General features: G+C 48.9%; 1 protein-coding gene across 2 annotated transcripts; it reads right to left on the bottom strand.

Annotated features, from left to right (window-relative positions):
* Positions 1 to 224,487: 224,487 nt before the first annotated feature.
* On the bottom strand, positions 224,488 to 574,364 carry adgrd1 (adhesion G protein-coupled receptor D1). 2 transcript variants are annotated; one of them, XM_086011896.1, is made up of 26 exons: positions 572,913 to 574,364; positions 572,786 to 572,822; positions 558,671 to 558,787; positions 557,589 to 557,684; positions 554,938 to 555,060; positions 554,207 to 554,383; positions 545,066 to 545,323; positions 544,453 to 544,535; positions 544,174 to 544,326; positions 541,536 to 541,595; positions 536,829 to 536,949; positions 532,179 to 532,286; positions 508,827 to 508,902; positions 474,784 to 474,925; positions 418,485 to 418,558; positions 416,831 to 416,954; positions 401,907 to 402,010; positions 394,082 to 394,193; positions 352,570 to 352,723; positions 350,961 to 351,027; positions 340,197 to 340,263; positions 302,364 to 302,455; positions 256,840 to 256,966; positions 249,103 to 249,144; positions 238,061 to 238,153; positions 224,488 to 225,647 (listed from the first exon to the last, which is right to left on the bottom strand). In XM_086011896.1, exons 1-26 carry the CDS (start codon positions 572,964 to 572,966, stop codon positions 225,552 to 225,554), a joined length of 2,757 nt encoding a protein of 918 aa, XP_085868022.1. In that variant the 5' UTR covers positions 572,967 to 574,364; the 3' UTR covers positions 224,488 to 225,551. The 2 variants fall into 2 exon arrangements, with proteins under 2 accessions (XP_085868022.1, XP_085868023.1); XM_086011897.1 differs by lacking the exon at positions 557,589 to 557,684.
* Positions 574,365 to 576,716: the final 2,352 nt, after the last annotated feature.

Genomic DNA, 576,716 nt, shown 5'->3' with positions numbered 1-576,716 from the left:
CCAGAAAGGGACTGTCTGGGCTGCATCCTTCCTTCTGCTTCCTCCTCTTCTGTTTCTTCCTCTTTTGCATCTTCCTGTGAGCGGATGCTGTAAATCTGAAATAACAGCATCAAATGCTGGAAATACTCAGCAGGTCAGGCAGCATCTTGACCTGAGACGTTAACTCTGTTTCTCTCTCCACAGATGTTGCCTGACCTGCTGAGTATTTGCAGCATTTTCTGTCTTCTCAGAGGCTTTCCTTTACCATCCGAGGCCTTGCAAGCACCCATCAGCACTCCCTACAAACTTAACATCTATTGCAGCAAGCCAGTACTTCAGTAACATCAAAAAAAAAATCCAAAAGCTTAAGTGCAAACTTATCTGAAAGATGCGTGTGTCCCTTTAAGAGGTGCTGACAATGCCTCGGTGAGTCTGCTTGCATGCTGGGTTTACCTGGCATGCTCAGGACCCAGAGCCGAACCCCGTGCTGGGATCGAAGTTCGCCACGGTGACATTAAGTCGGCATTGTACACTGACCAATGTCACCGCTCCGCCATTTTTCTTTGCAGAGCACTATCTCTCATCGGCAGCGCTACTGGGCCTAGGAAAATGGAGGGCGCCGCGGGATCCGCCACCAGCTGGTGGAAGAGCGCCGACCGCCGCTTTCTCGACATTACACCGCGCTAACGGGAGGCGCAATCCACCCGAATTAAGCAAAAGACCCCTAGTTCTAGACTCTCCAGCCAGGGGAAACATCTTCTCAGCATCTACCCTGTCAATCCCCCTCAGAATTTTACACGTTTCAATGAGATCACCTCTCATACTTCTAAACTCCAGAGAGTATAGGCCCAATCTACTCAATCTCTCTTCATAGGATGACCCTCTCATCCCAGGAATCAGTCTAGTAAATCTCCTAAGAAGAGGGCCTATTTTTCTTAATTCTACAAGAAATTCTTCGGTGGACCCTGTTGAGTCTGAGTGTTCCAGAAATGCTTAATATAAATCACTGGACACAGACAACAAGAATAACTAAAACAGGTCTTTACTAATCGAAGGTCAGGGCTGAACTGCTTAGCAAATTACTACACAGAGTTTATATACCGGTGTGGTCACCACCGGTACTACAATATACAGTAGCCAAGAGAAAGTAGTCCATCTCTTAAGGTAGTCTCTTAAGGTGGTACAGGTTACATACACAACAATTCCTCCCTTTTTAGCTTAACAGTATACATCCCAATTTAAACATAACATGGATAACATATATACAACTTCATGCAAATCTGTTCAAAGATTCAGTCTCTGAGGAGGCGGATAACATATATACAACTTCATGCAAATCTGTTCAAAGATTCAGTCTCTGAGGAGGCCTCCTGATCCGAGTTGGATAACGCTTTTCAGGGGTCTCTGGTTCTCGTTGCTGGGGTGATTCATCTAGTTGATCTCTTATGGATTGAACATCATCAGATACATTGGCGTCTGAGGTAGATGCTTCAGGTTCACTAACTTCTTCCACTGGTGTCCCTGTCGTAGTCATGGGTTCGACCCTTGTTCTCGATTCTACAAGTTGGTCAGCATGACGTCGTATTACGTTTTCACCAATATCTACCGTGTACATCAGGGGTCCTTGTCTGGCACGAATTGTTCCAGATTGCCATTTCTCATTCTTATAGTCCCGGGCTAACACTGCTTGTCCTATTTCGAAACTCCGAGTGGTCTTGTTATTTATATGCTGGAACTGTTTGTTTTCTACTTCCCTCCGCACATTTGGTTTTAACAAGTCCAACCTGGACCGCAACCTCCTGTTATAGAACATCATGGCAGGGCTTTGATTTGTCACTGCAAGAGTGGCGTTTCGATATGCCATTAGGAAATTGTCCACCTTGTGTTGTAGTGGAATCTGGTCTTCGCTCATGGCCTTTATCGCCTTTTTGAACGTTTGTACAAATCTCTCGGCCAACCCATTTGTAGCCGGATGATATGGGGCAGAGGTATAATGTTTCACCCCATTCTTCTTCATGAATTTCTGGAATTCATCTGACATGAACTGCGGTCCGTTGTCTGAACATATTTGTTCTGGCAATCCATTTCTTGCGAATATCGTTCTTAGCACTGCGATCGTCTTTTCCGAGGTAGTGGTCGCCATCTTAATCACTTCTGGCCATTTAGAATGTGCGTCTACCGCAATTAAAAACATGGAGTCCATGAATGGACCTGCGAAGTCAATGTGTACACGTTGCCATGGGGTTGAAGGCCATTCCCATGGATGCAGCGGTGCAATTGGAGGTGCATTTTGAACTTTTTGGCACCCTGAGCAGCTTTTAGTCAGATCCTCTATTTGTTGGTCGATGCCTGGCCACCACACATAAGCCCTAGCAAGGCTTTTCATCTTGACTCCCTCCAGATGACCTTCATGCAGTTCCTTTAGAACTCTCTCCCTTAATTTAGGAGGAATAATCACCCGTGTTCCATACATCAATGTTCCTTGACAGACGGACAGCTGTTCTCGTCTGGCTGAGAATGCCGGTAACAGTGGTTCACCATGAGCTGGCCATCCTTTCACTGTCAATTCGTAGACCCGAGACAGTGTCGGGTCGTTCCTGGTTTCTCTCTCAATACTTGCATTGGTGACTGGTAAACATTCGATGATGGTCGAGTGAAATAGCTCAACAGGGTCAACTGTCGGTGCCTCTTCCGCTGTAGGTAGTGGCAGGAGCGACAGCCCATCAGCATTACCATGTTGCTTTGTACCTTTGAATTCGATCTGATATTGATGTGCCCCTAGGAAAAGGGACCATCTCTGGAGCCTCTGCGCTGTCATCACCGAAACACCCTTCTTAGGGTTAAAAATGGAAGCCAACGGCTGGTGGTCTGTCAGCAGCGTAAACTTTTGCCCTTGCAGGTAATGATTAAATTTTTTTACTCCCCACACAAGGCTGAGAGCCTCCCTATCTATCTGAGCATAGTTGCGCTCAGCGGAGGTCAATGATCTGGATGCGAATGCGACTGGTCTTTCCAAGCCATTTGGCAACTTATGTGAGAGCACTGCCCCAATACCATATGGAGAAGCATCACAAGCTAACCGAATAGGCAGCGTTGGGTTAAAGTGAGCCAACACTTCCTTAGAGGTGATCAATGCCTTGCCTTTGTGAAAGGCCCGCTTACAGTCCTCGCTCCACTTCCATGGCACTCCCTTCTGCAAAAGAGCATTCAGCGGGTGTAGCACCGTGGATAAATTTGGCAGAAACTTATGGTAATAGTTAATCAACCCTAGGAACGACCTCAACTGGGATACATTCTCCGGAGCGGGAGCCTTCACAACTGCTTCGATCTTGTCAGGTGACTTGTGAAGCCCCTCCTGGTCAATGACGTGACCACAGTACGAGATTTGCTTCTGAAAGAACTCACATTTCTGGTGATTAACTCGAAGTCCATATTCTTTCAATCTGTTGAGCACCTGTTCCAAATTTGCAAGGTGTTCCTCATCATCATTTCCTGTAATCAGAATGTTGTCCAGATAGCATTGTGTGCCTGGAATTCCCTGTAATACCTGCTCCATGGCCCTTTGCCAAATCGCTGGAGCCGATGCCACTCCAAAAACCAGTCTATTATACCGATATAAGCCCTTATGCGTGTTGATCGTGAGATACTGGCGTGATGCTTCATCAACTTCCATCTGTAAATACGCCTGCGCCAGGTCTATCTTGGTGAAGTGTTTCCCGCCAGCCAACGAAGCGAAGATATCCTCAATCCGTGGAAGCGGATATTGCACCGTGTGAAGCACCGGATTAACAGTGATCTTGAAATCGCCACAGATGCGAACCTTCCCCGGTTCCCCCGGTTTGTTACTCGATGAACGCTTCATGACGGGAACAATGGGCATGGCCCATTCACTCCAGTCCACCTTTGACAGTACTCCGGACCGTTCTAGTCCTTCCAGCTCAGCTTCCACAGCAGGTCGTATCGCATAAGGTACCGGTCTGGCTTTGAAAAATTTCGGATTTGCATGTTCTTCAACTTTGATGTTTGCCGTAATTCCTTTCAGTGTTCCCAGTCCCTGCTGGAACACCTCTTTAGCATCGTCCAATATTCTGGACAGTCGTTTAGGTTTGACATCTTCCTTTTTGCCGGAATCTACAGTTAGTGCTTTTAAGGAATGCCAGTCCATATTTATTCTCCTGATCCATTCCCGTCCCAGTAATGGTGGACCTCCCTCAGGTAACACATATAAGTCCATTCCTCGGCTTTCTTTATCCTTGTGGACCACCTTTACCTTTATCTTTCCAATGGGGTATACTCTTTGCCCCGTGTATGTTTTCAAAACAATCTCCGTATCCCTTAAGGGAATGTGTGGAAATAACCTTTTGTAATCTTGCTTATTCATGACCGTCAATGCCGATCCAGTGTCCAATTCCATCTTCACTTGGACTCCTGCTATCTGAAGTGTGACCCAGATAGTTTGGTGGTCTGCTGTGTTACCCACATTATGTATTTTTAGACAACCCAGTTCCTTACTGCTGGAGTCTGAATCCGTCTTCTGTTCATCCGAACTGTTCTCTGTCACCCTGTGTACCTTTTTGCACTTTTCCTGCGGTGACTTTTTGCTGCTGGTCTTCTTACCTGACCGGCATACTTTAGCTATGTGACCGAGCTTGCCACATTTTCTGCATTCCTGATTTTTGAACCAGCACTGATTCTGATCGTGCGTTGTCCTTCCGCAACAATAACACTTTACTGCACCCAATGCCATTTGATTGGTGCTGAGTTCCGATGACCTTAGTTGCATTTCCGCGGTGCCTCTTGCTGCGGCCTCGTGCGATGCTGCAATGGTGACAGCTTTCTCAAGCGTAAGGTCCTTTTCTTCTAGCAGACGCTTTTGTGTTCCTTCTTTTAATAATCCACACACGAATTTATCTCTCAGAGCATCTGCTAGTCCTGTACCAAACTGACAGTACTTTGATAGCTTACGCAGTTCAATTAAGAATTCAGCGTTGCTTTCCTCTTTCAGCTGCGTTCTGCTGTAAAATTTAAATCGTTCCGCTATCATCAGCGGCGTGGGGTTTAAATGTTCTTGCAGGATCGTAACAATTTTCACGAAAGTCTGATCCGCCAGTTTATCTGGTGTTATCAGATGCTTCAATAACCCGTACGTCTTCGCCCCCATTGAGTTTAATAATGTTATTGCTTTCTTATCATCTGGTACTTCATTTGCTGTACAATAAACTCCAATGCGTTCTACATACGTGGCCCAATCTTCAACATCACTATCAAAAGCAGTGATGTTACCGTGTTTAGGCATCCTTGAATTTTTATTTTAATTTTATTTTTTTAAATTTTCCCAAGATGGCGGCTTCCCGCGCTTGGCGGCTTTTCCCGCGCTTGTCTTCTTCCCCCGCCGACTACAATGGCGGCTTCCCGCGCTTGGCGGCTTGTCCCGCGCTTGTCTTCTTCCCCCGCTGGCTACAATGGCGCTGACCGCGCTGTTGCCGTTCTCGCCTCCCAGCGGTTCTTACTTTCCCCCGACGCTGCTTTTGCTCCCCCGCGGTTCTCGTGGGCATCAACGCTTCCCTCGCTGCTGCGCCTCTCAGCCCCGATTGCAGCCCGGCCCTTTACACCGGCTGCGGTCAAGTTCTCCGCGGTTCTCGTGGCCTTAACGCTGCCCTTGTCGTTGCGCCTCTCGGCCCCGATTGCAGCCCGGTCCTTTTCACCGGCTGCGGTCGAGTTCTCCGCCCTTTTTCCTCCGGTTTCCCTCCCCTTCTCCACTGACAACGCGGCCGACTTTCTGCCCGTGTCGCTAGATCGGCTTACCCACCACCGTGGTAGAAGGATGATCACTGGCTGTCGCTGATGGAGGACTTCGTGGTCAGTAATTTCCCCGGGTTCTCGATGCCTCCCGTGCGAATGCGGTGCTCAGCAGGATGATGAGGGCGGATGCCTCTTCTCGACGCCCGTTCTGGGGACGAAGCTGCCTTGGATGCAAACTGCCGCAGGGTAAGATCGGACTCGTCGCCACTGTTGAGTCTGAGTGTTCCAGATATGCTTAATATAAATCACTGGACACAGACAACAAGAATAACTAAAACAGGTCTTTACTAATCGAAGGTCAGGGCTGAACTGCTTAGCAAATTACTACACAGAGTTTATATACCGGTGTGGTCACCACCGGTACTACAATATACAGTAGCCAAGCGAAAGTAGTCCATCTCTTAAGGTAGTCTCTTAAGGTGGTACAGGTTACATACACAACAGACCCCCTTACAAAGGAGCCATGGGGGCAACATGATAGCTCTGGGGGTAGGGGTCAGAGGGGTACAGCACCACTACCATGGTTACCCCCCCCCCAGATGTGCCCCCTTTGTGAAGCGGTCACTCCCCGCAAATGGCAGAACCTTTCCCCCGACCCCGGAGAGTTAGCTGGGGTCAAAGGTGAAGGTTCACGACGGATGCAATTTCGGATTAAGTTTCGCAGACTTCAGCGATCCCCCCACCCCCACCATTTACTTCTGCTTTCCGATTTCATTGGGATGATACCTTAAGTGGGATGGAGAGAGGAGTTTGGCAACCCTTGTCTGTGCGTGTGAGCAGGGGGAGTTCTCCCCGGTGTCCTGGGGCCAATATTTATCCCTCAACCAACATCACTAAAACAGATGATCTGGTCATTATCACATTGCTGTTTGTGGGAGCTTGCTGTGCGCAAATTGGCTGCTGCGTTTCCCACATTACACCAGTGACTACACTCCAATAGTCCTTCATTGGTTGTAAAGCGCTTTAGGATGTCTTGAGCTGGTGAAAGGCGCTATAGAAATGCGAGTTCTTTCTTTTAGTAGAGCTTGACCTCTCCTGCATGATTTTCTGCTTCAACACATCTTAAATGTTCCCAAAATATGAATAATTATAATTAATTATTTCTAGTGCTGTAACCGGTACAGCGAGAATTATTTCCCTGCCAAAGCATTAATTTATGAATCTGGTTTTTGTAAAGTGTTAAATCACCTCATTAGTCAACTCTGTGCACCCTCGCTTATTGGAAAGAAAGCATTGTGCTGGGCTTTGAATACAGGGAAGTTAGATAATAAGACAGCTCTGAATATTAATAGTCCATCCGTCTATTATCTGCTGGGTTCTTTTAATATTCTCCCTCTCTGTAGACATTTCACGGCAGTTCAGACCCGTGAATCTTGACTTCTGGTTTCATGAACAACAAAAAAACATCGTAATTGAGTCCTTTGGGGACGAGAGTTCAAATGCAGCAAAAAAAGAATCAAATAACTTGCAAGAGAGAAATTCATTTTTGCGCAGCTTTAGTGCCACATATGAAACAAAGGGAATCCAGCCGGGCTTCTTTCGAATGACATGCAGATACACATCTCCCTCTCACAGTCAGTAAGCCTTCAGCCAGTGCCAGAGGCAGCTTATTGTAATGGGGGCATAGTGCTCAATAATTTGCTCTTCCGTATATCCTTACGGTTTTTATTTTGCTCATTTGTTTTTTTTTTGAAGTGTTTACTTTTCCCTAGGTGAATTTCTTTTTCCGCCTGTGGCAAATATTGGGAATTCGCGCAGTCATTTGTAAATAACTCCAGACACCGTTTGCATAAGGCACAGTGGAGGCATTAAGCAGCCATACAGTCTTTCTCTGGTAATCTGTTGGAGATCTGTGCTGACTAAAGACCCGATTTTAACCCCTTTGCGTCCGATGAGAACGTGGTGTAGGGGCTAAAATCGTGGCAGCACGATGCTCAGATCACGCTTCCCGCCATTTTTACCGGCACGATTCGGGCAGCCTCTCAGGCTCTCTTGCCCCGGGCAGGCGAGGACCTAATCGCAATGCAAAGGCCGGGGGTTCTGATGACCAGAACGACATCCTAACCTTTGTCTCTACTTTCTCTGGCTCAATCAGAAGACTCGGTCACTCGTGTCAGACAGGCTGATGGTGGCGCACCATCACAAGCTAAGTTGTCACAGGTTGCAGGCCTGAGATCCTAGAGATCACCAACCATGAACATCTCATGAGGCCTTGAGTGAGCCACAGCAGCCTTCCTCTTTCTATGTTACAGCCAATGGGGGAGCAGTTGATTGAAGCACTAGAGTAGATTAACAAGCCCGTCACAGATGGACAATAAAGGGTTCACCCTAGGATGAGAACTAGTGTGTAGACCTTCTCGTAAGCCTTAAAAACCACAATACTGTCAGATCTTTGTGCGCAGAGTATTCCTGTAGGAGCGTGTGAGACTGTGATATTGGGTGACATGAATACCAATTGTGGTATTTGAACAATTGCTGTTGATTGTGCAATGAAAGACTTGGGGAACGATGTTGGACATGACTGTTAATGTAGGGGAGCGGCGATTCTTTAGCTAAATCTCTTTTCAATGAGTTGCTGCCCAACAGCTCTAGTTGGACCCCTTCCAATTTCTCTATGTTATCAGTGTTCTCTCGCTCTTCATGCTGAAGGTCCTCCACCAACGGTGGCTTCACGTGTTGCCCTTGTTGTAGACTAAAGTTATGCAGCACACAGCAAACCATGGTCATAAGGGATACTGTGTCTAGGCTGTGTTATGTTCATAAATAAATAGACGTTTTCATTATGAACAGCTAGCTTGAGCTAGTCATTTATTCAGCCATGTGGACTAGTGTACAGGCATCCATCTTGACTACCGCCTTGTGGGTAGCCCCACTACTAAACATACAGCTCCACCTAGTGTACCATTCTAGAATGACATGTTACTGATCATTACATCCCCCTTCCTTAGAGGTTAAACAAAATCAATATCAATCAATATCAATCAATCATAACGACATAAACATCTTCACAACAGTCAACACATTTTCAAAGCTTTACTTTATGAACTCTAAGCTTTTCATTCTTTTATTATACTTTTCTTTGTAATCAAAGATTAAGTCTATCAGGCTTTTTTACTTCATGTGTGGATCTTCTCAGCACAGGTAAGTCTGATGTGTTTTCATGAGAGCCTGTATGTGTGTTTGTGTTAGATTGTTCTGGTGGTGAGTGACAAGATTCAGTTGCGGCATTGTCATCGATTTGCTCTTGGATAGTTTCTTGTGTTTTCAGGAGTGAACGGCGGTTCCTCCTGAGAATCTGTCCTTCCTCAGTTCTAATGGTGTATGACCTTGGTCCTACTTCCTCAAGAACTGTAGCTTTCCTGTTCCATGCATTTGGATCCTCAATCCTGACAACATCATCCCTTGTCAATGGTTTCAGAGTTTTGGATGATTTGTCATAGTGTGATTTCTGTTTCAGCTTTAACAGTTGAAGTCTCTGTCTTAGTTCCTTACTCTGCTTTTCTTTTGCACAGCAGGGTAGCGTGGTGCACAACTTGAGACCCATAAGGAGGTCAGCAGGTGAAGAACCACAGTCTAAAGGGGAGGCTCGGTAGCTCAGCAGGGCGAGATAAGGATCAGACTTGCTTTCTGTTGCTTTCTTCAGTAGCTGTTTGAGAACTTGAACACCTTTCTCTGCCTTACCATTCGACTGAGCATACAGAGGACTGGATGTGATGTGTTGAAAGTCATAATGTGCTGCAAACTGTTGCCACTCCTTACAGTTGAAGCACGGACCATTGTCGCTAACGGCAATCCTGGGAATTCCATGTCTGGCGAAGATGGATTTAACATGCATTATGACACTGCTTGCTGATGTGCTTGAGAGCAGTGCCATCTCAGGATAGTTAGAATAGTAGTCAATCACTAATAGATAGTCTTTACCATCCAAATGAAAAAGGTCCATACCAACCTTTTGCCATGGTGCTGTTGGTAAGTCAGCTACTATCATTGGTTCCTTTGCTTGTTTGTTTTGGTGTTTCTGACATGTCTCACACATGCCTATCATGTTCTCAATGTCCTTTTTTATGCCAGGCCAATAAACAGTGTCTCTTGCTCTCCTTTTGCATTTTTCAATTCCGAGGTGTCCCTCATGAATCCTTTTGAGCATGTCTTGACGTAGAGCCTGTGGAATGACTATTCTGTTCTGTTTTAGTAATAGTCCACTTGCGACACTTAACTCTGACCTGATGTGATAGTACTTTGGACAGGAACCTTTTGGCCAACCATGATGAATGTTCTCTATTACTGTTTGTAACACTGTGGCCTAGAAATTAGGTATGGCCCCGCCAGCTCAGTTGCGCCCAAAAGTTTGCGCAGCGCCCGGAGCCCGTTGCGCCCGCCAGAAATTCACTTTTAACGCCCCAAGTCGGAACCGGGCGCTGTTCCAGGGTGTGCCCGCCTCCGCTTGGGGCGCTGAAAGTGAATTTCAGCGCTCCAGCTGCCGCTGCGCCACCCGATGCGGTGTGGCAGGCTGGGGTACTGCAGGCCTCCTCCTTCTCTTAAGGAGGAGCTGCCTGCAGCCGTGAGATCGCCGCTGGATTCTGCCGGCAAATGAGCCCGGCACCACGGAGAAGTGCCGGGCTCGCGGGAATCAGCCACCAATGCCGCGGGGGGGGTGGTGTAGGAGGCCGGGGAGGGAGGTGCGGGCAGGCGGCCGCCGAAAAAGCGGCCGGCCGCACCTCCACCTTTATGCGCCCCACTAACGCTGCATGAAGGCCGTGTTTCACGAACGTTGTTTGCGGCCGCTGCGGAAGAGGCGGCTGCAACTGAATATGGGCGTCGGGCCGGCATCGGGGCGGAACCGGGGCGCTGCGCACACCGATGACGTCATCGGTGCCGGCGCAGCGCTACCGGCTACCGCCGCCATTAACGCTGCACTCAATTTCTGCGCTACCAACCCCGCCGGCGCAGAAGACCTCTTTAGGCGCTAAGTGGGCGCAAGGCCCACTGAATTTCTAGGCCTGTATCTTTTACTGTTTCTTCTGCTATTTGCTTTGATTTTGTGTCTGACATGGGCAGCGCAGCAGTGACCATACTCACATGAACATCCACGTCTTCCTCAGTAGAGCTCACATGACTCATTGTGGGTGCTCGGGATAGTGCATCTGCTAACACTATGGCCCCGATTTTCTGGCCGCCGTCAGGCGGCTTTTCATGCGGCCGGGGGCCGAAAATCGGCGAAAAAGCGGGTCGGGACCCCCCCGCCTGATTCCCCGCCCCGTCCGACTTTCGGACCGCCATTTCCCCGCACCCCGCTTCAGTCCCAGCCGCCGCTGGCGGGACTGCTCGTCGGAGCACTAATCACCAATGATCTCCTTGTTAAGGAAGATTTTCCGGGGCCGTTGCGACTTTGGGGCTTTCCCCACATGAAACCCGCCTGCGGGGAACCCCGCCGATGAGAGCTGGCGTGAAAACAGCTGGCTTGCTTGCTTGCAGCAGCAGGTCGCTGAGGGCTGAAGAGATTTAAAGAGGCAGCATTTGCAGGCTGCAGGACCTTGTTGATCAAGGCTTGGGGGAACTTTTTGAAGCCTTAGGAGCAGCTGTAGAAAGTTGGAGCCTCACACACTTCTCCAGTGTGAGCTCCTGGGAAGCCCCTCTCACCACCCTAACTCAGCACCTCCTCAACGGAGGCACCTGCCAGAAGCATGGGAGGCCTTTGGTACCTTCCCTTCCTGGCATTAGAGGATCTCCAACAGCAGAGGTGGCAGCAGCAGAAACAGGAACATCATGATGAGCACCAGGAGCACCAGGCTGCTGCTCACTCACCTGAAGCTGCACAGGCCAGAAGGGGCCAGCACTTGGAAGTGGCTTGAGAGCACCTTGCTGCGCTTTAGGGGGCCGGTGGGACCCGTTTCTGCACTGGCAGTCCTACTCAGAAGGACTTCCATGAAGATCTGGTTTCTCTGTTCAACAGATGGCCAACGCTCCTCAAGAGATGTCATTCTCTTATGAGCAATCACCATGTTTTCCATACCCTGGCGAGTCATCTCCTGCATGGAGGTTGCCAACCTTTCCATGGTGATGCGTTCATGCGCCAATGACTCCACAAAGGCTCTGCTCATGGTCGCTATGGACTCCTCCATTCGCTCCACACTCGCAGCGACCCTGAAGACAAAACCTGCCAGAGACTCCTGCATCAGTGCATGGAGATCCATCAACTCTTCTCTTGCGGATGGACCCAGAGGCAGAGGGTCGACATGCAGCGCAGCAGAGCTGAGCTGGCAGAGTCCTGCGCCCTCCGACGAGGACTCTCGACTGCTGTCCCTGTCTCCAGAATCTGCTGAGGCTCACTTGTGAGCTGTGAAACACCAGGTGACAACACTACTCTATGTTCCGAAGGTCTCCCCGAGGTGTGAGTGTCTGTGCTGGTGCTGGGTGCGCTTACTTCTGCTGACACTGTGCCCTCAGAGGTTGGAGCTTCCTCTGAGGAGTCTGGCTGCACAGCCTCTTACTCCTCCACAGTGAGGACGAGGGCTCTGGATGGTACTGTGGGGGAGTAAAGGAAGGAGATAGAGATGTAATGCCCAGGCTCTTCTGGTGACTCCTAGCGAGTTGGCATCTGCTGACACCTGCATCCATGCAGCATTGGTCTCAGTGGGAGGCCTCTTCCTCCCTGACCTAGGGAAGAGGACCTCCCTGTGGGCCCTAACCCCATCCAATAATGCCTGCAGTGAAGCCTCGTCGAATTTGAAGGCAGCTCGGCCTCTGCCGCTGGCAGCAGCTGGTGCAGGCTCCTCTGCCATTGTGCAAGAGTGGCTGAGAAGCCTGCAGAGGTGGAGAAGCTTGCTGGACACTTTGAAAGCACCACGAATGATGACATCATACTGTGGGGATTTCTGACTCGAATTGGACAATTAGCAAGGCTTCCCACATGCTGGGAATTAATTGGCCAATTGAGGGAAATTGCGTGGAGCTGGCTGACACTTTTTTATGTGTGTCAGAAACCCCACATTCGGGGAAACCCGACCATTTCCCACACAAGCCGAAAATCGGGGCCTATGTGTTTGCCTGGTGTGTAGATCAGTTCAAAGTCATATTTTTGCAGCTTCATCATGAGTCATTGAATCCTTGGAGACATCTCATTCAGATTTTTGTTTATGATGGCAACCAGTGGGCAGTGGTCTGTCTCAACTGTGAAGGTGGGAAGTCCATATATGTAGCCATGGAACTTTTCTAGTCCAACTACCAAGCCTAGACATTCCTTTTCAATCTGGGCGTATCGACACTCAGAATCAGTCATAGACCTGGAGGCATAGGCAACAGGCTTCCAATCTTCACCCTCTGCTTGTAGCAAGACTGCGCCTAGGCCATCTTTTGATGCATCCGTTGACACTTTGATTCTCTTTGTTGGGTCAAAGAAGGTGAGTACAGGTGTGGTTGTCAGCACTGTTTTGAGGTTCATCCACTCTTGTTCATGTCTTTCTGTCCATGCGAACTCATTTGTTTTATGTAGCAGGTCTCACAGACAGGCTGTCTTGGCTGACAAGTTAGGAATGAACTTTCCAATGAAGTTTATCATCCCCATGATGCGTAGCACTCCTTTTTTGTCAGTGGGTCAGGGCATGTTGAGTATGGTGTTTACTTTTTCCATATCTGTCTCTATTCCTTTACCAGATAGATTATCTCCTAGCAAAGTGACTTCCTGGATGCCAAACTGACACTTGGCTTTGTTGAGCTTCAGTCCATTCCGGCGTATGCTCTGTAGCACTTTAGTCAGTCTCTCATTGTGTTCTTTCAGTGTGGAGTCCCAGATGATGGTGTCATCAACATAGACCCGAACTCCTTCCAGACCTTCAATTATGTGTTCCATCGCTCTATGAAAGATTTCAGATGCAGATATTATCACGAAAGGCATTCTGAGGAAACAATACCTGCCAAATGGTGTGTTGAAGGTACAGTATTTGGTGCTCTCTTCATCCAGTTTTAGTTGCCAAAATCCTTGTGAGGCATCGAGCTTTGTGAGGTATCTGGCACCTGACATTTCACTGGTGATTTCTTCTCGCTTGGGAATCTGGTAGTGTTGACGTTTTATGTTTGCATTTAAGTCCTTTGGATCCATGCATACTCTTAGATCATTGTTCTTTTTCTTTACACATACCATGGAGTTAACCCAGTCTGTTGGCTCTTCGACTTTCCTGATGACTCCTAGTGTGGTCATTCTGTCCAGTTCATTCTTGAGCCGGTCACGCAGGGGTGCTGGAACTCTCCATGGAGCACTGGCTGAGCATCCTCCTTTAGCTGGATCTTGTAAGTGAATGGTAGAACTCCGAATCCTTTGAACACATCCTGGAAATTACTCACTACAGAATCTACCGAGTCATCTGGTCTGCTTATGGCACAGTTTATATGGTAGACTCTCTTGACCAGTTCTAAGTCCTCACAAGCTTTGTCACCTAGTAGTGAATCAAGTCCTTCAGCCACAACAGAAAACATGAGATGATGCACTTTGTCTTTGACTGTCACTTTAAGTCTGCATACACCTAAGCTATCTATTTTCTGTCCATTATAGTCCTTCAGTAGAACTTACTTTTTCTGTATTTTGGGCTTTTCTTTCATATTTTTAATGTCACTCATACTGATTAAGTTTGCTTTTGCCCCAGTGTATAGTTTCAATGTAACTAATGCTCCATTTACCTGCAGTGGCATCATCCATTTGTCCTCTTTTACTGCATTAACTTTATGTTCAGCATTGTCCATTCCTGAGGGCTGCACATTTTCTGTATCCTTTTCTATATTGTCACATGACACCATTCCTACAAAAAATGTCTCACTTAAATCAGTGTCCTCAATCACATTGACTTGTTGCCCTTTCTTTGTTTTTACTTTTGAAAAGCATTGTTTGGCAAAGTGATTCTTTCCATTACATTTTGTGCACATTTTCCCAAACGCAGGGCATTGTCTTGACTGGTGCTGGTAACCACAGCATTTACAATTAAAAATTCCATCCTCCGATTGCTTTGCATTTCTGTTCTGCCCATGTTTCTTCCCCTCGTAGGACACAGCACCAACAGCAGCACTATCACTTACTACAGTCGCATTATTATTAATTTCACTGAAAGTCTTTGCGTGTTTTTGAGCTAGCTCACTGGCATGGCATATTTTCACAGCATCCTCCAATGTTAGTTCGGTTTCTCTCAACAAACGTTCCCTAACTTTTTTATCATGAATACCAAACACAATCTGGTCACGAATCATGGATGATTTCAGTTCAGAGAAATTACATGTCTGTGCTTTCAGTTTCAGATCGGTCACAAAGTTATCAAAAGTCTCATTTTGCTGCTGTGTCCGTGAACGGAACACGTACCTCTCATAGGTCTCGTTCTTTTTGGAAGAACAACGTGTATCAAACTTCTTTAGTACATTGTTCATTTTTTCTCTGTCCTCCTCTTGATCAAATACAAACGTATTAAATACCTCTATCGCCTGCGGGCCTGCAACTGTGAGCAGCAATGCTATTTTCCTTGCGTCTGGCTTCGTACCGAACCCGATGGCAGCAATGTAGAGTTCGAATTGTTGTTTGAAAGTCCGCCAATTGCAGTCGACATTCCCCGTGAGTTTCAAACCCTCCGGTGGCTTCAAATTCTCCATGTCGCGTTTCACAATATTCAGCAGATATTAGCAATCCTGGTACCATGTTATGTTCATAAATAAATAGACGTTTTCATTATGAACAGCTAGCTTGAGCTAGTCATTTATTCAGCCATGTGGACTAGTGTACAGGCATCCATCTTGACTACTGCCTTGTGGGTAGCCCCACTACTCAGCATACAGCTCCACCTGGTGTACCATTCTAGAATGACATGTTACTGATCATTACAGGCTGTATTGTGGGAATCCTTGATTGAGGACTCCAATGGTCTGCTCGCTGAGGGTTACAGAGAATTAGATAGATTATACAGCACAGAAACAGGCCATTCGGACCAACTAGTCTGTGCTGGTGTTTATGCTCCATACGAGTCTCCTTCCATTTCATCTGCCCCATCTGAGCCACATTCTAACCACTCTCTGAGTAAGAAAATATCCCGATTGGAATTATTCGTAACTATCTTGTATTTATGGCCCCTAGTTTTGGATTCTCTCACAAGTGGGAACATTCTTTCCACATCTACCCTGTCCAACCCCTTCATAATTTTAAAAACCTCGATCAGATCTCCTCTCAGACTTCTCTTTTCTAAAGCGAAACCTGTTCAATCTTTCCTGTAATAACTGTAATCTCAGTTCTCGTACCAGCCTTATAAATCTATATTGCACCTTCTCCAGTGCCTCTATGTCCTATTTATAGTAAGGAGACCACGCTGTCCGCAGTGCTCTCTGTGTGGCCTGACCAGGGTCCTATCCAATTTTAATATAACTTCACTAATTTTGAAAAATCCCAGTGCTTTGTGAACTTTAATTGCTTTGCTGGCCTGCGATGCTGCTTTTAATGATCTGTTCACCTGTAGCCCTTTGCTCTTCTACCCCTTTCAGTTTCTTATTTTCTAAGGTGTAGGTGATGTTTCTATTTTTTCTACCAAAGTGCATCACCTCACATTTATCCATGTTAAAGTTCATTTCCCACTTAATTGCTAAGTCTGGAAGTTTTCTAATGTCTTCTTGTAATTGGGCCAGAACTTCGGGTCCCCATGGGTGAGTACGCGCGGGGTACTCGCCCGTAGGCCCAACGAAAGTGCCGGTTTTGTGCATGCACTGTGCATGCGCGGGAAACCGGAACTTCCGCTCCCTTAAAGGAAGGGGTTCACAGGTCGAACGCGTGCGCCGGAGAGGCAGCGCGTACGCCTGGAACTTACGTTTTTTTTGCAGCTTTCTCCGGGAGGGTAAGTCTCCAGGAGCTACGCTTGTAAAAAGCAGTCGCAAGGCCTGATTTTAACAAGGTAAGTGGTGAATTAAGTTAAATTAAAACATTTTTTCCACAGGTTTATTATTTTTAAATACTTTAAAGAAAGCTAAGTTTATTTTTAGCCCCGTTAGAAACTGTAATTAACTTTTTCAAAAATTTAAATTATTGTTTAAAATAGTTATTTTATGTAATTTATAGTTATTTTAAAAATGTGATTTAAAAAAAAATGTATTTGAAGTTTTAGTGATGTTTTGGGGCTGAATTGTATTCATAGATTTGACAGCTCTTCCTGTCATATCTATGAATACAGATTCCCTGCTACCATTGGCTCTCCATGGCCCACGTGATCCCAGGGGACGCTTCGAACTAACTGCGCCCCTGGGATACGCAAGCACTGCGCGCCGGCAGTTGGAGCAGGCCCAGGATCGGAATCCCACGGGGGCCCACAGCTCAATGGCTGGCGCACTAGGTAAGTGCAGGTCGGAGGTTTGCACCCGTGGGAAGCCTCTGACCCGAATTTCTGGGCCATGTTGCATTTCTTCTCTGTGTTAGCTACACCCCTCAGTTTGGTATCATCTGCAAATTTTGATATTGCATTACTGGTTCCTAAGTCCAAATCATTAATGTAAATTATGAATAACAGTGGTCCCAGCACTGATCTTTGTGGAACACCACTGTCTACCTTCCTCCAATCTGAATAACTACCCTTTACCCCTACACTCTGCTCTCGACTTTTTAGCCAATGAGCCTGATTGTTGCGGAGTTCCGCAGACAAGTGCAGGGTCCAAAAACAAGTCATGAACCGTGTGCGTAGAGGACAGCCGTTTGTCTCCAGGCAGTCCACCTTTCACTTGCTGTGCAAAGGGGCAAAGAGAGGGAGCGAGAGTGGGGAGGAGGGGGACGGGGCGCTGATGTGTGATGTTCGATTGAGACAATATAAAAGGATCATGACAGCTGCAAGTTAAGCAGGCAGTCACCTCCACGATGCACCATTGGTGATCAATTATCAGCTGGGCGCTAATGGAGCGGGAGTCCCCGTGATTCGTGAAAGCAGTCACATTGTGCGAAGGAGCCCGCAGGAAGACACGGTCAATGTCACCCTGGACTTTGGCCAATCCTCTCACCTGGGCTGGTGCCAGTGCCCTATCCTGCTGCCTCCGGATATCGATGGAGAAAGTGATGAATGTGTTTGCTCTAGCGAACAAGGCATCAATCACCCGCTTAATGCAAGCATGGACTGCAGATCGACTGATGTTGCTGATCTTCCCCGTGACCTTGACTGTAACAGCAATGCTGTGCTCGCCGCAACAGTTGGCGGCAGGTCTTCTTGCAGGAAGTGGCGCAACTAGTCTCTGCCTCCCTAGAGGACTGAAACCTCTTTATGCGTTACCCTCAGAGACCGGCAGGTATTTTATTCTACACCAACAAATTCTTTTGGGAGGGTACGGATTCCTCCCAGCACTTAATTCCATCTTCTCTCCCTTCAGCTACAGCTGTTTCTTTCTTCCTCTTCCTATTCCTCCTTCTCATCCTCTTCCTTCTCCTCCTCTTCCTCCTCTTCTTCCTCCTTCTTCTCTTCCTGCTCCTCCTCTTTCTCCTCCTCCTTCTCTTCCTCCTCCTCTTCCTATTCCTCCTTCTCATCCTCTTCCTTCTCCTCCTATTCCTCCTCTTCTTCCTCCTCCTTCTCTTCCTGCTCCTCATCTTCCTCTTCTTCCTCCTCCTCCTCCTCTTCCTCCTCCCACATTACAACAGTGGCTAAACTTCAAAAGTACTTCATTGGCTGTAAAGCGCTTGGGACATCCTGAGGTCATGAAAGGCGCTATAGAAAAGCAAGTCTTTTTTTCCCTCCTCCTCTTTCTCCTCCGCCTCTTTGTCCTCCTCCCTTCTCCTTCTCCTCTTCCGCTTCCTCCTTTTCCTCCTCCTCCTCCTCCCAGAGTCGGTTTCTGAGAAGGAACCCCCAATCAATGCCAATAGCCCCTTTACAGTTCAGAATTGACAGTAGCAGGTACCAGCATTTTCAAATCATTTAAGTTAAAAAAAAAGAGCCCACAAGCTATTGCAAGAAAAAAAGTCTCTAAATGCTTTATCTGAGGACCCTTTGTAATGTCCGCCTCAGGATTTATGTGGCCCGGGGTGGTGAGTGGGAACAGGAAGGGGCGTCAGTCAGGCACAGAGATCAGAAAATGCTGTTGGCCTCGTAATGGTCTCACTTGTCCCTTGGAAAGTTAGGCCAGTCGTAACAGCAGCGGTAAGCGGGCGCAGAGGAACAGATGTTTCTGAAGGCAAAAGGGTGGAAAGCAGTCAAAAATCATCCCCATCTCTCTGTAGAACCTTTTGGATACAAGTTGGTGTTGGTGTTAGTTAAATTAGTTGACGACAAATGACATCCTTTGTGACTGTGACAAAGGTAAACTATCCCTCCTCGTCCTTCTTCACTTGTCTGCAGCCTTTGAAACGGTTGACCACTCCATCCTTCTCCAACGCCTCTCCACCGTCGTCCAGCTGGGTGGGACTGCACTCGCCTGGTTCCATTCTTATCTATCTAATCATAGCCTGAGAATCACCTGCAACAGCTTCTCTTCCCGCTCCCGCATCGTTACCTCTGGTGTCCCCCAAGGATCTATCCTTGGCCCCCTCCTATTTCTCATCTACATGTTGCTCCTCGGCAACATCATCCCAAAACACAGCATCAGTTTCCACATGTACGCTGACGACACCCAGCTCTACCTCACTACCACTTCTCTCGACCCCTCCATGGTCTCTAAATTGTCAGACTGCTTGTCCGCCATACAGTTCTGGATGAGCAAAAATTTTCTCCAGTTGAATATTGGGAAGACCAAAGCCATTGTTTTCGGTTCCCACCACAATCTCCGTTCCCTAGCCACTGACTCCATCCCTGTCCCTAACATCTGTCTGAGGCTGAACCAGGCTGTTCCCAACCTTGGTGTCATATTTGACCCTGAAATGAGCTTCTGACCACATATCCGCAGCATAACAAAGACCGCCTACTTCAACCTCCGTAACATCGCCCGTTGCCGCCCTTGCCTCAGCTCATCCACTGCTGAAACCCTCATCCAGGCCTCTGTTTCCTCTAGACTTGACTATTCCAACACACTCCTGGCTGGCCTCCCACATTCCACCCTACGTAAACTTGAGGTCATCCAAAACTCTGCTGCCCGTGTCCTAACTCACACCAAGTCCCGTTCACCCATCACTCCCTGTGCTCGTTGACCGACATTGGCTCCTGGTTAAGCAGCGCCTCGATTTCAAAATTCTCATCCTTGTTTTCAAATCCCTCCATGGCCCTCACCCCTTCCAATCTCTGTAATCTCCTTCAGCCCCACAACCCCCAGAGATATCTGCACTCCTCTAATTCCGCCCTTTTGAGTATCCCTGATTATAATCGCTCCACCATTGGTGGCCGTGCCTTCTGTTGCCTAGGCCCTAAGCTCTGGAATTCCCTTCCTGAACCTCTCCGCCTCGCTACCTCTCTTTCCCCCTTTAAGACGCTCCTTAAAACCTACCTCTTTGGCCAAGCTTTTGGTCACCTGCCCTAATTTAGCCTTATGTGGCTCAGTGTCAAATTTTTTGTCTTAAAATACTCCTGTGCAGCGCCTTGGGATGTTTTACTATGTTAAAGGTGCTATATAAATACAAATTGTTGTTGTTGTTGACTGCTAAAAGAAAAAAAGGAACTTGAATTTATATAGCGCCTTTCCCGACCCCAGGACGTCCCAAAGCACTTTACAGCCCAATGAAGTACTTTTTGAAGTGTAGTCACTGTTGCAATGTAGGAAATGAGCCAATAACTTTGTGCGAGTGTTTGAGTCAGCTTTCCCATAGCTCCACAGAAGGTAACCGTGGCTCCCCTCACTTCCTGCTCCTCTCACCCCGATAGCTAAAGGCGTAAGTCCAAGGAAATTGATGCTAGCTTAAAATTCAGCTCAGAGCTTCCTCAACTTCTAATCATATTCATTGGTTCCCCACAAACTACCTGACCGAGAAAGAGTGGACAGGAAGGACCTATTTCCCTTAGCAGAGAGGTCAATAACCAGGGAGCATACATTTAAAGTAATTGGTAGAAGGATTAGAGGGGATTTGAGGAGAACTGTTTTCACCCAGAGGGTGGTGGGGGTCTGGAACTCACTGCCTGAAAGGGTGGTAGAGGCAGAAACCCTCATCACATTTAAAAAGTACTTGGATATGCGCTTGAAGTGCCGTAACCTACAGGGCTACGGACCAAGAGCTGGAAAGTGGGACTAGGCTGGAGAGCTCTTTGTCGGCCGGCACAGACACGATGGGCCGAATGGTCTCCTTCTGTGCCGTAAATTTCTATGATTTTCTGATAATCCAGTGTCCCTCTGTGATATGAAAACAGAAAATGCTGGAAGCACTCAGCAGGTCAGGCAGCATCTGTGGAGAGAGAAACAGAGTTAACGTTTCAGGTTGATGACCCTTCGTCAGAACTGGAAAAGATTAGAGATGGAACAGGTTTTTAAGCAAGTGTGGGGCAGGGAAAGGGGGAGGAGGGGAGTAAAGAACAAAAGGGAAGGTCTGTGATAGGATGGAAGGCAGGAGAGATTAAAAGACAAAAGGGAAAATTTCATTCACTTTGCTTCCAATTTCCACCCTTCCCTCACCTTCTCATGGTCTATCTCTGACTCTTCCCTTCCCTTCCTCGACTTCTCCGTCTCCATCTCTGGGGATAGGCTATCGACAAACATTCACTATAAGTCCACCGACTCCCACAGCTACCTGGACTACATGTCCTCCCACCCCGCTCCCTGTAAGGACTCTATTCCATTCTCTCAGTTTCTCTGTCTCCGCCGCGTCTGCTCTGACGATGCCACCTTCCATACTAGCGCTTCCGACATGTCTTCCTTTTTCTTCAACTGAGGATTCGTCTCTACCATGGTTGACATGGCCCATGACCGTGTCCGTTCCATTTCCCGCACTTCTGCCCTCACCCCTGCCCCTCCCTCCCAGAACCACGATAAGGTTCCCCTTGTCCTCACCTTTCACCCCACCAGCCTTCACATTCAATGGATCATCCTCCACCATTTCCGCCACCTCCAACGTGATCCCATCGCCAAACACATCTTCCCCTCACCTCCCCTTTCAGCATTCCAAAGGGGCCGTGCCCTCCGCGACACCTTGGTCCACTCCTCAATCACCCCCAACACCCCTTCCCCTTCGCCCGGCACCTTCCTGTGCAAGCGCAGGAGATGCAACATCTGTCCTTTTACCTCCCCCCTTCCCACTGTCCAGGGCCCCAAACACTCCTTCCAGGTGAAACAGCGATTTACTTGTACTTCTTGCAATTTAGTATACTGTATTCGCTGCTCACGATGCGGTCTCCTCTACATTGGGGAGACCAAACGCAGATTGGGTGACCGCTTCGCGGAACACCTCCGTTCAGTCCATAAGCTTGACCCCAGCTTCCGGTCGCCTGTCACTTTAATTCTCCGCTCCACTCCCACTCTGACCTCTCCGTCCTCGGCCTCTTACACTGTTCAAATGAAGGTCAACGTAAGCTCGAGGAACAGCACCTCATCTTTCGATTAGGCACTTTACAGTCTTCTGGACTCAACATCGAGTTCAACAATTTCAGACCATAACCTCGGGCCCTATTTTTTTTCACATGGCAGCTGTTGATGATTCAGCCATTGCCACTTACACCTCTCCTAGAGTCATCTTTTGTTTCTTAACTTGTCCCATTACCATCTCCTTTTGCCTCGCACCATCATACCTTTTGTCAGTTAATCTCTCCTGCCTTCCACCCTATCACACACCTTCCCTTTTGTTCTTTCCTCCCCTCCTCCTTTTCCCTGCCTCTGTATTTGCTTGAAACCTGTTATATCTCGAACTTTTTCCAGTTCTGATGAAAGGTCATCGACCTGAAACATTGGGCTGGATCTTCCAAACCCCGAGGAGGCGAGCATGGAGGCGGGACAGCCGGTGAACTCGGAGAAAGTGGGGGCGGATGGCAAAGCCGCCCCCATCCCACCTCCGTGCCCTTCTGCCAGGAGGTGGGAAGACGTGCAGCTTCGGGTCCCGTCTCCTGGAGGTGAGAAAGGCATTTAATCCTTTTAAAAAAGGATTAGTGCCATTTTACCTTCACAGGTGAAGGTATCCCGACCTCGGAGAACCCCGCCGGGTTGGAGGAGACGTGTAGGAGGTCTGCAGCGGTCGGAGGCACCTGGAAGTAAGGTGTAGAGGTGAGTGATGGATGCAAGTCTGGAGTGGTAAGTATGCAAGGTGAGTGAGAAGTTTAAAAAAGTGTTCACTTACCTTGTTTTCTTCCTACAGCCTTTAGCCACGGTGGAGCAGGAGAGCCGACATCCTGTTTGTCAATTTCACAGAATGGCTGTTGGAACCTCCGTTCCAACAGCCTTGTGAAATTTACAAATTTGAAAGGTTTGATGAGTCCTGAACACAAGGACTCATCAAACTAAAGAGAATGTCAGTGTTTGACAGCTTCACCGAGCTTCACCGAGCTGTCAAACGCTGACATTTCTTCTTTCAAGAAGTCTTGACAGACAGCACGTCTGACGTTGACGTGATCTGTCAGTGACTTCTTCCCTAATTGACCTGCTGAGCCCGCCGGGCTTACCAAGCTCAATCAGGGGGAAATCCCTCTGAATGGTCAGGCGAGGATGGAGGTGGGACATTGACACGACAAGCAGCTGTCCCGCCTCCAACTCACCTCCATTCACAAAATCTAGCCCATTAACTCTGTTTCTCTCTCCACAGATGCTGCCTGACCTGCTGAGTTTTTCCAGCATTTTCTGTTTTTATTTCAGATTTCCAGCATCCACAGTATTTTGCTTTTTCCCCCTCTGTGATATAATGCATTGATGAGATTGTGGGCAAGGCTTCTAGAAATAGTTGCAAAAAAGACCTTGAATATGCTAACGAAATCATTGAGCAGATTTTTATGGTCTCATTATTATTCATTATCTGGGACCTAATCATGCAATTACTGTTATAAAACTGTCCTATTAGGACTTTAAAGTGAAAGAAATTCTTTCAGAATGAACTCCCATCATGAAGCAGATAATCTTATTAAGTAGAATCAGCAATTATTTTTCATATTAATAGAAGTGTACCTGGATTGCTCAGACCAGACCAGACCAGTACAGACCAGACCATACCAGTCCAGTCCAGTCCAGACCAGACCAGTCCAGTCCAGACCAATCCAGACCAGACTAGACCAGTCCAGTCCAGTCCAGACCAGTCCAGTCCAGACCAGTCCTGTCCAGACCAGTCCAGACCAGACCAGACCAGTCCAGACCAGGCTAGACCAGTTGAGGCTCTCTGCACTGAGCCAGTGGACTGGAGTGAGTGACTGGGCAGTGCAGGACCCAACCTCCTTTGTATTAATGGTTTACCGTTCTGGAACTCTTCATTTACAAAGTAATACACGGAATCCTCTTCATCCAACCAGTTCCAACTGCTCTGAATTAGATAGACAGAAAGAGCTAGCATTTATATAATGCCCGGATTTTGTACCAAATTTTGTACAGAAATCTGATTAAGCCTTCAATTCAAAATGTTCCTTGGAGTCTCTGCAGTTATCACTGCAGCGAAAACATTTCCATTGAATTTTGCTGTTTCTACTGAGAAAGACGTTGGGCTAGATTTTACGGGGGGTCAGTGGGTGCGATCTGTGGCGGGTCGGGTGGGAACGTGCTTTGTTTTTCCCAGCGGGTCGGGACCCCGCTGTGAACACATTGCCACACGCCTTTCCCCGATGTCGGGTCTGTCAGCGCTGAGCAGACCCGACACGCAGCGGCGTGTTGACAGCAGGGGGACCCAATTCAGGTGATTAATGGCTTGTTTAGAGCAACTTAAGAATGAATTTAAGCTCATCTTCTGCATTGGACAGCTCGCCCATCGGCTCCACGCTGGTCATGGACCACGTCTGTGAAGCTGAGGCGGGAGTTCAGTGGCCATTGAATCAGCTGTTGAGTTGACAGCTTCAAATGTACAGTAAAAGCTCCCACCTTACAGAGGTATCTTCCCTCAGCCACAAGCTCTTCCTCACGGCATTTCCACAACAGATCCAACATGCTACAAGTCTTTACACAAGTCTCCATCCAGTCTGACCTCATTACCTCATCTCACCATTGACAGATCGCTTCTGTCATCTCTACTTCACCTGCCATCTATTCCATCAGCATGGGTGCCCTTCTCACCTTGGTCCTCAGAATCCCACCACGATCAGCCCCAACACCAGCAGCACCAGCAGCACCAACAACAACACTACCACCAAACTTCTCCACAATCACATGATGCTGCACAGGACACAGGGTATCTGCACCCGACCACATTGCTGCCGATTAGGCCAGGGACCCACCACCGACCACAGACCTGCTGAGGTCAGCAAAATCGCAGCCGTTAACTTTGTAAATTGCTGGTGTATGTTTATAAAGTGCGTGACACTTGCTGACGGGATTTGTTGGCTCTGAATGGGATTCTCCTGGTCACCCGCTGTAATTCCAGTGCTACGCCCGGTCTGCATCGACAGCTCCGTGCGTCTCCCGGCGTCGGAGGCACCGTCTTTCAGATGAGACGTTGAACCGAGGCCCCGTCTGCTCTCTCAGGCGGACTTAAAAGATCCCACGGCCACTATTTCGATGAAGAGCAGGGGAGTTCTCCCCGGTGTCCTGGGGCCAATATTTATCCCTCAATCAACATCACTAAAAAACAGATTATCTGGTCATTATCACGTTGCTGTTTGTGGGATCTTGCTGTGCGCAAATTGGCTGCCGCGTTTCCCACATTTCAACAGTGACCACACTTCAAAAAGTACTTCGCTGTCTGTAAAGTGCTTTGGGACGTCCTGAAGTGGTGAAAAGTGCTATAAAAATGCAAGTTCTTCCTTCTTAATTGTATAACCTGATTTAACATTCAGATAGCTGACCGGTTCGATGCTATTCCGCCTGTTTGCTACTGACTATGGTTCTCATTATCACTTTACCCGACTACATTCAGACAAATTCCTTTCTCTCTTTCTCTTTTCGATTGCCCCAGCTGCACCTTTCATTCAATTTCTGCCTCTACTCCGACATTTAAGCATGCTTCGGGTTCTGATGAAGGGTCACACACCTGAAATGTCCATTCTATCTTCCTTGTCAGGTGCTGTTTAACCTTTGGAGTGCTTCCAGCCTTTTCTGTTTTGGTTTTATGCATGCTTTCTTTGTGGGAAGATTGCGTAACCTTGGTGCAAACTCTCTGAGCAGGATTATCATTGGGCCGTGGAGGCGGGATTGGAGGCGTGTGGGGGTTTAAAATCCCGAAATTGGGGGGCACGAACCCATCCCGCCCCCAACCCACCTCTATGCCAGTTTCAAAGGAGGCGGGTACCCGTCCCGCACTGGGACCCGCCTCCCCGAGGCGGGAAGGGGATTAGTGCCAATTAGCTGCCTGTTAACAGGTAGTTAACAGACAGTTTTTAGCCTAATTCCTATTTTCATTGTTGAAATGTGGAATTCCCGACGGCTCCAAACCATGCCAAGTTAGCGAGGCGGGCCATCGGGATGAAGGGCTTGGAGGGGTCGAGATGATGTTCAGGTGAGTGATGAGTGCATGAGTGTAGTGGTAAGTGTGTTTGGTCTGTGTAAAGTGTTTAAAGAAGTTCTACTAACCTTTACTTACCTTTACAGCCTTCCTTCCTTCAGGTCTCGGGAGTCCCTCATCTCACTGGCACAGAAAGCAGAATGGCCGCCAGCTGTCAAAATCTGCAGCCTTTGCTTTCTGTTCCGGGGAGATCTCTAAATCATCCTGAGAGGAAGGAATTAACCTGGAGTACAGATTGTCTGACAGCTTCAAACAGCTGTCAAACGCTGATATTTCATCAGCTGGGCAGGCTCAACAAGGTCAATCAAGTCTAAATCGCGTGGGTTGGCTAGAACTCGATGGAGGCGGGACTACAGCCCCGAAAGTTGTAGTCCCGCCTCCTACCCGACTCCTCAATGAAAATCCAGCCCTCTCTGTCTCACGCACAGCACTTTGCTGCGAATGCATTTTAACCAAATTGCTTAAAATAATGTAGAGGCGTTCCAGAATTACCAGCAGCAATTGAAGTGTCCAGAGTGCTGAGGCAGGCTGGGTTAATTATACAAACAGCACCGAAACAGGCCATTTGGCACAACTGGTCTGTGCTGGTGTTCAATGTTCCCTCTAAATTTTTCTTGTTGTGTGCAGCCTGTTTGTTTCAATGTGCGGTATTTTCAAATTAGCTGCACAGCTTAGAGGGAACATCGCTGGTGTTTATACTCTACACAAGACCCTTCCCCGCATCGGCCTCATCCCAGCCTTTCAGCTTCACTTTCTATTCCCTTTTCTCTCACGTACTCGTCTAGTTTCCTTTTGAAAGCATCTTTGCTATTTGCCTCACCCACTCGCCCTGGTAGCGAGTTCCACATTCTCACCACTCTCAGAGTAAAGGCATTTCTCCTCATTTCCCTATTGGATTTATTAGTGACTATCTTGTATTTATGGCTCCTAGTTTTGGATTCTCCCACAAGTGGAAACATTGGCCGAGATTTTCCTTATCTCGGCGGGTCCGGGGCGGTTGGGGTCGGTGGCGGGTCGCGACCCCGCTGCTGGCTCCATCCCGCTCTGGAAAATGAATTTACTTTGATTGGGCTTGTTAAACTCGCCCAGCGTGTTTCCCAGTCCAATTAGAGGAAGCGGGTCAGGTGAAGTCATTCATGACGCGTCTTCAGCCGGTTTCCTTAAAGGGGCCATGGCCAACTTTCTTTTGACATTTGTGCTGTCAGTATTTTACAGCATTGAGGTGCTGCAAACACTGACCAGCACTGCACAGAGGTGAAGGGCTGCACCCAGGCTCTCCCATGACTCCCTCCATATGCTTATGGAGGGAGTCAGAGCATGCAAGGAGGTCCTCTTCCCTTCCCATGAGCGGAAGAGACCTCCCCAGGAGACCAACACAGCCTGGTTACACATTGCACAGGAGGGCACAAGCAGGGATGTCCTCAGGAGGACCAGGCTGCAGTGGCTCAAACCTTTCAATGATCTCAGTAGATCACGAAACGTTACTGCAAAGCCACACTCACCTTCATCTTGCTGTGCCTCTCATCACATCCCCATCACTCTGCCTTCCCTACCCTACTCCTGCACATCCTTACTCACACCAACTTACCTTGCACCTCCACCCATCCCTCTCTATCTACATTATCACTTCCCCATCTCACTAGCCACTCTTACATCCTTTTAAGACGCTCCTTAAAACCTACCTCTTTGACCAAGCTTTTGGTCACCTGTCCTGATATCTGGTTATGTGGCTCGGTGTCAAATTTTGTTTGATAATCGCTCCTGTGAAGCGTCTTGGGATGTTTTACTATGTTAAAGGCGCTGTATAAATACAATTGTTGTTGTATTTAAGAGGCTAGCCTAAAATTAGTGTCTTAATACACCATACATACCCTAATTCGCTCCAAGTCCCGTTTACCCATTTTGTGAAAAAAAGTTCAATTTTGGCCAGTTAACGCTTTCACCAAGGCTATTTTGGAAGTTCATGTAAAAGAAGGAAAGCCTTACATTTCTATAGCTCCTTTCATGGGCTCAGGATGTCCCAAAGCGTTTTACAGCCAATGAAGTACTTTTGAAGTGTAGTCAATGTTGTAATGTGGGAAATGCAGCAGCCAATTTGCGCACAGCAAGCTCCCACAAACAGCAATGTGACAATGACCAGATAATCTGTTTTTTTGTGATGTTGGTTGAGAGATAAATGTTGGCCAGAGAACGCCCCTGCTCTTCTTCGAAATAGTGCCGTTGGATCTTGTACGTCCACCCGAGGGGACAGGCGAGGCCTCAGTTTAACGTCTCATCCAAAAGGCGGCACCTCCGACAGTGCAGCACTCCCTCAGCACCGCACCGGAGAGTCGGCCTGGATTTTGTGCTCAAGTCTCTGGAGTGGGACTTGAACCCACGACCTTCTGACTCAGAGGCAAGAGGGTTACCCAGTGAGCCACGGTTGACGCTAAAATGGCATGCAGCGTGGATCTGGTGAGCGCCTCGCTGCCGATACTTTAACTCCCTAGCTCCAGGTACTAATCGCTCTCTCTGTGTACAGAAACGATTCAGCATTGCTCTTTTAGCAGTTTCTGCCTATGCCCCCTTATCCTGCAGTCCTGCTTTATATTGAAACAGTGCCCGGATTTTACAGTTTTCCGATTCCCCTTAGTGTCTTATCTACTTCAGTAAGGTCCCCTCCCATTCATCTCCTGTCAAATCGCAAGAGTCCGAGTGTTTGCAAATGTTTCAGAAGGCCACTCAATTGAAAGGTGGGAAATGTTAAACACAGAAAAGTACAGAGCGCAGGGAGAGGACAGAACTAAAATAAAGAGGATAAAATAAGCAATACCTTAAAAAGAAAGGAGCAAGTCTGAGTAAACGAACCCAGCCTAAAACGGTAAAAATACAGAATGCAAGGAGGTTTGTGATTGAACCTGAACGAGGGGATGGATTTAAACCCCGAGCGAGTGAGTCGTGGGATGAGAGCGAAACGCCTAAGTTTAAGACCCAGGATTTTGGGATCCAGTATAGGTGTGATTTGAGCCATGATGTGTGGTGATAGCAGTACGGCGTTCCGGTCTGTCACTGTTGGGGTTGTCCATGAGGGTCCTGATGTTCCAGGTCCCGACCTTCATTTTAAAGGGTGGAAGATGCCTGTGCGTGAATTCTTTTAACGTGGTGTGGCTGTTGCACACCAGCGACCACGCGGGCTTGACAGAGCAAGGTCTTGGTCCAATGGCAAGGGGATCCAAGACAGTTGGAGACCAGGCTCTGCTACATCGGCCTAGCACACACACACACACATACTCCTACTGTCCTCCTCCCTCCTTCCCGCAGGCCCTCTCTGCCTGGGTTTCATGGGATGCATTGTGGTCCTCCCAACCTCACTGTTGGCCCGTGCCGCACCTTCCCTGGGCCTCGACCCCACTGCTGGTCCACGCTGCGCCACTCCTGGGCCTTGATCTCGCTGCTGGGCTCGTCCTCGCTCCTGGGTCCTGGCCTCAGACATGAATGATGTTGTCTCTCACAGGATCAAATTAGCACTGATATTATCGCGATCCCTGGCCCCAAGCTCCACTTGCGATCCACTAGTCACTAGATCACTAATTTACAGAACAAATGGGAATCTGTTCAATCTCCATCGCCTCCAGTCCAGATCTAAGGTTGTCCCATCCTCTGTCGTCGAATTACAGTATGCAGACGACGCTTGCGTCTGTGCTCACTCGGAGGTCGAACTCCAAACCATCATCAACACCTTCACCGAAGTGTACGAGAGCATGGGCCTTACACTAAACATCCGTAAGACAAAGGTCCTCTACCAACCTGGCCCCGCCACACAGTACTGCCCCCCGATTATCAAAATCCATGACAAGGCCTTGGACAACGTGGACCACTTTCCATACCTCGGGAGCCTACTGTCAACAAGGGCAGACGTCGAAGACAAAGTCCAACACCGCCTTCAGTGTGCCAGTGCAGCCTTTGGTCACCTGAGGAAGAGAGTGTTTGAAGACCAAGACCTCAAACCCGGCACTAAGCTCATGGTCTACAGAGCAGCAGTGATACCCGCCCTGCTGTATGCCTCAGAGACATGGACCATGTACAGCAGGCACCTCAAAGCACTGGAGAGGTACCACCAATACTGCTTCTGCAAGATCCTGCAAATCCATTGGCAGGATAGGCGCACCAACGTCAGTGTTCTTGCTCAGGCCAACATCCCCAGCATCGAAGCTCTGACCACGCTCAATCAGCTCTGATGGACGGGTCACATTGTCCGCATGCCCGATACGAGTCTCCTAAAGCAAGCGCTCTACTCGAGAGAGAGAGCCCCAGGTGGACAGAGGAAACGCTTCAAGGACACCCTCAAAACCTCCTTGAAAAAGTGTAACATCCCCACCGACACCTGGGAATCCCTGGCCCAAGATCGCACAAAGTGGAGGAGAAGCATCCGGGAAGGCGCCAAACACCTCGAGTCTCTTCGCCAGGAGCAAGCGGAAGCCAAGCGCAGGCAACGCAAGGAGCGCACGTCAACCCAAGCACCCCACCCACCCGCCCCTTCAACCACCATCTGTCCCACCTGTGACAGAGACTGCAGGTCCCGCATTGGACTCATCAGTCACCTGCGAACTCATTTTTAACGTGGAAGCAAGTCATCCTCGGTTCCGAGGGACTGCCTAAGAAGAGAAGAAGATGTGTGATAAGTGCAGCGAGCTCGGGAGGAACAGGTGACTTTGGACCTCTAGTTCCCAAAGCTCGTCACCACTGGGGGTTTTCCTTGCCTCGTGTCTGGGTCTGTTGTGGACTCATTGTTAGAGATTGATCGCTGTGATTAGTCAACAACCCCATTATCATTGGATCATGGGACTAGCGGGATTGGAGAAGGCGAACTCGATGGACCTGGGTCTTTCTTCGTCTGGCAGTTCCTCTGGATATTTTAACTTCAGGCAGGAAGAGAGAGCAGCAAACGACCGCAGGGCAGGATATGATCAAACTGTTACAGATCAGACAGCAAGATAACAGAACCAGAGATTATCGTCATCCATAGGAACATAGGAACAGGAGACCACCATTCGGCCCTTTGAGCCTGTTCCGCCATTCAACGGGACCGTGGCTGAGCTGTATCCGAACTCCATCCACCTGCCTCGGTTCTGTAACACTTCCTGCCCTTGCTGCACAAAACAGTAAAGAGAGTCGCTTTGGAACTGAAGATCAATTGAATGTACCACAGCGAATCTATCTTCTCAAATCAAGAGGACAGGAAGAAACAAGAACTTCAAGTACCATTGTGTGATTTATTCATTCATTTTATTTATAACTGTTCATTGAGAGTTAATTGGTCCTTGAAGCTCTGAAATAAATTGAATGTTTTGATAAAATTTCAATACAATGCCTCATTACAATTCATTTACTGCCTCGCATCAGTTCACTTTACCTCAGACTTTATCATTAGAATTAGCAGAATGCAAAGCACACTCGGCAGAGCTCAAAGGTGAACAACAGCAAAAACCTGCAGTTATACGGCGCCTTTAGCACAGGAAAACACCCCAAGGCGCTGCACAGGAGCAGAATCAGTCCAGTGACACGGCCACTACACTACCGTGTGTTACTGAATTAGTAATAATGGCCAAAATTTTGCTCACCTTGGTGGGTCCGGGGCAGCCAGGGTCGGTGGTGGGTCACGACTCCGCTGCTGGCTCCATCCTGCTGTCTAAAATGAATTTATGTTGATGGGGCTTATGCAGGGAGTCAGAGCACTCTTCGCTTCCGACAGGCGGGGGAGCCCTCCCCAGGAGATCAACAGAGCCTGGTTGCACATTGCAGAGGAGGACACAAGCAGGGATGTGGTCAGGAGGACCAGGCTGCAGTGACGCAAACCTTTCAATGATCTCAGTAGATTACGAAACGTTACTGCAGTGCCACACTCACCTTCATCCTGCTGTGCCACTCATCACATCCCCATCACTCTGCCTTCCCTACCCAACTCCTGCACATCCTTACTCAAACCCACTTACCTTGCACCTCCACCCATCCCTCTCTATCTACATTATCACATCCCCATCTCACTAGCCACCCCTCACACTCATCCACATCCTAGTGCAATCATACCAAATAACAACACACAAGGGTAGCCACTTGGGTATTTTATCCAACATCCATGTAAAGTTTCTGGTAATCACAGAATCACACAGAATCACAGAAACCCCACAGTGCAGATAGAGGCCATTTCAGCCCATCGAGCCTGCACCGACACATATCCCACCCGATCCCCGTAACCCCTTCACCCACACATATCCCACCCTATCCCCGTAACCCCACGTATTTAATCCCCCTAACACTAAGGGTCAATTTATCATAGCCAATCAACCTAACCTGCACATCTTTGGACTGTGGGAGGAAACCGGAGCACCCGGAGGAAACCCACGCAAACACGGGGAGAATGTGCAAACTCCACACAGACAGTCGCCCGAGGCCGGATTCGAACCCGGGTCCCTGGCGCTGTGAGGCAACAGTGCTAACCACTATGCCACTTGAAACCTTTATTTTCAACACTTTGTGTTCTTGGATAGTGTTGTGTCTGCGTATAATAAGACACAGACTGCAGGAGAAACGGTACAACAGGTGTTTACTCAACGTGGCTCACACAGGAACTGATCTGTACAGATTACTACTCAGTGCTATATACAGGTGTGGTCACTGCCGGTACTGCAGTATACATGAGCTGTAAAAGATAGTTTCCCCCTTAAAGGTATATACATTACAGATAGATTTGTGTGCACCTTTGGAAGTGGCTTAGTGAGTTGCAGTGAATGATGAGAAATACAGCGTCAAGTGAAGTACACCTGGCCATGGTGAGGCCATCCCTGGCCTCCCGGGCAACAATGTGGTTGGGTGCTGATGCCCTGTGCCCTGTGCAGCGTCAGGTGATTGCAGAGAAGGTTGGTGTTGTTGTTGTTGGTGCTACAGGTGTTGGGGCTGATTGTGGTGGGATTCTGAGGACCGAGGTGAGATAGTATAAAGGACACCCATGCTGATGGAATAGATGGCAGGTGAAATAGAGATGACAGAATCATTCTGTCAATGGTGAAAGAGTTCTTCCAATGAGGTGGATGGAGAGTGGAAAGTGGAAAGCCTGCAGAATCTGTGCTGGAAATGGACTTAGAAACAACTTGTGACTGAGGAAAGTGATAGTCTGTCAGGTGGGAGCTCTTACTGTACAGTTGAAGCTGTCAAGTAATCAGCTGGAGCAATGGCCACTTAACTCCCGCCTCAGGTTGACAGACGTGGTCCCCAAACAGTGTGCTTCCCGTGGCCATGAAGTTAAAGTCAACAGGTAACTTAAAAAAGCCTGTTAATCATCTGTCAACTCGATGCTAATGAGTTTAATTGGGTCGCCCACCGCTGCCTATTGAGTCTGCTCAGCGCTGACGGACCCGACATTGGGAAAGGCGCGTTGCGGCAGGTTGACAGCGGGTTCCCGACCCCCTGACGAAAAAAACATTTTCCCACCTGACCTGCCACCGATCCCGCCTGCTGACACCATGGAAAATCTTGGCCCCAGAGCCTTGGATTAATAATCCAGAGAACGTGAGTTCAAATCACACCATGGGCAGTTCGAAAATCTGGCGTCGGTAAAAGTGACCATGAAGCTGTTGGACTGTCGTAAAAACCCAACTGGTTCACTAATGTCCTTCAGGGAAGCAAACCTGCAGTCCTTACCCGGTCTGGGCCTATAGGTGACGCCAGTCCCACAGCAATGTGGTTGATACAAAGTGGTGAGTGATACAAAGGAATGTGTGAGAGGGAGAGTGAGTCTCAGAGTCTGTGTGAGAGAGTGAGTCTCAGAGTCTGTGTGAGAGAGTGAGTCTCAGAGTCTGTGTGAGAGAGTGAATCTCAGAGTCTGTGTGAGAGAGTGAGTCTCAGAGTCTGTGTGAGAGAGAGTGAGTCTCAGAGTCTGTGTGTGAGAGTGAGTCTCCGAGTCTGTGTGTGAGAGAGTGAGTCTCCGAGTCTGTGTGTGAGAGAGTGAGTCTCAGAGTCTGTGTGTGAGAGTGAGTCTCCGAGTCTGTGTGTGAGAGAGTGAGTCTCAGAGTCTGTGTGTGAGAGTGAGTCTCCGAGTCTGTGTGTGAGAGAGTGAGTCTCAGAATCTGTGTGAGAGAGAGTGAGTCTCAGAGTCTGTGTGTGAGAGAGAGTGAGTCTCAGAGTCTGTGTGAGAGAGTGAGTCTCAGAGTCTGTGTGTGAGAGAGTGAGTCTCAGAGTCTGTGTGAGAGAGAGTGAGTCTCAGAGTCTGTGTGTGAGAGAGTGAGTCTCAGAGTCTGTGTGAGAGAGTGCGTCTCAGAGTCTGTGTGTGAGAGAGTGAGTCTCAGAGTCCGTGTGAGAGAGTAAGTCTCAGAGTCTGTGTGTGAGAGAGTGATTCTCCGAGTCTGTGTGTGAGAGAGTGAGTCTCAGAGTCTGTGTGTGAGAGAGTGAGTCTCAGAATCTGTGTGAGAGAGTGATTCTCCGAGTCTGTGTGTGAGAGAGTGAGTCTCAGAGTCTGTGTGAGAGAGTGAGTCTCAGAGTCTGTGTGTGAGAGTGAGTCTCCGAGTCTGTGTGTGAGAGAGTGAGTCTCCGAGTCTGTGTGTGAGAGAGTGAGTCTCAGAGTCTGTGTGTGAGAGTGAGTCTCCGAGTCTGTGTGTGAGAGAGTGAGTCTCAGAGTCTGTGTGTGAGAGTGAGTCTCCGAGTCTGTGTGTGAGAGAGTGAGTCTCAGAATCTGTGTGAGAGAGAGTGAGTCTCAGAGTCTGTGTGTGAGAGAGAGTGAGTCTCAGAGTCTGTGTGAGAGAGTGAGTCTCAGAGTCTGTGTGTGAGAGAGTGAGTCTCAGAGTCTGTGTGAGAGAGAGTGAGTCTCAGAGTCTGTGTGTGAGAGAGTGAGTCTCAGAGTCTGTGTGAGAGAGTGCGTCTCAGAGTCTGTGTGTGAGAGAGTGAGTCTCAGAGTCCGTGTGAGAGAGTAAGTCTCAGAGTCTGTGTGTGAGAGAGTGATTCTCCGAGTCTGTGTGTGAGAGAGTGAGTCTCAGAGTCTGTGTGTGAGAGAGTGAGTCTCAGAATCTGTGTGAGAGAGTGATTCTCCGAGTCTGTGTGTGAGAGAGTGAGTCTCAGAGTCTGTGTGAGAGAGTGAGTCTCAGAGTCTGTGTGAGAGAGTGAGTCTCAGAGTCTGTGTGTGAGAGAGTGAGTCTCAGAGTCTGTGTGTGAGAGAGTGAGTCTCAGAGTCTGTGTGTGTGAGAGTGAGTCTCAGAGTCTGTCTGTGAGAGTGAGTCTCAGAGTCTGTGTGTGAGAGTGAGTCTCCGAGTCTGTGCGTGAGAGAGTGAGTCTCCGAGTCTGTGTGAGAGAGTGAGTCTCAGAGTCTGTGTGTGAGAGAGTGAGTCTCAGAGTCTGTGTGAGAGAGTGAGTCTCAGAGTCTGTGTGTGTGAGAGTGAGTCTCAGAGTCTGTGTGTGAGAGAGTGAGTCTCAGAGTCTGTGTGTGAGAGAGTGAGTCTCAGAATCTGTGTGAGAGAGAGTGAGTCTCAGAGCCCGTGTGAGAGAGTGAGTCTCAGAGTCTGTGTGTGAGAGAGTGAGTCTCCGAGTCTGTGTGAGAGAGAGTGAGTCTCAGAGTCTGTGTGAGAGAGTGAGTCCCTGAGTCTGTGTGTGAGAGAGTGAGTCTCAGAGTCTGTGTGAGAGAGTGAGTCTCAGAGTCTGTGTGTGAGAGAGTGAGTCTCAGAGTCTGGGTGAGAGAGAGTGAGTCTCCGAGTCTGTGTGTGAGAGAGTGAGTCTCAGAGTCTGTGTGAGAGAGAGTGAGTCTCAGAGTCTGTGTGCGAGAGAGTCTCAGAGTCAGTGTGAGAGAGAGTGAGTCTCAGAGCCTGTGTGAGAGAGAGTGAGTCTCAGAGCCTGTGTGTGAGAGAGTGAGTCTCAGAGTCTGGGTGAGAGAGAGTGAGTCTCAGAGTCTGTGTGCGAGAGAGTCTCAGAGTCAGTGTGAGAGAGAGTGAGTCTGAGAGTCTGTGTGAGAGAGAGTGAGTCTCCGAGTCTGTGTGTGTGAGAGTGAGTCTCAGAGTCTGTGTCTGTGAGAGTGAGTCTCAGAGTCTGTGTGTGAGAGAGTGAGTCTCAGAATCTGTATGAGAGAGAGTGAGTCTCAGAGTCTGTGTGTGAGAGAGAGTGAGTCTCAGAGTCTGTGTGAGAGAGTGAGTCTCAGAGTCTGTGTGTGAGAGAGTGCGTCTCAGAGTCTGTGTGAGAGAGAGTGAGTCTCCGAGTCTGTGTGAGAGAGAGTGAGTCTCAGAGTCTGTGTGTGAGAGAGTGAGTCTCAGAGTCCGTGTGAGAGAGTGAGTCTCAGAGTCTGTGTGTGTGAGAGTGAGTCTCAGAGTCTGTGTGTGAGAGAGTGATTCTCCGAGTCTGTGTGAGAGAGAGTGAGTCTCAGAGTCTGTGTGAGAGAGTGAATCTCAGAGTCTGTGTGAGAGAGAGAGTGAGTCTCAGAGTCTGTGTGTGTGAGAGTGAGTCTCAGAGCCTGTGTGTGAGAGTGAGTCTCAGAGTCTGTGTGTGAGAGAGTGAGTCTCCGAGTCTGTGTGAGAGAGAGTGAGTCTCGGTGTCTGTGTGAGAGAGTCTGAGTGTGTGTCTGTGAGAGTGAGTCTCAGAGTCTGTGTGTGAGAGAGTGAGTCTCAGAGTCTGTGTGTGAGAGAGTGAGTCTCAGAATCTGTGTGAGAGAGAGTGAGTCTCAGAGTCTGTGTGTGAGAGAGTGAGTCTCAGAATCTGTGTGTGAGAGAGTGAGTCTCAGAGTCTGTGTGTGAGAGAGTGAGTCTCAGAGTGTGTGTGAGAGAGAGTGAGTCTCAGAGTCTGTGTGTGAGAGAGTGAGTCTCAGAGTCTGTGTGAGAGAGAGTGAGTCTCAGAGTCTGTGTGAGAGAGTGAGTCTCAGAGTCTGTGTGTGAGAGAGTGAGTCTCAGAGTCTGTGTGTGAGAGAGAGTGAGTCTCAGAGTCTGTGTGTGAGAGAGAGTGAGTCTCAGAGCCTGTGTGAGAGAGTGAGTCTCAGAGTCTGTGTGTGAGAGAGAGTCTCAGAGTCTGTGTGAGAGAGTGAGTCTCAGAGTCTGTGTGAGAGAGAGTGAGTCTCAGAGTCTGTGTGAGAGAGTGAGTCTCAGAGTCTGTGTGTGTGAGTGAGTCTCAGAGTCTGTGTGTGAGAGAGTGAGTCTCCGAGTCTGTGTGTGAGAGAGTGAGTCTCCGAGTCTGTGTGAGAGAGAGTGAGTCTCCGAGTCTGTGTGTGAGAGAGTGAGTCTCCGAGTCTGTGTCTGAGAGAGTGAGTCTCCGAGTCTGTGTGAGAGAGAGTGAGTCTCAGTGTCTGTGTGAGAGAGAGTGAGTCTCAGAATCTGTGTGTGAGAGAGAGTGAGTCTCAGAGTCTGTGAGAGAGAGAGTGAGTCTCAGAGTCTGTGTGTGAGAGAGAGTGAGTCTCAGAGTCTGTGTGAGAGAGTGAGTCTCAGAGTCTGTGTGAGAGAGAGTGAGTCTCAGAATCTGTGTGTGTGAGAGAGTGAGTCTCAGAGTCTGTGTGAGAGAGTGAGTCTCAGAGTCTGTGTGAGAGAGAGTGAGTCTCAGAGTCTGTGTGTGAGAGAGAGTGAGTCTCAGAGTCTGTGTGTGAGAGAGAGTGAGTCTCAGAGCCTGTGTGAGAGAGTGAGTCTCAGAGTCTGTGTGTGAGAGAGTGAGTCTCAGAGTCTGTGTGAGAGAGTGAGTCTCAGAGTCTGTGTGTGAGAGAGTGAGTCTCAGAGTCTGTGTGTGAGAGAGAGTGAGTCTCAGAGTCTGTGTGTGAGAGAGAGTGAGTCTCAGAGCCTGTGTGAGAGAGTGAGTCTCAGAGTCTGTGTGTGAGAGAGTCTCAGAGTCTGTGTGTGAGAGAGTGAGTCTCAGAGTCTGTGTGAGAGTGTGTGAGTCTCCGAGCCTGTGTGAGAGAGTGAGTCTCAGAGTCTGTGTGAGAGAGTGAGTCTCAGAGTCAGTGTGAGAGAGTGAGTCTCAGAGTCTGTGTGTGAGAGAGTGAGTCTCAGAGTCTGTGTGTGTGAGAGTGAGTCTCAGAGTCTGTGTGTGAGAGTGAGTCTCCGAGTCTGTGCGTGAGAGAGTGAGTCTCCGAGTCTGTGTGAGAGAGTGAGTCTCAGAGTCTGTGTGTGTGAGAGTGAGTCTCAGAGTCTGTCTGTGAGAGTGAGTCTCAGAGTCTGTGTGTGAGAGTGAGTCTCAGAGTCTGTGTGTGAGAGTGAGTCTCAGAGTCTGTGTGTGTGAGAGTGAGTCTCAGAGTCTGTGTGTGAGAGAGTGAGTCTCAGAGTCTGTGTGAGAGAGTGAGTCTCAGAGTCTGTGTGTGTGAGAGTGAGTCTCAGAGTCTGTGTGTGAGAGAGTGAGTCTCAGAGTCTGTGTGTGAGAGAGTGAGTCTCAGAATCTGTGTGAGAGAGAGTGAGTCTCAGAGCCTGTGTGAGAGAGTGAGTCTCAGAGTCTGTGTGTGAGAGAGTGAGTCTCCGAGTCTGTGTGAGAGAGAGTGAGTCTCAGAGTCTGTGTGAGAGAGTGAGTCCCTGAGTCTGTGTGTGAGAGAGTGAGTCTCAGAGTCTGTGTGAGAGAGAGAGTGAGTCTCAGAGTCTGTGTGTGAGAGAGTGAGTCTCAGAGTCTGGGTGAGAGAGAGTGAGTCTCAGAGCCTGTGTGTGAGAGAGTGAGTCTCAGAGTCTGTGTCTGTGAGAGTGAGTCTCAGAGCCTGTGTGTGAGAGAGTGAGTCTCAGAGTCTGTGTGAGAGAGTGAGTCTCAGAATCTGTGTGAGAGAGAGTGAGTCTCAGAGTCTGTGTGTGAGAGAGTGAGTCTCAGAGTCTGTGTGAGAGAGTGAGTCTCAGAGTCTGTGTGTGAGAGAGTGCGTCTCAGAGTCTGTGTGAGAGAGAGTGAGTCTCCGAGTCTGTGTGAGAGAGAGTGAGTCTCAGAGTCTGTGTGTGAGAGAGTGAGTCTCAGAGTCCGTGTGAGAGAGTGAGTCTCAGAGTCTGTGTGTGTGAGAGTGAGTCTCAGAGTCTGTGTGTGAGAGAGTGATTCTCCGAGTCTGTGTGAGAGAGAGTGAGTCTCAGAGTCTGTGTGAGAGAGTGAATCTCAGAGTCTGTGTGAGAGAGAGTGAGTCTCAGAGTCTGTGTGTGTGAGAGTGAGTCTCAGAGCCTGTGTGTGAGAGAGTGAGTCTCAGAGTCTGTGTGTGAGAGAGTGAGTCTCCGAGTCTGTGTGAGAGAGAGAGTGATTCTCAGAGTCTGTGTGAGAGAGAGAGTGATTCTCAGAGTCTGTGTGAGAGAGAGTGAGTCTCAGAGTCTGTGTGTGAGAGAGTGAGTCTCAGAATCTGTGTGTGAGAGAGTGAGTCTCAGAGTCTGTGTGAGAGAGAGTGAGTCTCAGAGTCTGTGTGTGAGAGTGAGTCTCAGAGTCTGTGTGTGAGAGAGTGAGTCTCAGAGTCTGTGTCTGTGAGAGTGAGTCTCAGAGTCTGTGTGTGAGAGAGTGAGTCTCAGAGTCTGTGTGTGAGAGAGTGAGTCTCAGAATCTGTGTGAGAGAGAGTGAGTCTCAGAGCCTGTGTGTGAGAGAGTGAGTCTCAGAATCTGTGTGAGAGAGAGTGAGTCTCAGAGCCTGTGTGAGAGAGAGTGAGTCTCAGAGTCTGTGTGTGAGAGAGTGAGTCTCAGAATCTGTGTGTGAGAGAGTGAGTCTCAGAGTCTGTGTGAGAGAGTGAGTCTCAGAGTCTGTGTGTGAGAGAGTGAGTCTCAGAGTCTGTGTGTGAGAGAGAGTGAGTCTCAGAGTCTGTGTGTGAGAGAGAGTGAGTCTCAGAGCCTGTGTGAGAGAGTGAGTCTCAGAGTCTGTGTGAGAGAGTGAGTCTCAGAGTCTGTGTGAGAGAGAGTGAGTCTCAGAGTCTGTGTGAGAGAGTGAGTCTCCGAATCTGTGTGAGAGAGAGTGAGTCTCAGAGTCTGTGTGTGTGAGTGAGTCTCAGAGTCTGTGTGTGAGAGAGTGAGTCTCCGAGTCTGTGTGTGAGAGAGTGAGTCTCCGAGTCTGTGTGAGAGAGAGTGAGTCTCAGTGTCTGTGTGAGAGAGTCTCAGAGTCTGTGTGAGAGAGTGAGTCTCAGAGTCTGTGTGAGAGAGAGTGAGTCTCAGAGTCTGTGTGTGAGAGAGAGTGAGTCTCAGATTCTGTGTGTGAGAGAGAGTGAGTCTCAGAGCCTGTGTGTGAGAGAGTGAGTCTCAGAGTCTGTGTGAGAGAGAGTGAGTCTCAGAGTCTGTGTGTGAGAGAGTGAGTCTCAGAGTCTGTGTGAGAGAGTGAGTCTCAGAGTCTGTGTGTGAGAGAGTGAGTCTCAGAGTCTGTGTGTGAGAGAGAGTGAGTCTCAGAGTCTGTGTGTGAGAGAGAGTGAGTCTCAGAGCCTGTGTGAGAGAGTGAGTCTCAGAGTCTGTGTGTGAGAGAGTGAGTCTCAGAGTCTGTGTGAGAGAGTGAGTCTCAGAGTCTGTGTGAGAGAGAGTGAGTCTCAGAGTCTGTGTGAGAGAGAGTGAGTCTCCGAATCTGTGTGAGAGAGAGTGAGTCTCAGAGTCTGTGTGTGTGAGTGAGTCTCAGAGTCTGTGTGTGAGAGAGTGAGTCTCAGAGTCTGTGTGTGAGAGAGTGAGTCTCCGAGTCTGTGTGTGAGAGAGTGAGTCTCCGAGTCTGTGTGAGAGAGTGAGCCTCAGAGTCTGTGTGAGAGAGAGTGAGTCTCAGTGTCTGTGTGAGAGAGTCTCAGAGTCTGTGTGAGAGAGTGAGTCTCAGAGTCAGTGTGAGAGAGTGAGTCTCAGAGTCTGTGTGAGAGAGAGTGAGTCTCCGAGTCTGTGTGTGAGAGAGAGTGAGTCTCAGAGTCTGTGTGAGAGAGTGAGACTCAGAGTCTGTGTGAGAGAGTGAGTCTCAGAGTCTGTGTGAGAGAGTGAGTCTCAGAGCCTGTGTGAGAGAGAGTGAGTCTCAGAATCTGTGTGTGAGAGAGTGAGTCTCAGAATCTGTGTGTGAGAGAGTGAGTCTCAGAGCCTGTGTGAGAGAGAGTGAGTCTCCGAGTCTGTGTGTGAGAGAGAGTGAGTCTCAGAGTCTGTGTGAGAGAGTGAGACTCAGAGTCTGTGTGAGAGAGTGAGTCTCAGAGTCTGTGTGTGAGAGAGTGAGTCTCAGAGTCTGTGTGAGAGAGAGTGAGTCTCAGAGTCTGTGTATGAGAGTGAGTCTCAGAGTCTGTGTGTGAGAGAGTGAGTCTCAGAGTCTGTGTGTGAGAGAGTGAGTCTCCGAGTCTGTGTGAGAGAGAGTGAGTCTCAGAGTCTGTGTGAGAGAGTGAGTCTCAGAGTCTGTGTGTGAGAGAGTGAGTCTCAGAGTCTGTGTGTGTGAGAGTGAGTCTCAGAGTCTGTGTGTGAGAGAGTGATTCTCCGAGTCTGTGTGAGAGAGAGTGAGTCTCGGAGTCTGTGTGAGAGAGTGAGTCTCAGAGTCTGTGTGAGAGAGAGTGCGTCTCAGAGTCTGTGAGAGAGAGAGTGAGTCTCAGAGTCTGTGTGAGAGAGTGAGTCTCCGAATCTGTGTGAGAGAGAGTGAGTCTCAGAGTCTGTGTGAGAGAGTGAATCTCAGAGTCTGTGTGAGAGAGAGAGTGAGTCTCAGAGTCTGTGTGTGTGAGAGTGAGTCTCAGAGTCTGTGTGTGAGAGAGTGAGTCTCAGAGTCTGTGTGTGAGAGAGTGAGTCTCCGAGTCTGTGTGAGAGAGAGTGAGTCTCAGTGTCTGTGTGAGAGAGTCTCAGAGTCTGTGTGTGAGAGAGTGAGTCTCAGAGTCTGTGTGAGAGAGAGTGAGTCTCAGAGTCTGTGTGAGAGAGTGAGTCTCAGAGTCAGTGTGAGAGAGAGTGAGTCTCAGAGCCTGTGTGAGAGAGAGTGAGTCTCAGAGCCTGTGTGTGAGAGAGTGAGTCTCAGAGTCTGTGTCTGTGAGAGTGAGTCTCAGAGTCTGTGTGTGAGAGAGAGTGAGTCTCAGAGTCTGTGTGTGAGAGAGTGCGTCTCAGAGTCTGTGTGAGAGAGAGTGAGTCTCCGAGTCTGTGTGAGAGAGAGTGAGTCTCAGAGTCTGTGTGTGAGAGAGTGAGTCTCAGAGTCCGTGTGAGAGAGTGAGTCTCAGAGTCTGTGTGTGTGAGAGTGAGTCTCAGAGTCTGTGTGTGAGAGAGTGAGTCTCAGAGTCTGTGTGAGAGAGTGAGTCTCAGAGTCTGTGTGTGTGAGAGTGAGTCTCAGAGTCTGTGTGTGAGAGAGTGAGTCTCAGAGTCTGTGTGTGAGAGAGTGAGTCTCAGAATCTGTGTGAGAGAGAGTGAGTCTCAGAGCCTGTGTGAGAGAGTGAGTCTCAGAGTCTGTGTGTGAGAGAGTGAGTCTCCGAGTCTGTGTGAGAGAGAGTGAGTCTCAGAGTCTGTGTGAGAGAGTGAGTCCCTGAGTCTGTGTGTGAGAGAGTGAGTCTCAGAGTCTGTGTGAGAGAGAGAGTGAGTCTCAGAGTCTGTGTGTGAGAGAGTGAGTCTCAGAGTCTGGGTGAGAGAGAGTGAGTCTCAGAGCCTGTGTGTGAGAGAGTGAGTCTCAGAGTCTGTGTCCGTGAGAGTGAGTCTCAGAGTCTGTGTGTGAGAGAGTGAGTCTCAGAATCTGTGTGAGAGAGAGTCTCAGAGTCTGTGTGTGAGAGAGTGAGTCTCAGAGTCTGTGTGAGAGAGTGAGTCTCAGAGTCTGTGTGTGAGAGAGTGAGTCTCAGAGTCTGTGTGTGAGAGAGTGAGTCTCCGAGTCTGTGTGAGAGAGAGAGTGATTCTCAGAGTCTGTGTGAGAGAGAGAGTGATTCTCAGAGTCTGTGTGAGAGAGAGTGAGTCTCAGAGTCTGTGTGTGAGAGAGTGAGTCTCAGAATCTGTGTGTGAGAGAGTGAGTCTCAGAGTCTGTGTGAGAGAGAGTGAGTCTCAGAGTCTGTGTGTGAGAGTGAGTCTCAGAGTCTGTGTGTGAGAGAGTGAGTCTCAGAGTCTGTGTGTGAGAGAGTGAGTCTCAGAATCTGTGTGTGAGAGAGTGAGTCTCAGAGTCTGTGTGTGAGAGAGTGAGTCTCAGAGTCTGTGTGAGAGAGTGAGTCTCAGAGTCTGTGTGTGAGAGAGTGAGTCTCAGAGTCTGTGTGTGAGAGAGAGTGAGTCTCAGAGTCTGTGTGTGAGAGAGAGTGAGTCTCAGAGCCTGTGTGAGAGAGTGAGTCTCAGAGTCTGTGTGAGAGAGTGAGTCTCAGAGTCTGTGTGAGAGAGAGTGAGTCTCAGAGTCTGTGTGAGAGAGTGAGTCTCCGAATCTGTGTGAGAGAGAGTGAGTCTCAGAGTCTGTGTGTGTGAGTGAGTCTCAGAGTCTGTGTGTGAGAGAGTGAGTCTCAGAGTCTGTGTGTGAGAGAGTGAGTCTCCGAGTCTGTGTGTGAGAGAGTGAGTCTCCGAGTCTGTGTGAGAGAGAGTGAGTCTCAGTGTCTGTGTGAGAGAGTCTCAGAGTCTGTGTGAGAGAGTGAGTCTCAGAGTCTGTGTGAGAGAGAGTGAGTCTCAGAGTCTGTGTGTGAGAGAGAGTGAGTCTCAGATTCTGTGTGTGAGAGAGAGTGAGTCTCAGAGCCTGTGTGAGAGAGTGAGTCTCAGAGTCTGTGTGTGAGAGAGTGAGTCTCAGAGTCTGTGTGAGAGAGTGAGTCTCAGAGTCTGTGTGTGAGAGAGTGAGTCTCAGAGTCTGTGTGTGAGAGAGAGTGAGTCTCAGAGTCTGTGTGTGAGAGAGAGTGAGTCTCAGAGCCTGTGTGAGAGAGTGAGTCTCAGAGTCTGTGTGTGAGAGAGTGAGTCTCAGAGTCTGTGTGAGAGAGTGAGTCTCAGAGTCTGTGTGAGAGAGAGTGAGTCTCAGAGTCTGTGTGAGAGAGAGTGAGTCTCCGAATCTGTGTGAGAGAGAGTGAGTCTCAGAGTCTGTGTGTGTGAGTGAGTCTCAGAGTCTGTGTGTGAGAGAGTGAGTCTCAGAGTCTGTGTGTGAGAGAGTGAGTCTCCGAGTCTGTGTGTGAGAGAGTGAGTCTCCGAGTCTGTGTGAGAGAGTGAGCCTCAGAGTCTGTGTGAGAGAGAGTGAGTCTCAGTGTCTGTGTGAGAGAGTCTCAGAGTCTGTGTGAGAGAGTGAGTCTCAGAGTCAGTGTGAGAGAGTGAGTCTCAGAGTCTGTGTGAGAGAGAGTGAGTCTCCGAGTCTGTGTGTGAGAGAGAGTGAGTCTCAGAGTCTGTGTGAGAGAGTGAGACTCAGAGTCTGTGTGAGAGAGTGAGTCTCAGAGTCTGTGTGAGAGAGTGAGTCTCAGAGCCTGTGTGAGAGAGAGTGAGTCTCAGAATCTGTGTGTGAGAGAGTGAGTCTCAGAATCTGTGTGTGAGAGAGTGAGTCTCAGAGCCTGTGTGAGAGAGAGTGAGTCTCCGAGTCTGTGTGTGAGAGAGAGTGAGTCTCAGAGTCTGTGTGAGAGAGTGAGTCTCAGAGTCTGTGTGAGAGAGTGAGTCTCAGAGTCTGTGTGTGAGAGAGTGAGTCTCAGAGTCTGTGTGTGAGAGAGTGAGTCTCCGAGTCTGTGTGAGAGAGAGTGAGTCTCAGAGTCTGTGTGAGAGAGTGAGTCTCAGAGTCTGTGTGTGAGAGAGTGAGTCTCAGAGTCTGTGTGTGTGAGAGTGAGTCTCAGAGTCTGTGTGTGAGAGAGTGATTCTCCGAGTCTGTGTGAGAGAGAGTGAGTCTCGGAGTCTGTGTGAGAGAGTGAGTCTCAGAGTCTGTGTGAGAGAGAGTGCGTCTCAGAGTCTGTGAGAGAGAGAGTGAGTCTCAGAGTCTGTGTGAGAGAGTGAGTCTCCGAATCTGTGTGAGAGAGAGTGAGTCTCAGAGTCTGTGTGAGAGAGTGAATCTCAGAGTCTGTGTGAGAGAGAGAGTGAGTCTCAGAGTCTGTGTGTGTGAGAGTGAGTCTCAGAGTCTGTGTGTGAGAGAGTGAGTCTCAGAGTCTGTGTGTGAGAGAGTGAGTCTCCGAGTCTGTGTGAGAGAGAGTGAGTCTCAGTGTCTGTGTGAGAGAGTCTCAGAGTCTGTGTGTGAGAGAGTGAGTCTCAGAGTCTGTGTGAGAGAGAGTGAGTCTCAGAGTCTGTGTGAGAGAGTGAGTCTCAGAGTCAGTGTGAGAGAGAGTGAGTCTCAGAGCCTGTGTGAGAGAGAGTGAGTCTCAGAGCCTGTGTGTGAGAGAGTGAGTCTCAGAGTCTGTGTCTGTGAGAGTGAGTCTCAGAGTCTGTGTGTGAGAGAGAGTGAGTCTCAGAGTCTGTGTGTGAGAGTGAGTCTCAGAGTCTGTGTGTGAGAGAGTGAGTCTCAGAGTCTGTGTGTGAGAGAGAGTGAGTCTCAGAGTCTGTGTGTGAGAGAGTGAGTCTCAGAGTCTGTGTGTGAGAGAGTGAGTCTCAGAGTCTGTGTGTGAGAGAGTGAGTCTCAGAGTCTGTGTGAGAGAGTGAGTCTCAGAGTCTGTGTGTGAGAGAGTGAGTCTCAGAGTCTGTGTGTGAGAGAGAGTGAGTCTCAGAGTCTGTGTGTGAGAGAGTGAGTCTCAGAGTCTGTGTGTGTGAGAGTGAGTCTCAGAATCTGTGTGTGAGAGAGTGAGTCTCAGAGTCTGTGTGAGAGAGTGAGTCTCAGAGTCTGTGTGTGAGAGAGTGAGTCTCAGAGTCTGTGTGTGAGAGTGAGTCTCAGAGTCTGTGTGTGAGAGAGTGAGTCTCAGAGTCTGTGTGTGAGAGTGAGTCTCAGAATCTGTGTGTGAGAGAGTGAGTCTCAGAGTCTGTGTGAGAGAGTGAGTCTCAGAGTCTGTGTGTGAGAGAGAGTGAGTCTCAGAGTCTGTGTGTGAGAGAGTGAGTCTCAGAGTCTGTGTGTGAGAGAGAGTGAGTCTCAGAGTCTGTGTGTGAGAGAGTGAGTCTCAGAGTCTGTGTGAGAGAGAGTGAGTCTCAGAGCCTGTGTGAGAGAGTGAGTCTCAGAGTCTGTGTGTGAGCGAGTGAGTCTCAGAGTCTGTGTGAGAGAGTGAGTCTCAGAGTCTGTGTGAGAGAGAGTGAGTCTCAGAGTCTGTGTGAGAGAGTGAGTCTCCGAATCTGTGTGAGAGAGAGTGAGTCTCAGAGTCTGTGTGTGTGAGTGAGTCTCAGAGTCTGTGTGTGAGAGAGTGAGTCTCAGAGTCTGTGTGTGAGAGAGTGAGTCTCCGAGTCTGTGTGTGAGAGAGTGAGTCTCCGAGTCTGTGTGAGAGAGAGTGAGTCTCAGTGTCTGTGTGAGAGAGAGTGAGTCTCCGAGTCTGTGTGAGAGAGAGTGAGTCTCAGAGTCTGTGTGTGAGAGAGTGAGTCTCCGAGTCTGTGTGTGAGAGAGTGAGTCTCAGAGTCTGTGTGTGAGAGAGTGAGTCTCAGGGTCTGTGTGTGAGAGAGTGAGTCTCAGAGCCTGTGTGAGAGAGTGAGTCTCAGAGTCTGTGTGAGAGAGAGTGAGTCTCAGAGTCTGTGTGAGAGAGTGAGTCTCCGAATCTGTGTGAGAGAGAGTGAGTCTCAGAGTCTGTGTGTGTGAGTGAGTCTCAGAGTCTGTGTGTGAGAGAGTGAGTCTCAGAGTCTGTGTGTGAGAGAGTGAGTCTCCGAGTCTGTGTGTGAGAGAGTGAGTCTCCGAGTCTGTGTGAGAGAGAGTGAGTCTCAGTGTCTGTGTGAGAGAGTCTCAGAGTCTGTGTGAGAGAGTGAGTCTCAGAGTCTGTGTGAGAGAGAGTGAGTCTCAGAATCTGTGTGTGAGAGAGAGTGAGTCTCAGAGTCTGTGTGTGAGAGAGAGTGAGTCTCAGAGCCTGTGTGAGAGAGTGAGTCTCAGAGTCTGTGTGTGAGAGAGTGAGTCTCAGAGTCTGTGTGAGAGAGTGAGTCTCAGAGTCTGTGTGTGAGAGAGTGAGTCTCAGAGTCTGTGTGTGAGAGAGAGTGAGTCTCAGAGTCTGTGTGTGAGAGAGAGTGAGTCTCAGAGCCTGTGTGAGAGAGTGAGTCTCAGAGTCTGTGTGTGAGAGAGTGAGTCTCAGAGTCTGTGTGAGAGAGAGTGAGTCTCAGTGTCTGTGTGTGAGAGAGAGTGAGTCTCAGAGTCTGTGTGTGAGAGAGTGAGTCTCAGAGTCTGTGAGTGAGAGAGAGTCTCAGAGTCTGTGTGAGAGAGAGTGAGTCTCAGAGTCTGTGTGTGAGAGAGAGTCTCAGAGTCTGTGTGAGAGAGAGTGAGTCTCAGAGTCTGTGTGAGAGAGTGAGTCTCCGAATCTGTGTGAGAGAGAGTGAGTCTCAGAGTCTGTGTGTGTGAGTGAGTCTCAGAGTCTGTGTGTGAGAGAGTGAGTCTCAGAGTCTGTGTGTGAGAGAGTGAGTCTCCGAGTCTGTGTGTGAGAGAGTGAGTCTCCGAGTCTGTGTGAGAGAGAGTGAGTCTCAGTGTCTGTGTGAGAGAGTCTCAGAGTCTGTGTGAGAGAGTGAGTCTCAGAGTCAGTGTGAGAGAGTGAGTCTCAGAGTCTGTGTGAGAGAGAGTGAGTCTCAGAGTCTGTGTGAGAGAGAGTGAGTCTCCGAGTCTGTGTGTGAGAGAGAGTGAGTCTCAGAGTCTGTGTGAGAGAGTGAGACTCAGAGTCTGTGTGAGAGAGTGAGTCTCAGAGTCTGTGTGTGAGAGAGTGAGTCTCAGAGTCTGTGTATGAGAGTGAGTCTCAGAGTCTGTGTGTGAGAGAGTGAGTCTCAGAGTCTGTGTGAGAGAGAGTGAGTCTCAGAGTCTGTGTGAGAGAGTGAGTCTCAGAGTCTGTGTGAGAGAGAGTGAGTCTCCGAGTCTGTGTGAGAGAGAGTGAGTCTCAGAGTCTGTGTGAGAGAGTGAGTCTCAGAGTCTGTGTGTGAGAGAGTGAGTCTCAGAGTCTGTGTGTGTGAGAGTGAGTCTCAGAGTCTGTGTGTGAGAGAGTGATTCTCCGAGTCTGTGTGAGAGAGAGTGAGTCTCGGAGTCTGTGTGAGAGAGTGAGTCTCAGAGTCTGTGTGAGAGAGAGTGCGTCTCAGAGTCTGTGAGAGAGAGAGTGAGTCTCAGAGTCTGTGTGAGAGAGTGAGTCTCCGAATCTGTGTGAGAGAGAGTGAGTCTCAGAGTCTGTGTGAGAGAGTGAATCTCAGAGTCTGTGTGAGAGAGAGAGTGAGTCTCAGAGTCTGTGTGTGTGAGAGTGAGTCTCAGAGTCTGTGTGTGAGAGAGTGAGTCTCAGAGTCTGTGTGTGAGAGAGTGAGTCTCCGAGTCTGTGTGAGAGAGAGTGAGTCTCAGTGTCTGTGAGAGAGAGTGAGTCTCAGTGTCTGTGTGAGAGAGTCTCAGAGTCTGTGTGAGAGAGAGTGAGTCTCCGAGTCTGTGTGAGAGAGAGTGAGTCTCAGTGTCTGTGTGAGAGAGAGTGAGTCTCAGAGTCTGTGTGAGAGAGTCTCAGAGTCTGTGTGAGAGAGAGTGAGTCTCAGAGTCTGTGTGTGAGAGAGTGAGTCTCAGTGTCTGTGAGAGAGAGAGTGAGTCTCAGAGTCTGTGTGTGAGAGAGTGAGTCTCAGTGTCTGTGAGAGAGAGAGTGAGTCTCAGAGTCTGTGTGTGAGAGAGTGAGTCTCAGTGTCTGTGAGAGAGAGAGTGAGTCTCCGAGTCTGTGTGTGAGAGAGTGAGTCTCAGAGTCTGTGTGAGAGAGAGTGAGTCTCAGAGTCTGTGTGAGAGAGTGAGTCTCCGAGTCTGTGTGTGAGAGAGTGAGTCTCAGAGTCTGTGTGTGAGAGAGTGAGTCTCAGTGTCTGTGTGTGTGAGAGTGAGTCTCAGAGTCTGTGTGTGAGAGAGTGCGTCTCCGAGTCTGTGTGAGAGAGAGTGAGTCTCAGTGTCTGTGTGAGAGAGAGTGAGTCTCAGAGTCTGTGTGTGAGAGAGTGAGTCTCAGAGTCTGTGTGAGAGAGTCTCAGAGTCTGTGTGAGAGAGAGTGAGTCTCAGAGTCTGTGTGTGAGAGAGTGAGTCTCAGAGTCTGTGTGAGAGAGTCTCAGAGTCTGTGTGAGAGAGAGTGAGTCTCAGAGTCTGTGTGTGAGAGAGTGAGTCTCAGAGTCTGTGTGTATGAGAGTGAGTCTCAGAGTCTGTGTGTGAGAGAGTGAGTCTCAGAGTCTGTGTGTGAGAGAGTGAGTCTCAGAGTCTGTGTGAGAGAGTCTCAGAGTCTGTGTGAGAGAGTGAGTCTCAGAGTCTGTGTGAGAGAGTGAGTCTCAGAGTCTGTGAGAGAGAGTGAGTCTCAGAGTCTGTGTGTTAGAGAGAGAGTCTCAGAGTCTGTGAGAGAGTGAATCTCAGAGTCTGTGTGTGAGAGAGAGTGAGTCTCAGAGTCTGTGTGTGAGAGAGTGAGTCTCAGAGTCTGTGTGTGAGAGAGTGAGTCTCAGAGTCTGTGTGTGAGAGAGTGTCTCAGAGTCTGTGTGTGAGAGAGTGAGTCTCAGAGTCTGTGGCCAACTTTACATGTAGAAGTGGTGGATATTGGGAACAACAACAGAAAATGCTGGAAACACTCCACAGGTCAGGCAGCATCGCGGAGAGAGAAACAGAGTTAACGTTTCAGGTCGATGTCCCTTTGTCAGAACTGGATATTGGGGACCGGTTCTGAGCTTTGTTTTACTGTAATGCCAGAGTGCAGTGAATTTAGGGTAATTGGGCAGGGAATGCTGATTTGCTATCGCCCGACTTGCGCTGTGGCCCCAGACTAGTTTATATTCCATTGTGAATAGATTGAGTCAGCTCAGGCCATCGCTGTCAGTGTTGCACGCAAGCAGTTTATGTTCTTGAGCTGGCTGCTCCCAGCACTTAAAATGGTCACCAGTGGCTCAGGTTTTGGGTAAGATGCCTACCATGATTTTCTTATATGAACGGGCAGCATGTGAGTGACCTCGTCATGAGTGAACAAACTTCAACAGAAAAGAAAACGGGCGGAGTGTAAAACTGGCGGCCGATTCACCATCGCCCATTTTGTGTTAGCGGTCGAGACAAATCTATACGTCCAATATCACAAATTTAAGCCGTGACCGCCAAGGACAGGTCATTTTTATCTGGGCCTAATTGGAATCAAAAACTAATACAAATGTGTCAGTTTTTAGACTTTAGCACCTCAAAAAATGACCTTTGAACCCTGTTTCTGCCCAATCGGGGACGATTTTCCTGTTTTGGTGCTTGGGGTATTCTACAATGAGTGGCTCATCTCCTGACCTCTCAAAGTCCCTCCATCATCTCCAAGACTCACATGTGATGGAGCCCTCACCACTCGCCTGGATGGACGCAGCCTCGAGACCATCCAGGCCACCTGATTGATGTCCCTGTCACTGGATGTGCAATCCACCCCCTCCACCACTGGCGCAGTGTGGCTGCAGTGTCCACAATCTACAAGACAGGCTGCAGCAACGCACCCAAGTTACTTCCACAGCACCTCCCTCCCCCTACGGCCACCACCAGCTAAAAAGACAAGAGCAGCAATGTTGTGGGAACACCATCACCTCCAATTTCCCCATCGCCTGATTTGGGACATAAATCGCCGTTCCTTTCATCGCCGCTGGGTTAAAAAACCCTCAGAGAATCCCGCATTCCTCCAAATCCAGCCTCTTGTGCCTTTCCCACTCCCTTTGCCTCGCCATTGGCAGCCGAGCCATCAGCCGTCTAGGCTGCAAGCGCTGGAATTCAAACACTCTCCAATTCATTCTTCAATTTCTCAGCTGCCTCTTGCAATTCCAGTGCTGCTCCCAGTTTGATGTCATCCGCAAACCTGGCCACTGGTTTCAGAATCTAGGTCATGTATGTAAGTTAAAAACTGCAGTGGTTTTGAAAGCAGTATGATCGCAGGTTAGCAGGCATGCTCAATAAGAACGCAAGAAATAGGAGCAGGAGTCGGCCATGCGGCCCTTCGAGCCTGCTCCACCATTCAATAAGATTGTTATAAATCTCATCATCATAAAGAAACTACTCATGAAATAACGCTGGACGGCCAGCTGGTGGCGCCGTCCAAGGAGTATAAATACTCGGGCGTGGGCCCAGCTTACTCAGGGACATTTTGTAAGACAGGAACTAGTGAAGTACAACTAGACCTCCATGTTCTGAAACAAGTTGATTAAAGCCTTGCTTTATACTCGAACCAAGTGCGTAGTGAGTTTTATTACGTCAGGGTCATGGCTGATCTAAATGACACTGAATAAGCTTAGGCATGCTCAGTTAACCCTGTAACCGCACAAAACCTGCCATTTCTGGGTTAGTGTGTGACATGTAGTCAGGAGAGATTGCTTCACATCAAATGCTTTTCAATGAGGATATTATTCCCTCTTGAAAAATTCACATCATGAATTAGTCAGGTGCAAATTGTATTTCATTAAAACTCAATATTTTACAAATGTTATAATCCAGATGGAAACCAGAGGAGACCACAGTTTAATGTTTTCCTTCCCAGAGCATCTGTAGCTGTCACGCATAATATGTATAGTTATTGAAAATTTCCATATTCTATATCATGAGGGATAGGAAGAGGGTTAGCAAATAGGAATAAACTATTTCCAGTGGCAGGAGGTTCGGTAACCAGAGGACAAGGATTTAAGATAGTTGGCAAAAGAACCAGAGGCAGCATGAGGAGAATTTTTATTACACAGCGAGTTTCTGGAATGGGCGGTGGAAACAGATTCAATAGAAACTTTCAAAGAAAGAAAGAACATAAGAACATAAGAAATAGGAGCAGGAGTCAGCCATTCAGCCCCTCTAGCCTGCTCCGCCATTCAATAAGATCATGGCTGATCTTCAACCTCAACTCCACTTTCCCGCCCGATCTCCATATCCCTTGATTCCCCTAGAGTCCAAAGATCAATCGATCTCAGCCTTGAATCTACTCAACGACTGAGCATCCACAGCCCTCTGGGGCAGGGAATTCCAAAGATTCACAACCCTCTGAGTGATTTGCATTTATATGGCACCTTTCACGACCACCGGACGTCCCAAAGCGCTTTACAGCCAATTAAGTACTTTTTTTTTCAAGTGTAGTCACTGTTGTAATGTAGGAATTAGAAAGGGAATTGGATAAATTCTTGAAGAGGAAACATTTGCAGAACTACGGGGAAAGAGTAGGGGGAGTGGGACTAATTGGAGAGCTCGTTCAAAGAGCTGGCACAGGCACGATGGGCCGAATGGCCTCTTTCTCTGCTGTATGATTCTATGGTCAAGAATTTGTTCAGATACACATCCTTTGATCTAGGTGTCAATTGACTGGCAACCTTTAGGAGTCCTGGCAGATGTTTGGCGCTGGAATCATGCAGGTTCTTGGAGCCAACCTGTGACATCCTTCACACTACTGCATTTTGACGTTGTAAGCATTTGAACGATCGACCCTTTGAACACAGTTGATTGACAGCACTGTCTACATACGAATAAAATGGCTGAAGACATTACGGCCTGGCTATCCCATTGCGTGCTTGCATTGGCACGGCAGGGGGGAGTGTAGCAGACGAGCATGGCTTCCCTCCTCTTAACCCTTTGGTGACCCCAGCTTTTCCAGGTCAACTAATTTGTATGAAAACCAGGGTTTGTCCCCCTATGGGGAAACAGTGCTGCAAGTGGTTGAAGGGACGGGACAAAAACATGAGCAACTCAGATTTATACAGCGCCTTTAACATAATGGCCCAGAAATTCGGGTCGGAGGCTTCCCGCGGGTACAAGCCCCCGACCTGCACTTACCTAGCGCGCCGGCCGTTGTGCTGTGGGCCCGCGTGGGATTCCGATCCTGGGCCTGCTCCAACTGCCGGCGTGCAGTGCTTGCGTATCCCAGGGGCGCAGTTAGTTCGATGCGTCCCCTGGGATCACGTGGGCCATGGAGAGCCAATGGTAGCAGGGAATGCTTCATTCATAAAATTGACAAGAAGAGCTGTCAAACCTATAAATACATCTCTAAAACTTCAAATAATTTTTTAAAAAACATCACATTTTTAAAATAACTATAAATACATAAAATAACTATTTTAACAATAATTTAAATTTTTGAAAAAATTAATTACAGTTTCTAATGGGCTAAAAATAAACTTACCTTTCTTTAAAGTATTTAAAAATAATAAACCTGTGGAAAAAATGTTTTAATTTAACTTAATTCACCACTTACCTTGTTAAAAGCAGGCCTTGCAACTGCTTTTTACAAGCGTAGCTCCTGGAGACTTACCCTCCCGGAGAAAGCTGCAAAAAAACGGAAGTTCCAGGCGTACGCGCTGCCTCTCCGGCGCACGCGTTCGACCTGTGAACCCTTTCCTTTAAGGGAACGGAAGTTCCGGTTTCCCGCGTATGCGCAGTGCATGCACGAAACCGACACTTTCGTTGGGCCTACGCGTGAGTACCCAGCACGTACTCACCCATGGGGACCCGAAGTTCTGGAATAAAAACATCCCAAGGCGCTTCACAGGAGCGATTATCAAGCAAAATTTGACACCGAGCCACATAAGGAGATATTAGGGCAGGTGACCAAAAGCTTGGTCAGAGAGGTCGGTTTTAAGGAACATCTTAAAGGAGGAGAGAGAGGCGGAGAGGTTTCGGGAGGGAATTCCAGAGCTTAGGGCCCAGGCTACTGAAACTGGGAAGTTACTACAGATTGAAAGGTCTGTTGTAGTTTAATGGAGAAATGTCTGCAATTACAGCATTGGCGAGGGTACAACAGAGTTGCGGTTATGTTGCTGGACTAATAATTCAGAGAATGCGAGTTCGAATCCCACCATGGCAGTTTGTAGAACTTGAATTCAGTTAACAAAATCTGGGAGTAAAAAGTTGGCATCAGTAAAAGTGACCATGAAGCTGTTGGACTGTAAAAACCCAACAGGTTCACTGATGTCCCTTTAGGGAAGGAAGCCTGCCATCCTTCCCCAGTCTGGGCCTGTAGGTGACTCCAGATCAACCGTCCTCAAACGTCACTCAGAAAGTCACTGCGTTATATCCAATCACCACAAAGAATAGCGGTTCAGAAAGATGGCCCTCCACCGCCTTCACAGGGCATCTAGGGATGGGTAACGAATGTTCTCCTTGCCAGCAACACCCACATCCCAAGAATTAAAAAAAAATCCCTGTATCCTCAGATATGAATGCCCCAGCTTGAATGAACAATACATCAGTCACCTACCTGATGTGTTGGTGTACAACGGACTAAGACATAGATAATCTGCACAGGATGGACTACCTCAGCTCAAGTTCAAGCATCCTACAAGGTTCATGAGGAAACGGAGTCTCCTTCCTTCCCTAAACCTCTTCAACCCCTCTCCACTTTTAAGAACATAAGAAATAGGAGCAGGAGTTGGCCATTTGGCCCCTTGAGCCTGCTCCGCCATTCAATGAGATCATGGCTGATCATCGACCTCAACTCCACTTTCCTGCACTATCCCCATATCCCTTGATTCCCTTAATATCCAAAAATCTATCGATCTCTGTCTTGAATATACTCAACGACTGAGCCTCCACAGCCCTCTGGGGTAGAGAATTCCAAAGATTCACCACCCTCTGAGTGAAGAAATTTCTCCTCATCTCAGTCCTAAATGGCCGACCCCTTATTCTGAGACTGTGACCCCTGGTTCTAGACTCCCCAGCCAGAGGAAACATCCTCCCTGCATCTACCTGTAAGAATTTTGTATGTTTCAATGACATCACCTCTCATTCTTCTAAACGCTAGAGAATATAGGCCTAGTCTACTCAATCTTTCCTCATAGGACAATCCCCCCATCCCAGGAATCAGTCTGGTGAACCTTCGTTGCACTCCCTCTATGGCAAGTATATCCTTCCTTAGGTAAGGAGACCAAAACTGTGCACAATACTCCAGGTGTGGTCTCACCAGGGCCCTATATAATTGCAATAAGACGTCTTTACTCTTATACTCAAATCCTCTTATAATAAAGGCCAACATACCATTTGCTTTCCTAATTGCTTGCTGTACCTACATGTTAACTTTCAGTGATTCGTGTACAAGGACACCCAGGCCCCTCTGAACACCAACATTTCCCAATCTCTCACCATTTAAAAAATACCCTGCTTTTCTATTTTTCCTACCAAAGTGGATAACTTCACATTTCTCCACATTATATTCCATTTGCCATGTTCTTGCCCACTCACTTAGCCTGTCTATATCCCCTTGAAGCCTCTTTGTATCCTCCTCACAACTTACATTCCCACCTAGCTTTGAATCAGCAGCAAACTTGGATATATTACATTTGGTCCCCTCATCCAAATCATTGATATTTAAGACCCTTTTTAAAACCTACCTCTTTGACCAAGCTTTTGGTCACCCCTCCTAATATCTCCTTCTTTTGTCTGATTACGTTCCTGTGAAGAGTTTTGGGAGATTTTCGCACGTTAAAGGTGTTGTTCCAAATTCCTGTCCTCAAACCAGCATCCACACAAGCAGCAGGAACCACTGGATACCAAGCCGGGGTGAAAACTCTTGCTCTCATATGTTTAGCCCCAGGGACACTGAGGTGGCTACTGTTACCCCAACTGTTGCTCCATCGGAGATCAGTATTGAGCTTGAGATACTCAACCAGCTGGGGACCTTGTTCCAACCTTCCGATTCCACCAACAGGTAGGACACAAATATGCTTTGGAAAACACTTTTAATGTGCTTTGGAAATAAGAACATAAGAAATAGGAGCAGGAATAGGCCACTTGACCCCTCGAGCCTGCTCCGCCATTCAATAAGATCATGGCTGATCTTGGGCTCAACTCCACTTCCCTGCCCGCTCCCCATAACCCTTCACTCCCTTATCTTGCAAAAATCTGTCTATCACTACCTTAAATGTATTTAATGACCCAGCCTCCACGGCTCTCTGGGGCAGAGAATTCCACAGATTTACGACCCTCAGAGAAAAAATTCCTCCTCATCTCAGTTCTAAAAGGGCGCCCCTTTATACTAAAACTGTGCCCCCGCGTTCTAGATTTCCCCACGAGGGGAAACATCGTCTCTGCATCTACCTTGTCGAGCCCCCTCAGTATCTTATATGTTTCAATAAGATCGCCTCTCATTCTTCTAAACTCCAGTGAGTATAGGCCCAACCTGTTCAACCTTTCCTCATAAGTCAACCCCCTCATCTCTAGAATTAACCTAGTGAATTGTCTCTGAACTGCCTCCAATGCAAGTATATTCTTCCTTAAATAAGACCAAAACTGTACGCAGTATTCGAGGTGTGGTCTCACCAATACCCTGTACAGTTGTAGCAGGATTTCCCTGCTTTTATACTCCAACCCCTTTGAAATAAAGGCCAACATTCCATTTGCCTTTTTGATTACTTGCTGTACCTGCATGCTAACTTTGTGTTTCATGCACAAGGACCCCCAGGTCCCTCTGAACTGTAGCATTTTGTAATCTCTCTCTATTTAAATAATAATTTGCTTTTTTATTTTTCCTGCCAAAGTGTATAACCTCGCACTTTCCCACATTATACTCCATCTGCCAAATGTTTGCCCTCTCACTTAGCCTGTCTATGCCCATTTGCAGGTTCTTTGAGTCCTCTGCACAACTTGCTTTCCCACCCATCTTTGTATCATCAAATGTTTCTGAGGATTCAACTATGAGGTGAAGGGATAATTACTAGCCCTAGCCCCTTTAGGGCTACCCCAGATCAGGCGTATTTCGCAGATGTTCACTTTCAACTAAAGTTAGAGGTAGCCGAATCCTAAAGACACTTAATTGGGTCTAAAGGTCCAGACTATCTCTCCCTAAAGGAAAGGAACAACCTGAAAATGTTACCGTCCTCCAGATAGCACTTTTAATAAGTTTAGCTAGACTGTAACGTTCCGGATATTATGAGGGTCCGGAAAACTCCCCCAGAATTCTGCAACTCCTCACCAAAGGGTGTACAGAGATTGAGTTTGCGAGCTTTTGATACAGAAGTCTTATGTGAGACAATTCTAAAAATATATAGATTTGTTAAAGAACCGACATGTAATTTACAGTTGGTGAGTCAACTGCAACATTAACAGTTCCAAAAAGAGAACGCTTACAATCTTATTATCAGAGAACCTTACTCTCAAATCTTAACTTCGCTACAGTTTTACAGTTCTTAAAGTTCTATTCAGGATATCCACCAAAATCAAATACCTTTGATCTCCGAGGTACAAAGAGTTGGAGACTTACAGAGCCACCTCTGAAGCCGAGAATCGCTTTGCCCCTTTAAAGCGAGTCTACTATCCCATTTGAGAGTTCAATATTTATACCCTTTTCCAGTGGTATTTCCTTTAAGGTTTTCTGCTGATGCAAGCTAATTATCTCTAGTCATTTTTCTGCTGACCTCTGCAATTCTTACTGCCAGATCAGCTGGCAGCATTACAGAATCATGTCTCCTCTTTAGGTGTTCTAAGTTTACCATAAAAAACAGTGTGACGGCAGGTGTGTTTTACTTGATGTCATTTTTGCGAAGGCAGATGTTTCTTACTTTTATGTGCTTCTTTACGAAGTGTAAATTAGAACACCTTATCCAGGGTGAACCATTGTTTCATTCCGAAAGGTTCAGCCTGCCAACCTTCTGTTTCAATAAGGTTATTGATTCAGTGTCAACAACTATCTTATCTCAATAGCCAGAATGCTTTCACAGCTTTTTCATAGTTCGGTTTCTAGATTTCCAGACCCAGTTTGTCATGTTTTAATCAGGCCAGAATTCTTTCAAAAGATAGTGTATTTTTCTGAATAGGTTATATGGCTCATTCCTTCACAGAGGCACAGATCTGCATCCAACGTATCCAAAATGCCATTCAATTTGGCTCAACATCGGAAGTCTACTAAACAGATGATTAAAATATTCAAGGAGTCTTAGTTGAATTGCTCCCAAGATAGTTCCAATGACGTGTGACCACCCAAACAAGGTTCTTGATCATCTCTAAATTAATGCAGATGAAGGCATTTTATATCTTTTAGATCTGGATAGCATAGAATCATAGAATGATACAGCACAGGAGGCCATTCAGCCCATCATGCCTGTGCCGGCTCTTTTGAAACAGTTATCCAATTAATCCTACTCCCCCTGCTTATAAGAACATAGGAACAGGATGAGGCCATTCAGCCACTCGAGCCTGTTCCGTCATTCAATGAGATCATGGTTGATCTGCGATTAAACTCCTTGCCTTTGGCCCATATCCCTTAATACCTTTGGGTACAACCAGTGGAAATAGTTTTTCTCTATCTTCCCTATTTATTCCCCTTAATATCCTAAAAACTTCTATCAGATCATCCCTTAAACCTTCTAAATTCTAGGGAATACAACCCTAATTTGTGTAATCTCTCCTCGTAACTTAACCCTTGAAGTCCGGGTATCATGTCTTTCCCCATAGCCCTACAATTTTTATCCTTCAAGTATTTATCCAATTCTCTTTTGAAAGTTACTGTTGAATCTGCTTCCACCGCCCTTTCAGGCAGCGCATTCCAGATCACAACAACTTGCTGCGTAAAAAAATAATTTCCTCATGTCGCCTCTGGTTCTTTTGCCAATCGCCTTAAATCTGTGTCCTCTGCCATTGGAAACAGGTTTTCCTTATTTACTCCATCATGACCCTTCATGATTTTGAACACCTCGATTAAATCTCCTCTTAACCTTCTCTGCTCGAAGGAGAACAATCCCAGTCTCTCCAGTCTGGATATGAAACAGTCTTGAGGAATAGATCAGAACTAGAACAATAGATATATTTATCTCAAAAGATTCAGATTAGCAAATGAAGGCACAAGAAAAATGCCAGGAAGGATTTGGAATGCGCTGCCTGATAGGGCGAGGGATACAGATTCAATAGTAGCCTTCAAAAGGGAATTGGATAAATACCTTGGGAGAAAAATTGAGTTGCTTTGCACCTCCCGTTAGCGCCCGGGCACAATGCCTCTCGCGAAATTCAGCAGGAGGTTAGTGGCGGTAGCGCCCTGTGGCGCTGCACCTCGGGTGATGACGCCATCGCGATGCGCAGTGCTCCGCTCTCGCCCCGGCCGCAAACTTCGCCCCCTGACCTACCGCCGGACGCTGTGTCTGACAGAGCCAGGGTGCCGTGCTTGCGGCCGGGGCGGTGATAATTAAAGGGCAGGTGTCGAGCGGCCATTTTTTTTGGGTTGCCTGCCAGCACCTGCCCCCTCTCACCTCCTCCTGCGGGGTGCCGGCCGCGATCGCTCAGCCCTGCACCCCTCGAGTGCTGGGCTCCTGGCACCCCGCTAGCCCAGCTGGGCCCCGGTGCTCACTGTGCTAGGCCCCCGACGTGCGTGGTGCTGTTGCACGTAGCACTGTGATATTGAATGGTAGCACCCCAGGAGGGAGGGGGAGTGCTTCCAGTAGTGCCTCGCCTCCTGCTTGGGGCGCTACCACTCAATTTCTGGCGTGGGGGCACTAACTTTTTCAGGGCGCTAAAAGTAGCGCTCTGGCGAAGTTAGCGCCCCAAAGGGGGCGCGACCCAACTTTTCCCCCCTTGAAGGAGAAAAAATTGCAGGGATATGGGAAAGAGTGGGGGAGTGAGACTAACTGGATTGCTCTTCGAAAGAGCCGGCGCAGACTCGATGGGCCGAATGGCCTCTTTCTGTGCTATTTCCAGCCCGGTCTCTGAGAGTAGGGAGAATGATCAAACTGGTCCAAGTGGGAAAGAGGCCAAAGCCACATCTCAAAGGCTTTTATGGTTTGAATGCACCAGATGGGCAAAAGGTAACATTCATCGAAAGGGAAGTCAGGTGAGGGGTTCATGTATGAAAAGAGGATTAATACCGAGCCATGGGAGTTACCCATGGAGTTCTGGGATGCGAATGAGCCAAAAATATATTCATTAAGACCCTGGCAGGTTGGAAGGAAGTCAGAACTGGGAGATGGGCTGCTCCCACCTGATAACTTTATAAGGAGCAGATTGTGGAGTTTTCCCAAGTGGCTCACAAGCCAGAGATGGTATTGCAATCTGAAGGTTTGAAACGCACATACTTTCTCCTTGGCTTTGCGTCCTGCAATCGCATGATATGTTTATACAGCTGACTTGGTTTAAAGAAGGCTAAATTCAGCCCATCATGTATGATGAATTACTTCTTGAAGTGAAATCAATGTTGCTATTTAGGCAAATCTGACATCTACTTTGCACACAGCAAGGCCTCATGAACAGCAGTGAGATGAATAACATGTTGAACTATTTTTGATGGTGTTGGCTGCAGCAATAATGCTAGTCAGAATACCACCACATTCTTCTTCAAATATTTGCTATGGGATGTTTAAAGTCGCCTCGTTCTAGGGAGAGCACCTCCAGCAATACAGCAACAACAGCAACTTGTATTTATATAGCGCCTTTAGCGTACTAAAACATCCCAAGGCGCTGCACAGGAGCGTAATCAGACAAACATTGACACCGAGCCACATGAGGAGACATTAGGACAGGGGTCAAAGAGGTCGGTTTTAAGGAGCATCTTAAAGGAGGAGAGGGAGGCGGAGAGGTTTAGGGAGGGAATTCCAGAGCTCAGGGCCCAGGCAGCTGAAGGCACGGCCGCCAATGGTGGAGCGATTAAAATCGGGGATGCACAAGAGGCCAGAATTGGAGGAGGGCAGAGATCGCGGGGGGTTGTGGGGCCGGAGGAGGTTACAGAGATAGGGAGGGGCGAGGAGGCCAGGGAGGGATCTGAACACAAGGATGAGAATTTTAAAATCGAGGCGTCCGGGTACCGGGAGCCAATGTAGGTCAGCGAGCACAGGGGTGATAGTCGAGTCTGGAGGTAGCAAAGGCATGGATGAGGGTTTCAGCAGCAGATGAGCTGAGGCGGGGGCGGAGACGGGCGATGTTACGGAGGTGGAAGTAAGGTGGTCTTGGTGATGGAGAGGATATGAGGTCGGAAGCTCAGCTCAGGGTCAAATAGGATATAACTTGGCAAGTTCTAGCCAATCCAGGGAATGCCTCCTATTTTTACTACCAATATGCAACGCCTTGTATTTGTCTGTGCTGAACTGTATTTGCCAATCAGACCGGATCCAGACCCTGCAGATAACGTCTGTTAGTAATTTGTCAGCCGTGGCTCAGTACGTCCCACTTTCACCTCTGAGTTAGAAGGTCGTGGGTTCAAGTCCCACACTAGAGACTTGAGCTGATAATCCAGGCTGACCCTCCAGTGCAGTGCTGAGGGAGTGCTGCACTGTCGGAGGTGCCGTCTTTCGGATGAGACATTAAACCGAGGCCCTGTCTGCTCTCTCAGGTGGATGTAAAAGATCCCATGGCGCTATTTCGAAGAAGAGCAGTGTACTGCATGTGCCTTTAAGACAGAACTACTTTTACAGCTCCTGTATACTGTAGTACCGGCAGTGACCACACCTGTATATAAGCCTTGCGCATGCCTCTGTACCCCTAGTCTTGAGACTACCCTCCTCCAGTAAATACCTGTTTATCGTTAAGTTACAGCATCCATGTGGTTATTGAAAAACAGCATACTCTCAGAATCATGGATCTAACAGTGGCAACGAGTGTCGATTCGAATCTACCTGCAACTCTGCATTTCCCTTCGAGGATTCGTTCCGGGAGGGCGGTGTAACAAAAAAAAAAGTCAAGGCCAGGAACATGGGCGTCGACCACGAGCAACCGCCCAGTCATCCGGCAGAGAGTGAACATCGCAGGGGAGGCTGTGAAGAGCCGGGCTTGGTTCCCCAGCCACGACGATCAGCAAGAGACTGACGACAGGTCCAGTGCAGACCCTTCCCGGACAGCGGCGGCTGGAGCCAACCGACGGCGGAGAGAAAGCCGAGCAGCGTCGACGGGGTAAGACAGAGGGTGAAGCGCACAGGGCGCAGCTGGGGGTTGAAAACCGAGCGGCGTCGAGAAAAAAAAAAAAAAAAACGGAGAGAGAGAGGGTAAAGCAACAGCCGGGTTCAGGACCGAGCGGCATCGGAAAAAAAAAAGAACGCGCAGAGCACAGCCAGGGCTCAAGGGCTGAACAGTGTCCGCGGGGAGAAGAAGGGAGAGCGCGGGAGACGCCATTGAGCCGCAGAGAAGAAGGAAGAGCGCGGGAGACACCATTTTTAGAAGCCGCAGCGGAGAAGAAGGGCGAGCGTGGGAAGGAAGGAAAGCGCGGGAGACGCCATTTTGTGCCAGCGGAGAAGAAGGGGAAGTGCGGGAGACGCCATTTTTGACAGTTAAATCACACCCAGGGATACCGAAGAGTGGCAGTAACTCTACGTTCGACAATGAAGTCGAAGATTGGGCGACATATGTGGAACGTATTGAGGTGTACTGCAGGGCGAATGAAGTGCCAGATGCTAGTAAAGCACTGGTTTTGTTAAATTCCATGGGTGCAAAAACTTATGGATTACTGCGAAATCTAATAACCCCAGGGAAGCCGGTGAACAAGAATTTCGAAAGCATAGTAGAAATCCTACAGGACCACTTAAACCCCACACCGCTGCTGATAGCAGAACGATTTAAGTTCCATAAAAGGAAGCAACACAAAGACGGAAGCAATGCTGAGTACCTAACGGAATTGCGCAAGCTATCGAAACACTGCCAGTTTGGAGCGGGAATAGCAGATACGTTAAGGGACAAGTTTGTGTGTGGGCTACAAAGTGAAGGAACCCAGAAACGGCTTCTATCAGAAAAGGATCTTACGCTGGACAAGGCTTTCAGTATGGCAGTATCACACGAAGCAGCCGCAAGGGGAGCTGCAGAGATACAACGGAGACCGCAAGAATATGGCACCAATGAAATGTCCTATGGAACAGGGAAGTGCTATCGCTGCGGCAGAACAACACATGACCAGAAGGATTGTTGGTTCAAGGACCAAGTGTGCAGACAGTGTGGAAAAGCAGGACACATAGCAAGAGTCTGCAGGTCTGGGAAGAAAACCAACAGTAAGAAATCTCCACAGGAGAAGTACAAAAAGGCACACCAGGTGATGGACAGTAGTTCAGGCGAACAGAAAAGTGACACAGACTCCGGAAGCAAGGAGCTGGGTTGTCTGGAACTACATAAGGTAACCAAAATGGAGGATCACCAGACTATCTGGGTTACACTCAAGATAGACGGAATCCAAGTGAAAATGGAATTGGACACAGGATCAGCCCTAACAGTCATAAACCAAAGGGACTACAAGCGGCTATTTTCACATATACCCTTGAAAGCTACAGAGATTGTCTTGAAGACGTATACGGGGCAAAAAGTCTACCCCAAAGGAAAAATAAGGGTGAAAGTGATATATAAAGGCCAGGAAATACCTAAAATGGATATATATGTATTGCCAGATGGAGGGCCACCACTGCTAGGATGTGAATGGATCCGGAAGATACAACTAGATTGGCATTCCATACAGGCACTGAAGGTTGAGGCCAAAAAGGATGACGACGTCACACCTGGACGACTGTCAAAAATGCTAACTGGTGCAAAAGAAGTGTTCCAGGAGGGACTAGGAACACTAAAAGGCATAACAGCAATGATTAAAATAGAGGAAAATGCAAGCCCAAAGTTTCTTAAGGCCAGACCAGTGCCTTATGCGATCAGACCAGCTGTCGAAGCACAGCTGGAAGGGTTGGAACGTTCAGGAGTACTGTCCAAAGTGGACTGGAGTGAGTGGGCTACACCCATCGTTCCTGTAATGAAGAGGTCGTTGAGTAATACGCTTGGGGAACCAAAGAAGGTCCGCATCTGTGGGGATTTTAAGGTGACAGTGAACCCAGTCCTTCACACGGTACAATATCCGCTTCCACGAATTGAGGATACTTTCGCCTTGCTATCTGGAGGTAAACGCTTCACCAAAATTGATCTAACCCAGGCGTACTTGCAAATGGAGGTAGAAGAAGCTTCGAAACAATACCTACGATTAACACTCATAAAGGTCTCTATCAATACAACCGGCTGGTGTTCGGGGTAGCCTCGGCTCCGGCTATCTGGCAAAGGGCAATGGATCAAGTCCTGCAAGGGATTCCAGGGACCCAGTGTTATTTGGACGACATCTTGGTCATGGGCGAAAATGACAGTGATCACCTCACAAACTTGGAGAAGGTGCTCACCAGATTAAAGGAGTATGGGCTACGAGCTAATCGCCACAAGTGCGAGTTTTTCCAGAAACAGATCTCGTATTGTGGCCACGTCATCGATGAAGAGGGGTTACATAAGTCCCCTGAAAAGATTGAGGCAGTAGTCAAGGCTCCAGCACCGGAAAATGTGTCACAACTGAGGTCGTTCCTCGGGCTGGTAAACTACTACCACAAGCTCTTACCAAATTTGTCCACGGTATTACACCCACTGAGCACCCTACTGCAAACAGGGGTACCATGGAAGTGGGATGACGAACGTAGACGAGCTTTCCAGAAGTGTAAAGAATTGATCACATCAAAAGAGGTGTTGGCCCATTTCAACCCAGCGTTACCAATTCGTTTGGCATGTGATGCATCACCCTATGGTATTGGAGCGGTGCTGTCGCACAAATTCCCAGACGGGTTGGAGAGGCCAGTAGCCTTTGCGCCTCGGTCACTAACCTCAGCCGAGCGCAACTACGCCCAGATTGACAGGGAGGCCCTCAGCCTAGTATGGGGAGTAAAAAAATTCAACCACTATCTGCATGGGCAGAAGTTCACCTTGCTGACTGACCACCAACCACTTGTCTCCATCTTTAATCCTAAGAAGGGCGTTCCAGTGATGACTGCACAACGGTTACAAAGATGGTCCCTGTTTCTAGGGGTGAATCAATATGAAATAGAATATAAAGGCACGAAACAGCATGGGAACGCTGATGGGCTATCGTGCCTGCCACTGCCTACTGTGGAGGAAGCACCAGCAGTGGACCCTATCGAGATATTTTATTCGTCAATAATTGAACGATTGCCAGTAACGAACGCGGATATAGAGAAGGAGACCCGCAATGATCCGACGCTGTCTCGGGTATATGATTTGACGGTGAGGGGATGGCCAACACATGGCGACTCACTGTTGCGAGCATTCTCATCCAGAAGAGAACAGCTGTCAGTATGCCAGGGGACAGTGATGTGTGGGTCCAGAGTGGTGATTCCACCCAAGTTAAGGGAGAGAGTGCTAAATGAGCTACATGAAGGTCATCTGGGGGGAGTGAAAATGAAAAGCCTTGCTAGGGCTTATGTGTGGTGGCCGGGAATCGATCAACAAATCGAAGACCTAACTAAGAGCTGCTTAGGATGCCGGAAGGTCCAAAATGCACCACCACATGCCCCTCTACACCCATGGGAGTGGCCCTCCTCTCCATGGCAACGGGTGCATATTGATTTTGCTGGTCCATTCATGGACTCAATGTTCTTAATAGCAGTGGATGCTCATTCGAAGTGGCCTGAGGTGATAAAAATGTCCTCAACCACTACAGAGAAAACGATTGCAGTCCTACGGACCATATTTGCCAGAAACGGTTTGCCAGAGCAGATTTGCTCTGATAATGGACCACAGTTTGTGTCCGAAGAGTTTCAAAAATTTATGAGAAGGAATGGGGTAAGGCATTACACATCCGCCCCATATCATCCAGCCACAAATGGATTGGCTGAGAGGTTCGTACAAACCTTTAAGAAGGCGATAAATGCCATGTGCGACGATGAAAGTCCACTACAGCATAAGATGGACAATTTCTTATTAGCCTACCGAAACGCGACACATGCAGTTACCAACCAGACCCCGGCCATGATGTTCTTTAACCGAAGGTTGAGATCTTGTCTGGACTTGCTCAGACCAAATGTGCGAAGAAATGTTGAGGACAAACAATTCCAGCACATCAATGAGAAGCCGACAAGGAGCTTCAATGTAGGACAACCAGTCTTGGCCCGTGACTATCGAACAGAGAAATGGCAACCCGGAACGATATGCACAAGGCAGGGGCCATTAATGTACACAGTGGATGGCGGGGAGAACATTGTGAGACGCCACGTCGATCAGATCTTAGCGTCACAGGAACACGTCAACCCCATGTCTCGAGTACCTGGGGATGAACCCGACATACCGGTAGCATCTATCTCAGAACCAGTAGCAGTGGAACCTGATGAACTACCCGATGAAAAGGGGTCAGAATCGCCTCTGCACCAAGAACAAGAACCTCAGGAAAGGCGCTATCCCGAAAGGGTCAGGAAGCCGCCCCAAAGACTGAATCTATAAATGGACTATTGTTGTTTAATGTACATGTTGAAGTGTTAATTGTTATTTGAATATTAGGGGTACTACTAATCTAAAAGGGGAGGAATTGTAGTGTATGTGCCTTTAAGACAGAACTACTTTTACAGCTCCTGTATACTGTAAAGTACCGGCAGTGACCACACCTGTATATAAGCCTTGCGCATGCCTCTGTACCCCCAGTCTGGAGACTACCCTCCTCCAGTAAATACCTGTTTATCGTTAAGTTACAGCATCCATGTGGTTATTGAAAAACAGCATACTCTCAGAATCACGGATCTAACAAGCAGGGGAGTTCTCCCCAGTGTCCTGACCAATATTTATCCCTCTACCAACACCTAAAACAGATTACCTGGTCATTAACACAGTGCTGTTTGTGGGAGCTTGCTGTGTGCAAATTGGCTGCTGCGTTTCCTATATTACAACAGTGACTGCACTTCACAAGTACTTCATTGGCTGTAAAGTGCTTTGGGACGTCCCGAGATTGTGAAAGGTGTTGTATCGGAGTGTACAGTCCTCCAGTTTGGTGCCATCAATGCATTGAACAACTGTGCATTGAGACTGTGATTTTGGGTCATTTATATTATTATACAAGGAACAAGATGGGTCCCAGCACAGAACTGTCACTACTTGGTTTAGCTGCCTCCCCCTGCACTCCTAAAGCTGCTCTCTCGAGTTACTTTCTGCGGCCACCGGAGAGAGATGTTGGTGCTGGGACGGGAACACTCAGAACCAGCAGTAATTGTCTCTTTCGATAGCAGGGATGATTGCTTAACACACAACCATTTGATGCGGTGATGGTGTTGCGGCTGACATTTAAGGCTTGTAAATACATTTTACAATTTTGGCGATAATGGAACAGGGGCAATAAAACCCTTTCAGATTCACAAAAGACAATTTTGAGTAGTGATTGTAGAGCTCCAATCTCTACTGGACGTGACATACATCAGCTGTAGTGCAACCTGCCGAATGCCTTGTGTTCATGTGATGAATGGGCACCTGTACCATTGAAAGTTTGTTTAAAGGTCCATCCAGCAACCAATCAGTAACACTGATCACATTCCCAAGGAGGAAGATGTTTAGTTGCCTCAATAACACCTGTTAAAGCATCGAGCCACATAAAGTGTGTTTTCTTTTAACAATGCATTTGCCACTTGATGTAATAAAACTCACTACGCACCTGGTTCGAGCATAAAGCAAGGCTTTAATCAACTTGTTTCAGAACATGGAGGTCTAGTTGTACTTCACTAGTTCCTTGTCTTACAAAGTGTCCCTGGCAAGCTGGGGACGACGCCCAAGTATTTATACTCCTTGGACGGCGCCACCAGCTGGCCATCCAGTGTTATTTCACGAGTAGTTACTTGATGAATGATGAGATTTATAATGTTACTTAAAGGGACATTCCTTTCAAAATCAGTTGGACTTCTTTCAAAAATCCAAAATGTAAAATATAATTGTCTTCACATCACTTTTGCCTATTTTTATGAGGTTTTGGATATTTTAGTTTAAGTGGTGAATGGTGCTGGTTGGACAGGTTAGATGTGGAGAGAATGGCCGAGATTTTCCGGGGTGTCAGCAGGCGGGATCGGTGGCTGTGTGTGACGTCGATGGTGTGACATCACCAGAAAGCAGGTAAGTGATTGGTTGGTGAGTATTTCTTTCTTTTTAAACTTTAACTCTGTGGTTTATAGTTTCTAAGCTCTCTGTGGTGTAGTGGGGACTGTTTGTAAACCAGGACCCTTAAATATAACATTTAACTGTAGTGAAATTGGTGGGATTGATTTGATTTAATTTAATTACAATTAACTAAAGGGTAAGTCATGGCAGGACAGCCTGGTGCCGTGGTATGCTCCTCCTGCGATATGTGGGAACTCAGGGACACTTCCTGTGTCCCTGACAACCATGTGTGCAGGAAGTGTGTCCAGCTGCAGCTACTGGCAGACCGCATTGCGGCGCTGGAGCTGCGACTGGATTCATACTGGACCATTCGCAATGCAGAGGACATTGTGAATAGCACGTTTGATCAGTTGGTCACACCGCAGGCAAAGGTTGGACAGGTAGAAAGGGAATGGGTGACCAACAGACAGAGTACTAGGCACAGGCAGGTAGTGCAGGGGTCCCCTGTGGACATCCCCCTCTCAAACAGATACACCACTTTGAGTACTGTTGGGGGGGATGGCTTATCAGAGGAAGGCAGCAGCAGCCAACTTCCTGGCACCAGGGGTGGTTCTGCTGCACAGGACGGGAGGAAAAAGAGGGGTAGAACTATAGTAATAGGGGATTCTATTGTAAGGGGAATAGATAGGCGTTTCTGCAGCCGCAAACGAGACTCCAGGATGGTGTGTTGCCTCCCTGGTGCAAGGGTCAAGGATGGCTCAGAGCGGCTGCAGAACATTTTGGAAGGGGAGGGTGAACAGCCAGTTGTCGTGGTGCATATAGGTACCAACGATATAGGTAAAAAACGGGATGAGGTCCTAAAAGCTGAATATAGGGAGTTAGGAGGTAAATTAAAAAATAGGACCTCAAAGATAGTAATCTCAGGATTGCTACCAGTGCCACGTGCTAATCAGAGTAGAAATAGAAGGATATTTCAGATGGATACGTGGCTAGAGGAATGGTGTGAGGGGGAGGGATTCAAATTCCTGGGACATTGGAACTGGTTCTGGGGGAGGTGGGACCAGTTCAAACCGGACGGTTTGCACCTGGGCAGGGCCGGGGCCGATGTCCTAGGGGGAGTGTTTGCTAGTGCTCTGGTGGAGGGTTTAAACTAAAATGGCAGGGGGTTGGGAACCTGAGCAGAGGGACAGAGGAAAGGGAAACAAGGATAAAAGAAAAAGATAGGAAGGAGAAAAACAAAAGTGGCAGTCAGAGAAATCAACAGTTTAAATCAAACATGGCCACAGTAAATAATAATTCTAATAGGTCTAAGAGCGTTAAAAAAACAAGCCTGAAGGCTTTGTATCTTAATGCGAGGAGCATTCGTAATAAGGTGGATGAATTAGCTGCGCAAATAGAGGTAAACGATTATGATTTGATTGGGATTACGGAATCATGGCTCCAGGGTGGCCAAGGCTGGGATCTCAACATCCAGGGGCATTCAATATTCAGGAAAGATAGGCAAAAAGGAAAGGGAGGTGGGGTAGCATTGCTGGTTAAAGAAGGGATTAACACAATTGTAAGGAAGGATATTAGCTCTGATGAAGTGGAATCTGTATGGGTAGAACTGAGAAATACCAAGGGGCAGAAAACGTTAGTGGGAGTGGTATATAGACCTCCAAACAGTAATGCGAAGGTTGGGGATGGCATTAAAAGGGAAATTAGAGAAGTGAGCAATAAGAGCACAGCAGTCATCATGGGTGACTTTAATCTACATATAAATTGGGCTAACCAAATTAGTAACAATATTGTGGAGGAGGAATTCCTGGAGTGTTTACGGGATGGTTTCCTGGACCAATATGTCGAGGAACCAACCAGAGATCAGGCCATCTTAGACAGGGTATTATGTAACGAGAAAGGATTAATTAACAATCTTGTACGAGGCCCCTTGGGTTGGAGCGATCATAATATGATAGAATTCTTCATTAAGATGGAGAATGAAGTTGTTGACTCAGAGACTAGGGTCCTGAATTTAAATAAAGGAAACTACGATGGTCTGAGGCGCGCGTTGGGTAGGATTGATTGGGGAATGTCACTCAAAGGGTTGACGGTGGATAGGCAATGGCAAACATTCAAAGATCGCATGGATGAACTACAGAATTTGTTCATCCCAGTTTGGCATAAAAATAAAACAAAAAAGGTGACTCAACCGTGGCTAACAAGGGAAATTAGGGATAGCATAAGATCCAAGGAGAGGACATATAACTTGGCCAGAAAAAGCAGTAAACCTGAGGATTGGGAGCAGTTTAGAATTCAACAAAGGAGGAAAAAGGGATTAAATAAGAAGGGGAAAATAGAATATGAGAGTAAGCTTGCAGGGAACATAAAAACTGACTGTAAAAGCTTTTATAGATATGTGAAGAGAAAAAGATTGGTGAAGTCAAGCGTAGGTCCCTTGCAGTCAGAATCAGGGGAATTTATAATGGGGAACAAAGAAATGGTAGACCAATTAAATATATATTTTGGTTCTGTCTTCACAAAGGAGGACACAAATAACCTCCCAGAGATGTCGGGGAATATAGGGTCTGATGAAAGGGAGGAACTGAAAGAAATCAGTATTTGTAGGGAAATGGTGTTAAGGAAATTGATGGGATTGAAGGCCGATAAATCCCCAGGGCCTAATAATCTACATCCTAGGGTACTTAAGGAAGTGGCCCTAGAAATAGTAGATGCATTGCTGATCATCTTCCAACATTCGATGGAATCTGGAACAGTACCCATGGGTTGGAGGGTAGCTAATGTTACCCCACTATTCAAAAAAGGTGGTAGAGAGAAAATGGGGAATTACAGACCGGTAAGCCTGACATCGGTAGTGGGGAAAATGCTAGAGTCCATTATAAATGATGTAATAGCAGAGCACTTGAAAAACAGTGACAGGATCGGACAAAGTCAACATGGATTCACAAAAGGTAAATTGTGCTTGATTAATCTACTGGAATTTTTTGAGGTTGTAACTGGTAAAATAGATAAGGGAGAACCAGTGGATGTGGTGTATTTGGATTTTCAGAAGGCTTTCGATAAGGTCCCGCATAAGAGATTAGCGTGTAAAGTTAAGGCACATGGGATTGGGGGCAAGGTAATGACTTGGATAGAGAACTGGTTGGCAGACAGAAAGCAAAGAGTTGGAATAAATGGGTCTTTTTCCGAGTAGCAGGCAGTGACTAGTGGGGTACCACAGGGATCGGTCCTTGGACCCCAGCTATTCACAATATATATTAATGATCTAGACAAGGGAACTAGATGTAATATCTCCAAATTTGCAGATGACACAAAACTGGGTGGGCATGTGTGCTGTGAGGAGGATGCCGAGAAACTCCAGGATGATTTGGACAGGTTGGGTGATTGGGCAGAAGCATGGCAGATGCAATATAACGTGGATAAATGTGAGGTTATCCACTTTGGTAGCAAAAACAGGAAGGCAGATTATTTTCTGAATGGCAATAGATTGGGAGAAGGGGAAGTGCAATGAGACCTGGGTGTCCTTGTGCACCAGTCGCTGAAGGTAAACATGCAGGTGCAGCAGGTGGTTAAGAAGGCAATTGGTATGTTGGTCTTCATAGCAAGAGGGTTTGAGTACAGGAAAAAGGATGTCTTGCTGCAGTTGTACAGGGCCTTGGTGAGACCACATCTTGAGTATTGTGTGCAGTTTTGGTCGCCTTATCTGAGGAAGGATGTTCTTGCCATGGAAGGAGTTCAGTGAAGATTCACCAGGCTGATACCTGGGATGGCAGGAATGACGTATGAGGAGAGATTGGATTGATTACATAAGAACATAAGAACATAAGAAGTAGGAGCAGGAGTAGGTCATACGGCCCCTCGGGCCTGCTCCGCCATTCAATAGGATCATGGCTGATCCGAATCTAGACTCACGTCCACTTCCCTGCCCTCTCCCCGTAACCCCTAATTCCCTTGTCTGCTAGGAAACTGTCTATCTCTGTTTTAAATTTATTTAATGTTGCAGCTTCCACAGCTCTCTGGGGTAGCAAATTCCATAGATTTACTACCCTCTGAGTGAAGAAGTTTCTCCTCATCTCAGTTTTGAAAGGGCAGCCCCTTATTCTAAGATTATGCCCCCTAGTTCTAGTCTCACCCATCAGTGGAAACATCCTCACCGCATCCACCTGATCAAGACCCCTCACAATCTTATATGTTTCGATAAGATCGCCTCTCATTCTTCTGAACTCCAATGAGTAGAGGCCCAACCTACTCAACCTTTCCTCATACGTCAACCCCCTCATCTCAGGAAGCAACCGAGTGAACCTTCTCTGAACCGCCTCGAGAGCAAGTATATCTTTTCTTAAATATGGAAACCAAAACTGCACGCAGTATTCCAGGTGTGGCCTCACCAATACCCTGTATAACTGCAGCAAGACCTCCCTGTGTTTATACTCCATCCCCCTTGCAATAAAAGCCAAGATTCCATTGGGCTTCCTGATCACCTGCTGCACCTGCATACTAACTTTTTGTGTTTCATGCACCAGGACCCCCAGATCCCTTTGTAATGTAGCACTTTGCAGTTTCTTTCCATTTAGATAATAACTTGCTCTTTGATTTTTTCTGCCAAAGTGCATAACTTCACACTTTCCAATATTATATTCCATCTGCCAAATCTCTGCCCACTCACTTAGCCTGTCTATGTCCTTTTGCAGGTTTTTTATGTCCTCCTCACTCACTGCTTTCCCTCCCATCTTTGTATCGTCGGCAAACTTGGATACATTGCACTCGGTCCCTTCCTCCAAATCGTTAATATAGATTGTAAAGAGTTGGGGTCCCAGCACTGACCCCTGCGGAACACCACTAGTTACTGATTGCCATCCTGAGAATGAACCATTTATCCCAACTCTTTGTTTTCTGTTAGATAGCCAATCTTCCACCCATGCCAGTATATGGCCCCCAAACCCATGATTTTTTTATCTTGATCAGTAATCTTTTGTGTGGAACCTTGTCAAATGCCTTTTGGAAGTCTAGATACACTACATCCACTGGTTCCCCTTTATCCACCCTGTATGTTACGTCCTCAAAGAATTCGAGCAAATTTGTCAAACATGACTTCCCCTTCATAAAACCATGCTGACTCTGTCCTATTAAATTATGTTTATCCAAATGCTCTGTTACTGTTTCCTTAATAATGGACTCCAACATTTTGCCAACCACAGATGTTAGGCTAACTGGTCTATAGTTTCCAGCTTTTTGTCTACTTCCCTTCTTAAATAAGAGTGTTACATTAGCAGTTTTCCAATCTGCCGGAACCTTTCCTGAGTCCAGGGAGTTTCGGAAAATAATCACCAATGCATCCACAATCCCTACTGCCACTTCTCTCAAGACCCTAGGATGTAGGCCATCAGGTCTGGGGGATTTATCCGCCTTAAGTCCCATTATTTTACCGAGTACCATCTCCTTAGTGATTTTAATTGTGTTTAGCTCCTTCCCCACCCCCCCCCCACATTGCCCCTGTTTGTCCAGTGTTGGGATATTTTTAGTGTCCTCTACTGTAAAGACTGATACAAAATATTTGTTCAGCGTCTTTGCCATCTCCATGTTCCCCACCACTAGTTTCCCGGTCTCATCCTCTAAGGGACCAACGTTCACTTTAGCCACCCTTTTTCTTTTTATATAGCTGTAGAAACTCTTGCTATCTGTTTTTATATTTGTACTCGCTGGAGTTTAGAAGAATGAGAGGGGATCTCATCGAAATTTATAAAATTCTAACAGGACCAGACAGACTAGATGCTGCAAGGATGTTCCCGATGGTCGGGGAGTCCAGAACCAGGGGTCACAGTCTAAGGATAAGGGGTAGGCCATTTAGGACAGAAATGAGGAGGAATTTCTTCACCCAGAGAGTGGTGCACCTGTGGAATTCTCTACCACAGAAGGCAATAGAGGCCAATTCATTAATTATATTCAAGAAGGAGTTGGATATATTTCTCAAAGCTAAAGGCATCAAGGGGTATGGGGAGAAGGCAGGGACCAGGTACTGAATTTGGATGATCAGCCATGATCGCATTGAGTGGCGGAGCAGGCTCGAGGGGCCGAATGGCCTACTCCTGCTCCTATCTTCTATGTGGCGGGCCAGGTGGGAAAATGTTTTTTTTTGACAGCGGGTCGGGAACCCGCTGTCAACACGCCTTTCCCAATGTTGGGTCCGTCAGCGCTGAGCAGACCCGTCAGGCAGCGGCGGGCAACCCAATTAAACTCATCAGCATCTAGTTCACAAATGATTAACAGGCTTTTTTAACTTACCTTTTGACTTTAGCATCATGGCCACGGGAGCCACACTGTTCGGGGACAACGTCTGTTAACCTGAGGTGGGAGTTCAGTGGCCATTGCTCCAGCTGATTACTTGACAGCTTCAAATGTACAGTAAAAGCTCCCACCTGACAGAGATCACTTTCCTCAACCACAAACTGTTTCTCAGTCCATTTCCAGCACAGATTCTGCAGGCTTTCCACTTTCTACCTTCCACCCACTCTCACCTCAATGGAAGAACTCTCTCACCATTGACAGAATGCTTCTGTCATCTCTACTTCACCTGCCATCTATTCCATCAGCGTGGGTGTCCTTTATACTGTCTCCCCTTGGTCCTCAGAGTCCCACCACGATCAGCCCCAACACCAGAAGCACCAGGCACACCAACAACACCACCAACCTTCTCCATAATCAATTGATGCTGCACAGGACACAGGGCATCAGCACCCGACCACATTGCTGCCCAGGAGGCCAGGGATGGCCTCACCATGGCCAGATTTACTTCACTTGACACTGTGCACTCTGGCTGCCACATGATGCACCAGGTTGTCACCACCCCACACCAACAACATAAAGCATCCCTACAATTCCTTTCACACTCACCACCATTGCAGAGGGTATTGTTATGCCTCCCCATTCACTGCAACTCACTAAACCACTTCCAAAGGTGCAGACAAACCTGTCCAAGAACGGAAAGTGTTGAAAATAAAGGTTTCAATGTTTGACAGCACATTAACAGAAACTTTACATGGACGTTGGATTAAACACCCAAGTGGCTACCCTTGTGTGTTGTTAGTTGGTATGATTGCACTAGAATGAGGGTGAATGTGAGGTAGAGAGGTGGAGAGGTTTAGGGAGGGAATTCCAGAGCTCGGGGCCCAGGCAGCTGAAGGCACGGCCGCCAATGGTGGAGCGATGAAAATCGGGGATGCTCAAGAGGCCTGAATTGGAGGAGAGCAGAGATCTCAGAGGGTTGCAGGACTGGAGGAGGTTACAGAGATAGGGAGGGGCAAGGCCATGGAGGGATTGGAAAACAAGGAGAGAATTTTAAAATCGAGGCGTTGCTGAACCGGGAGCCAATGTAGGTCAGCGAGCACGGGGGGTGATGGGTGAACGGGACTTGGTGCGAGTTAGAATACGGGCAGCAGAGTTTTCAATGACCTCAGGTTTACGTAGGGTGGAATGTGGGAGGCCAGCCAGGAGTGTGTTGGAATAGTCAAGTGCAGAGGTAACAAAGGCCTGGATGAGGGTTTCAGCAGCAGATGAGCTGAGGCAGGGGTGGAGACGGGCGATGTTACTGAGTACCCATAATGACCAGACCACACCTCACAGCCTGGTTGTTAACGCGTACTGCCCAGGAACACCCTAGAAGCCAATCAGCGGCAGAGAGCACGTGGGTCTCGGAGTTTGACACTGCCTCCCCCGCCCTGCCACCGCCCCCCCCTCCCCCCCCTGCCAAATCCTTGCCGCTGGCACAACACGCTACACAATGAAAGCAAGCTGCTATCAGATCGGGTGAGCGGAGATTGCAGTTGCTGCACTATCAGAGAGCCTGAATCAAGTAGGAACAGCGGGAGAGATAATGACAGAAATAAAAAGAAAGGAAATGGAAACATCAGCAATAAAAAAAAGAAAGCGATCCGTCTAACGAGGCTTCAAACAAATCTCGAGCAGAAATATCATCTGACAATCAAAATTTTGCAGAAATAAGGGATTGTGTTGGATTGTCTTCATATCTTCACACACTTCACTTCAAAGTGTGAAGCTGTGGGAGGACTCACAGGCTGAGTAACAGTCTCGGCTACGACGTCTTCACCACAGCCGACAGGGGGGTTAGTCCTGTACAGCGGGAGGGCTTTCTGGGTTCCTGCAACCCATTATGATGGGAGGGGGGGCACCCACACCCAACGGACCCGAGGATCCCACGGGATGTCAACCCGGAATTCCAAGCCGGATCTCTGGTCTCCACTGGCCGGGACTGTCCGGGGTGGGGAAATCGATCCCGCGACCTCCTGACTCAGAAGCGGGAGTCAAAGACTCATGCCATACTGATTAGGATAGAACCCTGAGGGAATTCAGGAGAAACTTCTTTACCCCACTATCCACATCCTGGAGGTCACCATTAACCAGAAATTTAACTGGACCAGCCACATAAATACTGTGGCAACAAGAGCAGGTCAGAGGTTAGGTATTCTGCAGCGAGTGTCTCACCTCCTGACTCCCCAAAGCCTTTCCACCATCTACAAGGCACAAGTAAGGAGTGTGGTGGAATACTCTCCAGTTGCCTGGATGAGTGCAGCTCCAACAACACTCAAGAAGCTCGACAGCATCCAGGACAAAGCAGCCCGCTTGATTGGCACCCCATCCACCACCTTAAACATTCACTCCCTCCACCACCGGCGCACCGTGGCTGCAGTGTGTACCATCTACAAGATGCACTGCAGCAACTCGCCAAGGCTTCTTCGGCAGCACCTCCCAAACCAGCGACCTCTTCCACCTAGAAGGACAAGGGCAGCAGGCACATGGGAACACCACCACCTCCAAGTTCCCCTCCAAGTCACACACCATCCTGACTTAGAAATATATCGCCGTTCCTTCATCGTCGCTGGGTCAAAATCCTGGAACTCCCTCCCTAACAGCACTGTGGGAGTACCTTCACCACACGGACTGCAGCGGTTCAAGAAGGCGGCTCACCACCACCTTCTCAAGGGCAACTAGGGATGGCCAATAAATGCTGGCATTGACAGCGACGCCTTGATCCCAAAAAACTAATTTAAAAAAAACCCAGAGAGTGGTGAGAATGTGGAAATCGCTACCACAGGGAGTGGTTGAAGTGAATAGCAGAGATACATTTAAGATGAAGCTCGATAAACACATGAGGGAGAAAGGAATGGAGGGTTGTGCTGATAGTGTGAAGTGAAGAGGGGTGGGAGGAGACTCATGTGAAGCATAAACACCGGCACGGACCAGTTGGGCCGAATGGCCTGTTTCTGTACTGTAGACACAATGTAGCTCGATGTAATTTCTCTCTCAGAAGTAGCTGACACAATCAATTGCATCAATGCTCAATGACTTTGTTATACGGACAAATATGGCAGCCATTTTGCACACAACAACATCCCTCAAACACCGATGAGATGAATGACCAAGTCATCTCTTTTTTTGGTGTTGGCAGTTGAGGGCGGGAGGTTGACCAGGACACCTGCTGAACTCCCTGATCTTTGTGCAATAATGTCGTGGGATCTTTAACATCTACCTGAAGTGTCAAGAGAACCAGATGGTGTAACGTCTTGTCTGAATGTCTGATCGTGCAGCCCTCCCTTAGTACTGCACTGGCACATCAGTCTAGGTTTAGCACTCAGATCTTAGACAAGTGCTTGAGATCAGCAGCTTCAGCATAGTTTCTGGTCGTTATCTGTGACTCCCACGGTTACATAGAATTACACAGCACAGAAACAGCCCAACTGGTCTGAGCTGGTGTTTATGCTCCACACCAGCCTCCTCCCACTCTGATTACCTCTTCTCATCCTGCCCCCGTGTCCCTCGATTCCCTTCTCCCTCACGCGCACATCAAGCCTCCCCTTAAATGCTTCAATTCTCTCCGCTTCAACCATTCCATGTGGCAGCGAGTTCCACATTCTCACCAATGTGGAAGCAGTTTCTCCACCTCCACCCCATCGAACCCCTTCATAGCCCTTCTACCAGATCTCCTCTCAGCCTTCTCTTTTCCAGAGAAAAGAGCCCCGGCCTGCTCAATCTTTCCCGAGAGTTGTATCCTCTCAATTCTGGTAACATCCATGTAAATCTTTTTCTGCACTTTCTCCAGTGCTTCAGTATCCTTTTTGTAGACCAGAACTGCCCACAGTACTCCAAATGTGGTCTAACCAAGGTTCTACATAAACTTAACGTCACCTACCTGCTTCTGTAAATTATTGCTCCAGAAATGAACCCCAGTATTTTTATGCACTATTTATGGTCTTATCAGCTTGTGATACTTTTAACAATTTATGTATCTGTATTCCCAGATCTCTTTGCTCCTGTCCCCTATATAGTTTCCGACCTTCCAAGGAATAGGTGGCCTCCTTATTCCTCCTAACAAAATCAGAGACTCATAGAATGGTTACAGCACAGAAAGAGGCCATTCAGCCTGTCGAGCCCGTGCCGGCTCTCTGCAAGAGCACCTCAGCTAGTCCCACTCCCCCGCCCTTTCCCCGTAGCCCTGCAAATGTTTTTCCTTTAGGTACTTATCCCATTCCCTTTTGAAAGCCACGATTGAATCTGCCTCCATCACCCTTTCAGGCAGTGCATTCCAGATCATAACCACTCGCTGCGTAAAAAAGTTTTTCCTCGTGTCGTCTTTGGTTCTTTTGCCAATCACCTTAAATTTGTGTCCTCTGGTTCCCGACTCTTCTGCCAATGGGAACAGTTTCTCTCTATCTACTCTGTCCAGACCCCTCATGATTTTGAACACCTCCATCAAATCTCCTCTCAACCTTCTCTGCTCCAAGGAGAACAACCCCAACTTCTCCAGTCTATCCACGTAACTGAAGTCCCTCATCCCTGGAATCATTCTCGTAAATCTTTTCTGCACCCTCTCTAAGGCCTTCACATCCTTCCTAAAGTGCGGTGCCCAGAATTGTCCACAATACTCCAGTTGAGACCGAACCAGTGTTTTATACAGGTTTATCATAATTTCCTTGCCTTTGTACTCCACCCCTCTATTTATGAAGCCCAGGATCACGTGAGCTTTTTTAACTGCTTTCTCAACCTGCCCTGCCACCTTCAACGATTTGTGCACACATACCCCCAGGTCTCTCTGTTCATGCGTCCCCTTTAGGGCTGTAGCCTTCAGTTTATATTGCCTCTCCTGGCTCTTCCTACCAAAATGTTATCACTTCGCATTAAATTTCATCTGCCACGTGTCTGCCCCTTCCACCAGCCTGTGAACCACCTCACACTTTGCTATATTGGATTTACATAGAAACATAGTAGGAGCAGGAGTAGGCCATTCGGCCCCTCGAGCCTGCTCCGCCATTCAATGAGATCATGGCTGATCATCCAAATTCAGTACCCTGTCCCTGCCTTCTCCCCATATCCCTTGATCCCTTTAGCCTTAAGAAATATATCCAACTCCTTCTTGAATATATTTAATGAATTGGTCTCAACTGCCTTCTGTGGTAGAGAATTCCATAGGTTCACCACTCTCTGGGTGAAGAAATTCCTCCTCATTTCTGTCCTAAATGTCTTACCTCTTATCCTTAGACTGTGACCCCTGGTTCTGGACTCCCCGAACATCGGGAACATCCTTCCTGCATTTAGTCTGTCTAGTCCTGTTAGAATTTTATAAGTTTCAATGAGATCCCCTCTCATTCTTCTAAACTCCAGCGAGTATAAGCCCAATCGACCCAATCTCTCCTCAAACGTCATTCCTGCCATTGATCCACCAACTATGCAAGCCTGTTTGTATCTTGCTGTATTTTGGTGCAGTCTGCCACATTATTAGCTACGCCCTCACCAACCACCCCACCAGCATTGCCTCCAAGGTGTGCGCACACCAGCGAGCTCCAGCGGGGGGAGGGGCTGAGCATCAAATCCCACCGGCGAAGGCGCGAGCGGCTGGAAAGAGCGCGGGATAAAAGTACAGCTGTGATTGGAGGAGCGGCGAGGGGTGTCCGCAGGTGAGGAGGAGGGCGGGAGCCGGACCCAGGCCTCAGAGCCTCCCGGGAGAGGCTGAGCTTGAGAAGGTGAGAGCGCCGCTGTGGTCGAGGTCTGTGGGAGGAGACTCGGGGGGAAATTCCCCAGGTGGCCGGCCGGCCTGTGAGGGGAAGGGGCTGAGCCGGGTGAAAGTGCTCGGGCCCGCGGAGCGCCTGGTTGACAGCCCTGGACTAGAGCGAGACTCGGGACTCAGCTCACAATGCCCCAGGACTCAACCTGGAGCCGAATGGGCCAGAAAGGCCCACAGCAACTAAAGGTCCCAAAACCAGTGGGCACGGCCCATCTTGGCCAGATAAACACACGCAGTCTGGGGTCAAGTTAATCAATCGATTTAGCAGATTGCGTTATTGATCATATATATGGAGCATGGTCAATGAACATCTGCCTTTAGCATTGACTGAGCCACAGGTACCAGCCTGGAAACCACAGGTTAATTGAAGCTGTCTGGGTTCATGGATGAGAGACCAGGTTATGTGAGTTCCATTTCACTGTTTGGTGAGATGAATGGATTTTAAAGGTTGTTTATGATCTAAGCCCAGACTTTCAAGCTGTGTGCATTCTCCCCGCGCCTTTTACATTTCATCTACTCTCCTGAAAGTGCAGGCTCTTGTGTTGGGAAAGGGCAGCTAACAGTCCAGGTGTGGGGAGAGGGAGAATGGGAGCTGTGAGGAGAGGGAGAATGGGACGTGAGAGGAGAGACGTGTTGTCAACATTGAAAGAATTTTCCATCACTGGAAAACAGAGAAAGACAGACGAGAGAAATTTCCAGCATGATGTAACTGTAAGTAATCTATATATATAAAACAGTATGTCTCTCTGTCTGTCTGTCTCTCTGTCTGTCTGTCTGTCCGGCTATACAATCAAAAGTTATAGAGCGTACCTACACATATGTTATATCAAAAGAAAGCTCATCATTAGGGGACTCTTGTAGGCATATTTACTTTTTGGTCGGACAAAAGTTGTGCCGACGGTATCCAAAAAATGTTCAAAATTCCGCTCATTATTCGCTCATTTGCATCGAGTGGGGGCGGGTCATTGTGTGTGCGGGCGGGCCATCCTACAGTTGAGTGACATGATGATTGACCAATCCTACAGTTTAGCGACCTGACGGTTGACCAATCGGTGCGTGTGTGGGCGGGTCTTATCGTTCTGAAATGAGGTGAGTGGCCGCCATCTTGATTCCAAACTCTTCGTTTCTTTTTCCCACTTTCTGCGTGTTTCTTTTCAAATCTACATTTCCAGCAAAAAAAAAGTTGCTTTTAAAACACAAATTGTTTTTTAAAAAAGTTAATTAATTTGTAAATCTTTTCTCTAACCTCTATAATTTTCCTACCTTTCACCGTTTTTCCAGGCCTCGAAGCCTGGGCCTCTGTTGCCGAGCCATGCCCGAGCTAGGCACCTCCCGTCGGGATCAACAAAAGGCCCGCGATCGCCGCCATCTTTGTGAAGGCTGGAGGGGGCGGGCCTGAGCCGAGCGTCGCCATCTTAGTAAAGGCAGGCGGGGCGGGAGTCAGCGCGCACGTCAACTTCCGCCTGGAGCGCGACTTGAGTCCGGCCGGGCCTCACGCGGTAGGTTGCGTGGCGTCGTCTCTCTCTCTGGTCTTGAAGCCGGCTCAGGCGGGGGGCGGGGCTCGGGAGGGCAGAGCTCGGGAGAGCGGGAGCGTGGGGCTCAGGAGAGAGGGAGCGTGGGGCTCGGGGGAGGCGGGGTTCGGGGGAGGCGGGGCTCGGGGGAGGCGGGGCTCGGGGGCGGGGCTCGGGGGAGGCGGGGCTCGGGGGAGGCGGGGCTCGGGGGGCTCAGGGGGGCAGGGCTCGGGAGAGCGGGAGTGCGGGGCTCGGGAGAGCGGGAGCGCGCGCTTGGGGAGGCGAGGCTCGGGAGAGCACGGGGCTCGGGGGGGGCGGGGCTCGGATGGGCGCGAGGCTCGGGGGGGCGGGGCTCGGGAGAGCGCAGGGCTCGGGGGCGGGGCTCGGGAACGCGGGAGCGGCCACTTGCCCTCTATCTCTCCTTCCCTCTGTCTCTCTCCCCTCCCCCCTCCCCCTCTCTCCCTCCCTCAGCCCCTCCCCCCTCCCCCTCTTCCCTTCCCCCCTCCCCTCCCCCTCCCCTTCCCCCCACCCCCCCCTTCCCATCACCCCCCACCCCCCTTCCCCTCCCCCTTCCCCGCTACCCCCTTCCCCCCTTCCCCCCTATCCCTCCTACCCCCCTTCCCTCCAGTTGCTCTCTCTCTTCCCCAGTCGCTCTCTCTCTTCCCCCAGTTGCTCTCTCTCTTCCCCCCAGTTGCTCTCTCTCTTCCCCCGTCGCTCTCTCTCTTCCCCCCAGTCGCTCTCTCTCTTCCCCCCTTTAATTTCCGAGTCCAAATCATTGATGTACTGTACGTGGTGAACGTGTAAGTTGTAAGTTTTCCTTCAGAGGCTATCACCTCCCCTGAGTGTGCTGGAGTTATCTGCAATACCCAGTCATTGTACTGAAGAAGCACACCCACTATCTTGTGTCCTTTCGCTTTGTATAAAATCCCATTACTTCAGCACACTGCTGAACTTCCTCACAATGAATTGGAAAACTATTTGAAAAATATACATTAAACAGTCCCTTTATTGAAAATGAACAATGTACAATACAAAAACAATTACTGTTCTGTGTATTGCGCAGTATTCAATTTTTTTAACATTACAAAATCGATATAGTGCAAACTTTTCCTCATTTAGCTGAGTTTAATGTAGCGATATAGAAAGCAATTGACTCTAGGAATGTGAAATGATAAAGTGGAATATTTGTTTTCAATTATGACAAATTAAAGCAATAAGTGCAAATCAATCGGGAGGGCAACTGACTGAAACAAAACCTTAAGATGCTGCAGACTCGGGGGGGAGGGGGGTCAATTGGAATTTTCAAGACTGAGATCGATAGATTTTTGTTGGGCCTGGGTATTAAGGGTTATGGATCAAGGCTGGAGATAGAGTTGAGCCATGATCAGGTTATGTGAGTTCCATTTCACTGTTTGGTGAGATGAATGGATTTTAAAGGTTGTTTATGATCTAAGCCCAGACTTTCAAGACTCCCCGCGCCTTTTGCATTTCATCTACTCTCCTGAAAGTGCAGGCTCTTGTGTTGGGAAAGGGGAGCTAACAGTCCAGGTGTGGGGAGAGGGAGAATGGGACGTGTGAGGAGAGGTAGAATGGGACGGATGTGAGGAGAGGTAGAATGGGACGGATGTGAGGAGAGGGAGAATGGGAGCTGTTAGAGGAGAGAATTGAATGCCTCGAGGGGCTGAATGGCCTCCTCCTGTCCCACACCAACTACACCAAGCTTTACCTCTCCATCTTCTCAATCAGTCCAAACGGTAACAAGCTCCAACCGCCTAGTCTGACACCAAGACCTGGTTGAGGCCAAAACTGCCACTCATTCCAGCTTAATATCGGCAAATCCGAAGCCACTCTCCTCTATTCCCACCAGTACCAATATGTCTCTGAGCTTGCTGCCTCAGGGTTGGGCAGGAGGTGTAAGTGTCAGCTGTGGCTCAGTGGGTAGCACTCTCTCTCGCCTCTGGGTCAGACGGTCATGGGTTCAAGTCCCACTCCAGAGATTTGATCACAAAAATCCAGGCTGACACTCCCAGTGCAGTACTGAGGGAGTGCTGCACTGTCGGAGGTACCGTCTTTCAGATGAGACGTTAAACGTCTGCTCTCTCAGGTGGACGTAAAAGATCCTGCGGCACTATTAGAGCAGGGGAGTTCTCCCCGGTGTCCTGGCCAATATTTATCCCTCAACCAACATCACTAAAATAGATTATCCAGTCATTATCACATTGCTGTTTGTCGGAGCTTGCTGTGCGCAAATTGGCTGTCGCATCTCCCACATTACAACAGTGACTACACTTCAAAAAGTACTTTGTTGGCCGTAAAGCGCTTTGAGACGTCCTGAGGTCATGAAAGGCGCTATAGAAATGCAAGTTCTTTCTTTCTATCATAACATTGACGGGAAAACCCAGAGAAACGGCGTAAACAGCCTCTTGTGCCATTTTTCTGTGGTTTCTGCCAAAGTTAGGGCAGGAGAAATTCTATCCTGTTTTCCAGTATGTGAGCTGCACTAGCAAACGCTAACTGGTTGCTGGCACCTGGTGAGTTCTGACACAGGCTGCCCAGGATGGGGAAAAATCTTCAAATCCCAGCACTGACGGTCCCCACAATGATGCGCATAAAGGAAAAAAACTCCGCCTGATTTTTAGTTGGGATAATTCCAACCCATTCACACATGGTTGGGGTAAAATTCACCATTTAGTGCAGGGCAGGAGCGTCTACAAGGACATTGGGCGCATGCAATTATCTGTCCATTAAAACGTGGGTAATTCAGCCTTGTGAGTCAAGCACAGAGGTGATTAGGAGCACATTGTCAGAGAGAGGCCCCATTATTATAAATTAGACAGCACTCCGGTATATAGTCTGTAAATTTATGATATTACAATCTAAATCAAAACAAATCCAGGAAGCGCTTGTTTGAACGATAAGTCATTGATTGAAACTTTGCTCTCCCAGGCTGTTCTTCATCCAGATCCAACAGTGCCAATTCATTCTTCTTAAAGTTTGACATAAATCTGGCGATTCATTCCCCCCTCCACCAGGACGAACAGCAGGTCTTGCTTCCAGGCAGCTTTATGGAGTGTTCGGGGATAATGACTGCTTCTTTTTCCCGCCTGTAGATATCAGATCCTGAGATGCTTTCTCTCTCTGGGGAAGGCAGGGATTATGAAGGTCTCGGCTTCGCGCCCTGGTCAATGCTGAGTTAGTTAATCTCAGTCGAGGTGGGGATGAGAACATTAACCATTTAACCACTGGGCATGAGGTTAGACGGGGTCAAATTGGCCAGGCATCTCGCTTCTAATCATTATCCAATCTTCCCTGCTGGAAAAGTGAGCATCTCCGGATATCCCAATGCTCAGCCTCTGCCATGGTATCCTCATTCTTCCCAACATGGTTGAATAGCTTGTCAGCATTCACTGATTTTAACTTTTGACGCTGCCAGAAAATGGGCAATGGTGGATCGTGCACCCATCGCCCCGCCGCCCCCCCCATCCCGTCGCCCTCCCCGCCTGTCAGGAGGCACAAGTCAGGAGTGTGATGGAATACTCTCCACTTGCCTGGATGAGTGCAGCTCCAACAACACTCAAGGAGTTCGACACCATCCAGGACAAAGCAGCCCGCTTGATCAGCACCCCATCCACCACCTTAAACATTCACTCCCTCCACCACCGGCGTACAGTGGCTGCAGTGTGTACCATCTACAAGATGCACTGCAGCAACTCGCTAAGGCTTTCTCCCAAACCCGCGACCTCTACCACCTAGAAGGACAAGGGCAGCAGGCGCATGGGAACACCACCACCTCCAAATTCCCCTCCAAGTCACACACCATCCTGACTTGGAAATATATCGGCCGATCCTTCATCGTCGCTGAGTCAAAATCCTGGAACTCCCTCCCTAACAGCACTGTGGGCGTACCTTCGTCACACGGACTGCAGCGGTTCAAGAAGGCAGTGTAGTGTCCGTGTGTAGATAAAGACACTGAAGACAGGAGTTGGTTCATAGGTATTTACTAAGCAAGTCTGGGGGGGGGTTCTAAAGGATATACACAATACACAGGCTTATATAGCCCAAGTGGCAATTACCGGCATTACGCACACCTGGGGCTCTTAAAGGCACATACACCACAATTCCTCCCCTTCTAGCTAACTAGTACATCATATTTTAAGTAATTATTAATTACATGTTATATGCAAAATAATATACATTGCTGTATTAATTAATTATAAGTTAGTCTCTCAGGAGGCTTCCTGACTCGGTCCGGATAACGCCTCGGGGGTGTAGTAGTTTCTGGTGGTGTAGTAGGTTCTTCTGGTAAGGCTGATTCGGCTTGAAGGCCAGTGTCGGGTTCATCGGGTTCCAGTATCACCGGATCGGAGGTAGATATGGGTATCTCTACTTCATCGTTAGATGTATAGCGTGGTGGTGTAGGTTGTCCCTTTTCAGATGACTTGATGATTTGGTCAGCATGGCGCCTTATTATGCTTTCTCCGATGTCCACGGTATACATCAGTGGTCCTAGTCGTGTGCAGATAGTTCCAGGCTGCCATTTCTCGGTACGGTAGTCCCGGGCCAAAACCGGTTGGCCTATCTGGAAGGCCCTAGTTGGCCTTTCATTCATGCCCTGAAACTGCCGGTTCTCCATGTCCCTTCGGATGTTGGGCTTGACCAAATCCAGCCGGCATCTTAGGTTTCTATTGTAGAACATCATGGCGGGAGTTTGGTTTGTAACCATATGTGTTGCATTCCTATATGCAAATAAGAAGTTATCCACCTTGTGCTGAAGTTTTATGTCTTCATTACCCATGGCCTTTATGGCCTTCTTGAAGGTCTGGACAAACCTTTCAGCCAATCCACTGGTGGCGGGATGGTATGGGGCAGACGTGTAGTGCTTTACCCCATTGTTCTTTAAGAACTTTCTGAATTCTTCGGACACAAATTGCGGTCTATTATCAGAACATATCTCCGGCAGCCCATTCCTGGCAAATATGGTCCTTAATACTGTGATGGTTTTTTCCGTGGTGGTGGAGGACATCTTTATTACCTCCGGCCACTTGGAGTGTGCATCAACTGCGATTAAGAACATTGAGTCCATAAATGGACCAGCAAAGTCGATGTGCACCCTTTGCCAGGGAGAGGAGGGCCACTCCCATGGATGTAGAGGGGCCTGTGGCGGAGCATTTTGGACCTTCTGGCATCCTAGGCAACTCTTGGTCATGTCTTCGATGTCTCCATCGATACCTGGCCACCATACAAACGCCCTAGCTAGGTTCTTCATTTTCACTCCACCCAGATGCCCCTCGTGAAGCTCCTTTAGCACTTTATCCTGGAGTTTGGGTGGAATCACCACTCTGGATCCACACATCAAGGTTCCTCGGCACACTGACAGCTGTTCTCTTCTTTGCGAGAATGCTGGCAACAGTGGTTCGCCATGTGCTGGCCATCCCTTCATTGTTAAATCGTAGACCCGTGAGAGAGTAGGGTCATTTCTGGTCTCCCTTTCAATGGCAGAATTTGTCACCGGTAGACATTCCACTATGGTAGAGTGGAATATCTCTACTGGGTCTACTGTAGGTGCCTCTTCTATCGTTGGCAACGGCAGGTGCGATAAACCGTCAGCATTCCCATGCTGTTTTGACCCTTTGTATTCAATGTTGTATTGGTGTGCCCCTAGAAAAAGGGACCACCTCTGTAGTCTTTGTGCCGTCATAATGGGGACACCTTTCTTAGGGTTGAATATGGAGATGAGGGGTTGATGGTCAGTCAGCAAGGTAAATTTTTGTCCGTGTAGGTAATGGTTGAATTTCTTCACTCCCCATACCAGGCTGAGTGCTTCCCTGTCTATCTGGGAATAGTTACGCTCAGCTGAGTTCAATGAGCGTGACGCAAAAGCTATCGGCCGTTCCAAGCCATCAGGGAATCTATGGGACAATACCGCTCCTATGCCGTAAGGGGATGCATCGCACGCCAGTCTGATTGGTAGTGATGGGTTGTAATGAGCCAAAACTTTCTCGGATGTGATTAAGTCTTTACATTTATGGAAGGCACGTTTACAGTCTTCGTTCCATTTCCAAATCACTCCTGTGTGTAGAAGATCATTAAGAGGGTGTAGAATAGTTGATAAGTTCGGTAAAAATTTATGATAGTAATTTATTAATCCCAGGAATGACCTCAATTGTGAAACATTTTCAGGTGCTGGGGCTTTTATAACTGCTTCAATTTTTTCAGGTGACTTATGCAACCCTTCCTTATTAATTATGTGGCCACAATATGATATCTGATTTTGGAAAAATTTGCACTTGGGGCGATTTGCTCGTAGGCCCCGTTCTTTCAGCCTAGTGAGCACCTGCTCCAAATTGGCAAGGTGCTCGTTGTCATTTTCTCCTGTTATAAGGATGTCGTCTAGGTAACACTGAGTCCCCGGAATCCCTTGCAGGACTTGCTCCATAGCTCTTTGCCAGATAGCTGGAGCTGATGCTACTCCAAAAACCAGTCGATTGTACTGGTACAGGCCTTTGTGTGTGTTTATTGTGAGATACTTTTTAGAGGTCTCCTCAACCTCCATCTGTAGATATGCCTGTGCCAAGTCAATTTTTGTGAAACGTTTTCCTCCGGATAGTGAGGCGAAAATATCTTCTATCCTCGGAAGAGGATACTGTACCGTGTGAAGGACCGGGTTTACAGTCACCTTAAAGTCCCCACAGATGCGAATTTTTCTCTGTTCCTCAGAGTTATTTTTCAATGCTTTTTTCATGACTGGAACGATGGGTGTTGCCCATTCGCTCCAATCTATTTTGGATAATACACCTGCCTTTTCCAAATTCTCCAGCTCTGCCTCGACTGCCGGACGTATTGCGTATGGCACCGGTCTTGCCTTAAAAAATTTTGGAATTGCTGCATCTTCCACTTTTATTGAGGCGGTGATGCCTTTCAAGGTTCCTAGTTTCTCTTGAAACACTTCTTTGGCGTTGGCCAGGATGTCTTTTAATCGTTCAAGTATGATGTCATCATTGTTTTTTTCCTTACTGGTCACCGTCAGTGCCTGAATGGAGTGCCAGTCTAAACGTATCTTCCTTATCCATTCACGTCCCAACAACGGTGGACCACCATCTTGTAGAATGTATAAATACAACTTTTGTATTTCTTTGCCGTTGTATACCACAGGCACCTTTATTTTTCCTTTGGGGTATACTTTCTGCCCCGTATATGTTTTTAAGATAATGGATGTGTCTTTTAGAGGTATATGCGAAAATAGCCTCTCGTAATCTCGTCGATTTATTACGGTTAGAGCTGATCCTGTATCTAGCTCCATTTTAACTGGGGACCCTGCTATTATGAGGGTAACCCAAATGGTCTGGTAATCTTCATTGGCAATTACATTATGTAATTTGAGAGAGCTTAGTCTCTTGTTCCCGGAGTCGCTATCGCTCTTCTGGTCTTTGGAGCTACTGTCCGTCATCATTTGTACCTTTCTGTGCTTTTCCTTATTGATTCTTTTCCTGTTAGTGGATTTTTTATTTTCAGATCGGCATACACGTGGAATGTGTCCCATCTTTCCGCATCGCCTGCATGCTTTTTCTTTGAACCAGCAATCCCTCTGGTCATGGTTGGATCTGCCGCAGCGATAACATCTCTCGAAACCCCGTGTCATTTCATGGGTGCCGAAGTCCTGTGGCCTTTGCTGTATCTTTGCCGCTCCTATTGCACTGAAAGCCTTGTCCAGTGTTAAATCTTTTCCAAAAGATACCTTTTTTTGTGTTTCTACACTTAGGGTATCGCAGATGAATTTGTCTTGCAGAGAATCTGCCAGTCCTGCCTCGAATTGGCAGTGTAGGGTATCAACAACCTCCTCAAAATTCTTGTCCATCGGTTCGGCTGGAGTGATTAAGTTGCGTAATAGCTTGTATGTTTCTGCGCCCATTAGATCCAGAAGCACTGAAGCTTTTTTTTCATCTTCTATTCCATTTGCGGTGCAAAACACCTCCACTCTTTCTACATATGTGGTCCAATCCTCTATCTTGTTATCAAAAACATCAATATTGCCAAAGTTAGGCTCTGTTTCGTTATCAAAAGCATCAATATTGCCAGACTTAGGCATTTCAACAAAAAAAATGGCGCTTCCCGCGCTTTTTTTTTCTCCCTGTAGCAACGATATGGCGCTTCCTGCGCTTTCCCGCCGCTGCTACCGATAACAACGCTGCTTTACTGTGGTTTCCGTTTATTCACTGTTGGAGACTCATTCCCGACGGAGGTCTAAACGCTGACCTGCTTGCCGCGCCGGCCGTCTCACGAGTGCACCCTCCCAGTCCGTTATTGCTTGCCTCCGATTTCGCTGCTTGTCTCAGCTGTAGAGCCCGCCGCTGGAGCCCCAGCCTGACGCCCAGGAAGGATTAGCGCAGTACCTGCCACCAGCTTGGCCAGCTGGTGAAACCACAGTTTCTATTACTTCCTTGAGTCTTCTGGACGCTGGAGGAATTGATGTCCTTGAGGTGCTGCCGAATTGCAGGTAAGTCCGTTTCCACTTCGTCGCCACTGTAGTGTCCGTGTGTAGATAAAGACACTGAAGACAGGAGTTGGTTCATAGGTATTTACTAAGCAAGTCTGGGGGGGGGTTCTAAAGGATATACACAATACACAGGCTTATATAGCCCAACTGGCAATTACCGGCATTACGCACACCTGGGGCTCTTAAAGGCACATACACCACAGGCAGCTCACCACCACCTTCTCGAGGGCAACTAGGGATGGGCAATAAATGCTGGTCTTGCCAGCGACGCCCACATCCAGAGAATGAATACATTTTTAAAAACATTGTAGGAAGGGTAGGCACTGTATCGAATGATCAGGGTCAGAGTGTCTCCTGGACTAGTTTTGGTCACCTAAGGGGGCCGGAGAGGAATTTCACCAGATTTTTTCCCACCAAATTGGCCTAGGTTTTTATCTTTTTTTTCTCTCCCAGGAGGTCACATGGATTTGGGTGGGAAGTGTATACATTATGTGGGACAGGTTGGATGGACCAGGGGATTCTTTTCCTGTCCGTCATTGTTCATATGTTTGTACGTAAGGCCGGCCTCCCATCTTCCACCCTACATACACTTCAGCTCACCCAAAACTCGCTGCCTCGTGTCCTAACTCGCACCGAGTCCCGTTCACCCATCACCCCCCGTGTCCTAACTCGCACCGAGTCCCGTTCACCCATCACCCCCCCGTGTCCTAACTCGCACCGAGTCCCGTTCACCCATCACCCCCGTGTCCTAACTCGCACCGAGTCCCGTTCACCCATCACCCCCCGTGTCCTAACTCGCACCGAGTCCCGTTCACCCATCACCCCCCGTGTCCTAACTCACACCGAGTCCCGTTCACCCATCACCCCCCGTGTCCTAACTCGCACCGAGTCCCGTTCACCCATCACCCCCCGTGTCCTAACTCGCTCCGAGTCCCGCTCACCCATCACCCCCCGTGTCCTAACTCGCACCGAGTCCCGTTCACCCATCACCCCCTGTGTCCTAACTCGCACCGAGTCCCGTTCACCCATCACCCCCCGTGTCCCAACTCGCACCTAGTCCCGTTCACCCATCACCCCCCGTGTCCTAACTCACACCGAGTCCCGTTCACCCATCACCCCCCGTGTCCTAACTCGCACCGAGTCCCGCTCACCCATCACCCCCCGTGTCCTAACTCGCACCGAGTCCCGTTCACCCATCACCCCCTGTGTCCTAACTCGCACCAAGTCCCGTTCACCCATCACCCCCTGTGCTCGCTGACCCGTGTCCTAACTCGCACCGAGTCCCGTTCACCCATCACCCCCCGTGTCCTAACTCGCACCGAGTCCCGTTCACCCATCACCCCCTGTGTCCTAACTCGCACCGAGTCCCGTTCACCCATCACCCCCTGTGCTCGCTGACATACATTGGCTCCCGGTCCAGCAACGACTCAATTTTAAAATTCTCATCCTCGTTTTCAAATCCCTCCATGGCCTCGTCCCTCCCTATCTCTGTAACCTCCGCCAGCCCTACTACCCTCCGAGATCTCTGCGCTCCTCCAATTCTGGCCTCTTGCACATCCCCGATTTCCATCGCTCCACCATTGGTGGCCGTGCCTTGAGCCGTCTAGGCCCTAAGCTCTGGAATTCCCTCCCTAAACCTCTCCGCCTCTCTTTCCTCCTTTAAGATGCTCCTTAAAACCGACCTCTTTGCTTATGTGGCTCGGTGTCAAATTTTGTTTGATAACACTCTTGTGAAGTACCTTGGGATGTTTGACTATGTTAAAGGCTCTATATAAATGTAAGTTGTTCGTATTGTTGCTGTAGGTGCTGTGCAGGAGTCCATTCATATAAGACAACTGGTTTGAACCATGGAGAACAGTTTCTCCCGGACGTGTCTATAGACATTCCATAGTTCCTTTAAATTATGAGGACAGGCCATTCCCATTTGCAACATTTTATCTTTCCTGCCTCTTACAAAAGTACAGGATGTTCTTTCTATTCCTTCCTCCCCTCCTAACGCCCCCACCCCCCCCCACTCCGTCTCTGCACCTGCTTAATACCTGTTACATCTCCAGCTTTTTCCAGTTCTGATGAAGGGTCCCAGACCTGAAACGTTAACTCTGTTTCTCTCTCCACGGATGCTGCCTGGCCTGCTGAGTGTTTCCAGCATTTTCTGTTGTTATTTCAGATTTCCAGCATCCGCAGTATTTTGCTATTATACACAGACTAGGCTTGTGTTCCCTTGAGTATAGAAGATTGAGGGATAATTTAATCAAGGTGTTTAAGATGATTAAAAGAGTTAATAGGGCGAAACTATTTCCTCTGGTGGGGGGAGTCCAGAACAAGGGGACATAACCTTAAAATTAGAGCCAGGCCGTTCAGGGGTGATGTCAGGAATCACTTCTTCACACAACGGGTAGTGGAAATCTGGAACTCTCTCCCCCAAAAAGCTGTTGAGGCTGGGGGTCAATTAAAAATTTCAAGACTGAGATTGATAGATTTTTGTTAGGTAAGGGTATTAAAGGTTACGGAACCAAGGCGGGTAAATGGAGTTGAGATACAGACCAGCCATGATCTCATTGAATGGTGGAACAGGCTCGAGGGGCTGAATGGCCTGCTCCTGTTCCTGTGTAACGGGCTCGAGGGGCTGAATGGGCCTCCTCCTGTTCCTGTGTAACAGGCTCGAGAGGCTGAATGGACCGCCTCCTGTTCCTGTGTAACCGGCTCGAGGGGCTGAATGAGCCCCCTCCTGTTCCTGTGTAACAGGCTCGAGGGGCTGAATGGTCTCTTCCTGTTCCTGTGCAACAGGCCCGAGAAGCTGAATGGGCTCTGTTAAATCCGTGTATCTTGATGTTGTGTGTCCTTCAATAACTAGACAGAGACTGCAGGGGAACAATCAACAGGTGTTTACTGGATGAGGGTTACTCTAAAACTAACTATACAGATCCCTACTCAGGGTTTATATACAGGTGTGGTCACTGCCGGTACTACAGTATACAGGAGCTGTAAAAAGTAGTTCTCCCCTTAAAGGTACATACACTACAATTCCTCCCCTTTTAGATTAACAGTACCATAACATTCATTTAACAATTAACACTTTTAACATGCAACATTAACTGAAAATAATCCATTTATAAATTCAGTCTTTGGGGCGGCTTCCTGATCCTTTCTGGATAGCGCCTTTCCTGAGTGTTTTGCTCTTGGTGCGGAGGCGATTCTGGCCCCCTGTCGTCGGTTGGTTCATCAGCTTCCGATGCTACTGTTTCTGGGTAGATGCTACCTGTATGTCGGGTTCATCACCAGGTACGCGAGACATGGGGTTGACTCGTTCCTGTGACTCTAGGATCTGGTCGACATGGCGTCTCACAATGTTCTCCCCAACATCCACTGTGTACATTAGTGGCCCCTGCCGTGTGCATATCGTTCCTGGTTGCCATTTCTCTGTTCAGTAGTCGCGGGCCAAGACTGGTTGCCCTACATTGAAGCTCCTTGTCGGCTTCTCATTGATGTGCTGGAATTGCTTATTCTCAACATCTCTTCGTACATTTGGTCTGAGCAAATCCAGACGAGATCTCAACCTTCGGTTAAAGAACATCATGGCTGGGGTCTGGTTGGTGACTGCATGTGTCGCATTTCTGTAGGCTAACAGGAAATTGTCCACCTTATGCTGCAGTGGAATGTTGTCATCGCACATGGCCCTTACTGCTTTTTTAAAGGTTTGTACGAACCTCTCAGCCAATCCATTTGTGGCTGGATGATACGGGGCGGATGTGTAATGCCTTACCCCATTCCTTTTCATAAATCTTCGAAACTCTTCGGACACAAACTGTGGTCCGTTATAAGAGCAAATCTGCTCTGGCAAGCCGTTCCTGGCAAATATGGTCTGTAGGACTGCAATAGTTTTCTCCGTGGTGGTGGAGGACATTTAGATCACCTCAGGCCATTTCGAGTGCGCATCCACGGCTACTAAAAACATTGAGTCCATGAATGGATTAGGAAAATCAATATGCACTCGTTGCCATGGAGATGAGGGCCACTCCCATGGGTGTAGAGGGGCATGTGGTGGTGCATTCTGGACCTTCTGCCATCCTGAGCAGCTCTTTGTCAGGTCCTCGATTTGCTGATCAATCCCCGGCCACCACACATAAGCCCTAGCAAGGCTTTTCATTTTCACCCCTCCCAGATGGCCTTCGTGAAGCTCATTGAGCACTCTCTCCCTTAACTTGGGTGGAATTACCACTCGGGATCCACACATCAAGGTCCCCTGGCATACTGACAGCTGTTCTCTTCTGGATGAGAATGCTCGCAACAGTGAGTCGCCATGTGTTGGCCATCCCTTCACCGTCAAGTCATATACCCGAGACAGTGTCGGGTCATTTCGGGTCTCCTTCTCTATATCAGCGTTAGTTACTGGCAAGCGTTCAATTATAGTCGAATAAAATATTTCGACAGGGTCCACTGCTGGTGCTTCCTCCGCAGTAGGCAGTGGCAGGCGTGATAGCCCATCAGCGTTTCCATGCTGTTTCGTGCCCTTATATTCGATTTCATATTGGTTCGCCCCTAGAAAAAGGGACCATCTTTGTAGCCGTTGCGCAGTCATCACCGGAACGCCCTTCTTTGGATTAAAGATGGAGACAAGTGGTTGGTGGTCAGTCAGCAAGGTGAACTTCTGCCCGTGCAGATAGTGGTTGAACTTTTTCACTCCCCACACTAGGCTGAGGGCCTCCCTGTCAATCTGGGCGTAGTTACGCTCGGCTGAGGTTAGTGACCGAGACGCAAAGGCTACCAGCCTCTCCGAGCTGTCCGGGAATTTGTGCGACAGCACCGCTACAATGCCATAGGGTGATGCATCACATGCCAACCGAATTGTTAGTGCTGGGTTGAAATGAGCCAACGCCTCTTTTGATGTGATCAATTCTTTGCACTTCTGGAAAGCTCGTTTACATTCGTCATTCCACTTCCATGGTACCCCCGTTTGCAGTAGGGTGTTCAGTGGGTGTAGTACTGTAGACAAATTCGGCAAGAACTTATGGTAGTAGTTCACCAGCCCGAGGAACGACCTCAGTTGTGACACATTTTCCGGTGCTGGAGCCTTGACTACTGCCTCAATCTTTTCAGGGGACTTATGTAACCCCTCTTCATCAATAATGTGGCCACAATACGAGATCTGCTTCTGGAAAAACTCGCATTTGTGGCGATTAGCTCGGAGCCCATATTCCTTCAATCTAGTGAGCACCTGCTCCAGGTTGGCGAGGTGATCACTGTCATTTTCGCCCGTGACCAGGATGTCGTCCAAATAACACTGGGTCCCTGGAATCCCTTGCAGGACTTGATCCATTGCCCTTTGCCAAATAGCCGGAGCTGATGCTACCCCGAACACCAGCCGGTTGTATTGGTAGAGACCTTTATGAGTGTTGATCGTGAGGTACTGTTTCGAGGCTTCTTCTACCTCCATTTGCAGGTACGCCTGGGCCAGATCAATCTTAGTGAAGCGTTTCCCTCCAGATAGCGAGGCGAAAATATCTTCAATCCGCGGAAGCGAATATTGTACAGTGTGAAGGACTGGGTTCACTGTCACCTTAAAGTCCCCACAGATGCGAACCTTCTTTGGTTCCCCAGGAGTATTACTCAACGACCTCTTCATTACAGGAACGATGGGTGTAGCCCACTCGCTCCAGTCCACTTTGGACAGTACTCCTGAACGTTCCAAAGCTTCCAGCTCTGCTTCGACGGCTGGGCGGATGGCATAAGGTACCGGTCTGGCATTAATAAACTTTGGGCTTGCATTTTCCTCTATTTTGATCATCGCTGTTATGCCTTTTAGTGTTCCGAGTCCCTCCTGGAACATTTCTTGTGCGTCAGTTAGCATTTTTGACAGTCGTCCAGGTGTGACGTCGTCATCCTTTTTGGCATCTACAGTCAGTGTTTGTATGGAATGCCAATCTAGCTGTATCTTCCGGATCCATTCACATCCTAGTAGTGGTGGTCCTCCATCTGGCAATACATATAGGTCCATTTTTGGTGTTTCCTTGCCGTTATATATAACGTTCACCCTTATTTTTCCTTTGGGGTAGACGTTTTGCCCCGTGTACGTCTTCAAGACAATCTCTGTATCTCTCAAGGGTATATGTGAGAATAGCTGCTTGTAGTCCCTTCGGTTTATGACTGTTAGGGCTGATCCTGTGTCCAATTCCATTTTCACTTGGACTCCGGCTATCTTGAGCGTGACCCAGATAGTTTGGTGATCCTCCGTTTTGATCACATTATGTAGTTTCAGACAACCCAGCTCCTTGCTTCCAGAGTCTGTATCACTTTTCTGTTCGTCTGAACTACTCTCCGTCACCTTATGTACCTTCTTGTACTTCTCCTGTGGAGATTTCTTGCTGCTGGTTTTCTTTCCTGACCTGCAGACTCTTGCTATGTGTCCTACTTTTCCACACTGTCTGCACACTTGGTCCTTGAACCAACAATCCTTATGGTCGTGTGTTGTTCTGCCGCAGCGATAGCATTTCGCTGCTCCGTATGACATTTCATTTGTGCCATATTCTTGCGGTCTCTGTTGTATCTCTGCAGCGGCCCGTGCGGCTGCTTTGTGTGATACTGCCATGCTGAAAGCCTTGTCCAGCGTAAGATCCTTTTCTGATAGAAGCCGTGTCTGGGTTCCTTGACTTTGAAGCCCACACACAAACTTGTCCCTTAAAGTATCTGCGAGTCCCGTTCCAAACTGGCAGTGTTTCGATAGCTTGCGCAGTTCCGTTAAAAACTCAGCATTACTTTCATCTTTATGCTGGTTCCTTTTGTGAAACTTAAATCTTTCCGCTATCAGCAGTGGTGTGGGGTCTAAGTGGTCCTGTAGGATTGACACTATGTTTTCAAAATCCTTTTCCACTGGCTTCTCTGGGGTTACTAGGTTTCACAGTAAGCCATACGTTTTTGCACCCATTGAATTCAACAATACCAGCGCTTTCCTGTCATCTGGCACTTCATTCGCCTTGCAGTACACTTCTATGCGTTCGACATATGTCGTCCAATCTTCGACTTCATTGTCGAACGCTGTGACACTGCCACTCTTCGGCATCCCTGGGTGTGGTTAGACTGGCTCAAAATGGCGTCTCCCGCGCTCTCCCTTCTTTGCCGCTGCAGCTCAAAATGGCGTCTCCCGCGCTCTATTTTCTTCTCCGCTGCAGCTCAAAATGGCGTCTCCCGTGCTTTCCTTTCTTCCCCGCTGACGCTGCTCGCCCCCTGAACACCGCCTCTCTCTCTCGTTGACGCCGCTCGGTCCTGAACAGCGGCTGCGCCCTGTGCGCTCTACCCTCTCTCTTCTCGCGTCGACGCCGCTCGGTCCTGAACAGCGGCTGCGCCCTGTGCGCTCTACCCTCTCTCTTTTCCCGTCGACGCCGCTCGGTCCTGAACACCAGCTGCGCCCTGTGCGCTCTACCCTCTCTCTGCTCCCGTCAACGCTGCTCGGCCTTTTCCTGTGCCGTCAGTCGGCTCTAGCCGCCGCTGTGCGGGAAGGGTCTGCGCCGTACCTGTTGCCAGCCCGTTTCGCTGGAGTCTCCGTTGGATGGTCGACGCCTGTGCTTCTGGAATCTGTAAAGTCTGTGGGTTGTGCAGTTAATTACGACACAGACTTCAGGAGTAACATACAACAGGACTTTACTATTCGAAGGTCAGGGCGAATCTGCCCTATAAATCATGCCACAGCACTTATATACCGGTGTGGTCACCGTCGGTATTACCGTATACAGAAGCCAAACAAGTAGTGCCACACCTAAAATAGTTCTCTTAAAGGTGAACGGTTACATACAATAGTCTCTTAAAGGTAGACGGTTACATACACTACAATCCTCCCTTTTTAGCTTACAACATACGTATTCCCCATTAAACATAACATATATTCAACTTCATGTAAAACAATTTACAGATATAGTCTCTGCGGAAAACAGTTCACAGGTTCAGTCTCTGTGGGAACAGTTCACAGATTCAGTCTCTGGTCTTGACTCGGTCCGAACAACATCTCTGTGGTGTAGCCGGTTCACATTGCTAGCGTGACTCATCCAATAGTCTTTCCCTTGACGTAACAGCTTGAACTTCCGTCCTGCTGAACCAGCAGTGCTGACTTTTACAAACAGCTGGACTGCCTTAGTAATTTTTCCCTACTTTCCCATTAGAAGTGATAATGATTTAGATGGTTATCATCTTCGGCTTCGTCTTTTCCTTTTTTGCTTCTTGGAGACTCTCGGGGCTCCCTTCTCAGCTGCCAGCTGTAGCGCCACCATCTCCCTATGTTCCTTAGACTTTAAGTGCTTCATCCTGATTTCTGCACTTTGGGAGTTTTCATCACAAGCTGGGCAGACCAAGTCCTCGTAATATTCCGTGTCACTCAACAGGTCATGGTAATATTCGGTGTCATCCTGAGCTAGTCTAGCGAGAGGGCCTGCTACTTCTTCCTTACCCAACTGGACGTTAGCCGACTGTTGTTCCCTCCCTAGACATCTTTCCTGAAGGGACTTCTTCATGCGTTCATAGTCATCCCGCTCTTCCTGGGTTTCCTGCAAATCCTTCACTAAGGACCTCATTTGTGATTTCAATAGTTCCCCTTCCATCGGGGATTGATTGATCGGGCTATTCAATCCTTCTACTGGAGCAGCTGTTTCAACATTCTGTTGTTCACATAGACGTGATTCAGCGTCCTTTTGGCATCCCAGTAAAATCTGTGTTGCAACCTCAGCTATTTCCATAACTTTTGAGAGCTCCGAACTCCTTCCCTTTGAAGATTGAAGCTCGTGTTCAGATTGTTCCCATTGCAGAGTCTTGTCCCTCAGCATATGAAGGAGTTGGCTGACCGTTAACTCTTCCACGGGAACACTGTGGATCAGAGTCTTCTCCATTTCATCCACCTTTTCCTCCAATGCTTTCACCTTCTTTTCCTCTTGTACTTTGGCTTTCAGCGCTCGGAGAAGTTGCGCCTTGATGCTCTCTAGCTCATGTTCAGGGGCCATTCTTACAGTCTCTGTGTTTCTTACAGTTTCCTTTTCTTCCGCTGAAAGGATTCCCAGTTGAATCTGTTCTTCAAGTTGTTGAACCTCGGTCATTGCCGCCTCATATTTGTCTTGGGTTTCCTTCAATATTTTTATGAGTTCTTGGACATCTTGTCTTTCATGTTCTGCCATGTCTTTCACCTCTAATTTCTCATCTATGGATGGAACTTCTACCGATGAGTCTGTCTTGGTCTTGAGCTCATCAAGAATTTCCTGCAGCCTTTGGACTTCTTGCTCATGTTCAACCTTTAGTTGCTCATATGCTTCTACTGAAACTAGCTTTTCGGAGGTTGCCGAGTTAACCCCCTCCAGAATTATAGCCTGGGCCTGTTCATACTGTTCTTTCAACTTCTCACACTCTGCTTGTAAGGAGTTGTAGAGAAGAACTGGAATAAAATCCTGGCTTCCTGAAGATTCCTCTTCATTTGCTTCTTTCGTAATTTTCTGTTGGAGTTCAGCCAAGGCTGCTATGCTATCTGCCTCTTGAAGTCTCACTGCCATCAAATCTTCTTTATTCTTGCAGTCTATCTCAGCCATTTTCCCTTTACTTTCATTTAACTGAGTGAGTAGTCCCTTATTCTGGGCTGAGAGATATTGCACCTTCTCCTGTAGACCATTGCACTCCTTCTCTGTTCGACCTAGCTGGTTACTGCTGATTTGGTTCTGTGTTTCAAGTTCCAACATCCTTTGCTTAGCTTCTTTCAGTTTCGCCCCTATAAGCTCCTCTTGCAACATGGCCACATTATTCTCATCAGGTAAAGAAGCGTTTCTCTTTTCTATGTCCAAGATTTTTTTCTGCATCTCTTTAAGTGCACATTGCGATTCAGCTTCTCTTAACCTTGCCTGCACTAGCTCCGTCTCCAATTGCAGGACAAAATCCTCAGTGTAGCGTGGTTTGCCTTTATGCTGTATCTCTAGATCATGCAAATATTCTAACTCCTGAACATCATAAGGGAGATGTGATCAGTAATTGGTCACGATGGCTCTATGGTCGCTCTCTGCTTGAGCCAGCAGGTTCTGTTGTCTTTCCAGACTCTCCCATTCGGTGTCATAGAACTTTTTCATTGTTTTCATCTCTTGTACGAGACGGTAACTCAATTGTTCTAATTGTTGTCGTACTTTGAGATAACGTTGAGTTCGAGCCCGGTGTTCCTCCGTAATGCATATGTCTGTAACTTGAACAGACTCAGAATTCTCTGTCTTTATACACGCCATCGTTTTTCCAACCTTAGTCAGTGAGTTCATGTTAACCTTGTTTTTCATACTTGGGCTGGACTTATCGTCTTCCGGCTCAGAGTCTGAGCTGCTTGTCTGCACCGAGTCCTCACTCGTCATTGCTTGTAGGTAGTGCCATTCCATGTCTATTTTCTTGATCCACTCCCGTCCTAGAAGTGGTGGTCCTCCCTCAGGTAGTACGTATAAGTTCATTCTTGGGTGTTCTTTACCCCTATCTCTCACCTTGACTCTTATCTTTCCCATGGGGTATACTTTATGCCCTGTGTATGTCTGCAATACGAACTTGGTATCTCTTAAGGGTATATGTGAGAATAGCCTGTGGTAAACCCTTCGATTTATGACTGATACAGCTGATCCAGTGTCCAACTCCATTTTCACTTGGACTCCAGCTATTTTTAGCATGACCCAGATAGTTTGTAGGTCAGCTTCCTTACTCACATTATGAATTCTCAGACTACCCAGCTCCTGGCCGTTTGGGTCTGAGTCTGAATTCTGTTCGTCTGAACTCTTCTCAGCCACCTTGTGTACCTTGTTGTACTTTTCCTGTGATGGCTTCCTTTGGTTGTTGGTCTTCTTCCCTGACCGGCATACCTTAGCGATGTGACCCAGTTTGCCACATTTCCTACATTCCTGGTTCTTAAACCAGCATTGGTTCTGATCGTGTGTTGTCTTCCCACAGCGATAGCATTTTGTTATACTCGAGGTAATTTGGTCCACACCGAGTGCCGCTGCCTTTAGCTGCATTTCCGCAGTTCCTTTCGCTGCGGCTTCGTGCGATGCTGCTATAAGGACAGCCCTGTCAAGTGTAAGGTCGTTCTCTTCGAGTAGTCGCTTTTGCGTCCCTTCCTTGGACAGTCCGCATACGAACTTGTCTCGCAATGCCTCTGTCAGATTCCCTTCAAACTGGCAGTATTTCGCTAGTCTACGCAGTTCGACCAAGTATTCTGCGTTGCTTTCGTCTTTCCGTTGCGTTCTCGCATAGAATTTGAATCGTTCAGCCAACATCAACGGTGTGGGGTTCAAGTGATCCTTCAGAACAGCCACTATCTCATCGAAAGTCTGATCCGCTGGTTTAGCTGGTGATAGTAGATGCTTCAAGAGCCCGTATGTCTTTGCGCCCATCGAGTTTAGCAAGGTTATAGCTTTGTCGTCTTCTTCTATTTTGTTGGCCTCACAATAGATCTCAATGCGTTCCACGTACGTGGCCCAGTCTTCTATCTCCGAATTAAAATCGTTGATGTTACCACGCTTAGGCATCTTCCTCTCTTTGGGAACAACACAAGTATTTCTTTAAATTATTATTTCTTTTTTTTTCTAAGATGGCGGTTTTCCCGCGAAAATGGCGGTTTCCCGCTTCTGTCTTCTTCCCCGCCTAATGGCGGCTTCCCGCGTTTCTTCCCTGGCGGGAGGGGTACACTTTCCCCCACGGGCGACGGCCGCTGGCTTTCAGGTTCACAGCCTGCGCGTCGGCTTCAAGGCTTTCCCTTTTTTTTTATTTTATGGCAGGGCGACCGGCTCTGGGTACCCCATTGACGGCGAACAGGTTCAGCCGCTGGGCTGGCTCTCGCACAGTTCCCCTTGCTCGGCTCTGTCTCTCTCCCACTCGCTCGGCTCTACCGGCGCTGGGTACACCCCGTTGACGGAGGACAGTTCAGCCGCTGGACTGGCTCTCACGCAGTCTCTCTTGGTCGGCTCTGCCTCTCCCGCTCGCTCGGACCCCAATCGCGCCTCCCAGCCCTCTCGCAGTCCGGTGCTTCCCTCCCCGGCTGCGGCTGAGTTTCTCTCTTCCCGCGCCTACGCTCCCGGTCGCAGCGCTTCGTGGCTTCGGTCACCGCCCGGCTTTTCCCGCCGGTCGCGGTCTCTCACGACGCCGTTGGACCCGACCTTTTGTCCGGCTCCTTTTCCCCCTCGACCGTGGTCGAGTGCCCAGCCCTTATCCTCCGGCTATTCTTTTCACTTTCCCTTACTCACAGTCACCGTGGCAGAAGGGACAGTCAGTGCCTGTTGCTGATGGAAGTTTTTGTCACTAAAGTCTTCCTCCTTTCTATTGCTGCAGCCTTGAGTTTTCTCCCAGCCGAATGACGAGGGCGGTTGCCTCTTTTCGACGCTCTTTCGTTGCTTTGAAAATATTGTTGCCGCAGGGTACGATCGGACTTGTCACCACTGTAAAGTCTGTGGGTTGTGCAGTTAATTACGACACAGACTTCAGGAGTAACATACAACAGGACTTTACTATTCGAAGGTCAGGGCGAATCTGCCCTATAAATCATGCCACAGCACTTATATACCGGTGTGGTCACCATCGGTATTACCGTATACAGAAGCCAAACAAGTAGTGCCACACCTAAAATAGTTCTCTTAAAGGTGAACGGTTACATACAATAGTCTCTTAAAGGTAGACGGTTACATACACTACAGAATCGGCCTTCTTCTGCAGAGTTGCAGGTAGGTTCGAATCTGCTCGTCGCCAATGTTAAATCCGTGTATCTTGATGCTGTGTGTCCTTCAATAACTAGACAGAGACTGCAGGGGAACAATCAACAGGTGTTTACTGGATGAGGGTTACTCTAAAACTAATTGTACAGATCCCTTCTCAGGGTTTATATACAGGTGTGGTCACTGCCGGTACTACAGTATACAGGAGCTGTAAAAAGTAGTTCTCCCCTTAAAGGTACATACACTACAGGCTCCTCCTGTTCCTGTGTAACAGGCCCTAAGGGGCTGAATGGGCCTCGTCCTGTTCTTGTGTAACAGGCTGGAGAGGCTGAATGGGCCTCCTCCTGTTCCTATGTAACAGGCTTGAGGGGCTGAATGGGCCGCCTCCTGTTCCTGTGTAACAGGCCCTAAGGGGCTGAATGGGCCTCCTCCTGTTCCTGTGTAACAGGCTGGAGAGGCTGAATGGGCCTCCTCCTGTTCCTGTGTAACAGGCTCGAGGGGCTGAATGGGCCTCCTCCTGTTCTTGTGTAACAGGCCCTAAGGTGCTGAATGGGCCTCCTCCTGTTCCTGTGTAACAGGCTGGAGAGGCTGAATGGGCCTCCTCCTGTTCCTGTGTAACAGGCTCGAGGGGCTGGATGGGCCTCCTCCTGTTCCTGTGTAACAGGCTGGAGAGGCTGAATGGGCCTCCTCCTGTTCCTGTGTAACAGGCCCTAAGGGGCTGAATGGGCCTCGTCCTGTTCCTGTGTAACAGGCTGGAGAGGCTGAATGGGCCTCCTCCTGTTCCTGTGTAACAGGCTCGAGGGGCTGAATGGGCCTCCTCCTGTTCCTGTGTAACAGGCCCTAAGGGGCTGAATGGGCCTCCTCCTGTTCCTGTGTAACAGGCCCTAAGGGGCTGAATGGGCCTCCTCCTGTTCCTGTGTAACAGGCTCGAGGGGCTGAATGGGCCTCCTCCTGTTCCTGTGTAACAGGCTCGTGGAGCTGAACGGCCTCCTCCTGCTATTGAGTTTTTTTCTTGAATAGTAATTTTTTAAGGAATTCAATTTTGTCAGAAAGGATTTTAAAGTGAAAATATATTAACTTAATATGAATCAATCTGTTCTGTAAAATACCAACCCCATCCTTCAGATTTGAAATTGCTGCCAAGGGAAATTAAATGAAGGTAGAAATAGATTGGTGAAAAATAAACTTTCTTTCAACTTAATGTCACGCAGGCAGATTGAAAAAGTGTGTTATAAATCCTAATTTTGCAAAGCTATTCCCACGTATCGCCAAAACCTTTCCTTTAAATGATGGAACAACACAATAAGCAAAGTCATTACGTTTATTGTGATTAGCTGTAATTGTATTAACCCAATGACAAGATTCTCATGTCAGATGTTTATGGTTCCACTTCTTTTCCAAATTGTATAAACTTCTACATATTACTGGTTGCTGAGGGATCACAGCACTCGTCTCATCATTTCATCCACCCGTAGTTCAGTATTGATTTGAATATGAAACAGAATTCATTTCTAAAAAGTACATTAAAGAACGACAATTTGCATTTATATAGCGCCTTGAATGTAGTAAAACGTCCCAAGGCACTTCACAGGAGCGATATCAAACAAAAATCCACACCGAGCCAATGAAGGAGCCGTTAGGAGAGGTGAGTGAAAGCTTGGTCAAAGAGGGAGGTTTTAAGGAGCGTTTTAAAGGAGGAGAACGAGATTTAGGGAGGGAATTCCAGGGCTTGGGGCCCGGGCAGCTGAAGACACGGCCACTGATGGTGGGAACGAAGGAAGTGGGGGATGCGCGAGAGGTCCTGAATTAGAGGAGCGCAGATATCTCGGGAGGGTTAGAGGGCTGGAGGAGGTTACAGAGATAGGGAGGGTCGAAGGCCATGGAGGGATTTGAAAACAAGGATGAGAATTTTAATTTTGGCGTGTTAGTGGATGGGAAGTCACCGTAGGTCACTGAGCACAGAGATGATGGGTGGGCGAGACACGATTTGGCGTAGGACTTGGGCAGCAATTTTTGGATGAGCTGAAGTTTGCGGATGATGAGAGGTCGGCCAGGAGGGCATTGGAAGAGTGGAGTCTAAAGGTGACAAAGGCACAGGTACGGGTTTCAGCAGCAGGAGATGACCTAACACAGGAGGTTATCTAGTACTGGAAGTTATTGAATAGAGGTGCTTATCTGATAGACAAGGTTACCAAGTACATGTTACCTGATACAGTGGTTTGCATAAACTGCTAAAAGGTTCGTAAGAAGTTGAGGGATTGGGAGGCCAGGCGTGTTTACCACTAACATGGAACTACATCAAGACTACAGAAACTGGACATTCGGTCCAACAGATCCGTGCCAGCAGTGATGCTCCACATGAGCCTACTCCCACCCCTCTTCAACTCACACTATCAGAGTGACCATTCAAACCCAGCCCAAAGTGATGGGATTAATTGAATCGGGCCAATAGCACAAGAATCGGGCCAATAGCACAAGACTATCCTTAATCTGACCACTGGTGTGGGAAATAGAACAATTTCATACTGATGCACGAGCCTGCCCATATACCAGGTGGTGAACGGTCCAACCAGTCCTCCTTAAAGGGACTGCTCTGGGAATGGGCTGGAACCTTTTGGGGTGGGCGGCGGGGGGGGGCGGTTCTGTTGTGCCAGAAGCAGAACCCGCTTTTGGGCAGAGTTAAAAACATGACTGCAAGGAGTCAGTGTTTTTTTTTATTCGTACATGGGAGTCACTGGCAAGGCCAGCATTTATTGCCCATCCCTAGTTGCCCTTGAGAAGGTGGTGGTGAGCTGCCTTCTTGAACCGCTGCAGTCCGTGTGGTGAAGGTGCTCCCACAGTGCTGTTAGGGAGGGAGTTCCAGGATTTTGACCCAGCGACGATGAAGGAACGGCGATATATTTCCAAGTCAGGATGGTGTGTAACTTGGAGGGGAACTTGGAGCTGGTGGTGTTGCCATGCATGTGCTGCCCTTGTCCTTCTAGGTGGAAGAGGTCGCGGGTTTGGGAGGTGCTGCCGAAGAAGCCTTGGCGAGTTGCTGCAGTGCATCTTGTAGATGGCACACACTGCAGCCACGGTACGCCGGTGGTGGAGGGAGTGAATGTTTAAGGTGGTGGATAGGGTGCCAATCAATCGGGCTACTTTGTCCTGGATGGTGTTGAGCTTCTTGAGTGTTGTTGGAGCTGCACTCATCCAGGCAAGTGGAGAGTATTCCATCACACTCCTGACTTGTGCCTTGTAGATGGTGGAAAGGCTTTGGGGAGTCAGGAGGTGAGACACTCGCCACAGAATACCCAGCCTCTGACCTGCTCTTGTTGCCACAGTATTTATGTGGCTGGTCCAGTTAAGTTTCTGGTCAGTGGTATGCCCCAGGATGTTGATGGTGGGGGATTCGGTGATGGTAATGCCATTGAATTTTTTAAAAATTTGTTCCTGGGATGTGGGCATCGTTGGCAAGACTGGCATTTATTGCCCATCCCTAATTGCCCTTGAGAAGGTGGTGGTGAGCCGCCATTTTAGAGGCAACCACATTGCTGTGGGTCTGGAGTCACATATAGGCCAGACCGGGTAAGGACGGCAGATTTCCTTCCCTAAAGGACATTAGTGAACCAGAATCTGGTAGTGTTCATGGTCACTGACACTAGTTTTTAATTCCAGATTTATTTAATTTAATTTAAATTCCCCAGCTGCCGTGGTGGGATTTGAACACACGTCTCACGGATCACTAATCCAGGCCTACTGCGATTACCAGTCCAGTAACATAACCACTATGCTACCGTACCGAATGTCAAGGGGCTGTGGTTAGACGCTCACTTGTTGGAGATAGTCATTGCCTGGCACTTGTGTGGAGCGAATGTTACCTGCCACTTATCAGCCCAAGGCTGAACGTCGTCCAGGTCTTGTTGCATGTGGGCATGGACTGCTTCATTATCTGGTGACTGGGGTGATTGTCATTGGGTATATTCAAAACAGAAGGCGATAGATTTCTGACTAGTAAGGGCATCAAGGGATATGGCGATAGGGCCGGTGAATGGAGTTGAGGCCGAATGGCCGACTCCTCCTATTTCTTACGTTCTTATGTGATAGGTGAGCAGGACTTAATAAGGGATAGGTGGTCTGGCTATTTGGTTTTCAGTGATTTCAGTGTCAGTGAACTATACTTTTTAGCAGTTACACTAAAGACCATGACGAAATGTATCTGCCTCCATCTTCATTTGATATTTCCAGCACCAGGCAGATCTGGTGGATTCAGATTGATTTGCAAAACACAGATTTCCAATAAAAGCAGAGAACCTCTGTATTGAAATAAGTTGACCTGAATCCCTCTGCACGAAGCACACATCTCTATATTTCTCAGTCAGCTCAATGGAAAAGGGGCTGCTCATTATTTCCTGAGACTGTGAGGGAGATCTAGAGCTGATCCTAGCTGAAGTTTGATGGACTTTAGATATTGAAGTGCTTTGGCCTAATCTGTTAGCCAGCAAAGTCTCGAGATTCAATTGAAACAGAGAAAGTAGCTTCCCAGTGAACAATATAACTATTGAATTGTCTTATCAGTGGCGGGGGGAGGGGGGGGCGGCGGCGGGGGGGTGGGGGGGTGATGGGGTGGCGGGGGGGTGATGGGGGGGCGGCAGGGGGGTGGGGGGTGATGTGCCTCAATAATTCCGAGACTCGAAGGTAGCAGAACAAAACAAGGCTTTTATTAACTTAGAACGAAACACGTAAGCGAGAGAGATGTCGTCCTTCTGGAGATTGGGGCTAGACTGAAGCTAGCTTACAAACGGGGCCAGGTATGGGCGGAGCCCTACACACAGCACATTCCAGTATACAATACAGCACATTCCAGTACACAATACAATGAGGTCTGGGGGAAGGGAAATGACACTGAAACCGATCTCAGTCACAGGCAGTGATGAATGGAAATATTTCATCACATTCACCCCTTCTATAGATTTAGTCTGTTCGGGGGTTTGATAGTCCTCTGCGACCGACGTGGCTGTTGCGGTGCTGCGGGTGTCGGCTGGGTGTCCCCGGTAGCCTCCTGGGTCTCTGCCGGGGGTGCCGCCAGGGTTGTTGAAGGGGTAGTTGGTGGGGGTGCCGTTGGTCGGTGTTCTTCCGGGGGTGATGAAAGAGTAGTGGGTGGGTAAGAGTTGCTGTGATCGTCGTTGCCGCTATTGCTGTGGTTGTTGTCGATGCCGGCTGGGGCGACGTCTTTTATGGACACGGTGTCCTCCCTTCCGTTGGCGTGCCGGACATATGCGTATTGGGGGTTGGCGTGGAGTAGGTGTACTGGCTCCACGAGAGGGTCCGTCTTGTGGCCCCTCACATGCCTTCGCACGAGTACCGGACCTGGGGTGGAGAGCCATGACGGCATGGATACGCCTGAGGTGGATTTCCGGGGAAAGACAAACATTCGTTCATGAGGCGTGGTATTAGTGGCCGTACACAATAGCGACCGTATCGAATGGAGCACATCCGAGAGGACTTCCTGCCAGCGGGAGATAGGGAGGCCCTTGGTCCTTAGAGCTAGAGTGACTGCTTTCCATACTGTCCCGTTCTCTCGCTCCACTTGGCCGTTACCCCGGGGGTTGTAGCTGGTGGTACGGCTCGTGGCGATCCCCCTGGACAGCATGTACTGGCGTAGCTCTTCACTCATGAAGGACGCCCCCCTATCCGTATGGATGTAGCTCGGCATACCGAACAGGCAGAACAGGCTGTTGAGGCATTTAATGACCGTGGCGCTGGTCATGTCTGGGCAGGGGAAGGCGAATGGGAACCGGGAGTATTCGTCCACAATGTTCAGGAAGTAAACATTGCGGTCGACGGACGGGAGGGGGCCCTTGAAATCTAAGCTGAGCCGCTCAAAGGGCCGTGTAGCTTTGATTAAGTGGGCTCTATCTGGGCGGTAGAACCGAGGCTTGCACTCAGCGCAAGTGCGGCAGTTCCTGGTCAGGGAACGAACTTCCTCAATCGAGTAGGGTAAGTTACGGGACTTTATGAAGTGGAACAGCCGCGTGACCCCTGGGTGGCAGAGGTCGTTGTGGAGGGTCTGTAGCCGATCCCCGGTGGCGCTGGCACACATCCCTCGTGAGAGGGCGTCAGGGGATTCGTTAAGGGCCCCTGGCCGGTAAATGATGTCGTACTCGAAGGTGGAGAGCTCGATCCGCCACCTAAGAATCTTATCATTTTTAATCTTCCCCCTCTGTTTATTATTGAACATAAACGCTACCGACCGCTGGTCGGTAAGTAGGGTGAAGCGTTTGCCGGCTAGGTAGTGGCGCCAGTGGCGCACTGCCTCCATGATGGCTTGGGCCTCCTTTTCCACGGAGGAGTGTCTGATCTCGGGCCCTTGGAGGGTCCTCGAGAAGAAAGCTACGGGCTGCCCCGCCTGGTTGAGGGTGGCCGCCAAGGCGAAGTCAGACGCATCACTTTCCACTTGAAATGGAGTGTTCTCGTCCACTGCCTGTAGCGTGGCCCGCTCAATATCCTGCTTAATGCTTTTGAAGGGGGCGTGGGCCTCAGCAGAGAGTGGGAAAGAGGATGCTTTCAAGAGGGGGCGGGCTTTGTCGGAGTAGTTGGGGACCCATTGGGAATAATAAGAAAATAACCCCAGGCATCTTTTCAGGGCTTTGGGAGTGTTGGGCAGGGGCAGCTCCCGTAGGGGGCGCAATCGGTCGGGGTCTGGTCCGATTTCCCCATTCTCCACCACGCTGCCTAGTATGCAGAGGCGCGTGGTGTTGTAAACGCACTTGTCCTCGTTGTAGGTGAGGTTGAGTTTTTGTGCGGTTTTCAGGAACCTCTCGAGGTTCGAGTCGTGATCCTGCTGGTTGTGACCGCAGATGGTGACGTTGTCGAGGTAGGGGAAGGTTGCCTGCAAGTGGTGGTCATCGACCATGCGGTCCATCTCCCTCTGGAAGACCGAGACCCCATTCGTCACCCCAAAGGGGACTCTGAGGAATTGGTAGAGGCGTCCGTTCGCCTCGAAGGCGGTGTACGGGCGGTCCTCTGGTCTGATAGGGAGCTGGTGGTACGCTGACTTGAGGTCGATGGTGGAGAACACCCGGTATTGGGCGATTTGGTTCACCATTTCTGATATGCGGGGTAGCGGGTAGGCGTCTAGTAGGGTGTACCTGTTGATCGTTTGACTATAGTCGATCGCCATCCGTTTCTTCTCGCTACCCCTTACCACTACCACTTGGGCGCGCCACGGGCTGTTGCTGCGTTCAATAATGCGCTCTTTCAGGAGCCTGTCTACCTCGGTTGCGATAAACCGCCTGTCCTCCCAGCTGTACCTCCTGCTTTTGATCGCTATTGGCCGGCAGTTAGGGGTAAGGTTCGCGAATAGCGAAGGCGGCTTTACCTTCAGGGTAGCCAGACCGCACACTGTGAGGGGCGGCTGGGACCCACCGTACTTGAGCGTGATGCTTTGGTGGTTGCACTGGAAATCCAGGCCCAAGATCACGCTCGCACATAGGTTCTTCATGATTAATACTTTAAAATTATCATATACAGTTCCGTTAACGCACAATTGTACCGTGCAGTAACCCAGAATGGTCGATGTCTGGGTTTTGTCAGCCATAGAGATGGTACCCTGAGTAGGGACCACCTTTAGGGAGAGTTGTTGTGCCAGTTCTGGGTGGATAAAGCTCTCCGTGCTTCCACTGTCAATTAAGCATTTAACCCGGCACCCATTTACCTCGATGTCCACCATTGATCTGGATAGCGGGTGCGGCCTGGTCTGGTCCACTGTGACCGATGCCACTGTAGGGCCCTGATCGATACAAGATGGCGTCCACGCTGTCTGCTCACAAGATGGCGGACCCCACGAGGTCGGGCAAGATGGCGTCCAAGATGGCCGCTCCCATGGCGCACACGCGGCGGTGGCGGGTTTTCCGGCGGGGTTCCCTCTGCACACCTTCCCGAAGTGCCCCTTCTTACCGCACTTAAAGCAGGTGGTGCCTTTCGCCGGGCACAGGTTTCTGGTGTGCTTTGGCTGCCCGCAGAAGTAGCAGTTGGGTCCCTGACGCGTCGCGGCTGTCGTAGGGCTTCTGGGGGGAGAGCGGGACCCAGCCGGTGTCGAGCTGTCGGGCGGGGAAGATGCCTTCCAAGATGGCGGCGCCCTCAGTGCACACGTGGCGGCGTGGACGGCGCGGGCTGAAGAGTAGGCGTCCGAGTTTCTCTGGGCCACATCCAGGGATCGCGCGGTGTCCGCAGCCTGTTTCAGGTCCAACCCCGTTTTTTCCAGCAGTCTTTGCCGGATGTAAGTGGAGCTGAGGCCTGTGATGAAGGCATCGCGAACAAGCTCGTCAGTGTACACCGCGGCTTTTACATCTCGGCACTTGCAGTCTTTGCCAAGCATTTTCAGGGTGCTTAGGAACTCCTCCACCGATTCCCCAGGTCGCTGTGCGCGGGTGGCGAGCAGGTGCCTAGCATACACCTCATTCGTAGGTTGCTGGTAATGCGCCTTTAAGATGTCGCAGGCGGCCAGGTACGTCTCGGCGTCTTGGATGAGGGGGTAAACCCGGTGGCTTACCCAATCCCGCAGAATTCCAAGTCTCATCCTTGCAGCGTCCGTAGCGTCTTTGACGGCTGCGGAATTGTCCAGGAAGAATTCCATACACTCAAACCAGTGTCCGAAGCGTGCTGATGCGTCCGGAGCATGTTGATCCAAATCCAAACCTTCGGGTTTCAGGAGTTGATCCATAGTGTTGAAAAAATAAGTTAATAAAATTGATGTGCCTCAATAATTCCGAGACTCGAAGGTAGCAGAACAAAACAAGACTTTTATTAACTTAGAACGAAACACGTAAGCGAGAGGGATGTCGTCCTTCTGGAGATTGGGGCTAGACTGAAGCTAGCTTACAAACGGGGCCAGGTATGGGCGGAGCCCTACACACAGCACATTCCAGCACATTCCAGCATACAATACAGCACATTCCAGTACACAATACAATGAGGTCTGGGGGAAGGGAAATGACACTGAAACCGATCTCAGTCACAGGCAGTGATGAATGGAAATATTTCATCACAGGGGGGTGATGGGGGGGCGGCGGGGAGGTGGGGGGTGATGGGGGGGCGGCGGGGGTGATGGGGGGGTGGCGGGGGGGTGGGGGGGTGATGGGGGGCGGCGGGGGGGTGGGGGTGTGATGGGGGGACGGCGGGGGGGTGGGGGGGTGATGGGGGGGCGGCGGGGAGGTGGGGGGGTGATGGGGGGGCGGCGGGGGTGATGGGGGGGTGATGGGGGGGTGGGGGGGTGATGGGGGGCGGCGGGGGGGTGGGGGTGTGATGGGGGGACGGCGGGGGTGTGGGGGGGTGATGGGGGGGCGGCGGGGGGTGGGGGGGTGATGGGGGGGCGACGGGGGGGTGATGGGGGGCGGCGGGGGGGTGGGGGGGGTGATGGGGGGGCGGCGGGGGAGTGGGGGGGTGATGGGGGGCGGCGGGGGGGTGATGGGGGGGTGGGGGGGTGATGGGGGGCGGCGGGGGGGTGATGGGGGGCGGCGGGGGGGTGATGGGGGGGTGGGGGGGTGATGGGGGGCGGCGGGGGGGTGGGGGGGTGATGGGGGGGCGGCGGGGGAGTGGGGGGGCGGGGGGGTGATGGGGGGGTGGGGGGGTGATGGGGGGCGGGGGGGTGATGGGGGGCGGCGGGGGGGTGGGGGCGTGATGGGGGGCGGCGGGGGGGTGGGGGGGTGATGGGGGGGCGGCGGGGGGGTGGGGGGTTGGTGGGGTGATGGGGGGGCGGCGGGGGGGTGGGGGGGTGATGGGGTGGCGGTGGGGGGGTGATGGGGGGGCGGCGGCGGGGGTGGGGGGGGTGATGGGGGCGGCGGGGGGGTGGGGGGGTGATGGGGAGGCGGCGGGGGAAAGCATCTTTCTTTATCAGTAAGAGTGCTTCTCCAAATGGAAAGAGAAGTTTGAAATCCCTTTTGTGAAAAGATCACAAATGAATCTCATTCCATCATCTTCCATCCTTACCATAAAGCTATGCTCCCACTTTTTTAGATGATAACATTATTCCTGACGGGAGCCCGAGGGAGTTTAATAAAATGATAGTGTGTCTGCAGTTGCATTTTATATAATACAAGACAAGTGGATTTGTGCACTGAACTATGGGCCAAATTCATTGAACGGTCAATAACCAGATACTCTTCTCAAGCTTTGAACAGAAGGGATTTGTGTTTTAAATTCCTCTGCTCTTCAATCAGTTACTCCTCAGTCTTTAAGCAGCTCTCCCACTTCAGAGTCCAATCGTTGGTTAATAAGGACAGGTGAGTGTTTTACTTCTGATCCTTTACCATTGAAAGTCAAACTTGTTGCTACTGGTAGATGTACCAAAGCAGCCTGGGACGATTAGTCCTGCAAATTCCTGTCCTTCCCATCGGGAGGTCCCTGTCCGGATGGAAAGCAATGGCAAAAAAAAAAAGACCAATTTCGCAGGCTTATTCCCCCGCACACCAAGGACGCCTGAAAAACACCCAACGCTATTCGGGCTTCCAACTTTGGTTAGATGTATTCCCGGAGATTTCGTCATGTGACCTCCTGCCCCCCACGCACCCGCCATTTGTCACCTGACACGTCCGCCCTTGTGATGCTCTGCCTTCCCATGGCCAATTGGAAACCGAAAAGAATTGGATGATTCTTAACTGTCAATCAAACATCCTTTCTCCCCACACAATTTTTTTAATGCCCCTGTGATTTTTCTCCCGGGTATTTGCTCTCTTGGAGATTAATCTTCAATTCCTGGAGACTCCAGGCCAATCCTTGAGGGTTGGCAACCCCTAGCCGCCATATTGGCTTTGGAAGATTTTCAGGTGTCCGGGAAATCCGCCTAAAACAGGCGCTAGGCCCTTTCCACATGCTACTGAGGTGTCTATTTTAGGCCTGTTTTAGGTCCTCTGAGAAACTGGGATGTCCTGAGAGGAGCGGACAAGCAGCATGACCGATTACTTAGCTAAACTTTTTTTTTAAGGTTACCATGGAGTCAGAAGGAGCGGGAGTAGCCCTACAACACTCCCGAGGGTCACTGCCCTGCCTCCTGTTGTCCTCCACCTTTTCCTCTCTGAGACTGACCCGAGGGGCCACTACCAGCGAGGCAAGCGGCCCGAAGTTCATCCTGCTGGAACCGGCCAGCTGCCTTTTGCGGTGCCGGGAACTCGGCTAAAATATTGATATGAGGCCCGAGGCCCAATTTTGGGCCTGTTTCAGTCTTCCTGGTTGGGGCGTGCGTTTCCACCAGTTAAGGACCCGAAAATGGGCCGTAACCAACTTCCGTCCCAAAAGGTTTTTGTTTCATTTGGAAGATAGAAGGCGCCACAATGTTTAAATACCTGCTGGGTGTAATGATATCAGCAAATAGTGATGTTATTTGCCTGTTCGATTATGATGCCTACCAGCATGATTGCATGTATTGATTGCTTGTGCCTGACCAGCAGAGGTCATGTGACCGAGACAAGCAAGGCAGTCTAGTTTTAGTTTTGGTTTCGTTCTAGATGCATCACAGCATCGTGTCTCCTGTAAAAGCTGTATAAAAGAGTTGAACAGACTTTAGATTAAAACTCATTCTCTTTCATAAATGTCTCATCATTGAACCCACAAAGAAATCAATACATGGTGTCAGAAGTGGCTGAAAGAGATGAAGAGAAAAAAATTGAAGTTAAATCAGCTCTCCACAAATTAGCAAGCCAAAAGAGAACATCGTTGCTTACCATTGGAGAATAGCTAACGAAGTGAAAAATGGAAGGTTTACTCCCACCGGCGATGCTTCAGATGACAGGTAATGTGGCTGAAAATTGGAGGCGGTTCAAACAACGTTTGGAGTTGTATTTATCAGCAATCGGAGCTGACGAGAAAAGTAATAAAAATAAATTGTCACTGTTCTTGCATGTCGTGGGTGATGAAGCGCTGGAAGTGTATAATAATTTCACATTCGCTGCTAATGGAGACAAAATGAAGCTAGATAAAATAATGGAACAGTTTGAGGCCTACTGTATACCTAAACGTAACGTGACGTTTGAGAGGCACAGATTTTTCACATGTGTACAGAAAACGGGTGAGACTATTGATCAGTATGTGACTGAACTGAGAAACAGAAGCAAATCATGTGAATTTGGGGGACTGACAGACTCGCTGATAAAAGACAGACTGGTGTGTGGTATTCCGGATAATGGTCTAAGGGAAAGACTGCTAAGAGAGCAAGATCTAGACCTGGGAAAAGCCATAGCACTGTGTAGGGCTACAGAGACTGTGAAGTTGCAGGCAAAGGAGCTGTTCAGTGACAATAGCTGCAACGTGGATGCAGTGAGAATGAACGGACACAAACCGTTTAACAAAAAGAGCGCCAATGTGAAAAAAGAGGCGTGGCCAGCGAACAAAAATGAAAGGGACAATCGAAAGACATGTAGTCGATGCGGTACACAGCATCCACCAAAAAAGTGTCCAGCATATGGTAAAAAATGCAATAGTTGCAATTAAAACAACCATTATGCCCGTTGCTGTAAGAACCAAGCGCAACAAAGCAAGGTTCATGCAGTAGATGAAAGCGACATAGAGGAGTTCTATGTAGATGTTGTGTCTGAAAACAAAAAAGAAGAAAGAGACTGGATGTTGACACTAAAAGTGAATGACATACACATTCCATTTAAATTGGATACTGGAGCACAAGTTAATGTGATATCAGAGACTGATTTTAAGAAAATTAGACCCAAGCCAAAGATACATGGAATAAAAGTGAAAGTGACAGGATACTCAGGCACTGATATACCAGTGAATGGAAGATGCATTGTCAAAGTAACACACAAGGACAGAGAGCACACGCTAGCATTAATCGTGGTGCCAAAGGATGTGCAAGCCATACTAGGTTTAAAAGCCTGTGAGAGACTGAACCTGGTAAAGAGAGTCCTCGTTGTGGAAAGCGAAGGAGAGACAGTCTATGATGAACTCATGAAAGAGTACAATGACCTATTTAAGGGTCTAGGCTGCATTCCAGGAGAACACACGATCAGAGTAGATAAAAGTATGACACCAGTCATACATCCATGCAGAAAAGTTCCGTTTGCTCTTCAAAAGCAACTGAAGGCAGAGTTGGACAGGATGGAAAGCCTGAACGTGATTCAGAAGATAGATGAGCCAACTGAGTGGGTGAGTTCCCTCGTCGATGTGGACAAAAAGAATGGAAAGCTCAGAATTTGCCTGGATCCAAGAGATCTAAACAGAGCAATAAAGAGAGAGCACTTCAAGCTTCCTACACGTGAGGAAATCATGGCACAGTTTGCAAATGCAAAATATTTCAGTAAGTTAGATGCATCATCAGGATTTTGGCAGATGAAGCTGGACGAAGCAAGTTCAAGACTGTGCACGTTCAACAGTCCATTTGGCAGATACAGATTCCTAAGGTTACCATTTGGCATTGCCTCAGCTCCTGAAGTGTATCACAAGACTATCCATATGATCTATGAGCACCTGGAGGGAGTTGATACATCAATGGATGACATCATAGTATGGGGAACCACGAGAACTGAGCATGACGAGAGACTGAAAAAAGTGCTGGAAGCAACAAGGAAAACAAACCTGAAGCTGAATAGAGAGAAATGCCAGCTCGGGGTGACAGAACTGACATTCGTGGGAGATATCCTTAGCAGTGAGGGCATCAGACCACATCCCAGAAAGGTGTCCGCCATTGAGAATATGCCAAAGCCACAATGCAAAAAGGACGTGCAGAGGTTTAATGGAATGATCAACTACATGGGGAAATTCATATCCAACCTCTCAGAAAAGATGGCGCCACTGAGAAGACTAACTGAAAAGAACATAGAATGGGAATGGAATCATGAGCATGAGAAGTCATGGAGCGATCTAAAGAAACTGCTCACAGAGGAACCAGTTCTGAGGTTTTATGACCCAGCGAGACCCATCAAGATATCATCAGATGCATCACAGAGTGGGCTCGGTGCCGTTCTTCTGCAACAATATGACTACTGGCAACCTATTGCATATGCATCGCGCTCAATGACAGACGCGGAGACGCGATATGCTCAAATAGAAAAGGAGCTGCTCAGCATCACATACGCCTGTGAAAGATTTCACCAGTTTGTGTCAGGACAAGCAATCAGTGTAGAGACTGACCATAAGCCCTTGATTGCATTGTTCCAAAAGCCACTAAATAGCTGTCCGCTTAGAATACAAAGAATGATGATCAGGCTGCAACGCTATACACTGAATGTTGCGTACACACCGGGTAAGCTGATGTATACTGCAGACACGTTGTCCAGAGCTGTAGACCCAAGTGAGCCCGCAAACACCACAATGGATGACAAAGTGAACGCCTACGTGGACATGATCACAAGTGCGCTGCCCATAGCAGATGCAAAAATGGAGCTCATAAAGACTGAGACAAACAGAGATGAAACAATGAGACGACTGAGAAAAAGCATCTTGGATGGATAGCCCAACATGAAGCAAGACTGCTCACCTGATATAGCAGAGTACTGGAACTGCAGGGCGGAACTATCAGTGGTCGAAGACATCATCTACAAAGGAAGTAAAATAGTTATCCCAAAGAGTCTGAGAAGAGAGATGCTAAAAAAGATCCATGGAGGACATCTGGGAATCGAAAAGTGTAAGAAAAGAGCACGAGAGGTGATGTACTGACCACGAATCAACCAAGATGTGACAAATGAGGTGTCAAACTGCACAATATGCCTGAAATATCGAGCAAGCAATCCGGTAGAACCACTAAAGCCACACCCAGCGCCAGACAGAACTTACCAGAAGGTAGGCGCTGACCTATTCGTATGTCAAGGGAAGGACTATCTTGTAGTCACAGACTATTACTCCCTGTATCCAGAGGTGTGTAGACTGTACACCACCACTGCAGATGCTGTGATAACATGTATGAAAGCCATATTCTCCAGACATGGCATGGCAAGCGAGGTCTTCACAGACAACGGACCCCAGTTTTACAATGCAAGTTTCCGACACTTTGCCAAAGAGTGGGACTTTGTCCACACAACGTCAAGTCCTCACTTTCCACAGTCCAATGGTCTAGTGGAAAAATCGGTCCAGACAGTGAAAAGACTGATGTACAAGGCAAAAGACAGTGGAACTGACTTCTACCAGAGCATGCTTGTATACCGCACAACGCCGCTCGAGTGTGGTATGTCACCAGCCCAACTCCTGATGGGACGTCGGCTAAGGTCAAACCTACCCATCCCGGAGAACCTCCTGAAAACAAAAGAGGGGGAGAAAGTGAGGAAGTTCAAAGAGCAACAGAAAGAAAAGCAAAAGTACTACTATGACAGAGGAACACAAAACCTACCTGAACTCCACACTGGTGACCAAGTAAGGTTGAAAGACAAAACAAACACATGGACTCAGAAGGGAACTGTCCTGAGTGAAGTTCAACCAAGATCATACACCATTCAGACAGATGAGGGTGCTGTTCTGAGAAGAAATCATCGAGATCTTCTCATGGGACCAGCCACAGCAGGTCAAGAGACTGATACTGTTGAACAACCTGATCACACAGCTGAGAACACATCACCTGAGGCAACAACTCAGATTCAAGGACAATCAATCAGAAAATCCTCAAGACACGTGAAGCCTCCTGAGAGACTCATTGAGCAAATTTAAGGACTATTGTTATAAAAAGAAGTAATGTTATCTTATTCTTTCTTCAAGTTCTAGTGTATTGACATATTTCATGTGAACACACAAAGCAAGGTTAAAAAACCTTGATCATGATAATGATAATGTAAGTTCATTAAGTGTTACAGTTAAAATGCAGATTAATACAAAGAAAACATGTTGTTAGTTAAAAGTAAAATACTTTTGTTTTAAGAAAAGGAGATGTAATGATATCAGCAAATAGTGATGTTATTTGCCTGTTCGATTATGATGCCTACCAGCATGATTGCATGTATTGATTGCTTGTGCCTGACCAGCAGAGGTCATGTGACCGAGACAAGCAAGGCAGTCTAGTTTTAGTTTTGGTTTCGTTCTAGATGCATCACAGCATCGTGTCTCCTGTAAAAGCTGTATAAAAGAGTTGAACAGACTTTAGATTAAAACTCATTCTCTTTCATAAATGTCTCATCATTGAACCCACAAAGAAATCAATACACTGGGCTCAGTTGGTAGAAGTTTCGGAGGTTGTGGGTTCAACCACTTGGGACTTGAGCACATCAATTTCCACAGGGAGTCTCCCAATCTCCTGGACACTCCACAGCTCTTTCGCTGAAGTTACAGCAGATGGGCAGGAGAATTCTTCTCCCTCCCCCCAACCCCAGGGGAAATTGATTCACATAATCTAAGCTGACCCTCCCAGTGCAGTACTGAAGGAGTGCTGCACTGTCATAGAAACATAGAAGATAGGAGCAGGAGTAGGCCATTCAGCCCCTCGAGCCTGCTCCGCCATTCAATGAGATCATGGCTGATCATCCAAATTCAGTACCCTGTGATGTAAGAAAAAGGAGACTTACCATCAAGTAACTTTAAAGTAAGCTTTAAGTAACTTATAAACACACTATATACACAAGAGAGGTCTTTACCATGCCTCTGGTAGAAGCCTCTTACAATACTGAACAGACCAGTATTTATACCAGTCCAACAGGAAGTGACATATGACAGGAAGTGAGGTATGTACACAGTTCATAGTTCATAGTTCATAGTTCACAGGAAGTGATGACATAACTTCCCGGAAGTTATCATTTTTATCACACCCTGTCCATGCCTTCTCCCCATACCCCTTGATCCCTTTAGCCTTAAGAAATATATCCAACTCCTTCTTGAATATATTTAATGAATTGGCCTCTACTGCCTTCTGTGGTAGAGAATTCCACAGGTTCGCCACTCTCTGGGTGAAGAAATTCCTCCTCATCTCTGTCCTAAATGGCTTACCCCTTATCCTTAGACTGTGACCCCTGGTTCAGGACTCCCCGACCATCGGGAACATTCTTCCAGCATCTAGTCTGTCCAGTCCTGTCAGAATTTTATAAGTTTCAATGAGATCCCCTCGCATTCTTCTAAACTCCAGCGAGTATAAGCCCAATCGATCCAATCTCTCCTCATACGTCATTCCTGCCATCCCAGGTATCAGCCTGGTGAATCTTCGCTGCACTCCCTCCATGGCAAGAACATCCTTCCTCAGATAAGACGACCAAAACTGTACACAATACTCAAGATGTGGTCTCACCAAGGCCCTGTACAACTGCAGCAAGACATCCTTGTTCCTGTACTTGAACCCTCTCGCTATGAAGGCCAACATACCATTTGCCTTCTTAACTGCGTGCTGCACCTGCATGTTTACCTTCAGCGACTGGTGCACAAGGGCACCCAAGTCTCGTTTCACTTCCCCTTCTCCCAATCTATTGCAATTCAGATAATAATCTGCCTTCCTGTTTTTGACACCAAAGTGGATAACCTCGCATTTATCCACATTATATTGCATCTGCCATGTTTCTGCCCAATCACCCAACCTGTCCAAATCATACTGGAGTTTCTCGGCATCCTCCTCACAGCACACACGCCCATCAGCTTTGTCTCATCTGCAAACTTGGAGCTATGTCGGAGGTGCTGTCTTTCGGAAGAGATGTTAAAACGAGGCCCCATCTGCCCTCTCAAGTGGACGTAAAAGATCCCATGGCACTATTTGAAGAAGAGTAAGGCGTTCTCCCAGTGGTCCTAGCTAACGCTCGTCACTCAACCCACACCACCAAAACCAATTCACTGACAGGATCATCGGAAAAGGAAGAGACCATCCAGCTCCTTGAGCCTATTCCGCCATTCAATTAGATCACGGCTGATCTGTACCTCAACTCCATCTACCTGCCTTGGTTCTGTAACTCTTAATACCTTTGCCTAATAAAAATATATCAATCTCAGTTTTGAAATTTTCAATTGACCCCCCTCCCTCAGCCTCAACAGCTTTTTGGGGGAGAGAGTTCCAGATTTCCACCACCCTTTGTGTGAAGAAGTGCTTCCTGACATCACCCCTGAACAGCCTGGCTCTAATTTTAAGGTTCTGCCCCCTTGTTCTGGACTCCCCCCACCAGAGGAAATAGTTTCTCTCTATCGACCCGATCGACTCCTTTAATCATCTTAAACGTCGCTGTTTGTGGGATCCTGGTGTGCACAAAATTGCTGCTGTGTTTGATTCCATTACAACGTGATAGGTTATTTGGTTAAAGAATGATTGCCGAGGAATAAAGTGCCTTGATTATTATCTTTTCTGTAAAATCTAATCATTGAAGTACTTGACCATGATCAGTCCATGTTGCGTGCAACACGAGCTGGTGGGCACACTAGTCTGATGAATGCTGCCTGCACAATCTACCTAAGGGAGAAAATTAAGTGGGTTTAATTCAAGTCACAATTATCTAAAACTCGACTCAATCTTCCAAGCAAACACAATTTGTGTGAACTGAATATTTAGTGAGAAAGGAAGAAGTTGCACTTATTGAAGACCTCTCATCTATTCAAGGCATCCCAAAGTCCCTCACAGCCCTTGAAGTACTTTCGACGTGTAGTCACTCTTGTTCTGTAGGCAAACACGGCAGCCAATGTGTGCACAGCAAGCTCCCACAAACAGCAAATGAGATGAATGACCAATTCTGGTGGTGTTGGTTGAGAGATTAATCTGTTACTTCTCGAACGTTTTCCAGTTCTGACGAAGGGTCATCGACCTGAAACGTTGACTCTGTTTCTCTCTCCACGATGCTGCCTGACCCGCTGAGTGTTTCCAGCATTTTCTCTTGTTATTTGAGTGATTAATGTCGACCAGGACACCAGGAGAACGCCCCTGCTCTTTTTTGAATCGGTCCTTGGGATCTTTTACATTCACCTGAACAAGCAGAGAGGGCTTTGGTTTAACATCTCCTCTGAAAGAGCGCACCTCCAACAGTGCAGGTTACATTACAGGGTCAGGTCCTGGAGAGGGGATTGAACCCACGACCTTCGATCCGAGGGGAAAGAGTGCGACCACTGAGCCACGCTGACACTTCATTATTTTGTCATTTCTCATTGAATAAAAGATTAAAATGTTATATGTTACAACATTTTGCTCAGCAACTCATCCTTTGATTTGATTTTCCAGCTCGCGAATGTACATCTAATGTGTTGCATGACCCCCAGGTGCTGTTTCATTAACTTCATACAAGAAATTACAATGAACTCAAGCGATTGGTGATGGGACTCTAAAACCATTACTGGTAAGTTGTAAACACTAACTGTGTGTGAGTGGGGAAGCGCTGGAGATTTGTTCAGTGTTCCTGTGTTACTCTTGCTAACATCACATCCCGTGATTAACTAAAGAATGTATTTTCCGATATTTGAGAGTAGTGTGTTAATTGTCCTTAGTCCATGATGGGGCTGTGTGTGCTGGTGATTTCAAGCAACGCGAATCCATTACAGGAACGGAAAATAGGCCAGCCAATCAGAACACACCTGTAATAGATCTCCTTCCTCCCTTCTCAAATAGCTAAATGAGCAACAAGAGCAAGCGACCAATAGTTTGCTGGTCCAGCTGGCAGAATAACAGTGAGAATTGAGGAAACTGGCTCACTGACCTGAGCATGAAAGACAAGATTCCAGGAAATGCAGTGAACTCTTGGGAACGATGGGCCGAGTGGCAGCATGTGAACTTGTGCAGACACAAAGAGTAGGGCACAATGACAACTTGTGGATGACAACAACTATAACTTGTATTTATATAGCGCCTTTAACGTAGTAAAACGTCCCAAGGCGCTTCACAGGAGCGATTATCAAACAAAATTTGACACCGAGCCACATAAGGAGGTATTAGGACAGGCTTGGTCAAAGAGGTTGGTTTTAAGGAGCTTCTTAAAGGAGGAGAGAGCGAGGCGGAGAGGTTTAGGGAGGGAATTCCAGAGCTTAGGGCCCAGGCAGCTGAAGGCACGGCCGCCAATGGTGGAGCGATTAAAATCGGGGATGTGCGAGAGGCCAGGATTGAAGAACTCAGAGGGTTGTCGGGCTGGAGGAGGTCATAATGATGACAAAAGAAGTTGGGAGGCGTGAAAGAAGTATCTTTTTTTAGCGAAAGAAGTATCTTAAATTGAAAAAGAGCAGCAAGGTAAGGTGAGAATATCATCCTCTCTTCTCTCTTCTCTCTCTCTCTCTCTTAGGCAGTCCCTCGGAACCGAGGATGACTTGCTTCCACATTAAAAATGAGTTCTCAGGTGACTGATGAGTCCAATGTGGGACCTACAGTCTCTGTCACAGGTGGGGCAGACAGTGGTTGAAGGGGCAGGTGGGTGGGGTGCTTGGGTTGACGTGCGCTCCTTGCGCTGCCTGCGCTTGGCTTCCGCTTGCTCCCGGCGAAGAGACTCGAGGTGTTCGGCGCCTTCCCGGATGCTTCTCCTCCACTTTGTGTGGTCTTGGGCCAGGGATTCCCAGGTGTCGGTGGGGATGTTGCACTTTTTCAAGGAGGCTTTGAGGGTGCCCTTGAAGCGTTTCTTCTGCCCACCTGGGGCTCTCTTGCCGTGCCGGAGCTCTGAGTAGAGCGCTTGTTTTGGGAGTCTCGTATCGGGCATGCGGACGATGTGGCCTGTCCATCGGAGCTGATTGAGCGTGGTCAAAGCTTCGATGCTGGGGATGTTGGCCTGAGCGAGAACACTGACGTTGGTGCGCCTATCCTGCCAATGGATTTGCAGGATCTTGCGGAGGCAGCGTTGGTGGTACCTCTCCAGTGCTTTGAGGTGCCTGCTGTACATTGCCCATGTCTCTGAAGCATACAGGAGGGCGAGTATCACTACTGCTCTGTAAACCATGAGCTTAGTGCCGGTTTTGAGGTCCTGGTCTTCAAACACTCTTTTCCTCAGGCGACCGAAGGCTGCACTGGCACACTGAAGGCGGTGTTGGAATTCGTCATTGACATCTGCCCTTGTTGACAGTAGACTCCCGAGGTATGGAAAGTGGTCCACGTTGTCCAAGGCCTCATCGTGGATTTTGATAATCGGGGGTGCAGTACTGTGTGGTGGGGGCAGGTTGGTAGAGGACCTTTGTCTTACGGCTGTTTAATGTAAGGCCCATGCTCTCGTACGCTTCAGCGAAGGTGTTGACGATGGTTTGGAGTTCGGCCTGTCTTAATATGGAGGCGAAGGGCTGAAATATTTAAAACTGGAGCTATTGTAGATGTAAACAAGAAATGCACTCACACAGAAAAGTATTACGAAAGGAGTGGTATGGAAGGTAATACAATTGGTAGAGCTCTCCAATTAGTCCCACTCCCCCCTGCCCTTTCCCCACAGCCCTGCAATATTTTCCTTTTCAAGTATTTATCCAATTCCCTTTTGAAAGTTACTATTGAATCTGCTTCCACCGCCCTTTCAGGCAGCGCGTTCCAGATCACAACAACTCGCTGCATGAAAAAATTCTCCTCATCTCCCCTCTGGTTCTTTTGCCAATTATCAAATCTGTGTCCTCTGGTTACCGACCCTCCTGCCAGTGGAAACAATTTCTTCTTATTTACTCGATCAAAACCCTTCATAATTTTTGAACACCCCTATCAAATCTCCCCTTAACCTTCTCTGCGCTAAGGAGAACAACCCCAGCTTCTCCAGTCTCTCCACGTAACTGAAGTATGGTTCAGGCCTCTCATTGGGCGGCCATCACAGTCACTTCACCCAATGCCCACTGGTGTACCCCACACCGAAAAATCTACCCCTAAATGTCTCGACTCCCCACGTGCAATGATGCGAGAGTTCAACCATTAAAAGCTTTCAATTTGTGTAAATGTGGTGCTGTATGTTCTGAAGTACCTTTGACCCATCATTGGCAGTGAGAGAGGCAGAGAGTGAGAGAGGCAGAGAGATCATGAGCGTGAGCATGTGAGACACACACACAGAGGCAAAAGTGAGATTGAGAGACAGAGAGAGAGGGTCAGGAGAGAGAGAGAAACTGAGAGAGAGGGTCAGGAGAGAGAGAGAAACTGAGAGAGAGAGAGAGAGACAGAGTCAGGAGAGAGAGACAGAACCTATTGAGTACAAGCTAGAGAATTCATCGGTTTAAAAAGTAGAAATCAGCCTGAGGGACGAGATAATAACAATGTTTTACTTTATCCAAGAAACAATATGAAAAGCCTTTGCTGGAGTCATTGAGCAGCTTGCTGTCAGATGTTCACATTGCAGTTCCAGTAGATACAGGGTTTGAAGAGTCTAAATAAAGAGTCTGAATTCGAGAACTGGAAGTGAGTTGCATTTTAACCTTTAAAGAGTCTGTTGAAGGAGGGTTGAGACCAAAATCCAGGCACATGGTAAATGCAATCTCTCCGACGGTCACACTTGATTAAATGAGTAATTTAAATAGACTTTTTTTCACATTACTCAAATTAGGTTAATATAGCTGATCTTCCCAAGTGGTTCATAATAAAAGGCTTCTCAGTGACATGGTTAATTGGTAGTTTTCACAAGCTTTTATTTCCAGAATCATGTGTCACTCACGGTAATGACGCTGTCAACGAAAGGAAGGTTCCAGAAACTAAAAAAAAGTCTGGCAGCAGAATTCTTTCAAATCTGTTCAGTGGGATTAGCGTTTAAATGTCTGTAACAGTATCTTTCGGGATGAGACGTTATTTCGGTATAAACCCCGTCTGCTCCCTCAGGTGGATGTAAAAGATCCCACGGTCACCATTGGAAGAAGAGCGGGGGGGGGAGTTCTCCCCGGTGTCCTGGGACAATATTTATCCCTCAACCAACATCACTAAAAACAGATGATCTGGTCATTTATCACGTTGCTGTTTGTGGGAGCTTGCTGTGCGCAAATTGGCTGCCGTGTTTCCCACATTACAACAGGGACCACACTTCAAAAAGTACTTCATTGGCTGTAAAGTGCTTTGGGACGTCGCGAGATGATGAAAGGCGCTATAGAAATGCAAGTCTTTCTCTCTAACCCAAAAATCCTGGCAGTTTAGTTACACTGAAATCCCAGCAGACCATCGTGTTGTTGGACATTCTATTGTGGTGACGCATTTATCTCTGAATATACATTCTTTCCCCCTTCTGTCTGGGTAATATTTGGCTTTAGAATTAGCTAAAAATAGGAAGTAAAGTTAGTGAATCAAGACTGTTACAGATTCTGATATTCAATGTAGGCTCCCAACTAAAGATTGTAAAGCACTGTGAGTATTGTAGTGATATTGTTTGGATGTGATAAATTATTTATGAAGTGGCATTAAGTATTGTTCCCAATGCTTTTGCACTATAAATTATTCGAAGCAGAACTCGTGTCCCTTGACTGTCATTAATAAAACTGTCGGTTATATTTTCCGACCACTTCTGTTGAACGCAGTGTTCCTACAGGCTCGGAATCATTCCATCTTCAGCAACTAGACACTCGGATCATCGGAGCAGGAGGAGGCCACTCAGTCCCTCGGGCCTGCTCCGCCATTCAACAAGGTCATGGCTGATCATCCAAATTCAGTACCCTGTCCCTGCTTTCTCTCCATATCCCTTGATCCCTTTAGCCTTAAGAAATATATCCAACTCCTTCTTGAATATATTTAATGAATTGGCCTCAACTGCCTTCTGTGATAGAGAATTCCACAGGTTCACCACTCTCTGGGTGAAGAAATTCCCCCTCATCTCTGTCCTAAATGGCTTACCCCTTATCCTTGGACTGTGACCCCTGGTTCTGGACTCCCCGGCCATCGGGAATATCCTTCCCACATTTAGTCTGTCTAGTCCTGTTAGAATTTTATAAGTTTCAATGGGATCCCCTCTCATTCTTCTAAACTCCAGCGAGTCCCTCGGGCCTGCTCCGCCATTCAACGAGGTCATGGCTGATCTGCACCTCAGCGCCATCTACTCGCCTTGGTTCCATAACCCTTGATACCTTTACCCAATAAAAATCTATCGATCTCAGTTTTGAAATTTTCACTTGTCTCCCAGCATCCACAGCCTTTTAGGGGAGAGAGTTCCAAATTTTCACTACCCTTTGTGTGAAGAAGTGCCTCCTCATTTCACTCCTGAACGGCCTGGCTCTAATTTTAAGGTTATGCCCCCTTGTTCTGGACTCCCCCCACCAGAGGAACTAGTTTCTCTCTATCCACCCTATCAGCTCCTTTAATCATCTTAAACACCTCGATTAGATCACCTCTTAATCTTTTATACTCGAGGGAATACAAGCCCAGTCTGTGCAACCTGTCCTCATAATTTAACCCTTTTAGCCCCGGTATCATTCTGGTGAATCTGCGCTGCTCCCCCTCCGAGGCCAGTCTATCCTTCCTGAGGTGCGGGGCCCGGAACTGAACGCAGTCCCTCCAGGTGGGGTCTGACCAGAGCTCGGTACAGCTGCTGCTGTGCTAATTAAATTACATTTTTCCCTTTTAGTCTTTAATAAGGTTACGATTATGCAAGCAGTTAAAATCAGCCGGGAGGCTGCCTGATGATGTCCTGCTCCCTTCCCACAGTCTGGAATTTTAACCTGCTTTTCTGATCAGGTGGGCAAGGGGGGGATAGGAGGGGGGGCTCTGAAACGGGGGGGGGGGTTGCAGGGTGGGGGTTGCCACCTGTAGTGTATGTGCCTTTAAGAGCCCCAGGTGTGCTGTGGTGCCGGTGATTGCCACTCGGGCTATATAAGCCTGTGTATTGTGTATATCCGTTAGAACCCCCTCCCCAGACTTTGCTTAGTAAATACCTATGAACCAACTCCTGTCTTCAGTGTCTTTATCAACACACGGACACTAGAGTGGCGATGAAGTGGAAACGGACTTACCTGCAATTCGGCAGCACCTCAAGGACATCGATTCCTCGGGCGTCCTGAAGACTCAAGGAAGTGAGAAAAGCTGTGGTTTCACCAGCTGGCCAAGCTGGTGGCAGGTACTGCGCTAATCCTTCCTGGGCGTCAGGCTGGGGCTCCAGCGGCTGGCTCTACAGCTGAGACAGGCAGCGAAATCGGAGGCAAGCAATAACGGACTGGGAGGGAGCACTCGGGAGACGGCCGGCGCGGCAAGCAGATCAGCGTTCAGACCTGGAGAGAAACTCCGGCGGGAACGAGTCTCCAACAGTAAATTTTAAAAAAAATAAATAAAACAAACGGAAACCGCAGTAAACAGCGTTGTCATCGGCAGCAGCGGCAGGAAAGCGCGGGAAGCGCCATATCTTTTCTACAGAAAAGAAAGAAAAGCGCGGGAAGCGCCATATCTTTTCTAAGATGTCTAATTTTGGCAATATTGATGTTTTTGATAACGAGATAGAGGATTGGACCACATATGTGGAAAGAGTGGAGGTATATTGCACCGCAAATGGAATAGAAGATGAAAAAAAAGCTTCAGTGCTTCTGGATCTAATGGGCGCAAAGACATACAAGCTGTTACGAAACTTAATCACTCCAGCCGAACCGATGGACAAGAATTTTGAAGAAATTGTTGATACCCTACACTGCCAATTCGAGGCAGGACTGGCAGATTCTCTGCGAGACAAATTCATCTGCGATCCCCTAAGAGTAGAAACACAAAAAAAGGTATCTTCTGAGAAAAATTTAACACTGGACAAGGCTTTCAGTGCAATAGGAGCTGCAGAGATACAGCAAAGGCCACAGGACTTCGGCACCCATGAAATGACACGGGGTTTTGAGAGATGTTATCGCTGCGGCAGATCCACCCATGACCAGAGGGACTGCTGGTTCAAGGAAAAAGCATGCAGGCGATGCGGAAAGATGGGACACATTCCACGTGTGTGCCGATCTGAAAACAAAAAATCCACTAACGGGAAAAGAATCAATAAGGAAAAGCACAGAAAGGTACAAATGATGACGGACAGTAGCTCCGAAGACCAGAAGAGCGATAGCGACTCCGGGAACAAGAGACTAAGCTCTCTCAAATTACATAATGTAATTGCCAAAGAAGATTACCAGACCATTTGGGTTACCCTCACAATAGCAGGGTCCCCAGTTAAAATGGAGCTAGATACAGGATCAGCTCTGACCGTCATAAATCGACGGGATTACGAGCGGCTATTTCCGCATATACCTTTAAAAGACACATCCATTATCTTGAAAACATATACGGGGCAGAAAGTATACCCCAAAAGGAAAAATAAGGGTGCCTGTTGTATACAACAGCAAGGAAATACAGAAGCTGTATTTATACGTTCTACAAGATGGTGGTCCACCGCTGTTGGGACGTGAATGGATCAGAAAAATACGTTTAGACTGGCACTCCATTCAGGCACTGACGGTGACCAGTAAGGAAAAAAATGATGATGACGTCATACCTGAACGATTAAAAGACATCTTGGCCAACGCCAAGGAAGTATTTCAAGAGAAACTAGGAACCTTGAAAGGCATCACCGCCTCAATAAAAGTGGAAGATGCAGCAATTCCCAAGTTTTTTAAGGCAAGACCGGTGCCATACGCAATTCGTCCAGCAGTCGAGGCAGAGCTGGAGAATTTGGAAAAGGAATGGCGTATTATCTAAAATAGATTGGAGCGAGTGGGCAACACCCATCGTCCCAGTCATGAAGAAAGCATTGAAGAATGATAAATCTGAAGAACAGAGAAAAATTCGCATCTGTGGAGACTTCAAGGTGACTGTAAACCCGGTCCTTCACACGGTACAGTATCCTCTTCCGAGGATAGAAGATATTTTTGCCTCACTATCCGGAGGGAAATGTTTCACCAAAATTGACTTAGCACAGGCATATCTACAGATGGAAGTTGAAGAGGCCTCTAAAAAATATCTCACGATAAATACACACAAGGGTCTGTACCAGTACAATCGACTGGTTTTCGGAGTAGCATCCGCTCCAGCTATCTGGCAAAGAGCTATGGAGCAAGTCCTCCAAGGGATTCCGGGGACTCAATGCTACCTAGACGACATCCTTGTAACAGGAGAAAACGACAACGAGCACCTTGCCAATTTAGAGCAGGTGCTCACTAGGCTGAGAGAACGAGGCCTATGAGCAAATCGCCCCAAGTGCGAATTTTTCCAAAATCAAATATCATATTGTGGCCACATAATAAATAAGGAAGGGTTGCATAAGTCACCTGAAAAAATTGAGGCGGTCATAAAAGCCCCAGCACCTGAAAATGTTTCACAATTAAGGTCGTTCCTGGGATTAATAAATTACTATCATAAATTTTTACCGAACTTATCAACTCTTCTACACCCTCTTAATGAACTGCTACAAACAGGAGTAATTTGGAAATGGAACGAAGACTGCAAAAGTGCCTTCCATAAATGCAAAGACTTAATCACATCCAAAGAAGTTTTGGCTCATTACAACCCATCACTGCCAATCCGACTGGCGTGCGATGCATCCCCTTACGGCATAGGAGCAGTATTATCGCATAAATTCCCTGATGGCTCGGAACGGCCGATAGCTTTTGCATCACGCTCATTGAACTCAGCTGAACGTAACTATGCCCAAATCGACAGGGAAGCACTCAGGCTGGTATGGGGAGTAAAGAAATTCAACCATTACCTACACGGACAAAAATTTACCTTGTTGACTGACCATCAACCCCTCATCTCCATATTCAACCCTAAAAAGGGTGTTCCCATTATGACAGCACAAAGGCTACAGAGGTGGTCCCTTTTTCTAGGGGCACACCAATACAACATAGAATACAAAGGGTCAAAACAGCATGGGAATGCTGACGGTTTATCGCACCTACCGTTGCCAACGGTAGAAGAGGCACCTACAGTAGACCCAATGGAGATGTTCCACTCTACCATAGTGGAATGTCTACCAGTAACAAATTCTGCCATTGAAAGGGAAACGAGAAATGACCCGACTCTTTCACGGGTCTACGATTTAACAGTGAAGGGATGGCCAGCACATGGCGAACCACTGTTGCCAGCATTCTCGCAAAGAAGAGAACAGCTGTCAGTGTGCCGAGGAACCTTGATGTGTGGATCCAGAGTGGTGATTCCACCCAAACTCCAGGATAAAGTGCTAAAGGAGCTTCACGAGGGGCATCTGGGTGGAGTGAAAATGAAGAACCTAGCCAGGGTGTTTGTATGGTGGCCAGGTATCGATGGAGACATCGAAGAAATGACCAAGAGCTGCCTAGGATGCCAGAAGGTCCAAAACGCTCCACCACAGGCCCCTCTACATCCATGGGAGTGGCCCTCATCTCCCTGGCAAAGGGTACACATCGACTTTGCTGGTCCATTTATGGACTCAATGTTCTTAATCGCGGTTGATGCACACTCCAAGTGGCCGGAGGTAATAAAGATGTCCTCCACCACCACGGAAAAAACCATCACAGTATTAAGGACCATATTTGCCAGGAATGGGCTGCCTGAACAGATCTGTTCTGATAATGGACCACAATTTGTGTCCGAAGAATTCAGAAAGTTCTTAAAAAACAATGGGGTTAAGCACTACACGTCCGCCCCATACCATCCCGCCACCAATGGATTGGCTGAAAGGTTTGTCCAGACCTTCAAGAAGGCCATAAAGGCCATGGGTAATGAAGAAATAAAACTTCAGCACAAGGTGGATAACTTTTTATTCGCATACAGGAATGCAACACATCTGGTCACCAACCAAACTCCCGCCATGATGTTCTTCAATAGAAACCTAAGATGCCGGCTGGATTTGGTCAAGCCCAACATCAGAAGGGACGTGGAGAACCGGCAGTTTCAAGGCATGAATGAAAGGCCAACTAGAACCTTCCAGATAGGTCAACAAGTTTTGGCCCGGGACTACCGTACCGAGAAATGGCAGCCTGGAACTATCTGCACACGACTAGGACCACTGATGTATACCGTGGACATCGGAGAAAGCATAATAAGGCGCCATGCTGACCAAATCATAAAGTCATCCGAAAAGGGACAACCTACACCACAACTCTATACATCTAACGATGAAGTAGAGATACCCATATCCACCTCCGATCCGGTGATACTGGAACCCGATGAACCCGACACTGGCATTCAAGCCGAATCAGCCTTGCCAGAAGAACCTACTACACCACCAGAAACTACTACACCCCCGAGGCGTTATCCGGACCGAGTCAGGAAGCCTCCTGAGAGACTGACTTATAATTAATTAACTACAGCAATGTATATTATTTTGCTTATAACATGTAATTAATAATTACTTAAAATATGATGTACTGGTTAGCTAAAAGGGGAGGAATTGTAGTGTATGTGCCTTTAAGAGCCCCAGGTGTGCTGTGGTGCCGGTGATTGCCACTCGGGCTATATAAGCCTGTGTATTGTGTATATCCGTTAGAACCCCCCCCCCCCAGACTTTGCTTAGTAATACCTATGAACCAACTCCTGTCTTCAGTGTCTTTATCAACACACAGACACTACACCACCCCTCCAGGATTGGCCTGGAGTCTCCCGGAATTCAAAATTAATCTCCAGGAAACTGCCGCCAGCAAAAACCCCGGAGAAACATCACCGGGGCAATAGAAAAATGGTGTGTTTTTTTCATCTTCTTTGAACAATTTTGTTTTTCAGTTATAAAAATATTGGAGATGAGGGAAAAAAGCCTCGTTTGATTGACAGTCAAGAGTCATCCAACTGGGGAATTAATGAAGAGTCTGTTCGCTTTCCGATTGGCCGTGGGAAGGCGGGGCACCACAAGATAGAACGTGTTGGGCGGCCAATGACGGTGGTTTGGAGCTGGGAGGTCATGTGATGAAACCTCCAGGTATACGTCCAACCAGAGTGGGTGATCCTGCGACAGGCGGGAGTGATTATTGGGTCAGGGTCACTAAATAACAGTCCCCCTGAACTCAAAGAAGTGGCGGGGTCACTCGCTGAGAGGCTGTTTCCCCCCTGGCTGGGGAGTCTGGAACCAAGGGTCACAGTCTCAGAATAAGGAGTCGGCCATTTAGGACTGAGATGAGGAGGAATTTCTTCACTCAGAGGGTGGTGAATCTTTGGAATTCTCTAACGCAGAGGGCTGTGGAGGCTCAGTCATTGAGTATATTCAAGACAGAGATCGACAGATTTTTGAATATTAAAGGAATCAAGGGATATGGAGATCGGGTGGGAAAGTGGAGTTGAGGTTCGATGATCAGCCATGATCTTATTGAATGGCGGAGCAGGCTCGAGGGGCCGAATGGCCGACTCCTGCTCCTATTTCTTACGTTCTTATGTCACAGTTCATAGTTTCTGGGAAGGACACCTGCAGCATCCAGCCCAAACCTGTTGTCCAATGGCTCTTTTCTTCCCCTGCTATTCACTTGTGGTGTTTTTCTCATTTCCCGATTTGACCCGTTTAAGATGGTTTCTCGGGCCTAGAGATGGTGCTGCAGAGGCAGGCCGCGCATCCGAAATAATAAGCCCAAGGTATCGATGGAAATCGAGCTGGCAGGGCCGGTCACGCCTCAACAGTCAGCGCACTCTGCAGGGACAGGCAATAGCAGCCTCAGGTAAGTCCCGGGAGGGGAGGGGAGGGGGTTGTTGGAGCGGGCTATGAATGGGGGTGAGGAGGGGGTTTAATCGCCACTCCTGTGGAGACAGGACGATGTTGCGGGGTGGGGGGAATCCTGCCCCTACTGGCTCCACAGGAAGCAGTTTTCTTTTTAAAAACTTATTCTCAAATTTACCTTTGGCTTGACAGCCGCAGAGGACTGCTGAAATATCCTGAGTGGGACAGGAACTCCTCGGGAATTAATCGTGAATCCTGGTCCTTCAACAGGCGTTGGGCCACCCAAATAATGTCTACAAGGGTCCCAATGTCTGGTTCAGACATCTGCTTGGGATGCCTAAAATACGGGCCCCATGAGTTTAGCAGCAGGACCAACGCCTGCGCAGATTGAGCGCAGTCCATCCCATTGCTAAACTGGAATTCAGGGTCCCTTCGCAAAGCCCCTCCCCATTATAGCACAAACCTGTAGTAATGCCCCTCTCTATCTCTCTAACCTCCTAGAACCCTCCGAGATCTCTGCGCTCCTCCAATTCTGGCCTCTCGCGCATCACCGATTTCCATCACTCCACCATTGGCGGCTGTGCCTTCAGCTGCCTGGGCCCCGAGCTCTGGAATTCCCTCCCTAAACCTCTCCGCCTTTCTCCCCTCCTTTAAGATGCTCCTGAAAACCGATCTCTTTGACCAAGCTTTTGGTCACCTGTCCTAATATCTCCTTATGTGGCTCGGTGTCAAATATTATTTGATAATCGCTCCTGTGAAGCACCTTGGGACGTTTTACTACATTAAAGGCGCTGTATAAATACAAGTTGTTGTTGTTGAAGGAATAGGCCTGTAGAATATTTGCACACTGCATCAAGAATACAGCGAATCACAGCAAAATATACTAGACTTAAATGAAACTGCTAAATTTTGTCGCAGACAAAAAAATAACAGCTGACTGTAAATTCTGCAAATGTAAATCCCAGGCTGTATTATATTGCAGCAATTATCTGCTATTAACATCTAATTAGAATTCAGCATACAAAAAAACAAAGCAGTGAATATTACAGTCGCAGTATTTTCTCAGTAAGAGCGATATATCTGTTGCATGCACCATCTTCTCAAAATAATAACACTTGCCGGCATTCCAACTGCTTCATTTAGCAGGGAAACAGTATTTTTGGTAGAATGAATGATCGACAGTAAGTATGGAACCTTTGATTCAATGTTAGACTGGAATCCACCGAGAGACAGGAGCTCCTGTAATTTAAGATCAATATATACGCTAAAATACTACTAAAATAAGCTCATGGGTTCAAGTCCAATTCCATGAGACTTGAGCACAAAATCCATGCTGACACTCCAGTGCAGTACTGAGGGAGCGCTACACTGTCAGAGGGGCAGTACTGAGGGGGCGCCGCACTGTCGGAGGGGCAGTACTGAGGGAGCGCCGCCCTGTCAGAGGGGCAGTACTGAGGGAGCGCGGCACTGTCAGAGGGGCAGTACTGAGGGGGCGCCGCACTGTCGGAGGTGCAGTACTGAGGGAGCGCCGCACTGTCGGAGGGACAGTACTGAGGGAGCGCGGCACTGTCGGAGGGGCAGTACTGAGGGAGTGCTGCACTGTCAGAGGGACAGTACAGAGGGAGCGCCGCCCTGTCGGAGGGGCAGTACTGAGGGAGCGCGGCACTGTCGGAGGGGCAGTACTGAGGGAGCGCGGCACTGTCGGAGGGGCAGTACTGAGAGAGTGCCGCACTGTCAGAGGGGCAGTACTGAGGGAGCGCTGCACTGTCAGAGGGGCAGTACTGAGGGAGCGCCGCACTGTCGGAGGGGCAGTGCTGAGGGAACGCCGCACTGTCGGAGGGGCAGTACTGAGGGAACGCCGCACTGTCGGAGGGGCAGTACTGAGGGAGTGCTACACTGTCGGAGGATGAAATGTTAAACCAAGGCCCTGTCTGCCCTCTCAGGTGGACGTAAAAGATCCCACGGCCACTATTTAGAAGAAGAGCAGGGGCGTTCTCCCCGGTGTCCTGGCAAATATTTGTCCCTCAACCAACTTCACTAAAACAACAACAACAATAACAAACAGATGATCTGGTCATTTATCTCATTGCTGTTTGTGGGAGCTTGCTGTGTGCAAATTGGCTGCTGCGTTTCCTACATTAGAGCAGTGACTACACTTGGCTAATTGGTTGTAAAGCGCTTTGGGATGTCCCGAGGTGGTGAAAGGTGCTGTATAAGTGCGAGTTCTGTACTGCTTCTTACACATCAAGCAGAATACTCAGGGAGCGTGTCGACAATATTTAAAAACAGATAGTTCCAGCAGGGGCAGGGGTCCCCTCCAAGTTGCAGCCACAGTCCCCTCAGATCAGCGAGTCGGCCCTTATATTGCAGTCCGATGTAAACGAGTGCTAAGATTTTCCGTTCGCCTCTGCACTGAAAACAACATTGTTCACCTTACAAATGGAACGCTGAGTGCTTTGTGCAGCCCTTGACATCTTCAAAGCGAAAGGACCCTCTCGACTTCAGTAAGCAGTTTGATTACAGGGTATGTTAGTGGATCTGATTGAACCCGAGCGATGAGTGCTTCTTATATTAATTAATCAAAACATGGCTCCATCTCCACTTCGCTCCAGCCCTTGGAACCACCAACTGTCTTGCAATTAAACTGTTTGTGTTTCCTTCTTTTCCCTTGACCTATTGCTCCCAGATGAAACGAGCTGAGGACAGTGCAGAGCGCCACAGCTTGACTCGCCAGGTTTATATAAAACACAATCAGTTGGCTCTTGGAGAACGAAATTGCTGGGAAATGGGCTGTAAGGAGTGGCAATCAGCTGACATTTTAGCAGCTTTTGAAATTTTTATTTGAAACATAAGATCCTGAGGGTGCTTGACAGGGTAGATGCTGAGAGGCTGTTTCCCCCTGGCTGGAGAGTCTCGAACCAGTATCCGGATAAGGGGTCGGCCATTTTGGACTGAGATTAGGAGGAATTTCTTCACTCAGAGGGTGGTTGTAGTGTATGTACCTTTAAGAGAGAACTACTTTTGCAGCTCCTGTATACTGTAGTACCGGCAGTGACCACACCTGTATATAAGCCTTGAGCAGGCATCTGTACTGTTAGTTTTTAGACTACCCTCCTCCAGTAAACACCTGTTGATTGTTAATTCACAGCCTCCGTCTAGTTATTGGAAAACACCATACTTTAAGAATCACGGATTCAACAGTGGCGACGAGGTCGATTCGAATCTACCTGCAACTCTGCATTTCCCTTCAAGGATTCGCTCCGGGAGGACGGTGGAAGAAAGTCGAGGCCAGAAGCACTGGCGTCGACCACGAGCAACCGCCCAGTCATCCGGCAGAGAGTGAACATCGCAGGGGAGGCTGTTGAGAGCTGGGCTTGGTTCTCCAGCCACGACGATCCAGCAACAGACTGGCAACAGGTACAGCGCAGACCCTTCCCGGACAGCGGCGGCTGGAGCCGACCAACGGCACAGAAAAGGCTGTGCAGCGTCGACGGGGTAAGAGAGAGGGTAAAGCGTACAGGGCGCAGCCGGGGGTTGAAGACCGAGCGGCGTCGACGGAAAACAAAAAGACAGAGAGGGTAAAGCACAGCCGGGGTTCAGGACCGAGCGGCGGCAACGAGAGAGACGCACAGGAGAACGCGCAGAGCGCAGCCAGGGCTCAAGGGCTGAGCAGCGTCCGCGGGGAAAGAAAGGAAGCACGGGAGACACCATTTGAGCCGCGGAGAAGAAGGGAGAGCGCGGGAGGTGCCATTTTAGAAGCCGCAGCGGAGAAGAAGGGCGAGCGCGGGAAGAAAGGAAAGCGCGGGAGACACCATTTTGAGCCAGCAGAGAAGAAGGGAGAGCACGGGAGATGCCATTTTAGACAGTTTAACCACACCCAGGGATGCCGAAGAGTGGCAGTGTCACTGCGTTCGACAATGAAGTCGAAGATTGGGCGACACATGTGGAACGCATTGAGGTGTACTGCAAGGCGAATGAAGTGCCAGATGCTAGGAAAGCACTGGTTTTGTTGAATTCCATGGGTGCAAAAACTTATGGTTTACTGCGAAACCTAATAACCCCAGAGAAGCCAGTGGATAAGGATTTCGAAAGCATAGTGGAAATCCTACAGGACCACTTAAACCCCACACCACTGCTGAAAGCAGAAAGATTTAAGTTCCACAAAAGGAACCAGCATAAAGACGAAAGTAATGCTGAGTATTTAACGGAACTGCGCAAGCTATCGAAACACTGCCAGTTTGGACTGGGACTAGCAGATACGTTAAGGGACAAGTTTGTGTGTGGGCTTCAAAGTGAAGGAACCCAGAAACGGCTTCTATCAGAAAAGGATCTTACGCTGGACAAGGCTTTCAGCATGGCAGTATCACACGAAGCAGCCGCACGGGGCGCTGCAGAGATACAACGGAGACCGCAAGAATATGGCACCAATGAAATGTCATATGGAGCAAGGAAGTGTTATCGCTGCGGCAGAACAACACACGACCAGAAGAATTGTTGGTTCAAGGACCAAGTGTGCAGACAGTGTGGAAAAACTGGACACATAGCAAGAGTCTACAGGTCAGGGAAGAAAACCAGCAGCAAGAAATCTCCACAGGAGAAGTACAAAAAGGTACATAAGGTGATGGACAGTAGTTCAGACGAACAGAAAAGTGATACAGACTCCAGAAGCAAGGAGCTGGGTTGTCTGAAACTACATAAGGTAATCAAAATGGAGGATCACCAGACTATCTGGGTCACGCTCAAGATAGACGGAGTCCAAGTGAAAATGGAATTGGACACAGGATCAGCCCTAACAGTCATAAACCGAAGGGACTACAAGCGGCTATTCTCACATATACCCTTGAAAGCTACAGAGATTGTCTTGAAGACGTACACAGGGCAAAAAGTCTACGCCAAAGGAAAAATAAGGGTGAATGTGATATACAAAGACCAGGAAATACCAAAAATGGACCTATATGTATTGCCAGATGGAGGACCACCACTACTAGGACGTGAATGGGTCCGGAAGATACAATTAGATTGGCATTCCATACAGGCACTGAAGGTTGAGGCCAAAAAGGATGACGACGTCACACCTGGACGACTGTCAAAAATGCTAACTGACGCACAAGAAGTGTTCCAGGAGGGACTCGGAACACTAAAAAGCATAACAGCGACGATTAAAATAGAGGAAAATGCAAGCCCAAAGTTTTTTAAGGCCAGACCGGTGCCTTATGCGATCCGACCAGCCGTTGAAGCAGAGCTGGAAGGTTTGGAACGTTCAGGAGTACTGTCCAAAGTGGACTGGAGCGAGTGGGCTACACCCATCGTTCCTGTAATGAAGAGGTCATTGAGTAATACGCCTGGGGAACCAAAGAATGTCCGCATCTGTGGGGATTTTAAGGTGACAGTGAACCCAGTCCTTCACACGGTACAATATCCGCTTCCACGGATTGAAGATATTTTCGCCTCGCTATCTGGAGGTAAACGCTTCACTAAGATAGATCTGGCCCAGGCGTACCTGCAAATGGAGGTAGAAGAAGCCTCGAAACAATACCTCACGATCAACACTCATAAAGGTCTCTACCAATACAACCGGCTGGTGTTCGGGGTAGCATCGGCTCCGGCTATTTAGCAAAGGGCAATGGATCAAGTCCTGCATGGGATTCCAGGGACCCAGTGTTATTTGGACGACATCCTGGTCACGGGCGAAAATGACAGTGATCACCTCGCCAACCTGGAGAAGGTGCTCACTAGATTGAAGGAATATGGGCTACGAGCTAATCGCCACAAGTGCGAGTTTTTTCAGAAGCAGATCTCGTATTGTGTCCACGTTATTGATGAAGAGGGGTTACATGAGTCCCCTGAAAAGATTGAGGCAGTAGTCAAGGCTCCAGCACCGGAAAATGTGTCACAACTGAGGTCGTTCCTCGGGCTGGTGAACTACTACCATAAGTTCTTACCAAATTTGTCTACAGTACTACACCCACTGAACACCCTACTGCAAACAGGAGTATCATGGAAGTGGAATGACGAATGTAAACGAGCTTTCCAGAAGTGCAATGAATTGATCAGATCAAAAGAGGTGTTGGCCCATTTCAACCCAGCACTACCAATTTGGTTGGCGTGTGATGCATCACCCTATGGTATTGGAGCGGTGCTGTCGCACAAATTCCCAGACGGGTTGGAGAGGCCAGTAGCCTTTGCGTCTCGGTCACTAACCTCAGCCGAGCGCAACTACGCCCAGATTGACAGGGAGGCCCTCAGCCTAGTATGGGGAGTGAAAAAATTCAACCATTATCTGCATGGGCAGAAGTTCACCTTGTTGACTGACCACCAACCACTTGTCTCCATCTTTAATCCAAAGAAGGGCATTCCGGTGATGACTGCACAACGGCTGCAAAGATGGTCCCTTTTTCTAGGGGCGAACCAATATGAAATAGAGTATAAGGGCACGAAACAGCATGGAAACGCTGATGGGCTATCACGCCTGCCACTGCCTACTGTGGAGGAAGCACCAGCAGTGGACCCTATCGAAATATTTTATTCGTCGATAATTGAACGCTTGCCAGTAACTAACGCGGATATAGAGAAGGAGACCCGAAATGATCCGACACTGTCTCGGGTATATGATTTGACGGTGAAGGGATGGCCAACACATGGTGACTCACTGTTGCCAGCATTCTCATCCAGAAGAGAACAGCTGTCAGTATGCCAGGGGACAGTGATGTGTGGATCCCGAGTGGTAATTCCACCCAAGTTAAGGGAGAGAGTGCTCAATGAGCTTCACGAAGGCCATCTGGGAGGGGTGAAAATGAAAAGCCTTGCTAGGGCTTATGTGTGGTGGCCAGGGATCGATCAACAAATCGAGGACCTAACAAAGAGCTGCTCAGGATGCCAGAAGATCCAAAATGCACCACCACATGCCCCTCTACACCCATGGGAGTGGCCCTCCTCTCCATGGCAATGGGTGCATATTGATTTTGCTGGTCCATTCATGGTCTCAATGTTCCTAATAGCAGTGGATGCGCACTCGAAATGGCCTGAGGTGATCAAAATGTCCTCCACCACTACAGAGAAAATGATTGCAGTCCTACGGACCATATTTGCCAGGAACGGCTTGTCAGAGCAGATTTGCTCTGATAACGGACCACAGTTTGTGTCCGAAGAGTTTTGGAAATTTATGAGAAGGAATGGGGTAAGGCATTACACATCCGCCCCGTATCATCCAGCCACAAATGGATTGGCTGAGAGGTTCGTACAAACCTTTAAAAAGGCGATAAGGGCCATGTGCGATGAAGGCATTCCACTACAGCATAAGGTGGACAACTTCCTGTTAGCCTACAGAAATGCGACACATGCAGTTACCAACCAGACCCCGGCCATGATGTTCTTTAACCGAAGGTTGAGATCTCGTCTGGATTTGCTCAGACCAAATGTGCGAAGAAATGTTGAGGATAAGCAATTCCAGCACATCAATGAGAAGCCGACAAGGAGCTTCAATGTAGGACAACCAGTCTTGGCCCGCGACTACCGAACAGAGAAATGGCAACCCGGAATGATATGCACACGGCAGGGGCCACTAATGTACACAGTGGATGTCGGGGAGAACATTGTGAGACGCCATGTCGACCAGATCCTAGCGTCACAGGAACGAGTCAACCCCATGTCTCGAGTACCTGGGGATGAACCCGACATACCGGTAGCATCTACCCCAGAAACAGTAGCAGCGGAAACTGATGAACTAACCGACGAAAGGGGGCCAGAATCGCCTCCGCACCAAGAACAAGACACTCAGGAAAGGCGCTATCCAGAAAGGATCAGGAAGCCGCCCCAAAGACTGAATCTGTAAATGGACTATTTCAGTTTAATGTGCATGTTAAAGTGTTAATTGTTATTTGAATGTTATGGGTACTGTTAATCTAAAAGGGGAGGAACTGTAGTGTATGTACCTTTAAGAGATAACTACTTTTACAGCTCCTGTATACTGTAGTACCGGCAGTGACCACACCTGTATATAAGCCTTGAGCAGGCATCTGTACTGTTAGTCTTTAGACTACCCTCCTCCAGTAAACACCTGTTGATTGTTAATTCACAGCCTCCGTCTAGTTATTGGAAAACACCATACTTTAAGAATCACGGATTCAACAGTGGTGAATCTTTGGAATTCTCTACCCCGGAGGCCTGTGGAGGCTCAGTCATTGTATATTCAAGACAGAGATCGATAGATTTTTGGACTCTAGAGGAATGAAGGGATATGGAGATCGGGTGGGAAAATGGAGTTGAGGTCAAAGATCAGCCATGATCTTACTGAATGGTGGAGCAGGCTCGAGGGGCCAAAATGGCAGACTCCTGCTCCTGTTTCTTATGTTCTTATGTTTGGATGTCTTGTGCACTGGGTGCAACCCGTTTCTCATTAATTTCTCACTGTGGGCAGCATTACTTCACTTTAGAGGAGCAGTCAAGCTAATAAGAATTTAATGAGGTCTCGGCCTTGGCCCAGTGGGTAGCACTGTCTCCTCTGGGTCAGAAGGTCATGTGGTTCAAGTCCCACCCCAGAGACTTGAGTGCAAAAATCTAGGCTGACACTCCAGTGCAGTGCTTGAGGGAGTGTTGCACTGTCGGCGGTGCCGTCTTTCGGATGAGACATTGAACTGATGCCCCGCGGAGGAGATCAATGTCAGGTATATAGTTCCAAGAACATGGATGCAGTGCAGGAAGAAGTTTAATGATCTCACATGAGTGGTCAGTGAATGCATCTTGAAATGACATATCCCACTAGCCTCAGCTACTGCTCAATTCACCACACCCCCATCACTCACCTACCAACAATCTCTATCAATCAGGACTCATGGCTAACATTTATATGCTTTACCTCACCCTCACGCACTTAGCACTGTTGCAGACTTCAAACCCACCTCTCACAACTTGCACACACTGACATCTATTTAACCATGGGTTGGAAGGTAGCTAATGTTTCCCCACTATTCAAAAAAGGTGGTAGAGAGAAAACGGGGAATTACGGTAAGCCTGACATCGGTAGTGGGGAAAATGCTAGAGTCCATTATAAAAGATGTAATAGCAGAGCACTTGGAAAACAGTGACAGGATCGGACAAAGTCAACATGGATTTACAAAAGGTAAATCATGCTTGACTAATCTACTGGAATTTTTGAGGATGTAACTGGTAAAATAGATAAGGGAGAACCAGTGGATGTGGTGTATTTGGACTTTCAGAAGGCTTTCGATAAGGTCCCGCATAAGAGATTAGCGTGTAAAGTTAAGGCACATGGGATTGGGGGCAAGGTATTGACTTGGATAGAGAACTGGTTGGCAGACAGAAAGCAAAGAGTTGGGATAAACGGGTCTTTTTCCGAGTGGCAGGCAGTGACTAGTGGGGTACCGCAGGGATCGGTCCTAGGACTCCAGCTATTCACAATATATATTAATGATCTAGACGAGGGAACTAGATGTAATATCTCCAAGTTTGCAGACGACACAAAGCTGGGTGGGCGTGTGTGCTGTGAGGAGGATGCTGAGAAACTCCAATATGATTTGGACAGGTTGGGTGATTGGGCAGAAGCATGGCAGATGCAATATAACGTGGATAAATGCGAGGTTATCCACTTTGGTGTCAAAAACAGGAAGGCAGATTATTATCTGAATGGCAATAGATTGGGAGAAGGGGAAGTGCAACGAGACCTGGGTGTCCTTGTGCACCAGTCACTGAAGGTAAGCATGCAGGTGCAGCAGGCGGTTAAGAAGGCAAATGGTATATTGGCCTTCGTAGCGAGAGGATTTGAGTACAGGAACAAGGATGTCTTGCTGCAGTTGTACAGGGCCTTGGTGAGACCACACCTTGAGTATTGTGTGCAGTTTTGGTCACCTTATCTGAGGAAGGATGTTCTTGCCATGGAAGGAGTTCAGCGAAGATTCACCAGGCTGGTACCTGGGATGGAAGGAATGACGTATGAGAAGAGATTGGTCGATTGGGCTTATACTCGCTGGAGTTTAGAAGAATGAGAGGGGATCTCATTGAAACTTATAAAATTCTGACAGGACTAGACAGACTAGATGCAGGAAGGATGTTCCCGATGGTCGGGGAGTCCAGAACCAGGGGTCACAGTCTAAGGATAAGGGGTAAGCCATTTAGGACAGAGATGAGGAGGAATTTCTTCACCCAGAGAGTGGTGAACCTATGGAATTCTCTACCACAGAAGGCAGTAGAGGCCAATTCATTAAATATATTCAAAACGGAGTTAGATATATTTCTTAAGGCTAAGGGGATCAAGGGATATGGGGAGAAAGCAGGGACAGGGTACTGAATTTGGATGATTAGCCATGATCTCATTGAATGGCGGAGCAGGCTCAAGGGACCGAATGGCCTACTCCTGCTCCTATCTTCTATGTACGTATCTATGTATCTATGACAGCCACTTCACCCAAACAAATTGCACCACACTCACTGAAAACTTCCCTCTCTCTTGCAGGAGAAGGTGGCTCACAACCAGAGGCAGCAGGAACTAACTGGAGGGGGAGAGGCACGTGTACATGCTCTAACCCCCATGGAGGAGACGGTACTGGCCATTCTGGGAAGGGCTGTTGCTGAGGCCATGGCCACCGGCAGGACTGAAGCCATTGAAGATGAGGTTGTCCACATACCGAATTCTCCTCTCATCCCACTTCTCTCTCATCCCACAGTCTCTTCTGATTTACAAGCTGCAGATGATATAAGCATGCATTTCTTACTTTCTGCTCTCCCCTCACCACAACCCTATCCTTGTCCCTTTTTCATTTCAGATACTCAAGAACTGGAACCTGGCCAGGCAGTGGAGGATGAGCAAGAAGAACGTGAAGCTGAAAGGACACAGTCACTCGATTTCACAGTTGCAGCCACCAGCTCAGATACTGACACTTTGCGTAATTCAGAGGATAGGATAGAGATGGGATCTGCACTTGGTGAGACACCGGGCACAAGTGCACTGGAGCCATGGCTGGGGGAAAGGATAGCCCAGGTGTCAGCTCACTGGAGGGCAGGGTCGCACGTGGGTTCTGCTGCAGAGGACTCGGGTGAGGACTTTGATGTAGACAATCAAACGCTTGTTGCACTGGGAAGCCTGGGTTCAATGTCAAGGAGCATGGAGGCGTTCAGCACCCACTTGGCACAAGGCTTTGCGCAAGACTTGGAGCCCACCCTTTGCAGCATGGAACCGGGTGGTCACCTCCATCAGCACACCTGTGGAGCCAACCATGATGCCGATGTCTCAGCTTCCATTGCAGCACGGGCAGCATCAACCCAATGCCTGAGTGTTGTGTTGGAAGTTCGGACTGCTGCCATCATGGCTCTGGATACCAGTGTGCAAAGCGGCTTGAGGGCGCCGCAGCACTCCAGCAATCTGTTCCCCAACAGATCTGCTCCCTAAAGACACTCTGCGGATAGGGCCTCCTGCTGAGAGCCCTTCCCTCCCCCCCTCCTGCTCTTCCTCCCTCTTCTAGCAGCTCTGCATGGCCTCTGCTCAACCTCCCGGTCATGCTCAATGCCAAGAGGAAGCCCTACTAAGCCGCCTATGTCTGGAAGCAACTAACCTGCAAGTAGTTGATGATGCCTTTAAATAGTGCCGGTGGGGCCGGTCCTTCCTGCCTTTGAATGCGTGTGCGAGCTTAAGAGAGGGCGTAGGCTGGAGCATGGAGCTCCAAAATGGCAGGGCTGGCGTCAAATCAGCATTACACGCTGATTGACATCACGATCTGCCTGCTCTGCATGCTGCTGGTGGTCGTTAGGTGCAACGCACTAACCCCTTTACAAATATGGCATCCGGCGCGCTTCCCATCGGAAGTGTGCGCACATCACGGACGCCATTTTGGTACTTTAAGAGGCTTCATAGCGCCCAAAAAACATGCGTTACAGAGCCCAATTTCACCCCCCCCCCCGAGTGCGCTGTACGCCCTTGGCGTTTCACCTCACCATTTACTGGCTTCCATGTATGTACACTTGCACTCACAGTGACCATTACCCAAGCTTGTATCTTATATGTACACTTGCACTCACAGTGACCATTACCCAAGCTTGTATCTTATATGTACACTTGCACTCACAGTGACCATTACCCAAGCTTGTATCTTATATGTACACTTGCACTCACAGTGACCATTACCCAAGCTTGTATCTATATAAAACCCACCCGTGAGTATATTCTTTACTGTGCTGAGAAACGGTTGATACCCTGAGCAGAATCTCTTTGAGTTTCTGCTTTTAAGGCCAAGTACAGTGAAAGGGGTCAGTGGGGAGCCGAGGTTTGGCTCGAAATGCCAACAGTTTTTCAGCGTTTTGAAAGTGTGCTAACAGAGTTGACCCCTGATGTAATAAAACTCACTACGCACTTGGTTTGAGCATAAAGCAAGGCTTTAATCAACTTGTTTCAGAACATGGAGGTCTAGTTGTACTTCACTAGTCCCTTGTCTTACAAAATGTCCCTGGACAAGCTGGGCCCACGCCCGAGTATTTATACTCCTTGGACGGCGCCACCAGCTGGCCATCCAGTGTTATTTCATGAGTAGTTTCTTGATGAATGATGAGATTTATAACAACCGCGGTATAAGAATGCTGCATCAACCACTTCTGGGAAAACAGATCATGAAGAAAACATCAGCAGCTCATTAGGAGCACTTTATAAAATGTTAGTAATTGCACAAAATCTTCAAAAATGTTTTGGTTGCAACACACGTAAAAATATTGTCACAGAATTAAATTCTCGCTTCCCATTATCGCACAGATTTTGACAGTTTGCAGAGTTAGTCGTGGTGCAGTGGGTAGCACTCTCTCTCACCTCTGAGTCAGAAGGTTGTGGGTTCAAGTCCCACTCCAGGGACTTGAGCACAAAAATCCAGGCCGGCGCTCCCAGTGCAGTGCTGAGGGAGTGCTGCACTGTCGGAGGTGCCGTCTTTCAGATGAGACGTTAAACCAAGGACCCGTCTGCCCTCTCAGGTGGACCAAAAGATCCCATGGCCACGGGGATCAATCCTGCATCCCCACCCCCACCCCCTGCACAGCCAAATATGGGCGCGCCCGAATTTCTAGGCCTTGATATGTGATGGTACAACTCGCATTTATCCAATTCCTTCTCACAGCAGAACATCTCAAAACATTTCACGCAAGTTATTTAGAAAGTGCAATGTGGGTATTGAAACCACATACATCAGATCGTGCTGCGCAACATTAGCGCGTCCTTGTGAAAATCCCATCTTCATTCTTTCTTGGGATGTGGGCATTGCTGGCAAGGCCAGCATTTATTGCCCATCCCTAGTTGCCTTTGAGAAGGTGGTGGTGAGCCGCCTTCTTGAACCGCTGCAGTCCGTGTGGTGACGATACTCCCACGGTGCTGGTAGGGAGGGAGTTCCAGGATTTTGGCCCAGCGATGATGAAGGATTGGCGATATACTTCCAAGTCAGGATGGTGTGTGACTTGGGAGGGGGAACTTGGAGGTGGTGGTGTTGCCATGCACCTGCTGCCCTTGTCCTTCTAGGTGGAAGAGGTTACAGGTTTTGGCGATAAACACTAATAGAATTGGGATCCTAAACTTGCACCTTTCTCAAACATAATACCTTCCTTCATTTCATGCTGAATGTATATTTGAAGGGAATAAACTTTATGCGCTTCTTATGCAAGTTGCAACTCCCAACATGTTGCATTATAGCGGGTTTTTTTAAGCAGTTAAAGCCTTAATTGCAACATTTTTATCTCAAGCACAGATGGTCGTTCTTGATTTCACTGAGGTTCCCTGAGCTGTTTACAGGTTATAGCCACAAAAACTGCCTATAAAATGGTTTGTTTAAGTTGTTTCTCTTTTTTCAAACTACACAATCTACTGTTATTAAGCTTTAATGCTCAGTAATTAATCTGGTGCCAGGCGCTGCGTTCCAACTTGCGATTTCACAATCTACTGCCACAGACTTTGAGTGGGAGTGTCTTGCCCTGGGTCATCGTTGGGGAGATGGAATGAATAAAAGAGAGAGGGACCGAGAGAGACACTGTTACATTGTTATAGTATCACATCGTTAAATGGAACTACTTTGGTATGGAACTACTTTGGTATGGTGTAGTCATATTGCTATGTGGCACACTGTGCACGGGCAGTGCACAGTGCAGCGTCGGACATCTTGTATCACTCCGCACCATGCGGCAGCACTGTAACAAAGCAAGAATACAGCTAAGTAAAAGCACTAACAAAAATGAACTAAAAGCGTCTGTAATATATATAGTATAAAGAACACAAGGAGACACACATGGTGGCAGCGGTATAAGTGAGTACAAAATTGTGCTATACGAACTACGAATAAGACGAAAAGTGATTTTATGAGCTGATTGTGAGTGCCGGTGTCTGCGGTGATTGAGAGTGAATCGTACGGGAAACTAAAATGACGGCTGCCGCTGCACTGACTGTGCAAATGCAACCCCTCATGAACTGGGAAGCCGACGATATAGTAGAAGCATTCCGCAAGTTCAAACAGAAATGTGAGCTTACATTCAAAAGCTTCCTGAAGGGTACTACCAATGGGGAAAAGGTTAGTTACATTCTGTTGTGGACAGGAGAAAAAGGTCTAGATTTGTATAAAAGCTGGAGTTTGACTGAAGAGGAAAAGGAAAACTCTGCGACAATTTTTGATAAATTCAGCAACCATCTAGAGCCTAAATCCAATCACCGTATACACAGATACAAATTCCAGCGTCTAAGACAGGAACCCAGTGAAACAGCTGACAATTTCCTGACAAGGCTGAGAAATGAAGCCAGCAAGTGTAAATTTAAGGAAATGGAGGAAAGGCTTGTGGACCAGCTAATATGGGGGTCAGCGCATGTAGAGGTACAAAAAGCCCTGATAGGAAAAGAAAAGCTCAGAATAACAGAGGCTATAGATACTGCGAGAGCTCATGAAGCAGCAAATGAAAACGCTGATTTCTCAAACGGCTGACATGCGGACGGCTTCTGAGACGGACAACAGAGTGGATGCAGTGAGAGAAAAGTACAACACACAAAGACATGCACATGACAATGGGGGAAACATGTGCAGAAATTCTGGAAGACCGCACGATTACACAGACAAGAGGAAATGTCCAGCATATGGAACAAGCTGCAATGCATGTGGCAAACTAAACTATTGGGAAAAGAGGTGTAGAACGAAGAAAGAAGGAACATACATCAAAAACAAAGGCGGACAGCAAAACCAGAGAAAGAAACATAATATCCATGCCATGGATGAGCAGGATGATGATGATGATCACGACAATGCACTAAACATCGAAACCATAAAGATACAGCTTCACGAGATGTCCAGAGCGGAAAATATTCCGAGGAGAGAATTGCACACCATCATCCAAATCAAAAAAAAGGTCAAAGGTCGGCCCACAACCATCAACTTAAAGTTAAAGCTGGACACAGGGGCTCAGAGCAACATTCTCCCATTGAGACTGTATCAGCAGATCTTTCCCGAAAACCTGAGAGAAGATGGCTACCCGAAAAATGGTTGTTTAAAGGCAAGTAATGTCATGCTGACAGCATACGGGGGGAGTGAGATTAAACAACTCGGAATAACCTTTATCAAAGGGACACATAAAAGAAAGAACATCAACTGCATGTTCTATGTCACCGACACTGAGGGGCCAGCGATCCTGGGATTAAACAGCTGCGAGAAGTTGAGATTGATCTCAGTGCATCATGAGCTGACGGAAACGCCACTGAAGATAGACAGCAACACCCCACTGGAGAACCGCCCACAAATCAAGAGTAAAAAAGACTTGATAGACATGTATCCAGAATGTTTCGATGATACAGTGGGATGTTTCGGAGATTTCCAATACCACATCACCATCGACCCAGAGGTAAAGCCTGTTATCCATGCTCCACGAAAAGTACCCATCGAGCTGAAGACAAAGCTTGAAAGAGAGCTAAAGGAGATGGAGGAAAAGGGAGTGATCGTAAAGGTCACTGAACCCACAGACTGGGTAAACTCAATTGTGGTACGAGAAAAGCCAAATGGGCGTCTCAGAATATGTTTGGACCCCAAAGATCTAAACCAGGTGATAAAGAGGGACCACTATCCCACCCCAACGCTAGAGGAGATTACACCATCACTGGCAGGAGCAAAGGTTTTCTCAAAACTAGATGCCAGAAATGGATATTGGAACGTGAAGTTGGATGAGGAATCAACAACACTGACAACATTCAACACACCATTTGGGTGTTACAAATTCCTGCGGCTACCATTCGGGTTAAAGTCAGTCAAGATATCTTTCAACAGAAAATAGACAAGACATACAGAGGCTGTGAAGGAGCTATAGGAATAGCTGATGATATTCAGATCTATGGAGCAGATGGAAGAGACCATGACATGCACCTACATGAGGCCATGGAGAGTACAGTCGAGCGACCCGATGGTCGACCAATCGCTGCGTCACGGGGGCAGGTTCATAGCGCGTGCGGGCGGGCCATCCTAGAGTCGAGTGACGTGACGATTGACCAATCCTACACTTCAGTGACCTGACGGTTGACCAATCGGTGCGTGTGAGGGCGGGCCTAATCCTTCTGAGCTGAGGTGAGTGGCCGCCATCTTGATTCCAAACTCTTCATTCCTTTTTCCCACTTTCTGCGTGTTTCTTTTCAAATCTAGATTTCCAGTAAAAAAAAAAGTTGCTTTTAAAACACAAATTGTTTTTTAAAAAAGTTAATTAATTTGTAATTCTTTTCTCTAACCTCTATAATTTTCCTACCTTTCACCGTTTTTGCAGGCCTCGAAGCCTGGGCCTCTGTTGCCCAGCCACGCCCGAGCTAGGCACCTCCCATCCTGCTCAACAAGCAGCCCGCGATCGCCGCCATCTTTCTAAAGGCTGGCGGCGCGGGACTGAGGCGAGCGTAGCCATCACCACCATCTTAGTAAAGGCGGGCGGGGCGGGAGTCAGCGCGCACGTCAACGTCGACCCAGAGCGCGCGTCAACGTCGACCCAGAGCGCGAACTGAGTCCGGCCGGGCCTCACGCGCTATGTCACGCACCGGCCGGCTCTGAGGCGCTGATGAGCGGCGGTGTCTCTCTCTCACTCTTCCCCGCGCGGCGTGCAGCCCTAGCCGCAATCGGCGGTCTTGAAGCCGGCTCGGGCGGGGGGCCGGTGCTCGGGAGGGCGGGGCTCGGGAGGGCGGGAAGGGGGGGAAGGGTTACCCCGGCAACCGGGCCCGGCCCTCTCTCACAGCCTCAAGCTGGCTCACGCCCGTTCCTGGGGTTTGGCTCCAGCGCAGACCCAACCGCAATCGGCGGTCTTGAAGCCGGCTCGGGCGGGGGGCCAGGGCTCAGGAGGGCGGGGCTCAGGAGGGTGGAGGGTGGGGCTCGGGAGGACGGGAAGGGGGGGAAGGGTTACCCCGGCAACCGGGCCCGGCCGGCTCTCACAGCCTCAAGCCGGCTCACGCCCATTCCCGGGGCTTGGCTCCATTTGCGGCCGCGGGCTACTCGCCCTCTCTCTCTCCTTCCCTCTGTCTCTCTCTCCTCCCCCCCTCCCCTCTCCCCCTCTCCCTCCTCCCTCTCTCTCCCCCCCTCTCCTCCCCCCCTCCCCTCTCCCCCTCTCCCTCCTCCCTCTCTCTCCCCCCCTCTCCTCTCCCCCTCCCCTCTCCCCCCTCCCCCTCCCCTCCCCTCTCTCCCCTCCCCTCTCCCCCTCCCCTCCCCTCTCTCTCCCCCCTGCCTCACCCTCTCTCTCTCCCCCTCTCTCTCTGCCCTCTCCCTCCCCCTCTCTCTCTCCCCCTCTCTCTCTCCCCCTCTCTCTCTGCCCCCTCCCTCCCCCTCTCTCTCTGCCCCTCCCTCCCCCTCTCTCTCTGCCCCCTCCCTCCCCCTCTCTCTCTGCCCCCTCCCTCCCCCTCTCTCTGCCCCCTCCCTCCCCCTCTCTCTCTGCCCCCTCCCTCCCTCCCCCTCTCTGCCCCCTCCCTCCCCCTCTCTGCCCCCTCCCTCCCTCTCTCTGCCCCCTCCCTCCCCCTCTCTGCCCCCTCCCTCCCCCTCTCTGCCCCCTCCCTCCCTCTCTCTGCCCCCTCCCTCCCCCTCTCTGCCCCCTCCCTCCCCCTCTCTGCACCCACCCTCCCCCCTCTCTCTCTCTCTCCCCCCCAGTCTCTCTCTCTCTCTCTCTCTCCCCCAGTCTCTCTCTCTCTCTCCCCCAGTCTCTCTCTCTCTCTCTCCCCCAGTCTCTCTGTCTCTCTCTTCTCCCCCCAGTCTCTCTGTCTCTCTCTTCTCCCCCCAGTCCCTCTCTCTCTCTTCTCCCCCAGTCTCTCTCTCTCTCTTCTCCCCCAGTCTCTCTCTCTCTCTTCTCCCCCCAGTCTCTCGCTCTCTCTCTTCTCCCCAGTCACTCTCTCTCTTCCCCCCAGTCGCTCTCTCTCTTCCCCCCAGTCTCTCGCTCTCTTCCCCCCAGTCTCTCGCTCTCTCTCTTCCCCCCAGTCTCCCGCTCTCTCTTCCCCCCCAGTCTCTTGCTCTCTCTCTTCCCCCCAGTCGCTCTCTCTCTTCCCCCCAGTCTCTCGCTCTCTCTCTTCCCCCCAGTCTCTCGCTCTCTCTCTTCCCCCCAGTTGCTCTCTCTCTTCCCCCCAGTCGGTCTCTCTCTTCCCCCCAGTCACTCTCTCTCTTCCCCCCAGTTGCTCTCTCTCTTCCCCCCAGTCGCTCTCTCTCTCTCTTCCAACAACAACATGCCCTCAAAAAACCCTCATCACCGCCGGGCACTTCAGCTAGTATAGTATATAAGAACACAAGGAGACACAACAGACACAGAAACAGAATGAGGGCAAATGAAAGACTGAAAGATGATGAGAGAGGGAGAAACATGGGAATCAGAGACAGGGAGGGGAAATCAGAGAGACCAGGAGAGTAGGCATGACAGACAGGAAGAAAGGGAATGAATCAAAGATTGGAATTGTAAGAAAAATAGAAAGTGCAATAAAGAGAGGGAATCAGCAAGGCAGAGAGAGGTCAAACAGGAGTACCATTCAAATTTAAGCAAACAATTGCAAACGAAGTATCGCAGAAAGGTTTGTTATGTTCGAATAAACACTCGCATTGGTGTAATAAAACTTTTTTTTATTCGGAGTGAGTAGTGACGCCACTGTTTCAGCCAAGGAGTTGAGTTGGGGCAGGACTTACGGCCGGACTCACAGCAAACAGAGTCTATTTTACAGCAAACAGAGTCTGTTTAAACAGGGGTAGAAATTAGTCTCGGGCGGTGTGGGATCGGCCATTGACTGCAATGTCAGGCGTTGCGTAGAACAGCCGGTCGATCCAATACCGCCCATTTTCCGCCATCGCCCAAGACTCATTTCTAACCCAGAGTCTCATGAACTGCAGCAAACTGAACTCCTGGCCGAAACTGCAGCAGAGTCTCCCGATAAAAGCAGGATTATCTCTCCAGCAAAATGCAGTGAGTGGAGGATAGTTACACAATACAAATGTGCGTGAAATCAATCCCAGCCACTCACTGAGCACTGGCGATGGGGGAATTACCCAAATATCTCCATTCTGGCCGGGATTTGTGGAGTCACTAAAGGCAGCCTTTTTTTTTAATAAATAACATTCCGTCAAAGAATAACAAAGGAATCCAAGAGAGGTGTAATCGCTGTGATGTGCTTACTCCATCAAGAGGGACATCACGTGCCCAGTTAGGAAGTTGCAAGTACCGTACCTATCCACGTTAGGGGACACGGTTGTGAATATCTGTTGGCGTACACGTACAGACCGTAACCGCAGTGCACAATGCCGGTAGAATCTGTTCCAGGAATAGTCAGCTGCTTGGCCCCAGATGATCGACAGTGCGCTGAGGTGACTGCCAAACCATTATAAAACACCAGTTCGGCCCCAGCTGGAGTATTGTGTCCAATTCTGGGCACCGCACTTTAGGAAGGATGTCGAGGCCTTGGAGAGGGTGCGGAGGAGATTTACCAGAATGGCTCCAGGGATGGGAGATTTCAGTTATGTGGAGAGAGTAGAGAAGCTGGGGTTGTTCTCCTTAGAGCAGAGAAGGCTAAGAGGCGATTTGATAAGAGATGTTCAAAATCACGAAGGGTTTAGACAGAGTAAATAAAGAGAAACTGTTTCCAGTGGGTGAAGGGTCGATAACCAGAGGGCACAGATTTAAGGTGATTGGCAAAAGAACCAGAGGCGACAGGAGGAAAAACGTTTATACGCAACGAGTGGTTAGGATTTGGAATGCGCTGCCTGATAGGGCGGTGGAGGCAGATTCAATAACAGCCTTCAAAAGGGAATTGGATAAATACTTGAAGGAGAAAAAAATTTGCAGGGATATTGGGAAAGAGCCGGGGAGTGGGACTGACTGGATTGCTCTTCGAAAGAGCCGGTGCAGACTCGATGGGCCGAATGGCCTCCTGTGCTGTACTATTCTATGATTATATGCTCTCTGTTCTAAATCTCTTACATTTAATCTTGTATTGATGGCCCCTAGGAACAGGAGGAGGCCATTCAGTCCCTCGAGCCTGTTCCGCCATTCTATTAGATCATGGCTGATCTGTACCTTAACTCCATTTACCCGCCTTTGCTCCATATCCCTTGATACCCTTACCCAAGAAAAATCAATCAATCTCAGTCAGTCTCAGATAGAGCTGGTCTGTGCCGGTGTTTCTGCTCCACACCAGCCTCCTCCCACCCCTCTTCATCTAACCCAAACAGCTCATCCTTCTATTCCTTTCTCCCTCATGTGTTTATCCAGATTCCCCTTAAATGCATCTATACTATTCGCTTCAACCACTCCCTGTGGCAGCGAGTTCCACATTCTCACCACTCTCTGGGTAAAGAAGTTTCTCCTAAATTTCCTATTGGATTTATTAATGACTATCTTATGACCGCACAGCTCTCTGCAGGTCCCGTGCAGCCCGGGACCAGCTTTTCCAATGTTAAGTGTCACGCATGCATGAATGATCTGCGTAGCCCCTAAAAGGGACCACGCACCCAAAGAAAAATTAGGGGAAACATTGTTTATGACCCCTAGTTTTTGATTTCCCCACAAGTAGAAAGATCTTCTTTGCATTTACCCAATCAAACCCTTTCATAAAAGAAGTTGGGGAAGAGATAGCAGAGACACTATTATATTTATGTAAAAATACATTAGAAAAGGGAATAGTGCCAGAGGACTGGCGGACAGCTAATGTGATTCCTATATTTAAAAAGGGAGATAGAGCAAGTCCAGGAACTATAGACCAGTTAGCTTAATACTGGTGGTAGGAAAGATAATGGAATCCTTACTCAAAGATGTAATAGAAAAACATCTCAAAACTGAAAATATAATAGAGTAGCCAGCACAGATTCCAAACGGGAAGGTCATGTTTGACCAACCTTATTGAAATCTTTGAAGAAGTAACAGAAAGAGTGAACAAGGACAATGCAAGTAGCAGATTGGAGAAACGAGCTGGCTACAAACCAAAAAACAGAGTAGGGGTTAAAGGTATTTACTCAGACTTCCACAAGGATCGGTGCTGGGATCACTGTTCTTCACCATTTACATAAACGACTTGGACTCAAGAATCGGAAGTACAATTTCAAAATTTGCGGATGACACCAAATTGGACGGTGTAGTTAATGCAAGAGGACTGCGGCAAAATACAGGAAGGTATTCGTAAACTTGCAGAATTGGCATGTAATTGACAAATGAACTTCAATATAGCTCAGTGTGAGGTGGTACATTTTGGTAGAATAAGGAGGCCACATACTCCTGGGAAAATAAGAGTCTAAATGGGTTAGCAGAACAGAGGGATCTGGGGGTACAGATTCATAAATCACCAGAAGTAGTGACGCAGGTCAATAAGGCCATAAAAAAATCAAACCAAGCACTGGGGGTCATTTCTCGAGGGATAGAATTGAAAAGCAGAGAAGTGATGTTAAACTTGCATAGAGCCTTGGTTAGACCACACTGGGAGCACTGTGAACAGTTCTGGTCTCCATATTATAAACAGGATATAGAGGCACTGGAGAAGGTGCAAGAAAGATTTACAAGGATGATGGCAGAACTGGGAGGTTAAACCTATCAGGAAAGACTGAACAGGCCGGGGCTCTTTTCTCTAGAAAAGAGAAGGCTGAGGGGTGACCTGATCGAGGTCTTTAAGATTATGAAAGGGTTCGATAGGGTAGACACAGGGAAGATGTTTCCACTTGTGGGGGAGACCAGAACTAGGGGCCATCAATATAAGATAGTCACCAATAAATCCAATAGGGAATTCAGGAGAAACTTCTTTACCCAGAGAGTGGTGAGAATGTGGAACTCGCTACCACAGGGAGTGGTTGAGGTGAATAGCAGAGATACATTTAAGGGGAAGCTGGATAAACACATGAGGAGATAGGAATGGAAGGATATGTTGATAGGGTGAGATGGAGGAGGCTCGTGTGGAGCATAAACACTGGCACGGACCAGTTGGGCCGAATGGCCTGTTTCTGTGCTGTAGATACTATGTAATAATTTTAAAGACCTCGATCAGGTCACCCCTCAGCCTTCTCTTTTCTAGAGAAAAGAGCCCCGGCCTGTTCAATCTTTCCTGATAGTTATAACCTCTCAGTTCTGGTATCGTGTGGAATCTTTTCACACAGAGGGTTGTTGAGTTCTGGAACACACTACCTGACAGAGTTGTGGAAAACTGCCCAGGTATGTCCCGTCCACAAAAAACAGGACAAATCCAATCCGGCCAATTACCACCCCATCAGTCTACTCTCAATCATCAGCAAAGTGATGGAAGGTGTCATCGACACTGCTAGCAAGCAGCACTTACTCACCAATAACCCGCTCACTGATGCCCAGTTTGGGTTCTGCCAAGACCACTCTGCTCTCGACCTCATTACAGCCTTGGTCTAAACATGGACAAAGGAGCTGAATTCCAGAGGTGAGGTGAGAGTGACTGCCCTTGACATCAAGGCAGCATTTGACCGAGTGTGGCATGAAGGAGCCCTAGTAAAACTGAAGTCAATGGGAATCGGAGGGAAAACTCTCCACTGGCTGGAGTCATACCTAGCACAAAGGAAGATGGTTGTAGTGATTGAAGGTCAATCATCACAGCCCCAGGACATCGCTGCAGGAGTTCCTCAGGGTAGTGCCCTAGGCCCAACCATCTTCAGCTGCTTCATCAATGACCTTCCCTCCAACATAAGGTCAGAAATGGGGATGTTCGCTGATGACTGCACAGTGTTCAGTGCCATTCGCAACTCCTCAGATAATAAAGCAGTCCATGCCCCCATGCAACAAGACCTGGACTGTGGCAAAGCCACTAAGAGACTCTCACAGTGGTTTGTATAATTGTCTTTAATCATGATTATAACCTTTCAGTGTTAGCTCTGGTTAAACAGAGCTAGAACGACAAAATCGCGATCTGACGCGATGATGTCATCACGTGGGTCACGTGACGTCTCCAACGGCGGGAAACGTGATGACGTCATGACGTCAGAGGTAGAGGGCATGGCCAGCCAGTCCTCGTGTGGAGATATAGAGTAAAGACCTGTTTAGAGCTTCTCCTGCATTTTCTTGTTTTGTAAAGTTTTAATACATTAAACTCAGTTTGTTAACTTCCAGTGAGTTTACAGATTCTTTGCTAGGAGTGCAGAGACTCCTACATTGGTGACCCCGAATCCTCGCGATCGTTTTTCGCGGTGAACACAGAGAACGGGCCAGTAATGGAGGCCAATGCAGTGGCCTTGAAGCTCCCCCAATTCTGGGAACAACAGGCGGCCTCTTGGTTTGTGCAAGATGAGGCGCAATTTGAGCTCCGCAACATCGTACAGGACCAGACCAGATATCTCCACGTGGTCTCCACCCTCGAGAGCTCGACGGCGTCGAGAATCATCAGCCTTCTGGAGAGTCCCCCGAATGCTGACAAGTATGTTGCCATCAAGACACGATTGCTGCAGGTATTTGGTCTTACCAAAGCGGAGCGCGCTCGCCGGTTACTGACGCTACCAGGGTTAGGTGACTCCAAACCCTCGGAGCTTATGAGCCGCATGCTGACTCTCCTGGGGTCCGAGCCCCAGTGCTTTCTGTTTCGCGAGCTGTTCCTTACTCAACTCCCCGAGCAAGTCCAGGCGGCCCTCGCCCGAGCAGAAACCGCAGACTGCGTCGCGCTCGCCGAAGAGGCGGATAAGATTTATGCGGTCCGGCAACAGTACTGCGCCCTCGCGCAACGCCCCGCCACGAGGAGCCCGGCCCCGGCTCCGACCACGGCGCCTCCGACGACCGGTTATTGCTACTACCACGCTCGTTTTGGACCGAAGGCCCGCTGCTGCCGCCCACCGTGCAGTTTCGTTACCAGACCGTCGAATAGACCGCCACGAGTCAAGCACGCCGGTCCCGGTACTTCCCCCGCGGCCACAATGGCGATCGGCGCTTCCGGGAATCTCACCTACTTAACCGACTCCATCTCGGGCCGTCGTTTTCTATGCGACATGGGGGCACAATGCAGCATTCTTCCCGCCTCGGTCATCGACCTTCGCTCCGGCGGACGGGGTCCCCCCATGCAAGCGGCCAACAGGGGTTCGATCCGCACTTGCGGAACGCGGCTCGTCCAAGTATGTTTCGGTGGACAGTTTTTCACCTGGAATTTCGTCACCGCTCAAATCTCGCAGGCCCTGTTGGGTGCTGACTTGGTGGACGTCAAAAATCGACGCCTCATTCGCGCCGCCACACTCGACGATATTTCAGGGGCGCGCAGCACGTCTGCGTCACACACGATTTCATGTGCACAGCCACAGCCCAGCGATTTCGCCCGCCTCCTCGGGGAGTTCCCCAAGCTGACGAAGCCCACCTTTTCGGCTTCGACCGTCAAGCATAGGGTGGAGCATCATATTTCGACTACCGGCTCTCCCGTTTACGCCAGGGCGCGACGTTTAGAGCCCAGCAAGCTAGCGGCAGTGAAGGCGGAGTTCGCCATGATGGAGCAAATGGGGATCATCCGTCGATCCAGTAGCCCCTGGTCCTCCCCACTCCACATCGTCCCCAAGCCCAGCGGGGGATGGCGGCCCTGTGGTGATTATCGCCGCCTTAATGAGATAACGACGCCCGACCGCTACCCCATTCCCCATATACAGGACTTCTCAGCCCATTTGGCGGGGACGTCAATCTTCTCGAAAGTCAACCTCGTCCGTGGTTACCACCAGGTGCCAGTGCACCCTCAAGATGTCGAAAAGACAGCGGTAATTACCCACTTTGGACTTTTTGAATTCCTGCGAATGCCCTTTGGGCTTAAGAACACGGCGCAGGCGTTTCAGTGCCTCATGGATTCAGTCCTGCGGGACCTTGACTTTTTATTTGTTTATTTAGATGATATTCTGGTTGCCAGCACCTCCAAGGAGGAACACCTCGAGCACCTTCGGGTCCTTTTCCGACGACTGCAGCAGCACGGCCTCATCGTTAACCCGGACAAATGCCGTTTCGGCCTAGCGCAACTTGATTTCCTGGGCCACCGCATAACCCCCGCTGGGGCTATGCCTCTTCGAGTCAAGGTGGAGGCAATCGCGGCGTTCCCGAAACCGAAATCCGTGAAAGCCTTCCAGGAGTTCCTGGGGATGGTGAACTTCTATCATCGTTTCATCCCCAGGGCAGCACAGCTCATGCGTCCGCTCTACGAGGCCCTCAGAGGCACGACGGGAAAGGAGCCAGTGGTATGGTCGCAAGACATGGATCGCGCCTTCGAGGAGATGAAAGCTGCGCTCGCCAATGCGACCATGTTAGCACACCCCCTGCCGGGAGCCACCATCGCCCTCACGATGGACGTGTCAGACTACGCGGTGGGGGCCGTCCAGGAGCAGTGGGTCGATGGCGCGTGGCAACCTCTGGCCTTTTTTAGCCGCCAGCTACAACGGCACGAGCGCCAGTACAGTACTTTCGATCGAGAGCTGTTGGCTTTGTTTTTGGCCATCCGCCATTTTCGTTTCCTCCTCGAAGGACGACGTTTCATCGCGTTCGTGGACCACAAGCCATTGATGTTCGCAATGGCCAAGTCTGCGGAACCATGGTCGGCTCGGCAGCAACGGCAGTTGACGTACATATCGGAGTTCACCACCGACATCCGGCATGTGGCCGGTAAGGACAATGTCGTCGCCGACTGCCTCTCCCGTGCCGCCGTCCAGGCCGTCCAATTGGGCATTGACTACACACAGATGGCGGTTGACCAAGCGGCCGACCCGGAGACCCAGGGTTTTCGTTCGGTTCCAACCGGCCTCCAGCTGAGGGATGTGCCGTTCCATTCCACAGGTACTACTCTGCTCTGCGATGTTTCGCTGGGTGCACCCCGTCCGATCGTTCCGTCTAAATGTCGCCGAGCGGTTTTCGACGCCATACACGGCCTATCGCATCCTGGAGTGTGGGCATCGCAAAAGCTGCTGGTCTCCAAATTCGTATGGAGGGGAATACGCAAAGACGTCAGAGACTGAGCAAACACTTGTGTTGTTTGCCAACGGGCCAAGGTGCAGCGGCATGTCAGGGCCCCGCTCGCCACTTTCGAGGTTCCGGAGCGGCGATTTGATCACATTCACATCGACTTAGTGGGCCCGCTTCCACCTTCCCGGGGCTTTACGTACCTTTTTGACGATGGTGGATCACACCACGAGGTGGCCGGAGGCAGTCCCCATGACGTCCACCACATCTGCGGATGTTGCTCAAGCTTTCGTTTCATCATGGGTGGCCCGTTTTGGTGTCCCTGCGGATATTTTGTCGGATCGGGGGCCGCAATTTTCGTCCGAACTGTGGAATGAAGTGATTTCCGTGTTGGGCGTTAAGCTCCACCGCACTACGGCCTATCACCCGCAAGCGAACGGCTTGAGCGAGAGGTTCCACCGTTCCTTGAAGGCGTCGCTCAGGGCCAGCCTGCTGGATGCATCCTGGGTCGACAAACTGCCGTGGGTGATGTTAGGACTCTGCACGGCACCGAAGGAAGATCTCCAGTCGGCGGCGGCGGAGATGGTTTACGGGCAACCGCTTCGAGTCCCAGGTGAATTCCTGCCATCCACTACGCGTCCATGGTCCGCGGCCAGGCAACGAGAGACCCACCGGGATGCGGCCCGCTGTTTCTGCCCAGTTCCGACCTCACAGCACGGGGGAGTTGTCGAAAGCCAAGTTCGTGTTTGTGCGCCAAGACGGCCATCGTACCCTGCTCGCACCTCCTTATGCCGGGCCTTTCAAGGTTTTGCAGGCAGGGAACAAGAGTTTCGTGATTGACGTCGGGGGCAAGCCAGATCACATCTCTGTCGATCGCCTCAAGCCTGCGCACCTGGACCTCGAACAACCGATCGAGCTGGCGCAGCCTCTGCGCCACGGCCGGCCGCCAGCCGCCGCCACACCTGACAGCGCCGTGCTACCTACCAGCTCGCCGCCCGCTCAACGTTTTCCCCTCCGGGAATTTAGGAGTCGGTCCAATGGACTTGTCCGACCTCCTCAGCGATTGACTCTTTCCGTTAAAGACAATTCTGGGGGGGCGTATGTGGCAAAGCCACTAAGAGACTCTCACAGTGATTTGTATAATTCCCTTTAATCATGATTATTACCTTTCAGTGTTAGCTCTGGTTAAACAGAGCTAGATCGACAAAATCGCGATCTGACGCGATGACGTCATCACGTGGGCCAGAGGTAGAGGGCGTGGCCAGCCAGTCCTCGTGTGGAGATATAGAGTAAAGACCTGTTTAGAGCTTCTCCTGCATTTTCTTGTTTTGTAAAGTTTTAATACATTAAACTCAGTTTGTTAACTTCCAGTGAGTTTACAGATTCTTTGCTAGGAGTGCAGAGACTCCTACAGGACGACGTTCAGGCTTGGGCTGATAAGTGGCAGGTAACATTCGCATCACAGAAGTGCCAGGCAATGACTATCTCCAACAAGTGAGAGTCTAACCACCGTCCCTTGACATTCAATGGCATTACCATCGTTGAATCCCCCACCATCAACATCCTGGGGGTTAGCATTGACCAGAAACTTAACTGGGCCAGCCACATAAATACTGTGGCAACAAGAGCAGGTCAGAGGCTGGGTATTCTGCGGCGAGTGTGTCACCTCCTGATTCCCCAAAGCCTTTCCACCATCTACAAGGCACAAGTAAGGAGTGTGATGGAATACCCTCCACTTGCCTGGATGAGTGCAGCTCCAACAACACTCAAGAAGCTCGACACCATCAAGGACAAAGCAGCCTGCTTGATTGGCACCCCATCCACCACCTTAAACATTCGCTCCCTCCACCACCGGCGTATTGTGGCTGCAGTGTGTACCATCTACAAGATGCGCTGCAGCAACTCGCCAAGGCTTCTTCGGCAGCACCTCCCAAACCCACGACCTCTTCCACCTAGAAGGACAAGGGCAGCAGGCGCATGGGAACACCACCACCTCTATGTTCCCCTCCAAGTCACACACCACCCTGACTTGGAAGTATATCGCCGCTCCTTCATCGTCGCTGGGTCAAAATCCTGGAACTCCCTCCCTAACAGCACTGTGGGAGCACCTTCACCACACGGACTGCAGCGATTCAAGAAGGCGGCTCACCACCACCTTCTCAAGGGCAACTAGGGATGGGCAATAAATGCTGGCCTTGCCAGCGACGCCCACATCCCATAAACGAATTAAAAAAAAAATCAGATTCCATAGGAACTTTGAAAAGGCAATTGGACGTGTACTTGAAGAGAACTGATTTGCAGGGTTACAGGGAAAAAGCGGGGAGTGGGACTAAAGTGGATCGCTCTTTCAAATAACCGGCACAGGCACAACGGGATGAATGGCCTCCTTCTGTGCTGTATGATTCTATGACTGTAGGATCTGGTTGCCTTTAAAATTGAGCAGGGTGGTTTGAGAGGAACAATTCAACCTTAAATCTGATTGCTCGGTTGACCGATAGACTATGGGCTCCACCAAGACCACTTGGTCAGACAGCAGGATTCGGGCCCTCAATCTGTACCGATTCACTCCACCTTGGTGCAGCCGACCCGATTGTGAGAATTGATGCGACCCAGCACGTGTGGTGGTAACTGAGTTAGCCGGGGATATGTTCGCCTGCACCCAGAAGAAGGCAGTCCCAGCTCTTCAGCCAGCGTGTGTCACACTTGCCCCCGCTAGTTGTGCAAAGTTAATCAAGAAAGAGAGGTCACATTAATGTGGCAAACAGCTCATTATTCAAGAAAGAAACCTTTAAATTCCTAGTCATTTAATTGGCCTCTTGGAATTCCACCAACGCATTTCCAATTTGGGTATTCATTGTCTTGCTTCAAATTTAATTATAAATAAAACTGATATATCTGAAGGCATGTTGACAGCAAGGCGAAGAAGAATGGGAACGTTTACGTGTACCCTGATAGTTGTCACTTAGTGTTGAATTAGCTGGATGCACTTCTATAGGAAAGGCAAACTATTTATTGATGTTTTTGTTACAGAAAAAATTGCAAAATCTTTACTACCACGTGATTATTAAGACTCAGAACAGTTACAGCCATAATTCACCTTGTAAGGTGAAATCTCCTGGATGGCATTACAGACCAGATGATTTTATCTAAGTTTATCCAATTGCACATTTTCCTGGTTTATATTGGCCCAGAAATTCGGGTCCCCACAGGTGAGAACGCGTTGGGTACTCACGCATAGGCCCAACGAAAGTGCCGGTTTCGTGCATGCACTGTGCATGCGTGGGAAACCGGAACTTCCGTTCCCCTGAAAGAAGGGGTTGAGAGGTGGAACGCGTGCGCCGGAGAGGCAGCGCGTGCGCATCGAACTTACGTTTTTTTCCCAGGGTTCTCCGGGAGGGTAAGTCTCCAGCAGTTACACTTTTAAAAAGCAGGCGCAAGGCCTGCTTTTAACAAGGTAAGTGGTGAATTAATTAAAATTAAAACATTTTTTCCACAGGTTTATTATTTTTAAATACTTTAAAGAAAGGTAAGTTTATTTTTAGCCCCGTCAGGAAATGTAATTAATTTTTTCAAAAATTTAAATTATTGTTTAAATTAGTTATTTTTTGTAATTTATAGTTATTTTAAAAATGTGATGTTTTTTTAAAAATGTATTTGAAGATTTAGTGATGTTCTGGGGCTTTATAGGTTGTATTTATAGGTTTGACAGCTCTTCCTGTCAAATTTATGAATGAAGCATTCCCTGCTACCATTGGCTCTCCATGGCCCATGTGATCCCAGGGGACGCTTCGAACTAACTGCGCCACTGGGATACGCAAGCACTGCACGCCGGCAGTTGGAGGAGGCCCAGGATCGGAATACCATGCGGGCCCACAGCTCAACGGCCGGCGCGCAAGGTAAGTGCAGGTCAGAGGCTTGCACCCGCGGGAAGCCCACGACCCGAATTTCTGGGCCATTATACTGATGTTTCCACTTAAGTGCATAAGAATTAGGAGCAGGAGTAGGCCATTCGGCCCCTCGAGCCTGCTCCGCCATTCAATAAGATCATGGCTGATCATCAACCTCAACTTCACTTTCTCGCCCGATCCCCATATATGCCTTGAGTCCAAAAATCTATCGATTGCAGAAAAGTCCAAAACTAGGGGCCATCAATATAAGGTAGTCACTAATCAACAGGGAATTCAGGAGAAAGTTCTTTACCCAGAGAGCGGTGAGAATGTGGAACTCGCTACCACAGGGAGAGGTTGAGGTGAGATGGATTTAAGGGGAAGCTCGATAAACACGTCAGGGAGAAAGGAATCGAAGGATATGCTGATCGGGTGAGATGAAGAGGGGTGGGAGGAGGCTCGTGTGGAGCAGAAACACCGGCACAACCGGCCGAATGGCCTGTTTCTGTGCTGTACATTCTATGTAGTTTTATCTACAATACATGATGGGGTACTGAGGTTAGTTAGTGTATCTGTGCAGACAATGATAGGGTACTGAGGTTAGTGTGTCTGTGCAGACAATGATGGGGTACTGAGGTTAGTGTGTCTGTGCAGACAATGATGGGGTACTGAGGTTAGTGTGTCTGCAGACAATGATGGGGTACTGAGGTTAGTGTGTCTGCAGACAATGATGGGGTACTGAGGTTAGTTAGTGTACAGACAATGATGGGGTACTGAGGTTAGTGTGTCTGTGCAGACAATGATGGGGTACTGAGGTTCGTGTGTCTGCAGACAATGATGAGGTACTGAGGTTAGTGTGTCTGCAGACAATGATGGGGTACTGAGGTTAGTGTGTCTGCAGACAATGATGGGGTACTGAGGTTAGTGTGTCTGCAGACAATGATGGGGTACTGAGGTTAGTGTGTCTGCAGACAATGATGAGGTACTGAGGTTAGTGTGTCTGCAGACAATGATGGGGTACTGAGGTTAGTTAGTGTACAGACAATGATGGGGTACTGAGGTTAGTGTGTCTGCAGACAATGATGGGGTACTGAGGTTAGTGTGTCTGCAGACAATGATGGGGTACTGAGGTTAGTGTGTCTGTGCAGACAATGATGGGGTACTGAGGTTAGTGTGTCTGCAGACAATGATGGGGTACTGAGGTTCGTGTGTCTGTGCAGACAATGATGGGGTACTGAGGTTCGTGTGTCTGCAGACAATGATGGGGTACTGAGGTTAGTGTGTGTGCAGACAATGATGGGGTACTGAGGTTAGTGTGTCTGCAGACAATGATGGGGTACTGAGGTTAGTGTGTGTGCAGACAATGATGGGGTACTGAGGTCAGTGTGTCTGCAGACAATGATGTGGTACTGAGGTTAGTGTGTCTGTGCAGACAATGATGGGGTACTGAGGTTAGTGTGTGTGCAGACAATGATGGGGTACTGAGGTCAGTGTGTCTGCAGACAATGATGGGGTACTGAGGTTAGTGTGTCTGCAGACAATGATGGGGTACTGAGGTTAGTGTGTCTGTGCAGACAATGATGGGGTACTGAGGTTAGTGTGTGTGCAGACAATGATGGGGTACTGAGGTCAGTGTGTCTGCAGACAATGATGGGGTACTGAGGTTAGTGTGTCTGTGCAGACAATGATGGGGTACTGAGGTTAGTGTGTGTGCAGACAATGATGGGGTACTGAGGTTAGTGTGTCTGCAGACAATGATGGGGTACTGAGGTCAGTGTGTCTGCAGACAATGATGTGGTACTGAGGTTAGTGTGTGTGCAGACAATGATGGGGTCCTGAGGTTAGTGTGTCTGTGCAGACAATGATGGGGTACTGAGGTTAGTGTGTCTGCAGACAATGATGGGGTACTGAGGTCAGTGTGTCTGCAGACAATGATGTGGTACTGAGGTTAGTGTGTGTGCAGACAATGATGGGGTACTGAGGTTAGTGTGTCTGCAGACAATGATGGGGTACTGAGGTTAGTGTGTCTGCAGACAATGATGGGGTACTGAGGTTAGTGTGTCTGTGCAGACAATGATGGGGTACTGAGGTTAGTGTGTCTGCAGACAATGATGGGGTACTGAGGTTAGTGTGTCTGTGCAGACAATGATGGGGTACTGAGGTTAGTGTGTCTGCAGACAATGATGGGGTACTGAGGTTAGTGTGTGTGCAGACAATGATGGGGTACTGAGGTTAGTGTGTCTGCAGACAATGATGGGGTACTGAGGTTAGTGTGTGTGCAGACAATGATGGGGTACTGAGGTTAGTGTGTCTGCAGACAATGATGGGGTACTGAGGTTAGTGTGTCTGCAGACAATGATGGGGTACTGAGGTTAGTATGTCTGCAGACAATGATGGGGTACTGAGGTTAGTGTGTCTGCAGACAATGATGGGGGACTGAGGTTAGTGTGTCTGTGCAGACAATGATGGGGTACTGAGGTTAGTGTGTCTGCAGACAATGATGGGGGACTGAGGTTAGTGTGTCTGTGCAGACAATGATGGGGTACTGAGGTTAGTGTGTCTGCAGACAATGATGGGGTACTGAGGTTCGTGTGTCTGCAGACAATGATGGGGTGCTGAGGTTAGTGTGTCTGCAGACAATGATGGGGTACTGAGGTTAGTGTGTCTGCAGACAATGATGGGGTACTGAGGTTAGTGTGTCTGTGCAGACAATGATGGGGTACTGAGGTTAGTGTGTCTGCAGACAATGATGGGGTACTGAGGTTAGTGTATCTGTGCAGACAATGATGGGGTACTGAGGTTAGTGTGTGTGCAGACAATGATGGGGTACTGAGGTTAGTGTGTCTGCAGACAATGATGGGGTACTGAGGTTAGTGTGTCTGCAGACAATGATGGGGTACTGAGGTTAGTGTGTCTGCAGACAATGATGGGGTACTGAGGTTAGTGTGTCTGCAGACAATGATGGGGTACTGAGGTTAGTGTGTCTGCAGACAATGATGGGGTACTGAGGTTAGTGTGTCTGCAGACAATGATGGGGTACTGAGGTTAGTGTGTCTGCAGACAATGATGGGGTACTGAGGTTAGTGTGTCTGCAGACAATGATGGGGTACTGAGGTTAGTGTGTCTGCAGACAATGATGGGGTACTGAGGTTAGTGTGTCTGCAGACAATGATGGGGGACTGAGGTTAGTGTGTCTGCAGACAATGATGGGGGACTGAGGTTAGTGTGTCTGCAGACAATGATGGGGTACTGAGGTTAGTGTGTCTGCAGACAATGATGGGGGACTGAGGTTGGTGTGTCTGTGCAGACAATGATGGGGTACTGAGGTTAGTGTGTCTGTGCAGACAATGATGGGGTACTGAGGTCAGTGTGTGTGCAGACAATGATGGGGTACTGAGGTTAGTGTGTCTGTGCAGACAATGATGGGGTACTGAGGTTAGTGTGTCTGCAGACAATGATGGGGTACTGAGGTTAGTGTGTCTGCAGACAATGATGGGGTACTGAGGTTAGTGTGTCTGCAGACAATGATGGGGTACTGAGGTTAGTGTGTCTGCAGACAATGATGGGGTACTGAGGTTAGTGTGTCTGCAGACAATGATGGGGTACTGAGGTTAGTGTGTCTGCAGACAATGATGGGGTACTGAGTTTAGTGTGTCTGCAGACAATGATGGGGTACTGAGGTCAGTGTGTCTGTGCAGACATTGATGGGGTACTGGGGTTAGTGTATCTGTGCAGACAATGATGAGGTGCTGAGGTTAGTGTGTCTGCAGACAATGATGGGGTACTGAGGTTAGTGTGTCTGCAGACAATGATGGGGTACTGAGGTTAGTGTGTCTGTGCAGACAATGATGGGGTACTGAGGTTAGTGTGTCTGTGCAGACAATGATGGGGTACTGGGGTTAGTGTGTCTGTGCAGACAATGATGGGGTACTGAGGTTAGTGTGTCTGTGCAGACAATGATGGGGTACTGAGGTTAGTGTGTCTGTGCAGACAATGATGGGGTACTGGGGTTAGTGTGTCTGTGCAGACAATGATGGGGTACTGAGGTTAGTGTGTCTGCAGACAATGATGGGGTACTGAGGTTAGTGTGTCTGTGCAGACAATGATGGGGTACTGAGGTTAGTGTGTCTGTGCAGACAATGATGGGGTACTGAGGTTAGTGTGTCTGCAGACAATGATGGGGTACTGAGGTTAGTGTGTCTGCAGACAATGATGGGGTACTGAGGTTAGTGTGTCTGCAGACAATGATGGGGTACTGAGGTCAGTGTGTCTGCAGACAATGATGGGGTACTGAGGTCAGTGTGTCTGCAGACAATGATGGGGTACTGAGGTTAGTGTGTGTTCAGACAATGATGGGGTACTGAGGTTAGTGTGTGTTCAGACAATGATGGGGTACTGAGGTTAGTGTGTCTGCAGACAATGATGGGGTACTGAGGTTAGTGTGTCTGCAGACAATGATGGGGTACTGAGGTTAGTGTGTCTGTGCAGACAATGATGGGGTACTGAGGTTAGTGTGTCTGCAGACAATGATGGGGTACTGAGGTTAGTGTGTCTGCAGACAATGATGGGGTACTGAGGTTAGTGTGTCTGCAGACAATGATGGGGTACTGAGGTTAGTGTGTCTGCAGACAATGATGGGGTACTGAGGTTCATGTGTCTGCAGACAATGATGGGGTACTGAGGTTAGTGTGTCTGCAGACAATGATGGGGTACTGAGGTTAGTGTGTCTGTGCAGACAATGATGGGGTACTGAGGTTAGTGTGTCTGCAGACAATGATGGGGGACTGAGGTTCGTGTGTCTGCAGACAATGATGGGGTACTGAGGTTAGTGTGTCTGTGCAGACAATGATGGGGGACTGAGGTTAGTGTGTCTGCAGACAATGATGGGGTACTGAGGTTAGTGTGTCTGCAGACAATGATGGGGTACTGAGGTTAGTGTGTCTGTGCAGACAATGATGGGGTACTGAGGTTAGTGTGTCTGCAGACAATGATGGGGTACTGAGGTTAGTGTGTCTGCAGACAATGATGGGGTACTGAGGTTAGTGTGTCTGCAGACAATGATGGGGTACTGAGGTTAGTGTGTCTGCAGACATTGATGGGGTACTGAGGTTAGTGTATCTGTGCAGACAATGATGGGGTACTGAGGTTAGTGTGTCTGCAGACAATGATGGGGTACTGAGGTTAGTGTGTCTGTGCAGACAATGATGGGGTACTGAGGTTAGTGTGTCTGCAGACAATGATGGGGTACTGAGGTTAGTGTGTCTGCAGACAACGATGGGGTGCTGAGGTTAGTGTGTCTGCAGACAATGATGGGGTACTGAGGTTAGTGTGTCTGCAGACAACGATGGGGTGCTGAGGTTAGTGTGTCTGCAGACAATGATGGGGTACTGAGGTTAGTGTGTCTGTGCAGACAACGATGGGGTACTGAGGTTAGTGTGTCTGTGCAGACAATGATGGGATACTGAGGTTAGTGTGTCTGCAGACAATGATGGGGTACTGAGGTTAGTGTGTCTGTGCAGACAATGATGGGGTGCTGAGGTTAGTGTGTCTGTGCAGACAATGATGGGATACTGAGGTTAGTGTGCCTGCAGACAGTGATGGGGTACTGAGGTTAGTGTGTCTGCAGACAATGATGGGGTACTGAGGTTAGTGTGTCTGCAGACAATGATGGGGTACTGAGGTTAGTGTGTCTGCAGACAATGATGGGGTACTGAGGTTAGTGTGTCTGTGCAGACAATGATGGGGTGCTGAGGTTAGTGTGTCTGTGCAGACAATGATGGGATACTGAGGTTAGTGTGTCTGCAGACAATGATGGGGTACTGAGGTTAGTGTGTCTGTGCAGACAGTGATGGGGTACTGAGGTTAGTGTGTCTGTGCAGACAATGATGGGGTACTGAGGTTAGTGTGTCTGCAGACAATGATGGGGTACTGAGGTTAGTGTATCTGTGCAGACAATGATGGGGTACTGAGGTTAGTGTGTCTGCAGACAATGATGTGGTACTGAGGTTAGTGTGTCTGCAGACAATGATGGGGTACTGAGGTTAGTGTGTCTGTGCAGACAATGATGGGGTACTGAGGTTAGTGTGTCTGCAGACAATGATGGGGTACTGAGGTTAGTGTGTCTGCAGACAATGATGTGGTACTGAGGTTAGTGTGTCTGCAGACAATGATGGGGTACTGAGGTTAGTGTGTCTGCAGACAATGATGGGGTACTGAGGTTAGTGTATCTGTGCAGACAATGATGGGGTACTGAGGTTCATGTGTCTGTTCAGACAATGATGGGGTACTGAGGTTAGTGTGTCTGCAGACAATGATGGGGTACTGAGGTTAGTGTGTCTGCAGACAATGATGGGGTACTGAGGTTAGTGTGTCTGCAGACAATGATGGGGTACTGAGGTTAGTGTGTCTGCAGACAATGATGGGGTACTGAGGTTAGTGTGTCTGCAGACAATGATGGGGTGCTGAGGTTAGTGTGTCTGCAGACAATGATGGGGTACTGAGGTTAGTGTGTCTGCAGACAATGATGGGGTACTGAGGTTAGTGTGTCTGAAAACAATGATGAGGTACTGAGGTTAGTGTGTCTGCAGACAATGATGGGGTACTGAGGTTAGTGTGTCTGCAGACAATGATGGGGTACTGAGGTTAGTGTGTCTGTGCAGACAATGATGGGGTACTGAGGTTAGTGTGTCTGCAGACAATGATGGGGTACTGAGGTTAGTGTGTCTGCAGACAATGATGGGGTACTGAGGTTAGTGTATCTGTGCAGACAATGATGGGGTGCTGAGGTTAGTGTGTCTGCAGACAATGATGGGGTACTGAGGTTAGTGTGTCTGCAGACAATGATGGGGTACTGAGGTTAGTGTGTCTGTGCAGACAATGATGGGGTACTGAGGTTAGTGTATCTGTGCAGACAATGATGGGGTACTGAGGTTAGTGTGTCTGCAGACAATGATGGGGTACTGAGGTTCGTGTGTCTGTTCAGACAATGATGGGGTACTGAGGTTAGTGTGTCTGTGCAGACAATGATGGGGTACTGAGGTTAGTGTGTCTGTGCAGACAATGATGGGGTACTGAGGTTAGTGTGTCTGCAGACAATGATGGGGTACTGAGGTTAGTGTGTCTGCAGACAATGATGGGGTACTGAGGTTAGTGTGTCTGCAGACAATGATGGGGTACTGAGGTTAGTGTGTCTGCAGACAATGATGGGGTACTGAGGTTAGTGTATCTGTGCAGACAATGATGGGGTACTGAGGTTCATGTGTCTGTTCAGACAATGATGGGGTACTGAGGTTAGTGTGTCTGCAGACAATGATGTGGTACTGAGGTTAGTGTGTCTGTGCAGACAATGATGGGGTACTCAGGTTAGTGTGTCTGCAGACAATGATGGGGTACTGAGGTTAGTGTGTGTGCAGACAATGATGGGGTACTCAGGTTAGTGTGTCTGCAGACAATGATGGGGTACTCAGGTTAGTGTGTCTGCAGACAATGATGGGGTACTGAGGTTAGTGTGTCTGTGCAGACAATGATGGGGTACTGAGGTTAGTGTGTGTGCAGACAATGATGGGGTACTGAGGTTAGTGTGTCTGCAGACAATGATGGGGTACTGGGGTTAGTGTGTCTGCAGACAATGATGGGGTACTGAGGTTAGTGTGTCTGTGCAGACAATGATGGGGTACTGAGGTTAGTGTGTCTGCAGACAATGATGGGGTACTGAGGTTAGTGTGTGTGCAGACAATGATGGGGTACTGAGGTTAGTGTGTCTGTGCAGACAATGATGGGGTACTGAGGTTAGTGTGTCTGTGCAGACAATGATGGGGTACTGAGGTTAGTGTGTCTGCAGACAATGATGGGGTACTGAGGTTCGTGTGTCTGCAGACAATGATGGGGTACTGAGGTTCGTGTGTCTGCAGACAATGATGGGGTACTGAGGTTAGTGTGTGTGCAGACAATGATGGGGTACTGAGGTTAGTGTGTCTGCAGACAATGATGGGGTACTGAGGTTAGTGTGTCTGCAGACAATGATGGGGTACTGAGGTCAGTGTGTCTGCAGACAATGATGGGGTACTGAGGTTAGTGTGTCTGCAGACAATGATGGGGTACTGAGGTCAGTGTGTCTGCAGACAATGATGGGGTACTGAGGTTCGTGTGTCTGCAGACAATGATGGGGTACTGAGGTTAGTGTGTCTGCAGACAATGATGGGGTACTGAGGTCAGTGTGTCTGCAGACAATGATGGGGTACTGAGGTTAGTGTGTCTGCAGACAATGATGGGGTACTGAGGTTAGTGTGTCTGCAGACAATGATGGGGTACTGAGGTTAGTGTGTCTGTGCAGACAATGATGGGGTACTGAGGTTAGTGTGTCTGCAGACAATGATGGGGTACTGAGGTTAGTGTGTCTGTGCAGACAATGATGGGGTACTGAGGTTAGTGTGTCTGCAGACAATGATGGGGTACTGAGGTTAGTGTGTCTGTGCAGACAATGATGGGGTACTGAGGTTAGTGTGTCTGTGCAGACAATGATGGGGTACTGAGGTTAGTGTGTCTGTGCAGACAATGATGGGGTACTGAGGTTAGTGTGTCTGTGCAGACAATGATGGGGTACTGAGGTTAGTGTGTCTGCAGACAATGATGGGGTACTGAGGTTAGTGTGTCTGCAGACAATGATGGGGTACTGAGGTTCGTGTGTCTGCAGACAATGATGGGGTACTGAGGTTAGTGTGTCTGCAGACAATGATGGGGTACTGAGGTTAGTGTGTCTGCAGACAATGATGGGGTACTGAGGTTAGTGTGTCTGCAGACAATGATGGGGTACTCAGGTTAGTGTGTCTGCAGACAATGATGGGGTACTGAGGTTCGTGTGTCTGCAGACAATGATGGGGTACTGAGGTTAGTGTGTCTGCAGACAATGATGGGGTACTCAGGTTAGTGTGTCTGCAGACAATGATGGGGTACTGAGGTTAGTGTGTCTGCAGACAATGATGGGGTACTGAGGTTAGTGTGTCTGTGCAGACAATGATGGGGTACTGAGGTTAGTGTGTCTGCAGACAATGATGGGGTACTGAGGTTTGTGTATCTGTGCAGACAATGATGGGGTACTGAGGTTAGTGTGTCTGTGCAGACAATGATGGGGTACTGAGGTTAGTGTGTCTGCAGACAATGATGGGGTACTGAGGTTTGTGTATCTGTGCAGACAATGATGGGGTACTGAGGTTCGTGTGTCTGTTCAGACAATGATGGGGTACTGAGGTTAGTGTGTCTGCAGACAATGATGGGGTACTGAGGTTAGTGTATCTGTGCAGACAATGATGGGGTACTGAGGTTCGTGTGTCTGTTCAGACAATGATGGGGTACTGAGGTTAGTGTGCCTGCCGACAATGATGGGGTACTGAGGTCAGTGTGTCTGCAGACAATGATGGGGTACTGAGGTTAGTGTGTCTGCCGACAATGATGGGGTACTGAGGTTCGTGTGTCTGTTCAGACAATGATGGGGTACTGAGGTTAGTGTGTCTGCAGACAATGATGGGGTACTGAGGTTAGTGTGTCTGCAGACAATGATGGGGTACTGAGGTTAGTGTGTCTGTGCAGACAATGATGGGGTACTGAGGTTAGTGTGTCTGCAGACAATGATGGGGTACTGAGGTTAGTGTATCTGCAGACAATGATGGGGTACTGAGGTTAGTGTGTCTGTGCAGACAATGATGGGGTACTGAGGTTTGTGTATCTGTGCAGACAATGATGGGGTACTGAGGTTCATGTGTCTGTTCAGACAATGATGGGGTACTGAGGTTAGTGTGTCTGCAGACAATGATGGGGTACTGAGGTTAGTGTATCTGTGCAGACAATGATGGGGTACTGAGGTTAGTGTGTCTGTGCAGACAATGATGGGGTACTGAGGTTAGTGTGTCTGTGCAGACAATGATGGGGTACTGAGGTTAGTGTGTGTGCAGACAATGATGGGGTACTGAGGTTAGTGTGTGTGCAGACAATGATGGGGTACTGAGGTTAGTGTGTCTGCAGACAATGATGGGGTACTGAGGTCAGTGTGTCTGCAGACAATGATGGGGTACTGAGGTTAGTGTGTCTGCAGACAATGATGGGGTACTGAGGTTAGTGTGTCTGTGCAGACAATGATGGGGTACTGAGGTTAGTGTGTCTGCAGACAATGATGGGGGACTGAGGTTAGTGTGTCTGCAGACAATGATGGGGTACTGAGGTTAGTGTGTCTGTGCAGACAATGATGGGGTACTGAGGTTAGTGTGTCTGCAGACTGATGGGGTACTGAGGTTAGTGTGTCTGCAGACAATGATGGGGTACTGAGGTTAGTGTGTCTGCAGACAATGATGGGGTACTGAGGTTAGTGTGTCTGCAGACAATGATGGGGTACTGAGGTTAGTGTGTCTGCAGACAATGATGGGGGACTGAGGTTAGTGTGTCTGCAGACAATGATGGGGTACTGAGGTTAGTGTGTCTGCAGACAATGATGGGGTACTGAGGTTAGTGTGTCTGTGCAGACAATGATGGGGTACTGAGGTTCGTGTGTCTGCAGACAATGATGGGGTACTGGGGTTAGTGTGTCTGCAGACAATGATGGGGTACTGAGGTTAGTTAGTGTGTCTGTGCAGACAATGACGGGGTACTGAGGTTAGTTGGTGTGTAGACAATGATGGGGTACTGAGGTTAGTGTGTCTGTGCAGACAATAACATTGATTTAATCAAGGTGCTAAGACACCATCTGATGTAACAAAAGCCTTTTCAACTCAGAGAGTGACCCCTCTGACGCAGATTATTTCACACACATCTGTGCAGCCTCGATGAGCCATCCTGCTCACAGAACTAGTTACTAATTTGGATCCTTGCGTCCTTCTGCCGACGCAGCACTCATTGTTTGAGTGCCGGAGTGGCTGGAGAACAAATCGAGGGCAGAATGTTAATTGGCCAATGATGGTGAGTTAAACTACCTGAGTTAGAAGTGGCCCTGATCATTGTTACAGACTGATTAGCATGTCAGAAACAAGCCAAGCCATTGGCCGTGTGATAATGTTTGCACAGAAGCATTTCACTGCTACAGGAGCGCGTGCTTTCTCTTCTGCTGGGTGCGCTGGCATTTCCACAGCCTGCTTCTGATCCAAGTCACACCATTGGCTCCCCAAGTCATGCAATATCTAAAGTTCAATGTATGGTATTTCCTTGAGAAGTATCATACTGGCAAATGTTTCTAATATTTGCTACACGTCAAATAAAAGGTTAAAAAATGCACACATTGATCAGGAGCAAATATGCCATTTTATGATAGCAAAATACTGCAGATGCTGGAAATCCGAAATAACAACAGAAAATGCTGGAAAAACTCAGCAGGCCAGGCAACATCCGTGGAGAGAGAAACAGAGTTAACGTTTCAGGTCAAACCCTTTGTCAAGACTGGAGAAGCACAGGAAATGAAATAGATTAAGAGGCCAGGCTGGGAGAGAACAAAAGAGAAGTGAAGAGACATTAAGAGGTATTTAAAACGAGACGAGATGGTGATAGGACTAGTGGAGACAAAAGACGGCTCTAGATTAGGTGTGAAATGCGCTGGCAGAATGGGAGACAGCTGCCATGTGGGAGAGAGAAAAAGGGGGAAGGGTCAAAACAAAGGTGTGGATAAAAAATAAATGAAAATGTAATGGGGGCCGAGGTTATGATCTGAAATTGTTGAACTCGATATTGAGTCCGGAAGGCTGTAAAGTGCTTAATCGGAAGATGAGGAACAGCTGTCTTTTGTCTCCACTAGTCCTATCACCATCTCGTCTGGTTTTGAATACCTCTTACTGTCTCTTCACTTCTCTTTTGTTCTCTCCCAGCCCCCAAACTGGCCTTTTAATCTGATTCATTTCCAGTGCTTCTCCAGTCTTGACAAAGGGTTTGACCCGAAACATTGACTCTATTTCTCTCTCCACGGATGTTGCCTGGCCTGCTGAGTTTTTCCAGCATTTTCTGTTGTTATTTCAGATTTCCAGCACCCGCAGTATTTTGCTTTTGTAAGAGGAATGCCATGTTTGAGATGACTGCCCCAATCACGTCCATTGTAGAACAAGTTGCAGAGCATGATAGGCGGGCAAACACGATGCCACATGATAAAGGAACCTGGCAAGATGACAGGAACTGCTTTAATGCCACGAGGAGGGGAGCCAAGGAAAACATCAGCTTGAGACACGAAACACCATGAGGGTCAGGAGGAGCATTCAACCGTAGAGAGTTGGCTTTTAATGAGGAGAGAGTGTGCTCAATGCCATGGAGTGTTTGAAGGACATCGTGGTTTAATTACCATAAATTGTACCAAATCTCTAAGTACCCAGTGGGTGGTGGGGGTCTGGAACTCACTGCCTGAAAGGGTGGTAGAGGCAGAAACCCTCATCACATTTAAAAAGTACTTGGATATGCACTTGAAGTGCCGTAACCTACAGGGCTACGGACCAAGAGCTGGAAAGTGGGATTAGGCTGGAGAGCTCTTTGTCAGCCGGCACAGCCATAATCTTCTATGATTCTATCTAACAATGTCCGGCACTCAGCATAAAAGGGTAGAAATTACAGTTGGCCATATTTTCAGGCAAACGTATATTGCGTTCATGTGACACTCGCTGTCCAAGCCATTGCTCAGTGGGTAGCACACTTGCCTCTGAGTCAGAAGGTTGTTGGTTCCAGTCTCACTCCAGGGACTTGAGCACATAAAGCTAGGCTGACACTCCAGTGCGGTACTGAGGGAGCGCCGCACTGTCGGAGGTGCTGTCTTTTGGATGAGACATTAAACCGAGGCCCCGTCTGCTCTCCCAGATGGACGTATAAGATCCCGTGGCACTATTTCGAAGAGCAGGGGAGTTCTCCCTGGAGTCCTGGCCAATATTTATCCCTCAATCAAAATCACTAAAACAGATTATCTGGTCATTATCACATTGCTGTTTGTGGGAGCTTGCTGTGCGCAAATTGGCTGCCGCGTTTCCTACATTACAACAGTGACTACACTCCAAAAAAAAAGTACTTCATTGGCTGTAAAGCGCTTTGGGACATCCAGTGGTTGTGAAAGGCGCTATAGAAATGCAAGTCTTTCTTTTTTCTTTCAGTGGAGGCCTTAACCCATTTATTATGTCCCAGTCATTATGTCAGAGGTATTTGATTTAAATGTGTTAGCGTTCCTCTGCTAATTTCAGTGACTATACATTCATGTACAATAGAACAATATAAAATGATACATTTGCTTCTGACCAATCTGCACACATTTAATCATCTTTTAATTCACATGTAGCAAATAAGAACATAAGATATAGGAGCAGGAGTCGGCCATACGTCCCCTCGAGCCTGCTCCGCCATTCAATAAGATCCTGGCTGATCATCGACCTCAACTCCACTTTCCCGCCCGACCCCCATATCCCTCGATTCCCCTAGAGTCCAAAAATCTATCGATCTCAGCCTTGAATATACTCAACGACTGAGCCCCCACAGCCCTCTGGGGCAGAGAATTCCAAAGATTCACATCCCTCTGAGTGAAGAAATTCCTCCTCATCTCAGTCCTAAATGGCCGACCCCTTATCCTGAGACTGTGACCCCTGGTTCTAGACTCTCCAGCCAGGGGAGACAACCTCTCCGCATCTACCCTGTCAATCCCCCTCAGAATCGTGTATGTTTCAATGAGATCACCTCTCATTCTTTCAAAATTCTAGGGAATATCGGCCCAATCTATTCCAATATTGGAAATATATGTAAATATGATACTTCGCAAGGATATCCTGAGGAAATAACAGCACAGCCAACACAAACACCAGCACAACCACCAACAAAACCAGCACAAACACCAGCACAACCACCAGCAAAACCAGCACAAACACCAGCACAACCACCAACAAAACCAGCACAACCACCAGCAAAACCAGCAAAAACACAAGCACAACTAAAAGCACAAATACCAAAAAGAAAGAAAGACTTGCATTTCTATAGCGCCTTTCACAAACTCAGGACGTCCCAAAGCGCTTTACAGCCAATGAAGTATTTTTGAAGTGTAGTCACTGTTGAAATGTTGGAAACACAGCAGCCAATTTGCGCACAGCAAGCTCCCACAAACAGCAATGTGATAATGACCAAATAATCTGTTTTAGTGATGTTGATTGAGGGAAAAATATTGGCCCCAGGACACCGGGGATAACTCCCCTGCTCTTCTTCAAAATAGCACCATGGGATCTTTTACCAGCATAACCAACAAGTACAAAACATAGAAACATAGAAGATAGGAGCAGGAGTAGGCCATTCGGCCCCTCGAGCCTGCTCCACCCTTCAATGAGATCATGGCTGATCATCCAAATTCAGTACCCGGTCCCTGCCTTCTCCCCATATCCCTTGATCCCTTTAGCCTTAAGAAATATATCCAACTCCTTCTTGAATATATTTAATGAATTGGCCTCCACTGCCTTCTGTGGTAGAGAATTCCACAGGTTCACCACTCTCTGGGTGAAGAAATTTCCCCTCATCTCAGTCCTAAATTGCTTACCCCTTATCCTTAGACTGTGACCCCTGGTTCTGGACTCCCCAACCATCGGGAACATCCTTCCTGCATCCAGTCTGTCCAGTCCTGTTAGAATTTTATAAGTTTCAATGAGATCCCCTCTCATTCTTCTAAACTCCAGCCAGTATAAGCCCAATCGACCCAATCTCTCCTCATACGTCATTCCTGCCATCCCAGGTATCAGCCTGGTGAATCTTCGCTGCACTCCCTCCATGGCAAGAACATCCTTCCTCAGATAAGGCGACCAAAACTGCACACAATACTCAAGGTGTGGTCTCACCAAGGCCCTGTACAACTGCAGCAAGACATCCTTGTTCTTGTACTCGAATCCTCTCGCTATGAATTAGCACTAGCAAAATGCACCATCGCAAACACAAATGACAGTGTCTCCACCACGGCAGAAGCATTAACCAGGGCCAGAGGGATGTAACTGCCACTTGAGGCAACACACACGGGTCTATCTTTCAGAATGAATCGACAGAGAGAGACTGAGAGGGGTAGAGCGAGAGAGAGAGACAAGAAGAGAGCGGGAGACAGATAAAAAACAGAAGCAGAGCGAGGAGAAAAAGAAGGCACAAGGAGAAACAGAAGGAGACAGAGAGAGCGGCAGATGGAGAGAAATCAGAGAGCAACACAGCGAAAGAACAAAGGAAACAGGAAGAGAGAGACAGACTGACAGATAGAGAGAAACTGTAGGGAGACAGTGTGGGGCGTGTGCTGCTTCCCCGAGGTCTCTGCGGATCTCCCACTAATGTTACAGCCGGAGAACTCCTGCGGAAACTCAACACCTGCTTTCTTTGCCCTACAATGTGCAACACGAGGGGAAGGACATAAAACAAAGGGCACTCACTCAGTTACTGCTCTCATTGAGTAATGGACAAAGTCAAGGCATCCAATCCCCAAAGCACCAATAAAAATCCCAGAATACCAGGCAATTAAAAACAGATTTTGACCTATTCAGTCATTGTAAGTCAGGCTTAAACAATCGAGAGATATAGAACAGCAAATCCTTCAACTCTCCAACTCACCAGGCCAGACTTGTGATACCAACAGAAAGTGCTGGCAATAAACAGGAGGCCAGTCAGCACCTGTGTAGAGGAAAGACCGTTTTGAGAATTTTGGCCGGGGAATTCCTCCAAGGAGGCCCTGCTCCTTCAGCGTTAGCTCATGTTGCTGGGTTTCTGCCACACTGGTGGAGTTTAGGGAGGGCAATCTCCCAGGAAATTCCCGGCCTTTGGGTTTTTACACTTCAGACTGACTGACAGGCAGATGAGTGAGATCGGGAAAATAGAGAGAGCATCACCAGGGGAGGAAAGACAGCAGATGCAGCAATTTCAGCAAAATCCAGAGTCGCAGGAAAGGAGGGGAAGAATAGAAACAGAAAGAATTGGCATTTCGATAGAGCTTTAGGACGTCTCAAAGCGCTTTACATAAGAACATAAGAAATAGGAGCAGGAGTCGGTCATTCGGCACCTCGAGCCTGCTCCGCCATTCAATGAGATCATGGCTGATCTGATCATGGCCTCAACACCACTTCCCTGCCCGCTCCCCACACCCCTTGACCCCACTGTAGTTCAAATGTCTGTCTATCTCAGCCTTGAATATATTCAGTGACTCCGCCTCCACAGCTCACTGAGGTAGAGAATTCCAAAGATTCACGACCCTCTGAGAGAAGAAATTCCTCCTCATCTCCGTTTTAAATGGGCGACCCCTTATTCTGAAACTATGCCCCTAGTTCTAGATTCCCCCACCAGGGGAAACATCCTCTCAGCATCCACCCTGTCCAATCCCCTTCAGAATCTTATGTTTCAATAAGATCACCTCTCATTCTTCTAAACTCCAATGAGTGTAGGCCCAATCTGCTCAACCTTTCCTCATAAGACAACCCCTTCAACTCAGGAATTAACCTAGTGAACCTTCTCTGAACTGCCTCCAATGCAAGTATATCCCTCTTTAAATAAGGAGACCAAAACTGTACGCAGTACTCCAGGTGTGGTCTCACCAACGCCCTGTACAGTCGTAGCAAGACTTCCTACTTTTATACTCCATCCCCTTTGCAATAAAGGCCAACATTCCATTTGCCTTCCTAATTACTTGCTGTACCTGCATGCTAACTTTTTGTGTTTCATGTACCGCAGCATTCTGTAGTCTCTCTCCATTTAAATAATAATTTGCTTTTTTATTCTTCCTACCAAAGTGGATAACTTCACATTTTCCCACATTATACTCCATCTGCCAGATTCTTGTCCACTCACTGAGCCTCTCGATATCCCTTCGCAGGCTCTCTGGGCTGGATTTTGTGAATGGAGGTGAGTTGGAGGCAGGACTGCTGCTTGTCGTGTCAATGTCCCGCCTCCATCCTCGCCTGACCAACCAGAGGGATTTCCCCCTGATTGAGCTTGTTAAGTCCGCCCTGCGGGCTCAGCAGGCCAGTTAGGGAGGAAGTCACTGACAGAGCACATCAACATCAGATGTGCTATCAACAGCCAATGAAGTACTTTTTGAAGTGCAATCACTGTGTAATGTAGGAAACGCGGCAGCCAATTTTCACACAGCAAGATCCCACAAACAGCAATGTGATAATGACTAGATAATCTGTTTTTGTTATGTTGATTGAAAGAAAGAAAGACTTGCATTTCTATACCGCCTTTTGTAGTGTATGTACCTTTAAGAGAGAACTACTTTTACAGCTCCTGTATACTGTAAAGTACCGGCAGTGACCACACCTGTATATAAGCCTTGAGCATGCCTCTGTACCCCCAGTCTTGAGACTACCCTACTCCAGTAAACACCTGTTGATTGTTAAGTTACAGCATCCGTGTAGTTATTGGAAAACATCATACTCTCAGAATCACGGATCTAACACCTTTCACGACCACTGGACGTCTCAAAGCGCTTTACAGCCAGTGAATTACTTTTTGAAGTGTAGTCGCTGTTGTAATGTAGGAAACGCGGCAGCCAATTTGCACACAGCAAGCTCCCACAAACAGCAATGTGATAATGACCAGATAATCTGTTTTTAGTGATGTTGTTGAGGGATAAATATTGACCCCAGGACACCAGGAAGAACTCCCCTGCTCTTCCTCGGAATAGTGCCATGGGGTCTTTACGCCCACCTGAAGGGGCAGATGGGGCCTCGGTTTAACATCTCATCCAAAAGATGGCACCTCCGACAGTGAGGTGCTCCCTCAGTACTGCACTGGAGTGTCAGCCTGGATCTTTGTGTTCAAGTCTCTGGGGTGGGACTTGAACCCACAACCTTCTGACTCAGAGACGAGAGTGCTACCAGTGACACTGACACTGAATTCACCCCTGAACGGCCTCACTCTTAATTTTAAGGTTGTGCCTCCTTGTTCTGGACTCCCCCACAGGGATAACAATGTAGGTGAACAGCTTGAATGAGACAAACAGAAATCACAAGAGAACAGAATTTCTTCAAGGCTAATATGTCTGGGAGAGAAATAGCAAAACCACAAAAACAATATTAAAAGGGAGGGCTGCAAAGGCCGGCATTTTTCTATTGTATATAAACGTCTTGCTTCTGGCACACATCTGTCACAGAGCAGGTGTCACACCCCAGACGTTACACTTTATTACAGTTGCAAAATAATCTTTAAAAAGAAAGACGAAAGCCAGTCAAAGGCAAAGCGCAACGGATGCTGGAAAACTGACATAAAAACAGAAAATGCTGGAGACACTCAGCAGGTCAGGCAGCATCTGTGAAGAGAGAAACAGAGTCAACGTCTCAGGTCGATGACCCTTCGTCAGAACTTGTGGGAATGTTAGATCACCTGATCACCAGCGAATGAAGTACTTTTGGAGTGTAGTCACTGTTGTAATGTGGGAAACGCGGCAGCCAATTTGCGCACAGCAAGCTCCCACAAACAGCAATGTGAAAATGACCAGATCATTTGTTTTAGCGATGTTGGTTGAGGGATAAATATTGGCCCCAGGACACCGGGGAGAACTCCCCAACTCTTCTTCGAAATAGTGCCAGGGGATTTTTACATCCACCTGAGAGGGCAGACTGTCGTTATGGTAACATGTGGCCTGTCTTATGATTAACTGTAATAAAGAAGTAAAATTAAATATAAAACTCTCTTAAAAGGTATCTCCAGCCCAACAATGGCATCTAATGCCTTGGACTCCACTGTACTTCATAATTACCAAGTTAGAATTGGGTGTATATTTTGTGCATAAGAGGAAGCTGGATAAACACATGAGGGAGAAAGGAATAGAAGCATATGTTGATAGGGTGAGATGAAGAGGGGTGGGAGGAGGCTGGTGTGGAGCACCAACACCAGCATGGGTTGGGCCGAATGGCCTGTTTCGGTGCTGTAGGCTCGATGTAACATTGCTGTTTACTGGTGGAATTTGTTTACACTGAGTGAAATCCAGCTGGATGCAGCAATCAGAATAGCGAAACCCAGTGTACAAGCCACGAACACTGCTCTGTAAACAAGGGACTATACTCCTCCACTAAACCCACCTCTTTACGAGTGTTGCTGACCGACAGCTCGGGAATTCTCTGGCCAACATGTTGCTATCTTCCTGTCCCTCAGTTCGCAGGCTGAGCGAGGCCTGCTCGCTTCTGCTCAGCCTATCTCCAATCTGATTTAGCAGAATTCCCATTAGGCAAGTGAACTTGGGCAGCAACACTGCAAATAGGCAATGATACAAAGCTAATGGCATCAAATATATCGGAGGCTACATGAGGGGGGTTAGACTTCTAGGAAGGCTGAACAATGGTGCAGAATGAACGAGACAGCAACAACAACTTGCATTTATACAGCGCCAAGGCGCTTCACAGGAGCGTAAATCAGACAAAATTTGATACCGAGCCACAAAAGGAGATATTAGGGCAGATGACCAAAAGCTTGGTCAAAGAGGCATATTTTAAGGAGCGTCTTATAGACTGCAGTAACATAGACTAAAGGACACTGCAAGGTAGAATGACCATCTAGTTCAACGGCTATCCCTTGCTCAGCTACTAACCTGTCTGCAGCACATGTAGCAAGGCACTGGGGCACGAGGGGCCTGATGGTGTATATGATGGGGCCTGGGTTACCATGGGACTTAGGAGTTGAATACCATCAACATCCTGGGGGTCACCATTGACCAGTCACTTAACTGGTCCAGCCATATAAATACTGTGGCAACAAGAGCAGGTCAGAGGCTGGGTATTCTGCGGCGAGTGTCTCACATCCTGACTCCCCAAAGCTTTTCCACCACCTACAAGGCACAAGTCAGGAGCGTGATGGAATACTCTCCACTTGCCTGGATGAGTGCAGCTCCCAACAACACTCAAGAAGCTCAACACTGTAAAGTCCGCACCTCAGTAATACATGGACTTCGGGAGAACAGTTTAACAGGTATTTTACTGAACAGAGGGTAACATCAGACTGAAGTACAGAAGCCTGCTAGGGCCTTTTATACAGGGGTGGTCACTGCCGGTACTGCAGTATAAAATCAGTTCTTCCCTTAAAGGTACATACACAACAATTCCTCCCCTTTTAGATAAACAGTACATAACATTCATTTAACAACTAAATAATAACTAATTACAATTACAATTTTCTCGGTACTATATACATCAACTGAAATAATCATTTATAAGTTCAGTCTTAGAGGAGGCTTCCTAATCCTGACTGGATAGCGCCTTTCTCGAGTATCCTGTTCTTGCGGTGGAGTCGATTCTGGCTCATTGTCATTGGTTGGTTCGTCAGCTTCCAATACCACTGCTTCTGAGGTAGACGCAATCTGTACTTCGGGCTCATTACCAGGTGCACATGCTCGTGGTATAGGTTTGGCTTGTTCCTGTGACTCTAGAATCTGGTCAGCATGGCGTCTCACGATGCTCTCTCCAACGTCCACTGTGTACATTAGTGGTCCCTGCTGTGTGCATATCGTTCCTGGCTGCCATTTCTCTGTTCGGTAGTCACGGGCCAAGACTGGTTGCCCTATCTTGAAGCTCCTGGTTGGCCTCTCATTGATGTGCTGGAATTGCTTATCCTCAACATCTCGTCTTATGTTTGGTTTGAGCAAATCCAGGCGACATCTTAGCCTTCGGTTGAAGAACATTATGGCTGGAGCTTGGTTGGTGACTGCATGTGTCGCATTCCGGTAAGCAAACAAGAAATTATCTACCTTGTGTTGTAGTGGTATGTCGTCATTATACATCGCCTTTATTGCCTTTTTAAAGGTCTGAACAAACCTTTCAGCCAATCCATCTGTGGCTGGATGATATGGGGCAGATGTGTAATGTTTCACCCCATTATTCCTCAGAAACCTCTGGAAATCCTCGGACACAAACTGTGGCCCATTGTCGGAGCAAATCTGTTCTGGCAAACCATTCCTGGCGAAGATGGTCCGTAGGACTGCAATAGTTTTCTCCGTGGTGGTGGAGGGCATTTTGATGACCTCTGGCCATTTCGAATGGGCGTCCACGGCGATTAGAAACATTGAGTCCATAAATGGACCAGCAAAATCAATGTGTACCCGTTGCCATGGAGATGAGGGCCACTCCCATGGGTGTAGAGGGGCCTGTGGTGGTGCATTTTGGACTTTCTGGCATCCTGAGCAGCTCTTGGTCAGGTCCTCGATTTTTTTATCGATTCCCGGCCACCACACATAAACCCTGGCTAGGCTTTTCATTTTTACCCCTCCCAGATGACCTTCATGAAGCTCATTGAGCACTCTGTCTCTCAACTTGGGTGGAATTACCACTCGGGATCCACACATCAAGGTCCCCCGGCACACTGACAGCTGTTCTCTCCTTGGCGAGAATGCTGGCAACAGTGAGTCACCATATGCTGGCCATCCCTTCACCGTCAAATCATAGACCTGAGAGAGTGTCGGGTCATTTCGGGTTTCCTTCTCTATACTTGAGTTTGTAACAGGCAGACATTTGACTATGGTCGCATGGAATATCTCAACAGGGTCCACTGCAGGTGCTTCCTCTACTGTAGGCAACGGTAGGCGCGACAGCCCATCAGCGTTTCCATGCTGCTTCGTACCCTTGTATTTTATGTCGTACTGATGTGCCCCTTGGAAAGGTGAGCATCTTTGCAGCCGTTGCGCCGTCATCACCGGAACGCCCTTCTTTGGGTTAAAAATGGAGACCAGGGGCTGATGATCAGTCAGTAGGGTGAATTTCTGCCCGTGCAGATAGTGATTGAACTTCTTCACCCCCCACACCAGGCTGAGGGCCTCCCTGTCAATCTGGGCGTAATTCCGCTCGGCTGAGATTAACGAGCGCGACGCAAAGGCTATTGGCCTCTCTGAACCGTCAAGGAATTTGTGTGACAGCACCGCTCCAATGCCGTAGGGTGACGCATCACATGCCAACCGAATCGGTAGTGTTGGGTTGTAGTGGGCCAATACTTCTTTTGAAGTGATTAGGCATTTACATTCCTGAAAGGCACGCTTACACTCATCACTCCATTTCCATGTTACTCCAGTTTGCAGCAGGGCGTTCAGTGGGTGCTGAATTGTAGATAAATTCGGCAAGAACTTATGGTAGTAGTTCACCAGCCCGAGAAACGACCTCAGTTGTGACACATTTTCCGGTGCTGGAGCCTTGACTACAGCCTCAATCTTGTCTGGCGACTTATGCAACCCTTCCTCATCAATCATGTGGCCACAATACGAGATTTGTCTCCTGAAGAACTCGCATTTGGGGCAGTTGGCTCGTAGCCCATATTCCTGCAATCTAGTGAGCACCTGCTCCAGGTTGGCAAGGTGTTCACTGTCATTTTCGCCCGTCACCAGGATGTCATCCAAATAACACTGGGTCCCTGGGATCCCTTGCAGGACTTGTTCCATTGCCCTCTGCCAAATAGCTGGGGCTGATGCTACCCTGAATACCAGTCGATTGTACTGGTAAAGGCCTTTGTGAGTGTTTATCGTGAGGTATTTCCTAGATGCTTCTTCCACCTCCATTTGTAGATACGCTTGGGCCAGATCAATCTTCGTAAAACGTTTCCCTCCAGATATTGAGGCGAAAATGTCTTCTATCCGTGGAAGTGGATATTGTACTGTGTGCAGGACTGGGTTCACAGTCACCTTGAAGTCCCCACAGATGCGAACCTTCTTCGGCTCCCCAGGCGTGCTGCTCAATCATTCCTTCATTACAGGAACGATGGGTGTGGCCCACTCGCTCCAGTCCACCTTGGACAGCACACCCGAACGCTCCAGACTCTCCAGTTCTGCTTCAATGGCTGGGTGGATCGCGTACGGCACCGGTCTGGCCTTAAAAAATTTTGGGTTTGCGTTATCTTTGATTTTTATCATTGCCTTTACTCCTTTTAGAGTCCCAAGTCCTTGTTGGAACACCTCTTTCGCGTCAGTTAGAATTTGTGACAGACGTCCAGGTGCGACGTCATCATCCTTTTTGTCAGTCACAGTTAGCGCCTGAATGGAATGCCAATCCAATTGTATTTTTCGGATCCATTCACGTCCCAATAATGGTGGTCCTCCATCTTGTAGTATATATAGATACAGTTTCTGTGTTTCCTTGCCATTATATTTAACTGGCACCCTTATTTTTCCTCTGGGGTAGACTTTTTGCCCCGTGTATGTCTTCAATACAATGGACGTGTCCTTTAAGGGTATGTGTGAGAATAGCCGCTCATAGTCTCGTCGATTCATGACAGTTAGAGCTGATCCTGTATCTAATTCCATCTTTACTTGGGACCCTGCTATCATGAGAGTGACCCAAATGGTTCGGTGATCCTTCTTTGCAATCACGTTGTGTAACTTTAGACAACTTAGTCTCCTGCTCCCGGAGTCATTATCACTCTCCTGATCTTCCGAACTACTGTCTGTCATTTTGTTTACTTTCTTGTACTTTTCCTTAGTAGTTCTTGTAGTGTTGGTTTTCTTTCCCGACCTGCAGACTCTTGCTATATGTCCCATTTTTCCACATTGCCTGCATACTTTGTCCTTAAACCAGCAGTCCTTCTGATCATGGGTTGTTCTGCTGCAGCGATAGCACTTTTCTGCTCTATACGCCATTTCGTTAGCGCTGTATTCTTGTGGTTTCTGTTGTATTTCCGCAGCTCCCCGTGCTGCTGCTTCGTAGGATACTGCCACGCTGAAAGCCTGTTCTAGCGTCAGGTCCTTTTTTGAAAGTAGTCATTTCTGGGTTCCTTCACTCTGGAGCCCGCAGACAAACTTATCCCGTAAGGTGTCTGCCAGTCCTGCTCTGAACTGGCACTGCTTCGATAACTTGCGTAGTTCTGTAAGATAGTCAGCATTGCTCTCATCTTTGTGCTGGTTTCTTTTATGGAACTTGAATCTTTCTGCTATCAGCAGCGGTGTAGGGTTTAGGTGTTCCTGTAAGATATTAACAATATCCTTAAAACTTTTCTCCATTGGTTTAGCTGGGGTAATTAAATTCCGCAATAGGCCGTACGTTCCCGCGCCCATCAAATTTAATAATACCGACGCCTTCTTTCCATCGGCCACCTCATTTGCCTTGCAGTACACTTCAATTCTTTCCACATACGTGGTCCAGTCTTCTACCTCGTTGTCGAAAGCAGTGATACTGCCACTTTTCGGCATCTTGGGTGATTTAAAATGGCGCCTCCCGCGCTTTTTCTTCTTCTCCAATGGAATTAAATGGCGCCTCCCGCGCTTTTCCTTCTTCCCCAATGGAATAAAATGGCGCCTCCCACGCTTTTCCTTCTTCCCCTTGCTGCCACGCTGCTCCTAGCGTTCTACAGGGTAATGGCGGCGACCCGCGGCTTCGGCGCGTCTCACTTTCCTTCCCCTCGTTTATTTTCTCTCCGCTGCCCGGTTCTTGAGCACCGACCGCGCCCTGTGTGCTCCACCCTCTCTCTCTCTTTCTCCTCCCGGCGACGCTGCGCGGCCCCTTTTGCAGAACTGCTCGATCGAGCTCAAGCCCGCCACAGTCCGGAAGGGTCAGCGCACTACCTGCTACCAGCATGATTTGCTGGAACATCTTAACTGGGGAGCCAAGCTCAGCTCTCCACAGCCTCTCCCGCAATTCTCCGAACACCGATGGATCCTTGGGCGGTTGCCCGCGGTCGACGCCCGTTGCTCAGACTTTGACCTCCAAGAAGCTTCTTCTCAGGGTGAGATCCCCGTGAGGTGATGTAACTGCCGGTGAGTTCGAACTTGCTCGTCGCCACTGTAAAGTCCGCGCCTCAATAATACACGGACTTCGGGAGAACAGTTTAACAGGTATTTTATTGAACAGAGGGTACTCTTTTGTTTGGACCCAGAAAAAAAAAACAAATTGGACTGTAAATTAAAAAAAGTTCAACTAAAACTTAACAAATCAAATTAAAATTTGGTCTTCCGGGTTGATGATGCACTCCAGTCCCCGCGGTGCCCACCGGTCGCGGAAATACTCAAGCATGCCGGCGGACACCGCGTGCTCCATCTCCGGGGCCACCCGGGCGCGAACATGGCCGCGGAAGAGAGGCAGGCAATCCGGCCGGACGACCCCCTCGACTGCCCGGTGAACAGAGGGTGACGTCAGACTGAAATACCGAAGCCTGCTAGGGCCTTTTATACAGGGGTGGTCACTGCCGGTACTGCAGTATAAAATCAGTTCTTCCCTTAAAGGTACATACACAACAAACACCATCCAGGATAAAGCAGCCCACTTGATTGGCACCCCATCCACCACCTTAAACATTCACTCCCTCCACCACCAGCGTACCGTGGCTGCAGTGTGTACCATCTACAAGATGCACTGCAGCAACTCGCCAAGGCTTCTTCGGCAGCACCTCCCAAACCCACGACCTCTTCCACCTAGAAGGACAAGGGCAGCAGACGCGTGGGAACATCATCGCCTCCAAGTTCCCCTCAAAGTCACACACCATCCTGATTTAGAAATATATCGCTGTTCCTTCATCGTCTCTGGTTCAAAATCCTGGAACTCCCTCCCTAACAGCACTGTGGGAGTACCTTCACCACACGGACTGCAGCGGTTCAAGAAGGCGGCTCACCACCACCTTCTCAAGGGCAACTAGGGATGGGCAATAAAGGCTGGCCTTGCCAGCGACACCCACATCCCATGAATGAATAAAAAAAAAAGAATAGTGCTGTTGTGTGGTAGGGAATTCAGAGCTGGTTGATTTGAGTGTGTGCTGATAAATGAGCTGCCTGGATTCGTGGCCAGTACTCCTGAAACTATCTCAGGTTTGAACCTCAACCTAACCTTGGATCAGTTTAAACGTTCCAAGAATTGCATTTACTAGCGTTGCTCACAGGAAGCCAGAGCAGGCAATCTCGCTTACCTTCCTCTTCATCTTTGCATTGCTGCTTCTGTCTCTGCCTCTCCTCTTATGCTTCTACCCCTCTCTCTTCTTCGCTCCTCTTTCTCTTCTTTTCTGTTTCTCCTTCGGACATCCTGTTTCTCTCCTTATCTCTCTCTCCCTTTATCCTTCTCTCTCAGTCCTCTCTCTCTCCTTCTCTCACTCTCTCTCTTTCTCCTTCTCCCTCTGCCTCTCTCTCCTTCAATCTCTTTCCTCTTCTGCTTCATTCTGGCCTAGAAATTGGTGAAGTTGCTGACGAATTTTGAAAGGGGGGTGCCTGGAACAGGAGTTAGACCCCCTATTTGCATATACTGGAGTCAGTCGTGGCTCAGTCAGTAGCACGTTGAGTCAGAAGGTTGTGGGTTCAAATCCCACTCCAGAGACTTGAGCACAAAATCTAAACTAGATTGTCCATTGATTAAAATTAGTTCTAAAATGACAGTTGTATGTCTATCTGTGCTCTGTAGTTGGTTCCGCTCCCTGGCACTAACGCCTCACATCTGTAAGAACGCAGTGTTAAAAAAAAAGTAAAGAATGAAACTGTCATAGCCAAGATACAGAAATGGTCATTTTACAATATATTTTACCGTGCCTTAAAACTCACTTCTTTGACCAAGCTATTGGTCACCTGTCCTAATATCTCGTTACGTGGCTTGGTGTCAAATTGTTTGTCTTATAATACTCCTGTGAAGTGCCTTGGGACGTTTTACTATGTTAAAGGCGCTATACAAGTTGTTGTTGTTGCTTAAACTCAGAAACTAACCTTTGTTATCTGATTAAAACTATCAGCATCAGTGCAACAGAAAAAGCTGGAAAAACTCAGCAGGCCAGGCAACATCCGTGGAGAGAGAAACAGAGTTAACGTTTCAGGTTGAAGACCCTTCGTCAGAACTGAGAAAAAAGCAGGAAATGAGACAGATGAAAAAGCAAGTTGGGGGGCTGGGAAATGGGGGAGGGGATGAAAGAACAAAAGGGAAGGTCTGAGAGGTGAAGAGACATTAAGAGATATTCAAGGCGAGACGAGATGGTAATAGGACAGGTAAAGAGACAAAGGACGGCTCTAGATGAAGTGTGAAATGCGCCGGCAAAATGGAAGACAGCTGCCATGTGGGAGAGAAAATAAAGAAAAGGCACAAACCAAAGGTGTGGATAAAAAATATATATATAAATGTAATAGGGACCGAGGTTATGATCTGAAATTGTTGAACTCGATATTGAGTCCGGAAGGCTGTAAAGTGCCTAAACGGAAGATGAGGTGCTGTTCCTCGAGTTTACGCTGAGCTTCCGTGGAATGATGCAAGAGGCCGAGGATGGAGAGGTCCGAGTGGGAATGGGGCGGTGAATTAAAGTGACAGGCGGCCGGAAGCTCGGGGTCACCCTTATGGACTGAACGGAGGTGTTCCACAAAGCGGTCACCCAATCTGCGTTTGGTCTCCCCAATGTAGAGGAGACTGCATTGTGAGCAGTGAATACAGTATACTAGATTGCAAGAAGTACAAGTAAATCGCTGTTTCACCTGGAAGGGCTGTTTGGGACCGTGGACAGTGGGAAGGTGGGAGGTATAAGGGCATGTATTGCATCTACTGCGCTTGCACGGGAAGGTGCCGGGTGAAGGGGAAGGGGTGCTGGGGGTGATAGAGGAGTGGACTAGGGTGTCTCGGAGGGAGCGGTCCCTATGGAATGCTGAAAGGGGAGGGGAGGGGAAGATGCGTTTGGTGGTGGCATCACGTTGGAGGTGGCGGAAATGGCAGAGGATGATGCGTTGAATGTGGAGGCTGGTGGGGTGAAAGGTGAGGACAAGGGGAACTCTATCGTGGTTCCGGGAGGGAGGGGAAGGGGTGAGGGCAGAAGTGCGGGAGATAGAACGGACACAGTCGAGGGCCGTGTCAACCACAGTAGAAGGGAATCCTCTGTTGAGGAAAAAGGAAGATATGTCGGAAGCACTGGTATGGAAGGTGGCATCGTCGGGGCAGATGCGGCGGAGATGGAGAAACTGGGAGAAGGGAATAGAGTCCTTACAGGAGGCGGGGTGGGAGGAAGTGTAGTCCAGGTAGCTGTGGGAGTCAGTGGGCTTGTAGTGAATGTTGGTCAATAACCTATCCCCAGAGATGGAGACAGAGAAGTCGAGGAAGGGAAGGGAAGTTATTTCAGATTTCCAGCAGCCGCAGTATTTTGCTATCGTAGCATATCAGTGCAGCTGTGCATTAAGCACTTTGAAACTCCTTATTGTATTCCAGTCATCACCAGATAGCATTTGTTGTGACGTAATGTTGATACTTAATGTATAAGTCAGCCCGCTGTTAGCCGTGACTCAGTGGGCAGCACCCTCCCCTCTGAGTCAGAAGGTTGTGAGTTCAAATCCCACTCCAGAGATTTGAGTGCAAAAATCCAGGCTGACACTCCCAGTGCAGTGCTGAGGGAGTGCTGCACTGTCAGAGGTGCCGTCTTGCGGATGAGACGTTAAACTGAGGTCACGTCTGCCCTCTCAGGTGGGCGTAAAAGTGCCCATGGCCACTATTTCAAAGAAGAGCAGGGGAGTTCTCCCCGGTGCCTTGGCCAATATTTATCCCTCAACAAACATCACTAAATTATCCGGTCATTATCACATTGCTGTGTGTGGGAGCTTGCTGTGCGCAAATTGGCTGCCGTGTTTCCCACATTACAGCAGTGACTGTTGTGAAACGCTTTGGGATGTCATGAAATGCAAGTTGGCTCATTCTTAGAAAATATCAGCGACTGAAAATCCGAGGATAAGCTTTGTGACGACAGTGAACTCACCGCGCACCCCATAGCTATTAATATTTATGTATAAAAGAAATGGTGTGGGACCTCTTTAGAGCCTTATTGAGACATGAGAATTTATGCTAAAACATGAGGAATTAGCTGCAGCACATCATTCAGTCTCACCATCTGTTGTGTTAATAACGTGCCAATCCATCCTCAGCTACACAATCATTCATGTTGCCTGTACTCAGAAATCTGTTGCTGCAGATTAATTGTCTTCTTGTTCTTTTGACACATGATTAATATTCATATAAATTAATACAATATATAGAGGAGCAGGACTGTATTGAAATAATATTGTCTATTTAGATAAAGGTGCTTTTGTTGATGTTCTCTTTAAATGAGAATGATTGACAATATTAATCCGGTAGGATTTCCCTCGACAATACTTCAGCTCTCATTTATAGGAAACAGCTGGCAGCACTACAATAAAGTTGTATTCATCAGGTTGAACTCAGGTTTAATTTAATCCCAGATAACGGAATTCTTCAGAAGCCAATGCGGTTAGTTTGGGAGCCAGACTATGGCTCAGGTGGCAGCATTCCCGCCTGTGGGTGCGAAGGTGCAGCGTTCGAATCCCACGCCAGACAGTCCTGGCGAGCGGAGACTGGCATAGGCTCTCTATAAGACTGAAGTTTGATATCCGGCGGGGGACTCGCAGCCGGGCAGGGTGGCTCATGGAGTAGTGTTCTCACCTCTCGATCAGAAGGGGTTGAGTTTGTTCCCTGGCGAGCAAAGACTGGAGCACTGGCTCTGAATACTGGGGTGATGTCCAACGCAGTACTTGGGCTGGATTTTGATACTGGAGGCGTGATGGAGGGGGGACTACAACTTTCGGGGTTGTAGTCCCGCCTCCATCAAGTTGTGGCCAATCCACGCGATGTTCACTTGATTGACCTTGTTGAGCCCGCCCAGTGGGCTCAGCAGGCCAATTAAGGGCCACCCGGCAACAGGTGATGTCACAGATTGACATTTCATCTGTCAAGAGCTTTTGACAGATGAAATATCAGCATTTCACAGCTCTTTGAAGCTGTCAAACACTGACAATCTGTACTCTAAGTTAAATCCCCCCTCTCAGGATGATTTAGAGATCTCTCCAGAACAGAAAGCTGAATGCTGCAGATTTTGACAGCTCGCGGCCATTCTGCTTTCTGTGCCGGTGAGATGAGGGACTCCCGAGACCTGAAGGAATGAAGGCTCAGTGAGTGGGCAGAGATTTGGCAGATTTGGCAGATGCAATATAATGTTGGAAAGTGTGAGGTTCTGCACTTTGGCAGAAAAAATCAAAGAGCAAGTTATTATCTAAGTGGAGAGAAACTGCAAAGTGCTACATTACAAAGGGATCTGGGGGTCCTGGTGCATGAAACACAGAAAGTTAGTATGCAGGTGCAGCAGGTGATCAGGAAGGCCAATGGAATCTTGGCTTTTATTGCAAGGGGGATGGAGTATAAAAACAGGGAAGTCTTGCTGCAGTTATACAGGGTATTGGTGAGGCCACACCTGGAATACTGCGTGCAGTTTTGGTTTCCATATTTAAGAAAAGATATACTTGCTCTCGAGGCGGTTCAGAGAAGGTTCACTCGGTTGATTCCGGAGATGAGGGGGTTGACGTATGAGGAAAGGCTGAGTAGGTTGGGACTCTACTCATTGGAGTTCAGAAGAATGAGAGGCGATCTTATCGAAACATATAAGATTGTGAGGGGGCTTGATCGGGTGGATGCGGTGAGGATGTTTCCACTGATGGGTGAGACTAGAACTAGGGGGCATAATCTAAGAATAAGGGGCTGCCCTTTCAAAACTGAGATGAGGAGAAACTTCTTCACTCAGAGGGTAGTAAATCTATGGAATTTGCTACCCCAGAGAGCTGTGGAAGCTGCAACATTAAATAAATTTAAAATGGAGATAGACAGCTTCCTAGCAGATAAGGGAATTAGGGGTTACGGGGAGAGGGCAGGGAAGTGGACGTGAGTCTAGATTCGGATCAGCCATGATCCTATTGAATGGCGGAGCAGGCCCGAGGGGCCGTATGACCTACTCCTGCTCCTATTTCTTATGTTCTTATGTTCTTATGAAGGCTGTAAAGGTAAGTTAAACTTCTTTAAACACTTTACACAGACCAAACACACTTACCTTTGCACTCATGCACCCATCACTCACCTGAACACCGGACATCTCGAACCCTCCAAGCCCTTCAGCCCGACGGTTTGCTTCGCTAACTTGGCGCGGTTTGAAGCCGTCAAGAATCCCACACTTCAGGAATAGAAATAAGCTAAAAACTGCCTGTTAACAGGCAGTTAATTGGCACTAATCCCCTTCCCGCCTCGGGGAGGTGGCTCCCAGCACAGGTCGGGTATCCACCTCCTTTGAAACTGGCATGGAGGCGGGTTGGGGGTGGGATGGGTTCGTGCCCCCCAATTTCGAGATTTTTACCCCCCACATGCCTCCAATCCCGACTCCACGGCCCAATGAAAATCCTGCCCCTTGTGTCCAATGGGAGTGGTGCTATGGTGAAAGAGCGGGGGGGTGGGGGGAGTGGGACTAACTGGAGAGCACTTTCAAAGAACCGGCACAGGCACGAGGGGCTGAATGGCCTCTTTCTGTGCTGTATCATTCTGTGATAGGTGTCCCCTCCATCATAAAGGGTAGGTGGGGCTCAATAGCCTTGGTGCAGCCCAACTAGGAGAAGGTAAGAAGGTAGACTGAAGGCAAAAACTGTGAGGAAGGCAACAGGAAGCTGCCGCAGCGACTGTTCCCCAGTACAAAGCACAAAAGCCTCATGAGTGAGATTTGAGTTGAGACCTTCCCTAGGGGCAGAACACAACAGATGGGTGGATATTTATGTTGTTTGCTCAATGTAATATCCTATTTAAAGTATGTCTGGTATGTTAGTTATTCAACAAAGTGATGCAGTGTCAGCCATGGCTCAGTGGGTCAGAAGTCAGAGACTTGAGCACAAAAATCCAGGCTGCCACTCCCAGTGCAGTGCTGAGGGAGTGCTGCACTGTCAGAGGTGCCGTCTTTCAGGTGAGACGGTAAACCGAGGCCCCGTCTGCTCTCTCAGGTGGATGTAAAAGATCCCATGGCCCTATTGGAAGAAGAGCAGGGGGAGCTCTCCCCGGTGTCCTGGGGCCAATATTTATCCCTCAATCAACATCATTAAAACAGATTATCTGGTGATTATCTCATTGCTGGTTGTGCGAGCTTGCTGTGCACAAATTGGCTGCCATGTTTCCTATATTACAACAGTGACCACACTTCAAAAGTACTTCATTGGCTGTAAAGCGCTTTGGGATGTCCTGAGGCCATGAAATGTGTTGTATTAGTGCAAGTCTTTCTTTACAGCCACGGTCATATTTGCTCCATGATCTAGTCAGATACATCCTTTTTATGGCTGAACTATCTAAGTATTATTACTCTGACTGAATCACTTGCACCTGCAACTTGTGCAGCAGTTGAAGAATTCTGTTTTACTGTATCCACAATTAATAGTTCATTACTAGTTAAAATCCCAACTAGAACCAGTGCCCCAATGAATTTGATCGGTGTTAAATTGTTTACTGTTTGAGATATACCACTCGGTACAAACCTGTTCTCTGTCTTGTCCCATGAAATCGGGCCTTCGCTACGGAAATAGTGAAAGACGTGTAGTTGCTGATCAAACTAGCTGGAGGGAGTATTCATGGTGATGGACTGTCAGCTGTTCAAACCCTCCATTACCTATCTTCAATTACCTAGCTATGTCCCTCATGTAAGGATGTGTGTTAAATTCAGGCCAGAGAATCAGGTTCAATCAGAATGTGTGACATCTCAGCAAGTTCTATTCTGGTCTCTGGTGCATTCAGCCCCGCACTTCGCCTCACCATCTTCAGCTGCCTGGGCCCTAAGCTCTGGAGTTCCCTCCGTGAACCTCTCTGCTTCTGCAGCTCCTTCTCCTCCATTAAGACCCTCCTTAGAAGCCACCTCTTCATCCAAGCTTTTAGTCACGACTCCACAGCTGACAGCAAGAACTCGAACACAAGAAGGGACCATCAGCATAAAGCCGAAGAAACTGGAAATCCAAAGCAGAATGCCAGAAACATTCAGCATTTCAGTCAGGGTCTGTGGTGAGAATGGGCAGATTCACGGTTCGGTTGCACCCATTGATTTTGTTGCCATGCACAGCCCGTGTATCAACCACCAGACGGAAAGAGGTGTGACCCTGGTACTCGTACTCGCAACGTGCCCGCAGGTGCCCTCCGACACTGAGCCCCGCTGGTATACACAGGGTCAGGGGGAGGGCCACCCGATTAGCATGAGGCCCACAGGCACCTGCGCCAATAGGAGTGTGTCATTGGATACCCGCCTGTCCCAGAAGGTCACAAAATGAGGGTTTGCTCGCCGGGCAGGGTGGGGTCTCAGGAACTCCCTACATGGGAACATGGAATTGCTAGACTCAAGAAAGACCAAGGTCCATCGAGTTCGCCTTCTCCCATCCTGGTCGTCAATGATCCAACAATAATGGAGTTATTGACCAATCACAGCGATCAATCTCTATCAATGCGTCTACAACAGACCCAGAAGGGTCTTACCAAGGAGACTGCTGTGAAAACAATATATAGCTGAATCCCTCTTGGGGTCGAGGCTCTGATCTTGGAATCATAGAATGATACAGCACAGAAGGAGGCCATTCAGCCCATCGTGCCTGTGCCGGCTCTTTGAAAGATTCTCGCCAATTAGTCCCACTCCCACCCTGCTCTTTCCCTGTAGCCCTGCAAATTTTTCCTGTTTTTACTATGGAATCTGCTTCCACCACCCTTTCAGGCAGCGCATTCCAGATCACAACAACTCGCTGCATAATATTTTTTCCTCATGTTAGCCTCTGGTTCTTTTGCCAATTATCTTAAATCTGTCCTCTGGTTACCGACCCTCCTGCCACTGGAAACAGTTTCTCCTTCTTTACTCTATCAAAACCCCTCATAATTTCGAACACCTCTATTAAATCTCCCCTTAACCTTCTCTGCTCTAAGGAGAACAACCCCAGCTTCTCCAGTCTCACCTCATAACTGAAGTCCCTCATCCCTGGTACCATTCTAGTAAATCTACTTTGCACCCTGTCCATCTACCCGCCTTTGTTCCAGTGCACTCGATACCCTTACCCAACACAAATCTATCAATCTCAGTCTTGAATTTTCAATTAACCCCCAGCATCCACAGCTTTTGAGGGAGAGTTCCAGATTTCCACCACCCTTTGTGTGAAGAAGTGCTTCCCGACATCACCCCGGAACGGCCTGGCTCTAATTTTAAGGTTATGCCCCCTTGTTCTGGTCTCCTAACAGATGCTCCGTTAGGAAATGCTTAATCCTGAGAGGATTGGACAAGGCTGAACATTTTCTGCTGTGATCAAACAGATGCTTTTAACTTTCGATGGTGTCTTGCGGGGAATAATCTGCATGAGCACTGGGACACTTGACATCCTTCCTAAAGTGTGGAGCCCAGAATTGGACACAATAATCCCACTGAGGCCTGACCAGTGTTTAATATGATCTAGGGGTGGTCCATCAATAGGGGCTTGGCTTCTGCCAGCTGTGAGACAGCTGCATCCCCCCCTTCAGGCTGGGGGCACTGCGGCAACTCCCAACCTTGGGAATTCCTCTCCCAGCTCTCAGTCAGTGGCTTTATTTGGGGTGGAAGAGGTTCAGGCCCCCGAACAAGTCCACAGGAACCTCTAGGGCAAGGTGTATCTCAGCCTTGGCCCACTTTAGTTGCAGCAAGAGAACATTGGAACAGCAAAGGAATTTCGGTTCCAGAATCCTTCAAAGTCTAAACAAATCGCAACCTAAACCTCTCCGCCTCTCTCTCCTCCTTTAAGACGCTCCTTAAAACCGACCTCTTTGGCCAAGCTTTTGGTCACCTGTCCCAAGATCTCCTTATGTGGCTCGGTGTCAAAATTTTCTTTGATAATCGCTCCCGTGAAGCGCCTTGGGACGTTTTACTACGTTAAAGGCGCTGTATAAATGCAAGTTGTTGTTGCTGTAGTTGTTATTAAACCAGCTGGGTCTCTAACTGGAGCCACACATCACAGGTCTATGTAACTTTAAACACTATTTTATTTTGATATAGAATGGTCCTTTAGTGCTGTAATCAGGGGAGGGATATATATTCATATAGTCCTGTGACGCTGCGTACAATCCTGATCCTGAAATTCGATATATTGGCCTCGAAGAGGGAGCAGCGCAGATTCACCAGAATGGTACCAGGACTTAGAGGGTTAAATTATGGGGACAGGTTGCAGAAACCTGGTTTGTATTCCCTTGAGTTTAGAAGGGTGAGGGGCGAGGGGTGATCTGATCGAGGTCTTTAAAGTGATAACTGAATTCAATAGGGTCGATAGAGAGAAACTATTTCCTTTGGTGGGGGGAGTCCAGAACAAGGGGGCAGAATCTTAAAATTAGAGCCAGGACGTTCAGGGCTGATGTCAAGAAGCACTTCTTCACACAAAGGGTGGTGGAAATCTGGAACTCTCCCCCCCAAAAGGCCGTGGATGCTGGAGGTCAATTGGAGCTTTCAAGACTGAGATTGATAGATTTTTGTTAGGTCAGGGTATCGAGGGATGTGGAGCAAAGGTGAGTAAATGGTGTTATGGTGCACATCAGCTGTGGTCTAACAGAATGTGTGAATAGGCTGGAGGGGCTGAATGGCCTCCTACATACGCTGCAGCTGGTTGGCCACACCTGACCCAGGAAGTACTTGATGCTGATACAGGAGGCCTGAAATGGGGAGAGTTCTGGTCCCGAGCACTGAGACTTAATTCACCTTGATAAGCAGAAAAAAGAAAGTGATGGCACATGCACATGACGTGAACTAAAAACCATTTAGTCTGAAAGCGGGGTTAATTTTCAGAGTAGCATGGTCATGTGGGTTGATTTGAGTAAAATAAGACATTAATGTAAATATTAATGAGCATTAAAAATTGAAAAGTCATTAGCTTGTAGATTGAATATTCTCAGATAATTTCTTGAATTCTCCACCCCTGGTCTTATATCCATTTGTAAATTGTAAATGAGTAATTTTCGACATCTGGCTGGATTTCATTGTGAGGTGAACAATTTAATGGATGACAGAATCTTACAGCACAGGAGGAGGCCATTCGGCCCATCGTGCCTGTGCCGGCTCTTTGAAAGATTCTCTCCAATTAGTCCCACTCCCCCCGGCTCGTTCCCCACAGCCCTGCAAAGAGAGTGTTTCCACTTGTGGGGAAGAGCAAAACTAGAGGCCATCAATATAAGATAGTCACTAATAAATCCAATAGGGAATTCAGGAGAAACTTCTTTACCCAGAGAGTGGTGAGAATGTGGAACTCGCTACCACAGGGAGTGGTTGAGGCGAATAGTATAGATGCATTTAAGGGGAGGCTGGATAAGCATCTGAGGGAGAAGGGAATAGAGGGTTGTGCTGATAGTTAGATGAGGAAAGCTCGAGTGGAGCATAAACACCGGAATGGACTGGTTGGGCGGAATGGCCTGTTTCTGTGCCGTATATCCTGTGTAATCCATAAACCTGCAAATCTTTCCTTTTTCACTACACCTCTACTGAGGTGTATTAATTTCCCTAGGAAGAAAAGGTGATTTTACATGATAATGAGAATGCAGAAATGCTAAGATTGCCTCACTCGATGTTGAACAGAACCGTATCTTGAATGATTACAGCCTTACATCTCATTTTAACATCAAAAAAGCCAGGCAAGGATCTAAACTGGTATGATAGCAAAATACTGCAGATGCTGGAAATCTAAAATGGTATAACGGGCTATCAGCTTACTATTCAATGTGACAGGAGTGCTGCAATGACTGTGAATGACAAAAGGTGTCACACCAGGAAATGGAAATGGATGAGGTCCCAGTCGATCTCCTTACAGGCAAGGGAATGAAGACAAATGTAGTCTTCAGGTGAAGTGGAGCGAGAGGACAATCGGGAATTGGACCACAGAATGCAGACGTAATTAAATCCATATTTTAAAATCATACCTTCTGTCCTTATTATGCTATTTCTGTTTCTCGTCTCTCCCAGGGGATGATGGGGCTCCGGGTGGGGGGTGGGTGTCTGTACCGTGGTGCACAAGGCATCACAACTGTGCGGAACAGGTGGGATGGACGAGCAGGTCTTCTCCTGTCCGTCATTTTTCGTATGGGACATTCTGAGGTCGTGAAGGGCGCTGCATTGGCTCCCGGTTCAGCAACGCCTCAGTTTTAAAATTCTCATCCTTGTTTTCGAATCCCTCCATGGCCTCCTCGCCCCCTCCCTATCTATGTAATCTCCTCCAGCCCTACAACCCTCCGAGATCTCTGCGTTCCTCCAATTCTGGCCTCTTACACAACCCCCACTCCCTTCGCTCCACCATTGGTGGCCGTGCCTTCAGCTGCCTGGGCCCCCGAGCTCTGGAATTCCCTCCCTAAACCTCTCCGCCTCTCTCTCCTCCTTTAAGACGCTCCTTAAAACCTACCTCTTTGACCAAGCCTGTCCTATTATCTCCTTATGTGGCTCGTGTCAAATTTTGTCTCAAAATCGCTCCTGTGAAGCAACTTGGGTCGTTTTACTATGTTGAAGTTGCTATATAAATGCAAGTTGTTGTTGTATAAAATTCAAGTTCGTTCTTTAGCAAGTGAGTGGGAAAGTAAAATTTCTTTGGTGCGAAAGAGGAAAGCGAGCTGTATAAAGCCAACCACTAGGAGGGGCCACAATACAGTACAGGCAAGAAGGGGCGTTGTCCTCCTCCTGTGCTAAGCTTTCAATGCTTTGGGCCTGATTTGGTTCCGCATCATTCCTGGTATATTTCAGGTAACCTCTGTTACAGAGGACACAGCTCAGATCTATTGCACAAATTAGTTTGAAGTTAAACGTGCGACTTTAGTGAGCTGCAGCCAGAAGCACAATGAAAAGCAAAACAAAACCAAGACTGGGAAGAAGAACCGAGTAAAATAAATAAACGGTCATCTTGTGGACTTCTTGTGATCTGAAATGCACTGCCTGAAAGGGTGCTGGAAGCAGCTTCAACCTTCCAAACTATTGGTCTCAGTGTCAGCTCTGGTCATGGGTTCAAGCCCCATTCCAGAGACATGATTACATAATCCAGATTGACACTCCCAGTGCAGTACTGAGGGAGCACCGCACTGTCGGAGGGGCAGTACTGAGGGAGCACTGCACTGTCGGAGGGGCAGTACTGAGGGAGCACTGCACTGTCGGAGGGGCAGTACTGAGGGAGCACTGCACTGTCGGAGGGGCAGTACTGAGGGAGCGCCGCACTGTCGGAGGGGCAGTACCGAGGGAGCGCCGCACTGTCGGAGGGGCAGTACTGAGGGAGCGCCGCACTGTCGGAGGGGCAGTACTGAGGGAGCGCTGCACTGTCGGAGGGGCAGTACTGAGGGAGCGCCGCACTGTCAGAGGGGCAGTACTGAGGGAGCGCCGCACTGTCAGATGGGCAGTACTGAGGGAGCGCCGCACTATCAGAGGGGCAGTACTGAGGGAGCGCTGCACTGTCGGAGGGGCAGTACTGAGGGAGCGCTGCACTGTCAGAGGGGCAGTACTGAGGGAGCGCCGCACTGTCAGAGGGGCGGTACTGAGGGAGTGCCGCACTGTCGGAGGGGCAGTACCGAGGGAGCGCCGCACTGTCAGAGGGGCGGTACTGAGGGAGTGCCGCACTGTCGGAGGGGCAGTACTGAGGGAGCACCGCACTGTCGGAGGGGCAGTACTGAGGGAGTGCTGCACTGTCACAGGGGCAGTACTGAGGGAGCGCCGCACTGTCGGAGGGGCAGTACTGAGGGAGCGCAGCACTGTCGGAGGGGCAGTACTGAGGGAGCGCTGCACTGTCGGAGGGGCAGTACTGAGGGAGCGCCGCACTGTCGGAGGGGCAGTACTGAGGGAGCGCCGCACTGTCAGAGGGGCAGTACTGAGGGAGCGCCGCACTGTCGGAGGGGCAGTACTGAGGGAGCGCCGCACTGTCGGAGGGGCGGTACTGAGGGAGCGCCGCACTGTCAGAGGGGCAGTACTGAGGGAGCGCCGCACTGTCGGAGGGGCAGTACTGAGGGAGTGCCGCACTGTCGGAGGGGCAGTACTGAGGGAGCGCCGCACTGTCAGAGGGGCAGTACTGAGGGAGCACCGCATTGTCAGAGGGGCAGTACTGGGGGAGCGCCGCACTGTCGGAGGGGCAGTACTGAGGGAGTGCTGCACTGTCGGGGGGGCAATACTGAGGGAGTGCTGCACTGTCGGAGGGCTTGTACTGAGGGAGTGCCTCCCTGTCAGAGGTGCCGTCTTTCAGATTAGATGTTAAATCGAGGCTGGTTCTGCACTCTCAGGTGGATGTAAATGATCCCACAGCAGTAATTCGAAGAAGAGCAGGGGAGTTCTCCCCAGTATATTGGGCCCAATATTTATCCCTCAACCAACATCGCTAAAAATAGATTATCCGGTCGTTATCTCATTGCTGTTTGTGGGTGCTTGCTGTACGCAAATTGGCTGCTGCGTTTCCCACATGACAACAGTGACTACACTTCGAAAGTATTTCATTGGTTGTAAAGCGCTTTGGGACGTTGTGAAAGGTGCTATATAAATGCAAATTCTTTTTAAAAAAGGGAATTGGATAAATACTTGAAAAGGAAACATTTGCAGGGCTGTGGGGAAAGAGCAGGGGGGAGTGGGACTAATTGGAGAGAATCTTTCAAAGAGCCGGCACAGGCACGATGGGCCGAATGGCCTCTTCTGTGATGTAAGTTTCTGTGATAATGCACTTCTGTTCACTCTAGTCAAACCGCTGAAAGACTCATCCACAAATACCTGTGTGTACGTGGGGCAAATCCAATAACCGACACACCACTGTCCCCCGTAAGCTGCACCACCTCCTGCACCGCCTCCTGCACCGCCTCCTGCACCGCCTCCTGCACCTCCTGCACCGTCTCCTGCACCGCCTCCTGCACCGCCTCCTGCACCTCCTGCACTGCCTCCTGCACCGCCTCCTGCACCACCTCCTGCACCGTCTCCTGCACTGCCTCCTGCACCTCCTGCACCGTCTCCTGCACCGCCTCCTGCACCTCCTGCACCGCCTCCTGCACCTCCTGCACTGCCTCCTGCACCGCCTCCTGCACCACCTCCTGCACCGCCTCCTGCACCGTCTCCTGCACTGCCTCCTGCACCGCCTCCTGCACTGCCTCCTGCACCTCCTGCACCGTCTCCTGCACCGCCTCCTGCACCTCCTGCACCGCCTCCTGCATCTCCTGCACTGCCTCCTGCACCGCCTCCTGCACCACCTCCTGCACCACCTCCTGCACCGTCTCCTGCACTGCCTCCTGCACCGCCTCCTGCACCACCTCCTGCACCGTCTCCTGCACCGTCTCCTGCACCGCCTCCTGCACCGCCTCCTGCACCGCCTCCTGCACCGTCTCCTGCACCGCCTCCTGCACCGTCTCCTGCTGCACCTCCTGCACCGTCTCCTGCACCGCCTCCTGCTGCACCTCCTGCACCGCCTCCTGCACCACCTCCTGCACCGTCTCCTGCACCGCCTCCTGCACCGTCTCCTGCACCGCCTCCTGCACCGTCTCCTGCTGCACCTCCTGCACCGTCTCCTGCACCGCCTCCTGCTGCACCTCCTGCACCGTCTCCTGCACCGCCTCCTGCACCGTCTCCTGCACCGCCTCCTGCACTGCCTCCTGCACCGTCTCCTGCACCGCCTCCTGCACCATCTCCTGCACCGCCTCCTGCACCACCTCCTGCACCGTCTCCTGCACCGTCTCCTGCACCGTCTCCTGCACCACCTCCTGCACCGCCTCCTGCACCATCTCCTGCTGCACCTCCTGCACCACCTCCTGCACCGTCTCCTGCACCGTCTCCTGCACCACCTCCTGCACCGCCTCCTGCACCGCCTCCTGCACCGTCTCCTGCACCGCCTCCTGCACCATCTCCTGCTGCACCTCCTGCACCGTCTCCTGCACCGCCTCCTGCACCGCCTCCTGCTGCACCTCCTGCACCGTCTCCTGCACCGCCTCCTGCACCGTCTCCTGCTGCACCTCCTGCACCGCCTCCTGCACCGCCTCCTGCTGCACCTCCTGCACCGTCTCCTGCACCGCCTCCTGCACCGTCTCCTGCACCGCCTCCTGCTGCACCTCCTGCACCGTCTCCTGCACCGCCTCCTGCACCTGCTGCACCGCCTCCTGCACCGCCTCCTGCACCACCTCCTGCACCGCCTCCTGCACCGTCTCCTGCACCATCTCTTGCACCGCCTCCTGCACCGCCTCCTGCACCGCCTCCTGCACCGTCTCCTGCACCTCCTGCACCGTCTCCTGCACCGTCTCCTGCACCGCCTCCTGCACCGCCTCCTGCACCGCCTCCTGCTGCACCTCCTGCACCGTCTCCTGCACCGCCTCCTGCACCTCCTGCACCGTCTCCTGCACCGCCTCCTGCACCGTCTCCTGCACCGCCTCCTGCACCTCCTGCACCGCCTCCTGCTGCACCTCCTGCACCGTCTCCTGCACCGCCTCCTGCACCTCCTGCACCGCCTCCTGCACCGTCTCCTGCACCGTCTCCTGCACTGTCTCCTGCACCGCCTCCTGCACCTCCTGCACCGCCTCCTGCACCGCCTCCTGCACCGCCTCCTGCACCTCCTGCACCGTCTCCTGCACCGTCTCCTGCACCGCCTCCTGCACCTCCTGCACCGCCTCCTGCACCGCCTCCTGCACCGTCTCCTGCACCGTCTCCTGCACCGCCTCCTGCACCTCCTGCACCGCCTCCTGCACCGCCTCCTGCACCGTCTCCTGCACCGCCTCCTGCACCGCCTCCTGCTGCACTTCCTGCACCGCCTCCTGCACCGTCTCCTGCACCGCCTCCTGCTGCACTTCCTGCACCGCCTCCTGCACTGTCTCCTGCTGCACCTCCTGCACCGTCTCCTGCACCGCCTCCTGCACCGCCTCCTGCTGCACTTCCTGCACCGCCTCCTGCACCGCCTCCTGCTGCACCTCCTGCACCGCCTCCTGCACCGCCTCCTGCACTGTCTCCTGCACCGCCTCCTGCACCGCCTCCTGCACTGTCTCCTGCACCGCCTCCTGCTGCACCTCCTGCACCGTCTCCTGCACCGTCTCCTGCACCGCCTCCTGCACCGCCTCCTGCACCGCCTCCTGCTGCACCTCCTGCACCGTCTCCTGCACCGTCTCCTGCACCGCCTCCTGCACCTCCTGCACCGTCTCCTGCACCGCCTCCTGCACCTCCTGCACCGCCTCCTGCACTGTCTCCTGCTGCACCTCCTGCACCGCCTCCTGCACCGCCTCCTGCACCTCCTGCACTGCCTCCTGCACTGTCTCCTGCTGCACCTCCTGCACCGCCTCCTGCACCGCCTCCTGCACCGTCTCCTGCACTGTCTCCTGCTGCACTTCCTGCACCGCCTCCTGCACCGCCTCCTGCACTGTCTCCTGCTGCACTTCCTGCACCGCCTCCTGCACCGTCTCCTGCTGCACTTCCTGCACCGCCTCCTGCACTGTCTCCTGCACCGCCTCCTGCACCGCCTCCTGCTGCACTTCCTGCACCGCCTCCTGCTGCACTTCCTGCACCGTCTCCTGCACCGCCTCCTGCATCGTCTCCTGCTGCACCTCCTGCACCGCCTCCTGCACCGCCTCCTGCACCGCCTCCTGCACCGCCTCCTGCTGCACCTCCTGCACCGCCTCCTGCATCGTCTCCTGCTGCACCTCCTGCACCGCCTCCTGCTGCACCTCCTGCACCGCCTCCTGCACTGCCTCCTGCACCGCCTGCCTCCCCCAGTGCACGGCCCAGTTGAGCACCTATTGATTTGCTGAACCTCCACCTTCAGTGCCCTCATCCCCAGCAAAATCTTCACTGTCGCCAATCCCGGTTGTTCCCCTGATCTGGTCCCTTTCATTCCTCGTCTAAGGGACACAAACTTGGGTGCACTTGTTATAGGGATCTGTCACCAAATTGGGCTTGTCCGTATCACTACTGGGTCTTGTTCTCCTCAGCCAAACTCACCCACTGCTCCAGGAACATGCTGAGGGGCGAAGATAACCCCTGTCTCTTTTCCTGTACTGCCGACTCCTTAAACCCCTCTCCCATGCCACTTCCACCCTCCCCTATAACAAAGAGTACGAGGAGCTCATGGATTTCTTCATGGCCTAAATGGAGGCCATCCGTTCAGTTGCCTCCACTGCTTCCTCCCCTTACCCTGGCTAACAAGCCAAACCTCCCCCAGTCTTCCTTCTCCCTGAGTCCTGAACCCCCATGTCTCTCTCTAGTTTGTCTCCCATCTACTCGTATGTACTCTCTGAGCTCACTTTGTCCACGATATTGACCTCGAGCTCCCTCAATCCCCCTAAACTGCAGACCACTCAACTTCCCTTCTGGGTCCCATGCCAGCTGACATTGCAAATGAATCCTTCACCTCCAATCAGGGTTTCTCCCCCTCCACAGCATCGAAACCGCCCTAAGACATTCTCTGTGCCTGTGGCTATGCTGTAATGTCCTTCCTTGTCCACCTCAAACTCTCGGCAGCTCTTTGACAGGATGTGAATTCAAATCCCAGCATGGCAGCTTTGAGAATTTGCAAACATTTTTAAAAAGCTGGTGTCAGTAAAAAATGACCTTGACGCTATTGGATTGTCATAAAACTCCAACTGGTTCACTCACATCCTTTAGGGGAGGAAACCTGCCGTCCTTACCCAGTCCGGGCCTATAGGTGACTCCAGTCCCCACACCAACGTGGTTAACTCTTAGCTGCCCTCTGAAGTGTGGCCCAGAAAACCCCTCAGTTTGTGACGTAAGAAAACTACTAGGCACTTGGTCTAAGCGTTAAACAAAGCTTTAATCAACTGTTTTACAACATGGCGGTCTAGTTGTGTCCTTCACTAGTTCCTGTTAAGAATGTCCTGCGCAAGCTGGGCCCGGGCCCGTGCCCGAGTATTTATACTCTCCCTGGACAGCGCCACCCGCAGGCCGCTCAGTTGATTCATGTCAGTTTGTATCAAACCATTACCAGTGGTTCAAGAAAAAGGCTCACCACCACTTTCTCAGGGCAACTGGGGATGGGCAATAAATGCGACCTTGCCAGCTATGCTTACATTCTGAGAATGCATGTTTTTTTAAAATTCTACAGAAGCTTCAGTCTTTTCGGAGTGAGGGAACAATGTCTGGCTTGCAGTTTGCACATGAATCTAATCGGAATAAAATTCCAGGTGGAAGATTGTTCGGATACCATTCCTTTGGAGAAAACTAAACCCAGCACTTTATTCCAACTTGAATGCAGTATTGCCAATAATGAAAACAGAAAATGCTGGAAACACTCGGCAAGTCAGGCGGCGTCTGTGGAGAGAAGGTGAAGGTCGGGTTAACGTTTCAGATCGTTGACCTTTCGTCAGAACCTGTTGTCACAAAGAGATTGACATCGGTCAGCAAGCTTGATTGATGCAATGACAGGAGAGTGAATTTCATGGAATTAAATTCAAACATCTAGAGATGTTGAATAGAATACTCTGGAAATATTGGCTGCATTGAAGCAGCACGAAGAAAAAGAAAGTTCTGGAATTTAGAAAGCGCCTTTCACACCCTCGGGAAACCCATGAAGTACTTTTGAAAGTGTAGTCACTGTAGCGACACATGGCAGCCGATTTATTTTTTATTTGTGCACGGGATGTGGGCGTCGCTGGCAAGGCCAGCATTTATTGCCCATCCCTAGTTGCCCTTGAGAAGGTGGTGGTGAGCCTCCTTCTTGAACCGCTGCAGTCCGTGTGGTGAAGGTGCTCCCACAGTGCTGTTAGGGAGGGAGTTCCAGGGTTTGACCCAGCGACGATGAAGGATCGGCCGATATATTTCCAAGTCAGGATGGTGTGTGACTTGGAGGGGAACTTGGAGGTGGTGGTGTTCCCATGCGCCTGCTGCCCTTGTCCTTCTAGGTGGAAGAGGTCACGGGTTTGGGAGGTGCTGCCGAAGAAGCCTTGGCGAGTTGCTGCAGTGCACCTTGTAGATGGTACACACTGCAGCCACGGTGCGCCGGTGGTGGAGGGAGTGAATGTTTAAGGTGGCGGATGGGGTGATGACACCGCGGTGGAGTGCAGGCTGGAGCGCATCCAAGGCACCGTGGGGCAAATGACTGCACGGGGTGGGGGGGGGGGGGGCGCCACAGCAAAGTGTAGAAATGCCGTGATCAGAGAGGATTCGATAGTCAGGGGGATAGGCTGGCGTTTCTGCAATCACCGGCATAAGTCCCTCAGGGTGGGTTGTCTCCATAGTGCCAGGACATCACTGAGAGAGCATCATCATAATGACACATTCCAATTCGGATTCATTCTCCCTTCTCTTTCTAACTGTAACGGGTGGTAATAAAGCCTCGTTCACAGCATTCCAATTCCACCTTTGTAAAATTCCCCATTCAGAGGAGCTGCTGCGGGAGCTAAACCGGTGCCGAGATTCCTAGTGTAAGAGGCTAAAGATTTTGAGATACAAAGAGTCCACAGGCAGACGGGGTCAGGTTCAAACATTACCAAACCTTACAATCCTGTGTGCTGGACCAACACTTGTTTGGTGCAGAGAGGAGGGATTTTCCAGTTTGGCTTTGTTAGTTTTTGCTATCTTCACTCTCTTCCCTGTGAAGTAGTGGGAGGATTCACGGGCTGACGGGCCGGGACGTGAAACCTCCTCCCATGGGCCGTGACCAACTTTATCCCAGCCGATAGGGGGTCAGTCCCGCACAGCAGGAGGGTTTGATCAGCTCCCAAAACCCATAGGATGAGGGACGGGGTCACCCACACCCACCAGACGCGAAGATCCTGCTGGATGTCAATCCGGAATTCCAAGCCGGCGCTCCGATCTCCACTTGCCTGGACGGTCTGGAGCGTGGATCAAAGCCGGGACCTGCTGACTCAGAGGCGAGAATGCTACCCACTGATCCACAGCTGACCAATTGCTAGGTGCGCGACTCTGTTGTTGGGACAACCATGACTTTGTGTATTCAAGTAAAGGAAGTCGGGATCTGGATGAGGGTTCGGCTCCGAGAACGGGTGACTTTCAAAGTCTTGCTCGCGCTGACTAACAGGGAATAGTTCCGCCCAGGTGGTAGCACAAAGCACGAGGTATCAATTTGGCCCCCAGTTACATCAAATCAATGGAACCGAATATCGGGCAGCTATAAAACGGGCGGGTGTATAACGGGCGGGTGTATAACGGGCGGGTGTGTAACAGCGGGGTGTATAACGGGCGGGCTGTGTAACGGGCGGGCTGTGTAACGGGCGGGTGTGTAACGGGCGGTGTTAAGTCTGTGTGTTCCAGTTGTATTAAGATTAATTACTGACACAGACTACAAGAATAAAGTTCAACAGGTCTTTACTAGTTGGAGGTCAGGACTATACTAAATACAATATCACTACACCGTACTTATATACCGGTGGTCACCACCGGTATTACGTATACAGCAGCCAGAGAAAGTAGTACATCTCTTAAGGTGGAACAGGCTTAAGTTCTCTTAAGGTGGAACAGGTTACATACACCACAGGCGGGTGTATAACGGGGGTGTGTGTAACGGGTGGGTGTGTAATGGGCGGGTGTGTAACGGGCGAGTGTATGACGGGCAGGGTGTGTAACGGGCGGGTGTGTAACGGGCGAGTGTATAACGGGCAGGGTGTGTAACGGGCGGGTGTGTAACGGGCGGGTGTGTAACGGGCGGGTGTATAACGGGCGGGTGTATAACGGGCGGGTGTGTAACGGGCGGGTGTGTAACGGGCAGGGTGTATAACGGGCGGGTGTGTAACGGGCAGGGTGTGTAATGGGCGGGTGTGTAACGGGCGAGTGTATGAAGGGCAGGGTGTGTAACGGGCGGGTGTGTAACGGGCGAGTGTATAACGGGCAGGGTGTGTAACGGGCGGGTGTGTAACGGGCGGGTGTGTAACGGGCGGGTGTATAACGGGCGGGTGTATAACGGGCGGGTGTGTAACGGGCGGGTGTGTAACGGGCAGGGTGTATAACGGGCGGGGTGTATAACGGGCGGGGTGTGTAACGGGCGGGTGTATAACGGGCGGGTGTGTAACGGGCGAGTGTATAACGGGCAGGGTGTGTAACGGGCGGGTGTGTAACGGGCGGGTGTGTAACGGGCGGGTGTATAACGGGCGGGTGTATAACGGGCGAGTGTATAACGGGCAGGGTGTGTAACGGGCGGGTGTGTAACGGGCGGGTGTGTAACGGGCGGGTGTGTAACGGGCGGGTGTGTAACGGGCGGGTGTATAACGGGCGGGTGTGTAACGGGCGGGTGTGTAACGGGCGGGTGTATAACGGGCGGGGTGTGTAACGGGCGGGTGTGTAGCGGGCGGGTGTATAACGGGCGGGTGTATAACGGGCGGGGTGTATAACGGGCGGGGTGTGTAACGGGCGGGTGTGTAACGGGCGGGTGTATAACGGGCGGGTGTATAACGGGCGGGTGTATAACGGGCGGGGTGTGTAACGGGCGGGTGTATAACGGGCGGGGTGTGTAACGGGCGGGTGTATAACGGGCGGGGTGTGTAACGGGCGGGTGTATAACGGGTGGGTGTGGAACGGGCGGGTGTGTAACGGGCGGGTGTATAACGGGCGGGTGTATAACGGGCGGGTGTATAACGGGCGGGTGTATAACGGGCGGGTGTATAACGGGCGGCGTGTGTAACGGGCGGGTGTATAACGGGCGGGTGTATAACGGGCGGCGTGTGTAATGGGTGGGTGTATAACGGGCGGGTGTGTAACGGGCAGGGTGTATAACGGGCAGGTGTATAACGGGCGGCATGTGTAACGGGCAGGGTGTATAACGGGCAGGTGTATAACGGGCGGCATGTGTAACGGGCAGGGTGTATAACGGGCAGGTGTATAACGGGCGGGTGTGTAACGGGCAGGGTGTATAACGGGCGGGTGTGTAATGGGTGGGTGTATAACGGGCGGGTGTGTAACGGGCAGGGTGTATAACGGGCAGGTGTATAACGGGCGGCATGTGTAACGGGCAGGGTGTATAACGGGCAGGTGTATAACGGGCGGGTGTATAACGGGCAGGTGTATAACGGGCGGCATGTGTAACGGGCGGCTGTATAACGGGCGGGTGTATAATGGGTGGGTGTGTAACGGGCGGGTGTATAACAGGCGGGTGTGTAACGGGCGGGTGTGTAATGGGTGGGTGTGTAACGGGCGGGTGTATAACAGGCGGGTGTGTAACGGGCGGGTGTGTAATGGGTGGGTGTGTAACGGGCGGGTGTATAACGGGCGGGGCGTGTAACGGGCGGGTGTGTAACGGGCGGGTGTATAACAGGCGGGGTGTGTAACGGGCGGGTGTATAACAGGCGGGTGTGTAACGGGCGGGTGTATAACGGGCGGGGCGTGTAACGGGCGGGTGTATAACGGGCGGGGCGTGTAACGGGCGGGTGTGTAACGGGCGGGGCGTGTAACGGGCAGGTGTGTAACGGGCAGGTGTATAATGGGCGGGGTGTGTAACGGGCGGGTGTGTAACGGGTGGGGTGTGTAACGGGCGGGTGTGTAACGGGCGGGGTGTGTAACGGGCGGGTGTGTAACGGGCGGGTGTGTAACGGGCGGGTGTGTAGCGGGCGGGGTGTGGAACGGGCGGGTGTGTAACGGGCGGGTGTATAACGGGCGGGTGTGTAACGGGCGGGTGTGTAACGGGCGGGTGTGTAACGGGCGGGGTGTGTAATGGGCGGGTGTGTAACGGGTGGGTGTGTAACGGGCGGGTTGATAACGGGCGGGGTGTGTAACGGGCGGGGTGTGTAACGGGCGGGGTGTGTAACGGGCGGGTGTGTAACGGGCGGGGTGTGTAACGGGCGGGTGTGCAACGGGCGGGTGTGTAACGGGCGGGGTGTGGAACGGGCGGGTGTGTAACGGGCGGGTGTGTAACGGGCGGGGTGTGTAACGGGCGGGTGTATAACGGGCGGGGTGTGTAACGGGCGGGTGTATAACGGGCGGGGTGTGTAACGGGCAGCAAATTCGATAACGCCCGCTTTGCACTATTGCCTGCGATGAGTTTCTACCCCGCTGTCTTTAGCTTTTTTCCTCTTGCCATTTTGGGCTGGGAGCTGAGGAGCTGATGGATATGAAGCATAGAGCACTGCTCTGGTCTCCATATTATCGAAAGCATACAGAGGCAGTGCAGAAGTTGCAAAAAAGCTTTACCAGGACAATACCAGAACTGAGAGGTTATTCCTGTCGGGAAAGATTGAACAGAATGGGGCTCTTTTCTCTAGAAAAGAGAAGGCTGAGGGGCGACCTGATCGAGGTCTTTAAAATGATGAAGGGGTTCGATAGGGTAAACGTAGAGAAGATGTTTCCACTTGTGGGGAGCCCAAAACCAGGGGTCATAAATATAAGATAGTCACTAATAAATCCAATAGGGAATTCCAGAGAAACTTTTTCCCCCAGAGAGTGGTGAGAATGTGGAACCCACTACCACAGGGAGTGGTTGAGGCGAATAGTATCGATACATTTAAGGGGAGGCTAGATAAACACATGAGGGAGAAAGGAATAGAAGGATATGCTGATGGGGTGAGATGAAGAGGGGTGGGAGGAGGCTCGTGTGGCGCAGAAACACCGGCACGGACCTGATGGGCCGAATGGCCTGTTTCTGTGCTGTAATTCTATATAAACGAGGCACTGTTACACCGTTGTATAGTCAGGTGGAAGGCAAGTCTGAGGGAGCGGTAGCGGAGAGCACTGTACTCCTGACGTCAACCTGTGTCACACTCCCTAGTTTCAGACGTAAACTAAGTCACGGAATCTGTCAGGCGCTGTAGACAAATGGAAAAAATAGCTGAACGGATCTTTTCTTTCCCACACAACTTGGCTGCACGTTTAACCAGCTCCATCAACAGATCAAAGGGAGTGAAAGTTTAGCTACTTTTGGAGGGTCTGATGTCATCGCTGCTAATCTCACTGCGTGCCATTTGGGATCATAGTCCGACTACTTTTGAAGGGACCTTTTCCTTGGTATTTTATAATGAACATAAGAACATAAGAAATAGGAACAGGAGTCGGCCATTCGGCCCTTCGAGCCTGCTCCGTCATTCAATAAGATCATGGCTGATCTTCGACCTCAACTCCACTTTCCTGCACTATCCCCATATCCCTTGGTTCGCTTAATATCCAAAAATCTATCGCTCTCTGTCTGAATATACTCAACGACTGAGCCTCCACAGCCCTCTGGGTAGAGAATTCCAAAGATTCACCACCCTCTGAGTGAAGAAATTTCTCCTCATCTCAGTCCTAAATGGCCGACCCCTTATTCTGAGACTGTGACCCCTGGTTCTAGAATCCCCAGGCAGGGGAAACATCCTCCCTGTATCTACCCTGTCAAGCCCCTTAAGAATTTTGTATGTTTCAATGAGATCACCTTTCATTCTTCTAAACTCGAGAGAATATCGGCCTAGTCTACTCAATCTCTCCCCATAGGACAATCCCTCCATCCCAGGAACCAGTCTGGTGAACCTTCGTTGCACTCCCTCTATGGCAAGTATATCCTTCCTTAGGTAAGGAGACCCAAACTGTACACAATACTCCAGGTGTGGTCTCACCAGTGCCCTATATAATTGCAGTAAGACGTGATTTATTTACACTTTACACTCTGCCGCTCTTTGAAGTAATTGAACGCATATTGATGGGCATGTGTGGGTAAGATCACAGCAGATCATTTGATACAGGTTCTACGTCTGCAGAAGGAGAGCAAGGATTGGGAGCTTTTGAAGTTGGGCACTTCATTCCTCCATGTGTTATATATATGATAATTTTTTTTGATTAATGGTTTAATGTCTTTCATCTCAGAATGAAATGAACCCTTGTACATGGTGGCTTTCATGTTCATTTATTTGCATAGGAAAAATGGAACATTGTCCACAGCTTCAATCAGAAATATTCAGTTAATAAATGGAAGAACAAAGCAACTGGGGTTATTAGCATTCCAAGCCATCACTACAAATTGTTTATTTTCAATGAGGTACACTCATATCAGCTCCACTGTCAAACACAACAGAACTGGAAAAGGAATGAGATAAATATTTTTTTCAATATTCTTTCTCGCGATGTGGACGTTGCTGGCAAGGCCCAGCATTTATTGCCCATCTCTAACTGCCCCTTGAGAAGGTGGTGGTGAGCCGCCTTCTTGAACCGCTGCAGTCCGTGTGGTGAAGGTGCTCCCACAGTGCCGTTAGGGAGGGAGTTCCAGGATTGTGACCCAGTGATGTTAGGGAGGAAGCTCCAGGGGTTTGACCCAGCGACGATGATTGGTGCTTTAATTTCTTACTCGGGGTTTCATCCTCTTTTTAATTTGTGGGCCTCGAGGTTTGGAAAAGGGCCGTTGCCTCGTCTCATTGGTGTGTGAATCTCCAACCAGAACACCAAGGCTCCTGTGGTCAGTGCTGAGACCCGGTGTACCTTCAGAAGAGAGCGGGACCACGTGCTGGCTGGGGCGGAGATTACATCTTATAAAAGGTGGTAAATACCAGGTAATGTAAGTGTGGTCAATGCAGTCTCCTGGACCAGTTTCTGTGGATCGGAGAGGAATTTTCCAGATTTGTTCCTCCAGATTTTAAAATTCTCATCCTTGTTTCCAAATCCCTCCATGGCCTCGCCCCTCCCTATCTCTGTAATCTCCTCCAACCCCACAACCCTCCAAGATATCTGGCCTCTTGCGCATCCCCGATTTTAATCGCTCCAACATTGGCAGCCGTGCCTTCAGCTGCCTGGGACTGAGCTCTGGAATTCCCTCCCTAAACCTCTCCGCCTCTCCCTCCTTTAAGACGCTCCTTAAAACCTACATCTTTGACCAAGCTTTTGGTCACCTGTCCTAATATCTTCTTATGTGGCTCGGTGTCAAATTTTCTTTGATAATCGCTCCTGTGAAACGCCTTGGGACGTTTTACTACGTTAAAGGCACTGGATAAATGCAAATTGTTGTTTTAGTTGGCTTGGGTTTTCACAGAAACCCCACAGTGCAGATAGAGGCCATTTCGGCCCATCGAGCCTGCACCGACACATATCCCACCCAATCCCCGTAACCCCACGTATTTAATCCCCCTTTTTTATCTGGCTTTTGCCACTCCCAGGAGGGTATTGGGGGGGGTTTAATCACAATGCTTCAGGCATCACCAGTGTGTGGAGCAGGTCTGATGGGCCAGATGGTCTGTCCCTGCTCGTCATTTTTATACGTTCGCAGTATCAGCAATTTGGGAATCCAGGCTGACACTCCAACGCAATACCGCGGGGAGAGCCTCGGTGGGGAATTCTAGGATTCTGACACAGCATCGATAAACAGACAGTGAAAGAAAGAAAGAGAGGGCATGAAAGAAAAGAAATAAGAAGATAGAGAGAGAGAGAAACGAGGAAAAATAGAGAGCACAATTAAGAAATAGAAGGAAACAGAAAGAAAGAGGAAGAGAGAAACAAAAAGAGGGCAAGAAAGAGAAAATGAAAGAGAATGAGAGGAAGAAAGGGAGAGAGAAAATGAGGGAGGGTCAGAAACATAGAAACATAGAAGATAGGAGCAGGAGTCGGCCATTCGGCCCCTCGAGCCTGCTCCACCATTCAATGAGATCATACATAGAAGATAGGAGCAGGAGTAGGCCATTCGGCCCTTCGTGCCTGCTCCGCCATTCGATGAGATCATGGCTGATCCTTTAATTCAGTATCCCGTCCCCGCCTTCTCTCCGTAACCCTTAACCCCTTTTGCCCGTAGAAATATATCTAATTCCCTCTTAAATATATTTAATGAGCTGGCGTACACTGCCCTCTGTGGCAATGAGTTCCACAGGTTCACCACTCTCTGAGTGAAGAAATTCCCCCTCATCTCTGTCCTAAATGGTTTAGCCCTTATCCTTAAATTATGTCCTCTAGTTCTGTTCTCACCCGCCAAGGGAAACATTCCTTCTGCATCCAGTCTGTCTAGACCTGTCAGAATTTTATACACTTCTATGAGGTCCCCTCTCAATCTTCTAAACTCCAGTGTGTACATCCCTAAACTACATAGTCTCTCCTCATAGGTCATTCCCGCCATTCCTGGTATCAGCCTGGTGAATCGCCGCTGCACCCCCTCCATGGCAAGAACATCCTTCCTCAGATGAGGCGACCAAAACTGTACACAGTACTCGAGGTGTGGTCTCACCAGTGCCCTGTACAGCTGCAGCAAGGTATCCCTGTTCCTGTATTCTAACCCTTTTGCTATGAAGGCCAGCATACCGTTTGCCTTCTTGACCGCCTGTTGCACCTGCATGCTCGCCTTCAGTGACTGGTGTACAAGAACACCCAGGTCTCTCTGTACTTCCCCCTCTCCCAATCTATTGCCATTTAAATAATAATTTGCCCTCCCGTTCCTGCACCCAAGGTGGATAACTTCGCACTTGTCCACATTATAGTGCATCTGCCATTTATCCGCCCAATCGCCCAGTCTGTCCAAATCGCTCTGGAGCTTCCTGGTCTCTTCCTCTGAGCCCACCCCCCCTCCTAGTTTAGTGTCGTCTGCAAATTTGGAAATGCTGCATCCGACTCCCTGATCCAGGTCATTAATGTAAATTGTGAACAGCTGGGGGCCAGTTTTGGTCGCCTCATCTGAGGAAGGATGTTCTTGCCATGGAGGGGGTGCAGCGGCGATTCACCAGGCTGATACCAGGAATGGCGGGAATGACCTATGAGGAGAGACTATGTAGTTTAGGGATGTACATGGCTGATCATCCAAATTCAGTACCCTGTCCCTGCTTTCTCCCCATATCCCTTGATCCCTTTAGCCTTAAGAAATATATCTAACTCCTTCTTGAATATATTTAATGAATTGGCCTCAACTGCCTTCTGTGGTAGAGAATTCCACAGGTTCACCACTCTCTGGGTGAAGAAATTCCTCCTCATCTCTGTCCTAAATGGCTTACCCCTTATCCTTAGACTGTGACCCCTGGTTCTGGACTCCCCCGCCATCGGGAACATCCTTCCTGCATCTAGTCTGTCCAGTCCTGTTAGAATTTTATAAGTTTCGATGAGATCCCCTCTCATTCTTCTAAACTACAGTGAGTATAAGCCCAATCGACCCAATCTCTCCTCATACGTCATTCCTGCCATCCCAGGTATCAGTCTGGTGAATCTTCGCTGCACTCCCTCCATGGCAAGAACATCCTTCCTCAGATAAGGCAACCAAAACTGTACACAATACTCAAGGTGTGGTCTCACCAAGGCCTTGTACAACTGCAGCAAGACATCTTTGCTCCTGTACTCAAACCCTCTCGCTACGAAGGCCAACATACCATTTGCCTTCTTAAGAAAAAAGAAAGAAAAAGGGAGAAATGAAAGAGAGTGAGGGAGTGAAAGAATTCTCCAGCGTAAGTGAACCTTGGATTGGGCAATGGCATTTCAGAGGTCAAGGGAGGCTGTGTGGAGCACCTGGCTGGGTTTGTGATTCTACGTCCACTTGCAGACCCCAGCTTGAAGTCTGCAGTTGACCCTATTCTATACCTGACATTAACAGTGGGGAGCATTGGCTCAATGACATTAATCAGAACGATCTGTTCAATTCCCCATCACAAAGGGCAAGACAGTGCACAGTCGCTTTCAATACAGAATGCGACGGGATTGATGGCAGTCTCCGGGGGACACCATTCATTCCTGCAGCCCAGCCTTGAACCTTGTGTATTGATTTCTTTGTGGGTTCAATGACGAGACATTTATGAAAGAGAATGACTTTTAATACTCTTTTATATAGCTTTTACAGGAGACACGATGCTTGTGATGCATCTAGAACGAAACTGAAACTAAACTAAACTGCCTTGCTTGTCTCGGTCACATGCCCTCTGCTGTTCAGGCACAAGCAATCAATACATGCAAACATGCTATTAAGGCATCATAATCGAACAGGCAAATACCATCTCTATTTGCTGATATCATTACATCTCCTTTTCTTAAAACAAAAGTATTTTACTTTTAACTAACAACATGTTTTCTTTGTATTAATCTGCATTTTAACTGTAACACTTAATGAACTTACATTATCATTATCATGATCAAGGTTTTTTAACCTTGCTTTGTGTGTTCACATGAAATATGTCAATACACTAGAACTTGAAGAAAGAATAAGATAACATTACTTCCTTCTATAACAATAGTCCTTAAATTTGCTCAATGAGTCTCTCAGGAGGCTTCACGTGTCTTGAGGATTTTCTGATTGATTGTCCTTGAATCTGAGTTGTTGCCTCAGATGATTGGTTCTCAGCTGTGTGATCAGGTTGTTCAACAGTATCAGTCTCTTGACCTGCTGTGGCTGGTCCCATGAGAAGATCTCGACGATTTCTTCTCAGAACAGCACCCTCATCTGTCTGAATGGTGTATGATCTTGGTTGAACTTCACTCAGGACAGTTCCCTTCTGAGTCCATGTGTTTGTTTTGTCTTTCAACCTTACTTGGTCACCAGTGTGGAGTTCAGGTAGGTTTTGTGTTCCTCTGTCATAGTAGTACTTTTGCATTTCTTTCTGTTGTTCTTTGAACTTCCTCACTTTCTCCCCCTCTTTTGTTTTCAGGAGGTTCTCCGGGATGGGTAGGTTTGACCTTAGCCGACGTCCCATCAGGAGTTGGGCTGGTGACTTACCACACTCGAGCGGCGTTGTGCGGTATACAAGCATGCTTTGGTAGAAGTCAGTTCCACTGTCTTTTGCCTTGTACATCAGTCTTCTCACTGTGTTTGCGGGCTCTCCTGGGTCAACAGCTCTGGACAATGTGTCTGCTGTATACATCAGCTTACCCGGTGTGTACGCAACATTCAGTTCATCATAGACTGTCTCTCCTTCGCTTTCCACAACGAGGACTCTCTTTACCAGGTTCAGTCTCTCACAGGCTTTTAAACCTAGTATGGCTTGCACATCCTTTGGCACCACGATTAATGCTAGCGTGTGCTCTCTGTCCTTGTGTGTTACTTTGACAATGCATCTTCCTTTCACTGGTATATCAGTACCTGAGTATCCTGTCACTTTCACTTTTATTCCATGTATCTTTGGTCTGGGTCTAATTTTCTTAAAATCAGTCTCTGATATCACATTAACTTGTGCTCCAGTATCCAATTTAAATGGAATGTGTATGTCATTCACTTTTAGTGTCAACATCCAGTCTCTTTCTTCTTTTTTGTTTTCAGACACAACATCTACATAGAACTCCTCTATGTCGCTTTCATCTACTGCATGGACCTTGCTTTGTTGCATTTGGTTCTTACAGCAACGGGCATAATGGTTGTTCTTGTTGCAACTATTGCATGTTTTACCATATGCTGGACACTTTCTTGGTGGATGCTGTGTACCGCATCGACTACATGTCTTTCGATTGTCCCTTTCATTTTCGTTCGCTGGCCACGCCTCTTTTTTCACATTGGCGCTCTTTTTGTTAAACGGTTTGTATCCGTTCTTTCTCACTGCATCCACGTTGCAGCTATTGTCACTGAACAGCTCCTTTGCCTGCAACTTCACAGTCTCTGTAGCCCTACACAGTGCTATGGCTTTTCCCAGGTCTAGATCTTGCTCTCTTAGCAGTCTTTCCCTTAGACCATTATCTGGAATACCACACACCAGTCTGTCTTTTATCAGCGAGTCTGTCAGTCCCCCAAATTCACATGATTTGCTTCTGTTTCTCAGTTCAGTCACATACTGATCAATAGTCTCACCCGTTTTCTGAACACATGTGAAAAATCTGTGCCTCTCAAACGTCACGTTACGTTTAGGTATGCAGTAGGCCTCAAACTGTTCCATTATTTTATCTAGTTTCATTTTGTCTCCATTAGCAATGAATGTGAAGTTATTATACACCTCCAGCGCTTCATCACCCACGACATGTAAGAACACTGACGATTTCTTATTATCACTTTTCTCGTCAGCTCCGATTGCCGCTAAATACAACTCTACACGTTGTTTGAATCTCCTCCAATTTTCAGCCACATTACCTGTCAACTGAAGCGTCGCCGGTGGGAGTAAACCTTCCATTTTTCACTTCGTTAGCTATTCTCTAATGGTAAGTAACGATGTTCTCTTTTGGCTTGCTAATTTGTGGAGAGCTGATTTAACTTCAGATTTTTTCTCTTCATCTCTTTCAATCACTTCTGACACCATGTATTGATTTCTTTGTGGGTTCAATGACGAGACATTTATGAAAGAGAATGACTTTTAATCTAAAGCTTGTTCAACTCTTTTATACAGCTTTTACAGGAGACACGATGCTTGTGATGCATCTAGAACGAAACTGAAACTAAACTAAACTGCCTTGCTTGTCTCGGTCACATGCCCTCTGCTGTTCAGGCACAAGCAATCAATACATGCAAACATGCTATTAAGGCATCATAATCGAACAGGCAAATACCATCTCTATTTGCTGATATCATTACACCTTGGACCAGTTTACACACAAATCCTGGTCGAGGCATCGTCTGAGTCAAAGATGACCATTTGCAAAAGATACCCAGATGTCATGGGGAGAAGAAGTAAAAATACCGGATCGATGGCAGGGTAGAGAAGACCTCAGCTCCGAGTGAGATCAGCACAAATGTAACAGCAGCTACAATTACTTTCTAGCACAGTATCGTATCAAAAGGTGTGGATCTTGTCACATCTCTATGTATCAACACTCCCAGACACGAGAGACGGGCGGCTGGTTGGACTGAAACTGGAACCGGAGCTTTGTTTAAAGAATGAACCAGTCACTCGCAGACACGATGATATTATTCAACTAACCTGAGCTATCATTGGCCTAGTAATCCGGTCACGCAGGGGCAGGGTGCGGAGTGGGTGTGGGGGCCAAGGTGTGAAGGGGGTGCGGGGGGGGGCAGGGTGCAAAGGGGGTGCGGGGGCCAGGGTGCAGAGGGGGGGCAGGGTGCAGAGGAGGTGCGGGGGCCAGGGTGCAGGGGGGCAGGGTGCAGAGGGGGTGCGGGAGCCAGGGTGTGGGCGAGGGCAGGGTGCGGGGGGGGGCCAGGGTGCGGAGGGGGTGCAGGGGGGCCGGAGGGCCAGGGTGCGGAGCGGGTGTTGAGGATCGGGATCGATGATCGAGTTCGAGTTCGAAGTTGGAGAGAGAGGTTCGAGAGGGAAGATCGAGTCAGCGCCCAGACCCGGGGTAGCTATCGGGAGATCATCGACAAACCCTGGGCCATTGACGAGACGAAAAGACGGCGACCCTCCAAGAGACCTTATGAAAATGGTCAAACAGTTGGGCTCTCTCCACGCCGACGTCCAGGCCTGCTAACATCCAGCCTGGCCATGTCCATTACCTCGAGGGAGAAAAGAGTGTGTTGCAGCCCGCTGCGTTCCGCTGACCACGTGGAGACAGGACACCTGAGAGGACCAAAACGCAGACTTCAAAAACCTCTATTTTCTAACTGGGACTGGTGAGCATGTTTCTGGCCCCTCATAATATAATCTAGCTAGGTTTAGTGGTGGGCATTTTAGGGGATAATTAACAATGAGTTGTTGTCCCTCGATGTTCTGTGTGTTTCCCTATTTCATGGTGAACCTTGTAAAGTATAGTATGCCTGTGGATATATTGGTTAGTACTGTATTATGATTTGTTTTTCTCTCCCATGTACCTTATTGGCTTACATTCAATTTTTCCTTTATGCAATAAAATTTCACTTCGTTTCATTAAACTTGGTCTACAGAGTATTCTCTGCATTGTAGTTCCTGCCTCAAAGTCCAGTGTACAGAACCTAAGGGGTGAGTGGGTCGAACCACTTGGTAAATTACTGTGCAAAAGAGAGAGAGGTCTCACCAGAGAGAGAGACCTAGCAGAAAAACCCCTTACAGGGGGTGCGGGGGGCAGGGTGTGGAGGGGATGCGGGGAGTGGGGTGCGAAGGGGGTGCGGGGGGCAGGGTGTGGAGGGGGTGCGGGGAGTGGGGTGTGAAGGGGGTGCGGGGGGCAGGGTGTGGAGGGGGTGCGGGGAGTGGGGTGTGAAGGGGGTGCGGGGGGCAGGGTGTGGAGGGGGTGCGGGGAGTGGGGTGTGAAGGGGGTGCGGGGGGCAGGGTGTGGAGGGGGTGCGGGGAGTGGGGTGTGAAGGGGGTGCGGGGGGCAGGGTGTGGAGGGGGTGCGGGGAGTGGGGTGTGAAGGGGGTGCGGGGGCCAGGGTGCGGAGTGGGTGCAGTGAGTGGGGTGCAGGGGTGGAGCAGACGGATGCGCAGAGAGGGGCAGGCAGCGGGTGCGGGGACAGGCCGTGATGTTACATGGACTCGGGCAGCACGCAGTATTCGAAAGTGAAGCGCTCAGGGACGATCGAAAATGGAAATCAGCTCCTGCGAGAAGCCCAGGACTCTAATTTGAATAAATTATTTCCCCTGTTTAAATGTTCCCGCCGTACGTTCCTGACACCAGCGCAGCCACCTTCACCAATATGGCGTGAGGCGTGTTTCCAGCTGGAAATGTGTGCGCGTTTCCTACCCACCATATTGGGACCTCGGTAGGCCGGTTATTGCCCAATAAACAGGCTTTGCGCGGCCGAATTTCTAGGCCAGAAAATGTTGGCCTACATAAACCAGCTCAACCAAAACTCCGCTGCCTGTATTCTGACTCGTACCAAGTCCCGTTCACCCATCGCCCCTGTGCTCACTGACCTACATTGGCCCCGGTCCAGCAACGCCTTGATTTTAAAATTCTCATCCGCGTTTTCAAATCCATCCATGGCCTCACCCCGCCCCATCTCTGTAATCTCCTCCAGCCCCCACAACCCTCCGAGATCTCTGCGCTCCTCCAATTCTGGCCACTCGCGCATCCCCGATTTCCATCGCTCCACCATTGGCGGCCGTGTCTTCAGCTGCCTGGGCCCTAAGCTCTGGAATTCCCTCCCTAAACCTCTCCACCTCTCTACATCTCTTTCTTTAAGGCGCTCCTTAAAACCTGCCTCTTTGACCTGTTATGTATTGTGTGTTCTCCTCCCACCTGTGGTGGCGCTGTCACAGCAGATAAATGGTTGGGTGTTCTCTTGGTTAAGTTTAGCTCTCTTTGTTCAGAACTCTCCAGAACTTTGCTTTCCTTCCTGAATAAAGCACTTCATGTTTGAATCTCTGGGTTCTGAGTTCTAATTGTGTCTAGGTAGAAAGGTACCGACACAACATGACCAAGCTTTTGGCCACCTGTCCTAATATCTCCTTATGTGGCTCGGTGTCAGATTTTGTTTGATAATCGCTCCTGTGAAGCTCCTTGGGACGTTTTACAACGTTAAAGGCGCTATATAAATACAAGTTGTTGTTGTTTACAATGATAGACCATGACCACTAACAGAACTGATATTGTTTACGGAGGAGGTTTTTATCTGGTTCACAAGTTGGCTTTATTCAGGTCTCTCTCTCTCTCTCTGTGAGATACACACGCGATCTCGACCTATAATTTAAATCGACAGAAAATAACCAGACCATAACGGTATAAAGACAAACAAGGCCTTCACTCACGTCTGTGACAGGTATTTATTCATCAGCCACAGATGCTGTATGATATGTTCACAAAGCACGCTCCAACATAATAGTTTTTTTTATTACAAAACAGTACCGATTTTATAAAGAAGATTCACAAATTCACTACCCATCAGAGAGAAGGTTAACAGGTTGTATCAGGAGTGTAGCATCATCACACACAGTGGAACAAAAGCAAGAAAATAAGTTTAGAGGAAAGATAACTTTCTGTTCAATATTCCTGCTCAACTTTGTTGGTTGTCCTGCGATCCCCACACCGAGTGCTCATTATTAGTGAGTGAGCCTGGACTTGGGGGAGGGGATTTTAACCCTTCCCGTCCAGTGAACTACTCCACCCGCTTTCCCTATCGCGAGATACCCCTGAACCCCACCTTCTCCACACTTGTCATAGTGCTGACGTACATAAGAAGATAAGAAATAGGAGCAGGAATCGGCCATTCGGCCCCACGAGCCTGCTCCGCCATTCAATAAGATCATGGCTGATCTTCGACCTCAACTCCACTTTCCCGCCCGATCTCCATATCCCTTGTATCCCCCAGTGCCCAAAACTCTCTCGATCTCTGTCTTGAATATTCTCAATGACTGAGCCTCCACAGCCCTCTGGGTAGAGAATTCCAAAGATTCACCACCCTCTGAGTGAAGAAATTTCTCATCTCAGTCCTAAATGGCCGACCCTTTATCCTGAGACTGTGACCCCTGGTTCTAGACTCCACAGCCAGGGGAAACAACCGCTCAGCATCTACCCTGGCAATCCCTCTAAGAATTTACACATTTCAATGAGATCACCTCTCATTCTTCCAAACTCTAGAGAATATAGGCCTAGTCTACTCAATCTCTCCTCATAGGACAATCCCCCCATCCCAGGAACCAGTCTGGTGAACCTTCGTTGCACTCCCTCTATGGCAAGTATATCCTTCCTTAGGTAAGGAGACCTAAACTGTACACAACACTCCAGGTGTGGTCTCACCAGAGCTCTATATAATTGCAGTAAGACGTCTTTACTCTTATACTCCAACCCCCTTGCAATAAAGGCCAACATACCATTTGCTTTCCTAATTGCTTGCTGTACCTGCATGTTAACTTTCTGTGATTCATGTACAAGGACACCCAGGTCCCTCTGAATAGAGCCAAGAGCTGCCTGAGTTTCTGGATGACAGCAGCCATTTACCCGCACCACCCCCCCTCCCGTGTTCCCGCCCAGTCTAACCGGGAAGTTTACCGTTAGCAGCATGTTAATGAGACCCACCAGTTAAAATCGGGTGGGCAGGAAACTCACAGAAACCAAACAGTTAAAATCCAACCCTACCGACCCCCCCACCCCCCCCCCCCGCCCCAATGTCAGCTGGCTGTTTGACTATGGGAGGCGGGCAGAATCACAGATGAGCCCAATTAATCCTGTCCCCCTCGAACCTGACACCCAACAAGGGTTACTGGCCAGGAACCCCCTGGCGAATTTCCTATTGGTCAAACCAAGGGCAGGCACTGAGGCCAGTTTTGCCGCACCTGACCACCAGCATGGCCGAGAAAGACCGCCCTTGGCAGCACAGGCCGGGAATTGGACATTGGACCTTCCTGCTCTGTGTGGCTGAGCTTCACACTGCCTAAACTCACGGAACCGCCAGAGAGTCCCAGCAACAGGGCTTTCGATTGTTTCTCTGAGGAACTAGAGCGAAGCGCCAGCCCCCCCCCAATAACCCCTTAATCCAAGTGGATTTTAAAGCCAAGCAGAGATTTTAAAAACTTGAGCGGGAAGGGACAGTAGAGATGGGAATCTGCTGAGATATAAATTCACCCCTTAACACAGAAAAAAACTGCAGATATCAGAAAGAGAGAAATACAGAAAAAAAACATACTTCAGTCTCTGACTTGCGTCACAACAAAACTATTTACAAATTCCTGCTGAGCACATGTGTAATTTCTTTTAATTCTCACCCACGCATGCTTCCACATCTGAAGGAAGGACCTTCATTACTTAACAATGTATTTAGCTTAAATTACAGTACACCGTTACACGTGCTTGTCATAATGATTTGAGAACTCATAGACCAATCCCCTACACCAAAGGGGCAGAAGATGCACAGTCGCGTTAAATCCAGGACAGCACAGGTGTCACCGAGTTTTCCCCATCAGGGACACAGCTCACAGACTTGCCGACTGCTAATCCTACTCCCCTGTAACAAGTTTCACCTTCGAGACAGACGGACACTCACCCCAGTATAATAAATACCTCAAGTGCACATTTTCTTTAAAAAAAAAGAGATAAGTAAACAGTTCCTTTCTTTCCTGCTCACGTCTGGTTTATTCGGTGTTGTTGAGCTTTCGGAGAAAAGCGCGAATGGGACCGGGACTGTGGGACGATGGCAGAGGCGGGGTCTCCGAGGTCACACGGCGGACAGATCCATGCGGTTACCGCAGTCCGTGCTCTTCTCCCAGGTGTTTAGCTTTGTAGGGGTGGTGGCGACTCGATTTCCGTTCATCTGCGGGATTGAGAGGAAAGAGACTTCAGTTCCGAGGATCAGCTGCAAGATGTTTTCTCTTTCACCTGTTATCTCTCTCTCCGTGACCTCCTCCAGCCCTACAACCCTCCGAGAACTCTGTGTTCCTCCAATTCTGGCCTCCTCTGCACCCCCTCCATGATCTTGAGCTGATTCAAAACTCTGCTGCCCGTGTCCTAACTCGCACCAAGTCTCATTCACCCATCACTCCCTGTGCTCGCTGACCTACATTGGCTCCCAGTCTGGCAATGCCTCGATTTCAAAATTCTCATCCTTGTTTTCAAATCCCTCCACGGTCTCACCCCTCCCTATCTCTGCAATCTCCGCCAGCTCTACAACCCTCTGAGATCTCTGCGCTCCTCCAATTCTGCCCTCTTGAGCATCCCCCGATTTCCATCGCTCCACCATTGGAGGCCGTGCCTTCGGCTGCCTGGGCCCCAAGCTCTGGAATTCCCTCCCTAAACCTCTCCGCCTCTCTCTTCTCTTTTAAGACGCTTCTTAAAACCGACCTCTTTGACTGAGCTTCTGGTCACCTGTCCTAATATCTCCTTATGTGGCTCGGTGTCAAATTTTGTTTGATAATCGCTCCTGTGCAGCATCTTGGGACATTTTACTACGTTAAAGGCGCTATATAAATGCAAGTTGTTGCTGTTGTTGGAGGTGCTGTGGAGTTTCTGTCGCAAATAAATTCACATTTTGGCATAAAACAATCCACCCTCTCCCAGTGAGATAAGGACTATTTAAAGTTAACAAAAGCTTGCTGATAGGGACAGGAGGATATCTAGTGGGGGTATCTAGAACTAGGGGGCATAGTTTTAGAATAAGGGGTCGCCCATTTAAGACGGAGATGAGGAGGAATTTCTTCTCTCAGAGGGTTGTGAATCTTTGGAATTCTCTACCCCAGAGAGTTGTGGAGGCGGAGTCAGTGAATATATTCAAGACAGAGATTGACACACATTTGAACTACAAGGGAGTCCAGGGGTCTGGGGAGAGAGCGGGAAAGTGGAGTTGAGGCCAAGATTGGATCAGCCATGATCTTATTGAATGGCGGAGCAGGCTCGAGGGGCCGATTGGCCGACTCCTGCTCCTGTTTCTTATGTTCTTATGGAGGCCATTCAGCCCTCGAGCCTATTCCGCCATTCAATTAGATCACGGCTGATCTGTACCTCAACCCCATTTACCCACCTTGGCTCCACATCCCCTGATACCCTTACCCAACAAAAATCTACCAATCCCAGTCTTGAAAGCTCCAATTGATCCTCAGCACCCACAGCCTGTTGGGGGAGAGAGTTCCAAATTTTTCACTAACCCTTTGTGTGAAGAGGTGCTTCCTGATTTCACTCCTGAATGGCCTGGCTCTAATTTTGAAATTCTGCCCCTCGTGTTCTGGACTCCCCTCATCAGAGGAAATCAACTCCTTTTATTGGTAGGTACAGGAAACTCTTTATTATCCGGCACCGACGGGACCGGCGTGGTGCCGGTTTATCAAAAAGTCCGGATTACAGAGAGGTATAGTAAAAGGTACGAGAGCTCCGTACACAGCAACAAATCCAGGCTTCCCTGTTGCTTAGCAACATGTGCAGGAACCCCGGCCACAGACCAAGCGTCCCTGTTGCTTAGCAACAAGTGCAGGAACCCCAGTTACACAGCCACAGATCCAGGAACTGCCACTAATATGAAGTAAAACTTACCTGAACCTACTCCTGAATTTTGCCGGTTAACAGAGATTTCCGGTTATTTAGGTGCCGGTAAATCGAGAGTTTCCTGTAGGTAATTGACAAATTATAACAGCTAGACTTCCCGTCCATCTTTCATGCAGAGCAGTCGGAAGCTGCCAGGTCCCTCGTGATGCTACATTGCTCGAGTACCATGCAAACCCTGAGATGTGAAAATCTCCCACTGAGGGCCAGGCATTGGAAAGATTCCCTCTGACAATATGAAATGTGGTAACTTTTCTATTCGGTTATCAGCAGATTGAGGGACTGTGACAAGAAACTAGGTCGAGGAATAATTTATCTCAACACTTAACATTCAAGTCAGCATTTGTCTCCTTTAATACACTCACGATCGAGACAGCTTGCAGAAAACGCTGAGTGAGTTTTGGTGCCGGAGCCTTTTTAATATTAATAAAGATAATTAACATTTGAGAAATAATGGGAAGGTCGAAGGGCGAGGCAGATGAGATAATCCTTCTTGCTAGGGGGGTCAAGTCCCTTATAAATCACTGGTTAATCCTCAGCGGGAGGAGTGTGTCCAATTCTGGGCTCCACACTTTAAGAAGGATGTCAAGTGTCCCAGTGCTCATGCAGATTATTCCCCTCAAACACCATCGAAGGTTAAGAGCGTCTGTTCGACCACAGAAGATCATTTTCAGCCTTGTCCAATCCTCCCGTGCTTAAACACTTCCTAACAGTGCATCTGTTAGGAGTCCAGAACAAGGGGGTATAACCTTAAAATTAGAGCCAGGCCGTTCAGGGGTGATGTCGGGAAACACTTCGTCACACAAAGGGTGGTGGGAATCTGGAACTCTCTCCCCCAAAAAGCTATGGATGCTGGGGGTTAATTGGAGCTTTCAATGCTGAGATCGATCGATGTTTGATGGGTGAGGGAATCAAGGAATATGGAGTCAAGGCGGGTAGATGGAGTTCAGGTGCAGATCAGCCACAATCAAAATGAATCTAATTGAATCAAGGAACAGCACCTCATCTTTCGATTAGGCACTTTACAGCCTTCCTGACTCAATATCGAGTTCAACAATTTCAGATCATAACCTCGGCCCCTATTATATTTTTATATTTTTTATCCACACTTTTGGTTTGTGCCTTTTCCTTTTTCCTCTCTCTCCCACATGGCAGCTGTCTCTCACTCTGCCAGCGCATTTCACACTTCATCTAGAGCCATTGTTTGTTTCTTTACCTGTCCTATTACCATCTCGTCTCACCTTGAATATCTCTTAATGTCTCTTCTTTCATCCCCTCCCCCATTTCCCAGCCCCCAAACTGCCTTTTAATCTGTTTCATTTCCTGCTTTTTTCTCAGTTCTGATGAAGGGTTTCGACCTGAAACGTTAACTCTTGTTTCTCTCTCCACAGATGTTGCCTGGCCTGCTGAGTTTTTCCAGCATTTTCTGTTGTTATTTCGGATTTCCAGCATCCGCAGTATTTTGCTATCGTACTGTTTCTTTTATTGCCCCATTACCACTCCCTTTAGCCTTGTACCATCATCACTTTGTCATTTAATCTCTCTTGCCTTCCACCCTATCATAGATATTGATTGCCTTTTGTTCTTTCCTCCCCTCCCCCCTTTCCCTGCCTCTTTGCTTAAAACCTGTTATATCTCAATTTTTTTCAATTTCTGACAAAAGGTCATCGACCTGAAACGTTAACTCTCTTTCTCTCTCCACAGATGTTGCCTGACCTGCTGAGTATTTCCAGCACATTTAGTTTTTATTTTATAATTGAATGGCGGAGCAGGCTTGAGGGTCTGAATGGCCTGCTCCTGCTCCTAGCTACAGAGTACCATCATTAACAGAAGCAACTGCCCTTCCTTCCTTCTGGAAGATCAGCGTCAGACACAAGGCAACATTCGTTCAATGAGCAAATGGTGCTGCAAGGAAACGCTCGTCTGAGAGTCACAAGGTCCTTGCTAAGGTCTTCCAGCTCCCTCGGCTCTTCACTGAGTCACTGCGGACTGGAAGTCTCGCTCGACCTTCAGGCAGAGCAAAGCAGACAGCTGTTTCTCAACTCTTGGCAAACAATCTGGTCAAATTAACCGTTACACCATCTGTGTATTGCCAGGTGGGTGATACATGACGTGAGAGCCAAAGATGTTGGGAGGGGAGAGAAATCAGAAAGAAAGACTGGTGAAAATAGTTTTTAAAGATGTGCTTTGTGTCTTTAAAGTACAACTGAGTGGTGCTGAGGTCAATGGTCTTTAGCAATGTTTCCTCTTGATAAACCATCTCCTCTTTTGAATGGTTTTACTCTCGGACAATGATTGTCCTGTGTTTCTCTCTCCACCTGTAGACCAATCCAAAATAGACCAATTCCTTTTTGCTTTTATTTTAAAACTGAGGTTGATGAGAACATAAAAATTAGGAGCAGGAGTCGACAGTTCTGACGAAGGGTCATTGACCCCAAACGTTAACTCTGTTTCTCTCTCCACAGATGCTACCTGACCTGCTGAGTATTTCCAGCGTTTTCTGTTTTTATTTCAGATTTCCAGCATCCGCAGTATTTTGCTTTTGTATGAGCTGACTTTCACGGGCTTTTTTCCTCAGAGACCGGTGTCGGGAACAGCAGGAGAGCGGCAGTACAGTGAGTATTCAAACTCACTTTTGCGGGCTTTTTTCCTCAGGCTTACCAATCTCGCAGACCGGCAGCGGTGTTCCAGAGCCACGTCACAATTCAAAAAGTGATGCGGGCAAGAGGAAGCAGCTGATTGGGTGAGTACGGCCAGGTGAGTATTTATACTACTCTATAGTTTGACAGTTAAGGTTAATAGTTTATAAAGTTTAGAAGGTCTTAGTTTTTGTGGTTTATAGTTTCTAAGGTCTCTGTTGTGTAGCGGGGAGTGCTAGTAAACAAGGGCCCTTGAGTATATCATTTAATTGTAGTGTAATTAGTGGTATTGATTTGATTTAATTTAATTTGAATTAATTAAAGGGTAAGTCATGGCAGCACAGCTCGGCCCTGTGGCATGCTCCTCCTGCACGATGTGGGAAATCAAGGACACTTTCTGTGTCCCTGACGACCATGTGTGCGGGAAGTGTATCCAGCTGCAGCTACTGGCAGACAGCATTGCGGCGCTGGAGCTGCGAATAGATACATACTGGAGCATTTGTGATGTTGAGGACATCGTGGATAGCACGTTTAGGGAGTTGGTCACACCGCAGGTAAAGGCTGCACAGGCAGGAAGGGAATGGGTGGCCGCCAGGCAGAGTAGTAGGCGCAGGCAGGTAGTGCAGGGGTCCCCTGTGGCCATCCCCCTCTCAAACAGATATACCACTTTGGATATTGTTGAGGGAGATGGCTTATCGGGGGAAGGCAGCAGCAGCCAACTTCCTGGCACCATGGGTGGGTCTGCTGCACAGAACGGGAGGAAAAAGAGCGGGAGAGCTATAGTGATAGGGATTCTATTGTAAGGGGAATAGATAGGCGTTTCTGCAGCCGCAAACGAGGCTCCAGGATGGTATGTTGCCTCCCTGGTGCAAGGGTCAAGGATGTCTCGGAGCGGCTGCAGGGCATTCTAGAGGGGGAGGGTGAACAGCCAGTTGTCATGGAGCATATAGGTACCAATGATATAGGTAAAAAAACGGGATGAGGTCCTAAAAGCTGAATATAGCGAGTTAGGAGGTAAATTAAAAAATAGGACCTCAAAGGTAGTAATCTCAGGATTGCTGCCAGTGCCACGTGCTAGTCAGAGTAGAAACAGAAGGATATTTCAGATGAATACATGGCTAGAGGAATGGTGCAAGGGGGAGGGATTCAAATTCCTGCGACATTGGAACCAGTTTTGGGGGAGGTGGGGCCAGTACAAACTGGACGGTTTGCACCTGGGCAGGACCGGGACCGATGTCCTAGGGGGAGTGTTTGCTAATGCTGTTGGGGAGGGTTTAAACTAAAATGGCAGGGGGTTGGGGACCTGTGCAGGGAGACAGGGGAAAGGGAAGCAAGGATAGAAGCAAAAGACAGGAAGGAGAAAAGCAAAAGTGGAAGGCAGAGAAATCAAGGGCGTAAATCAAAAAGGGCCACAGTAAATAATAATTCTAAAAGGACTAAGAGTGTTAAAAAACAAGCCTGAAGGCTCTGTGTCTTAATGCGAGGAGCATTCGTAATAAGGTGGATGAATTAGCTGTGCAAATAGATGTAAACAGATATGATATAATTGGGATTACGGAAACATGGTTCCAGGGTGACCAAGCCTGGGAATTCAACATCCAGGGGTATTCAATATTTAGGAAGGACAGGCAAAAAGGAAAAGGAGGTGGGGTAGCATTGCTGGTTAAAGAGGAGATTAACACAATAGTAAGGAAGGATATTAGCTCTGATGATGTGGAATCTGTATGGGTAGAGCTGAGAAATACCATGGGGCAGAAAACATTAGTGGGTTGTATACAGACCCCCGAACAATAATGCTGAGGTTGGGGATGGCATTAAACGGGAAATTAGAGACGCGTGCAATAAGGGCACAGCAGTTATCATGGGTGACTTTAATCTACATATAGATTGGGCTAACCAAATTAGTAACAATAATGTGGAGGAGGAATTCCTAGAGTGTATACGGGGTGGTTTTCTGGACCAATATGTCGAGGAACCAACTAGAGATCAGGCCATCTTAGACTGGGTATTATGTAATGAGAAAGGATTAATTAGCAATCTTGTTGTGCGAGGCCCCTTGGGGAAGAGCAATCATAATATGATAGAATTCTTCATTAAGATGGAAAGTGAAGTAGTTGACTCAGAGACTAGGGTCCTGAATTTAAATAAAGGAAACTACGATGGTATGAGGCACGAGTTGGGTAGGATTGATTGGGGAATATTACTGAAAGGGTTGACGGTGGATAGGCAATGGCAAACATTCAAAGACCGAATGGATGAACTACGGAATTTGTTCATCCCTGTCTGGCATAAAAATAAAACAAAAAAGGTGGCTCAACCGTGGCTAACAAGGGAAATTAGGGATAGCATAAGATCCAAGGAGAGGACATATAAATTGGCCAGAAAAAGCAGCAAACCTGAGGATTGGGAGCAGTTTAGGATTCAGCAAAGGAGGACAAAGGGATTAATTAAGAGGGGGAAAATAGAGTATGAGAGTAAGCTTGCAGGGAACATAAAACTGACTGTAGAAGCTTCTATAGATATGTGAAGAGAAAAAGGTTGGTGAAGTCAAGCGTAGGTCCCTTGCAGTCAGAATCAGGGGAATTTATAATGGGGAACAAAGAAATGGCTGACCAATTAAATACATACTTTGGTTCTGTCTTCACAAAGGAGGACACAAATAACCTCCCAGAGATGTCGGGGAACATAGGGTCTAATGAGAGGGAGGAACTGAAAGAAATCAGTATTTGTAGGGAAATGGTGTTCGGGAAATTGTTGGGATTGAAGGCCGATAAATCCCCAGGGCCTGATAATCTACATCCTAGGGTACTTAAGGAAGGCCCTAGAAATAGTAGATGCATTGCTGGTCATCTTCCAAAATTCTATAGACTCTGGAACAGTTCCCATGGATTGGAGAGTAGCTAATGTAACCCCACTATTTAAAAAAGGTGGTAGAGAGAAAACGGGGAATTATAGACCAGTAAGCGCATCGGTAGTGGGGAAATGCTAGAGTCCATTATAAAAGACGTAATAGCAGAGCACTTGGAAAACACTGACAGGATAGGACAAAGTCAACATGGATTTACAAAAGGTAAATCATGCTTGACTAATCTACTGGAATTTTTTGAGGATGTAACTGGTAGAATAGATAAGGGAGAACCAGTGGATGTGGTGTATTTGGACTTTCAGAAGGCTTTCGATAAGGTCCCGCGTAAGAGATTAGCGTGCAAAGTTAAAACACATGGGATTGGGGGTAAGGTACTGACTTGGATAGAGAACTGGTTGGCAGACTGGAAGCAAAGAGTTGGAATAAACAGCTCTTTTTCCGAGTCGCAGGCAGTGACTAGTGGGGTACTGCAGGGATCGGTGCTAGGACCCCAGCTATTCACAATATATATTACTGATCTAGATGGGGGAACTAGATGTAGTATCTCCAAGTTTGCAGACGGCACAAAGGTGGGCGTGTGTGCTATGAGGAGGATGCAGAGAAACTCCAGTATGATTTGGACAGGTTGGGCGATTGGGCAGATGCATGGCAGATGCAGTATAATGTGGATAAATGTGAGGTTATCCACTTTGGTGTCAAAAACAGGAAGGCAGATTATTATCTGAATGGCAATAGATTGGGAAAAGAGGAAATGCAATGAGACCTGGGGGTCCTTGTGCACCAGTCGCTGAAGGTAAGCATGCAGGTGCAGCAGGCGGTTAAGGAGGCAAATGGTATGTTGGCCTTAGTAACGAGAGGATTCGAGTACAGGAGCAAGGATATCTTGCTGCAGTTGTACAGGGCCATGGTGAGACCATACCTTGAGTATTGTGTGCAGTTTTGGTCGCCTTATCTGAGGAAGGATGTTCTTGCCATGGAGGGAGTGCAGTGAAGATTCACCAGACTGATACCTGGGATGGCAGGAATGATGTATGAAGAGAGATTGGGTCAATTAGGCTTATATTTGCGAGAGTTTAGAAGAATGAGAGGGGATCTCATTGAAACTTATAAAATTCTAACAGGACTAGACAGACTAGATGCAGGAAGGATGTTCCCGATGGCGGGGGAGTCCAGAACCAGGGGTCACAGTCTAAGGATAAGGGGTAAGCCATTTAGGACTGAGATGAGGAGGAATTTCTTCACCCAGAGAGTGGTGAACCTGTGGAATTCTCTACCACAGAAGGCAGTTGAGGCCAATTCATTAAATATATTCAAGGAGTTAGATATATTTCTTAAGGCTAAAGGGATCAAGGGATATGGGGAGAAAGCAGGGACAGGGTACTGAATTTGGATGATCAGCCATGATTTCATTAAATGGCGGAGCAGGCTCGAGGGGCCGAATGGCCTACTCCTGCTCCTATCTTCTATGTTTCTATGCAGCCCCTCGAGTCTGCTCCGCCATTCAATAAAATCATGTCCGATCTTCGAACTCAACTCGTGGAGCAGCAATCCCTGGTCGGGAACAGAGAGGAGAGCCGGATATAAGGAGCGGCGGCGAGAAGCCCCAGACTGGCGGAGCAGTGAACCTGGCCGGGAACAGAGAGGAGAGAGAAAAAAGAAAAAATCCCGGAGTAACATCACAGGATAGCTGGTAACTGGTTGGGTGGTGAAGGTCACATTGTTTTTTTATTCTTCAAGTTAGGGGCCGGGGTTAAATAGCTGGCTAATAGTTAAGCAGAAACTTGGAGATTAGTAACAGTTAATAGTATATTAAATTAATAACTGTTATATTATATTAATAACTTGAATCAGATCCATCTTAGTCTAAAGTTTCTGTAAATTAGTTACTAGTCTATTAAATAGAGGCATGACAGGGCAGCTCAGTTCCGTGGAATGCGCATCCTGTGCCGTGTGGGAAATCCAGGACGCTTCCCGTGTCCTGGACGACCACGTGTGCAGGAGATGTCGTCAGCTGGAGGAGCTCGAACTCCGGGTTTCAGAGCTTGAGCAGCAGCTGGCGTCGCTGTGGTGCATCCGTGAGGCTGAGAGCTTCGTGGATAGCACGTTTCAGGAGGTGGTCACCCCACCGCTAAGGAGTGCGCAGGCAGAGAGGGAATGAGTGACCACCAGACAGAAAAGGAGGACCAGGCGGGTAGTGCAGGAGGTCCCTGAGTGCATCTCACTCTCCAACCAGTATTCTGTTCTGAGTACTGGTGAGGGCGATGGTTCCTCTGGGGAGTACAGTCAGAGCCAAGTCCACGGCACCACGGGTGGCTCAGCTGTACAGTGGGGGGAGGGGTGGGGGGGGTGTGCGGAGGAAGAAGAGTGGGAGAGCAATAGTGGTAGGGGATTCGATAGTTAGGGGAGCAGACAGGTGTTTCTGCGGCCGCAGACGTGATTCCAGGATGGTATGTTGCCTCCCTGGTGCCAGGGTCAATGATGTAACTGAGTGGCTGCAGAACATTCTGAGCGGGGGAGGGTGAACAGCCAGAGGTCATTGTCCATATCGGTACCAACGACATAGCTCGAAAGAGGGATGAGGTCCTGCAGGCAGATTTTAGGGAGCTAGGAAAGAGATTAAAAAGCAGGACCTCAAAGGTAGTAATCTCCGGATTACTCCCGGTGCCATGAGCTAGTGAGTACAGGAATAGGAGGATAGAATAGATGAATGCGTGGCTGGAGAGATGGTGCAGGAGGGAGGGCATTAGATTCCTGGGGCAGGCCAGACGGGTTGCACCTCAACAGGGCCGGAACCAATATCATCGTGATCATAGTATCATAAGGTTTAGATTAGCTATGGAAAAGGACAGGGAGCAATCTAGATAAGAATGTTTAACTGGGGGTAGTCTTCTATAGGCATATAAATAGTAAAAGGGTAGTAAGAGGATGGGTGGGGCTGATTAGGGACCGAAAAGGAGACCTGGGCATGGAGGCAGAGGGTACGGCTGAGGTACTAAACGAGTACTTTGCATCTGTCTTCACCAAGGAAGAAGATGCTGCCATAGACATAGTGAAGGAGGAGATAGTGAAGAAACTTGATAATGTAAAAATTGATAAAGAGGAGGTATTAGAAAGGCTGGCTGTACTTAAAGTAGGTAAATCACCAGGAGCGGACGGGATGCATCCTAGGATGCTGAGGGAATTGAGGGTGGAAATCGCGGAGGTACTGGCCGTAATATTCCAATCCTCCATAGATACGGGGGTGGTGCCAGAGGACTGGGGAATTGTAAATGTTACACCATTGTTTAGAAAAGGGTGTAAAGATAAACCCAGCAACTACAGACCAGTCAGTTTAACCTCGGTAGTGGGGAAGCTTTTAGAAACAGTAATCAGGGACAAAATTAATAGTCACTTGGATAGGTGTGGATTAAATAAGGAAAACCAGCACGGATTTGTTAAAGGCAAATTGTATTTAACCAACCTGATCGATTTTTTGATGAGGTAACAGAGAGGGTTGATGAGGGCAATGCGATTGACGTAGTGTACATGGATTTCCAAAAGATGTTCAACAAAGTGCCACATAACAGGCTTGCCAGCAAAGTTGAAGCCCATGGAATGAAAGGGACAGTGGCAGCATGGATACAGAATTGGCTAAGTGACAGGAAACAGAGAGTAGTGGTGAATGGTTGTTTTTCGGACTGGAGGAAGGTACACAGTGGTGTTCCCCAGGGGTCGGTTCTAGGACCACTGCTTTCCTTGATATATATTAATGACTTGGATGTGGGTGTACAGGACACAATTTCAAAATTTGCAGATGACACAAAACTTGGAAGTATAGTGAACAGTGAGGAGGATAGTGATAGACTTCAGGAAGACATAGACAGGCTGGTGGAATGGGCGGACACGTGGCAGATTAAATTTAATGCAGAAAAGTGTGAAGTGATATATTTTGGTAGAAAGAATGAGGAGTGGAAATATAAACTAAAGGGTACAATCCTAAAGGGGATGCTCGAACAGAGAGACCTGGGGGTGTGTGTGCACAAATCGTTGGAAGGTGGCAGGGCAGGTTGAGGAAGCTGTTAAAAAGGCTTACGGGATCCTGGGCTTCATAAATAGAGGTATAGAGTACAAAAGTGTGGAAATTATGATGAACCTTTATAAAACACTGGTTCGGCCTCAACTGGAGTATTGTGTCCAATTCTGGGCACCGCACTTTAGGAAGGATGTAGAGAAGGTGCAGAAAAGATTTACGAGAATGATTCCAGGAATGAGGGACTTCAGTTACGTGGAGAGACGAGAGAAGCTGGGGTTGTTCTCCTTGGAGAAGATTGAGAGGAGATTTGATGGAGGTGTTCAAAATCATGAGGGGTCTGGACAGAGTAGATAGAGAGAAACTGTTCCCATTGGCAGAAGGGTCGAGAACCAGAGGACACAGAGTTAAGGTGATTGGCAAAAGAACCAAAGCTGACATGAGGAAAAACTTTTTACGCAGTGAGTGGTTAGGATGTGGAATGCACTGCCTGAAAGGGTGATGGAGGCAGATTCAATCATGGATTTCAAAAGGGAGTTGGATAAGTATCGGAAGGAAAACATTTTGCAGGGCTAAGGGGATATGGCAGGGGAGTGGGACTAGCTGAGAGTCGGGACGAGCTCGACGGGCCGAATGGCCTTCTTCCGTGCTGTAACCATTCTATGATTCTATTCCACTTTCCTGCTTGATCCCCATATCGCTTGATTCCCTTAGAATCCAAAAATCTATCTCAGCCTTGAATATACTCAACGACTGAGCATCCACAGCCCTCCGGGGCAGAGAATTCCACAGATTCACAACCCTCTGAGTGAAGAAATTCCTCCTCATCTCAGTCCTAAATGTCCGGCCCCTTATCCTGAGACTGCTCCCTAGTTCTAGACACTCCAGCCAGGGGGAAACAGCCTGTCAGCATCTACCCTGTCAATCCCCCTTCAGAATCGTGTATGTTTCAATGAGATCACCTCTCATTCTTCTAAACTCCAGAGAGTATCGGCCCAGTCTACTCAATCTCTCCTCACAGGACAGCCCTCTCAGCCCAGGAATCAATCTAGTGAACCTTCAGTGCACCGCCTCTAAGGCAAGTCTATCCTTCCTTAGGTACGGATTCTGCAGGTCTCCCAGTTTGAATTAGTGCCTATGTGTACATGCCAGCCAAGGCAAGACAAGGGGATCACACTTACAATGTCCGAGTTGAAAGGTTTCACGTTGATGTTGCGCATGGAGCTACTGTTGAGGGACCAGACTTTAGTTTTGTGCTTAAGAGCAGCTCTGACCTAAAAGATTAAACAAAAACAAGACATTAGGACAGCTGGGATGGAACAGACTATTAATCTTCTGGAAGACTAGTAATATCCTGTTAAGTAGTGTCAGCTGTGGCTCAGTGGGCAGCACCCTCGCCTCGGAGTCAGAATGTTGTGGGTTCAAGTCCCACTCCAGAGACTTGAGCACAAAAATCTAGGCTGACGCTCCCAGCGCCGTGTTGAGGGAGTGCCGCACTGTCGGAGGTGCCGTCTTTCAGATGAGACATTAAACTGAGGCCCCGTCTGCTATCTCGTAAAAGATCCCATGGCACTATTTCGAAGAAGAGCAGGGGAGATGTGTCCTGGGCCAATATATATCCCTCAACCAACATCACCAAAAACAGATGATCTGGTCATTATCACATTGCTGTTTGTGGGAGCTTGCTGTGCGCAAATTGGCCGTGTTTCCTACATTACAACAGTGACTACACTTCACAAAGTACTTCATTGGCTGTAAAGTGCTTTGGGACATCCTGAGGTCGTGAAAGGTGCTGGAGAAATGCAAGTCTTTCTAACTTGAAAAACTCTCAAAACTGATTGCAGGAAACTGCCTCATCGCATCATTACTTTCCAAGCACATTGTAACTTCACAAAACATTGTTTTCCATCGACTCCATTTCAAAGTTATTTGCGAGAGACAGTTAGGGGGAAAAATTCAGTTGTTTGCGCCTCCCGTTAGCGCCTTAAGAGGGCGCTAATGGGGCGCAAAGCAACTAGCGCCCGGGCGCGACGATGTTTGCGCCGCTCGCGAAATTAACTGGACATTTTACGGTGGCGCTAAGCACTACCACCACGATCTCCTGCGCTGGCAGATCGTGACGTCAGTCGAGTGTGCAACGCCCTGGTAGCGCCCCGGACCGGATATTGAGTGGCGCCCCCTGCCTTACCGCCTGCCGCTAGCAACGACAGGTTGAGGGGAGCGTTTTGCAGTCAGAAAGGGACTGGGGGAGCGCTATTTAAAGGCGACCGCTTCCTGCCTTTTTTTGTCGGTGACATTTTTGCACCACGCATTCTGAGAGAGAGAGAGACTTCTGGAGAGATTCAACGCTGTGTGAAGGAGTTTTGAGTACTGAGCAGCACTTTGCAGGTTCATTTTGATTTGCCCTTCCTTGCTTCGCCAGCGCTCTGAGGTAGCGCCTCGCTCCTCGGCCTTTGCGCCTTAAGACAGGTGTGAAGCGCCTGATTTAGCGCACCAATCACCTCCAGGGGCGATAAAAGCCAAGTTTGCCGTCGGAGGCGATATTTAGTGCCAGGCGCTAAACTTTGCGCACGGCCGATAATGGCGCCCCAAACAGGACGATACTGAATTTTTCCCCCTATGAATTTTAATGCAATCACACTCAGCTGCTGAAACTTGCACAGGGTTTCGGAAGTGCAGCCTCTCAGGAGTTGTATCTTTAACAACTCTGATTGGACGTATACCTGGAGGTTTCATCACATGGCCTCCAAACGCCCCGCCCCCGCTCTCCCGCCATTGGTCATCCGACATGTCCGTCCTCGCGGAGCCCCGCCTTCCCACAGCCAATCAGAAAGCAAACAGACTTCTCGTTACCCGATTGGATGGTTCCTGGCTGTCAGTTAATCAGCCTTTTCTCCCATCTCCCATATTTTTAGAACTAATAAACAGAAGTATTCAAAGAAAATGAAACACACAATTTTCAACCCTATGATTTTTCTCCCGGGTTGTTGCCCCCAGCAGTGTCATCCCGAGATTCATAGAAACATAGAAGATAGGAGCAGGAGTAGGCCATTCGGCCCCTCGAGCCTGCTCCGCCATTCAATGAGATCATGGCTGATCATCCAAATTCAGTACCCTGTCCCTGCCTTCTCCCCATACCCCTTGATCACTTTAGCCTTAAGAAATATATCCAACTCTTTCTTGAATATAATTAATGAATTGGCCTCAACTGCCTTCTGTGGAAGAGAATTCCACAGGTTCACCACTCTCTGGGTGAAGAAATTCCTCCTCATCTCTGTCCTAAATGGCTTACCCCTTATCCTTAGACTGTGACCCCTGGTTCTGGACTCCCTGACCATCGGGAACATCCTTCCTGCATCTAGTCTGTCTAGTCCTGTTAGAATTTTATAAGTTTCAATGAGATCCCCTCTCATTCTTCTAAACTCCAGCAAGTACAAGCCCAATCAACCCAATCTCTCCTCATACGTCATTCCTGCCATCCCAGGTATCAGCCTGGTGAATTTTCGCTGAACTCCTTCCATGGCAAGATCATCCTTCCTCAGATAAGGTGACCAAAACTGCACACAATACTCAAGATGTGGTCTCACCAAGGCCCTGTACAACTGCAGCAAGACATCCTTGTTCCTGTACTCAAACCCTCTCGCTACGAAGGCCAACATACCATTTGCCTTCTTAACCGCCTGCTGCACCTGCATGCTTACCTTCAGCGACTGGTGCACAAGGACACCCAGGTCTCGTTGCACTTCCCCTTCTCCCAATCTATTGCCATTCAGATAATAATCTGCCTTCCCGTTTTTGACACCAAAGTGGATAACCTCGCATTTATCCACGTTATATTGCATCTGCCATGCTTCTGCCCAATTACCCAACCTGTCCAAATCATACTGGAGTTTCTCGGCATCCTCCTCACAGCACACACGCCCACCCAGCTTTGTGTCGTCTGCAAACTTGGAGATATTACATCTAGTTCCCTCGTCCAGATCATTAATATATATTTATTTCTTGAAGGCTCCAGGCCAATTCTGGAGGGTTGGCAATCTTAACTTTGTCGGCCGTGGCTCAGTCTCTCTCTCTCTCGCCTCTGAGTCAGAAGGTTGTGGGTTCGAGTCCCACTCCAGAGACGTCAGCACAAAAATCTAAGCTGACACTCCAGGGCAGTACTGAGGGAGTGCTGCACTGTCGGAGGTGCCATCTTTCGGATGAGACGTTAAACCGAAGCCCCGTCTGCTCTCTCAGGTGGACGTAAAAGATCCCAAAGAAGAGCAGGGAAGTTCTCCCCGATGTCATGATCAATATTTATCCCTCAATCAATATCACTAAAAGAGATGGTCTGGTCATTATTCTATTGCTGTTTGTGGGATCTTGCTGTGCGCAAATTGGGTGCTGTGTTTCCTACATTACAACAGTGACTACACTTCAAAAAGCACGTCATTGGCAGTAAAGCACTTTGGGACGTCCTGAGGTCGTGAAAGGCGCTATAGGAAGTCTTTCTTTTCTTTTATACGCTGGGGCCCAGCTGCAGCAAAAGTCTGAGTCGGAGCCAGTCTTGCTCACCGCACAAATCTATAGCTAAATAAAAATCACCAAAAAATCAATAAAACAGAACACTTTGAGCTGCATCAAATGTCCTTGTGTAAAAGGTCACACCTTCTCATCTCAGAAACTCCGGTCTTGACCTCAATCCCTAAGGACCTTGGATGTCCTTGATGTTGAGGTCCCCTGTTGAGTCAGGCCGGGAGCCACGCTCTGCATCTCAACTGCTGCGCTCATGCAGTGCTTTTCAACTCTCAAACTTCAGAGAAATCCAGAGTCCTGTTCCCCAGCCACCGACTCTTCCCTCTCCCTGGCCAATGTCTGAGGCTGAAGCAGACCTTTCGCTTCTCGAGGGCAGTTAGGGATGGGCAATAAACGCTGGCCTTGAGGGCAGTTAGGGATGGGCAATAAACGCTGGCCTTGAGGGCAGTTAGGGATGGGCAATAAACGCTGACCGTGCCAGCGACGCCCACTTCCCATGAACGAATTTAAAAAAAATTCACAACCTTGGCGCCCGATTTGACCCCGAGATGAGCTTCCGACCACATCTCCGCTCCATCACCAAGACCGTCTATTTCCACCTCAGTATCATCACCCGACTCCGCCCCTGCCTCGGCTCATCTGCTGCTGAAACCCTCATCCATGCCTTTGTTACCTCCAGACTCGACTATTCCAACGCACTCCTGGCCGGTTTCCCATCTTGCACCCTCCGTAATCCTGAGCGCATCCAAAACTCCGCTGCCCGTGTCCTAACTCGCACCGAGTCCTGTTCGCCCATCACTGTATCTTGAATCCTATAAAACTGCAATCATTTCATGTTTAATGTAATGTCTAAAGGGACGTTAAGTCTAAAGTATCTCTTCTGGAAAGACTAGCAGCACTTGTCACGTTCACTTTCTGGTGCGATCAATCTGAGCCTCTCATCTGAACAGCAGAATTGAAACCCCCATGAGAAACTGACTCTACAATTTTGCAACTGGGTTAAGGGAGTCGGGTTCAGTAATGTAAATCCCAGGGTGGGGGTGGGGGGGACCATGTCACCTTATAAGCACTGGTCTCCCGAACCATGAACTAAACGAACCCTAGTGTAAACCCAAAGCCGAAGGATGGCCCTTGCCAACGGCACCCACATCTCCCAAGTACAGACAAACAATCCCAGTGTCAAAGAGGCTTTGAAGCAAAAGTACAGGATGAACGCAACGCTTGATCGACCAGTCCGCGTCCTAAAATGACTCAGTCCTATTAACGTCATAGGACCCCGATTTAAATTAGCCGTACACTCGCTTCAGGCTGCGCCAGAACACCTGTTCTGAGGACCCCGACAGAATGGCAGCTGGCACAGGGCAGGGTAAGTATTTCCCTGTGATTCTAAGGGCGCTAACGCCTCGATTCCGCTAGGCGAGTGGCCTCAAAACCGAGCTTACCGCACGGGTAACAGTTTACGGGGAATAATCAGACCGGCACAAATCGGGGAGTTTCTTTTTGCCATTCTGGTAAGCGCTCAGCCCTTCCTACATCGTTACATTAATCACTAATTTATAAACTGGAGTCCAGGCTAGAATCGAGAGCGATGGTAAGAGGCGGGTAGCAGATGCTGTGGAGGATACAATGAAATTAAAACAAGCTCTCTGAGCAAACAGCCCGATTCGCACAGCTCAACCGTCCAATTATAATGTTTTGTTTCAGCGGTTATATAGTTCCCTTCCTTCACAATGTAATGTCCTGCTTTTAAACGAAACCAATCTCAAATGATAGCAGTGTACTTTATCTTACCTCCATCACAATACAACAACTGAACTCAATGGGCTGTGACCAGAAAGGATGAGTTCGGCTCATTCTAATGCATTCGATTTCAAGTATGAGGCCAAGTTACAAAGACAATATTCGGATGGGAGATCATCACAGCTGAGGGTGAATTTACAGTGTGCGCAGCACAGAGGGCAGGTTAGTCTCAAGGTCACTGCCGGTATTGGAGACTCCGTTTACAATCGGGTCAGGGTCTGCGAGCACCAGCTGTTGGAGCACTCACTGCTGAAGTTCCAGTGTGATGGGATGCTAAACTGTTGGTCGAACTCTAGTTTACACACCAACATAAAACCCAACCAGTCCGTGTCGGTGTTTACCTTCCACATGAGCACACAGTCCTTGTCCCCCTGTGCTCGCTGACGCCTCGATTTAAAAATTCACATCCTTGTGCTCAAATCCCTCCATGGCCTCGCCACCCTCCCTATCTCTGTAACCTCCTCCAGCCCTGCAACCCTCTGAGATCTCTGCTCCCCTCCAATTCTGGCCTCTTGCACATCTCTGCACTTCCTTGGCTCCACCATTGGTGGCCGTGCCTTCAGCTGCCTCGGCCCTAAGCTCTAGAATTCCCTCCCGAAGCCTCTCCGCCTCTCTCCTCCTTTAAGGCGCTCCTTAAAACGAAACTCTTTGACCAAGCGTTTGGTCACCTGACCTAATATCTCCTTACGTGGCTTGGTGCCAAGTTTTGTTTGATAATCGCTCCTGTGAAATGCCTTGGGATGTTTTACAACGTTAAGGGCGCTATATAAATGCAAGTTGTTTATTGTTGATGATGCAATCCCACTATAAACAAATTCCTGGAAATGACCTGAATTATTCCATATTTAAGTTCTGCTCGTTGCAGAACCTGGAGTGACAGGCAACAGTTTTTATGTGAAGTCTCGTGAGAGCTGTCGTGTCCGTGTGTAGATAAAGACACTGAAGACAGGAGTTGGTTCACAGGTATTTACTAAGCAAGTCTGGGGGGGGGGTTCTAAAGGATATACACAATACACAGGCTTATATAGCCCAAGTGGCAATTACCGGCATTACGCACACCTGGGGCTCTTAAAGGCACATACACCATAATTGCTCTTAAAGGCACATACACCACAATCCCTCCCCTTCTAGCTAACCAGTACATCATATTTTAAGTAATTATTAATTACATGTTATATGCAAAATAATATACATTGCTGTATTAATTAATTATAAGTTAGTCTCTCAGGAGGCTTCCTGACTCGGTCCGGATAACGCCTCGGGGGTGTAGTAGTTTCTGGTGGTGTAGTAGGTTCTTCTGGCAAGGCTGATTCGGCTTGAAGGCCAGTGTCGGGTTCATCGGGCTCCAGTATCACCGGATCGGAGGTAGATATGGGTATCTCTACTTCATCGTTAGATGTATAGAGTGGTGGTGTAGGTTGTCCCTTTTCGGATGACTTGATGATTTGGTCAGCATGGCGCCTTATTATGCTGTCTCCGATGTCCACGGTATACATTAGTGGTCCTAGTCGTGTGCAGATAGTTCCAGGCTGCCATTTCTCGGTACGGTAGTCCCGGGCCAAAACTGGTTGGCCTATCTGGAAGGCCCTAGTTGGCCTTTCATTCATGCCCTGAAACTGCCGGTTCTCCACGTCCCTTTGGATGTTGGGCTTGACCAAATCCAGCCGGCATCTTAGGTTTCTATTGTAGAACATCATGGCGGGAGTTTGGTTAGTAACCATATGCGTTGCATTCCTATATGCAAATAAGAAGTTATCCACCTTGTGCTGAAGTTTTATGTCTTCATTACCCATGGCCTTGATGGCCTTCTTGAAGGTCTGGACAAACCTTTCAGCCAATCCATTGGTGGCGGGATGGTATGGGGCGGACGTGTAGTGCTTTACCCCATTGTTCTTTAAGAACTTTCTGAATTCTTCGGACACAAATTGCGGTCCATTATCAGAACATATCTGCTCCGGCAGCCCATTCCTGGCAAATATGGTCCTTAATACTGTGATGGTTTTTTCCGTGGTGGTGGAGGACATCTTTATTACCTCCGGCCACTTGGAGTGTGCATCAACTGCGATTAAGAACATTGAGTCCATAAATGGACCAGCAAAGTCGATGTGCACCCTTTGCCAGGGAGATGAGGGCCACTCCCATGGATGTAGAGGGGCCTGTGGCGGAGCATTTTGGACCTTCTGGCATCCTAGGCAGCTCTTGGTCATGTCTTCGATGTCTCCATCGATACCTGGCCACCATACAAACGCCCTAGCTAGGTTCTTCATTTTCACTCCACCCAGATGCCTCTCGTGAAGCTCCTTTAGCAGTTTATCCTGGAGTTTGGGTGGAATCACCACTCTGGATCCACACATCAAGGTTCCTCGGCACACTGACAGCTGTTCTCTTCTTTGCGAGAATGCTGGCAACAGTGGTTCGCCATGTGCTGGCCATCCCTTCACTGTTAAATCGTAGACCCGTGAGAGAGTAGGGTAATTTCTTGTCTCCCTTTCAATGGCAGAATTTGTCACCGGTAGACATTCCACTATGGTAGAGTGGAATATCTCTACTGGGTCTACTGTAGGTGCCTCTTCTATCGTTGGCAACGGTAGCCGTGATAAACCGTCAGCATTCCCATGCTGTTTTGACCCTTTGTATTCAATGTTGTATTGGTGTGCCCCTAGAAAAAGGGACCACCTCTGTAGTCTTTGTGCCGTCATAATGGGGACACCTTTTTTAGGGTTGAATATGGAGATGAGGGGTTGATGGTCAGTCAGCAAGGTAAATTTTTGTCCGTGTAGGTAATGGTTGAATTTCTTCACTCCCCATACCAGGCTGAGTGCTTCCCTGTCTATCTGGGCATAGTTACGCTCAGCTGAGTTCAATGAGCGTGATGCAAAAGCTATCGGCCGTTCCGAGCCATCAGGAAATCTATGGGACAATACCGCTCCTATGCCGTAAGGGGATGCATCGCACGCCAGTCTGATTGGTAGTGATGGGTTGTAATGAGCCAAAATTTTCTCGGATGTGATTAAGTCTTTACATTTATGGAAGGCACGTTTACAGTCTTCGTTCCATTTCCAAATCACTCCTGTCTGTAGAAGATCATTAAGAGGGTGTAGAATAGTTGGTAAGTTCGGTAAAAATTTATGATAGTAATTTATTAATCCCAGGAATGACCTTAATTGTGAAACATTTTCAGGTGCTGGGGCTTTTATAACTGCTTCAATTTTTTCAGGTGACTTATGCAACCCTTCCTTATTAATTATGTGGCCACAATATGATATCTGATTTTGGAAAAATTCGCACTTGGGGCGATTTGCTCGTAGGCCCCGTTCTTTCAGCCTAGTGAGCACCTGCTCCAAATTGGCAAGGTGCTCGTTGTCGTTTTCTCCTGTTATAAGGATGTCGTCTAGGTAGCATTGAGTCCCCGGAATCCCTTGCAGGACTTGCTCCATAGCTCTTTGCCAGATAGCTGGAGCTGATGCTATTCCAAAAACCAGTCGATTGTACTGGTACAGGCCTTTGTGTGTGTTTATTGTGAGATACTTTTTAGAGGTCTCCTCAACCTCCATCTGTAGATATGCCTGTGCCAAGTCAATTTTTGTGAAACGTTTCCCTCCGGATAGTGAGGCGAAAATATCTTCTATCCTCGGAAGAGGATACTGTACCGTGTGAAGGACCGGGTTTACAGTCACCTTAAAGTCTCCACAGATGCAAATTTTTTTCTGTTCCTCAGAGTTATTTTTCAATGTTTTTTTCATGACTGGAACGATGGGTGTTGCCCATTCGCTCCAATCTATTTTGGATAATACGCCTGCCTTTTCCAAATTCTTCAGCTCTGCCTCGACTGCCGGACGTATTGCGTATGGCACCGGTCTTGCCTTAAAAAATTTTGGAATTGCTGTATCTTCCACTTTTATTGAGGCGGTGATGCCTTTCAAGGTTCCTAGTTTCTCTTGAAACACTTCTTTGGCGTTGGCCAAGATGTCTTTTAATCGTTCAGGTATGATGTCATCATTGTTTTTTTCCTTACTGGTCACCGTCAGTGCCTGAATGGAGTGCCAGTCTAAACGTATCTTCCTTATCCATTCACGTCCCAACAACGGTGGACCACCATGTTGTAGAATGTATAAATACAACTTTTGTATTTCTTTGCCGTTGTATACCACAGGCACCCTTATTTTTCCTTTGGGGTAGACTTTCTGCCCCGTATATGTTTTTAAGATAATGGATGTGTCTTTTAGAGGTATATGCGAAAATAGCCTCTCGTAATCTCGTCGATTTATTACGGTTAGAGCTGATCCTGTATCTAGCTCCATTTTAACTGGGGACCCTGCTATTGTGAGGGTAACCCAAATGGTTTGGTAATCCTCTTTGGCAAGTACATTATGTAATTTGAGACAGCTTAGTCTCTTGTTTCTGGAGTCGCTATCGCTATTCTGGTCTTCGGAGCTATTGTCCGTCATCATTTGTACCTTCCTGTACTTTTCTTTATTGATTTTTTGTTTTCTGTCAGTGGATTTATTTTGTCCAGATTGGCATACCCGTGCAATGTGTACAATCTTACCACATTGCCTGCATGCTTTGCCCTTGAACCAGCAGTCCCTCTGGTTATGGGTGGATCTGCCGCAGCGATAACATCTTCCGAACTCCTGTGTCATTTTATGGGTGCCGAAGTCCTGTGTCTCTTGTTGTATCTCTGCAGCTCCTTTTGCTGCTGCTTCGTATGATACAGCCATACTGAAAGCTTTGTCCAATGTTAAATCTTTTTCAGAAAGCAGTCTTTTTTGTGTTCCTTCACTTAAGAGACCGCAAACAAATTTGTCTCGAAGATAATCCGATAGTCCTGCTCTGAATTGGCAGTACTTTGATAGCTTTCTTAATTCGGTTAGGTAATCAGCGTTACTTTCATTCTTGTGTTGATTTCTCTTGAAGAACTTGAATCGTTCCGCTATCAGCAGCGGTGTTGGGTTTAAATGCTCCTGCAGGGTATCAACAATTTCTTTAAAAGTCTTGTCCTTTGGTTTGGCTGGAGTGATTAAATTTCGTAACAGCCTGTATGTCTTCGCGCCCATTAAGTTCAGAAGTACTGAAGCTTTTTTTTCATCTGTTATTCCATTTGCAGTGCAATAAACCTCTACTCTTTCCACGTATGTGGTCCAATCTTCTATTTCGCCATCAAAAGCCTCAATATTACCAGATTTAGGCATTTCAGAAAAGATATGGCGCTTCCCGCGCTTTTTTTTCTCTCTGTAGCAACGATATGGCGCTTCCCGCGCTTTCCCGCCGCTGCTACTGATAACAACGCTGTTTTACTGTGGTTTCCATTTATTCACTGTTGGAGACTCGTTCCCGACGGAGGTCTAAATGCTGACCTGCTTGCCGCGCCGGCCGTCTCTCGAGTGCACCCTCCCAGTCCGTTATTGCTTGCCTCCGATTTCGCTGCCTGTCTCAGCTGTAGAGCCCGCCGCTGGAGCTCCAGCCTGGCGCCCAGGAAGGATTAGCGCAGTACCTGTCACCAGCTTGGCCAGCTGGTGAAACCACAGTTTCTCTTACTTCCTTGAGTCTTCTGGACGCTGGAGGAATCGATGTCCTTGAGGTGCTGCCGAATTGCAGGTAAGTCCGTTTCCACTTCGTCGCCACTGTAGTGTCCGTGTGTAGATAAAGACACTGAAGACAGGAGTTGGTTCATAGGTATTTACTAAGCAAGTCTGGGGGGGGGTTTCTAAAGGATATACACAATACACAGGCTTATATAGCCCAAGTGGCAATTACCGGCATTACGCACACCTGGGGCTCTTAAAGGCACATACACCATAATTGCTCTTAAAGGCACATACACCACAAGAGCAACTAACTGATAGCTCTGATCTATCGCCCACAACAGTTTTCCAGTGGACATAGATGGTTTCCAGCAATCACTCACCTCTGAATTTAGGAGACAGTGAAAGAGAAAGATGAAAAACCCCTAAAGAAAAGGGAAAACAAAATCATTGCATCAGAAACTATAAATTACCAACAAAAATGATACACTCAAATCGTGAGACAATGGGGAGGGACGATTTTCAAACTGCCTGAAACACGGGTGGTTGTTGGTGGAAAATTGGGGTGGGGGGAGAGAGACACCTTGGCCCCCAACATGCACACCCAAGGCCCACCTGGCGCAGTTTTCACACAGGCGGGTAATGGGGGAGGCGGGGCTGCTTAATATGCTAATTGGGGCCTAACGCATACTCCGCCCATTGGTGCCAGGTGCTGAGCGCTCCTTAAAGGGACCGCCAGGAGGGTTGGCATGGCAATCCTATCCGGGCCTCCCGAGGCTGGCTTCGGGTGGGTGCGGTAGCTGTGCCAACAACTTCGCACCCACTTTTGGGTGGAAGTTAAAAATTGCCCCCATTTATTTAGTGGGGAACCAGGAGACGCACTGGGTTTAGACCCTGGTGTTCTCACCGCTGGGATCTGGGTTCTCGCGCGTTGGCAACAAGGGTCCTACATTCAATCGGTTCGGGCGGGCTCACTCCAGTCCTAGTTCCTCGTACAAAACTGACCCCATTTAGTTCTAATTGGTGTACCTCATGAGAACTGGTGTGGGAAATGGAGTTTGGGGCTAAGACCCGTCGAAGGGATAGAGTAGAGGGAGCTTCACTGTGTATCTGGCTGTATCATACCTGACCTGGAAGTGCTCCATTCTCTGGCACTAACATCGGGTTCTGGGCCCTGCCCCTCAGGAAGGATATATTGGCCTCGGAGGCGGAGCAGCGCAGATTCACCAGAATGATACCGGGGCTAAAAGGGTTAAATTATGAGGACAGGTTGCACAGACTGGGCTTGTATTCCCTCGCATATCAGAGATGAAGAGGTTATCTAATTGAGGTGCCCAAGATGATTAAAAGACTTGATAGGGTTGATAGAGAGAAACTATTTCCTCTGGTGGGGGGAGTCCAGAACAAGGGGGCATAACCTTAAAATTAGAGCCAGGCCGTTCAGGGGTGATGTCAGGAATCACTTCTTCATAAGAACATAAGGGTCAGTGCTGGGGCCACTGCTTTTTTTGATATATATAAATGACCTGGATATTGGAATACAGAGTAGAATTTCTAAATTTGCCGATGACACCAAACTTGGGGGTGTGGCAAACACTGAGGATGATACCAATCGACTACAACAGGACATAGAAAGGCTAGCAGAATGGGCAGACAAGTGGCAGATGGAATTTAATACAGAGAAGTGTGAGGTGATGCATTTTGGCAGAAGGAACAGGGAGAGGCAATATACACTTAATGGCACAGTTTTAAAGAGTGTGCAGGGAGAGAGGGACCTGGGAGTTAATGTGCATAGGTCCCTGAAGGCAGCAGTGGTTAAAAAAGCATATGGGATCTTGGGCTTCCTAAATAGAGGTATTGAGTACAAAAAGTAGAGAAGTTATGCTGAACCTTCATAAAGCACTGGTTAGGGCACAACTGGAGTATTGCGTCCAGTTCTGGTCACCACACTTTAGGAAGGATGTGCAGGCCCTTGAGAGGGTGCAGAGGAGATTTACCAGAATGGTTCCGGGGATGGGGGATCTTAGCTACAAGGACAGGTTGGAGAAGCTGGATTTGTTTTCATTAGAGCAAAGGAGGTTGAGGGGTGATTTGATAGAGGTGTACAAGATTATGACGGGTTTGGATAGGCTAGACGGGGAAAGGCCGTTCCCACTAGTTGATGGTACAAGGACTAGGGGACACAGATTTAAGGTTTTGGGCTAGAGATACGGGGGGACGTGAGGAAAAACTTTTTTACGCAGCGAGTGGTGATGACCTGGAATTAGCTGCCGATGGAAGTGGTGGAAGTGGAGACACTCAATGGTTTCAAGGGAAGACTGGATAGGCCCTTGAGGGAAATAAATTTGCAGGGCTACGGGGATAGAGCGGGGGAATGGGACTGACTGGATTGCTCTACAAAGAGCCGGCACGGACTCGATGGACCGAATGGCCTCCTGTGCCGTTATGACTTTATGTTATGACTATAAGAAATAGGAGCAGGAGTCGGCCATTTGGCCCCTCGAGATAAGATCATGGCTGATCATCAACCTCAACTCCACTTTCCCGCCCGATCTCCATATCCCTTGATGTCAAAAATCTATCGATCTCAGCCTTGAATATACTCAAAGACTCAGCATTTACAGCTCTCTGGGGCAGAGAATTCCAAAGATTCACAAACCTCTGAGTGAAGAAATTCCTCCTCATCTCGGTCTTAAATGGCCGACCCCTTATCCTGAGACTATGTCCCTTAGTTCTAGACTCTCCAGTCAGAGGGATCAACCTCTCAGCATCCACCCTGTCAATCCCCCTCAGAATCGTGTATGTTTCAATGAGATCACCTCTCATTCTTCTAAACTCCAGAGAGTATTGGCCCATTGACATGAATCAACTGAGCGGCCTGTGGGTGGCGCTGTCCAGGGAGAGTATAAATACTCGGGCACGGGCCCAGCTTGCGCAGGACATTCTTAACAGGAACTAGTGAAGGACACAACTAGACCTCCATGTTGTAAATCAGTTGATTAAAGCTTTGTTTAACGCTTAGACCAAGTGCCTAGTAGTTTACTTACGTCACCCATTCTACACAATCTCTCATCATAGGACAGCCCTCTCATCCCAGGAATCAATCTGGTGAACCTTCGTTGCACCGCCTCCAAGGCAAGTATATCCTTCCTTAGATAAGGAGACCAAAACTGTGCACAGTACTCCAGGTGTGGTCTCGCCAAGGCCCTGTACAATTGTAGGAAGACTTCCTTACTCTTATACTCCAACTCCCTTGCAATAAAGGCCAACATGCCATTTGCCTTCCTTATTGCTTGCTGTACCTGCATGCTCACTTTCTGTGTTTCTTGCACGAGGACACCCAAATCTCTCTGAACACCAACATTTAAAAGTTTCTCACCATTTAAAAAATATTCTGTTTTTCTATTCTTCCTACCAAAGTGAATAACTTCACATTTCCCCACATTATACTCCATCTGCCACCTTACTGCCCACTCACTCAGTCTATCTCTATCCCTTTGCAGACTCTGTGTTCTCCTCACAGCTTACTGTCCCACCTAGCTTTGTATCATAGAAACATAGAAACATAGAAGATAGGAGCAGGAGTAGGCCATTCGGCCCTTCGAGCCTGCTCCGCCATTCAATGAGATCATGGCTGATCATCCAAACTCAGTACCCTGTCCCTGCCTTCTCCCCCTATCCCTTGATCCCTTTAGCCTCAAGAAATATATCCAACTCTTTCTTTAATATATTTAATGAACTGGCCTCCACCGCCCTCTGTGGCAGAGAATTCCACAGGTTCACCACTCTCTGGGTGAAAAAGTTCCTCCTCATTTTAGTCCTTAGACTATGACCCCTGGTTCTGGACTCCCCGGCCATCCGAAACATCCTTCCTGCATCTAGTCTGTCCAGGCCTGACAGAATTTTATAGGTTTCGATGAGATCCCCTCTCAATCGTCTAAACTCCAGTGAGTATAAGCCCAATCGACACAATCTCTCCTCATACGTCATTCCTGCCATCCCAGGTATCAGCCTGGTGAATCTTCGCTGCACTCCCTCCATGGCAAGAACGTCCTTCCTCAGACAAGGTGACCAAAACTGCACACAATACTCAAGATGCGGTCTCACCAAGGCCCTGTACAACTGTAGCAAGACATCCTTGTTCCTGTACTCGAACCCTCTTGCTACGAAGGCCAGCATACCATTTGCCTTCTTAACCGCCTACTGCACCTGCATGCTTACCTTCAGCGACTGGTGCACAAGAACACCCAGGTCTCTTTGCACTTCCCCTTCTCCCAATCTATTGCCATTCAAATAATAATCTGCCTTCCTGTTTTTGCCACCAAAGTGGATAACCTCACATTTATCCACATTATAGTGCATTTGCCATGTTTCTGCCCAATCACCCAACCTGTCCAAATCGTACTGAGTTTCACGACATCCTCCTCACAGCTTACCCTCCCACCCAGCTTTGTGCCGTCTGCAAATTTGGAGATATTACATCCAATTCCCTCGTCCAGATCATTAATATATATTGTGAACAGCTGGGGTCCTAGGACCGATCCTTGCGGTACCCCACTAGTCACTGCCTGCCACTCGGAAAACGACCCGTTTATTCCAACTCTTTGCTTTCTGTCTGCCAACCAGTTCTCTATCCAAGTCAATACCTTGCCCCCAATCCCATGTGCCTTAATTTTACACGCTAATCTCTTATGCGGGACCTTATCGAAAGCCTTCTGAAAGTCCAAATACACCACATCCACTGGTTCTCCCTTATCTATTTTACCAGTTACATCCTCAAAAAATTCCAGCAGTTTAGTCAAGCATGATTTACCTTTTGTAAATCCATGTTGACTTTGTCCGATCCTGTCACTGCTTTCCAAGTGCTCTGCTATTACATCTTTTATAATCGACTCCAGCATTTTCCCCACTACCAATGTCAGGCTTACCGGTCTATAATTCCCCGCTTTTTCTCTACCACCTTTTTTGAATAGTGGGGTAACATTAGCTACCCTCCAATCCATGGGTACCGTTCCAGAGTCTATCGAGTTCTGGAAGATGACCAGCAATGCATCTACTATCTCTAGGGCCACTTCCTTAAGTGTCCTGGGATGTAGACCATCAGGCCCTGGGGATTTATCGGCCTTTAGTCCCATCAATTTTCCTAACACAATTTCCCTACAAATACTGATTTCTTTCAGTTCCTCCCTTTCATCAGACCCTATGTTCCCCGACATCTCTGGGAGGTTATTTGTGTCCTCCTTTGTGAAGACAGAACCAAAGTATGTATTTAGTTGGTCTGCCATTTCCTTGTTTCCCATTATAAATTCCCCTGATTCTGACTGTAAGGGACCTACGCTTGACTTCACCAATCTTTTTCTCTTCACATATCTATAAAAGCTTTTACAGTCAGTTTTTATGTTGCCTGCTAGCTTACTCTCATATTCTATTTTCCCTTTCTTAATTAATCCCTTTGTCCTCCTTTGTTGACTCCTAAACTGCTCCCAATCCTTAGGATTATTGCTTTTTCTAGCCAATTTTTTGTCCTCTCCTTGGATCTTATGCTATCCCTAATTTCCCTTGTTAGCCACGGTTGAGTCACCCTTTTTGTTTTATTTTTATGCCAAACTGGGATGAACAAGTTCTGTAGCTCATCCATTCGGTCTTTGAATGTTTGCCATTGCCTATCCACTGTCAACCCTTTGAGTGCCATTCCCCAATCAATCCTACCCAACTCGCTTCTCAGACCATCGTAGTTTCCTTTATTTAAATTGAGGACCCTTGTCTCTGAGTCAACTACTTCATTCTCCATCTTAATGAAGAATTCGATCATATTATGATCGCTCCGACCCAAGGGGCCTCGTAAAACAAGATTGCTAATTAATCCTTTCTCGTTACATAATACCCAGTCTAAGATGGCCTGATCTCTGGTTGGTTCCTCGACATATTGGTCCAGGAAACCATCCCGTAAACACTCCAGGAATTCCTCCTCCACGGTATTGTTACTGATTTGGTTGGCCCAATCTATATGTAGATTAAAGTCACACATGATGACTGTTGTGCCCTTATTGCACGCTTCTTTAATTTCCCTTTTAATGCCATCCCCAACCTCCGCCTTACTGTTTGGAGGTCTATATACCACTCACACTAATCAGCAAACTTGGATACATTACACTCAGTTCCTTCATCTAGGTCATTAATAGAGATTGTAAATAGCTGAGGTCCCAGCACTGATCCTTGTGGCACCCCACTGGTTACAGCCTGCCAACCTGAAAAAGATCCGTTTACCCTTGCTACAAGGATCCTGGGTGTCCTTGTACACCAGTCACTGAAAGCAAACTTGCAGGTGCAGCAAGCAGTTAGGAAAGCAAATGGTATGTTGGCCTTCATTGCAAGAGGATTTGAGTACAGGATCAAGGATGTCTTACTACAGTTGTACAGGGCCTTGGTGAGACCAGACCTGGAGTACTGTGTGCAGTTTTGGTCTCCTTACCTAAGAAAGGATATACTTGCCATAGAGGGAGTGCAGCAAAGGTTCACCAGACTGATTCCTGGGATGGCAGGACTGTTGTATGAGGAGAGATTGGGTCGACTAGGCCTGTATTCACTAGAGTTTAGAAGACTGAGAGGGGATCTCGTGGAAACATATACAATACTGACAGGGCTAGACAGACTGGATGCAGGGAGGATGTTTCCCTTGGCTGGGGGGTCCAGAACGAGGAGTCACAGTCTCAGGATACGGGGTAGGACATTTAGGACTGAGATGAGAAATTTCTTCACACAGAGGGTGGTGAACCTGTGAAATTCTCTACCACAGAAAGCTGTGGAGGCCAAGTCACTGAATATATTTAAGAAGGAGATAGATAGATTTCTAGACATAAAAGGCATCAAAGGGTATGGGGAAAGAGCGAGAATATGGTCTTGAGCTAGAGGATCAGCCATGATCATATTGAATGGTGGAGCAGGCTCGAATGGCCTACTCTGTTTTCTGTCCGTTAACTATTCCTCTCTCCATGCAACTATATTACCTCCAACCCCATGAGCCCTTATCTTTTGTAATAACCTTTTATATGGCACCTTATCGAATGCCTTTTGGAAATTCAAATATACTACATCCACTGGTTCCCCTTTATCTACCCTGCTAGTTACATCCTCAAAAATCTCTAATAAATTTGTCAAACACGATTTCCCTTTCATAAAACCATGTTGACTCTGCCTAACCATGTTATGATTTTCTAAGTGCCCTGATACCACTTCCTTAACAATGGATTCCAGCATTTTCACGATGACTGATGTCAGGCTAACTGGCCTGTAGTTCCCTGTTTTCTCTCTCCCTCCTTTGTTGATTAGCGGTGTTACATTTGCTACCTTCCAATCTGCTGGGACCGTTCTAGAATCTAGGAAATTTTGAAAGATCAAAACCAATGGATCCACTATCTCTGCAGCCACCTCTTTTAGAACCCTAGGATGTAGGCCGTCAGGGCCAGAGGATTTGTCAGCTTTTAGTCCCATTAGTTTCTCTAGTACTTTTTCTCTACTTATATAAATTACGTTAAGTTTCTCACCCTCTTTAGACCCTTGGTTCCCCACCATTTTTGGTATTTTTTTGTGTCTTCTACTGTGAAGACAGATACAAAATATTTGTTTAAAGTTTCTGCCATTTCCTTATTCCCCATAATAATTTCTCCTGTCTCAGCCTCTAAGGGACCAATGTTTACTTTTCCTACTCTCTTCCTCTTTACATACAAAGGGTGGTGGAAATCTGGAACTCTCTCCTTCAAAAAGCTGTTGAGGCTGGGGGTCAATTGAAAATTTCAAAATTGAGATTGATAGATTTTTGTTGGCTAAGGGTATTAAGGGTTATGGAACCAAGACGGGTAAATGGAGTTAAGATACAGATCAGCCATGATCTAATTGAATGGTGGAACACGCTCGAGGGGCTGAATGGACTCTTCCTGTTGTTATGTTCTTATCCCTCACCCTGTGAAGCTGTGGCAAGGACATTTGCTTTTATGAGGTAAAGGTGAAAATTCAACAAGAAATAGCAAGCAAGAGAAAAAAAAATATTTCGCCCAGAATGTCTTGTTAAATATGTTTAGTCTTAAAGTCCAGTTCAGGCTAACAGGTCTTGCTGCAGTTACCTGTAAGGAGTTGAATAACGCGAACATGTATTGAAACATTATGGCGTAGTTATTGATAGCCAGAACTCCACAAGCCCAGGATATTCCCAAGATTGGGAGCAGAACCGCCACTGCTTTGGCTGTCAGCCTGAAAAGAAAAGCAAAGATGATTAAATGACAACCAGCCAACCAAACTTTGCTCCATCTGAGGGAGCGCTGCACTGTCGGAGGGGCAGTACTGATGGAGCTCTGCACTGTCGGAGGGACAGTACTGAGGGAGTGCAGCACTGTCGGAGGGGCGGTACTGAGGGAGCGCCGCACTGTCGGAGGGGCAGTACTGAGGGAGGGCCGCACTGTCGGAGGGGCAGTACTGATGGAGCTCTGCACTGTCGGAGGGGCAGTACTGAGGGAGTGCAGCACTGTCGGAGGAGCAGTACTGAGGGAGCGCCGCACTGTCAGAGGGGCAGTACTGAGGGAGGGCCGCACTGTCGGAGGGGCAGTACTGAGGGAGCGCTGCACTGTCGGAGGGGCAGTACTGAGGGAGCGCTGCACTGTCGGAGGGGCAGTACTGAGGGAGGGCCACACTGTCGGAGGGGCAGTACTGAGGGAGCGCTGCACTGTCGGAGGGGCAGTACTGAGGGAGCGCTGCACTGTCGGAGGGGCAGTACTGAGGTAGCGCTGCACTGTCGGGGGGCAGTACTGAGGGAGCGCCGCACTGTCAGAGGGGCAGTACTGAGGGAGCGCTGCACTGTCGGAGGGGCAGTACTGAGGGTGCGCCGCACTGTCGGAGGGGCAGTACTGAGGGCGCACCACACTGTCGGAGGGGCAGTAGTGAGGGAGCACTGAAATGTTGGGAGGAGCAGTACTGAGGGAGCACAGCACTGTTGGAGGGGCAGTACTGAGGGAGCTCCGCACTGTTGAAGGGGCAGTACTGAGGGAGCTCCGCACTGTCGGAGAGGCAGTACTGAGGGAACTCCGCACTGTTGAAGGGGCAGTACTGAGGGAGCACCGCACTGTCGGAGGGGCAGTACTGAGGGAGTGCTGCACTGTCAGAGGGGCAGTACTGAGGGAGCGCTGCACTGTTGGGAGGGGCAGTACTGAGGGAGCGCTGCACTGTCGGAGGGGCAGTACTGAGGGAGCACCGCACTGTCGGAGGGGCAGTACTGAGGGAGCCACACTGTCGGAGGGGCAGTACTGAGGGAGCACAGCACTGTTGGAGGGGCAGTACTGAGGGAGCACCGCACTGTCGGAGGGGCAGTTCTGAGGGAGCGCCGCACTGTCGGAGGGGCAGTACTGAGGGAGCACCGCACTGTCGGAGGGGCAGTACTGAGGGAGCGCTGCACTGTGGGAGGGGCAGTACTGAGGGAGCCACACTGTCGGAGGGGCAATACTGAGGGAGCGCTGCACTGTCGGAGGGGCAGTACTGAGGGAGTGCCGCACTGTCGGAGGTGCCGTCTTTTGGATGAGACATTAAACCAAGGCCCCGTCTGCTCTCTCAGGTGGACATAAAAGAACCCTTGACACCATTCTAAGAGAAGAGGAGTTCTCCCCGGTGTCCTGGGGCCAATATTTATCCCTGAATCAACGTCACTAAAAAACAGATTATTCGGTCATTATCACATTGCTGTTTGTGGGATCTTGCTGTGTGCAAATTGGCTGCTGCGTTTCCTACACTACGACAGTGACTCCAATTCAAAAAGTACTTCATTGGCTGGAAAGTGCTTCGGGACGTCCCGAGGTGGTGAAAAGCGCTGGAGAAATGCAAGTCTTTCTAAACATGGAAAACACCTCCAGGGTACCTGATTCTAACACGGAAAGTTTCTGTATCTTCTTGCATACCGCGGGGGATTTGTTTGACGTTCCATACACTTGCTAAGCTCTGCCTGTGTAATCCCTGGTGAGGAAATGAGTTCGAGATTTGGGCTGTGCCAACTCTGATCATTCCCTTAATGGTGCCCTCTGCAGAATCCAGACAATGACAAGCCGTGCTAATGCCTGACAGTGACGGGCACAGAGGTATTGTGATACTATACTAACAGCGCACTTCACCAGTGTAGGAAATATTCCTGTCACACTTTGCACAGACCTAATGAGTCAGTTGGAGGACAGAGGTCCAAAAATGTTGGTATCGGAGACCATTCTCAGGCTTGCAATGATAATTGGGCTAATTTCCAGGATGATTGAATTTCCTGAGCAGGAACAAGCTCCATTTGACTCGCTTTGGAGCCAGATTGCTGTTCCAGATGGTGAAAACTGCAATTGGGTGTCATTTAGACCCAGCATGGGAGGACGAGGGGAATAGACAACCGAAGAGGGGCTGTGGAGCAGGAAATTGGAAATAGCAAGACAGGTTTGAAAAATCAAACAAACTAAAGAGGCATGTATAAATTATCAGAAATAAACGAGATCCTACTAACAGCAAATGGATTGAGACTTTACATAACACGAACGGAATAATTAAATAAAGAGAGAAAATGATGGAAAAGCTAATCTGGAAGAAAAAAAGCAGAGAGAGAGGTTAACAGTTTGGGTGCAGACTTGAAGGAAATATGGAAAGCAAATCCCGACTAATCCTGATGCATTTAAGGGGAAGCTGGATAAACATATGAGGGAGAAAGGAATGGAAGGATAGGCTGATAGGGTGAGATGAAGAGGGGTGGGAGGAGGCTCGTGTGGAGCAGAAACACCGGCATGGTCCTGATGGGCCGAATGACCCGTTTCTGTGCTGTACATTCTACGTAATTCTGTGTAATCCAAAAAGTTGGGAAGTACACAGAATGCTGCAAAAGACCTGGATCTGAATCCCGTATTACTGACAATCTAAATATTAAATGACAAGTTCTTCATCTGCGATCTGAGCACTGAAATTACTTTGGTGCAAGAAATTCAAAGAAAATCAGGCACACGAGATCTGAAAAAAAGATTGAAGTATCTTTTATGATCATTTCCAAATCTGCATGATTGCAGTGATGTAAATCCTCAGCCTGTCAGGGCCATGAGCTATCACCTCCCGCTCTCTCTGGGCACAGCAGTAGAATCCCTGCTGGTAGTCTCAGAGAGGCCTGATCCGATCCTCACTCAATGTCCACGCACTTCTACCGTCCAGTAGGCCTCAGTATCTCGTGATCAGAAGTGGGAACTTTGGTTGATTTCTCGCTTCCCTTGTTGAAGGCCAATTGAAACCTCTGACCTTCACCGATCCTTCCTTACAGTCACCCAACTGAGGTCATCAAACTCATCAACAACAACTTGCATTTATACAGCACCTTTAACACAGTAAAACATCCCAGGGCGCTTCACAGGAGCGTTTATCAAAGAAAACTTGATACCGAGCCACATAAGGAGATATTAGCTTGGTCAAAGAGGTCGGTTTTAAGGAATGTCTTAAAGGAGGAGAGGGAGGCGGAGAGGTTTAGGGAGGGAATTCCAGTGCTCGGGGCCCAGGCAGCTGAAGGCACGGCCGCCAATGGTGGAGCGATTAAAATCAGGGATGCGCAAGAGGCCAGAATCGGAGGAGCGCAGAGATCTCGGAGGGTTGTGGGGCTGAAGGAGGTTTCAGAGATAGGGAGGGGCAGGGCCATGGAGGGATTTGAAAAGAGCGAATTCAGTGCTGGCATTCCAATCAGTTTCTGAAACGGCCACTCTCTGCTGACTCTGGGGTCGAGTCTGGTTTGCATTTGCTGATTTGAAAAGAAGAGATTGTCATTTCAATATTAAGGAGCAGGATTTCACCCCCATCAGTTGTCTCTCTGCTCTACTCCTCCGGCACTGTGCGGTGGGGAGATATCACACACTGAGTTTGGAAGAGAGGAGTGGAACGCAGCCTCGGCCAACAGGAATGCATTCCGTTCTTCCATTACATCGAGTCTACAGCACAGAAACAGGCCATTCGGTCCATCAGGCCTGTGCTGGTGTTTATGCTCCACACGAACCTCCTCCCACCCCACTTCATCTCACCCCATCCCTCTAGTCCTTTCTCCCTCATGTGTTTATCTAGCTTCCCCTTAAATGCATCTCTGCTATTCGCCTCAACATTGCTGTTACTGAGCATATAATGGCAGCTCTAACAACTCAGAGCTTGTATGGTTGACCGATAGAGCTGAAAAACAAAGAGTATTACCGCAGTGAGTGATTAAGTTAGTGGAATAATTTTCCCATTGACACTATTGCTTTTTTTACAACTTAGGAAATGTGCAGGTAAATCACAGAATCAGAGAATTTTACAGCACAGGAGGCCATTCAGCCCATCACACCTGTCCTGGCTCTCCGAAAGTGCTTTCCATTCAGACCCATTCCCTACACTAGTCCTTGAAAACTCCAGTTGACCCCCAGTATCCACAGCTTTTTGGGGAGAGAGTTCCCGATTTCCACTAACCCTTTGTGTGAAGTGCTTCCCGACATCACCCCTGAACGGCCTGGTTCTAATTTTAAGGTTCTGCCCCCTTGTTCTGGACTCCCCCCACCAGGGGAAACAGTTTCTCTCGATCTACCCTATCGAGTATTCTATTGTTTTAAACACCTTGATCAGATCAAGGGAATACAAAGCTCGGGGTTAAATTGGGCCGTGTAATGTCTGTTTTTTCAGGCACCACGAGTCCTCCCAAGGCCCCAAAATGGCGGGCAGGAAGCGTGCTTGTATGTCTGCACGAGAGTGCGCTGCCCGCCATATTGGGTAAAGGACAGACAAGAAGCGTCCTTCACCCCCGCCTGAAGCAGGCGCTAGACCATTTGCAAATGCAAATTAGGGCCCAACGCCTGTTCCACGCCCCTGCTGCATCACTGGTTTGCCTCGGAGAAAACCAACTCTAAACAGCGCGTAAGTTAAAGCACTTGCCCACAGGCAGCACCGCTCCCAGTCCCGAGGTCCCTGACATCCAGACCTGGACCCTGACCTCCGACCTCCCTCCCGACCCTCCCCTCGATCCCAACCTCCAGGCACCCCCCCGACCCCTCCCTCCTGACCATGCAGTTGCTCCTTCGAGGGTCCGGATCCACCCCCAACCCCCACTGCAGACTTAACACAAAGATGGTCACTGCCCAATGGCTTCTATTCCTTCATCCAAGTCATTGATAAACATGGTGCAAAGCTGAGGCCCCGGAACAGATCCCTGGAGAACACCACTTGTCACATCCCACCAATCAGAGAACGTTCCCTTTACCCCCACTCTCTGTCTCCTGCCTCCCAACCAATCACCACATCACAAGGTTACCTCCAGTTCTATGCGCTCTCATTTTTGCCGATGATCTCTTGTGTGGAACCTTATCAGATGCCTTCTGGAGATCCCTATAGACAACATCGATCGACACTCCCTTCTCCACCATGCTAGTGCCCTCCTCAAAAACTCAACTAGATTAGTCAGGCCTGGCCTTCCCGTCACAAATCCTTGCTGACTCGCTTTGCTCGTACTTGTCCACACGCTCAGTCAGTCTGGGAGTTCATTTTAACTTTTGGCAACGGTGTAAAATACGCCCAATTTTCCAAAGGACCACTAATTTGGCTGCCGAGCGCCTGAAAAACTGACGGCTGCACGCATGACACACACTGCGATCGCGCTCTCACGCATTCCAGATGTTGTGGGGGGGGGGTGGCCCCACAAACAGGCTGCATATACAAAAGGCCTAATGTCTGCTTCAGGCGCGCACTCTGGACGCCTATACAGGAGCCTTTACCAAGATGGCGGGCGGCGCACGTCCGGTGCAGAACTTGTGCGCGCCGCCTGCCATCTTGAAAACTTAGGTGCCTGTTTTAGGCCTGTAAAATGAGCACGGAGCTAACGGATTTCTACAAGTCTAAATTACATTAAAAAATGTATTAATTTAATCAGCGATAATACATGGAATCTAAATTTAGAATTTACTGAACCACAGCTCATTCAGAAGGGGCATGCAGGCACTTTGTGCTATTTTCTTCACGCAGGATCCTTTGTTCCAATTCATTTAGTCCTAATTATAATTCTCCAGCCACTCCCTCACTGAGAGCAAGGTCGCCATAGATACTGGTGTTACATCCAATCAAAGGACAGATATTGGTGCCTTATAGAGAACCGTGCAATGTCTTAATGAAGTGGAATGGAAAGGCTTTAATCAGACTGATTTTACACGTGGCAGTGAAGCATTAGGTTATTAACACGCTTTTCAGATGGGCTCCTCAGACAGGTTTGTGAACAACCGTGTCTTGAGAATGAAAGGAGTCACGAGTTAACACACACGCACAAGATGGCACTGGAGTCACGTGTGCAGGCTCTCACTTAGTCAAGAGAAAGCTCTGGGGCTTACTGGAGTCGAGGGATGAGAGAGCAAACATTGAGACCACAGCGGGTGCGAAGTACAAAGGATAGATACTGTTGTCACACCGAGTACAGGATATTGGATCGACTATGCTTCTATTTCAGGAGCCTGCGCGAATTAAGGGAATGACTTGCAGGCATCTTTGGAGATGGTAATTGGGTGTGACATTGGGTGTAATTGCAGTTTTTTGCAGACTGATTGCCAAGTGTGACTGAACTAGTTGTTGATGGAAGTATGATGAAGAAAAAAAGAAAGACTTGCATTTCTATAGCGCCTTTCACAACCTCAGGACATCCCAAAGTGCTTTACAGCCAATGAAGTACTTTGAAGTGTAGTCACTGTTGTAATGTAGGAAACACAGCAGCCAATTTGCGCACAGCAAGCTCGCACAAATTGCAACGTGATAGTCTGTTTTTGTTATGTTGAGTGAGGGATAAATATTAGTCAGGACACTGGGGAGAACTCCCCTGCTTTTCTTCGAATAGTGGCCGTGGGATCTTTTACATGCACCTGAGAGAGCAGACGGGGCCTCGGTTTAACGTCTCATCCGAAAGACGGCACCTCCGATAGTGCAGCACTCCCTCAGCACTGCACTGGGAGTGTCAGCCTAGCTTTATGTGCTCAAGTCCCTGGAGTGGGGACACAAACCCACAACCTTCTGACTCGAGAGGCGAGTGTGCAACCTACTGAGCCCCGGTTGATCGCAGCACCCAACTTGCTCCTTCAGGCGGACTGTAAGTCAGGATTGTAGGTAACCCTGTGCTACACATCCAGCAGTCTGCACGGGCAGACACCTGCAAACGTAGCTGCAGTAATAGGACCTTTTGATGTGGTGTTATAGATTTCTTTGGAGTAAAACGATGGATGAGCCTAATCATTTTTGAACTTTTTTTCACAATCAGTGTTTTTTCTTGAGTTTTCAATTCCATTCACCGGCCAAAACACTTTAAAGATTTAATAACGTACTTGAGATTCCTGGGATGGGGAAAGGTGGGAATTGGGTTTCGCTGCCCGGGAGGAGCCAGAATTGGGGCGGATCAGGATTCGGCTGCTTGCTGCCCTTTTTCCCAGGCATCTAAAATCTTGATGGGGGTGGGGGAGGTCCCGGCAGCAGTTTTGTGGGGGGGGGTGTCCGGGGAATTCTGCCAGTAAGCCTCTCTTAGACCCGTCGGATCCCACACTGCCTGCGAGCAGGAATAGATTCGACACTCGGCCATCACCAGGCCTCAGAGATGCAACACAGCGACGAGCGGCAATCCCAAATGGAGGCCCCGGTTTGAAAAACAACTTGACGTCTTTGGGTTGATAAGTGCCTCTGGAGCCCCTGAGCGAGGTGGAACGATTCTGCTTTAATTTGCCACCGGCAACCCAGGGTGCACACCTCTGCTGTGCCTTCACACGCACCAGTGGGCAGCACCCCCGCCTCTGGGCCAGAAGGTCGTGGGTTCAAGTCCCACTCCAGAGACTTGAGCACAAAAATCTAGGCTGACACTCCCAGTGCAGTGCTGAGGGAATGCTGCACTGTCGGAGGGGCCGTCTTTTGGATGAGACGTTAAACTGAAGCCCCGTCTGCTCTCTCAGGTGGATGTAAAAGATCCCATGGCACTATTTCGAAGAAGAGCAGGGGAGTTCTCCCCGGCGTCCTGGGGCCAATATTTATCCCTCAATCAACATCACTAAAACAGATTTGCAGTGCGCAAATTGGCTGCCGCATTTCCTACTTTACAACAGTGACTACACTTCAAAAAGTACTTTGTTGACTGTAAAGCGCTTTGGGACGTCCTGAGGTCATGAAAGGCGCTGGAGAAATGCAAATTCTTTTTTTCTTTTCATTCTATAACTGCAGGCTGCATTTCCATATTAATCGTCTGTTCTGCAAACCTTCTAAAAAGAACTTAATTGATATGTTTCGAGGTTTCTACCTCCCTTCATAGAGAACCCACCCCTGAGAGGCGCACTCGCAGATTCTTGTCAGCGGACTGGAACACTTGACAAATGAGAGTTAATAAGCTCTCAACTTATGACCAAAGACCCAATAAATTGTCACCTCCAAAATCCCTAGCTAGATATTAAACTGCTGGCCAGATGCCTTGAAGTGGTACCTTGCTGGAATGCACAATTCTATCAACATGCAAGGGCTCTCACCTTGCACGCCGTGCGTCTATTGGTCGTGTGCTGGCCATGCTCAACTGCCGGCTGCCCGCTTATTGCCTGTAAAACGAGGGCCAGCAGTTTAACAATGGAGGGGGTCTGGGGGTTTGCTCTCCGTCGCCCCTGTTGAGGCCCCCGGGCCTGCCTGAGGCAGTTTCAGTCGGGCCTGTAAACTTTAAAACAGGCGGGAGGGAGGCTGCTTCAGGGCTTTAATCGACTGTTTCACAACATGGAAGTCTAGTTATCCTTCACTAGTTCCTGTTTACAAAATGTCCCTGAGCAAGCTGGGCCCGCGCCCGAGAATTTATACTCGCCCTGGACAGCGCCACCAGCAGGCCGCCCAGTATATTTCATAAGTCCTTTCTACATGAATGGCACGATTTATGTCAGGGATATCGGGGTTCTACGGCAGTCGTAGGACGGCCCCGCCCCTCCTCCCCCATTGCGATTTTCAGCCACAAGTGACCGTGCCAAACTCCTGGGGCTAGAAATCTGTCTCGGGCGGTGGGGCAAGACGGGCTACGGTGGAACGGAATACCAGGCGCTGTGTAGAATGGGCGGTCGATCCATTAGCACCCGCTTTGTGCCACCACCCGGGACAAATTTCTAGGCGTTGGAATATAGAAGGTTAAGGGGTGATTTGATTGAGGTTTTTAGGATTTTGAAAGGAATCGATGGGGTAGATGGAGAGAAACTTCCTCCGCTGATGGGGGAGTCTAGGACAAGGGGACATAATCTTAAAATCAGAGCCAGACCATTCAGGAGAGAAGTTAGGAAACACTTCCTCACGCAAAGGGTGGTAGAAGTGTGGAACTCTCTCCCACACAATGCAGTAGATGCTAGCTCAGTTAATCATTTTGGCCCAGAAATTCGGGTCGGAGGCTTCCCGCGGGTGCAAGCCTCCGACCTGCACTTACCTTGCGCGCCGGCCGTTGAGCTGTGGGCCCGCGTGGGATTCCGATCCTGGGCCTCCTCCAACTGCCGGCGCGCAGTGCTTGCGTATCCCAGGGGCGCAGTTAGTTCGAAGCGTCCCCTGGGATCACATGGGCCATGGAGAGCCAATGGTAGCAGGGAATGCTTCATTCATAAATTTGACAGGAAGACCTGTCAAACCTATAAATACTATAAGCCCCAAAACATAACTAAAACTTCAAATACATTTTAAAAAATACATCACATTTTTAAAATAACTATAAATTACATGAAATAACTATTTTAAACAATAATTTAAATTTTGAAAAAATTAATTACATTTTCTAACGGGGCTAAAAATAAACTTACCTTTCTTTAAAGTATTTAAAAATAATAAACCTGTGGAAAAAATGTTTTAATTTTAATTAATTCACCACTTACCTTGTTAAAAACAGGCCTTGCTGGAGACTTTGGAGACTTACCCTCCCGGAGAAACCTGCAAAAAAAACGTAAGTTCGATGCGCACGCGCAGCCTCTCCGGCGCACGCGTTCCACCACTGAACCCCTTCTTTCAAGGGAACGGAAGTTCCGGTTTCCCGCACATGCGCAGTGCATGCACGAAACCGGCACTTTCGTTGGGCTTACGCGTGAGTACCCAGCGCGTACTCACCCGTGGGGACCCGAATTTCTGGGTCAATCTGAGATTGATAGATTTTTGCTGGACAAGGGTATAAAAGGATATGGAGCCAAGGCAGGTGGACAGAGTTAAGATTCAGATCAGCCATGATCTCACTGAATGGCGGAACAGGCTCGAGGGGCTGAACGGCCTCCTCCTGTTCCCAATGTTCTTAAGTGGGGGAAGGGGGAGTCGGGGCTCCACATCCCCCCCACCCTGCTTGCTGGTCCGATGCCAGAGAGGAGTCTGTAGAGACACAGTGCACACTGGCCCCAGTCCGAACAAGGTGTTCTCCAGTTAGACTCCAAAATGACCCCATTTCCGCCAATATCAAGTTACGCTCAAATTTCCTGCCAATCACATTAGAAGCATTGAATCTTACAGCACAGAAGGAGGCCATTCTTTGGTCGAGCTCTCCAATTAATCCCATTCCCCCTGATCGTTCCCCGTAGCCCTGCAAACTTTCCCCCTTCCAGTATTTATCCACTTCCCTTTTGAAAGTTACTATTGAATCTGCTTCCACCGCCCTTTCAGGCAGCGCATTCCAGATCACAACAACTCGCTGCATAAAAAATATGAAGTCAATACTCCAGTTGCGGCCTAACCGGTGATTTGTAAAGGTTTAGCGTGATTTCCTGGCTTTTGTGCTCTCAGCCCCGCTATTTACGGGGATGGTGAGGGGGTGGGGGGAGGAGGTGTGGGGGCCGGGGAATCCCAGAAGTACGGGTTCCCCAATGGTCCTGCCGAAATTAATGGTAGGACCTTGTTTCAATGTTTTTACTCTGTTTCCCGGCCATTGGCTAGACAGATTGCGAGGCTGTCGGGCGGGAAGGCTCGGAGAGGAGGGAGAGATCAGGCGGCGGGGGGAGACATGGTGGGGGGGGGTGGGGGCGGGAGTAGATTGGGGGGGGGAGTAGATCAGGGGGAGTAGATCGGGGGGGAGTAGATCGGGGGGAGTAGATCGGGGGGGGTAGATCGGGGGGGGAGATCGGGGGGGAGTAGATCGGGGGGAGTAGATCGGGGGGAGTAGATCGGGGGGAGTAGATCGGGGGGGTAGATCGGGGGGGAGTAGTTCGGGGGGAGTAGATCGGGGGGAGTAGATCGGGGGGGAGTAGATCGGGGGGAGTAGATCGGGGGGAGTAGATCGGGGGGAGTAGATCGGGGGGGAGTAGATCGGGGGGGTAGATCGGGGGGGGAGTAGATCGGGGGGAGTAGATCGGGGGGGAGTAGATCGGGGGGAGTAGATCGGGGGGAGTAGATCGGGGGGGAGTAGATCGGGGGGGAGTAGATCGGGGGGAGTAGATCGGGGGGAGTAGATCGGGGGGAGTAGATCGGGGGGAGTAGATCGGGGGGGTAGATCGGGGGGGGGTAGATCGGGGGGAGTAGATCGGGGGGGAGTAGATCGGGGGGGAGTAGATCGGGGGAAGTAGATCGGGGGGAGTAGATCGGGGGGAGTAGATCGGGGGGGGTAGATCGGGGGGGGTAGATCGGGGGGAGTAGATCGGGGGGAGTAGATCGGGGGGGTAGATCGGGGGAGTAGATCGGGGGGAGTAGATCGGGGGGAGTAGATCGGGGAGGGGGGAGTAGATCGGGGGGAGTAGATCGGGGGGGTAGATCGGGGGGGAGTAGATCGGGGGGAGTAGATCGGGGGGGAGTAGATCGGGGGGGAGTAGATCGGGGGGGAGTAGATCGGGGGGGAGTAGATCGGGGGGAGTAGATCGGGGGGGGGAGTAGATCGGGGGGAGTAGATCGGGGGTGGTAGATCGGGGGGAGTAGATCGGGGGGAGTAGATCGGGGGGAGTAGATCGGGGGGAGTAGATCGGGGGGGGGGGAGAGTAGGTTGGGGTTGGGATTTAGATTTTTTAATTTTTAAATCCCCCTCCCCACCCGCCCCTTTTGGGGGAATTAAAATGACCCCCAATGCCTTTGATTATGAAGCCGGGTACCTCGTATGCCTGATCACCTTGTCCTGCCACCTTCGGAGACCTGTGTACAGAAGCCCCGGGTCTCTCTGTACCAGTCAGTTCCAGTTCTAGTGCCGCCTCTCCTCATTCTGCCTCCAAAATGCATCATTAGAATCGTCCAAATGTGAAATGGGCGTAAATCAGCGTAAGCAATCGGGGCCCCAGGAAAGGCTGAACTCACGCCTGATAGTTCCTTCTTTAAGCACGAAAATTAAAGTTTCACCTCATTGAACCATCATTCCTGCACATCAGGCACAGCATGTTTAACAACCTGTGATCGGGGAATCTCTTCCGTTTTTAATGTGACTTACACTGAAGCCAGAAAAAGAAACAGGAACGACAGATGTGTCTCAGTGAGGGGGGGGAAAAGGTTTCTGAACAAGGCTCAGAATAACTGCAGTAAAGCGCCAGAGAAAATGACTCTGTTTGCTGCTGTACCTCAGCATCTGGTGGCAATTTGAAGCGAGTCTCCGAGCAATCACAGTAAACTCACTGACTTGAATCAGTCATTCATGAAAGAAAGACTTATGAAATAATACTGAGCGGCCTGCGGGTGGCGCTGTCCAGGGAGAGTATAAATACTCGGGCACGGGCCCAGCTTGCTCAGGACCTTCTTAACAGGAACTAGTGAAGGACACAACTAGACCGCCATGTTGTAAAATAGTTGATTAAAGCTTTAACGCTTAGACCAAGTGCCTAGTAGTTTTCTTACATCACCCAGGCTGCTGTGTGAGGCAAAGGAGGAGATTGCGGGGGCTCTAACACATATATTCAGGACCTCTCTGGCCACAGGGGATGTGCCAGAGGACTGGAGAACCGCTAATGTAGTACCATTATTCAAGAAGGGTAGTAGGGAAAAACCGGGGAACTACAGGCCAGTGAGCCTAACATCAGTGGTAGGAAAATTATTGGAAAAAATCCTGAGGGACAAAATTTGTCTCCACTTGGAGAGGCAAGGATTAATCAGGGATAGTCAACATGGCTTTGTCAAGGGAAGATCATGTCTGACTAATTTGATTGAATTTTTTGAGGGGGTGACTAGGTGTGTGGATGAGGGTAACGCAGTGGATGTGGTATACATGGATTTCAGTAAGGCCTTCGATAAAGTCCCGCACAGGAGACTGGTCAAGAAGGTAAGAGCCCATGGAATCCAGGGTGCCTTGGCACATTGGATACAAAACTGGCTTAGTGGCAGAAGGCAGAGGGTGATGGTCGAAGGTTGTTTTTGTGACTGGAAGCCTGTGGCCAGTGGGGTACCACAGGGATCGGTGCTGGGTCCCTTGCTGTTTGTGGTCTACATTAATGACTTGGATATGAATGTAAAGGGTATGATCAGTAAGTTCGCGGATGATACAAAAATTGGTAGGGTGGTAAATAGCGAGGAGGGTAGCCTCAGTCTGCAGGACGATATAGATGGGTTGGTCAGATGGGCGGAACAGTGGCAAATGGAATTTAACCCGGAAAAGTGCGAGGTGATGCACTTTGGGGGAACTAACAAGGCAAAGGAATACACAATGAATGGAAAGACCCTAGGCAAGACGGAGGGTCAGAGGGATCTGGGTGTGCAAGTACACAGATCCCTGAAGGCGGCGGAACAGGTGGATAAGGTGGTAAAAAAGGCATATGGGATACTTGCCTTCATTAGCCGAGGCATTGAATATAAGAGCAAGGAGGTTATGATGGAGCTGTATAAAACACTGGTTAGGCCACAGCTGGAATATTGTGTGCAGTTCTGGTCGCCACGCTACAGGAAGGATGTGATCGCGTTAGAGAGGGTGCAGAGGAGGTTCACCAGGATGTTACCAGGGCTGGAGCGCTTCAGCTATGAAGAGAGACTGGGCAGGTTGGGTTTGTTTTCCTTGGAGCTGAGGAGGCTGAGGGGGGACATGATTGAGGTGTACAAAATTATGAGGGGCATAGATAGGATGGATGCTGAGGAGCTTTTTCCCTTAGTAGAGGGGTCGATAACTAGGGGGCATAGATTCAAGGTAAAGGGCGGGAGGTTTAGAGGGGATTTGAGAAAGAACTTTTTCACCCAGAGGGTGGTTGGAGTCTGGAACTCACTGCCTGAAAGGGTTGTGGAGGCAGTAACCCTCACAACATTTAAGAAGCATTTGGATGTGCACTTGAAATGCCATAGCATACAAGGCTACGGGCCAAATGCTGGAATATGGGATTAGATTAGACAGGGCTTGATGGCCGGCGCGGACACGATGGGCCGAAGGGCCTCTATCCGTGCTGTATTACTCTATGACTCTATGACTCTATGAGGCTCAGTAACTTGTCCATTGCTCTAGGTGAAGGTGCATTTGGGAGAGAAGGATCGATAGATGGGCGTAAAAAGATGGAGGAGACTTGGGCATATCGCACTCACGAGCGTCACGCACTCACACCCAAAATTCCGCCATTTTTAAGGCCGCGTATTTTGATTTGCGACCAGGTCACGCGTGTCTCTGGGCGCAAGTACGCAGGACACATATTGATGAATTTCAGTGGGTAATAAGGGTCTCGCCAGTTCATTCATCACGCTGGTCCTCAAACACTGGATTGCGGTTTCTCATTGTACCAGCAGCTTGTAATGTCATTGATTGGAATCACAGGGCCAGATCTGTATTGATACATCAGCGGCAATGACTCCTGCAGCGCCCGCTCTTGTCGATGATTGAGTATCTGCTCAGTAACTGGCGCTCTGAAGATTCACTGTTTTCCGTTTTCCCGTATTTCTGTGCTGAAGCCGGTAAAGGAAATCATTTTCAAGACAGAGAGCACAATTTTGTCAAATATTCCACAGAGGTTATCATTTATAATGTCACTTTCTACCTACTTATACTGTTCATCGCAGGGGGTCAGCACCAGCAGATCATGGAAGGTCAAACAACAAATCAAATTAGAGAAAGAGAGAGAGAAAGAGCGAGAGGAAGAAAGAGAAAAAGGGAAAAAGAGAGAAAAAAAGAAAGAAAAAGAGAAAGAAAGAACTTGCATTTCTATAGCGCCTTTCACAACCTCAGGACGTCCCAAAGCGCTTTACAGTGTTCCAGTCCGCTGACAAGAAACTGTGAGTGCACCTCTCAGGGGCGGGTCCTCTATGAAGGGAGATTGAAACCTCAAAACATATCATTTAAGTTCTTTTTAGATGAAAAGAAAAGAGCTTGCATTTCTCCAGCGCCTTTCATGCCCTCAGGATGTCCCAAAGCGCTTTACAGCCAATGAAGTACTTTTTGAAGTATGGTCACTGTTGTAATGGAGGAAACGCGGCAGCCAATTTGCGCACAGCAAGCTCCCACAAACAGCAATGTGACAATGGCCAGATAATCTGTTTTTTAGTGATGTTGGTTGAGGGATAAATATTGGTCCAGGACACCGGGGAGACAGGGATGAGATAGAGGAGATAGAAACTGACTGTTTCCAGTGGTCGAGGGGCCTAGAATGAGAGGGCATTGATATTCCATTAAATGCAGGAGATTTAGGACAGGGAGCAGGAGAGACTTTCTTACACAGAGGGTTGTGAGAGTGTGGAATTCATGACGAGAGTTAGTGATTGAAGCAAGGATCAGGACAACATTTAAGGATAGGTTAGACAGGTGGTTGAAGGAAAGGGGGATAAAGGGATCTGGGAACAGAGTTACAAAGTATTTACAGCGCAGGAACAGGCCATTCGGCCCAACTGGTCCGTGCCGGTGTTTATGCTCCACACCAGCCTCCTCCATCTCACCCTATCAACATATCCTTCCATTCCTTTGTCCTCATGTGTTTATCCAGCTTTCCCGATTATAATTTCTATGGAATTCCAGGTAAGCTCCAAGGCCGTGAAATTTGGCTCCTTTGCGCCTGCTGTTAGCACCTCTGGGGGGCACTTATGGGGCGCAAATGGTCTATCTCCCGGGCGGGGGGTTGCACCCCCCGAGAAATTCGGCGGGCGCTACTGAGATGCTAGCCTATAGCACCGCACCCCCTGCCGGTAGCGTCCCGGGCCGCTGCGCCGGCAATGACGTCATCACCATGCGCTGCGACCCTTTACCATGTCCACATTGAGAATGGGAACTGCTTATCACACGGTAACTACACCCTCCTGCTCGTGGAGGTGATTTAACAACGGAATATATAATACTAAAGGTTGACAGGAAGTGTAACGTGTTTAACATTTATAAATTCATTCTCGGGATGTGGACGTTGCTGGCAAGGCCGGCACTTATTGCCCATCCTGAGTTACCCTGATGTAACTGAGTGTCTCGCTGGGTCACTTCAGAGGGCAGTTAAGAGTCAACCACATTGGTTTGGGACTGGAGTCACCTATAGGCCCAGACCGGATGAGGACGGCAGGTTTCCTTCCCTGAAGGACATCAGTGAACCCGTTGGGTTTTTACGACAATCTGACAGCTTCATGGTCACTTTTACTGAGATCAGCTTTTTATTCCCAGATTTTAAAAACTGAATGTAAATTCTCAGACTGCCCTGGTGGGATTTGAACTCACGCTCTCTGGATTATTAGTCCATTAAGCGATGATAAATAGATGTGGTTTTAGACGATATCAAGCTGAACAAAATAATCCAGCATCTGCTATAGTCACAGACATCCCAACTGCGAAACGTTAATTAAAATGAAGAGAGCCCTGGAATAATGTTTCTCTTCTCCTTAAGGCACTGCATCACACTGGGGTGCAGTTCCTCATGGTTGCTCAATCAAGGGACCATTGTGCGTGTAAGAAGAAGGAAAGAAAAACTTGCATTTCTGCAGCGCTTTCCACAACTGCCGGATGTCCCAAAGCGCTTTACAGCCAATGAAGTACTTTTGGAGTGTGGTCACTGTTGTCATGAGCCTAGAGAATGTGTGCCAGCAAAATATAGGTTCCTGGGAGCTACAGAGAGGCCCGATCCGATCCTCACTCAATGTCCACACACTTGTACCGTCCAGTAGGCCTCAGTATCTCGTGATCAGGAGTGGGAACTTTGGCTGATTTCTCGCTTCCCTTGTCGAAGGCCAATTGAAACCTCTGACCTTCACCGGTCCTTCCTTACAGTCACCCAACTGAGGTCATCAAACTCAACAACAACAACTTGCATTTATACAGCGCCTTTAATGTAGTAAAACGTCCCAAGACGCTTCACAGGAGCGATTATCAAACAAAATTTGACACCGAGCCACATAAGGAGATATTAGGACAGGCGACCAAAAGCTTGGTCAAAGAGGGAGGTTTTAAGGAGCGTCTGAAAGGAGGAGAGAGAGAGGCGGAGAGGTTTGCTGGGCGAATTATAGAGTGTAGGGCCCAGGCAGCTGAAGGCACGGCCGACAATGGTGGGGTGAAGGGAGTGGGGCGATGCGCAAGAGACAGAATTGGAGGAGCGCAGAGATCCCGGAGGTCTGTGGGGCTGGAGGAGGTTACAGAGATAGGGAGGGGCGAGGCCAGGGAGGGATTTGAAAACAAAGATGAGAATTTTAAAATTGATGCTTTGCTGGACCGAGAGCCAATGGTGGTCAGCGAGCACACTGGGGGTGATGGATGAACAGGACTTGGTGCGAGTTGGGAGGCAGGCAGCAGAGTTTTGGATGAGGGTGGAATGTGGGAGGCCGGCCAGGAGTGCATTGGAATAGTCAAGTCTCGAAGTAACCGAGGCATGGATGAGGGTTTCAGCAGCAGATGAGCTGAGGCAGGGGCGGAGACGGGCGATGTTACGGAGGTGGAAGTAGGCGGTCTTGGTGATGGAGAGGAGAGGGGGTCGGGAGCTCGGCTCAGGGTCAGATAGGATGCCGAGGTTGTGAGCAGTCTGGTTTAGCCTCAGGCAGTGGCAGGGGAGGGGGGTTGGAGTCGGTGGCGAGGGAGCGGAGGTTGTGGCGGGGACCGAAGACAATGGCTTCAGTTTTCCCAGTGTTTAATTGGAGGTAATTGCAGTTCACCCGAGACTGGATGTTGGACAAGCAGCGTGACAACACAGGCAGTGGAGGCACTGAGAGCGGTGGCGGGAGTCATCGATTTAACTAATACCACATAACACTGAGTAATCATTAACAAAAAAAGACTTGCATTTATATAGCGCCTTTCATGACCACCGGACGTCCCAAAGCGCTTTACAGCCAATGAAGTGCTTCTTGAAGTGTAGTCACTGTTGTAATGTGGGAATTTGCGCACAGCAAGATCCCACAAACAACAATGTGACAATGACCAGATCGTCTGTTTTAATGATGTTGGTTGGGGGATAATATTGGCCCCAGGGAGAACTCCCCTGCTCTTCTTCAAAATAGTGTTGTGGGATCTTTTACGTCCACCTGAGAGAGCAGACGGGGGCCTCCGTTTAATGTCTCATCCAAAAGACGGCACCTCCGACAGTGCAGCACTCCCTCAGCACTGCACTGGGAGTGTCAGCCTAGATCTTTGTGCTCAGGTCTCTGGAGTGGGACTTGAACCCACAACCTTCTGACTCAGGTGAGAGAGTTACCCACTGAGCCACAGCTGACACTGCTGTGTCAGTAACAGGGCCCCTCTATTCTACAGAACTCCTCCCCAGCATTATTTTACTTAGCTCCTTCTTTCCCCAGTTTTGCCTTTTGTAATCCTATTGCAAACAAACACCTGTTTCACATCCAACACTAATCTTCTAATCCCTATTCATTTGCAGCCTGCATTCCACATTTCATTTGCTAAACAGGTATCTGCCCAATTGATCAGCACTCCTTAATCAGCCGGCTTTTCAAAATCCGTATGGAATTCTTCTTCTCCTTAGGCAGTCCCTCGGAACCGAGGATGACTTGCTTCCACACTAAAAATGAGTTCTCAGGTGACTGATGAGCCCAATGTGGGACCCACAGTCTCTGTCACAGGTCGGGCAGACGGTGGTTGAAGGGGCGGATTAGAGTTTTTGTAAAACCAGGTGATTGAGGAACTCTGATCAATGGGGTTAGATAATTAACGAGCCTGTCTGGCAGGTGGTGTGTGCGAGGTGTGAAATGCAGTGGGATTACAAAACCACTAAACCCAATTCTGCGCTCACTCTGGGCTGAATTTTACCGGCGCTCAGAGGGCGGGTCTGGAGGCGGGTCAACTGTCAAAATCACAAAGATTGACAGCGGGTCAGTATCCTGCTGTAAACCCGCCTCCTTGTCAGTTTCCCAAGTATTAGGTCTATCATCCCTGAACAGACCCGACACCAATTAGCGGGTCAGCCAAATTAGATCATTAAAAGGTCGTTAAGCATCATTTTCCCGTGTACTTACCATTTTACCAGGTTTTCAATGAGGTTCCTGGAGAACGGCTATCACGTCAGGTAAGTGTGTCGGGTTCTCAATGTCTCTCCATTGCTGTGAATAGGTGACAGCCGCAAAAGTGGTATAAAACCTGCCATTTCACAGCTGGTTACTTCCCAATCTTAGAAGCTGGAGCATTAATGATTTGGAACCCACTTTTGAGCTTTATGCACTTTTGAAGTGTTTGGAGTAATCTCTCTATCCAGTGTCACCTCCTTGGAACAACCTCTCTCACCATTGACAGATCGCTTCTGTCATCTCAACCTCACCTGCCATCTATTCCATCAGCATCGGTGCCCTTGAAAAAATCTCACCTTGGTCCTCAGAATCCCAACACAATCAGCCCCGACACCAGCAGCACCAACAACAACACCAACTTTCTCCGCAATCACCTGATGCTGCACAGGACACAGAGCATCAGCACCCAACTGCCAGAGACACCAATGAAGGTCTCACCATGGCTTTACTTCACTTGATGCTGCCACATAATGCGCCAGGTTGGCACCACCCCACACCAACACCATAAACATTCCTACAATGCCCAAGCCATTCCTTTCATACTCATCACCATGGGGGGGAGGGGGGATGTTATGTCTCACCATTCACTGGAACTCACTAATCCACTTCTAAAGGAGCACACAAATCTGTCCAAGAACGCAAAGTGGTGACAATAAGGATTTCAGTGTTTGACACCACATTAACAGAACCTTTACATGAACATTGACTAAAACACCCAAGTGCCTACCCTTGTGTGTTGTTAGTTGGTATGATTGCACTAGGATGAGGGTGAGTGTAAGGGGTGGCTAGTGAGATGGGGAAGTGATAATGTAGATAGAGAGGGATGGGTGGAGGTGCAAGGTAAATTGGTGTGAGTAAGGATGTGCAGGAGTCGGGTAGGGAAGGCAGAATGATGGGGATATGATGAGCGGCACAGCAGGATGAGGTTGAGTGTGGCTTGGCAGTAACGTTTCGTGATCTACTGAGATCATTGAAAGGTTTGCGCCACTGCAGCCTGGTCCTCCTGACCACATCCCTGCTTGTGTCCTCCTGTGCAATGTGCAACCAGGCTGTGTGAATCTCCTGGGGAGATCTCTTCCACCTATGGGTAGGGAAGAGAATCTCCCTGCGTGCTCTGACTCCCTCCATAAGCATATTGAGTGAGTCATGGGAGAGCCTGGGTGCAGCCCTGTACCTCTGTGCAGTGCTTGTCAGTCTTTGCAGCACCTCAATGCTGTAGAACACTGACAGCACAACAATCAAAATGAATGTGGACATGGTCCCTTTAAGGAAACCAGCGGATGACGTGTCATCAGACCCGCTTCCTTTTAATTGGCCGGGAACCTCGCAGGGCGGGGCTTAACAAGCCCAATCAATGCAAAATCACTTGGAGCAGGCGGAATGAAGATGGATGCGGAGTTTGAGGCCGCTGTCTGCTCCGGCCATACCGGGCTCACCGCGCGCGGTTGGTGAAATCGCGGCCTCTGTGTGGAAACTGATCCTCCCTGTGCTACGTGTTGCAAAATCGTAAACACCCTTCTCGATAAACACGCTTGCAATTTTGCTACAGCACATGACTCCATGGGAATTTAAATGTTTAGTGTCTCGGCATTTAGAAATTGCCAGCTGTGGCTTAGTGGGTAGCTCTCTCGCCACTGGGTCAGAAGGTTGTGGGTTCGAGTCCCACTCCAGAGACTTGAGCACAAAAGTCCAGGCTGACAATCCCAGTGCAGTACTGAGGGAGTGCTGCACTGTCGGAGGGGCAGTATTGAGGGAGTGCTGCACTGTCGGAGGGGCAGTACTGAGGGAGCGCTGCACTGTCAGAGGGGCAGTACTGAGGGAGTGCTGCACTGTCGGAGGGGCAGTATTGAGGGAGTGCTGCACTGTCGGAGGGGCAGTACTGAGGGAGCGCTGCACTGTCAGAGGGGCAGTACTGAGGGAGTGCCGCACTGTCGAAGGGGCAGTACTGAGGGAGTGCTGCACTGTCGGAGGGGCAGTACTGAGGGAGCGCCGCACTGTCAGAGGGGCAGTACTGAGGGAGTGCTGCACTGTCGGAGGGGCAGTACTGAGGGAGTGCCGCACTGTCAGAGGGGCAGTACTGAGGGAGTGCTGCACTGTCGGAGGGGCAGTACTGAGGGAGCACTGCACTGTTGGAGGGGCAGTACTGAGGGAGTGCTGCACTGTCGGAGGGGCAGTACTGAGGGAGCGCCACACAGTCGGAGGGGCGGTACTGAGGGAGCGCCGCACAGTCGGAGGGGCAGTACTGAGGGAGCGCCGCACTGTCAGAGGGGCAGTACTGAGGGAGCGCTGCACTGTCGGAGGTGCCGTCTTTCGGATGAGATGTTAATCCGAGGCCCCGTCTGCCCTCTCAGGTGGACATAAAAGATCCCCCGGGACTATTTCGAAGAAGACAACATCCCGGCTGTCGTGCTGAAGACTTGTGCTGCAGAACGAGCCGCACCTCTGGCCAAGCTGTTCCAGTACAGCTACAACACTGGCATCTACCCGGCAATGTGGAAAACTGCCCAGGTATGTCCTGTCCACAAAAAGCAGGACAAATCCAATCCAGCCAATTACCTCCCCATCAGTCCACTCTCAATCATGAGCAAAGTGATGGAAGATGTCATCGACAGTGCTATCAAGCAGCATTTACTCACCAATAACCTGCTCACTGATGCCCAGTTTGGGTTCCGCCAAGACCACTCAGCTCCTGACCTCATTACAGCCTTGGTCCAAACATGGACAAAGGAGCTGAACTCAAGAGGTGAGGTGAGAGTGACTGCCCTTAACATCAAGACAGCATTTGATCGAGTGTTGCATCAAGGAGCCCTAGTAAAACTGAAGTAAACTAAATGGGAATCGGGGGAAAACTCTCCACTGGCTGGAGTCATACCTAGCACAAAGGAAGATGGTTGTGGTGGTTGAACATCAATCATCTCAGCCCCAGAACATCGCTGCAGGAGTTCCTCAGGGCAGTGTCCTCGGCCCAACCATCTTCAGCTGCTTCATCAATGACCTTCCCTCCAACATAAGGTCAGAAATGGGGATGTTCGCTGATGACTGCACAGTGTTCAGTGCCATTCACAACTCCTCAGATAATGAAGCAGTCCATGCCCGCATGCAACAAGACCTGGATGACTTGGGCTGTTAAGTGGCAGGTAACATTCGCACCACAGAAGTGCCAGGCAATGACTATCTCTTACAAGCGAGAGTCTAACCACCTCCCCATGACATTCAATGGCATTACCATCGCCGAATTTCCCACTATCAACATCCTGGGGGTCACCATTAACCAGAAACTTAACTGGACCAGCCACATGAATACTGTGGCAACAAGAGCAGGTCAGAGGCTGGGTATTCTGCAGCGAGTGTGTCACCTCCTGACTCCCCAAAGCCTTTCCACCATCTACAAGGCACAAGTCAGGAGTGTGATGGAATACTCTCCACTTGCCTGGATGAGTGCAGCTCCAACAACACTCAAGAAGCTCGACTCCATCCAAGACAAAGCAGCCCGCTTGATTGGCACCCCATCCACTGCCTTAAACAGTCACTCCCTCCACCACCGGCGCACCGTGGCTGCAGTGTGTACCATCTACAAGATGCTCTGCAGCAACTCGCCAAGGCTTCTTCGGCAGCACCTCCCAAACCCGCGACCTCTTCCACCTAGAAGGACAAGGGCAGCAGGCACATGGGAACACCACCACCTCCAAGTTCCCCTCCAAGTCACACACCATCCTGACTTGGAAATATATCGGCCGATCCTTCATCATCGCTGGGTCAAAATCCTGGAACTCCCTCCCTAACAGCACTGTGGGAGCACCTTCACCACACGGACTGCAGCGGTTCAAGAAGGCAGCTCACCACCACCTTCTCAAGGGGCAACTAGGGATGGGCAATAAATGCTGGCATTGACAGCGACGCCCACATCCCATATACAAATAAAAAAGAGCGGGGGATTTCTCCCCGGTCTCCTGGCCAATATTTATCCCTCAACCAACATCACTAAAACAGATTATCCGGTTATTATCACATTGCTGTTTGTGGGAGCTTGCTGTGCGCAAATTGGCTGCCGCGTTTCCCACATTACAACAGTGACTACACTTCAAAAAGGTATTTCATTGGCTGTAAAGCGCTTTGGGACGTCCTGAGGTGGAGTGGAAATGCAAATTCTTTCCAATTTTTTTTAAGCCAGTGGGAGAAAGATGTGAATCGTTTTTTTGGGAACTGACGGGACAAAATGTTTATGTTTCTACGGGGTTTGGGGAGAGAGCGGGAATATGGTATTGAGATGGAGGATCAGCCATGATCACATTGAATGGCGGAGAAGGCTCGAAGGGCCGAATGGCCGACTCCTGCTCCTATTTTTCTATGTTTTCTAAAAGAGAAAATCGACGGCGGGATCTGCAGCCGGGAATTTCCCCTGAGCTTCTCCCGCTCCGTAACGCTGCAGGAAGATCGTCGCAAACCGAGCTTGGAAACGGGATTTCCATCGGAGTTCGGGAGAGCCCAGTTCATTGGGTTCCGGTTTGGGAGCCGGGCAGTCAGGAATAACGCTTGAAATTAACAAGCGTGCAAGCTGCAACCAAGAAAACTTCCACGGAGCCCGAAAGACCTTCAGGCTAATGGGACTTGGATTATTAATGTGGTTAAGCCCTGAATTGACTTGTCCACATTAATTGACGGTGTGCCTGCAGTTAACATCCATAATTCCATTAAGAATGTGAATATGGGAAAAACAATGCAGTTTGAAAGTTGATTTCTTCCCATGGTTACTGTCACAATGAAGGGTTGTTAGTCCTGCAACAATAGCTTCTGCGTGATTCTGGCCCGAGTGGTTTTAAACAATGATTTTGAATATATTGACTAATAACTGTATTGTTTTTATACTTCTGTTCTACAGTACAGTATTACAGTAAATGGCAAGCAATTAATACAACCTGTCTGCCCCGCACACTTCAAAGTGATCAGGCTCGAACTCTGTCACTTCACTATGCTACTTCCGACTGTCCCAAGAGCTCGAACCTTTTGGAGGCGCTACCTTTATACTATTCGGCTACCTTGGGCTGCACGTATGTATCTTCGCCCTTGTCGCTCAGTCATCAATCCCGCCTCCCCCCTGCCCCACTCCCGTGCTGACTCAGTGTTAGCCGATTCCAGAGACACTGTGGAAACTTCAGCCTTTATTCTCAGTTGTGTAACAGTTTGTTCCTGTGTAGAATGTGGAGGCCGGTCTTTAGCTACTTGTGGCCTTGTGGGCCTACTGCGGCACGTGGCTGTCTTAGCAACTGGCCCTCTTATCACAGCGTCAGATTCTCATGGCTCAGCTTGTTTTGTTCACACACACACACACTCTCACACTCACTCCCACTCACTCACACTCACACACACACTCTCTCACACACACACTCTCAGACACACACTCACACTCACATACTCAGACACACACCCACTCACACTCTTACACACATGCTCACACTCACTCACACACACACTCACACACACACACACACTCAGACACACACTCACACACTTACACACACTCACACACACTCTCTCACACACACACACTCACACTCACACTCACTCACACAGATGGAAATCTGCTCCTTTAGCACCGATCGCCCCCACCCTCACTTTCCTAAATAGCTGAAGCTGAGTGAGACGGGACACTTCACCAGGCTCGGTTTTACACCACATTCTTAAAATCTTCTAACACAGTTTTAGAATTCTCATCTTCTCATTTGCCTGGTGTCCCAGAATGTCAATTTCCATCAGTTTTTCCTGACACGTTCTACATTACCCAGCTACAGGATTCATTATAACCTTTGGACTAAACACAAACTATTTCAGTGTCACAATCAGGGACGACCTCAGCAAATAACAGTGCAAGTTCAGTAATAGGTTCAATTATTCTAATAGTTAAAGGTAATTAGAACATTCCCCACTCCCTCTCAATCAGGACCGAGCTCTGTTTAACAGGCTCGTAATCAGTACATTGTTTGGCCGATATTTATAAACCAGAATGGGTTCCTTGTTCAAATTTCCACCTTTTTTCTTGTCACAGAGCCTTGTAGAGCTGAGTTCTGAGCTGGCCTGTGCTCACTCATCGAATATCCAAACTAGGCCCAGTTCACCAGTGCCTCCTCCCTTAACAACCAGCGACTCAGTCACACCTGTGTCTCCCATCTTGTGCCATCTCTCCATGAGAGCAATTCTCAACAACAACCACTTGCATTTATATAGCGCCTTTAAGAGTGTAAAATGTCCTTCACAGGAGCGTTATCAAAGCAAGATTTGACACCGAGCTTGGGGCCCAGGCAGCTGAAGGCACGGCCGCCAATGGTGGAGCGATGGAAATCAGCGATATGCGAGAGGCCAGAATTAGAGGAGCGCAGAGATCTCGGTGGGTTGTGGGTCTGGCGGAGGTTACAGAGATAGGGAGGGGCGAGGGCCATGGAGGGATTTGAAAACAAGGATGAGGATTTTAAAATGGAGGTGTTGCCGGACCGGGAGCCAATGTGGGTCATACAAATTGTTGGTAAGGCCGCAGTTAGAATGTTGGGGGTGGAATGCGTCGGATCGATGGTAAAGAAGTTCGGGCAGATGGAAACCGCCCCCTGTGATTGCAGAGGGACTCTGGGTGTGAGGTGAACAAAGCCCAGCGGGTGGGGAACTGATGGGATCTTGCTCGACTTCACTTCCATTCGGTTAAAACGATTCGCTCTGTGGCTCCACACCGACGGTGTTTGTGGTTACAGCCCCGCCGAGAGATTTAAAGGGGCAGGGCGTGAGGGTGGAGCTTGGCATCATGTACGTAAACTGGGGAAGTGTCTGATCGGTCATGACTTCACGGATATAGTTAAACACCTCAGGCCGATCACCCCTCAATCTTCTCTGCTCGTGGGAATACCAGCCTAGCCTACGCAAACTGCCCTCATAATTTAACCCTCTATGCCCCGGTTACATTCCGTGGGCCTTGTCCTTCCCCACTCCAGATCTGAGATCGTTCCTAGCACCCAGTTCGAACTCGGGTTGCCGTCCCTCCAGGATTGGCCTGGAGTCTCCAGGAATTGAAGATTAATCTCCGGGACACTGCGGGGAGCAAAGACCCCGGAGAAACATCACAGGGGCAATAAAAAACACTGTGGCTTTCCGTCATTTTCTTTAGACAGTTATAAAAATATTGAAGATGGGAAGAAAGGTTGTTTTGACTGACCATCAAGGATCATCCAATCAGCTTTCCAACTGGCCACGGGAAGGCAGGGCACCGTGATGATGGACGTGTTGGGCGACCAATGGCGGGAGTGTGGGGGCGGGGCAGTTGGAGGTCATGTGATGAAACCTCCAAGAATACGTCCAATCAGAGTTGGCGACCTCTAGTCCGTGCCAGCAGACTGGTGCAAACCAGTTTCTAGGCCTGTGGCTTTAACCTGAGGGCAGAAATGGCATCTCTGCACCTGGTCCAATGAATCCCCCCAGCCTCACTCAGAGAGGGCATTTGATGGCTGGATCTTAACTCTCTTAAGGCTAAAGGGATCAAGGGGTATGGGGAGAAGGCAGGGACAGGGTACTGAATTTGGATGATCAGCCATGATCTCATTGAATGGCGGAGCAGGCTCGAGGGGCCGAATGGCCTACTCCTGCTCCTATCTTCTATGTTTCTATGTTTCTTGGGTGGCTGTCGGGCAGTGCGAGGAAAGTGGATCACCCGTCACTCCTGCTGAAGGCCCCGCTCCATGTCCAAGCCCAGGCCTCACTAACATACCTGTGGCCAGCTGCACACCCGGCTTTACTGAGCATGGCACCGGGGCTTAAAGGGTTAAATGATGAGGACAGGTCGCACAGACTAGACTTGTATTCCCTCGACTATAGAAGATTAAGGGGGTGATCTAACTGGAGTGTTTCAGATGATTGAAGGATTTGATTGGGTAGATCGAGAGAAACTATTTCCTCTGGTTGGTGGGGGGGGGGGGGGAGTCCAGAACAAGGGGGCACAATCTCGGCCCATTTAGGAGTGAAATCAGGAAGCACTTTTTCACACAAAGGGTAGTGAAAATCTGGAACTCTCTCCCCCAAAAGGTTGTGGGTGCTGGGGGTCAATTGGTGCTTTCAAGACTGAGATCGCTGGATTTTTGTTGGGTAAGGGTATCGAGGGATACGGAGCCCAGGCGGGTGAATGGGGTTGAGGCACAGATCAGCCAGGATCTGATTGAACGGTGGCGCAGGCCCGAGGGGCAGAATGACCTCCTCCTGTTCCTAATGTCCCTTAACCCCAAAGAGCTTTTTCACAACAGAAGGCAATGAGGACAAACACGCTCGAAAATTTATTTCCATTTACTACCTTTTAATTTGGAAAACGGAAAGAGATTTGCCAGCAGCTTTTATGCGATATTAATTCACCTGAAGAGCACGGTGTCATTACGAGCCTGCAGCAAAATTGCCATAATTATCAAGTGAAGCATTAAAGTTCCTGTTCATCTCTAAACAGCTGCTGCGATAGTTTTCTTTCCATTATGCAATAAACTCGTTATCATCAAACATTTTTGATCAGCACTTTGTTATTTATAATTAGTTTAACAGAATTAATTTTGTTAAATGACAACTGAATTAATTTAATTCTAAATATATATTATTAGAGGGGCAAAGTTTGGCCATTGCTTGTCCTCAATTTTTACCTTCATTATTTTCCACTCATGTTATTCAATCTTCTTTTAAAGATTATTCTAGAATGTATTGAACCAGCCGCATTCACCAGAAGACATTTCCCCGCAATCACATTCTCACACGTACAAGGACTAAGGGGGAAGAATTGGCTCGCACCCCCTGCGCCTTAAATTCACTGGTAGCCCCCCAAACAGGAGGCGGGACTGCTGGAAGCGCTCCCCCTCCCTCCTGGGGCGCTACCATTCAATATCGCGGCGCTACGCTCAACAGCGCCACGCGGGTCGGCACCTCGCGCCGCAGTACCGCAGGCCTCCCCTGATTAAAGGGGAGGGGCCTAGTGCTGTGCGCATCGGAGCCCTGCTGGACCACCGGGGAGTGAGGTGCCGTGAAAACAGCCCGGCGCTCAAGAGGAGCGATCGCGGCCGGTACCCCGCAGGAGGCGGGCAGGTGTTGGCAGGCAGCCCCAAAAAAATGGCCGCCCGGCCCCTGCCCTTTAATTAGCGCCGCCGCGGCTGCAAAAACACCCCCTGACCCTGTCGGACACAGCGTCCAGCGGCAGGTCAGGGGGCGCGAGCCAAGTTTGCGGCCGGGGCACGAGCAGGGCGCTACACACAACAATGACATCATCACCGGAGGCGCAGCACCGCGGGGCGCTACCGGCTACCGCTAACCTCTCGCTGAATCTCGCGGGAGGCGTTAGCGGCACCGGCACCGTGCCTGGGCGCTAGGTGCTTTGCGCCCAGGGGGGCACTAACGGGAGGAGCAAAGCAACCGGATTTTTCCCCCTAAGATTTGATGGAGGTGTTCAAAATCATGAGGGGTTCTGATAGAGTAAATGAGGAGAAACTGTTCCCAGTGGCAGGAGGGTCGGTAACCAGAGGACACAGATTGAAGATAATCGGCAAAAGAACCAGAGGGGAGATGAGGAGAATTTTTTTTTCCGCAGCGAGTTGTTGTGATCTGGAATGCGCTGCCTGAAAGGGCGGTGGGAGCAGATTCAATAGTAACTTTCCAAAGGAACTGGATAAATACTTAAAAATTGCATGGCTACGGGGAAAGAGTGGGGGAGTGGGATTAATTGGACAGCTCTTCAGGCCCGATGGGCTGAATGGCCTCCTTCTTTGCTGTGTGATTCTATGATTCTATTAACGACACGGCCATCCATTTCCCTGTCAAGAGTCTCTTGGCACGCTATACCAATCCCAGTCCCAGAGCCCTGAGCTCGTCAAGTTATTCCTCACGGCACTCCCCTCACAAAGTAGGACTTGAACCCACAACCTTCTGAATCAAGAGGTCTAGGGCTAGTTGCTTACCCGAGGTAGCATCGCACACCACTTGAGGAGACACAAGCAGTCTTACGGGCTTTACCTGTCCCATTCCCATCTCCTTTCGCCTCACACCATCATCCCTTTTATGGTTTAATCTCTCCTGCCTTCCACCCTATCACAGACCTTCCCTTTCCTTGCTTAAAACCTGCTGTATCTCCAACTTTTTCCAGTTCTGACAAAGGGTCATCGAGCTGAAACGTTAACTCTGTTTCTCTCTCCACAGATGTTGCCCAACCGGCTGAGCGTTTCCAGCATTTTCTGTTTTTAGGATAAGCAGTCATGTGATGGTGACGTCTCCCCTCTACCCTGATAATAACAGCCTTCCAACACAAGCTATCAAAAGTTCACCTTAAATGCGGTCTAAATGGAGGCACTGCAAAGCAGCACTTCCTGTTGCTTCATATCATAAACCTCTCACTCTGCTATCTCGTAAGTACTATAACCGCAAAAATAACACAGGTTGCTTACGGACATCGACTCAGCTAAATAGTTAATAACTTTTTGGTGGAGAACTCCCCGAATCGTTGTTGCAGAGAGGATCTGGTGAACACCTTCAAGTGATGGAATTCTAATATTAGCATCTCTGTTGATTTAATGTAAGAGCCTGGCAATCCCCGGCAATCCCTGACAGTCTCTGGCAGTCCCGGGCAGTCTCCGGCAATCCCCGGCAGACCCTGGCAGTCCCCGGACAGTCCCCGGCAGTCACTGGCAGTCCCTGGCAGTCACTGGCAGTCCCGGACAGTCCCCGGCAGTCACTGGCAGTCCCGGACAGTCCCCGGCAGTCACTGGCAGTCCCCAGCAGTCACTGGCAGTCCCGGACAGTCCCCGGCAGTCACTGGCAGTCCCGGACAGTCCCCGGCAGTCACTGGCAGTCCCGGACAGTCCCCGGCAATCCCTGGCAGTCCAGGGCAGTCACTGGCAGTCCCGGACAGTCCCCGGCAGTCCCGGACAGTCCCCAGCAGTCACTGGCAGTCCCCGGCAGTCACTGGCAGTCCCGGACAGTCCCCGGCAATCCAGGGCAGTCACTGGCAGTCCCCGGCAGTCTCTGGCAGTCCCCTGCAGTCACTGGCAGTCCCCGGCAGTCCCGGGCAGTCCTCTAATTTTTTGGGGGGCTGTGCGGCCCATTCAAAATTCCGTGCATGTGCGGTTTTTCTATTTAAAAGCCGGTGAGCCGGCTGCATGGGAGCTCCAGAGCGGTGGGTGGCCACTCGGTTTAAAGGGAACATTGATCTCAAGTCTCCTGACCTCTCTCCTCACTCTCTCAGTGACAATTTTAAACTGATGACGGCCTCGTCACTGACTCCCCACCAAGAGACTTTCTCTATTCACCCTATCAAAACCCTTCTTCATTTTAAAAGCCTCTATTAAGTCTCCTCCTTCGCTTACTCTGCTCCAGTGGGTATAGTCCCAGTATCTCAAGTCACTCCCCATACCGAATAATGTGACTGCAGCCATGGTAAACTGCGTCCTCTGCCCCCAACTAGTGACTACCTAACCCTCCCCTGAACAGTCTAAAGAAGAAAGATTTGCATTTCTATAGCACCTTTCACCACCTCAGGACGTCCTGAAGCGTTTTACAGCCAATGAAGTACTTTTTGAAGTGTGGTCACTGTTGTAATGTGGGAAACACGACAGCCTATCTGCGCACAGCAAGCTCCCACAAACAGCAATGTGATAATGACCAGATAATCTGTTTTAGTGATATTGGTTGAAGGATAAATATTGGCCCCACGACACCGGGGAGAACTTCCCCTGCTCTTCTTCGAAATAGCGCCATGAGATCTTTTACATCCACCCAAGACGGCACCTCCAACAGTGCAGCACTCCCTCAGCACTGCACTGGGAGCGTCAGCCTAGATTTTTGTGCTCAAGTCTCTGGAGTGGGACTCGAACCCACAACCTTCTGACTCAGAGGCAAGAGCGCTGCCAACTGAGCCACGGCTGACACCTAAGTGGGAAGTGAGAATCTTGCTTTAAAAGCAGCGCTCAAATTAGACAAATGTGCAGGTCAGCACATCCCCACCCCCTCCCCCCAAAACAAGTGTCCCAAACTGCTGATTATTTAAGATATCAAGATGATTTTTTTTTTATTATTCCCTCACGGGGTGTGGGCGTCGCTGGCAAGGCCAGCATTTATTGCCCATCCCTAATTGCCCTCGAGAAGGTGGTGGTGAGCCGCCTTCTTGAACCGCTGCAGTCCGTGTGGTGAAGGTACTCCCACAGTGTTGTTAGGGAGGGAGGTCCAGGATTGTGACCCAGTGCTGTTAGGGAGGGAGGTCCAGGATTGTGACCCAGTGCTGTTAGGGAGGGAGGTCCAGGATTGTGACCCAGTGCTGTTAGGGAGGAAGTTCCAGGATTGTGACCCAGTGCTGTTAGGGAGGGAGGTCCAGGATTGTGACCCAGTGCTGTTAGGGAGGAAGTTCCAGGATTGTGACCCAGTGCTGTTAGGGAGGAAGTTCCAGGATTGTGACCCAGTGCTGTTAGGGAGGGAGTTCCAGGATTGTGACCCAGTGCTGTTAGGGAGCGAGTTCCAGGATTGTGACCCAGTGCTGTTAGGGAGGGAGTTCCAGGATTGTGACCCAGTGCTGTTAGGGAGCGAGTTCCAGGATTGTGACCCAGTGCTGTTAGGGAGGGAGTTCCAGGATTGTGACCCAGTGCTGTTAGGGAGGGAGTTCCAGGATTGTGACCCAGTGCTGTTAGGGAGCGAGTTCCAGGATTGTGACCCAGTGCTGTTAGGGAGGGAGTTCCAGGATTGTGACCCAGTGCTGTTAGGGAGGGAGTTCCAGGATTGTGACCCAGTGCTGTTAGGGAGGGAGTTCCAGGATTGTGACCCAGTGCTGTTAGGGAGCGAGTTCCAGGATTGTGACCCAGTGCTGTTAGGGAGGGAGTTCCAGGATTGTGACCCAGTGCTGTTAGGGAGGAAGTTCCCGGATTGTGACCCAGTGCTGTTAGGGAGGGAGTTCCAGGATTGTGACCCAGTGCTGTCAGGGAGGAAGTTCCAGGATTGTGACCCAGTGCTGTTAGGGAGGGAGGTCCAGGATTGTGACCCAGTGCTGTCAGGGAGGGAGTTCCAGGATTGTGACCCAGTGCTGTCAGGGAGGGAGTTCCAGGATTGTGACCCAGTGCTGTTAGGGAGGGAGTTCCAGGATTGTGACCCAGTGCTGTTAGGGAGCGAGTTCCAGGATTGTGACCCAGTGCTGTTAGGGAGGGAGTTCCAGGATTGTGACCCAGTGCTGTCAGGGAGTGAGTTCCAGGATTGTGACCCAGTGCTGTTAGGGAGGGAGTTCCAGGATTGTGACCCAGTGCTGTTAGGGAGGGAGTTCCAGGATTGTGACCCAGTGCTGTTAGCGAGGGAGGTCCAGGATTGTGACCCAGTGCTGTTAGGGAGCGAGTTCCAGGATTGTGACCCAGTGCTGTTAGGGAGGAAGTTCCAGGATTGTGACCCAGTGCTGTTAGGGAGCGAGTTCCAGGATTGTGACCCAGTGCTGTTAGGGAGGGAGTTCCAGGATTGTGACCCAGTGCTGTCAGGGAGGGAGTTCCAGAATTGTGACCCAGTGCTGTTAGGGAGGGAGTTCCAGGATTGTGACCCAGTGCTGTCAGGGAGGGAGTTCCAGGATTGTGACCCAGTGCTGTTAGCGAGGAAGTTCCAGGATTGTGACCCAGTGCTGTTAGGGAGGGAGGTCCAGGATTGTGACCCAGTGCTGTTAGGGAGGAAGTTCCAGGATTGTGACCCAGTGCTGTTAGGGAGGAAGTTCCAGGATTGTGACCCAGTGCTGTTAGCGAGGGAGTTCCAGGATTGTGACCCAGTGCTGTTAGGGAGGAAGTTCCAGGATTGTGACCCAGTGCTGTTAGGGAGGGAGTTCCAGGATTGTGACCCAGTGCTGTTAGCGAGGGAGTTCCAGGATTGTGACCCAGTGCTGTTAGGGAGGAAGTTCCAGGATTGTGACCCAGTGCTGTTAGGGAGGGAGGTCCAGGATTGTGACCCAGTGCTGTTAGGGAGGGAGTTCCAGGATTGTGACCCAGTGCTGTTAGGGAGGGAGTTCCAGGATTGTGACCCAGTGCTGTTAGGGAGGAAGTTCCAGGATTGTGACCCAGTGCTGTTAGGGAGGGAGGTCCAGGATTGTGACCCAGTGCTGTTAGGGAGGGAGGTCCAGGATTGTGACCCAGTGCTGTTAGGGAGGGAGGTCCAGGATTGTGACCCAGTGCTGTTAGGGAGGGAGGTCCAGGATTGTGACCCAGTGCTGTTAGGGAGGGGTAGAGTTAGAGGAACTGTTTTTTTTATTTTAATCAATTTAGCTATTTTGGATTTCCAGCATCAGCAGTATTTTGCTATCAATTTAGTTTTACAGTCTGGGTAACTAGATTCTCTGATTGAATTGCTGAGAGTTCTACAGATTAATTATACAGAGTGATTTCAGTATTACCAACAAACAGATCATGAATTTGGTCTTATAACAGATGTAATCCCATTTTACTTAATACTAATTTATCAAAAATAAACAGACAATAGTTTTAAGGTACAACCATGTGTCAAAGCAACGATTAATAAAAGCCAGATGGTAACATCTTAGGGATTCAGAGCAAATGAAACATCAATCTTCTGCTTTGCTTCAGAACTCGATTAGTTTACTCAATGTTGTGGCTTTACAAGAAAAAGAGGCTTTCAGTAAACAGTCATTTCCAATCCTGTTCCACTCCTTCATCGCCTTAGGACTGATAACTCGAATGCGCTCTGTTATAAATCTCATCATCATGAGGAAACGACTCATGAAATAACACTGTGCGGCCAGCTGGTGGCACTGTCCAAGGAGTATAAATACTCGGGCGTGGGCCCAGCTCGCCCGGGGACATTTTGTAAACAGGAACTAGTGAAAGACAGCTAGACCTCCATGTTTTGAAACAAGTTGATTAAATTGATGTAAAAAGACTCCTGTGTTGTATCCGTGTATTAATGGAGACACAGAATGCAGGAGTTGGTTTAACAGGTGTTTACTGAACAAAGTCTGGAGGTGAACTAAAAGATACAAGACACTATACAGGCTTATATACCCGAGTGGTCACTACCGGCATTACAGTACACAGGGGCTCTTAAAGGTACATACACTACAATTCCTCCCCTTTTAGATAATTAGTACATAACATTTTAAGTAATCATTAATTAACATGTTTACAAGAACAATAATCTACACATTTGCTGCAGTTAATCAATTATAAGTCAGTCTCTCTGGAGGCTTCCTGACTTGGTCCGGATAACGCCTCGGTGGTGTAGTAGGTTTCGGTGGTGTAGTAGGTTCTTTTTGCAAGGTCGATTCGGCTTGAATGCCAGTGTTGGGTTCATCTGGTTCCAGTATCACCGGATCGGAGGTAGATACTATGGGTATCTCTGCTTCATCATTAGGCGTATAGAGTTGTGGTGTAGGTTGTCCCTTTTCGGATGACTCTATGATCTGGTCAGCATGGCGCCTGATTATGCTTTCTCCAATGTCCACGGTATACATCAGCGGTCCTAGTCGTGTGCAAATAGTTCCAGGCTGCCATTTCTCAGTACGGTAGTCCCGGGCCAAAACTTGTTGACCTATCTGGAAGGTTCTAGTTGGCCTTTCATTCATGCCTTGAAATTGCCGGTTCTCTACGTCCCTTCTGATGTTTGGCTTGATCAAATCCAGCCGGCATCTTAGTCTTCTATTGAAAAACATCATGGTGGGAGTTTGGTTTGCAACCACATGTGTTGCATTCCTGTATGCAAACAAGAAGTTATCTACCTTATGTTGTAGATTCATGTCTTCATTACCCATGGCCTTTATGGCCTTCTTGAAGGTCTGGACAAACCTTTCAGCTAATCCGTTGGGTGGCGGGGTGGTATGAGGCGGACGTGTAGTGCTTAACCCCATTGTTTTTTAAGAACTTCCTGAATTCTTCGGACACAAATTGCGGTCCATTATCAGAACAGATCTGTTCAGGCAGCCCATTCCTGGCAAATATGGTCCTTAATACTGTGATGGTTTTTTCCGTGGTGGTGGAGGACATCTTTATTACCTCTGGCCACTTGGAGTGTGCATCAACCGCGATTAAGAACATTGAGCCCATAAATGGACCAGCAAAGTCGATATGTACCCTTTGCCATGGAGATGAGGGCCACTCCTATGGATGTAGAGGGGCTTGTGGTGGGGCGTTTTGGACCTTCTGGCATCCTAGACAGCTCTTGGTCATTTCTTCGATGTCTCCATCGATACCTGGCCACCACACAAACGCTCTGGCTAGGTTCTTCATTTTCACTCCACCCAGATGCCCCTCGTGAAGCTCCTTTAGCACTTTATCCTGGAGTTTGGGTGGAATCACCACTCTGGATCCACACATCAATGTTCCTCGGCACACTGACAGCTGTTCTCTTCTTTGCGAGAATGCTGCCAACAGTGGTTCGCCATGTGCTGGCCATCCCTTCACCGTTAAATCGTAGACTCGTGAGAGAGTCGGGTCATTTCTCGTTTCCTTTTCAATGGTAGAATTTGTTACTGGTAGACATTCCACTATGGTTGAGTGGAACATCTCCACTGGGTCCACTGTAGGTGCCTCTTCTACCGTTGGCAACGGTAGGCGCGATAAACCGTCAGCATTCCCATGCTGTTTTGATCCTTTATATTCTATGTTATATTGGTGTGCCCCTAGGAAAAGGGACCACCTCTGTAGCCTTTGCGCTGTCATAATGGGAACGCCCTTTTTAGGGTTGAATATGGAGACGAGGGGTTGATGGTCAGTCAACAAGGTAAATTTTTGTCCGTGTAGGTAATGGTTGAATTTCTTCACTCCCCACACCAGGCTGAGTGTTTCCCTGTCGATCTGGGCGTAGCTACGCTCAGCTGAGTTCAATGAGCGTGACGCAAAAGCTATCGGCCGCTCCGAGCCATCAGGGAATCTATGCGATAATACCGCTCCTATGCCGTAAGGGGATGCATCGCACGCCAGTCTGATTGGCAGTGAAGGGTTGTAATGAGCCAACACTTCCTTGGACGTGATCAAGCCTTTGCATTTATGGAAGGCACTTTTACAGTCTTCGCTCCATTTCCAAATTACTCCCGTTTGTAGCAGTGCGTTAAGAGGGTGCAGAACAGTTGACAAATTCGGTAAAAATTTATGATAGTAATTTATCAATCCCAGGAACGACCTTAATTGTGAGACATTTTCAGGTGCTGGGGCTTTTATGACCGCTTCAATTTTTTCAGGTGACTTATGCAACCCTTCTTCGTTAATTATATGGCCACAATATGATATTTGTTTCTGGAAAAATTCGCACTTGGGGCGATTTGCTCGTAGGCCCCGTTCTCTCAGTCTAGTGAGCACCTGCTCCAAATTGGCAAGGTGCTCGTTGTTGTTTTCTCCTGTTACAAGGATGTCGTCTAGGTAGCATTGAGTCCCCGGAATCCCTTGGAGGACTTGCTCCATAGCTCTTTGCCAGATAGCTGGAGCTGATGCTACTCCGAAAACCAGTCGATTGTACTGGTACAGGCCTTTGTGTTTGTTTATCGTGAGATACTTTTTAGAGGCCTCCTCAACCTCCATCTGTAGATATGCCTGTGCCAAGTCAATTTTGGTGAAACATTTCCCTCCGGATAGTGAGGCGAAAATATCTTCTATCCTCGGAAGAGGATACTGTACCGTGTGAAGGACCGGGTTTACAGTCACCTTGAAGTCCCCACAGATGCGAATTTTTCTCTGTTCTTCAGATTTATCATTATTCAACGTTTTCTTCATGACCGGGACGATGGGTGTTGCCCACTCGCTCCAATCTACCTTGGATAACACGCCTGCCTTTTCCAAATTCTCCAGCTCTGCCTCGACTGCTGGACGAATTGCGTATGGCACCGGCCTTGCCTTAAAAAACTTGGGAATTGCCGCATCTTCCACTTTTATTGAGGCGGTGACGCCTTTCAAGGTTCCTAGTTCCTGTTGAAACACTTCTTTGGCGTTGGCCAAGATGTCTTTTAATCGTTCAGGTATGACGTCATCATCATTTTTTTTCTTACTGGTCACCGTCAGTGCCTGAATGGAGTGCCAGTCTAAACGTATCTTCCTGATCCATTCACGTCCCAACAGCGGTGGACCACCATCTTGCAGAACGTATAAATACAACTTCTGTATTTCCTTGCCGTTGTATACAACAGGCACCCTTATTTTCCCTCTGGGGTATACTTTCTGCCCCGTATATGTCTTCAAGATAATGGATGTGTCTTTCAAAGGTATATGCGGAAATAGCCGCTCGTAATCCCGTCGACTTATGACGGTCAGAGCTGATCCTGTATCTAGCTCCATTTTAACTGGGGACCCCGCTATCGTGAGGGTAACCCAAATGGTCTGGTAATCTTCTTTGGCAATTACATTATGTAATTTGAGACAGCTTAGTCTCTTGTTTCCGGAGTCGCTATCGCTCTTCTGGTCTTCGGAGCTACTGTCCGTCATCATTTATACCTTTCTGTACTTTTCCTTATTGATTTTTTTTCTGTCAGTGGATTTTTTGTTTCCAGATCGACATACACGTGCAATGTGTCCCATCTTTCCGCATTGCCTGCATGCTTTGGCCTTGAACCAGCAGTCCCTCTGGTCATGGGTGGATCTGCCGCAGCGATAACATCTCTCGAAACCCCGTGTCATTTCATGGGTGCCGAAGTCCTGTGGCTTTTGCTGTATCTCTGCAGCTCCTCTTGCTGCTGCTTTGTATGATACAGCCACACTGAAAGCCTTGTCCAGTGTCAAATCTTTCTCAGAAAGTAGCCTTTTCTGTGTTCCTTCACTTAGGAGACCGCAGACGAATTTGTCTCGTAGAGAATCTGCCAGACCTGCCCCGAATTGGCAGTGCTTTGACAGCTTTCTTAATTCGGTGAGGTAATCAGCGTTACTTTCATTCTTGTGCTGATTCCTCCTGAAGAATTTGAATCGTTCCGCTATCAGCAGCGGTGTTGGGTTTAAGTGCTCCTGTAGGGTATCAACAATCTCCTTAAAATTCTTGTCCATCGGTTTGGCTGGAGTGATTAAGTTTCGTAACAGCCCGTATGTCCTTGCGCCCATCAGATTTAGAAGTACCGATGCCTTTTTATCATCCTCGACTTCATTCGCTGTGCAATATACCTCCACTCTTTCCACATATGTGGTCCAATCCTCTATATTACTATCGAAAGCAGTAATATTGCCAGTCTTAGGCATCCTGAAAATCAAAAATGGCACCTCCCGCGCTTTCCTTTCTTCCCTGCCGAGAAGAAATGGCGCCTCCCGCGCTTTCCCGCCGCTGCTGACAACGCTGTTCTCCGCGGTTTTTATTTACACAGATATTTTTAATAGTTGGAGACTCGTTCCCGCCGGACTCTCTGGGATTTTTCCCTCCCTCTGCTTGGTCCGAACACCGACCTGCTTTGCAGCGCCGGCCGTCTCCCGAGTGCTCCACCCTCCGTCTCTGTTTGCCTCCGCCTTCCGACTCGCTGCTCGGCCCCGCTGCAGAACCACCCGATCGAGCCCCAGTCTGCCGCCCAGGAAGGATTAGTGCAGTACCTGCCACCAGCCCGGCTAGCTGGTGAAACCACAGTTTTTTTTTTTCTTCGACCTTCGTCTGAGGAATCGATCTCCTTGAGGTGCTGCCGAATTGCAGGTAAGTCCGTTTCCAATTCGTCGCCACTGTTGTATCCGTGTATTAATGGAGACACGGAATGCAGGAGTTGGTTTAACAGGTGTTTACTGAACAAAGTCTGGAGGTGAACTAAAAGATACAAGACACTATACAGGCTTATATACCCGAGTGGTCACTACCGGTATTACAGTACACAGGGGCTCTTAAAGGTACATAAACTACATCCTGAACCTTGTTCTATACTCAAGCCAAGTGCTCAGTAGTCTTTTTACATCACTCTCCTCACCAGGTTCCCCATCTCCATCCTTCAAAGACTCAAGGTCCTCTCCATCACCAAGTCCTGCCCACCCAAAGCCCCAATTCAAGACCCACTCCAGAGGCTTGAGCACAAACTCCAGGCTGACACTCCAGTGCTGTACTGAGGGAGTGCTGCACTGTCGGAGGTGCCGTCTTTCAGATGAGACGTTAAACCGAGGCTCCGTCTGCCCTCTCAGGTGGATGTAAAAGATCCCACGACCACTATTTCGAAGAAGAGCAGGGGAGTTCTTCCCCAGTGTCCTGGAGCAATATTTATCCCTCAATCAACATCACTACAACAGATGATCTGGTCATTATCACATTGCTCTTTGTGGGAGCTTGCTGTGCACAAATTAGCTGCTGCATTTCCTACATTTCAGGTGCTTTGAACCCCCCTCCCCTCAACCCCCCCTCTTCCCCATGTCCCCCTCTCCCCCTCGGCCACCTCACCCCCTTGGCTTCCCCCCTTTCCCCCCTCCTCGGTGTTATAGCCCTACATCCAACCCGCGCTCCCCTGAGCATAGCTCCCCAATGGGAGTGCACGATCGGGGAAATTACCCAATCATTTAGCAGCTCACAGCCGCCAACCGATCACTTGGCAACCTGAAGGAAATTCAATCACATCGCAGCCAAGGATCTCCAACCTGACAACAGCAGGTTCAACATGGTTTTATGAAAGGGAAATCGTGTTTGACAAATCTGTTACAGTTTTTTGAAGATGTAACTAGTAGGATGGATAAGGCAGAACCAGTAGATGTAGTGCATTTGGATTTTCAAAAAGCATTCGATAAGGTGCCACACAAAATTAGGGCTCATGGGGTTGGGGATAATATATTAGCATGGATTGAGGATGGGTTAATGGAGAGAAAACAGAGAGTGGGAATAAACGGGATCTTTTCAGGTTGGCAGGCTGTAACTAGCGGGGTACCGCAAGGATCAGTGCTTGGGCCTCAGCTATTTACAATCTATATTAATGACTTAGATGAAGGGACTGAGTGTAACGTATCCAAGTTTGCTGGTGATACAAAGTTAGGTGGGAAAGTAAGCTGTGAGGAGAACGCAGCGACATATAGGCAGGTTGGCTGAGTGGGCAAGAACATGGCAAATGGAATACAATGTGGGGAAGTGTGAAGTTATCCACTTTGGTAGGAAAAACAAAAAAGCAGAATATTTTTTGAATGGTGAGACTGGGAAACGTTTGCACTCAGAGGGACCTGGGTGTCCTGGTACCTGAATCACTGAAAGTTAACATGCAGATACAGCAAGCAATTAGGAAAGCAAATGGTCTGTTAGCTTTTGTTACAAAGCGATTACAGTATTTTTTAATATAAAATAAAAACAGAAAATGCTGGAGAAACTGAGCAGGTCGGGCAGCATCTGTGAAGAGAGAAACAGAGTTAACGTTTCAGGCTGATGACCTTTCGTCAGAACTGGAAAAAAGCAGGCAATGGAAGACACTTTGCCAGCGCAATTTACACTTCATCTCGAGCCATCCTTTGTTCCTTAACCTGTCCCATTACCATCTCCGCTCGCCTTGAATATCTCTTAACCTCTCCTGCCTTCCATCCTATCACAGACATTCCCTTTTGTTCTTTCCTCCCCTCCCCCATTTCCCAGCCTCTTCACTTGCTTAAAAGTCTGTTCCATTTCCTGTTTCTCTCTTCACAGGTGCTGCCTGACTGCTGAGTTTCTCCAGTATTTTCTGTTTTTATTTCAGATTTCCAGCATCTGCAGAATTTTCTTTTTGTACAGTATTTTTTAAATTCATTCTCGGGATGTGGGAGTCGCTGGCAAGGCCGGCATTTACTGCCCATCCCTAGTTGCCCTTGAGAAGGTGGTGGTGAGCCGCCTTCTTGAACCGTTGCAGTCCGTGCGGTGAAGGTACTCCCACAGTGCTGTTAGGGAGCGAGTTCCAGGATTTTGACCTGGCGACGATGAAGGATCGGCGATATACTTCCAAGTCAGGATGGTGTGTGACTTGGAGGGGAACTTGGAGGTGGTGGTGTTCCCATGCGCCTGCTGCCCTTGTCCTTCTAGGTGGAAGAGGTCGCGGGTTTGGGAGGTGCTGCCGAAGAAGCCTTGGCGAGTTGCTGCAGTGCATCTTGTAGATGGTACACACTGCAGCCACGGTGCGCCGGTGGTGGAGGGAGTGAACGTTTAAGGTGGTCGATGGGGCGCCAATCAAGCGGGCTGCTTTGTCCTGGATGGTGTCGAGCTTCTTGAGTGTTGTTGGAGCTGCACTCATCCAGGCAAGTGGAGAGTATTCCATCACACTCCTGACTTGTGCCTTGTAGATGGCGGAAAGGCTTTGGGGAGTCAGGAGGTGAGACACTCGCCGCAGAATACCCAGCCTCTGACCTGCTCTTGTTGCCACAGTATTCATGTGGCTGGTCCAGTTAAGTTTCTGGTCAATGGTGACCCCCAGGATGTTGATGGTGGGGGATTCGGCGATGGTAATGCCATTGAATGTCATGGGGCGGTGGTTAGATGCTCGCTTGTTGGAGATAGTCATTGCCTGGCATTTCTGTGGCGCGAATGTTACCTGCCACTTATCAGCCCAAGCCTGAATGTCGTCCAGGTCTTGTTGCATGCGGGCATGGACTGCTTCATTATCTGAGGAGTTGTGAATGGCACTGAACACTGTGCAGTCATCAGCGAACATCCCCATTTCTGACCTTATGATGGAGGGAAGGTCATTGATGAAGCAGCTGAAGATGGTTGGGCCTAGGACACTGCCCTGAGGAACTCCTGCAGCGATGCCCTGGGCCTCCAACCACCACAACCATCTTCCTTTGTGCTAGGTATGACTCCAGTCAGTGGAGAGTTTTCCCCGATTCCCATTGACTTAAGTTTTACTAGGGCTCCTTGATGCCACACTCGGTCAAATGCTGTCTTGATGTCAAGGGCAGTCACTCTCACCTCACATCTGGAATTCAGCTCCTTTGTCCATGTTTGGACCAAGGCTGTAATGAGGTCTGGAGCCAAGTGGTCCTGGCGGAACCCAAACTGGACATCGGTGAGCAGCTTATTGGTGAGTAAGTGCCACTTGATAGCACTGTCGACAACATCTTCCATCACTTTGCTGATGATTGAGAGTAGACTGATGGGGCGATAATTGGTCGGATTGGATTTGTCCTGCTTTTTGTGGACAGGACATACCTGGGCAGTTTTCCACATTGTCGGATAGATGCCAGTGTTATAGCTGTACTGGAACAGCTTGGCTGGAGGCGCAGCTAGTTCTGGAGCACAAGTCTTCAGCACGATGGTCGGGATGTTGTCGGGGCCCATAGCCTTTGCTGTATCCAGTGCGCTCGGCCATTTCTTGATATCACATGGAGTGAATCGAATTGGCTGAAGACTGACTTCTGTGGTGGTGGGGCCCTCGGGAGTAGGCCGATGTGGATCATCCACTCGGCACTTCTGGCTGAAGATGGTGGCAAACGCTTCAGCTTTGTCTTTTGCACTCACATGCTAGGCTCCACCGTCATTGAGGATGGGGAGATTCATGGAGCCTCCCCCTCCCGTTAATTGTTTAATGGTCCACCACCATTCATGACTGGATGTGGCAGGACTGCAGAGCTTTGATCTGATCCGTTGATTGTGGGATCGCTTAGCCCTGTCTATAGCATGCTGCTTCCGCTTTTTAGCATGCATGTAGTCCTGTGTTGAGCTTCCCCAGGTTGGCACCTCATTTTTAGGTGTGCCTGGTGCTGCTCCTGACATGCTCTTCTGCACTCCTCATTGAACCAGGGTTGGTCCCCTCGCTTGATGGTAATGGTAGAGTGAGGGATATGCCGGGCCATGAGGTTACAGATTGTGGTGGAATACAATTCTGCTGTTGCTGATGGCCCATAGCGCCTCATGGGTGCCCAGTTTTGAGCTGCTAGATCTGTTCTGAATCTATCCCATTTAGCACAGTGGTAGTGCCACACAACACGACGGAGGGTGTCCTCAGTGTGAAGATGGGACTTCGTCTTTGCAATGATTGTGCGGTGGTCACTGCTATCAATGCTGTCGTAGACAGATGCAACTGCGACAGGTAGATTGGTGAGGATGAGGTCAAGTACGTTTTTCCCATGGATTGGTTCTCTCACTTCCTGTCGCAGACTGGCAGTTATGTCCTTCAGGACTCAGCCAGCTCGGTCAGTATTGGTGCTACCGAGCCACTCTTGGTGATGGACATTGAAGTCCCCCACCCAGAGTACATCCTGTGCCCTTGCTACTCTCAGTGCTTCTTACAAGTTGTGTTTAACATGGAGGAGTACTGATTCATCAGCTGAGGGAGGGCGGTAGGTGGTAATCAGCAGGAGATTTCCTTGCCCATGCTGGACCTGAAGCCATGAAACTTCATGGGGTCTGGAGTCAATCTTGAGGACTCCCAAGGCCACTCCTTCCCGAGTGTATACCAATGTGCCGCCACCCCTGGTGGGTCTGTCCTGCCGGTGGGACAGGACATACCCAGGGATGATGATGGTGGTGTCTGGGACATTGGTTGTAAGGTATGATTCTGTGAGTATGACGATGTCAGGCTGTTGCTTGACCAGTCTGTGGGACAGCTCTCCCAATTTTGGCACAAGTCCCCAGATGTTGGTGAGGAGGACTTTGCAGGGTTGACTGGGCTGGGTGTGTCTTTGTCGTGTCCGTAGCTGGTGCCGAGGTCGATGCCGGGTGGTCCGTCCAGTTTTATTCTTATTGTTTTTCGTAGCGGTTTGTTACAACTGAGTGACTTGCTCGGCCATTTCAGGGGCAGTCAAGAGTCAACCACATTGCTGTGGGTCTGGAGTCACATACCGGCCAGACCGGGTAAGGACAGCAGATTTCCTTCCTTAAAGGATATTAGTGAACCAGATGGGTTTTTACGACAATCCGATAGTTTCATGGTTACCATTACTGAAACTAGCTTTTTATTCCAGATTTACTTAATTAACTGAATTTAAATTCCCAGCTGCCGTGGTGGGATTTGAACTCATGTCTCTGGATCATTAGTCCAGGCCTCTGGATTATTAGCCCAGTGACAGAACCACTATGCTACTGTACCCGCAAAGGCTATAAGAGTAAAGGCGTCTTACTGCAATTATATAGGGCCCTGGTGAGACCACACCTGGAGTATTGGGTACAGTTTTGGTCTCCTTACCTAAGGAAGGATATACCTGTACTTGCCATAGAGGGAGTGCAACGAAGGTTCACGAGATTGATTCCTGGGATGGGGGGATTGTCCTATGAGGAGAGATTGAGTAGACTAGGCCTATATTCTCTAGAGTTTAAAAGAATGAGAGGTGATCTCAGTGAAACATACAAAATTCTTAAGGAGCTTGACAGGGTAGATGCAGGGAGGATGTTTCTTCACCCAGAGAGTGGTGAACCTGTGGAATTCTCTGCCACAGAGGGCGGTGGAGGCCAGTTCATTAAGTATATTCAAGAAAGAGTTGGATATATTTCTTAAGGCTAAAGGGATCAAGGGATATGGGGAGAAGGCAGGGACAGGGTACTGAATTTGGATGATCAGCCATGATCTCATTGAATGGCAGAGCAGGCTCGAAGGGCCGAATGGCCTACTCCTGCTCCTATCTTCTATGTTTCTATGTTTCCCCCTGGCTGGGGAGTCTAGAACCAGGGGTCACAGTCTCAGAATAAGGGGTCGGCCATTTAGGACTGAGATGATAGAAATGTCTAAACTCAGAGGGTGGTGAATTTCTGGAATTCTCTACCCCAGAGGGCTGTGGAGGCTCAGTCGTTGAGTATATTCATGATAGAGAGCGATAGATTTTTGGGAACTAAGTGAATCAAGGGAAATGGGGATCAGGCAGGAAAGTGGAGTGGAGGTTGAAGATCAGCCATGATCTCATTGAATGGCGGAGCAGGCTCGAGGGGCTGAATGGGCGGCTCCTGCTCCTATATCTTATGTTCTTATGCCAGAGCAGGGAGCACAAACTGGCTCCGCGATTGGATTAAAAATCGCTGAAAAAAGCGGTTGCCATTTTGACTCTCAGTGGTTAATGTGTTTCCAAGACCAGGCCAAGCACTGATTCAATGCTGACACTTCAGTTTAATCTGTAGTGTCAATTCTGTCTTTATTGATGGGGTTTAAGGTGGCTTGTTGTGAATTAAATTGATTAGTGACCCTCCCTGGGAAGAGCGAATCTCCTGAGTACGACAGACAGTAGCGGGAGCGAGACCGTCTCTCACGTATTGTAATTACTTTTGCGCCATGGCTGGTGCTTTCTCCTAATTCCTTACAGCTCGTCGATTTTAAATGTGCACAAGCATTTATCATTAGTAGGGTAATAGGTGATTTTCCAACTCAGTAGATAATGATAAGAATATAACCACGAAAGCAATTATGATTTTTTTCTAGTTTTTGATAAATGAAATCTGACAATCGGGGCAGAGATTATTGCGAGATGTTGCATCGACTTACTTGAATGCATTTGCGTCTCCATGTATCTTGTAGTTGTCTGTACTGATTCTTGAAATGATCCTCGTCACTGCTATGAGAATGCCAATATTCACCTAAAGCCAACATCAGTACAAAATATGGATTAATATCATCGGCCACACACTTTTCAAATTACATCGTCAGCCATGGCTCAGTGGGCCGCACTCTCACCTCTGATTCAAAAGGTCGTGGGTTCAAATCCCCACTCCAGAGACTTGAGCACATAATCCAGATTGGCACTCCCGGTGCAGTACTGAGGGAGTGCCGCACTGTCGGAGGTGCCATCTTTCGGATGAGATGTTAAACCGAGGCTCTGTCTGCTCTCTCGGGCGGACGTAAAAGATCCCACGGCCACTATTTCGAAGAAGAACAGGGGAGTTCTCCCCGGTGTCCAGGTCAATATTTATCCCTCAACCAAATCACTAAAACAGATTATCTGGTCATTATAATGCTGTTTGTGGGAGCTTGCTTTGCGCAAATTGGCTGCCGCGTTTCCTACATTACAACAGTGACCAAACTTCAAAAAGTACTTCATTGGCTGTAAAGCGCTTTGGGATGTCCTGAGGTCATGAAAGGTGCTATAGAAATGCAAGTCTTTCTTTCATTCCTTCTGTGTTTGGAAGAGTGCTTTAATATGCAATTCGTCACAAATATGTCTGAAAACATAGATGGAAGTATTGTCATAATTTTTATGGCAGTTAAACTTCTAATGGAAATTTGCATAAATAGCATTGACCCTTACAAACCATTCTTCAAAAAAGAAAGAACTTGCATTTATATAGCACCTTTCACATCCTCAAAACGTCACAAACTATTAAATGTTGGCGTTCAGAGAGATTTGGGTGTCCTCGTACAGGAAGCACAGAGCTAGCATGCAGGTACAGCAAGCAATTCGGAAGGCAAATGACATGTTGGCCTTTATTGCAAGGGGGTTGGAGTATAAGAGTAAGGAAGTCTTGCTACAATTGTACAGGGCCTTGGTGAGACCACACCTGGAGTACTGTGCACAGTTTTGGTCTCCTTATCTGAGGAAGGATATACTTGCCTTGGAGGCGGTGCAACGAAGGTTCACTAGATTGATTCCTGGGATGAGAGGGCTGTCCTATGAGGAGAGATTGTGTAGAATGGGCCGATACTCTCTGGAGTTTAGAAGAATGAGAGGTGATCTCATTGAAACATATAAGATTCTGAGGGGGATTGACAGGGTAGATGCTGAGAGGTTGTTTCCCCCGGCTGGGGAGTCCAGAACTAGGGGTCACAGTCTCAGGATAAGGGGTCGGCCATTCAAGACCGAGATGAGGAGGAATTTCTTCACTCAGAGGGTGGTGAATCTTTGGAATTCTCTGCCCCAGAGGGCTGTGGATGCTGAGTCTCTGAGTATATTCAAGGCTGAGATCGATAGATTTTTGGACTCTGGGGGAATCAAGAGATCTGGGGATTGGGCGGGAAAGTGGAGTTGAGGTAGAAGATCAGCCATGATCTTATTGAATGGCGGAGCAGACTCGAGGGGCCAAATGGCCGACTCCTGCTCCTAATTCTTTTGTTCTTAAAGCACTTTACAGCCAATGAATTACTTTTGAAGTGTAGCCCCTGTTGTTTTATAGTCAAACGCAGCAGCCAATTTGCGCACAGCAAGCTGCCAGAAACAGCAACGAGATAAATAAACAGTTAATCTGTTTTGGTGATGTTGAGGGATAAACGTTAGCCAGGACACCTCCCCTGCTCTTCTTCAAATAGTGCTGTGGGATCTTTTACATCTATCTGAACAGGCAGGGCCTCGGTGTAACGTCTCATCCAAAAGCTGTCATCTCCTTCAGTTCCGCACTGGTGTCAACCTAGATTATGGGTTAAAATGTCAGCACATTGATTTTAAAATCTAACAAAGAAGCCTGTACTTTGAAAAAACACAATAAAATGAAAGGCTAAACTCACAGAGGAAGTTCAGGTCAACTCTAACTGCATCGTAAATACTGCTGAACCACAAAGGCACCATTTTTGTAGCGAGGATCAATTTTTGTTGTAGAAAATACATCTTGTATTAGCTCGGTTTGACTGCGGTTCGAGAAGAGAGACGCAATTCACGCTCGTGCCCCTTGCACTGCAGTGGGCGATGAGGCTAGCTGAGTGTATCTCACCTTCCCATTCTCGACAGCTATCCCAAGTACAGGAAAAAAAATTTTATCCGGCAGCGACGGGACCGACGTGGTGCCGGTTCATCAAAAATTCCGGATAACCGAAAGCTATAGTAAAAGATACGGAGAGATGAGAGCTCCGTATAAAGCAACAAACCCTGTTGCTTAGCAACAGGTTCAGGACAATGGCCACAAGTTCCAAGCGTCTCTGTAGCTTAGCAACAGCTGCAGCCACACCCTTGCACAGCAACAGATCGAGGAAGGCAAGTACAATACGAAGTAAAACTTACCTGAACTTACTCCTGAATTTTGCCGGTTAACTGAGATTTCCGGTTATTTAGGTGCTGGTAAATCAAAAGTTTCCTGTACTGCTTGGGCTGTCTTTATTTTGAGGGTCTGAAGGCTGGAGATGTGATAGGTTAGCACTGGGAGGAGGAGTGTATCCGACGCACACATACTGCGGCTTTCTACACAACTGGTTTTTGCCACAACAGTGACATGAAAGGAAACTTCATTTGCATAACACGATTCTGTGACGGTGCAGCGTTGACCAGGAGTTGTGACAAACTGCTCAGGAGTGCTCACGGCCTACAAGTGACCGGTAATAAAGTGAAACAATCCTGAAAATCATTAGAAAGAAAGAAAGACTTGCATTTCTATAGCGCCTTTCACAACCACCGGACGTCTCAAAGCGCTTTACAGCCAATGAAGTACTTTTTGAAGTGTGGTCACTGTTGTAATGTGGGAAACGCAGCAGCCAATTTGTGCACAGCAAGCTCCCACAAACAGCAATGTGATAATGACCAGATCATTTGTTTTTAATTATGTTGATTGAGGGATAAATATTGGCCAGGACACCAGGGAGAACTCCCCAACTCTTCTTCGAAATAGTGGCCGTGGGATCTTTTATGTCCACCTGAGAGAGCAGACAGGGCCTCGGTTTAACGTCCCATCCGAAAGACGGCACCTCCGACAGTGCGGCACTCCCAGCACTGCACTGGGAGTGTCAGCCTAGGATTCTGTGCTCAAGTCTCTGGAATGGGACTTGAACCCATGACCTTCTGACTCAGAGACGAGTGTGCTGCCCACTGAGCTACAGCTGACAAAGAATCATAGAATCGTACAGCACTGAAGAATCCCATTCGGCCCATCGTGCCTGTGCCGGCTCTTTGAAAGATTCTCTCCAATCAGTCCCACTCCCCCCTGCTCTTTCCCCACAGCCCTACAAATTTCTCCTTTTCAAGTATTTATCCAATTCCCTTCTGAAAGTTATTATTGAATCTGCTTCCACCGTCCCTTCAGGCAGCGCATTCCAGATCACAACAACTCGCTGCGTAAAAATTAAATGTTTCCTCGTCTCCTCCCTGGTTCTTTTGCCGATTATCTTCAATCCGTGTCCTCTGGTTACTGACCCACCCCTCCCGCCACTGGAAACAGTTTCTCCTTATTTAGTCTTTCAAACCCCTCCTCATTTTGAACACCTCCATTAAATCTCCCAATAGGGAGCAAAGGCCAGCGAATGGAGTTGAGGTATAGATCGATCATGATCTAACTGACTGGTGAAACAGACATGACAACAATAATTTGCATTTATACAGCGCCTTTAATGTAGTAAAACGTCCCAAGGCGCTTCACAGGATCACTGTCAAGTAAGAGTTGACATCGAGACACAGGAGATATTAGGACAGGCTTGGTCAAAGAGGTCGGTTTTAAGGAGCATCTTAAAGGAGGAGAGAGAGGCGGAGAGGTTTAGGGAGGGAATTCCAGAGCTCGGGGCCCAGGCAGCTGAAGGCACGGCCGCCAATGGTGGAGCGATGTAAATCGGGGATGGGCAAGAGGCCAGAATTGGAGGAGTGGAGCACAGAAATCTCAGAGGGCTGAATGGCCCCTTCCTGTTCCTACGATACATGCCTTCAGGTTGAATCAAAGAGATGGGCTAGAACAGGAGAAAATCCAGGAGCAAATCAAATGTTTGGTTTTAGAAACGGTGCAGTCCCAGGTTAGAGCTCTGGGACAGAAAAAATGTGGGTATAAATCTGTCAGTGATCATTTCAAAATCTGCCCGTCTGGTTGGTGAGATTACCTTCGCGGTGTTGATGCTCCTTATTCTGGTTGCATGCAGGTATACCCCCCACAAAGCTCACTCCCACAAAAAGCAGTAGATGCTAGCTCAATTAATAATTTTAACTATGAGCGTGTTAGACAAGGGTATGAAAGGATATGGAGCCAAGGCAGGTGGATGGAGTTAGAATATAGATCAGCCATTGAAATCTCACAGAACAGGCTCGAGGGGCTGAATGGCCTCCTCCTGTTCCCATGGCTCCTTAAAGCTGGCCTTGTCTTAGCATTTTATCGCAGTGGCATCGGATCGTAATTCTGAGACTTAGACATGCGAGTGACTGCGAAAGACGACTGTTTTTCATCCATTCAAGCCAGACCCACTGTCACCTTTGGTCGTTCAGCAGTGGATCCTCCAGGGATTGGAGCGAAGCCAAAAAGGGTCCAGCAAATTAAAGCAGAGAGAGGCGAGTGTCTGAACAATCTTCTGTGTGGTGAAGTTAATCTTTTGAGACCAGATAAACTTTTCCGCAGCAGAATCAAACGCGAGATAAGATTATGGTTTCCTTCACTGGAAGGTGTAAGTCCACTCGTACCGGGGATGAGTTCGCTGAGCTACCTAGACTCAGGTAGTGTGACAATGGAGGTGCTACAATAGGCCTGAGGCTAAAGTGGGGGTTTAGGAACAAATCAACAAGGCTTCTCACACCCGATCGCTATTCACTGACCAAGGGAACTAGATGTAATATCTCCAAGTTTGCAGACGACACAAAGCTGGGTGGGCGTGTGTGCTGTGAGGAAGATGCAGAGAAACTGCAGTATGATTTGGACAGGTTGGGTGATTGGGCAGAAGCATGGCAGATGCAGTATAATGTGGATAAATGCGAGGTTATCCACTTTGGTGGCAAAAACAGGAAGGCAGATTATTATCTGAACGGCAATAGATTGGGAGAAGGGGAAGTGCAACGAGACCTGGGTGTCCTTGTGCACCAGTCGCTGAAGGTAAGCATGCAGGTGCAGCAGGCGGTTAAGAAGGCAAATGGTATGTTGGCCTTCGTAACGAGAGGGTTCGAGTACAAGAACAAGGATGTCTTGCTGCAGTTGTACAGGGCCTTGGTGAGACCACACCTTGAGTATTGTGTGCAGTTTTGGTCGCCTTATCTGAGGAAGGATGTTCTTGCCATGGAGGGAGTGCAGCGAAGATTCACCAGACTGATACCTGGGTTGGCAGGAATGACGTATGAGGAGAGATTGGGTCGATTGGGCTTATACTCGCTGGAGTTTAGAAGAATGAGACTTATAAAATTCTAACAGGACTAGACAGACTAGATGCAGGAAGGATGTTCCCAGTGGTGGGGGAGTCCAGAACCAGGGGTCACAGTCTAAGGGTAAGGGGTAAGCCATTTAGGACAGAGATGAGGAGAAATTTCTTCACCCAGAGAGTGGTGAACCTGTGGAATTCTCTACCACAGAAGGCAGTTGAGGCCAATTCATTAAATATATTCAAGAAGGAGTTAGATATATCAAGGGATATGGGGAGAAAGCAGGGACAGGGTACTGAGTTTGGATGATCAGCCATGATCTCATTAAATGGCGGAGCAGGCTCGAGGGGCCAAATGGCCTACTCCTGCTCCTATCTTCTATGTTTCTATGTTTTTAATACCTCCCTCACTGGGTGTAGGAGTGCGTGTGTGCACAGGACAGGTGGGGATAGAGTTGATTGTCAGCCCTGGCTCAGTGGGCTGCACTTCTCGCCTCAGAGTCGGATGACTGTGAATTCAAGTCCCACTCCAGAGACTTGAGCATGAAATTTAGGCTGACGCTGAGGGAGTGCTGCACTGTCGGAGGGGCCATCTTTCAGATGAGACGTTAAACCGAGGCCCCGTCTGCCCTCTCAGCACTATTGGAAGAAGATACTGCAGGGGGAGTTCTCCCCCGGTGTCCTGGCCAATACTTAGCCCTCAAACAACATCATTAAAAACAGATTATCTGGTCGTTGATGTTTGTGGGATCTTGCTGTGCCCACATTTGCTGCCATGTTTCCTGCATTTCAACAGTGACCACACTTCAAAAACTACTGCGTTGGCTGTAAAGCGCTTTGAGACGTCCGGTGGTCGTGAAAGGTGCTATGGAAATGCAAGTCTTTCTTTCACAGATCTACACCTTATTTCAATGATGTCCTTTGTTCCTGTGCATTTATAACAACAACTTGTATTTATACAACGCCTGTAACACAGTAAAACATCTCAAGGTGCGATTATCAAACAAAATTTGACACCGAGCCACATAAGAAGATATTAGGACAGGTGACCAAAAGCTTGGTCAAAGAGGTCGGTTTTAAGGAGCGTCTTAAAGGAGGAGAGGGAGGCGGAGAGGTTTAGGGAGGGAATTCCAGAGCTTAGGGCCCAGGCAGCTGAAGGCACGGCCACCAATGGTGGAGCGATGGCAATCGGGGGATGCTCAAGAGGGCAGAATTGGAGGAGCGCAGAGATCTCGGGGGGTTGTAGGGCTGGAGGAGGTTACAGAGACAGGGAGTATAAATTTGTCTTGGGGAGTTGTGCGAAACAGATGATTGCAGATCGACAGCCCGTATATTGCATTACCGCCCAAGGCAAATTTGTGCCCCGTTGTCTTCAGTCACTCGAACGATAAGAGGTGCATGTTCGCGGTTAGAAATAAAAAGTTTTCAGTCATCAAGGGGTTAAGTTAAAATGGCGCTGCCTCCCATATTAGGAAGAGTGGATGGAGGATTCACTGAAACAATATAAATGCAACATCAACAGCATGAACAATGTTCACAAATATTAGCCCATTATAGCCTGACATCAAAATGCACTGAGGCAGCTATTAGATGCAAACAGCAATGGCTGTCTATCAATGCAATGTGTCTACTGTCACAGCCCGCGTATCCTTCAATGAATCTCCATCGTGCACTAATGCCAGGTTGTCAGCTCAATTTGGTTAGAGAAATGAAGGCAATAATGTTGTCTGCGCGTATCACATTGCCAAGTGTTTGTGTTTAATACAATCATGATCACATTCTGGATAAGGATCTCAAAAAAATTAAATCATCAATCTTCAAGGTTTCCATGAACACATCTTCGACAGGAAACATTTTATGATCTCAGTACATCCCCTGTGGAAATCAGAAACCAGCGTTCACGAGACGCCACCCCATGTCCAGCAGTGAAGAATAAGTAATCTCTACCTTCCTTCAAATTTGGTCGAATGCAAATGTTAAATTCATACGAAGGAATCTTTTCAAGTAGCTGCCTAGCAATCTTACTCCAGAGAGTCTGTTACTTCAGCAATAATTTTACTGCAATGTCACAAGAAGACTCAAGAACATCTGAATGATGATCATTAAAAAGAAAGACTTGCATTTCTCCAGCGCCTTTCACCACCTCAGGACGTCCCAAAGTGCTTCACAGCCAATGAAGTACTTTTTGAAGGGTGGTCTCTATTATAATGTAGGAAACGCAGCAGCCAATTTGCGCACAGCAAGCTCCCACAAACAACAGTGTGATAACGACCAGATAATGTTTTTGACTGATGTTGATTGAGGGATAAATATTGGCCCCAGGACACCGGGGAGAACTCCCCAGCTCTTCTTAGATATAGTGGCAGTGGGATGTTTTACGTCCACCTGAGAGTGCAGACGGGGCCTCGGTTTAATGTCTCATCCGAAAGACAGCACCTCTGACAGTGCAGCACTCCCTCAGTACTGCACTGGGAGTGTCGGCCTGGATAGTTGTGCTCAGGTCCCTGGAGTGGGACTTGAACCCACAACCTTCTGACTCCGAGGCGAGGCCCTTGTGTATCAGGCATGACAAGTGAAAGGAAGCAGTGGTGGAGATATGCGACACAATCTTGCTCAATCTGGGGGCAAGGTATTGACTTGGATAGAGAACTGGTTGGCAGACAGAAAGCAAAGAGTTGGAATAAACGGCTCTTTTTCCGAGTGGCAGGCAGTGACTAGTGGGGTACCGCAGGGATCGGTCCTTGGACGCCAGCTATTCACAATATATATTAATGATCTAGACAAGGGAACTAGATGTAATATCTCCAAATTTGCAGACAACACAAAGCTGGGTGGGCGTGTGTGCTGTGAGGAGGATGCAGAGAAACTCCAGGATGATTTGGACAGGTTGGGTGATTGGGCAGAAGCATGGCAGATGCAATATAACGTGGATAAATGTGAGGTTATCCACTTTGGTGGCAAAAACAGGAAGGCAGATTATTATCTGAATGGCAATAGATTGGGAGAAGGGGAAGTGCAACAAGACCTGGGTGTCCTTGTGCACTAGTCGCTGAAGGTAAGCATGCAGGTGCAGCAGGCGGTTAAGAAGGCAAATGGTATGTTGGCCTTCGTAGCGAGAGGGTTCGAGTACAGGAACAAGGATGTCTTGCTGCAGTTGTACAGGGCCTTGGTGAGACCACATCTTGAGTATTGTGTGTAGTTTTGGTCGCCTTATCTGAGGAAGGATGTTCTTGCCATGGAAGGAGTTCAGCGACGATTCACCAGGCTGATACCTGGGATGGCAGGAATGACGTATGAGGAGAAATTGGGTCGATTGGACTTATACTCGCTGGAGTTTAGAAGAATGAGAGGGGATCTCATTGAAACTTATAAAATTCTGATAGGACTGGACAGACTAGATGCAGGAAGGATGTTCCCGATGGTCAGGGAGTCCAGAACCAGGGGTTACAGTCTAAGGATAAGGGGTAAGCCATTTAGGACAGAAATGAGGAGGAATTTCTTCACCCAGAGAGTGGTGAACCTGTGGAATTCTCTACCACAGAAGGCAGTAGAGGCCAATTCATTAAATATATTCAAGAAGGAGTTGGATATATTTCTTGAGGCTAAAGGGATCAAGGGGTATGGGGAGAAAGCAGGGACAGGGTACTGAATTTGGATGATCAGCCATGATCGCATTGAATGGCGGAGCAGGCTCGAGGGGCCAAATGGCCTACTCCTGCTCCTATCTTCTATGTTATCTATGTCAAATTGGCCAGTTTTTCCAACCGAGATGCAAAGCTTCTTCATCCAGCAGTCTAGTGCCCTAATTCAGGCTCACTGTTCAAACTCACAGAGTCGAATGAAGCAAACAGGAACATCTTGTATTTATTTAGTGCCTTTAACATAGTAAAACGTCCCAAGGTGCTTCACAGGAGCGTTATCAAACAAAATTAGACACCGAGCCACTTAAGGAGATATTGGGACAAATGAGGGTCAAAGAGGTCGACTTTAAGGAGTATCTTAAAGGAGGAGGGAGAGGCGGAGAGGTTTAGGGAGGGAATTCCAGAGCTCAGGGCCCAGGCAACTGAAGGCACGGCCACCAATGGTGGAACGATTAAAATCGGGAGGAGCGCAGAGATCTCAAGGGGTAGTAGGGCTGGAAGAGGTTACAGAGATAGGGAGGGGTGAGGCCATGAAGGGATTCGAACACAGGGAGGGGTGAGCTGCTGCCACTGCTGGTTGGTAGCAGGGTACATCCCTGGGCCTAATGTGATGGTGTATGCCTATTGGCCTCAGAACATAAGGGCAAGAAAAGTCACCTCCAGCAGAAACCTGACCGTCAGTGTATATCCCATTATTATCCCTGCATCTTCCAAGTGTGACATCAGGTGTCAGCCAGCAGCTCAGTGGATAGCACTCTCTCCTCTGAGGCAGAAGGTTGTGGGTTCGAGCCCCACTCCGGAGACTTGAGCACAAAATCCAGGCTGACACTCCCAGTGCAGTGCTGAGGGAGCGCTGCACTGTCGGAGGTGTCGTCTCTCGGATAAGACGTTAAACCGAGGCCCCATCTGCCCTCTCAGGTGGACGTAAAAACATCCCACGGCATTATTTCGAAGAAGAGCTGGGGAGTCCTCCCCAGTGTCCTGGGACCAATCTTTATCCCCCAACCACCATCAGTAAAACAGATTAGCTAGTCATTTATCCTGTTACTGGTTGTGAGATCTTGCTGTGCGCACATTGGCTGCTACAAAACAACCGATAGTTCAGCGGTAATGGGACGTCCTGAGGAAATAAAAGGTGTTGTGTGAATGCAAGTCCTCTCCGTCTTGAGGAGCTTGAGTGGATGCTCGCACAGAATCTCCATCTATCTAATTGAACAGCGCACTCAGACAGATAAACACACAACAGCAGCAACGCGGACTCCAGAAAATTACCCCACAGCATGTCTACAACTCCGCCACCAATCAAACTGGCAGCGCAGAGCGGATCAACACTGACGGGCTGCAGAATGCTTCTGCTGAATCTAGTCTGCAGCCCCCGTTAGTTACAGAGTGCCTGAAAATTCATCAGACATACTGTTCAGAATCGATACGTCTTCACTGCTAATCTATTTCCCCCCCTCTTTTGTTTTTGCTTTTCATCAATCACAGAAACTTCTGGTCACCTTGTCACCTCCTAAAACCGATTTCCTTTATAAATTTTCTTTTTCTACTGCCTGGTTCCGGCACACTCACAGAACAAAAAGAAGAAATCAGTGTGTGCTCGAGAGATTCGAGACGTAAAACACCAGAGACACGAACGGCAGGATTAATTACAGGCTCCATCTCCTATCGGTTTCACTCGTGAATGGGAGGTTTTCGAACCAGGCTTCCAGCAGTACAGAATCCAACCATTCTGGTCATTGGCTTCCCCCGGAATAATCTCAGCTCTGGCTCAGTGGGCAGCACGCTCACTGCTGAGTCAGAAGGTCGTGGCTTCGAGTATCGCTCCAGAGACTTGAGCAAGTAATCCAGGCTGACCCTCCCGGTGCCAGTACTGAGGGAGTACTCCGCTGCACTGTCGGAGGTGCCGTCTTTTGGATGAGACGTTAAACCGAGGCCCCGTCTGCCCTCTCAGGCGGATGTAAAAGATCCCACGGCCACTATTTCGAAGAAGTGGACTCTAGGGGAATCAAGGGCTATGGGGATCGGGCGGGAAAGTGGAGTTGAGGTCGAAGATCAGACATGATCTTACTGAATGGCGGAGCAGGCTCGAGGGGCCATATGACTTACTCTTGCTCCTAATTCTTATGTTCAAGAGCAGGGGAGTTCTCCCCAGTGTACTGGCCAATATTTTTCCCTCAGCTAACATCACTAAAACCGATGATCTGGTCATTCATCCCGTTGCTGTTTGTGGGAGCTTACTGTGCAAAAATTGGCTGTCACATTTTTTTTTAATTCATTTATGGGATGTGGACATTACTGGCAAGGCCAGCATTTATTGCCCATCCCTAATTGCCCTTGAGAAGGTGGTGGTGAGCCGCCTTCTTGAACCGCTGCAGTCCGTGTGGTTATATTACAACAGCGGCTACACTTCAGAAAGTACTTCATTGGCTGTAAAGTGCTTTGGGACGTCCTGAGGTGGTAAAGGGCGCTATAATCAGCTCCTGTAGTGTCACTAGGAGTAACAAGACTCCAGGCCATCACTGACGCTCACTATTTTAGCTTAGGGGGTGTCTTGTTTTGCACACTTTGTACAAAAATAATAAATTGCAGGACAACGGAGTATTACAGTTTAAACTCTTTTATGAAGCATCAGGTCTGTGATCTTAAACACACAGCAGTGTGGACAAAATGGAGTCAGGACCCCTGGGTCTTCTAAAACAATAGTAGTCCTTACAGATGCCTGCGGGCCAATGATAATTCAGTATGCAAATGTCACATCCCCTTTCTTTTAAAAGAAAAATGTTATGCATTACTTTTAAACCTTTCTTCTACCTAATGTTCTCAGTAGCATGAACATATAAGTAAACTCAGCATTTAACTAGCGCTGAAAACATCTCAACGTTTCAATAACGATGTACAGTTTTTTTTTAGGGCAGCGATCCGCCTACACCCTTTGACAGTTCACAAGTCAAGGATAACTCTAGGCTTGACCTCTCGTCCCGACCTTGTGTGGTATGGAACTGAGCATGCTCCTGAATCGGTCAACAAATCAGGTTCAGGTTCAGGTTCAGGTAAGTATGATGTGTTTTGTGTATTGCTCTGTTCATCACACTCTGTTGAACTGATCCTCTCGTCGGAATGACGGTGTTGTTCCTTGGTGTTCAGGAGGTGCCTGCGATTGCGGCAGTACACCTGTCCTTCTGGGGTGCGGACGTGATACGATCGCTCAGTGTCAGCTGGCTGGATGACGACTGCTGGCTTCCTGTAGTCATGCTCCTGGATTCTGACGGATTCTCCATTGTGCAGCGGCGGCAGTAGTCTAGCTGACCTGTCATAGTATCTCTTTTGGTGTTGCTGTCTCTGTACACATTTTGCATGCACTTGCTTGCAGCTGACGACCTCTGGCTGCAGCTGCTGGTTGGTGCTTGGAAGGATTGAGCGAAGTCTGCGGCTCATCAACAGCTGTGCTGGTGACTTGAAGTTGTCAACCGGAGTGTTGCGGTACTCAAGGAGACTGATGTAGGGGTCTCTTTTGTCCGCTTTGGCTTTGTCCATGAGTGTTTTTGCAATCTGGACAGTTTTTTCAGCAAGGCCATTACTTTGAGGGTAATGTGGGCTTGATGTGACATGTGTAAAATTCCATGCCTTGGCAAATGACTCGAACTCTTTTGATTTGTATTGGGGGCCATTGTCTGAGACTAAAGTCTCTACTATGCCATGCCTGGCAAAGGCTGCCTTTAGCTTGTGGATCACGGCTGCAGATGTGGTGCAGTGAAGCTTGTCCAATTCAAAAAATCTGCTATAGTAATCAACAGTCACTATGTAGTCCTCGTTGTTCCATGTGAACAGATCCGTTGCCGCGACCTGCCAGGGCCTGTCTGGGATACGGTGGGGTATCATGGGCTCTTTGACATTTGATGGGCGCCGTTCTAGACAAATGGAACATTTTCTGACAATGTCCTCAATGTGTTTGCACATTCCGGGCCAAAACATAATGTCACGTGCTCTTTGTTTGCATTTTTCCATGCCCATATGTCCAGCATGAATTTTTGTCAACATCTCTTCTCTGAGACTGGTAGGAATGATGATTTTCTCCCCTTTGAAGACGATTCCGTTGATTTGTGACAGTTCGTCTCTGTGGTTCCAGAATTCAGATATGCTCTGAGGGCATTTCCTCCTTTCCTCAGGCCATCCTTCATGTATGACTTTGCTCAGCAGTGTGAGTTGTGAATCTTTCTCTGTTCCTGCTCGGATCTCCTTCAGTTTTGAGTCACTCACAGGTAAGCTGTTGTACACCATGTGCACCTGCACATCCATGCCTTCACTGAGGCTGCTATCCTGGTAGCTAAGAGGCTTTCTGGAGAGTGTGTCTGTGACAGGAATGTCTTTGCCTGGAAGGTGAATGATTGTGAAGTCATACTTCTGTAGCTGAAGGATCATCCTCTGTACAATAGCAAAATACTGCAGATGCTGGAAATCCGAAATAACAACAGAAAATGCTGGAAAAACTCAGCAGGTCAGGCAACATCCGTGGAGAGAAATTTGAGTTGACATTTCGGGTCGAAACCCTTTTTCAAAACTGGAAAGGAAATAAAATAGATTGAAGGCAGGGCTGCGATCAAACAAAAGAAGTAAAAGAGACATTAAAAGGTATTCAAAACCAGACAAGATGGTAATAGGCCGGTGGAGACAAAAGACAGCTGAGATTAGGTGTGAAGTGTACTGTAGCCTTGGTGTGGCTGCGGCTAGTGGTTTCCTCATGATTGACTCAAGGGGCTTGTGGTCGGATTCCACAATGACTTGTCGGCCATAGACGTATTGGTGGAAACGCTTACATCCGAACAGAATTGCAAATAGCTCTTTCTCGATTTGAGCATAGTTGATTTCACTGTCTGTGAGAGATCTGGAAGCGTAGCCGATGGGCTTTCCTTCTTGCAGTAATACTGCACCTAGTCCATACTTTGACGCGTCCACTTGTAGTCTGAGCTCTTTGTTGGGGTCGAAGTAGGCAAGAACTGGTCCTGGTTCTCTGGTGATTAGGTCTTTCATTTTCTGAAATGCTGTGTCATGTTGTTTGTCCCACAGGAACTCATTGGATTGTTTGAGCATCTGACGCATGGGTGCATTGATTTCGGAGAGGCTCGGGGCAAACTTGGCTAAGTAGTTAACCATGCCTAGTACTGTCTCTAGCTCTGCGCGGTTCTTCGGCGGCTCCATCTTCTTGATGGCGGAGATTTTCTCTGGATCCGGCTTAATGCCATCAGTTGAGAGGCGATGCCCGAAATAACTGATCTCGGTGGATCCGATTATGCTTTTCTCGGGGTTGAGCCGGATACCTTTCTCCCGTGATCTTTGTAGCATTGCACGGAGGTTCCTGTCATGTTCCTCTCTATTCCTGCCATAGATGAGGATGTCGTCTACGATTGCGACTACTCCGTCAAGGCCTTCATAGGTTTTGTCGATCTTCCACTGGAATTCATCCTGAGCTGAGATAAGACCAAATGGTAAACACAGAAATCGGTAGCGTCCAAATGGTGTGTTGAACGTTGTTAGCTTAGATGACTCTTCCGTGAGCTTGATAGTCCAGTATCCTGATCGTGCGTCCATTACACTGAAGTAACGTGCTCCCACTAGCTTGGGTGTGATGTCATCTAGCATTGGTAGAGGGTAGTGAGGGCGTTTGATAGCCTTGCTCAAATCTCTGGGGTCGAGACAGACTCTGAGCTTGCCTGTACGTGGTTTCTCAACCACTACTAACGCGTTGACCCACTCTGTTGGTTCTGTTTCCTGGACGATGATTTCTGTATTCTCCATGCTCTGCAGCTCCTCCTTCAGGCGACTATGTAGAGCAAGGGGTATCCTTCTCGGTGGGCAAACCACAGGGGTTGCTGCTGGGTCAAGGTGAATATTGCATTCACCTGGGAATAGTCCGATTCCTTTGAAAACATCAGCAAACTCCTCCATGACTGTCTGCTTATCAACTGGTGCTGTCAATGATAGCACTAGCTTGACGAGGTCCATGTCTAAACGTGCCTTTAGACCTAGCACTGGAGGTGCTTGAGTGTCAACAATGTAAAAGTTCAACATCATGTCGCTTTCTTTGTACTTGCATTTCATCACGCATGTGCCTTTTACAATGAGCCGCTCACCCCCATAGCCGGTCAGTCTGTGTGAGGTGGGCTGTAGCTCGCACTCATCCTTCAAGCTGTGATACTCACTCAGAGGAATTACATTAACCTGAGATTCAGTGTCTAGTTTAATCTTAAGCTCTTTGCCCTGTTTTCCTATCTCAATATCGGCAAAAGCTTGCTCAGTCTCTGAAATCTGTTTTTTCTGTGACACAGAATCAATAAACAGTTCCTCTGCATTTGGCTCTCTATCTGGCATTTGGTTGTCACTCACTGTGTGTACTGTTTTTCCGAAAACAGTCTTGCAAACTTTAGCAAAGTGGTTCCGTTTACCACATTTAGTACATTGCCTTCCTTTGGCAGGGCAGTACTCCTTTTCTCCATGCCAGTTGTTTCCACAATATCCACAGTTTTTGAAGCGTTTTATGTCTGTGTCGCCCATTTTTAGAACTCTCGCTGTTCTTTCTGTTCTGAAACACGCTCTCTGGGCAGTGTTCTTTGGTGTGTGTCTATTAACTGCGTGCACTGTCTGTTCACTCGAGCTGCTCGTGGCACCGGTTATGGTTTTCAACTGTGCTTGGGCTATCTCGTGCGATCTAGCTATGTCCATAGCTTTGTCCAGCGTTAGCCCAGACCCAACATTCAAAAGTTTTGCTCTCACTTTAGCTGAATGTATTCCAAACACGATGCGGTCTCTGACCATCTCATCTTTATCTGCATATGCACAGTCTTTTACCAGCAGTTTTAACTCAGTCACGAACTGTTCAAACGACTCACTAGCTCCTTGTACTTTCTCCTGAAACTTGTACCTAGCGAATATCGTATTTGTCTTGGGCATCACATATGATTCAAAATGGTCAGAATAACTTTTCTGTACCTTTGCTGCATTCGCGGTGAGAGACCATGTGTTAAAAATGTCTCTCCCTTTTTCTCCGATCCACAGGTGTAGGTAACTGCATCTTTCTTCCTCCCCTTTGCTTTTCAGTGGACCCGAAAACATCAATTCCACGTGTTGCTTGAACTTGCGCCATTCTCTATGTTAGTTCAAAGATTCCCAATTCATTCGGGGTAAGGGAGCTCCAACGATGTCCATTTCAAATCCCTGTTCTGACACCATGTCTTGTTTTGCACACTTTGTACAAAAATAATAAATTGCAGGACAACGGAGTATTACAGTTTAAACTCTTTTATGAAGCATCAGGTCTGTGATCTTAAACATACAGCACAGTGGGGACAAGATGGAGTCAGAACCCCTGGCTCTTCTAAAACAATAGCTGTCCTTACAGATGCCTGCGGGCCAATGATAATTCAGTATGCAAATGTTACAGGGGGCGGGGGGTGTGCGGAAGGGGTCCAAGGCGGACGGGTCACATCTGCGTATGCCCCGTCCGTCGCCAGGCGAGAAGCGACAGCAATTCTGAGGGTGCTGGGAGATTGCTGGCAGGGACCCGAAGGAACGGTCCGGGGTGTAAGAATATCGATATGTGTTTACATGACTTATTTATGACGGAAACAGAACAGTAACGTCGACCGAATTTGTTTAAATCGTGTTCCAGAAAAGCTTGTCCTTTCCAACAATGTGTATTTATATAGCGCCTTTAACGTAGTAAAACGTCCCAAGGCGTTTCACGGGAGCGATTATCAAACAAAATTTCACACCGAGCCACATCTATATATATAAAACAGTATGTCTCTCTGTCTGTCCGTCTCTCTGTCTGTCTATCTCTCTGTCTGTCCGGCTATACAATCAAAAGTTATAGAGCGTACCTACACATATGCTATATCAAAAGAAAGCTCATCATTAGGGGACTCTTGTAGGCGTATTTACTTTTTGGTCGGACAAAAATTGTGCCGACGGTATCCAAAAAATGTTCAAAATTCCGCTCATTATCTGCTCATTAGCATCGAGTGACGTGAAGGTTGACCAATCGTACAGTCGAGCGACCTGACGGTCGACCAATCGCTGCGTCACGGGGGCGGGTTCATAGCGTGTGCAGGCGGGCCATCCTAGAGTCGAGTGACAGGACGATTGACCAATCCTACACTTCAGTGACCTGACTGTTGACCAATCGGTGCGTGTGTGGGCGGGCCTTATCATTCTGAAATGAGGTGAGTGGCCGCCATCTTGATTCCAAACTCTTCATTTCTTTTTCCCACTTTCTGCGTGTTTCTTTTCAAATGAACATTTCCAGCAAAAAAAAAAGTTGCTTTTAAAACACAAATTGTTTTTTTAAAAAGTTAATTAATTTGTAAATCTTTTCTCTAACCTCTATAATTTTCCTACCTTTCACCGTTTTTCCAGGCCTCGAAGCCTGGGCCTCTGTTGCCCAGCCACGCCTGAGCTAGGCACCTCCCGTCGCGCTCAACAAGCGGCCTGCGATCGCCGCCATCTTTGTGAAGGCTGGAGGGGGCGGGCCTGAGCCGAGCGTCGCCACCACCGCCATCTTAGTAAAGGCGGGCGGGGCGGGAGTCAGCGCACGCCTCAACTTCGGCCCGGAGCGCAACTTGAGTCCAGCCAGGCCTCACGCGGTAGGTTGCGCACCGGCCGGCTCTGAGGCGCTGATGAGCGGTGGACCCCACTGGCTTCAGGCCAACGTCCCTCTCACTTGCTTGGAGCGGGTTACGGCTGGAACTTGCGGGAAGATGGTGGGGGTGAGTCCTGGGGCTGTTTTAAATACACATTCCCGCCGCCCCCCCCGACCCTGTCTGGGTTCCACCAGCCTGACGGTCGAGAGTCTGCCATCAGTAATAGTAGAATTTATTTGACTAAAGACACCTTATTTGCTAAACAGCACCACACTTCTAATGTCATAACCCACTGATGTATTTCGCTTGGTCATTGTCTGAAATGATTTTCTCTTTCGATGAAGAACATTTGACAATTTCCATCAATGAATGAAATGGTGACCTTGCCCTTCACCCTTCGCACAATATTAATACTTTATACCAAAAACAAATGCCCTCGGCAAAAGTAAATCCTGTTCTATGCAGTACATCCACCTATAAACACAGACATATACTTCACACCGCACTCACTGCCTTCCTATGTCAATCTTCCCCAAATCATTTGTGAATTCCATGACTAGGTACCACTTGTGTAAGCAATCATTTGTCAGCTGTGGCTCAATGGGTCGCACTCTCTCTCTCTCTCTCGCCTCTGAGTCAGAAGGTTGTGGGTTCAAGTCACACTCCAGAAACTTGAGCACAAAAATCCAGGCTGTCACTCCAGTACAGTACTGAGGGAGCGCCGCACTGTCAGAGGGGCAGTACGGAGGGAGCGCCGCACTGTCAGAGGGGCAGTACTGAGGGAGCGCCGCACTGTCGGAGGGGCAGTACTGAGGGAGCGCCGCACTGTCGGTGGGGCAGTGCTGAGGGAGCGCCGCACTGTCGGAGGGGCAGTACTGAGGGAGCGCCGCACTGTCGGAGGGGCAGTACTAAGGGAGCGCCGCACTGTTGGAGGGGCAGTGCTGAGGGAGCGCCGCACTGTCGGAGGGGCAGTACTGAGGGAGTGCCGCACTGTTGGAGGGGCAGTACTGAGGGAGCGCGGCACTGTTGGAGGGGCAGTACTGAGGGAGCGCCGCACTGTCGGAGGGGCAGTACTGAGGGAGTGCAGCACTGTCGGAGGGACAGTACTGAGGGAGCGCCGCACTGTCGGAAGGGCAGTACTGAGGGAGCGCCGCACTGTCGGAGGGGCAGTACTGAGGGAGTGCCGCACTGTTGGAGGAGCCGTCTTTCGAATGAGACCTTAAACTGAGGCCCCGTCTGCTTTCTCAGGTGGATGTAATCGATCCCAAGGCCATTATTTCGAAGAAGATTAGGGGAGTTCTCCCTGGTGTCCTGGGGCCAATATTTATCCCTCAACCAGCAACACTAAAACAGATTATCTGGTCATTATCACATTGCTGTTTGTGGGAGCTTGCTGTGCATAAATTGGCTGCCACATTTCCTACATTACAACAGTGACTACACTTCAAAAAGTACTTCATTGGCTGTAAAGCGTTTTGGGACGTCCTGAGGTTGTGAAAGGCGCTGTAAAAATACTGTAAAAAGGTAAATCATGCTTGACTAATCTACTGGAATTTTTTGAGGATGTAACTGGTAAAATAGATAAGGGAGAACCAGTGGATGTGGTGTATTTGGACTTTCAGAAGGCTTTCGATAAGGTCCCACATAAGAGATTAGCGTGCAAAATTAAGGCACATGGGATTGGGGGCAAGGTATTGACTTGGATAGAGAACTGGTTGGCAGACAGAAAGCAAAGGGTTGGAATAAACGGGTCGTTTTCCGAGTGGCAAGCAGTGACGAGTGGGGTACCGCAAGGATCGGCCCTAGGACCCCAGCTGTTCACAATATATATTAATGATCTGGACGAGGGAATTGGATGTAATGTCTCCAAATTTGCAGACGACACAAAGCTGGGTGGGAGGGTAAGCTGTGAGGAGGATGTCGTGAAACTCCAGTACAATTTGGATAGGTTGGGTGATTGGGCAGAAACATGGCAAATGCAGTATAATGTGGATAAATGTGAGGTTATCCACTTTGGTGGCATAAACAGGAAGGCAGATTATTATTTGAATGGCAATAGATTGGGAGAAGGGGAAGTGCAAAGAGACCTGGGTGTTCTTGTGCACCAGTTGCTGAAGGTAAGCATGCAGGTGCAGCAGGCGGTTAAGAAGGCAAATGGTATGTTGACCTTCGTAGCAAGAGGGTTCGAGTACAGGAACAAGGATGTCTTGCTACAGTTGTACAGGGCCTTGGTGAGACCACACCTTGAGTATTGTGTGCAGTTTTGGTCGCCTTACCTGAGGAAGGACATTCTTGCCATGGAGGGAGTGCAGCGAAGATTCACCAGGCTGATACCTGGGATGGCAGGAATGACGTACGAGGAGAGATTGCGTCGATTGGGCTTATACTCACTGGAGTTTAGAAGATTGAGAGGGGATCTCATCGAAACCTATAAAATTCTGTCAGGCCTGGACAGACTAGATGCAGGAAGGATGTTTCTGATGACCGGGGAGTCCAGAACCAGGGGTCACAGTCTAAGGATAAGGGGTAAGCCATTTAGGACTGAAATGAGGAGGAATTTCTTCACCCAGAGAGTGGTGAACCTGTGGAATTCTCTGCCACAGAGGGCGGTGGAGGCCAGTTCATTAAATATATTCAAGAAAGAGTTGGATATATTTCTTAAGGCTAAAGGGATCAAGGGATGTGGGGAGAAGGCAGGGACAGGGTACTGAATTTGGATGATCAGCCATGATCTCATTGAATGGCGGAGCAGGCTCGAGGGGCCGAATGGCCTACTCCTGTTCTTATCTTCTATGTTTCTATGTTTCTTTCCATATTAGAGAGTTAATTATTTTACACAAAAGTGTACTATGCATAGAGTGGAAGCTTTGCCCTTATACAGCACCTTATCACATCTCAAACATCTCAAAGTACTTTGTATGCAGTGAAGAAGAACGTGCATTTATATAGCGCTTTTCACAACCTCAGGACGTCCCAAAGCGCCTCACAGCCCTGTGTAGTCGCTGTTGTAATGTAGAGAAACGCGTTGACATATTCTGTGCTTCAATCACTCTCTCCGGTAGTGAATTCCACAGTCTCCTATCCCTCCGTGTGGAACAGTGCTCTCTGTCCTATCTCCTACTTGTGGCGGAGACCACATAGGGACAATAACACAATTCACTATGTATAGCCAATGTTGTTATATGTACGTACTGGGTTGGGTTATCGGGGCAGGGTCCCTTTAAGAGCGTCGGTAGCGTGATGATGTCATGCATCGGTAGCGTGATGACGTCATAGCCCTGCAACGAGGCTGAGAACCTCAGTCCTCATGGAGAGTGAATAAAGTAACACGCATTTTGCCTTTGCTGCAACAAAAGTCTCAGAGCCTGTTGATTTCTAGCGACTCCAACATTACTGACCCCGCTGCTTTTTTGGACGATTCCAAAGACCTCATCCGAAATGGCGATGAACGGCGTTTCCATCAAATTACCCGAGTTTTGGGAACGACAGGCTGTCGCTTGGTTCGCCCAGGCCGAGGCTCAATTTGCACTCCGGGACATCACCGCGGACGACACGAGGTACTACTACGTTGTCTCTGCTCTCGGCAGCTCCACCGCGGCCAGAGTCGTGAGCCTGCTCGAGAACAAATTTAAAACGCTGAAAACGCACCTCTTAGAAACTTTTGGACTCACCGAAGCCGAGCGCGCACGCCAGCTTCTCTCTCTACCCGGGCTTGGCGACTCCAAGCCCTCTGAACTGATGGACCACATGCTGGCCATCCTGGGCACACACAGGCCGTGCTTCCTCTTCAAGGAACTGTTCCTTCAACAGCTGCCAGGTCAGGTACGGTCGGCTTTAGCCAACTCTTCCACTACCGATTTCTGCGACCTGGCCAAGGAGGCCGACAAATTTTTCTCCGCCGGGCAACAGTACTGCGCGGCCACGCGGAGCCCTGCCCCCACCGATACAACCCAACGGCGGCAGCCCCCAAGCCTCTGCTTCTACCACGCACAGTTCGGCCCCACAGCCAGGAAGTGCCGGTCCCCGTGCAGTTTTCCCGCGTCGAAACAAACGAAAGACCACTCGTCGGCTGCTATGGCTGTCGGCCGTTCAGGCAGTTTGTTATTTATTACGGACACCGACTCCAGACATCGTTTTCTTTGTGACACGGGTGCCCAGGTGAGCGTCCTGCCCGCGTCAACCATAGACATACAAGGGGGGAACCACCGCCCCGTCCTCGAAGCCGCCAACGGCAGTTCCATCCGCACCTTCGGGAAACGGAGCGTGGTGCTTTGTTTTGGCAGGCAGCGGTTCACCTGGGAGTTTGTCACGGCAAAAGTGTCCACCCCCCTTCTCGACGCTGACTTCCTCTGCGCCAATGGCCTTTTGGTGGACGTCAAGAACCGACGTCTCATCAACGCTGAGACTTTCAGCTCGCTCCCGTGTTCCCTCAGCGGGTCCAGCACGACGAAGTTGTCCAGCGCACTCTCGGCCTCCGACGAGTTTTCTCGCCTCCTCACCGAGTTCCCGGACCTCACGAAGCCCACGTTCTCGTCCGCCGCCACCAAACAAGGGGTAGAACACCACATCTCGACCACCGGTCCACCCGTCTACACCCGCGCTTGGCGCCTCGACCCGGGGAAACTCGCCATCGCTAAAGCCGAGTTCAACACCATGGAGCGCCTCGGCATCATCTGCCGGTCGAACAGTCTGTGGGCCTCGCCCCTCCACATCGCTCCGAAACCAGGCAGTGGGTGGCGCCCGTGTGGCGATTACCGGCGCCTCAACGACGCTACGACTGCCACCCAATTCCACACATCCAGGACTTTTCCACCCGCCTGGCCGGGAAAGTGGTATTCTCGAAAGTGGACCTCGTCCGGGGTTACCACCAGGTCCCTGTCCGGCCGCAGGACGTCCCGAAAACCGTGGTGATCACCCCATTTGGGCTGTTCGAATTCCTCCGCATGCCATTCGGTCTCAAAAATGCCGCTCAGGCTTTTCAACGCCTAATGGACACCGTGTTACAGGACCTGACATTCCTGTTCGAATACCTGGACGACATCCTCATCGCCAGCGCCTCCAGGACGGAGCATGTGTCGCACCTTCGGACTCTCTTCCAACGCCTCAGCCAGCACGGCCTAATCGTCAACCGGGCCAAGTGCCAGTTTGGGCTGTCCTCGATTGACTTTCTCGGGCACCGCATCATGAAGGACGGGGCGGTGCCACTGCTATCGAAAGTGGAGGCCGTGATGGACTTCCCGCGACCCCTCACCGTGAAGGCCCTGCAGGAGTTTTTGGGCATGGTGAACTTTTAACATCGCTTTGTCCCCCGAGCAGCCCAGCTTATGCGGCCCCTTTACGAGGCCCTCAAAGGCAAGCCCAACAAGCTCGCCGTCGGCTGGTCCGAGGAGATGGCCAATTCTTTCACGGACACGAAAAGGGCCCTGGCTAACGCGACCATGCTGGTGCATCCGTTACCTGATGCGCCGATCACTCTCACCACCGACGCCTCGGACTATGAGGTCGGCGCTGTCCACGAACAGTGGGTCAACGGCACCTGGCAGCCGCTCGCCTTCTTCAGCCGGCAGCTCCGCCCCAACGAGCGGAAGTACAGCACCTTCGATCGCGAGCTTCTCGGCCTCTACCTCACCGTCCGACACTTCCGTTTCCTACTGGAGGCTCGCCCGTTCACAGCGTTCGTGGACCACAAACCGTTGACCTTCACCATGGCCAAAGCTTCCGAGCTGTGGTCGGCCCATCAGCAACGCCAGCTGGCCTTCATCTCAGAGTTTACAACAGACATCCAGCATGTGGCTGGGAAAGACAACCCCGTCGCCGACTGTCTCTCCCGAGCCATCGCCAGCACCATACACCTCGGCATCGACTACACCCGCATGGCGGCCGACCAGTCCTCCGACCCGGACATCCAGGCCTACAGGACGGCGGTCACGGGCCTTCAACTAGCGGACGTCGCGTTCGATGATGCCGGCACCACACTCCTGTGCGACGTCTCCGTTGGGCAGCCACGTCCCGTCGTGCCCAATGGGTGGAGACGGCAATTTTTTGACGCCGTCCATAATCTTTCCCACCCGGGCAGGAAGCCGTCACAGAAGCTGGTGGCGGCTAAGTTCGTCTGGCACGGGCTCAGGAAAGACGTTCGCAACTGGGCCAGCACCTGCGTGGTATGCCAGCGCTCGAAAGTGCATCGCCATACTAAGGCCCCGTTGGCGCCTTTCGCGGTGCCCGAGAGGCGGTTCGACCATGTTAACGTGGACCTGGTGGGGCCCCTGCCGCCCTCCCGTGGGTTCACCCACCTCCTCACGATGGTCGACAGAACCACACGATGGTCGACAGAACCACCCAATGGCCGGAAGCCGTCCCGCTGTCTTCAACGACGTCCGCTGATGTGGCTCGGGCGTTCATCAGCACTTGGGTCGCCCGGTTCGGCGCCCCATCTGACATTTCCTCCGACCGGGGGCCCCAGTTCACGTCGGAGCTCTGGAACGCTGTCGCCCGAGGCCTCGGGTTGAGACTCCACCGCACCACAGCATACCACCCTCAGGCTAACGGACTGTGCGAACGGTTTCATCGCTCCATGAAGGCCACGCTCCGGGCCAGCCTCCGGGACGACAGTTGGATCGACAGACTCCCGTGGGTCATGCTGGGACTCAGGACCGCCCCCAAGGAGGACCTCCAGTCCTCGTCCGCCGAGCTCATCTATGGACAGCTGCTGTCTATGGATTTCGTCCCCAACGCAACGGAACCTTGGTCCGCAGCCTGTCAGCAGTCCGACCTTCTGGACAACGCCAAGGTTTTCGCGCCGGTGCCCACGTCGCAGCACGGCCTCCCGCAGTCCCACGTTCCGCTCGACCTTCGTGCGGCGGAGTACGTTTTCGTCCGCCACGATGCCCACCAGGGACCTCTTCACCCACCCTACGATGGACCATTCCACGTCCTGGAAACCGGGGACAAGACCTTCGTGGTGGATGTCGGCGGTAAGCCGGACTGCATTTCCGTGGACCGTCTTAAGCCGGCCCACCTGGATCTGGACCAACCCGTTGAGTTGGCACAGCCCCCGAGGTGGGGCCGACCTCCGGTTTCTGCACCCTCAGTCCACCACCGAGCGCCCGAGGTCCCTCCGATGAACCCCCCGGTCCCCGCCCCAGAATTGAGGAGCCGTTCCGACCGTGTGATCCAGCCCCCCCAACGACTGACATTGCCAGTGCTAGTGAATTCTGGGGGGACGTATGTGGCGGAGACCACATAGGGACAATAACACAATTCACAGTGTATAGCCAATGTTGTTATATGTACCTAAACACAATTCACTATGTATAGCCAATGTTGTTATATGTACGTACTGGGTTGGGTTATCGGGGCAGGGTCCCTTTAAGAGTGTCGGTAGCGTGATGACGTCATGCATCGGTAGCGTGATGACGTCATAGCCCTGCAATGATGCTGAGACCCTCAGTCCTCATGGAGAGTGAATAAAGTAACACGCGTTTTGCCTTTGCTGCAACAGAAGTCTCAGAGCCTGTTGATTTCTAGCGACTCCAACATACTAATCTTAGATCTCTGTCCCATCGATCATTGGAAACAGCCTGAGGGGGGGTTTTAACTGGGAGCATATTTCAGGTGGGCAGGGGGCATCAGTGGACATTACCCTCCCTCCCCTCCCCTCACCCATCTACATCATGAATTTGAGGCCCAGGCTATTCTAAGGCCTTAGGCCTCATTTACATCTTGCCGCCGGAGGTAGCTGGGTGGCAGCAGGAGATCGGGCAGCCCGGAGAGCACTCAGGTGAGTCACGGGGAAAGGGGTTCTGCAGGGTCTCATGGGCGGGAAGGCGAGATGCCGGGGAAGCAGAGGCTCAGGAATTCCTCACGAAGAAGAAGAAGATGACTTGCATTTATATAGCGCCTTTCATGACCACCGGACGTCTCAAAGCGCTTTACAGCCAATGAAGTACTTTTGAAGTGTAGTCACTGTTGTAATGTAGGAAATGCGGCAGCCAATTTGCGCACAGCAAGCTCCCACAAACAGCAATGTGATAATGACCAGATCATCTGTTTTAGTGATGTTGGTGCCTGGAGGAGCGCTCCTGCCACCACCCCTGACCCTGTGGTGGTTTCCCTGTCTTTTATACGCCCCTCCCTCCTTCTCCATCCCATCCCCCTGTCCCCCACCCTCCTCAACCCCCTCCTCCTCCGTTCCCTTCCCCCTCCCCTTTCTCTCTCTCCACCACTGCCCATTTTCAACCCATCTTCCTTGCCCGTTCATCTCCCCTCTCCCTGTCTATATCCCCACCTCCATCTCCTCCGCTGCTTTCCCCCACCCCTCTTTCCGCGCTCCGTCTCCCTCTCCTCGTCCACCTCCCCCTATTCTCCTCCTCCTGTTTTTCCTTCTCTATTTGTCTTTGACAATTTTATATCTGGGAATATTTAGCTCAGAACCCGAGTGTGTGTCGAGGCTACAACAGCATAAACCTGTCTTCAAATTAGCGCCGCTACCTCACTGAATTCACATTTAATACCTTGCACATTCACAAATAAACACAGCACTTCTGCCAAGCTCGAACTCCTTAGTGCCCTTTACCTTCAGTTTTTTCACTTATCTTTAATTTCTTCTTGTCTCTGTGGATTGTGGTTTAAATCCTTGCCACGAGGCATTTGCGACAGAAACACTCTGCTTCTAAACCTTTCTAAGCTGCCAGTTTTAAAATGTGTTTGTACCTGTACTGCCAGTGAGTCTGAAAACACACATCAGAGCAAAGACTAGGATGGTTCTGGGGATTTAGTGCAATATTGGAAAATAGAGAGAGAAAGGGGGAATGTGAGGGAGAGAGGGAGAGAGAAAGAAAGAGAGAAAGAAAGAGAGAGAAAGAGAGAGCGAGAGAAAGAAAGAAAGAAAGAAAGAAAGAAAGAAAGAAAGAAAGAAAGGAAGACAGACAGACAGACACCTGGACCTGTGGTAGTTTCTCTGCCTTTTATCCGCCCCTCCCCCCTTCTCCATCCCATCCCCCTGTCACAAAATTAGGGCTCATGGGGTTGGGGGTAATATATTAGCATGGATTGAGGATTGGTTGACGGACATAAAACAGAGTGGGAATAAACAGGGCTTTTTCGGGTCGGCAGGCTGTAACTAGTGGGGTATCGCAAGGATCAGTGCTTGGGCCTCAGCTATTTACAATCTATATCAATGACTTAGATGAAGGGACTGAGTGTAACGTATCCAAGTTTGCTGGTGATACAAAGTTAGGTGGGAAAGTAAGGTATGAAGAGGACGCAGAGAGGCTGCAGAGAGATATAGACAGGTTGACTGAGTGGGCAAGAACATGGCAAATGGAATACAATGTGGGGAAGTGTGAAGTTATCCACTTTGGTAGGAAAAACAAAAAAGCAGAATATTTTTTGAATGGTGAGAGACTGGGAAATGTTTGCACTCAGAGGGACCTGGTGTCCTTGTACATGAATCACAAAAAGTTAACATGCAGGTACAGCAAGCAATTAGGAAAACAAATGGTATGTTAGCTTTTGTGACAAAGGGATTAGAGTATAAGAGTAAAGAAGTCTTTCTACAATTATACAGGGCATTGGTAATGCCACACCTGGAGTACTGTATACAGTTCTGGTCTCCTTACCGAAGGAAAGACATACTTGCTTTAGAGGGAGTGCAGCGAAGGTTCACCAGACTGGTTCCTGGGATGGGGGGATTGTCCTATGAGGAGAGATTGAGTCGACTAGGCCTATATTCTCTAGAGTTTAGAAGAATGAGAGGTGATCTCATTGAAACATATAAAATTCTTAAGGGGCTTGACAGGGTTAGCGCTGAGAAAATGTTTCTCCTGGCTGGGGAATCCAGAACACGGGGTCACAGTCTCAGAATAAGGGGTCGGCCATTTAGGACTGAGATGAGGAGAAATGTCTTCACTCAGAGGGTGGTGAATCTTTGGAATTCTCTACCCCAGAGGGCTGTGAAGGCTCAGTCATTGAGTATATTCAAGACATAGATCGATAAATGTTTGGGAACTAAGGGAATTAAGGGATATGGGGATAGTGCGCGAAGGTGGAGTTGAGACAGAAGATCAGCCATGATCTTGTTGAATTGTGGAGCAGGCTCGAGGGGCCGAATGGCCGACTCCAGCTCCTAATTTTTATGTTCTTATTTTCTGACTTGCATTTATATAGCACCTTTCACAACCTCAGGACGTCCCAAAGCGCTTAACAGCCAAATGAAGTGCTTTTAAAGTGTAGTCACTGCTGTAATGTAGGAAACACGGCAGTTGATTTGTACACAGCAAGATCCCACAAACAGCAATGTGATAATGACCAGATAATCTGCTTGTTTAATGATGTTGAAGGATTCCATGGACTTGAGCACAAAATTGAGGCTGACACTCCAGTCCAGTAGTGAGGGAGTGCTGCACTGTCGGAGGTGCTGTCTTTCGGATGAGACGTTAAACCGAGGCCCCGTCTGCCCTCTCAGGTGGACGTAAAACTTCCCATGGCACTATTTCGAAGAAGAGCAGGGGAGATCCCTCCATGTCCTCGCCCCTCCCTATCTCTGTAATCTCCTCCAGCCCTACAACCCTCCGAGATATCTGCGCTCCTCCAATTTTGGCCTCTTGTGCATTGGTGGCCGTGCCTTCAGCTGCCAAGGCCCTAAGCTCTGGAATTCCCTCCCTAAACCTCTCCACCTCTCTCTCCTCCATTAAGACGTTCCTTAAAACCTTCCTCTTTGACCAAGCTTTTGGGATTGTGTCTTCTGAGGATCTGAAGCCCAGAAACCCAGCTATATAACACTGACAGTGCACCAGTGTCTGTGTTACTTCTATCCCTCTAGTTGTGTTCTTACTGATGCTGAACTCTGCTGGGGTAACACGTTCATTAGTTGCCAGAGCTTTGCCTGTAGCTGGGGCAGTAGAGGGAAGGCAGTATTGTAACCTGTGTCTAATGGAGTGGCCCTTCCCTCCACTGTACCAGACACAACCACACTTTACAGAGAATCACATGGAATCACAGCACAGAAACAGGCCATTCGGCCCAACCAGTCTGTGCGGGTGTTTATTCTCCACACGACTCTCCTCACATTCCATCTACCTCATCCCAGCCTTTCCGCATATCTCTCAATTCCCTTTTCTCTCGTGTACTCGTCTAGTTTCCTTTTGAAAGCATCTAAGCTATTTGCCTCACATACTCCCTGTGGTAGCGAGTTCCACATTCTAACCACTCCCTGAGTAAAGAAATGTCTCCTTATTTCCCTATTGGGTTTATTAGTAACTATCTTGTATTTATGGCCCCCAGTTTCGGATTCTCCCACAAATGGAAACATTCTCTCCACACCTACCCTGTCCAACCCACTCGTAATTTTAAACACCTCGATCAGGTCACCTCTAAGTCTGCTCTTTTCCAAAGTTCACTCTTTCCCGATAGCTGTCATCTCTCAGTTCTGGTACCATCCTTGTAAATCTTTTTTGCACTTTCTCCAGTGTTTCTATGTCCTATTTATAGTATGGAGACCAGAACTGTGCACAGTACTCTAAGTGCAGCCTGACCAGGGTCCTATACAAACTTTAATTGTATTAATTAATTCTCGGGATGCGGGCGTCGGGGGCAAAGACGGTATTTATTGCCCGTCCCCAGCTGCCTTGAGAAGGCGGGGGTGGGATTTCTTCATGAATCTCTGGTAGTGGTTTTGATTCAACTGAGTGTCTCGCTCGGCCACTTCAGAGAGTAGTTAAGAGTCAACCACGTTGGTTTGGGGACTGGAGTCACCCAGACCGGGTAAGGACGGCAGGTTTCCTTCCCTAAAGGGCCATTAGTGAACCCGTTGGATTTTTATGGTCACTTTTATTGATAACAGTTTTTTTATTGTCAAATTTGTTGAACTGAATTTCAATTCTCACGTTCTCCGAATTACTGGTCCAGGATTCTGGATTACTCGTCCAGTAACATAACCACGGCACGACTGCACCTGTCCTGATCGCTAACACCCCTCTGTCCTGACCTCTAACACCCCTCTGTCCTGACCTCTAACGCCCCTCTGTCCTGACCTCTAACGCCCCTCTGTCCTGACCTCTAACGCCCCTCTGTCCTGACCTCTAACTAACGCAATCCAAAGCCAGGCAAAACTTCCAAAAAGACAAAGTAACCCGAGGATTAACATTCATGCGTGATGCTCCCAGCCCGGGATCTTCTGCCCATCGACTTTAACAGACAATAGCGAGTCCTACTTCCACTCTTCAATCCCCGGAGCAGAAATGAATGACTAACTTAGGGGCTTCCCTCACTACTTTTGTAGACGAGTGGCCTGTTGCTGCTAATTCAGTCAATTTCTGCCCTTTAAAAATTGGATTAACCAAAAAAATGTGAATTAAGCAACATAAATAACAAAGCAGAGTGGGATAGAGTGCTGTGAAATAACATTTAAATTAAACAACTTTGAATGAAGAGGGTAGAACGAACTAAACAGAAATGGAGAGTCTTCTGCTGAATGAATACGGCCAAATACCATCAGAATTAGGAGCAGGAGTCGGCCATTCAGCCCCTCCATATATTAAGTTGTGTAAGGTCAGATCTAGGTTAGATGTCAGGAGGTGGTTCTTCTCCCAGGGAATAGTGGATCTCTGGGACAGGCTGCCGTCTCGTGCGGTGGATGCTGATTCGCTGAATTCCTTCAAGTGAGAGCTGGACGTTTTTGGTTGGGGCAGAGATCACCTTGGACGGAAACATAGAAACATAGAGATAGGAACAGGAGTAGGCCATTCGGCCCTTCGAGCCTGCTCCGCCATTCAATGAGATCATGGCTGATCTTCGTCTGAGATCATAGCTGATCTTACCAGTTCAGTACTCCGTCCCCGCCTTTTCTCCGTAACCCTTAATCCCCTTAGCCTTCAGAAATATATCCAATTCTCTCTTGAAAATATTTATTGAATTAGCCTTCACAGCCCTCTGTGGCAGGGAATTCCACAGGCTCACCACTCTTTGAGTGAAGAAATTCTTCCTCATCTCTGTTTTAAATGATTTGCCCGCTATTTTTAGACTGTGGCCCCTGGTTCTGTGCTCCCCGGCCATTGGAAACATTCTCTCTGAATTCAGCCTGTCCAGGCCTGCCATAATTTTATATGTTTCGATGAGATCCCCTCTCAATCTTCTAAACTCCAGTGAGTACAAGCCCAAACTATTTAATCTCTCTTCGTAGGTCATTCCCGCCATTCCAGGTATCAGCCTGGTGAATCGCCGTTGCACTCTTTCCATGGCAAGAACATCCTTCCGCAGATGGGGCGACCAAAACTGTACACAATACTCCAGATGCGGTCTCACCAGCACCTTGTACAGCTGTAGTAAGGTATCCCTATTCCTATACTCGAACCCCCTTGATATGAAGGCCAACATACCATTTGCCTTCTTAATCGCCTGTTGCACCTGCATGCTCTCCTTCAGTGACTGGTGCACAAGAACACCCAGGTCCCTCTGCACTTCCCCATCTCCCAATCTATTGCCATTTAGATAATAATCTACCCTCCTGTTTTTACCCCCAAAGTGGATAACCTCGCATTTATCCACATTATAGTGCATCTGCCACGTATCCGCCCATTCCCCCAACCTGTCCAAATCGCACTGTAGCCTCCTGACATCCTCATCAGAGCCCACCCCTCCTCCTAGTTTAGTGTCGTCAGCGAATTTGGAAATATTGCATCCAATTCCCTGATCCAGATCATTTATATATATTGTGAACAGCTGGGGTCCCAGGACAGATCCTTGCGGCACCCCGCTGGTCACTGCCTGCCACTCCGAAAACGAGCCGTTTATTCCAACTCTCTGTTTTCTATCCGCCAGCCAGTTCTCTATCCACGTTAATACTTTGCCCCCAATTCCATGAGCCTTAATTTTGCATGATAATCTTTTGTGTGGAACCTTATCGAAGGCTTTCTGGAAGTCAAGGTACACCACATCCACTGGCTCTCCCCCATCTATTTTACCAGTTACTTCCTCAAAAAATTCCAGCAGATTAGTCAAACACGATTTACCCTTTGTAAATCCATGTTGACTCTGTCCGATCCTTTCCCCATTTGTCAAGTGCTCCGCTATTTTATCCTTAATAATGGACTCTAGCATTTTGCCCACAACCGATGTAAGGCTTACTGGTCTATAATTCCCTGCTTTCTCTCTACCCCCCTTTTTAAATATTGGGGTAACATTAGCTACCCTCCAATCCATGGGTACTGTTCCCGAGTCAATGGAGTTCCGGAAGATGATCCTTAGAGCATCTGCTATCTCCAGGGCCACCTCCTTAAGTACCCTAGGATGTAGTTTATCAGGCCCCGGGGATTTGTCAGCCTTCAGTCCCCTCAACTTACCCAACACCATATCCCTAGAGATACTAATTTCTGTCAGCTCCTCCCTCTCATTAGTCCCTATGTTTGCCGATATTCCTGGGAGGTTATTTGTGTCCTCCTTTGTGAATACAGAACCAAAGTATGAGTTTAATTGGTCTGCCATTTCCTTATTCTCCATTATATATTCTCCCGAATCGGACTGCAAGGGACCGACTTGGGATTTTACCAGTCTTTTCCTCCTGATATACCGATAAAAGCTTTTGCAGTCTGTCTTTATGTTTGCTGCAAGTTTACTTTCGTATTCTATTTTCCCCTTCCTGATTAATCCCTTTGTCCTCTTTTGCTGTATCCTGTACTGCCCCCAATCTTCCGGTCTGGTGCTTTTTTTTGCCAGTTGATATGCCCTTTTTTTTAATTTTATGCTGTCCCTAATTTCCCTCGTTATCCACGGTTGAGTCACCTTTTTAGGTTTATTTTTATGCCAAACCGGTATAAACATGTTCTGGAATTCTTCCATTCTATCTTTGAATGCTTGCCATTGTCTCTCCACTGTCAATCCCCCCAGAAACACCACCCAATCAATCTTACCCAATTCCCGTCTCATACCCTCGTAATTCCCTTTATTTAAGTTCTGGACCTTAGTCTCTGATTCAATTTCCTCACTCTCCATCTCGACTGAGAGCTCGATCATATTATGATCGCTCTGACCCAAGGGGCCTCGTACAAGAAGATTGCTGATAAGTCCCTTCTCATTGCACAATACCCAGTCTAAAATGGCCTGATCTCGAGTCGGCTCCTCGACATATTGGTCCAGATAACCGTCCCGAAAACATTCCAGGAATTCCTCCTCCTCAGAATTTTTACTAGTTTGGGTAGTCCAATCAATATGTAAATTAAAGTCACCCATGATGACAGCTGTGCTCTTATCGCACGCTTCTCTAATTTCCCTTTTTATGCCTTCCCTCACCTCCATATTACTATTTGGAGGCCTATATATCACACCGCAGGAAGGTACCGCAGGAAGCTCAGGGCCAGAGTGATCTCCTGGACTAGTTTCGATCACCTAGATGGGTTGGAGAGGAATTTCGCAGATTTCCCCCCCCCTGAATTGGCCTGGGTTTTTTAATCTGGTTTTTCGTCTTTTCTTGGAGATCACATGGTTTGGGTTGGGGTGGGGAGTGTATATATTGTGATACACAAGGCATCGCAATTGTGTGGGACGGGTTGGGTGGAGCAGAGGGTCTTTACCTGTCAGTCATTGTTCCTATGATCAGCTGGTTTCCCCCCTGAGATTCTGAAGCCAATTGTGTCCCACCACCGTCCAGGCTGAGATAGGTTAAGTCAATGTAGAACAGGAAGCTGTGTGGCTCAGCATCAGGTCACATGACACGTTTACCCACGAGCCCTTGGGGAGAGTCATGAGATTCCCAATCAGATCTAAGTGACGTCACCGAGGATAGAACATAGAAAAATAGGAGCAGGAGTCGGCCATTCGGCCCTTCGAGACTGCTCCGCCATTCAACATGATCATGGCTGATCCTCTATCTCAATACCATATTTCCGCTCTCTCCCCATACCCCTTGATGCCTTTTGTGTCTAGAAATCTATCTATCTCTTTCTTAAATATATTCATTATCTTGGCCTCCACAGCCTTCTGTGGTAGAGAATTCCATAGGTTCACCACCCTCTGAGTGAAGAAATTTCTCCTCATCTCAGTCCTAAATGTCCTACCCCATATCCTGAGACTGTGCCTCCTCATTCTAGACCACCCCAGCCAGGGGAAACATCCTCCCTGCATCCAATCTGTCTAGCTCTGTCAGAATTTTATACGTTTCGATGAGATCCCCTCTCATTCTTCTAAACTCTAGTGAATACAGGCCTAGTCGACCCAATCTCTCCTCATACGACAGTCCTGCCATCCCAGGAATCAGTCTGGTGAACCTTCGCTGCACTCCCTCTATGGCAAGTATATCCTTTCTTAGGTAAGGAGACCAAAACTGCACACAGTACTCCAGGTGTGGTCTCACCAAGGCCCTGTATAACTGTAGTAAGATATCCTTGCTCCTGTACTCAAATCCTCTTGCAATGAAGGCCAACATACCATTTGCCTTCCTAACTGCTTGCTGCACCTGCATGTTTGCTTTCAGTGACTGGTGTACAAGGACACCCAGGTCCTTTTGTACATCAGCATTTCCCAATCTAGCACCATTTAAATAATACTCTACCTTTCTGTTTTTCCTACCGAAGTGGATAACTTCACATTTATCCACGTTATACTGCATCTGCCAGGCATTTGCCCACTCACTCAACTTGTCTAAATCACCTTGAAGCCTCTTTGCATCCTCCTCACAACTCACAATCCCACCTAGTTTTGTGTTGTCAGCAAACTTGGAAATATTACATTTGGTTCCCTCATCCAAATCATTGATATATATTGTGAATAGCTGGGGCCCAAGCACCGATCCCGGTGGTACCCCACTAGTCACCGCCTGCCACCCCGAAAAAGACCCATTTATTCCTACTCTCTGTTTCCTGTCTGTTAACCAATTTCAATCCATGCCAATATATTACGCCCAATCCCTTGTGCTTTAATTTTGCACACTAACCTCTTCTGTGGGACTTTATCAAAGGCCTTCTGAATATCCAAATACACCACATCCACTGGTTCTCCCTTATCTATTCTACCAGTTACATCCTCAAATAACTCCAGTAGGTTTGTCAAATACAATTTCCCTTTCATAAATCCATGTTGACTTTGTCTAATCCCGTTGATATTTTCTAAGTGTCCTGTTATCACATTCTTTATAATAGACTCTAGCATTTTCCCTACTACTACCCTCGTAGCGAGAGGGTTTCAGTACAGGAACAAGGATGTCTTGCTACAGTTGTACAGGGCCTTGGTGAGACCACATCTTGAATATTGTGTGCAGTTTTGGTCGCCTTATCTGAGGAAGGATGTTCTTGCCATGGAAGGAGTGCAGCGAAGATTCACCAGGCTGATACCTGGGATGGCAGGAATGATGTATGGGGAGAGATTGGGTCGATTGGGCTTTAGAAGAATGAGAGGGGATCTCATTGAAACTTATAAAATTCTAACAGGACTAGACAGACTAGATGCAGGAAGGATGTTCCCGATGGCGGGGGAGTCCAGAACCAGGGATCACAGTCTAAGGATAAGGGGTAAGCCATTTAGGACTGAGATGAGGAGGAATTTCTTCACCCAGAGAGTGGTGAACCTGTGGAATTCTCTACCACAGAAGGCAGTAGAGGCCAATTCATTAAATATATTCAAGAAGGAGTTGGATATATTTCTTAAGGCTAAAGGGATCAAGGGGTATGGGGAGAAAGCAGGGACAGGGTACTGAATTTGGATGATCAGCCATGATCGCATTGAATGGCGGAGCAGGCTCGAGAGGCCGAATGGCCTACTCCTGCTCCTATCTTCTATGTTTCTATGATGTTAGGCTAACCGGTCTGTAGTTCCCTGTTTTTCTCTCTCCCTCCTTTTTTAAATAGTGGGGTTACATTTGCCACCCTCCAATCTGCAGGAACTGTTCCATAATCTATAGAATTTTGGAAGATGACAACCAATGCATCCACTATTTCCATGGCTACCTCTTTTAGTACTCTGGGATGCAGATTATCAGGCCCTGGGGATTTATCAGCTTTCAGTCCCATTAATTTCTCCAGCACTATTTTTTTACTAATAATAATTTCCTTTAATTCCTCCTTCTCACTAGACCCTTGGGGGGAGAAATTCAGTTGTTTGCGCCTCCCGTTAGTGCCTTAAGAGGGCGCTAATGGGGCGCAAAGCAACTAGCGCCCGGGCACGGTGATGTTTGCGCCACTCGCGAAATTAACTAGACATTTTGCGGCAGCGCTAAACACTACCGCCACGATCTCCTGTGCCGGCAGATTGTGACGTCAGTCGAGTGCGCAACGCCCCGGTAGCGCCCCAGGCCGGACATTGAGTGGCGCCCCCTGCCTTACCGCCTGCCGCTAGCAACGACAGGTTGAGGGGAGCGTTTTGCAGTCAGAAAGGGACTGGGGGAGCGCTATTTAAAGGCGACCGCTTCCTGCCTTTTTTTGTCTGTGACATTTTTGCACCACGCATTCTGAGAGAGAGAGAGACTTCTGGAGAGATTCAACGCTGTGTGAAGGAGTTTTGAGTACTGAGCAGCACTTTGCAGGTTCATTTTGATTTGCCCTTCCTTGCTTCGCCAGCGCTCTGAGGTAGCGCCTCGCTCCTCGGCCTTTGTGCTTTAAGACAAGTGTGAAGCGCCTGATTTAGCGCTCCAATCACCTCCGGGGCGATAAAAACCAAGTTTGCCGTCGGAGAGGATAATTAGCGGCAGGCGCTAAACTTTGCGCACGGCCGATAATGGCGCCCCAAACGGCGCGATACTGAATGTTTCCCCCTTGATTCCTAGCATTTCTGGGAAGTTACTTGTGTCCTCTTCCGTGAAGATAGAACCAAAGTATTAGAAGAAACTCATAAACAAAGAGTTATTGGAACATAAATTACTTTGCCACAAGTGATGAGCAATGCTGAATCAATTACAGTATTGAAGAAAGGTAATTACTGAAATCTGGGGGAACATAAAAACATAAGAAATAGGAGGAGTTGGCCATTCGGCCCCTCGAGCCTGCTCCGCCATTCAATAAGATCATGGCTGATCTGCGACATCAACTCCACTTTCCCGCCCGATCTCCATATCCCGCGATTCCTCCAGAGTCCAAAAATCTATCGATCTCAGCCTTGAATATACTCAACGACTGAGCCTCCACAGCCGTCTGGGTAGAGAATTCCAAAGATTCCCAACCCTCTGAGTGAAGATGTTCCTCCTCATCTCCGTCCTAAATGGCTGACCCCTTATTCTGAGACTGTGACACCCCTGGTTCTAGTCTCTCCAACCAAAAAAATGGGATTATGCAAACTCAGTTCCTGAGAGGGGCCTGAATCAGCACAGGCAAAAATGGCCAAATGGCCACCTCTTGTGCTAAAGATTTAAGGTTGCTGTGTTTGCAAAAAGAAATCATGAGCTAATTAATTGCAAAAAGGAGATTGTTTATGGAGTTGGAAAGAGTTCAAAGTCATAGTCCAAACATCAATGGACATTCTACAATCTCAGGCCAACAAAGCAGAGGAAGGAAAGCTTCAGTAATCAGAGAATCTTACCGCACAGAAGGAGGCCATTCAGCCCATCGTGCCTATGGAGGCTCTTTGAAAGATTCTCTCCAATTAGTCCCACTCTCCCCTGCTCTTTCCCCAGAGCCCTGCAAATTTGCCTTTTCAAGTATTTATCGAATTCCCTTTTGAAAGTTATTATTGAATCTGCTTCCACCGCCCTTTCAGGCAGCGCGTTCCAGATCACAACAACTCGCTGCGTTAAAGAAACATTTGTCCTCATCTCCCCTCTGGTTCTTTTGCCAATTATCTTAATTGCTGGATTATTCGAGATCGGGAGTGTTTCCATAAAGAAATCAGGAGCTAATTAAAAATGCAAAAAGGAGTTTGTTTATAGAGTTGGAAAGAGTTCAAAGTCATATCCCAAATATCGGCGGCCGTTCTACTCTCTCAGGTCCTCAAAGCACGGGAAGAAAGCTTCTATTACCCGATTAAAATTTCTTCTTTCCCCCAGATTCTCTATAAACGCCATTCCTATCGGAACTGCTACAATTATACAGAGAGCAAATAAATGCTCAGTGTGTGCACTCAGCTGTTTGCAATCTGGCATTGGATCAGTGCGATTCAGGAGTCTCACTCACCACAACGACAAACAGTGCAGGGGCGACGAATGCCCAGATGGCTCCTCTTTCAATAGACAACCAGCAACTGCAGGAGAAACAGAGAAAATGAACTGCAGGATCAAGTTGTGTTTACAGAAGAATAAAGTTACACCAGCAATCACAGTCTGGGCAAGTCCCAAAGAGCTGTTATCGACCAGTTGGGGATCGGGCGGGAAAGTGGAGTTGAGGTCGATGATCAGCCATCATCTTATTGAATGGCGGAGCAGGCTCGAGGGGCCGTGTGGCGGAGCAGGCTCGAGGGGCCGTGTGGCGGAGCAGGCTCGAGGGGCCGTGTGGCGGAGCAGGCTCGAGGGGCCGTGTGGCGGAGCAGGCTCGAGGGGCCGTGTGGCGGAGCAGGCTCGAGGGGCCGTGTGGCGGAGCAGGCTCGAGGGGCCGTGTGGCGGAGCAGGCTCGAGGGGCCGTGTGGCCGACTCCTGCTCCTAATTCTTCTGTTCCTATGTCCTTATTATCAGTGTTTGTACTGTTCTCATTGGGTGATACAGAGTAGAACGGGGAATATCAATTCAGTCGCCCGTGATACACCACTCTCCATTTTCATTTCAATTCCACAATGCTGGCCGTAGCTCAGTGGGTAGCACTCTCGTCTCTGAGTTAGAGGATTCTGGCCCCACGCCAGAATACAAAATCTAGGCTGATACTTTAGTACTGAGGGAGTGCCACACTGTCAGAGGGGCAGTACTGAGGGAGTGCCACACTGTCGGAGGGGCAGTACTGAGGGAGTGCCACACTGTCGGAGGGGCAGTACTGATGGAGTGCCGCACTGTCGGAGGGGCAGTACTGATGGAGTGCCGCACTGTCGGAGGGGCAGTACTAAAGGAGCGCCGCACTGTCAGAGGGGCAGTACTGAGGGAGCGCCGCACTGTCGAAGGGGCAGTACTGAGGGAGTGCTGCACTGTCAGAGGGGCCGTCTTTCAGATGAGATGTTAAACCGAGGCCCCGTCTACTCTCCCAGGTGGATGTAAAAGATCCCATGGCACTACTTTGAAGAAGAGCAGGGGAGTTCTCCCCGCTGTCCTAGATCGCAGAAACCAAGAGAAGGGCTTTGCCTGTTTTCTGCTGGGAATTTCGCACCATGTTTTCACCCTCGGTAGTTTAATTATCACATGAAAATCTCAGCTGAACACGGGGTAATTCCTTCTCTGGCCCACTGAGAACCGGCAGGTAATTACCATGCTAACCCCGTAAGACCACGGGAGCTTCAGCGTGGAGCCAACACGGAAACCCACGCAGATAATGACATCACAACACACACTGACAGCGCTCCATCTACTTCTCGGTAGGAGCCACTCACCCTCGCTCCCTACCCCCTCGCCCCCTCCCTCCCCCCTCCGCCACCCCCACCCCCTCACTCACCCTCGCTCCCTACCCCCTCGCTCCCTCCGCCACCCACACCCCCTCACTCACCCTCGCTCCCTACCCCCTCGCCCCCTCCCTCCCCCCTCCGCCACCCCCATGCCCACTCACTCTCCCCGCTCCCTCCCTTTCACTCCCACTGCCCTCCCCCTCCCTCGTCCCATCACTCCACCTCACTCCCTCTCCCCCACTGTCCCCTCGCCCCCTCCCCACCGCCACCCCACCCCCTCTCCCCCCCTCCTCCCAATCCCCTCCCTCTCGCTTCCCCTCCCTCCACCTCCCTCGCCCCATCACTCCACCTCACTCCCCCTTCCCCCATTGCCTCCTCCCCCATTCCCCCCGCCTCCCCCTTCTCCTCACTCTTCCTCCCTCCCTCAAGGGATATGGAGCAAAGGTGGGGATGCAGAGTTGAGGTGCAGATCAGCCATGCTCTAATTTAATGCAGTGGGATCGAGGGGCTGAACGGCCTCCTGTTCCTTGGAGGAAGACAGTGTATGTTGGGCTTCCATAGTGTTGTCCTCAGAGGAAACTAAAGCATAACTGACAACAGCAAGCACAACCCAGGCAGTGAGAGTGAGTGACCACTCCTTAATGTGTCTCATTCACACTGATCAAGGTGTAACAAGGGAATGTTTCTTTCCAGTTAATTGGAGCTTAAGCAAAGCCTCAGATTTAATTAGCAATGTATTCCTTACAAATAGCAGCCTAACCTATTAGACCTTCTGGGATGTTTTATTCCGACTCAAGTCTTTTCTATTTACTTACACGAAATGAGCGGAGATGAACAAACAGAAAACGCTGGGAATACATTTGAGAATGTAGAATTCTCAGTGCACACAACACTCCCTGTAAATCGAGCAAAGATGCAACAAAAAACCGCGGAGCCGGACAAGCCAAGGCACTTCACCGTGACTTGACAATAATGAAAAAGAAACATAAAAAATTGATCCCACAGGTGAGAAATATTTAATGATTGACATCACACACACAAGTGCTGCCGCTCTCCAGCTCTCCAGCTCTGGCCTGCCCTGTGGAACGTGAATATATTATTTAGAATTGCACACACTCTTGGTATTCACCTATCGCACGGTGAGAAAGAACAATTCAGTGGATTGCAAGGCTGCACAAGGCAAGGAGCCAGTTACATAAACTTTGTTTAGTAATGAAACTTGTGCCTCTTTGTCTCGCAGCAGTAAAGGACACTGCTGACCCTTGCTGCCCGAACCGAGCGCTCCGTGTCGTGACACTGCTGACCCTTACTGCCTAAACCGAGCGCTCCGTGTCGCGACACTGCTGACACTTGCTGCCCGAACCGAGCTCTCCGTGTCGCGACACTGCTGACACTTGCTGCCCGAACCGAGCGCTCCGTGTCGCGACACTGCTGACCCTTGCTGCCCGAACCGAGCTCTCAGTGTCGCGACACTGCTGACCCTTACTGCAGAACCGAGCGCTCCGTGTCACGACACTGCTGACCCTTGCTGCCCGAACCGAGCTCTCCGTGTCGCGACACTGCTGACCCTTGCTGCCTGAACCGAGCGCTCCGTGTCGCGACACTGCTGACCCTTGCTGCCTGAACCGAGCGCTCCGTGTCGCGACACTGCTGACCCTTGCTGCCTGAACCGAGCGCTCCGTGTCGCGACACTGCTGACCCTTGCTGCCCGAACCGAGCGCTCCGTGTCGCGACACTGCTGACCCTTGCTGCTGAACCGAGCTCTCTGTGTCGCGACACTGCTGACCCTTGCTGCCTGAACCGAGCGCTCCGTGTCGCGACACTGCTGATCCTTGCTGCCCGAACCGAGCGCTCCGTGTCGCGACACTGCTGACCCTTGCTGCCCGAACCGAGCTCTCCGTGTCGCGACACTGCTGACCCTTGCTGCCCGAACCGAGCGCTCCGTGTCGCGACACTGCTGACCCTTGCTGCCCGAACCGAGCGCTCCGTGTCGCGACACTGCTGACCCTTGCTGCCCGAACCGAGCGCTCCGTGTCGCGACACTGCTGACCCTTGCTGCCCGAACCGAGCGCTCCGTGTCGCGACACTGCTGACCCTTGCTGCCTGAACCGAGCGCTCCGTGTCGCGACACTGCTGACCCTTGCTGCCTGAACTGAGTGCTCCGTGTCGCGACACTGCTGACCCTTGCTGCCCGAACCGAGCGCTCCGTGTCGCGACACTGCGGACCCTTGCTGCCCGAACCGAGCGCGCCGTGTCACGACACTGCTGACCCTTGCTGCCCGAACCGAGCGCTCCGTGTCGCGACACTGCTGACCCTTGCTGCCCAAACCGAGCGCTCCGTGTCGCGACATTGCTGACCCTTGCTGCCCGAACCGAGCTCTCCGTGTCGCGACACTGCTGACCCTTGCTGCCCGAACCGAGCGCTCCGTGTCGCGACACTGCTGACCCTTGCTGCCCGAACCGAGCGCTCCGTGTCGCGACACTGCTGACCCTTGCTGCCCGAACCGAGCGCTCCGTGTCGCGACACTGCTGACCCTTGCTGCCCGAACCGAGCGCTCCGTGTCGCGACACTGCTGACCCTTGCTGCCCGAACCGAGCGCTCCGTGTCGCGACACTGCTGACCCTTGCTGCCCGAACCAAGCTCTCCGTGTCGCGACACTGCTGACCCTTGCTGCCCGAACCGAGCGCTCCGTGTCGCGACACTGCTGACCCTTGCTGCCTGAACCGAGTGCTCTGTGTCGCGACACTGCTGACCCTTGCTGCCCGAACCAAGCTCCCCGTGTCGCGACACTGCTGACCCTTGCTGCCGAACCGAGCGCTCTGTGTCGCGACACTGCTGACCCTTGCTGCCCGAACCGAGCGCTCCGTGTCGCGACACTGCTGACCCTTGCTGCCCGAACCGAGCTCTCCGTGTCGCGACACTGCTGACCCTTGCTGCCCGAACCGAGCTCTCCGTGTCGCGACACTGCTGACCCTTGCTGCCCGAACCGAGCGCTCCGTGTCGCGACACCACCACCTGAGCGGCTGGAGTTTGAATCCCGTGGCCTTTTGAGCAGCGAGAAGTATTCAACGAAACGGTAGGAGCTTTTCAAAACAAGTGTTTGGGACGATGCAGAAAAACGAGTCCAGGCAAATGCTCCACTTGTGTATTGAAGCGTCCGTGCTCAACAAGCAAGGCCAGAGGCAGAATCAACGACAAAAACTTGTAATTATATAGCACCATTGGCGGCCGTGCCTTCAGCTGCCTGGGTCCCGAGCTCTGGAATTCCCTCCCTAAACCTCTCCGCCTCTCTCTCCTCCTTTAAGACGCTCCTTAAAACCGACCTCTTTGACCAAGCTTTTGGTCACCTGTCCTAATATCTCCTTACGTGGCTCGGTGTCAAATTTTGTTTGATAATCGCTCCTGTGAATCGCCTTGGGACGTTTTACTACATTATAGGCGCTATATAAATACAAGTTGTTGTTGAGCGGAAGCTCCCAGCTTACGTTCTTCTAACGTTCAATGTAGCACAGCGGCTAACCCTCTCCGTCCAATTATATTACACGATAACGACAGATATCAGATGGCTCCTTAATTTAAAAAAACACAGCCCCCCCTCCCCGAATCTTTGAATAGGAACCATTTCAGGTTAATAAAGGTTGACATTATGACAGGCTGCCAGTGAAGGGAGGTGTGTAAGATGTACCGTGAGAAAGGAGCTGGAATAAGCTGCAGTTCATCACACGCTGGTCTCGTTCATTCATAATTCACCTGGATAAATGTTATCAATGCAGGAAATCTACCTCAGCCATCATAAATCCCAGGTTCAGACACACAGAGGAACAAGGACAGCAGTGAAACCTTCTTAATCAAACTCTCTCGTGGTTAGGACTGAGATTGAGACTGTTCTGTGCAAAACACATGGCCAAATAGCCCAAGGCACACACTGCTACTGGGTCTGTGGAATGGTTGAAAACCAGGGTTCCGATTTGACCATTGAGAAAGAAAAGACTCACATTTCTATAGCGCCTTTCACGACCACCGGACGCCCCAAAGCGCTTTACAGCCAATGAAGTACAGTCGCTGTTGTAATGTAGGAAACATGGCAGCCAATTTGCACACAGCAAGATCCCACAAACAGCAATGTGATAATGCCCTGATCATCTGTTTATTTAGTGATGTTGATTGAGGGATAAATATTGACCCAGGACACCGGGGAGAACTCCCCTGCTCTTCTTCGAAATAGTACCACGGGATCTTTAACATCCACCTGAGAGAGCAGACGGGGCCTCGGTTTAATGTCTCATCTGAAAGACAGCACCTCCGACAATGCGGCGCTCCCTCAGCACTGCACTGGAGTGTCAGCCTAGATTTTTGTGCTCAAGTCTCTGGAGTGGGACTCGAACCCACAACCTTCTGACTCAGAGGCAAGAGGTGCTGCCCACTGAGCCACGGCTGACACCTAAGTGGGAAGTGAGAATCTTGCTTTAAAAGCAGCACTCAAATTAGACAAATGTGCAGGTCAGCACATCCCCACCCCCTCCCCTGCCCACCCCCAAAGCAAGTGTCCCAAACTGCTGATTATTTAAGATATCAAGATGATTTTTTTTTAATTATTCACTCACGGGGTGTGGACGTCGCTGGCAAGGCCAGCATTTATTGCCCATCCCTAGTTACCCTCGAGAAGGTGGTGGTGAGCCGCCTTCTTGAACCACTGCAGTCCGTGTGGTGAAGGTACTCCCACAGTGCTGTTAGGGAGGGAGTTCCAGGATTTCGACCCAGCGACGATGAAGGATCGGCCGATATATTTCCAAGTCAGGATGGTGTGTGACTTGGAGGGGACCCTGGAGGTGGTGGTGTTCCCATGCATGTGCTGCCCTTGTCCTTCTAGGTGGAAGAGGTCGCGGGTTTGGGAGGTGCTGCCGAAGAAGCCTCGGCGAGTTGCTGCAGTGCATTTTGTAGATGGTACACACTGCAGCCACGGTACGCCGGTGGTGGAGGGAGTGAATGTTTAAGGTGGTGGATGGGGTGCCAATCAAGCGGGCTGCTTTGTCCTGGATGGTGTCGAGCTCCTTGAGTGTTGTTGGAGCTGCACTCATCCAGGCAAGTGGAGAGTATTCCATCACACTCCTGACTTGTGCCTTGTAGATGGTGGAAAGGCTTTCGGGAGTCAGGAGGTGAGACACTCACTCATAGCCCTGAAAATTAGTTCCCTTCTTGTAAAACATGCAACCCACAGACCATCATGGGTACAAGTTTGCATATCCCAGCAACTCAGGATACCTGATAAGAGTAAATAAGGAGAAAGTGTTTCCAAGGGTGTCAGCTGTGGCTCAGTGGACAGCTCTCTCTCTCTCGCCTCTGAGTCAGAAGGTTGTGGGTTCAAGTCCCACTCCAGAGACTTGAGCACAGAAATCTAGGCTGACACTGCAGGGCAGAACTGAGGGAGTGCCGCACTGTGGGAGGGGCAATACTGAGGGAGCACCGCACTGTTGGAGGGGCAGTACTGAGGGAGCACTGCACTGTCGGAGGGGCAATACTGAGGGAGCACCGCACTGTTGGAGGGGCAGTACTGAGGGAGCACCGCACTGTTGGAGGGGCAGTACTGAGGGAGCACTGCACTTTCGGAGAGTCTGTACTGAGGGAGCGCCGCACTGTCGGAGGTGCCATCTTTCGGATGAGATGTTAAACCGAAGCCCCGTCCCATGGCACTATGTTGAAGAAGAGCAGGGGAGTTCTCTCCAGTGTCCTGGGGCCAATATCTATACCTCTCAACATCACAAAAAACAGGTTATCTGGTCATTATCACATTGCTGTCTGTGGGAGCTTGCTGTGCGTAAATTGGCTACTATGATTCCTACATTACAACAGTGACTACACTTCAAAAAGTACTTCATTGGCTGTAAAGCGCTTTGGGACATCCGGAGGTCTTTCTTTTTGGCAGGAGGGTCGGTAACCAGAGGGACACAGATTGAAGATAATTGGCAAAAGCACCAGAGGGGGATGAGGAGAATTTCCTTTTTACGCAGCGAGTTGTTGTGATCTGGAATGCGCTGCCTGAAAGGGCGGTGGAAGCAGATTCAATAATAACTTTCAAAAGGGAATTGGATAAATACTTGAAAAGGAGAAATTTGCAGGGCTCTGGGGAAAGAGCAGGGGGGAGTGGGACTAATTGGAGAGAATCTTTCAAAGAGTCGGCACAGGCACGATGGGCCGAATGGCCTCCTCCCGTGCTGTGAGATTCGATTAACTCAGCTAATGTTCATGCCTCTGTGCTGTCTCACTCCTATTAGTTTCTGATTTCATCACCGTTCAAAAGGTTTATTCACACAAGGTACAGTACTTTGAAGGCACTTGATAGAGTCAAACCAACCGTGATAAAATGATCAAAGTTTTGAAGTCGTTTGCATATCTGATGCACGACTCCCACTGCACCGATTATATTATCCATGGCTGCCAACCTTCCAGCCATTCTTCACCGGCTTTTATGTCAGAGTTTGAAATGACTCTGCAGCACCAGTGACGCTGGGTAATTAGTGTTCTCACAGAGTCGTTAACCTGCGGAGTGTGTCGAGAAAACCCAGGCAGGAAGCGGAGTGTAGAGACAGTTCATTACCGATCGATACATTTAATCTCACTGATCAAATATTATGTCAAGAGACTGGACTGGCACCAGACCAGAACAAGATATGTTGCAAAGTACATGCACAATAACTCAAACATTTCGTGCTGGTGTCTCTCATCCCCCAGTTATCTATCAGACTGAACAGGTTGGGGATCCTTTCTCTAGCAAAGAGAAGTTAGAGGTCTTTAAGATTATGAAGGAGTTCGATAGGGTAGACTTAGAGAAGAGGTTTCCACGTTGGGGGGGCGGGGGGACGGAGTCCAGAACTAGGGGCCGTCAATATAAGACAGTCACTAATAAATTCAATCGGGAATTCAGGAGAAACTCCTTTACCCAGAGAGTGGTGAGAATGTGGAACTCGCTGCCACAGGGAGTGGTTGAGGCGAATAGCAGAGATACATTTAAGGGGAAGCTGGATAAACACATGAGGGAGAAAGGAATAGAGGGATATGGTGATAGGGTGAGATGAAGAGAGGTGGGAGGAGGCTCGTGTGGAGCAGAAACACTGGCACAGACCAGATGGGCCGAATGGCCTGTTTCGGTGCTGTACATTCTATGTCATTCTATGTTATGAGATTTATAACCCAGCTCTCACCCCACTCCCCTCCTTTCCTTATCTATGTATCTGTTCACTATGTGGGGGTCTCGAACATCATAACTGACCCTAACCTGCACTCATGTACTTTCCAGAAGGGGTAACTGGACACTGGGTGCAGGAAATCCATGCTGATATTTCCCCCCCTCTCTGTACACTGGAGCTGTCGCTCCTCTGGGGTCACTCCAGTTGAGATCAGCCAGCTTGGGTCAGAGGTCAAACCTGGGACCTCAGCTTATGCAATTCTCTGAGAGACAAACCAGATGCAGGAAGTCCAAGAAAGACAAATCCAGTGGGCATGAGTCTCACATTCCTCAACCCAACCTATTGGGCTCCATTCTTATGGTCATAACGGACTGGAGTTATACTCTACAGGGTTTCAATAATTTGATCTACAGTTATTCTATAGCTATCTTGCATCCTTTTAAAGGGAATAGAAACACAGAAGATAGGAGCACGAGTAGGCCATTCGGCCCCTCGAGCCTACTCCGCCATTCAATGAGATCATGGCTGATCATAATTGAAATATTAACTAGCTGCATTGGTACGTTATTCTTTATATCTTCCACCCTGTTCAAAAATGCAAGAATTTTTCTTTAATTTATTCATTATCAGAGAATCATAGAAGTTCACGGCACAGAAGGAGGCCATTCGGCCCATCGTGTCCGTGCCGGCCGACAAACAGCTCTCCAGCCTAATCCCACTTTCCAGCTCTTGGTCCGTAGCCCTGTAGGTTACGGCACTCCAAGTGCACATCCAAGTACTTTTTAAATGCGATGAGGGTTTCTGCCTCTACCACCCTTTCAGGCAGTGAGTTCCAGACCTCCACCACCCTCTGGGTGAAAACAGTTCTCCTCAACTCCCCTCTAAACCTCCGACCAATTACTTTAAATCTATGCCCCCTGGTTATTAGGGAAATAGGTCCTTCTGATCTTGCTTTAAAGCATGAGAAAGGATTTCCCTTCCATGACTGAAGCTCCATCATTGTAAGGTTAGCATGTCGTACCCAAGAGATGGCTTTAAATAGCCAAACACAAACAGGGCAAATGCATAATTAGTCAAAGGAGGAAGTGATTAGTCCGGCCTGGTTTAAGTCGCAATGAATTAATTGGAGCAGGTGAGAATAAATGGTGTGATTTATAACCAGCTGGGCAACGTCTGAGGAAACTCAAATCACTTGGAAAGCCTGTTCACAAGACGCATCGGAACTAGACTCCGTGGCAATGTCCATTAACCTTCGGCTTCAGAAACGACAGGGGTCAACTTTCCAAAATAACACAGAAGCGGCAAACAGCAATGTAAATGGATTTAATGTTGATATCAAGGGGAGATAAAACAGGAAGAGCGGAAAATGTGAAGCGTTTTCGAATCCTTTTATTGAAGAGCTGCAACAGCAGTGACTTTATCACAACATCATAACGTTAATGAGTGTTACATAGAGAGCGGAGTCTCGGAGATTGAGGGGTGATCTAATCGAGGTGTTTAAGATGATTCAAGGAGTTGATCGGGTCGGTAGAGAGAAACTATTTCCTCTGGTGGGGGGAGTCCAGAACAAGGGGGCAGAACCTTAAAATTAGAGCCAGGCCGTTCAGGGGTGATGTCAGGAAGCACTTCTTCACACAAAGGGTGGTGGAAATCTGGAACTCTCTCCCGCAATGAGCTGTTGAGGCTGGGGGTCATTTGAAAATTTCAAAACTGAGATTGATAGATTTTTGTTGGGTAAGGGTATTAAGGGATACGGAACCAAGGCGGGTAATTGGAGTTAAGGTACAGATCAGCCTCAAGGGGCTGAATGGCCTCCTCCTGTTCCTGTGTAATGGGCTCGAGGGGCTGAATGGCCTCCTCCTGTTCCTGTGTAACAGGCTCGAGGGGCTGAATGGCCTCCTCCTGTTCCTGTGTAACAGGCTCAAGGGGCTGAATGGCCTCCTCCTGCTCCTGTGTAACAGGCTCGAGGGGCTGAATGGCCTCCTCCTGCTCCTGTGTAACAGGCTCGAGGGGCTGAATGGCCTCCTCCTGTTCCTGTGTAATGGGCTCGAGGGGCTGAATGGCCTCCTCCTGTTCCTGTGTAACGGGCTCGAGGGGCTGAATGGCCTCCTCCTGTTCCTACGCTCATTTTCCTGCGAAAGAGATGGGTTCTAATACGCAGTGGTTTGGGATGGATTGGCGGAGCAGGTTTTTGTACTGTACAGATCTAACAGAGCGACTCCAGTAATACTCACTTGTCCACGCTGCCATAGCTGTCAAAAGCTGAGGTAACAGACACAATGCAGATCACCAAAGGTGAGCCTGAAAGAAGAGGCAGCGAGTCAGTACCAGCACACAGTCAGCCGCTAATCAAAGCAATAATACTGACAGTCTGACTTAGAGTCATAACGGCACAGAAGGAGGCCATTCGGCCCATCAAGTCCGTGCCGGCTCTCTGTAGAGCAATCCAGTCAGTCCCATTCCCCCGCTCTATCCCCGTAGCCCTGCAAATTTATTTCCCTCAAGTGCCTATCCAGTCTCCCCTTGAAAACATCGAGTGTCTCCGCTTCCACCACTTCCGTCGGCAGCGAGTTCCAGGTCCTCGCCACTCGCTGCGAAAACATTTTTTTTCTCACATCCCCCCTGTATCTCTAGCCCAAAACCTTAAATCTGTGTCCCCTAGTCCTTGTACCATCAACTAGTGGGAACAGCCTTTCCCTGTCTAGCCTATCCAAACCTGCCATAATCTTGTACATCTCGATCAAATCACCCCTCAACCTCCTTTGCTCTAATGAAAACAAATCCAGCTTCTCCAACCTGTCCTTGTAGCTGAGATCCCCCATCCCCGGAACCATTCTGGTAAATCTCCTCTGCACCCTCTCAAGGGCCTTCACATCCTTCCTAAAGTGTGGGGACCAGAACTGGACGCAATACTCCAGTTGTGGCCTAACCAGCGCTTTACTTGTCTGGAGCACAGGTTATTTTAAAACCGAGGTTACTTCAGCAGGACCTCCCTCCCCTAACTGATGAGGTGGCTCGCCACCTCTTGATAATACTACCAGCATACATTTAAGGTGTCAGCCGTGGCTCAGTGGGCAGCACCCTCACCTCTGAGTCAGAAGGTCGTGGGTTCAAGTCCCACTCCAGAGACTTGAGCACAAAAATCCAGGCTGACACTCCAGTGCGATACTGAGGGAGTGCCGCACTGTCGGAGGTGCCGTTTTTCAGTGGAGATGTTAAACCGAGGCAGCAAATGCTCTCTCAGGTGGACGTAAAAGATCCCATGGCCGCTATTTCAAAGAAGAGCAGGGGAGTTTCCCCCGGTGTCCTGGCCAATATTTATCCCTCAATCAACATCACTAAAAAGTGGATTATCTGGTCAGTATTTCAATAAACATAGAAGGTAGGAGCAGGAGTCGGCCATTCGGCCCCTCAAGCCTGCTCCGCCATTCAATGAGATCATGGCTGATCATCCAAATTCAGTATCCTGTCCCTGCTTTCTCCCCATACCCCTTGATCCCCTTAGCCTTAAAAAATATATCCAACTCCTAAATAACCCCTTCTCTAAACTTGCTGTCAATCATTGCTAGCTCTGCACTGTCAGCCAATGGTATTCCAGAGTACCACAAATATCTTCATCATCTGCCGTCACTGCAAGATTTAATTGCAATATTCAACAAGCTTTCGTAGTGCCGCACATGAATTGTGACCTCATTGCACAGCTCAAAAAACAATCCGCATAAGCATTAATTAGCAAATAATAGGTTGCCAATGTCCCTGCATCATCCCACTTGTCTATTTGTGTTGTTGTTCTAATCGTCAGCCTAGCCATCTGGAATAAGTGCCTGATCCAATTATACTCACCCCAGCCTATCCCATAATAATAGAAGTGCTTGCTCTCCTCCGAGCCGAATACTTTGATAACCATGCTGTAGAGGTGGAGGCCTTCAACTAGCATCCAGGAGAAGGCACTGAGGAAGAAGAAATGGAGGAGGATAGCCAGCGCTTTGCATGGAAGCTGGGCGGGCAAAGAGCATCGATTTAGTCATTAATATAAACAGGTACCGATCCACACCTTGTAAAATACTGGAACAGATTGGTTACATAGTATGAAGCAACATCACTAAAAAACATTATCTGGTCATTATCACATTGCTGTTTGTGGGAGCTTGCTGTGTTCAAATTGGCTGCCATGTTCCCTACAGTACAACAGTGACTACACTTAAAGTACTTCATTGGCTGTAAAGCGCTTTGGGACATTCTGAAGGTGTGAAAGGTGCTGTATAACCTCCCAAACCCGCGCCCTCTACCACCTAGGAGGACAAGGGCAGCAGGCGCACGGGAACACCACCACCTCCAACTTCCCCTCCAGGTCACACACCATTCCGGCTTCGAAATATATCGGCCGTTCCTTCATCGTCGCTGGGTCAAAATCCTGGAACTCCCTCCCTAACAGCACTGTGGGAGCACCTTCACCACACGGACTGCAGCGGTTCAAGAAGGCAGCTCACCACCACCTTCTCAAGGGCAACTAGGGATGGGCAATAAATGCCGGCCTTGCCAGCGACGCCCACATCCCATGAATGAATAAAAAAATATATAAATACAAATCTTTCTTCCTCATCCCTCCCTATCACTGTAACCTCCTCCAGCCCTACAACCCCCCGAGATCTCTGAGCTCCTCCAATTCTGGCCTCTTGCACATCCCCAATTTCCATCGCTCCACCATTGGCGGCCGTGCCTTCAGCTGCCTGGGCCCCAAGCTCTGGAATTCCCTCCCTAAACCTCTCCGCCTCTCTCTCCTCCTTTAAGACACTCCTTAAAACCCACCTCTTTGATCAAGCTTTTGGTCACCAGTCCTAATATCTCCTTATGTGGCTCGGTGTCAAATTTTGTTTGATAATCACTCCTGTGAAGCGCCTTGGGACGTTTTACTAATTTAAAGGCGCTGTATAAATACAAGTTGTTGGTTAATGACCTTTTTTAGTAGAGAATGCTCTGCTGGGGTTGTTACAAGTAGGATTTGCTCTGCACCTAATTTAAGCTGATTGCAACTTAAGTCTGCTTGACATTGATGCCACGATGAGATCAGTAAAAATTCACAGGTGAGAGCCTCCACTATTCTCAGGGTGATGTTGCTGAGCCCAGTTCCTCACATTCTACTGCACAGCACCATCATTTTGCAAAGGGACTTTTGACTGGGTCAGCCATGGCTCAGTGGCTAACACTCTCACCTCTGCGTCAGAAAGTCGTGGGTTCAAGTCCCACTCCGGAAATTTGAGCACAGGATCCAGGCTGACGCTCCCAGTGCAGTACTGAGGGAGTGCTGCACTGTCGGAGGTGCCGTCTTTCAGATGAGACCTTAACCTGAGGCCACGTCTGCCCTCTCAGGTTAACCTAAAATGTCCCATGGAATTATATGAAGAAGATCAGGGGAGTTCTCCTTGGTCCCCTGGACAATATCTATCCCTCAACCAACAGATGCAAAAGCCAAATACTGCGGATGCTGGAAATCTGAAATAAAAACAGTAAATGCTGGAAATACTCAGCAGGTCAGGCAGCATCTGTGGAAAGTGTTTCTCTCTCGACAGATGCTGCCTGACCTGCTGAGTATTTCCAGCATTTTCTGTTTGTATCTATCTATATATATAAAGCGATGCTTCTGTCTATCTGTCTGTCTGTCTGTCATTCTGTCCTTCTGTCTGTCTGTGTCACGTGTGCGTCTGTCGGGCTATGCGCTCGAAAGTTACAGGGCGTACCTACGCATGCGTTACGTCGAAAGAAAGCTTACCTTACCAAAACGGTCTTAAGCGTATTTACGTTTCAGCCGGGCTAAAATCGCGCCCGCGGTATCCGAAAAACCTTCAACATTCCGCTCATTAGCATCTCATTATCCGCTCATTAGCGACAGAGTGACCTCCAGGTCGACCAATCGTACGCCGGCTTGCTGCCGCGTGCGGCCGGGCCCTCCTACAGTCGAGTGACGGGACGATTGACCAATCCTACGCTTTGGTCATCTGACGGTCGACCAATCGGTGCGTGTGTGGGCGGGCCTTATCGTTCTGAACCGAGGTGAGTAGCCGCCATCTTGCTTCCATTCTTTTTCCTGCTTTCTGCATCTTTCTTTTCAAATATACATTTCCAGCAAAATAAAATTTAATTTATTAAATTGTTTTTAAAAAAATCACTCATTTGTAAATATTTTCTCTAACCTGAAGATTCTTTTTCCTACCTTTCCCCGTTTTTTTCTTAGGCCTGAAAGCCTGGGCCTTTCTTGCCCAGCCAGGCCCGAGCTAGGTAATTGGGCTTCTGCTAAGCTCCTCACCACCCCCCCCCCCCCCGGTGTCACGTTACCCGGGGCAACGGCGTCAGCCACGAGGGTCAGGGTGCGCGCGCAGCAGGAGCAGGTGAGACGCGGCGTCTCTCTCTGTTCCGCGCTCGGCTCGGGCGGGGCTCTCTCAGAGCCGCAATCGGCGTACTTCAAGCCGGCTCGGCCGGGGGGGCGGGGCTCTCGGGAGTGCGGGGCGGGGCGGCTGGGGCTTGGAGAGCGGGGCTCTCGGCCGGGGGGGCGGGGCTCGGAGAGCGGGGCTCTCGGGAGTGCGGAGCGGGGCGGCTGGGGCTTGGAGAGCGGGGCTCTCGGCCGGGGGGGGCGGGGCTCGGAGAGCGGGGCTCTCGGCTGGGGGGGGGCGGGGCTCGGAGAGCGGGGCTCTCGGGAGTGCGGGGTGGCTGGGGCTTGGAGAGCGGGGCTCTCGGGAGTGCGGGGCGGGCTCGGAGAGCGGGGCTCTCGGGAGTGCGGGGCAGGGCGGCGCGGCAGGGTTACCCCGGCAACCGGGCGTGGCCGTGGCCGTCTCTCAGCCTCAAGCCCTCCCTTCCTCCCTCCCCCCCCGCCCTCCCCTCCCTCTTCCCCTTCCCCCCCTCTCCATTCCCCCCCTCCCTTCCTTCCCCCCGCCCTCCCTTCCCCCCTCCCCCGCCCTCCCTTCCCCCCTCCCCCGCCCTCCCTTCCCCCTCCCCCGCCCTCCCTTCCCCCCCTCCCCCCGCCCGCCCCCCCGCCCTCCCTTCTCCCCCCCGCCCGCCCCCCCGCCCTCTCTTCCCCCCACCCTCTCTTCCCCCCCGCCCTCTCTTCCCCCCCCGCCCGCCCGCCCTCTCTACCCCCCCCGCCCTCCCTCTCTTCCCCCCCACCCGCCCTCTCTTCCCCCCACCCGCGCTCTCTCTCTTCTCCCCAGTCGCTCTCTCTCTACCCCTGTGGTGATTATTCTTTATGTTTAGTAAGAAGTATTGTGATTGGTTGTTTGTTTCCTGCCTTGGGATATATGCTGTAATCTCATTGGTAGCTGATGTCATGTGATTTGTGGTGGCCATCTTAAATTCAGTTCTTTCCAGCCTTTAGTTGGGACTGGGTGTTGAAGATGTGCTACAGGATTTTTAAGTTAATAAAGCCTAGATTAGAAAGGCAAATCTATTCTTTATTTCAATTTATTAACTTAGGTCAGAATGGAGCGATATCTTCAACCAGAACGATGCAATGCTGACCCTAATTCTGCAGGAGTGGATGATAAATGGAAACACTGGTATTGTACATTTAAAAACTTTTTGGGCGTGTTGGATCAAGAGTCTCTAAATAAGCTGAATATGCTGATCAACTACATTGCTCCAGATGTGTATAAGTATATTTTGGACTATAAAAGTTACGAAGTGGCTATTTCTGCATTGGAAAAGATTTTTGTTAAACCAAAGAATGAGGTATTTGCACGTCACCTTCTATCTGCCCGTAGGCAGCAGGTGGGAGAATCTTTGGATACTTATTTACAAGCACTTCGGTGCCTTAGTGTTAACTGTAATTATAAGGCCGTGACGGCTGAAGAATATAAGGAAGAATCGGTACGGGATGCTTTTATTAATGGATTACTGTCTAGATCAATTCGTCAGCGGTTGTTAGAAAATAAGACTTTGGATCTTAAGAGTGCTTTTGAGCAAGCTTCTACATTGGATGTGGCTCAGAGAAGTTCGGATTCTTATGCTCTTTTTAATCGGCCTGTGACTGTGGTTTCGGCAGTTCCGGATGAAAAGGAATTATGTGGACTTAATAGGAGTGGTTTACTAGATTCTGAAACAGTTTCTACTTCAGCGGCTGTTGCCTCTAGGATTCAGAAGTGTTATTTTTGTGGGAACGTCCGGCACCCTCGTCTGAAGTGTCCTGCTCGGGAGGCTGTGTGTAGTAAATGCGGCAAGAGAGGTCATTACGCACGTGTGTGTAAATCATCAGGTTCAATTACCTCCTCTGTGACTATTCAGCCTTTAGATAGGGCGTTTATTGCATCAATTTCTGCTGCATTTGCTCATGGCCTAAACAAAGCTATAGTTACGGCTCAAGTTAATGGGTTGGAAGTGAAGGCCCTTATAGATACGGGCAGTACCGACAGTTTTATAAGTCTTCAGTTTGCAAAGGAGAAGCATTTGAAAATTTCGCCTGTTTCCTATCAGGTGTGTATGGCTCAGACGACTCTCACTTCACAAGTAGCTGGTTGTTGCCTTGTGAAATTGATTCTTCTAGGTAATACGTATACTGATATACGCCTATCTGTTTTGCCTAATCTCTGTGCGGATATTTTGATTGGTCATGATGTGCTTCAGTTACACGAGTCTCTCAGTCTTTCATTTGGAGGGACTAAGCCACCTTTATCTATTTGTGGATTAACCTCTTTATCCATTTCTCCATTATCACTTTTTTCCAATTTGATGCCGGATTGTAAGCCAATTGCTACCAAGTCAAGAAGGTATAGCAGTCAGGATAGAGAATTTATTAATTCTGAAGTTCAACGTCTCTTATTGGAAGGAATCATTGAACCTAGTTGTTCGCCTTGGCGGGCACAGGTAGTTGTCACGACTAACGAGAGACATAAGAAACGAATGGTGATAGACTATTCCCAAACTATTAATAGGTATACTCAATTAGATGCGTACCCTTTGCCTAAGATTGATGAGCTTATCAATAAAGTATCTCAGTATAAGGTTTTTAGCACTATTGATCTAAAGAGTGCTTATCATCAGATTCCTATTGTTAAGAAGGATCAACCATATACGGCCTTTGAGGCTGGTGGAAAGCTGTATCAGTTTTGCCGAATACCATTTGGTGTTACTAATGGTGTTGCTTGTTTTCAACGGGCAATGGATGCTTTTATAAGTGATAACTCTCTCTCTGACACCTTTTCATACTTAGATGACATCACGGTGTGTGGCAAATCAAGGGTGGAGCATGATTCTAATTTAGAAAGATTCCTTCAAGCTGCGGAAAAAGTTGGTTTAACTTTCAATAAAGAGAAGTGTACCTTTTCGACCACTGAGGTAAATCTACTGGGGTATATTATCTCGGGAAACAAGATTAAACCAGACCCAGAACGTCTGCGACCATTGATTGATTTACCTTGTCCTACTAATTCTAAGGCTTTGCAACGAGTTGTTGGACTGTTTTCTTACTATTCTAATTGGATTGCAAATTTTTCACAGAAGATCCGGCCTCTTATTCGGGTTACGACATATCCTCTATCATGGGAGGCCAGGACGTGTTTTGATAATTTTAAAAAGGATATCCTTGGAGCAGTTGTGCATTCTATTGATGAGCAGGTTCCTTTTGTGATTGAGATGGACGCTTCTGATTTTGCAATTGGGGCTACTCTGAACCAAAATGGAAGACCTGTGGCCTTTTTCTCACGTACCTTGAACAATAGTGAAAAAAGGCATTCTTCAATAGAGAAAGAGGCGTATGCAATAGTAGAAGCACTGCGTAAATGGAGACATTATTTATCGGGGCGACATTTTACGTTGGTAACTGATCAAAAGTCTGTGGCCTAGAAATTCAGTATAGCCACTTTTGGGACGGTAAAGTCGGGCGGGCGCTAAAGTTTGCGCCCGCCGGAAAGTGGAGGCCACTTCGCCGATATTCAGTAGCTTTGGCCAAGGAGTTTGGGCAAGCGCTAAAACTGGCGTTGCACCCCTCTCTTTAGGCGCTAAGCCGGCGGTGCAGAGTGATACCGCCGAGGCCGGGCGCAGCGCAGGTGTGGTCATGTTTTGATTGACAGCAGACACCCTGGCGCCGGCCAGCTCTTAAAGGGGGAAGGGTCGACTTGGTCTGCTGCCACGCCCTGGATACTGCAGCCCTCCAGCTAGGCCTAAACACTGCTGCTGGAGAGAAATAGCGCCAGCAACGATGCAGAGGGCCCGTGAGCGAGCGCAGCGCTTCTCTGCCCATGATTTGAAGGTGATGCTTAGGGGTTTGGAGAAGAGAAGAGATATCTTGTGCCCGGACAGTGGCAAGAAGGCTCCCAAGAGGCTGTACAGGAGAGCCTGGAGGGAAATCGCCCAGAGGGTCACAGCCAACAGCGATGTCCCCAGGACTGCTGACCAATGCCGGAAGAAGTTTAACGACCTCACTCGGTTGGTCAGGGTGAGTACCCTTTCCAGTGTCCTCCTCATCCTTGCATGTGCACCTCACATTATGGGCAAAGGGACCTCAAAGGCCTAATGGCCAGCCCTCCTCCAGCAGCTATGGCACTGGCATGCTCATCAATAGCACTTTCTGCACTTTACACACTGGCCAAGCTATTCAACCATGGGAGGCAGTGCACACACCAACAGGGCACCACACTAGCCAAGCTATTCGACCATGGGAGGCAGTGCACACACCAACAGGGCACCACACTGGCCAAGCTATTCGACCATGGGAGGCAGTGCACACACCAACAGGGCACCACACTGTACTTAGAGGCCGTCCTTTCTCTTGCAGGCCAAGCTGGCGCAGAATCTGAAGAGCCGGACTGTCACCGGGGGAGGCCGTTCCCAGTTCCAGGAGCTCGGTGACCTGGAGGAGCGCGTGGCTCGACTCATGCGTGCCCGGGTGATTGGCCCCGTTGCTATTGGAGATGCCGACCCTGTGCTGGGCCCCAATGGTAAGGACATGACCGTTTGGACCTCTCTCGGTCCCCTTGCGCTTCAGATCTACATCCTTTGCCACTGTCCCACCAATGTGCATAATGCCACCACTCATGCCTCCCTTGCTGACGCCCTGTCCTCACTCTAAAGCTACTCTTGTGCCTTCCTGCTTTCAGCTGGTGAGGAGGAGGTCCCTGAAGCTGCGAGTGTCAGTCCCTCGGAAGAGGAGGACGATGAGGAGCAAGAGGAAGGCGGCACATCGGGGGAACCCTCATCCGCGCCAGGGGATGGCAATGGAGGGGACACGTCTTGCCTGGAGGAGAGCCAGGGGGAAGTGTTGCAGGGGGGTGTAGCTCCTGTGCCCAGTGGCGTCCAGCCACGCGGGAAGGGTCGGCCAGCACGGCTGCCTTCTCCCCAGAGGGGGGAAGTGTTGCAGGGGAGGGCAGTTGCTGGGCCCAGTGGCGTCCAGCCACGCGGGAAGGGTCGGCCAGCTCGGCGGCCTTCTCCCCAGAGGGAGAGTCCGGCCTTCAGTCCGGAGACGGTCCTCGCCCAGGAGGTGCGCCTCCTTGATCAAATGTCCGCGGACTCGGAGCGTCGCCACACCGAGTTCATGGGGGTTGTGGCACAGTTGCCTCAGGCCATTGAGTCCCTGGCTCATAGTGTGGCCAATTTCGGGGACTCACAGGCCAGGGGTTTCGAACAACTCGCGGCAGCACAGGCCAGGGGTGTTGAACAATTCGGGGCATCACAGGACGCGAGTCGGGCAGAATTCAAGGCATCACAGGACGCGAGTCGAGAGTTCATGAGTGGTGCCGTGCAGACATTGGCTGGTCTGATGCGGGCACAGACCAGGGCAGTACGGGCACTCACTTCTGCCACACTCGCTGTGTCACGGACGCATCGCCAGGGCACCCGCCGCGCTGCTGCAGCACAGCGGTCTGGCCTTCACCAGATTGCTGCGCTTGCTGCAGTGCCAGCCCGGCCGACTGCCAGTGTCTCTGGCGACCAGCGAGCGCCTGGCATCAGCCAGCTTGCCCCCATTGATCCAGCCGCCACTGCCACTCCCCCAGCAAAGCTGCGACGAGCTGCTGGAAAGACTGATGCTGCCCAGCCACAGCTGCAGCAGTCAGCAGCCGGCCCCTCCAGGGCCGGACCTCGTCTAGGCCGACCCCCAAGGGCATCTGCCGTCACGCATTGTGCCCCTCAGGAGCCTTCCCCCAGCCTTGCAACACCCACAGGGCCCAGGTTGAGGCGGAGCAGCAGGTCGGCCAGGGGCCGGAGAAGCCTGCACAAGGACTCGCCCTCTCGGCACACAAAGTAGAGTGTGTTGCCAAATGTTTTTTTATATGGGGGTGTTTGTGTTCTCTATGGGGGGGGTTTATTTTGGTAAGGCCGAAGATGAAGGCAAATGTTTTTTCATATGGGGGTGTTTGTGTTCTCTATGGGGGGGGTTTATTTTGGTAAGGCCAAAGATGAAGGCCAATTGGATGGACAAGTTTTGTTATTCCCCCCCAGGTTGTGGGAGTGAGATATGTTTTTGACTGTTTTTTGGGGGTCTTGTCTGTTTTTGTGTTTCATGTGGGAAGGGCCCTGAGTTTGTTAAATAAAGCTTTTTATTTATTCAGCTTGTCCATGTGTGATGTTTCAAGTGGTTGTTGCGTTAACCGGCTGAGGGCTTGCGGAGCGGCTGCATTCAGGTGCGTTCATTGCCACAAGCCATTCCCTGACAGGGGGCCTAGAAGTGTCGTTCAATAAGCCGCCGACGGACGGCCCTTGGACCTTGTGGCTCCCTCCTGGGCTGGTACTCCTCCTCCTCCTCCTCCTCCTCCTCATGGTCCTCCTGCTCGTCCTCCTGAGGTGGTGGTCCAACGTGAGGTGGCAGTGCCTGAGTCCTGCGGATAGCCAGGTTGTGCAGCATGCAGCAAACGACGACGAACTGGGAGACTCTATCCGGCGAATACTGTAGAGAGCCGCCGGAACGATCCAGGCAGCAGAACCGTTGCTTGAGGACGCCAATCGTTTGCTCTATGATGTTCCTTGTGGCTTGATGGCTTTCGTTGTATGCCTCCTCAGCAGGGGTCCTGGGCGCGCGGAGCGGGGTCATGAGCCATGTACACAAAGGGTAGCCCTTGTCCCCGATAAGCCATCCTCTTGGGGGAGGCTGTGCCTGGAACATGTCAGCCACAGTAGTCTGGCGCAGGATAAATGCATCGTGGCTGCTTCCTGGAAAGCGGGCATTGACAGCTAGGATGCGCTGCCTGTGGTCACACACCAGCTGTACATTGAGGGAATGGTAGCCCTTCCGGTTGCGGTAATCCTCGGCATTGTCGATAGGTGCCCGCATAGCCACATGCGTGCAGTCAATGGCGCCCTGCACCATGGGGAAGTCGGCGATCCTCGCAAATCCGACTGCACGCTGCTCCTGCCTCTCTAGGGTCATGGGGAAGGAGATGAATTGGTGTCTCCTTGCGAAAAGGGCATCGGTGACCTGCCGGATGCAGCGATGCACGGCAAACTGGGAGATGTTCGCTATGTCCCCAGCAGCGGCTTGGAAGGAGCCGCTTGCATAAAAGTTCAGAGCCACCGTGACCTTCACTTCCACCGACAGAGACGTCCTGCACATCAGCTGTGGACGCAGAGCTCTGTGAAGCAGCTGGCAGATCTCTGCAACCACCTCCCTTCTGAAGCGCAGCCTCTTAACACAATGCGCGGCAGTCATGGTGAGATAGGACACCTGCTGCCGGTATTCCCTGAGTGGGTAAGGCCTACGTTGCCGACGCCTGATGGCCCCTCTGCGTCTAGGCATGGCTGCCCCTCTCACACAGCGTCTGCGAGCTCTTCGCACATAATGCTGGAACTGAGGGTTGCAACCCCATGCAGCCCCCATAATATACTTGCAAACAGTGAAATCACAATGAGTCAAATTTCCAAGCTCTGGCCAGAAGCCAAAAATACCTCTCCTATGTTGTCCCAAATCAGTAAGGTCTGTTCCTTGGTCTCTGTCCAGAAATCCAAAGCACTAAAGTCATTGCAGCAAAATGGCTGGCCTTTATAGTTCAGTGTAAGTGCCCTTTAATTAGCACTCCCCGAGGCCCGCAGGGCCTCTGCTGCGTTCCACTTCACAGTTCTTAACAGCGCCACGCCCACATTGGGCGGGCGCCACTGAAGTTCTGGTTTGGGGCGCACAAACAGCGTTGCACGACGAAATGACGTCATAAGCTGCGCGCGCAAACACTTTGCGCCGGCGCTAACTGTCAACTGAAGTTGGGCGTAGGCGCAGATCGGTCTGCGCCCGGGCGCTAAGTGCCTAGCGCTCGAAATCTACCCCTCTTATGGCGCTAACGGCTGGCTAACGCAACTGAATTTCTAGGCCTGTGTCCTTTATGTTTGATGTCAAACATTTTGGAAAGATTAAGAATGATAAAATAATGAGGTGGAGGATTGAGTTGGCATGTTACCATTTTGATATAGTTCATCGTCCGGGGAAGGATAATGTTGCTGCTGATGCGCTGTCAAGGGCTTATTGTTCTGTGATTCACGGAGATACGCTTATTAATCTTCACAATGCCTTATGCCATCCTGGGGTTACGAGGATGATACACTTCGTACGCAGTAAGAATTTGCCCTTTTCAGTTGAAGACGTCAAGCGGATGACTTCCTCATGTTCTATCTGTGCTCGGTGTAAACCGAATTTCTTTAAGCCTCAACGAGCTCATCTTATAAAGGCTACTTCTCCTTTTGAACGTTTGAGCGTCGATTTTAAGGGGCCTCTTCCTTCAACTACTCAAAACCGATATATATTTACTGTTGTGGATGAGTTTTCAAGGTTCCCTTTTGTTTTTCCTTGCGCAGATGTATCAGCTGCTACAGTTATCAAATGTCTGACTCAACTTTTTGTCATCTTTGGGATGCCTGCGTATATCCATTCGGATCAGGGAAGTTCTTTTATGTCTTCCCAGTTGAAGGAATACCTTCAGAGTCAGGGAATTTCTACTAGCAGAACTACCCCGTATAATCCCCAGGGTAATGGACAGTGCGAACGATACAATGGGGTGATCTGGAAGGCAGTTATGTTGGCTTTGACATCCCGGAACCTTAAGAATACACAGTGGGAAATGGTACTGCCTGATGCCCTGCATTCCATTAGATCATTGCTTTCAACAGCTACTAATGTGACCCCCCATGAAAGGCTCTTTAACTATCCGCGGAGATCTACTATGGGATATTCGGTACCTTCATGGCTTACTATGCAGGGACCTGTGCTGCTTCGACGCCATGTTAGATTGTCAAAATATGATCCTTTAGTGGAGGAGGTGGAGCTGTTGGAGGCAAATTCCCAATATGCTCATATTCGATTCCAAGATGGGAAAGAAAGTACTGTTTCAATTAAAGACTTGGCTCCTTGTGGTGGCCAACCCTCTTCTGAGGATATTAACAATAGTCATGATTCAGATAATATGGATGCTGTTACAGATACTACGAATATTTCCAATCCGACTGCAGATAATTATACTTCTATTAGTCAGCCCTCGATGGATGTTCATGACCGTCCCATTTACCTCCTGATGGGATTTCTAATCCGGAAACCGTTGAAAATCGGGATATGGATAGCCTTCCTGCAGAAGATACTTCTGTGTCTCCTGGTGTGGGAGGGCAAGGAATTTCACCAAGGTTAAGAAGGTCGACACGAACAAGATATCCGGTCGACCGATTGAAAATGGACTTTTAAATTGATAGTAATGTTTTAAAATTGTTGAAATATTATATTATATTGTTTTAGTTGAGAGATACTTAATACTTATGTGCAATGTTACTATTTATTGTTGCTCACTTAGTATTGTGTCATGTTGAATAGTTTTATTTTGTCTGTGCATAGTTTTAGTTGTAAATAATTAATCATAAATTGTAAAGGTTATTTAGGTTGGAGTATATTTTAAGAGGGGTGAATGTGGTGATTATTCTTTATGTTTAGTAAGAAGTATTGTGATTGGTTGTTTGTTTCCTGCCTTGGGATATATGCTGTAATCTCATTGGTAGTTGATGTCATGTGATTTGTGGTGGCCATCTTAAATTCAGTTCTTTCCAGCCTTTAGTTGGGGCTGGGTGTTGAAGATGTGCTACCGGATTTTTAAGTTAATAAAGCCTAGATTAGAAAGGCAAATCTATTCTTTATTTCAACCCCCCAGTCGCTCTCTCTCTTCCCCCCCCAGTCGCTCTCTCTCTTCCCCCCCAGTCGCGCTCTCTCTCTCTCTCTCCTCTCCGCCCCCCCCCCCCAGTCGCTCTCTCTCTCTTCCAACAACAACATGCCCTCGAAAAAGCCTCGGCACCGCCGGGCACTTCAGCTTATTTCACTAAAACAGATGATCTGGTCGTTATTACATTGCAGTTTGTGGGAGCTTGCTTTGTACAGATTGGCTGCCGCATTTCCTACATTACAACAACTTCAAAAAATGCCTCATTGGCCGTAAAGCACTTTGGGGACACCCTGAGGTCACGGAAGGTGCTGGAGAAATGCAAGGCTCCATTTTTTTTTTATGAACTTACCAAAAATGTAGAAAGTCAGTTTCAATGAATATAATAAACGATCGGTTAATACTTCTCATAGAAACATAGAAACATAGAAGATAGGAGCAGGAGTAGGCCATTCGGCCCTTCGAGCCTGCTCCGCCATTCAATGAGATCATGGCTGATCATCCAATTTCAGTACCCTGTCCCTGCCTTCTCCCCATATCCCTTGATCCCTTTAGCCTCAAGAAATATATCCAACTCTTTCTTGAATATATTTAATGAACTAGCCTCCACCGCCCTCTGTGGCAGAGAATTCCACAGGTTCACCACTCTCTGGGTGAAGAAATTCCTCCTCATTTCAGTCCTAAATGGCTTACCCCTTATCCTTAGACTATGACCCCTGGTTCTGGACTCCCCGGCCATCAGAAACATCCTTCCTGCATCTAGTCTGTCCAGACCTGACAGAATTTTGTAGATTTCGATGAGATCCCCTCTCAATCTTCTAAACTCCAGTGAGTATAAGCCCAATCGGCACAATCTCTCCTCATACGTCATTCCTGCCATCCCAGGTATCAGCCTGGTGAATCTTCGCTGCACTCCCTCCATGGCAAGAACGTCCTTCCTCAGGTAAGGTGACCAAAACTGCACACAATACTCAAGGTGCGGTCTCACTAAGGCCCTGTACAGCTGTAGCAAGACATCCTTGTTCCTGTACTCGAACCCTCTTGCTACGAAGGCCAACATACCATTTGCCTTCTTAACCGCCTGCTGCACCTGCATGCTTACCTTCAGCGACTGGTGCACAAGGACACCCAGGTCTCGTTGCACTTCCCCTTCTCCCAATCTATTCTCAACATTGATACCTAAAGAGCATGGCATATTTTACAAATTTTTCGAAAAGAAAGGCTGCATTTGTCAGACTCCCTAACCTCACCCACCAGTGCAAAGGTCATCCACTCATTCGGTGCAGTCTCAATTGTATATGGAGAACAATTTTAAGGATAGTCGATCACCTGACCGAAATTAAGAAGCCCTGGAAACAATAATTTCTGATTGCCGCTCGTGATTACATTTCCCACGGGCACGAGTAGCGAACGCTCCGCAGGTAATCTGACTGTTGCCTCGTTCCCCAGATTCCCACATCCGCTGTTGACGTTACTGCATTGCGCGCTCCTCCGGCACGGATCACCAGCTACAAAAAAGCCCGGCACTAATTGTTCTGACTGGAATCCAGCGGATTATACCAAGAGTTTTAAAATGGGTTTGTACAGCATTAATCTCTGCAATACGCTTCTTTCAAGATTTCTTGCTAATTAGACATGGCAAGTTGTAGAACTGCGCTCACTAATTATTCCTAATCCTCCTTAAACTGTCCCCTCTTCAGCTAATTAGACTATTGTACATTTACAATCCAACTCGGAGTGAGAGCAGGTTCTTGTTCAGCATCATTTGTCCTGTCTCCCGCTCACTGTGTCCGCCAGCAAACAACTCATACACAATAGTCAATCTACACCTGAAAAAATAACAGCTCTTTATCACCAATAATTAACCTGCAATGTATTTAATCTTTAAAGGTGTCTGATACAGGCAATCAGAATTCATAAATTATTATATAATGGATCAGGTATTGTAGCTTGATACAGAGACAGTGTTTCCACTTGTGGGGAGGAGCATAACTAAAGGCCATCAATATAAGATAGTCACCAAGAAACCAAGAGGGAATTCAGGAGAAACTTCTTTACCCAGAGAGTGGTGAGAATGTGGAACTCGCTGCCACAGGGAGTGGTTGAGGCGAATAGTATAGATGCATTTAAGGGGCGGTTAGATAAGCATATGAGGGAGAAAGGAATAGAGGGTTATGCTGATAGATTTAGATGAGGAAAGACGGGAGGAGGCTCGAGTGGAACATAAACACCGGCATGGACTGGTTGGGCCAAATGGCCGGTTTCTGTGCTGTAAATCCTGTGTAATCCTAACCTTCAAATGGTGGGCACATGGTAGCTTAGAAATCTATATATGTTGGTAATTCTCTAATTACATATAATTACTTACAACTTACAGCACAGAAACAGGCCATTCGGCCCAACTGGTCCGTGCCGGTGTTTATGCTCCACACGAGCCTCCTCCCACCCTCTTCATCTCACCCCATCACCATATCCTTCTATTCCTTTCTCCCTCATGTGTTTATCCAGCTTCCCCTTAACTGTATCTATACTATTCGCCTCACCCACTCCCTGTGACAGCGAGTTCCACATTCTCACCACTCTCTGGGGAAAGAGGTTTCTCCTGAATTCCCTGTGGGATTTATTAGTGACTGTCTTATATTGATGGCCCTTTTTGCACCTTCACCATTGCCTCTATATCCTGTTTATAATGTGGAGACAAGGACTGTACGCAGTACTCCAAGTGTGGTCTAACTAAGGTTCGATGCAAGTTTAACATAATTTCTCTGCTTTTCAATTCTATCCCTCTAGGAGTGTTTTGTTTGCTGATTATAAAATTCTCATCCTAGTTTTCAAATCCCTCCATGATCTCGGCCCCTTCTCCAGCCCTACAACTCTCCGAGATCTCTGCCCTCCTCCAATTCTGGCCTATTGCGCATCCCTGATTTTAATTGCTCCACCATTGGCGGCCGTGCCTTCAGCTGCCTGGGCCCTGAACTCTGGAATTCCCTCCCTAAACCTCTCCGCCTCTCTCTCCTCCTTTAAGACGCTCCTTAAAACCTCCCTCTTTGACCAAGCTTTTGGTCACCTGTCCTAATACCTCCTTATGTGGCTCGGTGTCAAATTTTGTTTGATAATCGTTCCTGTGAAACGCCTTGGGACGTTTTACTACGTTAAAGGCGCTATATAAATACACATTGTTGCTATTGTGTTTTTTATGGCCTTATTAACCTGCATCATTACTTTCAGATCCCTCTGTTCCTCTACCCCATTTTGACTCTTATTATCCAAGGAGTATGTGGCCTCCTTATTATTCCTATCAAAATATACCACCTCACACTCACAACCACCTCACACTCACAACCACCACACACTCACAACCACCTCACACTCACAACCACCTCACACTCACAACCACCTCACTCACACTCACCTCACACTTACACTCACCTCACACTCACAACCACTTCACACTCACAACCACCTCACACTTACACTCACCTCACACTCACAACCACCTCACACTCACAACCACCTCACACTCACAACCACCTCACACTTACACTCACCTCACACTCACAACCACCTCACACTTACACTCACCTCACACTCACAACCACCTCACACTCACAACCACCTCACACTCACAACCACCACACACTCACAACCACCTCACACTCACAACCACCTCACACTCACACTCACCTCACACTCACAACCACCTCACACTCACAACCACCTCACTCACACTCACCTCACACTCACAACCACCTCACACTCACAACCACTTCACACTCACAACCACCTCACACTTACACTCACCTCACACTCACAACCACCTCACACTCACAACCACCTCACACTCACAACCACCTCACACTCTCAACCACCTCACACTTACACTCACCTCACACTCACAACCACCTCACACTCACAACCACCTCACACTTACACTCACCTCACACTCACAACCACCTCACACTCACAACCACCTCACACTCACAACCACCTCACACTTACAACCTATTACCCTGGTCATCTGCCTACCCACCCTTGTCCATGGTCACACCCCTCCCTACCTCTGCTACCTCCTTCCGCCCTACATACCAGCATGCATCCTCCGCCCCTCATTACCCCTCTCTCTGCTCCCTCTGTCACACCAGGTAATTCAGCTACTTTTGGCCCCTGTACCCTAACCCTCTCCCCTCTTTCCATTACTCCAAAGCTACCTTGCTGAGCAGTCCTTTGGTCACCACCTCAACTCTCCCCTCCCACCACCGCTCAGTGTCTGTTTACATCACCGTGTGATGCTTTAATGTGTAAAACCTGCAACAGAAATGCAAGATACAATTGTGATTACGTTTTTTATTGATTCTCGGGATGTGGGCGTCGCTGGCAAGGCTGCCCAACCATAGTTGCCCTGAGAAGCTGGGCGTGTCGCAGTTCAAGGCTTCCACGTAGGCTTCTTCTGGTGTAAGTTCTTGTTATTCCTTGTAGCGGGTTTCTACAACCTAAGGCCACTCAATGAAGTACTTTTAAAGTGGAGTCACTGTTGTAATGTGGGAAACATGGCAGCCAATTTGTGCACAGCAAGCTCCCACAAACAGCAATGTGATAATGACCAGATCATGTTTTAGTGATGGAGGTTGAGGGATAAATATTGACCAGGACACCGGGGAGAACTCCCCTGCTCTTCTTCGAAATAGTGGCCATGGCATCTTTTACGTCCACCTGAGAGGGAAGACGGGACCTCGGTTTAATGTCTCATCTGAAAGACGGCACCTCTGACAGTGCAGCACTCCCTCAGCACTGCACTGGAGTGTCAGCCTAGATTTATGTGCTCAAGTCCCTGGAGTGGGACTTGAACCCACAACCTTCTGACTCCGAGGCGAGGGTGCTGCCCACTGAGCCACGGCTGACACTACGACAAGCTCATAGCTTCATGGTCACTTTTTTACAATCTAACTCCTCATCACACGAAGGAACTTGAACATGAAGAAACCTTTATATAAGACAAATGTCCAGACATATTATGCACTAATTTGTGAACTGAAAATTTTGCTATACATGATTGCTCCCATTCTGATGCAATCTGAGCTTGAATCCTTTCAGATATTTCATTGTGCCCCTGCTTTTATTTTTGTAATTTTCTGGGCACTTTTAGTTCACCTGCGCTCTCACCTTTTTTCACTAAAGGAACTGGACAACGTTCAGACTTGGGCTGATAAGTGGCAAGTAACATTCCCGCCACAGAAGTGCCAGGCAATGACCATCTCCAACAAGCGAGAGTCTAACCACCTCCCCATGACATTCAATGGCATTACCATCGCCGAATTCCCCATCAACATCCTGGGGGATCACCATTGACCAGAAACTTAACTGGACCAGCCACGTAAATACTGTGGCAACAAGAGCAGGTCAGAGGCTGGGTATTCTGCGGCGAGTGTCTCACCTCCTGACTCCCCAAAGCCTTTCCACCATCTACAAGGCACAAGTCAGGAGTGTGATGGAATACTCTCCACTTGCCTGGATGAGTACAGCTCCAACAACACTCAAGAAGCTCGACACCATCCAGGACAAAGCAGCCCACCTGATTGGCACCCCATCCACCACCTTAAACATTCACTCCCTCCACCACCGGCGTACCGTGGCTGCAGTGTGTACCATCTACAAGATACACTGCAGCAACTCGCCAAGGCTTCTTCGGCAGCACCTCCCAAACCCACGACCTCTTCCACCTAGAAGGACAAGGGCAGCAGGCGCATGGGAACACCACCACCTCCAAGTTCTCCTCCAAGTTACACACCATCCTGACTTGGAAATATATCGTCCGATCCTTCATCGTCGCTGGGTCAAAATCCTGGAGCTCCCTCCCTAACAGCACTGTGGGAGTACCTTCACCACACAGACTGCAGCGGTTCAAGAAGGCGGCTCACCACCACCTGCTCAAGGGCAATAAATGCTGGCCTTGCCAGCGACGCCCACATCCTATGAACGAATAAAAATAAGAAACTCCTCCCCCAGCACCTGATACAATTAGTGAGCATTTAGAAGTGCACAAGTTAATCTAGGAGAGCCAGTCTGGATTTGTTAAATTCTAGTCATGTTTTAAAAATGTAATGGTTTCTTGCAGAAGTAACCGATTGGATGACTAAAGAGTATCAGATGTATAGACTTTTGATTGGGTGTCTCACAAGAGACCTTTAAGTAAAATTCCGACACATGGTTAGAGGAAATGTAGCAACATGGGATAGAAAGTTAGTTGACGGATAGGTAACAAAGAGTTTGGGTAAATGTATGTTGCTGAGTTTGGATAAGGGACCAGAGTGGTTTGCACCATGGGTCAGCGTGCTGGGTCCACTCCTGTTAGATGAGTTGGCCTTGTTCACAATCTCAGAATATGCTGACAACACTAAGTAGGGGGTTTGGCAAACAGAGGCAGATTAGTGGAATGAGCAAGTGCAATTAAATGTGAAGAAGTGCGAGCGATTGATGTTGGGAGAGGAAACAAAGAATGGGAATGTACGGTCTGTGGGAAGATAGTGAAGAGTGGAGAGAACAGAGAGACTTAAAGGTTCCAATACAGAATTCTCGGAAAGTGTGAGTGGAGGTAGAGAAAGCCATAAAAAGGCCAAAAGCATTTTGGATTTTACAAATAGACGCATAGAGTAATTATAAGTTTGTACAAAGCATTATTCAGGTCACAGTTCGAGCAGTGCGTGCAGTTTTGGGTGCCCTATTTTCGAAAGGACATCAAAGACACGGCGAGCATCTGGTGCAGATTCACCAGTACGGTGCCAGGGATCGGCAACTATAGTCATGAGGAGAAACTGGAGATAGTGGGATTGTTTCCACTGGAGCAGAGAAGGCGAAGAGGAGATTTAATAAAGGTTTTTAAAATTATGAATAGTGAAAGACTGTTTCCTCTGGTTGGGGACTCAGCGACAAAGGGGTCATCAATTTAAAATTGTCACGGAGAGGGGTTGGGAAAATGTCTTTACACAGATGGCTGTTGGAGATTGTAATACTTGGTTACTGGGAGTGGATGAGGCAGAGGACATCGCACCATTCAAAGGGATCATCATTTAATATTTGAAGCAGAGGAGGATATAGGGCTATGGGGAAAGTGGGGGAATGGGATTAGTTTTTGATTGAATCATAGAAATTTACGGCACAGAAGGAGGCCATTCAGCCCATCGGGTCTGTGCCGGCCGACAAAGAGCTCTCCAGCCTAATCCCACTTTCCAGCTCTTGGTCCGTAGCCCTGTAGGTTACGGCACTCGAAGTGCGTATCCAAGTACTTTTTAAATGTGATGAGGGTTTCTGCCTCTACCACCCTTTCAGGCAGTGAGTTCCAGACCCCCACCACCCTCTGGGTGAAAACAGTTCTCCTCAACTCCCCTCTAAACCTCCGACCAATTACTTTAAATCTGTGCCCCCTGGTTATTGACCTCTCTGCTCAGGGAAATAGGTCCTTTCTATCCACTCGATCTAAGCCCCTCATAATTTTATACACCTCAATTAGGTCTCCCCTCAGCCTCCTCTGTTCCAGAGAAAACAGACCCAGCCTATCCAGTCTTTCCTCATAGCTCAGATTCTCTACTCCCGGCAACATCCTTGTAAATCTCCTCTGTACCCTCTCTAGTGCAATCACATCTTCCCTGTAATGTGGTGACCAGAACTGCACGCCGTACTCTAGCTGTGGCCTAACTAGTGCTTTATACAGTTCAAGCATAACCCCCCTGCTCTTGTATTCTAAACCTCGGCTAATAAAGGGAAGTATCCCGTATGCCTTCTTAACCACCTTATCTACCTGTCCTGCTACCTTCAGGGATCTGAGGACATGCACTCCAAGGTCCCTCTGTTCCTCTACACTTCTCAGTGTCCGACCATTTATTGTGTATTCTCTTGCCTTGTTAGCCCTCCCCAAATGCATTGCCTCACACTTCTCCGGATTGAATTCCATTTGCCACTTTTCTGCCCACCTGACCAGTCCATTGATATCTTCCTGTCGATTGTTTCATCAAAGAGCTAGAATAGACACAATGGGCCAAATGTCCACTTCTGTGCAATAAACTATGATTCAGTAGCCCTAACTTTATTCTCCTAATCCTTAGGCTAGATTTTTTTTATTATTCATTTATAGGATGTGGGCATCGCTGGCAAGGCCGGCATTTATTGCCCATCCCTAATTGCCCTTGAGAAGGTGGTGGTGAGCCGCCTTCTTGAACCGCTGCAGCCCATATCATTCTAGTCACCCTCCTCCGCACTTCTCCAAAGCCTTGATATCCTTCACCATGGATGGGAGCCAAAACTGGATGCAGTTCTCCAAGTTAGAATGGAGCAAGGCTTTATATCGCCGAACCATAGTGCTCTTTGTTTTATACTCCGAGTTACGCAGCCTAAAAGACTATGGGCTAGATTTTCAGTATAGACAGTTTTGGGGCGCTAACCTTAGCGCCCGCCCGAAGTTAGCGCCCGCCCCAAAGTAGCGCCCCGTTGCCGGAAATTCAGTGGCTTCACCCTAAGAGGTTGGTGGAGCGCTAAAAGAGGCGTTCCACTACTATCTTTAGGCGCTAAGCCGGCGGTGCAGAGCGCAACACCCGAGCTTGGGCGCAGCGCACGGCAGACACTCTGGTGCCAGTGAGCTCTTAAAGGGGAAGGGTGCATGTGTTTTTTTCAAAGGCAGAGTCTGGGGGGGAAAACATGAGGAGGAGGAGGAGGAGGAGGAGGAGGCCGGAAACATAAATACACCGTTCACAACAACACACTGGATCCGTCCACACAACACATGCAGACTGCCTTTTATAGTGCAGGAGGAGTGCCCTTTAATTTGCGCTCCCCAGGGTGTGTTGTGTTCCATTTTACAAACGCTCTGGACGCCAGCCGCACAATGGGGCGGTCCGACTGAAGTTTGGATTCGGGGCGGCCAAAGGGCGTTGCACGAGGATGCGACGTCATTTTCTGCGTGCGCATCCGGGCGGCCGCTAAACTTTGCGCCGGCGCTAACGGGCAACTTAATTTGGGGCGGGGCGCAAACTGCGCTGCGCCCGGGCGCTACACACATAGCGCCCGAAAATCACTTCTCTTAAGGCGCTAACTGCTGGCGCAAGCAACTGAAAATCTAGCCCTATGTACTTTCCAGTTCACACCGCTTGTGTAACTTGAATGAGTGATCATTATTACCTTCAGGTCTCTTTCTTGATTCATTACCTTTAACACGTGTCCCTTGCATGGTATAAATCAGCCTGGAATTTCCCAATGATTGGCAGTACATTGCTTTACATTAAATAACATCTGCCACACACAGATCCATTTCCCCAACCTGTTTAAATATTCCCCATACTTGTCTTCCCCTAAATTGATCTTGTGTCTTCTCCAGTCTAATTTATTTCTCTAGTTTAAGTTGTCAGCCGTGGCTCAGGTGTACAGCACTCTTGCCTCGGGATAAGGAAAATCGGAGGTTCAAGTCCCACTCAAGTGACGTGAGCCCATAATCTCAGTCTGACACTCCAGTGCAGTACCGAGGGAGCGCTCAATCAAACTTAGTCTGAAATCATATTCATGTGTTGCAAGAATTCAAACCTGCTAATTAGTTTTTCTGCATCCAGTGATAAAACAGTGAAAGGATGGATTGGTAGATTCGATCTAAACCCATCTCAGTCTAACAGGATATATATTCTTGGCAATAACTTTTTCATAAAGATTTATTAACATGGGATACATGTTTCCATTCTTAAAGGTAAAGTTTTAGATTTTAACATCTACACTAAGAACTATTGACCCATATCCTGTCCCGTCCATGCAGCTCTCTCTTTCTTTCATTTGGACTATGGTCTTGTAACTCTGGCCCTCCCTCCAGTGCCCCATTGGTGGTAGAGCCTTCAAAGACCACGGAACTGCTCTCTGTAGAACGCCCTCACTAACCCTAACCCTAACCCTAATCCTAAACCCTAACCCTAACCCTCGGAACTGCTCTCTGTAGAACGCCCTCACTAACCCTAACCCTAATCCTAAACCCTAACCCTAGGAACTGCTCTCTGTAGAACGCCCTCACTAACCCTAACCCTAAACCCTAACCACGGAACTGCTCTCTGTAGAACGCCCTCACTAACCCTAACCCTAACCCTAACCCTCGGAACTGCTCTCTGTAGAACGCCCTCACTAACCCTAACCCTAATCCTAAACCCTAACCCTAACCCTCGGAACTGCTCTCTGTAGAACGCCCTCACTAACCCTAACCCTAATCCTAAACCCTAACCCTAACCATCCCTCCAGTGCCCCATTGGTGGCAGAGCCTTCAAAGGCCACGGAACTGCTCTCTGTAGAACGCCCTCACTAACCCTAACCCTAATCCTAAACCCTAACCCTAATCTACGGAACTGCTCTCTGTAGAACGCCCTCACTAACCCTAACCCTAACCCACGGAACTGCTCTCTGTAGAACGCCCTCACTAACTCTAACCCTAATCCTAATCCTAAACCCTAACCCTAACCCTCGGAACTGCTCTCTGTAGAACGCCCTAACTCTAACCCTAACCCTACCCCAACCCTCACTAAACCTAACCCTAACCCTACCCCAACCCTCACTAAACCTAACCCTAACCCTACCCTAACCCTCACTAAACCTAACCCTAATGCTAACCCTAACCCTAACCCTAATGCTAACCCTAACCCCCTCACTAACCCTAACCCTTGGAACTGCTCTCTGTAGAACGCCCTCACTAACTCTAACCCTAACCCTACCCCAACCCTCACTAAACCTAACCCTAACCCTATCCCAACCCTCACTAGTTGGGGCTTGTAATAAGGGAACAGCTATTATCATGGGGGATTTTAACTTTCATATTGACTGGACAAATCAAATTGGGCATGGCAGCCTTGAGGAAGAGTTCATAGAGTGTATTAGGGACGGGTTCCTTGAGCAGTATGTAACTGAACCAACCAGGGGGCAGGCAATCTTAGATCTGGTCCTGTGTAATGAGACAGGATTAATAAAAAATGTCCTAGTAAAGGATCCCCTTGGAATGAGTGACCATAATATGGTTGAATTCCAAATGCAGTTTGAGGATGAGAGAGTTGGATCTCAAACCAGCGTACTGAGCTTAAATAAAGGAGACTATGAAGGTATGAGAGTAGAATTGACTAAAGTGGACTGGGAAAACAGATTAAAGTGTAAGACGGTACAAGAGCAGTGGTCTACATTCAAGGAGATATTTCACATCTTTCAAGATAAATATATTCCACTGAGGAAAAAGGGGAATAAAAGAAAAGACAGCCATCCGTGGCTTAGTAAAGTAATAAAGGATAGTATCCGACTGAAAACAAGGGCATATAAAGTAGCCAAATCTAGTGGGAGGCTAGAAGATTGGGAAGCATTTAAAAGCCAGCAAATAATAACTAAAAGATTAATTAAGAAAGGGAAGATAGATTATGAAAGTAAACTAGCAAAAAATATAAAAACAGATAGCAAGAGTTTCTACAGCTATATAAAAAGAAAAAGGGTGGATAAAGTGAACGTTGGTCCCTTAGAGGATGGGACCGGGAAACTAGTGGTGGGGAACATGGAGATGGCAAAGACGCTGAACAAATATTTTGTATCAGTCTTTACAGTAGAGGACACTAAAAATATCCCAACACTGGACAAACAGGGGGCAATGGGGGGGGAGGAGCTAAACATGATTAAAATCACTAAGGAGATGATACTCAGTAAAACAATGGGACTTAAGGCGGATAAATCCCCCGGACCTGATGGCCTACATCCTAGGGTCTTGAGAGAAGTGGCGGTAGGGATTGTGGATGCATTGGTGATTATTTTCCAGAACTCCCTGGACTCAGGAAAGGTCCTGGCAGATGGGAAAACTGCTAATGTAACACCCTTATTTAAGAAGGGAAGTAGACAAAAAGCTGGAAACTATAGACCAGTTAGCCTAACATCTGTGGTTGGCAAAATGTTGGAGTCCATTATTAAGGAAACAGTAACAGAGCATTTGGATAAACATAATTTAATAGGACAGAGTCAGCATGGTTTTATGAAGGGGAAGTCATGTTTGACAAATTTGCTCGAATTCTTTGAGGATGTAACATACAGGGTGGATAAAGGGGAACTAGTGGATGTAGTGTATTTGGACTTCCAAAAGGCATTTGACAAGGTTCCACACAAAAGATTACTGATCAAGATAAGAAATCATGGGATTGGGGGTAATATACTGGCATGGGTGGAAGATTGGCTATCTAACAGAAAACAAAGAGTTGGGATAAATGGTTCATTCTCGGGCTGGCAATCAGTAACTAGTGGTGTTCCGCAGGGGTCAGTGCTGGGACTCCAACTCTTTACAATCTATATTAACGATTTGGAGGAAGGGACCGAGTGCAACATATCCAAGTTTGCCGACGATACAAAGATGGGAGGGAAAGCAGTGAGTGAGGAGGACATAAAAAACCTGCAAAAGGACATAGACAGGCTAAGTAAGTAGGCAGAGATTTGGCAGATGCAATATAATGTTGGAAAGTGTGAGGTTATGCATTTTGGCAGAAAAAATCAAAGAGCAAGTTATTATCTAAATGGAGAGAAACTGCAAAGTGCTACAGTACAAAGGGATCTGGGGGTCCTGGTGCATGAAACACAAAAAGTTAGTATGCAGGTGCAGCAGGTGATCAGGAAGGCCAATGGAATCTTGGCTTTTATTGCAAGGGGGATGGAGTATAAAAACAGGGAAGTCTTGCTGCAGTTATACAGGGTATTGGTGAGGCCACACCTGGAATATTGCGTGCAGTTTTGGTTTCCATATTTAAGAAAAGATATACTTGCTCTCGAGGCGGTTCAGAGAAGGTTCACTCGGTTGATTCCGGAGATGAGGGGGTTGACGTATGAGGAAAGGTTGAGTAGGTTGGGCCTCTACTCATTGGAGTTCAGAAGAATGAGAGGCGATCTTATCGAAACATATAGGATTGTGAGGGGGCTTGATCGGGTGGCTGTGGTGAGGATGTTTCCACTGATGGGTGAGACTAGAACTAGGGGGCATAATCTTAGAATAAGGGGCTGCCCTTTCAAAACTGAGATGAGGAGAAACTTCTTCATTCAGAGGGTAGTAAATCGATGGAATTTGCTACCCCAGAGAGCTGCGGAAGTTGCAACATTAAATAAATTTAAAATGGAGATAGACAGTTTCCTAGCAGATAAGGGAATTAGGGGTTACGGGGAGATGGCAGGGAAGTGGACGTGAGTCTAGATTTGGATCAGCCATGATCCTATTGAATGGCGGAGCAGGCCCGAGGGGCCGTATGGCCTACTCCTGCTCCTATTTCTTATGTTCTTATGTTCTAACCCTAACCCTAATGCTAACCCTAACGCTAACCCTAACCCTAATGCTAACCCTAACTCTAATCCTAACCCTAATGCTAACCCTAACTCTAACTCTAACCCTAATGCTAACCCTAACGCTAACCCTAACTCTAACTCTAACTCTAACTCTAACCCTAACTCTAACCCTAACTCTAACTCTAACTCTAACCTCTCCCCATTGCTACTTCTCTCTCTGCTTTTGAAATCCCGCAGTGCGTATTGATACTGCTGTGCCATCCAATAAGCTCAAGGCAGGGCGGGACTTGTGGCAAACAGTCTATTTAAACAAAGTCTCTACGAACTTCAGCAAACAGAACTTCTGACAAACTGCAGCAAAGTCTCCTGATAAAAGCAGGATTATTTCTCCAGCAATAGTGAATGGAGGATAGTTACATGATACAAATGTGCGTGAAATCAATCCCAGTCACTTACAACTGTGCGGTCTCCGAGCAATGGAGACGGGGGAATTACCCAATCATCTCCATTCTGGTCGGGGTTCTGGTGTCGCTATATGCAGCCTTAAAATCCCCTCAAAACCGTGTTTTTCATCATCTCTCCTAACTCTTCCATTACCAAACAACAGAAAATACTGGAAACACTCAGCAGGCCAGGCAGCATCCGTGGAGAGAGAAACAGAGTTAACGTTTCAGGTCTGGGACCCTTCGTCAGAACTGGAAAAAGCTGGAGATGTAACAGATATTAAGCAGGTGCAGAGACAGGGGTGGGGGGGGTGGGGGGTTAGGAGGGGAGGAAGGAATTGAAGAACATCCTGTACTTTTGTAAGAGGCAGGAAAGATAAAATGTTGCAAATGTGAATGGCAAAAATCATACTGCATGAAAAATGGGGGCAGGGATGATTATCTGAAATTGTTGAACTCGATGTTGAGTCCGGCAGGCTGCAAAATGCCCAATCGAAAGATGAGGTGCTGTTCCTCGAGCTTACGTTGAGTTTCATTGGAACAATGCAATAGCCCGAGGACAGAGAGATCAGAGTGGGAGTGAAGCGGAGGATTAAAGTGACAGGCGACCGGAAGCTCAGGGTCACCCTTACGGACTGAACGGAGGTGTTCCGCAAAGCGATCGCCCAATCTGCGTTTGGTCTCCCCAATGTAGAGGAGACCACATCGTGAGCAGCGAATACAGTATATTAAATTGCAAGAAGTACAAGTAAATCGCTGTTTCACCTGGAAAGGGTGTTTGGGGCCCTGGACAGTGAGAAGGGAGGAGGTATAGGGGCAGGTGTTACATCTCCTGGGTTCAGATTTCCAGCATCTGCAGTATTTTGCTACTATATCTTCTCTAACCAATCAGCCTTTGTTTCTCCTCAGTGAAAAACCTTGTGAACATTGGCTACTTTAATGTGTTATATAGATTGTTGCACAGACTGGGCTTGTATTCCCTCGATTATGGGTGATCTGATCGAGGTGATTAAGATGATTAAAGGAGTTGATGGGGTTCGATCGAGAGAAACTATTTCCTCTGGTGGGGGGAGTCCAGAACAAGGGGGCAGAACCTTAAAATTAGAGCCAGGCCGTTCAGGGGTGATGTCAGGAAGCACTTCTTCACACAAAGGGTTAGTGGAAATCTGGAACTCTCTCCCCCAAAAAGTAGTTGAGGCTGGGGGGGTTCAATTGAAAATTTCAAAACTGAGTGCGATAGATTTCTGTTAGGCAAGAGTATTAAGGGTTACGGAACCACCAAGGCGGGTAAATGGGGTTAAGATGCGGATCAGCCATGATCGGATTGAATGGCGGAGCAGGCTCGAAGGGGCGGAATGGCCTCCTCCTGTCCCTATGATCCTAGTCAGTTAGTTAATGGCAACTTCCCCTTTACATGGGAGAAACTGACGGGCTCATAATGACTCGTTCAACAGTTCTCACAACACAGGTAATAATTAAGGAAATAAAACAATTGGTAAAAGTCAATCATCCAACACAGCACATTCCCCGAGACTGGAACATTAGGATGGTTCTTATCTCACTTTGTTCAATGAGACAGTATATCTTTCCTGTGTTCCTGATGGCTCCAGGTAAATGATCCAGTAAATGAAGCTGCGATTGTTTCATTGACAGAAATGTACAAATTTTGGTAAAAGCGTTTCAATTGCTCATGAATTTCATACGCTCCAAACAGCAGAGGAAACAGATTATCTAGTCAATATCACATTGCTGTTTGTGGGAGCTTGCTGTGCGCAATTTGGCTGCCGCGTTTCCTACATTACAACAGCGACTACACTTCAAAAAGTACTTCATTGGCTGTAAAATGCTTTGGGACATCCAGAGGTCATGAAAGGCGCTATAGAAATGCAAATTCTTTCATGACCTGATAATCTATTTTTAGTGATGTTGGTTGAGGGATAAATATTGACCAGGACATGGGGAGAACTCCCCTGCTCTTCTTCGATATAGTGCCATGGGATCTTTTACATCCACCTGAGAGAGCAGACGGGGCCTCGGTTTAACGTCTCATCCGAAAGACGGCCCCTCCGACAGTGCAGCACTCCCTCAGCACTGCACTGGGAGTGTCAACCTGGATTTTTGTGCTCAAGTCTCTGGAGTGGGACTTGAACCCACGACCTTCTGACTCAGAGGTGAGAGCGAGAGAGAGTGCGGCCCACTGAGTCACAGCTGACACCTGGCTGCAAAAGCACTTGAAGCAGTGGGAAAGAGTTCATAGATTAATTGCAAAATTTCTTATATTTAATTTCTAGGTTGGCTTTTTAGCGCAATGTTCTAAATACAAACCTTTAGGCCACATTCTCAGGAGAAAAGATCATCATTTAATTGCAATGCTTATAACTGCAAGAGAAGTTGAAAAGGATGTAATTACCCAGTTAATCACATACAGCAACTGAAGTTACTTTTAAACTTTTAGATTTTTAGTCAAAATTTAATTTGATTAATTTTTGTCTGATAATCACTTCTATTGTGTCATTTTTTAAACGGCAATTAGATTATTTTATTAGTAATTTTTTTATTCCGCAGGGTAGGTTGTGTAGGCACGGTGCCCCTAGCAGCTTGCTAGGAGCACTATATCCCTGTACAGGCGGTTTAAGTTTGTCAGTTGAATGTTTGGCTCACATTATCAGTTTAAAATTTTACAGTACAGGTTATTGTGAATTTTCCTCACAAGTATTTACCTTCGCATTGCCGATGATGCATTTCCGTCGCCGTTTCAATACAGTAAATTCACCCCCAGCTTTCGGCAGGGAGTTGTGCTCAAACAGATCAAGGGTTGGAGATGCTAGGTGCTAGGCGGCCATTCTGGACCGTCGCCGAAGCCCTTCAGCGATCTCCCTTCAGCCTTGATGACCGATGGCGAAATGCTTGGAAGAACTGCGACAAACAGAATGGATTCCTTAAAGAGGAGCCCACAGTCCAGCCTGAAGGATCAAACCTTCCTCATATAAGAATATAAGAAATAGGAGCAGGAGTCGGCTATTCGGCCCCTCGAGCCTGCTCCGCCATTCAATGAGATCATGGCTGATCATCGACCTCAACTCCACTTTCAAAAAAATCAAAATCAAATCAAAAATCAAATCAACTTTTATTGTCATTGTTAGTGCACAAGTGCAGTACAACGAAATGTAGGCTTGCGGCTCCCGAGAGTGTACATTTGGATTAAGACATTTAAACATTCAACATACATTTGGCTTGTAATACATTAACCTAAACATAACCATAATAAAGTGCATTGGCAGATGTGCAGGCTTTAGAGTTTATTTGTGGAGTTCAGTAGGATGACAGCCCTTGGGAAAGAAGCTGTTCCTAAATCTGGTCATACGGGTGCGAATGCATCTGTAGCGTCTCCCAGATGGCAGGAGGGCGAACAGACTGTGGCTGGGGTGGGTAGGGTCTTTGATGATGGACCGTGACCTCCGTAGACAGCGTTTCTGGTATATGTGCTCTATGGTCGGTAGCCGGGTGCCGGTAATGCGTTGGGCAGTTTTGACTACCCGCTGCAGGGCTTTCCGGTCATAGTAGCTACAGCTGCCATACCATACTGTGATACAGTTTGTCAGGATGCTCTCTATAGTGCAGCGGTAAAAGTTAGAGAGGATCAGGGGTGACAGGTTACATCCCTTCAGCCTCATTAGGAAATATAGGCGCTGCTGGGCCTTCTTCACCAGAGAGGAGGTGTTGAGGGACCAGGAGAGGTCTTCCTGCACTATCCCCTTGATTCCCTTAATATCCAAACATCTATCGATCTCTGTTTTGAATATACTCAACGACTGAGCCTCCACAGCCCTCTGGGGTAGAGAATTCCAACGATTCACCACCCTCTGAGTGAAGACATTTCTCCTCATCTCAGTCCTAAATAGCCGACCCCTTATTCTGAGACTGTGACCCCTGTTTCTAGACTCCCCAGCCAGGGGAAATATCCCCCCTGCCTCTACCCTGTCAAGCCCTGTAAGAATTTTGTATGTTTCAATGAGATCACCTCTCATTCTTCTAAACTCTAGAGAATATAGGCCTAGTCTACTCAATCTCTCCTCATAGGACAATCCCCCCATCCCAGGAATCAGTCTGGTGAACCTTCGTTGCACTCCCTCTATGGCAAGTATATCCTTCCTTAGGTAAGGAGACCAAAACTGTACACAATACTCCAGGAAACTTATAAAATTCTAACAGGACTAGACAGACTAGATGCAGGAAGGATGTTCCCGATGGTCGGGGAGTCCAGGACCAGGGGTCACAGTCTAAGGATAAGGGGTGAGCCATTTAAGACAGAGATGAGGAGGAATTTCTTCACCCAGAGAGTGGTGAACCTGTGGAGTTCTCTACCACAGATATATATATATGTTCAAGAAGGAGTTAGATATATTTCTTAAGGCTAAAGGGATCAAGGGATATGGGGAGAAAGCAGGGACAGGGTACTGAATTTGGATGATCAGCCATGATCTCATTAAATGGCGGAGCAGGCTCGAGGGGTCGAATGGCCTACTCCTGCTCCTATCTTCTGTTTCTATGAGTACTGCGTACAGTTTTGGTCTCCTTATTTAAGGAGGGATATACTTGCATTGGAGGCAGTTCAGAGAAGGTTCACGAGGTTGATTCCAGAGATGAAGGGGTTGTCTTATGAGGAAAGGTTGAGCAGGTTGGGCCTATACTCATTGGAGTTTAGAAGAATGAGAGGGGATCTTATTGAAACATATAAGATTCTGAGGGGACTCGACAGGGTAGATGCTGAGAGGATGTTTCCCCTCGTGGGGGAATCTAGAACTAGGGGGCATAATTTCAGAATAAGGGGTCGCCCATTTAAATCGGAAATGAGGAGGAATTTCTTCTCTCAGAGGGTCGTGAATCTTTGGAATTCTTTACCCCAGAGAGCTGTGGAGGCTGGGTCATTGAATATATTTAAGGTGGAGATAGACAGATTCTTGAACGATAAGGGAGTCAAGGGTTATGGGGAGCGGGCAGGGAAGTGGAGTTGAGGCCAAGATCAGATCAGCCATGATCTTATTGAATGGCGGAGCAGGCTCGAGGGGCCAAATGGCGGAGCAGGCTCGAGGGGCCGAATGGCGGAGCAGGCTCGAGGGGCCGAATGACCGACTCCTGCTCCTAATTCTTATGTTCTTTACTCAATCTCTCCTCATAGGATTTGTCAAACACGATTTCCCTTTCATAAATCCGTGTTGACTCTGCCCAATCCTATTATTATTTTCTAAGTGCCCTGTTACCACGTCCTTAATAATAGATTCTAGCATTTTCCCTACTACTGATGTCAGGCTAACTGGTCTGCAGTTCCCCGTTTTCTCTCTCCCTCCTTTCTTAAATAGTGGGGTTCCATTTGCTACCTTTCAATCTGCGGGAACCGTTCTAGAATCTATGGAATTTTGGAAGATGACAACCAATGTATCCACTATCTCTATAGCCAACTCTTTCAAAACCCGAGGATGTAGGCCATCAGATTCAGGGGATTTATCAGCTTTCAGTCCCATTAATTTCTCCAGTACTATTTTTTTTACTAATACTAATTTCTTTCAGCTCCTCATTCTCGCTAGACCCTTGGTTCTCCACTATTTCTGGGAGTTTTTTGCATCTTCTTCCATGAAGACAGACACAAAGTATTTGTTTAATTTCTCTGCCATTTCCTTATTCCCCATTATAATTTCTCCTGTCTCAGCCTGTAAGGGACCCACATTTACTTTCGCTAATCTTTTCCTTTTTACATACCTATAGAAGCTTTTACAGTCTGTTTTTATGTCTCTCGCTAGTTTACTCTCATTCTATTTTCCCTTTCTTTATCAATTTCTTGGTCCTCTTTTGCTGAATTCTAAACTCCTCCCAATCCTCAAGCTCACTGCTCTTTTTGGCAACATTATAAGCCTCTTCCTTTAATCTAATACTATCTTTAATTTCTCGTTAGCCACGGTTGGAACGCTTTTCCCATGGTGTTTTAGTGCCTTAAGGGAATGTATAGTTGTTGCAATTATGAATAATTTCTTGAAATGTTTGCCATTACTTTTCTACTGTCATATCGTTTAATCTTGTTTCCTAACCTACTGTGGTAAACCACTGTTACCGTTCACAACCGTTCACTATTGTTACACTGTTATTATCACTGTTTACACTGTTATCACTACACAAGGTTACCTCTTGCCACACACGCTGTTATACCTAGGCATACCTCAGCTGACTCCGCCCATGGCTCCGCCTGCTTGCCCAGGTATAAAGGTGACCGCTTGGCTAGTATTCTTCCTTGTTGGAACTGATCACCCACGAGGGTGGGCTCTGTTATTTAGCCAATAAAAACCTATAGTTACTATCTTAACTCGTCGCTTTTCATGGAATGAATTGATAGGTATATCAATTTTATTGGCTAAATTTTGAAATGAGTGGATCGGAGCAGCCAAACGACCAGCCAAACGGCCAGCTACAACAGCCCCAGCAGCCGACCTGGCTGCGAGCCCTCCGACCGCCGTACCTCGATCTAAACCCACAGGCAGCGAATTCAGCCCTCGACTTCGAATCCTACCTGGGAGCCTCCGGCGTGCCTCCGGAATCCAAACTAAGAGTCCTGACAGCCCAGGTGAGCCCTAAAGTATTTGCACTCATCCGAGACCTTGCTACATACGAGGACGCCCTCAACCTGCTAAAAGAGCAGTACCGGAGCCCAGTAAATTCAATGTATGCCAGACATCTCCTAAGATCCCGCTCGCAACAGCCAGGAGAGTCTGTAGATGAATTTTTATGGGCGCTACAAACACTCGGCAGGGACTGTGACTTTAAAGCTGTAACGGCTGCAGAAAATACTGAAGGAAATATCCGCGATGCCTTCGTGAAAGGCCTTCGGTCCGACTACTCACGGCAAAGACTGCTCGAATCAAAGGACCTCGAATTGAAAACAGCTGCAGCCCTCGCTCGCTCCCTGGAAGTGGCCCATCGGGACCTCGAGGCGTACTCCAGGTACAGTGCTGCGCGACCCTGGGACTCGGGCCGACTCCGGCCGCAATACCCCTCGCACCGCCGCCCCTGGGACCTACTACGGCGTCGGTGTCCCGGAATCGATCGGGACCGCCACCCCCGGGACCTGTTGCAGCAGCGGACCTCCGCGATCGGGCCGCTAGCTGCTTCTTCTGTGGCCAGGCGAGACATCAAAGGGCGCGCTGCCCTGCAAGGAACGCGACCTGCTCCGGCTGCAAAAAGAAAGGCCACTTCGTAAACGCCTGCAGGGGGAAAGCCACAGACGCCAGCAGTGCCTTATGTGAGTTGTGGGGGCGGCCATCTTTGATCAAGGCCACAGATGCCAGCATTGCATCATGCGAGTCGTGGGGGCGGCCATCTTTGATCAAGGCCACAGACACCAGCAGTGCCTCATGTGAGTTGTGGGGGCGGTCATCTTCTCCGCCATTTTGTCCAACTTCGTGGGGATCCGCGTCATGGGCGCCGCCATTTTGTTCGCCGCACTCGGCCGCCGTTTTGTCTCCAGACCCGACCACCGCCTCACCTGCAGGCTACAGCAGCTCACTCAGCCATACACTGGCCTCCGTCACGCTTGACCAAGCTCCCCCACATCATCTGTCCAAGTCCATGATGGACATCGAAGTAAACGGCCACGCCACGACCTGCCTGTTCGACAGCGGAAGCACGGAGAGTTTTATTCACCCAGACACGGTGAGCTGCTACTCCCTCACTGTCCGGCCAACGCGCCATCGGATCTCGATGGCGGCGAAGTCCCATTCAACAGACATCAGCGGCTACTGTGTGGTGACCCTGTCGGTTAGGGGCACGGAATATAAAAACTTTAAACTTCTTGTGATGAAATATTCCATTCATCACTCATCAGTATTTCTCTGCCTGTGACTGTGGTTGGTTTCAGTTTCATTTCCATTGTATTGTACTGTGTGTAGGGCTCCGCCCATACCTGGCTCCTATGTAAGCTGGCCCAGCCTGCAGCACATCCAGTACGGCAGACCTCTGGATGGAAGATACATTCTCCTCTGTGTGTTACCTACTAAGTCAATAAAAGCCTTGTTTTGTTTCGCTAACATCGAGTCTCGGATTTATTGAGGCACATCACTTCTCGTCCTGCCCCAGCTCTGCGCTGCCGTCCTACTAGGGTTGGATTTCCAAAGCCACCTTCAAAGTGTCACTTTGGCTTACGGTGGATCCCTCCCCCCACTCAGTCTGCAACCAGCAAAATTTAAACCGCCCGCCGCGTACCACCTGCGGCCTCTCCACCCTTAAAGTCCCGCCCCCCTCCTTGTTCGCTAACCTCACCCGTGACTGTAAACCCGTCGCTACCAAGAGCAGGCGGTACAGCGCCGGGGACAGAGCTTTTATTAGCTCTGAGGTGCAGCGACTCCTGAAGGAGGGCATCGTCGAGGGGAGCACCAGCCCCTGGCGTGCCCAGGTCGTAGTCGTTAAGACCGGCGATAAACACCGCCTGGTCATCGACTACAGCCAAACCATAAACCGGTACACCCAGCAGGACGCATACCCCCTTCCCCGCATATCTGATATGGTCAACCAGATTGCACAGTACCGGGTATTCTCCACCATCGACCTCAAGTCGGCCTATCACCAACTCCCTATCCGCCCTGAGGACCGCCAGTATACCGCCTTCGAGGCGAATGGCCGCCTCTACCACTCCCTTAGGGTTCCCTTCGGTGTCACCAACGGGGTTTCGGTCTTCCAAAGGGAGATGGACTGGATGGTTGACCAGAACGCGCTGCAGGCCACGTTCCCTTATCTAGATAACGTCACCATCTGCGGCCGCGACCAGCAGGACCACGATGTTAATCTGGAGAAATTCCTCCGTACGGCCCAACGGCTGAACCTCACTTACAATAAGGAGAAGTGTGTGTTTAACACCTCGCGCCTTGCCATCCTCGGCTGCGTGGTAGAGAACGGAGTCATCGGCCCCGACCCCGAAAGAATGCGCCCCCTCATGGAGCTTCCCCTCCCCCACTGTCCAAAGGCGCTGAAGAGAACCCTGGGGCTCTTCGCTTACTATGCCCAATGGGTGCCCAATTATGCGGACAAAGCCAGACCCCTCATGAAGTCCACCTCCTTCCCACTGACAGCAGAAGCAGGCGCAGCCTTCTCCCTCATAAAAGGAGACATTGCGAAGGCCACAATGCACGCAGTGGATGAGTCCATCCCTTTCCAAGTGGAAAGCGATGCATCCGACTTCGCCCTAGCTGCAACCCTTAACCAGGTGGGGAGACCTGTGGCCTTCTTCTCAAGGACCCTCCAGGGTCCTGAGATCCGACACTCTTCTGTCGAGAAGGAGGCCCAGGCAATTGTGGAGGCGGTACGACGCTGGAGGCATTACCTGGCAGGCAAACGATTTACCCTCCTCACCGACCAGCGTTCGGTTGCTTTTATGTTTAATAACAAGCTGAAGGGCAAAATCAAGAACGACAAGATCTTGAGGTGGAGAATTGAGCTCTCCACCTACGATTACGATATCTTGTACCGGCCTGGTAAACTCAACGACCCCCCAGATGCTCTATCACGAAGTACATGCGCCAACGCGCAAGTTGATAGACTGCGGACCCTCCACAACGACCTCTGCCACCCCGGGGTCACCAGACTTTACCACTTCATTAAGGCCCGCAACCTGCCCTACTCCATCGAGGAGGTCAGGACCATGACCAGGAACTGCCAAACCTGTGCCGAATGCAAACCGCATTTCTATAGGCCGGACAGAGCAAGCCTGATCAAGGCCACCCGCCCCTTCGAGCGCTTGAGCATCGATTTTAAGGGGCCCCTCCCGTCCTCTGACCGTAATGTGTACTTCCTCAACATTATTGACGAGTACTCCCGTTTCCCCTTTGCCATCCCCTGCCCAGACATGACCAGTACCACGGTCATCAAATGCCTGAACGACCTCTTCGCCTTGTTCGGGTTCCCGAACTATATACATAGCGACCGGGGCGCATCCTTCATGAGCAAGGAACTTCGCCAGTTCCTGCTCGCGAGAGGTATTGCTGCGAGCAGGACCACCAGCTACAACCCCCGGGGGAACGGCCAGGTGGAAAGAGAAAACGCGACAGTTTGGAAGGCCGTCCTCTTAGCCCTAAAGTCTAAGGGCCTCCCAACCTCTCGCTGGCAGGAAGTCCTCCCGGCAGCGCTCCACTCCATCCGGTCACTGCTTTGCACTGCCATTAACGCCACCCCCCATGAACGAATGTTTGTTTTCCCCAGGAAGTCGACTACGGGAACCTCGCTACCAACATGGCTGACTTCTCCGGGGCCCGTCCTGCTGCGGAAGCACGTGAGGACCCATAAAACGGACCCCCTGGTCGAGAGGGTGGACCTCCTGCACGCCAACCCCCAGTACGCCTATGTGGCATACCCAGACGGGCGGGAGGACACTGTCGCCTTGCGAGACCTCGCACCCTCGGGCACCCCTGAGATACCACCGTTACCCCCCACCACTCCCCCAAATCCAGCTCCTGTAGACGGCATGCCGGAACCCCAGGAGCCTTCGTCGACCACGCAGACACCAGCATTAACATCGGATACTGCACCACCGCCGCCGCTGCTGCGCCGATCAGAAAGGCTTACGAGGCCTCCTGAGAGACTGACATACACGAACTGGTAGTACACTTCACCCCGCCGGACTCAATTTTAAACAAGGGGTGAATGTGGTAAACCACTGTTACCGTTCACAACCATTCACTATTGTTACACTGTTGTTATCACTGTTTACACTGTTGTTATCACTACACAAGGTTACCTCTTGCCACGCACGCTGTTATACCTAGGCATACCTCAGCTGACTCCGCCCATGGCTCCGCCTGCTTGCCCAGGTATAAAGGTGACCGCTTGGCTAGTATTCTTCCTTGTTGGAACCGATCACCCACGAGGGTGGGCTCTGTTATTTAGCCAATAAAAACCTATAGTTACTATCTTAACTCGTCGCTTTTCATGGAATGAATTGATAGGTATATCACCTACCTTAGCCAACTCACCTCTCATACCTACGCAGTTTGCTTTGTTCAGGTTTAGGACCCTAGTTTCAGACTTAACTAAATCACTCTCAAACTCAAAATAAAATTCTATCATATTATGATCACTGCTCCCCAGAGGCTCCTTTACTACAAGGTCTCATTGCACGGTACTAGATCTAAAATAGCCAATTCCCTCGTAAGTTCCTTGACATACTGATCTAGAAAAATATCTTGAATGCATTCCATGAACTCTTCCTCTGCACTATTTCTGCAAATTTGGTTTGCCCAGTCGTCTATATGAAAGTTAAAGTTCCCCGTGACTACTGCATTACCCTTGTTACATGCATCTCTAATTTTATGATTTATACTCTGTCCGACACTACAACCACTGTTAGGGGGCCTATAGACTACTCCCACTAGTGTTTTCTGCCCCTTGCTGTTTCTTAGCTCCACCCAAACTGATTCTACATTTTGTTTTTCCGAGCCGAGATCCTTTCTCTCTACTGTCTTTATTACAAACAGTGGACAACCATCAACTACCTCAGAACCGGCCACGGTAGATGCTGCCACCTTCTCCATAGATGGACGATTAAAGCATCCCCACCATGTGACTGTGGAGATCCTAATCAGACCCTGGAGCACGTCATTGAGCACTGCCCTCAAAGGAAATTCGCAGGTAGTCCACAAGATATCCACGCTGTTACACCGGAAGCTTTGGCCTGGATATCTGACTTAGATATTGATATTTAATTTGTTTTTTGCTGCTACTATACGAAAGAAGAAGTCGCTACAAGACTGCTGCCCCACGCTTCCCTGGAGCAGCTGCCATGCGTGGGATCAGTGAACTTACACTAATATACCGAGTGGCATAAATACACATCTGGCGATAATAATGGTCTTCATTCATCCACAAGCCCCAGCATGTACAGGGGTTACAAGGCTTTGTGGATTTATTATTCGGAAAAGAATTTAAGGATGGCATTTTTTAACCAGTTTCTGAAAGTTCAATAGAATAATATATGTCATGGGCAACAAACTGAACTTTAATTTCAGAAGCTAATAAATGGTAAAGGAAAGTCTGTACTGCAGGTAATAACGATGCTGGTAATGTCTTTAATGATGACTTTAAATTCTGGTAAAGGAATGATTGCAAATGTGTTTGATGTTGAATAAATCCAATAAAAAATATATAGGCGCGGGTAAGGTTCTGCCTGTTGCCCTTCACATCCCCCCCACCGCCCCCCCCCCCCCCACCCCGTCACAAGAGGGAGACGCGGGCCCAGGTCATTCCCCATCCCGAGATCCGGATCAGCCTCACTCCCCATCCCAAGATTCGGATCAGCCTCACTCCCCATACCAAGATTCGGATCAGCCTCACTCCCCATACCAAGATCCGGATCGGCCTCACTCCCCATACCAAGATCCGGATCGGCCTCACTCCCCATCCCAAGATTCGGATCAGCCTCACTTCCCATCCCAAGATCTGGATCGGCCTCACTCCCCATCCCGAAATCCGGATCGGCCTCACTCCCCATCCCGAGATCCGGATCGACCTCAATCCCCATCCCGAGATCCGGATCAGCCTCACTCCCCATCCCAAGAGATTCGGATCAGCCTCACTCCCCATCCCAAGAGATCCGGATCAGCCTCACTCCCATCCCAAGAGATCCAGATCAGCCTCACTCCCATCCCAAGAGATCCAGATCAGCCTCACTCCCCATCCCGAGATCCGGATCAGCCTCACTCCCATCCCAAGATCCGGATCGGCCTCACTCCCCATCCCAAGATTCAGATCAGCCTCACTCCCATCCCAAGAGATCCGGATCGCCCTCACACCCATCCCAAGATCCGGATCGGCCTCACTCCCCATCCCGAGATCCGGATCAGCCTCACTCCCTATCCCGAGAGATCCGGATCAGCATCACGCTCCTGGCCTGTGACCCTACGGCAGCGACAGCAACAGCTCCCGCATGGACCTGGGCAGATCGGACAGGCTGAGGTTGTTTTCTTTGGGACAGAGGAGGCTGAGGGGAGACTTATTTAAGGTTTATAAAATGATGAATGGCCTCCTTCTGTGCTGTAAATTTCTATGATTCTACGATCACAAGGCTCTGATCTGCCAACCCTACCCAGAACTTTACTCTCCAAAACCTGGCTCCACATTCCCGGCAGTGGACCCCAGACCAAGAGGTCCTGCTAGTGACTCCACGGCCCAGAGATACTGTGAACTGAACAGACAGATAAGATAATATCTCTAGGTGAATATATAAAAAATCTTGCATCTAGTGCACAGCTGTCACACTTCAAGTGTCAAAAGTATAAAAAATGGAGAGAGAAAGCCAATCATTTCCTGCTGTTTATTCTGACCTTGCTAACCAGGCTTCCCCCTAAGGGCAGGAGGGAGGAATTTACAAGCAGCTGCCAATCTACAGAAACTGAGCATTAGCCTTGAAGGGACAGAGATTGAGATTAATAACAAAACACTCCTGTCCATATAAAACAACTCATCATTCTACTCACTGTGGGAATCTCCTCCAGCAATTATTACAAATGCAGTATTTGTTACTTTTAACACTGTCTTCATACTGTGAGCTCTACTCTTATTCAAAGGCATGTCTTACATGGCTGTCAATTGAATTCTGTGACTAGACTATTTAATTGGGGAAGAAACACAACACTTTGATGGCTGCACCAGTGAACTGCCCAATGGTTTTACCCCTGGCCGGTCGAAGAAGGCAAGCTTCAGCATTCAAGATGGCGGCAGAGTCGAGACCTCAGAAACTTGCTCTGCAGAGCCATCTGCTGGCCAGTGACTGCAACTACACTGTGACATTTGACAGCCCAAATTGACTGGGAAATGTTGAAATAGCAATTTACAATAAAGAAAGCAAAGAAAGACTTGCATTTATATAGCGCCTTTCAGGACTACCGGACGTCTCAAAGCGCTTTGCAGCCAATGAAGTAGAGTCACTGTTATAATGTGGGAAATGCACAGCAAGCTCCCACAAACAGCACTGTGATAATGACCAGATAATCTACTTTAGTGATGTTGGTTGAGGGATAAATATTGGCCAGGACACCGGGGAGAACTCCCCTGCTCTTCTTCGAAATAGTGGCCGTGTGATCTTTTACGCCCACCCGAGAGAGCAGACGGGGCCTCGGTTTAACGTTTCATCCGAAAGACGGCCCCTCCGACAGTGCCGCACTCCCTCAGAACTGCACTGGGAGTGTCAGCCTAGCTTTTTGTACTCAAGTCTCCGGAGTGGGACTTGAACCCACAACCTCCTGACTCAGAGGCGAGGGTGCTGCCCACTGAGCCACAGCTGCTGCTTGTAGTTATACAGCACCTTTAACATGCAGCTAAACGCTGCCATGAGGACGGTGTCAGGGATGCTCAAGTCCACTCCAACTGAGTGGCTCCCGGTGCCGTCCCACATTGCCCCGCCTGCCATTCTCCATGATGCTACCGTGCTCCATGAGATGGAAAAAATCATGAGCAACATCGACCTTCCCATTCACGAAGACTTAAAAATCCCACCATGAAAGTGCTTAAAATCGCACCGGCCATTCTGGGAAACAGCGGCCAGTATTCCTGCAGCTGGTATTGACCCGCTATCCAGATGGACGGAATCGTGGGACGCTCGCAACATAAAGAACCAACACCTCATCACTGACCCAACAGCAGAGGTCCCTGGCTTCGACCTCCCTCGAAGACAATGGACGGCGCTCAACCCAATCCGCACGGGGCACGGACGATGCGGCCGCCCGCTCCACAAGTGGAAGATGAGGGGACGACCCAAAGTGCGACTGTGGCCATGAGTCCCAGACCATGGAACACATCACATCAACCTGCCCACTAAGATCTGTCGCGGGAGGCACCTCATTTCTCCACTCGGCATCTCAGGAGGACATCGAATGGAGAGCCAAACTAGACGTCCCATTAGAAGCTTTTCCCGTCATATGAAAGTAGTAGTAACATCGTAAAATGTCCCAAGGCGGTTTACAGGAGCGATTATCAAACAAAATTTGACACCGAGCCACATAAGGAGATATTAGGGCAGGTGACCAAAAGCTTGGTCAAAGAGGTTGGTTTTAAGGAGCATCTCAAATGAGGAGAGGCGGAGAGGTTTAGGAAGGGAATTCCAGAGCTCGGGGCCCAGGCAGCTGAAGGCACGGCCGCCAATGGTGGAGCGATGGAAATCGGGGATGCTCAAGAGGGCAGATTGTTGGATGGGCCCAAGCTTACGAAGGATGTAAAAGTGGGAGGTCTGGCCAGGAGTGTGTTGGAATAGTCGAGTCTAGAAGTAACAAAGGCATGGATGAGGGTTTCAGCAGTGGATGAGCTGAGGCAGGGTTGGAGACGGGCGATGTTATGGCGGTGGAAGTAGGCGGTCTTGGTGATGGAAAGGAGATACGGTCGAAAGCTCAGCTCGGGGTCAAATAGGAAGTGACAACAGGAAGTCAAGTTTACAGACAGGAAATGTGCATCCTACGCCAGACTGCCCCGTACCCACAATGATTTATCACTTACCGTATCTGGGAAAAAGCGGAAGCTGATCAGCAAAAGAATCTGAGCCACGAGTATGGCAAACGAGAGGTTGGCATGGATGTGGTAACGTTGGTTACGGATCGTGCTCACTGACCTGCCAATTGTTGAGATAGAGTATGAATGAACACAAAAGCACAAAACAACAGCAACAACTTCAATAATAAACTCAATTAATCTCAACATTGACTGGACAAGCCCCGTGGTCAGTGTCGATAGAACACCAGGAATCACAGCTAGTGGCTGCTGGCGTGACTGAATGTGCTCCAACCAAAGCCACTGTAACAACAACAACAACTTGCATTTATATAGCGCCTTTAACCTAGTAAAACGTCCCAAGGTGCTTCACAGGAGCGATTATCAAACACAATTTGACACCGAGCCACATAAGGAGATATTAGGACAGGTGACCCCAAGCTTGGTCAAAGAGGTCGGTTTTAAGGAGTGTCTTAAAGGAGGAAAGAGGCGGAGAGGTTTAGGGAGGGAATTCCAGAGCTCGGGGCCCAGGCAGCTGAAGGCACGGCCGCCAATGGTGGAGCAATTAAAATCGGGGATGCTCAAGAGGGCAGAATTGGAGGAGCGGAGAGATCTCGGGGGGTTGTGGGGCTGGAGGAGATTCTTCTCTTCTTCTTCTTAGGCAGTCCCTCGGAACCGAGGATGACTTGCTCCCACACTAAAAATGAGTTCTCAGGTGACTGATGAGTCCAATGCGGGACCTACAGTCTCTGTCACAGGTGGGGCAGATGGTGGTTGAAGGGGCGGGTGGGTGGGGTTGTCCATGAGGGTCCTGACGTTCCAGGTCCCGAACTTCATTTTAAAGGGTGGAAGATGCCTGTGCGTGAATTCTTTTAACGTGGGGTGGCCGTTGCACACCAGCGACCACACGGGCTTGACAGAGCAAGGTCTTGGTCCAATGGCGAATTACAGAGATAGGGAGGGGGGCGAGGAGGCCGGGGAGGGATTTGAAAACAAGGATGAGAATTTTGAAATCGAGGCGTTGTCAGACCGGGAGCCAATGTAGGTCAGCGAGCACAGGGAGTGATGGGTGAACGGAACTTGGTGCGAGTTAGGACACGGGCAGCAGAGTTTTGTATGAGCTCAAGTTTGCGGAGGGTGGGAGATGCGAGGCCGGCCAGGAGTGCGTTGGAATCATAGACTGAGTATAGAAGCAAGTCAAACAATGGGAATCTGTGCTACAAGCAAACATGTCACACAATATCCGTAAAGAGAAAAGACAATTAAAGTTTCAGACATCAGTCTGTCATCTCACCAGGGGTCCTATATCCAAAACATGGACCTGTCTTTCCTCCTTACAGATTTTGACCGACCAGCTGTGTGTTTCTAGAATTTTCTGTTTGTACTTCAGTTTAGGTACAGGTTGAATAAGTCTGGGATTCAAACAGCTTGCTAGCAGATCCAGATTTATTTTCTTCCTCCCACTCCATGAACCTGATCTCCCCACTTGAACCATTCAACAAAAAGGCAGAGTTGCCAAGCCTGCAGGATTGTCCTGGAGTCCCCAGGAATTGAAGAATGATCTCCAGGACACTCCGCGCTCTCGTTTATTAGTTATCGGAGATGGGGACGGACAGTCAAGAATCATCCAATTGGGTATCGAACAATCTGTTTGAATCACAGAATCCTAGAATGATACAGCGCAGAAGGAGACCATTCAGTCCATCGTGCCTGTGCCGGCTCTTTGAAAGATTCTCTCCAATTAGTCCCACTCCCCCCTGCCCTTTCCCCACAGCCCTGCAAATTTGTCTTTTTCTAGTATTCATCCAATTCACTTTCCAACTGGCGAGGGAAGGCAGTGTTGGGCGACCAATGGCGGAAGCGCAGGGGCGGAGCGCGGTTGGCGGCCAGGAGGTCATGTGATTAAACCTCCTGGATTACGTCCAACCAGGGATGGCGACCCGACCGAAAAGGGGCGGCTATTTCTGCCGACCGCTCCCTGTCCCTCTGCCACCAGCCAAAAGAAAGTGACCTTGCAGTGTGTCAGGGTGAACAGTTTATTCCCTGCTGAAGAGGGTCCCTCCATTATCATCAGCAAGAACTGGGAGATCTGATCAAGGTCTGCGGACCTTGTGTTTCAGCAACAGGCAACCTCCAGTGGAAGCTGATGGCCACTTTTTTATTATTCGTTCATGTGGATCTGGGCGTCGCTGGCAATGCCAGCATTTATTGCCCGTCTCTAATTGCCCTCGAGAAGGTGGTGGTGAGCCGCCTTCTTGAATACAACTGAGTGGCTTGTGAGGCCATTTCAGGGGGCAGTTAAGAGTCAACCACATTGCCGTGGGTCTGGAGTCACACACAGACCGGGTAAGGACGGCAGATTTCCTTCCCTAAAGGACATTAGTGAACCAGATGGGTTTTTACGACAATTCAGTAGTTTCATGGTCACCATTATTGACACTAGCTTGTTATGCTAGATTTATTTTATTACATTTATTTAATTTAAATTCAGCAGCTGCCGTGGTGAGATTTGAAGTCATGATAGCCACTGTGCTACCGTATCGCCAATTAATAGAAAAGGACAAGGGCAGCAGGCGCATGGGAACTCCACCACCTCCACGTTCCCCTCCAAGTCACACACAATCCCGACTTGGAAGTATATCGCCGATCCTTCATCGTCGCTGGGTCAAAATCCTGGAACTCCCTCCCTAACAGCACTGTGGGAGTACCTTCACCACACGGACTGCAGCGGTTCAAGAAGGCAGCTCACCACCACCTTCTCAAGGGCAACTAGGGATGGGCAATAAATGCTGGCCTTGCCAGCGACGCCCACATCCCATAAACAATTTTTTTTTAAATGTCCTTAATACCAAAACTCTGACCACCTCGTCCCTTCACACTAAAGCCACATTAAACTCTTCAGTCACAGAAGTGAGGTGGCCATCCCAATGATTGAACTGCGTGACTCGCTCCCTCTGTTGGGTGCACAGCAGTTACACAAGGCATTCTTAACCCCTGGAGATGAGGTTTTTTTACACTCTGATATTAAAATTTTAGACCTCCCGTCACCTTCACCATATTCCGAAATGCCACTGATTATTTTTTGACGTGTTTGGATGAGTTATTAAGAAAAATTAGAGACCAGAATATGAAATTCAAGCACTGAGGATTCCGCACTAGAATGGCGTCGGAGATTTATAAGGGATGCAACATATTTATTCATGTAAAGTAACTGATGGAGTGTGAAGTCTTCATTTGGGAGGACACTTGAAGGGGAAATCTTTGCAGGGCTGTGAGGAAAGAGCGGGGGGGGGGGGGGGGAATGCGACTTTCAAAGAGCCGGCACAGGCACGATGGGCCGAATGGCCTCCTCCTGTGCTGTATGATTCTATAACAGAGTGCAAGGTGGAACCTGAGCCAGCAGTTAATGGGGGTTACATAAAGGAAGCGGAGAAGAGTCCTACAGTAAGGGTCAACTGGGGTGAGGCGCTGTGCTGATTTACACGGCCCTGGTTGTGTGATACTGCACTGAAACCCAGGGCACAGACTACCCCAAGGTAACTGGCAAAAACACCAGAGGTGACATGAGGAAAAAAAAATACTACACAGCGAGTTGTTGTGATCTGGAACGCGCTGCCTGAAAGGGCGGTGGAAGCAGATTCAATAATAACTTTCAAAAAGGAATTGGATAAATACTTGAAAAGGAAAAATTCACAGGGCTGTGGGGAGAGCCGGGGGGGAGTGGGGCGAATTGGAGAGAATCTTTCAAAGCGCCGGCACAGGCACAATGGGCCGAATGGCCTCCTCCTGTGCAGTGAGATTCTGTGATTCATAGAGACAGAGGAGGAGGATTAGGAGCGGGTGTAGCCTTTTATGTGATTATTCGATCTGTCCAGTGTGGATAAGGTGGAAATCCTGTGGCTGGGGATGAGAAAGACGAGAGGAAGAAATGGAACTGTGAGGATTTGCGATCGATTGGCAGATCAGAAGTGGGATTGGACCAAGAGCTCTGTAGAAAGCAGTGCATCAATACAACAGCCTCACGAAGCCTGGAAGCAATCAGTATTGATTCATTCAAATGAAAATTCGATAGATTTGTGTCAGAGAATAACACATTTGTATAGAGTATCTGAGCAATCTGAGCCGTGACGTGTGGGGAGTGCAGCGTGCTCGGGAGGAACAGGGGACTCTGGACCTCTGGTTCCCAAAGCTCTCCACCACTGGGGGTTTTCCTCGCCTCATGTCTGGGTCTGTTGTAGACTCATTGATAGAGATTGATCGCTGTGATTGGTCAGCGACTCCAGTATCATTGGATCATGGGACTACTGGGAACATAGGAACAGGAGGAGGCCATTCAGCCCCTCGAGCCTGTTCCACCATTCAGTTAGATCACGACTAATCTGTATCTTAACTCCATCTACCCGCCTTGGCTCCGTAACCCTTAATACTCTTGCCAAACAAAAATCTATCAATCTCAGTTTTGAAATTTTCAATTGACCCCCCGGCCTCAACAGCTTTTTGGGGGAGAGAGTTCCAGATTTCCACCACCCTTTGTGTGAAGAAGTGCTTCCTGACATCACCCCTGAACGGCCTGGCTCTAATTTTAAGGTTCTGCCCCCTTGTTCTGGACTCCCCCCACCAGAGGAAATCGTTTCTCTCTCTCTACCCGATCGAATCCTTTAATCATCTCAAACACCTCAGTTAGATCACCAGGATGGTAGTAAGCGAACTAGATTGAACCTTGATGTTCTCTTGTCTATCAATTCCTATATTCCTAAGTTAAGAGAAGCACATACAGGACCAGGTGCAGCTGATATGAGTGATTTCAATTTACCAGGAATAGATTGGGAAATCTGTAAAGGAGGGAAAACATGGTCTTTGACCCAATATTAGATTGTTACATGGAACAACTGATCAATGAGCCCACCTGAGCAGGGACGCTGTTGGAGCAGGAGAGTGTAGAGGAAGTCAGTGACCACAATTTGCTGCAGGTTAAGGTTAGGCTAAGGATGGAATAGAGTGAGCAGAATAGAAGCGTTCAATACTAGAACGGCAGGTTTGGAGATGATCAGAGCGGGGCTCGGGAAACTGGACAAGGAATTGCAGACTGTCCCAAGACTACAAAACTATAAGTAAAACACCAGACCGAAACAGGAATAAAAACAAGGTAGAGGAGGTTAATACACTGGTCGGGAGGACTCAAATAGAAAATGAGATTAGGAAACCAGGGATTATTCAATATACATACTCACAGCCTGGAGGCATGACAGGAAACAATGGTGTTAGGGAAAGATCCTGGAGGAGAAGTTATATCAAATGGCCTAGGGATAATTATACTAAACTAGCTGAAGTGCCCGGCGGTGCCGAGGCTTTTTCGAGGGCATGTTGTTGTTGTTGGAAGAGAGAGAGAGAGAGCGACTGGGGGGAAGAGAGAGAGCGACTGGGGGGAAGAGAGGGAGGGGAGGGGTGGGGGGAAGAGAAGGAGGGGAGGGGTGGGGGGAAGAGAGGGAGGGGAGGGGTGGGGGGAAGAGAGGGAGGGGAGGGGTGGGGGGAAGAGAGGGAGGGGAGGGGTGGGGGGAAGAGAGGGGGGGGAGGGGAGGGAGAGGGAGGGGGGGAGGGAGGGGGGAGGGAGGGGAAGGGAGGGCGGGGGGGAGGGGAGGGCGGGGAAGGGAGGGCGGGGGGAGGGGAGAGGGGAAGGAAGGGAGGGCGGGGGGGAAGGGAGGGCGGGGAAGGGAGGGCGGGGGGGAGGGGGAAGGGAGGGCAGGGGAGGAGGGGGAGGGAGGGCGGGGGGGGCGGGGGAGGGGAGGGGGGATGGAGGGCGGGGGGGAGGGAGGGGAGGGAGGGCGCCCCCCCCCGAGGGTCGCGGCCCCCGAGGGTCGCGACCCCCCCCCAAGGGTCGCGCCCCCCCCCCCCCCCGGAGGTGAAGACCGCCGATTGCGCGCGCAGCAGGAGCTGAGACGCGGCGTCTCTCTCGGCCGGCGGGCCCGGTTGCCAGGGCAACCGTGACGCTGACCAAGCCAGAGAGAGAGACGCCGCGTCTCAGCTGCTCCTGCTGCGCGCGCGGGCCCCCCCCCCCCGAGGGTCGCGGCCCCCCCCCGAGGGTCGCGGCCGCCCCCCCTCCCCCTCCCCCCGAGGTGAAGACCGCCGATTGCGCCCGTTGCCAGGGTAACGCTGGACGCTCAGCAAGCCCCGGCAGAGAGAGACGTCTCAGCTCCTGCTGCGCGCGCACCCTAGCGGCGCTGGGCTGAGGCTCGGCCCTCCAGCCTTCGAGTGGGGCCGGGAGGTGCCTAGCTTGGGCGTGGGTGCGGAGGAGACGCCGAGGCTTCTAGGCCTACCTGGAAAAACGGGGAAAGGTAGGAAAATTAATGAGATTAGATAAGTTAATTACTTTCTAAATCATTTTTTTTAAAAACAATATGTGTTTTAAAAGCAACGTTTTTTTTTAAGACGCAGAAAGCGGGAAAAAGAAAGGAAAAGTTTGGAATCAAGATGGCGGCGACTCACCTCGGTTCAGAACGATAAAGCCCGGCCACACGCGCACCGATTGGCCCGGCGGCACACGCCAGCAATTGGTCGAGCTCGAGGTCACTCTGTCGCTAATGAGCGGATAGTGAGATGCTAATGAGCGGAATGTTGAAGGTTTTTGGGATACCGCGGGCGCAATTTTAGCCCGGCCGAAACGTAAATACGCTTAAAACCGTCTCGGAAGCGTAAGCTTTCTTTGGAGGTAACGCGCGCGTAGGTACGCCCTGTAACTTTCGAGTGCATACCCGCAACGCACACGCGATGACAGACAGATAGACAGAATGACAGAAGTACCAATTTATATATATAGATAAACTCCTCTACCTGTGTTCACACACACTCACACTCTCACACTCACCCTCTCACACTCACTCACTCACACTCACACTCACACACACTCACACTCACCCTCTCACACTCACTCACTCACACTCACACACACCCTCTCACACTCACCCTCTCACACTCACTCACTCACACTCACACACTCACACACACACTCACACACACTCACCCTCTCACACTCACTCACTCACACTCACTCACTCACTCACCCTCTCACACTCACCCTCTCACACTCACTCACTCACACTCACACACACCCTCTCACACTCACCCTCTCACACTCACTCACTCACACTCACACACACACTCACACTCACACACACACTCACACACACACTCACCCTCTCACACTCACTCACTCACACTCACACTCACACTCCCCTCTCACACACACACTCACCCTCTCACACACACTCACACTCACCCTCTCACACTCACTCACATATACACACACACTCACCCTCTCACACACACTCACACTCACCCTCTCACACTCACTCACATATACACACACACTCACCCTCACACACACTCACTCACCCTCTCACCCTCTCACACTCACTCACATATACACACACATACACCCTTATGTGAGTGTGTGTTTGTGTGAGTGTGCATGTGTTTAAGTGTGTGTGTGAGTGTGAGTGAGTGTGTGTGTAAGGGAGGGGTGTATATAGAGGGACAGATGGCATCACCTTGTGACATTTTTTTAAATTATTATTGAATTGCCACTTTTCTAATGTTATGATAATGTGCCGCTTTGCCATCATTTAACCCACCACCAACCCTCACCCTCCCCGAACACATCCAGCACACACACGTACGTACAGGGTGAGGGGGAGGGGGAGGAGAGGGCGGAGCGGGAGGGGGAGGAGAGGGCGGAGCGGGAGGGGGAGGAGAGGGCGGAGCGGGAGGGGGAGGAGAGGGTGGAGCGGGAGGGGGGGAGGGGGAGCGGGAGGGGGAGGAGAGGGCGGCGGATACTCACGAGAGGATGGCGAATATGATGAGGGTGATGGTCAGGCAGACAATGGAGAGCGAGCAGCCAACGTATGTGATGGCCGAGAGCGCCACCTGGTGTATCTGCTGCAGCTGTTCAGGACGAGAGGAAAAAGACAAGGGAGAGATGATCACTCGCGAGCAGGCAGCTGACAGCACACAGAAATAAAATACCCAATCCACATCAGCGGTTCCTATCACTGGGCTTCATGGTGGCGACTTTCTTAACATGGATGAGGGTTTTTTTTAAACCGCCGTTTCTCAGGAATCCCGTGGCCACTATTTCGAAGACGAGCAGGGGGGTTCACCCGGTGTCCTGCCCAGTGTTTATCACTCGCCCAGCATCACTTAAATAAAAACAGATGATCTGGTCATTTATCTCATAAGAACATAAGAATTAGGAGCAGGAGTCGGCCATTCGGCCCCTCGAGCCTGCTCCGCCATTCAATAAGTTCATGGCTGATCATCGACCTCAACTCCACTTTCCCGCCCTATCCCCATATCCCTCGATTCCCCTAGAGTCCAAAAATCTATCGATCTCGGCCTTGAATATACTCATTGACTGAGCCTCCACAGCCCTCTGGGGTAGAGAATTCCAAAGATTCACCACCCTCTGAGTGAAGAAATTCCTCCTCATCTCAGTCCTAAAGGGCCGACCCCTTATCCTGAGACTGTGACCCCTAGTAACAACAGAAAATGCTGGAAAAACTCAGCAGGTCAGGCAACATCCGTGGAGAGAAATTTGAGTTGACGTTTCAAAACTGGAAAGAAAAGAAATTAGATCGAAGGCAGGGCTGCGATCGGACAAAAGAAGTGAAAGAAACAAAAGAGCTAGACGAGATGGTAATAGGCTGAGATTGGGTGTAAAGTGTACTGGCAGGGCAAGAGATAGCTGCCAGGTGTGAGAGAGAAACAAAAGTAAAGGGGGGGGGAAAGGAGTGGAAAAATTACAGAAAAAATGTGTAATAGGGGCCGAGGTTATGATCTGAAATTGTTGAACTCGATATTGAGTCCGGAAGGCTACAAAGTGCCTAATCGGAAGATGAGGTGCTGTTCCTCGAGTTTACGTTGAGCTTCCGTGGAACAATACAAGAGGCCAAGGACGGTGCGGTCCGAGTGGGAATGGAGCGGTGAATTAAAGTGACAGGCGGCCGGAAGCTCGGGGTCACCCTTACGGACTGAATGGAGGTGTTCCGCAAAGCGGTCACCCAATGTGCGTTTGGTCTCCCCAATGTAGAGGAGACCACATCGTGAGCAGCGAATACAGTATACTAAATTGCGAGAAGTACAAGTAAATCGCTGTTTCACCTGGAAGGGGTGTTTGGGGCCCTGGACAGTGGGAAGAGGGAGGTATAGGGGCAGGTGTTACATCTCCTCCGCTTGCACGGGAAGGTGCCAGGCGAAGGGGAAGGGCTGTTTGGGGTGATAGAGGAGTGGACTAGGGTGTCTCGGAGGGAGCGGTCCCTGCGGAATGCTGAAAGGGGAGGGGAGGGGAAGATACGTTTGGTGGTGGGATCACTTTGGAGGTAGCAGAAATGCTGGAGGATGATCCGTTGAATGTGGAGGCTGGTGGGGTGAAAGGTGAGGACAAGGGGAACCCTATCGTGGTTCCGGGAGGGAGGGGCAGGAGTGAGGGCAGAAGTGTGGGAGATGTTCTAGACACTCCAGCCAGGGGAAAAAACCTCTCAGCATCTACCCTGTCAAGCCCTCAAAGAATTTTATACATTTAAATGAGAGCACCTCTCATTCTTCTAAACTCCAGAGAGTATCGGCCCATTCTACACAATCTCTCCTCATAGGACAGCCCTCTCATCCCAGGAATCAATCTAGTGAACCTTCGTTGCATCGCCTCCAAGGCAAGTATATCCTTCCTTAGATAAGGAGACCAAAACTGTGCCCAGTACTCCAGGTGTGGTGTCACCAAGGTCCTGTATAATTGCAGCAATACTTCCTTACTCTTATACTCCAGCCCCCTTGCAATAAAGGTTATAGTGGAAACACAGCCCAAATCCAAAGTCCGAGTCCAACCTGAGTGAAGTCAAGTGAGAGACTCCCAGGGAGCATGAGGTCGGGTCTTAACCCTGGATTAACATCACACAAGGTTACTGTCTGTGTAACGTGCTTTGCAGTAGGGTTGCCAACCCGCCAGCATTGCCCTGGCGTCTCCAGAGATTAAGGATTAATCATTTGCTGCGACATTAAAAAAATTGGTTTTTTTTCATTTTCCTAGAACACTTCTATTAGTTACAAAAATATGGGAGATGGGGGAGGAAAGGCCGTTTGACCGGGCGGGGCGGGACATCCTGCGATGCGACCTCCAGGAATAGGTTGAAGCAGAGTTGGCAACACTTGCTCTGCACTGATGCTGAACTGGTGCTGTGACAGCGTAATAACGGACTCTGTCGTACTGAGGAAGGGAGGAGAGTTTGACAACGTCACAGGCTGGTTTTTTCAATCAATCACAGGCTCTGCTCCTGTTTTGAGTCTTCCCCTCATTCCTCATTTGCAGATTACAGAAACTGCTGCTTAGTTTCCTAAATCTCTAGGTGCAGACTCCAATCGATGAATTCCTGTTAATCTGCACACAATTTACCAAACCATGGATTTATCGGTTATGTGTATTTAGCAACAATGAATTGTTTGAGGTTCTCGGAGGGCTTGTTTATGGATTCTGGGTTTTCTCATTACATGGTCTTATCATCTGTTGAAATCATACAGTTCTAACGAGCATTCATTAACTTAAACACCCCTTTGATTATTTCTGACACACCTCCCCATTATCAGCAGTGCAATATAATTAGAGCCAGGCCGTTCAGGGGTGATGTCAGGAATCCCATCTTCACACAAAGGGTGCTGGAAATCTGGAACGTGCTCCCCGCAAAAAGCTGTGGATTCTGGGGGGCAAGTGGAGCTTTCAAAACTGAGATCGATCGAGTTTTGCTGGGTAAGGGTATCAGGGGATACGGAGCAAAGGCGGGTAGATGGAGTTGAGGTGCAGATCAGCCGTGATCTGCTGGAACGGTGGAACAGGCTCGAGGGGCTGAATGGCCTCCCCCTGGTCCGAATGGTTCTGCATGGCTGTGTTGTACACTCTGACTGTCCTGCCCTGATAAAACACAGGGGTAAATTCTCCACTAGCGCTGCTCCTGAAATGTACAATTGGGAAATCACACACACAAACATCACCCAGAATTTATTATGGATGGAAAATTATGGGATGTGTATGCGCTATTTTCCAATAGATGCTCCCCAAAGTGTGAGGCTCCATTCCAGCCGAGAGCAAGCGGAAACTTGACCCCACCAGACCGTCCGGCCTCTCCTGAGCCACGTCGCGGGGAGGCTGGCTGGAATATTTCATTGTTCTTTTTATATCAGCGACCTGCAACGCACTCGGGGGTCAAGTTTCTGAGAGTTATATTGTCGCAATCCGGGCGCAGAATCGACCAAATCTGCGCCAAAGATCGGGGAATTTTAACCGTGGGTGAGTCACGCCCAAAACCACTACTGCGTGGGTTTTCCGCACTCGTTTACCCTGGTTCAAGGTTCAATTCGCCGGATCAGGCCCTGCCCACAAAACCGGCCCCGCCTCCTAGGTGGAAATTGCGAGAATCCGGCGATTGCACGGGTTCGGGAAGGCTCTTCACGCTGCGCTCATTTCCACAGGTGCACAGGCACTGGCCGGCACGTTCAGATCTCCGCACATGCGCGGTTTTTCCACTGGCAAGCCGGCGAGCATCCTGCGCAGGACCCCCAGAGCGCGGGACCCCCAGAGCGCGGGACTTCCAGAGCGCGGGACCCCCAGAGCGCGGGACCTCCAGAGCGCGGGACCCCCAGAGCGCGGGACCCCCAGAGCGCGGGACCTCCAGAGCGCGGGACCCCCAGAGCGTCCAGAGCGCAGGACCCCCAGAGCACGGGACCTCCAGAGCGTCCAGAGCGCGGGACCTCCAGAGCGTCCAGAGTGCGGGACCCCCACAGAGCGGGACCCACAGAGCGCGGGACCCCCAGAGCGCGGGACCTCCAGAGCGCGGGACCCCCAGAGCGTCCAGAGCGCAGGACCCCCAGAGCACGGGACCTCCAGAGCGTCCAGAGCGCGGGACCTCCAGAGCGTCCAGAGTGCGGGACCCCCACAGAGCGGGACCCACAGAGCGCGGGACCCCCAGAGCGCGGGACCCCAGAGCGCGTGACATCCAGAGCGCGGGACCTCCACAGTGCGGGACCCCCAGAGCGCGGGACCCCCAGAGCGCGGGACCCCCAAAGCGCGGGACCTCCACAATGCAGGACCCCCAGAGCGCGGGACCCCCAGAGCGCGGGACCCCCAGAGCGCGGGACCCCCAGAGCGTCCAGAGCGCGGGATCCCCAGAGCGCAGGACCTCCAGAGAGTCCAGAGCGCGGGACCTCCAGAGCGCGGGACCCCCAGAGCGCGGGACCTCCAGAGCGTCCAGAGCGTGGGACCTCCAGAGCGTCCAGAGTGCGGGACCTCCAGAGAGCGGGACCCCCAGAGCGCGGGACCCCCAGAGCGCGGGACTCCCAGAGCGCGGCACCCCCAGAGCGCGGGACCCCCAGAGCGCGGGACCCTCAGAGCGCGGGACCCCCAGAGCGCGGGACGCCCAGAGCGTCCAGAGCGCAGGACCCCCAGAGCGCGGGACCTCCAGAGAGTCCAGAGCGCGGGACCTCCAGAGCGCGGGACCCCCAGAGCGCAGGACCTCCAGAGCGTCCAGAGCGCGGGACCTCCAGAGCGTCCAGAGCGCAGGACCTCCAGAGCGTCCAGAGTGCGGGACCTCCAGAGAGCAGGACCCCAGAGCGCGGGACCCCCAGAGCGCGGGACTCCCAGAGCGCGGGACCCCCAGAGCGCAGGACCCCAGAGCGCGGGACCCCCAGAGCGCGGGACCCCCAGAGCGCGGGACCCCCAGAGCGCGGGACCTCCAGAGCGTGGGACCTCCAGAGCGTCCAGAGTGCGGGACCTCCAGAGAGCGGGACCCCCAGAGCGTGGGACCTCCAGAGCATCCAGAGCGCGGGACCCCCAGAGCGCGTGACATCCAGAGCGCGGGACCTCCACAGTGCGGGACCCCCAGAGCGCGGGACCTCCAGAGCGTCCAGAGCGCGGGAGCTCCAGTGCGCAGAACCCCCATAGCGCGGGACCCCCAGAGCGCGGGACCCCCAGAGCGCGGGACCCCCAGAGCACGGGAGCCCCAGAGCGTCCAGAGCGCGGGACCTCCAGAGCGCGGGACCTCCAGAGCGCGGGACCCCCAGAGCACGGGAGCCCCAGAGCGTCCAGAGCACGGGACCCCCAGAGCGCGGGACCTCCAGAGCGCAGGACCCCCAGAGCGCAGGACCCCCAGAGCACAGGACCCCCAGAGCACAGGACCCCAGAACGCACGGCTTAACGGGAGCATTGCGCTCTATTACGCTGCCCGACTGCGCTGGGTCCTGGACGATAGTACATTTATGATTAAGCAAATGTATTTTAGCAGAAACTTGAACTGTGACCCTAACCAGCGCAATTTCAAGTGTATTTGGGCGCTATTTCCCGATTTCGGCCGAAACAGAATCTCTACCACCTGGGACTCAGAAAGCCTCAGTACCCAAGTGGTGTGAAACGGAACTGATTGGCACCATTTCAACACAGCGAGAGCACATGAAGATCTGCTGCCCATTCCCATAGCCAGCAACAAGGTCACGTGAAAGCAGATAGTCTTTTCCCGATGGTCTGCTATCTGCTTTCAACCTGCAATCTGCTTTTCATTAGAAAGCCGAGGGTAAATATGTTAAATAAATGCTGAATGTATTGCTCATACAGAAAGCAGAGTTTGAAGTGTATTTGTGATCTCGGATTACCGCTGTGAAATATTCTATTGTGCCTGTGAAAACTGATACCTGATTCCACAATTATTTTGGCAGACTGCGAGAAACTGAAAGTGCAAAGATCACTTTAACTTAGTTTCTCATCCAAATCTCTGCTGCCCCGTGTCCTAACTCACACCCAGTCCCGTTCACCCATCACCCCCTGTGCTCGCTGACCTACATTGGCTCCCGGTCCGGCAACGCCTCTAATCAAAATTCTCATCCTTTGTTTTCAAATCCCTCCATGGCCTCGGCCCTCCCAATCTCTGTAACCTCCTCCAGCCCACAACCAAAGTTCCCGTTAATTTTTTTTGGGTGTGAGGCCCATTCAAAATACAGCGAGCCAACCGTGCGGCAGGTCTAGAGTGGACTAAAATATCCCACCCAGTCTAATACCACTCTCCCCCTCACTCCCCGCACCCTTTAATATCCCACCCAGTCTAATCCCACTCTCCCCCTCACTCCCCGCACCCTTTAATATCTCACCAGTCTAATCCCACTCTCGCCCTCACTCCCCGCACCCTTTAATATCCCACCCAGTCTAATCCCACTCTCCCTCTCACTCCCCGCACCCTTTAATATCCCACCCAGTCTAATCCCACTCTCCCCCTCACTCCCCGCACCCTTTAATATCCCACCCAGTCTAATCCCACTCTCCCCCTCACTCCCCGCACCCTTTAATATCCCACCCAGTCTAATCCCACTCTCCCCCTCACTCCCCACACCCTTTAATATCCCACCAGTCTAATCCCACTCTCCCCCTCAATCCCCACACTCTTTAATATCCCACCCAGTCTAATCCCACTCTCGCCCTCACTCCCCACACCCTTTAATATCCCACCAGTCTAATCCCACTCTCCCCCTCAATCCCCACACTCTTTAATATCCCACCCAGTCTAATCCCACTCTCCCCCTCACTCCCCGCATCCTTTAATATCCCACCCAGTCTAATCCCACTCTCCCCCTCACTCACCGTACCCTTTAATATCCCACCCAGTCTAATCCCACTCTCCCCCTCACTCACCGTACCCTTTAATATCCCACCCAGTCTAATCCCACTCTCCCCCTCACTCCCCGTACCCTTTAATATTCCACCCAGTCTAATCCCACTCTCCCGCTCACTCCCCGCACCCTTTAATATCCCACCCAGTCTAATCCCACTCTCCCCCTCACTCCCCGTACCCTTTAATATCCCACCCAGTCTAATCCCACTTTCCCCCTCACTCCCCGCATCCTTTAATATCACACCCAGTCTAATCCCACTCTCCCCCTCACTCCCCGCATCCTTTAATATCCCACCCAGTCTAATCCCACTCTCCCGCTCACTCCCCGCACCCTTTAATATCCCACCCAGTCTAATCCCACTCTCCCCATACCCATAAGGAGATATTAGGACAGGTGACAAAAAGCTTGGTCACAGAGGAAGGTTTTAAGGAGCGTCCTAAAGGAGGAGAGAGAGGCGGAGAGGCTTAGGGAGGGAATTCCAGAGCTCGGGGCCCGGGCAGCTGAAGGCACGGCCGCCAATGGTGGGGCGAAGGGAGTGGGGGTTGTGTAAGAGGCCAGAATTAGAGGAACACAGAAATCTCGGAGGGTTGTAAGGCTGGAGGAGATCGCAAGCTATTCTAATAAGAACATAAAAATAATTTATTTTTCAGCAATAAAACTGTCAAAGCATTACGAGCTGTCTCACTTAAAGGGGCAGCACTCTCTCGAAAAATGACAACACCGCAAAACAGGGGAATCTATTTTTAACACCTGGATCTTCCAACATGTGTTCCAGATTTAGTTCTCATGCACAATATATTGACAAGAACAGCAGAGAGGGTTACCTCCCGCTGAACGGGTGCTGCTGCCAAGAAGTGGAACTAGAGCCTTGCCAGATACAGTGTCCTGGGGCCAACATTTATCCCTCAACCAACACCACTAAAAAAACAGATGATCTGCTCATTCTCACATTGCTGTTTGTGGGAGCTTGCTGTGCGCATATTGGCCACCGCGTTTCCTACATTGCAACAGTGACTCCACTCAAAAGTCGCTCATTGGCTGTAAAGCTCTTTGAGACGCCCTGGGGTGGGGAACGATGCCGTGGAAACACAAGTCCTGTCTTCTCCCCTGGCCCTGCTGCTCCCGCACGCAACATAATATTGTCGGAAATAAAAACAGAAAATGCTGGAAACACTCAGCAGGCCAGGCAGCATTTGTGGAGAGAGAAACAGAGTTAACGTTTCAGGTCTGTGACCCTTTGTCAGAACTCTGGCGAAAGGTCATCGACCTGAAACGTTAATTCTGTTTCTCTCTCTAAATGCTGCCTGGCCTGCTGAGTATTTCCAGCATTTTCTGTTTTTATTTCAGATTTCCAGCATCCGCAGTATTTTGCTTCTGTAACAATATTGCCGGAGTCTGATTGAGGCCATTGGATCCCATGTATTGAACCTCACTGAAGTCCTCGCCTGCCTGGGGCAGTTTAAATGGCGCCTGTCGCGAGGTTAGCGAGAAGACGGTGAGTTGTCACGCTGCTGCGATCTTAAGCCGCAGTGCATGCTCCGTTTTACTCGAGCGCACGGCCTGGGGATTAAAATCAGGCCCTGAAACCTTTTCTGTGAGCAGCGTGTTATTGAGAAGACCAGCTGGGGTCAGCGATGGGTCACAACATAAAGAAAGGCCGCTGCCTCTCGCCTTAACACCACGTAATATAAAGGACACTGAATCAATCACTGATGGTCTCACAGCTTCTGTCGTTCATTACTGGCCTCACTCAGTGGATGTTTACAGTCCATTAACTCATCCATTCCTCCTCAGTATTAGCTACAGCCCCCAAGTTAGTGTTGACTGCAAATTTTGAAATTGTACTTCCGATTCCAGAGTCCAAATTGTTTATGTAAATGGTGACCAACAGTGGTCCCAGCACCGATCCTTGTGGAACACCACTTCCCACCTTCCGCCAGGCCGAGTAACTACCGTTAACCCCGACTCTCCATTTTCTGTTTTGTAGCCAGCTTGCGATCCATTCTGCCACTTGTCCTCTGACTCCACAGGCCCTGACCTTAGTCATGAGTCTACTCTGCGGTACCTTATCGAAGGCCTTTTGAAAATCCAAATATATTACATCTACATAGGATATCCGGCACAGAAACAGGCCATTCAGCCCAACCAGTCCATGCCGGCGTTTATGCTCCACTCGAGCCTCCTCCCGTCTTTCCTCATCTAAATCTATCAGCATAACCCTCTATTCCCTTCTCCCTCATATGCTTGTCCAGCCTCCCCTTAAATACATCTATACTATTTGCCTCAACCACTCCCTGTGGTAGCGAGTTCCACATTCTCACCACTCTCTGGGTAAAGAAGTTTCTTCTGAATTCCCTATTTGATTTCTTGGTGACTATCTTATATTGATGGCCTCTAGTTTTGCTCTTCCCCACAAGTGGAAACACTCTCTCTGTATCCACTCTATCAAAACCTTTCATCATTTTAAAGACCCTTCAGCCTTCTTTTTTCAAGCGAAAAGAGACCCAGCCTGTTCATCCTTTCCTGATATGTATACCCTCGCATTTCTGGTATCATCCTTGTAAATCTTCTCTGCACCCTCTCCAGTGCCTCTATATCCTTTTTATAATATGGCGACCAGAACTGTACACAGTACTCCAAGTGTGGTCTAACCAAGGTTCGATACAGGTTTAGCATAACTTCCCTACTTTTCAATTCTATCCCTCTAGAAATAAACCCTAGTGCTTGGTTTGCTTTTTTTATGGCCTTGTTGACCTGTGTCGCAACTTTTAGTGATTTGTGTATTTGTTCTCCGAGATCCCTTTGCTCCTCGACCCGACCCAGACTCGCACCCTCCAAGTAATGTGACCTCCCTATTCTTCCTACCAAAATGTAATACCTCACATTTATCTGTGTTCAAATTCATTTGCCAATTATATGCCCATTCTGCAAGTTTATTAATGTCTTTCTGTAATTTGTTGCAGTCCTCCTCAGTATTGACTATCCACCCCCCCAAATTTGGTGTCATCTGCAAATCTATTACCCTGGTCTTCATCATACTTATGTCCTTCTCAATTATTATCTTAAAGTGTATTATATTATGGTCAGTATTGCCTAGATGTTCCCCTACTTTTACTTCTTTTATCTGCTCTGGTTCATTCCCCATTACTAGATCCAATAGCAAATCCTCCCTTGTTGAACTTTTTACAGACTGGGTTAGAAAGGAGTCCTGTACACATTGTAGGAACTCCATTCCCTTATCCCCTTTACCAACCTCTTCTGTCCAATTAATATCGGGATAGTTGAAATCCCCCATGATTATTATTCTATGTTTTTTACTCATTTCCCTAATTTGTCTGCATATTTCTTCCTCCACCTCCCTTCCATGATGAGGTGATCTGTAGACTACCCTTAATGGTGTGATTAATCTTTTATTATCTCTATCCATATGGATTCTATTTCTGTCTTGCTGATAGCTGCGTCACTTTTTTCTACTGCCATTATGTTATCGCTAATAAGCACAGCTACTCCACCTCCCTTTTTTTCCCCTCTATTTTTTCAAAATATGTTACACCCTGCAATGTTTAAATCACAGTCCTGATTTTTCTGTAGCCATGTCTCAGTAATCCCTACTTTGTCTGGTTCCTCACAACGCATGATTGCCTCCAGCTCCCCTGTTTTATTACGGACACTGTGTGCATTGCTGTACAGACAGATGAACTCATTTTTAATAGCAGTTCCTCTCGCTTTATTTTTAACCATCTTTTTAAACTCCTCTATTATAACTCCATTTATTCCATGGCCATCAATGTCCTCCCTTACTTTATTCTTTCCTATGCTCTCCTTTCCTGTTTTTTTATATTTAGGCTGGTTTCATTTCTTGTAGATCCCTCCCCCCATCTTCCTAGTTTAAAGCCTTTGCCGCCTCCCTATTTACCCTTTCCGCTAGGACACGCGTCCCATCCCGGTTCAGGTGGAGCCCGTCCCATCGGTACAGCTCCTTCCTGGTGTACTGGTGCCAGTGTTCCATGAAAAGGAACCCCTCTTTCCCACACCAGCCTTTTAGTCACGTGTTAATTCTCCTGATCTGTCTGTTTCTATGCCAATTTGCACGTGGCTCGGGCAATAATCCAGAGATTATTACCCTCGAGGTCCTGCTTTTTAATTTAGCTCCTAACTCCTGATACTCCCGCAGCAGGACCTCCTCCCTGTTCCTACCTATGTCGTTTGTTCCAACATGGACCATGACAACTGGATTTACCCCCTCCCTTTCCAAATTCCTCTCCGGCCACCTCAAGATATTCCTTACCCTGACACCGGGTAGGCAACACACCCTTCAGGATTCTTGTTCTTGGCTGCAGAGGACGCTATCTATACCCTTAATTATAGAGTCTCCTATCACTACCACTCTTCTATTCTGCTCTCCCCCCGCCCCCCCTGACCTGGACAGCCTTCTGAGCCACAGTGCCTTGGTCTGCATTGTGGCTGTCCTCCCCACAGTCTTTCTCCTTGTCCTCACAGGTAGTGAGTACATCATACCTGTTGGACAGGACCAGTGTCTGCGGGACTTCCTTCTCAACCTCTCCTAAATCCCCGCTACCCGTCTCCCGAGCAGTCACACCCTCCCCTTCCTGAACCTGTGCTTTCCTCTGGGGTGTGACTGTATTCTGGATAAAACTATCCAGAAATTCCTCCCCCTCCCTTATGTTTCGGAGTGTCTCTAACTTGCTCTCCAGCTCAATGACTCTGAGCCGGAGTGACTGAAGGCAGAGACATTTCCTACAAATGTGGGAATCCGGGACAGTCGCGCTGTCCACAAACTCCCACACACTACAGTCCCCACACACAGCCTGCCCTGCCATCGTCAGAGTTTTTTATTTATATGCTTATTTAATTAGTTAAAGTTTTTAATCAAACGATTATTTATAGTTATATTAATGAATTAGTTTATCTAGTTAAGGTATTATTTACTAATGTAATAGTTATAGTTCCCCAGTTTTAGTTTAAACCACCGCACTAGCTGCTACAATAGCCTTATCTACCCTTTCTGTTACTTCTTCAAAGAATTCCGTGAGGCTGGTCAAGCAGGACCTTCCTCCTGGGATCCACGCTGACTACTCTTTATTATATTTTCAGTTTCGAGATGTCTCTCTATACATTTCTCAGTAAGGATTCCATCGGCCCAGTAATTCGGGTCCCAACGCGTGAGTACGGACAGAGTACCCACGCGTGGACCTGATGGAAGTGCCGGTTTCTTGCATGCACTACGCATGCGCGGGAAACCGGCATTTCCGATCCTCTGAACGAAGGGGTTCAGAGGTCGAACGCGTGCGCGCAGGAGTCTGCGCCTGCGCGTTGAACTTCCTTCTTTTTTACAGGTTTGCCCGTGCGCGAAGGCCTCAACTTTTTACGAATGAAAAAAGCAGACGTAAGGACTTCATTTTAAAAGGTTAATTAAAATTAGAACATTTTTTCCACAGGTTTATTATTTTTTAAGACTTTACAGTAAGGTAAGTGTATTTTTAGCCCTGATTTTTTATAAAATTATCTTTTTCAAAATTTAAAATTATTGTTTAAAATAGTTTTTTAAAGTTATTTATAGTTCATTTAAGTAGTGCGATGTTTTTTTTAATTTTATTTCAAGTTTAAGTACTGTTTTGGGCGCCCGGAGTTTTCATGAGTTTGACAGTTCTTACTATGAAACTCATGAATGAACTTTTGCAACCTCCGACTGGTTGCCCAGTGCTTATGTGATCCCAGCCGGCTCATCGAACTAACTACGCCGCTGGATCACGCAAGCACAGCGCGCCGGGAGCTGAACCGGGCCACTGACAGAAAATCCACGCAGGGCCAGGCTTCAACTGTCGGCGCGCCAGGTAAGTGTAGGTCGGGGGCTTGCACCCGCGGGAAGCCCCCGACACCAATTTCTGGGCCATTATCTTTCCTACCACCAGTATTAAGCTAATTGGTCTATAGTTCCTGGACTTGCTCTATCTCCCTTTTTAAATATAGGAATCACATTAGCTGTCCACTAGTCCTCTGGCACTATTCCCTTTTCTAATGTATTTCATATCTAACTTCATTTAAAACGCAGGTTGCAATCCATCAAGGCCAGAGGGCTTATCCTCTTTATGATTGATTATAGAATCATAGAATAATAAAGACATAGCACAGGAGGAGGCCATTCGGCCCATCGTGCCTGTGCCGGCTCTTTGAAAGATTCTCTCCAATTAGTCCCACTCCCCCCTGCTCTTTCCCCAAAGCCCTGCAAATGTTTCCTTTTCAAGTATTTCTCCAATTCCCTTTTGAAAGTTATTATTGAATCTGCTTCCACCGCCCTTTCAGGCAGCACGTTCCAGATCACAACAACTCGCTGCGTAAAAAAAATTCTCCTCCTCTCCCCTCTGGTTCTTTTGCCAATTACCTTCAATCTGTCCTCTGGTTACCGACCCTCCTGCCACTGGAAACAGTTCCTCCTTATTTACTCTATCAAAACCCGTCATGATTTTGAACACCTCTATTAAATCTCCCCTTAACCTTCTCTGCTCTAAGGAGAACAATCCCAGCTTCTCCAGTCTCTCCACATAACTGAAGTCCCTCATCAATTACAGGAGGAGGCCATTCAGCCCCTCGAGCCATTCAATTAGATCATGGCTGATCTGTATCTCAACTCCATCCACCCACCTTGGTTCTGTAACCCTTAATACCCTTACCAACAATCTAAGTTTTGAAATTTTCAATTGACCCCCAGCCTCAACAGCTTTTTGGGGGAGAGAGTTCCAGATTTCCACCACCCTTTGTGTGAAGAAGTGTTTCCTGACATCACCCCTGAACGGCCTGGCTCTAATTTTAAGGTTCTGCCCCCTTGTTCTGGACTCCCCCCACCAGAGGAAATAGTTTCTCTCTATCGACCCGATCAACTCCTTGAATCATCTTTAACCCTTTTAGCCCCAGTACCATTCTGGTGACTCTGTGCTCCACCCCCTCCGAGGGCAGTCTGTCCTTCCTGAGGGGCGGGGCCATTCTCTCTGCTTTCAGGCAATTTCACTTCTGAAATAAGTTTCTACATTTTGGAGATAAAAAATCTTCCAGTTTGTAATTATTAGCAATAAATCATAAATAAATTGAATTGCGATTGGTGGTGTAGCAGTGGGGGAGTGCTGCACAGTCTGAGGCGCCCTCCTTTGGATGAGACACAAGTCATTGCTCTATCTGCCTGTTTAGTCAGACAGTAAAGATTCCATGGCATTATTGGAAGAGGAGCAGGAATTCCCTCCCGGTGTCCTGACCAATATTCCTCCCTCAACCAGCGGCAACAAAATCAGCCTAACTGGTCATTGATAGAAACATAGAAGGTAGGAGCAGGAGTAGGCCATTCGGCCCCTCGAGCCTGCTCCACCATTTAATGAGATCATGGCTGATCATCCAAATTCAGTACCCTGTCCCTGCCTTCTCCCCATATCCCTTGATCCCTTTAGCTTTAAGAAATATATCCAACTCCTTCTTGAATATATTTAATGAATTGGCCTCAACTGCCTTGTGTGGTAGAGAATTCCACAGGTTCACCACTCTCTGGGTGAAGAAATTCCTCCTCATCTCTGTCCTAAATGGCTTACCCCTTATCCTTAGACTGTGACCCCTGGTTCTGGACTCCCCCACCTCGGGAACATCCTTCCTGCATCTAGTCTGTCTAGTCCTGTTAGAATTTTATAAGTTTCAATGAGATCCCCTTTCATTCTTCTAAACTCTGGCGAATATAAGCCTAATCGACCCAATCTCTCCTCATACGTCATTCCTGCCATCCCAGGTATCAGCCTGGTGAATCTTCGCTGCACTCCCTCCATGGCAAGAACATCCTTCCTCAGATAAGGAGAACATCCTTCCTCAGATCAGGATCTAATTTGTTTTGTGGGATCTTGCTGTGCACAATATGGCTGCCAGTTTCACCTGCATAGCGACTGTGACTGCACTTCCAGGCAAGCCCCGTGAGACAAGCTAACTTGCTGTACGAATGCACGTTCTATCTCTCGCTCGCTGCCTCTGTGGAAGATTTCTATTGACCGCTGGTCGATTGTTTCATCCACTCACCTCGAAAGGGACCACTTGCATCAGGATGGCAAAGTTGGTGAGGTGATTGCAGAGACAGACAGAGTAGGAAACGTTCCCACCAATCCGAATGCAGCCTTCATTGGACCAAACGGCAGACCCTGAGCTGGAAAGAGGTCAAGAGAGAGAAGGATCTGGGTGTTATTGTGCACAGGTCACTGAAGGGTCACAACCAATGTAGAGAAACTATAGCAAAAGCAAACGGTATTGGGTTGTATTAAAAGAACCGTTCAGTATAAATCAAGGACACCATTCTCTCATTATACAGGTCGTTGATTCGACCACATCTGGAGTACTGGGCCCAGTTCTGGTCCCCTCACATGGCGGGTGATACAGAGGCTTGGCCAGGTCCAGAGGAGAGCTATGAGAATGATAGGCCAGTTCTGACGAAGGGTCAGCGACCTGAAACGTTAACTCTGTTTCTCTCTCCACAGATGCTCCAGCATTTTCAGTTTTTATATTATATGAGAATGATTCTTAGCTTAAAGAGCCTCAGCTACTCAGATAGGCTCAAGGGCCTTGGTCTATTTACCTTAGAGCAGCGTAGACTTAGAGGTGACCTGATCGAGGTCTATAAAATAATGAAAGGCCTGGATAGCATCCCTATTGAGAGATTATTTCAGGTTGAGAGATTGGGGAGGACCAGGGAGCACGCGTTTAAACTGCGCCAGAGTAGGAACAGACTGGGTGTTGGGCGGTTCTGCTTTTCCCAGAGAGCAGTGAGCCTCTGGAAGGTGTTGCTGTCTGGTGCAGTGAGCGCCGACTCTCGGTCTGCCAGAGGGAGCGGGACCGGTTCCTGACTGGGGCAGAGATCGCAGCACAGAGAAGGTCAGTGTCTTTATAAACAATACTTGGTCCGTGTGATCTCCTGGACTGGTTTCCATCGCCTGAGGGGGCCGGAGAGGAATTTCCCAGAGTTTATTCCCTTATTGCCCCCGGGGTTTGTCTCTCCCAGACTGAGGGGGGGGGGGGCGGGGGGAGTGTCTAGTCGCGATGCTCTGGCCATCATGATGCAGGGCAGGCTCAATGGACCAACTGGTCTTTTTCACTTTTGAATGTTCTAAAATACAAAGAATCCCAAGTAAGTTTCTGTATTGATTTCCACACGGGCCTGTTTCCTGCTTGACATCCTGCATGGCAGGAAGTGATGTGACGGATGGACACGCCCCCTCATTAATATGTAAGTGAAGTGAACGCCAGTGAGCACGCCCGTGACCAGGACAGGTGTCAGTGCACGCAGGGCCAGCAGTCCCAGTCCCAGCACGGTGGCTGGTTCCCCGTATTTCCCCCACCCACGAGCCTGAAAACCAGGGAAAGAATCTAGGCTCGAGCGCTCAATGAGTTCATCCGAAATTGGCGGGCAGGAAAAGACCCTCCAGACTGTCCCACTGCCTTGCCCACCACGATACAGACCAGACTCAGAGCCATGGGACCTCCAGGGAGAGGAGAAAAAAGTTAAAATCCCAGGCCAATTGGCGGGGGGGGGGGGGGGGGCGGTGGTGGTGGGAGGTGGGGAATAATATGGGCAATTCCTCTCCAACCCCCTTAGGCAATCGGAACTAGTCCACGTTCACCCTGACTTACATTACAGGGTACCCACCTCTTGTACAAAGTGATCTGCGCCCCAGCCACTCACCTGAAATCCAGAAAGGCACACCACAGGTAGACCTGGTTGGTTTTGTTCAAGGCGTAGTTATACTGTGCTGGTGTCTGAAAGAGAAGATGACACAGAGAGGATAAGACTTCATAGAATCACAGAAACTCACAGCACAGGAGGCCATTCGGCCCGTCGAGCCTGTGCTAGCTCTTTGAAAGAGCCGTCGTGCTCAGTCCCACGTCCCCGCCTTCTGTCGGTAACCCTGTGAGTTCCTCCTCCTCCAGGACCGTCCAACTCCCTTTAACATTATTGATGGAATCAGCTTCCTCCACCGTTTCAGGTCAAGCGTTCCCGATCCCCACAACTCAGTGACAACATTTCTCCTCATCTCCCCTCAAGATCTTTTCCAATGATTTTAAATCTGGGACCTCTGGTTATTGATCCACTCACCAGAGGGAAGAGTTTTTCTCGATCTACTCGATCAAAACCTCTCATCTTGAAAATCTCCATTAGGTCGCCTCTTAAACCTTCTCTGTTCCAAGGAGAACAGTCCTAACTTTTCCAACCTCTCCTGTAATTCCTTAAATTACTCTGAAGTTGAAATCCTGAGATATTCGATGCCAAATGTGTTCCGCATTTGCATGTGGTCAGGACCCACAAGGACCATTTACTGCGTCTGAGAGAATCGAGATCTCATTAAAAAACTCTGATTTTTGTTAGGCAAGAGCATTAAGGGTTACTAACGGAACCGAGGCGGGTGGATGGAGTTGAGATACAAATCAGGCACGATCTAATTGAATGGCGGAAGAGGCTGGAGGGGCTGAATGGCCTCCTCCTGTTCCTATGTTCCTTCCTATCACTCACCACACCATCCTAAAGATACCTTGGTTGTTCATTTTCTGTAACTCTCGGAGAGACCCTACTCCCAACACACAGCTGCCCCAAGCCCGAACATCAAGTGCTGCGGAAAGCATTGGGCTATCTTCTTCAGCAGTGAATTAACCTCCTCGGTATATTCTCCAGCATTTGCTGGAAGTACTTTCACTTTCAATCTTTTTGACAAACTTCAGTTCCCCAGCCCTTTGTGTGAAAGCAAACCTGGCGAGTCGATTCCACTGAACTCCAACAAAAGCTTCTGTCGATATTATAAAGATTGAGGCTCAAGCTCTTAAAAAAAAACATACGGGATCCTGGGATTTATAAAGAGAGGCACAGAGGCAATTCTGGGCACCGCACTTTAGGAAAGGCGTCAAGGACTTGGAGAATGCAGCACGGTGGCATAGTGGTTAGCACTGTTGCCTCACAGCGGCAGGGACCCGGGTTTGAATCCAGCCTCGGGCGACTGTCTGTGTGGAGTTTGCACATTCTCCCCGTGTTTGCGTGGGTTTCCTCCGGGTGCTCTGGTTTCCTCCCACAGTCCAAAGATGTGCGGGTTAGGTTGATTGGCTATGATAAATTGACCCTTAGTGTTAGGGGGATTAAATGCGTGGAGTTACAGGGATAGGGTGGGATATGTAGGGGTTACGGGGATTGGGTGGGATATGTGTCGGTGCAGGCTCGATGGGCCGAAATGGCCTCTATCTGCACTGTGGGGTTTCTGTGATTCTGTGAATGTGCGGAGGAGATTTACTAGAATGGTACCAGGGATGGGGGACTTCAGTTATGTGGAGAGACTGGAGAAGCTGGAATGGGAGGAGACTCGCGTGGAGCATAAGCACCAGCAGAGACTAGTTGAGCTGAATGGCCTGTTTCTCTGCTGTATATTCTATGTAATTCTCTGTAAAAATATCAATTCTTGTTTTACAACTGAAAGAGCCAGACCAAAAAAGTGTTTTTTTGTGTGAGGGAGCCAGCTAGAGTTGGATGGGATCTAGGTACTTCCGCGTTGGCTATTAATAGACATCGTGTGATCATCAAATGTAGCCAAGCATAAAAAATCAGCTCCGGCAATCTTCAGAAGAACCCGGTTCTGCGAGGGCTCTGTCAATGCTGAGAGATCCCAGCTAGAGAGGCAGGAGCAGGGCTGAATCTTTCGTGGACAAGACAGATCGGGCTGGAGTGGCTCCACTTCCTTTTTAAGAGATTGAAGGAATGTGGCTCATCTCTCTGGGGATGTTAGCAATTCTCTTCAAATAACGGGCATCTGACTCGGCTCCACCTCGGCACAGGCTCACACTCGCTTCACTTCACCGGTTGTGGATGGGAGGAAGGATTGATCCTTGCCCTTGAATATCAGCAGAGGAATCTGATTAAACCTGCAGCCGCTTAATTCAGGGCCATCCACTGACCAGGGTGGCATCTATGATTTACTGGTGATTGCCGTTTACACTTACAGGAAGGGAGGATGAATGGTGCGAGCGCCTTTTATTATATTTTACTGTTCTTGGTGTCAAATATTTTACGCTTCTAATAAAATCTTTACAGCCCCAGCAGGTCCAATGATTGTAAAGCTGTCTCTCTAAGCTAGGTCACCTCATCCTGAGCCACAAGGGTCCATTGCCCGGGAATTTCCTGCTCCTCTAACGTAACTTAATCGGAACTACAGCGGAAACTCCCATTTACGCACTGCCGATTAAGTTTTTTAAATTGATTCTCGGGATGTGGGCATCGTTGGCAAGGCCGGCATTTATTGCCCATCCCTAGTTGCCCCTTGAGAAGGTGGTGGTGCGCCGCCTTCTTGAACCGCTGCAGTCCGTGTGGTGATGATGCTCCCACAGTGCTGTTAGGGAGGGAGTTCCAGGATTTTGGCCCAGCGACGATGAAGGAACGGCTGAATAAGGGGATGCAAACTGGGCCAAGGCAAGTTCAGGTCTGATAGCAGGGAATCCCATCAGAGAGAGAGAGAGAGAAAAAACTGGAGTCATTCAAGAGGTAGATAGAAATATGTAATGGGGGATTAGAATCATACATCAGCGAAGGAGGCCATTCGGTCCATCATGCCTGTGCGGGCTCTTTGATTCAGCAGTGGATTGGCTAAACCATTCCTGCGCCAGTTACACTCATGTTTGCGGCCTTGCACCCGAGAGGGTGAAGATGGGAGTCATACCACGGGGAGCGAGCAGGGTGGGAGACGGTACTGGGGACAAGGGCAGGAAAGGTGGAGATGAGGGAGCGATTGAGCAGGTCGATGGCTTATCCTGGCGAATGCAAGGCCAAAGGGCAAAACAGTTGGGAGGTCAAACGTACAATTGCAAACACACCTCCTAGATTCGGAATCCGAGATTTATCTGGAGCAGGAGAGACATTTTATGAAAGGAAGGCTACAGGCTTCAGACCCCATTTAAATATTTTAGAATCATTGTTAGGAGTGTGGGACACCACAAATCAAGTGAAAAATATTTGACTCAAACCCGCAGAAAGAGTCAATTTTGGCAGGCACACACCGTGCTTTCCTTCGAGGCCCAGTTATTGGGCTTTAGAGAGCAGGAAATGACACCATGGCGATGATGCGATGGGTCTGAACTCGCTGACTGCTTGTATCCATCATGAAATCCCTGATCCCAATGGCTTCACTCAGAAATGAGAGGAGCTTTCCAGGGTCCACCCTGCAATCCTCTAGAACATTTGACAAAGCAACAAGATTATCTCTCCCGACAAACCACAGCAATGTTTTAGCAATTACAATCCACGGTCACCGTGTGCTGTTATTGGGTCTGTTAGTGCGGCCAAGTCCAAGCAAGTGAGCAGCCCCATAGCGAATATATTTCTCTTGCATGAGTAGAAAGAAAAAAAAATCTCCACATCCTATTCCAGCTGCAACAACAGCTTGTGTATTTATACAGCGCCTTTAACATAGTAAAATGTCCCAAGGGGCTTCACAGGAACGATTATCAAACAAACTTTGACACCGAGCCACATGAGGAGATATTAGGACAGGTGGCCAAGGATGAGAATTTTGAAATTGAGGCATTGCCGGACCGGGAGCCAATGTAGGTCAGCGAGCACAGGGGTGATGGGTGAACGGGACTTGGTGCGAGTTGGGACACGGGGGGTGATGGGTGAGGGGGGCTGGGCGTGAGTTAGGACACAGGGGGTGATGGGTGAACGGGACTGGGTGTGAGTTACGACACGGGGGGTGATGGGTGAACGGGACTGGGTGTGAGTTAGGACACGGGGGGTGATGGGTGAACGGGACTTGGTGCGAGTTAGGACACGGGGGGTGATGGGTGAACGGGACTTGGTGCGAGTTAGGACACGGGGGGGTGATGGGTGAGCGGGACTTGGTGCGGGTTAGGACACGGGGGGTGATGGGTGAGCGGGACTTGGTGCGAGTTAGGACACGGGGGGTGATGGGTGAGGGGGGCTGGGTGCGGGTTCGGACACAGGGGGTGATGGGTGAACGGGACTTGGTGCGAGTTAGGACATGGGGGGTGATGGGTGAGCGGGACTTGGTGCGAGTTAGGACACGGGGGGTGATGGGTGAGCGGGACTTGGTGCGAGTTAGGACACGGGGGGTGATGGGTGAGGGGGGCTGGGTGCGGGTTCGGACACAGGGGGTGATGGGTGAACGGGACTTGGTGTGAGTTAGGACACGGGGGGTGATGGGTGAGGGGGGCTGGGTGCAGGTTCGGACACAGGGGGTGATGGGTGAACGGGACTTGGTGTGAGTTAGGACACGGGGGGTGATGGGTGAGGGGACTCGGTGCGAGTTAGGTCACGGGGGTGATGGGTGAGGGGGACTGGGTGTGAGTTAGGTCACAGGGGGTGATGGGTGAGGGGGACTCGGTGTGAGTTTGGACACGGGGGGGTGATGGGTGAACGGGACTTGGTGTGGGTTTGGACACGGGGGGATGATGGGTGAACGGGACTCGGTGCGGGTTTGGACACGGGGGGGTGATGGGTGAACAGGACTTGGTGCGAGTTAGGACACGGGGGGATGATGGGTGAACGGGACTCGGTGTGAGTTAGGACAGAGGGGTGATGGGTGAACAGGACTTGGTGCGGGTTTGGACACGGGGGGTGATGGGTGAACAGGACTTGGTGCGAGTTAGGACAGAGGGGTGATGGGTGAACGGGACTTGGTGCGAGTTAGGTCACAGGAGATCCAGGAGCTAATAAGCCACAAGCGCAAGGCATTCCTGATCTGGAAACAGCAACAGAACTTGAGAGCAAGAAAGCAGCTCTGCAGAAGCCTGAAGGCCGAGGTCCAACAAAAAACTCGCGACCTAAAGAACAGATGGTGGGTGGAGAAAGCTCAGGAGACCCAGCAGCTAGCCGACAACCACAACGTGCGTGGATTCTTTAGCGCAGTCAAGACCGCCTACGGCCCAAGCACCCAAGGCCCTACCCCACTGTGGGCCAAGAACGGAGAGGTACTCATCAAGGACAGAGAGGCAGTCAGTGCCCGCTGGAAGGAGCACTTTGAAGATCTCCTTAACCACAACTCTGTCTTCGACACGAGTGTCCTCAACTCCATCCCGCAGCACGCTACCCGCCACCATCTCAGCACAACCCCAGCCCGGCATGAGGTAGAAAAGGCCATCTGACAACTGAAGAACAACAAGGCCTCAGGAGCAGATGGAATCCCTGCCGAGGCACTAAAGCATGGCAGAAAAGCATTACTGGCGCGAATTCATGAACTCATTTCTCTTATCTGGAAGGAAGAGAGCATGCCAGGGGATCTCAGAGATGCCGTAATTGTGACCATCTTCAAGAAAGGTGACAAGTCCGATTACGGTAATTACAGAGGAGTTTCCCTGCTTTCTGCCACAGGGAAAGCCATCGCAAGAATCCTCCTCAATCGCCTTCCCCCAGTGGCCGAAGAGCTCCTCCCAGAGTTGCAATGCGGATTCCGCCCACTAAGGGGCACAATGGACATGATCTTCACCGCACATCAATTACAAGAGAAATGCAAGGAACAGCACCAACCGCTGTACATGGCCTTCTTTGATCTCACAAAGGCCTTCGACACCGTCAACCGTGAGGGATTATGGAGTGTCCTCCTCAAATTCGGCTGCCCTCAAAAGTTTGTCACCATCCTCCGCCTGCTTCACGACAACATGCAAGCCGTGATCCTGACCAATGGTTCCACCACAGACCCAATTCACGTATGAACTGGGGTCAAGCAAAGCTGTGTCATCGCACCAACGCTCTTCTCAATTTTCCTTGCTGCAATGCTCCATCTCACCCTCAGTAAGCTCCCCGATGGAGTGGAGCTAATTTACAGAACAAACGGGAAACTGTTCAACCTCCGTCGCCTCCAGTCCAGATCCAAGGTTGTCCCATCCTCTGTCGTCGAATTACAATATGCAGATGACGCTTGCGTCTGCGCTCACTCGGAGGTCGAACTCCAAACCATCGTCAACACCTTCACCGAAGGGTGTGAGAGCACGGGCCTTACACTAAACATCCGTAAGACAAAGGTCCTCTGCCAACCTGCCCCCGCCACACAGTACTGCCCCCCCGATTATTAAAATCCACGACAAGGCCTTGGACAACGTGGACCACTTTCCATACCTCGGGAGTCTACTGTCAACAAGGGCAGACATCGACGATGAAGTCCAACACCGCCTTCAGTGTGCCAGTGCAGCCTTCAGTCGCCTGAGGAAGAGAGTGTTTGAAGACCAGGTCCTCAAACCCGGCACTAAGCTCATGGTCTACAGAGCAGCAGTGATACCCGCCCTGTTGTATGCCTCAGAGACATGGACCTTGTACAGCAGGCACCTCAAAGCACTGGAGAGGTACCACCAACGCTGCCTCCGCAAGATCCTGTGAATCCATTGGCAGGATAGGTGCACCAACGTCAGTGTTCTCGCTCAGACCAACATCCCCAGCTTCGAAGCTTTGACCACGCTCAATCAGCTCCGATGGACAGGTCACATTGTCCGCATGCCCGATACGAGACTCCCAAAACAAGCGCTCTACTCGGAGCTCCGGCACGGCAAGAGAGCCCCAGGTGGGCAGAGGAAACACTTCAAGGACACCCTCAAAGCCTCCTTGAAAAAGTGCAACATCCCCACCGACACCTGGGAATCCCTGGCCCAAGACTGCACAAAGTGGAGGAGAAGCATCCGGGAAGGCGCCGAACACCTCGACTCTCTTCGCCGGGAGCAAGCGGAAGCCAAGCGCAGGCAGCAGAAGGGGCGCACGTCAACCCAAGCACCCCACCCACCCGCCCCTTCAACCACAGTCTGCCCCACCTGTGACAGAGACTGTAGGTCCCGCATTGGACTCATCAGTCACCTGAGAACTCATTTTTAATGTGGAAGCAAGTCATCCTCGGTTCCGAGGGACTGCCTAAGAAGAAGATGGGTGAACGGGACTTGGTGCGAGTCAGGTCACAGAGGGTCATGGGTGAATGGGACTTGGTGCGAGTTAGGTCACGGGAGTGATGGGTGAATGGGACTGGGTGTGAGTCAGGTCACAGAGGGTGATGGGTGAGGGGGGACTGGGTGTGAGTCAGGTCACGGGGGTGATGGGTGAATGGGACTGGGTGTGAGTCAGGTCACGGGGGTGATGGGTGAGGGGGGACTGGGTGCGAGTCAGGTCACGGGGGTGATGGGTGAATGGGACACGGTGCGAGTCAGGTCACGGGGGGTGATGGGTGAACGGGACTCGGTGTGAGTCAGGTCACGGGGGTGATGGATGAGGGGGGACTCGGTGTGAGTCAGGTCACGGGAGTGATGGGTGAGGGGGGACTCGGTGTGAGTCAGATCACGGGGGGTGATGGGTGAACGGGAGTCGGTGTGAGTCAGGTCACGGGGGTGATGGGTGAAGGACACGGGGGGGTGATGGGTGAACGGGAGTCGGTGCGAGTCAGGTCACGGGGGGTGATGGGTGAACGGGACATGGTGCGAGTCAGGTCACGGGGCAGCAGAGTTTTGGATGAGCTGAGGTTTACGGAGGGTGGAATGTGGGAGGCCGGCCAGGACAGCATTGGAATAGTCGAGTCTGGAGGTAACAAACTCCAACCCTCTCCTGGCCAATCACGTGAGTGCCGGGGATTGACTGTTCCTTCAATTCCTGGTGGTGGCCTCCTGCCCCCAGACAGTCCAGCCAGAATTTGACACCGAGCCACATAAGGAGATATTAGGACAGGTGACCAAAAGCTTGGTCAAAGAGGTCGGTTTTAAGGAGAATCTTAAAGGAGGAGAGAGAGGTGGAGAGGTTTACGGAGGGAATTCCAGAGGTCAGGGCCGAGGCAGCTGAAGGCACGGCCGCCAATGGTGGAGCGATGGAAATTGGCCGACTGACGCTTCCTGCCGGTTTCGAGCGGGAAGCTGACAAGGCTGATGCAGCGTTACAATCTCCCCGAGAGCCGCACGCTGCCAGGGTCGAGGTAGATTGTCGACCCTGTACTTCTCACTGGCAGCTAATAAAAAGACCAGGGACTCTTCAACCGTGCCCGACAACAATGGGACGTCTGGGCCAGAGAGAATATAAATGCTCTCCGTTTCCCTCTATGAGTGTTAACTGGCTGCAGAATTCCAAACAGTGACTGGCGGTTCGGGTCATCCACTCCAAACCCACAATTCCCACAAGACTCCGAAGGCAATGTCATAACCGCACTGATAGTTCACTGCAACCCAAGACTACAGTTAAATAATAGTTTCCGCATGCAGAGTGGATTAATTCGAGGAGAATACTCTGCCAGAATGTGGTGCTAAAAGGGGCCTCTACTTGTGAATATCCAAAATCTGGTTGCATTTTGCACACCTCAGACTGGAATGATGCACCGTTTTAAAAGGTGAGTCGGTGAGGGAGGCCATTCAGCCCCTCGAGCTCACCTTTCCCATAGAAAGCTCAGGTTCCCCATCGTTGCACCTGACGGACCCACTGGATGATTCCAGGCTTTTTTCCACCACTCACTGCCCATTCCAAGTTTTATCGTTCTCTCCGGTAACGTTTCCCACATTACAACAGCGACTACGCTTCAAAAAGTACTTCATTGGCTGTGAAGCACTTTGGGATGTCCTGAGGTGGGGAAAGGTGCTATAGAAATGAAAGTTTGTTGTTTTTTTTTATTTGAATGAGTAACTCCTGACATCAGCCCTGAACTTGCCTAAATGTTCTGCCCAGGACAAGGTGTCTACCAGTGATGTGCCAGTACAGGTTTCCTGTTCATGATGTCTGGTAACTATGGTTGCAGCCATAGCAGGAGAGATGGAACATAGAAACATAGAAGGTAGGAGCAGGAGTAGGCCATTCGGCCCTTCGAGCCTGCTCCACCATTCAATGAGATCATGGCTGATCATCCAAATTCAGTACCCTGTTCCTGCCTTCTCCCCATATCCCTTGATCCCTTTAGTCTTAAGAAATATATCCAACTCCTTCTTGAATATATTTAATGAATTGGCCTCAACTGCCTTCTGTGGTAGAGAATTCCACAGGTTCACCACTCTCTGGGTGAAGAAATTCCTCCTCATCTCAGTCCTAAATGGCTTACCCCTTATCCTTAGACTGTGACCCCTGGTTCTGGACTCCCCGGCCATCGGGAACATCCTTCCTGCATCCAGTCTGTCCAGTCCTGTCAGAATTTTATAAGTTTCAATGAGATCCCCTCTCAACCTATTTATTTGTTAATTTTTAATAAAGTTACACATTTTTCTTTAAAAGATCTGTCTCTACAGAGGTCTAGTGGGAAGGTATCAAACATCTACTGGTGGCTCTGTATCGATTTCATCTAACAGGCTAGTCAACATATGGCTTCACTTTCTGATTACGTTGGTTGACTAGACCATCAGGGCCCAGAATCTTTGTTTTGGTCAGCTGCTTAGCTTTGTACCACAGGGGTCACAGGTAACGTCCGATTCCCTCATCTCAACAATTTGCATCAATCTCAACTTGCCGACACTAACAGATCCTGGTGTGCTGATTCAGGAGCTATCCACCAATGAGGAATCACTATCTTTCCAATCCTCCAAAGCTCAAGCAGGACCAAGCCAGTGAGTAACAAATATAAACGGCAAATCGGCCTGGGTTGAGAGGTCACACTTGGCCCATGGGATGGAGGGTGGCCATGCCTGAGCTGGATGGTGCAGGAGTCAGCAGCAGATCCAGTGACTGGCCGTCTAATATTTACTGCACAGGATGTGCCAGCACTTTCTGCAAGTCTAGGGAGGTTTGGGAAACAGCCGTCAACCTGTGGGGTCGATCGGACTTTGGCATGGGTTTGAATGGGCTCGGAACATACCTCAGCCTTAGCCAAATCTCATCTATTAGTAGACCAACTATCAGAAAAGACTGAACAGGCTCTTTTCTCTAGAAAAGAGAAAGCTGAGGGGTGACCTGATAGAGGTCTTTAAAATGATGAAAGGGTTCGATAGGGTAGACGTAGAGAAGGTGTTTCCACTTGTGGGGGAGACCAGAACTAGGGGCCGTAAATATAAGATAGTCACTAATAAATCCAATCAGGAATTCAGGAGAAACTTCTTTACCCAGAGAGTGGTGAGAATGTGGAACTCGCTACCACAGGGAGTGGTTGAGGTGAATAGCAGAGATACATTTAAGGGGGAGCTGGATAAACACATGAGGGAGAAAGGAATAGAAGGATATGCTGATGGGGTAACAGGAAGAGGGGTGGGAGGGGGCTCGTGTGGAGCATTAACACCGGCACGGAGCAGTGGGGCCGAATGGCCTGTTCCTGTGTTGTAGACTTGATGTAAAAATGATTGGTGAGGCTTGATGAAGTGCAAGGTGCCCGCCATTAAGAAATGGCCAGATATAAATACCGCTCAGCTATGTGGAAGCTGCGCCGATTTTAAGGCCACACAAACACGCAAGTGATAGAGCCACTTAATAATCTGTCACAAGGGTTGCAATAATCATTCATATATTCAAGAAGGAGTTAGATATATTTCTTAAGGCTAAAGGGATCAATGGATATGGGGAGAAAGCAGGGACAGGGTACTGAATTTGGATGATCAGCCATGATCTCATTAAATGGCGGAGCAGGCTCGAGGGGCCGAATGGCCTACTCCTGCCCCTATCTTCTATGTTTCTATGTTTCAAATCGTGAATTCTAATAGCTCCTGAATGTTGATTGTGACTGTCCATAGTGATAGGCAGTGGGGTGGCTCTGAATATCATGAGAGCAGAGTTACCACTTCATATCCAAGTGTGTTGTATTGCCTGGCACATCCCCAATTGACCAGAATGACATTTTAATAAACAGGAAATTCATTCCTTCCATATGATTTCTTCAATACAAATTTCAGTCCTTAGGCAGTTGATGTAATGGCTTCAAGAATGTAGCTGTTCTGATTAAAGGCTGGCTCATGCGAGCGACTCTCCATTAGAATCCAGACTCACACCGCTATTCAAATAGACGCAGAACTTTAGAAAGAACCCCAATCTATTATAGGAAAGTTGGATTCAGCTTTTTTTTGGTTGATTGTCTTCCCATATATTCTGACGATAATGAGATGCAGCGACGGTTCTTTGACTGTTGTGTTATGGCATGTGTTTCATTGCAATTTGGTAACCATAGCAACCAATTTATCCTACAATGAAGGACCGCAGATCAATTTCTGAAAAAAAACCCTGTGGACATAATTTTCTTCCTGCCTTTATAGTCATTTCTGACTGGCCATTCTGTACCGTATAAAGTGTCAGCCGTGGCTCAGTGGGCAGCACCCTCGCCTGAGTCAGAAGGTTGTGGGTTCAAGGCCCACTGCAGAGACTTGAGGGCAAAAATCTAGGCTGACACTCCAGTGCAGTACTGAGGGAGCGCCGCACTGTCAGAGGGGCAGTACTGAGGGAGCGCCGCACTGTCGGAGGGGCAGTACTGAGGGAGCGCCGCACTGTCAAAGGGGCAGTACTGAGGGAGCACCGCACTGTCGGAGGGGCAGTACTGAGGGAGCGCCGCACTGTCGGAGGAGCAGTACTGAGGGAGCGCAGCACTGTCGGAGGGGCAGTACTGAGGGAGCCCCGCACTGTCGGAGGAGCAGTACTGAGGGAGCGCTGCACTGTCGGAGGGGCAGTGCTGAGGGAGCGCCGCACTGTCGGAGGGGCAGTACTGAGGGAGCGCCGCACTGTCGGAGGGGCAGTACTGAGGGATCGCCGCACTGTCGGAGGGGCAGTACTGAGGGAGCGCCGCACTGTCGGAGGGGCAGTACTGAGGGAGTGCCGCACTGTCGGAGGGGGCAGTACTGAGGGATCGCCGCACTGTCAGAGGTTGTGAAAGGTGCTACAGAAATGCAAGTCTTTTTTTATGAGCTAACTTGGAGCCATTAGGCTTGGGGTCTCCTTTGCCTCTAAATTGAAAAGGTGTAACACAGACCCCTTTCTGGATTAGGTCAGAAAGAAACGAGAGACCAATGGGATATTGGAATTCCCGACAATTCCAGCTCTGCTGTCCGCAGTCTAATGTATTGCTGCATGAAGCAGGAATACATTCCTTGCCAAATCCTCATCGGCCGAAGTGGTGGCACTAAATTGGAAAGGGCGGCTGCCCCTATGGTCTACCGTCATGCTGCCATTGGCTGTGGCAGGGACCCCTGTCCTTTTGGAAAGTGCCCATCATTTTCCTCAGGGCAGCATCCCTGCCCGATCCCAGTGACCCCTCGGCTGGGAATGCCCTCCCACTCCACACCAGCGCGGACCGCGACCCGTGTGAGCGTCCCTGAGACAGCTCCCGGTGACGAGCATTTCAATGTCAGGCCGGCAGTGGCTCTCGGGCAAGTGCTAGGAGAAAGGGGATGGGATGGGATCGGGAGAGAGGACAAGATCAGGAGAGAGGGCACGAGCGGCAGTGGGAGAGGATCGGGACTCTCAGGAGAGAGGGAGGAGATCGGGAGAGGGACAAATGGGGTGATCGGAAGGGGCAATCAACAACAACAACTTGTATTTATATAGCGCCTTTAATGTAGTAAAACATCCCAAGGCGCTTCACAGGAGCGATTATCAAACAAAATTTGACACCGAGCCACATAAGGAGATATTAGGACAGGCGACCAAAAGCTTGGTCAAACAGGTCGGTTTTAAGGAGCGTCTTAAAGGAGGAGAGAGAGGTAGAGAGGTTTAGGGAGGGAATTCCAGAGCTTAGGGCCCAGGCAGCTGAAGGCACCGTTGCCAATGGTGCAGCGATTAAAATTGGGGATGCTCAAGAGGTCAGAATTGGAGGAGCACTGAGATCTCGGAGGGTTGTGGGGCTGAAGGAGATTACAGAGATAGGGAGGGGCGAGGAGGCCATGGAGGGATTTGAAAAGAAGGATGTGAATTTTAAATTCGAGGCGCTGCTTAACTGGGAGCCAATGTAGGTCAGCGAGCACAGGGGGTGATGGGTGAGAGCGGAGAGCGAGAAAGGGGGTGGGGTGCGCACCCACCTTATATAAATGTCTGTGACCCTGGGAATTCACAACGGGTCAGAGCGCATGGCTGAAGTGGACAAAAGTCTTGTCCCACCCTGGTTCGGGAGGCAGTACAGGACTTTCACCTCTTGGGCCCAATACGTGTATTTCAGTATTTATTGTACGAATCTCATGATCTAATATTTCCACAGCACGTCTCCCACCCTCAGCAGGAACGCTCCTTCATTCCTCCTGGAATCTGCAGAAGATGCCGCAGACTTTTTTCCATCTCTTCTTTTCCAAATCACTTGTAATCCCCACAACAGAGCTGGTTTGAGACTCTCGGCCTGCCTGTGATGTTGGACTGATTTGCTAACAGCCTGAGAAAATTCTTTTGAAAATGCTGCGATGGGGTAAAGTCGAAAGTTGCAGAAAAGTTACAAACTTTTTTAAATGTACCCGACCCTGTAAGGAAGACATCATCGAAAATATCTGCTAAATGATTGAAATGATGTTTCTACAGACGCACCACATGCAAGTTGAAGCTGTTCTGATAACTTACATAAAAAAACCCGTGGTCCCAACCCATGAGGTTTGGATTTGGCAGGGCAAGCGACTGTTGAACATTTCCAGCCCTCACTTAGCATTTTAATTAATAACACACACTGAGGTAATTTTAGCAGCACGCCCCTGCTAAACAAGATCTGCTCAAACTTTGCGAACCCGCGTGCATTCCAAACCTGGGTGTTAACCCCCTCCTCACTGACAGGACCTCAGCGCCCACCCCCTCAAACAGCAGACAGGGGGAAGGAGTTTGTGCGCTGCGTGGGATGTGATAGAGATGCGGGAGAGCAGGCCCTCAATCGCACTGAATCTACTCCAGCCAACTTTCACCGTCCTTTCCCTCAACAGGATATTCTCTATAAATGCCGCAGTTTTACTAAAGAGTCAGAATGGTCCCAGCGGAGCAATTAGAAAAAGAGACTTGCGTTTCGACAGCGCTGTTCATGACCTCGGGACGTCGCGAAGGGCTTTACAGCCAATGAAGTACTTTTTGAAGCGTAGTCACTGTTGTAATGTAGGAAACGCGGCAGCCAATTTGCGCACAGCAAGCTCCCACAAACAGCAACGTGATAATGACCAGATAATCCATTTTTTTTAATTGAAGGTGGTTGAGGGATAAATATTGGGCCCGGGACACCGGGGATAACTCTCCTGCTCTTCTACAAATAGAGCCATGAGATCTTTTACGTCCACCCTCAAGGGCAGACGGAGCCTCGGTTTAACGTCTCATCCGAAAGACGGCTCCTCCGACAGCACACCTCCAATTCTGGCCTCTTGAGCAACCCTCATTTTAATCGCTCCACCATTGGCGGCCATGCCTTCAGCTGCCTGGGCCCTAAGCTCTGGAATTCCCTCCCTAAACCTCTCCGCCTCTCTCTCCTCCTTTAAGACGCTCCTTAAAACCAACCTCTTTGACCAAGCTTTTGGTCACCTGCCCTAATATCTCCTCATGTGGCTCGGTGTCAAATTCTGTTTTATAACGTTCCTGTGAAGTGCCTCGGGATGTTTTGCTATGTTAAAGACACTGTATAAATACAAGCTGTCGTTGTTGATAATAGTTAGTCCAGCTTTAAATATAGAAAATAAAGTGGGGCTCATACGATTTTTAAAAAGGGGTCTCTGAATTTAGCCACAGGATCATCAGCAATCGAGGCTCTATTATTCTGTTCACTGCATAAAACAGCCACAAGCTTTCCGTAAAGAAATCAATAAATGCATCAATAGCGAAAGATCAAAAAAGTGTTTCAAACAATTACTTCACTGCCGGAAGCAACTATTTGTACAGCAGGACCATGTGGACAAGGGGCTGGAAGAGGATGAGGCCCAGGGTAACATCACTGAGCTCTTCAGACCTTACTCAGCATGTGCGCCAGCAATTAGCAACCAGTCCCGCAATGCAAACGCTCAGGAGAACATTTAGAATCACAGAATGAAGCAGAACAGAAACCGGACAATCGGCCCATCAACTCCGCCACCCAGTCCAATCCCACTCTCCTGCTTACTCCCCGCACCCTGTAATATCCCACCCAGTCTAATCCCACTCTCCCCCTCACTCCCCGCACCCTGTAATATCCCACCCAGTCTAATCCCACTCTCCCCCTCACTCCCCGTACCCTTTAATATCCCGCCCAGTCTAATCCCACTCTCCCCCTCACTCCCCGTACCCTTTAATATCCCACCCAGTCTAATCCCACTCTCCCCCTCACTCCCCGTACCCTTTAATATCCCACCCTGTCTAATCCCACTCTCCCCCTCACTCCCCGTACCCTTCAATATCCCACCCAGTCTAATCCCACTCTCCCCCTCACTCCCCGTACCCTTTAATATCCCACCGTCTAATCCCACTCTCCCCCTCACTCCCCGTACCCTTCAATATCCCACCCAGTCTAATCCCACTCTCCCCCTCACTCCTCGTACCCTTTAATATCCCACCCTGTCTAATCCCACTCTCCCCCTCACTCCCCGTACCCTTTAATATCCCACCCAGTCTAATCCCACTCTCCCCCTCACTCCCCGTACCCTTTAATATCCCACCCAGTCTAATCCCACTCTCCCCCTCACTCCCCGTACCCTTTAATATCCCACCCTGTCTAATCCCACTCTCCCCCTCACTCCCCATACCCTTTAATATCCCACCCAGTCTAATCCCACTCTCCCCCTCACTCCCCGTACCCTTTAATATCCCACCCAGTCTAATCCCACTCCCCCCCTCACTCCCCGTACCCTTTAATATCCCACCCAGTCTAATCCCACTCTCCCCTCACTCCCCGTACCCTTTAATATCCCACCCAGTCTAATCCCACTCTCCCCCTCACTCCCCGTACCCTTTAATATCCCACCCAGTCTAATCCCACTCTCCCCCTCACCCTTTAATATCCCACCCAGTCTAATCCCACTCTCCCCCTCACTCCCCGTACCCTTTAATATCCCACCCAGTCTAATCCCACTCTCCCCCTCACTCCCCGTACCCTTTAATATCCCACCCAGTCTAATCCCACTCTCCCCCTCACTCCCCGTGTCCTTTAATGTCCCACCCAGTCTAATCCCACTCTCCCCCTCACTCTTTAATATCCCACCCAGTCTAATCCCAATTTCATGCTCACTCCCCGTATCCTTTAATATCCCACCCAGTCTAATCCCACTCTCTCCCTCACTCCCCGTACCCTTTAATATCCCACCCAGTCTAATCCCACTCTCCCCCTCACTCCCCATACCCTTTAATATCCCACCCAGTCTAATCCCACTCTCCCCCTCACTCTCCGCACCCTTTAATATCCCACCCAGTCTAATCCCACTCTCCCCCTCACTCCCCATACCCTTTAATATCCCACCCAGTCTAATCCCACTCACCCCCTCACTCCCCGTGTCCTTCAATATCCCACCCACTCTAATCCCACTTTCCCCCTCACTCCCCGTACCCTTTAATATCCCACCACTCTAATCCCACTCTTCCACTCACTCCCCATACCCTTTAATTTCACACCCAGTCTAAGCCCACTCTCCCCGTATCCTTTAATATCCCACCTAGTCTAATCCCACTCTCCCCCTCACTCCCCGTACCCTTTAATATCCCACCCAGTCTAATCCTACTCTCCCCCTCACTCCCCGCACCCTTTAATATCCCACCCAGTCTAATCCCACTCACCCTCTCACTCCCCGTACCCTTTAATATCCCACCCAGTCTAATCCCACTCTCCCCTCACTCCCCGTACCCTTTAATATCCCACCCAGTTTAATCCCACTCTCCCCTCACTCCCCGTACCCATTAATATCCCACCCAGTCTAATCCCACTCTCCCCCTCACTCCCCGCACCCTTTAATATCCCACCCAGTTTAATCCCACTCTCCCCTCACTCCCCGTACCCATTAATATCCCACCCAGTCTAATCCCACTCTCCCCCTCACTCCCCGCACCCATTAATATCCCACCCAGTTTATGCCACTCTCCCCTCACTCCCCACACCCTTTAATATCCCACCCAGTCTAATCCCACTCTCCCCTCACTCCCCGTACCCTTTAATATCCCACCCAGTCTAATCCCACTCTCCCGCTCACTCCCCGCACCCTTTAATATCCCACCCAGTCTAATCCCACTCTCCCCCTCACTCCCCGTACCCTTTAATATCCCACCCAGTTTAATCCCACTCTCCCCCTCACTCCCCGTACCCATTAATATCCCACCCAGTTTAATCCCACTCTCCCCTCACTCCCTGCACCCTTTAATATCTCACCCAGTTTAATCCCACTCTCCCCCTCACTCCCCGTACCCATTAATATCCCACCCAGTCTAATCCCACTCTCCCCCTCACTCCCCGCACCCTTTAATATCCCACCCAGTTTAATCCCACTCTCCCCTCACTCCCCGTACCCATTAATATCCCACCCAGTCTAATCCCACTCTCCTCCTCACTCCCTTTAATATCCCACCCAGTTTAATCCCACTCTCCCCTCACTCCCCGTACCCTTTAATATCCCACCCACACCCTCACTCCCCGTACCCTTTAATATCCCACCCAGTCTAATCCCACTCTCCCCCTCACTTCCCGTACCCTTCAATATCCCACCCAGTCTAATCCCACTCTCCCCCTCACTCCCCGTACCCTTCAATATCCCACCCAGTCTAATCCCACTCTCCCCCTCACTCCCCGCACCCTTTAAAATCCCACCCAGTCTAATCCCACTCTCCCCCTCCCTCCCCGTACCCTTTAATATCCCACCCAGTCTAATCCCACTCACCCCCTCACTCCCCGTGCCCTTTAATATCCCACCCAGTCTAATCCCAATTTCATGCTCACTCCCCGTGTCCTTTAATATCCCACCCAGTCTAATCCCACTTTCCCCCTCACTCCCCGTACCCTTTAATATCCCACCCAGTCTAATCCCACTCTCCCCCTCACTCCCCGCACCCTTCAATATCCCACCCAGTCTAATCCCACTCTCCCCCTCACTCCCCGCACCCTTTAATATCCCACCCAGTCTAATCCCACTCTCCCCCTCACTCCCCGCACCCTTTAATATCCCACCCAGTCTAATCCCACTCTCCCCCTCACTCCCCGCACCCGTTAATATCCCACCCAGTCTAATCCCACTCTCCCCTCACTCCCCGTACCCATTAATATCCCACCGTCTAATCCCACTCTCCCCGCACCCTTTAATATCCCACCCAGTCTAATCCCACTCTCCTCCTCACTCCCCGTACCCTTTAATATCCCACCCAGTTTAATCCCACTCTCCCCTCACTCCCCGTACCCATTAATATCCCACCCAGTCTAATCCCACTCTCCCCCTCACTCCCCGCACCCTTTAATATCCCACCCAGTCTAATCCCACTCTCCCCCTCACCCTTTAATATCCCACCCAGTCTAATCCCACTCTCACCCCCCGTACCCTTTAATATCCCACCCAGTCTAATCCCACTCTCCCCGTCACTTCCCACACCCTTTAATATCCCACCCAGTCTAATCCCGCTCTCCCCCTCACCCTTTAATATCCCACCCAGTCTAATCCCACTCTCCCCTCACTCCCCACACCCTTTAATATCCCACCCAGTCTAATCCCACTCTCCCCTCACTCCCCGTACCCTTTAATATCCCACCCAGTCTAATCCCACTCTCCCCTCACTCCCCACACCATTTAATATCCCACCCAGTCTAATCCCACTCTCCCCCTCACTCCCCGCACCCTTTAATATCCCACCCAGTCTAATCCCACTCTCCCCCTCACTCCCCGCCCCCTTTAATATCCCACCCAGTCTAATCCCACTCTCCCCCTCACTCCCCGTACACTTTAATATCCCACCCAGTCTAATCCCACTCTCCCCCTCACTCCCCGTAACCTTTAATATCCGTGTCCCCTTCCCCCCCCCCCCATACGCTGCTGGTGGAAGGGGGAGTGTATTCACCCTAGGTCCCATATAGAGAAGCCCCTTCATTAGCAGCTCCACATCTCTCGAAGTGGGACATATACCGTTCCCATCAGCGTTTCCCAGATAAACTGTCCCAGTATTTAAGCTGAGAGAGAAGCAAAATGCTGGTAGCCTTCTAACTGCGGTTGATGGGGTGAGATGAAGCGCGTGGGAGGAGGCTCATGTGGAGCATAAACACCGGCATGGACCTGTTTCTGTGCTGTAATTACTCTAATTTTTTATTAAATTAGCTGTGATTCCAGTGGAGTTTTTTCCTTTCTTGGAACAGGAGGAGGCCATTTGGCCCCTCAAGGCTGTTCTGCCATTGGCCGATCCATACCTCAATCCACTTCCACACCTTTGATCCCTTGATACCCGTTCCCTAACAAAAATCTATCAATCTCAGTCTTGAAAATTCAGTTGACCCACCATCCAGGGAGTTTTCCAGATTTCCACCACCCTCTGTGTGAAGTGCTTCCCAACATCACCCCTGAACGGCCTGGCTCTAATTTTAAGATTACGGCTCCTTGCTCTGGACTCCCCCCACCAGAGGAAATAGCTTTTCTTTAACCACCCCGGTATCATTCTGGTAAATCTGCGCAGCACTCCTTCAGAGGTCAATATATCATTCAGGAGGTTTTGTGGCCAGAATTGAAGGCAGAGGGGGTCAGACCCAGGTTCAGTATGACAACAAATATTTATATAGCCCCTTTAATGTAGTAAAACATCCTAAGGCATTTCATAACATAAGAAATCGGAGCAGGAGTCGGCCATTTGGCCCCTTGAGCCTGCTCCGCCATTCAATGAGATCATGGCTGATCTTCTACCTCATCTCCACTTTCTCGCCCGATCCCCATTTTCCTTGATTTGCTTAATATTCAAAAATCTATCGATCTCTGTCTGAATATACTCAACGACTGAGCCTCCACAGCGTCTGGGGTAGAGAATTCCAAAGATTCCAAGAAATTTCTCCTCATCTCGGTCCTAAATGGCCGACCCCTTATTCTGAGACTGTGACCCCTGGTTCTAGACTCCCCAGCCAGGGGAAAGATCCTTCCTGCATCTACCCTGTCAAGCCCTGTAAGAATTTTGTATGTTTCAATGAGATCACCTCTCATTCTTCTAAACTCTGGAGAATATAGGCCTAGTCTACTCAATCTCTCCTCATAGGACAATCCCCCCATCCCAGGAATCAGTCTGGTGAACCTTCGTTGCACTCCCTCTATGGCAAGTATATCCTTCCTTAGGTAAGGAGACCAAAACTGTACACAATACTCCAGGTGTGGTCTCACCAGGGCCCTATATAATTGCAGTAAGACTTCCTCTTATACTCAAATCATCTTGTAATAAAGGCCAACATACCATTTTTCACAGCAGCGATTATCAAACAAAATTTGACACCGAGCCACATAAAGAGATATTAGGACACAGAAAGGTTTTAAGATGAGTATTAAAGGAGGAGAGAGATGGCGGAGAGGTTTAGGGAGGGAATTCACAATATATATTAATGATCTAGACAAGGGAACTAGATGTAATATATACAAATTTGCAGACGACACAAAGCTGGGTGGGCGTGTGTGCTGTGAGGAGGATGCCGAGAAACTCCAGGATGATTTGGACAGGTTGGGTGATTGGTCAGAAGCATGGCAGATGCAATATAACGTGGAAGGCAGATTATTATCTGAATGGCAATAGATTGGGAGAAGGGGAAGTGCAACGAGACCTGGGTGTCCTTGTGCACCAGTCGCTGAAGGTAAGCATGCAGGTGCAGCAGGCGGTTAAGAAGGCAAATGGTATGTTGGCCTTCGTAGCGAGAGGGTTTGATTACAGGAACAAGGATGTCTTGCTGCAGTTGTACAAGGCCTTGGTGAGACCACACCTTGAGTATTGTGTGCAGTTTTGGTCACCTTATCTGAGGAAGGATGTTCTTGCCATGGAAGGAGTGCAGCGAAGATTCACCAGGCTGATACCTGGGATGGCAGGAATGATGTATGAGGAGAGATTGGATCGATTGGGCTTATACTCACTGGAGTTTAGAAGAATGAGAGGGGATCTCATCGAAACTTATAAAATTCTAACAGGACTAGACAGACTAGATGCTGGAAGGATGTTCCCGATGGTCGGGGAGTCCAGAACCAGGGGTCACAGTCTAAGGATAAGGGGTAGGCCATTTAGGACAGAAATGAGGAGGAATTTCTTTACCCAGAGAGTGGTGAACCTGTGGAATTCTCTACCACAGAAGGCAGTAGAGGCCAATTCATTAAATATATTCAAGAAGGAGTTGGATATATTTCTGAAGGCTAAAGGAATCAAGGGGTATGGGGAGAAGGCAGGGACCGGGTACTGAATTTAGATGATCAGCCATGATCGCATTGAATGGCGGAGCAGGCTCGAGGGGCCGAATGGCCTACTCCTGCTCCTATCTTCTATGTTTCTATGGAATTCCAGAGCTCAGTGCCCAGGCAGCCGAAGGCACGGCCGCCAATGTGGGAGCAAAGGAAATCGGGGGTGCGCAAGAGGCCAGAATTGGAGGAGCGCAGAGATCTCGGAGGGTTGTAGGGCTGGAGGTGTGATGAAATAACTCTGTGTTCCGATATTTGTACTTGTACTTGTAATGTCTGGAATGTTCCACCGGGGGGAACCACTAATGCTCCTCCCTGGCCCCGCCCCTCTTCTGGTATGTTCTACCAAGGGCTCGGTCGATGATGAACTCTGTTAACTCTTCCAGGATTCTTACTTAATAAAAGGCTTCAGTCTTAAGCTTTAACTTCACGGATTCGGGCAGTTATTTGGCACATCAGGAGGAGATTACAGAGATAGGGAGGGGCGAGGCCCTGGAGGGATTTGAACACAAGGATGAGAATTTTAAAATCGAAGCATTGCTTAATTTGGTCTGTGCCGGCCGACAAAGAGCTATCCAGCCTAATCCCACTTTCCAGCTCTTGGTCCGTAGCCCTGTAGGTTACGGCACTTCAAGTGCATATCCAAGTACTTTTTAAATGTGATGAGGGTTTCTGCCTCTACCACCCTTTCAGGCAGTGAGTTCCAGACCTCCACCACCCTCTGGGTGAAAACAGGTCTCCTCAACTCCCCTCTAAACCTCCGACCAATTACTTTAAATCTACGCCCCCTGGTTATTGACCTCTCTGCTAAGATCATAGAATGATACAGCACAGAAGGAGGCCATTGTGCTTGTGCCATTGACGGACACCCAGCTCTACCTCACCGCCACCTCTCTCAACCCCTCCGCTGTGCCTGATTTGTCACAGGATTTTTGTTCTTTTCTATTTTCTATTAATTTGCATCAAAAAATACACTTTTACAAAAACATCCTACAATTCACTTAGCCTAACTTGGAAACCTGAGGAGGATGTGATGGTGCGTTTGAGAGGACATTGTTCCATTGCCAGGTGCTTTTGCTGTTAGAATTTATTAGTTTTTAATCTTAATTCAGTGGGTGTTTTGTAGGAGTTTGTTTTTCCGCAGATGTTACACGTGCTACAGAGCTGAGAGAGGGAAAGACTTGAGTTACAGAACACCCCGTCACATCTCATCCCATCACATCTCACCCAAACATCTCAAAGTACTTCACAGACAATTATTTTGAAGTGCAGAGGCTTTTTTTTTAAAGTAAAGACGACCGCCCTTGTGCACACAGCAAGATCCCATAGGTGGCATCGAGGCTGACGATTGGCTCATTGGTGATCTTGGTTGAAGAAGGAATGTTGGCCAAGACACCAGGAGAACTCCCTGCTCTTCTTCAAAAGGAATGCCATGGGATCTTTAATCTTCACCTGATCCAGAAATACAGACAGGCAGAGCCTCTCATCCAAAGGACCTCCAGCAATGCAGCACTCCCACAATACGACACTGGTGTGTCAGCCTACAGTATGTGCAGAGGGACCTGAACCCACAGCCTGCTGACTCAGAGGATGAGTGTGCTACCAACTGAGCCAAGCTAAGAAAACCATAGGAGGAGGCCATTCAGCCTTTCGCATCCATGCCAGCTCCTTGCTAGAACAATCCAAACTTAATCCCACACCCTGCTCTTCCAATCAGGAGTCCCATTCTTGGTGACATCAAAGGTTTGCAAACAGCTAGTTCCTGGCATTCTCAGGAACTGAGTCCAAACATAAACTCCCTAAAGAGGTATTAACAGAAGTGGTATCTGATGGGTTGGCCATCTTATAGATCACCAAAGCACTTTTGTAGGGCTTGTAGGTGTCGTGTGCTCAGGAAGAACAGGTGACTTTGGACCTCTGGTTCCCAAAGCTCGCTACCACTGGGGGTTTTCCTCGCCTCATGTCTGGGTCTGTTGTAGACTCATTGATAGAGATTGATCGCTGTGATTGGTTAACAACTCCATTATCGTTGGATCATGGGACTAGCGGGATGGTGGAAGGTGTAATAGAGCCACCTGGTGGACTACTGATGTATATAATAATAAAGCCATATGCAGTACAGTTCTTACCGGAAGCCATGTTGTGCTGTTGTATATATGTGCTGTGTTGCAAGATATCACAGAATTGGCGATGAGGATGCGATTGCGGATTCGCGAGCGGAAACTTTTGTTAAGATAATCCCGCCAACCAACGGAGGGACTGTTCAAGGTTCTTCGTTTTGCAGAAAAACTTAAAAATCCCGGGTGGTAAATTTCGAGCACGCGGGGCTGAACTGTCGACGTTGCCAGAGTCCAGAGGGCCGCGCCTATGGGAATAACAAGCCACTTGGGTGAGTTCCATCGAGACCGAGAGACTTTTGGAGCGTGTGTGGAGCGGCTGGAAATGTTTTTCACCGTAAATAGTATCGTTGAAGTCCCCGATGATGTAAACCGTAACCGGGCAGTTTTAGAAATGAAACGGGCTATTTTTGACTGAAGCAGGCCCCGAGGTGTATAAACCCTGAAAAATGTGCTTGTTCCTGCCAAGCCAAGGGACACGCCGCTAAAGGAGATCCTAACCAAGTTAGAACAGCCCTACAGTCCTGAGCCCCTGGAAATTGCTGAAAGTTATTGTTTTGGAACATGTGATCAAGTAAATGACGAGGGTATCAGTGAGTACATTAAGCTATCCATTCACGGTCATTTCAGAAACTTTCCGGACCGAGCTTTGCGCGACCGCTTTGTTTGTGGGTTGAAAAATGAACATAACAGAAGTAAATTGTTGACAACCCCTAACTTGACTTTTGACTCCGCTTGTCAGACAGCTATGTCGATGGATATGGCCGACCGATACTCCCGAGAGTTCCGCGCCATTTCCAGTCATCAAACAACCGAGGTGAATCGGCTGCAGGCTAAAAGTAAAAGGCAGTTGGGCCCCAAGGCCTCAGCAACTGGCCAAGGTAACAGTGCATTGAAGTCGTGCTGTTGGTGCCTGGGACAACACATCGCTCAAAGCTGTCCATATGTGAAGGCAGAGTGTTCCTACTGCAAGAAAACTGGGCATCTTGCAAAAGCGTGCCGACAGAAGAGTAAACCGACTGGCAATGCTAGAAGTAGAAATCGCCAGACACTATATGGAGAGATTGGGTTGATTGGGCTTATACTTGCTGGAGTTGAGAAGAATGAGAGGGGATCTCATTGAAACTTATAAAATTCTAACAGGATTAGACAGACTAGATGCAGGAAGGATGTTCCCGATGGTCGGGGAGTCCAGAACCAGGGGTCACAGTCTAAGGATAAGGGGTAAGCCATTTAGGACAGAGATGAGGAGGAATTTCTTCACCCAGAGAGTGGTGAACCTGTGGAATTCTCTACCACACAAGGCAGTTGAGGCCAATTCATTAAATATATTCAAGGAGGAGTTAAATATATTTCTTAAGGCTAAAGGGATCAAGGGATATGGGGAGAAGGCAGGGACAGGGTACTGAGTTTGGATGATCAGCCATGATCTCACTGAATGGCGGAGCAGGCTCGAGGGGCCGAATGGCCTACTCCTGCTCCTATCTTCCATGTTTCTATGTGTCTATATACCGTTAAAGAGAAGCAGCAGGACGAGGAGTTTCTGGAGATTCACGTCATCAGGAGCACGAAGGTATCTAACAGCGATTCGCGAGGTATCATCTTCCAAGTAGATGTCGCAGGAACCAGGATACCCGTGGAAATCGGCACTGGTGCATCCGTGAGCGTAGTACCAGAATCACTATATCGCGACAAGTTGCGTGATTATCGACTGGAGAAATCGAAGGTAGAGCTATTCAGGAGATCAAATCCCTGTAGTAGGAAGTGTCACCATCCCAGTGAAATACAAGGATCAGTGTCAGAGCTTGCCTCTCATAGTAGTGGCAGGAGACAAGCCTGCCTTGATAGGTAGAAATTGGTTGGAATCACTGAAGCTAGATTGGAATGAGATTTTTCATGTGAAAGCAAAATTTGCATCGAAAGATGATGTCATCAAGCAGTATCCAAAGGTGTTCAATGAAACGGGCGGTCTGATCCAAGACTTCAAGGCGAGTGTCAGAGTGCAGAAGGATACAAGACCAGTTTACTACAAGCCACGTCCTGTACTATATTAGGGACCAAAGTGGCAATCTGTGTGTAGAGCCGGAAGATGTAGGTGAGGTTTTAAATGAATATTTTGCATCTGTGTTCACTATGGAGAATGACGATGTAGACATAGAATTCAGGCAGGGGGATTGTGATATACTTGAACAAATTAGCATTGAGAGGGAGGAGGTACTAGCGGTTTTAGCGGGCTTAAAAGTGGATAAATCCCCAGGCCTAGACGAGATGTATCCCAGGCTGCTGTGTGAGGTAAGGGAGGAGATTGCAGGGGCTCTGACACAAATTATCAGAACCTCTCTGGCCACTGGGGAGGTGCCAGAGGACTGGAGGACAGCTAACGTAGTACCATTATTCAAGAAGGGTAGTAGGGATAAACCAAGGAATACAAGCCAGTGAGCCTAACATCAGTGGTAGGGAAATTATTGGAAAAAATTCTGAGGGACAGAATTAGTCTCCACTTGGAGAGGCAAGGATTAATCAAGGATAGTCAGCGTGGCTGTGGCGGGGGGAGATCATGTCTGACCAATTTGATTGAATTTTGAGGGGGTGACTAGGTGTGTAGATGAGGGTAGTGCAGTTGATGTCGTCTACATGGACTTCAGTAAGGCTTTTGACAAAGTCCCGCATGGGAGACTGGTCAAGAAGGTAAGAGCCCATGGGATCCAGGGCAATTTAGCACATTGGATCCAAAATTGGCTTAGTGGCAGGAGGCAGAGGGTGATGGTCAAAAGTTGTTTTTGTGACTGGAAGCCTGTGTCCAGTGGTGTACAGCAGGGATCGGTGCTGGGTCCCTTGCTGTTTGTAGTGTACATTAATGATTTAGATATGAATGTAGGAGGTATGATCAGTAAGTTCGCAGGTGACACAAAAATTGGTGGAGTGGTAAATAGCGAGGAGGAAGCCTCAGGCTACAGGACGATATAGACAGGTTGGTCAGATGGGCAGAACAGTGGCAAATGGAATTTAACCCTGAAAAGTGTGAGGTGATGCATTTTGGGAGGACTAACAAGGCAGGGGAATACACAATGAATGGTAGGATGCTAGGAAGGACAGAGGATCAGTGGGTCCTTGGTGTGCATGTACATAGATCCCTGAAGGCAGCAGGACAGGTAGATAAGATGGTTAAAAAGACATATGGGATACTTGCCTTCATTAGTCGAGGCACAGAATATAAGAGCAGGGAGATTACGATGGAGCTGTACAAAACGCTAGTTAGGCCACAGCTGGAAAACTGTGTGCAGTTCTGGTCACCACACTCTAGGAGGGATGTGATTGCTTTGGAGAGGGTGCAGAGGAGATTCACCAGGATGTTACCTGGGCTGGAGCGCTTCAGCTATGAAGAGAGACTGGACAGGCTGGGGTTGTTTTCCTTACAGCAGAGAAGGCTGAGGGGGGACCTGATTGAGGTGTACAAAATTATGAGGGGCATAGATAGGGTAGATAGAAAGGAACTTTTCCCCTTAGTAGAGGGGCCAATAACCAGGGGGCAAGGTTTCACGGTAAGGGGCAGGAGGTTTAGAGGGGATTTGAGGAAAAACTTTTTCACCCAGAGGGAGGTTGGGACCTGGAACTCACTGCCTGAAAGGGTGGTGGAGGCAGGAACCCTCACAACATTCAAGAAGCATTTAGATGAGCACTTGAAATGCCATAGCATACAAGGCTACGGACCAAGTGCTGGAAAATGGGATTAGAACAGACTGGGCTTGATGGCCGGTGCGGACACGATGGGCCGAAGGGCCTCTTTCTGTGCTGTATAACTCTATGACTCTATGCACTCAAGGAGAAAGTTGAGCAAGAAGTCAAAAGACTAGAAACTGAGAACATTATCTCTAAGGTAGATCTGAGTAATTGGGCTACACCCATTGTTGTTGTACCTAAGTCAGATGGTAAGGTAAGGTTGTATTGTGATTATAAGGTAACCGTAAACCAGGTTCTAGAGTGTAATCTACCCAATACGTTGTCAAATGTGGAAGATATGTTCACAACGCTGACAGGTGGCCAGATCTTTCGAAGTTAGATCTAACAAACGCCTACCTACAACTTGAGTTAGATGAAGAGTCCAAGTCATGCTTGACTATAAATACTCACCGAGGCCTATATCAGTTCAATAGGCTACCATTTGGAGTATCTTCTGCCCCCGGCATATTCCAGGGGGTGGTGAACCAATTGCAAGGGATTGAAGGGGTAGTGTGTTATCTGGATGATATACTCATTTCAGCACCAAACAGGCAAATCCATGATGATGTGTTGAATGAAGTGATCAAACGGCTAGAGAAGCACAGAGTACGAGTGACAGCTCACAAGTGTGAGTTGTTTCAAAACTCAGTGGAGTACTTGGGGCACAGAGTAGACAAAGATGGTTTACATCCAACCAAGGGAAAGCTGGATGCAATCAGAAATGCACCCACTCCCAAGGATGTCTCTGAACTTCAATCATTTTTGGGTCTTTTGAATTATTACGGAAAGTTCCTCCCAAACTTGGCTACATTGTTACACCCACTGAATGAGTTGTTGAGAAAACAGGTCCCTTGGAAATGGTCAAAAGAATGCGACACAGCATTCAAAGAGTGTAAAAGCCAGTTAGTAGAGAGTACCATGTTAGTTCACTATGATGTATCTAAGGAGATCAAGCTAGCGTGTGACGCCTCTCCGTACGGAGTTGGGGCAGTGATCTCTCATGTACTAGATAGTGGGGAGGAGAGACCAATTGCTTTTGCTTCACGCACTCTCAGTGTCAGTGAGCAGAATTATGCGCAGATCGAAAGGGAAGCTTTGTCATTGATTTTTGGGGTCAAGAAGTTTCACAAATACTTGTTTGGTCGTAAGTTTACCATAGTTACTGACCATAAGCCCCTGACAGCAATCCTCCATCCAAAGTCCCCAGTTCCAACCTTAGCTGCAGCCCGAATGCAGAGATGGGCTTTGATTTTGTCAGCATATACCTATGACATTGAGTACAGACGATCAGTTGATCACAGTAATGCTGATGCTATGTCCAGGTTGCCATCCCCATCATAAGTTACACCCAATAAGGAAGAAGTGTTCTATTTCTCATACATTGAGGGCAACCAAACGTGACCCAATTATGCCAAAGGTGTATGATTACATAGCAATGGATGGCCAAACCAGGTATCAGAGGAATCGTTCGTAGGAATGAATTGATAAAGATTGTATCATGTGGGGAGCAAGAGTGGTTATCCCAAATAGGTTCAGGTGTAAATTGTTAGGAGATCTTCATGACCAGCACCTGGGAATGTGCTTGACCAAGAGCTTTGCACGCAGTTACTTATGGTGGCCAGGTTTAGATAAAGAGATAGAGTACATAGTCTGTCAGTGTACAACATGTCAATCGGTGAGCAAGAAACCACCATCAGTACCATTACAGCCATGGAAATGGCCTCCCAGAGTGTGGCAAAGGTTACATGTAGATTTTGCTGCGCTAGAAGGACAGCAATTGTTCATAGTGATAGATAGTCACTCGATAGTCACAAAAGGCCCCAGAGGCTCAGGTAGGCCTTAGTGCGGCATCGACAGCAGCGGGAGGAATCTCGGAGCGGCAGAGCGACTACAAAAGGCCCCAGAGGCTCAGGTAGGCCTCACCAATCTCCAATCTCAGGCAAGGAGAGAGGTAAAAAGTATTCGAGGTGTGACGTCACCGCAAAACAGGTAGGTGATTGGTTGGAGTATTTCACAGAATCACAGAAACCCCACAGTGCAGATAGAGGCCATTTCGGCCCATCGAAGTCTGCACCGACACATATCCCACCCGATTCCCGTAACCCCTACACCAACACATATCCCACCCTATCCCCGTAACCCCACGTATTTAATCCCCCTAACACTAAGGGTCAATTTATCATAGCCAATCAACCTAACCCGCACATCTCTCATTTTAAAACTTTAAGTCTGTGGTTTATTGTTTTTAAGGTTGCTGTGGTGTAGCGGGGACAGTTTGTAAACCAGGGCCCTTAAATATATCATTTAACTGTAGTGAAATTGGTGGGATTCATTTAATTTTAATTAATTAGTTAAAGGGTAAGTCATGGCAGGACAGCCCAGCCCCGTAGTGTGCTCCTCCTGCTCTATGTGGGAAATCAGGGATGCTTCCTGCGTCCCTGACGACCATGTGTGCGGGAAGTGTGTCCACCTGCAGCTACTGACAGACCGCATTGCGGCACTGGAGCTGCGGATGGATTCATTTTGGAGCATTCGCGATGCTGAGGACGTCGTGAATATCACATATAGCGAGCTGGTCACACCGCAGGTAAAGGGTGTACAGGCAGGAAGGGAATGGGTGACCAGCAGGCAGAGTAAGAGGCGCAGGCAGGTAGTGCAGGAATCCCCTGCGGCCATCCCCCTCTCCAACAGATATACCACTTTGAATGCTGTTGGGGGGGATGACTCATCAGGGGAAGGCAGCAGCAGCCAACTTCCTGGCACCATGGGTGGCTCTGCTGCACAGGCTGGGAGGAAAAAGAGTGGAAGAGCTATAGTGATAGGGGACTCAATTGTAAGGGGAATAGATAGGCATTTTTGCGGCCACAATCGAGACTCCAGGATGGTGTGTTGCCTCCCTGGTGCAAGGGTCAAGGACGTCTCGGAGCGGCTGCAGAACATTTTTGAGGGGGAGGGTGAACAGCCAGTTGTCGTGGTGCACATAGGCACCAACGATATAGGTAAAAAAACGGGATAAGGTCCTAAAAGCAGAATATAGGGAGTTAGGAGGTAAATTAAAAAATAGGACCTCAAAGGTAGTAATCTCAGGATTGCTACCAGCGCCACGTGCTAGTCAGAGTAGAAATAGGAGGATATTTCAAATGAATACGTGGCTAGAGGAATGGTGCAAGGAGGAGGGATTCAAATTCCTTGGACATTGGAACCGGTTCTGGGAGGTGGGACCAGTACAAACGGGGCGGCTTGCACCTGGGCAGGGCCGGGACCGATGTCCTAGGGGGAGTGTTTGCTAGTGCTGTTCAGGGGGTTTAAACTAAAATGGCAGGGAGTTGGGAACCTGAGCATGGAGACAGAGGAAAGGAAAACAGGGATAAAAGCAAAAGATAGGAAGGAGAAAAACAAAAGTGGCAGTCAGAGAAATCAACGGTTTAAATCAAATATGGCCACAGTAAATAATAATTCTAATAGGTCTAAGAGCGTTAAAAAAAACAAGCCTGAAGGCTTTGTGTCTTAATGCGAGGAGCATTTGTAATAAGGTGCATGAATTGGCTGCGCAAATAGAGGTAAACGGATATGATTTGGTTGAGATTACGGAAACATGGCTCAAGGATGGCCAAGACTGGGAACTCAACATCCAGGGGTATTCGATATTCAGGAAAGATAGGCAAAAAGGAAAGGGAGGTGGGGTAGCATTACTGGTTAAAGAAGGGATTAATACAATTGTAATGAAGGATATTAGCTCTGATGACATGGAATCTGTATGGGTAGAATTGAGAAATACTAAGGGGAAAAAAACATTAGTGGGAGTGGTATATAGACCTCCAAACAGTAAGGCGGAGGTTGGGGATGGCATTAAAAGGGAAATTAAAGAAGCGTGCAATAAGGGCACAGCAGTCATCATGGGTGACTTTAATCTACATATAGATTGGGCCAACCAAATTAGTAACAATACTGTGGAGGAGGAATTCCTGGAGTGTTTACGGGATGGTTTCCTGGACCAATATGTCGAGGAACCAACCAGAGATCAGGCCATCTTAGACTGGGTATTATGTAATGAAAAAGGATTAATTAGCAATCTTGTTGTACGAGGCCCCTTGGATCGGAGCGATCATAATATGATCGAATTCTTCATTAAGATGGAGAATGAAGTCGTTGACTCGGGGACTAGGGTCCTCAATTTAAATAAAGGAAACTACGATGGTCCGAGGAGCGAGTTGGGTAGGATTGATTGGGGAATGGCACTCAAAGGGTTGACAGTGGATAGGCAATGGCAAACATTCAAAGACCGAATGGATGAGCCACAGAATTTGTTCATCCCAGTTTGGCATAAAAATAAAACAAAAAAGGTGACTCAACCGTGGCTAACAAGGGAAATTAGGGATAGCATAAGATCCAAGGAGAGGACATATAAATTGGCTAGAAAAAGCAATAATCCTGAGGATTGGGAGCAGTTTAGGAGTCAACAAAGGAGGACAAAGGGATTAATTAAGAAAGGGAAAATAGAATATGAGAGTAAGCTAGCTGGGAAGATAAAAACTGACTGTAAAAGCTTTTATAGATATGTGATGAGAAAAAGATTGGTGAAGTCAAGCGTAGGTCCCTTACAGTCAGAATCAGGGGAATTTATAATGGGAAACAAGGAAATGGCAGACCAACTAAATACATACTTTGGTTCTGTCTTCACAAAGGAGGACACAAATAACCTCCCAGTGATGTCGGGGAACATAGGGTCTGATGAAAGGGAGGAACTGAAAGAAATCAGTATTTGTAGGGAAATGGTGTTAGGAAAATTGATGGGACTGAAGGCCGATAAATCCCCAGGGCCTGATGGTCTACATCCCAGGGTACTTAAGGAAGTGGCCCTAGAGATAGTAGATGCATTGCTGGTCATCTTCCAGAACTCGATAGACTCTGGAACAGTACCCATGGATTGGAGGGTAGCTAATGTTACCCCACTATTCAAAAAAGGTGGTAGAGAAAAAGCAGGGAATTATAGACCGGTAAGCCTGACATCGGTAGTGGGGAAAATGCTAGAGCCCATTATAAAAGATGTAATAGCAGAGCACTTGGAGAGCAGTGACAGGATCGGACAAAGTCAACATGGATTTACAAAGGGTAAATCGTGCTTGACTAATCTACTGGAATTTTTTGAGGATGTAACTGGTAAAATAGATAAGGGAGAACCAGTAGATGTGGTGTATTTGGACTTTCAGAAGGCTTTCGATAAGGTCCCACATAAGAGATTAGCATGCAAAATTAAGGCACATGGGATTGGGGGCAAGGTATTGACTTGGATAGAGAACTGGTTGGCGGACAGAAAGCAAAGAGTTGGAATAAACGGGTCATTTTCAGAGTGGCAGGCAGTGACTAGTGGGGTACCGCAAGGATCGGTCCTAGGACCCCAGCTGTTCACAATATATATTAATGATCTGGACGAGGGAATTGGATGTAATATCTCCAAATTTGCAGATGACGCAAAGCTGGGTGGGAGGGTAAGCTGTGAGGAGGATGTCGTGAAACTCCAGTACGATTTGGACAGGTTGGGTGATTGGGCAGAAACATGGCAAATGCACTATAATGTGGATAAATGTGAGGTTATCCACTTTGGTGGCAAAAACAGGAAGGCAGATTATTATTTGAATGGCAATAGATTGGGAGAAGGGGAAGTGCAAAGAGACCTGGGTGTTATTGTGCACCAGTCGCTGAAGGTAAGCATGCAGGTGCAGCAGGCGGTTAAGGCGGCAAATGGTATGCTGGCCTTCGTAGCAAGAGGGTTCGAGTACAGGAACAAGGATGTCTTGCTACAGTTGTACAGGGCCTTGGTGAGACCGCACCTTGAGTATTGTGTGCAGTTTTGGTCACCTTACCTGAGGAAGGACGTTCTTGCCATGGAGGGAGTGCAGCGAAGATTCACCAGGCTGATACCTGGGATGGCAGGAATGACGTATGAGGAGAGATTGTGTCGATTGGGCTTATACTCACTGGAGTTTAGAAGATTGAGAGGGGATCTCATCGAAACCTATAAAATTCTGTCAGGTCTGGACAGACTAGACGCAGGAAGGATGTTTCGGATGGCCGGGGAGTCCAGAACCAGGGGTCATAGTCTAAGGATAAGGGGTAAGCCATTTAGGACTGAAATGAGGAGGAACTTCTTCACCCAGAGAGTGGTGAACCTGTGGAATTCTCTGCCACAGAGGGCGGTGGAGGCCAGTTCATTAAATATATTCAAGAAAGAGTTGGATATATTTCTTGAGGCTAAAGGGATCAAGGGATATGGGGAGAAGGCAGGGACAGGGTACTGAATTTGGATGATCAGCCATGATCTCAATGAATGGCGGAGCAGGCTCGAAGGGCCGAATGGCCTACTCCTGCTCCTATCTTCTATGTTTCTATGAAGTGGGTAGAGGTGTTTCCGATGCGGATAATAACACCAAGCAAAACACTAGACAAGTTGCGAAGATTATTTTCTTCACACGGCCTCCCAGAAGAAATTGTGTCTGATAATGGGCCGCAGTTTTGTTCAGAAGAGTTCACACAGTTCATGAGCAGAAACGGTGTGAAACACACCAAAGTTCCACCGTACCACCCTGCTTCAAATGGTGCAGCAGAGCGCACAGTACAAATTGTCAAACGTGTCCTCATCAAGCAAATATTTGATCCAAATCCAAAGAAACGTTCATTGTCGTTGGACCACAAACTGGCAAATTTTTGATTACCTGTCGGAATATTCCTCATACCACTACTGGTAGAAAACCAGCAGAGTTGTTTCTCAAATGACAGCCACGAACCAGGTTTTCGTTGTTAAAGCCAAACTTGGCACAGTCCGTAGAAGAGAAACAATCAAGGCAGAAAGAGAGGCATGATAAAGGTAGAGTTAGAGAGAGAAGTGTGAAGTTGAACCAGAAGGTTAGAGTGAAGAACCATCAGCATAAATGGTTAAAGTGGCTACCAGGAAGAGTAGTGAAGATATGTGGCCTTCGCACATATTTGGTCAAGATGTTGGATCATGGAAAGGTTAGGTTTGTTCACATTGATCATATCTTACCTACAGATGTGGAAGGAGTTGAAAGCTGGGATGATTCAATTTATTCTGATGAGTCAGATAGTCTTGGTACAAGTAGAGTACCAATAGCAAATCCTACATCAGACGTACCAGAAACAAGTCCAAGACAAAGTCAGAATTTAAGTCCGAGCCCGAGTCAGGCAGACAAACAGTCTGAAAGTGTAGAGAGTCCAAATGTAGATCAAGGTCAGCCCTTGGAGAAAAATTCTCCACAGGCTCAACCTAGAAATGAGTCAAAGTCCTACAACAAGATCTGAAAGTTCTGTTCAAGAAAGAAGGTATCCTCTTCGAAACAGAAAACCAGTGGTTAAGTTTAATCTGTAAATATGGAAAATAAGTTCATATCTTTTGTTTGTGTTACAGAATTCTAGAGTAGAATTTGGAAACATAAAATGGGTTCCATTTGAGAAATGTATACCAAGAGTTGTGTATACCATGCAAGTCATGTACAATGATTATTTGCTATGATTAACTCCTTCAATAAGGAGGGAGAACTGTGATAGAGCCACCTGGTGGACTACTGATGTATACAATATTAAAGCCATATGCAGTACAGTTCTTACCAGAAGCCATGTTGTGCTATTGTATATGTATGCTGTGTCCCAAGATATCACAGAAGGCGAACTAGATGGACCTTGGTCTTTTTTCTATTCTTCCGTTCCTATGTTTAGATTAGGATGTTATCTTGTGCCCTTGGCCCAGATTATTTCAATTCTAAATTCAGTCGTGTGAGATAGCACAGTCATAATTCTATAAAATTTCAGCCTCCATCAAAGAGTTATGAACTTACTACAGATGGGGTTAGAGTGTTAAATGAGATATTTTTTGAGTAGTTGAAAGCTGTGTTTGGACTGTTCCCTTTGAACAGAGTAGGTCCATCAGCTGTACTTTGCTCTTTAGGTTTATCGCAGCACCAAAGTATCTGAATTCTAGCTGTTCAAACATTACCGTAGCAATCTGAAGGGGGTTAGAGTTAATAAATGAGAAACTGATACTGCAGTTGCATCTTTGAAAGAGCTATTCAATCAGTCCCGCTTCCCACTCTTTCTCCAATGTTTCCCCTTCAACTATTTATCCAATATCCTTTTGAAAATTTCTATTGAATCTGCTTCCACCGCCCTTTCAGGCAGCGCATTCCAGATCACAACAACTCGCTGTGTAAAAATATTCTCCTCATCTCCTCGCCCCCCCCAGCTGTTCTTCCGACCCTCCTGCCACTGGAAACAGTTTCTCTTTATCACTCGATCAAAACCCCTCATAATTTTGAACACCTCTACTAAATCTCCCCTTAACCTTCTCTGCTCTAAGGAGGACAACCCCAGCTTCTCCAGTCTCTCCAAGTAACTGAAGTCCCTCATCCCTGGAACCATTCTGTTAAATCTCCTCTGCACCCTCTCCAAGGCCCTGACGTCGTTCCTAAAGTGTGGTGCCCAGAATTGGACCCAATACTCTAGGATATAGAGGCACTGGAGAGGGTGCAGCGAAGATTTACAAGGGTAATGCCAGAAATGCGAGGGTATACATATCAGGAAAGGATGAACAGGCTGGGTCTCTTTTCTCTTGAAAAGAGAAGGCTGAGGAGTGACCTAATAGAGGTCTTTAAAATTACGAAAGGTTTTGATAGAGTGGATACAGAGAGAGTGTTTCCACTTGTAGGGAGGAACATAACTATAGGCCATCAATATAAGATAGTCACCAAGAAATCCAATAGGGAATTCAGAAGAAACTTCTTTACCCAGAGAATATTGAGAATGTGGAACTCGCTACCACAGGGAGTGGTTGAGGTGAATAGTATCGATGCATTTAAGGGGAGGCTGGACAAACATATGAGGGAGAAGGGAATAGAGGGTGATGCTGATAGATTTAGATGAGGAAAGACGGGAGGAGGCTCGAGTGGAGCATAAACGGCGGCAGGGACTGGTTGGGCCGAATGGCCTGTTTCTGTGCCGTATATCCGGTGTAATCTTGTAGCTGGTACATGTGGTGTATGTAACCTGTTCCACCTTAAGAGAACTTAAGCCTGTTCCACCTTAAGAGATGTACTACTTTCTCTGGCTGCTGTATACGTAATACCGGTGGTGACCACACCGGTATATAAGCACTGTGTAGTAATATTGTATTCAATATAGTCCCGACCTCCAACCAGTAAAGACCTGTTGAATTTACTCTCTTAGTCTGTGTAGTAATTATCACTATAACACACAGACTTAACAGTGGCGACGAGTCCGATTGTTACCCTGCGGCAGTTATTTCCACGGCGGCTTCGTCCACAGACAGGACGTCGAAGAGAGGTTTCCACCCTCATCACCCTACTGGAAGACACGTCGAGCGGCAGGCATCGAGAAACCGGAGTGCAGAAGACACCCTGACCTTGAAACCTCCATCAGCGACTGTCAGCTTTCTTCTTCTACCTCGGTGGTGGGTAAGCCGGGCAGCGACGCGACAGAAAGTCAACCGCGTTGGCTGTACAGACGGGGCTGGGAAGACGGAGGATAGGGCGGTGAGATCGATCGCGACCGGAGATAAGGGCCGGGCCGCTTTCGAGCGAGAGGCGCAGCGCGGGGACATCGATCGCGACCGGAGATAAGGGCCGCATTCGGGCTAAAAGGCGCAGCGGCTGGGGAAACTGAAGGCGCGAGAGCCGCGGTGAAGCGGAGACAGCGTCGGGGGACGGTTGAAGGCCGCCAAGCGCGGGAAAACCGCCATTTTGTGGGCGGAGGACGACGACAGAGCGGGAAGCCGCCATCTTGGATAACATAAAAATACAATAAATTGCAACGATGCCTAAACATGGGAACATTAATACCTTTGATAGTGACATCGAAGATTGGGCCATGTATGTAGAACGCATACAAAATTATTGTAAGGCAAATAAAATTCCTGATGCAGATAAAGCACTAACATTATTAAATTTAATGGGTGCGAAGACATACGAGCAATTGAAACACCTGTTATCACCAGATGAACCGGCGGATAAGACGTTCGATGAGATTGTTACTATCCTGAAAAATCATCTAAATCCCACACCGCTGATGCTAGCGGAACGATTTAAATTTTACGACAGAAGGCAGCTGCAGAATGAAAGCAATGCTGAATATTTGATGGAATTACGTAAGCTAGCAAAATATTGTCAGTTTGGAATGGGACTGACAGAGGCACTACGAGATAAATTTGTGTGTGGTTTATTTAAACAGGATACACAAAAGCGACTGCTCGAGGAGAATGAGCTGACGCTTGAGAAGGCGGTCACTATGGCAGCAGCACACGAAGCCGCAGCGAGAGGCACGGCAGTAATGCAGCTACGGTCACCGGAACTCGGTACAAACAAATTGGGTTTGAGTTCTGTCAAATGTTATCGTTGTGGAAAGACAACGCACGATCAGAACCAGTGTTGGTTTAAAAACCAAGAATGCAGAACGTGTGGCAGGCTTGGCCACATAGCTAAAGTATGCCGGTCAGGAAAGAAGACCAGCAACAAAAAGTCACCGCAAGGAAAATACGCAAAAGTACACAAGGTGACAAAGAACAGTTTGACCGAACAGAAGTCAGATTCAGACGCTAGCAGTAATGAACTGGATAGCTTAAGAGTACACAACGTTGGTAAGGATGCAGATCTCCAGACAATTTGGGTCACTCTTCAGATAGCAGGAGTCCAAGTAAAAATGGAATTGGACACTGGATCGGCATTGACGGTCATGAATAAGAAAGATTACAGAAGGTTATTCCAACATATTCCCCGACAGGATACGGAGATTATATTGAAAACATACACGGGGCAAAGAGTGTACCCCATCGGAAAAAGAGAGGTAGAAGTGGTCCACAAGGGCGAAGAAAGCCAAGTAATGGACTTATATGTGCTACCTGAAGGAGGTCCACCACCACTAGGACGGGAGTGGATTAGGAAAATGAATATGGACTGTGATGCGCTATCAATTACTCATAAAAGACTGAGAGTTAGAAGAGTAACTAAAGGCTTTTATTAACAACAGAATGGAGGTCTGCCTCGAGTGGTCGACCGGTCCAGGATACCAAGGGCTGGGGAGCAGTCACCTTTATACTAGGACCTGTGGGAGGAGTCAGCCGAGGCATGTCCAGGCATGTACACAGTGGAATACAAACAGGACAAACAGGAATACAAACAGTGGTTTACCACAGACTGGCACTCCTTGAAGGCACTAACGGTAGATTCCGGGGAAACAGATGTCAAACCTAAACGATTGTCCAGAATATTGGATGATGCTAAAGAGGTGTTCCAGCAGGGACTGGGAACACTGAGAGGAATTACGGCAAACATCAAGATTGATGAACATGCACAACCAAAATTTTTTAAAGCCAGACCAGTACCCTATGCAATACGACCTACTGTTGAAGCGGAACTGGAAGCACTAGAACGTTCAGGTGTACTGTCTAAGGTAGATTGGAGCGAGTGGGCTACTCCCATTGTTCCCGTTATGAAACGTCCTGCGAGCAACAAGCCAGGAGATCCAGGGAAGGTTCGCATCTGTGGAGATTTCAAAATCACCGTTAATCCGGTGCTTCACACGGTGCAGTATCCGCTTCCACGGATTGAGGATATTTTCGCTTCATTGTCTGGCGGGAAACACTTCACCAAGATAGACCTGGCGCAGGCGTACTTGCAGATGGAGGTTGAGGAAGAGTCACGCCAATACCTCACGATCAACACGCATCGAGGGTTGTACCAGTACAATAGGCTGGTTTTTGGAGTGGCATCGGCTCCAGCAATTTGGCAGAGGGCCATGGAGCAGGTATTACAGGGAATTCCAGGCACACAATGTTACCTGGACGATATTCTGATCACAGGTGATGGTGATGAACAACATCTCGCAAACTTGGAACTGGTGCTCAACAGACTGAAAGAGTATGGACTTAGAGTAAATCGGCAGAAATGTGAGTTCTTCCAGAAGCGGATCTCATACTGTGGCCATGTCATTGACCGGGAGGGGCTTCATAAGTCTCCTGACAAGATTGAGGCAGTTGTAAAGGCTCCCGCTCCGGAGAATGTCTCTCAGTTGAGGTCGTTTCTAGGATTAATTAACTATTACCATAAATTTCTGCCAAATCTATCCACGGTACTGCACCCATTAAACGCTCTTTTACAGAAAGGGGTACCATGGGAATGGGGCGAAAACTGTAAGAAGGCATTTCGCAAAAGCAAAGAATTGATCACCTCAGAGGAAGTGTTGGCTCACTTCAACCCGACACTGCCTATTCGGTTGGCTTGTGATGCTTCCCCATATGGTATTGGGGCAGTACTCTCACACAAGTTGCCAAATGGCACGGAAAGGCCAGTCGCGTTTGCATCCAGATCATTGACCTCCGCTGAGCGCAACTATACGCAGATCGATAGGGAGGCTCTTAGCCTTGTATGGGGAGTGAAGAAGTTTAATCATTACCTGCAGGGCCAAAAATTCACACTTCTGACAGACCATCAACCGTTGGTATCCATTTTTAACCCTAAGAAGGGTGTTTCGGTGATGACAGCGCAGCGTCTCCAGAGATGGTCTCTTTTCCTAGGGGCACATCAATATCAAATAGAATTCAAAGGTACGAAACAGCATGGCAATGCTGATGGGCTGTCGCGCCTGCCACTACCTGAAGAAGAAGACACGACGAAAGTTGACCCTGTTGAGTTATTTCATTCGACCATCATCGAGTGTTTACCAGTCACCAATGCAAGTATTGAAAGAGAAACCAGGAATGACCCGACACTGTCCAGAGTCTACGAGGTGACAGTGAAAGGATGGCCAACACGGGGTGATCCTCTGTTACCGGCATTTTCGGCAAGGCGAGACCAGCTGTCCGTCTGCCATGGTACCTTGATGTACGGGACAAGAGTGATTATTCCTCCCAAGTTAAGGGAAAGAGTTTTAAACGAACTGCATGAAGGTCATCTGGGGGGAGTTAAAATGAAAAGTCTTGCTAGGGCTTATGTATGTATGGTGGCCGGGTATTGACCAACAGATTGAGGAGTTAACGAAAAGCTGCGCTGGGTGCCAAAAAGTGCAAAATGCACCTCCGATTGCACCGCTACACCCATGGGAATGGCCTTCAGCCCCATGGCAACGCGTACACATTGACTTTGCTGGTCCATTCATGGACTCCATGCTCCTAATCGCGGTGGATGCACATTCCAAATGGCCAGAAGTCATCAAGATGAATACCACTACTTCAGAAAAGACAATTGCGGTGTTAAGAACAATATTCGCAAGGAACGGATTGCCAGAACAGATCTGTTCGGACAACGGACCACAGTTTGTATCGGAAGAATTCCGACAATTCTTAAAGAAGAATGGAGTAAAACATTATACCTCTGCCCCATATCATCCGGCGACAAACGGGTTGGCTGAAAGATTTGTCCAGACATTCAAAAAGGCAATTAAGGCCATGAACGATGATCAGATTCCGCTGCAACACAAGGTCGACAAGTTCCTGATGTCATATCGAAACGCCGATCATGCAGTGACTAACCAAAGTCCTGCCATGATGTTTTATAACAGGAGGTTGCGGTCCAAGTTGGACTTGTTAAAACCAAATGTGCGGAGGGAAGTGGAAAACAAACAGTTTCGGCATATTAACAACAAGACCACTCGAACGTTCGACGTAGGACAACCAGTGTTGGCAAGGGGCTATGGAAACGAAAAATGGCAGTCCGGAACAATTCGGGCCAGACAAGGACCTCTGATGTACACAGTAGATATTGGTCATAATGTGATAAGGTGTCATGCGGATCAACTGGTAGAGTCGAGAGCAAGGGTCGAACCCATGGTTGTGACAGAGACAACTGTGGAAGACGTTAATGAACCTGAAGCATCTACCTCGGCAGGGAATGTACTTGATGATGATGACACCCAATACATTGGAAACCAAATAGAGGAGGCACCTCAACAACAAGAATCAGAGACTACTGAGAGGCGTTATCCAAGCCGCATCAGAAAGCCTCCTGAGAGACTGAACCTTTGAACTGTTATACCTGAAGTTATATATGTATATATGTTATTATGTTATGTTAAATGGGGATATGACTGTTAAGCTAAAAAAGGGAGGATTGTGGTGTATGTAACCTGTTCCACCTTAAGAGATGTACTACTTTCTCTGGCTGCTGTATACGTAATACCGGTGGTGACCACACCGGTATATAAGCACTGTGTAGTAATATTGTATTCAATATAGTCCCGACCTCCAACCAGTAAAGACCTGTTGAATTTACTCTCTTAGTCTGTGTAGTAATTATCACTATAACACACAGACTTAACAGTACATATTGCAGCCACAGTGGTGCACAGAGTGGATGTTTAAGCTATCCACACACATTCAAAAGCTTAATGGATTAATTTGCCCTTCTCTATGTTCATTCTCAATTTTAGGAGGCCCAGGTCAGTACCATTTCCTTACACTGAATTTACCAATAAACTGACACCAATGAATGACTCCAGGATCACACCCACTGGTGTCCTCCAACATGATCCACGCCAAAATTTGCAGGTCATGGGGATGGGAAGCCAGCAGAAACTTGAAAAACAAAACACCAGGAAGGCTAAAGGATTTCAGTCTCATTCTTTTTTTTTTTTTTACAACCATCACTCCCCAAAATCCTGAGCAGCGATGGACTCGGGAGCCGTGGACAATTACTGTTGGTTGGACCGAGTTACAGCGACATTGCATGGGAACATCGCAACCAGGCAAAGCTGAACGGACTCCATCCCAGGTTTGCTTCTGAAGTACAAAATAAAACATCAAACACGGCAGCAACGCGCCAATCGAGACTGAACTGGAGGACCGGGGGGGGGGGGGGTGGAGGGGTTTGGATTTCCCGTTTATTGTGGTCAAATCGCGGCATTACCCTGCACACACTCGGTGCTACCCAGAACCAGAAAATCACTGCGGATTAGAACATATTCGCAATGTGCTGACTGTGCTAGTACAGGGCTCCATGATATCATGAAACTGCTCCGGTCTCCTGTAAATCAAAGCCCTTCATTAACATCAGACAGAGCCTGATTAAAAATCTCCTTCAACACAGTTACAACCCGAGCTACAGCCATTCCCCCCCCCCCACAGCCATGTGTCTGCGAAGATTACGTTTAGAAACCTCTTGCCAAAACTAAAAACTTTAAGATAACAAAATCAAGGCAATTGTAATATTTCCATAATTCTTGCTATAGAGCAGAGGGTATTTAAATAAAAACTCCTCGGGTGTAAAAACGTTCATGAAACTAGCTAGCTGCTTAACAGAACCAACATTAATAATTTATAACACAATTCTCCAAAGATTGGGTGGAGAGCTGTTTTGAGATGAAGAGCCTGATTTTATAGGGCCCGCACCCTGCAACGGGTCAACTATACCCATGTTAAAGCCACCAGTGAGCACAACCTGCCAATGGTCAGTATCCTGCTGTGTCACACTTCAAGTGCAGCTGGAACAGGGACATTCCAGGGCTTTTTTGGCTTTATGGGACACACAGGCATGTATCATTGAATATTAAAGTAATGGTGAATCGATATAAAACCTTAGCCAGACCACAGTGCGCGCGGTTTTGGGCTCCACACTATAGGAAAGAACTTAAGGCAATAGAGGGGGCACAGATTCAGATACAGATTCTCTGGGACGCTGCCTGGGGTGAGGGAATACAAATATAAAGAAAGGCTTGAAAAATTGGGGCTGTTTTTCATTGAATCGGAGTTCAAAAGGAGGCCATTCAGCCCATCGTGCCTGTGCCGGCTCTTTGAAAGATTCTTTCCAATTAGTCCCACTCCCCCCTGCTCTTTCCCCACAGCCCTGAAAACTTTTCCTTTTCAAGTATTTATCCAATTCCCTTTTGAAAGTTACTATTGAATCTGCTTCCACCGCCCTTTTCAAGCAGTGCGTTCCAGATCACAACAGAACAGAGGAGATCACAGGGTGACTTAATAGAGTCATACAGTCATAACGGCACAGGAGGAGGCCATTCGGCCCATCGAGTCCATGCCGTAGAGCAATCCAGTCTGTCCCATTACCCTGCTCTATCCCCGTAGACCTGCAAGTTTATTTCCCTCAAGAGCCTATCCAGTCTCCCCTTGAAAACATTGAGTCTCTCTGCTTCCACCACCTCCGCTGGCAGTGAGTTCCAGGTCCTCACCACTCGCTGCGTGAAAAAGGTTTTCCTCATATCCCCCCTGTATCTCTTGCCTAAAAAAGGGGGGAATGTTTGTAGCACGGGTTGTAAATGTGTTTAAAATTATGAAGGGTCCGGACAGGGTATATAGAAACTAGCTGTTTCCAGCAGAGTCCTGAATAGAAACATAGAAACATAGAAGATAGGAGCAGGAGTAGGCCATTCGGCCCCTCGAGCCTGCTCCGCCATTCAATAAGATCATGGCTGATCATCCAAATTCAGTACCCTGTCCCTGCCTTCTCCCCATATCCCTTGATCCCTTTAGCCTTAAGAAATATATCCAACTCCTTCTTGAATATATTTAATGAATTGGCCTCCACCGCCCTCTGTGGCAGAGAATTCCACAGGTTCACCACTCTCTGGGTGAAGAAATTCCTCATCTCTGTCCTAAATGGCTTACCCCTTATCCTTAGACTATGACCCCTAGTTCTGGACTCCCCGGCCATCGGGAACATCCTTCCTGCATCTAGTCTGTCCAGGCCTGACAGAATTTTATAGGTTTCGATGAGATCCCCTCTCAATCTTCTAAACTCCAGTGAGTACACGCCCAATCGACCCAATCTCTCCTCATACGTCATTCCTGCCATCCCAGGTATCAGCCTGGTGAATCTTCGCTGCACTCCTTCCATGGCAAGAACATCCTTCCTCAGATAAGGCAACCAAAACTGCACACTATACTCAAGGTGCGGTCTCACCAAGGCCTTGTACAACTGCAGCAAGACATCCTTGTTCCTGTACTCGAACCCTCTTGCTACAAAGGCCAACATACCATTTGCCTTCTTAACCGCCTGCTGCACCTGCATGCTTACCTTCAGCAACTGGTGCACAAGAACACCCAGGTCTCTTTGCACTTCCCCTTCTCCCAATCTATTGCCATTCAAATAATAATCTGCCTTCCTGTTTTTGCAACCTCACATTTATCCACAATATAGTGCATTTGCCATGTTTCTGCCCAACCACCCAACCTGTCCAAATTGTACTGGAGTTTCACAACATCCTCCTCACAGCATACCCTCCCACCCAGCTTTGTGTCGTCTGCAAATTTGGAGATACTACATCCAATTACCCTCGTCCAGATCATTAATATATATTGTGAACAGCTGGGGTCCTAGGACCAATCCTTGTGGTACCCCACTAGTCACTGCCTGCCACTCGGAAAAAGAGCCGTTTATTCCAACTCTTTGCTTTCTATCTGCCAACCAGTTCTCTATCCAAGTCAATACCTTGCCCCCAATCCCATGTGCCTTAATTTTGCAAGCTAATCTCTTATGCGGGACCTTATCGAAAGCCTTCTGAAAGTCCAAATACACCACATCCACTGGTTCTCCCTTATCTATTTTACCAGTTACATCCTCAAAAAATTCCAGTAGATTAGTCAAGCACGATTTACCCTTTGTAAATCCATGTTGACTTTGTCCGATCCTGTCACTGCTCTCCAAGTGCTCTGCTATTACATCTTTTATAATGGGCTCTAGCATTTTCCCCACTACCGATGTCAGGCTTACCGGTCTATAATTCCCTGCTTTTTCTCTACCACCTTTTTTGAATAGTGGGGTAACATTAGCTACCCTCCAATCCATGGGTACTGTTTCAGAGTCTATTGAGTTCTGGAAGATGACCAGCAATGCATCTACTATCTCCAGGGCCACTTCCTTAAGTACCCTAGGATGTAGATTATCAGGCCCTGGGGATTTATCGGCTTTCAGTCCCGTCAACTTCCCCAACACCATTTCCCTACAAATACTGATTTCTTTCAGTTTCTCCCTCTCATTAGTCCCTATATTCCCCGACATCTCTGGGAGGTTATTTGTGTCCTCCTTTGTGAAGACAGAACCAAAATATGTATTTAATTGGTCTGCCATTTCTTTGTTCCCCATTATAAATCCCCCTGATTCTGACTGCAAGGGACCTACGCTTGACTTCATAAGGGGGCACTGATCTAAGATTAAATACAAGAGATTTTGGACAGGGAGCAGGAGAAACCTTTTTACACAGTGGGTTGTGAGGTTGTGGAATTCACGACGAGAGCTAGAGATTGAAGCAAGGATCAGGACAGCATTTAAGAATAGGTTAGACAGGTGGTTGAAGGAAAGGGGGTTAGAGAGTTCTGGGAACAGAGCGGGCACATGGGATTAGAACACTGCCCATGCGGAGATTAATCATCTGCTGTTGAAACCCTCCCATGCCTCTGTTACCTCCAGACTCGACTATTCCAACACACTCCTGGCCGGCCTCCCACATTCTACCCTCCGTAAACGTGAGCTCTTCCAAAACTCTGCTGCCCGTATCCTAACTCGCACCGAATCCCGTTCACCCATCTCCCCCTGTGCTCGCTGACCGACACTGGCTCCCGGTCCAGCCACCAACATTCGCTCTAAGCTGCACAACCGCGAGGACCGAATGTGAAATTTCTTGGAAACTTTGAATGGGCCGCGCAGCCCGTTAAAGAGGCCACGCACCCCAAAAAAAAATTAGGGGGAACATTGCCACACCTTGACTTAAAAATTCTCATACCTCACTCTCCTCCTTTAAGACTTTCCATAAAACCCGCCTCACCCGTCCTAACATTTCCTCATGTGGCTCGGTGTCAATTTTTGTTTGATAATCGCTCCTGTGAAGCGTCCTGGGGACACTTCACTACGTTAAAGGCGCTATATAAATGGAAACTGTTGTTATAAACACCAACATGGACTGGTGGGGCCGAATGGCCAGTTTCCATGCTGTAAATTAACGTAATGTCAGGGAGGCCACAAACACCATTTAAATCTCTGGTCCCATTAATCTTCACACATCACAAGTTACTGAAACTAAACAGGTCTTGGAGTTCTGACTCCAGATTAAACCATCAACGAGGCAACAGCGTTAAAAACAGTGAATAAGAGACACGTGCAAATAGGACTGAGTTTCCTGAGCTTTGAGGCCTCGATGCCCAGGGTTGTGGCCATAGATTGGACACCTTGGTGTACCAGACTGTGCAGTGTATTCTTCTTCTTCTTAGGCAGTCCCTCGGAACCGAGGATGACTTGCTTCCACAATAAAAATGAGTTCTCAGGTGACTGATGAGTCCAACGTGGGACCTACAGTCTCTGTCGCAGGTGGGGCAGACAGTGGTTGAAGGGGCGGGTGGGTAGGGTTGTCCATGAAGGTCCTGACGTTCCAGGTCCCGAACTTCATTTTAAAGGGTGGAAGACGCCTGTGCGTGAATTCTTTTAACGTGGGGTGGCCGTTGCACACCAGCGACCACACGGGCTTGACAGAGCAAGGTCTTGGTCCAATGGCAAGGGGATCCAAGACGATTGGAGACCAGGCTCTGCTACAGCGGCCTAGCGCGCACACACACAAACAAACAAGCAGTTGACTGCGCACTAAAGTCACGCGCAATTCCTCCAGACTAACATGAACCTTGTGGCTTTCAGCAGCCTTGGAAAGATATTATAAAGCCCAGAGAAATGCCACCTCTTGGTGAACACACATGGGGACATTTTCTGACTTCATCATAGAATCATAAAAAGTTACAGCACGGAAGGAGGCCATTTTGGCCCATCGTGTCCGCGCCGGCCAACAAAGAGCTACCCAGCCTAATCCCACTTCCCAGCTCTTGGTCCGTAGCCCTGCAGGTTACAGCATCCCAAGTGCACATCCAAGTACTTTTTATAATGTGGTTAGGGTTTCTGCCTCTACCACCCTTTCAGGCAGTGAGTTCCAGACCCCCACAACCCTCTGGGTGAAGACATTCCCCCTCAAATCCCCTCTAAACCTTCCCCCAATTACTTTAAATCTGTGCCCTCTGGTTTTTGACCCCTCTGCTAAGGGAAATAGATCCTTTCTATCCACTTTATCTAGGCCCCTCATAATTTTATACACCTCAATAAGGTCTCCCCTCAGCCTCCTCTGTTCCAAGGAAAACAGACCCAGCCTATCCAGTCTTTCCTCATAGCTAAGATTCTCTACTCCCGGCAACATCCTCGTAAATCTCCTCTGTACCCTCTCGAGTGCAATCACATCTTTCCTGTAATGTGGTGACCAGAACTGCACGCAGTACTCTAGCTGAGGCCTAACTAGTGTTTTATACAGTTGAAGCATAACCCCCCTGCTCTTGTATTCTGTGCCACGGCTAATAAAGGCAAGCATTCCGTATGCCTTCTTAACCACCTTATCTACCTGGCCTGCTACCTTCAGGGATCTGTGAACATGCACTCTTAAGGTCTCTTTGCTCCTCTACACGACTCAGTGTCCTACCATTTATTGTGTATTCCCTTTCCTTGTTAGCCCTCCCCAAATGCATTACCTCACACTTCTGCGGATTGGATTCCATTTGCCGCTGTTCTGCCCACCTGACCAATTTATTGATATCTTCCTGCAGTCTACAGCTTCCTTCTACATTATCAACCACACAGCCGATTTTAGTATCATCTGCAAACTTCTTAATCATAACCCCTATATTCAAGTCAAGATCGTTGATATATGCCACAAAAAGTAAGGGACCTAGTACTGAGCCCTGCAGAACCCCACTGGAAACAGCCTTCCAGTCACAAAAACACCCATCAACCATTACCCTCTGCTTCCTGTCTCCAAGCCAGTTTTCAATCCAACTTGACACTTTGCCCTGGATCCCATGGGCTTTTAGCTTCGTGACCAGTCTGCCATGTGGAACCTTTATGCAGCAGGTGGAAAGCCTCCGCTGTCAAGGGGCAACTGTCAGAAACTTGGCTCTGTGCTCGGCACAATTTTCCAATCATTGAAATTTAGCAACTGGGAAATTGCGAGAGAGAGAAGAAAATTGAGAATGGTTTATTCTCAATACCCGGGCAAAGTCAGGGTTATTGGCCATCGCTAGACACTCTGAGAAGGTGGTGGTAGTGGAACTGCCAGCAGTTGGGTTTTTCACAATTCATTGGCCATTTCCGAGGCCATTAAGAATCAACCAACCGAATGCAGGCCAAACCAAACAGGGTGCCATGCACCAATTGGGTTTTTACAACAAAACAGCAGTTATTTTAACCAGATCCGACCAACAAATTGCCCGATTTATTGAGTTTAGCTTCACGCTTGGCTACGGTGGGACTTGAACTCATGAGTTGGTCATCCATCACCATAAACACTAAGCTAGCGTATCCTTTTCATTAAGAGGCACGTAGACATCACTTTACCGAGGACCCCTATCTCGTCTTTCACAACATAACAGGATACCTGTGGAACAGGAAGTTCAGAAGAGATTGTAGCATCATAGAATGATACAGCACAGGAGGAGCCCATTCGGCCCATCGTGCCTGTGCCGGCTCTTTGAAAGATTCTCTCCAATTAGCCCCACTCCCCCCTGCTCTTTCCCCAGAGCCCTGCAAATCTTTCCTTTTCAAGTATTTATCCAATTCCCTTTTGAAAGTTATTATTGAATCTGCTTCCACCGCCCTTTCAGGCAGCGCGTTCCAGATCACAACAACTCGCTGCTAAAAAAAATTCTCCTCATCGCCTCCCTCTGGTTCTTTTGCCAATTATCTTGAAGATCCATCAATTTATATTCTGACAGTTGGTTCTCAATATCTGGGATCACAAGAAGTTGTAGCCAGAGTCGTAATTAGTCTTAATTTCCAAAATTCTCTCGATTCAGGAATTGTACCCTTCAATTGAAAAATTCACTCCATTATTTAAGAAGGAAGGGAGAAACCAGGCGTATTTTTATTCAGCCATGGGCTATGGGCGGCACTGGCAAGGCCGGCATTTATTGCCCTTGAGAAGGTGGTGCTGCAGGGCATCTTGTAGATGGTACTCACTGCAGCCATGGTGGGCCGGTGGTGGAGGGAGTGAATGTTTAAGGTGGTGGATGGGGTGCCAATCAAGCGGGCTGCTTTGTCCTGGATGGTGTCGAACTTCTCGAGTGTGGAGAGTATTCCATCACACTCCTGACTTGTGCCTTGTAGATGGTGGAAAGGCTTTGGGGAGTCAGGAGGTGAGACACTCGCCGCAGAATACCCAGCCTCTGACCTGCTCTTGTAGCTACAGTATTTATGTGGCTGGTCCAGTTAAGTTTCTGGTCAAAGGTGACCCCAGGATGCTGATGGTGGAGGATTCGGCGATGGTAATGCCATTGAATGTCAAGGGGAGGTGGTTAGACTCTCACTTGTTGGAAATAATCATTACCTGGCACTTGTGTGACAGGAATGTTACCTGTCACTTATCAGCTCAAGCCTGAACATTGTCCAGGTCTTGTTGCATGCGGGCATGGACTGCTTCATTATCTGAGGAGTTGTGAATGGAACTGAACACTGCAATTATCAGCGAACATCACCACTTCTGACCTTATGATTGAAGGAAGGTCATTGATGAAGCAGCTGAAGATGGTTCTACAGATCTGTCAAGTTTAACAACAGTCGTGGGGAGGTGACTGGAATCTATCATCAGGGGCAGAGTGACTGAGCACTTGGGTAAGTACGAGCTGATCAAAGAGAGTCAGCAAGGTTTTGTGAAGGGTTAGTCATGTCTGATTAATCTAGTTGAATTTTTGAGGATGTGCTTAGCATGGTGGACAGGGGAGTGTCTCTTGATATTGTCTATAGGGACTTACAGAATGCATTTGACAAGGTTCGAAAACTGAAGGCGCGTGGAATTGGAGGTAACCTTGTGATGTGGGTCGGTGATTGGTTGGGAGGCAAGAGACAGAGAATGGGGATACAGGGAGCATTCTCTGATTGGTGGGATGTGACAAGTGGTGTTCTCCAGGGACCTGTTCCGGGGCCTCAGCTTTGCACCATGTTTATCAATGACTTGGATGAAGGAATAGAGAGCTGTGTATCCAAGTTCGCAATGACACCGAGTTCGTAGCTCAGTAAGTTGTGTAGATTGGAACAAGAAGTTACAAAGGGACATAGACAGACTAAGTGAGCGGACAAAACTGCAGCCGATGGAGTTCTATTTCAAATTAAAGGGTAGGAATGAATTGTAGATATTGTATTTATCTGTCTGTTATCCCCCTCCAGTTACCTAAAGGAAAAGGGCTCTTTGTGCTTAAGAGTGGGAAATAGCTGTGATATTTCATCGTGTGTGTAACTGTTGGTCCTGGTATCCAAGGGGAGTGTAATTAAGGGCAAAGTATGTCGTTAACTCACACGCTTGCTTTGTAATACGCTGGAGGTCCAAATGTTGCACTTAGTTTTAATATTCTACCTTTAATCTGACAGAGTATTAAACCTGTACAACAGCAAAATACTGCTGATGCTGGAAATCTGAAATAACAACAGAAAATGCTGGAAACACTCAGCAGGTTAGTCAGCGGTGGCTCAGTGGGCAGCACTCTCACCTCTGAGTCAGAAGGTGGTGGGTTCAAGCCCCACTCCGGAGAGTCAAGCAGTCATCGAGTTGAAACGTTAACTCTGGTTTTTCCCTCTCCACGGATGTTGCCTGACCTATTAAACCTGTACGTTGCCGACTTGAGTTGTGACACACTGCAGGAACTCTCCCTCTTCAAATACAGCAGACTGCTGTTCTGGGAGAAGCACAATCTAAGTTTTAAAAAAGATTCTCCAGTTCGGCAATCGTGGATGTAACGAGCAGTTCTTTCAAAACGCTCTGGACCAATCAGTTCAAGAACTCCAATCTCCCTACTCACCACATAAAATCAATTCCATTTAATTCCCCTTATTGCGCCCATTAACTGCTCCGGTACAATACATTGCCCACCGTCAAGCTTCAACCAACAGCCAAAGGCCCAATCATCATCAATTCACACACCGGCTTTCTGCAAGATAATATCCAATTTCCATATAGATGATTCAATCTGCAATCTCCGTGGCAACTGCAAGGTCACCCCTTGGTGTGAAGGATGCTTCAGTTAGTTGGGCCTTGAACTTTTAAACCGGTGTCACCTGACAGCTCGCAAAATAAAAGAACGAACGAACCTGCATTTATAAAACATAACCAGGGCTCACACTAACATTACAGCCTATGAAGTAATTTCGTTAACATAGTGGTAATGTCACTAGGCTAGTAATCTCAAGGCCTGGACGAATGATCCGGAGACATGAGTTTAAATCCCACCATGACTGCTGGGGTATTTAAATTCAGTTAATTAAATAAATCGGTAATAAAAAGCTAGTGTCAGTAATGGTGACCATGAAACTATCGGATTATCGTAAAAACCCATCTGGTTCTCTAATGTCGTTTAGGGAAGGAAATCTGCCGTCCTTACCCGGTCTGGCCGATATGTGGCTCCAGACCGACAGCAATGTGGTTGACTCTTAACTGCCCTCTGAAATGGCCTAGCGAGACACTCAGTCGTATAAGACGGCTCACCGCCTCCTTCAAGGATGATTGGGGATGGGCAATAAACGCCGATCTTGCCAGCGATGCCCAGATCCTAGGAACTAATACATTTTTAAAAACTTGTTCAAGTTGCAAGCTCCAAAAAGGAGAAGGCCGAGGACCTAATTGGGGTCTTTAAAATTATGAACGGTTTTGATAGAATGTGGGGAAGAGCATAGCTAGAGGCCATCAATATAAGGTAGTCAACAAGAAATCCAAAAGGGAATTCAGGAGAAACTTCTTTACCCAGAGAGTGGTGAGAATGTGGAACTCGCTGCCACAGGGAGTGGTTGAGGCGAATAGTATAGATACATTTAAGGGGAAGCTGGATAAACAAATGAGGGAGAAAGGAAAAGAGGGTTATGTTGATGGGGTGAGATGAAGAGGGGTGGGAAGAGGCTCGTGTGGAGCATAAAACACTGGCACGGACCAGTAGGGCTGAATGGCCTGTTTCTGTGCTGTACATTCTATATATGTAATCTTATGTAACCAGCCAAAGGAATCACGTTTTGGTGATGACGGTTCAGGGACAGTGCCGCACTGTCGGAGGGGCGGCACCGAGGGAGCGCCGCACTGTCGGAGGGGCGGCACCGAGGGAGCGCCGCACTGTCGGAGGGGCGGCACCGAGGGAGCGCCGCACTGTCGGAGGGGCGGCACCGAGGGAGCGCCGCACTGTCGGAGGGGCGGCACCGAGGGAGCGCCGCACTGTCGGAGGGGCGGCACCGAGGGAGCGCCGCACTGTCGGAGGGGCGGCACCGAGGGAGCGCCGCACTGTCGGAGGGGCGGCACCGAGGGAGCGCCGCACTGTCGGAGGGGCGGCACCGAGGGAGCGCCGCACTGTCGGAGGGGCAGCACCGAGGGAGCGCCGCACTGTCGGAGGGGCAGTACTGAGGGAGCGCCGCACTGTCGGAGGGGCAGTACTGAGGGAGCGCCGCACTGTCGGAGGGGCAGTACTGAGGGAGCGCCGCACTGTCGGAGGGGCAGTACTGAGGGAGCGCCGCACTGTCGGAGGGGCAGTACTGAGGGAGCGCCGCACTGTCGGAGGGGCAGTACTGAGGGAGCGCCGCACTGTCGGAGGGGCAGTACTGAGGGAGCGCCGCACTGTCGGAGGGGCAGTACTGAGGGAGCGCCGCACTGTCGGTGGTGCCGTCTTTCAGGTTAGATGTTAAACCGAGGCCCCGTCTGCTCTCTCAGGTGGATGGAAAAGATCCCACAGCACTACTTTAAAAATGAGCAGGAGAATTCTCCCCCGGGTCCTGGGGCCAAAATTTATCCCTCAACCAACATCACTAAAACAGATTATCTGGCCATTATCACATTGCTGTTTGTGGGAGCTTGCTGTGCACAAATTGGCTGCCACGTTTCCCACATTACAACAGTGACTACACTTCAAAAGTACTTCATTGAGTGTAAAGCACTTTAGGGCGTCCTGAGGTTGTGAAAGGTGCTGGAGAAATGCAAGTCTTTATTTTTACTTTAACTTCCAATATATACTCGATGAAACTGTTAACTGGCCAAAACCGATCCTAACTGGAAGGAATATGGATCTAACTTTCCCCAGCGCTCCATGATTCGAAAAACCTTACAAAAAAGAGCAGGAACCTTAGCGAGTTACCCAGGGAGAGGGATAACGGATTTACAGGTCGCTCAAGTCCCGCTAAGTTCCACAAGCTCGCGAGTGGAAAGATAATCGCACTGTCCCAAGTTAATTATGTGCCCTGTGTGTGCGTGAAGGGTAAGTATCGAGTTCATGACCCCACTGCACGGCCTTGCCCACTGGGAGAGCGTCGAGGGATTGGAGTGTGCGAGACCGTGCGCTGGGAGCATTAAGTCATGAAATTACCCCTTGTGATAACTTGGCCTAATTAAAATGGGATGACTAATGAAAACAAGACGAAAGATATTTAAAGCTAACACAAATAAAGCCAAAATTTATTTCACACTTCATAAAACAGTAACGAGCTAAACCAGACCGACGTCAGCACAAACACCAGATGCAAGCGCAGCACCATTTTTTTTTTCTCCGGTAAGTTAAGTGCCGAGTAACTCGCTGCCAACCTTCACCCTGCCGTACGCTGGCCTGGTAGGACAGGACACGCCTTCACATCGTGTTCCCCACTCAGCCAACCTTCAAATCCTCCAAAAGCTGACCAACAGCTTCAAAACAAAACTCCGGACATTAACTGGAGAACAGCCCAGAGTACGCTGCTACATTGAACGACAGAACTTGCATTGTTACAACGCCTTTCATGTCCTCAGGTACCAGGCACAAAACCAGCGGCCAGAATTGGTTTGGCCTTTTGCCCGCCGATATCGCCAGACGCCGCTCCTGGCTTCGATCTGGAGGACGGTCCGATGCCTTTGGAATAAGAGTTGCCAACTCTGGTTGGACTTATTCCTGGAGGGTTCACCCCTGACCCCTCCCGCCCCGCCCCGTCAAACAGCCACCTCATACTTGTATCACTAATAAACAAAAGTGTTTAAAGAAAATGAAGACTTTTTTATTGAGACATTTAGGGAGAAAAATTCAGTATCGCGCCATTTGGGATGCCATTATCGGCCATGCACAAAGTTTAGCGCCTGGCGCTAATTATCGCCTCAGACGGCAAACTTGGCTTCTATCGCCCCTGGAGGTGATTGGAGCGCTAAATCAGGCGCTACACACCTGTCTTAAGGCGCAAAGGCCGAGGAGCGAGGCGCTACCTCAGAGCGCTGGCGAAGCAAGGAAGAGCAAATCAAAATAAACCTGCAAAGTGCTGCTCAGTACCCAAAACTCCTTCACACAGCGTTGAATCTCTCCAGAAGTCTCTCTCTCTCTCTCTCAGAATGCGTGGTGCAAAAATGTCACCAACAAAAAAAGGCAGGAAGCGGCCGCCTTTAAATAGCGCTCCCCCAGTCCCTTTCTGACAGCATAACACTCCCCTCAACCTGTCGTTGCTAGCGGCAGGCGGTAAGGCAGGGGGCGCCACTCAATATCTGGTCCAGGGCGCTACCGGGGCGTTGCGCACTCGACTGACGGCACGATCTGCCGGCGCAGGAGATCGTGGCGGTAGTGTTTAGCGCCGCCGCAAAATGTCTAGTTAATTTCGCGAGCGGTGCAAATATCGCCGCGCCCGGGCGCTAGTTGCTTGGCGCCCCCTTAAGGCGCTAACGGGAGGCGCAAACAACTGAATTTTTCCCCCTTATTTTTTAACTCAGACCGCCTATTTCCACCTCCCTAACATCGCCCCTCTCCGCCCTTGCCTCAGCTCATCCGCTGCTGAAACCCTCACCCATGCCTTTGTTTCCTCTAGACTTGACTATTCCAACGCACTCCTGGCTGGCCTCCCACATTCTACGTAAGCTTGAGGTCATCAAAACTCGGCTGCCCGTGTCCTAACTCGCACCAAGTCCCGTCCACCCATCACCCCTGTACTCACTGACCTACATTGGCTCCCAGTTATGCAACACCTTGATTTTAAAATTCTCATCTTTGATTTCAAATCCCTCCATGGGCTCGCCCCTCCCTATCTCTGTAATCTCCTTCAGCCCCACAACCCCTCCGAGATCTCTGCGCTCCTCTAATTCTGCCCTCTTGAGGATCCTTGATTTTAATCGCTCAGCCATTGGCGGCCGTGCCTTCAGCTGCCTGGGCCCTAAACTCTGGAATTCCCTCCCTAAACCTCTCCACCTCTCTCTCCTCCTTTAAGACGCTGCTTAAAACCGACCTCTTTGACCAAGCGTTTGGTCGCCTGTCCTAATATCTCCTTATGTGGCTCAGTGTCAATTTTTTGTTTGATAATCGCTCGTGAAGCACCCTGGGACATTTTACTACGTTAAAGGCACTGTATAAATACAAGTTGTTGTAATGCAGCCGATGATTTCTCTCCAGGGTTTTTGCTCCCAGCAGTGTCCAGGGGATTAATCTTTAATTCCTGGAGACTCCTGGCCAATCCTGGAGGAGAATTGGCAACCCCTACATTGGAAAGCCACCTGTGATTCTTCGGGCCAATTCCTCGATCCCACACAACCAATGCGTAAACCACAAAGTCCTCAGAGAATGGAAAAAGGTAAAGGGGGGGCCTGGATTCTCCAGCCCACGCTCCCCACCGCGAGCTCGGGATTAACCCCGTCACTTCAGCTTCCCCATGACCGTTCAGAGTGCAGCCGCCTGCAGTAACTTTGGAAAAGCAATTATGAGCAAGACAGGAACAGGCCGCCTGCCACGGCATATCAACCAGTCGCACTTTGTTTTTATAACATTTAAACATTTCCATAACATGTCATCCGCTAATTTACAACCCTGGGGCTCCAGTAAACCTTGTGTGAAAGAGGATTTACCATGAATACTCAAAAGAGAGAAGGCAGAAAGGCTCCCAAATTCTTTTCCCTGCATTCCGCTCATTGTTTCACTGCCGGTCGGTTGTGCAAGCCTTGCTCTGCTTAACATCTTACCAGCACGTGGGTCAGGCTGATGGTGGTGAGTGGGAAGCCCGACAGGTTGTGAGAAAGCGATGGAGGAGGTTCGATTCTCAACGAGATGATGCAGCTCGTCACCGTGATCTTGTGGTCCTTGTGGAGCGCGGCGTCGCTGATTCTGAGCAGAGGAAACAAGGCGCAGGTTACGGCCGACATTCCTGAGAAAATGACACGTCAGTACACGGATACACAAAACAAGCCTCTCCTCCCAGCGCTCTTCCTGGAGTGCAGTCTCGTGCTACGAGCAAGCTTCCTACATCTTGCCGAAATGATCTACTTGCGAATTTGGTGATTGTTAGCAGTCAAACTCCTTCCGACTCTGGTTCCACAACCACACGTTTCGAATAAGCACGAGACTCTTCCAAAAGGCGTTCGACAAAGTGCCACATAATAGGCTTGCCAGCAAAGTTGAAGCCCATGGAATAAAAGGGACAGTGGCAGCATGGATACGGAATTGGCTAAGTGACAGGGAACAGAGAGTAGTGGTGAACGGTTGTTTTCGGGACTGGAGGAAGGTATACAGTGGTGTTACCCAGGGGTCGGTTCTAGGACCACTGCTTTTCTTGATATATATTAATGACTTGGACCTGGGTGTACAGGGCATAATTTCAAAATCTGCAGATGACAAAACGTGGAGGTATAGTGAACAGTGAGGAGGAGAGTGATTGACTTCAGGAAGACATAGACAGGCTGGTGAAATGGGCGGACACATGGCAGATGAAATTTAATGCAGAAAAGTGTGAAGTGATACATTCTGGTGGGAAGAACAAGGAGAGGCAATATAAACTAAAGGGTACAATCCTGAAGTGGGTGCACGAACAGGGAGACCTGGGGGTACGTGTGCACAAATCGTTGAAGGTGGCAGGGCAGGTTGAGAAAGCAGTTAAAAAGGCTTACGGGGTCCTGGGCTTCATAAATAGGAGTATAGAGTACAAAAGCAAGGAAATTATAATGAACCTGTATAAAATACTGGCCTCAACTGGAGTATTATGTCCAATTCTGGGCACCGCACTTTAGGAAGGATGTGAAGGCTTTAGAGAGGGTGCAGAAAAGATTTACGAGAATGGTTCCAGGGATGAGGGACTGGAGTTACGTGGAGAGACTGGAGAAGCTGGGGTTGTTCTCCTTGGAGCAGAGAAGGTTAAGGGGAGATTTGATTGAGGGGTTCAAAATCATGAGGGGTCTGGACAGAGAGAAACTGTTCCCATTGGCGGAAGGGTCGAGAACCAGAGGACACAGATTTAAAGTGATGGGCAGAAGAACCAAAGTCGATGTAAGAAAAAACTTTTTTACGCAGTGAGTGGTTAGGATCTGGAATGCACTGCCTGAGTGGGTGGTGGAGACAGGCTCAATCGTGGCTTTCCAAAGGGAGTTGGATAAGTATCTGAAGGAAAATTTTTTTGCATGGCTACGGGGTAAGGGCGGGAGAGTGGGACTAGCTGAAGTGCTCTTACAGAGAGACGGCACAGGCTCGACGGGCCGAATGGCCTCCTTCTGTGCTGTAACCATTCTACGATTCTTCATAGTGGAATATATGGAACAGACTTTATTGATGCACAGTACAGATGAACTTTAACTGTACACAGATTGACTTTTCGGTTTCTGGATCTTTCGAGCACACTGGCATACTGCTGAAAAACATGCTCCTTTATACACCATATAAATAAATAATATATCATAGATAAGACTGCATGACGTATCTATTCCCAAACCCTTTGAAAACAGAATATTCATGTAAACACTGGTAATTTTTTACTTCCAAACTACTTCTCCTGAACAAGACTCCCCGACTGTAACAGTCCCTAAACCCTTGGAGGTAAAATCTTTACCAGCCGCTTTCGTTTATTATCCAAGAGCTACACTTTATCACTAACACTTATTTCCTTACACAAACACTTTACAACTCAGAAGACGAGCCATGCTTTCTCCTCACCACACTTCAGTCATCCTGCTTACATTGGAGAGCCTCTTGCTTCAAGATATAAAGTTGCTCGACTTTTAACCCTCGACTCCCCAAGATGTCCAACACACATCTCTCCAGGATGTCCAACAGTTACTTGACGGAGATGCATCACCGCCAATCTTAATCCCGTCCCCCCACCTGATGCCAAAAGAAAGCATTTTCCAACAGCGGGCAATTCTTGACCATTTGCTTCAGCATTGGCCCTGGGTTTTTCTGCCTCTCCCGGGAGATGACATGGCTCAGGGTGGGTGGGAAGAATCTAGTCGCGATGCTCCAGCCCGCGCGGTGTGTGGGGCAGGCTGGATGGGCCAGCTGGCCTTTTCCTGCCCATCACTTTCGTATGTTCATAAGTCATAGCGCCCCCTGCGGGAAACCCGAGACCTTGCTGGTCTGTGGAGCTCAGTCACACACCAGGCACTGCATTTACCCAATGGAGCCCCCAGGGGGCGGTCATCCAACCAGTCCCTCGCAGTCGAAGAACGAGTGAACAAAACAGGATTCAGCAAACAATGCAATTTAACCAGTGGAAATGTGAGCAATGTGCCAACTCACTCATAGGAACAGGAGGAGGCCATTCAGCCACTAGAGCCCGTTACACAGGAAGAGACCCATTCAGCCCCTCGAGCCTGCTCCGCCATTCAATCAGATCATGGCTGATCTCTATCTTATCTCCATTTACCTGCCTTGGTTCCGTATCCCTTAATACCCTTACCTAACAAAAATCTATCAATCTCAGTCTTGAAAGCTTCAATTGACCCCCCCCAGCCTCAACAGCTTTTTGGGGGAGAGAGTTCCAGATTTCCACTAACCCTTTGTGTGAAGAAGTGCTTCCTGACATCACCCCTGAACGGCCTGGCTCTAATTTTAAGGTTCTGCCCCCTTGTTCTGGACTCCCCCCACCAGAGGAAATAGTTTCTCTCTATCGACCCGATCAACTCCTTTAATCATCTTAAACACCGCGATCAGATCACCCCTTAATCTTCTACACCGGAGGCAATACAAGCCAAGTTTATGCAACCTGTCCCCAGAATTGAAGCCTTTGATCCACTGGCATGCAGTAGTTATTAGCAATCCCACTCAGGCAGGCTGCAGAGGTTGGTGCAGGGAGATGGGAAAAGTCCTCCCCGATACGCATCATAGAATGAGACAGCACAGAAGGAGGCCATTCGGCCCATCGTGCCTGTGCCAGCTCTTTGAAAGATTCTCTCCAATTAGTCCCACTCCCCTTACCCTTTCCCCAGAGCCCTGCAAATTTTTCCCACTTCAAGTATTTCTCCAATTCCCTTTTGAAAGTTACTATTGAATCTGCTTCCACCGCCCTTTCAGGCAGCGCATTCCAGATCACAACAACTCGCTGTTTAAAAAAAAATTCTCCTCATCTCCCCTCTGGTTATTTTGCCAATTACCTTAAATCTGTGTCCTCTGGTTACCGATCCTTCTGGCACTGGAAACAGTTTCTCCTTATTTACTCCATCAAAACCCCTCATAATTTTGAACACTCCCCATAACCTTCTCTGCTCTAAGGAGAACAATCCCAGCTTCTCCAGTCTCTCCACATAACTGAAGTCCCTCATCCCTGGAACCATTCTAGCAAATCTCCTCCGCACCCTCTCCAAGGGCCTCAACATCCTTCCGAAAGTGCGGTGCCCAGAATTAGACACAATACTGCAGCTGGGTTCTAACCAGTGTTTTATGAAGGTTCAGCATAACTTCCTTGCTTTTGTACTCTGTGCCTCTGTTAATAAAGCCAAGGATCCCGCATGCCTTTTAACAGCCTTCTCCACTTGTCCTGCCACCTTCAATGATTTGTGCATCCCAACAATGTTCCCTCTAACGTTTGTTTGGGGCGCGCGGTCCCTTTAACGAGCTGCGCAGTCCATTCAAATTTACATGAATTCGCGGTTTTTCCATTTAAAAGCCGCTGAGCAGCTTGCGCGGGACCTCCAGAGCGCTGGGCGGCCGTGCAGCTTACCGGGGGCGCTGGGCGGCCGTGCAGCTTACCGGGGGCGCTGGGCGGCCGTGCAGCTTACCGGGGGCGCTGGGCGGCCGTGCAGCTTACCGGGGGCGCTGGGCGGCCGTGCAGCTTACCGGGGGCGCTGGGCGGCCGTGCAGCTTACCGGGGGCGCTGGGCGGCCGTGCAGCTTACCGGGGGCGCTGGGCGGCCGTGCAGCTTCCCGGGGGCGCTGGGCGGCCGTGCAGCTTACCGGGGGCGCTGGGCGGCCGTGCAGCTTACCGGGGGCGCTGGGCGGCCGTGCAGCTTACCGGGAACACTGACCCCCCCCCCCACCACCACCCCCCCCCCCACCCCCCCAAAGAGTCTCTGTTCCTGCACCCCATTTAAAATTGTACCATTTAGTTTATAACGCCTCTCCTCATTCTCCCGACTAAAATGCATCACTTCGCACTTCTCTGCCTCAAATTTCATCTGCAGCAAGGAATGCGGTCAGGAGAGAGGTGAAGTGTTTGATGTTAAATATAGGTCCCTGAAATAGAAACTGCTCCATTTCCCAGCTCTGAATATACCCAACGTGATGAGCACTGTATTATTATTTTAATGAAAAGAGACCTAAAAATTTTTTAATTTTTTTAAAAATTGTTCAAGCAAAACACATGATCGAAAACAGAACTCAATTTCAGTCAAGGGTTTCAACACAAAGTATTCTCTGCAGGAGATTCTCAAGGATAACATTTATCTATTAAACACACAGATGCACACGCATCCAATCATCAACCACAGTGGACATGCCTCGCAGGAATGCTACTTGCAAGTGGAGTTACTGAAATAACATCCTCTCCTCACAGAAGTCCACTGATATTCAATTCTACAGGACACAAGCTGCCTTTAATAAAATGAATTCTAAATGTTAACCAGAACCCGACAGAATTCTTCCAAACTATTGTTCTTATTCGGGGTACAGATACGCAGATCGCTAAAAGTAGCGATGCAGGTTAAACAAAGCCATGAAATAAAAAGCAAGCCAAACGCTGGGGTTCACTTCTAGAGCGATAGCATTGAGCGAGCAAGCACTGAGTGCGAGGTCAGCAGAGAGTGCTCTGAGTTTGGGTAAGTGAGAGTTAGGGTAAGTGGGGTGTTAGGTGCTCTTTTCAAACTTTAACTCTGTGGGTTGCAGTTAATAAGGCCTTTCTGGAGCAGAGTGACTGTTGGTAAACCATTTAACTGGTGTAATTAGAGGAATTGATTTAATTTAAATCCAATTAATTAAAGGGGATACTAGCATCTAAAATCGGGCAGAGGGTGTCCATAACTAACAATAAAAATTTTAATTAATTACATAGAATGGAGCAGGTGATGTGTTACTGTTGCGAGATGTGGGAGCCGGTGAACCCCATTGACGCTCACGGTGATTACGTCTGTGACAAGTGTCTGCTGCTACAGGAACTCCAGCTCCGTGTTGATGAGCTGGAGTCTGAGCTTCAGACACTGCGACACATCAGGGAGGGGGAGAATTTCCTGGACTCTGTGTTTCAGGAGATGGTCACACCTATGAAGTTAATTAATTCAGATGTAGCCCATGGTCAGGGACAGGACGGTGTGACTACAAGTGAGGCAGGTACGGGGATCCAGGAGGTAGTGTTGGAGGAGCCGCAGCCCTTGCTCTTGTCCAACAGGTTTGAGGTTCTTACTCCCTGTGGGGACGGGAGCAGGGACTGCAGGGAGGATGAGCAACCTGGCCACAGCACCGTGGAATGGGGGGCCATTCAAGAGGGGGGAGTAAATAGAAATGGTGTAGTGGTAGGGGATAGTATTATTAGGGGGATAGATAGAGTTCTCTGCAGCCGAGAGCGAGAGTCCCGTAGGCTGTGTTGCCTACCCGGTGCCAGGGTTAAGGACATCTCCTCTGGGCTGGAAAGAAACTTGCAGTGGGAGGGGGTGGATCCAGTTGTCGTGGTCCATGTTGGTACAAACGACATAGATAGGACTAGGAAGCCGGTTCTGTTAAAGGAGTATGAGCAGCTAGGGGTCAAATTAAAAGACAGAACCTCAAGGGTAATAATCTCTGGATTATTACCTGAACCACGAGCAAATTTGGCTAGGACAAATAAAATTAGAGAGTTAAATGCGTGGCTCAAAGACTGGTGTGGGAGAAATGGGTTTTGCTTCCTGGGACACTGGCACCAGTACTGGGGCAGGAGGGAGCTGTTCCGTTGGGACGGGCTTCACTTGGCCAGTGCTGGGGCTAGAGTCCTGGCAGATCATATAACTAGGGCTGTAGAGAGGGCTTTAAACTAACTAGTGGGGGGGGAGGCTCCTAGAGAGCAAATAATAAAAATGACAACAGAGAAGGTCATAGACTTAGGTAGCAGTGGGGAAATTAAAAACCAGAGCGTGTCAGGAAGGGGCAGAAGGTATGGAGTAAAAGGTAAAGTAATAAAAAGGGCAAAAGCAGGAACTAAGTGTCACAAAACATATTTGAAAGTTCTCTATCTGAATGCACGTAGCATTCGTAACAAAATAGATGAGTTAATGGCACAAATAACTACATATGGGTATGATCTTGTGGCCATTACAGAAACATGGCTGCAGGGTGACAATGCCTGGGAATTAAACATACCAGGTTATTTAACGATCAGGAAGGACAGGCAGGAAGGAAGGGGAGGTGGGGTGGCTATGTTAATAAAGGAAGGAATCACTGTAATACAGAGAAATGATATTGGGTCAAAAGATCAGGATAATGAAACAGTTTCGGTGGAGATAAGGAATAATAAGGGGAAAAAAACACTAGTGGGCGTAGTCTATAGGCCTCCGAACAGTTGCAACTCTGTTGGACGGAGTATCAATCAGGAAATAGTTGAGGCTTGTAATAAGGGAACATCTATAATTATGGGGGATTTTAACTATCATATTAATTGGACAAATCAAATTGGGCAGGGCTGCCTTGAGGATGAGTTCATTGAGTGTATTAGGGATGGGTTTCTTGAGCAGTATGTAACTGAACTGACCAGGGGGCAAGCAACCTTAGATTTGGTCCTGTGTAACGAGACAGGATTAATTAAAAATGTCCTAGTAAAGGATCCCCTTGGAATGAGTGACCATAACATGGTTGAATTCCATATTCAATTAGAGGGTGAAAAGGTTGGATCTCAAACAAGCGTGCTAAGCTTGAATAAAGGAGACTATGAAGGTATGAGAGCGGAATTGAGTAGAGTGGATTGGGAAAATAGATTAAAGGGTAAGACGATACATGATCAGTGGTGTACATTCAAGGAGTTATTTTACAACTTCCAAAAAATATATATTCCACTGAGAAGAAAAAGGTGTAAAAGAAAAGACAGCCATCCGTGGCTAAGTAAAGAAATTAAGGATAGTATTCGACTAAAAACAAGGGCATATAAAGGTAGCCAAATCTAGTGGGAGGATAGAGGATTGGGAAAACTTTAAAAGACAGCAAAAGATAACAAAAAGATTAATTAAGAAAGGGAAGATAGATTATGAAAGTAAATTAACAAAAAATATAAAAACAGATAGTAAGAGTTTTTATAGTTATATAAAAAGAAAAAGGGTGGCTAAAGTAAATGTTGGTCCCTTAGAGGATGAGACCGGGAAATTAATGGTGGGAAATATGGAGATGGCAAAAACACTGAATGAATATTTTGTATCAGTCTTTACAGTAGAGGACACTAAGAATATCCCAACACTGGACAAACAGGGGGCTATGGGGGGGGAGGAGCTAAACACGATCAAAATCACTAAGGAAGTGTTACTCGGTAAAATAATGGGACTCAAGGCAGATAAATCACCTGGACCGGATGGCTTACATCCTCGGGTCTTCAGGGAAGTGGTGGTAGGGATTGTGGATGCATTGGTAATAATTTTCCAAAACTCCCTGGACTCGGCAAAGGTCCCGGCAGACTGGAAAACTGCTAATGTAACACCCTTATTTAAAAAGGGCAGTAGACAGAAGGCTGGAAACTATAGACCGGTTAGCCTAACATCTGTGGTAGGTAAAATTTTGGAGTCCATTATTAAGGAGACAGTAACAGGACATTTAGATAATCATAATTTAATAGGACAAAGTCAGCATGGTTTTATGAAGGGGAAGTCATGTTTGACAAATTTGCTGGAGTTCTTTGAGGAAGTAACATATAGGGTGGATAAAGGGGAACCAGTGGACGTAGTGTATTTAGACTTCCAAAAGGCATTTGACAAGGTGCCACACAAAAGATTATTGCTTAAGATAAAAAAATCACAGGATTGGGGGTAATATTCTGGCATGGATAGAGGATTGGCTATCTAACAGAAGGCAGAGAGTTGGGATAAATGGTTCATTCTTAGACTGGCAATCAGTAACTAGTGGTGTTCCGCAGGGGTCGGTGCTGGGTCCCCAACTCTTTACAATCTATATTAACGATTTGGAGGAGGGGACTGAGTGTAACATATTAAAGTTTGCAGATGATACTAAGATGGGAGGGAAAGTAGTGAGTGAGGAGGACATAAAAAACCTGCAAGGGGACATAGACAGGCTAAGTAAGTGGGCAGAGAGTTGGCAGATGGAATACAATACTGGAAAGTGTGAGGTTATGCACTTTGGCAGGAAAAATCGTAGAGCAAGTTATTATCTTAATGGCAAGAAACTGGAAAGTACTGAAGTACAAAGGGATCTGGGGGTCCTGGTGCACGAAACTCAAAAGGTTAGTATGCAGGTGCAGCAAGTGATTAAGAAGGCCAATGGAATGTTGGCTTTCATTGCTAGGGGGATAGAATATAAAAATAGGGAGGTATTGCTTCAGTTGTACAAGGTATTGGTGAGACCGCACCTGGAATACTGCGTACAGTTTTGGTGTCCATACTTAAGAAAAGACATACTTGCTCTCGAGTCAGTACAAAGAAGGTTCACTCGGTTAATCCCGTGGATGAGGGGATGGACATATGAGGAGAGGTTGAGTAGATTGGGACTCTACTCATTGGAGTTCAGAAGAATGAGAGGCGATCTTATTGAAACATATAAGATTGTGAAGGGGTTGGATCGGGTGGATGCAGGGAAGATGTTCCCGATGATGGGTGAAACTAGAACTAGGGGGCATAGTCTTAGAATAAGGGGCTGCTCTTTCAAAACTGAGAGGAGGAGGAACTACTTCACTCAGAGGGTGGTAGGTCCATGGAATATGCTGCCCCAAAAAGCTGTAGAAGCTACATCATTACATAAATTTAAAACAGAAATAGACAGTTTCCTAGAAGTAAAGGGAATTAGGGGTTATGGGGAGCGGGCAGGAATTTGGACATGAGTCTAAGTTCGGATCGGTCATGGCCCTGTGGGTAGTGGAGCGGGCCCAGGGGCCGTGTAGCCTGATCCTGCTCCTATTTCGTATGTCTAATTCTGTTAGATTCAGGAGATGGTTCTGTGATAGTAGATTGGCGGTTAGGATCAGATCAGCCATGATATTATTGAATGGCGGAGCAGGCTCGAGGGGCCGATTGGCCTACTCCTGCTCCTATTTCTTATGTTCTTATGTTCTTATGTTCTAAATGCAGAGAAATTGTGTTAAACAGAAGCAAAATACTGCGGATGCTGCAAGTCGGAAATGTAGAGGGGGAAAGTGCTGGAAATACTCAGCAGGTCAGGCAGCATCTGTGGAGGGAGAAACAGAGTTAACGTTTCAGGTCGATGACCCTTCGTCAGAACCGGAAGATGAAAGATCTTCGACCTGAAACATTAACTCTGTTTCTCGCTCCACAGATAATGCCGGACTTGCTGAGTGTTTCCAGCACTTTCTGAGGTTATGTTAAACTTGTATTGAACCTTGGTTAGACAACACTTGGAGTAAGGAGCATGGGCCTGGTCCTCGTAATACAAGGAGGATACAGGGGCACTGGAGAAGGTGCAAGGAAGATTTACTAGAACGATACCAGAACTGAGAAGTTAGAACCATCAGGAAAGGCTGAACAGGCCGGGGCTCTTTTCTCTAGAAAAGAGAAGGCCGAGGGGCGACCTGATCGAGGGCTGTATGATTATGATGGGGTTCGATAGGGTAAACGTAGAGAAGAGGTTTCCACTTGTGGGGGAGACCAGAACTAGGGGCTGTAAATATAAGATAGTCACTAATAAATCCAATAGGGAATTCAGGAGAAACTTCTTTACCCAGAGAGTGGTGAGAATGTGGAACTCGCTGCCACAGGGAGTGGTTGAGGCGAATAGTATCGATACATTTAAGGGGAAGCTCGATAAGCACATGAGAGAGAAAGGAATAGAAGGATATGGAGATAGATTGAGATGAAGATGGGGCGGGAGGAGGCTCGTGTGGAGCATAAACACTGGCACGGACGTGATGGGCCGAATGGCCTGTTTCTGTGCTGTACATTCTATATAATTCTGATTTCTCTCCCTGTCTGTAATTAGCTTGTGATGGACTGTGGGATCACAGCACTAACAGTGCTCTTGCACTTTAACCTCAGTGGTCATTGGTGTGTTAGAGTGCAGGCTGCGAGTGCTGGAAGGCGATCAGACCACGGTTGGGGGGGGGGGGGGGGGGGGGGGGTGGCGGTGGGGGGAGTCCAGTGCTGCTCTCACCCAGTCTGCACACACACACGTTCTAGCAGGTCTCACTGGTGAGTGTCCAGGAACAGGGAATGTTGGTTAATTTTATTTCTCTTCCCTACTCCGGACTGTTGAGGTGAATCGGAACGGTCTGACCCCGCTCTGCCTGGCCAACAGCAGCTAATCTGACAGAGAGGGGGAGAATAGAAAACAGATGTGTTCTTTTTGACTGGTGAAAAAATACAGCGAGTCATTGCAATCACCCTTGGCAGCTCCTTTAACTAGAATCAGAGAAGCATTGAATTTCACAGCACAGGAGGAGGCCATTCGGCCCATCCTGCCTGTGCCGGCTCTTTGAAAGATTCTCTCCAATTAGTCCCACTCCCCCCTGCTCTTTCCCCAGATCCCTGCAAATTTTTCCCTTCAAGTATTTATCCCATTCCCTTTTGAAAGTTACTATTGAATCTGCTTCCACCGCCCTTTCAGGCAGCGCATTCCAGATCACAGCAACTCGCTGCAGAAAAAAATGTTTCCTCATCTCTCTCTGGTTCTTTTGTCAATTCCCTTCACTCCGTGTCCTCTGGTTACCGACCCTCCTGCCACTGGAAACAGTTTCTGTGGTGTATGTAACCTGTACCACCTTAAGAGACTACCTTAAGAGATGGACTACTTTCTCTTGGCTACTGTATATTGTAGTACCGGTGGTGACCACACCGGTATATAAACTCTGTGTAGTAATTTGCTAAGCAGTTCAGCCCTGACCTTCGATTAGTAAAGACCTGTTTAAGTTATTCTTGTTGTCTGTGTCCAGTGATTTAGAATAAGCATATCTGGGAAACTCAGACTCAACAGTGGCGACGAGTCCGATCTTACCCTGCGGCAGTTTTGCATCCAAGGCAGCTTCGTCCTCAGAACGGGCGTCGAGAAGAGGCATCCGCCCTCATCATCCTGCTGAGCACCATCGCACAGGAGGCATCGAGAACCCGGGTTGAAATTACTGACCACGAAGTCCTCCATCAGCGACAGGCAGTGATCATCCTTCTACCACAGTGGTGGGTAAGCCAATCTAGCGACACGGGCAGAAAGTCGGCCGCGTTGTCAGTGGAGAAGGGGAGGGAAACCGGAGGAAAAAGGGCGAAGAACTCGACCGCAGCCGGTGTAAAGGGCTGGGCTGCAATCGGGGCCGAGAGGCGCAGCGACAAGGGCAGCGTTAATGCCACGAGAACCGCGGAGAACTCGACCGCAGCCGGTGTAAAGGGCCGGGCTGCAATCGGGGCTGAGAGGCGCAGCAACAAGGGAAGCGTTAATGCCCACGAGAACCGCGGGGGGGGGGGGAACAAAAGCAGCGTCGGGGAAATTAAGAACCGCTGGGAGGCGAGAACGGCAACAGCGCGGTAATCGCCATTGTAGCCAGCGGGGTAAGAAGACCAGCGTGGGAAGCCGCCATTGTAGTCGGCGGGGGAAGAAGACAAGCGCGGGAAAAGCCGCCAAGCGCGGGAAGCCGCCATTTTAGTAGGCGGGGGAAGAAGACAAGCGCGGGAAGCCGCCATTTTGGGAAAATAAAATATTTAAAGAAACTCTCAAGGATGCCTAAACACGGTAAACATCACTGCTTTTGATAGCGATGTTGAAGATTGGGCCGCGTATGTAGAACACATTGGAGTTTATTGTACAGCAAATGAGGTACCAGATGATAAGAAAGCAATAACCTTATTAAACTCAATGGGTGCGAAGACGTACAGGTTATTGAGGCACCTTGTAATACCAGATAAACCGGCGGATCAGACTTTCGCGAATATTGTTACTATCCTGCAAGAACATTTAAACCCCACGCTGCTGCTGATAGCGGAACGATTTAAATTTTACAGAAGAACGCAGCTGAAAGAGGAAAGCAACGCTGAATTCTTAATTGAACTGCGCAAGCTATCAAAGTACTGTCAGTTTGGTACAGGACTAGCAGACGCTCTGAGAGATAAATTCGTGTGTGGATTACTAAAAGAAGGAACTCAAAAGCGACTGCTAGAGGAAAAGGACCTTACGCTTGAGAAAGCTGTCACCATTGCAGCATCGCACGAGGCCGCAGCAAGAGGCACTACGGAAATGCAGCTAAGGTCATCGGAACTCAGCACCAATCGAATGGCATTGGGTGCAGTAAAGTGTTATCGTTGCGGAAGGACAACGCATGATCAGAACCAGTGTTGGTTCAAAAATCAGGAATGCAGAAAATGTGACAGGCTAGGTCACATAGCTAAAGTATGCCGGTCAGGAAAGAAGACCAGCAACAAAAAGTCACCGCAGGAAAAGTGCAAAAAGGTACACAAGGTGACAGAGAACAGTTTGGATGAACAGAAGACGGATTCAGACTCCAGCAGTAAGGAACTGGGTTGTCTAAGAATACATAATGTGGGTAACACAGCAGACCACCAAACTATCTGGGTCACATATCAGATAGCAGGAGTCCAAGTGAAGATGGAATTGGACACTGGATCGGCATTGACGGTCATGAATAAGCAAGATTACAAAAGGTTATTTCCACACATTCCCCTAAGGGATACAGAGATTGTATTGAAAACATACACGGGGCAAAGAGTATACCATCGGAAAGATAAAGGTAAAGGTGGTCCACAAGGGTAAAGAAAGCCGAGGAATGGACTTATATGTGTTACCTGAGGGAGGTCCACCACTACTGGGACGGGAATGGATCAGGAGAATAAATATGGACTGGCATTCCTTAAAAGCACTAACTGTAGATTCCGGTAAAAAGGACGATGTCAAACCTAAACGACTGTCCAGAATATTGGACGATGCTAAAGAGGTGTTCCAGAAGGGACTGGGAACACTGAAAGGAATTACGGCAAACATCAAGGTTGAAGAACATGCAAACCCGAAATTTTTCAAAGCTAGACCGGTACCTTATGCGATACGACCTGCTGTGGAAGCTGAGCTGGAGGGACTAGAACGTTCCGGAGTACTGTCAAAGGTGGACTGGAGTGAATGGGCTACACCCATTGTTCCCGTCATGAAGCGTTCATCGAGTAACAAGCCGGGGGAACCGGGGAAGGTTCGCATCTGTGGCAATTTCAAGATCACTGTTAATCCGGTGCTTCACACGGTACAATATCCGCTTCCACGGATGGAGGATATCTTTGCTTCGTTGTCTGGCGGGAAACACTTCACCAAGATAGACCTGGCGCAGGCGTACTTACAGATGGAAGTTGATGAAGCGTCACGCCAGTATCTCACGATCAACACGCATAAGGGCTTATTTCGGTATAATAGACTGGTTTTTGGAGTGGCATCGGCTCCAGCGATTTGGCAAAGGGCCATGGAGCAGGTATTACAGGGAATTCCAGGCACACAATGCTACCTGGACGACATTCTGATTAAAGGAGATGATGATGAGGAACACCTTGCAAATTTGGAACAGGTGCTCATCAGATTGAAAGAATATGGACTTCGAGTTAATCGCCAGAAATGTGAGTTCTTTCAGAAGCAAATCTCGTACTGTGGTCACGTCATTGACCAGGAGGGGCTTCACAAGTCACCTGACAAGATCGAAGCAGTTGTGAAGGCTCCCGCTCCGGAAAATATATCCCAGTTGAGGTCGTTCCTAGGGTTGATTAACTATTACCATAAGTTCCTGCCAAATTTATCCACGGTGCTACACCCGCTGAACGCTCTTTTGCAGAAGGGAGTGCCATGGAAGTGGAGCGAGGACTGTAAGCGGGCCTTTCACAAAAGCAAGGCATTGATCACCTCTAAGGAAGTGTTGGCTCACTTTAACCCAACGCTGCCTATTCGTTTAGCTTGTGATGCTTCTCCATATGGTATTGGGGCAGTGCTCTCACATAAGTTGCCAAATGGCTTGGAAAGACCAGTCGCGTTCGCATCCAGATCATTGACCTCCACTGAGCGCAACTATGCTCAGATAGATAGGGAGGCTCTCAGCCTTGTGTGGGGAGTAAAAAAATTGAATCATTACCTGCAAGGGCAAAAGTTTACGCTGCTGACAGACCACCAGCCGTTGGTTTCCATTTTTAACCCTAAGAAGGGTGTTTCGGTGATGACAGCGCAGAGGCTCCAGAGATGGTCCCTTTTCCTAGGGGCACATCAATATCAGATCGAATTCAAAGGTACAAAGCAACATGGTAATGCTGATGGGCTGTCGTGCCTGCCACTACCTACAGCGGAAGAGGCACCGACAGTTGACCCTGTTGAGCTATTTCACTCGACCATCATCGAATGTTTACCAGTCACCAATGCAAGTATTGAGAGAGAAACCAGGAACGACCCGACACTGTCTCGGGTCTACGAATTGACAGTGAAGGGATGGCCAGCTCATGGTGAACCACTGTTACCGGCATTCTCAGCCAGACGAGAACAGCTGTCCGTCTGTCAAGGAACATTGATGTATGGAACAAGGGTGATTATTCCTCCTAAATTAAGGGAGAGAGTTCTAAAGGAACTGCATGAAGGTCATCTGGGGGGAGTCAAGATGAAAAGCCTTGCTAGGGCTTATGTGTGGTGGCCAGGTATCGACCAACAAATAGAGGATCTGACTAAAAGCTGCTCAGGGTGCCAAAAAGTTCAAAATGCACCTCCAATTGCACCGCTGCATCCATGGGAATGGCCTTCAACCCCATGGCAACGTGTACACATTGACTTCGCAGGTCCATTCATGGACTCCATGTTTTTAATTGCGGTAGACGCACATTCTAAATGGCCAGAAGTGATTAAGATGGCGATCACTACCTCGGAAAAGACGATCGCAGTTCTAAGAACGATATTCGCAAGAAATGGATTGCCAGAACAATTATGTTCAGACAACGGACCGCAGTTCGTGTCAGAAGAATTCCAGAAATTCATGAAGAAGAATGGGGTGAAACATTATACCTCTGCCCCATATCATCCGGCTACAAATGGGTTGGCCGAGAGATTTGTACAAACGTTCAAAAAGGCGATAAAGGCCATGAGCGAAGACCAGATTCCACTACAACACAAGGTGGACAATTTCCTAATGGCATATCGAAACGCCACTCATGCAGTGACAAATCAAAGCCCTGCCATGATGTTCTATAACAGGAGGTTGCGGTCCAGGTTGGACTTGTTAAAACCAAATGTGCGGAGGGAAGTCGAAAACAAACAGTTCCAGCATATAAATAACAAGACCACTCGGAGTTTCGAAATAGGACAACCAGTGTTAGCCCGGGACTATAAGAATGAGAAATGGCAATCTGGAACAATTCGTGCCAGACAAGGACCCCTGATGTACACGGTGGATATTGGTGAAAACGTAATACGACGTCATGCTGACCAACTTGTAGAATCGAGAACAAGGGTCGAACCCATGACTACGACAGGGACACCAGTGGAAGAAGTTAGTGAACCTGAAGCATCTACCTCAGACGCCAATGTACCTGATGTCCAATCCATAAGAGATCAACTAGATGAGTCACCCCAGAAACGAGAATCAGAGACCCCTGAAAGGCGTTATCCAACTCCAATCAGGAGGCCTCCTCAGAGACTGAATCTTTGAACAGTTTTGCATGAAGTTGTATATATGTTATCCATGTTATGTTTAAATTGGGATGTACACTGTTAAGCTAAAAAAGGGAGGAATTGTGGTGTATGTAACCTGTACCACCTTAAGAGACTACCTTAAGAGATGGACTACTTTCTCTTGGCTACTGTATATTGTAGTACCGGTGGTGACCACACCGGTATATAAACTCTGTGTAGTAATTTGCTAAGCAGTTCAGCCCTGACCTTCGATTAGTAAAGACCTGTTTAAGTTATTCTTGTTGTCTGTGTCCAGTGATTTAGAATAAGCATATCTCGGACACACAGACTCAACAGTTTCTCCCTATTTACTCCATCAAAAACCACTCATGATTTTGAACACCTCTATTAAATCTCCCCTTAGCTTTCTCTGCGCTAAGGAGAACAATCCCAGCTTCTCCAGTCTCTCCACAGAACTGAAGCCCCTCATCCCTGGGACCATTCTAGTAAATCTCCTCCGCACCCTCTCCAAGGCCTTGACATCCTTCCTAAAGTGCGGTGCCCAGAATTGGACACAATACTCCAGCTGAGGCCTAACCAGTGTTTTATAAAGGTTTAACATAACTGCCATGCTTTTGTACTCTGTGCCTCTGTTTATGAAGCCCAGGATCCTGTATGATTTTTTTAACAGCCTTCGCAACCTGCCCTGCCACCTTCAACGATTTGTGCACATATACCCCAGGTCTCTCTGTTTATGCACCCCTTTAGGACTGTACCATTCAGTTTATATTGCCTCTTCTCATTCTTCCTTCCAAAATGTATCACGTCACACTTTCCTGGGGGGAGGGGGGGGGGGGGGTCACAGCAGAATCTCGGCTCCCTGTTTGACCACAGCTGCTCATCACTGTCTGCAAGTTTATCACATTTCACCTGTTCTTAAATAATCAAAAAGCCTCGAATTTAAAATTCTCAAAAAGCCTTGAATTTAAAATTCTCATCCTTGTTTTCCCTATCTCTGTATCCTCATCCAGCCCCACAACCCTCCGAGATCTCAGCGCTCCTCCAATTCTGGCCTCTTGGGCATCCCCTGATTTCCATCGCTCCACCATTGGCGGCCGTGCCTTCAGCTGCCTGGGCCCCAAGCTCTGGAATTCCCTCCCTAAACCTCTCCGCCTCTCTCTCCTCCGTTAAGACTCTCCTTAAAACCTCCCTCACCTGTCCTAATATCTCATGTTGCTCAATGTCAAATTTTGTCTGATAATCACCCCTGTGAAGCGCCTTGGGACGTTTTACTTTTATTTAAGGTGCTATATAAATACAAGCTGTTGTTGTTTAGAAAGTTAAAAGTTTGTTCAGAAAGTTTGACTTTGTATTTGTGATGTGATCAGTGAGACATCCACTCCGGACAGTCCCAGGGAGTGGAGACCGGAGCTCCAGCTCGGAATTCCGGGTTGACATCCAGGGAGATCCTCACTGCCGGTGGGTGAACCCTCCTCCCCCATCGTATGGGGCGTGGGAACCTTAAAAACCTCCCCCCCTCCCCCAATCGGCTGGGGTAAAGATGGTCCCGTCATGCACGGAGTGTTCCCACCACGGCCTCTCAGTTAATGAGCCTGAGAATCCTCCCACTGCTCTGAGGGAATATACCGTCTATACCAGCCTCTGCCACTAGATGTCTATACCAGCCCGTGTTACTTGATTGAGATCATTCTGATGCAATCCTACAGTGTGATACAGTAAATATATTTCCCATTTCTACACTAGAGTAGCTGGGGTTGTCCTCCTTAGGAGCACAGATGGTTAAGGGATTTGATTGAGGTGTTCAAAATCATGAAGGGTTTTGATCGAGTAGATCGGGAGAAACTGTTTCCAGTGGCAGGAGGGTCGGTAACCAGAGGACACAGATTGAAGGCAATTGGCAAAAGAACCAGAGGGGAGAGGAGAACTTTTTTTACACAGCGAGTTGTTGTGATCTGGAACGTGCTGCCTGAAAGGGCGGTGGAAGCAGATTCAATAGTAACTTTCAAAAGGGAATTGGATAAATACTCCAAAAGGAAAAGTTTGTAGGGCTCTGGGGAAAGAGCAGGGGAGTGGGATTAATTGGAGAGAATCTTTCAAAGAGCTGGCACAGGCACGATGGGCCAAATGGCCTCCTTCTGTGCTGCATGATTCTATGATAACAGAAGACCAGTGAATCTGCTCTACACTCTCTTCAAGGCCTTGATATCCTTGGAGGAGGATCTCAGGAAGAGGATTGAGGCTTTTAAATGTATAACAGTCCTAGGAGGAATTAATGGTGTGATCCTCAAAGCGAATCCCTCAGCCAAGTGTTTTTTGCTCATTACGAAGCTCTCAGTACGTTGCAGTCTGCGTCTGGGGAGTTCTGCTTTTATAGTCGTTTTTTTATTAAAGTCTCTCTGTGTCACAGGATCTGTTTCAAAGAACACGCACCAGGCAGCAAGTGTAACTCGCTGATTCCAAATCAAGAACACAACATAAGAATTAGGAGCAGGAGTCGGCCATTCAGCCCCTCGAGCCTGCTCCGCCATGCAATGAGATCATGGCTGATCTTCTATCTCATCTCCACTTTCCTGCACTATCCCCATATCCTTTGACTCCCTTAATATTCAAAAATCTATCGCTCTCTGTCTTGAATATACTCAACGACTGAGCCTCCACAGCCCTCTGGGGTAGAGAATTCCAAAGATTCACCACCCTCTGAGTGAAGAAATTTCTCCAAATCTCAGTCCTAAATGGCCGACCCCTTATTCTGAGACTGTGACCCCTGGTTCTAGACTCCCCAGCCAGGGGAAACATCCTCCCTGCATCTACCCTGTCAAACCCTGTAAGAATTTTATATGTTTCAGTGAGATCACCTCTCATTCTTCTAAACTCTAGAGAATATAGGCCTAGTCTACTCAATCTCTCCTCATAGGACAATCCCCCCATCCCAGGAATCAGTCTGGTGAACCTTCGTTGCACTCCCTCTGTGGCAAGTATATCCTTCCTTAGGTAAGGAGACCAAAACTGTACACAATACTCCAAGTGTGGTCTCACCAGGGCCCTATATAATTGCAGTAAGATGTCTTTACTCTTATATAAAAACAGAAAATGCTGGAGAAACTGAGCAGGTCAGGCAGCATCTGTGAAGAGAGAAACAGAGTTAACGTTTCAGGTCGATGACCTTTCGTCAGAACTGGAAAAAAGCAGGAAATGGAACAGGTTTTTAAGCAAATGTAGGGGCTGGGAAATGGGGGAGTGGAGGAAAGAACAAAAGGGAAGGCCTGTGATAGGCTGGAAGGTGGAAGAAGTGAAGAGACATTAAGAGATATTCAAGGCGAGAGGAGATGGTAATGGGACAGGTTAAGAAACAAAGGATGGCTCTAGATGAAGTGTAAATTGCGCTGGCAGAATGAAAGACAGCTGCCCTGTGGGAGAGAAGAACAGAAGACAGAGTTAGGATTTTAAAAAAGATAGGGGCCGGGGTTATGATCTGAAATTATAAATAGGATATAGAGGCACTGGAGAGGGTGCAGAGAAGATTTACAAGGATGATACCAGAAATGAGAGGGTATATATATCAGGAAAGGATGAACAGGCTGGGTCTCTTTTCTCTTGAAAGGAGGCTGAGGGGTGACCTAATAGAGGTCTTTAAAATCATGAAAGGTTTTGATAGAGTGGATAGAGAGAGAATGTTTCCACTTGTGGGGAAGAGCAAAACTAGAGACCATCAATATAAGATAGTCACCAAGAAACCAATCGGGAATTCAGGAGAAACTTCTTTCCCCAGAGAGCGGTGAGAATGTGGGACTCGCTCCCACAGGGAGTGGTTGAGGCGAATAATAGATACATTTAAAGGGAGGCTGGACAAACACATGAGGGGGAGAAAGGAATAGAGGGTTACGCTGATAGAGTTAGAGGAGGAAAGACGGGAGGAGGCTCGAGTGGAGCATAAACACCGGCATGGACTGGTTGGGTCGAATGGCCTGTTTGTGCCGTATATCCTATGTAAAGGTCATTCGGCCCAACTGGCCCGTGCCGGTGTTTCTGCCCCACACGAGCCTCCTCCCACCCCTCTTCATCTCACCCTATCAATATATCCTTCTATTCCTTTCTCCCTCATGTGTTTATCCAGCTTCCCCTTAAATGCATCTCTGCTCTTCGCCTCAACCACTCCCTGTGGTAGCGAGTTCCACATTCTCACCACTCTCTGGGTAAAGAAGTTTCTCCTGAATTTCCTATTGGATTTATTAGTGACTATCTTATATTGATGGCCCCTAGTTCTGGTCTCCCCCACAAGTGGAAACATTTTTGCAGCTGTTGTGTAGTTATGTGGATGTGAGCGAAGAACTTTAATCAAATACTAACATTCCGTTTCACTCCAGAGACTTGTGCATAAAATCCAGGCTGACACTCCAGTGCAGGACAGAGGGAACGCCGCACTGTCGGAGGGGCAGTACTGAGGGAGCGCCGCACTGTCGGAGGGGCAGTACTGAGGGAGTGCAGCAATGTCGGAGGGTCAGTACTGAGGGAGTGCAGCACTGTCGGAGGGGCAGTACTGAGGGAGCGCCGCACTGTCGGAGGGGCAGTACTGAGTGAGCGCAGCACTGTCGGAGGGTCAGTACTGAGGGAGCGCCGCACTGTCGGAGGGGCAGTACTGAGTGAGTGCAGCACTGTCGGAGGGTCTGTACTGAGTGAGTGCAGCACTGTCGGAGGGGCAGTACTGAGGGAGTGCAGCACTGTCGGAGGGTCAGTACTGAGGGGGTGCAGCACTGTCGGAGGGTCAGTACTGAGGGAGTGCAGCACTGTCGGAGGGTCAGTACTGAGGGAGTGCAGCACTGTCGGAGGGACAGTACTGAGGGAGCGCCGCACTGTCGGAGGGTCAGTACTGAGGGAGCGCTGCACTGTCGGAGGGACAGTACTGAGGGAGTGCAGCACTGTCGGAGGGGCAGTACTGAGTGAGTGCAGCACTGTCGGAGGGTCAGTACTGAGGGAGTGCAGCACTGTCGGAGGGACAGTACTGAGGGAGTGCAGCACTGTCGGAGGGGCAGTACTGAGTGAGTGCAGCACTGTCGGAGGGTCAGTACTGAGGGAGTGCAGCACTGTCGGAGGGTCAGTACTGAGGGAGTGCAGCACTGTTGGAGGGTCAGTACTGAGGGAGTGCAGCACTGTCGGAGGGTCAGTACTGAGGGAGCACCGGACTGTCGGAGGGACAGTACTGAGGGAGCGCCGCACTGTCGGAGGGGTAGTACCGAGGGAGCGCTGCACTGTCGGATGTGCCGTCTTTCAGAAGAGATGTTATACCGAGGCCCCGTCTGCTCTCTCAGGTGGACATAAAAGATCCCACGGCGCTATTTCGAAGAGCAGGGGTAGTTCTCCCCGGTGTCCTGGGCCAATATTTATCCCTCAACCAACATCACTAAAACAGATTATCTGATCATTTATCACATTGCTGTTTGTGGGAGCTTGCTGTGCACAAATTGGCTGCCGCGTTTCCCACATTACAACAGTGACTACACCTCAAAAAGTACTTAATTGGCTGTAAAGCGCTTTGGGACGTCCTGAGGTGGTGAAAGGCGAGATAGAAATGCGAGTCTGTCTTTTTCCATGATTCCACATTTGCTTTGTGAACATGCAAACCGTTCAGTGATTGAACTTCGACACAAGAATTGTCTGGAGAACATTGAAACCCACCCCACACATGCTCAGTGCCTGCAGCCAAAAGCAACACAAATGACAGAATGTTAAATGCTAACCTTTATCAGAGCGATGCCCCTGGGACGATTAACTATTCGGAGTTTTATAGAATACAGCATGTTCCCACTGAGAGAACCAGCCTGCTCAGTAAATCAGTCAGTGCAGACAAAGACCCCAAAAAAAATCAGATCTCAACGCCATCAGATTTATGGGTTCAGCGTTAAGGATGAAGCTGGTCCACCGCTGCGCGGATTCAGGACGCAGGCGCTTAGAGAAGACGGACCGTCAACATCGGGGCCCTAGTCTTGGCAGCAGCCTCCCGCCGTCCCTTTAAAGACGGCCGGTTCGTCTGCACTGTGCCAGAGAGAACGGTCGCGCTCCAATATCAGAAAGGGGCCTGAAGCAGGCGCTCGGCCCTCGATTTGCCACCAGCCCGGTGTCAGTTTCAGGCAGGCTTCCTGCATGCGCCCTAAACCAATATGGCGGGCGGCGCAGCGCCAGTCCGGAATGAGTCCCGCACGCCACACTGGACCCTTCCATGCCCAGTTATCGCCTGAAGATCGGGAGGGAGGGGCTGCACAATCCAATGCCCAGGCCCACGTCTCCGAAGCCCATCTGAAAGGTTCCTGTGGAATCATTGTCCAACGCACGGTAAAATCCACGTGAGCACCAGCACGGCCTCGAGTATAAACAAACATTCTGCTGAGGGAATGGGCGTTCCTTCGAAATGGTCTTTGTCCAAACAGATGTTTCGATCTTCCTCTCCTACCCTTCTATAAACTGACAGAAACCTGGCACCCTTCCCATTGGAAAAGTCGACGCTCATCCAGCCAGATGTCTGTTAAAGCTCCATAAAAAATATAATGAATCTAATTTGGACAAAGAGTTGAGAGACTGGCCCGAGCGAGATCCACACACCTTCCTTGCGTGCGTTACTGCTGCTCAGGGAACACAAACAAAACTGGGCGCCATAAAATGAAACATTGCAACGTTATGGGCTGAAACATCAAATGCTTTAAAACTGTGGGGCTAACACAGCACTGAAACACTGAAATGGATTGAAATAAAATTTCACGAGAATGATATTCCTCAGCTCGTAACCAGCATCACAGGGATAAGGATCCAGGGTCTCACGTTTACTGGACAAATGATTCAGCCACTAATTGCCACGGTGCTCAACAGAGGACAGTGAAAAGAAAAGACTTGCATTTATATATCGCCTTTTACCACCTCAGGACGTCCCAAAGCGTTTTACAGCCAATGAAGCATTTTTGAAGTGTAGTCACTGTTGTAATGTAGGAAACGCGGCAGCCAATTTGCACACAGCAAGCTCCCACAAACAGCAATGTGATAATGACCAGATCATCTGTTTTAGTGATGTTGGTTGAGGGATAAATATTGGCCCCAGGACACCGGGGAGAACTCCCCCTGCTCTTCTTCAAATAGTGCCATGGGATCTTTTACGTCCACCTGAGAGAACAGACGGGGCCTCGGTTTAACGTCTCATCGAAAGATGGCATCGCCAACAGTGCAGCACTGCCTTGCCGGCAGTGCAGCACTCCCTCAGCACTGCCTCGCCGACAGTGCAGCACTCCCTCAGTACTGCCCCTCCGACAATGCAGCGCTCCCTCAGTACTGCCCCTCCGACAGTGCAGCGCTCCCTCAGTACTGCCCCTCCGACAGTGCAGCGCTCCCTCAGTACTGCCCCTCCAACAGTGCAGCACTCCCTCAGTACTGCCCCTCCGACAGTGCGGCGCTCCCTCAGTACTGCCCCTCCGACAGTGCAGCACTCCCTCAGTACTGCCCCTCCGACAGTGCAGCGCTCCCTCAGTACTGCCCCTCCGACAGTGCAGCGCTCCCTCAGTACTGCCCCTCCGACAGTGCAGCGCTCCCTCAGTACTGCCCCTCCGACAGTGCAGCGCTCCCTCAGTACTGCCCCTCCGACAGTGCAGCGCTCCCTCAGTACTGCCCCTCCGACAGTGCAGCACTCCCTCAGTACTGCACTAGATTTTTGTGCTCAAGTCTCTGGAGTGGGGCTTGAACCCACGACCTTCTGACTCAGAGGCGAGAGTGCTGCCCACTGAGCCACGGCTGGCACCAATTGGCACATGCGGCAGTTGCTTGTGAATGTCTGGCTCTACATAAGCGATGGTGGACATCGCCTCAAAGACCACCGAGGCCTCAGCAATAACGCCAGGCACCAGTGTTGCACCTTCAATGAAGGGAACACTTTGTGATTGGACATCTTCCAATCTGTCCGTCCTGCACTGTTCAGCAATTGTACAAAAGAAAATGACCGTGTCACAAGAACATAAGAATTAGGAGCAGGAGTCGGCCATTCGGCCCCTCGAGTCTTCTCCGCCATTCAATAAGATCATGGCTGATCTTCGACCTTATCTCCACTTTCCCGCCCAATCCCCATGGAGTCCAAAAATCTATCGATCTCTGTCTTGAATATACTCAATGACTGAGTCTCCACAGCCCTCTGGGGTAGAGAATTCCAAAGAGTCACCACCCTCAGTGAAGAAATCCCTCCTCATCTCAGTCTTAAATGGCCGACCCCTTATTCTGAGACTGTGACCCCTGGTTCCAGACTCTCCAGCGAGGAGAAACAATCTCTCAGCACCTACCCTGTCGTGACCTTTCAGAATCTTACATGTTTCAATGAATCCAGGTTCCCAGTTTACTGGAAGAAGTGGACAATGAGACCCTTACACACTCAGCTCCATGCCTGTAGTGACCGGTGTCCACTGCTGATTCTTCTTGAAGTGTATGTGTTGGTGGGCATTGTTATTTGAGGGCTTCAGTTACCCCATTAATGGATCAGTGCCAGCCATGGCCAACGTCCTTGGAAAGTCCCCACAGGAAAACGGTTGCGGGCAGTGGTGCCTTTCACTGCCACTGCTGGTGCTTGGCAGAAGGTTGACTGCCCCTGCTGACCATCATGGACCAGGTGACACACCTCAGTCACAAGGACCCTAGTGAGCTCATATCGCCTGCTCCACAGGATGTCCAGCTCATCAAATGTTGCCTGGATAGTACCTGGAGCGATGGAGACTCCCAATGCTCTACACTCATAGGCCTCCTCCTCCTCCTCCTCCTCCTCCCCGTCACAGGATTCCTGCCAAGGCCTGCTATCCCTGAGCTGGTGGTCAGACAACCCAAATGTCATCACCTCCCTCCAATTCATCATCCTCACGACCATAAAATACTCGCCTTTCCACTGCCCTGCATACCTGCAGAATGATGCATTGCTCAACCACGACCTTCAACGAGGCCGTGGCAAGCTCAACGAGCCTATTTCCCACAAAGGTTTCCAAAACAGCCATTCTTGAGCTGCAGATGGTGAATACCGCGCCTGCCTCCCCGTATCACACCACTCTTTCCACAGACTCATGGCTTTTCATTGCAGCTTAATGAACAGAGGAATGTTCCCTTGGTGTATCTAAGTGTGTCCTAATGCGCTGTTAAACATTGACCTCCTGATAATTATTAAATGTATAAATCACTTGTTTGACGAGCTCCTATCATCCCAATTGCACAAAGCTCAAAGACTGTGGCATAAAAGTAATTCATTAGCTCGTGCAGGGTCTATTAAAATACTTCAAAAGGACCATGGCTGGCAGCTAGACACAAATCAAAGCGATGCGATACAATAGTTTATTACACATTGCATTCAGATATGCTGCAAATGCTGTGAGAATATAACCTCACATGTCAGGAGCTGGTCAGTGAGGAGAGTTTATTACTTGTGTAATTAAGATTCCCTGACATTCTTTTGGTGCCAACGATGAACAGCTTAGCAAAGTCCCGAGTTACTGAATAGGTTATAGTCCAATAATCAAACGCTGCACCAGGATTCTGCTTATCTGCCCTGGATAAAGTTCAGCATTGGTGCATTTATTTATTTATTTATTGTCCATCAGTCCACAAAGTGCTCTGCACAGGGCACATCTGTGTTTTAAGTTACACAGAATCTCAGAATAGAGTATGAGAGTAAGCTTTCAGGGAACATAAAAACTGACTGTAAAAGCTTTTATAGATATGTGAAGAGAAAAAGATTGGTGAAGTCAAGCGTAGGTCCCTTACAGTCAGAATCAGGGAAATTTATAATGGGGAACAAAGAAATGGCAGACCAATTAAATACATATTTTGGTTCTGTCTTCACAAAGGAGGACACAAATAACCTCCCAGAGATGTCGGGAAACATGGGCCTAGAAATTGGGTTGGGGCGCCAAAGTGGCGCAAAAGTCGCCTGAGCGCAGGATTTAGCGCAGCGATCGGAGTGATACCGATCGCCAGAAATTCAGTTTCAGTGCCCCTTGAGGGAGACGGGGCGAGGCTCGAGGCGCTCCGCGTCCCTCTTACGGCGCTGAAACTGATTATCGCAGCGCAACGTGCCGCAGCGCCACATGCTGCAGCACGGCACACTGCGGTACTGCAGGCCTTCCTCCCACTGTTAAGGGGGAGGTGCCTGCAACAGCGCGATCCCTGCTCGCGAGTGCCGGCAAATGAGCCCGGCACCAAGGAGAAGTGCCGGGCTCTCGGGAAACAGCCGGCAATGCCGCGGGGGGGGGGGGGGGTTAGGAGGCCGGGGACGGAGGTGCTGGCAGGCGGCCACCGAAAAAGCGGCCGCTCCGCACCTCCGCCTTAACTTGCGCCGCTGCCGGCACAGTAAGGCCCCGTGAACCGGGCGCGGGTAGCGAGCGGCGCAACTGCGGCGTTCGCTACCAAATATCGCGAACGTGGCACGAATGGGGCGCTGCGCACACCGATGATGTCATCGGTGGCGGCACAGCGCAATTGCCTAACGCCACCATTAGCGCCCCTACTGAATATCGCCGGAGACGCAGCCAGTGGCGCTACAGCCACTGACTGCCTCTTTAGGCGCTAACAGGTGGCGCTACTCACCCAATTTCTCCCCCTTAGAGTCTAATGAAAGGGACGAACTGAAAGAAATCAGTATTTGTAGGGAAATGGCGTTAGGGAAATTGACAGGATTGAAGGCCGACAAATCCCCAGGGCCTGATAATCTACATCCTAGGGTACTTAAGGAAGTGGCCCTAGAAATAGTAGATGCATTGCTAGTCATCTTCCAAAATTCTATAGACTCTGGAACAGTTCCCATGGATTGGAGGGTAGCTAATGTTACCCCACTATTCAAAAAAGGTGGTAGAGAGAAAACGGAGAATGACAGACCGGTAAGCCTGACATCAGTAGTGGGGAAAATGCTAGAGTCCATTATAAAAGATTATAATAGCAAAGCACTTGGAAAACAGTGACAGGATCGGACAAAGTCAACATGGATTTACAAAAGGTAAATCGTGCTGGACTAATCTACTGGAATTTTTTGAGGATGTAACTGGTAAAATAGATAAGGGAGAACCAGTGGATGTGGTGTATTTGGACTTTCAAAAGGCGTTCGATAAGGTCCCGCATAAGAGATTAGCGTGTAAAGTTAAGGCACATGGGATTGGGGGCAAGGTATTGACTTGGATAGAGAACTGGTTGGCAAACAGAAAGCAAAGAGTTGGAATAAACGGCTCTTTTTCCGAGTGGCAGGCAGTGACAAGTGGGGTACCGCAGGGATCGGTCCTTGGACCCCAGCTATTCACAATATATATTAATGATCTTGATGAGGGAACTAGATGTAATATCTCCAAGTTTGCAGATGACACAAAGCTGAGTGGGCGTGTGTGCTGTGAGGAGGATGCCGAGAAACTCCAGTATGTTTTGGACAGGTTGGGCGATTGGGCAGAAGCATGGCAGATGCAATATAACGTGGATAAATGCGAGGTTATCCACTTTGGTGTCAAAAACAGGAAGGCAGATTATTATCTGAATGGCAATAGATTGGGAGAAGGGGAAGTGCAACGAGACCTGGGTGTCCATGTGCACCAGTCGCTGAAGCATGCAGGTGCAGCAGGTGGTTAAGAAGGCAAATGGTATGTTGGCCTTCGTAGCGAGAGGGTTTGAGTACAGGAACAAGGATGTCTTGCTGCAGTTGTACAGGGCCTTGGTGAGACCCCATCTTGAGTATTGTGTGCAGTTTTGGTCGCCTTATCTGAGGAAGAATGTTCTTGCCATGGAGGGAGTGCAGCGAAGATTCACCAGGCTTGATACCTGGGATGGCAGGAATGACGTATGAGGAGAGATTGGGTCGATTGGGCTTGTACTCGCTGGAGTTTAGAAGAATGAGAGGGGATCTCATTGAAACTTATAAAATTCTGACAGGACTAGACAGACTAGATGCAGGAAGGATGCTCCCGATGGTCGGGGAGTCCAGAATCAGGGGTCACAGTCCAAGGATAAGGGGTAAGCCATTTAGGACAGAGATGAGGAGGAATTTCTTCACCCAGAGAGTGGTGAACCTGTGGAATTCTCTACCACAGAAGGCCGTAGAGGCCAATTCATTAAATATATTCAAGAAGGAGTTAGATATATTTCTTAAGACTAAAGGGATCAAGGGGTATGGGGAGAAGGCAGGGACAGGGTACTGAGTTTGGATGATCAGCCATGATCGCATTGAATGGCGGGGCAGGCTCGAGGGGCCGAATGGCCTACTCCTGCTCCTACCTTCTATGTTTCTCACAGCACAGAAGGAGGCCATTCAGCCCATCATGCTTGTGCTGGCTCTTTGAAAGATTCTCTCCAATTAGTCCCACTCCCCCTGCTCTTTCCCCAGAGCCCTGCATAATTTACCTTTTTAACTATTTTTCCAATTCCCTTTTGAAAGTTACTATTGAATCTGCTTCCACCGCCCTTTCAGGCAATGCGTTCCAGATCACAACAACTCACTGCGTAAACAAAATTCTCATCTCCCCTCTGGTTCTTTTGCCAATCACCTTCACTCTGTGTCCTCTGGTTACCGACCCTCCTGCCACTGGAAACAGTTTCTCTCTATTTACTCCATCAAAACCCCTCATGATTTTGAGCACCTCTATTAAATCTCCCCTTAGCCTTCTCTGCTCTAAGGAGAACAACCCCAGCTTCACTGGTCTCTCCATGTAACTGAAGTCCCCCATCCCTGGGACCACTCTCGTAAATCTCCTCTGCATCCTCTCCAAGGGCTTGACATCCTAAAGTGTGGTGCCCAGGACTGGCCACAATACTCCAGCTGGTCCCGGCAGATTGGAAAACTGCTAATGTAACACCATTATTTAAAAAGGGTAGTAGGCAGAAGGCTGGAAACTATAGACCTGTTAGCCTAACATCTGTGGTTGGTAAAATGTTAGAGTCCATTATTAAGGAGACAGTAACGGGACATTTGGATAAACACAATTTAATAGGGCAAACTCAGCATGGTTTCATGAAGGGGAAGTCATGTTTAACAAATTTGCTTGAGTTTTTTGAGGAAGTAACATACAGGGTGGATAAAGGGGAACCAGTGGACGTAGTGTATTTAGACTTCCAAAAGGCATTTGACAAGGTGCCACACAAAAGATTATTGCTCAAGATAAAAAATCACGGGATTGGGGGTAATATTCTGGCATGGGTGGAGGATTGGCTCTCTAACAGAAAGCAGAGAGTTGGGATAAATGGTTCGTTCTCAGATTGGCAACCAGTAACTAGTGGTGTTCCGCAGGGGTCAGTGCTGGGTCCCCAACTCTTTACAATCTATATTAACGATTTGGAGGAGGGGACCGAGTGTAACATATCAAAGTTTGCAGATGATACAAAGATGGGACGGAAAGTAGTGAGTGAGGAGGACATAAAAAACCTGCAAAGGGACATAGACAGGCTAAGTAAGTGGGCAGAGATTTGGCAGATGGAATACAATACTGGAAAGTGTGAAGTTATGCACTTTGGCAGGAAAAATCATAGAGCAAGCTATTATCTTAATGGCAAGAAACTGGAAAGTACTGTAGTACAAAGGGATCTGGGGGGTCCTGGTGCACGAAACTCAAAAAGTTAGTATGCAGGTGCAGCAAGTGATCAAGAAGGCCAATGGAATGTTGGCTTTTATTGCTAGGGGGTTGGAATATAAAAACAGGGAGGTATTGCTGCAGTTGTACAAGGTATTGGTGAGGCCGCACCTGGAATACTGCATACAGTTTTGGTGTCCATACTTAAGAAAAGACATACTTGCTCTCGAGTCAGTACAAAGAAGGTTCACTCGGTTAATCCCGGGGATGAGGGGGTGGTCATATGAGGAGAGGTTGAGTAGATTGGGACTCTACTCATTGGAGTTCAGAAGAATGAGAGGCGATCTTATTGAAACATATAAGATTGTGAAGGGGCTTGATCGGGTGGATGCGGTGAGGATGTTCCCAATGATGGGTGAAACTAGAACTAGGGGGCATAATCTTAAAATAAGGGGCTGCTCATTCAAAACTGAGATGAGGAGAAACTTCTTCACTCAGAGGGTGGTGGGTTTGTGGAATTTGCTGCCCCAGAAAGCTGTGGAAGCTACAGCATTAAATAAATTTAAAACAGAAATAGATAGTTTCCTAGAAGTAAAGGGAATAAAGGGTTACGGGGAGCGGGCAGGAAATTGGACATGAGTCTGGGTTCGGAATGGTCATGGCCCTGTGGGTAGTGGAGTGGGCCCAGGGGCCGTGTAGCCTTGTTCTGCTCCTACTGTGTTCTAATTCTGTTAGATTTCAGGAGATGGTTTTATTCCTGTTCCTGGCTGGGGTGGAGATCGCCTTTACAGAAGGTAAGTACTGTAGAAAATATAGGGACAGAGTGATCTCCTGGAAGAATTTCGATCGCCTAGATGGGTCGGAGAGGAATTTCCCAGATTTTTTTCTCCCAAATTGGCCATTGGGTCTTTATCTGGTTTTTCGCCTCTCCCGGGAGATCACATGGGTTCGGGTGGATGCAGAGTGATAGAAGATTTGAGGTTAGGATCAGATCAGCCATGATCTTATTGAATGGTGGAGCAGGCTCGAGGGGCCGATTGGCCTACTCCTGCTCCTATTTCTTATGTTCTTATGTTCCTGGCTTTTGTACTCTGTTCATAAAGCCCAGGATCCCTTATCCTTTTTTAACATTGGCCGGGATTTTTTTGGGAGCAATTCCTGCTCCACCGACGTATCTTTACAGCATTTCCGTCGCACTGCCGATCAAGTTATGACATTGGAGTTGGAGCTTCTCCAAGGAAATTACCAGCCATGAACCTGCTGCAGTTTATTGGTACATTGAGGTGAGAGAAATTTGATGGATTTTATCATTTCTGTTTATCGATGTATTTTTGGAGGACAGAGAAGAGTTGCTTTTGTCTTTGGACTCATAAGAACAGCAAAAAACTCCAACAGTGCAGCGTTCCCTCAGTACTGCCCCTCCGACAGTGCGGCACTCCCTCAGTACTGCCCCTCCGACAGTGCGGCGCTCCCTCAGTACTGACCCTCCGACAGTGCGGCGCTCCCTCAGTACTGACCCTCCGACAGTGCGGCACTCCCTCAGTACTGCCCCTCCGACAGTGCGGCACTCCCTCAGTACTGCCCCTCCGACAGTGCGGCACTCCCTCAGTACTGCCCCTCCAACAGTGCGGCGTTCCCTCAGTACTGCCCCTCCAACAGTGCGGCACTCCCTCAGTACTGCCCCTCCGACAGTGCGGCACTCCCTCAGTACTGACCCTCCGACAGTGCGGCACTCCCTCAGTACTGACCCTCCGACAGTGCGGCACTCCCTCAGTACTGCCCCTCCGACAGTGCGGCACTCCCTCAGTACTGCCCCTCCGACAGTGCGGCACTCCCTCAGTACTGCCCCTCCGACAGTGCGGCACTCCCTCAGTACTGCCCCTCCGACAGTGAGGCACTCCCTCAGTACTGACCCTCTGACAGTGCGGCACTCCCTCAGTACTGCCCCTCCGACAGTGCGGCGCTCCCTCAGTACTGCCCCTCCGACAGTGCGGCACTCCCTCAATACTGCCCCTCCGACAGTGAGGCACTCCCTCAGTACTGACCCTCTGACAGTGCGGCACTCCCTCAGTACTGCCCCTCCGACAGTGCGGCGCTCCCTCAGTACTGCCCCTCCGACAGTGCGGCACTCCCTCAGTACTGCCCCTCCGACAGTGCGGCACTCCCTCAGTACTGCCCCTCCGACAGTGAGGCACTCCCTCAGTACTGACCCTCTGACAGTGAGGCACTCCCTCAGTACTGACCCTCTGACAGTGCGGCGCTCCCTCAGTACTGCCCCTCCGACAGTGCGGCACTCCCTCAGTACTGCCCCTCCGACAGTGCGGCACTCCCTCAGTACTGCCCCTCCGACAGTGAGGCACTCCCTCAGTACTGCCCCTCCGACAGTGAGGCACTCCCTCAGTACTGACCCTCTGACAGTGCGGCACTCCCTCAGTACTGCCCCTCCAACAGTGCGGCGTTCCCTCAGTACTGCCCCTCCAACAGTGCGGCACTCCCTCAGTACTGCCCCTCCGACAGTGCGGCACTCCCTCAGTACTGCCCCTCCGACAGTGCGGCACTCCCTCAGTACTGCCCCTCCGACAGTGCGGCGCTCCCTCAGTACTGACCCTCCGACAGTGCGGCGCTCCCTCAGTACTGACCCTCCGACAGTGCGGCACTCCCTCAGTACTGCCCCTCCGACAGTGCGGCGCTCCCTCAGTACTGCCCCTCCGACAGTGCGGCGCTCCCTCAGTACTGACCCTCCGACAGTGCGGCGCTCCCTCAGTACTGACCCTCCGACAGTGCGGCTCTCCCTCAGTACTGCCCCTCCGACAGTGCGGCACTCCCTCAGTACTGCCCCTCCGACAGTGCGGCACTCCCTCAGTACTGCCCCTCCAACAGTGCGGCGTTCCCTCAGTACTGCCCCTCCAACAGTGCGGCACTCCCTCAGTACTGCCCCTCCGACAGTGCGGCACTCCCTCAGTACTGACCCTCCGACAGTGCGGCACTCCCTCAGTACTGCCCCTCCGACAGTGCGGCACTCCCTCAGTACTGCCCCTCCGACAGTGAGGCACTCCCTCAGTACTGACCCTCTGACAGTGCGGCACTCCCTCAGTACTGCCCCTCCGACAGTGCGGCGCTCCCTCAGTACTGCCCCTCCGACAGTGCGGCACTCCCTCAGTACTGCCCCTCCGACAGTGAGGCACTCCCTCAGTACTGACCCTCTGACAGTGCGGCACTCCCTCAGTACTGCCCCTCCGACAGTGCGGCACTCCCTCAGTACTGCCCCTCCGACAGTGAGGCACTCCCTCAGTACTGCCCCTCCGACAGTGAGGCACTCCCTCAGTACTGACCCTCTGACAGTGCGGCACTCCCTCAGTACTGCCCCTCCGACAGTGCGGCACTCCCTCAGTACTGCCCCTCCGACAGTGCGGCGCTCCCTCAGTGCTGCCCCTCCGACAGTGCGGCGCTCCCTCAGTACTGCCCCTCCGACAGTGCGGCACTCCCTCAGTACTGCCCCTCCGACAGTGCGGCACTCCCTCAGTACTGCCCCTCCGACAGTGAGGCACTCCCTCAGTACTGCCCCTCCGACAGTGCGGCACTCCCTCAGTACTGCCCCTCCGACAGTGAGGCACTCCCTCAGTACTGCCCCTCCGACAGTGCGGCACTCCCTCAGTACTGCCCCTCCGACAGTGAGGCACTCCCTCAGTACTGCCCCTCCGACAGTGCGGCACTCCCTCAGTACTGACCCTCCGACAGTGCGGCGCTCCCTCAGTGCTGTACTGGAGTGTCAGCCTGGAGCTTGTGCTTAACTTGAACCCACGACCTTATGACTCAGGAAGAGAGAGTGCGCTACCCACTGAACCACGGGTGACACCTTAAGGTTTATGATTGCCAGATCTGCTCGTCCCCAGGTGCTCTGGATGATAGAGCACGGAGGTAAACAGGGAGTCAAAGTCGACCATCCTCATTGGTGAAGCAGGTTGGTATTGACATCCCCACCCCACCAGGCCACAAGTGACACTCAACCCTTTCCTTAAACATTCGTCTCACCAGCTTTCAGCACTCAAGACTTGGGAATTGCAGCTTGCCGCTGGATCTGGGAGGCATCTCGGACAACATTGTAATGTAAAATGGAAATGTTCTTGTGTGCAGTGCACCATTTTAGACCCTCAGAATTTGGCCCTGTAATTGTATTGAAGGGTTTCCAACGTGCAACTCAAAGATTCCCGTTAACGCATCGTTCGAATTTCCCACCAACTTTCCCTGGTGTGTGAAACAAAACTATTCTGAAGATATTCCTGGTTTTACATCTCGGGATGTCTCGACGGGCTTGTTAACAAGATCCCTGGCAGTGCACAGTGTAAAAACCCACACTGCTCCGTTAGTAACTGGCAGACGAGATCAAGCGACCCTGGCACAGAACATCAGACCCGTAACAGGCCTCTATTAAAGTGTTATCTGCCCACATTACTCATCACTTAGAAGGCACGTTCCATGAACTTCAGGTGATTCACTTACTTGGTATTCAAGGGTTCGATTTTCTTGTAGTACTGGTGCATGGTATGATACAGCAAGCCCACAATGGTGATTTGCGCTAGAGGGGAAGAGGTAAAGTAAAAGGTTAAATGCAGTCTTCTCACACCCGGAGGGCATGTTTACTCTTCTGCTTGCTTGCTTGAACGCTTATTAATTAGCCCTCATTCCTCTATAGCTCCACATCTTAACTCTAATGGGGTGGCGATGTGCTGGAAATATGGCCCTCAGCCAGTTGCCCTGCTTGCGAGGCATCGTGGCAGCGGTGCTAATTGCGCGTTGTGTGAAGATATCACTCAGTTGTAACCTCCCGCGCCAAATTGTCAAATTCCGACCAGAAATAGCTGCAGCTAAAAATAACCGGGCTCGATAAAAATCTATGATCAGCGTTGAATGAATATTGGCTTCAAAGAAGGGCAAAATGCATTAGTAAAGGTTCTGATCATTTGACCCAGGGTGGTAGAGCGAGAGGCTTTGTGAGACTAAAACCTGCTTTGAGCTTTTTAATTTCCTGTTCCCCTCTGTCCTGTTTCAAATATGGTGTTGCTGTTCAAACCACTTCCACTCCTCACACATGTTCTGCTGTTGATTAACTCCCATCGCCAAGCCCAGATTAGGCCCAGTTTGTAAAATTCCACAGGCTCTCTCTCGGAAAAAAAAATTGTCTTTCTTTGCTTGTTTTTTTTTTGCCCAGGGAACGACACGCTCCATGAGGTTATGTAACGTTATGTTCCCCTGCTCTGCCCACCTCCCCCGCCATGCAACTCCAGTAGGCAGAGAATGGGCAAGCCAACAGCTCTCAACTTCTGCCGATGTCGCACCGAAACAAACTGCTGGGAACTGAGCGAATGGAATGGGAGGCAGGGGAACTCCAATGGCCTCTGCCCCCAAATGCCACCCACACACCCCAAACTCGGAGCAGTTCCCCATTGACAAAGGGCTGAGATCAGCATGAAACTGCTTCCAGTGACGGTGGAGGGGCGGGTCGGTAACCAGAGGACACAGATTGAAGGTAATTGGCAAAAGAACCAGGGGGAGATGAGGAGGATTTTTTTTACGCAGCGAGTTGATGTGATCTGGAACACGCTGCCTGAAAGGGCGGTGGAAGCAGATTCAATGTAACTTTCAAAAAGGAATTGGATAAATATTTGAAAAGGAGAAATTTGCAGGTCTATGGGGAAAGAGCAGGGGAGTGGGACTAATTGGAGAGAATCTTTCAAAGAGCTGGCACAGGCACGATGGGCCGAATGGCCTCCTTCCGTGCTGTATCAATCTATGTGGAGGATCAGGAGTATGAAGCCATTCAGTGCGCTACATCAAGACCTCACCGCATGTTGTTTCGGGCAATCTGCTTTAGATAGAAATGCTGAGGCAGCGACCTGTGCTCGCCAGTAACTTGGACGGTAATTAGATTAGGGAGATGGGGGTGGATCTCGACCATGTGCGATGGTGTAAATAACAAGGTGGCAGCCCACTTTACATCTCGTCCGACTCTTGTTTCCATTGAAGTCAACGGGGAGAGATGGAAAACAGGCGGCCAACTCGCTATTGCTCGTTTCACACTATCGCCCAAAGTCAAGATCAAAGCCCATTGGGTCAGTTTGATCAAAGTGAAGAGAAAACCCATGTAGAAATGTACAACAAACACAGCAAGAAGGCCAAGCAGCTTACAGATGAACTTGTCTCTCTACAAGCTGGCTTTTCAGTTACTTCTAACCAAGGTTAGAGGATAATTGTGAGACTCCAATGTACCAGCTCCTGTTCAAAATCAGAGTCAAGCACAACTTGCATTTATACAGCACCTATAACATAATAAAACATCCCAAGGTGCTTCACAGGAGCGATTATCAAACAAAATTTCACACCGAGCCACATGAGGAGATATTAGGGCAGGTGACCAAAAACTTGGTCAAAGAGGTCGGTTTTAAGGAGCGTCTTAAAGGAGGAGAGAAATTCAGAGAGGTTTAGGGAGGGAATTCCAGAGCTTAGGGCCCAGGCAGCTGAAGGCACGGCCGCCAATGGTGGAGCGATTAAAATCGGGGATGCTCAAGAGGCCAGAATTGGAGGAGCGCAGAGATCTCGGGGGTTTGTGGGGCTGGAGGAGATTACAGAGATAGGGAGGGGCGAGGCCACGGAGGGATTTGAAAACAAGGATGAGAATTTTAAAATCGAGGTGTTGTTTAACCGGGAGCCAATGTAGGTCAGCGAGCACAGGGAGTGATGGGTGAACGGGACTTAGTGCGAGTTAGGACACGGGCAGCGAGTTTTGGATGACCTCAAGTTTATAAAGGGTAGAACGTGGGAGGCCGGCCAGGAGTGCGTTGGAACAGTCAAGTCTAGAGGTAACAAAGAGTCCAGGAAATCCAACATTTTGTATTTAGTGCAGAGGCCTGCAGACAGGTCAGTTTAAGGGTGGATAAAGGAGTCTTTTCTAACCAGTCTGTGGACACTATACGTAACACAATGCACACAGTACTGCAAACTTCTCTCAGACGTACTGTAAGAGGTAATTACTGACTTCCCCATTATTATAATTGCTGTTATTTGCTTTCAGAGCCACGCAGCCTTCAATGGGACCTCATTTATCTCAAACAGGCACGGTGAAGGGTAATTCAGATGTGTAAAGATTTCCAGCCCTCATTAAATCTCAGCCAAACACACTGGAAAAAAAAAATGTAGAAAATGAAAAATTGGGGAAAATGAAGATTTGACATTCTAATATACCTTATAAAAAAAATTAATTGACCGCACCCCCCCACCCCCACCCCACTGGCCTCAACCTCAACAGCTGTTTGGGGGAAGAGAGAACAAAGTGCGATTAAACAGAGCATTTTATTTGGGAATTTGGAAAAAGAGTGGGAATTTGGAGAAGACGGGGAAGGAGTTGCTGCTTTTTGCCTACATTACTTGTGGTGCTTTGTGTTACAGGTAGATATTTAATTTCAGTACCCTTAACTTAATCTAGATCAAGTCAGTAGTCAAGAAACTACACTGTAAACTAAGTTACATAATTGCAAATTTAATTCAATAAAACAAGGTCATATAGGGATGGCAGTGCAGGCGGTGTGCCGCAACTGCAGCATGTGGGAGTTTGTGGAGAGCATTGTGATCCCGGACAACCACGTTTGCAGTAAGTGTCTGCATCTTGAGGGACTTCAGCTCAGAGTTGTTGAGCTGGAGTCTGAGGTGCAGACATTGCGGGGCATCAGGGATGGGGAGAGTTACCTGGGCACTTTGATCCAGGAGGCAGTCACACCCCTTAGGTTAGGTAGTGGTACAGGTCTGGTTAATGGTCAGGGACAGGAGGGTGTGACTGCAACTCAGGCAGGTAAGGGGACCCCAGGTGCAGTGCTGGAGGAGCCTCAGCCTTTGCCCTTGTCCAATAGGTATGAGGTTCTTGCTACCTGTGTGGATGAGGGAAAAGCCTGCAAGGTGGATGAGCAAGCTGACCATGGCACCATGGAGCAGGAGGCCATTCAAGTGGAGGGAGTGAAAGGGAATGTAGTTGTGGCAGGGGACAGTATAGTCAGGAGGATAGATACTGTTCTCTGCAGCCACGACCAAGAGTTCCGAAGGCTGTGTTACCTGCCCGGTGCCAGGGTTAAAGACATCTTCTCACGGTTGGAGAAGAACTTGGAGTGGGAGGGGGAGGATCCAGTTGTCGTGGTCCACGTAGGAACCAACGACATAGGTAGAACTAGGAATGAGGTTCTACTGAGGGAGTTTGAGGAGCTAGGATCCAAATTAAAAAGCAGAACTTCAAAAGGTAATAATCTCTGGATTGTTAGCTGAGCCACGCGCAAATTGGCATAGTGACAAACAGATTAGAGATTTAAATGTGTGGCTCAAAGAGTGTTGTGGGAGGAAGAGCTTTCAGTTCATGGGGCACTGGCAGCAGTACTGGGGAAAGAGGGAGCTGTTCCGTTGGGACGGGCTCCACTTAAACCAGGCTGGGACCGGTGTCCGGGCGAACCGAATAACTGGGGCAGTAGACAGGACTTTAAACTTAAGAAGTGGGGGTGAGAGGATTCAGGAAAGAGTAAATTTAAAAGCAGCGAGAGAAATGTCAAAGCTCGAGAGCAGAGTAGAGTTTTGGGTAAAAATAAGCAGAGTGGGTCAGGAAGGGAAAGAGAGAGAAACAAAGGTCATAGGGCATCAGTGACTAAGGTGACATCAGGGAAAAATAGAAATAAGTCAAAGCTAAAGGCACTGTATCTGAATGTGCGAAACATTCACAACAAAATAGATGAATTAATAGCGCAGATAGAAATTAACAGGTTTGATCCAATAGCCATAACGGAGACGTGGTTGCAATGTGGCCAAGGTTGGGAACTAAATATTCCAGGAGACTTAACTTATAGAAGAGATAGGCAAAGTGGAAAAGGAGGAGGGATAGCCCTGATAATAAAGGATGGGATAAAGACAGTAGAGGGAAAGGATCTTAGCTCCGAAAATCAAGAAGTAGAATCAGTTTGGGTGGAGCTAAGAAACAGCAAGTCGCAGAAAACATTGGTGGGAGTTGTTTATAGGCCCCCAAACAATAGTTGTAATGTAGGGCAGAGCATAAATCAGGAAATTAGAGGCGCATGTAACAAGGGTAATACAGTGATCATGGGTGTAGTGTATGTACCTTTAAGAGGAACTATGTTTTTGCAGCCCCTGTATACTGTAGTACCAGTAGTGACCACTCGGGTATATAAGCCTGTGTCGCGTCTTGTGTTGTTACTTCACCTCCAGACTTTGTTCAGTAAACACTTGTTAAATCAACTCCTGCATTCCGTGTCTCCATTAACACACGGATCTAACAGTGGCGATGAGTTAGAAACGAACTTACCTGCAATTCGGCAGCACCTCAAGGGGATCGATTCCTCAGATGAAGGTCGAAGCCAGAAGCAAGAAAAAAAAAATAACTCGAAGAAACTCGAAAACGAGGGCCAGGCTTGGTCTCCAGTCTGTGGTTTCCCCAGCTAAACGGGCTGGTGGCAGGTAGTGCACTGATCCTTCCTGGGCTGCGGCGGGCTAGAGCTCGATCGGGTGGCTCTGCAACAGGGCCGGGCATCGAGTCGGAAAGCAAAAGCAAAGAGAGAGAGAGGGTGGAGCACTCAGGGCGCGGCCGGTGCTGCAAAGCAGGTCGGCGTTCGGACCGAGCAGAGGGAGGGGAAAGTCCCAGAGGGTCCGCTCCACGACGGGAACGGTTCTCCAAGTAACGGAGAAACTATTGAAGCGATATATAAAAAAAATAGAAATACCTCAAAAAAGCTGCAGGTCGCAACGGGAACCGCGGAGAACAGCATTGGCAGCAGCGATTGGGGAGGCGCAAAGACCATAGTGCGTCGCCTTTTTAAAAAAATAAATTAATTAATTAATTAATCACCAGCAACAGCGTTGGCAGCAGCGGCAGCGGCGGGAAAGCGCGGGAGGCGCCATCTTAACTCGGCGGGGAAGAAAGAAAAGCGCGGGAAGCGCCATTTTAGATTTTCAAGATGCCGAAGACTGGCAATATTATTGCTTTCGATAGTGATATAGAAGATTGGACCACATATGTGGAAAGAGTGGAGGTATATTGCAAGGCGAATGAAGTAGCGGATGATAAAAAGGCATCGGTACTTCTAAATCTGATGGGCGCAAGGACATACGGGCTGTTACGAAACTTGATCACTCCAGCCAAACCGATGGACAAGAATTTTAAGGAGATTGTTGATACCTTACAGGAGCACTTAAACCCAACACCGCTGCTGATAGTGGAACGATTCAAATTCTTCATGAGGAATCAGCACAAGAATGAAAGTAATGCTGATTACCTCACCGAATTACGAAAGCTGTCAAAGCACTGCCAATTCGGGGCAGGACTGGCAGATTCTCTATGAGACAAATTCGTCTGCGGTCTCCTAAGCGAAGGAACACAGAAAAGACTACTTTCTGAGAAAGATTTGACACTGGACAAGGCTTTCAGTGTGGCTGTATCATATGAAGCAGCAGCAAGAGGAGCTGCAGAGATACAGCAAAAGCCACAGGACTTCGGCACCCATGAAATGACACGGGGTTTCGAGAGATGTTATCGCTGCGGCAGATCCACCCATGACCAGAAGGACTGCTGGTTCAAGGACAAAGCATGCAGGCAATGCGGAAAGATGGGACACATTGCACGTGTATGCAGATCTGGAAAGAAATCCGCTGACAGTAAAAAGGTCAATAAGGAAAAGTACAGAAAGGTACAAATGATGACGGACAGTAGCTCCGAAGACCAGAAGAGCGATAGCGACTCCGGAAACAAGAGACTAAGCTGTCTCAAATTACATAATGTAATTGCCAAAGAAGATTACCAGACCATTTGGGTTACCCTCACGATAGCGGGGTCCCCAGTCAAAATGGAGCTAGATACAGGATCAGCTCTGACCGTCATGAGTCGACGGGATTACGAGCGGCTATTTCCGCATATACCTTTGAAAGACACATCCATTGTCTTGAAGACATATACGGGGCAGAAAGTATACCCCAGAGGGAAAATAAGGGTGCCTGTTGTATACAACGGCAAGGAAATACAGAAGTTGTATTTATACGTTCTGCAAGATGGTGGTCCACCGTTGTTGGGACGTGAATGGATCAGAAAGATACGTTTAGACTGGCACTCCATTCAGGCACTGACGGTGACCAGTAAGAAAAAAACCGATGATGACGTCATACCTGGACGATTAAAAGAAATCTTGGCTAACGCCAAAGAAGTGTTTCAACAGGAACTAGGAACCCTGAAAGGCGCCACCACCACCTCAATAAAAGTGGAAGATGCGGCAATTCCCAAGTTTTTTAAGGCAAGGCTGGTGCCATACGCAATTCGTCCAGCCGTCGAGGCAGAGCTGGAGAATTTGGAAAAAGCAGGCGTGTTATCCAAGGTAGATTGGAGCGAGTGGGCAACACCCATCGTCCCGGTCATGAAGAAAACGTTGAATAATGATAAATCTGAAGAACAGAGAAAAGTTCGCATCTGTGGGGACTTCAAGGTGACTGTAAACCCGGTTCTTCACACAGTACAGTATCCTCTTCCGAGGATAAAAGATATTTTCGCCTCACTATCCGGAGGGAAACGTTTCACCAAAATTGACTTAGCACAGGCATATCTACAGATGGAGGTTGAGGAGGCCTCTAAAAAGTATCTCACGATAAACACACACAAAGGCCTGTACCAGTACAATCGACTGGTTTTCAGAGTAGCATCAGCTCCGGCTATCTGGCAAAGAGCTATGGAGCAAGTCCTGCAAGGGATTCCGGGGACTCAATGCTACCTAGACGACATCCTTGTAACAGGAGAAAACGACAACGAGCACCTTGCCAACTTGGAGCAGGTGCTCACGAGGCTGAGAGAACGGGGCCTACGAGCAAATCGCCCCAAATGCGAATTTTTCCAGAAACAAATATCATATTGTGGCCATGTCATTAACGAAGAAGTCACCTGAAAAAATTGAAGCGGTCGTAAAGGCCCCAGCGCCTGAAAATGTCTCACAATTAAGGTCGTTCCTGGGATTAGTAAATTGCTATCATAAATTTTTACCAAACTTGTCGACGGTTCTGCATCCGGTTAACGCACTGCTACAAACGGGAGTAGTTTGGAAATGGAGCGAAGACTGTAAATGTGCCTTCCATAAATGCAAAGGCTTGATCACGTCCAGGGAAGTGTTGGCTCATTACAACCCATCACTGCCAATCAGACCGGCGTGCGATGCATCCCCTTACGGCGTGGGAGCGGTATTATCGCATAGATTCCCTGATGGCTCGGAGCGGCCGATAGCTTTTGCGTCACACTCATTGAACTCAGCTGAGCGTAACTATGCCCAGATCGACAGGGAGGCACTCAGCCTGGTGTGGGGGGTGAAGAAATTCAACCATTACCTACACGGACAAAAGTTTACCTTGTTGACTGACCATCAACCCCTCGTCTCCATATTCAACCCTAAAAAGGGCGTTCCCATTATGACAGCACAAAGGCTACAGAGGTGGTCCCTTTTCCTAGGGGCACACCAATATGACATAGCATACAAAGGAACAAAACAGCATGGGAATGCTGACGGGTTATCGTGCCTACCGTTGCCAACGGTGGAAGAGGCGCCTACAGTGGACCCAGTGGAGATATTCCACTCGACCATAGTGGAATGTCTACCGGTGACAAATTCTACCATTGAAAAGGAAACGCGAAATGACCCGACTCTCTCATGAGTCTACGATTTAACGGTGAAGGGATGGCCAGCACATGGCGAACCACTGTTGCCAGCATTCTCGCAAAGAAGAGAACAGCTGTCAGTGTGCCGAGGAACCTTGATGTGTGGATCCAGAGTGGTGATTCCACCCAAACTCAAGGATAGAGTGCCAAAGGAGCTTCACGAGGGGCATCTGGGTGGAGTGAAAATGAAGAACTTAGCCAGAGCGTTTGTGTGGTGGCCAGGTATCAATGGAGACATCGAAGAAATGACCAAGAGCTGTCTAGGATGCCAGAAGGTCCAAAACGCCCCACCACAAGCCCCTCTACATCCATGGGAGTGGCCCTCATCTCCATGGTAAAGGGTACATATCGACTTTGCTGGTCCATTTATGGACTCAATGTTCTTAATCGCGGTGGATGCACACTCCAAGTGGCCGGGAGGTAATAAAGATGTCCTCCACAACCACGGAAAAAACCATCACAGTATTAAGGACCATATTCGCCAGGAATGGGCTGCCTGAACAGATCTGTTCTGATAATGGACCGCAATTTGTATCCGAAGAATTCAGGAAGTTCTCAAAAAACAATGGGGTTAAGCACTACACGTCCGCCCCATACCATCCTGCCACCAATGGATTGGCTGAAAGGTTTGTCCAGACCTTCAAGAAGGCCATAAAGGCCATGGGTAATGAAGACATAAATCTACAACATAAGGTAGATAACTTCTTGTTTGCGTACAGGAATGCAACACATGTGGTTACAAACCAAACCCCCGCCATGATGTTTTTCAATAGAAGACTAAGATGCCGGCTGGATTTGGTCAAGCCAAACGTCAGAAGGGACGTAGAGAACCGGCAATTTCAAAGCATGAATGAAAGGCCAACTAGAACCTTCCAGATAGGTCAACCAGTTTTGGCCCGGGACTACCGTACCGAGAAATGGCAGCCTGGAACTATTTGCACACGACTAGGACCGCTGATGTATACCGTGGACATTGGAGAAAGCATAATAAGGCGCCATGCTGACCAGATCATAGAGTCATCCGAAAAAGAACCTACACCACAACTCTATACGCCTAGTGATGAAGCAGAGATACCCATAGTATCTACCTCCGATCCGGTGATACTGGAACCAGATGAACCCGACACTGGCATTCAAGCCGAATCGACCTTGCCAAAAGAACCTACTATACCACCGAGGCATTATCCGGACCGAGTCAGGAAGCCTCCAGAGAGACTGAATTTGTAATTGATTAACTTCAGCAAATGTGTATATTATTGTTCTTGTAAAAATGTTATTTAATGATTACTTAAAATGTTATGTACTATTTATCTAAAAGGGGAGGAATTGTAGTGTATGTACCTTTAAGAGGAACTATGTTTTTGAAGCCCCTGTATACTGTAGTACCAGTAGTGACCACTCGGGTATATAAGCCTGTGTAGCGTCTTGTGTTGTTAGTTCACCTCCAGACTTTGTTCAGTAAACACTTGTTAAATCAAGTCCTGCATTCCGTGTCTCCATTAACACACGGATCTAACAATGGGGGACTTTGATCTACATATAGACTGGGCAAACCAAATTTGCAGTAATAGTATAGAGGACGAATTCAAATCAAATCAAATCAACTTTTATTGTCATTGTTAGTGCACAAGTGCAGTACAACGAAATGTAGGCTTGTGGCTCCCGAGAGTGTACATTTAGATGTATGCAAGATAGTTTTCTAGATCAGTATGTTGAGAAACCAACTAGGGAACAGGCTATTTTAGATCTAGTATTGTGCAATGAGAAAGGGTTCATTAATAACCTTGTAGTAAAGGGGCATTTAGGGAAGAGTGACCATAAAATGATAGAATTTTTTTATTGAGTTTGAAAGTGATTTAGTTAAATCTGAAACTAGGGTCTTAAATCTAAACAAAACAAACTACATAGGTATGAGGGGCGAGTTGGCTCAGGTAGATTGGGAAACTACATTAAAAGGTATGACGGTAGAGAAACAATGGCGAGCATTTAAAGAGTTAATACATAATTTACAACAAATATACATTCCTTTAAGGCACAAAAACCCCACAGGAAGTGTGGTCCAACTGTGGCGAACAAGAGAAGTTAAAGATAGTATTAGATTAAAAGAGGCTTATAATGTTGCCAAAAAGAGTAGTAAGCCTGAGGATTGGGAGGATTTTAGAATTCAGCAAAGGAGGACCAGGAAATTGATAAAGAAAGGGAAGATAGAATATGAGAGTAAACTAGCGAGAGACATAAAAACAGACTGTAAAAGCTTCTATAGGTATGTAAAAAGGTAAAAATTAGCGAAAGTAAATATGGGTCCCTTACAGGCTGAGACAGGAGAAATTATAATGGGGAAGAAGACGCGAAAAACTTCCCGGAAATAGTGGAGAACCGAGGCTCCAGCGAGAATGAGGAACTCAAAGAAATTAGTATTAGTAAAAAAAATAGTACTGGAGAAATTAATGGAACAGAAAGCCGATAAATCCCCTGGACCTGATGGCCTACATCCTAGGGTTTTGAAAGAGGTGGCTATAGAGATAGTGGATGCATTGGTTGTCATTTTCCAAAATTCCATAGATTCTAAAACGGTTCCCGCGGATTGGAAAGTGGCAAATGTAACTCCACTATTTAAGAAAGGGGGAAGAGAGAAAATGGGGAACTACAGACCAGTTAGCCTGACATCAGTAGTAGGGAAAATGCTAGAATCTATTATTAAAGGACGTGGTAACAGGGCACTTAGAAAATAATAATAGGATTGGGCAGAGCCAACACGGATTTATGAAAGGGAAATCGTGTTTGACAAATCTGTTAAGAGTTTTTTTGAGGTTGTAACTAGCAGAATAGATGTGGATGTGGTGTATTTGGATTTTCAGAAGGCATTTGATAAAGTGCCACACGAGGTTATTACACAAAATTAGGGCTCATGGGATTGGGGGTAATGTGCTAGCATGGATTCAGGATTGGTTAACGGACAGAAAACAGAGAGAAGGAATAACCGGGTCATTTTCGGGTTGGCAGGCTGTAACTAGTGGGGTACCGCAAGGATCAGTGCTTGGGCCTCAGCTACTCACGATCTATATTAATGATTTAGATGAGGCGACCAAATGTAATATATTCAAGTTTGCTGATGATACAAAGCTGGGTGGGAATGTAAGTTGTGAGGAGGATGCAAGGAGGCTTCAAGGGGATATAGGCAGGTTAAGTGAGTGGGCAAGAACATGGCAAATGGAATATAATGTGGAGAAATGTGAAGTTATCCACTTTGGCAGGAAAAATAGAAAAGCAGAGTATTTTTTTAAATGGTGAGAGATTGGGAAATGTTGGTGTTCAGAGGGACCTGGGTGTCCTTGTACACGAATCACTGAAAGTTAACATGCAGGTACAGCAAGAAATTAGGAAAGCAAATGGTATGTTGGCCTTTATTACAAGAGGATTTGAGTATAAGAGTAAAGATGTCTTACTGCAATTATATAGGGCCCTGGTGAGACCACACCTGGAGTATTGGGATCAGTTTTGGTCTCCTTACCTAAGGAAGGATATACTTGCCATAGAGGGAGTGCAACGAAGGTTCACCAGACTGATTCCTGGGATGGGGGGATTGTCCTATGAGGAGAGATTGAGTAGACTAGGCCTATATTCTCTAGAGTTTAGAAGAATGAGAGGTGATCTCATTGAAATATACAAAATTCTTACAAGGCTCAACACGGTAGATGCAGGGAGTATATTTCCCCTGGCTGGGGAGTCTAGAACCAGGGGTCACAGTCATTTAGGACTGAGATGAGGAGGAATTTCTTCACTCAGAGGGTGGTGAATCTTTGGAATTCTCTACCCCAGAGGGCTGTGGAGGCTCAGTCGTTGAGTATATTCAAGGCAGAGATCGATAGATTTTTGGATATTAAGGGAATCAAGGGATATGGCGATAGTGCAGGAAAGTGGAGATGAGGTAGAAGATCAGCCATGATCTTATTGAATGGCGGAGCAGGCTCGAAGGGCCAAATGGCCGACTCCTGCTCCTATTTCTTATGTTCTTATTTCCACTACCCTTTGTGTGAAGAAGTGCTTCCTGACAACACCCCCGAACAGCCTGGCTCTAATTTTAAGGTTCTGCCCCCTTGTTCTGGACCCCCCCCCCCCACCAGAGGAAATAATTTCTCTCTATCAACCTGATCAAATCCTTTAATCATCTTGAACACTTTAATTAGATCACCCCTCAATCTTCTATACTCGAGGGAATACAAGCCCAGTCTGTGCAAACTCTCCTCATAATTTAACCCTTTTAGGCCCGGTATCATTCTGGTGAATCTGCGCTGCTCCCCCTCTGAGGCCAGTCTATCCTTCCTGAGGTGCGGGGCCCAGAACTGAACAGTCCCTCCAGGTGGGGTCTGACCAGAGCTTGGTACAGCTGGAGCATCCCTTCCTGCCCTTTGTATTCCAGTCCCCTGAGATAAAGGCCAACATTCCATCAGCCTTTTAAATTATTTTTTGTACTTGTCCACCAGTTGACAAGTTTTGCGCTTTTCCATTATTTTAAATGACTATGAATTGAGTACCTTTAGCATGCATCTCAGTGCTGGCGCTATTCGAATGCAGTGATGTCACTGTGACAAAAATATATATATTTTTTACCGGTGTTGAATTTTTAAACTTATATATTGTATTGCTATAAAACAGCATGCAAGGGATCAACATCCATTCAACATAAAAGCTCAGACCAGACAGGTCGGCTGGAGACGGATTCTCGAACAAAACGTGGAGTCAGACATTCGGGCAGGCCCAGTGTTGGATGCACGGGGGGTGTAGAGTGAATCTTTGGAATTCTCTGCCCCAGAGGGCTGTGGAGGCTCAGTCGTTGAGTATATTCAAGGCCGAGATCGATAGATTTTTGGACTCTAGGGGAATCGAGGGATATGGGGATAGTGCAGGAAAGTGGAGTTGAGGTCGATGATCAGCCATGATCTTATTGAATGGCGGACAGGCTCGAGGGGCCGAATGGCCGACTCCTGCTCCTAGTTCTAATGCTGTTAGAGTGGCGAGGCCCAAGGCTCCCCAGATATTGGGGTTTAAGCCCGGTTATCATGGAGCCAACATGGCAATCAGAGCTCGCTGGCAAAGAGTTGGCCGATATCGGGCACGACCAGCATCAGTGGGTCTGGGGGTTATTTTATATAATAATAAAAGGACAGGTATGTTACTTCCCTGCTTGGTTGCCGGGCTCTCCCTCGGGCTGGTTTCCCTGCGTGTAGCCCACAATGGCACTGGCTGCCTCAGGGCAAACCAACCTTGGAGAGCGTGCTTCAAGCAGACTTTAGGTCTCTTTCTTGCATATGCAAAGGTACCAACACCTGCTTCAGGTGTGTGCAAAGGACACACCTGGTTTGTCCTTACCCAATATGGCGGGCAGTGCACTTCCTAACGGAAATGTGCGCATGCTTCTTGCCCACCATATTGGGAGATTAGTCGGCCAATTAACGCCCATAAAACAGGCACTACGCAGCCGAATTTATAGGCCATGATGACTCGACTATTCCAACGCTCTTCTGGCCGGCCTACCATCTTCCGCCCTCCATAAACTTGAGCTCATCCAAAACTCTGCTGCCCCGTGTCCTAACTCGCACCAAGTCCTGATCGCCCATCACCCCCCGTGTCCTAACTCGCACTGAGTCCCGTTCACCCATCACCCCCGTGTCCTAACTCGCACCAAGCCCCGTTCACCCATCACCCCCCCGTGTCCTAACTCGCACCGAGTCCCGTTCACCCATCACCCCCCGTGTCCTAACTCGCACCATGTCCTGATCGCCCATCAACCCGTGTCCTAACTCGCACCATGTCCTGATCGCCCATCACCCCCTGTGTCCTAACTCGCACCGAGTCCCGTTCACCCATCACCCCCCGTGTCCTAACTCGCACCATGTCCTGATCGCCCATCACACCTGTGCTCGCTGACCTACATTGGGTTCCGGCCCTCCAATTCTGGCCTCATTCCCAATTATAATCGCTCCACCATTGGCGGCTATGCCTTCAGCTGCCTGGGCCCCGAGCTCTGGAATTCCCTCCCTAAACCTCTCCACCTCTCTTATCCTTTAAGACGCTCTTTAAACCCAATCTCAATATCTCATGTGGCTCGGTGTCAAATTTTGTTTGATAATGCTCCTGTGAAGCACCTTGGGACGTTTTACGATGATTCACATTCGATACAGCCATTACTATTATCAAAGACGAGCGATCAAGGTCCAATTTCTACCCAACATCAGAATACAGACATGGGGTAGAAAAAAAATCAAGAAACTAGAGAAAAAAAATAATCACTGCGCCCTGTGATGTTTTATTTATCAAAGTTTAACTCAGTGCTGATTTAATTCTAGAAATAATTTTTATTTTACTTTGTCTGGTCTCTGGGCTGAGCTTTATTCTTCTTTCATTTACTGTGCTCGGAAGAAATCCGGTTCTAGTTTTAGTTTAATTTTTTTTTCTCAAATTTTAAGATTTATTCTTGGAAAAAAAGGTCATTGAAATTTTAACGGAGATAATTCGGTTTCTCGGGGACAGTACTGAGGGAGCACTGCATTGTCCTGCGTGAATGGACCCAATTTGCTTGCTCAGGTGGAGGTAGAAGACCCCATGGCTCTATTACATGGTCTACCGCGGGCTGGGCCAACATTCTACCCTAAACCAACACCACCCACGAAACAGATTGACTGGTCAGTCATCTCATGACGGTTTGTGGGATCTTGCTATGCAGAAATTGCTGCCGCCTTGAGGGGTTTTGATAGAGTAGATCGGGAGAAACAGTTTCCTGTGGTAGGAGGCTCAGTAACCAGAGGACACAGATCAGAGGGGAAGGGGAGAATTTAAAAAAAAATCTGGACTAAATCTCACTTGATTCATTCCAATACTGTCTGAGAGACGTTGGCCCAGTAATTCGGGTCCCAACGCGTGAGTAAGCACCGTGTACTCACGCGTGGGCCCAATGGAAGTACCGGTTTTCAGCATGCACAGCGCATGCGCGGAAAACCGGCATTTCCTTTCCTCTGAACCAAGGGGTTCAGAGGTGGAACGCGTGCGCACAGGAGTCTGCGCGTGTGCGTTGAAATTCCTTTTCTTTTTTTTTTTATAAACAGGGTTGCCCGTGCGATAAGGCCTCCAGTTTTTACGCGAGAAAAAAGCAGACGTAAGTACTTAGTTTTTAAAAGGTAAGTGGTCTATCAATTAAAGTTTAAAAATAATAAACCTGTGGAAAAAAAATTCTAAGACTTTACAGTAAGGTAAGTGTATTTTTAGACCCGATTTGTTAAAAATGTATTTTTTTCAAAAATTTGAATAATTGTTTAAATTAGTTTTTTACAGTTATTAATAGTTCTTTTAATTAGTGGGATTTTTTTAAACTTTTATTTGAAGTTTAAGTACTCTTTTGGGCACCCGGAGTTTTCATGAGTTTGACAGTTCTTACTATCAAACTCATGAATGAACTTTTGCAACCTCCGATTGGTTGCCCAGTGCTCACGTGATCCCAGCCGGCTCATCGAACTAACTACGCCGCTGGATCACGCAAGCACAGCGCGCCGGGAGCTGAACCGGGCCACTGACAGAAAATCCACGCAGGGCCAGGCTTCAACTGTCGGCGCGCTATGTAAGTGTAGGTCGGGGGCTTGCACCCGCGGGAAGCCCCCGACACCAATTTCTGGGCCAAAAACTATTCATCAAACAGCTGGAAGTGTAAAGGGGTAGTTTGTTTTATTTCTCAGCAATGGGCATTAATGCAAATTCCCCGGTTCCTATGCAGGGAAATTAGACCATTGATTGCGCCCCACAGGAGATTAAATCAGCGAGATCGCAGAACCCTTCTCTTGGCACGGAAAATAATTTCAAACGAGCCAACCTTTGATACCAGGGATGAGGGACTTCTGCTACGTGGAGAGACTGGAGAAGATGGGGTTGTTCTCCTTAGAGCAGAGAAGCTCAAGTGGAGATTTAATAGAGGTGCTCAAAAATTAAGAGGTTTTGTAAATGAGAAACTGTTTCCAGTAGCAGGTGGGTCGGTAACCTGAGGACACAGATTTAAGATAATGGGCAAAAGAACCAGAGGGGGCGATGAGGGGAATTTTTTTTATTTTTTATGCAGCGAGTTGTTGTGATCTGGAACGCGCTGCCTGAAAGGGCGGTGGGAGCAGATTCAATAGTAACTTTCAAATGGGAATTGGATAAATAGTTAAAAAGGAAAAATTTGCAGGGATATGGGGAAAGAGCAGGGAGTGGGACTAATTGGAGAGAATCTTTCAAAGAGCCGGCACAGGCACGATGGGCCGAATGGCCTCCTCCTGTGCTGTGAGATTCTGTGATTCTATAAACAGCAGATCTCCTTCAAAAATAACGCCCTGGGTTTGAGCCTTATGGTGCGTCCCCAGGATGTGATAAGGATCTAAAGTTCCTTTCTTTTTATTTGCTTTCCATATTTTCCTTCTAATCTTTTCAGGATTTCCTTTCGTAAACTATGCTTCAAAAATATGTGGAAATTGCCATTTCTTTCCTCAGATGATTCAGAGAGACACAAGAAATGATAAATTCCATTTCAGATTTCTGAACCAGAAGTTCCCATGTACTGACCAGAGTCATTGGAGCCCTGGGAATAATTTTAATCCGGTAATTTTACTAACGTCTGTCAGCGATTTTGCAACGTGCTCCCGATGGGTGAGGCTCAGCCTCAGGAGAGCTCGTTCACAACATTTACCCATTCCTCAAATTTTAAATCCCCAAAATAATTTAGTCCTAATTTTAATTTAGTTGGTGAAAATACAATGGGGAGGGAGTTCTAACTGGGAGCGGGATTGGGGCGGAGGGAAGGGACAAGCCAAGCAGCAAAAGCACCCGGTATCAGCAGCGTGAGGCCTGGGAGATTTTAACTCTCGGGCCCTATCCCCAAATCGCCAGTCAGGTACCCGCCCAAAACGGGCAGAAACTGGGACCGAAGGTTTGGCTCGTTGGCAAGGTGGTGAGTCGCAGAGAGAGGGTTCTGGAAGGTCTTGGAGGTTGGGGGTGGGGGTTTGGGGGAATCCCAGGGCAAGGGAGGCCTAAACATCTTAGTGGGACTCGGAGCAGCACACCTGCGGCTCCAGGCTCCACAAGGAAAGCAAGGAAGACTCCCCTTAAACGGCCTATTCCAATCCTGTTTACACCCAGCGGGAATACAGCAGTGATTTCCCGGCTCAGCTCTGAAATCACAGACAGGGCACAACCTGCAGATTTAAAGAATGACCCCGCTGGCTTTAGGCAGAAGAGAGGCTTAAAATCAGGATAGAATCATAGAATGGTTACAGCACAGGAGGCCATTCAGCCCCTCGAGCCCATGCCAACTCAGCTAGTCCCACTCCCCCGCCCTTTTTCCGTAGCCCTGCAAAGTTTTTTCTTTCAGATACTTACCCAACTCCCTTTTGAAAGCCACGATTGAATCTGCCTCCAGAACCCTCTCAGGCAGCGCATTCCAGATCCTCACCACTCGCTGCGTGAAAAAGTTTTTTCCTCACGTCGCCTTTGGTTCTTTTACCAATCACCTTAAATCTGTGTCCTCTGGTTCTCGATCCTTCTGCCAATGGGAACAGTTTCTCTCTATCTACTCTGTCCAGACCCCTCATGATTTTGAACACCTCGATCAAATCTCCTCTCAATCTTCTCTGCTCCAAGAACAACCCCAGCTTCTCCAGTCTATCCACGTAACTGAAGTCCCTCATCCCTGGAATCATTCTCATAAATCCTTTCTGCACCCTCTCTAAGGCCTTCACATCCTTCCTAAAGTGTGGTGCCCAGAATTGGACACTGTATTCCAGTTGGGGCCAAACCAGTGCTTTATACAGGTTCTCATCATAATTTCCACACTTTTGTACTCTATGGCGTAGACTTTCAGTGTGCCGTGAGGCAGGCTTTTAGGCGGGCGGGCGGGGGACAAAAATCCCAAATTCGGGGGTCCCGACACCATCCCGCCTCCACATAAGTTTCAGAGGAGGCGGGTACCCGCCCCGCACTGGGACCCGCCGACCCGAGGCGGGAAGGGATTAGTGCCAATTAACTGCCTGTTAACAGGTAGTTAACAGGCAGTTTTTAGCCTAATCCCTATTTTGAGGGGTGTCGTGTGGGATTCCCGACGGCTCCAAACCACGCCAGGTTAGAGCAAGCGGGCCGTTGGGTTGAAGGACTTGGAGGGGTCGCGATGTCGGTGTTCAGGTGAGTGATGGGTGCATGAGTGCAAAGGTAAGTGTGTTTGGTGTGTCTAAAGTGTGTAAAGAAGTTTAAATCACCTGTACTTACCTTAACAGCCTTTCTTCCTGTAGGCGTCGGGAGTCCATCACTCAGCCGGCACTGAAAGCTGAATGGCTGCGATCTGTCAAAAGTGACAGCCTTCAGCTTTTAGTGCTGGCGAGAGTTCTAACTGAGTCTGTGTAGAAGGACTCAGGTTAGAAGTCAGACTGTCAGTGTTTGACAGCTTCAAACAGCTGTGAAACACTGATATTTCATCTGTCAAGACCCCTTGACAGATGAAATTTCAGTCTGTGACGTCACCTGTTGCCGGGTGGCCCTTAATTGGCCTGCTGAGCCCGCTGGGCGGGCTCAACAAGGTCAATCAAGGGAAAATCGTGTGGATTGGCTGGACGTCGATGTAGGCGGGACTACAACCCGAAAGTTGTAGTCCCGCCTCCTTCCCGACAGCTTAATGAAAATCGACCCCTATACCTCTATATATGAAGCCCAGGATCCTGTAAGCCTTTTTAACTGCTTTCTCAACCTGCCCTGCCACCTTCGACGATTTGTGCACACATACCCCCAGGTCTCGCTGTTCTGTTTATATTTCCTCTCCTCATTCTTTCTACCAAGATGCATCACTTCACACATTTCTGCATTAAATTTCATCTGCCATGTGTCCACCCATTTCACCAGCCTGTCTATGTCTTCCTGAAGTCTATCACTATCCTCCTCACTGTTCACTATACTTCCACGCTTTGTGTCATCTGCAACTTTTGAAATTGTGCCCTGTACACCCAGGTCCAAGTCATTAATATACATCAAGAAAAGCAGTGGTCCTAGAACCGACCCCTGGGGAACACCACACTATACCTTCCTCCAGTCCCGAAAACAACCGTTCACCACTACTCTCTGTTTCCTGTCACTTAGCCAATTCCGTATCCATACTGCCACTGTCCCTTTTATTCCATAGGCTTCAACTTTGCTGGCAAGCCTATTATGTGGCACTTTATCAAACGCCTTTTGGAAGTTCATGTACACTACGTCAACCGCATTACCCTCATCAACCCTCTCTGTTACCTCATCAAAAAACTCGATCAAGTTAGTTAAACACGATTTGCCTTTAACAAATCCGTGCTGGCTTTCCTTAATTAATCCACACCTATCCAAGTGACTAATTGTTTCTAAAAGCTTCCCCACGACCGAAGTTAACCTGACCGGCCTGTAGTTGCTGGGTTTATCTTTACACCCTTTTTTGAACAATGGTGTAACATTTGCAATTCTCCAGTCCTCTGGCACCACCCCCATATCTAAGGAGGATTGGAATATTATGGCCAGTGTCTCCGCGATTTCCTCCCTCAATTCCCTCAGCGTTCTCGGATGCATCCCGTCCGCTCCTGGTGATTTATCTACTTTAAGTGCAGCCAGCCTTTCTAATACCTCTTCTTTATCAATTTTTATATTATCAAGTGTCTCCACTACCACCTCCTTCACTATGTCTATGGCAGCATCCTCTTCCTTGGTGAAGACAGATGCAAAGCACTCGTTTAGTTCCTCAGCCGTACCCTCTGCCTCTATGCATAGGTCTCCTTTTTGGTCCCTAATCGGCCCCAACCCCCCTCTTACTACCCTTTTACTATTTATATGACTATAGAAGACTTTTGGATTACCTTTTATGTTGGCTGCTATTCTATTCTCATACCCTCTCTTTGCCCCTCTTATTTTCTTTTTCACTTCTCCTCTGACCTTTCTATAGATAGCCTGATTCTCAGATGTACTTGCAACCTGACATCTGTCAATACGCGATTTTTCTGCTTCATCATATTCTCTATCTGTTTCGTCATCCAGGGAGCCCTGACTTTAGTTGCCCTGCCTTTCCCCCGAGTGGGAATGTACCTCAACTGTACCTGAACTATCTCCTCTTTAAAAGGCAGCCCATTGTTCCATTACAGTTTTGCCTGCCAATCTTTGATTCCAGTTTACCCGGGCCAGATCCGTTCTCATCCCACTGAAATTGGCTTTCCCCCAGTTAAACATTCTTACTCTAGATTGCTCCCTGTTCTTTTCCATAGCTAATCTAAACCTTATGATATTATGATCACTGTTCCCTAAATGTTCACCTACTGACACTTGCTCCACTTGACCTACCTCATTCGCCAGAACCAGATCCAGCAATGCCTCCTCCCTCGTCAGGCCGGAAACATACTGATCCAGAAAGTTCTCCTGAACACACTTCAGAAATTCTTCCCCTTTGCCTTTTACACTATTACTATCCCAGTCTATATTAGGATAGTAATTCCTCCCCAAATGCGTGAGTACGGAAGGGGTACTCACGCGTCTGGCCGGAGGAAATGCCGGTTTTCAGCATGCACAGCGCATGCGCTGAAAACCGGTATTTCCTCTCCTCTAACCCAAGAGGTGAAGAGGCTAACGCGTGCACTGTAGGGGGCAGTGCGTGCGTCTTGGATTTCCTCTGTTTTGGGGGATTTGCGCATGTCTAAAGGCCTCCGGTCTTTACGCTTGTAAAAAGCACACGTAAGTATTTATTTTTACAGGTAAGTGGTGTTTTATTGCAGTTTAGAATTTTTTTTCCCCACAGGTTTATTATTTTAAAGAATCTACAATAAGGTAAGTTTAGTTTTAGACCCTTTTTAGTTTAAATAGTGTTTTGGGCCCCCGTAGTTTTCACGAGTTTGACAGTTCTTACTCTCAAACTCATGAATGGACCTTCCCCTCCCCTGATTGGTTGTACAGTGCTCACCTGATCCCAGCCGGCACATCGCACTAACTACGCCGTTGGATCAGGTAAGCACTGCGCGCTGACATCTGAACCGGGCCAGTGACAGGAAATGCAAGCAGGCCCGGGCTTCAGATGTCAGCGCGCCGGGTGAGTGCAGATCGGGGGCTTGCACGCGCGGCAAGCCCCCGACACCAAGTTCTGGGCCATTAAGATAGTTGAAGTCCCCCATTATCACTACTCTATAGTTCTTGCACCTCTCTGTAATTTCTCTGCAAATTTGCTCCTCCATATCTTTCCCACTAGTTGGTGGTCTATAGAATACACCTAGTAGTGTAATGGCACATCTATCGTTTCTTAACTCTAACCAAATAGATTCTGCCCTTGACCCCTCCAGGACATCCTCTCTCTCCAGCACTGTAACATTCTCCTGAACCAATACTGCCACACCACCTCCTATCTTTACTTGCCTATCCTTCCTGAACACCTCATCACCAGGAATATTTAATACCCAATCCTGCCCTTTTTTGACCCAGGTCTCAGTTATTGCCACAACATCATATTCTCATGTGGCTATTTGCGCCTGCAGCTCACTTACCTTGTTTACTACGCTTCGTGCGTTCACATACATACACTGTAAACCCATCTTAGACCATCCTGTACTCTCTCTTAATTGGACCCCACCTAATACCGTACTATTTCTTACTCTAGTGCTCTCTGCCTCTCCCAATCCTTTGAGCACTTTATTTCTCCTTTCTAATGTTACATCCTGGTGCCCATTCCCCAGCCAAATTAGTTTAAACCCTCCCCAACAGCACTAGCAAACCTCCCCGCGAGGATATTGGTTCTGGCCTTGTTGAGGTGCAACCCGTCTGGCCTGTACAGGTCCCACCTCCCCCAGAACTGGTCGCAATGCCCCAGGAATCTGAAGCCCTCCCTCCTGCACCATCTCTCCAGCCACGCATTCATCTATTCTATCCTCCTATTCCTGTACTCACTCGCACATGGCACTGGGAGTAATCCGGAGATTACTATCTTTGAGGTTCTGCTTTTTAATCTCTTTCCTCGCTCCCTAAAATCTGCCTGCAGGGCCTCATCCCTCTTTCTACCTATGTTGTTGGTACCAGTGTGGACCACGACCTCTGGCTGTTCACCCTCCCCCCTCAGAGTGTCCTGCAGCCGCTCAGAGACATCCTTAACCCTGGCACCAGGGAGGCAACATACCATCCTGGAGTCATGTCTGCGGCTGCAGAAACACCTGCCTGCTCCCCTAACTATCAAATCCCCTACCACAATTGCTCTCCCCCTCTTCTTCCTCCCCCGCACCCCCCCACCACCCCGTACAGCTGAGCCACCCGTGGTGCCGTGGACTTCGCTCTGGCTGCACTCCCCAGAGGAACCATTGCCCTCACCAGTACTCAGAACAGAATACTGGTTGGAGAGCGAGATGCATTCAGGGAACTCCTGCACTACCCGCCTGGTCCTCCTTTTCTGTCTGGTGGTCACCCATTCTCTCTCTGCTTGCACACTCCTTAGCTGTGGGGTGACCACCTCCTGAAACGTGCTATCCACGAAGCTCTCAGCCTCACGGATGCACCACAGTGACGCCAGCTGCTGCTCAAACTCTGAAACCCGGAGCTCGAGCTCCTCCAGCTGATGACACTTCCTGCACACGTGGTCGTCCAGGACACAGGAAGCGTCCTGGATTTCCCACATGGCACAGGATGCGCATTCCGCGGGACTGAGCTGCCCTGCCATGCCTCTATTTAATAGACTATTAACTAACTTACAGAAACTTTAGACTAAGATGGACCTGATTCAAGTTAATATAACAGTTACTAATTTAATATACTATTAACTGTTACTAATCGCCAAGTTTCTGCTTAACTATTAGCCAGCTATTTAACCCCGGCCCCGAAGTTGAATAATAAAAGAAACCGATGTGACCTTCACCACCCAACCAGCTACCAGCTATCCGGTGATGTCACTCCGGGATTTTTTCTCTCCGTTCTCCTTATATCAGCGGGAAGTGGGCGAGTAAGTTTCTGCTGGGCGAGTCGGGTCAAGCGTTGCCCCGGTAATTTTGAGCAGTCACGCGCAGGCTCAGACTGGACAGAGAACCCGACTCAAAGGCAAGGGAGAGTTTGTTATCTACGCACTTTGATAGGCTGCTTACTTTGACTGTGGAAAGCTTCCCCGGGGATGGAGATGTAGCTCATTCCTCGGGATGGGAAACGGTAATTGGTCAGACCTGCGCCATCAGGAACTTTGACCAACGAGTAATCTGTGAACAGAATGGAATCAGTTGTTTTAGTATTCCTCTCCTACTCCAGAATCTGGACTAAATCTCACTTGATTCATTCCAATACCGTCTGAGACACATTAACTATTCATCAAACAGCTGGAAGTGTAAAGGGGCAGTTTGTGCTATTTCTCTGCAATGGGCATTAATGCAAATTCCCCGGTTCCTATGCAGGGAAATTAGACCATTGATTGCGCCCCACAGGAGGTTAAATCAGCGAGATCGCAGAACCCTTCTCCTGGCACGGAAAATAATTTCAAATGAGCCAACCTTTGATACCAGTGATGAGGGGGCTCTGCTATTTGGAGAGGCTGGGGAAGCTGGGACTGTTCTCCTTAGAGCAGAGAAGCTCAAGTGGAGATTTAATAGAGGTGTTCAAAAATTAATATGTTTTGTAAATAAGGAGAAATTGTTTCCAGTGGCAGGAAGGTCGGTAACCAGAGGACACAGATTTAAGTTAATTAGAAAAAGAACCAGAGAGGAGATGAGGGGAATTTATTTTACGCAGCATGTTATGATCTGGAATGCACTGCCTGAAAGGGCGGTGGAAGCAGATTCAATAGTAACTTTCAAAAGGGAATTGGATAAATACTTGAAAAGGAAACAATGCAGGGCTCTGGGGAAAGAGCGGGGGGGAGTGGGACTAATTGGAGAGAATCTTTCAAAGAGCCGGCACAGGCACGATGGGCCTCCTTCTACAGCAGTCAGCTCCTTCTCTGCCCGAGCACGGCCATTTTATCAGCATGTTAAACTTCTGTCATCAAGAGCAACCCCCTCAAGCAGCTCACAATGTGATCCTACGACACTATTCGAAGAGCAGGAGAGTTCTCCTGAAAGGATAATTACAGTCCTAGCCTTTTTGGGCTACCCCAGATCAGGCGTATTCCCCAGATGTTCACCTTCAACTTAAGTTAGAGATAGCCGAATTCCATAAGATGCTTAAATGGGTCTAAAGGTTCAGGCTATCTCTCCCCAAAGGAACGGAATGACTGAAGATGTTACCGTCCTCCAGATAGTACTTTTAATAAGTTGAACTAGACTGTAACCTTCTGGATATTATGAGGGTCCGGAATACCCCCCCAGAATTCTGCAACTCCTTACAAAAGTGTGTACAGAATTTGTGGGTTTGCGAGTCTATACAGATTTACTCTTTGAGACAATTCTAAAAATATATAGTTTTATTTAAGAGCCGACATTCAGTTAACATCTGTTGAATCAGTCGCAACATTAACAATTCAAAATACAATTAGCTTACATTTCTTATTTCTCAGAGATCCTTATTCTCAAATCTTTACTTCGTTACATTTCTTATTTCTTTCTTATTTCTAAATCCAGAACATCCACCAAAATCAATCACTTTGACTTCCCGAGACTCAAAGATTTACAGAGATGCCTCTGAAGGGTTGCAAAACGCTATGATCTGGACGAGGGAATTGGATGTAATATCTCCAAATTTGCAGACAACACAAAGCTGGGTGGGAGGGTATGCTGTGAGGAGGATGTCGTGAAACTCCAGTACGATTTGGACAGGTTGGGTGATTGGGCAGAAACATGGCAAATGCACTATAATGTGGATAAATGTGAGGTTATCTACTTTGGTGGCAAAAACAGGAAGGCAGATTATTATTTGAATGGCAATAGATTGGGAGAAGGGGAAGTGCAAAGAGACCTGGGTGTTCTTGTGCACCAGTCGCTGAAGGTAAACATGCAGGTGCAGCAGGCGGTTAAGAAGGCAAATGGTATGTTGGCCTTCGTAGCAAGAGGGTTCGAGTACAGAAACAAGGATGTCTTGCTGCAGTTGTACAGGGCCTTGGTGAGACCGCACCTTGAGTATTGTGTGCAGTTTTGGTCACCTTATCTGAGGAAGGACGTTCTTGCCATGGAAGGAGTGCAACGAAGATTCACCAGGCTGATACCTGGGATGGCAGGAATGACGTATGAGGAGAGATTGTGTCGATTGGGCTAATACTCACTGGAGTTTAGAAGATTGAGAGGGGATCTCATCGAAACCTATAAAATTCTGTCAGGCCTGGACAGACTAGATGCAGGAAGGATGTTTCTGATGGCCGGGGAGTCCAGAGCCAGGGGTCATAGTCTAAGGATAAGGGGTAAGCCATTTAGGACTGAAATGAGGAGGAATTTCTTCACCCAGAGAGTGGTGAACCTGTGGAATTCTCTGCCACAGAGGGCGGTGGAGGCCAGTTCATTAAATATATTCAAGGAGTTGGATATATTTCTTAAGGCTAAAGGGATCAAGGGATATGGGGAGAAGGCAGGGACAGGGTACTGAATTTGGATGATCAGCCATGATCTCATTGAATGGCGGAGCAGGCTCGAAGGGCCAAATGGCCTACTCCTGCTCCTATCTTCTATGTTTGCCCGTTCAGCAAGTTCTGACTTTTCTGTTGAAAAGGTCTTATTTTTACACCCTTTTGGCAGTGGTTTCTTCTTTGATGCTCTCTGCTGATATCAGCTAATTGTCTTTATTGATACCTCTTTCGAATGTTTTCTATCTTACTGTCAATTCAACTATTGCATGCATAATTATTTCTCTACCTTTTAGTGTTTCAAAAACCATCATAAAAACAATGACAGCTATGATTTCTGTTTGATGACATTCCTACAAAATGCTTTCATTCAATTCTTAATATTGGCTTTACTGGTTTTTAGCAGACATTTTGACTCTGTGGTGATCCATGTTTAATACAAACACAATGCAATTGCTTGGTGTCTCTATTGAAGTCATATTTTCAAAGTGTCCTCGTTGGTATTATATTTACAATATGTAAATCAAAACCACTTTAACTGTGTGTTTACTTGTTTTCTAGCTATCTCAATTGGTTGCATATTTAATCTTATGGTTTCTGTTTTCCAAGTTTAACATAAAACTATTTGACCAGCAGGTTTCTTTACTTGATGTCATTCTTTCAAAGGCACATGCCTCTTTTAATGTTTGTATTTCTGTTTTACGCATTAGCTCTTCACACTTTAAACTGGGTCTTCTCATTGTGTTGGTTGCAAACCGTAGAACTTTCGGAAGCACCAATGGTTTGCTTCAATCTTTCATTGTTTTAGTATATTTAACTATTTCCCATTTCAAAGCTTGTTTACAACTTTGTTATCAGCTGATCTTTATCTCCGAAGCCTGTATTTCTGTTCACAGCCGGTGTCTCCGAGGCTTTCGATTTTTAAACCCAGTCTGTCTTTTATTAATAATATTAGAAATGTGTTCATGGTATCGTGTATTTCTCTGAATCGTGGCGATTCCTTCACACTCCCCGGTGTCCCGGCCAATAATTATACCTCAAATAACACCACCTAAAGCAGATGATCTGGTCATTTATCTCATTGCTGTTTGTGGGATCTTACTGTGTGCAATTGGTTGCCCCGTCGGCCTATATTCCAACAGTGACTACACTCCGAGTGAGCAGCACCGAGTTTGAACTAAGGGATCGGGGTGTAATTTAGCTCAATCTAAATGCCGGTTTTTTAAATTTTCATCAGCTGCCATTTAATTGTCTGTTTGTAGCAAAGCAACGTTATATGAAGTCAAAACCACCACAAGGCAAATCCATCTTAGTGTCCGTGAATTCCAAATTAAATTGTGAGGCTGAAGGGGGAGAGCTGTCAGGTTGGAGACTCGATCCCAGTTGCCTGCTGAGTTGAGATGGGTTTTTTTTTTTTTTTTTTTTTAATATTTGTCCATGGGATGTGGACGTCGCTGGCAAGGCCGGCATTTATTGCCCATCCTGAATTGCACTCCAGAAAATGGTGGTGAGCCGCCTTCTTGAACCGCAGAGGGCAGTTAAGAGTCAACCACATTGCTGTGGGTCTGGAGTCACATACAGGCCAGACCGGGTAAGGACGGCAGATTTCCTTCCCTAAACGACATTAGAGAACCAGATGGGTTTTTACGACAATCCGGTAGTTTCATGGTCACCATTACTGATACTAGCTTTTTATTCCAGATTTATTTAATTAACTGAATTTAAATTCCCCAGCTGCCGTGGTGGGATTTGAACTCACGTCTCATGGATCACTCTGGATTACTAGCCCAGTGACATTACCACTATGCTACCGTACCCCAGAAGGTGCTACAATAGGCAGCAGTTCTGTATTAACACGGGGCAATAACTGGACAAGGGTCCTGCTCCTATCCCAGCAGCCCTGCTGGGCAGCTCCATGTGGGTCAGGTACAGGCGGCACCAGGCTCGGAACTGGACTACCACAGGGGCTGGAAATCTGTAACAGAAAGCGTTAGACACACTCGGCCAATCAGTCAGCAGCTGCGGGGAGAAAGAACCGGTGAGTCGATGCTTCCAATGGGGATCCTGCACCAGAACTGAACTGAGCAGCACTTTAAAAAGGAACAGAACGGAAGCAGGCTATGAAAAGAAATGGAATTTACAGCTCACTCGATTTCTTCCCGTGTGGGTGCGCCTGCCTGTGCGCGTGCCTCGCCCCTTTCTCCAGAGAGGAGGGGACAGGAGAAAATCGGGCAGAAACAGACATTAAAACACATACCGGCCACTGCAGAGCTTCCCTCAATGCTCACGACTGAGGCCGAGTTTCCCTCCATACTGCTCGCTACATGAACCAAGACCCTGTCGACCGTCCCAATCAATCCACTTACAACGGTTGCAGACTGAGGACATAAAACAAAATCCAAAAACTGTAAATGCAACGTCTGGTCTGGAGACCAGTTTCCGCGGATGTGGATGAACAGTTTGTGCTGCATGAGAATCTAAACTAAAAACAGCACTAAAAAAGGTCATTAGTGAAAGTAAGTACAGCTAATTAAAACATATAGAATAAAGTCATACAAATTACAGCACAGAGGCAATTCAGCCCATGACGCCTGTGCTCGTGTCAGCTGTGGCTCAGTGGGCAGCACACTCGCCTCTGAGTCAGAAGGTCATGGGTTCAAGTCTGACTCCAGAGACAAAAATCAGAGCTAACACTCCAGGGTCAGTACTGAGGGAGTGCCGCACTGTCAGAGGGGCGGTACTGAGGGAGCGCCGCACTGTCAGAGGGGCGGGTACTGAGGGAGCGCCGCACTGTCGGAGGGGCGGTACTGAGGGAGCGCCGCACGGTCGGAGGGGCAGTACTGAGGGAGCGCCGCACTGTCAGAGAGGCGGTACTGAGGGAGCGCCGCACTGTCGGAGGGGCGGTACTGAGGGAGCGCCGCACTGTCGGAGGGGCGGTACTGAGGGAGCGCCGCACTGTCGGAGGGGCGGGTACTGAGGGAGCGCTGCACTGTCGGAGGGGCGGGTACTGAGGGAGCGCTGCACTGTCGGAGGGGCGGTACTGAGGGAGCGCCGCACTGTCAGAGGGGCGGTACTGAGGGAGTGCCGCACTGTCGGAGAGGCAGTACTGAGGGAGTGCCGCACTGTCGGAGGGGCAGTACTGAGGGAGTGCCGCACTGTCGGAGGGGCAGTACTGAGGGAGTGCCACACTGTCAGAGGGGCCATCTTTCGGATGAGATGTTAAACCGAGGCCCCGTCTGCCTAAAATATTCCACAACACTATTTCAAAGAAGAGTGGGGGAGTTCTCCCCGGTGTCCTGGCCAATATTCTCTTGTCAAATACTTATCCAATTCTTTGAAGTGATGTTTTCATCTCTACCTCAACAACCACTCACATTGTAAGCATTCCATTTTCTAACGCTCTCCAATCTCTATCTCTGGGAATCAGTCCAAAAAAAACACATCCTACAAAACAAACATCATCTTGCATTGATACAGAGCCTTTAATGTAGTAAAACCTCCCAAGGTGCTTCACAGGAGCGTAAATCAGACAAAAATTTGACACCGAGCCACATAAGGAGATATTAGGACAGATGACCAAAAGCTTGGTCAAAGAGCTAGGTTTTAAGGAGGAGAGAGAGGCGGAGAGGTTTAGGGAGGGAATTCCAGAGCTTAGGGCCTCGGCAGCTGAAGGCACGGCCGCCAATTGTGGAGCGATGGAAATCGGGGATGCTCAAGAGGGCAGAATTGGATGAGCGCAGAGATCTTGGAGGGTCGTAGGGCTGGAGGAGGTTACAGAGACAGGGAGGGAGGGTAGGCCATGGAGGGATTTGAAAATGAGGATGAGAATTTTAACAAGGGCCAGAAGATCCTATCCCTGCGACCCATACAAGGCCCGGAGCACATGGCGAAAGGGTCGGTTTTCAGTCAGAATTGTTCTCTGTAAAAAAAGTATAACCCACTTGTACCAAATTGCGCTCGGCGTTAAAATAACGCACGCTCAACATCTTTGTGAACACCACACCAAGCGGTTTAGGTCCCGTTGCCAATTTTCTCCGCACTTTGTAAACTATTCAGGTGATCCTGGGATGCGGGCCACCCAACTGCTGGTTGCCAACCCTCCAGGCCTGTCCTGGAGTCTCCAGGAATGGAACATTCATCTCCTGAACACTGTTGCGAGTAAACCACAGGGGCGCAAAAAAAAGTTGCTTTTTTTTTTATATAAAGAAAAGCATTTTCTTTGAACGTTTTTGCTTATTAATTATAAAATTATTGGAGATGGGGGGAGGGAAACGGCCATTTGACCGGGCGGGGCGGTTAGAGGTGAGAGGTCAGGAGGTGAAACCGCCAGGAATATGTCCAGCCAGAGTTGGCAACCCAACGCGGGAAGAATCGCTCATGGAGCACATCTCGGACAATCCGGGATTTCCCGCGGTGGGCCTCCCTTCCCGCTGGGACCCCTCGATCGTGGAATCATTGGCTCTAATTGGCCATCAGTGGGGGGGAATTCCCGGCATGCGCTGTGTGTAGAGAGATCAGCAAACACGCTCCTTTATAAAACGGGCTGACAGCTTAGTAATCCACGTCACAGGGAGCAGCCTCTCCCTTTACAAAGCATTGCTTGGTGCAGAGTTCAATTGAAGGGCTACGGTGGGGGGGGGGGGGGGGGGGGGGGGGGAAGAGTGAGGAAGTGGGTCTAATTGAAGAGCCCTTTCAAAAGAGCCACCACAGGCTCGATGGGCTGAAAGGCCTCCTTCTACACTGTATGATTCCACTCCGTGTCAGTGAAGGCCAGCAATCATTCAAAAGCCATCAGAGTCCAACGAAATAACTACGTTCTACGATTTGTGCTCCGTCAAAACATAATGAAAGATATCCTCATTAAAAAAAGGAAGTTGGGATTTTTTTAAATACATGAACTCAAAGGAAAGTTGGCCATTTCACTGGGTGCAGTCAGCAGCTTGGAATGTACTTTATCTACTCTCCGTACGAAGGGATCACACAGCTGTGTACGCTCCAGACCCATCCATATCTCCAAGGGAGACACTGAGGAGTTGCTGCTTGATGCTGGCCTCTCACTGCTCCTGGGAACCCAAGCTCGTCAGGTGATCAGAAACAAGGAAGGTCTTGCTCAGGAAAAGCTTTCTGTGAAGCCATTCTTACCCTCGTTTTCCAATCCCTCCACGGCCTCGCCCCTCCCGATCTCTGCAACCTCCTCCAGCCCCGCAACCCTCCGAGGTCTCTGCGCTCCTCCAATTCTGGTTTCTTGTGCATACCAGATTTTCATCGCTCCACCGTTGGCGGCCGTGTTTTCCTCTGCCAGGGCCCTAATCTCTGGAATTCCCTCCCTAAACCTCTCCTCCTCCTTTCAGACGCTCCTTAAAGCCTGTCCAAATATCTAGTGTGGCTCGATGTCAAATCTTGTTCGATAACGCTCAGGTGAAGCGCTTTGGGACGTTTTATTATGTTATAGGTGCTATAAAAATGCGAGGAGTTGTTGTTGTATAATTCACCCTTGGGGTAGGGGCAGGGCTGGCATTTACTGCCCATCCTCAGTTCACCCGAGGGCATTCGGGCTTAGAAACTCACTGATGCTCTTGCCCGTTTTACAGGAACCTGGAGTTTTGGAAAGTGCTGTCCTCAATGTTTGTGCTTCATGAGTGGATAACTCCTAAATCAGAGATCAGTTAGTGCCAGCAGATTAACGAGAAGAGGGACATGATGGGACTGCTCAAGCTCCAACCCTCCAAGTGGTTCATGAAGATTAAAAGCGTGACCAATTCCACCCTACCCTAAAGAGCTGTAAATCATTCACTGAAGCACAAAATAGCTAGTGAGATATATTAATGAACATTCTACTAACAATAAAGCTAAAGACAATTTAGGAAGTGACTTGAAAGACCAAGATACCCATCTGATTTCTTCATTTGCCGGGGGTCATTTCAGTAAAACAAGTTTGATGGACATCCATGCGAAAGCGTACAGTTTATGGAGTAAGTTTTCTGCTTGTATGAGGGGTGCTAGTTGGTAGCACTCTCACCCCTGAGTCAGAAGGTCGTGGGTTCAAGTCCCACTCCAGAGACTGGAGCACAAAAATCCAGGTTGACTTTCCAGTGCAGTGCTGAGGGAGTGCCGCACTGTCGGAGGTGCCGTCTTTCACATGAAACATTAGACCGAGGCCCCGTCTGCTCGCTCAGGTGGATTTAAAAGATCCCACAGCATTATATCGAAGAGCAGGGGAGTTATCCTCGGCGTCCTGGCCAATATTTATCTCACAACCAACATCACTAAAACAGATGACCTGGTCATTGATCTCATTGCTGTTTGTGGGACCTTGTTGTGCTGCTTTCCCTGCATTACAACAGTGACTTCTCTTCAAAAGTACTTTTTTTTTTTAATTCATTCACGGGATGTGGGCATCGCTGGCAAGGCCAGCATTTATTGCCCATCCCTAATTGCCCTTGAGAAGGTGGTGGTGGTGAGCCGCCTTGAACCGCTGCAGTCCGTGTGGTGAAGGTGCTCCCACAGTGCTGTTAGGGAGGGAGTTCCTGGATTTTGACCCAGTGACGATGAAGGATCGGCTGATATACTTCAAGTCAGGATGGTGAGTGACTTGGAGGGGAACTTGGAGGGGGTGGTGTTCCCATGCGCCTGCTGCCCTTGTCCTTCTAGGAGGATGAGGTCGCAGGTTTGGGAGGTGCTGTCAAAAGCTTTGAGACATCCTGAGGTGGTGATAGGTGCTATAGAAATTAAATTTATTTCTTTAGTGCAGAGCCTCACTCTCCAGGGAGTTAAATCGTGGGCTTTGTGCGTGGTATTTCCCAAAATGCAGTCCCAGTGGCAAGGTTCATTCTATTAGTACTACATTCTGAACAAGTGTCAACAACTCCCCTAACCTGCATTGGTCAGTGATTTTCAACCTGGAGATAAATGAGGTAGCACCGCTCAACACAATGACTGACATAGTCAGCAAAACGCTCCTTACCTCCGCTGTTGCAGCCCAACTGGGCAAGGCCAGAACCTCTCCCACAGTCTGCAGGAAGTTCTAAGAAAACAATGAAATAATCCGGTTAGATATTAGCACCATTGGCCAAGGATGTCGTGCTCTTTGCTGGACCCTATCCTGCAACAAACTGCAGGGAGACAGCTGATAGTTTGTGACACCATCAGAGTTTTAAGAACATTGAAGCCTTGACTCCATGTTTATGCCAACACGCTGCAACAACAACTTGCATTTATACAGCGCCTTTAACGTAGTGAAATGTTCCAGGGCGCTTCACAGGAGCGATTTCAGACAACACTTGACACCGAGCCACATAAGGAGATATTGGGGTAAGTAAAGAGGTAGGTTTTACAGAGCGTCTTGAAGGAGTGGAGAGAGGTTACAGAGATGGGAGGGAGTGGGGGGGGCCAGGGAGGGATTTGAAAACAAGGATGAGAATTTTAAAATCGAGGCGTTGCTGGAGCCAATGTAGGTCAGCGACCACAGGCGGGGTGTTGGGTGAACGGGACTTGGTACAAGTTTCGGATGAGATCAAGTTTACGGAGGGTAGAATGTGGGAGGCTGGCCAGGAGTGCGCTGGAATAGTCGGGTCCAGAGGTAACAAAGGCATGGGAGGGTTTCAGCAGCAGATGAGCTGAGGCAGGGGCGGGGTAGATTTTCATCTTCACTGCCCAGGTGGTAATATGGCGGAGCGGATCACCCGTGTTTATAGAATCCGCTCGATTTCCATTCAATTGATTACTCACAAAGTCTCTTTGGCTGTGTTCAGATTGCGAGCACCCCACGAGGTCTCCTATGGCCCACCTCCAATTGTCCCAAAGAGAGATGGCTCGGCCAAGTCAGAGGTCATCAAGAGTCAACCACATAGTGTGGGGACTGGAGTTACGTGTAGGCCCAGACCGGGTAGATTCCATTCCCCGAGGGGCATTAGTTGAATCTTGCAGGGTTTGACAGGGTAGATGCAGGGAGGATGTTTCCCCCTGGCTGGGGAGTCTAGAACCAGGGGTTGTATTGATTTGTATGTGGGTTCAATGACGACACATTTATGAAAGAGATGTCTTTTTATCTAAAGTATGTTCAACTCAGTTAAACAGCATTACAGGAGACACCATCTTAGAGATTCATCTAAAACTAAACTAAAATTAAACTGCCTGTCTCTCACATGCCCTCTGCTGGTCAGGCATAAATAATCAATCAGGCAAATATGCTGGTAAAGCATAAATAATCAAACAGGCAAATACCATCACTATTTGCTGATATCATTACAGGGGTCACAGTCTCAGGATAAGGGGTCGGCCATTTAGGACTCAGATGAGGAGAAATTTCTTCACTCAGAGGGAGGTGAATCTTTGGAATTCTCTGCCCCAGAGGGCTGTGGAGGCTCAGTCGTTGAGTATATTCAAGACAGAGATCGATAGATTTTTGAATATTAAGGGAATCAAGGGATATGGCGATCGGGTGGGAAAGTGGAGTTGAGGTCAAAGATCAGCCATGATCTTATTGAATGGCGGAGCAGGCTCGAGGGGCCAAATGGCCGACTCCTGCTCCTATTTATGTTCTTATTGGTTTTAACAACAGTCTGCCAGCTTTCATTTTATCCGATGCCAGACCACAAATTTTGAGTTCAATTTCATCCCTTGCCGTGACGGGATGTTTAGAAGAATGAGAGGGGATCTCATTGAAACTTATAAAATTCTGACAGGACTGGACAGACTAGATGCAGGAAGGATGTTCCCGATGGTCAGGGAGCCCAGAACCAGGGGTCACAGTCTAAGGATAAGGGATAAGCCATTTAGGACAGAGATGAGGAGGAATTTCTTCACCCAGCGAGTGGTGAACCTGTGGAATTCTCTACCACAGAAGGCAGTGGAGGCCAATTCATTAAATATATTCAAGAAGGAGTTAGATATATTTCTTGAGGCTAAAGGGATCAAGGGGTATGGGGAGAAAGCAGGGACAGGGTACTGAATTTGGATGATCAGCCATGATCGCATTGAATGGCGGAACAGGCTCGAGGGGCCGAATGGCCTACTCCTGCTCCTATCTTCTATGTTTCTATGATGTGACCTCGCAACCTCTAGCTCAGAGCGCCAGAAAGAATAACGGAACCAGAAAAATCTCCTTTTGCTATCTCTACATTCCTCAAATTGATATCAATCCAGCTCCTTCTCCAAAGTTGTCAATTAGTCCAACGCAACCTCAGCCTCTGGGAGATTCTTCCTAATGTAAAAGGAACAAGTTGGCTTTGGTTGGAAAGTGTGGGCGTTGAACCTCTGTTTACATCGAGACGACACACAGAGATCCCGCAAGTGTCAAACTCTGTGATTATTAGTTACAAGATGTGATGAAATATTCCATTCATCACTGCCTGTGACTGTGGTCGGTTTCAGTGTCATTTCCCTTCCCCCAGTCCTCATTGTATTGTTTATTGGAATGTGCTGTGTGTAGGGCTCCGCCCATACCTGGCCCCTTTTGTAAGCTAGCTCAGTCTGGCCTCAGTCTCCAGAAGGAAGATACCTCTCTCTCTTACGTGTTACTTTCTAAGTTAATAAAAGCCTTGTTTTGTTTCGCTAACATCGAGTCTCGGAATTATTGAGGCACATCACAAGATTAGCGTTACCTTGGTCAGATTGGAAGCGGTTTGTTGCGGCAGAGTTTCATTTGGAAGGACCAAGGAGGAATCAAGGAACCCGACAGTAGTGAATGGATAGTGCAACGTCTTTGTTCCCTCTTTCGAATTGGCCGTATCGGAGGAGTTAGCGTCTGCAGAGGTCTGAAAAGAAGCAAGGACATTTCGCTGAGCCAGTATCACCGACATTTCACTCGGCTGCCCTCTTCCGATGCCAGAGCGTTTCACGGAATAATTTTGAACAAAGGAATCCCAGACTTGGATACCTACTAGAGCACCCGCTGTGGCGGAGACAGAATCCAAAACCCCCGAGGGCGGCGAGGACAAACTTTCAGTTGTGCAAACAGTCAGACCTGGGGAGAGATCACAGACACGGTCGCTCATGGTTTTTCATTAATCACGCGAGTGCGTGTGTTTTATTACATAGCAATTTCTGACCATCTGCGGCAACTAAAAAGGTTAATTAAAAACCCACAGCCCACGGTAGAGAAGGGTTACAGAGGAGAACACATGCCATACAAAAAGAACTTTCATTTCTACAGCGCCTTTTGTGACCTCGGGACGTCTCAAAGCGCTTTACACCCAATGAAGTACTTTTTGAAGTGTGGTCGCTGTTGTAATGTAGCCGGTGCAATGCTTTGGGACGACCCAAGGTCGTGAAAGGTGCTATATAAACCCTCAGTAAGCTCCCCGCTGGAGTAGAGCTAATTTACAGAACAAACGGGAAACTGTTCAACCTCCGTCACCTCCAGTCCAGATCCAAGGTCGTCCCTTCCTGTCGTCGAATTATAGTATGCAGACGACGCTTGCGTCCCGAGGGACTGCCCAAGAAGAAGATGATAAATGCTAGTAGTTTCTTTTTTTCCCCTTTACTTCAGTTTACCTGTAGTGGCATTGTAGTACAGCTGAACCTCGTGTGGTGTGAGTGCACGCTCCCAAATCACAAACTCATCAAATGATCCGGTCACGTACTGGTTGAAGGACTGCTCATTTTCGGTGCCAATTACCAGGTTCGCGTACTGATTTTCATAGTCTGGAGCCAGCTTCCCGTAAGTGTCGTTGGTGCTGAATGTCCCGTTGACATAAATCTTCAGGCCACCATCAAGAGTCCAGGTGAAGAGAATGTGTGTCCACTCAGGGCCTGGAGAGCAATGAGAAGGCATGAACTCGCACACAAGGAAATGCAGCTGGAATTCAGAATGTACCCAAGCTGTTATTTTTCTTTGACTTTTCAAACCTTTACTTCTTTGATTGACTTTCAGGTTCGCACCAGATTTTCCTGCTCCTTATCAGGAAGGTCCAGGAAGCTAATAGTTTGCAAACAAATTATCAGGGCATCTGAAAGTTCAGCGTTTTTAAAGTTGTTAAAGATGGCACAAAGTCTCTGAAAGTCGGTGAACACACCCACAAACACAAACAACCGTGTACGCACATCCGCGCACAAACACAACACACAACGCAAAACACAAACACAAACACACAAACACAGCAATAGACAGACACACACGTATAAAGACAGATGCAAACATGAACATAGATATCCGCGCACACGGGCACAGGTGGACACACACACACATGTAGACATACGTGAATGGACAGACACACACCCAAAAAACATGTTCACTTTGGAAAATAAACAAATTTCTGATGGTAGAAAATAAATTGACTAAAAAGTAATGGGCAGTAACAACAGTGTGTTCACAAACGTACAGACAACCCTAAGAGAGACGAGTCATCATCTGTCCTTCCTACATAACTCAGCCCCAGGGCTTCGGAAAAGAAATACCAAACCCAATTATTGTTTAAAAACAGACCTTAAGAAACTGTGCTAATGTGACTTCATCACTGTCTTCTCGAATAGCTGCAACTCCTGCCTTATAACTTTGTGCAGTTTATATAAATTCTATATAGCCTGCGGGACCCATTATAAAATGGGTCCACATAAATTAAAAGCACCGAGACACTGCGAAGATTTCGAGCTGGAAACGTGAGAAGCTGGGCAGGAGACACTTGTGCACAAGTGTCCGTTATTTATTGAGGCCATCCTCCAGCAGCCAATCTATCAATGTCCTGGCAGTTGATGAATATCATGTCAGCAGCTCGTGGAAAATACAAGGGGGAGAGAAAGTGAAATCCAACTGTCTGGTAGACGCCACAATTTACAGAAGACTGAGAAAACAAAACTTGCATTTATATAGCGCCCTTAACATAGTAAAACGTCCCAAGGCGCTTCACAGGAGTGATTATCAAACAAACATCGACACCAAGCCACATAAGGAGATATTAGGGCAGGTGGCCAAAAGCTTGGTCAAAGAGGTAGGTTTTAAGGAGCCTCTTAAAGGAGAGAGAGGCGGAGAGGTTTAGGGAGGGAATTCCAGAGCTCGGGGCCCAGGCAGCTGAAGGCACGGCTGCCAATGGTGGAGCAATGGAAATCGGGGATGCTCAAGAGGCCAGAATTGGAGGAGCGCAGAGATCTCGGAGGGTTGTAGGGCTGGAGCAGGTTACAGAGATAGGGAGGGGGTGAGGGCCATGGAGGGATTTGAAAACAGACACATGGGAATAATTTTAAGGCAGTAATCCCACCTTGGGGTTCAGCAGGCCCCTCTCAATGAAATGACTGCCTTGTAATCACTCTCGGGCATTCGTTGCCCCGAGTGTTGTGTCTGTTCAATGTATGATTTTGCTATCTATGAGCCCCAGCCGCTGTTCTGCTCTTCTCGCAATCATTTGCCAGTAATTCTCTCCAGTTCCTCTGAGTAATCAACAGTTGGCAACAAGTCCAATCTCAAAGTTTAACTGCATGTGTGTCGGTGTCATGGGCCAGGTACAAAAGTGGTTCATGGTTCAACAGGCACGATTAGTCACAAGGTAATAATTCAAATAATTGCAGGAAAATGTGCGACTAATTTCAGCCGTTGTTACTCCCCTACAATACCATTGCAGATATGAACAGGAGGAGGCCATTCAGCCCCTCGAGCCTGTCCTGCCATTCCATTAGATGATGGCTGATCTTCTACCTCATCTCCACTTCCCCCCCTTGGCTCCATATCCCTCAATACCCTTACTCAACAAAAAGCTACTGACCTCAGTCTTTGGCATTATCAATTGACCCCCAGCATCAACAGCTTTTTCGGGGGGGGGGGGGGGGGGGGAAAAGAGTCCCAGACCATCAAGTGTGGATTCAGGCTTCATTGTGTTTTTAGGCCTCAATAGGACTGAACATCACCACTTCTATCCTGCAACTGTACTAGTTCACTGCTATTCCCTGTGGGTTTGCTAACTAGCCAGTTTAACATCATCACCTTTTTCAAACTGGAACTCAGGTTCTCAAGCAAACATTGAAATACACTTTCTATGAAATGTCCACAGCCAACTTCATACTGCTCGTACCGTACATCTTGAGTCCTGTTCCGAGCAGCCAGTATCAGCCATGGCTCGGTGGGTTGCACTCTCTCTCTCGCCTCTGAGTCAGAAGGTCGTGGGTTCGAGTCCCACTCCAGAGGCTCGAGCACAAAAAACAAGGCTAACACTCCAGTGCAGTGCTGAGGGAGTGCTGCACTGTCAGAGGGGCAGTGCTGAGGGAGTGCTGCACTGTCGGAGGGGCAGTACTGAGGGAGTGCGGCACTGTCGGAGGGGCAGTGCTGAGGGAGTGCCGCACTGTCAGAGGGGCAGTGCTGAGGGAGTGCCGCACTGTCGGAGGGGCAGTGCTGAGGGAGTGCCGCACTGTCGGAGGGGCAGTGCTGAGGGAGTGCCGCACTGTCGGAGGGGCAGTGCTGAGGAGTGCCGCACTGTCAGAGGGGCCGTCTTTCGGATGAGACGTTAAACCGGGGAACCGTCTGCTTGCTCAGGTGGATGTCGACGATCCCGTGGCACTATTTCGAAGAAGGGCAGGGGAGTTCTCCCTGGTGTCCTGGCCAATATTTATCCCTCAATCAACTTCACTAAATAAACAGATTATCTGGTCATTATCACATTGCTGTTTGCGGGAGCTTGCTGTGCACAATTGTCTGCCCCGTTTCCCTACATTACAACAGTGACTACACTTCAAAAGTACTTCATTGGCTGGGAAGCGCTTTGGGATGTCCTGAGGTCATGAAAGGATTACATCGGATATACGACACAGAAACAGGCCATTCGGCCCAACCAGTCCATGCCGGTGTTTATGCTCCACTCGAGCCTCCTCCCGTCTTTCCTCATCTACATAAGACGTAGGAGCAGGAGTCGGTCATTTGGCTCCTCGAGCCCACTCCACCATTCAGTAAGATCATGGCTGATCTGATCTTGGCCTCAACTCCACTTCCCTGCCCGCTCCCCATAACCCTCGACTCCCTTATCGTTCAAAAATCTGTCTATCTCCACCTTAAATATATTCAATGACCCAGCCTCCACAGCTCTCTGGGGAAGAGAATTCCACAGATTCACGACCCTCAGAGAAAAGAAATCCTGATTTCTGATTTAAAAGGGTGCCCCCTTATTCTGAAACTATGCCCCCTAGTTCTAGATTCCCCCACGAGGGGAAACATCCTCTCAGCATCCACCCTGTCAAGCCCCTTCAGAATCTTACATGTTTCAATAAGATCCCCTCTCATTCTTCTAAACTCCAATGAGTATAGGCCCAACCTGCTCAACCTTTCGTCATAAGACAACCCCTTCATCTCCGGAATCAACCTCGTGAACCTTCTCTGACCTGCCTCAATGCAAGTATATCCCTCCTTAAATAAGGAAACCAGTACTCCAGGTGTGGTCTCACCAGCGCCCTGTACAGTTGTAACAGGACTTCCCTACTTTTATACTCCATTCCCTTTGCAATAAAGGCCAACATTCCATTTGCCTTCCTAATTACTTGCTGTACCTGCATGCTAACTTTTTGTGATTCATGTACAAGGACCCCCAGATCCCTCTGTACCTCAGCATTTTGTAATCTCTCCCCATTTAAATAATAATTTGCTTTTTTATTTTTCCTACCAAAGTGGATAACCTCGCATTTTCCCACATTATACTCCATCTGCCAGATTCCTGCCCACTCACTTAGCCTATCTCTATCCCTTCGGAGATTCTTTGCGTCCTCCACACAATTTGCTTTCCCACCTATCTTTGTATCATCAGCAGATTTGGCTACATTACACTCAGTCCCCTCGTCCAAGTCATTAATATAGATTGTAAATAGTTGAGGCCCCAGCACTGATCCCTGTGGCACCCCACTAGTTACAGTTTGCCAACCTGAAAATGACCCATTTATCCCAATTCTCTAAATCTATCAGCATAACCCTCGATTCCTTTCTCCCTCATGTGTTTATCTAGCTTCCCCCTAAATGTATCTGCTGTTCGCCTCAACCACTCCCTGTGGCAGCGAGTTCCACATTCTCACCACTCTCTGGGTAAAGCAGTTTCTCCTGAATTCCCTATTGGATTTATTAGTGACTATCTTATATTGACGGCCCCTAGTTCTGGTCTCCCCCACAAGTGGAAAGATCTTCTCTACATCGACCCTATCAAACCCTTTCATAATCTTAAATACCTCTATCAGGTCGCCCCCCAGCCTTCCCCTTTCTAGAGAAAAGAGCCCCAGCCTGTTCGATCTTTCCTGCTGGTTGTAGCCTCTCAGTTCTGGGATCATCCGTGTGAGTATTTGTTGCTCACAATTGTTACATACACTGCTAAACATCAGTTTCTGACTGGGCATAGTTCCTACATTCATGTATCTTAATTCCAGTACTGACTTTCTATTCAGAACACAATTACACAAGATATACGGCACAGAAACAGGCCATTCGGCCCAACCAGCCTATGCCGCCGTTTATGCGCCACTCGAGCCTCCTCCAGTCTTTCCTCATCTAACTCTATCAGCGTAACCCTCGATTCCCTTCTCCCTCATATGCTTATCGAGCCTCCCCTTAAATGCATCTATACTATTTGCTTCAACCACTCCCTGTGGTAGCGAGTTCCACATTCTCACCACTCTCTGGGTAAAGAAGTTTCTTCTGAATTCCCTATTGGATTTCTGGGTGACTATCCTATATTGATGGCCTCTAGTTATGCTCTTCCCCACAAGTGGAAACATTCTCTCTGTATCCACTCTATCAAAACCTTTCATAATTTTAAAGACCTCTATTAGGTCACCCCTCAGCCTGCTTTTTTCAAGTGAAGAGACCCAGCCTGTTCATCCTTTCCTGATGTGTATACCCTCGCATTTCTGGTATCATCCTTGTAAATCTTCTCTGCACCCTCTCCAGTGCCTCTATATCCTTTTCATAATATGGCGACCAGAACTGTACGCAGTGCTCCAAGTGTGGTCTAACCAAGGTTCGATACAAGTTTAGCATAACTTCCCGACTTTTCAATTCTATCCCTCTAGAAATAAACCCTAGTGCTTGGTTTGCTTTTTTTATGGCCTTGTTGACCTGTGTCGCTACTTTTAGCAATTTGTTCTCCGAGATCCCTTTGTTCCTCTACCCCACCTAGACTCGCACCCTCCAAGTAATGTGACCTCCCTATTCTTCCGACCAAAATGTAATACCTCACATTTATCTGTGTTGAACTTCATTTGCCAATTATATGCCCATCCTGCAAGTTTATTAATGTCCTCCTGTAATTTGTTGCAGTCCTCCTCAGTATTGACTATCCCCCCAATTTAGTGTCATCTGCAAATTTAGAAATTGTGTTTTTGATTCCAAAGTCTAAATCGTTAATGTAAATTGTGAACAACAGTGGTCCCAGCACTGACCCTTGTGGAACACCACTACCCACCTTCTGCCACTGTGAATAGCTACCCTTTACTCCCACTCTCTGCTTTCTGTCTTGAAGCTTTTCTCTGGTGCCAGTGTCCCATGAAAAGGAACCCCTCTTTCCCACACCAGCCTTTGCCACGTGTTAATTCTCCTGATCTGTCTGTTTCTATGCCAATTTGCACGTGGCTCAGGCAATAATCCAGTGATTATTACCCTCGAGGTCCTGCTTTTTAATTTAGCTATTAAGTCCCAATGCTCCTTCAGCAGGACCTCCTCCCTGTTTCTATCCATGGCATTTGTTCCAATATGGACAACAACAACTGGATGTACCCCAACCCTTTCCAAATTCCTCACCAGCCGCCTCAAGATATCCCTTACCCTGGCAACACACTCTTTGGGATTCTCGTTCTTAATTGCAGAGGACGCCAGGCAATGACTATCTCCAACAAGCAAGAGTCTAATCACTGTCCCCTGACATTCAACGGCATTACCATCGCTGAATCCCCCACCATCAACATCCTGGGGGTCACCATTGACCAGAAGCTTAACTGGACCAGCCACATAAATACTGTGGCAACAAGAGCAGGTCAGAGGCTGGGTATTCTGTGGCGAGTGTCTCACCTCCTGACTCCCCAAAGCCTTTCCACCATCTACAAGGCACAAGTCAGGAGTGTGATGGAATACTCTCCAGTTGCCTGGATGAGTGCAGCTCCAACAACACTCAAGAAGCTCGACACCATCCAGGACAAAGCAGTCCGCTTGATTGGCACCCCATCCACCACCTTAAACATTCACTCCCTCCACCACCGGCGTACCGTGGCTGCAGTGTGTACCATCTACAAGACACACTGCAGCAACTCGCCAAGGCTTCTTCGGCAGCACCTCCCAAACCCGCGACTTCTTCCACCTAGAAGGACAAGGGCAGCAGGCGCATGGGAACACCACCACCTCCAAGTTCCCCTCCAAGTCACACACCATCCTGACTTGGAAATATATCAGCTGATCCTTCATCGTCGCTGGGTCAAAATCCTGGAACTCCCTCCCTAACAGCACTGTGGGAGTACCTTCACCACACGGACTGCAGCGGTTCAAGAAGGTGGCTCACCACCAACTTCTCAAGGGCAACTAGGGATGGCCAATAAATGCTGGCATTGACAGCGACGCCCACATCCCATTAATGAATTTTTAAAAATCTATCCCCCTAATTATAGAATCCCCTATCACTACCACATTTCTATTCTGCTCTTTACCACCCCCCCCCCCCCCACCACCTTGGTCTGCATTGTGGCTGTCCTCCCCGCAGTCTTTCTCCTTGTCCTCACAGGTAGAGAGTACATTGTACCTGTTGGACAGGACCAGTGTCTGCGGGACTTCCTTCTCAACCTCTCCTCAGCCCGCGCTACCCGTCTCCCGAGCAGTCACACCCTCCCCTTCCTGAACCTGTGCTTTCCTCTGGGGTGTGACTGTATTCTGGATAAAACTATCCAGAAATTCCTCCCCCTCCCTTATGTTTCGGAGTGTCTCTAACTCGCTCTCCAGCTCAATGACTCTGAGCCGGAGTGACTGAAAGCAGAGACATTTCCTACAAATGTGGGAATCCGGGACAGTCGCGCTGTCCACAAACTCCCACACACTACAGTCCCCACACACAGCCTGCCCTGCCATCGCCAGAGTTTTTTATTTATATGCTTATTTAAATTAGTTAAAGTTTTTAATCAAGAGATTATTTAGAGTTATATTATTTAATTAGTTTATCTAGTTAAGTTATTAATTTAATGAAGTATTAGTTATTGTTCCCCAGCTCTTAGTTTAAACACTGCACTGACTTAGAGACAAAAGAACACTCGAATACTCACCAACCAATCAGCTACCTGCTGTCCTGTGATGTCACTCCTCGACTTGTTTTTCTCTCTGCTCCGGTCCTCGGTCAGGTCCGCTCCGCCTCCGCTCCTCACAGCGAGTCTGGGCCCCTCCCTGACAGCGCTCTTTATTTCCTACCTCTGCTCCGGTCCCCGGTCAGGTCCGCTCCTCCTCCACTGCTCACAGCGAGTCTGGGCCCCTCCCTGACCGCGCTCTTTATTTCCTACCTCTGCTCCGGTCCCCGGTCAGGTCCGCTCCGCCACCACTCCTCACAGCGAGTCTGGGCCCCTCCCTGACAGCGCTCTTTATTTCCTACCTCTGCTCCGGTCCTCGGTCAGGTCCGCTCCGCCTCCGCTCCTCACAGCGAGTCTGGGCCCCTCCCTGACCGCGCTCTTTATTTCCTACCTCTGCTCCGGTCCCCGGTCAGGTCCGCTCCGCCTCCACTGCTCACAGCGAGTCTGGGCCCCTCCCTGACCGCGCTCTTTATTTCCTACCTCTGCTCCGGTCCCCGGTCAGGTCCGCTCCTCCTCCGCTCCTCACAGTGAGTCTGGGCCCCTCCCTGACCGCGCTCTTTATTTCCTGCCGCTGCTCCGGTCCCTGGTCAGGTCCGCTCCTCACAGGCGCTATATAAATGCAAGTCTTTCTTTAAGTCCTCCTTTTCCTTGTTCCTTTCACTTTAGACTTCCAGGCAAGACCAACTCCACCAACATCTGGTCTTAAGCGAGATTTGGGTTCTCTCGCTATCTCACCTTTCTCTCAATGTCAGCGGAAACAGTCACTCTTGATTCATTCAAATGCAAATTAGATTGATTTCTTTCAGAAAATAACATTTTGATATCGAGTATAGGAGTGATTTGAGCCATGATGTGTGGGGAGTGCAGCGAGCTCGGGAGGAACAGGTGACTTTGGGCCTCTGGTTCCCAAAGCTCTCCACCACTGGGGGTTTTCCTCGCCTCATGTCTGGGTCTGTTGTGGACTCAATAGAGGTTGATCGCTGTGATTGGTCAACAACCTCATTAATCGTTGGATCATCAACAACCGGAATGGGAGAAGGCGAACTAGATGGGCCTGGGTCTTCATCTCACAATCCCGATGTTCCTCTGCTCCCAGGGAATCCACAGTAAATACGGAGACTCTGGGGAACCCCTGTCCTAACTTCTGAAAGATCGTGTAAGCTACCCAAAGCCAGACATTAGAAAATGGGTAGTGTTAGCGTGCAGCAAGAAAGAAAATGGTAATAATTCAACAAGTAGAATCTGATGAGACAGACAGACAAACACTTGGTGACCTCAATGACTCAGAGTTCCCAATGGCTGCAGAAACAGTTTGAAAACCTATGGCATTGGGGAGTATTGTCAACAGCTCATGACTCAAGGGGCACCGAATGCGAGAATCCGCAAAGTGCGGAGGGAAATATTTCTTAAACCATTGCTTACCTGGTGGGCTTATCGTTGCTTTCCACCGGCGTAAGGTTTTACGAGTGTAAAATTCTACGTAGCCCCCATCAACGCTTGCGTAGATGGAGAATCCATTGGACAGCACCTTCCCACCAGAGGCCATGGCAAAGCTCGACTGTTTCTCCAGGTTCTTCCAGAAGAAGGAAAAGGTGACGCCTGAAGGAAAGTTGGACAAGGTTTTAATTTTCAGTGATAACAAGCACAGGGTGGAGACTGCGATCGCTTCTGGTCTCGTACGAAGGCTGGACACACAACCGTTAGACCGGTGCAGAGAGGGCCAAGAACGGGGCCAATCCCACGCTGCACCCTGGAACGTTTACTCAAGGCACTGGGCGCTGTCGTGGTTATGGTCCCAGGCTATCAGCCCAGCAGTCGGCAGTTCAAATCCCACTCCAGCAAGTAGTGAAACTCAACGAGTAAACCTGGTAATTTATGGGGAAGGAGAAACCAAACAAGACGTCGGATTGGTCGATAAAAACCCAACCAGAGGCTCCTGCCTCCCTAACCCTGGCCAATATTTATCCCTCAACCAAAAAAAAACAGATGACCTGGCCATTATCTCTTTGCTGTTTGTGGGAGTTTGCTGTGCACAAATTATCTGCCGCTTTTCCTACATTACAACAGTGACTACACTCCAAAAAGTACTTCATTGGCTGTAAAGCGCTTTGGGACGTCCTGAAAGTCGCGATAGAAATGTAAATGAAACCAACCTGCCTCACTGCACTCCGCCGGGTCGCTAATGCAGGAGTTTCTGTAGCTCCCGAAGTGTAGGAAGGTCGCACCCGAGTCACCATTGAGGTAAACTCCCTTGTTTACGACTCCCTCGACAATATCTAAAAGAAAAAGAAGCAAAGGGAACAGTTTGAACATTGGCGAATGTGCTGTTGATCGAGCTGCCGTCCCTCCAGGATTGGCCTGCAGTCTCCGGGAATTGAAGATTAATCTCCGGGACACTGCGGGGAGCAAAAACCCCGGAGAAAAATCACAGGGGGCATTAAACAAATTGAGTTTTTTAATTATCTTTGAACACTTCTTTATTGGAGTTGGCAGGTGGGGGGGGGGGGGGGGGGGGGGAGGGGGGGTGGAGGAAGGCTGTTTGACCGACAGTCAAGAATCAGCCAATCGGGTAACGAAGAGTCTGTTCGCTTTTCAATTGGACGCGAGGAGGCGGGGCTCCGTGAGGATGGACGTGTCGGGCGACCAATGGCGGGTGCGAGGCGGTTGGTCATGTGATGAACCCTCCAGGGATACATCCAGCCAGACCCTAACTGTCGAAGACAGAATTGCAGGTATCGCAGAAACCTTGCGCAGCCATGAAGACTGTAGTTATACCGTGCAGCTGGTGTGAGGCAATTCGCAGCCGACAGTGGCGGAGTTGCACTGTGGGGGGGGTGGGTAGATTGTACTCTGTATCTGTGTGTTTAGACCCACGTGTGCAAAGCTCCACTCCCACTGGTGAATGTTAAATGTTTTTGGAGTAATCCCACTCCCTGCTCTTTCCCCGTAGCTCTGTAAATGTTCACTTTTCAAGTATTTCTCCAATTCCCTTTTGAAAGTTACTATTGAATCTGCTTCCACCGCCCTTTCAGGCAGCGCGTTCCAGGTCACAACAACTCGCTGCGTAAAAATATTCTGCTCATCTCTCCTCTGGTTCCTTTGTGAAGTGACTCCTTTAGATAATTAGATTTGTGGATGGAACCCAATTTTAATTGGTACTTGTGGAACTGTACCCCAATATACCTGGGAGATTGAACTGTGAAACTGTACCCCAATATACCTGGGAGATCGAACTGTGAAACTGTACCCCAATATACCTGGGAGATCGAACTGTGAAACTGTACCCCAATATATCTGGGAGATAGAACTGTGAAACTGTACCCCAATATACCTGGGAGATCGAACTGTGAAACTGTACCCCAATATATCTGGGAGATAGAACTGTGAAACTGTACCCCAATATACCTGGGGGAGATAGAACTGTGAAACTGTACCCCAATATATCTGGGAGATCGAACTGTGAACTGTACCCCAATATACCTGGGAGATAGAACTGTGAACTGTACCCAATATACCTGGGAGATCGAACTGTGGAACTGTACCCCAATATACCTGGGAGATAGAACTGTGAACTGTACCCCAATATACCTGGGAGATAGAACTGTGAAACTGTACCCCAATATACCTGGGAGATAGAACTGTGAAACTGTACCCCAATATACCTGGGAGATAGAACTGTGAAACTGTACCCCAATATATCTGGGAGATCGAACTGTGAAACTGTACCCCAATATACCTGGGAGATCGAACTGTGGAACTGTACCCCAATATACCTGGGAGATCGAACTGTGAAACTGTACCCCAATATATCTGGGAGATCGAACTGTGAAACTGTACCCCAATATACCTGGGAGATAGAACTGTGAAACTGTACCCCAATATACCTGGAGATAGAACTGTGAAACTGTACCCCAATATACCTGGGAGATAGAACTGTGAAAATGTACCCCAATATACCTGGGAGATAGAACTGTGAAACTGTACCCCAATATACCTGGGAGATAGAACTGTGAAACTGTACCCCAATATATCTGGGAGATAGAACTGTGAAACTGTACCCCAATATATCTGGGAGATAGAACTGTGAAACTGTACCCCAATATATCTGGGAGATAGAACTGTGAAACTGTACCCCAATATACCTGGGAGATAGAACTGTGAAACTGTACCCCAATATACCTGGGAGATAGAACTGTGAAACTGTACCCCAATATACCTGGGAGATCAAACTGTGAAACTGTACCCCAATATATCTGGGAGATCGAACTGTGAAACTGTACCCCAATATACCTGGGAGATCGAACTGTGGAACTGTACCCCAATATACCTGGGAGATAGAACTGTGAAACTGTACCCCAATATACCTGGGAGATAGAACTGTGAAACTGTACCCCAATATACCTGGGAGATAGAACTGTGAAACTGTACCCCAATATACCTGGGAGATAGAACTGTGAAACTGTACCCCAATATACCTGGGAGATAGAACTGTGAAACTGTACCCCAATATACCTGGGAGATAGAACTGTGAAACTGTACCCCAATATACGTGATTGGCTTCAGCAAAAGACGGCAGAGAATTGAAAATGAGAAAAAAAATGTCATGTACTGTGGACGGTAATAAAATCTTTAACTATTGGCTGATTCACTTCATTTCACGATAGCGATGTGTTGATACAGTCGCCACTACAGCCTGGGGCCATCTTAAAAATTATTTAAAGGCTTCAAGTCGCAAAACTAAAGAATAACTTTGCCTCGGCCTCATATAACCGGCTATATGATAGGCAAAGCCATAAATTCTCACCTACAATTGTTGAGAGATTAGAGAAGGCAGAATCAATGGTGTAGACAGAGGTAGAGTTAGAGGAGGGAAGCAGAGTGAAGTTGTGGACTCGGAGAACTGTCAGAAAGAAAAGCAAAGACAGCGAGTGAGACGAAGAACAAACAATGAGGCGGTACATCACGTCATGGTGCTTACAACATCTGCAACAGATCATTACTGCAAGGGAGATTAAATGACAAATACATTAAAATGGGCAAAGCCTCAAAACATTTTGTCACTGTACAACAGCTTTGGAGAATGAGGTAATATTCACTGAGCTGGAACAGGAATATCAGGAGCAAAGCAAGCAGAAAACATTACACAGAATGTACGGCACAGGAACAAGCCATTCGGCCCAACTGGTCCGTGCCGGTGTTTATGCTCCACACGAGCCTCCTCCCACCCTCTTCACCATATCCTTCTAGACCTTTCTCCCGCATGTGTTTATCCAGCTTCCCCTTAAATGCATCTGGGTATTCGACTCAACCACTCCCTGTGGCAGCGAGTTCCACATTCTCACCACTCTCTGGGTAAAGAAGTTTCACCTGAATTCCCCATTGGATTTATTAGTGACTATCTTATATTGACGGCCCCTAGTTCTGGTCTCCCCCACAAGTGGAAACATCTTCTCTGTGTCTACCCTATCGAACCCTTTCATAATCTTAAAGACCTCGATCAGGTCACCCCTCAGCCTTCTTTTCTACAGAACAGAGCCCCAGCCTGTTCAATCTATCCTGATAGGTTTAACCTCCTAGTTCTGGTATCCTTGTGAATCTTTTTTGCACCTTCCCCGCTGCCTCTATATCCTTTTTATAATAGAGACCAGAACTGTGCACAGTGCTCCAAGTGTGATCTAACCAGGGATCTATACAAGTTTAACATCACTTCTCTGCTTTTCAATTCTATCCCTCGAGATATGAAGCCCACTGCTTGGTTTGCAATAAACACATGAAAAAGGGTAAATCTCCCACCGTGTTACATTTATATGTTGGAACTTTGCAGCAATTGTATGGAACATATGAAATGCAACGAGAGTGGGACATCACTGACTGGCATGCACATACTTATTTCACTGCCATTGACATGACCTGTTCGACTTCCGTTCACGTCGCACAGCTCGTTGAGTCCCTCCACTCGGTCCAGGGGCCAGTAATGCGACGCTGATTCTAACACCTGGAAACCTGCAAAACAGCTGGTTAGTTCATCGCATTTCTTACAGCAAAACCCAGTCAGAAATCCCAACACAGTCCTGGTCAAGTACTAATTCAATGACTAAACATCAAACAATAAATCGCCCCGAGATATTATTCCCATTCTCTTCGCACGCGCTTCCCCTGGAGAACTGCGTGAAGCAGCGGAAGGAGTCACCGATTAACAGTGCGAGAGGCCGCGACATGAACGCTCCTTCCATGGCCATAACCATCTTTACCCCAGTTAGTCCTGTATGGCGGGAGGGTTTTATGGGCTCCCACAACCCAGACGGTAAGGGAGGGGTCACCCACACCCACACCCACCAGACCCGAGGATCCCGCCGGAGCGCCGGGCTCCACTCACTGGGACTGTCTGCAGCAGGGTTCAAACCCACGAGCTTCTGATTCCAAGGCCAAAGCCTCGCTCCTAATGCTGGGATAAAAGCCGGACAAAACAACTTGGAAGGTTTGGGATGTTGCGCTGCCTGAAAGGGCGGTGGAAGCAGATTCAACAGCGACTTTCCAAGAGGGAATTGAATAAATAGTTGGAAAGAAAAAATTTGCAGGGCTATAGGGAAAGAGTGGGATTAATCGGAGAGAATCTTTCAAAGAGCCGGCACAGGCACGATGGGCCGAATGGCCTCCTCCTGTGCTGTGAGATTTGATGTTGGACGGTATTCAGCTCATCCCGTTAAGAGTATTTGATCCCTGGTCTGAGGAGCGTTCTCTCAATCAGAGGGTTTACATCACGTGACTGCACAGGAAAAATAACTCATTTTTTCCCTCAACATTTAGCCCCCCTGTAAGAATAAAATTAAAATAATCCTCAGCACAATTATTCTTTCATGGGATTTGCTGGCTGTGGACAAGACAAATGTCCTTTTACATATGGAATGTTTTTGACAATCCATTGATTTTATACACCAGGATTATATATTCCTAGATGGATCACAGCTTTGCTCTCACACCGTGTGGTAGATTATAGGTTTATTTTATCTCATCCAGAATTTTTAGGTTAATGTGAATAAAACAAATCTTTGCATCATCAAAAATAACCTTTTACATCGAGTCGCAACACCTTGCTGGCATCTTTAACTTACATTCCTGGCGATTTATTACTGTAATTATTCGAGAAACGATTTTACACCAAGTAAAAACATGGAGCTAGAAATTGGATTGCGCAAAATTTTAAACGCCATGTTGAAAGAATGTATAAAAGGTTTTTTTTTTGAGGGGAAAAAGCGATGCAGAGATTTGATATATTGGGGTACAAATTGGACCTCACTGGTTTCCATGGGCATAGAACAGGCATATCAAGGGCCGATTTCAGGGACCTTGTCCCACCGCCCAAAGGACGCCTGAACGATGCCCAATGAGATATTGGACTGGACATTTCTCCAGGCCTCCCCAACAGCCGCCTAACTTGCATTTCTATAGCGCCTTCCATGACCTCAGGACATCCCAAAGTGCTTTACACCCAATTAAATACTTTTTGAAGTGTAGTCACTGTTGTAATGTAGGAAACACAGCAGCCAATTTGCACACAGCAAGCTCCCACAAACAACAATGTGATAATATAGAAACATAGAAGATAGGAGCAGGAGTAGGCCATTCGGCCCCTCGAGCCTGCTCCACCATTCAATGAGATCATGGCTGATCATCCAAACTCAGTACCCTGTCCCTGCCTTCTCTCCATATCCCTTGATCCCTTTAGCCTTAAGAAATATATCCAACTCCTTCTTGAATATATTTAATGAATTGGCCTCTACTGCCTTCTTTGGTAGAGAATTCCACAGGTTCACCACTCTCTGGGTGAAGAAATTCCTCCTCATCTCTGTCCTAAATGGCTTACCCCTTATCCTTAGACTGTGACCCCTGGTTCTGGACTCCCCGACCATCGGGAACATCCTTCCAGCATCTAGTCTGTCTAGTCCTGTTAGAATTTTATAAGTTTCGATGAGATCCCCTCTCATTCTTCTAAACTCCAGCGAGTACAAGCCCAATCGACCCAATCTCTCCTCATACGTCATTCCTGCCATCCCAGGTATCAGCCTGGTGAATCTTCGCTGCACTCCTTCCATGGCAAGAACATCCTTCCTCAGATAAGGCGACCAAAACTGCACACAATACTCAAGATGTGGTCTCACCAAGGCCCTGTACAACTGCAGCAAGACATCCTTGTTCCTGTACTCAAACCCTCTCGCTACGAAAGCCAACATATCATTTGCCTTCTTAACCGCCTGCTGCACCTGCATGCTTACTTTCAGCAACTGGTGCACAAGGACGCCCAGGTCTCGTTGCATTTTCCTTCTCCCAATCTATTGCCATTCAGATAATAATCTGCCTTCCTGTTTTTGACACCAAAGTGGATAACCTCGCATTTATCCACATTATATTGCATCTGCCATGCTTCTGCCCAATCACCCAACCTGTCCAAATCATCCTGGAGTTTCTCGGCATCCTCCTCACAGCACACACGCCCACCCAGCTTTGTGTCATCTGCAAACTTGGAGATATTACATCTAGTTCCCTCGTCCAGATCATTAATATATATTGTGAATAGCTGGGGTCCAAGGACCGATCCCTGCAGTACCCCACTAGTCACTGCCTGCCACTCGGAAAAAGAGCCGTTTATTCCAACTCTTTGCTTTCTGTCTGCCAACCAGTGCTGTATCCATGTCAATACCTTGCCCCCAATCCCATGTGCCTTAATTTTACACGCTAACCTCTTATGCGGGACCTTATCGAGAGCCTTTTGAAAATCCAAATACACCACATCCACTGGTTCTCCCTTATCTATTTTACCAGTTACATCCTCAAAAAATTCCAGTAGATTAGTCAAGCACGATTTACCTTTTGTAAATCCATGTTGACTTTGTCCGATCCAGTCACTTTTTTCCAAGTGCTCTGCTAATACATCTTTTATAATGGACTCTAGCATTTTCCCCACTACCGATGTCAGGCTTACCGGTCTGTAATTCCCCGTTTTCTCTCTACCACCCTTTTTGAACAGTGGGGTAACATTAGCTACCCGCCAATCCATGGGTAATGACCGGATAATCTGTTTTTTTTTTTAGTGATGTTGATTGACGGATAAATTTTGGCCCCAGGACACTGCGGAGAACTCCCCCTGCTCTTCTTCGGAATAATGCCATGGCATCTTTTACATCCACCCGAGGGGGCAGATGGGGCCTCGGTTTCATCTCATCTGAAAGACGGCACCTCCCACAGTGCAGCGCTCCCTCAGTACTGCCCCTCCGACAGTGCGGCGCTCCCTCAATACTGCCTCCCCGACAGTGCGGCGCTCCCTCAGTACTGCCCCCCCGACAGTGCGGCGCTCCCTCAGTACTGCCCCTCCGACAATGCAGCACTCCCTCAGTACTGCCCCCCCCCCCGACAGTGCGGCGCTCCCGCAGTACTGCCCCTCCAACAATGCAGCACTCCCTCAGTACTGCCCCTCCGACAGTGCAGCGCTCCCTCAGTACCACCCCTCCGACAGTGCGGCACTCCCTCAGTACCGCCCCTCCGACAGTGCGGCACTCCCTCAGTACTGCCCCTCCGACAGTGCGGCACTCCCTCAGTACTGCCCCTCCGACAGTGCAACGCACCCTCAGTACTGCGGCACTCCCTCAGTACTGCACTGGGAGTATCAGCCTGGATTTTGTGCTCAAGTCTCTGGAGTGGGTCTTGAACCCACAACCTTTTGACTCAGAGGTGAGAGCGCTGCCCACTGAGCCACTGGCTGACACTACATATGTAAATGAGGGGGCCTAACACCCATTTAAGGTCCACTCTGGGATATTGGGCATCGTGGAGCAGAGCAGGATCCCAGCCTGATCTGCTCCGGAATCTTCTGCAACCTAAGTTTTTTTATTTAAATAATGTATTTTTTTTAATTTAAAAAGTGTTGCTTTGGAGCCTGGAGGAGCAGGAGCAGGAGTAGCCCCTTTCCCCCATCCCCACCCCTGACTCCACAGTATCTCGATCGCCCCCTTTCTGGGACCTTCCATTGGACCAATGGCGGCGAGGCAATCAGCCTGATATTAATTTTCTTCCAATAGGTGAAGCTGCAACAGGTGCCAACAGATTATTTAGATGAGACCCGAAGCCCAATTTCGCGCTGGCCTCCGCTCTCCCCTGGAAGGAATTTCCACCATCTTGGAATTCTCTGCCCCAGAGGGCTGTGGAGGCTCAGTCGTTCAGTATATTCAAGGCTGAGATCGATAGATTTTTGGACTCTGGGGGAATCAATGGATATGGGGATCGGGTGGGAAAGTGGAGATGAGATAGAAGATCAGCCATGATCTTATTGAATGGCGGAGCAGGCTCGAGTGGCCCGAGGGGCGGAGTGGGCTCGAGGGGCCCGAGGGGCGGAGCGGGCTCGAGGGGCCGTGTGGCGGAGCGGGCTCGAGGGGCCGTGTGGCGGAGCGGGCTCGAGGGGCCGTGTGGCGGAGCGGGCTCGAGGGGCCGCGTGGCGGGGCGGGCTCGAGGGGCCATGTGGTGGGGCGGGCTCGAGGGGCGGAGCGGGCTCGAGGGGCCGTGTGGTGGAGCGGGCTCGAGGGGCCGTGTGGCGGAGCGGGCTCGAGGGGCCTCCTCCTGCTCCTATTTTTCTGCTCGCCCTGGTTCGGGCGCCAATGAACTTCTGCCCCAGAAATGTTTTGAGATGGAATGTAAACATTAGGGATGTGTCAATAAAAAAACCTACGATCTAACACACAGCGCGAGAGCAAAACACTTCATCATGATCCAACTATGAACGTATAATCCTTGCATATCAAAGAAAAGGATTTTCTAAACAATTCCATATGTAATAAAGGCTGTCGTCTGCACCCAGCAAATCCCATTAAATTATTATTTCGTTGCGGTGGATATATTTTCAAGTTAAATATTAATATGCTTTTACTGGCAATGACAGGGAACTAAGTGTTTCGAGAAAAAGATGAAAATTATTACAATCCATTGATTTGTCAGGTTTTTTTTTAATAGCTTTTGTAACCACTAACTGCTGGTTGCTGCAAATACACTGCCCCTCGACAGTTGTGCAGATTCTAGACTGGCTCCATACGGACATATTGCTTTAATTCAAAAGTTATTATTCAAAGCGTGACATTAAATCCTGCAGCTTTTATTTAATTAAAGGGTTTTCAATTTGATGAAATGCCTTAAGCAAAGGCACATCTGGGAGGCTGCAGTCGCTGATGATTGGCTGCTGCTCATGTGGACAGGCACTGGGCACCATCCAGCAACCAAGTGTGATTTTCAACTGGAAGGTTTAGGCATGGGGGTACAGGAAACTCCCTTTTAACCGGCACCTAAATATCCAGAAATCTCTCTTAACTGGCAAAATTCAGGAGTAGGTTCAGGTAAGTTTTACTATATATTGTGGCCGTGTAACCGGGGTTCCTGCACCTGTGGCCGTGTAACCGGGGTTCCTGCACCTGTGGCCGTGTAACCGGGGTTCCTGGATCTGTGGCCGTGTAACCGGGGTTCCTGCACCTGTGGCCGTGTAACCGGGGTTCCTGCACCTGTGGCCGTGTAACCGGGGTTCCTGCACCTGTGGCCGTGTAACCGGGGTTCCTGCACCTGTGGCCGTGTAACCGGGGTTCCTGCACCTGTGGCCGTGTAACCGGGGTTCCTGAATCTGTGGCCGTGTAACCGGGGTTCCTGGATCTGTGGCCGTGTAACCGGGGTTCCTGGATCTGTGGCCGTGTAACCAGGGTTCCTGCACCTGTGTCCGTGCAACAGGGACTCCTGCACCTGTGGCCGTGTAACCGGGGTTCCTGCACCTGTGGCCGTGTAACCGGGGTTCCTGCACCTGTGGCCGTGTAACCGGGGTTCCTGCACCTGTAGCCATGTAACCAGGGTTCCTGCACCTGTGGCCGTGTAACCGGGGTTCCTGCACCTGTGGCCGTGTAACCGGGGTTCCTGCACCTGTGGCCGTGTAACCGGGGTTCCTGCACCTGTGGCCGTGTAACCGGGGTTCCTGAATCTGTGGCCGTGTAACCGGGGTTCCTGGATCTGTGGCCGTGTAACCGGGGTTCCTGGATCTGTGGCCGTGTAACCAGGGTTCCTGCACCTGTGTCCGTGCAACAGGGACTCCTGCACCTGTGGCCGTGTAACCGGGGTTCCTGCACCTGTGGCCGTGTAACCGGGGTTCCTGCACCTGTGGCCGTGTAACCGGGGTTCCTGCACCTGTAGCCATGTAACCAGGGTTCCTGCACCTGTGGCCGTGTAACCGGGGTTCCTGCACCTGTGGCCGTGTAACCGGGGTTCCTGCACCTGTGGCCGTGTAACCGGGGTTCCTGCACCTGTGGCCGTGTAACCGGGGTTCCTGCGCCCGTGACCATGTAACCGGGGTTCCTGCGCCTGTGGCCGTGTAACAGGGACTCCTGGATCTGTGGCCGTGTACGGGGCTCTCGTACCTTGGTAAGTATACCTCTCTGTAATCCGGACTTTTTGATCAACCGGCACCACGCCGGTCCCGTCTGTGCCGGATAAAAAAAGAGTTTCCTGTAAATGGGAGTCAAGACACAGACTAGCCAAGATCTAATTGAACGGCAGAGCAGGCTCGAGGGGGCTGAATGGCCTCCTGCGTTCAACATCGAAAGAGTGCAGCATTTGCATTGTGAAACGGGCCGCAGTGTCGGAGTCTGAATTAGTGCTGACTGTTTGTGAGGGCAATTGCACCCACCTGGAGTTCCCAGCCCGGAGCCACAATCGCAGGGAGCGCGCACCTCAGATCCGGCTACGAGGCCGCAGCAGCAATTCTCCGAGCTGTGCTCCCTTCGAGCTGTGGGCCAGGACTGCAGGCTCGGAGTGTTTGAAGCCACAGATTCTTGAGGGGTTCAGGGGGACTGAATAAAGCACAACAGCAGCTTGTATTTATATAGCGACTTTAATGCTGTAAAACGTCCGATGTTGCTTCACAGGAGCGATTATCAAACAAATATTTGACACCGAGCCACATAAGGAGATATTAGGACTGGCGACCAAAAGCTTGGTCAAAGAGGTCGGTTTTAAAGAGCATCTCAAAAGGAGAGAGAGAGAGGCGGAGAGGTTTAGGGAGGGAATTCCAGAGCTCAGGGCCCAGGCAGCTCAAGGCACGGCCGCCAATGGTGGAGCGATGGAAATCCGGATACGCAAAAGGTCTGAATTGGAGGAGCGCTGAGATCTCAGAGGGTTGTAGGGTCTGGAGGAGGTTACAGAGATAGGGAGGGCCGAGGCCATGGAGAGATTTGAAAATAAGGATGAGAATGTTTTAAATTGCTGGACCGAGAGCCAACAAAGCACGCAGAACCTTAACGCCGATTTTCATGGTCGCAGAAATGAATTGGCTGCCAGAAAAAAAATGAAGCTGGTCTCCATGGTATGTTACACAAGGCTGATCGGGCACCTGCTGCCAAAGACCTCATCGCACAGACAGGCCCCAGAAATGATTCAAATGGCAAGTGAGCCTTTTTTCTTTTCACAGAACGCAAACATTCTTTTAAACTTAACAAATCGTAAATCCAAAAGGGCTTTCTGACTGTCGCTCAGCTTCACCGCAATCAAACTCTGCAATGTGGCCACCAGCACATCTGACAACCATTTGTCCAATCTGCACATGCTTTGCATTAGTCCAGCGTGAAGGAGTGATTCAAGAAACAGAAGAGTGCTGACTGGTGCAGCTATTTATCTCAGACTTAAGTGTAGCATTTTTTTTTAAACATTGGGGTGGATTTTGTTTTAACTCCCAATGGATTTCTGGCGGTTTTATTTCTCTCGTGTCCACAAATCAGGAATGTGATGGAATATTCTCCACTTGCCTGGATGAGTGCTGCTCCAACAACACTCAAGAGGCTCAACACCATCCGGGGGCAAAGCAGCCCGCTTGATTGGCACCCCATCCACCACCTTAAACATCCGTGGTTGCAGTGTGTACCATCTACAAGATGCACTGCAGCAACTCGCCAAGGCTTCTTCGGCAGCACCTCCCAAACCCACGATCTCTTCCACCTAGAACGACATGGGCAGCAGGCGCATGGGAACACCACCCAATTTCAACTCACCCAAAACTCTGCTGCCCCGTCTCCTGACTCGCACCAAGTCCCGTTCACCCATCACCCCCTGTGCTCGCTGACCTACACTGGCTCCCAGTCCAGCAACACCTCGATTTTAAAATTCTCATCCAAGTGTTCAAATCCCTCCATGGCTTCCTCGCCCCTCCCTATCTCTCTAACGTCCGCCAGCTCTACAACCCTCCGCGATCTCTGCGCGCCTCCAATTCTGGCCTCTTGCGCATCCCCGATTTTAATCGCTCCACCATTGGCGGCCGTGCCTTCAGTCGCCTGGGGCCTAAGCTCTGGAATTCCCTGCCTAAACCTCTCCTCCTCCTTTAAGACTCTTCCTTAAAGTCCACCTCTTTGACCTGGGGTGGCACTGGACCATGGGACCCGAGCCGGGGGCGGGGTGGGGTCCTGAGCCGGGCCGGGGGGAGGGGGGGGGGCCTGAACCAGGCCGGGTGGGGGGGGGTCCGAGCCAGGCCGGTGGGGGGGGGGTGGGGGGTCCGAGCCAGGCCCGGGGGGGGGGGGGGGTCCAAGCCGGTCGAATGAGAAGTTTATCTGCTGAATTGTAGGGACCACAAACCGAACCTTTGCACTGGGGTAGCCGCAAAGCAAACACCAGCCCTCCTTTCACAGAGTGTTTGGTTACCCCTCCCAAGATCTCCTTCTTTGGCTCGACGTCCATTTTATGTCTGATTACTTGGTGAAGCACCTTGTGATCTTTCTCTATGTTAAAGCCACTATATAAACGCATCATGTTGTTGTTGGAGTAGACACCATAGATTATGGGTAGTTTGTGTTCTTTTTGTACTTTCAGTGGGCCCACTGCCAGAAAGGAATAGAAGGATATGCTGATGGGGTGAGATGAAGAGGGGTGGGAGGAGGCTGGTGTGGAGCAGAAACACCGGCACGGACCAGTTGGGCCGAATGGCCTGTTTCTGGGCTGTAAATTCTGTGTAATTAACACAACATTGGAAGATTATCCGTGTAGAATCTACATCGTAAATATTGGAAGACGGGTTGAAATTGCGCTGCACCATGAACCTGTCGACAGGTTCCTCTGATACAGCTGGCAGCGAGAACACCAGCCCAAGGAAATCACCCAGGCACAAAGGAAACACAGATAGCCGAAACCATTCCCAAAGGGAGGGAGGGAGGAAAGAGAGCAAGAAAGAGGAAAGAAAGAAATGGGAACCAGTAACAGGAGGGCTGAAGGAAGGGAAGAGGGAAACCAGTTGGCCAGGAAAGGGAGGGGAAAGAAATTGGAAACAGAATAAGCCGAAAAAGAGAAGAGTTCATTGAATCGCTTAAATTCACCCAAACTCAATCACACATCATCAACACTAAATAATATTCAGTCGGAAGCTGCCTCTTTTAGGAACTGATGAACATTTAACTTGCTCTAGCCACAGCGGATAGCGGCATGGAAGGAGTTCATTCATCCCATCGAGTCTATGCAGGGCAATCCCAAACTAATCCCACTGCCCCGCTCTCTCCCCATAGCCCTGTATCAATCCCAAACTAATCCCACTGCCCCGCTCTCTCCCCATAGCCCTGTATCAATCCCAAACTAATCCCACTGCCCCGCTCTCTCCCCATAGCCCTGTATCAATCCCAAACTAATCCCACTGCCCCGCTCTCTCCCCATAGCCCTGTATCAATCCCAAACTAATCCCACTGCCCCGCTCACTCCCCATAGCCCCGTATCAATCCCAAACTAATCCCACTGCCCCGCTCTCTCCCCATAGCCCTGTATCAATCCCAAACTAATCCCACTGCCCCGCTCTCTCCCCATAGCCCTGTATCAATCCCAAACTAATCCCACTGCCCGCTCTCGCCCCATAGCCCTGTATCAATCCCAAACTAATCCCACTGCCCCGCTCTCTCCCCATAGCCCTGTATCAATCCCAAACTAATCCCACTGCCCCGCTCACTCCCCATAGCGCCGTATCAATCCCAAACTAATCCCACTGCCCCGCTCTCTCCCCATAGCCCTGTATCAATCCCGAACTAATCCCACTGCCCCGCTCTCTCCCCATAGCCCTGTATCAATCCCAAACTAATCCCACTGCCCCGCTCTCTCCCCATAGCCCTGTATCAATCCCAAACTAATCCCACTGCCCCGCTCACTCCCCATAGCGCCGTATCAATCCCAAACTAATCCCACTGCCCCGCTCTCTCCCCATAGCCCTGTATCAATCCCAAACTAATCCCACTGCCCCGCTCTCTCCCCATAGCCCTGTATCAATCCCAAACTAATCCCACTGCCCGCTCTCGCCCCATAGCCCTGTATCAATCCCAAACTAATCTCACTGCCCCGCTCTCGCCCCATAGCCCTGTATCAATCCCAAACTAATCCCACTGCCCCGCTCTCTCCCCATAGCCCTGTATCAATCTCCAAACTAATCCCACTGCCCCGCTCTCTCCCCATGGCCCTGTATCAATCCCGAACTAATCCCACTGCCCCGCTCTCGCCCCATAACCCTGTATCAATCCTGAACTAATCCCACTGCCCCGCTCTCTCCCTATATCCCTGTATCAATCCCAAACTAATCCCACTGCCCCGCTCTCTCCCCATAGCCCTGTATCAATCCCAAACTAATCCCACTGCCCCGCTCACTCCCCATAGCCCTGCATCAATCCCCAAACTAATCCCACTGCCCCGCTCTCTCCCCATATCCCTGTATCAATCCCAAACTAATCCCACTGCCCCGCTCTCTCCCCATATCCCTGTATCAATCCCAAACTAATCCCACTACTCCGCTCTCTCCCCATATCCCTGTATCAATCCCCAAACTAGTCCCACTGCCCCGCTCTCTCCCCATATCCCTGTATCAATCCCAAACTAATCCCACTGCCCCGCTCTCTCCCCATAGCTCTGTATCAATCCCAAACTAATCCCACTGCCCCGCTCTCTCCCCATAGCCCTGTATCAATCCCAAACTAATCCCACTGCCCCGCTCTCTCCCCATGGCCCTGCATCCATCCCGAACTAATCCCACTGCCCCGCTCTCTCCCCATATCCCTGTATCAATCCCGAACTAATCCCACTGCCCCGTTCTCTCCCCATAGCCCGATATCAATCCCAAACTAATCCCACTGCCCCGCTCTCCCCATAGCCCTGTATCAATCCCCAAACTAATCCCACTGCCCTGCTCTCTCCCCATAGCCCTGTATCAATCCCGAACTAATCCCACTGCCCTGCTCTCTCCCCACGGCCCGGTATCAATCCTGAACTAATCCCACTGCCCCGCTCTCTCCCCATGGCCCTGTATCAATCCCAAACTAATCCCACTGCCCTGCTCTCTCCCCATATCCCTGTATCAATCCCCAAACTAATCCCACTGCCAGCTCTCTCCCCATATCCTTGTATCAATCCTAAACTAATCCCACTGCCCCGCTCGCTCCCCATATCCCTGTATCAATCCCCAAACTAATCTCACTGCCCCGCTCTCTCCCCATAGCCCTGTATCAATCCCAAACTAATCCCACTGCCCCGCTCACTCCCCATAGCCCTGTATCAATCCCCAAACTAATCCCACTGCCCCGCTCTCTCCCCATAGCCCTGTATCAATCCCAAACTAATCCCACTGCCCCGCTCTCTCCCCATAGCCCTGTATCAATCCCAAACTAATCACACTGCCCCGCTCTCTCCCCATAGCCCTGTATCAATCGCAAACTAATCCCACTGCCCCGCTCACTCCCCATAGCCCTGTATCAATCCCCAAACTAATCCCACTGCCCCGCTCTCTCCCCATAGCCCTGTATCAATCCCAAACTAATCCCACTGCCCCGCTCTCTCCCCATAGCCCTGTATCAATCCCAAACTAATCACACTGCCCCGCTCTCTCCAGAAAGCTCTGTATCAATCCTGAACTAATCCCACTGCCCCGCTCTCTCCCCATAGCCCTGTATCAATCCCAAGCTAATCCCACTGCCTCGCACTCACCCCATAGCCCTGTATCAATCCCCAAACTAATCCCCCTGCCCCGCTCTCTCCCCATAGCCCTGTATCAATCCCCAAACTAATCCCACTGCCCCGCTCCCTCCCCATAGCTCTGTATCAATCCCAAACTAATCCCACTGCCCCGCTCTCTCCCCATAGCCCGATATCAATCCCAAACTAATCCCACTGCCCCGCTCTCCCCATAGCCCTGTATCGATCCCCAAACTAATCCCACTGCCCCGCTCTCTCCCCATAGCCCTGTATCAATCCCCAAACTAATCCCACTGCCCCGCTCTCTCCCCATAGCTCTGTATCAATCCCAAACTAATCCCACTGCCCCGCTCTCTCCCCATAGCCCGATATCAATCCCAAACTAATCCCACTGCCCCGCTCTCCCCATAGCCCTGTATCAATCCCCAAACTAATCCCACTGCCCCGCTCTCTCCCCATAGCCCTGTATCAATCCCGAACTAATCCCACTGCCCCACTCTCTCCCCATAGCCCTGTATCAATCCCAAACTAATCCCACTGCCTTGCACTCACCCCATAGCCCTGTATCAATCCCAAACTAATCCCACTGCCCCGCTCTCTCCCCATAGCCCTGTATCAATCCCAAACTAATCCCACTGCCCCGCTCTCTCCCCATAGCCCTGTATCAATCCCAAACTAATCCCACTGTTCCGCTCTCTCCCCATAGCCCTGTATCAATCCCAAACTAATCCCACTGCCCCGCTCTCTCCCCATAGCCCTGTATCAATCCCAAACTAATCCCACTGCCCCGCTCTCTCCCCATAGCCCTGTATCAATCCCAAACTAATCCCACTGCCCCGCTCACTCCCCATAGCCCCGTATCAATCCCAAACTAATCCCACTGCCCCGCTCTCTCCCCATAGCCCTGTATCAATCCCAAACTAATCCCACTGCCCCGCTCTCTCCCCATAGCCCTGTATCAATCCCAAACTAATCCCACTGCCCCGCTCTCTCCCCATAGCCCTGTATCAATCCCAAACTAATCCCACTGCCCGCTCTCGCCCCATAGCCCTGTATCAATCCCAAACTAATCTCACTGCCCCGCTCTCGCCCCATAACCCTGTATCAATCCCAAACTAATCCCACTGCCCCGCTCTCTCCCCATATCCCTGTATCAATCCCAAACTAATCCCACTACCCCGCTCTCTCCCCATATCCCTGTATCAATCCCCAAACTAATCCCACTGCCCCGCTCTCTCCCCATATCCCTGTATCAATCCCAAACTAATCCCACTGCCCCGCTCTCTCCCCATAGCTCTGTATCAATCCCAAACTAATCCCACTGCCCCGCTCTCTCCCCATAGCCCTGTATCAATCCCGAACTAATCCCACTGCCCCGCTCTCTCCCCATAGCCCTGTATCAATCCCAAACTAATCCCACTGCCTCGCACTCACCCCATAGCCCTGTATCAATCCCCAAACTAATCCCCCTGCCCCGCTCTCTCCCCATAGCCCTGTATCAATCCCAAACTAATCCCACTGCCCGCGCTCTCTCCCCATAGCCCTGTATCAATCCCAAACTAATCCCACTGCCCCGCTCTCTCCCCATAGCTCTGTATCAATCCCAAACTAATCCCACTGCCCCGCTCTCTCCCCATAGCCCTGTATCAATCCCAAACTAATCCCACTGCCCCGCTCTCACTCCATAGCCCTGTATCAATCCCAAACTAATCCCACTGCTCTGCTCTGCTCTCTCCCCATAGCTGTGTATATTCCTTTGTTTCAATTAGTTATCCAATTTTCCCTAAAAAATTGCAATGATCTCTGCCTCAACTCTTCCCTGCGGCAAATCATCCCATGGCCCACGACCCTCTGAGTAAAGTCATTTCACTTAACCTTGTAAATGGATAAATGTGTGTATGGAGCTATTAAAATAAGCCTCGTTTAACGGGGTTCTGCATTCCCTCCGAGTAGTTGTGATGGGAGAGAGACTGCCCTGTGTGCAATGCAGTATTTGCCAGCCTAGCTTACCTGAGAGAGCCGGGACTCTGACTGCCTTCCCCTGCACCTGAGTAAAGAAGGGAGAAAGTGCAATAAGTACTCACAAAGCCGACAAGCTTATTGTAAGAACAATCCCCGAGGACTCAACTCCAGTTACCTCCAACACCCACACCAGGAGCAATATTGAAACCGCAATCAAACCGGCTCCCATAGCGGCTGCTCGATGTTCCTGCTCCAATCCTTGTTCCAAAGTTGTCCCGGGATTGATTGGTTGATTTTCCACTCCAGCCAAGTCCAGTGAAGGGGGGTTGCGTTAAAGTCTCGAACTGGAGTTCCTCGGGACGGGAATGGAGCCAAGACAGAGTGAGGGACAGCCCCCGGACAGAGTGACAGCCCCCGGGACAGAGAGCAGCTGCAAACCGGCTTCCGAAGCTGACTTTTAACTGGAAGTTCTCAGAGACAGAAAAGTTTTTCTCTCTAACTTGGAAACTGGGGCTGGAACAGATCGAAACAGAGACAGTCTCTCTCCAGTCTCAGTCTGTCCCCCAATCTCTCTCTCAGTATCTATGCCTGTCTCAATGTCTGTGTCTCTATCCCCCAATCTCAGTCTCTCTCTCGCCCAGTCTCAGTGTCTGTGTCTCTGTCTCTATCCCAGTCTGTGTGCCTGTCTCTCTCTCTCTCTCCAGTCTCTCTGTCTCTGTCCCAGTCTGTGTGTGTGCCTGTTTCTCTCTGTCTCTCTCTGTGTCTCTGTCTCTATCCCAGTCTGTGTGCCTGTCTCTCTCTCTCTCTCTCCAGTCTCTCTGTCTCTGTCCCAGTCTGTGTGTGTGCCTGTTTCTCTCTCTCTCTGTGTCTCTATCCCAGTCTGTGTGTGTGTGCCTGTCTCTCTCTCTCTCTCTCCCAGTCTCTCTGTCTCTATCCCAGTCTGTGTGTATGCCTGTCTGTGTGTGTCTCTCTCTCTCTCTCTCTCCCTGTCTCTCTCTCTCCCCCAGTCTCTCTGTCTCTGTCTCTATCCCAGTCTGTGTGTGTGCCTGTCTCTCTCTCTCTCTCTCCAGTCTCTCTGTCTCTGTCTCTATCCCAGTCTGTGTGTGTGCCTGTCTCTCTCTCTCTCCAGTCTCTCTGTCTCTGTCTCTGTCCCAGTCTGTGTGTGTGCCTGTTTCTCTCTCTCTCTGTGTCTCTATCCCAGTCTGTGTGTGTGTGCCTGTCTCTCTCTCTCTCTCTCTCTCCCAGTCTCTCTGTCTCTATCCCAGTCTGTGTGTATGCCTGTCTGTGTGTGTGTCTCTCTCTCTCTCTCTCCCAGTCTCTCTGTCTCTCTCTCTCCCCCAGTCTCTCTGTCTCTGTCTCTATCCCAGTCTGTGTGTGTGCCTGTCTCTCTCTCTCTCTCTCCAGTCTCTCTGTCTCTGTCTCTATCCCAGTCTGTGTGTGTGCCTGTCTCTCTCTCTCTCCAGTCTCTCTGTCTCTGTCTCTATCCCAGTCTGTGTGTGTGCCTGTTTCTCTCTCTCTCTCTCTCTCTCTCCCCCCCAGTCTCAGTCTCTCTGTCTCTGTCCCAGTCTGTGTGTGTGCCTGTTTCTCTCTCTCTCCCAGTCTCTGCCCTCCTCCTGTACTAACTCTGGGAAACAGTTCCTAACTCTTCCCAATCCCAGATCCCACCCTGCTGTGTCTGTGCTGACGCAATGCTGGCTCTGAACATGTGCAACTCTGTTTGAAGGTGTTTGCCTGGCCAGAGGGTCCTAGCGCCCGCCGGATTCCAGGTACAAACCCACCCGCACCTTTACGATAGCAAAATACTGCAGATGTTGGAAATCCGAAATAACAACAGAAAATGCTGGAAAAACTCAGCAGGTCAGGCAACATCCGTGGAGAGAAATTTGAGTTGACGTTTCGGGTTGGACCCTTCTTCAAAACGGACTTTGTCGCCTGTTGTTTAAATCCCCCGCCAGGGGGCGCTATTATTCATTGATATAAAATCAGGGCAACATCGACCCTCTTCAAACACCCGCCAACCTCAGCCAGTAAAGCTGAGCATGCAGGTGTTAGTGCAGCTGGCAGCCAGTCAGTGTTCTGTGCAATTTCCCTTATTTTTTAAAGAGCCTCAGTTTCTGGAGGCAGAGGAACAATTTAATTGATTAATTTTAGTTTGTACTTCCCCCATTAAATATGTGTCCTGACAGTTAATCTTTCTCTCACCTCCAGCCTCAAACCTGACTGGATTGCAATCGCCTGATTGTAGCTATACTGCTGTGGTCATGAGCCACTCTGAGCTTTCCTTCCTGGTTCCTCTTGAAGAGAACTTGCATTTCTATAGTGCCTTTCTCCACCCCAGGACGTCCCAAAGCACTTTACAGCCAACAAAGTCGTTTTTTTTGAAGTGTAGTCACTGTTGTAATGTCGAAAACACAGTTGCCAAATTGCACACAGCAAGCTCCCACAAACAGCAATGAAATAAATGACCAGATAATCTGTTTTAGTGATTGAGGATAAATATTGGCCCAGAACACCGGGGAGAACTCTCCTGCTTTTCTTTAATAGCGGCTGTGGGATCTTTTACATCCACCTGAGAGAGCAGATGGTGCCTCGGTTTAAAATCTCATACAAAAGACGCTACCTCCGACAGTGCAGCACTCCCTCAGCACTGCACTGGAGTGTTAGCCTAGATTTTGTGCTCAAGCCTCTGCTCCCAATATACCATCCATCCGACAAGTTCCTGCACCTCCCAGCACCCTCGCTGTGTTGAATCATGACACCATCTGCTCATTCTGTCCCAGGGCTTCAAACCCATGGAACTGCTCACCTCCTCCAACCTCCTCCTCCTACAACCTACAGCTTGTTAATACACAAACTTATCCTTACCTCACCATCACGTTTCATTTACCTATTCTTACCTATGTGTCTCAGTTGGTAGCACTCTGAGTCAGAGGTCGTGGGTTCAAGTCCCACTCCAGAGACTTGAGCACAAAAATCCAGGTTGACACTCCAGTGCAGTACTGAGGGAGTGCTGCACTGTCGGAGGTGCCGTCTTTCGGATGAGACGTTAAACCGAGGCCCCGTCTGCTTTCCTAGGTGGACATAAAAGATCCCGTGGCACTATTTCGAAGAAGAGCAGGGGAGTTCTGGGGCCGATATTTATCCCTCAACCAACATCACTAAAACAGATTATCTGGGTCATTATCACATTGCTGTTTGTGGGAGCTTGCTGTGCGCAAATTGGCTGTGGCGTTTCCCACATTACAACAGTAACCACACTTCAAAAATTCTTCATTGGCTGTAAAGCGCTTTGGGATGTCTGGTGGTTGTGAAAGGCGCTATAGAAATGCTAGTCTTTCTTTCTTTCTCTCTTAATCTTCTCAACGTCCTGTCTTTCACCTCAGTTCTACAATTTAAATAAAATATTTGCAGGTTATTCCACATGAATGGTCTTCGCCCCTGTCTCAGTGAGCGTGGTGGGAAAGGCTTCTCTATGAAGTGGACTGTCAACTTCTTCCTGGTTTGTATATTTTTCCCCGATTAATAAAGCTCATCACAGCTGCAGGAAACTCCACTGTAGGGCAACTAATGATTCCTGCGATTTTAAAATTCTCATCCTTGTTTTCAAATCCCTCCATGGCCTCGCCCTCTCCCTATCTCTGTAACCTCCTCCAGCCCCACAACCCTGCGAGATCTCTGCGCTCCTCCAATTCTGGCCTCTTGCGCATCCCCGATTTCCTTCACTCCACCATTGGTGGCCGTGCCTTCAGCTGCCTGGGCCCTGAGCTCTGGAATTCCCTCCCGAAACCTCTCCGCCTCTCTCTCCTCCTTTAAGACGCTCCTTAAAACTGACCTCAATATCTCATTATGTGGCTCGGTGTCAACTTTTGTCTGACTACACTCCTGTGAAGCACCTTGGGATGTTTCACTATGTTAAAGGCGCTGTATAAATACAAGATGCTGTTGATCGGATGTGAAGAAATATCCTAACTGCGATATT

Source organism: Somniosus microcephalus, chromosome 19, assembly GCF_052327205.1.
Source record: "Somniosus microcephalus isolate GS21.2 chromosome 19, FLI_Smic_1.0, whole genome shotgun sequence".
Classification (NCBI taxonomy): Eukaryota; Metazoa; Chordata; class Chondrichthyes; order Squaliformes; family Somniosidae; genus Somniosus; species Somniosus microcephalus.
Note: the sequence above shows the minus strand (reverse complement) of the source record. Positions and strands in the feature narration are given on the sequence as shown.

Bases quoted from the DNA above. Each gene is read 5' to 3' on its own strand.
- adgrd1 (XM_086011896.1), bottom strand. From the start codon at position 572,966: ATGGGAGCCGGTTTGATTGCGGTTTCAATATTGCTCCTGGTGTGGGTG. The intron at 557,685-558,670 runs GTATGTGCATGC...TCTTTCTGACAG, and splicing joins TGTCAATGGCAGTGAAATAA to TTCTCCGAGTCCACAACTTC. The intron at 554,384-554,937 runs GTTGGTTTCATT...ACTTTCCTTCAG, and splicing joins GGCGGAGTGCAGTGAGGCAG to GCGTCACCTTTTCCTTCTTC.